General features: G+C 41.0%; 4 protein-coding genes across 15 annotated transcripts; 2 read left to right on the forward strand and 2 right to left on the reverse strand.

Moving 5' to 3' along the window:
• Window positions 1-144,516: 144,516 nt before the first annotated feature.
• Window positions 144,517-384,883, forward strand: GRIA4 (glutamate ionotropic receptor AMPA type subunit 4). 3 transcript variants are annotated; one of them, XM_056329584.1, is made up of 16 exons: window positions 144,517-144,690; window positions 145,827-145,985; window positions 223,582-223,821; window positions 288,424-288,608; window positions 306,355-306,408; window positions 308,352-308,510; window positions 310,303-310,470; window positions 312,096-312,200; window positions 319,844-319,954; window positions 328,428-328,634; window positions 335,931-336,301; window positions 337,637-337,835; window positions 342,934-343,181; window positions 367,266-367,380; window positions 377,036-377,170; window positions 383,758-384,883. In XM_056329584.1, the coding sequence occupies exons 1-16, from the start codon at window positions 144,603-144,605 to the stop codon at window positions 383,920-383,922; spliced, it is 2,709 nt and encodes a 902-aa protein (XP_056185559.1). In that variant the 5' UTR covers window positions 144,517-144,602; the 3' UTR covers window positions 383,923-384,883. The 3 variants fall into 3 exon arrangements, with proteins under 3 accessions (XP_056185559.1, XP_056185560.1, XP_056185561.1); XM_056329585.1 differs by lacking the exon at window positions 367,266-367,380 and adding an exon at window positions 374,666-374,780; XM_056329586.1 differs by lacking the exons at window positions 328,428-328,634; window positions 335,931-336,301; window positions 337,637-337,835; ... (2 more) ...; window positions 377,036-377,170; window positions 383,758-384,883 and adding an exon at window positions 321,268-324,356.
• Window positions 384,884-412,699: 27,816 nt separating this feature from the next.
• MSANTD4 (Myb/SANT DNA binding domain containing 4 with coiled-coils) lies at window positions 412,700-422,926 on the reverse strand. Of its 2 annotated transcripts, none has more exons than XM_056327808.1 (3): window positions 422,739-422,926; window positions 416,254-416,883; window positions 412,700-414,580 (listed from the first exon to the last, which is right to left on the reverse strand). In XM_056327808.1, exons 2-3 carry the CDS (start codon window positions 416,713-416,715, stop codon window positions 414,005-414,007), a joined length of 1,038 nt encoding a protein of 345 aa, XP_056183783.1. In that variant the 5' UTR covers window positions 416,716-416,883; window positions 422,739-422,926; the 3' UTR covers window positions 412,700-414,004. The 2 variants fall into 2 exon arrangements, with proteins under 2 accessions (XP_056183783.1, XP_056183784.1); XM_056327809.1 differs by lacking the exon at window positions 422,739-422,926 and adding an exon at window positions 421,942-422,731.
• Window positions 422,927-425,530: 2,604 nt separating this feature from the next.
• Window positions 425,531-442,796, reverse strand: KBTBD3 (kelch repeat and BTB domain containing 3). Of its 7 annotated transcripts, none has more exons than XM_056327803.1 (5): window positions 442,536-442,795; window positions 439,471-441,496; window positions 435,330-435,675; window positions 433,907-434,154; window positions 425,531-431,080 (listed from the first exon to the last, which is right to left on the reverse strand). In XM_056327803.1, the coding sequence occupies exons 4-5, from the start codon at window positions 434,128-434,130 to the stop codon at window positions 429,460-429,462; spliced, it is 1,845 nt and encodes a 614-aa protein (XP_056183778.1). In that variant the 5' UTR covers window positions 434,131-434,154; window positions 435,330-435,675; window positions 439,471-441,496; window positions 442,536-442,795; the 3' UTR covers window positions 425,531-429,459. The 7 variants fall into 7 exon arrangements, with proteins under 7 accessions (XP_056183778.1, XP_056183777.1, XP_056183776.1 ...); XM_056327802.1 differs by lacking the exon at window positions 439,471-441,496 and adding an exon at window positions 441,725-442,154; XM_056327801.1 differs by lacking the exon at window positions 439,471-441,496.
• A 111-nt stretch (window positions 442,797-442,907) lies between these two features.
• On the forward strand, window positions 442,908-479,945 carry AASDHPPT (aminoadipate-semialdehyde dehydrogenase-phosphopantetheinyl transferase). Of its 3 annotated transcripts, XM_056328733.1 has the most exons (6): window positions 442,908-443,112; window positions 444,217-444,442; window positions 462,861-462,982; window positions 463,483-463,644; window positions 469,920-469,997; window positions 476,131-479,945. In XM_056328733.1, exons 1-6 carry the CDS (start codon window positions 442,969-442,971, stop codon window positions 476,299-476,301), a joined length of 903 nt encoding a protein of 300 aa, XP_056184708.1. In that variant the 5' UTR covers window positions 442,908-442,968; the 3' UTR covers window positions 476,302-479,945. The 3 variants fall into 3 exon arrangements, with proteins under 3 accessions (XP_056184708.1, XP_056184709.1, XP_056184710.1); XM_056328734.1 differs by lacking the exon at window positions 469,920-469,997; XM_056328735.1 differs by lacking the exon at window positions 463,483-463,644.
• Window positions 479,946-576,716: the final 96,771 nt, after the last annotated feature.

A 576,716-nucleotide genomic window follows, 5' to 3' on the forward strand; every position in this document is an offset into this window, starting at 1 on the left:
AGCAGCCACCATCGCTCTAACAGTGGAACATGTGCCCAGGCCTCTGGCAGACTCTTGATACTAAACTTTGGCTCTGTGTCCTTGCAGAAGGTGTCAAAAATTTTGTCCTCTGTGGCCTAGGACTGCAGTGTGCCATGCTCTGCAGGTCTCCCTTTCTGGGACAGTGCCTGTAAAGAGCAAAACGGCAAACCTAAGAGCAGCCACCATCGCTGCAACATGGGAACCCCTGCCCAGGCCTCTGACAGAATCTCAATACCTTAACTGAATTTTGGCTCTGTGTCCTCGTAGAAGGTGTCAAAAATCTCCTGCTCTCTGGCCTAGGACTGCAGTGTGCCATGCTCTGCTGCTGTCCCTCTCCGGAACAGCGCCTGTAAAGGGCAACACAGCAAACAAAAGAGCAGCCACCATCGCTCTAACAGTGGAACACGTGCCCAGGCCTCTGGCAGACTCTTGATACTAAACTTTGGCTCTGTGTCCTTGCAGAAGGTGTCAAAAATTTTGTCCTTTGTGGCCCAGTACTAGAATGTGCCGTATGCTGCTGCGCACTCTCTCTCAGTCAGCGTCTGTAAAAGGCAAATAAAAACCCAAAGGTATAGCCACCCAAGGCTCCCCATGGGCTACTCCTGCAAAGGCTCTGCCAGACTCGGGATGCCTTCACTTTGGCTCTGTGTCCTTGCAGAAGGTGTCAAAAATTTTGTCCTCTGTGGCCTAGGACTGCAGTGTGCCATGCTCTGCAGGTCTCCCTTTCTGGGACAGTGCCTGGAAAGAGCAAAACGGCAAACCTAAGAGCAGCCACCATCGCTGCAACATGGGAACTCCTGCCAGGCCTCTGACAGACTCTTGATACCTTAACAAAGGCTCTGAATCTCTGTAGAAAGCCTTAAAACGCTATGGCTCGGTGGCCGAGGATCCAACTGCTCCGTGTTTGTGCTCTGCTCCCTGTCTGGGACAGTGGCAGCAAAAGGCAGATCAAAAACCAAAGGAGTAGCCACCCTGGCTCCCCATGGGCAACCCCTGCCAAAGCCTCTGCCAGACTCTGGATGCCTTAACTTTGGCGCTGCGTCCTTGTAGAAGGAGTCAAAATTCTCACGATCTGTGCCCGAGTGCTGCAGTGTGCCATGCCATGCTGCTCTCGCTCTCTGGGACAGTGGCTCTAAAAGGCAAGCGGGCAACCAAAGGAGCACGCAACATCGCTCACAAATGGGAACCCCTGCCCAGGCCTCTGACAGAATCTCGATACCTTAACTTTGGCTCTGTGTCCTCCTAGAAGGTGTCAAAAATCTCGTGCTCTCTGGCCTAGGACTGCAGTGTGCCATGCTCTGCTGCTGTCCCTCTCCGGAACAGCGCCTGTAAAGAGCAACACAGCAAACAATAGAGCAGCCACCATCGCTCTAACAGTGGAACACGTGCCCAGGCCTCTGGCAGACTCTTGATACTAAACTTTGGCTGTGTGTCCTTGCAGAAGGTGTCAAAAATTTTGTCCTTTGTGGCCCAGTACTAGAATGTGCCGTATGCTGCTGCGCACTCTCTCTCAGTCGGTGTCTGTAAAAGGCAAATAAAAACCCAAAGGTATAGCCACCCAAGGCTCCCCATGGGCTACTCCTGCAAAGGCTCTGCCAGACTCGGGATGCCTTCACTTTGGCTCTGTGTCCTTGCAGAAGGTGTCAAAAATCTCGTGCCTCTGGCCTAGGACTGCGGTGTGCCATGCTCTGCTGCTGTCCCTCTCCGGAACAGCGCCTGTAAAGAGCAAGACAGCAAACCTAAGAGCAGCCACCATCGCTGCAACATGGGAACCCCTGCCCAGGCCTCTGCCAGACTCTGGATGCCTTAACTTTGGCTCTGTGTCCTTGCAGAAGGTGTCAAAAATTTTGTCCTCTGTGGCCTAGGACTGCTGTTGCCATGCTCTGCAGGTCTCCCTTTCTGGGACAGTGCCTGTAAAGAGCAAAATGGCAAACAAAAGAGCAGCCAGCATCGCTGCAACATGGGAACCCCTGCCCAGGCCTCTGACAGACTCTTGATACCTTAACAAAGGCTCTGAATCTCTGTAGAAAGCCTTAAAACGCTATGGCTCGGTGGCCGAGGATCCAACTGCTCCGTGTTTGTGCTCTGCTCCCTGTCTGGGACAGTGGCAGCAAAAGGCAGATCAAAAACCAAAGGAGTAGCCACCCTGGCTCCCCATGGGCAACCCCTGCCAAAGCCTCTGCCAGACTCTGGATGCCTTAACTTTGGCGCTGCGTCCTTGTAGAAGGAGTCAAAATTCTCACGATCTGTGCCCGAGTGCTGCAGTGTGCCATGCCAGGCTGCTCTCGCTCTCTGGGACAGTGGCTCTAAAAGGCAAGCGGGCAACCAAAGGAGCACGCAACATCGCTCACAAATGGGAACCCCTGCCCAGGCCTCTGACTGAATCTCGATACCTTAACTTTGGCTCTGTGTCCTCCTAGAAGGTGTCAAAAATCTCGTGCTCTCTGGCCTAGGACTGCAGTGTGCCATGCTCTGCTGCTGTCCCTCTCCGGAACAGCGCCTGTAAAGAGCAAAACGGCAAACAAAAGAGCAGCCACCATCGCTCTAACAGTGGAACACGTGCCCAGGCCTCTGACAGAATCTCGATACCTTAACTTTGGCTCTGTGTCCTCCTAGAAGGTGTCAAAAATGTCGTGCTCTCTGGCCGAGTCCTGCAGTGTGCCATGCTCTGCTGCTCTCCCTATTTGGGATACCGGCTCTAAAAGGCAAGAGAGCAACAAAAGGAGCACGTAACCTAGCAACACAAAGGGAAGCCCTGCCCAGGCCTCTGACAGAATCTCGATACCTTAACTTTGGCTCTGTGTCCTCCTAGAAGCTGTCAAAAATCTTGTGCTGCAGTGTGCCATGCTCTGCTGCTGTCCCTTCCCGGGACAGGCCTGTACAGAGCAACTCAGCAAACAAAAGAGCAGCCACCATCGCTCTAACAGTGGAACACGTGCCCAGGCCTCTGGCAGAATCTCGATACCTTAACTTTGGCTCTGTGTCCTTGCAGAAGGTGTCAAAAATATTGTCCTCTGTGGCCTAGGACTGTAGTGTGCCATGGTCTGCACTTCTCCCTTTCCGGAACAGCGCCTGTAAAGAGCAACTCAGCAAACAAAAGAGCAGCCACCATCACTCTAACAGTGGAACACGTGCCCAGGCCTCTGACAGAATCTCGATACCTTAACTGAATTTTGGCTCTGTGTCCTCCTAGAAGGTGTCAAAAATCTCGTGCTCTCTGGCCTAGGACTGCAGTGTGCCATGCTCTGCTGCTGTCCCTCTCCGGAACAGTGCCTGTAAAGAGCAACACAGCAAACAAAAGAGCAGCCACCATCGCTCTAACAGTGGAACACGTGCCCAGGCCTCTGGCAGACTCTTGATACTAAACTTTGGCTCTGTGTCCTTGCAGAAGGTGTCAAAAATTTTGTCCTTTGTGGCCCAGTACTAGAATGTGCCGTATGCTGCTGCGCACTCTCTCTCAGTCAGTGTCTGTAAAAGGCAAATAAAAACCCAAAGGTATAGCCACCCAAGGCTCCCCATGGGCTACTCCTGCAAAGGCTCTGCCAGACTCGGGATGCCTTCACTTTGGCTCTGTGTCCTTGCAGAAGGTGTCAAAAATCTCGTGCTCTCTGGCCTAGGACTGCGGTGTGCCATGTTCTGCTGCTGTCCCTCTCCGGAACAGCGCCTGTAAAGAGCAAGACAGCAAACCTAAGAGCAGCCACCATCACTATAACATGGGAACACGTGCCCAGGCCTCTGCGAGACTCTGGATGCCTTAACTTTGGCTCTGTGTCCTTGCAGAAGGTGTCAAAAATTTTGTCCTCTGTGGCCTAGGACTGCTGTTGCCATGCTCTGCAGTTCTCCCTTTCTGGGACAGTGCCTGTAAAGAGCAAAACGGCAAACAAAAGAGCAGCCAGCATCGCTGCAACATGGGAACCCCTGCCCAGGCCTCTGACAGACTCTTGATACCTTAACAAAGGCTCTGAATCTCTGTAGAAAGCCTTAAAACGCTATGGCTCGGTGGCCAAGGATCCAACTGCTCCGTGTTTGTGCTCTGCTCCCTGTCTGGGACAGTGGCAGCAAAAGGCAGATCAAAAACCAAAGGAGTAGCCACCCTGGCTCCCCATGGGCAACCCCTGCCAAAGCCTCTGCCAGACTCTGGATGCCTTAACTTTGGCGCTGCGTCCTTGTAGAAGGAGTCAAAATTCTCACGATCTGTGCCCGAGTGCTGCAGTGTGCCATGCCATGCTGCTCTCGCTCTCTGGGACAGTGGCTCTAAAAGGCAAGGGGGCAACCAAAGGAGCACGCAATATCGCTCACAAATGGGAACCCCTGCCCAGGCCTCTGACAGAATCTCGATACCTTAACTTTGGCTCTGTGTCCTCCTAGAAGGTGTCAAAAATCTCGTGCTCTCTGGCCTAGGACTGCAGTGTGCCATGCTCTGCTGCTGTCCCTCTCCGGAACAGCGCCTGTAAAGAGCAACACAGCAAACAAAAGAGCAGCCACCATCGCTCTAACAGTGGAACACGTGCCCAGGCCTCTGGCAGACTCTTGATACTAAACTTTGGCTCTGTGTCCTTGCAGAAGGTGTCAAAAATTTTGTCCTTTGTGGCCCAGTACTAGAATGTGCCGTATGCTGCTGCGCACTCTCTCTCAGTCAGTGTCTGTAAAAGGCAAATAAAAACCCAAAGGTATAGCCACCCAAGGCTCCCCATGGGCTACTCCTGCAAAGGCTCTGCCAGACTCGGGATGCCTTCACTTTGGCTCTGTGTCCTTGCAGAAGGTGTCAAAAATCTCGTGCTCTCTGGCCTAGGACTGCAGTGTGCCATGCTCTGCTGCTGTCCCTCTCCGGAACAGCGCCTGTAAAGAGCAAGACAGCAAACCTAAGAGCAGCCACCATCGCTGCAACATGGGAACCCCTGCCCAGGCCTCTGCGAGACTCTGGATGCCTTAACTTTGGCTCTGTGTCCTTGCAGAAGGTGTCAAAAATTTTGTCCTCTGTGGCCTAGGACTGCTGTTGCCATGCTCTGCAGGTCTCCCTTTCTGGGACAGTGCCTGTAAAGAGCAAAACGGCAAACAAAAGAGCAGCCAGCATCGCTGCAACATGGGAACCCCTGCCCAGGCCTCTGACAGACTCTTGATACCTTAACAAAGGCTCTGAATCTCTGTAGAAAGCCTTAAAACGCTATGGCTCGGTGGCCGAGGATCCAACTGCTCCGTGTTTGTGCTCTGCTCCCTGTCTGGGACAGTGGCAGCAAAAGGCAGATCAAAAACCAAAGGAGTAGCCACCCTGGCTCCTCATGGGCAACCCCTGCCAAAGCCTCTGCCAGACTCTGGATGCCTTAACTTTGGCGCTGCGTCCTTGTAGAAGGAGTCAAAATTCTCACGATCTGTGCCCGAGTGCTGCAGTGTGCCATGCCATGCTGCTCTCGCTCTCTGGGACAGTGGCTCTAAAAGGCAAGCGGGCAACCAAAGGAGCACGCAATATCGCTCACAAATGGGAACCCCTGCCCAGGCCTCTGACAGAATCTCGATACCTTAACTTTGGCTCTGTGTCCTCCTAGAAGGTGTCAAAAATCTTGTGCTCTCTGGCCTAGGACTGCAGTGTGCCATGCTCTGCTGCTGTCCCTCTCCGGAACAGCGCCTGTAAAGAGCAACACAGCAAACAAAAGAGCAGCCACCATCGCTCTAACAGTGGAACACGTGCCCAGGCCTCTGGCAGACTCTTGATACTAAACTTTGGCTCTGTGTCCTTGCAGAAGGTGTCAAAAATTTTGTCCTTTGTGGCCCAGTACTAGAATGTGCCGTATGATGCTGCGCACTCTCTCTCAGTCAGTGTCTGTAAAAGGCAAATAAAAACCCAAAGGTATAGCCACCCAAGGCTCCCCATGGGCTACTCCTGCAAAGGCTCTGCCAGACTCTGGATGCCTTAACTTTGGCGCTGCGTCCTTGTAGAAGGAGTCAAAATTCTCACGATCTGTGCCCGAGTGCTGCAGTGTGCCATGCCAGGCTGCTCTCGCTCTCTGGGACAGTGGCTCTAAAAGGCAAGGGGGCAACCAAAGGAGCACGCAATATCGCTCACAAATGGGAACCCCTGCCCAGGCCTCTGACTGAATCTCGATACCTTAACTTTGGCTCTGTGTCCTCCTAGAAGGTGTCAAAAATGTCGTGCTCTCTGGCCGAGTCCTGCAGTGTGCCATGCTCTGCTGCTCTCCCTATTTGGGATACTGGCTCTAAAAGGCAAGAGAGCAACAAAAGGAGCACGTAACCTAGCAACACAAAGGGAAGCCCTGCCCAGGCCTCTGACAGAATCTCGATACCTTAACTTTGGCTCTGTGTCCTCCTAGAAGGTGTCAAAAATCTTGTGCTGCAGTGTGCCATGCTCTGCTGCTGTCCCTTCCCGGGACAGGCCTGTACAGAGCAACTCAGCAAACAAAAGAGCAGCCACCATCGCTCTAACAGTGGAACACGTGCCCAGGCCTCTGGCAGACTCTTGATACTAAACTTTGGCTCTGTGTCCTTGCAGAAGGTGTCAAAAATTTTGTCCTCTGTGGCCTAGGACTGCAGTGTGCCATGCTCTGCAGGTCTCCCTTTCTGGGACAGTGCCTGTAAAGAGCAAAACGGCAAACCTAAGAGCAGCCAGCATCGCTGCAACATGGGAACCCCTGCCCAGGCCTCTGACAGAATCTCGATACCTTAACTGAATTTTGGCTCTGTGTCCTCCTAGAAGGTGTCCAAAATCTCGTGCTCTCTGGCCTAGGACTGCAGTGTGCCATGCTCTGCTGCTGTCCCTCTCCGGAACAGTGCCTGTAAAGAGCAACACAGCAAACAAAAGAGCAGCCACCATCGCTCTAACAGTGGAACACGTGCCCAGGCCTCTGGCAGACTCTTGATACTAAACTTTGGCTCTGTGTCCTTGCAGAAGGTGTCAAAAATTTTGTCCTTTGTGGCCCAGTACTAGAACGTGCCGTATGCTGCTGCGCACTCTCTCTCAGTCAGTGTCTGTAAAAGGCAAATAAAAACCCAAAGGTATAGCCACCCAAGGCTCCCCATGGGCTACTCCTGCAAAGGCTCTGCCAGACTCTGGATGCCTTAACTTTGGCGCTGCGTCCTTGTAGAAGGAGTCAAAATTCTCACGATCTGTGCCCGAGTGCTGCAGTGTGCCATGCCAGGCTGCTCTCGCTCTCTGGGACAGTGGCTCTAAAAGGCAAGGGGGCAACCAAAGGAGCACGCAATATCGCTCACAAATGGGAACCCCTGCCCAGGCCTCTGACAGAATCTCGATACCTTAACTTTGGCTCTGTGTCCTCGTAGAAGGTGTCAAAATTCTCGTGCTCTCTGGCCTAGGACTGCAGTGTGCCATGCTCTGCTGCTGTCCCTCTCCGGAACAGCGCCTGTAAAGAGCAAAACGGCAAACAAAAGAGCAGCCACCATCGCTCTAACAGTGGAACACGTGCCCAGGCCTCTGACAGAATCTCGATACCTTAACTTTGGCTCTGTGTCCTCCTAGAAGGTGTCAAAAATGTCGTGCTCTCTGGCCGAGTCCTGCAGTGTGCCATGCTCTGCTGCTCTCCCTATTTGGGATACTGGCTCTAAAAGGCAAGAGAGCAACAAAAGGAGCACGTAACCTAGCAACACAAAGGGAAGCCCTGCCCAGGCCTCTGACAGAATCTCGATACCTTAACTTTGGCTCTGTGTCCTCCTAGAAGGTGTCAAAAATCTTGTGCTGCAGTGTGCCATGCTCTGCTGCTGTCCCTTCCCGGGACAGGCCTGTACAGAGCAACTCAGCAAACAAAAGAGCAGCCACCATCGCTCTAACAGTGGAACACGTGCCCAGGCCTCTGGCAGACTCTTGATACTAAACTTTGGCTCTGTGTCCTTGCAGAAGGTGTCAAAAATTTTGTCCTTTGTGGCCCAGTACTAGAATGTGCCGTATGCTGCTGCGCACTCTCTCTCAGTCAGTGTCTGTAAAAGGCAAATAAAAACCCAAAGGTATAGCCACCCAAGGCTCCCCATGGGCTACTCCTGCAAAGGCTCTGCCAGACTCGGGATGCCTTCACTTTGGCTCTGTGTCCTTGCAGAAGGTGTCAAAATTTTGTCCTCTGTGGCCTAGGACTGCAGTGTGCCATGCTCTGCAGGTCTCCCTTTCTGGGACAGTGCCTGTAAAGAGCAAAACGGCAAACAAAAGAGCAGCCAGCATCGCTGCAACATGGGAACCCCTGCCCAGGCCTCTGACAGACTCTTGATACCTTAACAAAGGCTCTGAATCTCTGTAGAAAGCCTTAAAACGCTATGGCTCGGTGGCCGAGGATCCAACTGCTCCGTGTTTGTGCTCTGCTCCCTGTCTGGGACAGTGGCAGCAAAAGGCAGATCAAAAACCAAAGGAGTAGCCACCCTGGCTCCCCATGGGCAACCCCTGCCAAAGCCTCTGCCAGACTCTGGATGCCTTAACTTTGGCGCTGCGTCCTTGTAGAAGGAGTCAAAATTCTCACGATCTGTGCCCGAGTGCTGCAGTGTGCCATGCCATGCTGCTCTCGCTCTCTGGGACAGTGGCTCTAAAAGGCAAGGGGGCAACCAAAGGAGCACGCAATATCGCTCACAAATGGGAACCCCTGCCCAGGCCTCTGACAGAATCTCGATACCTTAACTTTGGCTCTGTGTCCTCCTAGAAGGTGTCAAAAATCCTGTACTGCAGTGTGCCATGCTCTGCTGCTGTCCCTCTCCGGAACAGCGCCTGTAAAGAGCAACACAGCAAACAAAAGAGCAGCCACCATCGCTCTAACAGTGGAACACGTGCCCAGGCCTCTGGCAGACTCTTGATACTAAACTTTGGCTCTGTGTCCTTGCAGAAGGTGTCAAAAATTTTGTCCTCTGTGGCCTAGGACTGCAGTGTGCCATGCTCTGCAGGTCTCCCTTTCTGGGACAGTGCCTGGAAAGAGCAAAACGGCAAACCTAAGAGCAGCCAGCATCGCTGCAACATGGGAACCCCTGCCCAGGCCTCTGACAGAATCTCGATACCTTAACTGAATTTTGGCTCTGTGTCCTCCTAGAAGGTGTCAAAAATCTCGTGCTCTCTGGCCTAGGACTGCAGTGTGCCATGCTCTGCTGCTGTCCCTCTCCGGAACAGTGCCTGTAAAGAGCAACACAGCAAACAAAAGAGCAGCCACCATCGCTCTAACAGTGGAACACGTGCCCAGGCCTCTGGCAGACTCTTGATACTAAACTTTGGCTCTGTGTCCTTGCAGAAGGTGTCAAAAATGTTGTCCTTTGTGGCCCAGTACTAGAATGTGCCGTATGCTGCTGCGCACTCTCTCTCAGTCAGTGTCTGTAAAAGGCAAATAAAAACCCAAAGGTATAGCCACCCAAGGCTCCCCATGGGCTACTCCTGCAAAGGCTCTGCCAGACTCTGGATGCCTTAACTTTGGCGCTGCGTCCTTGTAGAAGGAGTCAAAATTCTCACGATCTGTGCCCGAGTGCTGCAGTGTGCCATGCCAGGCTGCTCTCGCTCTCTGGGACAGTGGCTCTAAAAGGCAAGGGGGCAACCAAAGGAGCACGCAATATCGCTCACAAATGGGAACCCCTGCCCAGGCCTCTGACTGAATCTCGATACCTTAACTTTGGCTCTGTGTCCTCCTAGAAGGTGTCAAAAATCTCGTGCTCTCTGGCCTAGGACTGCAGTGTGCCATGCTCTGCTGCTGTCCCTCTCCGGAACAGCGCCTGTAAAGAGCAAAACGGCAAACAAAAGAGCAGCCACCATCGCTCTAACAGTGGAACACGTGCCCAGGCCTCTGACAGAATCTCGATACCTTAACTTTGGCTCTGTGTCCTCCTAGAAGGTGTCAAAAATGTCGTGCTCTCTGGCCGAGTCCTGCAGTGTGCCATGCTCTGCTGCTCTCCCTATTTGGGATACTGGCTCTAAAAGGCAAGAGAGCAACAAAAGGAGCACGTAACCTAGCAACACAAAGGGAAGCCCTGCCCAGGCCTCTGACAGAATCTCGATACCTTAACTTTGGCTCTGCGTCCTCCTAGAAGGTGTCAAAAATCTTGTGCTGCAGTGTGCCATGCTCTGCTGCTGTCCCTTCCCGGGACAGGCCTGTACAGAGCAACTCAGCAAACAAAAGAGCAGCCACCATCGCTCTAACAGTGGAACACGTGCCCAGGCCTCTGGCAGACTCTTGATACTAAACTTTGGCTCTGTGTCCTTGCAGAAGGTGTCAAAAATTTTGTCCTCTGTGGCCTAGGACTGCAGTGTGCCATGCTCTGCAGGTCTCCCTTTCTGGGACAGTGCCTGTAAAGAGCAATACGGCAAACAAAAGAGCAGCCAGCATCGCTGCAACATGGGAACCCCTGCCCAGGCCTCTGACAGAATCTCGATACCTTAACTGAATTTTGGCTCTGTGTCCTCCTAGAAGGTGTCAAAAATCTCGTGCTCTCTGGCCTAGGACTGCAGTGTGCCATGCTCTGCTGCTGTCCCTCTCCGGAACAGCGCCTGTAAAGAGCAACACAGCAAACAAAAGAGCAGCCACCATCGCTCTAACAGTGGAACACGTGCCCAGGCCTCTGGCAGACTCTTGATACTAAACTTTGGCTCTGTGTCCTTGCAGAAGGTGTCAAAAATTTTGTCCTTTGTGGCCCAGTACTAGAATGTGCCGTATGCTGCTGCGCACTCTCTCTCAGTCAGTGTCTGTAAAAGGCAAATAAAAACCCAAAGGTATAGCCACCCAAGGCTCCCCATGGGCTACTCCTGCAAAGGCTCTGCCAGACTCGGGATGCCTTCACTTTGGCTCTGTGTCCTTGCAGAAGGTGTCAAAATTTTGTCCTCTGTGGCCTAGGACTGCAGTGTGCCATGCTCTGCAGGTCTCCCTTTCTGGGACAGTGCCTGTAAAGAGCAAAACGGCAAACAAAAGAGCAGCCAGCATCGCTGCAACATGGGAACCCCTGCCCAGGCCTCTGACAGACTCTTGATACCTTAACAAAGGCTCTGAATCTCTGTAGAAAGCCTTAAAACGCTATGGCTCGGTGGCCGAGGATCCAACTGCTCCGTGTTTGTGCTCTGCTCCCTGTCTGGGACAGTGGCAGCAAAAGGCAGATCAAAAACCAAAGGAGTAGCCACCCTGGCTCCCCATGGGCAACCCCTGCCAAAGCCTCTGCCAGACTCTGGATGCCTTAACTTTGGCGCTGCGTCCTTGTAGAAGGAGTCAAAATTCTCACGATCTGTGCCCGAGTGCTGCAGTGTGCCATGCCATGCTGCTCTCGCTCTCTGGGACAGTGGCTCTAAAAGGCAAGGGGGCAACCAAAGGAGCACGCAATATCGCTCACAAATGGGAACCCCTGCCCAGGCCTCTGACTGAATCTCGATACCTTAACTTTGGCTCTGTGTCCTCCTAGAAGGTGTCAAAAATCTCGTGCTCTCTGGCCTAGGACTGCAGTGTGCCATGCTCTGCTGCTGTCCCTCTCCGGAACAGCGCCTGTAAAGAGCAAAACGGCAAACAAAAGAGCAGCCACCATCGCTCTAACAGTGGAACACGTGCCCAGGCCTCTGACAGAATCTCGATACCTTAACTTTGGCTCTGTGTCCTCCTAGAAGGTGTCAAAAATGTCGTGCTCTCTGGCCGAGTCCTGCAGTGTGCCATGCTCTGCTGCTCTCCCTATTTGGGATACTGGCTCTAAAAGGCAAGAGAGCAACAAAAGGAGCACGTAACCTAGCAACACAAAGGGAAGCCCTGCCCAGGCCTCTGACAGAATCTCGATACCTTAACTTTGGCTCTGTGTCCTCGTAGAAGGTGTCAAAAATCTTGTGCTGCAGTGTGCCATGCTCTGCTGCTGTCCCTTCCCGGGACAGGCCTGTACAGAGCAACTCAGCAAACAAAAGAGCAGCCACCATCGCTCTAACAGTGGAACACGTGCCCAGGCCTCTGGCAGACTCTTGATACTAAAATTTGGCTCTGTGTCCTTGCAGAAGGTGTCAAAAATTTTGTCCTCTGTGGCCTAGGACTGCAGTGTGCCATGCTCTGCAGGTCTCCCTTTCTGGGACAGTGCCTGTAAAGAGCAAAACGGCAAACCTAAGAGCAGCCAGCATCGCTACAACATGGGAACCCCTGCCCAGGCCTCTGACAGAATCTCGATACCTTAACTGAATTTTGGCTCTGTGTCCTCGTAGAAGGTGTCAAAAATCTCGTGCTCTCTGGCCCAGTCCTGCAGTGTGCCATGCTCTGCTGCTGTCCCTCTCCGGAACAGCGCCTGTAAAGAGCAACACAGCAAACAAAAGAGCAGCCACCATCGCTCTAACAGTGGAACACGTGCCCAGGCCTCTGGCAGACTCTTGATACTAAACTTTGGCTCTGTGTCCTTGCAGAAGGTGTCAAAAATTTTGTCCTTTGTGGCCCAGTACTAGAATGTGCCGTATGCTGCTGCGCACTCTCTCTCAGTCAGTGTCTGTAAAAGGCAAATAAAAACCCAAAGGTATAGCCACCCAAGGCTCCCCATGGGCTACTCCTGCAAAGGCTCTGCCAAACTCGGGATGCCTTCACTTTGGCTCTGTGTCCTTGCAGAAGGTGTCAAAATTTTGTCCTCTGTGGCCTAGGACTGCAGTGTGCCATGCTCTGCAGGTCTCCCTTTCTGGGACAGTGCCTGTAAAGAGCAAAACGGCAAACAAAAGAGCAGCCAGCATCGCTGCAACATGGGAACCCCTGCCCAGGCCTCTGACAGAATCTCGATACCTTAACAAAGGCTCTGAATCTCTGTAGAAAGCCTTAAAACGCTATGGCTCGGTGGCCGAGGATCCAACTGCTCCGTGTTTGTGCTCTGCTCCCTGTCTGGGACAGTGGCAGCAAAAGGCAGATCAAAAACCAAAGGAGTAGCCACCCTGGCTCCCCATGGGCAACCCCTGCCAAAGCCTCTGCCAGACTCTGGATGCCTTAACTTTGGCGCTGCGTCCTTGTAGAAGGAGTCAAAATTCTCACGATCTGTGCCCGAGTGCTGCAGTGTGCCATGCCATGCTGCTCTCGCTCTCTGGGACAGTGGCTCTAAAAGGCAAGGGGGCAACCAAAGGAGCACGCAATATCGCTCACAAATGGGAACCCCTGCCCAGGCCTCTGACAGAATCTCGATACCTTAACTTTGGCTCTGTGTCCTCCTAGAAGGTGTCAAAAATCCTGTACTGCAGTGTGCCATGCTCTGCTGCTGTCCCTCTCCGGAACAGCGCCTGTAAAGAGCAACACAGCAAACAAAAGAGCAGCCACCATCGCTCTAACAGTGGAACACGTGCCCAGGCCTCTGGCAGACTCTTGATACTAAACTTTGGCTCTGTGTCCTTGCAGAAGGTGTCAAAAATTTTGTCCTCTGTGGCCTAGGACTGCAGTGTGCCATGCTCTGCAGGTCTCCCTTTCTGGGACAGTGCCTGGAAAGAGCAAAACGGCAAACCTAAGAGCAGCCAGCATCGCTGCAACATGGGAACCCCTGCCCAGGCCTCTGACAGAATCTCGATACCTTAACTGAATTTTGGCTCTGTGTCCTCCTAGAAGGTGTCAAAAATCTCCTGCTCTCTGGCCTAGGACTGCAGTGTGCCATGCTCTGCTGCTGTCCCTCTCCGGAACAGCGCCTGTAAAGAGCAACACAGCAAACAAAAGAGCAGCCACCATCGCTCTAACAGTGGAACACGTGCCCAGGCGTCTGGCAGACTCTTGATACTAAACTTTGGCTCTGTGTCCTTGCAGAAGGTGTCAAAAATGTTGTCCTTTGTGGCCCAGTACTAGAATATGCCGTATGCTGCTGCGCACTCTCTCTCAGTCAGTGTCTGTAAAAGGCAAATAAAAACCCAAAGGTATAGCCACCCAAGGCTCCCCATGGGCTACTCCTGCAAAGGCTCTGCCAGACTCGGGATGCCTTCACTTTGGCTCTGTGTCCTTGCAGAAGGTGTCAAAATTTTGTCCTCTGTGGCCTAGGACTGCAGTGTGCCATGCTCTGCAGGTCTCCCTTTCTGGGACAGTGCCTGTAAAGAGCAAAACGGCAAACAAAAGAGCAGCCAGCATCGCTGCAACATGGGAACCCCTGCCCAGGCCTCTGACAGACTCTTGATACCTTAACAAAGGCTCTGAATCTCTGTAGAAAGCCTTAAAACGCTATGGCTCGGTGGCCGAGGATCCAACTGCTCCGTGTTTGTGCTCTGCTCCCTGTCTGGGACAGTGGCAGCAAAAGGCAGATCAAAAACCAAAGGAGTAGCCACCCTGGCTCCCCATGGGCAACCCCTGCCAAAGCCTCTGCCAGACTCTGGATGCCTTAACTTTGGCGCTGCGTCCTTGTAGAAGGAGTCAAAATTCTCACGATCTGTGCCCGAGTGCTGCAGTGTGCCATGCCATGCTGCTCTCGCTCTCTGGGACAGTGGCTCTAAAAGGCAAGGGGGCAACCAAAGGAGCACGCAATATCGCTCACAAATGGGAACCCCTGCCCAGGCCTCTGACAGAATCTCGATACCTTAACGTTGGCTCTGTGTCCTCGTAGAAGGTGTCAAAAATCTCGTGCTCTCTGGCCTAGGACTGCAGTGTGCCATGCTCTGCTGCTGTCCCTCTCCGGAACAGCGCCTGTAAAGAGCAACACAGCAAACAAAAGAGCAGCCACCATCGCTCTAACAGTGGAACACGTGCCCAGGCCTCTGGCAGACTCTTGATACTAAACTTTGGCTCTGTGTCCTTGCAGAAGGTGTCAAAAATTTTGTCCTTTGTGGCCCAGTACTAGAATGTGCCGTATGCTGCTGCGCACTCTCTCTCAGTCAGTGTCTGTAAAAGGCAAATAAAAACCCAAAGGTATAGCCACCCAAGGCTCCCCATGGGCTACTCCTGCAAAGGCTCTGCCAGACTCGGGATGCCTTCACTTTGGCTCTGTGTCCTTGCAGAAGGTGTCAAAATTTTGTCCTCTGTGGCCTAGGACTGCTGTTGCCATGCTCTGCAGTTCTCCCTTTCTGGGACAGTGCCTGTAAAGAGCAAAACGGCAAACAAAAGAGCAGCCAGCATCGCTGCAACATGGGAACCCCTGCCCAGGCCTCTGACAGACTCTTGATACCTTAACAAAGGCTCTGAATCTCTGTAGAAAGCCTTAAAACGCTATGGCTCGGTGGCCGAGGATCCAACTGCTCCGTGTTTGTGCTCTGCTCCCTGTCTGGGACAGTGGCAGCAAAAGGCAGATCAAAAACCAAAGGAGTAGCCACCCTGGCTCCCCATGGGCAACCCCTGCCAAAGCCTCTGCCAGACTCTGGATGCCTTAACTTTGGCGCTGCGTCCTTGTAGAAGGAGTCAAAATTCTCACGATCTGTGCCCGAGTGCTGCAGTGTGCCATGCCAGGCTGCTCTCGCTCTCTGGGACAGTGGCTCTAAAAGGCAAGGGGGCAACCAAAGGAGCACGCAATATCGCTCACAAATGGGAACCCCTGCCCAGGCCTCTGACAGAATCTCGATACCTTAACTTTGGCTCTGTGTCCTCGTAGAAGGTGTCAAAATTCTCGTGCTCTCTGGCCTAGGACTGCAGTGTGCCATGCTCTGCTGCTGTCCCTCTCCGGAACAGCGCCTGTAAAGAGCAACACAGCAAACAAAAGAGCAGCCACCATCGCTCTAACAGTGGAACACGTGCCCAGGCCTCTGGCAGACTCTTGATACTAAACTTTGGCTCTGTGTCCTTGCAGAAGGTGTCAAAAATTTTGTCCTTTGTGGCCCAGTACTAGAATGTGCCGTATGCTGCTGCGCACTCTCTCTCAGTCAGTGTCTGTAAAAGGCAAATAAAAACCCAAAGGTATAGCCACCCAAGGCTCCCCATGGGCTACTCCTGCAAAGGCTCTGCCAGACTCGGGATGCCTTCACTTTGGCTCTGTGTCCTTGCAGAAGGTGTCAAAAAATTTGTCCTCTGTGGCCTAGGACTGCTGTTGCCATGCTCTGCAGGTCTCCCTTTCTGGGACAGTGCCTGTAAAGAGCAAAACGGCAAACAAAAGAGCAGCCAGCATCGCTGCAACATGGGAACCCCTGCCCAGGCCTCTGACAGACTCTTGATACCTTAACAAAGGCTCTGAATCTCTGTAGAAAGCCTTAAAACGCTATGGCTCGGTGGCCGAGGATCCAACTGCTCCGTGTTTGTGCTCTGCTCCCTGTCTGGGACAGTGGCAGCAAAAGGCAGATCAAAAACCAAAGGAGTAGCCACCCTGGCTCCTCATGGGCAACCCCTGCCAAAGCCTCTGCCAGACTCTGGATGCCTTAACTTTGGCGCTGCGTCCTTGTAGAAGGAGTCAAAATTCTCACGATCTGTGCCCGAGTGCTGCAGTGTGCCATGCCATGCTGCTCTCGCTCTCTGGGACAGTGGCTCTAAAAGGCAAGGGGGCAACCAAAGGAGCACGCAATATCGCTCACAAATGGGAACCCCTGCCCAGGCCTCTGACAGAATCTCGATACCTTAACGTTGGCTCTGTGTCCTCCTAGAAGGTGTCAAAAATCTCCTGCTCTCTGGCCGAGTCCTGCAGTGTGCCATGCTCTGCTGCTGTCCCTCTCCGGAACAGCGCCTGTAAAGAGCAACACAGCAAACAAAAGAGCAGCCACCATCGCTCTAACAGTGGAACACGTGCCCAGGCCTCTGCGAGACTCTTGATACTAAACTTTGGCTCTGTGTCCTTGCAGAAGGTGTCAAAAATTTTGTCCTCTGTGGCCTAGGACTGCAGTGTGCCATGCTCTGCTGCTCTCCCTTTCTGGGACAGTGCCTGGAAAGAGCAAAACGGCAAACAAAAGAGCAGCCAGCATCGCTGCAACATGGGAACCCCTGCCCAGGCCTCTGACAGAATCTCGATACCTTAATTGAATTTTGGCTCTGTGTCCTCCTAGAAGGTGTCAAAAATCTCATGCTCTCTGGCCTAGGACTGCAGTGTGCCATGCTCTGCTGCTGTCCCTCTCCGGAACAGCGCCTGTAAAGAGCAACACAGCAAACAAAAGAGCAGCCACCATTGCTCTAACAGTGGAACACGTGCCCAGGCCTCTGGCAGACTCTTGATACTAAACTTTGGCTCTGTGTCCTTGCAGAAGGTGTCAAAAATTTTGTCCTTTGTGGCCCAGTACTAGAATGTGCCGTATGCTGCTGCGCACTCTCTCTCAGTCAGTGTCTGTAAAAGGCAAATAAAAACCCAAAGGTATAGCCACCCAAGGCTCCCCATGGGCTACTCCTGCAAAGGCTCTGCCAGACTCGGGATGCCTTCACTTTGGCTCTGTGTCCTTGCAGAAGGTGTCAAAAATTTTGTCCTCTGTGGCCTAGGACTGCTGTTGCCATGCTCTGCAGTTCTCCCTTTCTGGGACAGTGCCTGTAAAGAGCAAAACGGCAAACAAAAGAGCAGCCAGCATCACTGCAACATGGGAACCCCTGCCCAGGCCTCTGACAGACTCTTGATACCTTAACAAAGGCTCTGAATCTCTGTAGAAAGCCTTAAAACGCTATGGCTCGGTGGCCGAGGATCCAACTGCTCCGTGTTTGTGCTCTGCTCCCTGTCTGGGACAGTGGCAGCAAAAGGCAGATCAAAAACCAAAGGAGTAGCCACCCTGGCTCCCCATGGGCAACCCCTGCCAAAGCCTCTGCCAGACTCTGGATGCCTTAACTTTGGCGCTGCGTCCTTGTAGAAGGAGTCAAAATTCTCACGATCTGTGCCCGAGTGCTGCAGTGTGCCATGCCATGCTGCTCTCGCTCTCTGGGACAGTGGCTCTAAAAGGCAAGGGGGCAACCAAAGGAGCACGCAATATCGCTCACAAATGGGAACCCCTGCCCAGGCCTCTGACAGAATCTCGATACCTTAACGTTGGCTCTGTGTCCTCGTAGACGGTGTCAAAAATCTCGTGCTCTCTGGCCCAGTCCTGCAGTGTGCCATGCTCTGCTGCTGTCCCTCTCCGGAACAGCGCCTGTAAAGAGCAACACAGCAAACAAAAGAGCAGCCACCATCGCTCTAACAGTGGAACACGTGCCCAGGCCTCTGGCAGACTCTTGATACTAAACTTTGGCTCTGTGTCCTTGCAGAAGGTGTCAAAAATTTTGTCCTCTGTGGCCTAGGACTGCAGTGTGCCATGCTCTGCAGGTCTCCCTTTCTGGGACAGTGCCTGGAAAGAGCAAAACGGCAAACAAAAGAGCAGCCAGCATCGCTGCAACATGGGAACCCCTGCCCAGGCCTCTGACAGAATCTCGATACCTTAACTGAATTTTGGCTCTGTGTCCTCCTAGAAGGTGTCAAAAATCTCGTGCTCTCTGGCCTAGGACTGCAGTGTGCCATGCTCTGCTGCTGTCCCTCTCCGGAACAGCGCCTGTAAAGAGCAACACAGCAAACAAAAGAGCAGCCACCATCGCTCTAACAGTGGAACACGTGCCCAGGCCTCTGGCAGACTCTTGATACTAAACTTTGGCTCTGTGTCCTTGCAGAAGGTGTCAAAAATTTTGTCCTTTGTGGCCCAGTACTAGAATGTGCCGTATGCTGCTGCGCACTCTCTCTCAGTCAGTGTCTGTAAAAGGCAAATAAAAACCCAAAGGTATAGCCACCCAAGGCTCCCCATGGGCTACTCCTGCAAAGGCTCTGCCAGACTCGGGATGCCTTCACTTTGGCTCTGTGTCCTTGCAGAAGGTGTCAAAATTTTGTCCTCTGTGGCCTAGGACTGCTGTTGCCATGCTCTGCAGGTCTCCCTTTCTGGGACAGTGCCTGGAAAGAGCAAAACGGCAAACAAAAGAGCAGCCAGCATCGCTGCAACATGGGAACCCCTGCCCAGGCCTCTGACAGACACTTGATACCTTAACTTTGGCTCTGAATCTCTGTAGAAAGCCTTAAAACGCTATGGCTCGGTGGCCGAGGATCCAACTGCTCCGTGTTTGTGCTCTGCTCCCTGTCTGGGACAGTGGCAGCAAAAGGCAGATCAAAAACCAAAGGAGTAGCCACCCTGGCTCCCCATGGGCAACCCCTGCCAAAGCCTCTGCCAGACTCTGGATGCCTTAACTTTGGCGCTGCGTCCTTGTAGAAGGAGTCAAAATTCTCACGATCTGTGCCCGAGTGCTGCAGTGTCCCATGCCATGCTGCTCTCGCTCTCTGGGACAGTGGCTCTAAAAGGCAAGGGGGCAACCAAAGGAGCACGCAATATCGCTCACAAATGGGAACCCCTGCCCAGGCCTCTGACAGAATCTCGATACCTTAACTTTGGCTCTGTGTCCTCGTAGAAGGTGTCAAAATTCTCCTGCTCTCTGGCCTAGGACTGCAGTGTGCCATGCTCTGCTGCTGTCCCTCTCCGGAACAGCGCCTGTGAAGAGCAACACAGCAAACAAAAGAGCAGCCACCATCGCTCTAACAGTGGAACACGTGCCCAGGCCTCTGGCAGACTCTTGATACTAAACTTTGGCTCTGTGTCCTTGCAGAAGGTGTCAAAAATTTTGTCCTCTGTGGCCTAGGACTGCAGTGTGCCATGCTCTGCAGGTCTCCCTTTCTGGGACAGTGCCTGTAAAGAGCAAAACGGCAAACCTAAGAGCAGCCACCATCGCTGCAACATGGGAACCCCTGCCCAGGCCTCTGACAGAATCTCGATACCTTAACTGAATTTTGGCTCTGTGTCCTCGTAGAAGGTGTCAAAAATTTTGTCCTCTGTGGCCTAGGACTGCAGTGTGCCATGCTCTGCTGCTGTCCCTCTCCGGAACAGTGCCTGTAAAGAGCAACACAGCAAACAAAAGAGCAGCCACCATCGCTCTAACAGTGGAACACGTGCCCAGGCCTCTGGCAGACTCTTGATACTAAACTTTGGCTCTGTGTCCTTGCAGAAGGTGTCAAAAATTTTGTCCTTTGTGGCCCAGTACTAGAATGTGCCGTATGATGCTGCGCACTCTCTCTCAGTCAGTGTCTGTAAAAGGCAAATAAAAACCCAAAGGTATAGCCACCCAAGGCTCCCCATGGGCTACTCCTGCAAAGGCTCTGCCAGACTCGGGATGCCTTCACTTTGGCTCTGTGTCCTTGCAGAAGGTGTCAAAAATTTTGTCCTCTGTGGCCTAGGACTGCAGTGTGCCATGCTCTGCAGGTCTCCCTTTCTGGGACAGTGCCTGGAAAGAGCAAGACAGCAAACCTAAGAGCAGCCACCATCGCTATAACACGGGAACACGTGCCCAGGCCTCTGCGAGACTCAGGGTGCCTTAACTTTGGCTCTGTGTCCTTGCAGAAGGTGTCAAAAATTTTGTCCTCTGTGGCCTAGGACTGCTGTTGCCATGCTCTGCAGGTCTCCCTTTCTGGGACAGTGCCTGTAAAGAGCAAAACGGCAAACAAAAGAGCAGCCAGCATCGCTGCAACATGGGAACCCCTGCCCAGGCCTCTGACAGAATCTCGATACCTTAACAAAGGCTCTGAATCTCTGTAGAAAGCCTTAAAACGCTATGGCTCGGTGGCCGAGGATCCAACTGCTCCGTGTTTGTGCTCTGCTCCCTGTCTGGGACAGTGGCAGCAAAAGGCAGATCAAAAACCAAAGGAGTAGCCACCCTGGCTCCCCATGGGCAACCCCTGCCAAAGCCTCTGCCAGACTCTGGATGCCTTAACTTTGGCGCTGCGTCCTTGTAGAAGGAGTCAAAATTCTCACGATCTGTGCCCGAGTGCTGCAGTGTGCCATGCCATGCTGCTCTCGCTCTCTGGGACAGTGGCTCTAAAAGGCAAGGGGGCAACCAAAGGAGCACGCAATATCGCTCACAAATGGGAACCCCTGCCCAGGCCTCTGACAGAATCTCGATACCTTAACTTTGGCTCTGTGTCCTCGTAGAAGGTGTCAAAATTCTCCTGCTCTCTGGCCTAGGACTGCAGTGTGCCATGCTCTGCTGCTGTCCCTCTCCGGAACAGCGCCTGTAAAGAGCAACACAGCAAACAAAAGAGCAGCCACCATCGCTCTAACAGTGGAACACGTGCCCAGGCCTCTGGCAGACTCTTGATACTAAACTTTGGCTCTGTGTCCTTGCAGAAGGTGTCAAAAATTTTGTCCTCTGTGGCCTAGGACTGCAGTGTGCCATGCTCTGCTGCTCTCCCTTTCTGGGACAGTGCCTGGAAAGAGCAAAACGGCAAACCTAAGAGCAGCCAGCATCGCTGCAACATGGGAACCCCTGCCCAGGCCTCTGACAGAATCTCGATACCTTAACTGAATTTTGGCTCTGTGTCCTTGTAGAAGGTGTCAAAAATTTTGTCCTCTGTGGCCTAGGACTGCAGTGTGCCATGCTCTGCTGCTGTCCCTCTCCGGAACAGCGCCTGTAAAGAGCAACACAGCAAACAAAAGAGCAGCCACCATCGCTCTAACAGTGGAACACGTGCCCAGGCCTCTGGCAGACTCTTGATACTAAACTTTGGCTCTGTGTCCTTGCAGAAGGTGTCAAAAATTTTGTCCTTTGTGGCCCAGTACTAGAATGTGCCGTATGCTGCTGCGCACTCTCTCTCAGTCAGTGTCTGTAAAAGGCAAATAAAAACCCAAAGGTATAGCCACCCAAGGCTCCCCATGGGCTACTCCTGCAAAGGCTCTGCCAGACTCGGGATGCCTTCACTTTGGCTCTGTGTCCTTGCAGAAGGTGTCAAAATTTTGTCCTCTGTGGCCTAGGACTGCTGTTGCCATGCTCTGCAGGTCTCCCTTTCTGGGACAGTGCCTGTAAAGAGCAAAACGGCAAACAAAAGAGCAGCCAGCATCGCTGCAACATGGGAACCCCTGCCCAGGCCTCTGACAGACACTTGATACCTTAACTTTGGCTCTGAATCTCTGTAGAAAGCCTTAAAACGCTATGGCTCGGTGGCCGAGGATCCAACTGCTCCGTGTTTGTGCTCTGCTCCCTGTCTGGGACAGTGGCAGCAAAAGGCAGATCAAAAACCAAAGGAGTAGCCACCCTGGCTCCCCATGGGCAACCCCTGCCAAAGCCTCTGCCAGACTCTGGATGCCTTAACTTTGGCGCTGCGTCCTTGTAGAAGGAGTCAAAATTCTCACGATCTGTGCCCGAGTGCTGCAGTGTGCCATGCCATGCTGCTCTCGCTCTCTGGGACAGTGGCTCTAAAAGGCAAGCGGGCAACCAAAGGAGCACGCAATATCGCTCACAAATGGGAACCCCTGCCCAGGCCTCTGACAGAATCTCGATACCTTAACTTTGGCTCTGTGTCCTCGTAGACGGTGTCAAAAATCTCGTGCTCTCTGGCCTAGGACTGCAGTGTGCCATGCTCTGCTGCTGTCCCTCTCCGGAACAGCGCCTGTAAAGAGCAACACAGCAAACAAAAGAGCAGCCACCATCGCTCTAACAGTGGAACACATGCCCAGGCCTCTGGCAGACTCTTGATACTAAACTTTGGCTCTGTGTCCTTGCAGAAGGTGTCAAAAATGTTGTCCTCTGTGGCCTAGGACTGCAGTGTGCCATGCTCTGCAGGTCTCCCTTTCTGGGACAGTGCCTGTAAAGAGCAAAACGGCAAACAAAAGAGCAGCCAGCATCGCTGCAACATGGGAACCCCTGCCCAGGCCTCTGACAGAATCTCGATACCTTAACTGAATTTTGGCTCTGTGTCCTCCTAGAAGGTGTCAAAAATCTCGTGCTCTCTGGCCTAGGACTGCAGTGTGCCATGCTCTGCTGCTGTCCCTCTCCGGAACAGCGCCTGTAAAGAGCAACACAGCAAACAAAAGAGCAGCCACCATCGCTCTAACAGTGGAACACGTGCCCAGGCCTCTGGCAGACTCTTGATACTAAACTTTGGCTCTGTGTCCTTGCAGAAGGTGTCAAAAATTTTGTCCTTTGTGGCCCAGTACTAGAATGTGCCGTATGCTGCTGCGCACTCTCTCTCAGTCAGTGTCTGTAAAAGGCAAAGAAAAACCCAAAGGTATAGCCACCCAAGGCTCCCCATGGGCTACTCCTGCAAAGGCTCTGCCAGACTCGGGATGCCTACACTTTGGCTCTGTGTCCTTGCAGAAGGTGTCAAAAATTTTGTCCTCTGTGGCCTAGGACTGCAGTGTGCCATGCTCTGCAGGTCTCCCTTTCTGGGACAGTGCCTGGAAAGAGCAAGACAGCAAACCTAAGAGCAGCCACCATCGCTATAACACGGGAACACGTGCCCAGGCCTCTGCGAGACTCAGGGTGCCTTAACTTTGGCTCTGTGTCCTTGCAGAAGGTGTCAAAAATTTTGTCCTCTGTGGCCTAGGACTGCTGTTGCCATGCTCTGCAGTTCTCCCTTTCTGGGACAGTGCCTGTAAAGAGCAAAACGGCAAACAAAAGAGCAGCCAGCATCGCTGCAACATGGGAACCCCTGCCCAGGCCTCTGACAGACTCTTGATACCTTAACAAAGGCTCTGAATCTCTGTAGAAAGCCTTAAAACGCTATGGCTCGGTGGCCGAGGATCCAACTGCTCCGTGTTTGTGCTCTGCTCCCTGTCTGGGACAGTGGCAGCAAAAGGCAGATCAAAAACCAAAGGAGTAGCCACCCTGGCTCCCCATGGGCAACCCCTGCCAAAGCCTCTGCCAGACTCTGGATGCCTTAACTTTGGCGCTGCGTCCTTGTAGAAGGAGTCAAAATTCTCACGATCTGTGCCCGAGTGCTGCAGTGTGCCATGCCATGCTGCTCTCGCTCTCTGGGACAGTGGCTCTAAAAGGCAAGGGGGCAACCAAAGGAGCACGCAATATCGCTCACAAATGGGAACCCCTGCCCAGGCCTCTGACAGAATCTCGATACCTTAACTTTGGCTCTGTGTCCTCCTAGAAGGTGTCAAAAATCTCCTGCTCTCTGGCCTAGGACTGCAGTGTGCCATGCTCTGCTGCTCTCCCTATTTGGGATACTGGCTCTAAAAGGCAAGAGAGCAACAAAAGGAGCACGTAACCTAGCAACACAAAGGGAAGCCCTGCCCAGGCCTCTGACAGAATCTCGATACCTTAACTTAGGCTCTGTGTCCTCGTAGAAGGTGTCAAAAATCTCGTGCTTTCTGGCCTAGGACTGCAGTGTGCCATGCTCTGCTGCTGTCCCTCTCCGGAACAGCGCCTGTAAAGAGCAACACAGCAAACAAAAGAGCAGCCACCATCGCTCTAACAGTGGAACACGTGCCCAGGCCTCTGGCAGACTCTTGATACTAAACTTTGGCTCTGTGTCCTTGCAGAAGGTGTCAAAAATTTTGTCCTTTGTGGCCCAGTACTAGAATGTGCCGCATGCTGCTGCGCACTCTCTCTCAGTCAGTGTCTGTAAAAGGCAAATAAAAACCCAAAGGTATAGCCACCCAAGGCTCCCCATGGGCTACTCCTGCAAAGGCTCTGCCAGACTCGGGATGCCTTCACTTTGGCTCTGTGTCCTTGCAGAAGGTGTCAAAAATTTTGTCCTCTGTGGCCTAGGACTGCAGTGTGCCATGCTCTGCAGGTCTCCCTTTCTGGGACAGTGCCTGGAAAGAGCAAGACAGCAAACCTAAGAGCAGCCACCATTGCTATAACACGGGAACACGTGCCCAGGCCTCTGCGAGACTCAGGGTGCCTTAACTTTGGCTCTGTGTCCTTGCAGAAGGTGTCAAAAATTTTGTCCTCTGTGGCCTAGGACTGCTGTTGCCATGCTCTGCAGGTCTCCCTTTCTGGGACAGTGCCTGTAAAGAGCAAAACGGCAAACAAAAGAGCAGCCAGCATCGCTGCAACATGGGAACCCCTGCCCAGGCCTCTGACAGAATCTCGATACCTTAACAAAGGCTCTGAATCTCTGTAGAAAGCCTTAAAACGCTATGGCTCGGTGGCCGAGGATCCAACTGCTCCGTGTTTGTGCTCTGCTCCCTGTCTGGGACAGTGGCAGCAAAAGGCAGATCAAAAACCAAAGGAGTAGCCACCCTGGCTCCCCATGGGCAACCCCTGCCAAAGCCTCTGCCAGACTCTGGATGCCTTAACTTTGGCTCTGTGTCCTCCTAGAAGGTGTCAAAAATCTCGTGCTCTCTGGCCTAGGACTGCAGTGTGCCATGCTCTGCTGCTGTCCCTCTCCGGAACAGCGCCTGTAAAGAGCAAAACGGCAAACAAAAGAGCAGCCACCATCACTCTAACAGTGGAACACGTGCCCAGGCCTCTGGCAGACTCTTGATACTAAACTTTGGCTCTGTGTCCTTGCAGAAGGTGTCAAAAATTTTGTCCTTTGTGGCCCAGTACTAGAATGTGCCGTATGCTGCTGCGCACTCTCTCTCTGTCGGTGTCTGTAAAAGGCAAATAAAAACCCAAAGGTATAGCCACCCAAGGCTCCCCATGGGCTACTCCTGCAAAGGCTCTGCCAGACTCTGGATGCCTTCACTTTGGCTCTGTGTCCTTGCAGAAGGTGTCAAAAATTTTGTCCTCTGTGGCCTAGGACTGCAGTGTGCCATGCTCTGCAGGTCTCCCTTTCTGGGACAGTGCCTGTAAAGAGCAAAACGGCAAACAAAAGAGCAGCCAGCATCGCTGCAACATGGGAACCCCTGCCCAGGCCTCTGACAGAATCTCGATACCTTAACTTTGGCTCTGTGTCCTCCTAGAAGGTGTCAAAAATCTCGTGCTCTCTGGCCGAGTCCTGCAGTGTGCCATGCTCTGCTGCTCTCCCTATTTGGGATACTGGCTCTAAAAGGCAAGAGAGCAACAAAAGGAGCACGTAACCTAGCAACACAAAGGGAAGCCCTGCCCAGGCCTCTGACAGAATCTCGATACCTTAACTTAGGCTCTGTGTCCTCGTAGAAGGTGTCAAAAATCTCCTGCTCTCTGGCCTAGGACTGCAGTGTGCCATGCTCTGCTGCTGTCCCTCTCCGGAACAGCGCCTGTAAAGAGCAACACAGCAAACAAAAGAGCAGCCACCATCGCTCTAACAGTGGAACACGTGCCCAGGCCTCTGGCAGACTCTTGATACTAAACTTTGGCTCTGTGTCCTTGCAGAAGGTGTCAAAAATTTTGTCCTTTGTGGCCCAGTACTAGAATGTGCCGTATGCTGCTGCGCACTCTCTCTCAGTCAGTGTCTGTAAAAGGCAAATAAAAACCCAAAGGTATAGCCACCCAAGGCTCCCCATGGGCTACTCCTGCAAAGGCTCTGCCAGACTCGGGATGCCTTCACTTTGGCTCTGTGTCCTTGCAGAAGGTGTCAAAATTTTGTCCTCTGTGGCCTAGGACTGCTGTTGCCATGCTCTGCAGGTCTCCCTTTCTGGGACAGTGCCTGGAAAGAGCAAAACGGCAAACAAAAGAGCAGCCAGCATCGCTGCAACATGGGAACCCCTGCCCAGGCCTCTGACAGACACTTGATACCTTAACTTTGGCTCTGAATCTCTGTAGAAAGCCTTAAAACGCTATGGCTCGGTGGCCGAGGATCCAACTGCTCCGTGTTTGTGCTCTGCTCCCTGTCTGGGACAGTGGCAGCAAAAGGCAGATCAAAAACCAAAGGAGTAGCCACCCTGGCTCCCCATGGGCAACCCCTGCCAAAGCCTCTGCCAGACTCTGGATGCCTTAACTTTGGCGCTGCGTCCTTGTAGAAGGAGTCAAAATTCTCACGATCTGTGCCCGAGTGCTGCAGTGTGCCATGCCATGCTGCTCTCGCTCTCTGGGACAGTGGCTCTAAAAGGCAAGCGGGCAACCAAAGGAGCACGCAATATCGCTCACAAATGGGAACCCCTGCCCAGGCCTCTGACAGAATCTCGATACCTTAACTTTGGCTCTGTGTCCTCGTAGACGGTGTCAAAAATCTCGTGCTCTCTGGCCCAGTCCTGCAGTGTGCCATGCTCTGCTGCTGTCCCTCTCCGGAACAGCGCCTGTAAAGAGCAACACAGCAAACAAAAGAGCAGCCACCATCGCTCTAACAGTGGAACACATGCCCAGGCCTCTGGCAGACTCTTGATACTAAACTTTGGCTCTGTGTCCTTGCAGAAGGTGTCAAAAATGTTGTCCTCTGTGGCCTAGGACTGCAGTGTGCCATGCTCTGCAGGTCTCCCTTTCTGGGACAGTGCCTGTAAAGAGCAAAACGGCAAACAAAAGAGCAGCCAGCATCGCTGCAACATGGGAACCCCTGCCCAGGCCTCTGACAGAATCTCGATACCTTAACTGAATTTTGGCTCTGTGTCCTCCTAGAAGGTGTCAAAAATCTCGTGCTCTCTGGCCTAGGACTGCAGTGTGCCATGCTCTGCTGCTGTCCCTCTCCGGAACAGTGCCTGTAAAGAGCAACACAGCAAACAAAAGAGCAGCCACCATCGCTCTAACAGTGGAACACGTGCCCAGGCCTCTGGCAGACTCTTGATACTAAACTTTGGCTCTGTGTCCTTGCAGAAGGTGTCAAAAATTTTGTCCTTTGTGGCCCAGTACTAGAATGTGCCGTATGCTGCTGCGCACTCTCTCTCAGTCAGTGTCTGTAAAAGGCAAAGAAAAACCCAAAGGTATAGCCACCCAAGGCTCCCCATGGGCTACTCCTGCAAAGGCTCTGCCAGACTCGGGATGCCTACACTTTGGCTCTGTGTCCTTGCAGAAGGTGTCAAAAATTTTGTCCTCTGTGGCCTAGGACTGCAGTGTGCCATGCTCTGCAGGTCTCCCTTTCTGGGACAGTGCCTGGAAAGAGCAAGACAGCAAACCTAAGAGCAGCCACCATCGCTATAACACGGGAACACGTGCCCAGGCCTCTGCGAGACTCAGGGTGCCTTAACTTTGGCTCTGTGTCCTTGCAGAAGGTGTCAAAAATTTTGTCCTCTGTGGCCTAGGACTGCTGTTGCCATGCTCTGCAGTTCTCCCTTTCTGGGACAGTGCCTGTAAAGAGCAAAACGGCAAACAAAAGAGCAGCCAGCATCGCTGCAACATGGGAACCCCTGCCCAGGCCTCTGACAGACTCTTGATACCTTAACAAAGGCTCTGAATCTCTGTAGAAAGCCTTAAAACGCTATGGCTCGGTGGCCGAGGATCCAACTGCTCCGTGTTTGTGCTCTGCTCCCTGTCTGGGACAGTGGCAGCAAAAGGCAGATCAAAAACCAAAGGAGTAGCCACCCTGGCTCCCCATGGGCAACCCCTGCCAAAGCCTCTGCCAGACTCTGGATGCCTTAACTTTGGCGCTGCGTCCTTGTAGAAGGAGTCAAAATTCTCACGATCTGTGCCCGAGTGCTGCAGTGTGCCATGCCATGCTGCTCTCGCTCTCTGGGACAGTGGCTCTAAAAGGCAAGGGGGCAACCAAAGGAGCACGCAATATCGCTCACAAATGGGAACCCCTGCCCAGGCCTCTGACAGAATCTCGATACCTTAACTTTGGCTCTGTGTCCTCCTAGAAGGTGTCAAAAATCTCCTGCTCTCTGGCCTAGGACTGCAGTGTGCCATGCTCTGCTGCTCTCCCTATTTGGGATACTGGCTCTAAAAGGCAAGAGAGCAACAAAAGGAGCACGTAACCTAGCAACACAAAGGGAAGCCCTGCCCAGGCCTCTGACAGAATCTCGATACCTTAACTTAGGCTCTGTGTCCTCGTAGAAGGTGTCAAAAATCTCGTGCTTTCTGGCCTAGGACTGCAGTGTGCCATGCTCTGCTGCTGTCCCTCTCTGGAACAGCGCCTGTAAAGAGCAACACAGCAAACAAAAGAGCAGCCACCATCGCTCTAACAGTGGAACACGTGCCCAGGCCTCTGGCAGACTCTTGATACTAAACTTTGGCTCTGTGTCCTTGCAGAAGGTGTCAAAAATTTTGTCCTTTGTGGCCCAGTACTAGAATGTGCCGCATGCTGCTGCGCACTCTCTCTCAGTCAGTGTCTGTAAAAGGCAAATAAAAACCCAAAGGTATAGCCACCCAAGGCTCCCCATGGGCTACTCCTGCAAAGGCTCTGCCAGACTCGGGATGCCTTCACTTTGGCTCTGTGTCCTTGCAGAAGGTGTCAAAAATTTTGTCCTCTGTGGCCTAGGACTGCAGTGTGCCATGCTCTGCAGGTCTCCCTTTCTGGGACAGTGCCTGGAAAGAGCAAGACAGCAAACCTAAGAGCAGCCACCATCGCTATAACACGGGAACACGTGCCCAGGCCTCTGCGAGACTCAGGGTGCCTTAACTTTGGCTCTGTGTCCTTGCAGAAGGTGTCAAAAATTTTGTCCTCTGTGGCCTAGGACTGCTGTTGCCATGCTCTGCAGGTCTCCCTTTCTGGGACAGTGCCTGTAAAGAGCAAAACGGCAAACAAAAGAGCAGCCAGCATCGCTGCAACATGGGAACCCCTGCCCAGGCCTCTGACAGAATCTCGATACCTTAACAAAGGCTCTGAATCTCTGTAGAAAGCCTTAAAACGCTATGGCTCGGTGGCCGAGGATCCAACTGCTCCGTGTTTGTGCTCTGCTCCCTGTCTGGGACAGTGGCAGCAAAAGGCAGATCAAAAACCAAAGGAGTAGCCACCCTGGCTCCCCATGGGCAACCCCTGCCAAAGCCTCTGCCAGACTCTGGATGCCTTAACTTTGGCGCTGCGTCCTTGTAGAAGGAGTCAAAATTCTCACGATCTGTGCCCGAGTGCTGCAGTGTGCCATGCCATGCTGCTCTCGCTCTCTGGGACAGTGGCTCTAAAAGGCAAGGGGGCAACCAAAGGAGCACGCAATATCGCTCACAAATGGGAACCCCTGCCCAGGCCTCTGACAGAATCCCGATACCTTAACTTTGGCTCTGTGTCCTCGTAGAAGGTGTCAAAATTCTCCTGCTCTCTGGCCTAGGACTGCAGTGTGCCATGCTCTGCTGCTGTCCCTCTCCGGAACAGCGCCTGTAAAGAGCAACACAGCAAACAAAAGAGCAGCCACCATCGCTCTAACAGTGGAACACGTGCCCAGGCCTCTGGCAGACTCTTGATACTAAACTTTGGCTCTGTGTCCTTGCAGAAGGTGTCAAAAATTTTGTCCTCTGTGGCCTAGGACTGCAGTGTGCCATGCTCTGCAGGTCTCCCTTTCTGGGACAGTGCCTGGAAAGAGCAAAACGGCAAACCTAAGAGCAGCCACCATCGCTGCAACATGGGAACCCCTGCCCAGGCCTCTGACAGAATCTCGATACCTTAACTGAATTTTGGCTCTGTGTCCTTGTAGAAGGTGTCAAAAATTTTGTCCTCTGTGGCCTAGGACTGCAGTGTGCCATGCTCTGCTGCTGTCCCTCTCCGGAACAGCGCCTGTAAAGAGCAACACAGCAAACAAAAGAGCAGCCACCATCGCTCTAACAGTGGAACACGTGCCCAGGCCTCTGGCAGACTCTTGATACTAAACTTTGGCTCTGTGTCCTTGCAGAAGGTGTCAAAAATTTTGTCCTTTGTGGCCCAGTACTAGAATGTGCCGTATGCTGCTGCGCACTCTCTCTCAGTCAGTGTCTGTAAAAGGCAAATAAAAACCCAAAGGTATAGCCACCCAAGGCTCCCCATGGGCTACTCCTGCAAAGGCTCTGCCAGACTCGGGATGCCTTCACTTTGGCTCTGTGTCCTTGCAGAAGGTGTCAAAATTTTGTCCTCTGTGGCCTAGGACTGCTGTTGCCATGCTCTGCAGGTCTCCCTTTCTGGGACAGTGCCTGGAAAGAGCAAAACGGCAAACAAAAGAGCAGCCAGCATCGCTGCAACATGGGAACCCCTGCCCAGGCCTCTGACAGACACTTGATACCTTAACTTTGGCTCTGAATCTCTGTAGAAAGCCTTAAAACGCTATGGCTCGGTGGCCGAGGATCCAACTGCTCCGTGTTTGTGCTCTGCTCCCTGTCTGGGACAGTGGCAGCAAAAGGCAGATCAAAAACCAAAGGAGTAGCCACCCTGGCTCCCCATGGGCAACCCCTGCCAAAGCCTCTGCCAGACTCTGGATGCCTTAACTTTGGCGCTGCGTCCTTGTAGAAGGAGTCAAAATTCTCACGATCTGTGCCCGAGTGCTGCAGTGTGCCATGCCATGCTGCTCTCGCTCTCTGGGACAGTGGCTCTAAAAGGCAAGCGGGCAACCAAAGGAGCACGCAATATCGCTCACAAATGGGAACCCCTGCCCAGGCCTCTGACAGAATCTCGATACCTTAACTTTGGCTCTGTGTCCTCGTAGACGGTGTCAAAAATCTCGTGCTCTCTGGCCCAGTCCTGCAGTGTGCCATGCTCTGCTGCTGTCCCTCTCCGGAACAGCGCCTGTAAAGAGCAACACAGCAAACAAAAGAGCAGCCACCATCGCTCTAACAGTGGAACACATGCCCAGGCCTCTGGCAGACTCTTGATACTAAACTTTGGCTCTGTGTCCTTGCAGAAGGTGTCAAAAATTTTGTCCTCTGTGGCCTAGGACTGCAGTGTGCCATGCTCTGCAGGTCTCCCTTTCTGGGACAGTGCCTGTAAAGAGCAAAACGGCAAACCTAAGAGCAGCCACCATCGCTGCAACATGGGAACCCCTGCCCAGGCCTCTGACAGAATCTCGATACCTTAACTGAATTTTGGCTCTGTGTCCTCGTAGAAGGTGTCAAAAATTTTGTCCTCTGTGGCCTAGGACTGCAGTGTGCCATGCTCTGCTGCTGTCCCTCTCCGGAACAGCGCCTGTAAAGAGCAACACAGCAAACAAAAGAGCAGCCACCATCGCTCTAACAGTGGAACACGTGCCCAGGCCTCTGGCAGACTCTTGATACTAAACTTTGGCTCTGTGTCCTTGCAGAAGGTGTCAAAAATGTTGTCCTTTGTGGCCCAGTACTAGAATGTGCCGTATGCTGCTGCGCACTCTCTCTCAGTCAGTGTCTGTAAAAGGCAAAGAAAAACCCAAAGGTATAGCCACCCAAGGCTCCCCATGGGCTACTCCTGCAAAGGCTCTGCCAGACTCGGGATGCCTTCACTTTGGCTCTGTGTCCTTGCAGAAGGTGTCAAAAATTTTGTCCTCTGTGGCCTAGGACTGCAGTGTGCCATGCTCTGCAGGTCTCCCTTTCTGGGACAGTGCCTGGAAAGAGCAAGACAGCAAACCTAAGAGCAGCCACCATCGCTATAACACGGGAACACGTGCCCAGGCCTCTGCGAGACTCAGGGTGCCTTAACTTTGGCTCTGTGTCCTTGCAGAAGGTGTCAAAAATTTTGTCCTCTGTGGCCTAGGACTGCTGTTGCCATGCTCTGCAGTTCTCCCTTTCTGGGACAGTGCCTGTAAAGAGCAAAACGGCAAACAAAAGAGCAGCCAGCATCGCTGCAACATGGGAACCCCTGCCCAGGCCTCTGACAGACTCTTGATACCTTAACAAAGGCTCTGAATCTCTGTAGAAAGCCTTAAAACGCTATGGCTCGGTGGCCGAGGATCCAACTGCTCCGTGTTTGTGCTCTGCTCCCTGTCTGGGACAGTGGCAGCAAAAGGCAGATCAAAAACCAAAGGAGTAGCCACCCTGGCTCCCCATGGGCAACCCCTGCCAAAGCCTCTGCCAGACTCTGGATGCCTTAACTTTGGCGCTGCGTCCTTGTAGAAGGAGTCAAAATTCTCACGATCTGTGCCCGAGTGCTGCAGTGTGCCATGCCATGCTGCTCTCGCTCTCTGGGACAGTGGCTCTAAAAGGCAAGGGGGCAACCAAAGGAGCACGCAATATCGCTCACAAATGGGAACCCCTGCCCAGGCCTCTGACAGAATCTCGATACCTTAACTTTGGCTCTGTGTCCTCCTAGAAGGTGTCAAAAATCTCGTGCTCTCTGGCCGAGTCCTGCAGTGTGCCATGCTCTGCTGCTCTCCCTATTTGGGATACTGGCTCTAAAAGGCAAGAGAGCAACAAAAGGAGCACGTAACCTAGCAACACAAAGGGAAGCCCTGCCCAGGCCTCTGACAGAATCTCGATACCTTAACTTTGGCTCTGTGTCCTCGTAGAAGGTGTCAAAAATCTTGTGCTGCATTGTGCCATGCTCTGCTTCTGTCCCTCTCCGGAACAGCGCCTGTAAAGAGCAACACAGCAAACAAAAGAGCAGCCACCATCGCTCTAACAGTGGAACACGTGCCCAGGCCTCTGGCAGACTCTTGATACTAAACTTTGGCTCTGTGTCCTTGCAGAAGGTGTCAAAACTTTTGTCCTTTGTGGCCCAGTACTAGAATGTGCCGTATGCTGCTGCGCACTCTCTCTCAGTCAGTGTCTGTAAAAGGCAAAGAAAAACCCAAAGGTATAGCCACCCAAGGCTCCCCATGGGCTACTCCTGCAAAGGCTCTGCCAGACTCGGGATGCCTTCACTTTGGCTCTGTGTCCTTGCAGAAGGTGTCAAAAATTTTGTCCTCTGTGGCCTAGGACTGCAGTGTGCCATGCTCTGCAGGTCTCCCTTTCTGGGACAGTGCCTGGAAAGAGCAAAACGGCAAACCTAAGAGCAGCCACCATCGCTCACAAATGGGAACCCCTGCCCAGGCCTCTGACAGAATCTCGATACCTTAACTTTGGCTCTGTGTCCTCCTAGAAGGTGTCAAAAATCTCGTGCTCTCTGGCCTAGGACTGCAGTGTGCCATGCTCTGCTGCTGTCCCTCTCCGGAACAGCGCCTGTAAAGAGCAAAACGGCAAACAAAAGAGCAGCCACCATCACTCTAACAGTGGAACACGTGCCCAGGCCTCTGGCAGACTCTTGATACTAAACTTTGGCTCTGTGTCCTTGCAGAAGGTGTCAAAAATTTTGTCCTTTGTGGCCCAGTACTAGAATGTGCCGTATGCTGCTGCGCACTCTCTCTCTGTCGGTGTCTGTAAAAGGCAAATAAAAACCCAAAGGTATAGCCACCCAAGGCTCCCCATGGGCTACTCCTGCAAAGGCTCTGCCAGACTCTGGATGCCTTCACTTTGGCTCTGTGTCCTTGCAGAAGGTGTCAAAAATTTTGTCCTCTGTGGCCTAGGACTGCAGTGTGCCATGCTCTGCAGGTCTCCCTTTCTGGGACAGTGCCTGTAAAGAGCAAAACGGCAAACAAAAGAGCAGCCAGCATCGCTGCAACATGGGAACCCCTGCCCAGGCCTCTGACAGAATCTCGATACCTTAACTTTGGCTCTGTGTCCTCCTAGAAGGTGTCAAAAATCTCGTGCTCTCTGGCCGAGTCCTGCAGTGTGCCATGCTCTGCTGCTCTCCCTATTTGGGATACTGGCTCTAAAAGGCAAGAGAGCAACAAAAGGAGCACGTAACCTAGCAACACAAAGGGAAGCCCTGCCCAGGCCTCTGACAGAATCTCGATACCTTAACTTAGGCTCTGTGTCCTCGTAGAAGGTGTCAAAAATCTCCTGCTCTCTGGCCTAGGACTGCAGTGTGCCATGCTCTGCTGCTGTCCCTCTCTGGAACAGCGCCTGTAAAGAGCAACACAGCAAACAAAAGAGCAGCCACCATCGCTCTAACAGTGGAACACGTGCCCAGGCCTCTGGCAGACTCTTGATACTAAACTTTGGCTCTGTGTCCTTGCAGAAGGTGTCAAAAATGTTGTCCTTTGTGGCCCAGTACTAGAATGTGCCGTATGCTGCTGCGCACTCTCTCTCAGTCAGTGTCTGTAAAAGGCAAATAAAAACCCAAAGGTATAGCCACCCAAGGCTCCCCATGGGCTACTCCTGCAAAGGCTCTGCCAGACTCGGGATGCCTTCACTTTGGCTCTGTGTCCTTGCAGAAGGTGTCAAAAATTTTGTCCTCTGTGGCCTAGGACTGCGGTGTGCCATGCTCTGCAGGTCTCCCTTTCTGGGACAGTGCCTGGAAAGAGCAAGACAGCAAACCTAAGAGCAGCCACCATCGCTATAACACGGGAACACGTGCCCAGGCCTCTGCGAGACTCAGGGTGCCTTAACTTTGGCTCTGTGTCCTTGCAGAAGGTGTCAAAAATTTTGTCCTCTGTGGCCTAGGACTGCTGTTGCCATGCTCTGCAGTTCTCCCTTTCTGGGACAGTGCCTGTAAAGAGCAAAACGGCAAACAAAAGAGCAGCCAGCATCGCTGCAACATGGGAACCCCTGCCCAGGCCTCTGACAGACTCTTGATACCTTAACAAAGGCTCTGAATCTCTGTAGAAAGCCTTAAAACGCTATGGCTCGGTGGCCGAGGATCCAACTGCTCCGTGTTTGTGCTCTGCTCCCTGTCTGGGACAGTGGCAGCAAAAGGCAGATCAAAAACCAAAGGAGTAGCCACCCTGGCTCCTCATGGGCAACCCCTGCCAAAGCCTCTGCCAGACTCTGGATGCCTTAACTTTGGCGCTGCGTCCTTGTAGGAGTCAAAATTCTCACGATCTGTGCCCGAGTGCTGCAGTGTGCCATGCCATGCTGCTCTCGCTCTCTGGGACAGTGGCTCTAAAAGGCAAGGGGGCAACCAAAGGAGCACGCAACATCACTCACAAATGGGAACCCCTGCCCAGGCCTCTGACAGAATCTCGATACCTTAACTTTGGCTCTGTGTCCTCCTAGAAGGTGTCAAAAATCTCGTGCTCTCTGGCCTAGGACTGCAGTGTGCCATGCTCTGCTGCTGTCCCTCTCCGGAACAGCACCTGTAAAGAGCAACACAGCAAACAAAAGAGCAGCCACCATCGCTCTAACAGTGGAACACGTGCCCAGGCCTCTGGCAGACTCTTGATACTAAACTTTGGCTCTGTGTCCTTGCAGAAGGTGTCAAAAATTTTGTCCTTTGTGGCCCAGTACTAGAATGTGCCGCATGCTGCTGCGCACTCTCTCTCAGTCAGTGTCTGTAAAAGGCAAATAAAAACCCAAAGGTATAGCCACCCAAGGCTCCCCATGGGCTACTCCTGCAAAGGCTCTGCCAGACTCGGGATGCCTTCACTTTGGCTCTGTGTCCTTGCAGAAGGTGTCAAAAATTTTGTCCTCTGTGGCCTAGGACTGCAGTGTGCCATGCTCTGCAGGTCTCCCTTTCTGGGACAGTGCCTGGAAAGAGCAAAACGGCAAACCTAAGAGCAGCCACCATCGCTGCAACATGGGAACCCCTGCCCAGGCCTCTGACAGAATCTCGATACCTTAATTGAATTTTGGCTCTGTGTCCTCCTAGAAGGTGTCAAAAATCTTGTGCTGCAGTGTGCCATGCTCTGCTGCTGTCCCTTCCCGGGACAGGCCTGTACAGAGCAACTCAGCAAACAAAAGAGCAGCCACCATCGCTCTAACAGTGGAACACGTGCCCAGGCCTCTGGCAGACTCTTGATACTAAACTTTGGCTCTGTGTCCTTGCAGAAGGTGTCAAAAATTTTGTCCTCTGTGGCCCAGTACTAGAATGTGCCGCATGCTGCTGCGCACTCTCTCTCAGTCAGTGTCTGTAAAAGGCAAATAAAAACCCAAAGGTATAGCCACCCAAGGCTCCCCATGGGCTACTCCTGCAAAGGCTCTGCCAGACTCGGGATGCCTTCACTTTGGCTCTGTGTCCTTGCAGAAGGTGTCAAAAATTTTGTCCTCTGTGGCCTAGGACTGCAGTGTGCCATGCTCTGCAGGTCTCCCTTTCTGGGACAGTGCCTGTAAAGAGCAAAACGGCAAACAAAAGAGCAGCCAGCATCGCTGCAACATGGGAACCCCTGCCCAGGCCTCTGACAGAATCTCGATACCTTAACTTTGGCTCTGTGTCCTCCTAGAAGGTGTCAAAAATCTTGTGCTGCAGTGTGCCATGCTCTGCTGCTGTCCCTTCCCGGGACAGGCCTGTACAGAGCAACTCAGCAAACAAAAGAGCAGCCACCATCGCTCTAACAGTGGAACACGTGCCCAGGCCTCTGACCGACTCTTGATACTAAACTTTGGCTCTGTGTCCTTGCAGAAGGTGTCAAAAATCTCGTGCTCTCTGGCCTAGGACTGCAGTGTGCCATGCTCTGCAGTTCTCCCTTTCTGGGACAGTGCCTGGAAAGAGCAAAACGGCAAACCTAAGAGCAGCCACCATCGCTGCAACATGGGAACCCCTGCCCAGGCCTCTGACAGAATCTCGATACCTTAACTTTGGCTCTGTGTCCTCCTAGAAGGTGTCAAAAATCTCGTGCTCTCTGGCCGAGTCCTGCAGTGTGCCATGCTATGCTGCTCTCCCTATTTGGGATACTGGCTCTAAAAGGCAAGAGAGCAACAAAAGGAGCACGTAACCTAGCAACACAAAGGGAAGCCCTGCCCAGGCCTCTGACAGAATCTTGATACCTTAACTTTGGCTCTGTGTCCTCGTAGAATGTGTCAAAAATCTTGTGCTGCAGTGTGCCATGCTCTGCTGCTGTCCCTCTCCGGAACAGCGCCTGTAAAGAGCAACTCAGCAAACAAAAGAGCAGCCACCATCGCTCTAACAGTGGAACACATGCCCAGGCCTCTGGCAGACTCTTGATACTAAACTTTGGCTCTGTGTCCTTGCAGAAGGTGTCAAAAATTTTGTCCTTTGTGGCCCAGTACTAGAATGTGCCGTATGCTGCTGCGCACTCTGTCTCAGTCAGTGTCTGTAAAAGGCAAATAAAAACCCAAAGGTACAGCCACCCAAGGCTCCCCATGGGCTACTCCTGCAAAGGCTCTGCCAGACTCGGGATGCCTTCACTTTGGCTCTGTGTCCTTGCAGAAGGTGTCAAAAATTTTGTCCTCTGTGGCCTAGGACTGCAGTGTGCCATGCTCTGCAGTTCTCCCTTTCTGGGACAGTGCCTGGAAAGAGCAAGACAGCAAACCTAAGAGCAGCCACCATCGCTATAACACGGGAACACGTGCCCAGGCCTCTGCGAGACTCTGGATGCCTTCACTTTGGCTCTGTGTCCTTGCAGAAGGTGTCAAAAATTTTGTCCTCTGTGGCCTAGGACTGCTGTTGCCATGCTCTGCAGGTCTCCCTTTCTGGGACAGTGCCTGTAAAGAGCAAAACGGCAAACAAAAGAGCAGCCAGCATCACTGCAACATGGGAACCCCTGCCCAGGCCTCTGACAGAATCTCGATACCTTAACAAAGGCTCTGAATCTCTGTAGAAAGCCTTAAAACGCTATGGCTCGGTGGCCGAGGATCCAACTGCTCCGTGTTTGTGCTCTGCTCCCTGTCTGGGACAGTGGCAGCAAAAGGCAGATCAAAAACCAAAGGAGTAGCCACCCTGGCTCCCCATGGGCAACCCCTGCCAAAGCCTCTGCCAGACTCTGGATGCCTTAACTTTGGCGCTGCGTCCTTGTAGGAGTCAAAATTCTCACGATCTGTGCCCGAGTGCTGCAGTGTGCCATGCCATGCTGCTCTCGCTCTCTGGGACAGTGGCTCTAAAAGGCAAGGGGGCAACCAAAGGAGCACGCAATATCGCTCACAAATGGGAACCCCTGCCCAGGCCTCTGACAGAATCTCGATACCTTAACTTTGGCTCTGTGTCCTCCTAGAAGGTGTCAAAAATCTCGTGCTCTCTGGCCGAGTCCTGCAGTGTGCCATGCTCTGCTGCTCTCCCTATTTGGGATACTGGCTCTAAAAGGCAAGAGAGCAACAAAAGGAGCACGTAACCTAGCAACACAAAGGGAAGCCCTGCCCAGGCCTCTGACAGAATCTCGATACCTTAACTTAGGCTCTGTGTCCTCGTAGAAGGTGTCAAAAATCTCCTGCTCTCTGGCCTAGGACTGCAGTGTGCCATGCTCTGCTGCTGTCCCTCTCTGGAACAGCGCCTGTAAAGAGCAACACAGCAAACAAAAGAGCAGCCACCATCGCTCTAACAGTGGAACACGTGCCCAGGCCTCTGGCAGACTCTTGATACTAAACTTTGGCTCTGTGTCCTTGCAGAAGGTGTCAAAAATGTTGTCCTTTGTGGCCCAGTACTAGAATGTGCCGTATGCTGCTGCGCACTCTCTCTCAGTCAGTGTCTGTAAAAGGCAAATAAAAACCCAAAGGTATAGCCACCCAAGGCTCCCCATGGGCTACTCCTGCAAAGGCTCTGCCAGACTCGGGATGCCTTCACTTTGGCTCTGTGTCCTTGCAGAAGGTGTCAAAAATTTTGTCCTCTGTGGCCTAGGACTGCAGTGTGCCATGCTCTGCAGGTCTCCCTTTCTGGGACAGTGCCTGGAAAGAGCAAGACAGCAAACCTAAGAGCAGCCACCATCGCTATAACACGGGAACACGTGCCCAGGCCTCTGCGAGACTCAGGGTGCCTTAACTTTGGCTCTGTGTCCTTGCAGAAGGTGTCAAAAATTTTGTCCTCTGTGGCCTAGGACTGCTGTTGCCATGCTCTGCAGTTCTCCCTTTCTGGGACAGTGCCTGTAAAGAGCAAAACGGCAAACAAAAGAGCAGCCAGCATCGCTGCAACATGGGAACCCCTGCCCAGGCCTCTGACAGACTCTTGATACCTTAACAAAGGCTCTGAATCTCTGTAGAAAGCCTTAAAACGCTATGGCTCGGTGGCCGAGGATCCAACTGCTCCGTGTTTGTGCTCTGCTCCCTGTCTGGGACAGTGGCAGCAAAAGGCAGATCAAAAACCAAAGGAGTAGCCACCCTGGCTCCTCATGGGCAACCCCTGCCAAAGCCTCTGCCAGACTCTGGATGCCTTAACTTTGGCGCTGCGTCCTTGTAGGAGTCAAAATTCTCACGATCTGTGCCCGAGTGCTGCAGTGTGCCATGCCATGCTGCTCTCGCTCTCTGGGACAGTGGCTCTAAAAGGCAAGGGGGCAACCAAAGGAGCACGCAACATCGCTCACAAATGGGAACCCCTGCCCAGGCCTCTGACAGAATCTCGATACCTTAACTTTGGCTCTGTGTCCTCCTAGAAGGTGTCAAAAATCTCGTGCTCTCTGGCCTAGGACTGCAGTGTGCCATGCTCTGCTGCTGTCCCTCTCCGGAACAGCACCTGTAAAGAGCAACACAGCAAACAAAAGAGCAGCCACCATCGCTCTAACAGTGGAACACGTGCCCAGGCCTCTGGCAGACTCTTGATACTAAACTTTGGCTCTGTGTCCTTGCAGAAGGTGTCAAAAATGTTGTCCTTTGTGGCCCAGTACTAGAATGTGCCGCATGCTGCTGCGCACTCTCTCTCAGTCAGTGTCTGTAAAAGGCAAATAAAAACCCAAAGGTATAGCCACCCAAGGCTCCCCATGGGCTACTCCTGCAAAGGCTCTGCCAGACTCGGGATGCCTTCACTTTGGCTCTGTGTCCTTGCAGAAGGTGTCAAAAATTTTGTCCTCTGTGGCCTAGGACTGCAGTGTGCCATGCTCTGCAGGTCTCCCTTTCTGGGACAGTGCCTGTAAAGAGCAAAACGGCAAACAAAAGAGCAGCCAGCATCGCTGCAACATGGGAACCCCTGCCCAGGCCTCTGACAGAATCTCGATACCTTAACTTTGGCTCTGTGTCCTCCTAGAAGCTGTCAAAAATTTTGTGCTGCAGTGTGCCATGCTCTGCTGCTGTCCCTTCCCGGGACAGGCCTGTACAGAGCAACTCAGCAAACAAAAGAGCAGCCACCATCGCTCTAACAGTGGAACACGTGCCCAGGCCTCTGACCGACTCTTGATACTAAACTTTGGCTCTGTGTCCTTGCAGAAGGTGTCAAAAATTTTGTCCTCTGTGGCCTAGGACTGCAGTGTGCCATGCTCTGCAGGTCTCCCTTTCTGGGACAGTGCCTGTAAAGAGCAAAACGGCAAACAAAAGAGCAGCCAGCATCGCTGCAACATGGGAACCCCTGCCCAGGCCTCTGACAGAATCTCGATACCTTAACTTTGGCTCTGTGTCCTCCTAGAAGGTGTCAAAAATCTTGTGCTGCAGTGTGCCATGCTCTGCTGCTGTCCCTTCCCGGGACAGGCCTGTACAGAGCAACTCAGCAAACAAAAGAGCAGCCACCATCGCTCTAACAGTGGAACACGTGCCCAGGCCTCTGGCAGACTCTTGATACTAAACTTTGGCTCTGTGTCCTTGCAGAAGGTGTCAAAAATTTTGTCCTCTGTGGCCTAGGACTGCAGTGTGCCATGCTCTGCAGGTCTCCCTTTCTGGGACAGTGCCTGGAAAGAGCAAGACAGCAAACCTAAGAGCAGCCACCATCGCTATAACACGGGAACACGTGCCCAGGCCTCTGCGAGACTCAGGGTGCCTTAACTTTGGCTCTGTGTCCTTGCAGAAGGTGTCAAAAATTTTGTCCTCTGTGGCCTAGGACTGCTGTTGCCATGCTCTGCAGTTCTCCCTTTCTGGGACAGTGCCTGTAAAGAGCAAAACGGCAAACAAAAGAGCAGCCAGCATCGCTGCAACATGGGAACCCCTGCCCAGGCCTCTGACAGACTCTTGATACCTTAACAAAGGCTCTGAATCTCTGTAGAAAGCCTTAAAACGCTATGGCTCGGTGGCCGAGGATCCAACTGCTCCGTGTTTGTGCTCTGCTCCCTGTCTGGGACAGTGGCAGCAAAAGGCAGATCAAAAACCAAAGGAGTAGCCACCCTGGCTCCTCATGGGCAACCCCTGCCAAAGCCTCTGCCAGACTCTGGATGCCTTAACTTTGGCGCTGCGTCCTTGTAGAAGGAGTCAAAATTCTCACGATCTGTGCCCGAGTGCTGCAGTGTGCCATGCCATGCTGCTCTCGCTCTCTGGGACAGTGGCTCTAAAAGGCAAGGGGGCAACAAAAGGAGCACGCAATATCGCTCACAAATGGGAACCCCTGCCCAGGCCTCTGACAGAATCTCGATACCTTAACTTTGGCTCTGTGTCCTCCTAGAAGGTGTCAAAAATCTCGTGCTCTCTGGCCTAGGACTGCAGTGTGCCATGCTCTGCTGCTGTCCCTCTCCGGAACAGCACCTGTAAAGAGCAACACAGCAAACAAAAGAGCAGCCACCATCGCTCTAACAGTGGAACACGTGCCCAGGCCTCTGGCAGACTCTTGATACTAAACTTTGGCTCTGTGTCCTTGCAGAAGGTGTCAAAAATTTTGTCCTTTGTGGCCCAGTACTAGAATGTGCCGCATGCTGCTGCGCACTCTCTCTCAGTCAGTGTCTGTAAAAGGCAAATAAAAACCCAAAGGTATAGCCACCCAAGGCTCCCCATGGGCTACTCCTGCAAAGGCTCTGCCAGACTCGGGATGCCTTCACTTTGGCTCTGTGTCCTTGCAGAAGGTGTCAAAAATTTTGTCCTCTGTGGGCTAGGACTGCAGTGTGCCATGCTCTGCAGGTCTCCCTTTCTGGGACAGTGCCTGTAAAGAGCAAAACGGCAAACAAAAGAGCAGCCAGCATCGCTGCAACATGGGAACCCCTGCCCAGGCCTCTGACAGAATCTCGATACCTTAACTTTGGCTCTGTGTCCTCCTAGAAGGTGTCAAAAATCTTGTGCTGCAGTGTGCCATGCTCTGCTGCTGTCCCTCTCCGGAACAGCGCCTGTAAAGAGCAACACAGCAAACAAAAGAGCAGCCACCATCGCTCTAACAGTGGAACACGTGCCCAGGCCTCTGGCAGACTCTTGATACTAAACTTTGGCTCTGTGTCCTTGCAGAAGGTGTCAAAAATGTTGTCCTTTGTGGCCCAGTACTAGAATGTGCCGTATGCTGCTGCGCACTCTCTCTCAGTCAGTGTCTGTAAAAGGCAAATAAAAACCCAAAGGTATAGCCACCCAAGGCTCCCCATGGGCTACTCCTGCAAAGGCTCTGCCAGACTCGGGATGCCTTCACTTTGGCTCTGTGTCCTTGCAGAAGGTGTCAAAAATTTTGTCCTCTGTGGCCTAGGACTGCAGTGTGCCATGCTCTGCAGGTCTCCCTTTCTGGGACAGTGCCTGGAAAGAGCAAAACGGCAAACCTAAGAGCAGCCACCATCGCTCACAAATGGGAACCCCTGCCCAGGCCTCTGACAGAATCTCGATACCTTAACTTTGGCTCTGTGTCCTCCTAGAAGGTGTCAAAAATCTCGTGCTCTCTGGCCTAGGACTGCAGTGTGCCATGCTCTGCTGCTGTCCCTCTCCGGAACAGCGCCTGTAAAGAGCAAAACGGCAAACAAAAGAGCAGCCACCATCACTCTAACAGTGGAACACGTGCCCAGGCCTCTGGCAGACTCTTGATACTAAACTTTGGCTCTGTGTCCTTGCAGAAGGTGTCAAAAATTTTGTCCTTTGTGGCCCAGTACTAGAATGTGCCGTATGCTGCTGCGCACTCTCTCTCTGTCAGTGTCTGTAAAAGGCAAAGAAAAACCCAAAGGTATAGCCACCCAAGGCTCCCCATGGGCTACTCCTGCAAAGGCTCTGCCAGACTCTGGATGCCTTCACTTTGGCTCTGTGTCCTTGCAGAAGGTGTCAAAAATTTTGTCCTCTGTGGCCTAGGACTGCAGTGTGCCATGCTCTGCAGGTCTCCCTTTCTGGGACAGTGCCTGTAAAGAGCAAAACGGCAAACAAAAGAGCAGCCAGCATCGCTGCAACATGGGAACCCCTGCCCAGGCCTCTGACAGAATCTCGATACCTTAACTTTGGCTCTGTGTCCTCCTAGAAGGTGTCAAAAATCTCGTGCTCTCTGGCCGAGTCCTGCAGTGTGCCATGCTCTGCTGCTCTCCCTATTTGGGATACTGGCTCTAAAAGGCAAGAGAGCAACAAAAGGAGCACGTAACCTAGCAACACAAAGGGAAGCCCTGCCCAGGCCTCTGACAGAATCTCGATACCTTAACTTAGGCTCTGTGTCCTCGTAGAAGGTGTCAAAAATCTCCTGCTCTCTGGCCTAGGACTGCAGTGTGCCATGCTCTGCTGCTGTCCCTCTCTGGAACAGCGCCTGTAAAGAGCAACACAGCAAACAAAAGAGCAGCCACCATCGCTCTAACAGTGGAACACGTGCCCAGGCCTCTGGCAGACTCTTGATACTAAACTTTGGCTCTGTGTCCTTGCAGAAGGTGTCAAAAATGTTGTCCTTTGTGGCCCAGTACTAGAATGTGCCGTATGCTGCTGCGCACTCTCTCTCAGTCAGTGTCTGTAAAAGGCAAATAAAAACCCAAAGGTATAGCCACCCAAGGCTCCCCATGGGCTACTCCTGCAAAGGCTCTGCCAGACTCGGGATGCCTTCACTTTGGCTCTGTGTCCTTGCAGAAGGTGTCAAAAATTTTGTCCTCTGTGGCCTAGGACTGCGGTGTGCCATGCTCTGCAGGTCTCCCTTTCTGGGACAGTGCCTGGAAAGAGCAAGACAGCAAACCTAAGAGCAGCCACCATCGCTATAACACGGGAACACGTGCCCAGGCCTCTGCGAGACTCAGGGTGCCTTAACTTTGGCTCTGTGTCCTTGCAGAAGGTGTCAAAAATTTTGTCCTCTGTGGCCTAGGACTGCTGTTGCCATGCTCTGCAGTTCTCCCTTTCTGGGACAGTGCCTGTAAAGAGCAAAACGGCAAACAAAAGAGCAGCCAGCATCGCTGCAACATGGGAACCCCTGCCCAGGCCTCTGACAGACTCTTGATACCTTAACAAAGGCTCTGAATCTCTGTAGAAAGCCTTAAAACGCTATGGCTCGGTGGCCGAGGATCCAACTGCTCCGTGTTTGTGCTCTGCTCCCTGTCTGGGACAGTGGCAGCAAAAGGCAGATCAAAAACCAAAGGAGTAGCCACCCTGGCTCCTCATGGGCAACCCCTGCCAAAGCCTCTGCCAGACTCTGGATGCCTTAACTTTGGCGCTGCGTCCTTGTAGGAGTCAAAATTCTCACGATCTGTGCCCGAGTGCTGCAGTGTGCCATGCCATGCTGCTCTCGCTCTCTGGGACAGTGGCTCTAAAAGGCAAGGGGGCAACCAAAGGAGCACGCAACATCGCTCACAAATGGGAACCCCTGCCCAGGCCTCTGACAGAATCTCGATACCTTAACTTTGGCTCTGTGTCCTCCTAGAAGGTGTCAAAAATCTCGTGCTCTCTGGCCTAGGACTGCAGTGTGCCATGCTCTGCTGCTGTCCCTCTCCGGAACAGCACCTGTAAAGAGCAACACAGCAAACAAAAGAGCAGCCACCATCGCTCTAACAGTGGAACACGTGCCCAGGCCTCTGGCAGACTCTTGATACTAAACTTTGGCTCTGTGTCCTTGCAGAAGGTGTCAAAAATTTTGTCCTTTGTGGCCCAGTACTAGAATGTGCCGCATGCTGCTGCGCACTCTCTCTCAGTCAGTGTCTGTAAAAGGCAAATAAAAACCCAAAGGTATAGCCACCCAAGGCTCCCCATGGGCTACTCCTGCAAAGGCTCTGCCAGACTCGGGATGCCTTCACTTTGGCTCTGTGTCCTTGCAGAAGGTGTCAAAAATTTTGTCCTCTGTGGCCTAGGACTGCAGTGTGCCATGCTCTGCAGGTCTCCCTTTCTGGGACAGTGCCTGGAAAGAGCAAAACGGCAAACCTAAGAGCAGCCACCATCGCTGCAACATGGGAACCCCTGCCCAGGCCTCTGACAGAATCTCGATACCTTAATTGAATTTTGGCTCTGTGTCCTCCTAGAAGGTGTCAAAAATCTTGTGCTGCAGTGTGCCATGCTCTGCTGCTGTCCCTTCCCGGGACAGGCCTGTACAGAGCAACTCAGCAAACAAAAGAGCAGCCACCATCGCTCTAACAGTGGAACACGTGCCCAGGCCTCTGACCGACTCTTGATACTAAACTTTGGCTCTGTGTCCTTGCAGAAGGTGTCAAAAATTTTGTCCTCTGTGGCCCAGTACTAGAATGTGCCGCATGCTGCTGCGCACTCTCTCTCAGTCAGTGTCTGTAAAAGGCAAATAAAAACCCAAAGGTATAGCCACCCAAGGCTCCCCATGGGCTACTCCTGCAAAGGCTCTGCCAGACTCGGGATGCCTTCACTTTGGCTCTGTGTCCTTGCAGAAGGTGTCAAAAATTTTGTCCTCTGTGGCCTAGGACTGCAGTGTGCCATGCTCTGCAGGTCTCCCTTTCTGGGACAGTGCCTGTAAAGAGCAAAACGGCAAACAAAAGAGCAGCCAGCATCGCTGCAACATGGGAACCCCTGCCCAGGCCTCTGACAGAATCTCGATACCTTAACTTTGGCTCTGTGTCCTCCTAGAAGGTGTCAAAAATCTTGTGCTGCAGTGTGCCATGCTCTGCTGCTGTCCCTTCCCGGGACAGGCCTGTACAGAGCAACTCAGCAAACAAAAGAGCAGCCACCATCGCTCTAACAGTGGAACACGTGCCCAGGCCTCTGACCGACTCTTGATACTAAACTTTGGCTCTGTGTCCTTGCAGAAGGTGTCAAAAATCTCGTGCTCTCTGGCCTAGGACTGCAGTGTGCCATGCTCTGCAGGTCTCCCTTTCTGGGACAGTGCCTGGAAAGAGCAAAACGGCAAACCTAAGAGCAGCCACCATCGCTGCAACATGGGAACCCCTGCCCAGGCCTCTGACAGAATCTCGATACCTTAACTTTGGCTCTGTGTCCTCCTAGAAGGTGTCAAAAATCTCGTGCTCTCTGGCCGAGTCCTGCAGTGTGCCATGCTATGCTGCTCTCCCTATTTGGGATACTGGCTCTAAAAGGCAAGAGAGCAACAAAAGGAGCACGTAACCTAGCAACACAAAGGGAAGCCCTGCCCAGGCCTCTGACAGAATCTTGATACCTTAACTTTGGCTCTGTGTCCTCGTAGAATGTGTCAAAAATCTTGTGCTGCAGTGTGCCATGCTCTGCTGCTGTCCCTCTCCGGAACAGCGCCTGTAAAGAGCAACTCAGCAAACAAAAGAGCAGCCACCATCGCTCTAACAGTGGAACACATGCCCAGGCCTCTGGCAGACTCTTGATACTAAACTTTGGCTCTGTGTCCTTGCAGAAGGTGTCAAAAATTTTGTCCTTTGTGGCCCAGTACTAGAATGTGCCGTATGCTGCTGCGCACTCTCTCTCAGTCAGTGTCTGTAAAAGGCAAATAAAAACCCAAAGGTACAGCCACCCAAGGCTCCCCATGGGCTACTCCTGCAAAGGCTCTGCCAGACTCGGGATGCCTTCACTTTGGCTCTGTGTCCTTGCAGAAGGTGTCAAAAATTTTGTCCTCTGTGGCCTAGGACTGCAGTGTGCCATGCTCTGCAGTTCTCCCTTTCTGGGACAGTGCCTGGAAAGAGCAAGACAGCAAACCTAAGAGCAGCCACCATCGCTATAACACGGGAACACGTGCCCAGGCCTCTGCGAGACTCTGGATGCCTTCACTTTGGCTCTGTGTCCTTGCAGAAGGTGTCAAAAATTTTGTCCTCTGTGGCCTAGGACTGCTGTTGCCATGCTCTGCAGGTCTCCCTTTCTGGGACAGTGCCTGTAAAGAGCAAAACGGCAAACAAAAGAGCAGCCAGCATCACTGCAACATGGGAACCCCTGCCCAGGCCTCTGACAGAATCTCGATACCTTAACAAAGGCTCTGAATCTCTGTAGAAAGCCTTAAAACGCTATGGCTCGGTGGCCGAGGATCCAACTGCTCCGTGTTTGTGCTCTGCTCCCTGTCTGGGACAGTGGCAGCAAAAGGCAGATCAAAAACCAAAGGAGTAGCCACCCTGGCTCCCCATGGGCAACCCCTGCCAAAGCCTCTGCCAGACTCTGGATGCCTTAACTTTGGCGCTGCGTCCTTGTAGGAGTCAAAATTCTCACGATCTGTGCCCGAGTGCTGCAGTGTGCCATGCCATGCTGCTCTCGCTCTCTGGGACAGTGGCTCTAAAAGGCAAGGGGGCAACCAAAGGAGCACGCAATATCGCTCACAAATGGGAACCCCTGCCCAGGCCTCTGACAGAATCTCGATACCTTAACTTTGGCTCTGTGTCCTCCTAGAAGGTGTCAAAAATCTCGTGCTCTCTGGCCGAGTCCTGCAGTGTGCCATGCTCTGCTGCTCTCCCTATTTGGGATACTGGCTCTAAAAGGCAAGAGAGCAACAAAAGGAGCACGTAACCTAGCAACACAAAGGGAAGCCCTGCCCAGGCCTCTGACAGAATCTCGATACCTTAACTTAGGCTCTGTGTCCTCGTAGAAGGTGTCAAAAATCTCCTGCTCTCTGGCCTAGGACTGCAGTGTGCCATGCTCTGCTGCTGTCCCTCTCTGGAACAGCGCCTGTAAAGAGCAACACAGCAAACAAAAGAGCAGCCACCATCGCTCTAACAGTGGAACACGTGCCCAGGCCTCTGGCAGACTCTTGATACTAAACTTTGGCTCTGTGTCCTTGCAGAAGGTGTCAAAAATGTTGTCCTTTGTGGCCCAGTACTAGAATGTGCCGTATGCTGCTGCGCACTCTCTCTCAGTCAGTGTCTGTAAAAGGCAAATAAAAACCCAAAGGTATAGCCACCCAAGGCTCCCCATGGGCTACTCCTGCAAAGGCTCTGCCAGACTCGGGATGCCTTCACTTTGGCTCTGTGTCCTTGCAGAAGGTGTCAAAAATTTTGTCCTCTGTGGCCTAGGACTGCAGTGTGCCATGCTCTGCAGGTCTCCCTTTCTGGGACAGTGCCTGGAAAGAGCAAGACAGCAAACCTAAGAGCAGCCACCATCGCTATAACACGGGAACACGTGCCCAGGCCTCTGCGAGACTCAGGGTGCCTTAACTTTGGCTCTGTGTCCTTGCAGAAGGTGTCAAAAATTTTGTCCTCTGTGGCCTAGGACTGCTGTTGCCATGCTCTGCAGTTCTCCCTTTCTGGGACAGTGCCTGTAAAGAGCAAAACGGCAAACAAAAGAGCAGCCAGCATCGCTGCAACATGGGAACCCCTGCCCAGGCCTCTGACAGACTCTTGATACCTTAACAAAGGCTCTGAATCTCTGTAGAAAGCCTTAAAACGCTATGGCTCGGTGGCCGAGGATCCAACTGCTCCGTGTTTGTGCTCTGCTCCCTGTCTGGGACAGTGGCAGCAAAAGGCAGATCAAAAACCAAAGGAGTAGCCACCCTGGCTCCTCATGGGCAACCCCTGCCAAAGCCTCTGCCAGACTCTGGATGCCTTAACTTTGGCGCTGCGTCCTTGTAGGAGTCAAAATTCTCACGATCTGTGCCCGAGTGCTGCAGTGTGCCATGCCATGCTGCTCTCGCTCTCTGGGACAGTGGCTCTAAAAGGCAAGGGGGCAACCAAAGGAGCACGCAACATCGCTCACAAATGGGAACCCCTGCCCAGGCCTCTGACAGAATCTCGATACCTTAACTTTGGCTCTGTGTCCTCCTAGAAGGTGTCAAAAATCTCGTGCTCTCTGGCCTAGGACTGCAGTGTGCCATGCTCTGCTGCTGTCCCTCTCCGGAACAGCGCCTGTAAAGAGCAACACAGCAAACAAAAGAGCAGCCACCATCGCTCTAACAGTGGAACACGTGCCCAGGCCTCTGGCAGACTCTTGATACTAAACTTTGGCTCTGTGTCCTTGCAGAAGGTGTCAAAAATGTTGTCCTTTGTGGCCCAGTACTAGAATGTGCCGCATGCTGCTGCGCACTCTCTCTCAGTCAGTGTCTGTAAAAGGCAAATAAAAACCCAAAGGTATAGCCACCCAAGGCTCCCCATGGGCTACTCCTGCAAAGGCTCTGCCAGACTCGGGATGCCTTCACTTTGGCTCTGTGTCCTTGCAGAAGGTGTCAAAAATTTTGTCCTCTGTGGCCTAGGACTGCAGTGTGCCATGCTCTGCAGGTCTCCCTTTCTGGGACAGTGCCTGTAAAGAGCAAAACGGCAAACAAAAGAGCAGCCAGCATCGCTGCAACATGGGAACCCCTGCCCAGGCCTCTGACAGAATCTCGATACCTTAACTTTGGCTCTGTGTCCTCCTAGAAGCTGTCAAAAATTTTGTGCTGCAGTGTGCCATGCTCTGCTGCTGTCCCTTCCCGGGACAGGCCTGTACAGAGCAACTCAGCAAACAAAAGAGCAGCCACCATCGCTCTAACAGTGGAACACGTGCCCAGGCCTCTGACCGACTCTTGATACTAAACTTTGGCTCTGTGTCCTTGCAGAAGGTGTCAAAAATTTTGTCCTCTGTGGCCTAGGACTGCAGTGTGCCATGCTCTGCAGGTCTCCCTTTCTGGGACAGTGCCTGTAAAGAGCAAAACGGCAAACAAAAGAGCAGCCAGCATCGCTGCAACATGGGAACCCCTGCCCAGGCCTCTGACAGAATCTCGATACCTTAACTTTGGCTCTGTGTCCTCCTAGAAGCTGTCAAAAATTTTGTGCTGCAGTGTGCCATGCTCTGCTGCTGTCCCTTCCCGGGACAGGCCTGTACAGAGCAACTCAGCAAACAAAAGAGCAGCCACCATCGCTCTAACAGTGGAACACGTGCCCAGGCCTCTGGCAGACTCTTGATACTAAACTTTGGCTCTGTGTCCTTGCAGAAGGTGTCAAAAATTTTGTCCTTTGTGGCCCAGTACTAGAATGTGCCGCATGCTGCTGCGCACTCTCTCTCAGTCAGTGTCTGTAAAAGGCAAATAAAAACCCAAAGGTATAGCCACCCAAGGCTCCCCATGGGCTACTCCTGCAAAGGCTCTGCCAGACTCGGGATGCCTTCACTTTGGCTCTGTGTCCTTGCAGAAGGTGTCAAAAATTTTGTCCTCTGTGGGCTAGGACTGCAGTGTGCCATGCTCTGCAGGTCTCCCTTTCTGGGACAGTGCCTGTAAAGAGCAAAACGGCAAACAAAAGAGCAGCCAGCATCGCTGCAACATGGGAACCCCTGCCCAGGCCTCTGACAGAATCTCGATACCTTAACTTTGGCTCTGTGTCCTCCTAGAAGGTGTCAAAAATCTTGTGCTGCAGTGTGCCATGCTCTGCTGCTGTCCCTTCCCGGGACAGGCCTGTACAGAGCAACTCAGCAAACAAAAGAGCAGCCACCATCGCTCTAACAGTGGAACACGTGCCCAGGCCTCTGACCGACTCTTGATACTAAACTTTGGCTCTGTGTCCTTGCAGAAGGTGTCAAAAATCTCGTGCTCTCTGGCCTAGGACTGCAGTGTGCCATGCTCTGCAGGTCTCCCTTTCTGGGACAGTGCCTGGAAAGAGCAAAACGGCAAACCTAAGAGCAGCCACCATCGCTGCAACATGGGAACCCCTGCCCAGGCCTCTGACAGAATCTCGATACCTTAACTTTGGCTCTGTGTCCTCCTAGAAGGTGTCAAAAATGTTGTCCTCTCTGGCCGAGTCCTGCAGTGTGCCATGCTATGCTGCTCTCCCTATTTGGGATACTGGCTCTAAAAGGCAAGAGAGCAACAAAAGGAGCACGTAACCTAGCAACACAAAGGGAAGCCCTGCCCAGGCCTCTGACAGAATCTTGATACCTTAACTTTGGCTCTGTGTCCTCGTAGAATGTGTCAAAAATCTTGTGCTGCAGTGTGCCATGCTCTGCTGCTGTCCCTCTCCGGAACAGCGCCTGTAAAGAGCAACTCAGCAAACAAAAGAGCAGCCACCATCGCTCTAACAGTGGAACACATGCCCAGGCCTCTGGCAGACTCTTGATACTAAACTTTGGCTCTGTGTCCTTGCAGAAGGTGTCAAAAATTTTGTCCTTTGTGGCCCAGTACTAGAATGTGCCGTATGCTGCTGCGCACTCTGTCTCAGTCAGTGTCTGTAAAAGGCAAAGAAAAACCCAAAGGTACAGCCACCCAAGGCTCCCCATGGGCTACTCCTGCAAAGGCTCTGCCAGACTCGGGATGCCTTCACTTTGGCTCTGTGTCCTTGCAGAAGGTGTCAAAAATTTTGTCCTCTGTGGCCTAGGACTGCAGTGTGCCATGCTCTGCAGTTCTCCCTTTCTGGGACAGTGCCTGGAAAGAGCAAGACAGCAAACCTAAGAGCAGCCACCATCGCTGCAACATGGGAACACGTGCCCAGGCCTCTGCGAGACTCTGGATGCCTTCACTTGGGCTCTGTGTCCTTGCAGAAGGTGTCAAAAATTTTGTCCTCTGTGGCCTAGGACTGCTGTTGCCATGCTCTGCAGTTCTCCCTTTCTGGGACAGTGCCTGTAAAGAGCAAAACGGCAAACAAAAGAGCAGCCAGCATCGCTGCAACATGGGAACCCCTGCCCAGGCCTCTGACAGACTCTTGATACCTTAACAAAGGCTCTGAATCTCTGTAGAAAGCCTTAAAACGCTATGGCTCGGTGGCCGAGGATCCAACTGCTCCGTGTTTGTGCTCTGCTCCCTGTCTGGGACAGTGGCAGCAAAAGGCAGATCAAAAACCAAAGGAGTAGCCACCCTGGCTCCCCATGGGCAACCCCTGCCAAAGCCTCTGCCAGACTCTGGATGCCTTAACTTTGGCGCTGCGTCCTTGTAGAAGGAGTCAAAATTCTCACGATCTGTGCCCGAGTGCTGCAGTGTGCCATGCCATGCTGCTCTCGCTCTCTGGGACAGTGGCTCTAAAAGGCAAGGGGGCAACCAAAGGAGCACGCAATATCGCTCACAAATGGGAACCCCTGCCCAGGCCTCTGACAGAATCTCGATACCTTAACTTTGGCTCTGTGTCCTCCTAGAAGGTGTCAAAAATCTCCTGCTCTCTGGCCTAGGACTGCAGTGTGCCATGCTCTGCTGCTGTCCCTCTCCGGAACAGCGCCTGTAAAGAGCAACACAGCAAACAAAAGAGCAGCCACCATCGCTCTAACAGTGGAACACGTGCCCAGGCCTCTGGCAGACTCTTGATACTAAACTTTGGCTCTGTGTCCTTGCAGAAGGTGTCAAAAATGTTGTCCTTTGTGGCCCAGTACTAGAATGTGCCGTATGCTGCTGCGCACTCTCTCTCAGTCAGTGTCTGTAAAAGGCAAATAAAAACCCAAAGGTATAGCCACCCAAGGCTCCCCATGGGCTACTCCTGCAAAGGCTCTGCCAGACTCGGGATGCCTTCACTTTGGCTCTGTGTCCTTGCAGAAGGTGTCAAAAATTTTGTCCTCTGTGGCCTAGGACTGCAGTGTGCCATGCTCTGCAGGTCTCCCTTTCTGGGACAGTGCCTGTAAAGAGCAAAACGGCAAACAAAATTGCAGCCAGCATCGCTGCAACATGGGAGCCCCTGCCCAGGCCTCTGACAGAATCTCGATACCTTAACTTTGGCTCTGTGTCCTCCTAGAAGGTGTCAAATATCTCGTGCTCTCTGGCCGAGTCCTGCAGTGTGCCATGCTCTGCTGCTCTCCCTATTTGGGATACTGGCTCTAAAAAGCAAGAGAGCAACAAAAGGAGCACGTAACCTAGCAACACAAAGGGAAGCCCTGCCCAGGCCTCTGACAGAATCTCGATACCTTAACTTTGGCTCTGTGTCCTCGTAGAAGGTGTCAAAAATCTCGTGCTCTGTGGCCGAGTCCTGCAGTGTGCCATGCTCTGCTGCTCTCCGTGTTTTGGGATACTGGCTCCAAAAGGCAAGGGAGCATCTAATGGAGCACGTAACCTAGCACCACAATGGGAACCCTGCCCAGGCCTCTGACAGAATGTTGATACCTTAACTTTTTGCTCTGTGTTCTTGTAGATCTTGTTAAAAATCTCTGTAGTGTGGCTTAGGAGTGGGAGGAGCCATGTTCTGCTGCTCTCCCTGTCTGGGATAGCAGCTGTAAAAGGCAAATAATAAAGCAGTGGTGTAGCCACCCTGGCTCTCAATGGGCAACCCCAACCCCGGCTTTGCAGTGCTTCACGATACCTTTACTGTGCCTCTCCACCATTATAGATGGTATCAAGAAAATCTGACTCTGTGGCTGACGACTGGACTTTGACAGTCCCTGGTGCCCACCAGGTCAGGTGCAGCGCCTGTAAAAGGCAAATAAGTATCCAAAGGTGTAGCCAGTCATAGTGCCCATGAGGAACCCCTACCCTGGTTTCTGACAGACTCTTGCTGGTTTGTGTTTGCTCTGAATCTCTGTAGAAGATGTCAAAAATCTCTGGTTCTGTGGCTGAGGACTGCACTGTGCCATGCTTTTCCCCTCTCTGTGGCTGGCACAATGGCTCTAATTGGCATGACAGCAAAGAATGGAATAGCCAACCTGTTATCCTTGAGTAAGACATTCCCAGGCTCTTTTTGGATTATGGATGCCTTAACTTAGTAAAGAACCCACATTTTTGATAACATTTAGGTGACCCATCTGGGACTGATATGATGCCTTGCCTGCATTGCCTCACCATTCCCAGCAGTGGAGGATTGGAATGGATAAGAGTCCAGCATATACCACCCTCTTTAGGGCCTCCTCTGTCTCCCCTCCAGCGTCTAGATGGTGATTTACTCAAAGGTGCAATGCCAGGCAAAGTTATTTCTTGGAAAAGGGCAGAGCTTGGGATTTTCAAGTCAGCCGATAAGGACAATTTCTGAGTGAAATGAATTATTGGCAACCAGTGGGCTCAGAAAGTTTAAACCTTCTGTTATCAGACCAGGGCAGGTCGAACCACTGGCGGGGTCAGAGTTGTTAATCTCCATGTAAGTCACATGAAAATGCTCCACAGGGGGCCTTAATAGACCAGTGGTTTCAGAGCGGTGTATAGTGGTAGATTTTTAGAGTTCTGGACTGATAGGGTATGGTAATGCTATAATATAATATGGTGAACATGAAAATGGGAAAATGGGTACAGCATCCTCTGCTGTAATGAGTCCTTGAACTCCCCTGCGTGTATTTTGAAAAACTTGAAAAACTTTAGGGGGAATCCTTTGACTAAAGGAAAAATGAAAAAAATATTGCAGTCAGTGATGGGCACAAAATTTTTTGTACAGTGGGGAAAAGTAGCCTGAGGGGTGTTCTTTAAAATATAATCCCATATTACAATTAATGCTATTTTGTAAGTGGGAAGGGAAATGAGATTAAGAGCCATATGTGGATGCCTTTATGACTTTGAGAAATGATTATGATACTAGGAGGAAACCTAAGCTGTTAAATATGCATGAAGGAAGGAACAGAATATATATATTGGATACTGAACAGGAGGATGAGAAGCATGGGAAAAGTTGTTGCACCAGGAAGAAGGGACTAGAGCCTCCTCCAGAGGAGAATATGCCTTTACTAGCTCTATCAATCTATTCTCAGAATGGAAGAGTACTGGAAAGGGCTGCAGGAGGGGCTGCTTTTGCTGACATAAGGGTTAAGTATTGCAACTTTCAGTCCCATTGCTAGCCAAACAAGGGATCACTGTCCTGTTATCCCTGTATCCTTTAGGCTGTGGGGATGGATGGCCCATTGTTTGTACATGTCCCATTTACTACTTCAGATTTGTTAAACTGGAAACAGTGTGTGGGCTTTTATCAAGAAAACCCAGGTAAGGCCCACCAGCTGATGAAAACAACAATACTGAACCACAACCTGAACGGGGAAGACATGCAAGTCTTATTAGACACTTTGTTCACGGCCAAGGAGAAATCGGTGGTATTAGAAAGGGCTAGAAAAGAAAAGGAGAGAAATTCCTTGAAAGGATGAGATTTTTATTCCTACTTATCAAAATCTGGATTGGGACCCAAATACAGGGGAGGCAATAATGGCTATTCAAATTTATAAAGGATTAATATAATATGGAATAAAGAATGGGGTACTGAAACAAAAGAATATATCCAAGATATATGAAATTAGATAAGGACCTGATGAAACTCTGTCTGCATTCTATGAGCAGATACAAGTAGTGCAATATAAATGATTCTTGCTCCAGATGAAGAGAGTAATAGGAAAATGTTTAATGGATGGTTTCTGGCACAGTCAATGCCAGATATAAAAGGAAACTAAGACCGGAGGAGCAGAAGGGAAACTCATTGCTGAACTGACAGAATTAGCTTACAAAAATTGTAATAGGAAAGATAGGGAAAAGAAAGAAAAGCAAAGTTGAGCTAAACCAAAAACATCCAAGTTGGCAGTGGTACTTGCCAGTGCTTTAGCAAACAATGGCATAGACGTTAGGGACAGAGGGGATGACGGGAAAACAGATGACCAGGCCTTTCTTAAAGCCAATGGAATGTGTGACTGGTGATACTAAACTAACCCATGAGTTCCTTTATATACCAGAGTGCCCATTGCCACTACTAGTATGACATTTACTTTTTGAACTTCATGCACAATTAACATTCTCTGAGAACTCAGTGCAGATGAATATTCCACCAGAGACAGCATGGAAGGCTCAGTTACGCCTCCTGACAGACTCACAGGATTGGAATAAGCAAAAAGACACTGACAACAGTAACAACACCCCCAGGGAGGTTATGGATGCAGTAATCTCACTGGTTTGGGCTACAAAGAAACCAGGAAGAGTGAAAAATGTGAGTCCTATAACTATAGGACTGAAGCCCACAACCCAGATGGTAAGAAAGAGGCAATATACAATAAAGTGGGAGGCTATGAAAGGGTTCAGACTTTTCAGGAAATGTCAATTAGAGTATAATACTCCAGTTTTTCCAGTGAGAAAGCCTGAATACCAAGAATACCAATTAATGCAAGATCTGTGGTCAATTAATCAGATTACAACTGACATTCATCTAGTGGTATCTAATTCTTATACCTTGTTAACAATGATTTCAGAGACTAATGTATATTTTACTGTATTAGATTTAAAAGATGCCTTCTTTTACATTCAATAAAAGAAGTCAGATACTACTTGCCTTTGACTGGGAGAAGCAAACAATATTGGGGTTGGGTATGCTGAATGACCACTGACGAAGAAATTTAAATACAACCTTTGCCCCAAAATACTTCAGCCCAAAAAGCAGAGCAAGCTCTCACCTGAGCCCTAAGAACTGGTTGCAATTGGAAAATCAATATATGTACATATTCCAAATATGCCTCAGAGTGATACGTGCTCATGGAGCCATCTGGAAGTAGAGGAGGCTGCTGAACTCCCAAGAAACACCCATTAAGTATGGACAGGAGATTTTAGATCTCTTGCAAGCAGTATTGGAACTGAAATAAATTGCTATAATCTGTTGTAAAGCCCACAAGAAGGGTCAAGGGAATACAATTTAAGGCAACCACAAAGTGGATTAAGGAGCGAAAAAAGCAGACTTATGGGAAGAAATCCAAGGAAAAATAATAGCTGCAAGGAATTTGGAGATAGAACTGCCCCAGTATTCAGAAAAAGACAATAAACTGGCTGAAATATTACATAGTAGTAAAACCAAAGAAGAGTGGCGGTTGACCCACCAAGTCCTAGTTACTCGCCAGTTAATGAACTCTGTTCTTACTACCTTGCATAAAGAAACTTAAATGGGAGCAGAGGAAATGGTCGGTAGTATTAAATGATATACTATAGGACCAAACATGCAGATACTGATGGATATAATTACTAGAAAATGTCTCCTTTGTTGTGCAAATCATCCAAAAATTCAGTGAAGGCCACCACCTGGCAACCTAAAAATGGGAATCACTCCTGGACAACACTGGAAAATAGACTTTTCTGAATTGTTCAATTATAATAGGTATAAATACCTTCTTGCTCTGGTTGACACCTTTTCAGGCTGGCCAGAATCTTTCCAGTCTTGCAGGAATTGGGCAAGGGAGGTAGTTAAAGTACTGTTAAAAGAAATGATTCCACAATTTAGAATAACAGACAGACTATCATCAGATAATGAACCCCATTTTATTGCTGACACAGTGCAAGAAATTTCCAAGTTCCTTTAGATTAAATGGGAACTGCCTACACCCTGAGGACCTCAGTCAAATGGGAAAGTATAAAGAACGAACCAAACTCTTAAATGGCAAATTGTTAAGTTCTGCCAAGAGACGCATTTGAAGTGGGTAGAGGTATTACCAACAGCATTAATGCGAATCAGAATCAATCCTAGAAGTAAAGGAAGAGTAAGCCCTTTTGAGATCCTTTACGGGAAACCATACCCAGTTAATTCTGTTGTGGGGAAAGATGACCAGACACATGTAATGAAAAATAGTTACACAGGCTTATTTGATATGTCTTTCAAAGACAGTGTCATCCCTGCACAAGTATCTAAATAAACAAGCACCATTACCTCTAGATACTGCCATACTTTAATTCCAACCTGGAGACTCCATCTATGTTTGAACTTGGAAAGATGAACCATTAAAAGAAACTCAGCTCTCTCACCTGTCTGCTCGCCTCCAGCTGCCTCACCACGCAGGCCTTTCTCTACCTGTCCTGGGTTGCTCTGTCACCAGCACTCTGTGGCACAGCAACCACCAACATTCTACCCAGAGTGACATCACCGCGTGAGCCAGGGCTGATGGAAGGCCCAGCCCGGGCTGATGGAAGGCCCAGCCCTGGGCTGCTCGGGGAAAAACGGGCTGTAGCTCTTCAGCCATGTTAAATGCAGTGGGATGGACAAACCCCACAACTCAGGCCCATGGGGAAAATGGCCGACACGCAGAGCTGGCTGTCACTCCTGTCTGCGCGGGGACAGCCTCCTGACCCGGGGCTGTGGCCACCTCAGAGCCCCTCACCGTCCTGTCCCACCCCACGTGCCCTGGGCCTCAGCCTTGCTGCCAGGGCCAGGGCAGGGCGAGGTGGAGCTCAGCATGAGGGTGCACACAGACAAAGGGGAAGTCTCAACACCCGGGAGCAATTCAGTGTTTAACAGACTGGCCTAGGGCCACTTGGGCTGTCTTACAGCCTGGTGTCGTATGGATACACGTGAAACTGGCAGATAGGACAAGGGACCTGGGGAAAATACACTAAATGCTTACTTCAATAAGCACCTAGAAGGCGGCTGTCCCCATGCACAGACAGTCAGCTCACAGCCGGCCGCACAGAGCAGGGCCCAGGTGCCTGGGAACAGACCCCGCAATGTCACCTCAGGCGCTGCCAGGAGCCTCCCCTGGCCTGTACCCGCTGCGCCGGGGCCGGGCAGGGCTGGTGTAAACGGCACCGTGCGGCTCAGCTCGGCTCAGCCCTGCCCGGGGGTCTTGGGCACTATGAAGGCCTCCCAAATGGCACTGGTGTTGGTTAGGAACTGAACACTCTCTGTGCAGATTAATTCATGTGCTGGAAGTGAGGTCTGCAGTGCACTGCAGTTGTCTTAAGGTATCTGTCCTGATCCCCAAAGGCCACTTCAGAGACCTCCCATAGGTCCTGTGTCATACATGGCAGCTCTATATGGATGTCTCAGGGAGTCTGTGATACGGTTCTACATAAACGTTTAGACTTTTGAAGTGCTTTCCTGCATTTAGAGTTCTAAATTTGGTCGTAAATATGTTGCTGACAGGCACCATGACAGATTCAGTTCTGTGCTCTGTGGTTGCAGCCATCTGAACTGTTTCGGAACTGTGTCAGAATGTGATGAATGCTCTCCTAGAAAGGCTGGTTTTCTTTTGTACTTTAGCACTAGTGATGGCCCTTTATTCTCTAAATAGAGCATTTCATCTCACAAGTCATAATTATATGAATGGATGTTCAATCTCTAATTGCGGAATTCCTCTCTTTGATGCTCATCAAGAAGTGATATCTAGCATATCACTTTGAAAGCTGCCCTGCTGAAGTAATCTAAACCCAGCGTTGTTTGGTGCTCATGACAAACTGTTGAATTCTTTGCTGACAGGAAATAGAAGAAAGGAAAAGATTTGTATCATATACCTTGCAATAGTCCCTACATTACCTATTTTCTTCATGCTTTAGCTGTTATTAAGAGAGAAATTTAGACTGGGTGAGTGAGTTGTAGAGGGCTAAATGTTTCAGAAGAATCTCTTCACAAACAGTTACATCTAGACCCATTGAATACTTGGGAATTTTTCAAGTGGTTTCCACAGCAAACCAAGATTTCACCTCAAGTGTTTTTGATAAAGCAGCGCTATGGATACTCACCAAGAAGACAGAGTACAACTTCAGGACATACAGTGGGGCATCAAAGATGTATCCTTGCTCTTACTGGAGGAAGCAAAACAAAAATATTAATAAAAGAAAAAATATAGCTGAAGGACATAATGAAAACAAGGAACAAGTAGGATTTTACTCAGAGTTGTAATACATAACATTCTCAGTCAGAATGAGGAATAGTTAAGTACATTAATGGCTGCAATTAAAAAAATGATGGGAAAATAAACTGCTCCCATTTATATGAAGTGCATAGCTATGTTTTATCCAGAATAATTGTGTTAATAATATCATGCTTATGCCTTTGTCTTCTAATGAAGTGTGGGTGTTTGTGAAAATGGAGCTACTATAATGATTGCATCTATTATTATCTGGAAATGAAGGATAAGTTTCATTGCACTTAGCTTTATAAGAGTTGGGCATCAAGTCTAAGTTCATTATCTAGACTCCCTTTGGAGTCAGCTGTCAAGCACTTCCCAACTTAAGATGTCTAAGACAGTCAAGGCTAATAGCCTTTAGATTTGTCTGTCCTTTACCAATGATTATAGAAAAAACCCAAAGACTAACTTTACTAGATACAACATTTACATAGCTTAAGTTAGGTGATACTAATTCATCCTTAATAGTATTTTTCTCTTGAAATATAATATTAAATCTTGAGATTAAGTCTTTGAAGTCTAGAACTGCTATTACGTTTACATATAAACACATACTTTAATGTTTTGCAAGATCTCAACCAGTACTTGTCAGGAATAAAATTTAAGCAGAGAGTTAACTATTTCCTTAATTCTTTCAAGAACGGTAATTTGTAAATTGTTCTTTTTGTTCAAACAGCAATTTAGCAAAGCATTTGAAACATCTAGGGTTGTCAGAGTAAACCTTTAATTAAACCACATGAAGAGATTTTTTCAACCTAGTTTAGTTCCTCCTAGAGAAAAGCAATGGATAGTGCTGGTGTCTATAACAAATGCTGCATTCCTGACTGCTCTACCATGATGCAGAACTCTTATAAAATAGCTGAAAGTCACCTACATAACATTCACATAAAACAGAAATTTGATCAACAGGCTTTACTTTTCATTGGCACAGCTGGGTCCTGTCAGCTCTGGTGGTCTATAAAACTAAATCAGTTACCTAAAGCAGGGACACATGGATTAATTGTTCACTTCTGTAAGTGATTCTACCCACATCAGATCTGTGACAAGACTTTGCATTAACTGTGTAATACTAGTTGCTGCAGCACCCAGAGTGTGAACAGAGAAATCTGTGGAAACAGAGATGATAAACTGTGCTGAATAAGCCATGACTTTGCTGCAGTCAAGGCTGCCTTCAGTCAAGATGCTGAAGAGCAAACCTGATACACTTAATCTGTTTGCTAAGCTTTGGATATGAAAATAAATGCTAACAGTATCTGATAGCTGAACTTCCTGCATCAGGAGGAAAAAGGTTCTTAATTTCTTTTTAATTTGTATTTGCCCTCTAATCCAGCCTGGCTATGCTATTTTGTGTTTAGATAGTCATATGCCCATGCTCTTCATCACTTTGCTTCTTTTCTGACTTTTTTACTTCTACTGTATCACTCAAAAAAGCAGTTCTGATATTTATATCTGTGGTTGATGTGCAGAACTGAAATGGTCATCACTGCCACATAAGGACTATCAGAGTCTGGAAAGTAAGAGACACAGATTTGCAGCTTTGCCTCTGGTCAGCCCACCTCTTTGCCCTTTTCCCCTCCTGCTTTCTTTTTATGCTGGAGGAAGAGTGCAATAAAAAGGACAGCATCATTATGGAATAAGGCTGCAATATAGGATCTTCTTCAGAGGTGAGGAGCAGAACCTATCTGCAATGTTTCCCTGATTCTTAGAAACATAGATGCAAAGTTAGCATAACTTACTTTTTTGGGTCCAAGTAAGCCCTAAGGGCTAGCTCTAAGAACTAGATTTTATGTTTTGTCTTTACTCCTGTTAAATATGTCACAGTCTGAGAGACCTCTATTCCAAAAGAGGAGCTAGCAGCCAAAACATTGCTGTAAGGAATAGATGACAACTTTAGCTACAGGAGCTGTTTTTGCTGTCATGATATGTTTGTAAGGAATGTGGGCCAGTAAGAATGGTTTGGACTTGTACAGCAGCTAACACAAGGAAGAGACTGTCTGCACAGGCTCTGAGAAGGAAGTGTAATAAAAATAATTGACATTTTTGAGCAGATAACATAACCCAAATGCTGTGAAATTTTTTTTTCCCCAATTTCTTATCCAAATTCACTTTCTTTCCAGGTGAACAGAATAGCTGATCAGTTACAAGTGTGTGCTGGAAGGATTGCTTGACCCTTTGTTGCCTGTGCCCAGAAAATTGTTTGGTGTGTTCTTATGCCCTTCTACTTCTTTGCTGGCCCTGCTCCTTCAGGGCACTCTGAGTGCTTTGACACAGAGATGATCAGCGCAGGAAAAAGAGGTGGTATAGGGCTTACTGCCTTTTTACTGCCTCTTTTGCCTCAGTACCCTCTGTTAAGACAAATGGTTAGCACAGCAGCATCCAGTTCCTCTCCTAAGCTCAGCGTAGAAGGAAGCCATCACCCTGCACAAGTACAAGGGATGGGAACAAAACCAAAATCATATTTATGAGAAGCTCTGCTGGGTGGATTCTGTCTGCATGTTGATTCCTTTTTACCTAGTTGCTTAGGCTGGCCTCCGTGGTGCACCTCTCAGGTGCTTTTCTTTACTGGTGTCAGCATGTTCTGCTGTGCAACAACCTCTTCTCTCAATTTTCCTCATTTCTGAAATTCTACATTTGCAATTTTGCTTATTCTGCTGCCTTGCAGATTTGTATGTCTTTTTCCTAATTTAACTCACAATGATTTTTAGCAGATGCTCAAGTACCTTCCTATTACTTCAGGTCACCTCTAAGAGTGTGATCGCATGATCAGAGAATTCAACTTTCAGACTTCAAGGAAATAAAATCACATTTTCTTCAAACTAGTCAAGTAGTTTCCAGTATTCACAAATCCAGATATTTATTTTAAAGTAAATTCATAAAATATAAAAACAAGATAAAATCTGTGGTCCAGAAAGCTTTTAGACTAATTTGAGCTATGCAAAAATAGATGGAGAAAAAAGGGACCATGCAGCTCGCAAAAGCAAGATTAGTTGTGGATGTGAACTTTTATATTTTATATTGTCTTGAAAAGATGTGTAATAACACTTAAAATAACACTTAAAATTTATTTTTACTGTTTTCTTTTTCTTTGGTTGATTTTCCTTTGGTTGATTTTCCTTTCTTGACTGATATGTACTTTACAGACAAAAAGAGTCCTGAGGAAGGATTCCACTGTTTTTAATACAGCACGCTCTTTATTCAATGGCATTTTCATTACAAAAAAAATACATATCCAATGTTTCATTTCCTTTACACAGGGCCTAAGTATGTCCTCTCAGATATTATTTCTTGCTGCCTTCACTGGCTGTCATCTGTAGTTGTGAAAAAAACATAAAAGTATTGTAGACTACTCAAACCGACTTTAAAAAAAAAAGGCACCTACACTTGCCAATGTAAAGCAACTGTTCACACTTAACCTAGACACAATGTACCCTATTCACAAAACATACCACTCATGGGTCCATATTTTTAATCAGCTGGAAAAAGATCAAGAGAGAAACAAAGGATCATACACAGAGGAAGGCAGAGGTCATCAGACTGCTCTGTGTCCTCTTGCAGAGTCAGTAGACAGGTCAGCAATCCAGAATGATCAACAATGTTGAGCAGGGTTGATATCCAAGGGACATTTTACTGCTTTCAGGGATGGGATCACTGGTTTTATGAGCACTTAATTGTCAAGCTGACAGATGAGCATCATTGTGCAAACCTAGTATAGTATCTATCCAAAATTCAGGCTGAAGTCCTAACAGGCATTGGCTATTGTTCATGAGGAAGAAAAAAAAAAAACGTGAGTGCTCTACGTGCTCTGTTGCCTTGACATGGAACTCTAGGGCATGGAGTTGGGGTCAAACTACCAGTTGTATGAGTATGAAGTTAGAGGAATCACTTCTTTCCAAAAGTCTGTTAGCAAGGACTTGCTGCCTTTAAGCAACAGAAATGAGGAATAATGGCTTTAACATGCTTGGTCATATTTGTTTGCTCTTCATCCAATAAAATGCTATGAAGAAGCCACAGAAGCAGAGCTGAACCCTAAAGAGACAAGCTATTTAAATTAGATAAAAATGCAAATTCTAGCAACATACATGTTGTTCCTTCAGATGTTTTACGGTAGTTGCCAAAATGTACAAAACAGTGACTCTGTTAAAGGCATCAGACTACATTTGGGGTTACTGAGTTCCTCAGTTTTTAAGACAAAGTCCATTGAATTTTGTAGCAAGGTTGAACAATAAGATTTCTTTTTTTTCCTGTGCTATACATACTAATGGAATCTCCTCTAACAAATAAGTCTAAGAGTGACTTAATTGCTTAATAATTTCTTATATTCAGTTAATGTAGTAATAATTCTAGTCTACCAGTTTGCTGCATAGCATTTTGCTGATTGTGTTACTTTATTAATAGAAAATCAATGCAGTAAATTATCAAGATAATTATGTAATAAATGTTTTCTTTAGAGAAGCATATAAAGATCTCTCTGTGAGAAGACAGAAGTTAGTAATTATTTTTTTTTTACTTTTTTAATAGAAAAGAAAAACAACGTTTATCAAGAGGCCAGAATAATTATTGTCTATATGATACAGTATGTTTATTGGACTGAAATAGTGATAGACAGTGTTAGAGAATAAAAATTCCCTTGCATTTTTTGATAGCTGTAAACAAAAAATATGGAAAATCAATCAGCTATACTCTTGCTCTAAAATATTGGTGCAGTTTTTTGTTAAACTTTGACCTTTCTAATTAATTGAAATATAACTGATCAAAAATACAGTCATCAGCATCTCAACTTGATATAATGTAGCTACAGAATTATGGGAAAAGAATGGTATGATATTTTATAATTATTTAGTCAAATAGTTAACTCTAGTTGGTCTGAACTAATTTATATTTTTCAGACACCATTGATGTTGCATTCTATTGTACTATAGAATTTGTGATGAACATTTCTCAAGGAATCAGTTCTGTAATTGGCTGCTTCATCTCTGTAAAAAACAACTGAGTTTCCAGGAATCTGTATGGGTGAATGAAAATCTGTTCAAAGGGCAAGGAGCTACATTTACCGATGCCTAGCTATTCTGCTGATGTTTCTACATTTTATTCCAGTCTGTTATTAAAGTGTAAGGCATAGATTTTCAGCGTGTCTGAGCATCAACAATCCAGTTAACAATGGCTGCTCTCAGCACCTCTAAAACCCAAACTCTTTTAAATATATGTTTTTAAAATCCTGAAGCTGATAAGAGTGTGGAAACTATAATGGCTGCATGAGAAGAAATATATAACAGGAAAAAAGTCAGTGCTTTTTAAAGAATTGATAGAGACTACAAGCTGAGTAGCCTTTATCAAATTAAAAGATATCCTCTTTTAGACAATAGTCTCAAATAGTATTGTTAAACTAGAATTATAATTTTGTACAGTATTGCATTCTTAAGTCCTGAAGTTTCAGTTTACGTCAATACACTCATCTGCATGTAGGCCTTCTTTAAATGCCATTTGACTAGGGTTCTTTAGGATACTTCTCAGGGATTATTATTTCTAGGGAAAATATATTTTATTTCCAGAACAGTTATAAATTTTTTAAGCATAACTCTTAAAAATATGGAGATTTTCCTGCTTTTTCAAGCAAAAATTCTTTAAAAAAATTAAGTGAAAGAAATTCTTTCAAAATAGAAATAAATGCTTAGGATCAGTAGGGTAAAGTTTTCATAAGCACACAATGAATACATCCATATATGAGCAAAGCTGTTCAGGAAAATGTGAAGTTTTTTGTCACAAAATGTAAAGGCAGAAACATGTTTCTGACATTAAAGAGGTATTAGATTTCTAGTTGTAAATATTAAGGGATAACATAGGGTAATTACCTATTACTCCTCAGATAGATGACTAGTCCAGGTATAGATATCATCCTATGACCAGATGAATTTTGGACTTAAATAAAAGGTAAATTAGTAAGGGAAAAATAAAAGCTTTTTTAAAAATTAATATTATTACAAGGTTTGAAAAATTAAAGAGGCAACCGAATATATCAAAACATGTCAAAGTAGATTAAGGCATTGTATGTAGCCTTAACCACTATCAAGAATCACAATTTTTCCATCCGTATTTTCAAACATAACTTTATAGTTTACATTTTCTGCTTGGAGATATGATTGAAATTCCTCTTTACTAAATAATCACATGATCATCAATAAAGTTAACAGTATCTGAAATAAGCATAGTCAAGTATTTATGTGTCTATATATTTTTCAGTGTGCACTACTTGAATGAACACTCTTAACTATTTTTCTTCTTGAAAGGCAGCAGCTCTAATCTACTGCTTCTAACTTTGCACAACTTTCTAACTTAGCCCCAATTCTGCTACAATAGTTGACGACTTTTGATATCAAACCTCTGACATTCCTAGTGCATCCTAAAAAATTACAGAGAACAAATATGAAACATGTTCCTCAAGTTGAAAACTTTTAAGTTGACAAATAAAATGTCAGTGACTTTTTTTACAGACACCTATCTTTGTTAATGTTTCAGAGAACATATTCTCTAAAAAATAAAGCACATCTTTGTATGACTATAAATCACATTTTATTTTCATTCTGACATGCTGTTATTTATAACTGCTTGGGATTTTTTCAAAGATTCTATGGTGTTCACTCAAGGAAAAGTTATACAACTGAAAATTCACAAATAAATAGGTATCCTTATGAGTATTCCTTTTAAAATTAATTAGAAAATTAGGATGCAATTAAAATAGGGGAAAACATCAAGAATTAGATATTAAATAAGTTTTTAGACATTTTTATTTCTTCCTAAGCAGCAGTGCTTTTAAGTTATATAATTCTTTAACTCATCATTACAAAGCACTTAAAGATGTAGCTTTGCCACCCTTAAATATCTTGTCTCTTATGCCTACTGAAATCAATTCACTGTTACTGAGTTTTGGTATTCAAGGAGCAACAGTTACCTATACTCATCGAAGGGGGAGAGGCATTAATAATTAAGAACAAATTGATCTGATTAAAGCCAAAATACAGCAACAGCAGGGAAGTTTTGTTTAAATAATAGCTGAAGCGTTGACATAAGATTTTGATGCTTAGAGTAAGGCATTAGGGTTAGAAATCTTTGCACTAGTTTCCCATGTTCTTTTTGAAAATTCGTTTATCGTTTTGGAGATTACCAGACAAGTGATAGCATTATACTGAAGGTCACATTCATTAAATGCAGGAAGGAAGATACTGAAGAAGGCCAATTCATCTGCAGTGTTCCACATTTTACTGTGTGGAAGCAGTTATCAAAATGTTTAATAATTTCATTTTTTTAAAAATTGCCAAACAACTTTGGTTTCTAACACACACCAAATATGAGCTTTGTTCAGAATGGGCTTCATACAAAATATGGATTTCACTGCTAAGGTGTGATTAAGAAGGTGCAAACCCTCTCAGTCTTATTGGAACAGTGGAAGTTGTATGCATACATTTTTTCCCACACTTTTACAATAACATAACTGTATCCACTCATATGAAGAGGGGTGTCTTTTTAGATATATTAGTACCAATCATATCCCTTACCAAAATCCTTTACCCTACATGAAGTTTCTGTTAACCAAGTGATAATTGTTTCTGAAGCTCTTTCATTCTAAAACAACATGACTTGCAGAATCCAGCCTACTGCATGAATTTCTTTCATAGAGATTGATTAAAATATGCTAGTTAATAGTTAATACTTGTGGTATATGCATATTCATCAGTGCTATACAATTCTGTTTTGACTCACTGATTGGATGACTAGAATTTTCATAAATAAAGCAACGGAAAATCAAATTGCTCTGAAGATAGACACATAGAATGGCATTCATGAGATCACAAATATAGACATCAGCATTACAGATATTTTCATGTTATCTAGTTGTCAAGACTTTTTCACAGTGAGTGGAGTAAAATTGGCACTTTCAAAGCATGAGTCATCTCATCCAAAAATAGATGATTAAAATAGGTCAGATGAATCATTGGATATTGCTCTCTGTTGACCTTGAAGAGAGCACTGGGTTAGTAGCTGGTATGTACACATATAAACTGCAGGCATATGAAGCTGGGTGAGAGGGACACAACCCAGGATATGTCTGGAAACAGTATTTTCACAACCAGAATTACGAGCATGTATAAGAATAGACTAATATTTCCGAAGCAGGGTGTGGGGGGTTGCTGGGAAGGGGAGGTTATTTGCATTTTAATGGAAAAGGAGCTGTAAGGCAATACATGTTATTTAAAGGGATGCCTTACGTCTCTATGTAAAGTATTTGGATATAAAAGTATCTTCCCAGCTCTAGAAGATGCATACATTCTTTGAAACATTACCATAGTGTTTCAGTACATCATATCCACGTATGTTAACATCAGATGTCTCACAGTTTCAAAACCTAGACATAGTACCATCAATAACTGGTTCATTTGAGAAAAAGCAAGTCCAAAACTCTAAATACTTTTGAATTAATCTTGAAATATTCTGATTAGATGATAAATGCCTTTGCAGTAAACTACAAATTCTCCCAATGCAATTAAAATGCAAACTGTATACATGTACTGAGGTTTTGACTGAAGAAAGTCATAACTGACCCTTTAAATTGTAACTAGAAAAAGCATACATAGAATGTTTTAACATCTTCAAGCATCTTCATCCATTAATTTACTCTTGTGCAGACTCCCACAAGGGCACTTTCTTGAAATCAAAATCGAAAAATCATTCATCCTTATATATCTGCCAGGCTTTATCCCCAAACCATCAGAATATTAACAGAAAGGGTAAAGGCAGCATTATGTGTCTGTACTATGTATTTTTTCATCTTATCTCTGTATGACCTTAAGGTGAACTTGAAGTCTGCATTCAATATAGATTGAGCTTTTCCTGGCTTTACTTCACCTTCCATTTATTCATCATGATGTACTACATTGTTAACAACATTTGCTGCTCTGCTAGAAATTAAGACCAAACTATTGCAAATCTGGTTGACTATAACGGATCTCCCCAATTCCAATTTAAACGAGCTTGTACTAAACCTGATGTTCCCAGGACAAACAATCTGCTGCCTGTTTTTGAAGTCAAAGGATGTTAAATCCACTCATTACCTTTGAAACTCACTCCTGACAGTCTAAAATGGATTGAGGCATGCAGTTTTTTTAAATTCTTCAGTGGCTTTTTACTCCCATGAATTGTTTAGCTATTGCAAATACTCCAAGTTTTGTGAGTTTGTGCATGCATTCAAGAGATACGTAGTGTAACTTTGTAAATACCCAGAAAAAAAACTTACCAGAAGATATACTTTCTAGGGTACAACACAGATTATAAATCTGGATAAAATTTGGCAAATAGCTGTGAGAGCAAAGGAAAGTAGAAACATTTGATTTCCATATTTGCTAAAATGAAAAAAATGAAAATTGTCATCAGAAAAGGTATTTCAATTCTTAGAACTTCTGAAACCACTTTTCAAAAAGGAGTTAAAAAAAAAATCATTTATCAAAACTTTCATTCCAGTAAGTGGCAGATTATCCTAGATCCAACCTAGTTAGCTGTTTTGCTAACACAGGCCAAAAAAAGTCAAGCATAATAGCTAGACACAGAAATCCAGACCCATATTTCAGCATATGAACAACAATGTCCTTTTCCCTGTCATCTTCTCTTCATGCTGGCAATCCTATCTACAGCTTCTCTGGTAGTGCAAAACGTACTTTGGCGACATTGCAAGGATCAGAGCCAGAACAAGGAGACAGTAACTCACCTATCTGTCATTAAAATGCACCTGTAGTGTATATGGTTGGATTTATCCATATTGTCCTAAGTTAAATTTCAGCCTTACAAGCTCACCGAATTTTCAGTACATTCATACAAAGACCACTGTGATAAAATACATAAGCATGTTGTTACTCTTGTAATAAACTTCAGCTTTTCCTTCCAGATATAATTTATAATTATTTTATCTTTAGTCCCAGAAACCTTCCTTTTCTTTATTACATGTGTAAACACGAGGTTTATTAATCCTTCTTAATCTGCTGATGTCAATACCATTTATTTACATCTGAGTTCATCAAAATACCAAAACAAGTAGTCTCAAAAGCACTTATCAAATATTTAAGTTCCATTAAACCCAAGGATGATAAAGTAATGCAAAGAAAACTCAGTGAGAACTACCTCTGTGAGAATGGGTGAATGTGTGCAGTGGCACTTCTTTCCCACCATAAGAACAAAACAAATAGGAAGGCTTTGTTGGCAGAAGTAAACTTCACAAGTAATATCTGGGTTTTTTTCCCAGATCTAGGGTTGTTTTTCCAGAAATGCTAACTATTATTTTAAAATTCACCAAAATAAAACCTGAAATGTTCTAAATAAAGGGGGGAAAAATACTCATTTTTCGAAAACCATGACTCTCAACTATTTTTCTCCAGAATATGTATTGTTATTCCTAGTTATCTGGAGAGGAGACACTATCCAAATATTAGCCTTCTGTGAGTTGTGTGGGTTTTTTGTTTTGTTTTGTTTTTGGGGTTTTTTGTTTTTTCTTCTTCATAAAATTAACAGAGTTAGAGATGTTTGAGGTTTGGGGTTTTGTTGCTTGGGGTTTTTTCATCCTTTAAAGAGAAATATAACTAGGAATACCATTTGTAATTTTTACTTTGTTCATCCTTACCTTTTTTTGTTTAATAATGAGAAGATAAAAAGTGGAGAATATTTTATACCTTATGCTTCCAAAAGGTTTACATATCCTTGCAACAGAAAGAAGTGAGGTGTTTCTCTTTTTCTCTCTACTTCCACTCTTTTTAAATTTTATTTTCTTGCTTTCAAACATTTTCCAATAAGAAAGCAACCAATTATTTTTTAATTCCATTTAACTTTTAAAACATTCTTTTCATGCCCTATCTTTGAAAATTCAAGCAAGAAAAGACAACCAAAAAATAAAAGAGAAAAAGGAACTAGTTGTGCCACAAAAAGAGCTAAATATTGAAAGGCAGGATGAATAGGCCACAATTTTCTCACAAGATTTATTTGTGTCTAAGTGATATCACAGGATTTGATAACCCCAATCTGAACACTGTGGCATGTTATTTATAGTGTATACTGTATCAGTCAATAAATGAAAACAATTCATTCACAAATTCTACTTCCCTTTTAAAAATAATATTCATTACCAATTATAAGCAAGTAGCTGCACCAGCCTACACATGTAGTCTGCATGTAGCAGAAGAACAAATTGGAGAAACTGAAAGTAAGCGCTTCCCTCACACCCCTAATGCAAATGCATATAGCATAAAAATTAAAAGGAACATTTTCTCTTTCTCATATTCATATCCAAGTGAAATTTAAACTGAATATATGAATGTTTTTACCATACTTTCAAATTCTAAAGTACCAACAAGACTTAGGAGCTTCAGCATGAAAGCTGTTCTTTCATTTAGGCTGCCATTTTTAATGTATACAATGACCTCTGCTTCATCCTAGCTCTCTTTCTAGAGTAAAAGCATTTTGAAAACAACAAAGCTGATTGCTTCTTGTGCTGTGAAGCAAGTTGTTACTCTCAGGCTGCCATAACATGCCATTGGCACAATTAAAAGTTTTGCCTGGGTAGGGATCCTGTGCAATATTTCCCAGATCAACTGTGCAATCATCTTTGCAGAAATGACTGTACAGGTCCACAACTGTAGGTTTAGAAGTGAATTCTTAAGATCTTGTGTCAACTTTTACTAAAACAATTCTGCCAATTAACCTGAGGCTTCAAAAATCCCTTTCTAGGAAAAAAGAAGAAAGAAACCCCAAAAGCTAAGGATGATGCAGAGCTAAGTCATACCAATTAGCCTATGATTCTGAACATGATAGCAAACGCTGGTACATTCACAGACACTATTTCCATGAGGGTTCCTCTCCTAGAAGAAATTATTATCCAGTGACCTGTCCTGTTAGTTTTCTGCTGTTACCTGTCTTTGCCTCTGGGCCTGACTGCTCCTTTTGACATGACCTTTTTTACTGTACGTCCACTGCCACATTCCTTACACCTTAAATTATTTCCACAACTATTTATCACACTGCCTAGTTTATTGGTTAATTACCTGCTTGTTGAACTATTTTTCTTCACCTGTTAGGTAATGTCTACAATTTAATAAATGGTGAGATAGCAGCATGCTGAAATACTATACATAGTATTAGATTATACAGGACAGAAACAGTAGGTGTAATGAAGCTGTACTGTAGCAATGAACTTCCAAAGTCTGGCATGAAAGGTGGACTAAGGTTACTAACCTGTGCCTAATGCAGGTTGACCCACCTCCATGGCTACTGTTATCCCTGCTGGTTACATGAAGGGCCATGCAGATGAATGACTAGTATTCTACCAAACATCCTTAGCAGTTTTAGTTTGACAGATTTCAGGTAACTCACAATCCTTTGAAATGTGTGCATGAACTGCAGCATGCACTCACTTTTGTTATTTAACTCTCTAAAAGCACTTCTAGCTGTTGATCTATTGTTTAACAGTGTGAAAATATCTCACTATATGGTGTTCCAGAGATTTATTAGCCTGTCATCTAAAATCTAACCTGCATTTACAGCATTTAGTTACCTCCAGAAGTAGACCATTTTCCATATCATTCTATTTAGTATTCTTTCTCTAGACTGTTATCCAGCTCCTCTTAAACACACTTGATTATTTTTTTAAAAAATATACACCAGCCTGTCCATGGTGATTATGCTTAAATATTCCCTTTAAGACACTTTTTTCATCCCACATACTTCTATGCCTTTTTAAATAAGCTTGCACAACTTAGATCCAGACTACTATGCCAAATCCCTCTCCCTACAGCAGACAGAATTTATAACACAGCAGTCACCACAACCTCAGCCTGTTATCATTATGACTATGCAACTTTATCCTGCTTTCAATTTCTTCTCTAGTATCGTCCATTACATCTGTAAGTAGAGTTGGGTAGAAAATAATTACATTATTATGGTTAATTTTAAAGGAGACTGGAAGACAAAACACTTTATCAATGATGTTTACACCGTAAAAATTCAAGTTCATTGAAAACCAAGTACCAAAAGCCAACTCAGGCTTTTTCTTTATAGACAGAAACTTATTAATCTTTGAATATAAATCCAAGAATATTTCAATTGCACTTGTATAGAAGTGGGGAAAAAAATCATTTCTATCTGGAAAGAAGCATTTGGTGGAAATTGTTTACCTATTTGCCCTTTATGATGTGCTTGTTGATTTATGTAATGCCCCTGGCTCTTCCCCTAAAATCCCCTTAACAGTTTCAAAACAGTCTATACATCCCAAATTTCTTCCTACATAGCTAGAGCAATAACAAACAGTATAAAACTTCCAAATAAATAAATGAGTAGAACTTGTGTTGATTTTAAATGCTCTATCCACTCAAATTTTTAATTTCCTTTCCAGACTCTTTGCTCTTTATTATCTGTTCAGATGGTAAGTAGTGTTCAAATGATACTTTTCTCAGCTATTTATCCATGAAGTGATGAGTTCACTCATACTGTTATATCAACTTCTACTATTATTTGCAGGATTAAGCCAATGAAGTGGGTTTTTACACCATATTTTGGATGAGGCGAGCTACTCGAGTCTCAGAAACCAAATTCATTGCTCAAGAAAGCAAGCCACAGACTGAAAATCAGCCCTCTGAAGACAGTTTAATTCGTGGTATTATGCTGCATCATTATGAATTCCATATTTCATTTCTCACTGCAGCTCAAGTTACTCCTGTTAAAAACTGCCATACACATTTGTGCTTCAAGTTACTTCACCCTTGAACTGACTCGTTTAGGCATCTTTGCCCTCTTCTTTAAGAAAAAGCTTTCTAATTCACAAGAGTTGGTTATGCTCTCAGGTAACACTGGAGAGTTGAAATCTCTTTTTAGATTTTACATCCCACAGTAAAACAAGGGCAGACCAGGCACGGTACTTCAGTGCTTGCTCAGACCCTTGCTCCAGAGACCCTGTTCTCAAAAAGGGGGGTTTCTTCTTTTGCAAGCAATATTTTTTTCCCTCTCATTGTGAGGACCCCAAAACAAAATTACAGTCACAGACTGCTGTATAGAAAATTTCATTTAAATGGAAGAAAAAACTTTTTTACTGTGAAGGTGGCTCAATACTCAGGTCAGGCTGCCCCAGTGTCTTGTGGCACCTCTGTCCTAGGCGACACTCAAAACATAACTGGACATGGCCCTGAGAAACCTGCTCTAGATGACCCTGCTTTTAACAAGGACTAGATTAGATGATGTCCAGAGGTGCCTTCTTCCTTCAGCTGTTCTATGATTGTGCGATACATGAGCCTGCTTTGCATAACCTCATCTCTTGTCAACTTATTTCTCAGTTTATGGTAGGATGTAATGTTAATTGTTTGTACTGTCAATTGCTTCTATTCCTAGTACAAGATGACTGAAGTACCTGGTTTGTTCCTCAGTACAAATTCATTTTTGAACAAAAATGTCAATAGATTATAATGCCATTGGGCACTACCATCCTGAAGGACTGACTAATATGATTGGTAACAGCATTTTATTCAGCAGAGCTGCAGAACCATCCATTTAGCTTTATTTCTATATCTCCCTTGTCTATGTATCATTAATTCTATCCTTACAACAATTATTAGAAACACAGACTCTGAAATAAGCTACCCCAACAAGCCAACTTCTACCTGTAGTGGTCTTTAAATAAACTCAGGATCTTGTTTTTTCCCTTGGGTTTTGTTTTTGGTTTTTTTTTTTCTTTGTTTGTTTGTTTTTAAATATCAAGCACATATCATTAACCCTTTTTCCACTGATCTAAGAGAAGATAACAACCTTACCGTGCTTCTATTCAGTCTCAGAATCAAATACATGAATTCTTCATCTGTCAGTCATTTAAAATAATTTCCTTTAATAGTCAGCCTTTGAAAAAATACTGGTGCACAAAACAGTCTTTATCTAAACAATATTTCTTCTGAATCATTTGTTTTCCTCTTCTTACTTATTTTCAGTGGCTACCCCATATTTAGTTAATTCTACTTATGGATACTTTAAGGACTATGCTACTGAAGCACCTTTCTTGCAAGCATCTACTTGGATAGGACATCACTTCTTCCCCATTTTCTGTGCATTAAAATATTTATCAATAGGAATTCTTCAGGTTAATGTAATACCAGAGTTAAACCTTTACCATACGTTCAGCATATAGTTTCTCACATAAATATTTTCAGTGCAGTTTAAGTAATCTTGTTGGATGATTAAAGTTTATAGAGTGTACTGTATCAAATATTAATTCCTTATGTTAAGCCATGTTATTTGCTGGTATTCATGGAATAGATGGTTGGAAAGAAATTAAAAGTTTCAAAACAAGAGAGTATTCTAAAAGTAAAAAAGAAGCATTTTGATATGAATTTATTTTTACAATCTAAACGAAATAATGGATATCTTTCTAAGGCCTACCTTTCTCCTAGAGTGATCCAAAGTCAACGGAAATCAAAGGGAGTTCTTCCACAAGCTCACTGAGTTTTGCATCAAAATCTTATTGTGCCTTTCTATGGAATTCTGATAATAGGAGGGACCTGGAAGAAAAATGAAAGAAAGAATGACAATAAAGATTTATCCTAGGGAACAGCCAAGATATCTTTGACAGAAAAAGTCCCAATATACCCTCAAAGACTTTGTCTGTAAGTGAAAAAGCAGGAAAAATGTAATTAAAGAGACAAATATCATAATTTTTTGTCACAAAACTACAAGAAATATGTGAAATACATAATTCTGCAAACTGTACCTGCCAATTAAAGATAACAACAATATATTCTACTGCAACAACATTTCATAGTAAATGAAAATCAAACCTGAATAATTTCATGTAAATTCTTAGCCAACTGCCTGATTAACAGTAGCAAATGCTTATTTTATTTTTTTAGCACAGGAGCTAGTGCTTTGAAAGGAAGTCAAACAAATTAGAACCAGCTCTGGAGGGTACACGGAATAATGTTTAAAGAACAGCTGCAGTTTAGTATCCACCTGTACTAAGCAGCAGTCATTGTAAATTAGGTTAAATGTCAACGTAAATTACAAAGTGGTATAAACTTCATCTTGGTTTCTGTGTTTGATGTTTTAAACAGCAGTTCATTTGAAGTTTAATGACAGTGTATCTATGCATATTTCATCACAGAAGGAATGCAAAACAGATCTTCTAAAAGCCTTAGTTTTGACCCTGTGCAAACTTGTTCCGGTATTCAGTGGAAACTACAATGCCAATGGACACAAATAATGAAGTCAATAAAGGGTCCCTACACCACCACAGCTTATACTGTCAGAGAAATGAAAAGCAACCCTAAAGAGAAGAAATACTTGTATGTAGTTAGCACTTTCCAAAGCTTTCCATTTCTGCAACTAGTTTTAGATTATTTGACTCACAATCCACATAGTCCACCATTGAAGCCAATATCACCCACTGACCTACAGGATGTATTTATACTGATTCAAAGGTAGCATCCACATACAATCTTCAGTATGTGAAGCCATAGCAGAGTGGGTTTTTTTGTGGCATTTTGTTAGTTCCTTCGACCAAAGCAATGAAGTCTGACATCAAAGCAATTTTTTTTCAAATGAATCCTATTAGATACATAGAATTACTCAGAAGAGGTAGTATGAAGATTTACCCATAGCACTGTCCTTTGTGGGTGAGTAGATGTTTTTCTCTATACCCACAAATCTATTCCAGAAAAATATATTTCTGTGCTGGAAAATAAATTCTCCCTTTCTTACCTCTTGTTACCTGCTATCTCATTAAATCACTTCTCTCTGTAGCTCACCACTTCCCTCATTTACCTCTCATTCTGCCAGAGCTGATTGAGAAAATACAAAGTGCTGGACTTCAGTCCTTTCAGTAAATCAGTCATCCCTGCCATCATCTTCCTGTACCACCTCAGTTCAGCTCTGTTCAAAATAGTTATTACTCAGATCCCCCCTCCCCCTTTCCCCTGCAGTCTCTTCAGAGAACCTACAGAAGTTCTTTTCACATAATAAATCCAGAGAATAAACAAACAAATCACTTCATAGCACCAAATAATTCTCATCCTTTCTACTCAGGTAAGCGCTTCAGCCCCCCCAGAAGATATTTTTTTTTCCCCCTCTAATTCAAGGGTCTAACTACCTTTGGATCCACAGTGCTTGACAAAGACAGCAGACAGAGCTTTCCCAGTTGGAGTTTGGTTTTATAGGCAATACCTACCATGGTTTTTACTCTTTGGAACACATAAATTATCTCCATCATCATCTGTTTTAAGACAAACATGTCCAAGTTTTTATCAGTCAGCTATACATGCTGGAGGGAGGCAATAAGGAAGCTAGTGTGCATTTCATACTGCCTTAATACAACCTTGAACTTCTAAACTAATTGATCAGAACAATTCCTATTATATTGACTGTTTCAATCCCAGCTCAATGGAAAATGTTTCTAGGAAAATTTCACTTTGCAGTTATTTAATTGTCCATAACACTGCTTTTCTGCTGACCTCGATGCACTGTTGTTGAAATATGTGATGATATTGATCCTGCTCCAGGTGGGAAAATACAGAATCAAAACAGAAGGCTGAGAACCAGGTATCATGGAGTCCCCTCACATCCACTGATCATCTTCTCACTCTATACAGATACATTCATATCACAGCACTCTCAAAACTATCATTACACTCAGTCTCATAATCTGAAGGTCATGAGTTTGAGCCTCACACAAGGCACCAATTTTCTCAGGACTCTCCAAATTATCAAGCTGCAACAAGATCTTTTACCATCTCATACCAGCATACTCTTCACACCAATCCCTCTGCTGCCTTTTTCTAGTCTCTCCTCACCCAGGGCACAAGCATACTCTCTCTGTTTCTTCGTCAACTGCTCCCCCTTCATTGGCTCTCAACCCCTTAACAGAACCAGCCACAGCTGCACCTTATCTACATCGGCCAACCCGCCGCCCCTGAAGCCAGCCCACAGCTGTATATTATCAATGATAATTAACCCAGCTTCATTCTTATACACATTCATATGAGAGTGGTAGCAAAGCCTTTCTTAAAAAGGAATATAGCAATTTAAAAAAAAAAAAAATTATGCTTGGCTGGTGAGTAGAGTGTGTAAATAAGGAAGGCTGCCTGCAGCTTGAAATAGGAAGGAAGGAGGGTAAGAAGAAGCTGAGTTTAAGGTAACTTTAGACATCATCATAACATGATAGGCTGGGTATTTATAATATTGCAAGAAAGTACTTTGGCTGGCCGGTGTGTATTTCAGTTGTGCAGCTTGTGCGACCAGATAAAAGCTGGATCTTCCAAGGCAGGCATATACATATAGAATAATCAGTGGTCGTTTGTTTGTTGTATGTAGCTTGAGGTCTTTAAAATGGAGGCTTCTTCCCACTCATGACCAATGATGATGCTTTACCATTTTTCATGCAGTTCAGATGTGGAAAAGTAGAAAAAGCTATTGGGAGTCATGAAGATTAGCTGTTTTGGAAACACAGATAAATACAGCCTGTTAGAAGTGATGCAGGAGCAGTGTTACACATGCATTCAGTATCAAAAGGGGTTGCTGAGCACTTTACATGAAAGATTTGCTTTAAGCCTGAGAATGCTGGTTTCAGTAAGCAGGTTCAAGACTGGTCTCTTGTTTGTTTCTTATAAATGTTTTGGCTTCTTTTTTATATATATAAAAAAATGGAAAAAAATACGTAATGTGTAAATGTTTGCAGAATTGGGTCCTAGAAATATCTTCGCAGATTTTCTGTCATATGTGCTCCACTGAAGAAACAGGTACACCAATTCTATAAATAATGGAAATATTAGGTTTCAAACTTACACAGTGTGATCTGTGCATTCGTCTTGTTAAAACAGCAGAAAATTCTATCACTGACTTCAGTTTCAAAACAACTCCATGCTGAAATTATCAAATATAAACTCCGAAAACCAGGAAGAGTGAAAAAACCATAAAAATACTGAAAATTCATATTTAAAAAAAAATCAATTGGCAAAGAGAAGTGGACAAAACACCTGTAAAAACATATTGAAGGAGGAAAAAAGAAACTATTCATAGCTTCAAAACTCAGTTGCTTCAGCTACTAAAGATATGGAAATGATTAATTCTAAAGAAATTCATAGAAGTTCTTTGATTCTAATTTGTCTTTTGTCATGTACTGATTTGCTTATTTATATTATTCAATTATTCAATTGAAGTTATTATTCAGTTACTAAGACTGATCCTATAGTTTCTCTTCCCAGGCAACTCCTATCTTTTTCCTTACACTAGGAAAGCATTGCTTAAAGAAATTTCTAATATAATGACATTTTTTAGTGGATGCACCATAGATGTCCTATATGATCAACCACTAACTCAGTCCTAGTCCTTACAAGACAAGGTTTATTTTACACAAATCCAAAGCCCTTTAAAGATTTATGAGTGTATAACATCATGTGATTAAGATTTAGAAAATATAAATGCTGCAAAAAATATCTGCAAAAAAAGATACTTTTGATGTTTGTATCCAAACCATATATGCTAAATAGGATCTTACATATATTTATGAATCAAATTTATTGCTGAAACTAAGATTCTTATTCTCACTGCATTTTAAACATAAAATGTTCCATTGATATTTATTTTTTTAATTTAATGAATTCTATTTGAAGGTCTAAGTGAAATTTAGGCATTATAGGGACTCTATTATTCCCTTTAAGAAAAGGAAAATCGGTTCCGAAAAATGTCAAAGGTATTAAAAGTACTTTTGCCTTACTTGGTGCTGACTGCTAGGGTGTCCTGAATCAAACCCAACCATGTGAACCAACTGACTACTTGTCTGTCATTATCTTGTACTGAAGTAATCTACAATCCAAGAATCATTTTCAAAGAAGACATGAGATTTATCTCTCCTATTTTTACATACCCACAATGCAGATGTTTGAGCGAGTCACTCCAAGATGAATAAAGAACGAAAACAGGAAAACGGTAAAAAAATAGACACATTTTAAGGACAGGTTAATCTGACCTATTTTAGACTTCTAAATTTTTCTCTTTCCAGGCTGCTCACTGTCAGTGAGCATGCTAGAGAGGGGCAGAGGGGCTAGGGTCTTAGGTAAGAATGTAAAATTGTGCCAGTGCTGCTGGTGGATCTCTAGCCCCTAAGGCTGGGGAAGTTTCAAATGCTTCAAAATTTGGGGGAAGCTTCAAAGTGCAGGGAAAAAGTGCATCTCTGAAGTGAATAGAAACAGGATCTTTAGCATGGAGGTTCAAGTGAGCAACTGGAGTCAAAGTCTCTGAAGACATGGAAAGTATTAGCTGAGTTATTAGCTGGTCAGTCAGCAGAGGTGCAATAAGCTGTAACACCTATCTGTTCCCAACCTTCTCCAGGGATGCCCGGGGCAGGAAGCCACCTCACCTTGCACTTATTGCTGGTCTATGACCTCCTGGTGTCTTGAACACCAAATGTAGTCTGTGACCAGTTTGAAAACAACTAGTATGAATAATCCTACTTTTCTGCTTCCTAGAGTTATTTTTGGAGCTTTCATACTCCTGACACAGTTATGGGTTATAAACCTGAGGACTACAGTAATTCAGTCTTTATTCTGTAGGCAGATATATGCTGCATAGGACATCTTCCTCAGATGCAAGAAACTGGGAAGGCTGTTGAGGTGAGAGCCAATCATTTGAGTAAGATACGGTGTTATTCACATGAGAGAAGGACATTTTAGGCTTAAAATTTTAAACCTAAATATAAATAACTTACATATATATGAAAATCAAAGCTGTGAATTCAGCATCTTCCATACTCTCTAAGGTTAGAATAACTTGACTTTCCAAAAATTAAAGAAATAAACTTGTATGACTCTGTTAGAACAGTTTTGAGGGTGTGATTGCTTTGACCCGTTTCCTACAACCTTGGCCTTTGAAGTTGCTGGTCGAGGACTCTGTAACATCAGTTAGTGTTACACACCTTCTGACCCTAGAATTATATTTGCTATTAGGTAGGAAAAGGTCTTCATTAAGGTTCTTCTTGAAATGAAACAAAGGAAGAGCAAAGCTTCCATTTTCTGTTTTTCAGAATCCTTCCAGCAAAGCAGACCATTATCAATTATACTTGCTTTATTTTTTAAAATATTTTCCAAAGCAAAAAGATACATTTTATTACCATTTAAAAATTATGTATATTGCATAGCTTCAAAATGCAATCCAATTGTTTTACTTTTTAAATGCTTGTTTTGAGTTACCTCATGGATAGTGTGGAAAGACAGCGATAAAAGAAAGAGGAAAAGAACATGTTAAGTTGCTTGAATCCAAGAGGGCTCTGAAACTCAAGCTAGCTGTTGTTGCTAACTTTTTTTTTAAAAAAAAATAAAAAATTATTTCTTCTACTTTAAGGTGTAGAAGTCTTCTTTTTGGTAATTATAATTGAAATACCAGCTATAAGTATTCTGTTATTCTTCTCAGTAAGGTTAAATACCAACAATATGTTCAAATTTACTTGCAAAAATAAATCACCTATTCTGGGAAAGTCTACCCATATAATTATACACTTCTGCACTGCCACAATATTGTGTATTGACCATGATTGTTCATTTAGCCGAATTTTCATTCTCTGAATTGCTTTTTTGGCCATCTCACAGCTCTGTGAGAGTTTTTCTGAGTTGACACAGTTCTCAAACTGGTAAATCTCAGTAATATTATTCTGAGTAAATATGTCCATCAGATTAGACCCAGTCATTTAACAGTCGCTATCTTTGGCAGCCTGCAAACTAGTTTCATAGGGTAATCATCATTTCTAATTTTCATTTGATAGGGTTTCCAGACTGTATATTAAATTGTCAGATTTGAATACTTCCCTAGACTTTGTGACCCTCTCTCTCATAGTCACTCTGTAATTGTTTTATGTATGTATAATGTTTCCAAGTCTGCTGTCTCTTACCACAGCTGGTTGCAGCAAGTCCCTTTCCAAGCACAAAATATCTCTTACTCTTTTACATGTTTCTTTCAGCACTTAAATTACTGCTGTAGATTTTATTGAGCAAGAGAATACTTTAGAAAAATGCTTTCACTTTTGTGATTTGGTTTTTGGTAAATCACTTTGATAATCTCAAGATCAGGTGGCCTCCTGTGGCTTTCTGTGACTTCAAGCTCACCTGCACACAAATTAAATGCAGTCATGTTTCCCTCACACTTCTTATTCTTCTCTGATGTTCTTCCTCAACCCCAGTCTCACTAGAGAAGATATGTGTATCTATTAATACCTTCAAAAAGTGGGCATTCTACCTCTTTGAGTACCAGCCTTATGCCAATATGGGATCCCAAAATTTATGCTGCATTTCAAAATTTTGGCCAAAATATAACAGGAACAAAGAGCTAAAAGCAGCAGAATAACCAATCCACACTGTAAGTATTGGCAGAGTTGAAAATCTGTAAGAGTTATTTCTTGCTCTGCAGCATCACAATTGGACTGTGAAAAAGAAAGTCAGAGGCTCAGCCATAGATCACACAGAGCTCTTTGCCAGCATCACAGGAGAAAAGATGGATTGAAGTAAAGAAATACCATAGAAAAGGTTTAACTTAGCTTTTTCACAGTGCAGAAGTGTGTTTTACCATGTGATGCTTGGTCTGAAGCAGGGTGCACTCAGATAAGACAGATTGAGCTAGTCTAATAGCTTGCTGCCTCTGAAAGACCAGTCTTCTGAGCCAGCTCTGGTGCTCATCCTGCCCCTCAGTGAGCAAATTCCATCCCCTAAACCAGGACAAAAAGTAAACAAAGAGAGATATTTCTGCTGGATTGACGAGTCACAGTTTCTCACTGAGGAAAACATGAGCAAGACTACCCAGATACTCTCAGGGAGTGAGTACATAGATGGAGCAGGGATGGATGGGGAGGGGAGAAACCTTTCCTTTCTGTTACCTGAGAACTTTTACGTCTGTTTGCCACCCTCCCCTGGGTGCCTTTTCAAAGGATGCTGACACACCACATTCATAATTCCTGTGCTGACGGTATGTATGAAACACCCAGGAACCATGGATGGAATACAATGATAGCATAAATCAGATGAGACAGTAATTTTCTTAATCCCTAAATTAACTGTTTGAAAATCATGAGAGATATGACCGCAGTTAAAATAACAAAATGTATAAGATAGTGAAAAAACTAGAAACAAAAAAAAAAAGTAATTTTATTTATTTATGATAAGTTTCATCTCAGCATCAATGGTATTTTTTATGTCCTTGGCAAGTTCACCTGCTTCTTATACAGAAGATAGAGGCTCATGACTATCAAGAACAGAGAAATGTTCCCCACTAAGTTGTGAGGACTACAACATGCTTTTCCCTACCCTAAATAGTACTTGGTGGGTAAGCAGTTTCTGGGGTACATGCAGCCTGCCCCCAGTACTGAAGAAACAACATGGGGTCACCAGCACTATCCCAGGGAAACATTTCTAGATGCCAGGGAGTCATGCAGGAGAACTGTTAACAGACCAAGTATACTATACTTGAGACAGTAGCGACAAAGTCACTCAGTGACTGCTCCTTGTGATTTCCTGAATTCAGCCAGTGCCATGCTAATCCACAGAATAAAAGCAAAATGAAAGATTCAGAGACAGAAATTCAGTATGTTCTGATGATCTTTGGACTAGAGACTCTGCAAAGTCAAGTTCAAGAGCACCATTTCTAAAGAAAAGTGAATCATTTCAAGGTAAAAATTAATGTAAGATACACTGTAGATGTAATGGTTTTGCTCTCTGGCTTATTTCATACACCTTCCACTGTTTGTAATGTTTAAATCACCAGTTTTACTGAAGCACCCCTGGCCTGCTGCTTTGGCAGGCCTTGTTTTTCCTTGCATGCTGGAGATGAAACTAATCATCAGATTTGGAGTCAAGAAGGAAAGTTCTTCTGGGTCACATAAGTAGGGATACTGGGGGTAAGGACACAGTAGGTACCTTTTTTCTAACCTTTCTTTTTAACATGAGGCATGGCCCCATCTCTAAAATCATCTGGGAATCTTTACATACTAAATTACCTGATATAGGAAGAATAGTGATGGTACCCTTTGCCTTGTTCTCTTCCAATGTCACATCATAGTTTCTAATAAATCATGTGGCTTTTGGCCTGCTTCTTGTGAGCACTGGGCACTGAGAAGTGCTTTGTAGCTGGTGGTGGGTGGGTGACTGGTGTCTGTGTCTGTAATTGTACCACCAATACAGAGGAAACCTTCTCCTTTGTGTGCTCCTATGTGTGGCCCCCATTGCTCCCTCCAAATGAATTCCACTGGTGTCCAAATATTCTTCTGGCTAAGCATCATTTCAGTAGTCTTAGCTAGTAAAAGTAGAAGCAAGGTATCACAGTATGGTTTTGAAGTCTCAGATTCCTGACAAAATGTACCTGATTCTTTGCAAGTAAACATTCAGTCCTTTCCTCTCCCCCACCTCTTATTAACTATTCTGAAAAGTCATTTGCAGAGGAAACAGATAGTCATGTACAATTACCTAAAGGAGATGAAGTCTTTTCAGGAAACTGTATGAGTGATGAAATGTATATTCTGATTTACCTCATTCAAAAGTAAACAATCACATTAGGTCACATGGACTGTCCTTTAAGTACCTGTTTCTCTTCAGCGCTATAAAGGAGCGAAGTCACCTAGGTTAGATGCATTCTGAGTATCTAATATGTAGAAATCTAGAAGCAGCTGAAATTATTCCTACCTTGGGCAGTAGTTAGTTTGATGAAAGCACTGTGGTAAAAATTGAACATGTAGCAGTTTATGTGATTTACTCTACTCACAGAACCAAAAAAATGGTCAGGTTTGCTGTTCAAAGGAGAAAACAGCTTCCCATTTCTCTACACAAAGCAGGTTTTCTAACAAACCAGTGCCAAAAAGGGTCTTTTGGTAAGCATTGACCCATAACTTCTTTGGGCAGCTTTGTGACAAAGCCCAGAAACAGGCCTTAAAACAAATACAGCAATGGGAGCTCTGGCTCATAAAACACAAAGGAAAATAAAACCTCTAGAACCAACATGATGTTTCATGTGATTTTTTTTTTTTATTTTTCCAAGTGCTTTGCAACTTTCAGTGACATTAACAATATATTAATTTTCCCGTGTGGAATTCTACATTCAGGTTAATTTAAAACTGATTAATTTTGTCAAGGTAATGGGCCCCTAACGTATTGTACAAATGCATATTAACTACTCTTTGTAAGAATTGATTAAGAAAATAACAGAAAATCAAGGAAAATTTCAGTGAATAAATTACTTAAGAACTTATCCAGAATCAAAATTACTGTATTTTTTTCCGTATAATGGTCAGGACATTGCAGAGAATAAATACAAGCTCTTATGAAAAGAGACAAATATCTGATCTATAAATACATTGCTTCAGTACAACCTCTTGAGTTATTTTCATACTGCATTCAACTACTGCCATGACAATTTCTCTTGCTCTGCTCACATCTTTGTACTTAAAACCAAAATAATGTTAAGAAAAATCTTGGATGAGAGAATACTGGATGAGAAAGAATTGGACTTCTTGCTCTGAAGAATGTGAGGAGGCAATGAGACATGGGGAGAGTTTCTTACCTCCATGCACATTAGTTGCCACAGAGAGATCACCTAGACAGATTTCCTGTATAACACAGGTCCTTACCTCTCCATTCAGAAATTCAAATTAAACCAGCATTGGAGAACATTCATAATCTCTCTGCAACCCACGCCTGAATGATTTCTTTGCTCATGAGGAAAAGAAAGCAGAGAGAGAACTGCAATTCTAAAAATAATCTACCTTATTTCAGTTTGAAAATCATTTGACAAGTGGTACCTGCCACTCTGCACTTGGTCCCTACAGTACATCTCCCAACAGTAGATCAGCTTTGTAGTTCAGCAGCAGTAAAATATTTAGTCAATTCAGTACTGAAAGGGCACTTCTTAGAAATTTCTCAATTGCCATCTCATTGAAGGTCACAGCTTTCCTACTGTTAATATAAACTGCTGGCAGACTCATATAAGAAAACTACCACACTGGCTCAAATTCAAGTTGTAGTTTGAGGATTACTTGCATTTTGCACTCATGAGTTTTCTTAGGAAGAAAGGAATGCAAGACCAATGGTGTTGAACTTGTACCCTGTTAAGATACATTAAAAACAAATGACAAAATCATACAGCTAAACACAAAACATTTTTTTTTAGCATGCAATTCTTAATCAAACTTGCAAAATAAGATTTGGGTCATACTGACAGAATTCTGTTTTGGACCCTCAATAAAATCACTGGGACAAAATGGTGATGATAGCATGAATCAGGAACAGGCTGGCACACGGTGAGAATCCTGGGTGAGTATGTACTGAGGGGGCTGGCCACTTCCTTTCTTGTCACTGAACTTCATTTTCAGATCCAATGAATAGAAAAGGTAAAACTAAGGCTTGCCTGGGGAACTCTTTGAGATGTTCATGTCTCATTGTCAAAGAACGTATACAGAAAGTGTATCTAGTCATACCCATGCAAGAAGTTTTTCAGCAAATGGTGACTAGGCCTGAATTTCACTTGGAAAGAATAAAACACCATGGTCTGTCTTAACACTTTTTTCATAAGGACCATAATTGTAGCTTTTCCATCTGTTACTGATAGTAATTTTGACAGCCTGAGCAAACATAAAACAATATTGGAAGAAAATACCCAGAAAAATGACACTATCTCAAAAAATGGTATATTTCAGCTGCCTTCTAAAGAAACAAGGACTTAAGTATTATACTATAAGTGATAAAAGCTAATGATACTGAAAACTAGTGGCAAAGTAAACTGTTCTTGTTAAAAACATACTGTAAACTGAGGTACGATCATTCTGAAAGGACAAATTAATGTAATATTTGATTCCAGCAAAACAGTGAGGAAAGGAAACATGAATAAACTGCAGGAGACCAGAAGGTAATTCAAGGGCAGAGGAAGAACACAAACACTCATCTGCATTTCTGCTATGTCTCTGAGCAACAGCACTCAGAAAAAGCAGGTCAGCTCACCAGGTGGTAGACTGTGCAACTGTTTGATGCTGAACCCTCCTGAGGATGCTTTTTCTGTGTAACACACATGTACCAGTAACAGTACAGTGTATAAGGAGCTACAGCATCACAGAAAATTTTACCTTAAAGGGGATGGTAAACTTACCCAACCTTTCTGGAACATTCTCTCAAAAATGCAACCCCTGTGACATTACAGAACACCAAGCACTGACCCATCTCTAAACACATATTCCTGTGAACTTCACTGCTTTTTCACTGGAAACATGAAAAACTTCCCTCATCACTTCCCCCCCACCTCAGTCCTTTCCAAACAGCATATACAAAACCAGCTTCTGGGCCTCTGAAGGCTCTGCACATGTTTTTCCTCCATCAGCTAGTTTTCTGTCCTATCTGCTAAGCTTTCCCCTTTGTTAAGGTCCCTATAACTCACACGATTCCTATTTCAATGCCATATTCTGTATATTCTTTTGATAGCACTCAATACTATCACACAATTCTTTCAGACATTTCTTCCAAAAACTGACCATGTATTCTCCCATGCTATCTTCTATATAGGCTGTATCATTTCTAGATTGGAATAACAGATTCCTCTACCACCATCCCACTCAAATCCATTTTCTCATTACAAGTTTCTTCTACGGAGGAAAAGAAAAGGAAAAAAAAACCCAAATCACAACAACCCAGCAGGTCAGAGACAGACATGTTTTTTCTTTCCTTCACAGAACAAAAACCAAATTATGGAACTACAGAGGTGTATTTCTAGCTTCACTTTTTGTCAGTTTTAACCTCTTTTTATGTGCTTTGGTTAAGCCAAGAAAATTTGTTTGAGCATTGGAACAGAATGTGAACAGCTCCACCTGCAAATTTATCTAAATTTTATAGGTATGATGCAGAGACCTATTTTTCCTAAAGCACAATTTACCTCATTTCAGCGAGGTAGGTATATTTACTTATCAAAATCCTGGATTCTAACTGTTGTGTAAATACGTAGAGTTGGTCTGCCTTTTGCATGTGTGTTTAAATAATCCCAAGTGAGCTACAGTTTTACTGCAAATTAAATATTTACACATGCAGACATTTACACATTCACAGAAAATAACAGACAAACAGTGAACTGAAACAGTATTCCTATAACATCCTTATAGTAGGTAACCAAACCATATAATATGCTGTAAGATAATATAATATAATCAACTTCCTAAAACAGTTTTCCTGAAAACCAGAGTATTTTACCCTCATTTCCTTTCCAGCCTAAATTTATTCCAGGACAGTTTGTTCCCACTTGTTTCTGAGCCAATACTATTCTTTAGCTTAAACAGTTCCTTCCTGTCTCTGGCTTTACCATCCTGATGTATTTAAAGACAGCAATCTTACCCCTTCTCTGCTTTTGTTCTGCTAAAATTCTAAGCTCTTTCAGCGTTCTTTCATGAAATAGACTCTTCTTTCCCCTGAGAATCATAAGAGCCCGTCTCTTGCACTTTTTCAAATTCATCTCTTCTGACTGTGAATGAGGAATTGAACACAATATTCCAGATGAGGTCTCATCCAAGACTGCTACAGTGCATTAATATTCTCCCTTCCTCCACTGGAAATGTCTCCCCTGGCGCATCCCAGTCTTTTACTAGCTTTTTTCACTGTCACATTACAATGGTAGCACACAAATTATCCTGTGATTGATGAATGCACTCAGATACACTTCCTTCCCATTGGCACCCCATTGATAAGATCTAAGATTATTACAAGAGGTTTGTTTGATTTCATTTATTAGTCCCTAATAATTAAAGTCTTTTGTACTTTATAATTTTATATGCTATTGTATATACATTATATCAATCCTAATGCCAACTAATTCTCTCTGAATAACACCCTTTTACTACTCCCTACTAACAGCACCTGCCATTTTCAAATAATCAACACATTTCGTTAGAGTATTTCTACTTTTTCAGTGTTTATTAATCACAACATCAAATGACCTGCATCTTGAAAATTACTCTCTAATGCTCTCACTCCTAACACTTAGCTTAAGACTTCTCAGTGCAGCATTATCCATTTCTTTTCTTCCTGTTAGCTGCACTAACTTTAAGCTTTTTATATTTACCTCAGTTTTTCCTAGCAAATCTCCATGTGGAATCACTATGTGCTTTATTAAAAGGTGAATTATGTAATGATTCAGACCGATTAGATCTTCTAAGATCCCTCTGTTCTAAAACCCAATTATCGTATGAAAGAAAGATGTCATATTAGTCTAGCCAAATCTACTTTTTGTAAACCTGCTCTTTATTATCCTAATTCATGTTTCTCTCATTTTTTCCTTCAAATCTTTCAGTAGTCCAAACTAGTCCAAATCTAATAGCTATTGACTTACTGCCACTACAATATTTTTTCCTGATCCCTCCAACTCTACCTCTACCTTTATCTTTTTGGTTGCACTGATCTCCCAAACCCTTACCACCAGATCCATGACTTAAAGTGTCGGGTTTTTTCAGAATTATCTATCACCAAGACAATTTCATTTATCCTGTTGAATTCAGTGCCAACTTCAGTTCCAGTGATTTCCAGTTCCATTGCCTTACCTCATTTCCCACAGCATGTAGGCAAGCATCACCATTGCAATTAAAAATTGTGACTAGCCATTCACTTAGTATTGAGACTTACTAGACTTACTGTAACCCTTTACTGTCCTCACCACATTACAGCCCTACTTCTACCTTCAATCTTTTCCTCTTTATTTCTTTTTTCTTTTGTAGAACACCATTCCAGCTTTTAGCATGTATATTCTGCTATAAAAAGATGAGGAACAACTGCAACAGAACAGATTTGCAGCCAAAAGAAACTTGTCTGTCTACATGAATTTTCCACTTCTTGCTGCTGACTCAGAGTGCTAGGGATAAATGGAGCACTCAGAGTTTACATCAGAGGTATTGCCCATAAATTAAACTCATACTGCCTCTAAGATGTGGATAATGCTAGTATCATACACTTCATACACTCACTAAGAAGTGTAACCCATATAGTATTTTTAAGGTGATTTTCACATATAAGTTGTTCAGACCAAGTTGTACCCCACTCCCTACCTAAAGTAGAAGACGGATCAGCTCAGGAATGCATTCAACAGGACTTTGAATCTCTAAAGCACTGAAGGACTAAAAATGCTTGTGGGTTTGCATCCTGTAATAGTATTCAGATAGTCGATTTCAATTCACTCAGTCTTGTGCAGCTTCTTATACTTCTTAACTCTTTCCTCTCCTTCACAGATTGGGGGCTGGGGGGAGGAGGAGAAGCCAAAGGGGTATACTGCATAGATATGATTTTTTCATTTTAGAGATAACTCCACTTCCAAGGATCACCCACAGTGTGATAGATGGTTGATGCTAGCTAGGCTTTCTTCTTCATTTCTTATGAAAGCTGTGAGCAGGTACTGAACACTCCCTAGCACAACAAATTAGTAGAAAATTCTTTTGAGCTTTTCAAATGGAGAATACTGTTCAAATATTGCAGTCCTCTGAGACAAACTGTATTTACCCAAGTCTGCATAACTGCTGAGAGTGCCACTGTTTAAAAATTTACACCACTCACAGATCAGCAAACCCATATCCTAGAAATTAATAAAAATAAAAATAAAGGCTCAAGTTTTCCTATGTTAGCCTTGAGGGTCACATATATAAATAGCTGCTGTGACCTTTTTTTTTTTTTTTTTTTTTTTTTCAGTGAGATGTTGAATTATTAGGACATGCCATAAAGCTGTCTGGCACTGTGTGACCTAATAGAAAAGCAAACCTTAAGAATTTACTATTTTACAACAGTAACCTAGAGAGAGAAATACTACGCAAAGAGGGAAGGAAGTGTAAGCCACAGAAAATTAATAATAGCCATTTGTTTATGAAAGAAGAGTGACCTACTCCTAGCTAAAATTTAATTTTTTTTTTAACATTTCACAGTATCTCTTACCTCCTTCTGGCATGGAGTTACACTTTCCCATTTCCCCAGCTTGCATTCAGAGGCTTTTAGCCCTTTAAATCCAGCATACCCAAACAGACCAGAAAAGGCTCTTTTGCAAAAGGTGGCATCATCTTTCTCAACCAATAGGTCGAATGGTGCCTTTCTTTTTCTCCTATTCTGTTATTCTACCAGTCTTAAAGCTGATGTATATTTTGAGTGTATCTGTAGGTAAGACATGGTAAAAACAACTTCAGGGTGTGTATATGGGCGTAGGAAGAGCTACTCCATAGACATATGGAATACCACAAAAGAAAGAGATGAAAAGTGACGAAAAGAGACGAAAAGAAAATTGCTGTATTTAGTGTCTTTGCTGTACAAACTATTGGATGTCACTTACAATTTTTTGAGTCCTAGATAGGTCAGTTCAAGATGTAAAGCAGCCATTAATATGTTATGAACACCTCTTTTTTTCTTTTTTTTTTCCCCAGCAGAAATGCTTCATCCTTTATCAGTATTCACAGATAGATTTCTAGATAATCACAGATATTGTGTGCTGAATGTGCACCATGATAACTGAAAGCAAGATATTTTCAGAAAGATTGTTGTGCCTGCTACCATTTCACTTAAAAAAGAAGAAATGAAAAGAAGTGGTGGAGAGTGTCAATCAATCATTCTTCTTTTCTTGTTTCTCCTGCGTATTTTTTCCTTTCACTGTCTCACCTTTCCATCTTGGACCCCTCACAGTATCACTCACATCCAAACACTGCACCAAGCCAGTGGCAATACCACAAGGGGAGGTGGCAGAGGCCCATCTTTTGGGTTTCTGCTTTTGTCTTCTCAGAACAGCATCAGCCTGATACAGTCTGATGTAAGGGGACCAGCAGTGCACCTAGACCCAGCTTGGGTCCTCCTTTCTTTTCTTAGTGTCTTACTGGCTGGGAACTCATGTCTGAGGAAACACTGGAGATGGTTTCTCATTGCTGAAAAGCTCAATGTCTTGAATGGAGTGTTAAACAATCAGCTTGGGATAATGTAGACGCAGTTACAAAAAAGATGTGGAACTGCCTGAAAATGTTTTTATTACAGTTTAACAGAGCTCTGATGGTAAAGTTAATCTTGTAAGTGAGCACATTTAGACAGCCTCTAGGACCAACAAGCTTCAGCAGAGGTTCACCTGCAGCTTCAGTGACAGTCCTGCATTCGCGATGACAAACACACATTAGTGAGAACAGAGTTCTTGCTTTTGCTCAGCAACAGGTGGTTTTGCTATTATCTTGGGCAACTTACTTAGATTTTGTAAGTTTTTATTCCCCTTTCTGCTAAAACAAGTATAGTCCTTCAGTTTAATGCTGTAGCACTGTGAAACTAAGATCTTCACTTTGAAGATCTGAGGTGTTTGGGTACTACTATGATATCTACATATGAAGGATCTAAAGGCATGACACTAGAAAACTGGATTTAGCAGTTAAATAAAAAATGAGAAAGTTTGTAAGTGTATCAGTAGAACTGCACAGGAAAATGGGGGCTATGTCCACATTCAGAAAGAACATTAAGCTACAGTGTGAGGTAATGGAAGTCTATCCTCATTCACTCTGGAAGGTGTGGGAAAAGGATATATACATCTGGAAATTTCACTAAAAAGATACTGTTGAAAAATTTTAGAAAATCTTTTGTTGTCATTGTTTACAATTTGGATACAAGGTGAAATCCCATCTTTACAGACAATAACCAAAGCTTTATTCATGATTAAAAGAAGAAGGAACAAAATCTTCTGAGGTAAAATTGTATGTTAATATGCATTATTTCCATGAAGACACACATTTCCATAATTCTGTGCTTCCAGGGTCAAAGCTGACTTTTGAAAAATGTACATATAATAAAGTTCTCTATTTCAAGTATCAGTATGTCACTTCTAAGAAACATGAAGAATGCTTTGGAGAATCATGTGAAAGGTCATCTCATGTTGTTACAGTTATGGTTAAGCCAGAGAGTTGAAAACAATCAAAATGCCCAGTTGCACTTTCTCTCTGGTGCTAATGGGGCCATTGATGCTGAAAATAATTGCACTGGGCCTCATGGAAATCAGAAAACATTGTCATTTGGGCATCTGGATCAATAGTAGTATTCTTACCTTTCATTTTGAATGTCACAGTGTTTATAAATCAGCATCTGTGAGCTCTTTCCTCACACGGAAATGTGAGGTAATGCAGTTACTTGAAAATGGATAAGAAATTATGGAAAATCAGCCTCTTCATATACGACAGTTCTAGTTTCATGTCAGCAAGCAGAGACTTCTGGCATTTAAAAAGGTTTAATTGGTACATCTGACATGCACTAGTGAGGATTTCCTAATATGTGGAGTTGACATACACCCCAGATATTCTGGAAGCCATGATGGAAGCAAAGACCCACGGGAGCTCACAGTACCTATTTGTTCACTGAATGGCAAGTGTGTTCCAAACAAAAAACATACTTACAAAGGTACCCCTTGGTAAGAAAATTTGCTTCAGACAGATGTTTTTACTGTCTTAAACAAAGCAAGCAGGACAGAAGAATAGCTGTGAATGGATCCTCACTAGGTGATTTTGTTTTGAATCAACACTGCTTTTCTCTCCGTCTTCAGCCAGCCACAGCAGGTGAGGAAGTTGATTTCCTTTCTTTAGTCCATAACTGAAAACCTAGAATTAAATTTTTTCCTATGAAATTTTGTTGCAGAGAAGAGTGCATTGGTTAACAATAAAACATCAAGAGGGAGGGTGGAATACTGTTGTGCAAGATCTATAAATACCTGCTGGATTTATATATATATATATATATATATACACACATATATGTGTGTGTGTGTGTGTGTGTGTGTGTGATAAATGCAATTAGACTAGAAAGTGCTGTCCTACTGTTATCTTCATGGAACAAGTGTTACTGAAAATTTCTCTGACCCTATTAGATGCCACAGCACCTATTTTCCCAAAGTAGGAAACTGGCTTTAACAGCTGTTACAGTCATTTCACTTTTCTGGGGAAAGCCCTTACGTTAACTGCAGCTTGCAGTGCTCCTATGGAAAATGAAATTTAACCTTTCAGGGAGGGCAGATGGGTTGTTCTTGATGTGAAAAGGTGTGAAAAATTCTGTTTTGAATAACTTTATTGGACACACTCTACACAGGATTTAACAGGCTGAAAATAGTATTTGGTTTCCAATGTCCCTGACAGCTCCTCTGTGCCTGTACCTCCCTGGTTTCTGTTTTATTCTACAAGGAATCGGTTATCAATAACTTGTTTCTGAAACACAGCCATCACATTACATCATGTGGCATGTTAGACATGAGCTCTTGGTCTACTATTAAGTTGATCAAGGATCCATCCCAATCACTTCTGTGTATGACTTGCCTTATCATAATGACAATAGTCTGGAAACTAACATGTCTTGCTGCATTAAATAAACTGTAAGAATTCATCAGACATAATATACAAAAGTATTTTAAGTGCATACAGAATACACTGAGCCCTCAGTGTTACAAATTAATTGAACTGAATTGTATTATTATGAACGGTGAATAAAATTTGAGTTTGCTAAACCTAAAATGGATGCACCAGGATCAAACAGTTGGAATAATGGATGGCAATAGTATGCAAATACAGCATCAAAGATTGACTGCTGGAACAGTTCATAGGGCTCTGTATGCAAATGCATACAGCACAGAGCAGATTTATTTCATTCCAATATAGAGAATAAAAAAAAAGGGGGGGGGGGAAATAAAGCAAAATACAATATCCAGCAAAAATATACTGCTAAAGAGAAAGGAAGCCTGATAGGAGTGTAAAAACATTTCCCTTGCATTTCTGGGTTCACTGCATTTTCCCAAAGATTTAAACTGCAGTAAGCAGAAGATATTTATGTACTCTAATAAGATGTAATGAATGCTTTATGTAGATAAAATTTTTTTCAGTCCTAAATTCCATCTCTGAGGAATGTTACAGACTTCAATGGATATTAGGCCTTTTTGTTTGCTTGTTTCCTGCTCTGCTGTATATTCACCCAAACCCCATGTATTTATTGATCCAGGTAGGAATCAATTATGGAGTCCATAACCTGGGATTTTCAAGGACTCTTAAATTGTTTTTAATCCTAATTCCTTTGAAATGAGTGGTAAAATTATCTCTGGCATTAGCAAAAACAGAACTAAGACAATTTATATGGATTTTTTCTGGGTTTTTTTCCCTTTGATTGGCATACTTTTTATTTGTCTCTGTTTCTACAATTTTTGCCTTATAAACAAGTTGGCTAATAATAAGATTTAGAGAGATCTGGGTATAGACAAGTAAAATAACACCCTCATTCATGAAAATATAGAAAAATAAAATTTCCACATAATGAAGTGTTTCTCTTACTCAGCGTTGCTTTCTATGCAGTCAAAAATCCATTTGTGAGACATCATAAAGAAAACATTTTTATGACTAATTTTGTGCACTGCTTTTTGCTCCTACATGAGGTCCAATCATAGAACATATATAGATATATTATTGTCTGTAGTGGCTTTCACGGTGCCTTGAAATATTGTTTTTCCTGCTGGCTGAAAGACTGAATCTTCACTTTCAGAGGGACAATATCAGCTACTTGAAGGCAGCACTTGTTCTGTTTCTGCTTTAAAAATAATTTATGCAAATTTCACAGTTATTTAAATCTCCCTCTTCGGGGACAATGTTAACAGCAGGATTGGTCCAAACAGCAAATGTGCAGTAACTGAATAAACCTCTGTTGCAGTGAACATTTGTGCAGCTTAGAGCCTGAGAGCATCACCACAAAGTGGCCAATAGTACCATGATGAAGGTTTTCAACTAAGAAGGTAAAAGAATTGCAGGATCTATTTGGATTTCTGGCACTAAAAGCAAATACACCTTCCAAATTCTGAAGGTAAATATACCCTCCAAATTCTTCTAGCATTTCTAGCCTGTGTTGCAATTGTCATTATTCATAAGAGATCTTGGTTTTGTCCCTCTGCTGTGCTCACAGATATTTCTGCAATCTGACTTTTTTATTATTTTCATTATTTATTTTTAAAAGGAAAAGCATTTTCTGACAGTTCTGCTGTGGAATATGTCCTCTTTATTTTTTGAGTATTCTTTCATCTGCAGTGTCCTGAGACTTGATTCCATGTTGAAAGAGCTGAATTCTATCTATTCTGCTGGTGACATTCTGCTCTATGCTTTTGTTTATTTAGCCTGGAGCACTGAGATCAGTATCTTTACCTATGTGATGTTCTACACGGCATACAACCACTCTTGTGATGAACTAACTAAACAAGAAATTGTTGGGAGGACAATTGCAGGATTTGCCTAGGACTGTTTTGATAACTTTGCAGTTGCTTAGCTTCTCTGAGATAAAGTTTTCCATTACCAGGCTCATTTGACAATTTCTTCTAGAAAGAAGTTTAGCAACATGGTATTATAACATGATATTTTACCTGGGGTCTGAGAAGACACACGTACCTTTCAATGACCTTTCTATTATGAATTAGACTATGTTGGTACAATGAGGTTTCATTTGGCTGGGCTCGATTTACCCGTAAGATTTGAACACTGCAACTTCTGCGTGTGACTGCATATGGAATCTGAGGCTGCACTGGTCAGCCTGGAAGACTACTGTGTGAGGAGTTACTGATCCACTTAAAGACTAATCCAGGTGTATGCCTCTGTATCATGGATACCACATAACAGCTACTTAAGCAAGGCATAGCCAATCAATAGTATAATTAATGAATACACAGCCAATGCAAAATTATTCAATGTGCATATAGTAAATGTGTACTTAATCAAAAGTATGAATATCATATTGTCTTGGATATATAATACTGAAATACTAAGTGGACCTCTTCTAGAAGGGTAGCTTTATTAATGAGATACAAATATTACACCACACTGTCCAAGGAAGTCTCTAAAGCTAATTCAGCATTCTGGGTTTGATTGCTCCCAGTGACTGATGAAGCTGTACTGTGATCAAGATTCTACTAGCGGACTTAAACACAGAATCCTAGAATTATTCAGGTTGGGAAAGACCTTTAAGGTCATCAAGTCCAACCATTAACCCAGGACCACCAAGTCCACCACTAAACCCTGCCTCTAAGCACCACATCTACACATTTTTTTAACACTTCCAGGGATGGTTATTTCACCCCCTCCCTGGGAAGCCTGTTCCAATCCTTGAACATCCTTTCAGTGGAGAAACTTTCCCTAATATCCAATCTAAACCTCCCCTGGCACAACCTGGGGCAATTTCTTCTTGTCCTATCGCTGTTACTTGGGACAAGAGACTGATCCCCACCTGCCTACAGCCTCCTTTCAGGTAGTTGTACAAAGCGATAAGATCACCCCTGAGCCTCCTTTTCTCCAGGGTAAAAAACCCAGTTCCCTTAGCTGCTCCTCATAAGACTTGTTCTCTAGACCCTTCATCAGCTCTGTTGCCCTTCTCTGGACATGCTCACCTCAATGTTCTTCTTGTAGTAAGGGACCCAAAACCGAACACAGTGTTTGAGGTGCAGCCTTACTAATGCCAAGCACAGGAAGACAATCACTCCCCTTTGTCCTGCTGGCCACACTGTGTCTGATACAAGCCAGGATGCTATTGGCCACCTTGGCCACCCGGGCACACTGCTGGCTCATGTTCAGCTGGACATCAACCAGCACCCCCAGAGCCTTTTCTTCCAGGCAGATTTCCAGCCACTCTTCCCCAGGCCTGTAACATTGCATGGGATTGTGGTGACCCAAGTGCAGGACCAGGCACTGAGCCTTGTTGAACCTCATACAATTGTCCTCAGTTCATCAATCCAATCCATGTAGATCCCTCTGTAGAGCCTTTCTACTGTCAAGCAGATCAACACCCCCAACACCACCCTCAATTTGGTGTCATCTGTAAACTTACTGAGGGTGCACCTGATCACCTTGCCCAGATCATCAATAAAGATATTAAACAGAACTGGCCCCAATACTGAATCCTGGGGAACACCACTTGTGACTGGACACCAGCCGGATGTAACTCCATTTACTACCATTCTTACAGTGCCAGCTTTTTACCCAGAAAACAGTGCACCCGTCCAAGCCATGTGCTTGCAGCAGCCAGTTGCTCCAGGAGAATGCTCTGGGAGACAGTGTCAAAGGCTTTACTAAGGTCCAGGTGGACGACATCCACAACTTTTCCCTCGTCCACTAGGTGGGTCATCTTGTCATAGAAGGAGATCATGTTCACCAAGCAGGACCTGCCTTTCATAAACTCATACTAGCTGGGCCTGATCCCCCAGCTGTCCTGCACAGGCTGCATGGTGGCACTTAAGATAATCTGCTCCATAACCTTCTGCGGCACCAAGGTCAGGCTGAGAGGCCTGTAGTTTCCCAGATTCTCATTCTAGACCTTCTTGTAGATGGACATCACATCGGCTAACCTCCAGGCTTCCGGCACCTCCCCAGTTAGTCAGGACTGTTGATAAATGATGGAGAGTAGCTTGGAGAGCTCTTCCACCAGCTCCCTCAGTGACCTTGGGTGGATCCCATCCAGCCCCATAGACTTATACATGGAATAGCAGGTCACTAACCATTTCCTCCTGAACTATGAGGACTTAATTCTCCTCCTCCTTGTCACTGTCTTCCAGCTCAAGGGACTGAGCACCCTAAGGGTAACTGGTCTTACTGTTAAAGACTGAGGCAAAGAAAGTGTTACATACTTCAGCCTTTTGCTCATCCTTGGAGCAGTATTTCCTACCATATCCAATAAAATATGCAGATTATCCTTGGCCCTCCTTTTGTTTCTAATCTATTTGTAAAAACATTTTTTGCTGTCTTTCATGGCAGTGGCCAGCCTGAGTTCTAGCTGGGCTTTCAACTTTCCAATTATCTCCCTGCATAACTTCATGACATTCTCATAGTCCCCTCCTGAGTTGCCTGCCCCTTCCTCCATAGGTAGTAAATTCTCCTTTCTTCCCCCGAGTTCCAGCCAAAACTGTTCAGCCAGGCCGGACTTCTTCCCCACCAGCTCATCTTTTGGCACATGGGGATGGCTTGCTCCTGTTATTTTCAGACTTCCTTCTTGAAATAATGTCCAGCCTTCCTGGGCCTCTTGGCCCTTCAGGACTGCCTCCCAAGGGACGCTGTCAACCAGTCACCTAAACAGGCCAAAGTCTGCCCTCTGGAAATCCAAGGTTCTGCTGACTCCCCTCCTTACTTCTCCAAGAATCATAAACTCTATCACCTCATGATCACTATGCCCAAGATGTCCTCCAAAAACCAAATCACCCACCAGTCCTTCTCTGTTTGTAAACCGCAGGACCATTAGGGCATCTCCCTGGTTGGCTCACTGATCAGCTGTGTCAGGAAGTTATCTTCTACATATTCCAGGAACCTCCTAGACTGTTACCTCTCTGCTGTACTGGACTTCAAGCAGACATCTGGTAATCTGAAGTCCCCTATGAGAAGAAGGCCTAGCGATCATGAAACTTCTCCCAGCTGCTTGCAGCATGTTTCATCTGCCTCTTCATCTTGTTTGGCTGGTCTATAATAGAATCTCACCAGGATATCAGCCTTCGCCCTGATCCTTACCCATAAACATGGGTACACTATGAGCATGATGAACCTCATCAAAGGTGGGATCTGTGGAGCATGCCATGCCCTGACCAGAGGTCCATCCAAATGTTATCAGGTTCCCAGCATGAGAAAGGAATGTGAGATTTTGAAACTTGCTGTTACATTTCCTAGGCTTTTAGGAAATAGTTACCTGTCTTGAAGTATATGTATCTTTCTTATTGGGATCCAGCAACCCAGTCATTTTTACAGTGAAAGTTAGCTGCATGAAAAAAATAGTGTTCTGCCTTTATGTATTATGGTCTGAGGGACATAAAATTAAAAAATAAAAAAATGTCTAAGGTATGGAGTAAGTATTATGCCTGTGATCCCTCACGTTGAGTAGTCTAAAATGTGACAGCTGTCATTATCTGGACTAAATACAGGGACAATTCCCTAAAGAACAGCTTCTGAATCCTTTTTCTGATGACATACACTTTCCTTCTATATCTAGCATGCTCCGCTAGCCAGAAATTCTTTTTCACCTCATTCTTATAAAAAAGAAATCTTTACTGTCTTCATTTTATCAGTCTTGGTCATGGTTACTCTGTACACACAGGAAGTACCTCAAGGTAATCATAGCACTATCAAAGAAAGCACCATAATCAAAAACATCTAGGTCCTAATTGTTATAAATAAAATTTCTTCTCACCACTGAATGCTGAACAGCTTGTCTTTACAGATTTTTGAGAAGTGTTGGTTTAAGAGCTTGGAAGGTAATTCTTGCCTGCGAACTCTGCTGTCTAAATCTAAGTGTCCTTTATGATTATTACTGAAGCAAAAACCTTGTAGCAGAGCATAAAGTAGTAGTATCAGATTACCACTACTTTTATTACCAGAAAAATGTATTTCATGTCTTCCTGCTTCAGGTGAACATTCACATAACGTTCCTTTCACCTCAAAATGTTTTAGTGAAGACGATTAAATGTTTGAGTGAGGCCCATGGAGAAACAAATATAAACAGTCAGAAATACAAGAAGATACCGAAGGAAGGAAGTGAAGTAATGCAGATGTAAAGCTCCCCCAAATACTCCCCAAACCTTGTCTGCTATAGCAATACAAATTTTAAAACGCAGAGTAGTCGAGCTGAACGCTGACATTTCAGCACCACGGCCAGCGACACAGCCTAGTCCGGGGCGGGTTTGCCACTGAGCTCACGGGAACGGGTTACAAAACCGATTTGCCTTGGGCCAGCAGTGCTGCATATGTGCAGACCTGGGCGAGGATTAGAGCAAGAGGAAATGTCCGAGCAATAGTCGACCATTTAAGGGGAACTGAGTCAATTCAAAAGTCAATTCAACTCCAAAAGTCAGCTGTAGTTTGAAGAGCCAAATACTTGAGGGGAAAAAAAAAAACAAAAACAAAAACAAACCAAAACAAAAAAAACCCCAAAAACCAAAAAAAACCCAAAAACAAAAACAAAAACAAAAACAAAAACAAACAAGCAAAAAAACCCCAAACCCAACCTGTCCTGGTTTCAGCAGAGTTAATTTTCTTCTTAGTAGTTAGTACAGTGCTGTGTTTTGGCTGTGATGTGAGAACAATGTTGATAGCACACTGATGTTTTTAGTTGTTGCTGGGTGATTTTTATACTAAATCAAGGACTTTTCAGTTCCTTGGGCCCTGCCAGCCAGAGGGCTGGAGGGGCACAGGACATTGGGAGGGGACACAGCCAGGACAGCTGACCCAAACTAGCCAAAGAGGTAGGTATTCCATACCATATGACATCATGCTGAGTATATAAACTGGGGGAAGAAGAAGGAAGAGGGGACATCTGGCATTATGGTGTTTGTCTTCCCGAGTAACCGTTACTCATGATGGAGCCCTGCTCTCCTGGGGATGGCTGAACACCTGCCTGCCCATGGGAGGTGGTGAATTAATTCTTTCCTTGGCTTTGCTGGTGTGTGCAGCTTTTGCTTTACCTATTAATTTTTTCTTATCTCAACCCTTGAGTTTTCCATTCCTTTCCAATCCTCCTCCCCATCCCTCTGGGTTGGGGGGAGAGTGAACAAGTGGCTGTGTGGTGCTTGGTTGCCGGCCGGGGTTAAACCACAACACAACCAACCAATGGTTACTTTAACACTTTAACGCTTTAAAAATAAAGTACTCTGATGTTACTGACTGCCTAACAGGTAGTATTGATATAGGCTTCAAAGGACAACAAGAGTTTTAAAATTATATGCTAAACTTTCACTGCATTTTCATGTTATCTAGAGTTTGTATCTTATTGACTCATATTCCCAAATAACTTTAAAAAAAACCCAAGCAACCTAGAAACATAGTAAATTCAAAATCTTTATGGGGACTTAAATTCATAGAGAACTGTCAAGGTGAGTCAAGGCACAAAGATTTCATTGTTAGCTCAGCCTAATAGTAACACATCTAGTAACAGGAAAATTTGCAGGTTTCCGTTTATCAAAAGAAAGAAAAAATATACCTGCTAAATGTATTGGATATAAACCCCCTTTACAGCACCAATACGAAACCCCAAATAGGCAGAAAATCTTAAGATCATGCAAGAGGTGTCCTACAAAATTTGATGCAGAATATTTTTGTCTTGGAGGAATATTTACTATCCTGTCAAAGTCCCAGTACTGAAAAGAAATCTATGATCTTCAAATTTTTATACTGTGCATATTATTTATGGTTTCTCAGGTGCCTATTTTCTGCTGAATTCTGCTTCTCAAACCCTCACTCTGCTTGGCTTTCTATTCTATTTTGGATATTGAATAAACATATAAATGGGACCATGCTAACCTGGATATGAAAAAGCTATTCAAAATCCAGTGATTGTTAGTTTCATCACCAACTGGCACAAATTTCCAATCTGTTTACTGTCATAGAATAATAAATCAATGCTTTTAGGGACATGAATAGCTGGACATAGTGTTTATCTGCTTCTTTCCATGTCTCTCATACAGTATTACACAACTGCTACTACACAGAAGATGCACTCACACCTGCTGAGCATTCACCACTCTGCTCTAATGAACCCAGGTTTGCAGACCTACATTCTATTGCCCACTGGACTAGCACAACTATGCATAGTCAGCCATTCTGGACATCCAGGAAAGCTTCCAGGTTTTACTCTATGGCTAATGCTTCCTCCATCTTTGGGACACTACAATAAAATTTTCTAGAACACAAAACAATTGTTATGTCTCCCAGCCCTCCTTGAAAGTTGTTCCTCTGTGTTCCATCAAAATCTAAAAGCTTAAAATTTATCACTTACCCCATCATGAAGAGAAACATGTTGCAAGGGGAAAGTATAAGGAAAATACTAATCTCTATAAAAAGAACTACTTGCAGCAAAATCTCACCCTTTATCATCTTCATTCTACTGTGTCTTACTTCCTCCACCTGCTCAGAATTGTGCACCTCAGCTTCAGGATGGGTGCTGGAAAAGCCTTTCTATGTAAAGTTGGTGTTTCCTCTCTTCAGCAAGGTACTGTCTTTTATTCATATTGAGTTGCTCAAATGGAACAGAAGACTGCGAACTCACTTGTCCAATACTTGTACTGAGCAGCAGAGCCTCCAGATCTGGGACTGTTACTACCAATGGATTCATCACTCTCTGTTGGCACCTTTCTTTCCAAACTGGAGGTAGAGGAAATTGAAACGGCTGGAAATAACCTAGCAAGAAAGAAGTTGCTTCCAAAAGAAAATGGGACCTACAGTTTTATAAGAGCATATGCAACCATTTTTTAAGTCTTCTATCATCAAAAAATATGGTTATATATATATAAACAGACACTCCTTGTAACACACAGTTCAGAGGACAGGATAGATATATTTTCTGTTCCCCTGCACATGCAAAAGGAAATGCATATTTCAACATCCATTAGTACTTTTCTACAGGCTTTCCACATTCTTTAAATGAAAAAAAAAAAAACCACACAAAAAAACCAAACCAAAAAACAAACTAACCCCCTCCCCCCCCCCCCCCCCCCAACAACATCAACAACAACAGAAAACCTTAGGATAGAATCATATTGTATTTTTTTTTACGGTATACTTCACTAACCTCACTCAGAGGAATTAAACGGAAAGCATGGTAGGAAATAATATTTTCAAAGACTAGTTTTTCCTCCTGTAGAGAGTATTTAGAAGAAGTGTGAGAGAGCTAATGATGACAGAATTTGCCATCAATGGAGAATTCTCCCCCTCAGACGTCTCTGATCTTTATACCTGACGGACTGCTCTGCACTCTCAAATGTCATTTCCTGTGATCAACACTCAAAAGCTAGTAAATTCATATCAGATTTTAGGACTAAATATATCTCCCACAGTGCATTAAAATACATTTTCTCTCCCTCTTGGAGTCATTTTTAACGTTGTATCTACAATTTAGCAAATAGACTGGGTGTGCACCTATACGTACCGTTCCCTTGATCAGAAAGCTACAAAGTATTCCATCTAAAAGCTTCTATCAGAAAAGAAGCATGAAAGCATTCACTGTTAAAAATTCTTCATTATTGCTAACAATGCATTATTATTGGTGGTGGTGATCTTAGAGATATTTTTTGAGCCTTATTTCATAACATTTCATCCATACCAGAGAGACCACTTGATTTTGAGATGTTTTCCCTAATATGCTAATAACACCAGTCCATCCCTCTAGAGGTTACAGGAAACTTTTGGCAGTGCTTTGCTCTACTCCTATTTCTGCAAACCTTGAAAATCCAATATGTCAGAATAAAATGCTGAAGTAGTCTTTGTAATGATGCATTCACATACCCTGGTATCCTTTCATGAATGTGACAGCCAAATTATTCTGGTTATTGTAAACATTTCTCAGACTTGGTTCTAAATTTGCACCAAGGATTTTTCATTCTCAGGCAAATGTGCACTCACTGGTATCTGGCAAATAAAAGAAAAAGAAATTCCAGCTGTTGTGGAATAGTTTGCAAAGGCAATATTTCTTCCTCCTAACCTACCTCTTCCTTAAGCCATGGTTATTTTCAATCATTTACTTAATCACACTATAGGTATTCATTTGGAACTTGCCTGCTTTCAAGAGACAGAATATCAGTATACGTTCACTTTCTAAAGTTTTCCATATCCACTATAGATCTAAACAGATATAATTACACAGCAGATCTGTCAGCATTTTTGACATTTCAAGTGAAAATATTTTGTTGCGGTAACACATACCATGTTTTTCCAAAGTTATATTAGCTGAAATCATCCTCGTCTTCTTTCAGAGGAAAGGTTCAAAGCTCTTGTGGTGGGTTAACCTTGCCTGGCTGCCAGGTGCCCACCAAGCCACTCTCTTTCTTTCCCTCCTCAACAGGATGGGGGGAAATAAGATGAAGAAAGCTCATGGGCTGAGATATGGACAGGGAGATCACTCACCAGTTACCACCACAGGCAAAACAGACTTAACTTGGGGAAGATTAATTTAACCTATTGCCAATTAAAAATAGAGTATGATAGTGAGAAACAAAAAAACCCCATCCCAATCTAAAATAAAAAGCACATTGCCCTACCCCGTCTTCTTCCCAGGCTCAACTTTACTCCTTCATTTCTGACACTTCTACCTCCTCCCCACCCCAGCAGTGCAGGGGCGTGGGAAATGGGGTTTGTGGTCAGCTGATAACACTTTGTCTCTGCCAATACTTCTTCCTCACACTGTTCCTCTGATCCAGCATAGGGTATCTTCCATGAGATACAGTCCTTCATGAACTGTGCCAGCATGGGTCCTTTCCACACAGTACAGTCTTTCAGGAATAGATTGCTCCAGCATGGGTCTCCCACAGGCTACAGTTCCTGCCAAGGAAACAGCTCTTCTCCATGGGCCACAGCTCCTGCCAGGACCCTGTTCCAGCATGGGCTCTCCACAAGCCGCAGCTTCCTTTCAGGCATCTCCATTTGCTCCAGAGTGGGATCCTTCATGGGCTGCAGTTTTGATATCTGCTCTGACATGGTCCTCCATGAGCTTCAGGGCTAACACCTGCTCCACCATGGTCTTCTCCATGGGCTGCAGGGGAACCTCTGCTCTAGCATCTGAAGCACCTCCTCCCCGTTCCTCTACACAGACCTTCATGTCTGCAGGGCTGTTTCTTTCCCATTTTTCTCACTCCTCTCTGACAGCTGCTGCACAGCATTTTTTGCCCTTTCTTCAATATTTTATCAGAGGAATCCACTGATGGGCTCAGCTTTGGCCATCAGCGGATCTGTTGGACACGGCTGAAACTGACTGTGTCTGACATAGGGGCAGCTTCTGGTGTCTTCTCACAGAGACTACCCCTGCAGTACTCCATAACCAAAACCTTGCCAAGTAAATCCAGTACAGCTCTCTGAGCTGGATCCAGATCTAAACCTGAAGTATTGTAAATCCAGAACAACTCAAATGAACTCAGTTTTTAACTCTTTTACATAATAATCACCTTGAATGAAATATCTGGTCCTCTTTTACCATAATTCATGCTTTCTTATTCCCAAAGTTTTCACCTTTCAGAGCCCTTCAGGTACCTACTTCCTATAACCCCCTTAGAATTATGTCTACAACATATCTTTTCTTTATTGTTTCTTTTCTTTTTTCTTTATAATGCTACGTTTTAATAGCTTCCCATAGCAGTATATCCCATAAACTCTTTATTATTCTACCTGACATTTTCTTTGTCACTTCTGATTCTTATTTCCTGCAATACAGTGACCAGCACTGTGTACAACATCCTTCTTCTCTTTCATTTTGCCACATGCTCAAATATATCACAAATGCTCACATGACTTTCATTAAAGGAGTATTAAGTTTTACATTAGGCAACACTAGAGAATGAGGAAATACCAGGCATACTACAGACATAACGCTACCATTTGAAGGACTGGTAAGAGAAGTCCTGCTTTCCACTATAGCTCTTTCTATCCAACCTCAATTTCTGTATTCACTTTTGGAGAAATTGTTAGCTGTCTGTGTAAAGTTCTGAGCCTGGGGAAATTACAGCAAAGCAGTAATATACCCGCTAGATCTATCCTATCCTAGGCAGAGTTTTGTGAATCCCTTCTAGAGGAGAGAGAAATGCATCGTTTGGTCAATCCTTGTGCTCTTGGGGAAAGTTCACACCCTTTACCTATATCCTGTCATATTTCACTTTGTCTATTCTTTGCTATATGGCAGTGATGTATGTATGGTATGGGCTTGTCCTCACAATCTCCATTAATTTGGATAGACTACTGAAATGTCACTAAATCAGAACAGAAAGTCACGAGACAAATAAAAGCTGCTTCTGAAATCCAAGGTGGGTTGTCCTGCTAAATAACAGATCTTTGGCAAATAATGAGTGACTGAAAGCTTAAGAAAAAATATTATAATAACAATTTACAATAAAAAAGCATTGTGCCTCAGAACTGTACAATCTACCTCTCCTCCTTCTCAGCCTTTATTCACTTACTGCTGTAACCTTAGTAGCTAAGTTAAATTTTTATGAAAAATTTCACTATTGGTAATGTATTTAGTAACCCTACATACACTCCTTTCACACAGCACACTTATGAAATGATGAAATAGAATCTATCTCTTCCCCAGTTCTTATCATCTCCTATTATCTTTACTCCAACAAGTTAATCAGGTTTCTTGAGCCAGCCCTCCTTTTCATAAATTCATCTCATCAATTTGTCTGGTTTCTTCTTCTTTTTGTAAAATGGATCCAGGAATAAGATACAGAAAAACAAATTTTCCACATGAGAAAAACAATAACAACAAAACCCCACAGACAATGACAGGAAAAACAGAAAGAGTTAGAAGCATATTCAGTCAGTGCAGCTCTGTACTGATGGAGCTAGAGCCCTTTAACTGCTAGCCTAAGCACGCTGGCAAAATCATCTTCAGCTGGTGAGGAGGCTACAGGAATGCCCTTGAGCACCGTCCAACTTCTAGCCTGCAGCCATTGCCAGCATATCAATAAGGATGTGTTTCTTTCTAGATCTGTTGCCTAATATTGTGAGAAATCTTACAGGAAGTGTCTGTATATGATTTATATTATGGCTGAATTTAATTTTTTTTTTTTTCTGTTTTTTCCACACTGTATTTTGGGGAGCAGATTCTTTCTCATTCAATTTTCATGAATATCTGCAGCTCTGGCATTTACTACCATAGAAGCATAGGATTTCACAAATAGTATCTTTCAAAAAAAAAAAAAGCATGTGTGTATTTATATGCACTTTTCTACCAAATGAAGAATGTAACTATAACTATATATACAATATAAATATGTGCTTACGTTTGCTACAGTCTGGATGGATTTTTTGCATTTGTTTTTTTCACAGTTCCTTCTTCATTAGTATCTTCTCAATAGCTGCTTTAATCGTCCAATCCAATGTGTAACCAAGTACTTCTCAGAAATATGTATTACAAAAACTTATTTTTTTTGTGTTCTCTTCACCATGTATTTCAAAGGCATTAATAAATTTAGCTTCACAGAATGCCTGTGAGCTTAGATCGTTGAATCAGATGCATTTCATAACTAGAGATCAAAACTGCTGAAAACCTATGCTAAAATGACTGTTTTTTCACACATTTTGAATGCTTTGCTTTTGAAAGCAGATCTCGGGGATCCTCTTTTTCAGCTACTTGACCAATTCACTTAATTTAATAGAAAAACAAGTGTACTGCACCCATGGAATTCAGACCAAGATATCTCTAAGCAGCTTTAAAAAAGATCACACAATGTGTAGTCTTTTCCTTCCTGAACTCTATCTGCTAGTGACACAAGCCTCCAAACTCAGCTCTGCAGGCTATTGCTCATTCTGAGCTCTACAAGTACATCTTTGAAGCAGTGTTATCTTCAGAATGACAGTATTTCTTTATATATATTCATCTGCTGTTTCCTTGCAGCACTTTCTCTTCAGATCTCTGGTTTCATCCTCATCAGTTTTGCCCTATGATGTTAGTCTATTCAGCACAATAAAGTCCTGTTGTATTTATGAAGGTTTTAGACAAAGTTTCAGACAGGAATGATTATGAATTTGGAGATAAAGAGATTACAAGTAGAATTGAAACATGTAATTCCAATATATTCAAGGACATCTTATGCAAAATTTTATTCTTAGGGTACTGTTCAGCCAGAAAGCTTTTGACCACATATTCACGTTGCATCCTCACCTCACTGACTGCATCAGTGCTAGAATTCACCCTTTATTCTTCCTCCCAAGCCACATACAGATGGAGCTCCTGCTTTAATTCATTGTAAAGGCAACTTGGATGAGTTTTCTATCAGATTAATACCTCTACTACTCAGAATCCTTTCCGAGTTTCACCTAGTCCCTCTTCAGAAAGGAAACAATACTATTTCAGTTTCAGTTTCCTCTTCGTTATGATCAATACAAAACCTTAAAATCTTTTAAGGTGTCATACATTATGAAAAGTACATGAAAAGACTTGTACATCAGCTCATTTAAATCTGAAACCTCCAATACAACCTCTGTTTTGAATAAAAAACAATTTCAGACATAGAAATAAAACTTTATCCAGATAAGCCACTGAAGACTTCCTCCTCTCTAGTCCCGTCCTCTCGCTTTTTCAGACACATGTTTTTTAGACACACTAAATGGAATCTTTATCCCCACCTGATGATAAAACACCTCTACTAAAGACTGAGAGAGCTTCTATGTTTTCATTAGCATTTCATGACATAGTCATGAATGCCATATGAAACAGGGTGATGTTCTTGTTCATGCTTCCCTCTCCATGGCTCCAAGGATTTCTCACTTCTGCAGAAATCTCTCCAAGTATACAATTCATGGTAGAAGAAGACATTCTTACTAAGCATAAACTAGTCTTTAGGGAGCTCCTGCAATAGTTAGAGAAACCTCTATTCCCATCCATATCCAAAGGAACTTCTGAGAGAACTTCAGCTTTTTTAGGCTTAAATCTTTCTTATGCTAGTAAACTACCAGCAATAAACATGAACCAAATAAGGCTCCATGTAATGTAACAGATTTTGTGTCTTAGCTCAAAAGCTCCAGCAGTTCTTAAAAATAGTAGTTGTAGGTTTTTTAAACATAATAAAAAATACCATTTCTTTTCTCCCACTTGGTTTTATTTAAAGAAACTACCTAGTGGTGTTACATGATATTTAAAGAAGATACAAATTTATATGGCCTAAAGCTACTGTCATGGTGTAGAAAATTCCAGCACAAATGATTAAAGTTTCAACACAAATGACAAAAGATAATGGGAAGTGTCTGGTAGCCTAGCTAAATATATGTCTAATTACAGACAATGATGATGGTTTTTCATGTAATGTACTTACATTTTTCACTAAAAGAGTAGATTTTTTTTGCTCCATTCCTTTTCAGCTGTGCCTTAGCCCATCTGGGTTTTTATATGCTCTTTTTTCCTTTAGTTTCATTATCCTTGTCTTTGATGATCATATGGCAAAACCTGAGATCCTGTGTAGTGCATTCCTGACTGATATTGAAGTGGTCATGAAATAAAACCAAGATGATTGATCACTGTTAAACGAACATTGATCCTTGACTTTAACATTACATCCATAACATTTTCCTTAAAATATGAAATGTTTTAATTTCTTAGTTTTATAAAGTCTTATGCTTTCATCTCATTCCTGTCCATTTGGAAAACTTTTGAATCATATGTTTTATGGTGACTGACAACCTACACTTGACTCTATTAATCCCCATGAAAGAAGGAGCCAGTACCTGATTCCTTTACTAACAGCCATCCTGTCCTGTGATTATTTAGTGAGTTGACTGCTCAGAGTTAATCACCTACTGTGCAGAATAATTGTTACTTCATATGCCAGTACTGTGGACTTGGTTTTTTGATATTTCTTTCATATTTTGGTGATATAGCCGTTAAATGGTTACTCCTTTCATTATTTTTTTTTAATTCAAAAAGCCAAGTAATATCATGTTAAAGATAAAAAAGGTCCTTTACAGAGTTCTTGCCTGTATGAAGCTTCACATATATGCAAGCTCTATTTAGGACAGAATATAATAAAGACATTTAATATAGAAAAACTGTTGACAAATATTACAGAAAAATTCTTGTGGATTTTTTCAGCCAGAAATTTTCTGTCATTACAATAGCAACAAATTTCCAGTGTCACTGTCATGAAGGACTGAAGATAGCTGTGTTTTCAAGGCTGTCTTTGGCTACAAAGTTTAGCATCTCTCTGGCCATTAAACCTTACATACAGAAGTGCTGAAATGCAATGCAGATGTTATGAATCGATTGTAATCCTCTTTGTTAGTTAAATTTTCCCTCAACACATTGCATTAATTGCATTAGCAAACTGAAAACTTCATACCTTTTCGAATTATCAGAGTTTAGAAAACTATTCACAGACATTACATATTCAACTTTCTCATTGTCTCTTGTTTCCAGTATGTTCATACTGTACAGGACTTTTTACAAAGCTCACCTTGTAAAAGGCTTGTCTGTGCTATATCCAAACATTTTGGCCAGCTATGTTACCTAAACTGTGTTTCTTTCCTGTTCTTTTCTTGGCTGGCTGAGCTGAATTCTGTTAGATTCAGTTAATGTACACTGTGAAAAAAAGGCTCTCTTCTGCTATTAGCATTACTTTTTCATGTATTACTTGACTTGAAAAGTTAAGTATTTCTCCTCCTTTCAGAATTATTTGCCAATTTTTTAATATTTTAGTCAAAATCCTTTATTTATTATTTATTTTTAGTATTTATACTAACTGATGTATAGTAGTGTCTGTCAGCACATATATTAAGAGGCTTTCTTGTCAGCAGGTCGTGTGATTGTAATTTTCTGAATTGTTGCCCTATTTAACACATATTCAGAGATACTAGTACATAATTGACTTCAGGAATGCATATTATGGCGGTCAGTTTTTGAAGCCACTCAGGTTCGTTCACATGCTGTAATTATGCAGAATACTAGCATTCAGAAGTCTTAAAAACATTTTACTTGTAAAACAACTTGTTTAGATACTCATGATTTTTCTATCATCATGAATCAAAGACTTATTAGAGTAATTTAGCAACACTGGAAAATGTTACACCTATTTTCTATACATGAACTGAGCCACAATGACGAAGCAGCAGCTTGCAGAGAAATTTGCTGTAGTGCCAGAAAATGGAATAAAATCTCCTGCCACAGAATCTTTTTGTTCCTCTTCTAACAGAGCATGTAAAAACCGAATGCATATATAACACCTAACTAAACATGCAATATTATAGTTAGACCTAGAAAAAGTAAAGCCCATGAGCTCATGAAAGGCCGTGTGTGTCCTGATGGTATTGTGTTTGAGAAGAAATTGAAGCTTGCTTCACATATGATGGGTTGATCATGTTGATATTTCATCTCAAATCCAATTGACCTGACAGCCAACTCAATTCACATCTTTATCAGGGTGCTAGGAAGCTTTGCCTTCACTGTCCCTATAGGAAAATGTATTGTTTTACCAGAGAATTTGCAAAGATCAGAAGAGGGAAAGTATTCCACTTCAGTGCTTACTGAGACGGTGGGTGTTGGGGGGTGTTGTTGGTTTTTTGATTTTGTTCTTGCTAGGTACAAATTCAAGAATACATGTGTTAAGTGCAATGCAATAATACTTCAGATCCAGAGCAGTGTGCCGCCAGTGTTGCTTACTCTGAGGTGGGTTCTGCTATCAGGTTCAGGAGCCTGGCACAAACCTGGGCAGACTCAAGTAGAAAATCCCTGACTTGGAATGATCTGCAGAAAACCTCTTCACGTTCTGACAACCCAAAAAAATCTGACCAAATATTTTTCCAATCAGACTCTTACTCTGGACATATAGTAGCCAAGGCCACTATTTCTCTACGTCACAGGATATATTCAAGTGATGTAATCCGGAATAAGATTATTTCGTTTGTGCTTTGATAGTTCTTGTTCAACTAATATTTGGCATTATTTGTTTGCATATATTTCTCTTCCAAGGTCAGTCTGACATGCACTGGAATGTTATTTAATTACAGCTCTAAATTTCGTAGGTGGACAGCTGAATAAAACTTCAGAATGATGACCCTAGATCATTGCAGCAATGAATGCAACTATCACATGTATGCCAAAGTACTGGTTTATATACCTCTTTGTTGAATGTGGATCTTCTTTTTTAGTTATTCATTAATTCATTAATAATCTTTCACCTCCAGCAAATCTTTATAGACATACAAAGTATTCTTCAAAGACACACGTTTTTAAAAGCAACACTATTCTGGTTGACAAAGAGCAAAATATAAATAGAAAATATTCTTTTTGTGCCAACTTATCCCTAGTCCAGGCAACAGTCTAGGCTATTTACACAAATCTTTAGAGATTCCTCTGTGCTATGCATAATACAAAATCAAACAAAAAGTTAGTTCCCCTGAGGCTCCTTTTAATCTACCTCTAAGACAAAAAAGCAACACATAACTAATAAATGAATCAGCACTCTCATTGAAAGTTTTTGCTACTTTAATTATTTATCTGTGGTCATAAGCTTTATTTAAAAAAAAAAAAATTAGTGTTTTAACAATATCAATAAAGATTCACATTTTTTCCAAGAAGAAACTTATATGTGGAAAATGTAAATCACCAATATTTGCACCAGTCTGCCTCACTAGCCATTTGTTGATAATTGTAAATTACTTTCCCCAGAGTTCAGGGTTACTTCATAAATGTTTCATTAACAGAAGGCATTGAAAAGCACATGCAGGGATCTTCTTTGAGGAACACTGAGCAGCCTGCAACGATCAGTTCTACAGCCTTGCAATAACAAGAACAGAATTAATACCAGATGGATGATGCAGTCTTGATCTTTCTTGCACCCGGTCCCCCTTAAAATGATGTCCCTGGTCTGCTAGGGTTAGGGTAGTGTGGGGCTGTAGTGATAGACTGATCACAACGGTGATTCAGATGCTAAATTTAGCGTCATATTTTCAGACTTACTTCTTTTTAAGTTAGGAAAATGTAATCTTTGTACATAAAACACATCAAGCAAACTAAGAAATAAAATACCATTAAATGATACTGCTATGACTGTATAAAATTAAATGTATATTGTTATATGTCTCATTCTTGCAACATCTTGAATTCTAAGTCCTAAGACCACATTTTCTGTACAGTGAAAGTCTGTTTTACTGTATCAGAAAGTCTAGTAAGATTTCAACCTGTTTACCTCTCTCTTGCTTCTTTACTCTTTGTACAATGCTGAGTCTCTATAGTTCATAACAATACATATACCCATACACATTTTTCATTTTGAATCATGGAGTAAATGAAATTACATTGCATCTAATAAATATGTTGTCATCTAAACAGCACCTTCATTGGAGTTCTTTATAAATACTACTTTTATTAAGGCGATAGCATTCTGGCTGGTACCAGAAACAGCATGGCCAGCAGGACTAGGGGTGTGATTGTCCCCCTGTACTCGGCACTGGTGATGCCACACCTTGAATACTGGGTTCAGTTTTAGGCCCCTCACTACAAGACAGACACTGAGGTGCTGGAGCGTGTCCAGAGAAGGGCAACAAGACTTCTGAAGGGTCTAGAGAATAAGCCTTCTGAGGAGCAGCTGAGGGAACTGGGGTTGTTCAGCCTCAAGAAAAGGAGGCTGAGGGGAGACCTTATCGCTCTCTACAGCTGCCTGACTGGAGGCTGTAGGCAGGTGGAGGTCAGTGTCTTCTCCCAAGTAACAAGCAATAGAACAAGAGTAAATGGTCTCATGTTGCACCAGGGGAGGTTTAGATTGGACATTAGGAAAAATTTCTTCACCAAAAGGGTTGTCACTGCCCAGGGAAGCGTTTGAGTTGCCATCCCTGGAGGCTTTTAAAAGACATGTAGATGTGGCACTTACGGACATGGTCTAGTGGTGGACTCGGCAGTACGGGGTTAACAGTTGAACTTGATGATTAAAGGTCTTTTCCAATCTAAATGATTCTATGATTCCATTTAGAATTTACTTTAATGCTGACTACTGTTTATTTATTTTCAGTAAAAAATCTGTACACTTTATTATGTGCAGCCTGAACCTTACAATTATATTGCGCCAAGATCTGAATATGCAACAGTAAGATTTGTAAACTGTTTTGCATTCCTAAAGGGTAGTCACAGCACAGAAGTACAAGTGCTAAAATGAACACACGCAAACTCAGTATGAATGAGAAGGAAATGAACTGAAAATGCATGGAAAAATGAGGTAACCAAGGATTAATAAAACATACATCCAATATTCCCAAAGAATGAGATGCATTTCATCAATACTACTAATAAAAATTATTATGAAACTTTCCAATAAGGCCTAAGTGCCTAGCACCTATTGAACTAGTTATAACACAAATGGAGGTAAAAGACAGATGTTACAATCTCTCTCACTCAAAAGATCTAACATTAAAAAAAAATGTACAGCAGTAGAGTGTATCAGAAAAAGTATTTGCAGAGGTTCAGGAAATATTAATGCCATTGTACAGTGTACTCATGGGATTTTTGTCTGGATGTTCACAAAGTTCTAGCTATCCTTACTCAAGAAAGAAGAGTTAAAAAAGCAAAAGCAGCAGAGCAAGTTCCATAGCATGAACAGGGAAATGGGAAAGGTTGACTTTATAGGCAGTACTGAAAGAGCATGACTTGCTCGTTTTACCAAAATGAAGGCTCATGTGCGGAGAGGAATTATGACTGATTTTTTTACATAACGAAGGCATGGTGTAGGAAGATGAGGTAGGATGGTGTCAGAAGAAAAGAGAATCAGCGGGGAGGTAGAAGAACTACATAAATTGCAAGATAGACTAACACAAGAACAAAATGTAAACCAGACAGAAATAAATTCAGGTTCAAAATTAGAGGAAGTATTCTGATATGACAGTACTCTGCTTCTGGAACAAGCTTCTGGGTGGCATGGTGGAGATAGAAGAACTGATACCTAATTTTTAGATGGCCCTGATCAGGATGGCACCCAAATAGCAGGGAGCTTAAGTTAAATCCCAGGGCTTTCTTGCATCTGTCACACTTCATATTGGTTCAAGATGTTCATTGAGTTTCACAGCAATGAACCCTGATGAAAGGACAGATCAGACACACAGAAAAAAATCCCCAACACTACTTCACAAACCTTTCAGAAATTAGTACAGGCTTGCTGGAGTTTCTGTTCAGCTTTTGATCTCTACCTTCAAATTCCAGTGACATTCAAAAGAACTGACATGATAGTGTGAGTTCAAACACATGAAGAAAATCACAGTACTCATGTGCTGTAGTTTATTTTTCTACTAATGAATTTTCATAAAATATATTGCACAGTGTTTGCTCTTAATCCCTGAAATTTGACAGGGTATAGATTTTTATAGAGACAATCACCATGGTATCCAAACACTTTCTATATTGGGACACTTCAACACTTGGCTTGATCAAAGAAACTCTTATAATGGTTCTCCAGAAGAGTGTCAATACTTTTATGCTGATTTTACAGGGTAAAAATGGATACACACATTTTCAGCTAGAAAAAAAATCAATATTACAATAATATAATTGAAAACATTCGAGTGACACATATCTTCCATACTTTCTCTGTTGCTGGAATTAAAAGAATTGAGCCAGACAAGACCCTCAACTCTGTATTCCAGAACATCTACCAAAATGTTAAATACAAGGTCAGAAGAAAATATATTCAGCAGCTTCCACTTGTTAGGTTTTTTTCTTCTTCTTGCTATGGCTGAATGAAAATAGTCTAAGGTCAAAAATTGTTCCCAATATAAAGCAAAAGCTGTGGAAGATAAATTTAAACTGAAGAAAATAATCTCATTAACTATGCTAAACATGTTAGTTGTGCTCCTTAATCTTGAAGAAAAGGTCATCACTTAGATTTTGTTCTGTTAATAGCTGCAGGATGACTCAGAATAAACAGGAAAGCTAAAGCAGCATGTTTAGTAGGTCTGACAGCTACGGGTATAGATCTGTTCACAGGGAAAGACTTGCACTGCACAACACAAATATATACGGTGCAACAACTTCTTGACTACTGCAACATCTCATGGTGCTGCAGATATGAACAGACATCAGGTACACTGGAGCAATATGGCTGAATGTAGGATTAGGGACCAGTAATCACCTGTACATACATTGCCTTTTCTCTTAGAGAAAATCGGTTATCTTTTGAAATGATTTATTACCTTCCTTGGAGGTCTTGATAATGGCAAGGCTTTGCAGACAGTGAGGGATAGGCAGAAATAATTTGAAGTATATACCATGACACCTCAAAAGGCCATATCATATTATTCAGACATATAGACTTTCCCAAATGGGACGGTCTTTCTTTACAAGACATAGGCCAAGTGTTAATTTCCTGGAAGTTTCTGAGGAATCTCCATAAGTTTAGCTCAGGAGAAAAAAAAAACAGAATAAAACCCTGCCAATTTCTTAATTATTTTTTACACATTTCCCCAGGAAGGGGATTAATTTGCATCTCTCTTGCAAACAGCTATTCATGCAAGTCATTGTTTCAGTAAAGTTCTGGCCTAATTCAACAAATATTTTACTGAAAGGTCAGCTACAGAAGTGTTATTAAAACCTTTATTTCACACAACACAATGCTTCTACAAAAGTATAAGCCATATTCTTAAATCACTTCCTTCCATCCTTGCTCCAGCAGAGTAGTACTTTATTCCATATGTCTGCATGCCATTTACTTTTTTTGTGAAGGCAAACTATGTTTCGTCTCCAAGATGTACTTCTTTTATTGAATACAGTAATCCAGAGACTACTGCATGGTTTGTATAAGAGTTGCAAAGTCTAGCCTAATATGCTCGCTAAAACTGGAAAAATTATTAACTATTACCATACTATTATATTACTTATGCACCAAGTTTCCATCTTTCACTCCCAAAGTAACAGCAACCTAAGATTGCAGAAGTTAAGGAGTTCTGGATATTATATAAAGGCATAACTGAAACATTGGTTAGATGACTGCTGCATTGATGGCTGAGAAAAAGTTATAAAACTTTAAAAATAATAAAATGGTTACCAAAGGAAATTTAGTAGCTAAGAAAGAAAAAATCTTTCATCGCTGTAAGAACAGAAGAATTTGTTCAAAATTTCTACCTCAGCACTTCACTGATAAGTACCATAAATGTCTTCAGAGAAAAGGAAACAGTGCAATTGGCTATTTACAGATATGTCAGAAAATTCAGAGATGCAATTTATAATGTAATCTTGTAACTCAAAATAAAAATCAAGTGTGCTACAGAGCATCAGTGTGAGATTAAAAGGGGAGAAAAAATTAAGAGCAGGATATGGAAAGTCCCCCCCAGTCCACCAGAATGGTGTATTATATTTCCTTATCTTTTTTTTCCAAGCTTTTCAGTATGCAAAGATGAGTGTAATCAGGGAAAGCAGCACACTAGTTACAGAAATGCTTCAAGCAGAATGAAGTGTGGGCACTTTGCTGATCTGATTGGAAGACATATTCTTGAAGAAAGACTTTTTTTTAAAATAAAAAAAAAGCATTTTAAGCCATCCTGTGGATAGCATACTAAATATAGACAAAAGTGGATGAAGCATCTTTCTAACCTCATGCATAAGGTCCTAAGTAACTAGCAAGAGACCTTTGTTCTGGGCAGGAAGACCAAATATGAGCAAAGATCTCCCTCTTACCATGCAAGCAACTTGTTCAGAGTGCTGTAAAATTAATCCTCCATTTTTCCTTGAAGAACAGATGAGCTTGTTTTTCAACTATTTGCATTTACAGAAGAGAATACATAGGAGAAACTGTCTTTAAAACAACTGGAAGGTTACCCTGATCATATCGTATAAATAACCTTGGTTTCTGACTCACCCAGAGAAAAGATCTGTCATGGTTTAACCCCAGCAGGCAGCTAAACCCCACACAGCTGCTCGGTCATTCCCCTCCAGTGGGATAAGGGAAAGAACAGGAAGGGTAAAAGTGAGAAAAATCATGGGCTGAGATAAAGGTAGTTTAATAGGTAAAGCAAAAGCCACACACACCAGCAAAGCAAAATAAGGAATTTATTCACTGCTTCCCATGGGCAGGCAGGTGTTCAGCCACGTCCAGGAAAGCAGGGCTCCATCGTGCATAAATGCTACTTGGGAATACAAAAGAAAATGTAATTCTGAACATCCCCTTCCCCCCACCCCCAGCCCTTACTCCTTCTTCCCCCAGATTTTATTGCTGAGCATGACACCGTATGGTATGGAACATCCCTTGGGTCAGTTGGGGTCCGCTATCCCAGCTGGGTCCCCTCCCAGCTTCTTATGCCCCACCCCAGGCCACTTGCTGGTGGGGTGGGGTGAGAGGCAGCAAAGGCCTTGGCTCTGTGCAAGCGCTGCTCAGCAGTAACTAAAACATCCCTCTGTTATCAACGCTGTTTTTATCACAAATCCCAAACTTAATCCCATACCAGCTACTATGAAGAAAATCAACTCTATCCCAGCCATAACAAGTAAAAAAAGCCAGAGAAATCTCCAAAAAAAGCACCAATTATTGTATTCAATAATATTTTCTATCCCCAAAGTCCACTTTCCTAGGCTTCTTGGAAGTATCTTCCAGACACTAAATTATGGGCAAAAAAGAAATTACCTTCTTGTCCTGCCTAATGTAGCTGCTTCTCAAAAACTGTGTCTATTTTATTATGGACCATTCCATTGGACCTAATTATTTTTTTAAATGTTTTAAACAAGTAATTTAGATATTTTAATATTCCTCACTGGACACTCTGAAAATGTCAACTGTTTGTAACTTCTTGCTACAGACCTACTTTTTTAAACTGGGGAGCTCATTCAGTTGTATCTCATGTCGGATGTTTAAAATGGCCGGAAAAAAATTCAAATGGAAACAGCTTTCAGTACAGAAGGTAATCTATCAAGTCTAATCCTTTGTGAAAACATTTTTACAGTTGGTTGGTTGTTGGGTTGTTGTGGATTTTTTGGGGGGGGGGGGGAAGTAATAAAAAAGGGAAGAAAATCTGGCAGAACAAAAGCATGAATTAAACCTTCTCCTTTATTCTTTCCTCATTGTTTCAATTAGTTAATCTATCTGTAAACAAATGCAGCGGTCAGATTAAAATATAAGCCCTGTTTCCTTGCTATTTAAAGCAAACAGTCAGACTTTGTACTGGCCCCTTACAGCACAGATAAGTCAGAACCCATAGATCTGTGCAAAGAGGCAAGATCACATGGGAATTTAAGGATCTGCCTGTGAAAACTGCTGTGAAAAACTCTTGGTCTCTTCTTTTCAAGTCATGGGACCTTGTGGAGGTCTGTGGATATTTTTGTACCAGTGTAATTATTCCCAGAAAGGACACCTCAAAACATTTCTTTTCCAAAACTTGCTCTGTCCTATGACAGCTGCTGACCTAGTGACAGTTACTGACAATGGCTTAAGAATAAAAGTGTCACTGCAAGGTAAGAATCTTTTGAAAAGACATCTGTCGGCTGTTCTTTTCCAGCTATAATAAATATTTTTTTGTTGTTGTTGTTACCTTCTGTTTAGCAGAACCCAGTGACCAAATGATAAAATTGCAGCTGAAATTCAATAGCAAAGTGAGAAGTAAAGCAAGCAGGAAAAAATATCGTTAGTGATGGATGCTGAGGACTCGATGTCAACCATTATCACTAAGAAAAAAATATGAGAACTATTGTGGATAATCCTCTGAAAAAGTCCAGGAAATATTCAACCAACAGTTCAGGTAGTAACTGGATGTTGGGGTTCATTCCAGAAAGAATTGAGAATAACCTACAAGAAATCATTATGTCACCTTTTGAACACACGCAGTTTCCACATTGGAATATTTCACAAAGGTCTGGTCAAACCATTGCAAAAATAGTATACTAGAAGATGAACAGAACTATAAAATATTTTACAGGACAGGAAACTACACAGACTTCAGCTGGCAAAGGAATATTTACAGGAAAGGATCTTTAAAATCACTATTGACATAGAAAAGGAAGAGAAAGATTATTCTTTATATGTCATAACAAGATAACTAAAGAACATGCTAGGAAATTATCAGGCAGCAAGTGTAGATCAAACATGAAATGAAATAAAATTAAATGTAACTGTGGAATTCATGTCTGCAGGATTCTATGAAAGTTTAAAATACAGGCAGGCCTCCAGATAGGTTAGACATACTCATGGGGTGTATTTCTGTTGCTAGGTACTACATATGGCTGGTTATCAATGCAAGCCAGAGACCTTATGTTGTAGAAAACTTATTCAGCAGTCCTTCCAAAAGACAGACATGCATTTCATCAGCATGAATCACATGGTCTTCCAATCCTAATCTTACATCCCAGCTCAGTGAACTACAAGAGTAATGGCGAGCCTCTACTTAATAAAAAAAGTCATTTAGGGTAAACTTAAACTTGATGGGTGAGGGTACAGCTATGGATGTTGTTTACCTTGACTTCAGTAAGGCTTTTGACACTGTCTCCCATAACATCCTCACAAAAAAAATATCATATGAATCATGGGCTGGATGAGCAGTGAGGTGGATTGAAAACTGACCAAATGGCCGAGCCTTGAGGGTGCTGATCAGTGGTACAAAGTCTCACTGGAGGCCAGTAACTAGCAGTGTACCCCAGGGGTCAATATTGGGGTTTAACATCCTCTTTAATGATCTGGATGGTGAGGCAGCAAGTTTTCTGGTGACACAAAGCTGTGAGGACTGGCTGATAGGCCAGAGGGTTGTGCTACCACCCAGAGGGACCGGGACAGACTGGAGAAATAAGGTGACAGAAACCTCATAAAGTTCAACAATAAGAAATGCAAAGTCCCGCACTTGCTGTAGGAATAATCCCAAGCACCAGGACATGCTAGAAGCCAACTGTTTGGAAAGCAGCTTTGAAGAAAAGGACCTGCCATTCCTGGTGGACACAAAGTTGACAAGGAGCTAGCAACACACCCTTGCAACAAAGAAGGCCAATAGTGGGGTTAATTTCAAATGCACTGTTATAACTGCAATGCCCTGAACATGCAGGAAACACGTTCAGGTGTGATTACATTCCTCAGATCAACAGCAAGTCTATCACTGGACTGGCTGACTCTCCTTTCAGCAGAATTTCTCAGTCTTCTTGATACTGCTTTGAAAGACATTTTGAGACTTTGGCCAGGGTGTTGCTCCCCGTCTACTTTCTAACATTTCAGAAACATATAAATAGGGCATGTCCATAGAATATGTCATTTTTAAGCCATTGCGGTACACTGACAAAGCGTGCGTTTTTGTAACTACATAAACATAACTTGACCGGAATATGTCAGTCTTTTGCTTCTGTTGGAGGTTATATAACTTTGTGAGAGAAGACAACTTGTTCAAATATTTTATTTTATTTAAAAAAAAAAATGCATGATCTCTTAAAATTAGGAAGCATTTATACACAAAATCACAGAATTGCTGAGGTTGAAACGAAGTCAGCAGAATAGGTTGTTTTCAATGCTATTATCTCCATAATGTAATCTTATGTCCAGATACTGTGAGAAACAGTACCATTATATGTTTTGGTTTTCTCTTTAATGGGTATTTTTCAAAATATGCTTTTAATACATGTCTTCAGTGAAACATTATAGTACAAGTTATGACACAGCTGTTACTGGGTCATCAGTTTGATTAGTTGCTCACCCCAGCTGAAGGGAATTCACCTGCTCTTACATGCTACTCAGGAAACAGCGCAGTTAATAGCCTTCCTAAGAACTAAGAACTGAGTAATTTCAGACTTCAACAAACACTGCCACATAACTTAGAATTCCACAGTAGCTTCTAATACACAAGGAAGCCACACACACAGAAAAAAAAAGAAGTGGGGGCTGTTCTTGCACTTCCAAAGCAGGTTCTCTTAAAGATTTCAGCTGTCTCTTTACCTCAGAAATGTCAATATCCTGCATTTTGACTAAAGATTTCCAGAGATATTGGAAAATTTCTGGGTATCTATCTGATTAATTACACAAAGAGAAATGAGAAGGATGTTAAGGAGATCTTGACAGGTATGTGTACCAACATAGCAACAACCCAGTCCTCTTTTAAAAGCCTGAAAATTAGGAAGTACTGCACACTCAGCAGTAACCTTATCTACTGCAGATGTTACAATGAAACTGTCTAGTTCACACAGGCAAAAGTTTTTAAGAGTAAGTATTTGTAACAGTACCCGCTTGAAAGAAAATTGCCTGTTTAACATTCCGCAGAATGCTGGTCCAGCAACTTGTCCAATCTAGAAGAAAAATGAATTTGTTTAGGTATAATATGTAAAAAAAAAAAAAAAAAAAAAAAAGTCTGCTGAAAGTATCAATATAGAAAAGAGAAAATATAAATAACAAATGTAATAGTCTGTCCATCCATGCAGCACTGTCTGAATATGAAAAGTATTCGGGCAGTAGGAACAAATGTAATTGTCTTAGAGTACCTGCAATGATAGTTTAATGTACATGTGCTAAGGTCAGAACAGCCTGATACAGCCTAAAAATGAACTGGACAACTATCTCACAATGAATAACGGGACAAATCTGAGCCACTAAGAGAACGAGTACCTCGCCATGTCTTATTTTACTAGTGTTTTACAGCAAGAAACATGAATGTTTATGCAGTTTTAATTTGCCTCTAAAATGGGCAATGACGTCAGACTGGAACAGGATGCTCAGATAGGTTGTGGAGTCACCATCCTTGGAGATAATCCTGTCCTGGGTTCTAGGTGGCCCTGCCTGGGCTGGGAGGTTAGACCAGATGACCTCTAGAGGTCCCTTCCAACCTTGGCCACCCAGTGATATGATGATTCTGTCAACATCTGCAAACTCCTAACCAGTAACACAGATATAAGCAGAAGCATGGAAGGAAAACAAAATGAGAATCAAATTGGTAAAAATGCTAGCTAATACATCAGGAAGGCTATAACCTGAATTTTCATTGACTGACATATAGAAAAAGGGAAGATATTCCTGAATTTAGACCATACGAAAAGAGATTTAAAGTTTGAAATAGAATAAAAACAGGCAAAACACCTAGTCCAGTCCCAGGCTGCTTTGAAATAGGACAGTGTGTCTGCAGTACCAAAGACAAAACTAACTGGAGAGGTCTTTCACAGCCTGGCTTGATACTATTGTTTGTAACTAATAAATTATGCATTGTAAAGGGAATATACTGGAGTGTAGCTGGCCATCCACGAGGATTATAGAAAGTAACAAGCTGTCTCCTCAGGACATGAAAATGAAAATGACCTATCAAGTTCACCTTCTCCCTTAGGTCCTCCCTTCTCTAGATGAACATAAAGGAAAAGGAGAACAGGATGGAAGCGTGAAGCACAAAGGACAGTGTTTTTATAATTACTTCTAGGGGTTCTTTTTGCTAACGGGCCCAAACCCAGCCCTTGATCTTCCAGATTATTGTCTGAATTGTAATACTAGGAAACAACTCAACTGGATTCCTGTCTTTGACCTACTAAATAAATTATTTATACAACGGAGCACTGCCATCAGGAGGCATCAGAATCTCCCACACCAAAGTACCCAGCATGTATTAGGACATTCTTCCATGCTGTGAAAAATATAAACTCAAACCCCATCAGTTTGCAAAAGGGAATCCTGCCCATTGCCCACACCGTGCAGGAAGGGGCAGGATTTTGTAATCATCAACACAGGCTTTAAGCACCCCAAGTACTCCACTCTTTTCTTCCAAAAAGAAATTATGTAGTGAGTTCAACAGGGCTTCTAAAGCTTCAGGTCCTTTCTCCTGCCCCCAGATCTCTCTGTGATTTAGCAATACGACCATTGCAGATTACCAGGTGTCCATTTAAGGGAGGCTAGGATAACCACAAATACCTGGTTAGCAATACATTTTCTGTGCTACTACAAGCAGCAGGATTTGAAAACATGCAAAAATCCATGTGCTTGCAGAAAACCTTATGCAGGAAGCTTTCTTAAACAGGTTTTACAAAATACCACACAGAGTGAAAATTTCTTGACTGCTTGTCATAAGCCACACATTGCTAATGCCTAGCATAAGGGGCCCGCACAGTAGCAGTGTCTATTTGAAGCGGGCCAATTGGAGCTACATCCTCCCAGTCACCAGAAAGCTCTGCATAGCCTTTCAGTACACCAACACAGCTACCCCCAAAAAAGCTAAGATTTGCTGGTATTTTAGCAACACCATACATTTATTCAATGGGATGAAGACAACTTGTTGCAAGGGTGCAGTGAAAGTAGGGATACACCCTGGGTATGTTGAACCAGGGCCACAGTCCCTGCTGGGCAGTGCCTACACCTACCGGGTGCAGCGCCGCTGTTCTGGAGGCAGGCAAGCAGGGCAGGGTGGTGACAGCAGAGGGTCCTGTCAACAGCCCAGCGATCATCAGGTCATAGCAAGACAGCACTGAGGTCAAGCCAGGAAACTCAGGCAACAATCCAGAAACAAGAGCAGAGGCAGACAGGGCTCAGGCAGGACTGGTAGTCCTGGACAAGGGTTAAACGGAGCCCTCAGTCAGGAGGTGTTGGGAGGTCCCAGGTGAGGCTGGTCAAGGCTATCAAGGACTACTTGTGCCCTCAGAACACCTACATCTGTATGTAAGGTGTACTTTTCTGCACCTAAGAATCATGTGCAAAAATACTTGTTATTCAAACCAAAGTACAGACCTCAAAAATAGAAAATGGGAAGTACTGGGCTGTAAAATAATAGTATGCTGCCCTTTGCAAGCTTAGCTCACTGTAAAAGAGTTGTTTTCTCATTTCCCAGTGAAACTCTCTGACATAGCTAAATTGATTTACAAAAGCTTTTAACATAAAAATGTGTTGGATTTAAAAAACTGCTCATTTTCTAGTACTCTCAGAAAACAGAGGTTGTATGCACACTCATTAGGACAATAAGCAATTCATCAAAACAATGGTGTTTCTATAATGTAAGCTGTTGGTAGCAATATGCAGAAAGCATAGAGCAGGAGCAGGTGCCTAAGCCTTAAGGAAAATTCAACAATAATGCTTCTATCCTGCTTTGAATTTCCAGAATATATTCAATTATCTCATTAACTACTGCTAGCTGTGGTGGTAGCACAGGTGGGACAGTGAAATGTCTCTGATTCGTAATTCTCACCCACCTAGTCTGTACTAGGAACTTATGTCAGCATTCAACCCCTTTCCTGCTTGCCTCACTGGTCTTGTCCGTTTTCAATATCCAGTTGACTTATTTTCCTACACTAGTACTCAATAAACTCGTTTTCCTAAAAAAAAAAAAAAAAAAAAGGAGTCTTGGTATTCTACTGGCATTTGAAGGCAGCATTGCAATGTGATGTCTTCAAACAGTGTTGCTGAGGATGAATGCATGATCCAGCTCCTGAAGAAGACTGATAATTGCTACCAAGATCTGCCTGGGTTACTTGTAGCTTATCATGTCTTATGCTGGTTGTTTTGCTTGTGAATCAGGTTATATATAAAATCAGTAAGTATGGGAAACCTTCCATTCTCCACCACTCTGTGATGCAGATGTTACAATAACACTGTCTAGTTCAGTTTTTCTTTCTTTTTTCAAATGATTGGGGACCATCTTACATCAGTCAATTCTGGCCTCCTGGAATAATCAAAACCTCTTTAAAAAACAATAAGCTTGCTTGAAATTTTATCTGTTTGCTAATGGAATTTGCTGATAGTGATTGCCTGTTCATAGCTTTTATTACTTTCTTCCTGTATTTTCTAATAAAATTTAGATCTGCAATATATCAATAGGCGTATGATCAAGCTTGTTTATAAAAAGAGTATGTACTAGATGGAAAAAATCAATACATTAACTTTGTATCCTAACAACTGATTTATAGTAGCATTTGATATTTGATATTAACTTCATATAGTTGCTTCAACATTCAGTTCATAAGGGGGGGGGGGGGTGGGGGCGGGGAAAGCTTCTCCTGTGTTAAGGAAACAGATACTATACAGACAAACGTCTGTAACTGATATGTGTTGTTTAAAAAAAAAGCCTACTAGCCTAACCTTTTACCTAGAATTACTGCATGTTTTCATTGTGTTCTTGAATGAATGACACCTCTGAGTCTTATCTCATATAAATAAACAATCAGACAGCATTATTTTTAGGCCAAAAGACAGACTAACATAAGGGCAACAATTAACTTTTTAAAAAGTACATTCAGCAGTCATTTTCCAGTACCACTCCAGAAACCAGATTATCTTCTTTCTCACAGTAAAGGTGACTTTCCATTACTTAATTTCATACACCTCCCTTCCTTAGAGATTTTCCAAATAACAGTAGCTCTGTGCCTCACAGTCTTTTTCTGACCCAACAACAAAATATTTGTTAATGACTGAAAAAAAACCCTAACTGACTGACAACATTTCTGAAATTTTAGTAACCCTGCTAAGTATCATGGTTGCTGCCTAAAATCCTTTGACTTTGAAACTATTTATTTGAGTAGATTAGTTTGCTCTTAGGCTAGAAGAAAAGTCCAGAAGCGCAGGAATAAAAAGAAGAGCAATGAAAAGGACATGCCAGATTACATGACACTTTCATTTCAGTTGGAGACCCAAATATTAGCTGCCTCCCACTCCGATTTCAATTTTGTTGTGTTATCAACCATAACACCATTTCAGACAAACAATGCCATCAACACTAAATCTACCACACATGACAAACCTACATTTATAAATTATTGTAAGATATCCATATTTTCCTGGGAATATCTGCATGAATCATAAATCTGAATGTTAAATTTTGTATCTGTATCTCCTCTGTACGGCATCTTTTGTCTGTATACTTGATGAGCGTAACAGTAATTTTAACAAGACTTCGATATGTAAAACAGACATTTATAGCTGAAACATCTCAAATTACCCCTGGATATTTTACATAGTAGTACAAGAAAAAGAAAACAGTGATTTTGCAAATATGTCTCTCTCTCAAAAAGTCTGTTGTCTTTTTAAGGATCTTCCCTGCTGTCAAAGAATTTGAATGCTGAAGCTTCTGAAAAACTAGTGGCATGGCCCCAACTGTTCAGTGGAGAATTTATTTTCATTTCAAACTCATTAACTTCTTGAAAACAACAGCTTTTGAGCAGGAAGCTGGTAGTCCATTGCTACAAATGTAAGTTATGATCCTGAACCAAGATGAGAGCCCAGTCCATAAGGCATAAGTTAGATGAGAGACAGTGCTGGGCTCTGTGAAAAGAGGCCTTTAAATAATACACAACAAATACAAATGCTGTCTTCTTTTACAGTCTAGTTCTACAGCTGTGCTCAAAAAGCATGAACCATGAACCACATGATGAATGTGTGTAAATAGTCACTGAGACTTTGAGTAAAGGTCAAAGTATATAATATCATTCAGTCAATCAGTCGAGCAACTGTTTCCATTGATTTTCACAGATTGCTCTTTGGATGCACAGATGTACGATTTAAACCATTTACCGCTGTAAGTTATTGAACTTGGTCACAATGGTCCTTCCCCATACTTCAGCTTTGTACTTCACATGTCATCTTAGCATCTCATTCTTGAAACATGACAAACTATTCTTCATTGTATTAACTTTCAGTGGTTCTTCAGAGATAGCAGAATTATTTGCATGTGAAGTTATATATGTGAATGATTTCAGAGGTTCAGGACCTTATTGTGTAAGTATTTGGGACATGCACTATGTGTAAGATATATTTAAATTGTATGGTTGAACTTGGTCCTACATTTGAGAACATAATACACAAATAATCAAACTTTTTTAAGTTCACCTATTACCATTTCTTGAACTCTTGTTAACAGTAAACTCTTGTTAACAGTAATTGTTACAGTGCTTTGATGTGATGACACTTCGGGATTCATCTTATGTAAGGAAGGAAATCTTAAAGCAGCTGCTGCAACCCTTGACCAGTTGAAAAATATTCAAGCATGTCAAAATCTATCTCAGTTATCACTGTTTTTACTATTACCTGTCATCCTCCGCAGCCAGCTCCCACTTCTCTATTTGGCTGGGTTTTGCTACCTATCAGGAACTTTTTCAGTGGACCATCCAAAGCAGTAAACTTTTTTTCCTTCATGTGTACAGTACCTGAAGGATACTTAGAACTCTTTAATATTAGTAAAAAAAGCAACTTCAAATATCTTGGAATTCAGACCACTGAATTTCTACTAGATTTCTTTCTTCCTCTGCCTGAGGAAACAGGTCTAAACTCTTGAGAAACATATTTTGCTAAAATGTTCAACCAGCTCTGTAGCCAAAGAATAACTATGAAAACTGTTTAAGAGAAAAAGGCACCACCAATTTCCTTGAAATTGTATCTGAATAGCAGTCTGCTTTTCAATTTGCTATAGTTTCCAGTAGTTATGCACATATGAAGATGGCTATACGTTAACATTTCCTCCCTCTTTGTCATTACAAAACATTTCTAGAGCTACCAAGGGAAAAATAAAGTAATTTCAGTTTCAAGCAAAACAGCTAAAGACGGAAACTGATACCGTTCCAGACCACTTTCTATTGTTTTCCTGGTAAGTTTGGCACATTGAAGGACTTTTTATTTTGCAATTTGACCCTATCTTTAGCTTCAGAATTAGCTCAATGTATTTGTTCCCTTGTTGTAGCCTCAATATATGTCAGTATTTTCACTTGCATGGATCAAGTGCTCTCAAACTGTGAGGTTAGCTTTCCTGATGTGACACTGATCTCTTCCAGAACAAGATGTACCAAGCAGGGAAAACAACAAAGGCAGCATTCTTTTTCTCTTATTTTTCTCTATTTGGGATACAACAAAACCAGGATTATCTAACTTATGATGAGTAGAATAGCTGGTTCATGGTTTTGCTGATTTCCAAGCAGAAACAAACTGGCAAAGCAAGAAAAAACCACAGGTATGTACATCTAGATGTTGTAACATCACAACAGTATGCTATTTCCAGACAACTATTAGAAAGAAGTTAATCCACCAGGTATTTACATGTTTGTTTACCTCAGCCGAGAAAACATATTAGGTTGGCTTTATTTTGCAATTTTCTGATTTATTTTTTTTCCCAACTTAACATTACTTTTATCAATAAACCATTAGATCAGCTTTCCAAAGGTATATGTTAGCTATTAGTTAGAGGGGGAATAATTATGAAGAAAGTTGCTTGTTGAAGGATTTCTGGAAGAGTTAGATTCTCTCCAACTTTGAAATCCCATATTTTAAACTGGACACTCAAGCCAGGTATGCAGGTATCCAGGTATGGGGTGGACAAGTCATATTAAGAACCAAAAGCATGGAAATAAACCATGTAATTAGAATTACTTCCTCACAGGGGTAGACCAGATGAAATATGGATGAAATAAAAGATTAGGAAGAGAAAGGATTACAATTATGTATCAGCCTGCCTGCTAAAATGAATTGTCCCATTTTATACAATATCTAGTGCTTAATCTGACCTTGTTTTAAGCTTTTTAAAATCAAGGACATATTTCTTCCCTTAGGTCAAGATCCCCAGCTCTCAATTCCCATGTCAATGACACCTTCAGCTACCGCCAATGGCAGGTCTTGAAATACAAATGATAAATATTTTACTAAACAAAAAAAAGCTAAATATACTTAATATTTCCCTATTTCTAAATCTTAGTTGTATTTAATCAAGTGTCTTTATAAAAATATTCTGTACTTGGTTTGAATATATTTTTTTAATCTGTATAAACTAGGTATCATAAATTTTCAGGTATTCTGTTTATTCCCTCCTCTGCTCTATAGCAAATCCCTTCATTTTTTTCCAGTAAGCAACACTCAGACTTCATCCTGAAAAACCTCATTCTTCAGTTTAACCAAGACTCACCCCGCTATAAAAAGAGGGTTTCTGAGCCTTTGCATAAGTTCCCATTAGCAAAGTAAATTTCATCGTCGGTAAAGAGCTTCAAAATTTTTTTGTGTGGCAACTTACATTAAGTTTGCTCCTGCGAGATACTGTGAGTTTTCCAGCAACTTTCTGCAGAAACCTGCTTGTTCATGCCAAAAAAAGAAACATACATTTCTTATGTCAGTCAATTATTAAAGATAAACCTGCTTATAATTTAAGTTCAGAAGCTTCCTGGCTCCTTTAGAGCTCAAGAAATATTTTGTTCTTCTCTCTCTCCCTCTCTCTCTCTCTAATTTTAATCATGTCACTGGTTTTGGGTAACAGTGAAAGATCCATTTTTACATATAGGTGTATATATAAATGTGTTTAAAAGGCACTTACCATTATGAGGAAAATTTAAGAAAAGACAAATACACTTTCTAATATAATTCTGAAGTAAGCAATAGTGAGGCTGGAGAAATCTTTTTATCAGTTTTTCAGTAGTTACCCTGATGGAGCAGCTTTTTTACTTCCTTCTAAGTGCTGTGCTACACAAGAAGAAAAGCCTTAGCATATATGCAGCTAAAATAGTAAAATCAAGCACTTAAAAATGTGAAAATCAAGGAACTGGAGCCACATTTGTGATTTAAAATTTGTTCCTTTTTAGACATACATTATTTATCATAAACTGTCATTACACAACTACTTTGAACATTTTCCACATTATTCTGGCTTAGTAAGTAGTCATGACACAAGTGGGTAAATATTTAGTGGCAAACTTTGACCCATTGTCACCTACAAGAACCTTTATGGAAATGGAGAGATCCGATGAATATACTGCAACGATGAATTAGCCAATAACGTTAGCAAACACTGAATTTTAAATAGTCTGCCACATTAAGTGCCCTTGAATATATATAACATGCATTTATATGAACTATCAAGCACCATTTCTCTAGGGCTGCTGTTTCTCCTTCTGGGGTTATATTGTAGCCAAAATTCCAAAAATGTCAAAAAAACATTGAATGTGGAAATCGGCACTGCTCAGCGCTCCTGGTACCCTCAGCACTGCCAGGCAGCCTGTAACGGGTGCAGGTGGAGGAGACGCTTCATCTTGTGCACACGGAATCGCAGTAATTGTTCATAATAAATGCAAAGACATTATGCTTTCGGATCAGTTTCATTCAAAAACAATTTGTTCTGTATAATCTGATAAAGTTGGCAAAATAATCGAAAAAAGAGTAGAAGCCCACTGGGTGTGATGATGAAGCTATGAAGAGGGATTCAGGCATTTTACTGGCTGTAGAGTTCAGCACAACCTACATGCAGACACACACAAACCCTTAACTTAAAAATGAAAGGAGTGAAGAACTGTTAGCAAAAATCCCAAAAAACCTTTCCAGTAAGTAACATAGAATGACAGATTCTTACGTTAATAGCATCATTCCTATATTGCTTCATAAAACTACTAAATGGCTTCCTGTTGATCTTCAAACGTGTGCCAAAGTGCACGTCAGAAGTTTTCTTCCAGGTTTTCTTTTTAACATTCTCTGCATGCTGTTGAGTGATGAGCTGGGAACTAGTAAGCTGGACAGACAAGCACACAGGCATAGATGGACACGCATAGAAGAATTACCGACACCTATTTCTGAGATGGTACCTGCCGCCACGGTTTCTGTCACCGACCGTGCCTTGGTCACGCTGCCCATACCCGCTGTCGGTGCCCCGGTGCTGGCGGGCTGCAGGGGACGCTGTGAGGAGAGGCTGGTCCAGCCGGTTCCAGCCAGTTCCACGCGGCTTCACCGGCCCCACCACAGGGCACAGCTGAGGGCCTCAGCCAAGACGGTGGAGCCTCTGGGAAGTGGTACATTAAAAAAAAAGGACCACAAGCCTCATGGCAGTGTGAGGGGTGAGGAAAAGAAGTGAGATAAGGAGCTCCGTGAACACCGTGGTCAGTGAGGAAGGTGAGGAGGAGGAACTCCGGCACTGGAGCAGAGATTCCCCTGCAGCCCACGGAAGAGACCATGATGGAGGACATACCCACACTGCAGCCGTGGAGGACCCCATTCCACGGCAGGTGGGTATTTCCTAAAGCAAGTTGCTGCTGTGGAGAGCCCGCGCTGGAGCAGGGGGAAAGTGGGAGGAGGAAGGAGCAGCAGAGAAGAGCTGTTATGGACAGACTATGACCCCCATCCGCCATTATTTTATGAAAGTGACATTTTAAGAAATCTGTCTTTATGAAATTTGTTTACTTTCAAGTTAACTAGATGAGTGGTTTTTTATTATATTTGATAAAGTTGCTATTTTATTTGATAAAGAAATATACATTCATATATTCACACTGACCTTTCAAGAAACATTTTCTTTTTATCTGATGTACCCAGTAACAGACTTAAGTCTAATTTTTCATCTGTGAAACCTGGTAGACATCTCAGGTAAATAATTCTCACAAATATTTAATACCTGTAGTACTTGTCATTCATTATCGGTGTATATCTTATCCTGTATGTATTACCATGCATGTTGTGTATATTTTTTCAATTAGTTGGCTTCTTTCCAGAAATATTTGATTACAGATCAAAGCATCATTTCTGACAGCTAAAAAGAAAGTTCTAAATTCTCAGCTGTTGACTAGCAGGAAATTGCCAGTGAAATCCAAGAGAATAGTTAGTTTTTAAACTTCTTAGCACTTTTCAGTGTTTCTTGACCATCTTTTAAGATGTAATTACACAGAAAACCATATATGTCTCAATTTGCCTACACTGCTATCCCAGAAGCTTCTGGTATGGACTGGATGCTACAGTGAATGACTTAGTCCTGCTAAAGTCCTGCTTTTCCTAATCCATAAGATGTATTTTCATAGCCCTCCCTGCGCTTCATGCTAGCACAGGTATCCAGCTACTTGCATTTCAAAAAGATACTTGGTATCTTTAACCTATACCAGCATCACAGAAATGACTGCTACCTAGATCTACTCACAGATGATTTGGTTGCATATGACATGACAGCTGCTGTTGATTCTATCTTAATATCATTAACGTATGAAAATACATTCAGCACAACCACAGCCTGCCACGCTGAACTTCATAAAGTAGTTCGAATCATTGTTTGCTGCAGGTCATTAAGAAACTAGTAAACAGACTATTTAACAAAGATGCTAATGTAAATTTTCCATGACAGCAGTCACTGGTATCCTGCTGACAAATGATAATGTCATTGCAACGTGTCCTTAGAGCTCAGTAATTACTTCTGTATTCATGAGTGTATTTGGCTGGAAGTTTACCTGATCGGAATGTAAAAACTCTCAGCAAAGTTTACACAGGCTGAGTGTGTCAGGTGCATATGCAACCTGTATGTTCAAAATACCTCTAAAGTAATAAACTTTCCACCTGGGGCATTATGCTGCCTTCTTCCTGCCTCTCAAGATTCTTCCTGAAATACTACTTTATTGAACTATTTCTTTAGCTCCTTACCTTACAAGATAAGGAAAACATTGCAAGGAACAAAAACCTAGATATTTCCAAAGAACTGCAATGAACTAGCTTTAAAGGTGTCCTGCCTAGCTGTGTGAAACAGGCTTTTGTTATTTCAAACACCACTAACATCATTTGAAATACAGTGTTATGATGGTGATTCTTTCAAGCTGCTTTTAAACCTTCTATTTGAAGGACAACATCTGAATTTTAGTAATTAAGACACAATATCTAATATTTCTAAATGTTTTATAAAGTGTCCATGACCCGGTTAAATTTACCCCCAAGCACATAACGAAGTAAATAACACTGTGTTTGAAGCATCAGTGATTACATGTGAGATGTCATATTAGAAGGGGATAGTCTTAGAAAACAATAACAGCAACTGTTACGCATGATGAGGCCCTGCTTTCCTGGACATGGCTGAACACCTGCCTGCCCATGGGAAGTGGTGAATTCCTCATTTTGCTTTGCTGGTGTGTGCAGCTTTTGCTTTACCTTTTAAACTGTCTTTATCTCAACATACAAGTTTTCTCACTTTAACCTTTCTGATTCTCTCCCCATCCCACTGGAGTGGAGTCAGCGAGCAGCTGTGTGGGGCTTACTTGATGGCTGAGGTTTAACCACGCTGCTGAGTAAGAGGAAGAATAAATTTGTTGTATCTTGAGTACAGTAAGACTTTTAATATTTTTGCATATTAAATTCTCACAGGAAAATGAGGGAAATGTCATCTAGATGAAAAAAAAAACCCAACACAAAGACATTGTGTGACTGCTTGAAAAGCTCTTCTCAAAGAAGTTATCAGTTCCATATGGGGATTTTCTTTCAGGCTGGTTCCCTCAGAGATTCCAGGCCAACTGTGTTCAATATTTTCATTAAAAATATGCATTACAACGTAAATGGATAAAATCTGCAGATGAAACCAGGATGTGTTAGGGTTATAGAAGTCTGGAGAACAACTTCAGAATTCAAAACTGTCATAATAAAGACATAAACGAGAAATTAAAAAAAAAAAAAAAAGTTCAGAGCACAGTAACTGGTAAGGAGAAATGAATACTTAAAATGCCAAATGAAGAAAAAGGACCTGCAAATTTAAGTGTATTAGAAATAACCAGTGAATCAACAGTGCAGTATTACTGCAAAGGAAGGGTGGGAAAATCTTGTGGTGTCATGAGTTTTGCAGCTAAGATACAGGTGGGTATCATTTTCTTCTACTTGTTTCCAAGAAGAATGCAGCTGAAGCAGTGTTAGCAGTGTTCAGTGCCATACTCCACAACAGGTGTAGTCACTCTGGAAAGAATGCAGCAAAAACCAGCAAGAAAAAGAAGGCTCAGAACACATTATCAATGAGGGAAGACTGCAGAAAAAGGGTTTCTTTTAGTCTAGGCAGATAAAGACTTAATAAATCTTAAATGATATGGAATATTGTTAATAGGAACGAGAATGATCAATTGTTACCAGTTGTTCACAAGAAAGAAAGACAAAAAGAATGCAGTTTAACTTGCAGTAAAAACTATATAGGTCATATATTAAGGAAAAAAGTGAAAGAAAAAAAAAAGCTTGAACAGGACACCCTCAGAAAGTGTTTTAGCAGAAATTCTCAAAGAAGTACCAGACAAAAAATCTCTGTGGGAAGCTCTAGTGTATTTGATCCTTCCCCAGCACCAGGAGATTGGACTATGTAACCTTTGGAAATCTATTCCATCCCTGCATTTCTAATTTAATGACCACATGATGTACTTTAGCAAGGACCATTTATGGATTTTCTAATACAGTGCTCTATGTGACATAAGGTTAGATATTTCACCCTTTTGCAAACTAGCATTTCCTTCCCAAAAGGTACCCTTGCTTCCCTTATGCTTACTTACAGATTACACTGGTATTCAGCATAGCAAAAAAATGGAGAAAGTTGCCATAATATGTGTTTTGGATATTTTTTATAAATATATCTACCTGAATGATTAGGAAAAAATCTGACCTGTTTTAAAAGATGCTCCACAAACAAACTTTCTATGAATAATCCCTAGCTACACAGAGTATGAATCACTGTGTATTAAATATTAAATAAACCAACAGCTTTATAATTAATTGCTTTTAAGGGATTTTAGTGCTAGATGAGATCATTACAGCACTGATTTGCTTCTTATCGTTTCACCTAGAAATGTAACAGATATACCCACCTTGATGTTTGTTAGGCTAGCACATCTTCATTATACATTTTTTAAAGCAGAAATAACTGGATAAAAACAGGCATGTCTTGACTATCAGAATACTTGTAGGAACATACACTTCTGATTAAATACCAGGTATGCTTACAGCACTTAATGGCATCAAAGACTGTTCTGATTTTCTAGGAAAACAGATTCTAGTTCTGCAAACACATAGTACATGGCTAGCTCAATGGCACCAATTATCCAGTTTGCATCTTTTGTGGTGTGGGGGACGGGGGCTGGAAGCGAGCTAGAGCTGAGGAAAACATACAGATTTATTCGAGATAAATTTTAACCCTACTGTAGAGAGAATAATACAAGTTTGAATATAGAAAGGCCAAAACCTTGGGCTGAAAATGCATCTTCTAATACAGGCAATATTGTATAAGCTCTAACTAATGTAAAATTAAGTAGAAAATGGGGAAGGGGGGCAGGGGAGAGGGGGGCAGGAGAGAGGGAGAGAGAGTTAAGAAAAGCATTGGATGGATTGATCTTTTTTTCCCCATAGCTGAGAAGCAGTTTCACGTAAGCAACTAATGCTTTGACGTTAAAGTATAGGTGGTAGGATGGCAGCATATTTACCTTTCAGACATGCAGACAGAATCTGTTAGGAACTGGCAAAGGTAAGATGAGATCACAAGCCATAGGTGAAAAGTATCATTGTTATTGGCAATAAAACTCATTAAAACTAATTGTTACGAGCAATTTAGTGTATCAAACTGCAGTTACATTCTATAAGTATGATTTTGTAGAAACGGAATTGAAGGTTTCCTAGTTATTATGCTTGAAAGATTTTTTTTATCAAATATGCTTCACTTCATGAGTTTAAAAGGCAGGGCAGAGGCTTCTTCTCAGCATTTTCACCATCAGTTTTCTCCCTTTACATCTGGAACTCAGACTTGCCCTTTTTGCTCATCCAGCATCACCGATACTGACGCTTCTGCAGCTGGAGCTGATGTGGTGATTCTCTGACAGTGGCATACACAAGCCACAGAGAAACCAGCTCACCCTTCCACATGGGTGCCAGTGCTAGGAAGGTGAACAAGAGAAAAAGTTAAAAACTACCGGCTTCAAACAAAAGTGAACTTTGGGGTTTTTTTTACAGGAAATGACAATTAGGTCAATACAGCAGGATGCTCTGGGTAGTGAACAGATGCCATTCTCTATACTGTTCTGACATCTCCCCCGCTCTGGTGCTTATATTATGTCACACAGGTTGTGACAAAACATTCTAATGAGAACTGGTAAGAAAATGAAGAATATTTTCCATCAACTGTTGGCAAAAAAATGAAAGGGTTGTGTGGGAAAGCTTAACTTTTTTCATGGAAATATTGTGATGTTTTGACGTGTTTTAGTTTTTCCCCTCACCAGAACCCAAAGAAACCGCCTTTTTCGTATAGGGGAAAACAATTTTTATTCTTAATAATTCACATTCTAAATATCTTTCATTATCTAAGTTGAGTTTCTGTGTCCTAATGATTTTCTTCTGGTTTCTTCCCATCTTATTCCACACTGAATTCAGTTTCACCACAAAGTTTTCAACTGCGGGGGGAGGTGGTAGTGTTACTGTGGTTATTGTTTGCTTATAAGATGTAGAATCAACATCCTCCTCCCAGTTTAAAAAGGCAATTTTTTAAGTAGTGCGGGATTCAGAAAGCACATACGCATGCCTCCAGTCCATAGTAGAGGGACTTCTGGGTGATTAGCCCTTCTTAACCTGTACCCTCCCTTTCAAGGAATGACCAGCTGGCCAGACTCAGCAGTGTGGGTGATTACCAGCCAGACATCTCAAATATACCCAGGGGAACCCTTCCTTTGCTACTTTAGAAAAGTACTCGAATGAGTAAGTATAAAAATGGGAATGAAGTACACTTATTTTAAACACTATTTCATGTAAACATACTGACAGTTGGTCTAACTCTTACAGTACCTAGAAGACAAGCTTCAAATTCACTTAAAATTCAGGAATGGTTATAACTGATGGGCAGAAGCCAGCGTTAGCAAAAGTTGGTATTTTTTCTCTGTATAAACAGGACCAGATGGGCTCAGGTGCAGTGCATTTAAGTTGGTGCATTTTCCCCACACACACACCTCTAACTGATGAGGAAATTGCCCCATCCTTCAGAATTGTCTGGCATTTACTACTGCAATAAGCTGTGCTTAGGAAAGAAACATTGCTTCAAACTTATACTTTCACAGGTACATCCCATGATGCAGCCCAGGTTATAAATCTGGGTCAGAAGAAACCTATTACACCATTAAAAATGTAACGAAGATGAGATCGAATTTAAAGGGCATAGATTCCAATTTTGCTCTTGTATCAATTCTCAGAGACCTAAGCTGTCTGGGAAATACTGCAGAAGAATCTGACAATACTAATTGTTTGAGCAATAAAATGGCAGATGAAATTCCATATCAAAAAAATGCAAAGCGGTGCACATGGGAAAAATAACCTTAACTATATATACACAATGTGTGTATAGCTCTAAATAGCTCTCAATTAGATGTTATCATTCAGGAAAGAGATCTTGAAGTCTTTGTGGATAGTTTCCTGAAAACACTGTCTGCATGCTCAGAAGGAAATGTCATTTCAGGAATGATTAGGAAAGGAAATGAGTAAAAGAGAAACCAGTTTTACACCTGAAAAAGTGTGTCCTATCTTTCAGAAAGCCCTAAGAAGCAGCAGAGAGAATAGCGGCAAGGAGGACTGATACATAGTATAGACTATAGAATACAGAAGCACCGAGTAGATGGAGGTGACTGAAAAGGTTACTGAAGGGTGTTATTATGAATGTACACAAAACTATGGGTGATATGGCATGGTAAGCAATTTTGACCTCTTTTTTTCTTAGAGGAGTGCCAGGGAATGGTCAATATAAAATAAGGTTTAAAATAAAACAAATAAACTACTTTCTTAGAATGGGATTATAAAGCTTATTTGCATAGGATGCTGTGGACACTGGAAGTAAATATATGGAAATAACAACTGTAGGCAACTCTTCAAAACAAAGATCTCTATGAAATCTTCAGTTTATAAACCTTAAGGCCCTGGCTGTCAGCGGTTGAGAACACTCAGCAAGGAAGAACATCTCCAAAGTCCCTTCAAGTTTAAATAATGGACTGCTCAGCTTGTCATACTCTTCCCTAATAAACCTCTATCAGTTAATGTTAGACATAGGATACTGTTCTAAATGGATATTAAGTCTAACTTAATATGGCAGTTCTTAATTGTATCAGTGTTATGACATTTTTCTCAAACTGAAATAATCCTAACTGGTATCAGCATGATTTAAAGTATAATCAGGATTTTCTGCTCTCTGCAGGATGACCACAACAACCTCTCCTTTCACGGTCAAGGTCTCTTACCATATCACTTTAATTTCTTAAGGTTGTTAAGTTTGTAAAGAATGATCTTAGCATACAGCATGGTGGAAAGGAGTGGGACCAGTGGATGAACAAATTCAAAGACACGTGCATTGTCTTACAGTTGTTTCAGTATCAATGTAATACTCTTAATGAGAAGTACTATTAAAAATAAATAATTGCCTGTTCTGTCTACCCCAAAATTTAGATGAATGAAAAATAAGTCAGTAAGAATGAAAATGCGAGAAAACACTATAAAGCGATTTCCTGAAAATGAGTTCTGCTATTGAAAGGACACTGTATCTTGCTCTGGTGCACTGCTAATCTGGCCAGTACTGCTGGTATCACTTCAAAAGGTGATGTGAAACCATGCCAAAGGGTGGAGTGTAAAAGATTCTACATAAATGGTTTGTATTTTATTTACTTTTTATTGCCCAGAAGTGCTAAGCACTTCACAAAAGACATAGCCTTGTCCCAGAGTTTACAGTCTAATGGATCTATCTGACAGATATGTGAGCTACAGCCTTTCATAAGGCAAGAAAGGACTAAGAAAGGACAGGGTGTTGAGTCAATTGTTTTTTTCCATCATGTATTTATTGCTGAAGCACTTTCAGTGACCACACAGTGAAAGCTGCAATGAGAACTGCACCTGAAGCAAGACTAAATGCTGAATCCAGTTTTGGGATGCAACTTTGTGCCCAGATGGTTGTGCCATGGGGAGCCTTTGTGGCGCAGACATTGGACTACTCTGAAGGAGCTCATTTAGTAGCACTGGCACACAAGCCAGGGTCAGGGTGTTGTCTCATGCTGTCACTGCCCTGGTGCACCTGCAAACTCTGTACTCAATTGTCTTCAGCTATCCTTGGTAATTAGCAAGCACAGCTTCACTTTCCCCCTTTCTCAGTCAAGTCCTCTTCTCCCTTGCAGTGTTACATGTCTCCAGACACATAATGACATGCCTTTTTAATAGATTTTGTAGCTGGGATTTGCATCTTGGATGCAAGAACATATAAATATGAATCGAAGTTGCTACTTCAGCATGTGGATATTTATCGCTACAAATGCATCACAAACTATGTCCACAGTGCACAGTGTCTGTCTCCTTCATCTCCGGCTTTTCCTCTGGGATTCCTGTAAGGTGAATGCCCCTGGTATCTTCCCTGCAGTTTCTTTCCTCCTCGCTAACACACAGTCTTCATTTCTTCTCTAGCACAGATCTTCTCATATTCCTCCTGTTCCTGCAGGCTCTTTTCATAAATGCATTTAGTCCAAGCACAAGACTATCTGATCAAGAAAATAGCCAAAGGTTTCCGATCCTTGCCAGAGGGAAAAAACATTATATTAATGCATCTTCTGCAGTAGGATTCATTCAGGTGCTGCAGCAGATAGTCAGCCTCTTAGCTGCTGCTCTAAAGTCTTCTGTAGCAGTGGCCTCCAGGCAAGACCAACAGCAGCTGTTACATGCCCTAAGGCAAAGCAGGCATTCGGCACCAACAACCAGCAGTCTCTCTGCAGACCCCCTCTAGTCTATCCCCACCATACACCTTATACATTCCATAAAATATTTTTCAGAATTTTCTTAATTTCTACAATAATTCTTTGCGGAACTTGGAGATCTGTCCCTCCTTCACATCATCACCTACCACAACCTTCACAGTCTGCCTGAGAGGAACTGGGCTGGGGGGAGGGCAGGGACCCCAGTTCAGAAGTGCATTCATGCAGCACCTCTCCAGCAGCCACCAGGAAAACACAAAACCTCTCCCGCCAGTCTCCTCTTGCTTGGCAGTGTACAGCTGTATGGGGTTTATGTGGCAAGGACAGGGGGGGCACTGCAAGGGTGGCGTCTGTCTGTGAGGACACCAGTAGCTGCCACTGTCTGGGACAGAGCATTTCATCTGGCTCCAAAACAGACCCATTGCTGCCCAAAGGTGAGCCCATCAAGTGATGCTGGTGGTGCCTCCGTGATAACCCCTTTAAGAAAGGGTAAATAACGCTCACATAAGCTGCGCGAGAGAGGATTGAGAAAAACAGGAAACAAACAGCTCTGCAGACACCCAGGTCAGTGGAGAAGGAGGGGAAGGGTGCTCCAAGTACTGCAGCAGAGTTTCCCCTGCAGCCCATGCAGAAGACCATGGTGGAGCAGATACTAACATCACAGCCTGTGAACAACTGCACACTGCAGCAGGTGGAGATGCCTGAAGGAAGCTGCAGCCTGTGTGGAGTGCCCGTGCTGGAGCAGGTTTCTGGCAGGAGCTGTGTCCTGCGGAGACGAGCCCACGCAGGAGCAGGTTTTGTCAGGAACTGCAGCCCATGGAAAGCCTACGCTGGAGTAGTCTGTTCCTGAAAGTACCCCATGGTAAGGACCCACGCTGGAGCAGGGGAAAAGCATAAGGAGAAAGGAGCAGCAGAGACGACCAGAACTCCCATTCCTCATCCTCCTGCACTGCAGGAGGGGAGGAGGGAGAAGAGTCGTGAAAGAAGGTGTGAAGTTTAGCCTGGTAAGAGGGGTGTGTGTGTGTGTGTGTTGTTGATAGTTTTGTTTTTGTTTCTCACCATCCTACTCTATCCTTAATTATCAATAAATCAAATTAATTTTCCCTAAGTTGAGCCTGGTTTTCCTGGGATAGTAATTGGTGAGGGATCTCCCCATCTTTATCATGACCCATGAGCTTTTTCATCTTATTTTCTCCCATTGTCCTGTTGGGAGTGAGAGAACAGCTCGGTGGGCACCCAGCAGTCAGACGAGGTTAACCCACCAGAACAGCACTGAAACTAAAATCTTTTCTTACCTTTCTTCCCTTCCAAATTTAATATTGATTACATCCCTGTTACTTTTCCTGTTCTGGTTTTTCTGTAAGATATAATTTGCTATTAATTACCCCATCATCTGCCATTCACTTCTCAAAACTTAGCAAAGTGGGATTTTTTCCCCTTTGACACTGCAACTCTTTTCTTTTACTCTTGTGCCTTTTAAACAATTGATATTGCGGCCTCTTCCCACTTCTTGCCTCCGCTTTCCATAGCTGCAGAAATGATCCTGAGATGTCTGAGCAGGGGAGTATCAAGTAGAGGATGGGATTATTTCTGGGAAAAGCACCGAGTGATACCATTACAGGGAATACTGGGTACATCTGATAGTCAACCTCAGAAACCAAAGTAAGACAAATGCAGGTTTTAACAAATTAGAGAGGTAAGAACTGGAGAAACTCACCCAGGAAAGTGATGGATTTCCTGTCTCTTGAAGTCTTTAAATCAAGATTGGATGTTTCACTGAAATGCATGTTCAAACTCCGAAGAAATTACAGACTTGATGTAGGAACTGCTGGGTGAGACTCTTGGTCAGATCAGATTAGACCACTGCATGACATGGTTTCTTGTGGACTCTCAAATTAAATTTAAATTAACATGCTACCATTATATTTGAAAAAGATCAAAGCTTATTCCTCAGCTCAGTCAGTAGGCAGTAACTTGCTGTGCCACTATAATGGACATATGTCTAAAATCCTAATCTTATACATATATTTGGCATGAATTCACATGAGTATGTGTCATCAAATTAACTAAACATTTTACCCGTTTCCAAGTTCACTTACTCCTAGTGGTGAAGAACCAGCCAGCCATTGTGGAATGGAAATATTCTTCCATTGTCATTACTTTTTACTTGGATTTACGAAGTCAAAAACTTAAATGGTAAAGGATGGAAGAAAGGAGGAACCAAATTGTGGGGAGAATTTAGGGAGATAAGGAGGCAAGGCAAGGAAGAAGAAAAGAAAGACAAACAAAAGCAAAAGCAGAGGTCACAAAAAGGCATGGGTAAATAATGGGAAGCACAAGCCTGCAGATTCAGAGGAATGATGGGAATACGTGGAGGGAAAGTAAAGGGAAGCAGAAGACTTACTGAAAAATAAAGGAATGAGTATTCTGAAATGCAGGTGAAGTCCATTTGCCATTGATCTGCCAAGAAATCTCTCAAGGAGTAATTTATTTACAGGAACTCCAGAGTCTCCCAAACACACACAGTTATACACACCATTGCACATGCCCATGCAGATTAATTTTTATTTTTATATCTATCTATCTGCTTTCAGTGTGCTTTGCTTGCTCTTCCAGGTATGTGGTTGATGCCAAGAAGCTCACAATCATGTTTCAGAAATCACTGTCACCCTCTGCAGCAAGTAAAGGGGGTGTCTTTCACCCCAAAACAGGAGAGGATGGGGACACGGGATGCAGTAATAAACTAAGAAAGTAAACCCGAGTGAAAGCAGGCAAAACTGTGGCCTTGGAGCAAATGTGTGTGTTTGAACACAGAGCCACAAAGTTCACCTTAAAATTCAATATTCTTTCATGTTACCAATTAACATTTTAAAATTAAGTTATTGGAGCTCAAATCATTCCCTGTGACTGACAGAATTCTCTCTGCAAAGCCACACGAAAAACTAGAAGCTCCCTTCTCTGACATACAGCTACTGTTGGATGATTTCATTACCTACCATTTATTATATATATCTTTTAATTATTAACTGCAATATCCCCAGACTTCTGGCAGCTGCTCTGGGGATCTTCCAAGGCTTGGAAATAGAAATCCGAAGGTACCAAAAAGGGTCTAGGCACAAAAATAATCCATTTTTTTTCCACCTAAAAAAAAAAAAGGGAAAAAAAAAAAGAAAAAAGAAAAAAAAAAAACCAAAGAGAAAAGGCATCGGCATAGGGGCAGCGAAGTTTTCACTCGCTCTCTCTCCTTTTGGCATGAGTGCCCACCAGCGCTCAGCGCTGGCTCCCCTGCTCGCGTCCCTCTGCTCCATCCTCTGCCGCAAACCCCGGCAGCGCGGAGGGGGTCCCGCTCCTCCCGTGCCGAGCCGAGCGGAGCGGAGCGCGCGGGGCGCGGAGCCCCCCGCCCTGCCCGTCAGTCGGAGCGCCCCCCGGGGGCGGGGGGTGCCAGGCCCGCCCAGCCGCGTCCCCCAGCTCCGCAGCAGCTCAGCACACGCACATACGCCCTGCCACCTTCATTAATAATAATTGGTACTTAATAGCGCGAGCGACGGGCTGCAGCGGCCGCGCCTCCCGCGCAGAGCCCGGGGCACTGACCTCGCCTGGCCCCTCTCGCCCTAAGCCCGCCGCACAAACTTCCGCGCCGCTGCGCGCCCGCCGATGTGCGAGCGGCAGAAAAAAAAACCCAACAAAAAAACCCAAAACACCCACCCCAAACCAAAACCCAAGCAAAACCACCGGCCCTTTCACCCTGGCCGCGACCGCCGGCGCTGCAGTGCGCGGCGGGTCCGCGGGCGGGTCCGCGGGGCGGCGCGGAGCCGGACGCGCGCGCCGGCCCCCCGCCCGCGGCGGTGCAGGTGGCGGGGGGGCGCACGGCGCATGTCCGCCCGCGCCGCGCCGCGCCGCCACTAGACGCTCCCCCCCGCCGCCAAACTCACCACCATCTTCTGCATGTGCAACATTTGCAGCCGGACAGAAACCGCTCCCCGGCGATGGAGACTGCGGGAAAAATCCGGCGCGGCGGGATGGCTTGCTGAAACGGCAGCGGCGACCGCGAGAGAGGCAGAGAGCGAGCGGGAGAGAATAGCAAACAGATACTAAAACCAAACAAAAAAAGAAAAGAAAAAAAAAAAAGAAAAGAAAAAAGAAAAAGAAAGGAGGAAATCTCTCTTTTTCTCCTCCTTCCTTTTTTTTTTTTTTTTTTTTTTTTTAATTCTTGCTTTTTGTTTGTAGCCACCTCGTCCTCAATGCCTCTCTGAGCAGCATCTAGCGAGCGAGCGGGAGAAGGCGAGACAGAGAGGCAAAAGAGAAGATGAGGATAATTTGCAGACAGCTTGTCTTGTTGTTTTCTGGCTTTTGGGGACTAGCAATGGGAGCTTTTCCTAGCAGTGTGCAAATAGGTAAGCGCTGCATTGGGCTGTGTGCGTGTGTCCAGGGGTTCAAAGTGAGTTTGAAAGGAGGCTTCTGAAGGCGTTTGCAGATTTCTCCACCGACACCATCCCATCTCCCTGCCTTCACGAAAAATCCGCGTGTATTTGTGTATGTGTGCCGGGGTGTGTGTGTGTGTGTATATGTGTGTGTGCGTGCATTCGCGTGCGGCAGGGAGGGTGCTTGTCTTTTGCAGAACTCGTTCCAGCTCCAGGGAGTGCAGGGTCGGTAGGGGAGGAAGAGGCTCGGGTCTGATGCCCCTTGGCTGCCTCAGCCCCCTCCGACACCCCCAGCTTCTCTCTGGCTCCCAGAGGGATGGCGAGTTATGTGCACTCGAGGTTGCGGTAACTGGCAGGGGTGGGGGTAAAAGGCAACACTGCTCTTTTCCTTCTCGTAGTTGGAAAGTTTAGGATTTTGTAGGTCTGTCCCTGTAGTCCAGTGCCCCATCCTCACCCCTTTCCCGTAGCCTCCTGCTTCCCTCCCTTCGGACGTGTTTCGGATGGGACGCAGCTATCTGAATGCTTTCCAGCTCAGCTCCATCACTGCATCATTTCTCGTGGACTTGTAAAGATGCTGCTAATAAAGCTGAGCTGCTCCCTGCCTGCACATGGCTGCAGAGGAGCAAAGTTCATTATATTCCCGTTCAGTGCAGATTATCCTACACTGACTTGGTATTTTCTTTTTTTTTTTTTTTTTTTTTTTTAATCCAGAAAGCATCGTTCCCTTTAATCAGCCCGCCACTTAACGTAAGAGGCTGTTGAGTAGCTGATTTACCAGTGTGTTCGGTATCAGGGAGATGGAGGCTAAACACTTTAAAAGGTCACTGTAATCATGACAAATCTGGGTCTTTATGTATGAAGGCTGGAAACTGAGAAGTCAGAAAAGAAGCATGAATGCATCAGGGGGAGGTTAAAATCGATTGAGGACAGTGATTTAAAGGCAGCGGTTGTGATTATGAATATGAATAGTTCCTTATCCATTAAAGTCTCAGGACTTGCCATACTGTGAGCGTTGGGAGACAGTTGCTGTTACAAGATAGTAAGTAGCTTGCAAATAATTCACCCTGCTTCCTTTGTTTTTTTTGCTTTTTTTTCCTGCTTTTTTGTAGGTGGTCTCTTCATCAGGAACACAGATCAGGAATATACTGCTTTTCGATTAGCAATTTTTCTTCATAACACCAGCCCCAATGCATCCGAAGCACCTTTTAATTTGGTTCCTCATGTAGACAACATTGAAACAGCTAACAGCTTCGCTGTAACAAATGCCTGTAAGTAAACATGCCATTGATCTGACCACCTTACACGTAAATTGCACTGGAAATAACTGGAAACCACATCATTACCTTGCATTGCAAACACATCAGTAAGTCTGTCTTCAGTATAGACACTGTTTGCAGAAATGCAAAAGGGGCAGCAATCCTTGATAGTTTCTAACTGGAGCAAAATCCCTTCTCCTGCCTTCTGCTGACTAACCTGATGTGACATTTACTTTAGTGTTATTACTGTAGTTTCTTGCTTCCTGGTTTCTATGGAGATGAATTTTGTTGTTGTAAAGAAAAATTATGAATGTCTCGCTCAGTTCATAAACCCCACAGTTACTCTTGTTTGCTTTTGCGTGTGGCGTGTCTTGCATGTATTTGAAAATGTACGATAATATTTGTGCTTACAAATGCTTTTCTAATGGCTGGAAAGGAGACAGGGAAGCAGTGGTGTGCAGGATAATATATCTGAGTTGGTTGACGCTGCAGTTGATCTGGTGATGTCACTTGAGGCAGCCCTGCTCTTATATTCTAGGTTGTAAATGTCTCTTATCATCTCGTAATGCATACATCCTGTGGATATGTCTCTATGCATCCATATATTGGTGCCAAATCAAGTTAGTATCTGATCTACTTGATTTCACAGACCACCTCAACTGGAACAAATATTCTCTTCCCACTATATATTTTATACACACACACACCTGCAAACACACACCATGAGAGGAAAGCAGAAAAATAAATGCCCTTACCAAATGAGATAACATTTACTTTTTTAAAAAAAACCAACACACAAACCAAAGTATAATTAGCCGAACTTCCTATGTTTAAATCACCTCAGGTCTTTAGCAGTGGTTAGAACACATGTTGGATATTGCTTAATCTCTGAGAGTAGCAAAGCATTATTTCTATTTATCTTCATGTATGTCTGTCTTATGAAAAGGAATTCATGTTATTATGTAAGACAGTGGAAGCTAGTGTGGCAAAGCTGAGACTGTGGTAGTATTACTACTTCGGTGGTCATGTTTCAGGACTCTATAGGCCTCTCCTCTGTGGCTTTTAAGTTTTCAAATCCCTCCTTTTCATTCAAGAGTGAATTGCCTGTGGAAGTAGACACCCTGAGCCACATCGCTGAGCAAGTTTAAAATAGAAACATACTGAAGGTCTCAGTGTTCATTGTGCCTTTAAAATACGTACCATGTTTCTCTCCACTTTCTCACAACCATCTCTGTGGCACTTTTAATATGTAAACATCCAATGTACTGTGCAGTTCCCATGTATAATTTATTCTACAAGTCTTTGGTACTTCAAGTTTCAGATGACCTTGCCACCTTATTTAACAGGAAAAGCTTCTGAGCTGCCAAAATGGCTCCATTCATTTATACAGGAAAGATTGATGTCCCATTAAGTGTGAATTCTATATTAAGTAATGTATTAGTTGTGTTAGCATGAAAATCATTACCAAATTCCATAAGGAGAAAACATTTCAAAAGGTGCTTTGAAACTGGAAGGAATCAGATCTATGCAGGTGCAGTTCATTCAGAAAATACTACAATGCACGTTAACTTTTGCAGGCACTGATTATATATTCCATGAAGACAAATGACACAGTAGCTTTTTTAAACTTTCATTTTTAGTGAAAGAGGAGGGGACTAAAATTGTTGTATATTGAAATCAGTAATTTTAGGTGAAGTCAATTATTTTAGATTCTGCCTACGCATCCAGTTCTGCCAAATAATTTCCGAGGCTATTGTTACTTTTTGGATTAAGGGTATTGCACAGTATTTCCGTTCCAGCATTAGTGAATTAATTCTGATTTGCATAAATTTAAAATTGTCTAAAATTGAACCACTTCTTTATGTAAGGCTAACACCATAGATGTAAAAAGGGTTTGCTCAAAACTTTCCTCATTTTAGACTATTTGCAGCAGATTCTCCTCTCTCATTGCAGCCACCTTAGGTTATGTTTACCTTGCATTGTTCTAACTGAGGAAGACCTGTTACCTTATGTTTGCTGCCATTTATAGAGATAGTGATTCATAACCTGATCGTTTGTGTGTGTTTCTTGGTGGTTTTTTTTTGTTTGTTTGTTTGTTTTTAACTAAACCCGGGTTCAGTTCCAAAGAGTTTAATGACTCTGATGATGAATCTTTACAGTATGAGGTGAGGCAAAGAAAGAGGGGGAAAGTAAAACTGTATGTTCATATAATTCTGTATGTGCCTGTATTAAATAGGCCTAATCCTACAGGCCTTATTTAGGTCTGTACTTCCCACTTAAACCAACATGTATTTTTGTATTAGTTTAAGTTTGTGTTTGCTTCACGTTTTGCAGTCTTGAGCCGATTTTCTGACTGCTGCTTCTTTTTTTAAACATTTTAATACTGAAGAATATTTTTTAAACAACAAATCTTCTCATAATGAAATGTAGGCAAACTGACTGTCAACTGAATGAACATATCACATGTCCCTTAAGCTAAATATGAGCAGAATCCTGCAAAAATCAATTGTCTGATAGCTGGAGGACACCGGCTTCCATGTGATTGAATTTGCTGGCTTGACAGAGGCTTCTGAAGCGCAGATGTGTGAGATTTTCTAACCTAATTAAAGAACCCCCACCATCAGCTCTGAATTAAGTGATTTCACGGCAATATGAAATGATAACTCTTTGCTGAACTGCTGTGAAACAGCGGCTTTGGATCTTGCTATTTGTGTAGAAATCACTCGGCGCACACGTCCCCAAATATACAGTACAAAAGCCTTGGAGCTGCTGGACTGCAATGAATATTCATGTGAGTTCAAGCGTAAAGCTCTGAGACATGACCAGTTGCCTCTATTTCTGTTTCCCTCTGCTGCAGAGGTTACTTGTGAAGATTCAGGGCCTGGCCCACCGCATGTGTTAGGGACAGTAAATGGACTATTTCAAAGGATTATGCATATTAGCAGGTAACGCACTGCAACGCTGGAAAGACTTGCATATTCTTTTCTTTTCACTCAATAAAAACATGTATCCAAATATTCACTGAGGAGTACTTTTGGAACTAGTATAATTTTGTGTATTCAATTTAGTGTCTATCTTCTAATGGTTATATATGCCCTTTTTTTTTTTTTTTTTTTTTAACAGGCCCAGAACATTGGTATTTTTATTCTGATTATGAATGCATCTGAAGCAGGTTGCTTAAGCAGATAGACTCTGTTTCAGGTTAGCAAAATTGATCTGATCTATATCAGTTTGGAGGTAGTCCGCTTTCTTTCCCCTTCCCATTTGCATGTTTTATTTAAACTCTGTTCATTTCTTTTGCACTACATACATTATTCAGAGAATCTCTCTTACTGACAGAGAGCTGAAATTATTGCAAAACATGAATAGTACAAGATTCTTACTCATCAGAACACAATACACCAGAGCTGAAACGTTTGACTATTAGCATACATTGGTTTGCACCTTATAAGCAGGAAATTCCTGTGATTAGAAATATACCTTCAGCTTGAATTCAGATGTTGGAGCAATGCACTGATTTTTGGAGAGGATTATATGTATTTATTCTTTACCTGAATTCAAAATAATTTTCTTCTCTCCGCGCACCATCTATATTACATTACTGTATCTCAGCAATGCAGTCAACATTAAACCTGCTTGCATACTTTTGAGAGGTAGCTCTATAATTTTGCAAAGAACCATCTGCCTTCCAGCTCTTATCTTGTGGTTAAGAATTCTTCTGTTGAAGTTTCAAAAATCCTTAATGTATTACCAGTATTGCAGTTCTTGTACAGGAGTAGGCTAAATGGAGGGGAAAAAAGAAATTGGTTCAAGTCTTTCATCAGTGTTTCATAGTAAAAGTAAAGCTTTTCCCTTTGAGTCTGCTTGACTTCATGTGTATTCTGGGATGAATATATTCCTAATAAGTATTGGGGCAATTCCTAATAATTTGGGGTAGATCAGACATTTCTCTTGTTTCATCTGTGGCACAATTCAATATTTTAATCCCAGTAGATGCAGCCCCCCAAAAATACAACTTTCTTTATGATATACTACATGGATCAGAAGAAGAAAAACCCACTGGAATTAAAAATCTTTTATCTTGGAATAACTTCCCTCTTTTCCCAAGAGTAGTCTCTTTGACTTTCGTACCCTCCGGACTAATGCAGGATTCATGACCTGACATTGGAGGGCCTGATTCTGCCTCACCAGTATGAATGCAGTTCCTGGGTGAGATCCACCAAGGTCAAATGCAGCCCTGAGGCCAGACAGGAACCTCCCTCGTCACTTTGCTCTCTCTGTGGGTCTGTCTCTAGGTTTGTGCTTGGTAGTAGGGGGAGAGGCAATGGCATTTTGGAGTTAACTTTTCTTCTGAGAAAGCTGAGGAAATAGACTTAAATGTAGTATTGCCTTTATATTGTGACTATCTGTCATTTTACTTACAGCAGTTTCAGCTTTGATTTGTTAAGCTGCATCGTAATGGGATTTTCATTAAATTTGGTTATTAATTCTGCTTCATAATTACAACTCAATTTAGCAATAGGAGTGCAACCTTAGTTTTATAATCAGTGCCATTTAAAACCATGGTGTTCTTTATTTAGAAAGTGAGGTTTCATACAGCTGAATGGTATTTTCCTGTCAAGAGCAGTACAGTATTCCCAAGGATGCAGTTTGGAGTATATTGAGAGTTACCATAAAGGCGTACCATACGGTCAGGTTTGAGCTGCAAAAGCAAATAGTGTGCCAGTTTGCTAAAAAAAATGGAACTGGATTAAATTGTACCCTTCTAAAATAGGATTGATTAAAAAAAACCCACAAACCCCACAACCATTTGAGGTGAGTGTTTTGCTTTAATACATGGAGTTTATCTCAAGCTAGACTCCAATTATTGAAAACAAGTCCTTAAAATTTCTATTATTAGCACTTGCCGATTGAGTCAAAGATTATGTGTGTACTTGGGTGTCATTTGCTGTAAGAAGGATTCTGTATATTCTTAAGATATAAACAGATCTGTATTCGAAGAGTTTCATGGCTCTAAATGTGATCCTTGTAAATAGCTGTACAGCAGAGAGAAAATCATCAATAGCTCCAATCCATCAGAGTCTGGTTTTAATTTTCAAGGTTATTGTTGGGAAAATAAATGATGGGCCTTTGCTGAAATATAGTCAGAATTCTTCAGTGAAAATTCAGAACATGCATTTCCCTGGCATAAACCAGGATTTTTGTCCTAGCACATTACTGGACTGGCTGAAACTGTAAACTCAAGAGCTTTATTATAGGCTACAGAAATAATTGAATCTTCATTTGAGAATATTAATAACAAGGACTGTGCTCCTTCATTCCTCCTGCAGGAGCCAATGCAGTGCAGTACTTGTGTAGGACAAAGCACTGTAACAAGTAAATTAAATTGATTAACTTCAGCTTTATCATTGTAATCTAAGTTTGCATGTTAGTCAAAATAGCTCATGCATTTCATTTTTAAGTCTTGATTGTTTTGAGACTTGCTTGTTCATGAGAGAGGAAGACGTCTGTTTTGATTTCTTAACGGGTTTAGATCCTACTATGAGTTGTGTAAATTCAGATTGTGAGCAGGTGAAGTTCTTTGGATTTAAATGTGTTGGACCAAATAATTTTTCCTCATAGTTCTTATTCCTTAATATACAACTGAGTAAAAGGAGGTGAAATTTGTGCTAGTGCAGAAGTGAAGAATCAGTGTAATTAAATGGAAAAATTGGACTTCTCTCTAGAATTCCATTTGTCTAGGTAGTTGGCTTGAGGCCAAGCTTCTGACCTAGTACAGCACCAAGACTGCTTTTGCAACTTAGGTGGGTGTATCTATACTGAAGTTACGTGTTGGAACACCAAGTCAAACTAGATAAATTATTCCTGTGTACATCAAGAATTGTTCTTCTGAATTTGGGAAAATAAGCTTGCTCAGAAGTACCTGATCACAGCATCTTTCTTGGAAGTTTTGGTGCTGTTTTACTTTTAGCCATTTTCTTAGTTTTATTATCTTCCTCTATCTAGTTTGGGTTCTTACATAACTTTTATTTTTGTTTTATTTTGTTTTGTTTTTTATTTTTATTTTAAGGATCTCACTGGCTTTTAACAGTGCTGATATGGATTCAGTTGTTTTTCAATGCAGTTATGGTTGGGTACTATTAAAAATTCGGTATCAGCCATGTCTGTTTTCAGACACCCACGTTCAAATAGGCTGTCTTACATTTTGGCACTGAGAGATGTTCTAGTATTTTCCAGAGTACTCAGCAGCACCTGCTTTCCTGGTGGGAACAGTTTACTGCTGAGCACTTCGGAAAATCTGTCTCTGTGTGATAATGTGTCAACTGTCTTGTCTCAGTAGTGTTACTTCCTTGTGAGGACATTGTTTCTTCCCTGTTCTTTTCCCCATAGTCTTGATGAAGCATCTGCTTGACTTGTTCAAGTAATTTCAACTGTTTCTTGGGTTTCTGGTAAGAAAATGGAACCAGAGTGTCACATACCCATCACCTTTGTCTTGGCAATGCACTGTAAAGACCCATCCCATCCTTCTTCCTCTTCTTCAGGTTCCTTGGAAGCTGATCATACATGAGCTTTATTTTGGACTCATGGGGGGAATACCTGGATACTTATTAACAACCTGCTGTTCTGGGGGGGTTTGTCCAGCTATGCTAACATTAACAAATTCCAGTGCAAATATTGGCACTTGGTCTGCAGTTTTTCCCCCAGACCTGTCGGTGATTTAAATAGGAGCTGTACCTGAGCAAGGATTGCAGACTTGGACCTGTTACAATGAAGGATCAGTAGGAAACAGCTTCTTTTGCGAGGCGAACAGGTTCTCATTCCTTCATCTTGTAGCTCAAATTTTTAAAAGTATTAAGTTGCTTAACTCCTGTTATTTAAAAAAAAGTGTAAAGTCTAGAAATTGGACCCCTGGTACATAATTGGCTATTTTAAAAGAATGTCATTTGGGATACTGTTTTCTTATGTTCCACAAGCTGTTTTGGTGTTGTATTTATATGCAGCCATTGCTCCTGAAAAATGCAGTCTTGTGCAGTAGCTTTCTATATTCTAAAGTCATGGACAACATGAGTGTGGCTGCAGGTTTTTTTTTCCGTAAATACAAATAAAGCACAAGAGAAACAAAAAGCAGTTAAAGTTTTCAGCAGCTTATTTATTAGATTCTTTGTGGGGAAAGGCTTTAAACACATTTTGGAGGCTGATTTTAAAACATACCAGCTTCTAACTATTCATAACAGTTTGACCCTCTGTGGGATAGATTTGGTGCCATTTCTGCATGCACGCTCTTCCAGTTGCTTTTATGATGTATTTGCAGAGTACTCTCTTAAACCCATAAAATTTGAACTTCATTTTTATTTGCACATCACCTTGTCATACAATTCAGGTATATGCAATGAATATCCATCAAACGGGTGTTTTAGGAAACTTCACAGGTACTGAGAGTTAATTGCTGAAAAGAATTAAGACTTTTATGCTTTGTTTCCCTCAATTTTCAGATCCATTTCTAAATGGATATGGAATTTACATTTTCACATTGTAGTGCAAAAGGCGGTGCATATGTTACTATTAGAAATCATTATCCAAAATAATTGGGAATTATTGTACAAAATATTCTGGTTTTGCTAATTTCTTTCACAGTTATGTGTTACACTTCATTTATTTTTGTTAAAGATTTTACTGATACCATGTGGCTTTTTTTGTTTCAGTGTCAGGTTCAGATCTGTTTTCTCAGTGGGTAAAATGATTTCTGTAATATATTCAAGGTAGAGACAGAGGCAAGAGAGGAAATTCTTGTAGAGCAAGAAGAGTACAAAACAGCGTTTTTCTTTGCGAAAGCTTCCAGCTCTACTTTAATATTCCTGATGTACAGTAGCAATATTTCACGCTACTAGTTAATGTGAGCTATGGGTCTGGATGGTGTTGTCTTTAGGTCTGGAAAACATTATTGAGTATAAGTGAAAAACACTTTATCAAGCCCATATACATTCATGTAAAATGCAGGAGTAAAAAGCTATAATATTTTTTAAAAAGCACATGCACATCAGTACACTTAATCCTTTGTTTCCTCATCTAAGTTGATGGAGAAAAAATGAACAGGACTTTATAGACCCACAGTCTCAGCAGAGTCGTGTAGGACCTCGTATTCGTGATTTCCTTCAGGTTTTCTGTGTGGTTCTGTCCTGATGGGGCTTGCTAATAACAGCCTCCAGCCTTCGTCGTTTCCATCCATTTAAAGTGAGAAGAGTGTTTAAGAATGGACTTTTCAAAACCACTGCATCTGGGAGGATAATTTCCTTTGAAAATCAATAGTCATATGCTCTTGGCTGACTCGGGAGTGTTTCTCACTTCTCCAAGTAGAAGGCACAAGCCAGGTAAGAAGCTGGCTCTTGAGGCTGTTTGCACACCCTGGTAACACTTTCTCTCTGTCTAGCTGTTTGTGTGGCCTCCAGTTGAGAGCTGGTCGGGGTTTTTTCTTTCTCAGATTTTTTCTTTTTTTTTTTTTTTTCATATATCAGTATCCTTATTCAGTGCTTCTCTCAGGTGGTAAAAGCAATGGGGTAATACCGTAAGTGATCCATTATAATATTGATAAGAATTGCAATTTCTGTCTGGAGGCACAAGCAAATGTCCAAGGAAAAGGGGATAAGAGGACATACATCTGCATCTGTTGCAGGGTTGCATGTGCCCTGTGAAAGTGCGTGGCTGGCAGGTCAGGAGTAATGCCATATGGAAGTGATCCAGGTTATAAGTCTTTACAGATGATACAGGAAAGATAGGAAAGCAGTCTGGGGGATGAAATGTTGTCTCATGGCTGTAAGTATCAGTGCTTCAAAGAAGAAAAAGTAAAGGTCACCAAAATAAACGGGAAAGTGGGTAGCGTGTAACATTGTTTGTAGAGTATAGTGTTCTTAGGCTGGATGGAACCATTTTGATCACCCGGTCTGACGAACAAAATGCTAGTCAGCCAGCCTCAATTAATTTCTTTAGTGAACCTATAATTTTTTTTCCAAATAAATCCAGTGCTGAATTACCTGTGAAAGAATCACAGGTAAACTGGCGTGTAGCAACACATCATTTGGATGTATCACTGTCTTTATCTGTGTTGAATGTAGGAGTCGTACAGAGTAAGCAAGAAGCAAGCAGAAAAAAAAATGCTTACTGGGTTTGTTGTTAATCTTTAATTTAGAGAGATACCATAATCAGCATGATTTGCATCCAGTTGTCACAGTTGTGCAGCTCCCAGAGCCCCCCTGAGGTTTGTTCTGGGTGGCTGGTACCGTGTCTTGCCTGCTCAGAGGGACAGTGTGGGACACCCTTTAGTAGCAAGGCTTGTGCCATGGCAAGACACGTAAGGACTTACTGGGGCCTTTTTCAGGTTCCTTGAAAAATGCTTCCAGTGGACACAAATGGTGGGTTTTTTCCCTTTCCGAAGAAAGAACATCCCCTTACCCCACAGTGGGGAGTGTGGTTTGAAGCAATAGCAATATAAGCTTAGTAAACATGTTCAAAGACCATTAGGTATGTTTTTGCTAACAAATGTGTGGTAATCCCCGTTACAAATGTGTGGTAATCCCCGTTACTTGTATTCACAGAATTGTCTACTTACAAATACAACTTAATGGTCATGTATGTTACACATATTTCACTTTTTATGAGACACAGAGGATGTGAATCTATTACTGCTTTCACCTGGAGGGTTTGGGCTGTTAGCTTAAGATACCACGAGTTACGAATTTAGCTTTGCAAATCCCTGGTTTCATCTCCATTGTGTGTTGGAGGAGATGGCAGCCTGAACACAAACATGATGATGAATGAGATTTAATGCACAAGAATATTTGCAGAAAGCAAAAGCCTGAATAAAGGAGTACAAGAAGTGTTCCCATAGCTGTCTTTGATGATCTGTTGGCAGTATTCTGAATAGCAAGCCTATGTGGAAAGAGGAAGAAAAGGACAAGCCCTTTATTTCCTTATACCATAAGTGATTAAAACAGGGAGAAGTAGCAACACAAGACCTCAGCAATTAATTATGGTATATTATAGCTGTACTCGCAGCGTTCTGTTTACTACCACTCCATCCGTTAAATGGTTTGCTTAAATGATTTATTTTACATCTGTTAATATCAGCTGGAAAATGACAATGTGTTTTCAGATAGCTAACTCGGAAAAAGAACAGGCACAGTTAATGTAAATGCGTGTATGCAGCGTATCACTGGCAAGGTTCAGCCAGGTGGTGTGTGTGATGATTTGGAGCCCGGGTAGGAGGTGAGTCTGCCCCCGTTCTTCAGGGACCCTTGCGCTCAAATATGACAGATTGCCTGGAGTAAGGAGTTGGAACAAGTTCGAGACCTTGTGCCTGAAGTTGCTGTTTGCCCTCCTTTCACCCTCAGATGGGTGGGAGAAGGGGTTCAAGATACAGCAGGAGCTGTGTATTTGTGAAACGGCTTTATTCAGTGTTGAGGAAGGAGGTTTCTGAGAGCAAGGAAGGGCTGATGTGCAGCACTGCTTGCTGCATGGGGAATTATCTGCTGCTGAAAACAGAGCAGGGAAGTGGCTGATGCTTGTGAACTAGGGATTACGCCTGCTGTGAGCTGACATGACTTTGAAAAACTTTAAGGTGGACATGTGGTTGTGCTAAGCTGAAAACTTAGTATGGAGGGGGAAGTAATGACTAGTCCACATGTCCAGTGGAGTACAGTAGGAGTTAATAGATGTGGAAGAGCATAAGACTAAAAAATACTGTTCAGGGAGACAGAGGGAAAATTCTGTTCTTTTCTATCAGCTATCTTCCCCTCCCTCTCTGCTTTTCACTGTTATGTGCCGCAGCTTTTCATGAAAAAATAGGAGCAGTCTGCAAGATGCATCACCAGTGGAAGCAGTGGACAGGGTGATTCCTGAGGTCTGGACCACTGGGGAAGCGCTGATGCGCTGGAGGCAGCAGATGGCATCCCAGGGGCTGAGTTGTCTGTCCCCTTCCTGCCCACACCTAGGGACAGGCTGGTGTGGCTGCTGTGTTCATCATGTGCTGTTACCTCCTATAACGTATTGATTACAAATAATCATCAGCTTAACTACTGCAGGGAAAGGAAGGAAAGGGACAGAGCATAAAATACTTGTTTCTTTGTTACGAACAGAAAAGAAATTACATCCTTACACAATCTCAGAAAAACTGTGCCTGTTTCCATCTCTGTCTTACTCCCCTCAGCTTGCCTTAGACTCCATCATGGTCAATACTTTAATATTTTAAGGGAGTGAGTGGAGGGAAGGGGTGGTGGTGTTGTACCACAAAAGACAGTTTATACAGATGAATTGGATTGCTTTTCTCCATTCTTCTTTGGGTCTCTGACAGATGTTGAAGGACTCCTGTATTTTTATTTCCTGATGAAAGCCCTGTAAAGCCAATCATTCTTTTAGTTGGTGTTTATGATGGGAATCTTTTGCACTTCAGTGCAGCTGGCAGGCACTAGGGCTTCACACCTTAATCACATCTTCTTTGTCAGTCTTTCATACGCTATGCTAAATGCGAGACTAGCAGAAAATCCTTTGAGCAGTTACAATAATAGGATAATAATTATTGCAGTTACTTGCACTTATATAGTGTTTGTGAGATTAAAATGAGATCCAGCGTGACATTACCCATTTCAAAAGGTGTGGATATCCCCTGCCAGCACTATCACCTTGAGAAACTGCTCTCCATGGCCTCACCTTCCTGCTCTCTAATCTTTGGCATGGTCAAGCAGGGCTGTACTGCCACCTTCCTATTCACATCTGTGAGCAACTGACTGCACAAATAAAGTCATGAAAGAGAATGTGAATGAGGGGAATCAGCAGCATGAAGAAGGTTTTTATCCTGTGCATGGCTATGAAAGACGGGAGAACATTAAAGAGCAGTCTTTCCAGTTCAGAGGGAGCATGCTTACATGAGGCGTTTTCCTTTCTTGACTGCATGTCATGTAGATTTTAGGAGCATTAGTGAGAGCTGAAGATGTGCAGCCAAAAATGTAGCACACAGGTGTAGCTCTAAGCCTGTTGGTTTCTTAAGATGTGCATTAAGATAATGTGCTACCTTCTTATCTGGTCCTGTCTGTGAAAGTATTGTCTGCAAACTGTTGGATTATTGGTACAGTAAGTTAGCAGTTTCTGTCTACTGAAATAAAATCCTTCGGGGTCTTTTCCTGGCCCAAAAAAAGTGCTCCACACTTAATTAAAATTATGAATTTCAATGTCAATCTTTCAAAACATTATACCTGTTGCTAGTGCTGTGATGATGATAAGTTCCTTAAGGATGTGTGTGACCATAATAAACTGGTGGCATAGTTTTTTCACCAAGACAAAAATAGCAAAGTGATTTAAAATCCTAGATGCTTTTTTCTTTTTTTTTTTTTTTTCCCAGCCTGAAACTTTCCACATTAAGAATACAAAACACAAAACAACTCCAGATTTTAGAGGGAGCCAGCCCCTTTTTCTAACCTCTCTTAGTAGGTCCAAACAGAGATGGAAGCATTCAAAACCTTTCAGAAGACAGAAGCACAGCAGACTTATCTCCCTGCATCTGTGGCATGGGTGACTGAAAAAGCTGTGTTTGTCACCTCAGTTAATGGGGTTGTCCTGATGGTTGACTTTGAGGGCAAATAATGTCTCAGACTAATTATAATCCAGGATGTGCCACAATTCTGGTTACCTGTACAGCCAGTAATCCACAGTAGGCCTCCATGGAGGGCAGCCTGAATGTGGCCGTTCCCCGTATCACACTGGGTAAAATGCCTTTATAGGCAGCCAGCAATTCCTCATTGTATGAGAAGGCAAATGTCAGAGGTTATGCTGTAATACTTCTCACTTACTCTGTGGTCATCTTGACCAAACAGAAGATGTTTTTGTCCCTGATATGTGTTTTGATCTAATACCCTGGAAGTTGTAACACCTGACGGTGGTCCCAAAGGATCACAGCAGAGGAGTATTTTACATTTCTGCCACTCCAGAAGTACACTGGTACTTCCATCTCCATTTGGCTGTGACAAGGACCTGAGGAGAGCAGAAGGGACAATGACTGGCAACCTCAGCCTTCCTGGGGCCATTTTCTCCTGCACCTACACCCCACCCCGGGACAGCACCTGTCTGGGAAGGGCACTCATTGATCCTCGCTTCCTTCTGCCACATGAACAAAACTATAAAGGGGGCAAATCAAGGGTGGGACTTGCCTTCTCCTCTGGGGCATCCTGTGCATATTTATGACTTAATATCTGTGCTCTGGCTTTCTCTCACGTATCTGCAAGAGAATTTGCGCAACAGATTAATTTTGTTTCCTCCAGCTGTTTGTTTTCTTAGGGTTGTTACTTGCATCTCAAATTATATACTTGGTTGACAGTGTTTTGTCACCAAAAGAGGAGGTTTGTGATGATAGGGACAGGTTGCTGAGGCAATGCTACAGCATTTTGGGATGGTGAGCTGCAGAGGCAGACAAATGTAAAAACGCCGTATTTGTTTTCTTCCATGTGTATGTAGACAAAGTCATAAAAAACACTTAAAATACCTTTAAAACACTCTATTTTGGCTTTCTGTTGCCAACTGTAAACATTTAGGAGATGCTTTCTGGGAAGAGACTTTTAAGAGACTTGAGGCATCACACAGCCTGGCAGGGCTAATCCTGAAACTCCATTGGAAGCATGGATGGGAGTTAAATAACTTGGACCAAGTTGTTGTTCCTTTCTGGTTGAAAGTGTTGCCTAGAAATCTGTTCAAATGTGTATAGCTAACAGTGAACTGTCCTTCTGTACATGCATTTTTATGCTTCTTTCAGCTAATTCAATGATTGAAACACTAAATCTAACACTTGGACAGCTTTTGGATTTATGGCAGTCCCTGAAGAACTTTGACTTACAGTTATTCATATAGGTAGTTCTTAAAATTTATGACAGAAATAATAACTCTGTGATAATATTTATCCTGTTTCTTATTTAGAGCACTTGAGTGTGAGAACAAAAAAGGTGAGCAGCTGGAAATTCCTGGGGCAAAGCTTTGGCTCTGTGCTCTGCTCTTCCTTACAGGGTGTGGAAGCTACAGACATTTCAGAGACTTCAGACAATTTTCAGAATTTGCAAAAACCAAAGTGAAATTTGGCCCAGAGCAGTAATTAGAATATTTAACTGTATTTTAGGTGCTCTGCTTATCTCTTTACACTTAATTATTGTTTTCCGCTATTTAAGGATGTGCACATGCGCTGCAGAGGAGTTTGGCCAGTCATCCCTGTCCGAGTGCACATCCTCACAGGGTGACAGTGATCTTCAGCCGTTTGTTCTGCCCCTCTGGCTGCTCTGTTGCTGTCCATGGTATTACCTACAGTGTGCTCTGGATCTCGAGAGGTTACAGCAGATCTCTTGGGGCTAGGCAGTAATGGGGACATCCTGGAAAAATGAGAACGAGCAGCTGGAGACAAGTGGAGTCAGGTCTCGGTGAGCCAGCCGATGTGGTGTTACCCTGCCTTCTCCCTTCCCTCTCGGGCCATCACATTGACCAAACTTTATGAAGGGAACCTGTCAACAGCACTGTTTAATCAGAATGGATATCAGGGATGTTTTATATAATTTCCTTTTTTGGGTGGGGGGTGTCATACCTGCCGTCTGTGTTTTCCATGTTCCTGTGAATATCTGTTGCAAGTATGGTATCTTCTGGTACTCAGCAATTGAAAGAAGGACATGGAACACAAGTGGGCAAGGAGATACAGTATTTCCTGGGAAGGAGTGAAAAATGAAAACCAGGTTTCTGCTGCACTTGTCCTTAGAGGAAGCCTTTCTTCAGGCTGAGGTCATGTTTTCACTGAAACAATGTGAAAATTACTTAATTTTCATTTTAAGGACTAAGAAACTAACTTTAGTCTAAACCTATGACACCAAGGAGCTTTCTTGTGAGCGGAAAGGCTGCTGTATTCAGTGGCTATTGTTTTAATTTGTTACTAAGGCAATCTTTAGTCAAATAGACAAACTGTGACCTGAAGGAGAGCCCTCCTATAGTGGGATCAGAAAATGTCTTAAATTACTGTCTTCTTTAATGTTCATGTCTTTGTAAGAAGAGGTTTAGTGATGCAGTCAGGTGTGAGCAAGATTAATGGCTTTCAGATATGCTTGGGATGATGGCTTTGCTTTTTTGTTGGGTTTTTTGTTGTGGTTTGGTTTATCTCACATTCAAAACCAAGCATCTCCTGTATAAATCTTACAAATCTTTTAAAAAAATAATATTCAAACTCCAAAGTGGGTGAACACGAACAAAGCTGTACTATCCATTTCAGTGAGGCACACCGGGATGGGTGTTGTGTTGGATTAATGCTTTTTTGTGGGTCATCAGTGACCTGTGGAGAAGCTGCTGCCTCACTGGCATCCCAAGATGTGGCAGTGCTTCTGTACAGGGCTTGTGGTACCCCTCTCTGTGGGGTACTGGTGTCCCTGCCACCGCCATCCCAGCCCAGATCAGCCTCAGGAGGGGACTTGCGTGCACCCAGGTAACAGGCAGGGCTGGTTTTAGGATAATGTGGTTAAGCTGGTAGGATTGTACTAAAGCCATGGGGGGCTGCAGGTGTTTGGGAATATTGGAGCAAACCTGCATTAAGTTGTAGCCTGTGCCATTGCTGCCCACGCAGAGCAGTGCCCACCTCTGTGGCTGGCTGCCTGGGGCTGGCGTCTGGACAAAAAGTTGCCTGGTGCCTGCCCACCTCTGTCCTTCCAGAGGAGGGGGCTGGGCAGTGGGGCTGGAGAGCGCATCGGTTGTTCTTCTGTAGGGGTAGGAGACTGTAAACACTGATACCAGCCTCAGGCTTACTGCAGCAAGTACTGTCCTTAAAAGCTCAATTGTAACCACTAAGGAGAATATAAGTGACTCCAAAAATAGGTGATTTCAAAGGGAAACTTTCAGACCTTTTAATAAGCAAAATAGCTAGTGCTTGTTTGTATGCCTTGAAATTATGTGGGGTTTTTTTCCTTGCTCTTTAGGGTTCATATACTGTGAGCATGTCATGAGAGCATGTCTGCTAACTGTTTCTAGCAAGACTTCTTGAAATGCTGCCAGAAGACCTGGAGAGCTGCATACCTTGCTTTTAACACAGAGCGATAGGCTTGCATCACAAATCATGCCATTGCATAGCCAGGATTATAAACACCAAATTTTAATTATCAAGTATATTATGATTCATTAATGCAGGTTAATAGGAGGTAGACAGACAGCTCTGGCTTTGCAGTGCAAGAAAGATAAATGGAAGATGCTGTGTTTATACTAGATGCTGGAGTAGAATGTGGAATTTTTCTTTCCTCCATTTTGTCTTGCTGCAGCTATATTGCTTGAACTCAAAGTTGTTCCGGGAAGAGAGACTGGAAATAGACAAATGTACATCCATCACCAATGTTCAGAAATCTGAAACTGAGCTTTAAGTACAATGTGAACTGCTGAACACAAAACCTAGAGGAGCAGCCGTAATGCTTTGTTATGTTCTGTGGCAAATATTCCTGTGATTGTTTAACAGCACCCATTTAAACTTTGGCTGTATTGAATAAAATACTACTTAACCATTCCCCTTCCATTTGTATTTGAATAAATGTTTAATTGACTTCATGACAACTATTCCAGGAATGGCTTATCAGTTTGGGTGGTAAGATAGATGGTATGTCATTGATTTAATGACATAAAACCATGTTTAGGTAATGAACTTTTCACAAGTCTTTCTCTTGTAAACATATAATCATCTACTTCAATAAGTCTTTCCCAGGCTAAATTAAAAGTAGCATGTGAGAAAATTAATGTATATGCAATGTATCACATACATAGCTGTAACTTGAGTCTAGATAGTGGAGCACACTATTGCCTAACCATCAAGCTGGCTTTAGAGGAGTAATCAGCTATAAGAAAATAATGAGTACCTAATTTTGTATCATTAGAGATAATTATTATAACTGGGAATGCTTTTAACCTAAAGGTGAATAAATAGCACCTGTGCAATATATATGTCCATAGTTTAAAGTATCAGTTTAAATGAAAGATGTAGTGAGAAATGGAAAATGGAAATTCTGAGTTTGTTTGCAACATCCTTTTTTTCTTGTGGAGGTGACTTTGAACACTTACCATGAAAATGGCATTTAATATGATGTACTAGATGTGTGTAGGCTATAGTGGCGGATATATGTTATGGTGCTTCTAAGCGTGATGGTTCTTCAACTGTCTGGACCAGAGCTTGGCCAGGAGGCTCCTTGGCCCCCTCCAGCCCCTGCACCTGGGCATTGGGAGGGCCTGGGGGAGCATGAACCTCCATGGAGGAACTTAAAAAGCCCCCAGGCCCAAGACTTATTTTACTCACTCTTATGTCATGCACTGTAGTTGGGAACATAATTAATGGGTGGGAAGAGGGCATTTTTGAATGAAAAAGGTTCTTGTAATTTTAAAACAGTTCAAAGAAGTAGAGGTTATGAGATACCTCAGTCCCAGTGGAATCCGGATAGCCCATTGCCTACTGTGAAAGCACCAGCTTATAAAATGATGTTCAGAAGTATTCCTTAGTCTTTTCTACACAGCTGATATTTTTCCCCAAATGGAAGAAAAAGAAGAAAAAAAAGGAAGCTTTTGGCTTCCTCAGTGTCTTTCACATGGGAATTTCAGAGGTGTTAGTATTATCCATTAACTAAGTTTCTGAATGTTTCATAATTTGTGTGGAAACACAAAAGATAATTTGAGTTGCATTCGCTTTCTAGTGTGCTGTAATGGGTCAGCAGAGATGAGCAGAGCACAGGTCCAGAGCAAGGCAGGTGTCCTCCATCACAGGTGGTCCATGCAGGTGAAAGGGAAGGTCTCTAATTCTTAACACCAACCAGGCAAAGTTCATCAGCTAGTGGCTGTGAGGAGAGCTTCCCGTCATTCCTGCCACAGAGGACAGAAGCAGTCTGGGCTGTTTGCTACCCATTTTTACCATCAGGCATTCGGGGTCTGATTTCCAGTGGTGTGCTGAGGACACCCACTGCTCCAGTGGCTGGAAAGCTAATAGGAGATGCTGTTGCTCACTTTTCTAACAAATAGGGCTCAATTTTTCTCCTGAGTCACCATATGTCAAAGGCAGTTTATTTTGTCTGGAAAAAAGTATCAGAAGGGTTTCTGCTGGAGCACATATGTGGATTCACCCAATTACAGAACCAGTAATTCCATGAAGTGACTTTAACCATCAACTTCTGTTTCAACTTTAGTTTATAAAACTAATAGAACCAGCCCAACCCCCCTTCTTTTATAGTTTCTGGGACAGCTGGTTGTTTCAGAATGATCCAGTGCCCAGCTGTATATTCTGTATGTTCAATAGCATCTTCTAGGTACATAGGTCCAGTTTCTGACAACTTCATCATCTATGTACCAAAGGCAGAAATCTACATTTCTCTAACTGTTCTCACCACCATCGATCTGTTATCTTAAAAACTGGAAATACACAAAAAGTTGAAGGAAAGGAAATCAATGGTATAAACTGTTCAGTGTCAATAATTATTTCAAGGCATGTTCGTGTTCCCCATTTCTGAGAGTTTAAGGGGGCACTTTCAGAAATAATTTATCTCCTCTGTCATTGAAAGTTACAAGTGGAAGTATTCATTGCTGTATGATACATCTGCTTTCAAAACAGGATACAGATAGTACTGTTCTTCAAGACCCATCTCAGAGGAAATGTTTTTCATCCTTTTTCACAAAAACATATTCAAGTGAAAGTCATCGCAGTTATGTGCATGCATAAAGTTAAGCATACTTCTAAATGCTTAGATGAACAAGGTGTTCAAAGTATTTCAGTGTTTTTCAGGCTAAAGCACAAATATTTCGCACATGGGGAAGGAAAAGTGAGATGTTTGTTTGAGGCCAAGGAACCAGTTACCAGCAGGATTGGAAGGAACTGAATTCCCTGACTAGTTTTTTGATATCCAGAGCACAATTTGAGAGCCATTTATATATATAGATAAAGGTGTAAGAGACTTAATGGTGGTTGTGTTTTATGGTTGTCTTTATTCGCTGGAAGTGCTCTATCTGAAATATAGGGATTTTTTTAAAGAGCAGATAAACTATTACATGAAAATCTATTAGTAGTATAAAAATAAACAAATTTATGCATATTTTCTTGGTTTTGTCTTATAATGTTGTCATGATCAAGTTTATAGTCTTAGCTATGTGTTTCATTTTCCCTAGTACCGTTAAAGCTGTCATTTAATTTTAGTGTGTGATGTACAATTGCTTATTTATCATCAAGTTTCAGACAGTATATTCCTGGAGCACAGAGTACACTTTTTCCCAGCAAAAGTAATTCCTTGATTGTAAAGGGCAAGAACAGTCGCTGAGCTATTGTTTTAGTATTCTGTTTCGAATTTTTGCTTTAATGATTTTTGAAATATGTAGTGTAAGCTTCTCACACATTAATCTCAAAATAATTTATCTGTTTGTTGTTGGACTGTTGTTTAAGGAAAATTTATATGCTGCTGACTTTTTAATAACAACTGAAGTATGGAAACAATTGTTTCCAGAGAGTGAGATGAACTTTCAGAATTTTAGAAATAATCATGTAAATTAATGTATTTCATATATTTTTACTGCATTTCCCCAACAATGTTTGTATGCAACAGATTCAAATCAAACAAACAAACAGATGTGGTTTTTGCATGATGGGATTTTGCATATGAGACTCTCTTCTGAAGGATACTGGGGATGCAGAAACTTTGCATGGATTCAAGTACAGATTAGCTGTGCACTGGGGAAAGAGACCCATGAAGCCAAACCACTCAGAAACACCCCAGAAGCTGTAAATATTTGAGCGCTGGGAGAATATTCAGGGGAAATACTCACTTCTGGCCACTATGGGAGATAGGTGGACCCTTTGTCTGAGGCAAAATTGCCATTCTTATTTTGGGGGATATTTCCAATCCCATTGCAGTTGTAGACTGTGTGTAATACTGTGCTAACATAGGAACACTCTAGACATGATTGCAAACCGACATCTTTGAACTAGAGAGACTGACACCCGACTGTGGTTTCCTGGAAGTGGGGACCACCAGAGAGTGCTGCTCACACTGCTGAGCATCAGGCTTGGGCAGGTGTAGGTGATGGCACGAGATGCAAAGACAGGACAGGCAAAGGACAGACCCAGTGAAGCAATTAAGCGTTCAATGCACATGCTAGCACTAATGAAAGCCTCACAGGTATTTCCAGAGGAGAATGTACCCTTTCCACTCAGAAACATCAAAGGATCTGTAGGGTTACTGATTAGGAACTGCAGCTTCTTTTACTTAAGGAAGGCATGGATAATTAATGATTTTGCGTTCTGATTAGAAAATTAACATTGCTAATGCTGTTACTAGATAACTGAATTTTGGTATTATAAAAGCCTTTTGAAATGCAATTTGACAGTGCATATATCAGATTAAATTGGATTGATTATGGGAGTTTTGAAGTTGTTGATTTCTTTGAGAGCTGTGTTAACGAAGCATTATATTGTAACAGGACCCATTAATAGCACTGTTCCACTTAGCTAACAGCCCATTACCCTCAATAGGGAATAAAGTACAGACATGAGATGCCACAGCAGGCAGGGTAGGACAGGGTATTCCACTGCATCCACTATAGATCTTGGGTACAGTTCTAATTTTGTGGTGCCGTGGGGTCTTATTTTCACTGTCAGCTTGGCCTGATAATCTGGAGTCCTACAGACTGCTGTCATGAAGTGAGGCCGTGGCTTTGCATTGTCTGCTAACATCGGCAGACTGTTGTGAGAATACCATGTGGCAGGATGGTACAGTGACAATATTCTGTCTATTTGAGGAACTAGTGAAAAGAATTGATACACTGGGTGCGCTCTGACCGTCCCAAAATGGCAATGAGATAAATACCTGTCTGTAGTTCTCCTCAGTTTCTTTTGGGCAGGGTACTTTTCTCCCTAGTGGCCAAATCAACTGTGTTGTACTCCGGGGTACCATGCAAGAAATGAAAAATGTGCATTAAATATTAAAATGAGGAAGTCAGCCTCAAAACTAGTAGTAACTAGAGGCTGCATACCAGAAGCTATTTTCAATTCTTTTAGAAACTTCCCTGCTTTGAATCTTGGCCAAAACCTTATCCTATATATTCAAAACTTTGTAGAGAAAAAGAGAATTTAATTTCTGAATGTTAGTGCAGCATCTGTGGAGTTATTTGCCACTTTCCCATATGTTACTCTAACGACCCCACTGAAGGCAACAGGCAATGCCAAGGTACAACTCAAGATTGTCATCCAATGGTGCATGGATACGACAAAGAGTTATTTTTCATATTCTGAGCTTTTTGATAATAATGATGATGCAGGAAAAGATACTTGCACAGCTGGCAGCTAAAAATGTATTTTTTGAGGTCAGGAAGATTGGAGGTCAAAAAATAATAAAATCCAGGGTTCTATCTGTTGTTACTTTTTGCAGTAAGATTGCCCTTAATGCAAATGTTTCCATGTCCACAGTTACCTACTGTGGTTGTCTGGGAGCCCTGAAAAAGAAGCAGCCTGCAGCTGAAACAACTAATAGGGGAAATTATACTCGAATCCTGTTGCCGTCCCGGTGCATGCTCTGGTTCATCAAGCTTAGGAGATAACACAAAATTTTTATTTTATTCTGTGATGAGATTTTTGGGGGTGCCAGGATGATTAGGGATGTGAGAAATTAGATACTTTCTGGAGGTCTCTGTTTATTCACTTGCCCCAGGCATTCCTATATGATCTTGACTGCAAGAGGCAAGATCTGGGCTCAGGAGAGGTTAAGAGGTCTGAGAGCAATAACCCAAGTAAACCTAAACACACCTGTCAAAGACTGATAAGAGCATAGGTCTGTCAGCAGCATTTCTGTAGTTCCGGAATTGTGCCAGCCCAATTTCCTCTCTATTTTATTACTTTCCAGTAACGCAAAATTCTTAGGAGTGTCTGCTGTCTCGCAACCCCCAAAACTTAATTCAAATTATTTGCCATTGAAGCTGTACTCGCAGTCCTGGAACGTTAAAATTCTGCCTGCATTGCAGGGTTGAGGCAGTAGTTTGTTGGGGGATTTTTTGGGGGTTTTTTGTTTGTTTTGTTTTTTAAAGTCCTAACAACAACAACAAAAAAAGCAAGACATAAAACGGCTGACCTTTGATGTAGACACCTCTTTCTTAGACTAAAATTGTTTTTGAACAAAAGTGGCTTTTACATGGATGTAATTAGACTGAGTTCATTGGCATCCATCTGAATTTACATTGGTTCTTGTCTCTTTTCTTTTAGTAGGTTTTCATTTTCAGTAGTTTGGGTTTCATTTTGAAAAGTATTGTCCACTTCCAGAGTTGGAGATTTGTGAAGCAGGACATGTAATCAAGTAAAAATTTTAGTTTCATCTAGAGAAAAATATGTCAAAACCAAAACAAAAGCAGGCTTCTCAATCAGGAAGCCATTTGTCTTGCTCTCTAGTTTTTAAAAAAGAAAAATATTTTGAGGAGGGGAAAGCGAAATGGGGAGATGAAAAATGGTTAAAGGGAAAGGGCTGGCAAATGCAGGAGGTGGTGAAAAACCTGTTGTTAATGTAGTCTCTTTCAGTCAGGATAACAAAAGAGAGCAAAAAGCAGAAGGAAAGGATTTACTGCCGTGAGTCAAATAGGAAAATAAGAAAAGCAATTCTAGAGCACTGCAACGTGAGAACAGTTGTGCAATCTGAAGCAAATTCCATCTAAGCAACATCCTGCCTCTAATAATTGCTACTGGGGACTATTTATAGAAAAAAAGACCTGTACAGGGTGACCACTGCTCTGTGACCTGGGCAATTTCTGGCAGTGTAGAGATCTAGAGCCAGTGTGTATATCTGTGCCGTGGTAACTTACTCCATCAGTTTATCTGTCTTGCTGGCTTCGCCTAATCCCTTTCTGAACTCATATCCTCCTGAAATCACAGCGTTCTGGGGTGGGAGGGGGGCGGGGGGACATCATATTCATGACCTACAGTGTCTTTCCTTCTTTGAATTATGAAGTAAATGGGAAGGAGTCAAATCATCAGCTACCGGCAGTTGCTTTCCCAGAATTTATGCAGAAAGCTGCATCAAGCTGACTGATTAAACTAGAGAAAATGTTTCCTCCAAAAGATAATTCAGCCAAACATACAGCTCTGTTGATAGTGAGAAATTTCATGAATGCATTTAGATTTTGCAAGTATGTTTGGCAGCTCGTTCTCTCCCTGCCTCTCTCCTCATCTTTTTAGGAATCGTTATATTGAACCAACATATAGTTAAGTACCAGTTATAGTATTTGATATTTTTGTTTTGAAATCTACTTTAAATTCAATGTAAAACTCTGAAATTCCAAAATTACTGAAACCCAGACGTTTTTTTACCTTCACCTATGTTTCTAAGTGTTTTATTTTTTTAAAAAAAACCAGCAGATGTTGATTTTATTTTCAGAATTGCAAGCAAACTGCAAATAAGTTATTCAGACAATTTTCCTCCTGCATCTTCAGAAAAGTTGCATAAGGTTTAATTTTATTTCAGAAGTCTCAGGTGACAACATTTATATTGTAGTACTCATCATTGTACTCCAGGTTTGCAAATAGTCAAAATATGTATGCCATCAGTATATGGCATGGAATAATCTAAGCAGTAGCACAAGACTGGGTCATACTAAATTCACCAAAATATACCATTAACTTTAAAAATTTATTTTGAAAAAATACTCTTTACTCAGCTGTGAAGTTGCTACAGTACTCTCTGTCTTCTTAGCATTTTTGTGACTGCTCAGTCAATGAAAATCCAAATGAACAACTAGCTCATGAAGACACTCTAGATTTGTCATAGTGCTTTGCAGAGGTGGGATTTAATTAAAAAGAAAATAAAAATGACAGAGTAAAATTGTCTGTACTATCTGTGACTTCTTTTCTTGAAACCACTGCACTAAAATTTTTAAACATAGGATGTATTTGAAGACTTCCTTTTGGAAACTGTACTTTTGTGGTAAGCCCAGCCCAGAATTATTTTAAAGGATATTCCAATGTTTGTATGAACAATCAAAAAATGCAAATTGTTAAATAAGTGGGGACAGTACTTTATGTTATTTCATTGAAGCAAGACAGAGCAGCAAGCAGGGACAGTGCTTAGCTGTAGCAGTCCAACCCTGTAACGTTACAGTTCTCTACCAGCGTTATTAGGGCTCTACTTTCCTTGAGAAGGTAGAAATCCATTTGCTTGCTTTAATCTCAGCCTTGTACACCACTTAATAAAAACAAGAAATAATTCTGATGGCAGACAGTGTAATTAGATAATTTAGATTTTACCTATGTTTTATTCTACTCTGTATTTTATCACCATCCTCCTAATTAGGAAGATATGCATGATAGATGAAAAAATTGCTTGGATACTGGGGGCCTTTTGTGGTTTATTCTGAAGCAGCAGAAAACAACAAGAATGACCACAAATGTTCATATTCAATATTAAATATCAACCTAATTAATGTCATTTATTTTGCAAGAGCCTTTTTTTTTTAAAAAAAAAAAAAGCTTTTTTATGCCATACCAAGCGGTAAGACAGGGAGATAACTTCTGCTAATGTAAATTGGTACAAAAGCAGGGATCTGTCTTGCTTTAAAAGTGATATAAGTCGTATAAGAATATCTGCTTGGATGTGCAGGTTTTTCTCCTTTTTTCCCCCCTTCTTTTCTCCACTACAAAGCTAGCACATGTCCCCTTGGTGGAATTTTAGTTTTCAGAATTACATGTGGTAATGTGTGAAATAAAGGTGTTGGATGACTATTGGAGACTAAAACTATGGCATGATAGACCACTTGCATCCTTTCCTCATTACCACCTAGGATGTTTCAAAAGAAAAACAAGATTTTTTTTTCTCAGTCGGACAGGTTTCTGGTTGTGCAGACAGTGGATGAGACTGGTTTTACATCAATATTCTCAGTAAATTTTGACAGATGTATTAGTAATCTTGCTCCAGTCTGTGTGCTGACAAGCAGTGCATGAGTAATGAAGAGGTCTTTCCAATGTGATCGTACTGCAGAGCACTAATGAACAGGGATGTGCATTATTAGTTGATAGTACATACCAGAATTAGAACAAAATAATGCAATTTAAGGTGCTGCTTTTATAATGTTCTAGCTACTTTAGGGGATGGTAAAAAAAAGGGACTTTTGTGCTGCATCTGTGTAGCTACTGTTTTCCTTTTTTTTTTTTAAGGAATTAATGCGTTTTCAAGAAAAATGTAAAAAGCTTCAAGAAATTATTGATGCTGGCTTTACAGTCAAAAAAGCAGACTATATGACCTGTAAAAATATTTCCGTTTAAATTACAGTATGGATGAACAGATGAATGCATAAAAAATGAACAGTCGTGTTCAGTTAAAGGTAATGAAGATTTTACCTCGAAATGCGAATACATTTTTGTTTTAGGTTTTTTCATCTACTGCTACCTCAGAATTAAGTCAAACAAATTAACTGTTTTCTATGTTCTCTAGCTTATGCTACCAGACCTTGTATTTTTCTTCCTTTTTTATGATTTGGTGATAATGGGCAACATTGCTTCTATGATGAAATCCATTTCTGCATTCTTCAGACTGCAAATTAACCCTTGTTGTGTTTTGAAATTGCAGTTAGTTCCATATAAAGAGGAAAAAAAGGTATTATGGGGATAAAGTTTCAGCTCAGAAATACTGCCATCCGTAGGTGGTCGTTCCAGTAAGATGGTAGTCATGGGGAATTGTCACAGGTCCATGAATTCAAATCATAATGGCATATTGCTCCATTTTGGCACTACTGACATGGACGTTTAGGTCTGCATTGCCAACACCCGCAACACTGCCATGCATTGGGGCAAAGGCAGATACTCACCAGCCAACGCAGACACAGTATTTTCCAGCCACAATCTGTGGTGGCTGGTGAGATGAATTTTCCACTCCTGCAGACTTCCAGCTGTGTGTGCACAGGTTTTCACTAGATTGTCACTAGAACAGGTGAGAAAGGAGAGGTGTGATGAGCCACTTCTTGGATGTGGTGTGTGGCAGGGGGAGTAGCTGGTGCTGTTTTTGCTTAAGGAGCCTTTGGCCCATGGAGCAAAGATATTCAAAGACAAAGCTACAAAGAAATCTGAGGAGATTGCAAAATATTTCATAAGCCATGCTACTGGGGAAAAAAGTTTGTCCCTCTCAACTTTTAAATTAAAGATAGATGAGAATGATAGTTTAAAGGATGGTGCTTAGTGCACTTTTGAATTGTCATCTTTATTCTAAACCTTTATCTGCCCCGGAACAACTGGAAGCTTTGGGGCAGTTCAGCAAACCTATCTGGCATAAATCCCTAATGTTTGTTGTTTTACTTCCCAAAGATTCTTTCTAAGAGCAAACACAAATTGCTTTCTGTAAATGCTGGCTTTGTAAATCATTTCGTCACCAGCATAAGGCTTTCCATGTTACTGTTTTATTGGTTTAGAGTTTCATGGTTTTCCACAGAAGTTACAGTGTTTCCTTAAGTCTCTTCAAACAAATAATATTAAAAATGAATTCATAAAATGAAAGGCTTTTTCCTTGTAATCGAATAATATATGTTTAGGATGAGGAACACCTAGTTATGAACAGAGCATGAACTCAATTGGTTTCAGTTGACCAGCTAATGTGAGGAAACATCCGGTCTGTGGTCTGCATGTGATGCAGAGAAAGCCAAGAAAAAGTGTTTGGAAGACATGCAGCCTTCCAAGTCCAGTACAGTCCAAAGTGTTTTTTTTCGTTCCATTGAAAAACAGTGTCAGCTTGGGCTATCAGATTGCCTCAGAAGTGGTTATGTTGAGGTTACACATGTATGCGAGGAAGCTCAAGGCTTATTCATATTTGGAAGTACAGCACATGTGATTCTAGTCCTCCCATCAAAAGTACTACCAAAATGTCATTGCTTTCATTAAGAATAAAATTTAGCCCCTAACCTGAAGTCTGTAAAGTTGTGAAGATAATGGAGGAGGTAAGTAATTCTTTTTGTGGCGGTTCTGTTCAGGTTTTTTAGTTTGGTTTCAATGAGAATTCGCATAAGCATTTGCTATTGTATTCCAGTGAGACTAGTGCTAGAGCGGGGGGAAGGATTCTGGGTGTGTTGAGGTCTCTTCCAGTTTATGTAAGGGCTTACCTCAGGTGGTTGCCTGCATTTTTATGGGGTTTGATTTATGGTTTAAGAGGGAACTTCCAGATATTTCTGTGTTTTCCTCAGATTTTGAGAGGAATTTATGAATTAAACCACTGCAATGAAGAGAATAGACAGTATGTGGAAAAGCCATCTAGTCCAGACAAACTGGATACCTTTTCCACCACTTTGGCAATGACTCTTCTGGGTAACATCCCTTTCCATGTATTTGAGATCGGCTGAATTAGTGCCTGAGTGGTGCACCTTTATTTGTGAAAGTATTGTCATCTTAGTTCTTCTCTGTTGCAAGATTTTTGCAAAGTGAATATGTGAATTTTAGAGCAGGGAAATGCAAGAGACATACTTTTGTTTCTTTTCCTGTTTTTACACTAGATATTTTAGAACACGAGTCTTTTGTCTCTATCTAGTTTACAGGTTCCTCTAGGAAAAAACTTCAGTGTAAGGTACAGCAGCATGCGGATATATATCTGTATGTCTACAGATGCAGGCATGCATGTGTGTGTATGTTACACTCAAGTTCCCCAGTTGTCAGTTCTTAGGCAAGTTTGAGGCTTCTAGTGAAGTCACTGTAAATACCTTGGGAAAATACGGACCCTTAAAGTTGATAAAGGCTGTGTGCTCCTTTTGTTTATGCTAACCAAGGTCGACACAATTATGGGAATGTGTTGTGGGGCTGACCAAACAGCCAGGTGTAAATTTTTGCTAGCATTAAACCCTTTACTGGCTGCCAGGTAGGCGTGCTAGGACTGGCATGGAGAGCTGTGGGACTGTATGTCACTCTGCCCTCACCAGTTCTGGTCACTGGAGGAAATAATCCATGGTCTGATTCAGACTGCAAAGAGAGAAGAAAGAACAAAGTAGCCCCGTTGGTCTGGATGGTGTCCTCCTTTCAAATACACAGCCTGACCCCACATGAAGGTATTCTCCACACCAGAAGTGGGGATAGAGATTAAAGGATTATCGCCAATCTCCCCATCTCGTAAAGGAGCCAGGACTAAGGAGCCTGTGGGCAGTGAAAGCCCTTGACTGTTTGTGATGGGAAATTTTCATGCTAGGAAGTGTTATGTTATCACCAGTGGTTGGCACTCCTGGTCTGGCTTTGAGAAATGCAACACCCAGGGTCTGCCTGTGGCATCACAGGATAAAGCCACACTCACCCTGTACTTTCTGGACCTTTAATCCTGAGTGTCATCCAAGAAACATCCCCTTCACAGTGAAACGGGACCAGAGTGGGGCAATCCCACCACCTGTTTCATACACACACACTTTTCCTCTTGATGTTTAACACACATACATTTGGCATACTTCAGGAGATGTCCCCTGGATACACAGGTTTTCTGCTGCTTTGAAAGCCCTTTGAAAACCTCTGCTTGGACCCCATAACATAGCTATTAAGAACAGGGGAAGTTTCTCTCTGGAAAATTTGGAAAAAAGGAAAACTCGTGGAATAAACTGAAGGCTTTCCCGGTGGGAAATGTAGTGTACTGTCACTGTGACCCTGCCCAAGTGGCCACTCCCAGTTGCAGCAGCTGAGTGAGTTGGCGGTCCTGCTGTCTTTAATTGAACTATTCATGAGCTTAAAGTAACTCAAGGTTATGAAATATGTATGTAAAACCTCTGTTTTCACTGTAGGAAAAGAATGCAAATATATTTTGTTTTCTAAACAATTCCTTGTGTTCTAGCGTAAAAGGCAATTTGTATAGTTTTTGTTGTGTGATTGTGATATGATCTAACTATATAAATATCTTGACAATAATCTGAACAAGTGATTAATTAGTAAGTATTGCTTTAAAAAAAAACAAGTAAAATACTGACTAAAACTCTTAATATATTTTCATTTTACTGACTGATAAACATCAACAAAGTTTTTTTAGACCCTTATGAACTGATGTCTGTGTTTGCTGACTGTCCACAAGCAGGTTCAACTGTCAGAGTGCTCTACAATCCCACATGCTGAGTTTCATGCAATTTACCATTATGCATCATTATTTTTGTAGAATGCATTAAAGCTTTACCTTATGTTTTGTTAGAGTCACAGTGGTTGTACACTGAGGATTTATTGTGCCTGAAAAATCAAATAATAGGTTCTCATGTCCTGGGACCAGTGCCCACCAGTACACTCCAAATTAAGCCATGAGGTGCATACTTAATCATATTGATTAGATGAGGTAGTTGCAGATGTAGGGGAAGAAATTCCAGTTGAGTAAAACTCACAGGAAAAAAATGAACAGAAGAAGGGCAGTGCTGAGCTGCAAACATCACACCTCGCAAATGCTTCTGCCATGTTCTGATCCCCGTGCTTGCTGAAGAGACAGTTACGGTGGAGCCCCATGTCTGCCTGTGTCCCTGCCAGCATGGCCCAACTTCATGCCACTGGAAAAAATACGAGCCTGGAGAAGAGAAGATTGAGAGGGAATCTTATCAATGTATACAGGTATCTTAAGGTAGGGTGTCAAGAGAATGGGGCCAGGCTCCTTTCAGTGGTGCCCAGTGACAGGAAAGGGGCAACGGGCACAGACTGCAGCACAGGCAGTTCCACCTGAATATGAGGAAGAGCTGCTTTACGTTGAGGGTGACAGAACCCTGGCACAGGCTGCCCAGAGAGGCTGCAGAGTCTCCTTCTCTGGAGACATTCAAAACCTGCCTGGACATGACTCTGTGCAACCTGATCTAGGAGAACTTGCTTTTCCAGGAGGTTGGACTAGATGATCTCCAGAGGTCCCTTCCAACCCTGACCATTCTCTGATTCTGTGACCTTGCAGATGGAGTGAGTGTAGCTGCTGTGGGCTACTAGTCAGGGCTAAGCACTGCTAGAAATTAGGGGAATTATCCTGTAACTCATGAGTCCTTACTAGAAGGCAATTGTCATATACTGTTAAAGATTGCATCTCTTTGTGCTCTATTGAGTAAAAATCATAATTTAAACCTTTAAAATGTATATATCACAGTGTCTATAGACTATAACATTAACAAGCTTGTGCTATGTCAGGTTGACTGACAATATATATTTAAATAAAAAAAGACAGTGGGACTCCACCAGATTTCCCTGGAATGCAAGCACGAATTTAATGTTACTCAGTCTTCCTTGTACCACAAATTAAAGAAGAGATAGAATAATCAGTGAGAAAGCTTACAGGCAGACAGTACCATTTACGTGAAGTGATCATTAATAGGAAGTCAATATTTACTGCACGGTAAATATGCAGTCTTTTTTTAAAAAGTCACATACCGGGCCATGGTACATGTCATTTCTCTACAGTGATGACTACTGTAGCTGCAAACAGCTATCAAAGAAATATACTGCCAAACGCTATTAGTACTTGTGCTGGCCATAGAAATTAGAAAAGCTTACATACAGTTCTTAAATGAGGGCAGCATAAGTAGCTCTGGGCAATAATTCAGACTGTCCAATCGTGTCAGTTTTACAAGAGGACCGTGACTAACAATAGCTCTCCAGTACCAGGAATAGTGAGAGCAGCTTGGGACAGGATGCTCGACATGGAAATTCAGGTTATGGGTGCTCAGTGCCGCTACCTCAGGTGGAAGCATCTTGCTTCTTACAGTGTTAAATGTAGATGAAGGACCCTGTTGGAGACAGCTAAACCTAGGCAGCTTCAGGGAGGTCAGTATAGTATTTAAGAATCAAGAACTTGATACAAGTGTTTCTTCCATGTAGTGGTATTATTGCAAGGGCTCAGACTTTGTGGACTTCTGAAAGGAATCTTTTACTTCAAGATGCTGGGTTAGATTTACAATATGAGGTAAAAATGATGTATGGCAATGTTAACCTGTGTAGGTGGCAGTAAGTGTGATAGTGCCACTGCGTAATGCCAGGAATTCACTGTCGAAGAAAAGTCATACCTCAAAATTAAAACTGATTATGGATTTAAAAATCGTAACTAACTAAATTGATGATGGATTTTAAAATCATAAAATTAGCTGAAGTGAATAAAGTAATAAGTGACATTATTTAAGAGAAAAAAATAAAATCACATGTTACTATCAATATACTGAAACAAGGGCAAAATCTCACTAACTTAAAGTATAACAAAACTTTTTTATTTAGTTCCAAGGTGGAAGTGCTTGACAGCTTGTTTCCTCAGTTCAGTAAAAGTCATGGTAGGCTTGACAAAGGGTAATCAAAATAAATCACTGTCAAGACCTAAATTCATTATACTGTTAGGGTGACAACCCTGTACTTAAGGTTGCACTGCCAGAATCAGACTTATAAAATATTGTTATAGCCAAGTAATAATGCTGAAATGCCAGTCATTTTTTTTATTCAGGCAATATTTAAAGTAATTAACAGATTAATTTACATTAATATTATAATTAATATAAATTGGTTTATGATTTCAAATGTCCTAGCATTTGCCTTAACTGGAGATGACTTCCTTTTGAAGCTAGAATAAACTTTCAACAGCCTTGAGGTTTTCAAGTGTCTAAACAGTGGGGTTTTTTCACTTGGGGTAATAGATGGAAACTTTATTATATACATATAGCTAAGAGAGAGCTTAATTTTCAGTCCTTTTATTTAACATTCATAGTATATTCTTGAATGAAAAAATATGTGCTCTGTCTTGCTTGAAGATTATTTTAATTAATACAAGTACTGTTTAAACCAGATGGAAGTCAGAACGTGGTCTGTGAATTCACCGTTACAGTGAAGGGTTCCAGTGTTGCTGCTGAATTAGAGTAAGAAGTGTGTGTGTGTTTCAAAATGAACAAATTTATATTTTATATTATTAGTTTTAAGATAGCTTTTAAAGTGGCGTAATGTATGTGTACTTTATATGTTCCAATCCTAGTAAGTTTTTTTGCGCAAGGGTTTTCTAGAAAAGGGAGATACTTTTCCAGGTACTTTCTTTTTGCCAAGAGACTTTTGGAACAAGATGTGTATTTTTTCCAAAGGATTTCTGTAGATTGTTCTGAAAAATGAGCAAAATTAAAATCTTCAACTGAAATTGATTATTTTTCCTTTGGATTTAGAAATTTCTATGCTTGTATTTTCATCCTTTGGAGCTGAAAAATTGAAATTCGTATTGTACTCCATTTTAAGATACTATTTTAAAGGAAGAGGGGAAAGGAAATAGATTTTGCTCCAATGAACAAAGCAAAACTTGCTTCCAAAAATTTTTGCAAAAATATCTGCCATTTCTAACCTGCTTTATGGTGTATATTTCCTAGTAGGAGAAGCACATTAAGATAGCATAACTAGACTCTTTAACTGACAACTTGCTCAGTATCAGTCTTACAAGGATGAATATTTTCTTGCAGCAAGGGAAGGTAAATCACATTTGAAGTAAAAAAAGAAATCCATGTTCATTCTGGAAAAACAAATGCGTTATCAGAGAAAATGTCTTTATGAATTGGGTAAAACCAAGATACTATTAAAGTTACTTTGCCTTTTGAAATTCGTATTATATAGGCTTTGTAGAGAGACGATGTCATGTACCAGGGCACACTATTTAACAGTACATCTAGGCTTTTCAGTGCCTTTTGTTCTCTTCTGTATTTTGAATAGATGTGATGTTGTATTACTTGGTGTTAGGAAATCATCATTATTTAGTCACAGAAACTGTAGTGATAATAATAAAAATGGAATATTATCTCCTCAGAATAATATATTATAAAAGTAACACTAAGCTGTAGTTTTGGAGGAATGATACAAACCAGATGACCTTTGTGTCCACTATTGATTTGATTTAATCCAATTAAAAGCCAAATGAAATGGTCTCTGATGAAATGCTCATGAGCAATAACTCAATATTTTGGCTACACAGTTCTTTGTCAGCAGTGGCTCACTTAACAGTTAGGAGCATTATGAAATTTTTTTAATACCTGACATGCTCCCTGGTCTCCTGATAGGAGCCACTTACAAGGTAGTTGCAGGCACCAGCTCTGAGCCTTGCTGGGGTGGGCTGTCTGGCTGCGGTGCGAATCAGAAATGTACTTTCCCAGTTGAAGGCCTAAAATATCCTTGTGCCGTCTTGGCATGTCACCTCAGATCCTCATCAAGCTATACTGCTTTTCATTGCCATACATAAGCATGAAGGACAAGCTTCTGCATTGCTTTGTACAAGCTGGGTATAAAGCACTGTCAGAGCCGCATCAGTGGTGTACAACTCTTTCTAATACTGTTTTTTTGGCTGGGGGAGTTGGCCAAATGTGAGTGCCTGTGCAAAGTGGGAGGCAGGGGAGAGTCAGCTTTGGAGACTGTACAATGGAAGCTCAGGTTCTTACTGGTTTGCAGGGAAAGCCTGAGCTGGTGCTGGTAGAGGTATCTGAGTAAGCTCATGTGGTTCAAATTGTTAGACAATGATTTCTAGGATGATTAGTTTTCTTTATTACAACAGTAGTTACATGCCATCAACAGTTGCATGCAGGAGGCAAGACTCTGTTGTGGAGGTTTTTATGTGGGAGGGGGGACTGATGCTTTGATTTTCTTTGTTAGATCCCAATAGATTCTTGGGAGCTAAGTGATTAATCCTTAGAAATCAAACCTGTGTGGTATTGAGATAAAAGGCCTGTCCTTTTACACTGAGATTTCCGATTTGTTTGTAATATGTTTGTGAGTATGGCTGAGACTACACCTGGTAGCTCTTGGTTTGTATGTGCTTTGGATTTTGGTAGCATGAATACACTGTGTAAATCATTATCCTAAAAAAACAGTAACATATCTAATGAGGTTTTCCTTCTGCATAATCTGGCTGCCTTGCGTATTTTTCGCTTTGGACACTAAGGTACTGAAGCCATCACATAGATTTATGACTTACTTGGAGGACTTAGAGCAGCTCAACAATTTTTTTTTATGTGCCCATTTGCTATCTATTTTAAGTGGGCTTGGTAGCTAGTTTTTATACACAAGTCAGTGTGTAAACCCTTGAATATTATTCATTCATAAATTCTGTTTTGAACGTATAACATATATCATGCATTCAACTTCTCAAACAGAAGTATAATGTTAGTATTAAGTGTTGGTTTAGTATAAAAATACTGAATATTGAGTATACAAAATACTGACATTAGAATTTGAAGCATACAAAAAAGTAGATAGCTGAGAGCTGCTTATGTGAGTCATCAAAGAAGATTTAAACTGCGAGGTGTCATATCATGAATGTGTCACACTCTGATTTTCTAGTTCAGTTGTTCGCTACCAAAAAGTCAGTCTGATGGAAGCATTTCATTTCAACAAGTCACAGATTGTGGTCACCATGTGTACTGTATATTATTATTGTCTGTGTTTGTAATTTGAAGGTAGTAGCATCTAAGACACACTATGCTAGGCACTATCGCAGCATAAGGAAGCCAGTTCCTGCCAAGGAGAGCTGTAATCTAAGATATGAACTGATTGATGGAGGGATTATGAGTCCAAAAAAGAAAGAATAAATCAGCAGTGCTTATATGAGCAGGTATTGGTAAAGTGATAGTGGTATGAAATTTTACAATATTTATGGATGCAACAGTCATACTGATGTGAGAAAGGAAGAAAATAGATATTGTAGCCTAAATTTTCAACTGCAGGTATCTAATACCAAGTATTTAAATGAATAGCTTGGGAGATACGAGAATCTCTTACCATTCCCACTGAAATTAACTGGTGTAGAGGCCTGAGGGCAGCTGTCATAACCAGGCCTGACTATGAATTCACATTTGGACATGTTGGCCTTTATATACTCATATGTAAGTCTGTTTCTCAGTAGTTTGCATCCAGTAATTTCTTGTAAAGGTTGTTTATTTACTGTGTATTGATAATTCTAGTGATTTCTCATGTTTCTAAGAGTACAGTAGGAAGGCAGAGCAGGATTAATGAAATTGTGGAGGAGAGACCTGTATATATCCACAAATAGAAGTTAAACAGCTCAGTTTTGCCAGGAGCATGAATATTTAAACGCTACACAAATATCTGCAACATACGCAACATTTTCTTCCTATTTAAGAGCAAAACCCTGGTTTCTAGGAACTGAACTCCAGAGCGGCTTTTTGGTATCTCTGATGTAGTAGTGTTCAGGACTTGATGCTTACAAGAATTAAAACTTGGAGTCTCTCCATTCTTCTGAAGGATGCACTGGGAATTGCCCTTTTGCACCTGTGGAGAAGGAAAAGCAAGACAGAGATAAGTATTCTTCGATAAAAATTGCTTTCAGTACTGTTCGCAAAGCTGCACCCTTCTTCTCATTTTCTCTGTGTTGCTTTCTGCCTCTCCACACAGCTTTCTTTCATGCACTTATTAAATATTAATTAAATGGTAATGTACTCTGTTAAATTACAGGAAACATTCCTGTGATTTTATGCTTTGAGGTTCATAAAATCCGTAAGGAAATACATTAAAACACTAGTACAGATGTAGTGTAGTAATACTCACTTCTGCCATGTAAGTCTGTACTGAATTTGTTTCATTGTCAGAAAACCTCTAGAAAATTGACATTTTTGCACAAATGCAGTAATAAACTACAGAGTCATAACAAAATGGAAGCATTTGTTCTTTCTGACTTCTTACTTAGGTAATTCTCCTTTTGAGGACATAAAGTATCGCAGTAATTGAAAGATAAAAGTGAACAGAATAAAATTATATAAATAATGTTTTAAGGTCAAGTATATGTCTGCAGATCTAATCTAGCCACCTAATGCACCTCCTGTGTGCCTGCAGGGACTGAGAAAGGTGCTGTATGCCCATATTGGCAGAGGGCTTCAATTCACAGTAGTTGTTTTACCTTAGTCTTTGTGATAAGCCTCCTGAAAAGAAGGTTTTGGCAAGTTCTCTTCGTTGGAACTTGTGAAAAACAGCTAGAAACACCTCATTTACAAAGGAGCTTTATGGATTACATGTGTTGATGCTGACTGTGTGGCAGCATTGCTCCAGAAGCTCCTTAGGTGGTTTCTTATGCTGTGGCTGCCGTTTGTGCCAGCTGCAGTGGCTGTCAGGGTTGTTGGACCTCGAGGTGTTTTCCTACTGCTAAGGTCTGGCTGTATATCCCACCTGTGCCTCAAATCCATTGTCCAACACAAACTTATTTGTGAAATTATATGCTTACTTGTGTGTTCCTGATTTTATTTAATCTCTAACCATAATTGCAGATAGGATACAAGGCAGATAGATAAAACTCACTCTAGATAGTGAGATACTGAATGGTGTAAACATGCAGAGAATTTTGCATATTCCTTAGCAAGTCTTTGCTAACAGCATATTGCAATGTAAATCAGCTAGTTTACAGCAGAATGGAAAAAGACGTTGAAGACGTGGAATTTAGTAGGGAATAGGAAAGAACACTCTTCGAGTGTTTTCTGTTCACCATAATTTTTCCCATGCCAGTACCCTGAAGTCATTTCAACCTCCTGCCTTGTCATCTGGATTATGTGCTTCCTTAGGTCATTCTCCACAAGGATAGTCCTTCGTTCTGTGTTCCCTTGCTTGGCCGTTTGAAAATTTTGAGTTGTTTGCATAGGTCCTTCATTTCATATCTCCACTATGTCTTCATGTCCTCCTCTGACCTCTCCTGTCCTCTTCATCTTCATCACTAGATCTTCACCTTTATGAGTAGTATTACACAACACTGGTGGCATAAAAAATTTCTGGCAAATCCTCAGCCTTGCAGGTTTGGCATCTTGTCACTTTTATGTGTGGAGAAGACATTTCTGTGAAGGCAGTGGCGAGAGTGTCACCCATACTCATGTAGTTCACAACGTACTTAGGAAAGTGCCCTCAGAGAATAAAAGAATCTACTGTTTACATTTGTTGTGGCACTGTTACTGTTTTATCCATTGTTAATTTAGAAGATGCTTGCCATGAAAACTATGCTCATTTGAAACATAAGTGCGTATTATTTGCTTGAACAGTTACAATATCCCTTCTGTCATGTATACAGGTTACTAAAAATGTAAGTTCAGTTGTTCATTACTTATTCTTTGTGCAGCTGCTAAAGCAAAAGCTTTTTCATAATCCTTCCTACACAAGTTTCTGACATAGAAGAGAACTAGTAACTGGTATTGCTGGGATGCTAAAAAAATCCATTGTCCATTTTGGACTGCATTAATTATAAACTCTAAATCCGAAACACGGACCCCACTTCATGAGCTGAATTCTATAGCCTTCCTTGAAGGTATTTTCTCTTGTAGACAGCTTTTTTTGCTTATTTCTTGTGTTACTGTAATGTGTGTGTCATCTAATAGAAAAAATTACATCCTGCACTCATAAGCTGACATGATACAGAATCAGGGAGCAATAATTCTCAACAGACAGAAATACCATTGAGTTGCATTATATCCTATGTGGCATTAGTGAGCATATGAATTGATCTGATGTTACTTTTTTTTCCCAGTTGTCACCAGATGGATCACCACACTTACACAGCACCAGTCACCGTCTTAGTTCTACTTTATGTTACCCAGTGTGAAGTCAAGAGCACTAAGTAAACAGCAGAATGGTTCAATGCCCTGTGCTGATTTATGAATGCATACAATACAGCAATGAAATCAGAAGCAATTGCAGTGGAAAAGGAAAAAAAAAAGTCATTTTTTGTACACCAGGAAACCTGAAATTGTATTACCAGTTTGGAGTAAATGTGCAGTGAAGCCCTTTCTCATGAGGGGATTTTAGTATCTAATTAACGGCACAGTTTCTTCCTCTGATTTGGACTCCTAACTCAAACGGAATAGTAGGTGTGCTACATACTTGCTTGAGGGAGCGAAGGCTGGTCTAGCCAGAAGTTCACCTGCATGACCTTTACATTTCCCTGGTGGAGCATGCAGGGTCCATTTCCTCTCTCGCATTCTGTAAGGACAGAGGTGTAGAGTATCGCTTGCTTAGTATGCACGCGCTTAACTCTGGTTAATCCTTTTGGGAGTTACACTGTGGTATCAAAGTAAGTATATACTTTTAATCTCTAAAGCAGCCCTCTAAGAGGTAACTGGAATTTATAGGTCTTACCAATATGCAACAGTGCAGGTGAATAAAGAGAGTCTTTAAAATAAAGCAACTGCTGACTCAGCCTAGATAGAGGCTTGGGAGTAAAACTGAAAATTCAGCAGTGCGACTCCCTCCTCATCTGTCAGCTGATTGAAAGTATTACCCTTTTCCTGCTAATCCTCAGAGACTGGTGTAATGGAAGGAACTGGAGATAATGGGTGTCTAAATAACAGGAGATGCTAGTGTTTGGGAGACCCTTTAAAAGGTAGCTCCTCAGGGTATCCTCCCACAGCTGACAGAGAAACTAAAAATATTAAGGTTTACTTTAAATCTCAAAGCTAACAAAACTGAGTAAATTCAGTAGAGCTCACTAACATGGAGACGGTTCAGCTAGATTTTTTTTGCTATCAAAAAGCAGTAGAGCATCTGCGCTTGATCACTTTTATATTTTGATTACTTGAGACAAGTAAGGTTTGATAGGTATCCTAATTTGAGTAACAGCTATCCAAATAGCTCACTGCCAATATGTGTTGAATAACAGTATGATTGTGTAACATCAGATTTATGTAATATGCTGTTGTCAGATAATAGAAATGCAAGTCTGTTGTATGGTATTGGGATGAGCACATTTTGTATCCACATTTGAGGGCCAACTTTAATTAAATGAAATATCACTTCAGCCCACAAATAATTATGTTACCCTTCCAATCATCCAAATGACTCAAATGTCTGCTTAATGTTTATAAATATGTTGAATAATAGATCCTAACATACAGCTTACAAAGAAACATCAAAGTGTGAGATGGTGTTCCTGCTGAGAATTTAAAATCAACATTTAAAATCGTCTTTCAGATGGTGATGTTTATTTCTTTAGGTACTGGTGATATGATAGGTAATAGGAAAAAGTAGAGTGGAATAAGAGGGCTGATATATAGAAAGTAAATACTATTTCATACAGTTAATAAAAAAGAGCAATGGTGTCTGAAAAGCTGAAAATGTTCAGTAGGGTTTCTGATATTCTGCTGTCAATTAATTTCTAATATCTGGTGCTTGATTAATTATTTCTAGAAAATGATGGCCTTATAGCTGTGTTGCTTAATATTTTATTTCTTTCTAGTTGCCTAAAACCTTTCTGAGTGTTAGACATTACTCAGGGTGCTTTAAGAACCAGAAGCTTGTTCTTAGTTGTCAGGCAAGGGGTTTTTTTCAGGTACTATTCACAGTTGTTACTTCGTGGAAGAAACTAACTACATTCAATTTTGCATGACCATATTGCAGCCAACTTCTTGGTTTTGAAATGATAAATAACATTGAATGCTATATTTTCAGGAGGCAGAAATTCCAATATTTCTGGGATTTATTCTCATAACCCATTACACATTGTTTTTGAATAAAATGTTTACCTACCTACTAAATGCTTACTTCTCCATGTAGAATGCAAGAAACAAGTACTATGAACAGAATTCCATAAAGTAAATATTGATTGTACTTGTAGATATGGAAGCATTTTGAAATTGCAAATGCAATGAAAAAAATGTAAATGAAAAACCTCTGTGCTTGCAGATATTTATGGAGAAATTTCCTGGATCATTAAATGCCTCTTTTCATTCATAACATGGAAACAAGCAAGATGCACCTGGTATTTCTGATGAAAGAAATCACAAAGTTTTCAACTTCCTGAACTTTAACATATCCATGATCTGAATAACAGCTTACAACAAAAAGCTTTATGGATTTATTCTTAAGACTGATAACATGAGACAAAATATCAGAACAATTAAGTGTATGCGTAAAACCAGATGACAGGAGGCAGGAGGAAATCTTTAAAAACCTTTATGAACCTCAGATATGTCTTGCTTACTATTCTATATAGAGAAAATACTTCTGTAAGTACTCATGATATCTGCAGGTAAATTACAAAGATAACTACACAAAATGAAGAAACATAAATCTGGAGTTTATGTTCATGACTTCAGAGTCTAGAGATCTGTTTTTCAACTCAGAAGTGCAACAAAAGCTGAACCCTAAACCAGCTACTCCATTAAAATTTACACATATGTATGTAATTAGAAGTTAATTAAACTAGAAAAATATGATAGTTTACTGTCTTTTCATAAAGAATTGTCTGTAAACTTCTTGTATCTTAACTTACATTTGATATCCTTCAAGTACTAGGAATTGCAAAGCAAGTCCTCGCATGGGTCAGGAGTCTCCGCTAGAACATGGCATTGGGAAGTTTTGGCCTCAGATTGGTGCTAATTCCCCAGCAATAGCAGCTGGCCTTTTCTGGAGCTAGCTACTGATGTTCTTAATGCTGGTAACCTAACGCCATGTTACAGCCCAAGAGTGCTGTTGTACAGCTCAGTGCTTGGGTGGCTGCTGCCATCTGTATTCCCCTGACCTTTTCCTTGTTTGAAAGTGGAGTCAACCATGTTAGACTGAAATGCCTTCACTGTTGATTTAAGATTTAAAAAAAAGATTTTGCATTGGGGCATTGAGTTTAGGAAGCACTTGTGGGCTCCATTTGGTTCGCTTTGCTGTTGTCATGGTGATCTCTAACATGGAGGGTGTAAAAAATGTCCTGAGGTAATAACATTTGCAGCTCTTCCAGCTGCTTGCAGAGTAAATATGTGTCTGTGACCTTAGATTGTAGGATGTAGTTTTTTAGCAAGTGGTGAATTTCAGTCCCTAAATTAAATGTAAATTTGAAAAATGAACCCTTTGAAATTCATATTAATTCCAGTGTAGTTAATAGTATGGAATGTAACTGTCTGTTAATGCTTTGAGAATGTGTATCTCAGTTCTTAGCTTTTACCAGGCAGACTCTTAAGATCCTGTAATCCTCCCAGGTCCAGCAGTAGAGACAGTCTTGTAAACATGAGAGTTTTCTCCGTAAAACTGTCCTTGAAAAATAAAGCTATGCAATTAGCCTTCTATCACTCTGTTCAGCACTTACTCCTGCAAATCCAGTGTTTCACTATTCAATGGGTCTAATTTAGATTAAGTCTTCAGATCAGGGCTGTAATTTCTCTGTCTGTTTACATCTGTGATGCTATTTAAAGATGTCATATTACTGACCTAAATCATACCAGACATTTTTATTGTCCCGTAAGGTTTTGTGAGGCTTTCTGATTATAAGATGCGTGGAATGGGGAGAAAAAGGTGCATTTCTGGAGGGGTTGGTGAGCTTTCCTCAATCCTTGCATTTTCTGAGGTGCTATGTGAGGAAACTGAAGAGTAAAGGAATCATGTAGTGTTTCCAGGGCCTCTGGTTTCTTTTGCAAGGCCTTAAAGGAGTGTGAAGAAAATGGACCATTTCCCAAGATCTCTTCTGTTTGAGAGCCATGCTCAAGAGCTCAGTGAAGAACATTCGGTTGGTATCTGGGTATTAATATAACAGGGGACTCTTCCAACAGGCCCCAGATTTCCTTTGTGCTCACTTAACGTTGCTGTTCAGGCATGTGAAATGACCTGAGAACGGGTGTAGCCAACAAGATGACTTGTGGCAGTGTCCACTGCGATCTGGGGTTACATCTGTCACTGTGCATTGCACTGCCTTATCCCTCCGCAACTCAGAAAAATCTCCTCTTGCAGCTCAGAATAATCCTTCCTTTAGGTGATGTTTCTGTCTTTAGCCCTTTTTATGACTTCACTCTTCTTAAACTATGAATTACATTCCTTCAGCCCTGGAAGGAGACCTGCAAATGCATCTGTCACTGGCCTCAGTTCAAACTGTGGGAATGTGGCAAGCTGGTTGCTGCAGAACTGTCCCAGCAGTTAAATCTGTATCTGTCAAAACTGATGTTTCATTTCTTTGTATGTTTCTCTACTCAAATCTCCAGACCTAAAAGCTGCGTCTTAGAGTTATGTGAGTCTGTGATCACAGTTTTGTACTTTGGACCTGAAAACTTGGGACTATTCTAGACTAGGCTTTTCATCTTGGACAAGCTGTATCCAAGACAGTCTGCATGGCTAGGGGTAATTCCTATCTGTAACACTCACAGCCAGCAAACCTGAATCAAGTTCTAGTCAGTGATCACTGAGGAGAAAAGTTATGTACAGAACTTAGTGTACAGTCAAGATTAAGTAGGTTTTAGCCATAGTCATGCATATATGTAAGTGATGTGATATTTATCACTTGATATGGACTGAGCCAACTTAATGAAAGAAGCAGCTGTGTGGGAGGATGCAACATAGCTGCTCTCTTTGGATTTGAATGTAGAACGGAGGCCCTCAGCATGCATAGTATTTCCATGGGAAAGATGGAGGTTTGGTGAGTGCAATGTGTGGGATTTCATGGCAGGAGATGTTCCTGAGGTTGTCCTGAAAGGTTTCCCATAGCACATATGAGTGTGGAGATGGCCAAATACCCTTTGAACTGGTGCTGGTATACATAACTCAAAGAGGTAAAGTTAATGAAAGTGCTTTAGGGAAAAGCAGGAAGACTATTACATAATCAACATCGTGGAAACATGGTGGGGTAACTCACCTGACTGGAGTGCTGCAATGGATGGCTACAAAGTCTTCAGGAGGGATAGGCAGGCGAGGAGAGGCAATGGGGTAGTCCTGTATGTTAGGGAGTGTTTTGACTGCCTAGAGCTTCATGATGGTAGTGATAGGATTGAGTGTTTATAGGTATGAATCGGGAAGGCCAGCAAGGCAGATGTTGTGGTGGGAGCCTGCTATAGATCACCCAACCAGAATGAAGAGGCATATGAAACATTCTACAAGCAGCTGGGAGAAATACCAAGATTACTAGGGGGACTTCAACTTGTCAGATATCTGCTGGAAATACCGTACATCAGAGAGGAGACAGTCTAGGTTCCTGAAGTGTGGAAGATAACTTCCTGGTACAGTTGGCAAGTCAGCCAACTAGAGAAAGTGCCCCACTGGCCCTGTTTGTGAACAGGGAACTGGTGGGTGATGTGATGTTTGGAGGCCATCTTGGGAATACAGACCACAAAACGATAGCTTATGATTCTTGGAGAAGTAAAAAGGGGGTTCATCAAAACAGCTACCTTGGACTTCCAGAGGGCAGACTTTGGCCTGTTTTGGTGACTGGTTGACAAGAGTCCCTTGGGAGGCAGTCCTGAAGGGCCAAGGGGCCCAGGAAGGCTGGGTATTCTTCAAGAAGGAAGTCTGAAAGGCACCGGAGCTGGCCATCACTGTGTGCTGAAAGATGAGCTGGCGGGGAAGAAGACTGGCCTGGCTGAACAGAGAGCTTTGGCTGGAACTCAGGGGAAAAAAGGAGAATTTGCCACCTCTGGAGGAAGGGGAAGGCAACTCAGTACTACAGGGATGTCATAGGTTTATTCACAGAGAATATTTGAAAGCTGAAAGCCCAGAACTCATGCTGGCCACTGCCATAAAAGATAACAAGAAATGTTTCTACAAATAGATTAGGAACAAAAGGAGGGGCCCAAGGATTATCGCCGGCCTTTATTGGATGCGGTGGAACAGGGGGAGGATGAGGAGAAGGCAGAGGTGCTCAGTGCCTTCTTTGCCTCAGTCTTTAATAGCAAGACCAGTTACCCTCAGGGTACTCAGCCCCCTGAGCTGGAAGACAGGGATGAGGAGGAGCAGAATGAAGTCCCCAGAGTCCAGGAGGAAACAATTGGTGACCTGCCGCTCCACTTAGACACACACAAGTCTGGGGGAGCCGGAAGGCATCCACCCAAGGGTACTGAGGCAGCTGGCAGAGGAGCTTGCCAAGACACTCGCCACCATTTATCAACAGCCCTGGCTAACTGAGGAGGCCCCAGGAGACTGTTGTCGTAGCCAATGTCACACCCACCTACAAGAAGGGCTGGAGTAAGGATCCGGGGAACTAGAGGCCTGTCAGCCTGACCTCAGTGCTGGGGAACGTTATGGAGCAGATCTTCCTGAGTGCCATCACGTGCAGGGAAGCTGGGGGATCAGTCCCAGACAGCATGGGTTTATGAAAGGCAGGCACTGCTTGATGAACTTGATCTCCTTCTATGACAAGATGACCCACCTAGTGGATGAGGGAAAGGCTGTGGATGTTGTCTCCCTGCACCTTAGCACAGCCTCTGACACTGTCTCCCACAGAGTTCTCCTGGAGAAGCTGGCTGCTCATGGCTTGGATGGGTGTGCTCTGCGCTGGGTAAAAAACTGGCTGGCTGGCCGATCCCAAAGGGGGGGTGGATGATGGGAGTTACATCCACTTGGTTGCCAGTCACAAGTGGTGTTCCCCAGGGCTCAGCACTGGGGGCAGTTCTGTTTAATATCTTTATGGATGATTTGGATGAGGGGATCAAGTGTAACCTCAGGAAGTTTGCAGACAGCACCAAGTTGGGCAGGAGTGTTGATCTGCTTGAAAGCAGGAAGGCTCTGCAGAGGCACCTGGACAGGTTGGGCGCATGGGCCGAGGCTGATGGCATGAGGTTCAACAAGGCTCAGTGCCTGGTCCTGCACTTGTGTCACACCAGCCCCCCACAGCACTACAGGCCTGGGGAAGGGTGGCTGGAAATCTGCCTGGTGGGAAAGGCCCTGGGGGTGCTGGTTGATGGCCGGCTGCATGTGAGCCAGCCGTGTGCCCAGGTGGCCAAAGTGGCCAATAGCATCCTGGTTTGTATCAAAACAGTGTGGCCAGCAGGACTAAGGGGAGTGATTGTCCCCCTGTACTGGGCACTGGTGAGGCTGCACCTCAAATCCTGTGTTTCAGTTTTGGGCCCCTCACTACAAGAAAGACATTGAGGTGCTGGAGCGTGTCCAGAGAAGAGCTGCAAAGCTGGTGAACGGGCTAGAAAACGGGTCTTATGAGAAGCAGCTGGGGAAACTTTCTAGTCTGCAGAGGAGGCAGCTAAGGGGAGACCTTACCACTCTCTGCAACTATGTGAACGGAGGTTGTAGCGAGGTGCGCGTCAGTCTCTTCTCCTGAATTACAAGCAAGAGGACAAGAGGAAATGGCCTCAAGTTGTGCCAGGGGAGGTTTAGATTGGATATTAGTAAACATTTTTTCACTGAAAGTGCGGTCGAGCATTGGAACAGACTGCCTAGGGAGATGGTTGAATCACCATCCCTGGAAGTGTTTGAATACCATATAGATCCGGTGCTTAGGGACGTGGTTCAGTGGTGGACTTGGCAGTATTGGGTTAACAGTTGGACTCAGTGATCTTAAAGGTCTTTTCCAACCTGAATGATTCTATGATTCTAAGATAATGCTAAGGGAAACATGTTTAAGGTGTATAGCTCTGTGTGTCTTACAGGCATCTACATTTGTTCCTGGAAGCAGCACTAGGCAGTGTTTCGGAATTTCTCTCATTTGTTTCAGAAGGCCGTAACAGCATCTGTAGGGTTGTATGACGTGAACTCATAAAGGAGGACTAGAGGGCAGAGTGAGACAGTTGTTTGGTATGCGTTTACAAGCTCAGTTTCAGTCTGATCTTAAAATAAAAGTTGTAGCTGTGTGCCGTTAACCATCCGTCAGTGCCTCTATAGGTTATAAATGGGATGGCATAATATTTCTTCTTATTTAGAACCTTCCTGGGCAAAGGATTGTATTTGAATAATCTGCTGCCATTTTTATTCTTGCTTTCCCTCAGTATGAGAATTGTGAAGGGGGAGGAGGAGGAAGCTACATTTTTAATTGGCCCAAATAAAATTGAAGCATTAACCAAGTTAACTGCTTATTTTATAACAGATGCAAACATATAAGAAGTTTGTTTTCCACTATTTTTTGCAACTTGGTAATTATAAAACAAGTATTATTGATGTTGGCTTTAAAACAGGAATTTATAGTACTTTATTTAGCGTCTCATGCTTTTTGTATAAGATGCCTTAAGCTACTGGAAAAATTATTTACTATGTCACAAAATTTCTTGCCTTATTAGTTAAAGGAAAATATTTCCCTACAGATATTTTCACATGCAATGCTGTTTCCCATATTTCACAAACTGTTTGCAGTTTAAACTTAATCATATTTGCCTCTCCGTCGCTGAGGCTTTTTAGAACTACCTTAGAGATCTAGATCTTATTTGGATATTTATAGCATAATTAGATTTGATGTATCATAGTTCCTTTATCTCAGTTAATGCCTAAAGGCTTGATTCTGATCTGAGGTTTGCAGAGGCATAGCACCAAATTTGGAATAAATTTTGTATTGGAGATGCTAATAGCAGTCTCTGTCCAAAATAGTTACTGTGCTTTCCTCCTGTCTTCTAAAATATGTTAGGTTGGAAGGATGTATTTGTATTTTGTTTAGAATGAGGTAATGGCAGGAAGTGAAACCAGTCTGGAGGATTTTAGTTTTTTGTCCTGGTGCTCTCCATATATATTATTGTATAGCTAACATAGGAATACATTTTATTTACTGTAATAAGTAGAGTTTTGAACTTTGAAATATACTCTGCCACAAAAAGACCTAATCAACTGTACTTTTGATTTGTATTTTTTCCTCTATTTTTAATGACGCAGGGATCAGGATATAAAATTCAGCATTCCTGGGAAGTCAGTCTGGACTGATGATGCTCCCCAGAGATCGTTGTTCTCATGAATCAATGAATTAATCATCACCCTCAATTTGTAGTCTGTCCCCAGTAAACAAAAAATATTTTTAGTTATCTTTCTTCACATGCGTTCTCCAAGTGTAACTCTAGGCATGTGACTGCCATGAATTCACAACTTTCTTTGCTTTGAAAAAGTTTGGTATTGTCATACCACACTATAGATACTCTCCATAGCACTACAGCTAGTGCTGTAGTAGTAGAAAGAGCATTGCAATATGTATTGGCTGGCGATGTGTCAATTCTTACTGCTGGGTTGTTTGTTTTTGGAGCGTACTGAATTACAATATGGAAACTGCTGTTTCCTTTTCTTGCATGTGTTAGCCAAACTCTGTCATCATCCTCTCCCCAGACACGTATTTCATCAGATACCAACAGATCTGGTAACATGCTAGTATCTGTCACCAAGCTAGTTTTACCATGTTAGTCATGAATTCTGGTCATGTTTGAGAGCAGGAACACTTAGCTGGCTTACAGTGGTTTGCCCATATTGGGTAAAAGGCATGAGGAACCTTCCTGTGTTCAGCTCTGAGGACAAAGTATATGATAAGAAAACCCTAGTTTAAATAGGTTCACGTTTGCTGATTTTGGTTGAGACCCTGAAATATATTCACCATAAAATCAGAGCTGGTACTTACAGCTTGGATCTGGGCTGTTTTGTACTCTAGCCAGGCTTTGCTTTAGGTGTTGTGTAATGCAACCTACAGACTCCAGTTGTTAGGAAATCCATTTCAGCTTCATAATCATCTATTTGTGGCATTTGAACCCTGATCAGAGTTAATTAAACTCAATGGCTATACTCAAGCTTTGTGACTGCTACCACTTTTGTGAAAGGGGCCCTTTTAAAAATGTGTAAGACTCCCAGAATGGTTATGTATAGGTAGTGTCTTTGAAGACATGGAATGCATTTGTGGATTTCCTGAACAAGATGAAGTGGAGGAGGGGTATTTTTGAATATTGGTTTTAACAGTTTGAGGATTTGCAATTCTGTTTTGCACATTACTTGTAGCATTATGTTTTTTTATGGAAAAACAATGTGGTAAATTAAAGTTTGCTAACATGTAATACAATTTCGGGCTACACTTAAAAACAACAATACACATAAAAAATTCTTCAATTCTCATAAAAACAGAGGCACACAGACTGATTTTTCTGGGCTAACCTTTAGATGGAGAATACTCATTTAGTATTCATAAGGCAGAGGGTAATGTCTTAGTTTTTGAGTTTGGCTGTGCTGTAGAAAAAAATTAATAGCACTGAAAATTACTTTTTCTGTGGAATTTTAATTTCTTATTGGACTGTTTGTGTGGTTTCAGAGAAATATGGCTTTATTAAGAAAAGACAAATGAATATCCTTTACTCATTATTCAGAGGTTCTGCATACACTAATTAGTACTATGTTGTTTCTCAGATACTCAAATTATAGTGTACAAATAAATTTTAATTGCTAATGACATACAGAAGTTATTAATTTCATTATTACCAAATGTTGATACTGTGGAAAATTATTAATGCAGTAAGTATTTTAGACAAGAGTAGGGCAATAATTATTGTTACTATTAGTATTCCAGTATTATCCAAAATTTACTGAGCCCTTTAGAAATGCAGAGGACAGCACAGCCTGCATCTTAAAAAATGCATAAAGCAGCAAGAACAGATGTAATATGCAGAGAGTCAGACGGATGCTAAGCAAATGTCCAATTATTTACAGGTTTGCTCCTGTCTGAGTCTAAATTTAACACATTTGTGGTATTTGAGCTGTTGGTGTCTGCACTGATCCATCAAAGTCAGGAGTGAGCAACCTGTGGCCCTTGAGTAGCCTGCATGCAGCCCCCTACCAGGGTTGTCTGCAGAACTGTGGTGAGGCTGCCCATTGCAGCCATCACTGGATAAATAAACCCCACAGCTGTGGGAGCTCGTGGATGCTGCCGAGGCCAGCCAGGCACCCCAGGGCCATGCTCACACCCAGCCCTGGTTGGTCTGGAGTGGGAAACACTCCTGTGTTACCCTTTGGGTATGAACTGCTTGAGAGCTTTGCACTTGCTTCTGCCTTCCTCTGCCTCCTAGCCCTGTGTAGGGATGTGCTGTCTTCCACTTTCACGCTCATGAAGCTCTGTATACATTGCATGTAGTGCCAGGATGTTGGGCTGCTTCTATCCTTTTTCCTCCAGCAGTTCTGGCTAGATGAATGTGGACTTTATACTTGTGCCCCGTACCATGCGTATCTGAGAGCTGCCTAGGGAAGAAGAGTGCTTCCAGGAGAGACCTGGCAGGGAGTGGGGGCTTTTCCAAACATTTCAGAGCAGGTGATCCCATTGGAGTTGAAGTATGGAGGGAAGCGAGGGCATATCTGTGGGTAATGAATGAAATGTAACAAATGAGGCATGAATAATGCCTTCGTGACTATTTACTTCCAATGTGCTGCAGCTGGAGATCTCAGAAATAAGGCTGGTGAAAGAGGTGAGGCTGTGATGAGAAGAAGCAAGGGAGACCCTGTCAGAAGTGACTCTTATATGGACCAAAAAGGAATGAGTGTGATTTCTGATTGCTGTCGGCCCAGGGTACAGTCATCTCTGTGAATCAAGCTGGTGAAGGCACAATAGGAGGACAAAGAAAAGAAAACACCTCAGATACAATGTGAGAAAAAAAGTACTAAGTATCAGACACCCAGCTGTGTGAGTGAGGTGGGTGAGGAAAAAGGGTCAAAATTACGATGTGCTGCGTCAGAACTGCATAGAGGAGCATCAGTGATGGGGACAAAACAGAAGAACTATGTTTTGCCATGGTGGATTTGAGCAGGAACTGTGAAGTTATGAGTTAGGTTGATTTATGGAATTGAGTAAATGCAGACAAGCCATCGCTGGAGAAGTAGCTTTGCTTAGAGTCATCTATACAAGACTATTACCTAACAGTGTTTGAACAAGCAAATTTGGAAAAGAAATGAGAAAAAAAAAGGCAGCTTCAAGAGAAGAAATTTAACAAAAAAATCATGTGAGGCTTGTGTGTTGCAGAAGAGAGGGAATGAGTGAATATGGGCAGACAACTGCATTTGACTGAGCCAAAAAAAGAGAACAACTGTTCTCACTGTTTTCCATTTTCCCAGCTGATGGTAAATTAACATATGTCAATTGGTTTGAATTTACAACAGCTGAAAATCAGACCTTCAATACTGAAACAGGGTGGCATACGAAAAATGGACAGAGAGACCCAATAAATAACTTATTTGAACTTTATAAATTATGTATAAAGGACTATGCATGCAAAGTGCAAAGCACCTTCCATTTTCAATAACTACCCTGCAGGAGCTGCTCATAAAAACATTGCTTCACTCTAGCAAGAAAAGAAGCCAGGTTAATCAGAGGATTTACCTCAGTCAGTAGGATATGGTATGTTCTGTTGCCTTATTGACATGAGCCATCTTTGTAGTGACGCCCAAGAGAGGTTTTGAACAAAGTAACTATGCCTGTATGGAACTGGTGGCAAAATAAAATAAGGAAACAAAAACTGAAGTTTACTACAGATTAATTTAAATACGGTTTATGTTTAGGACTTCGTCTGTAAGATTAAAAAAAAGTCCCACAACTTCAAGGCAGATGAACCTGATGTTCTGGTCTGTGCAAGGGTGTTAACTGAGATTGGACCATCTAGAAAACTTACTGTAGGTCAAGCAGTTACTTATATAAAGTACCACATTCACACCAAAGAGCAACAGTAAATGGAAGCTGTTGCAGTTGTGTAATTACTCACAGGTAAAGGGTTTACAGTCACAGTCAGGATTTGCAGGATTCTACACTGGGTCATTTATGCACAGGTTCCCCAAAGCCTATGGGCCAAGTGTTGCAGACTGTGCCTTGGATCAATAAAAGTGTCTGGTACCAGAAGCTATGACTCTAGCATGTGATATTTTAAATGCAGTTTTATAAACAAGAAACACCTTCACGGTTTTATAGCCCATTCTTTCTCTGAAAGTACAACCTTTTTGTTGCAAATATATCTGCTTACCTTTCTCAGATTTGATTAGGCTGACCTTTTGTTATAATTAAAAAACAAACAAATGAAAAAAGCAAAAAATGTTATTTAAAAAATCTTTTTAAAGTTCATAAAACTTTGAATAAATCAGTTTAGATAGGACAAATAAAATACCATAGCCTCCATCATGGGGGGTGCTCAGACAAGATCCTAGCATGATTTCTTCTGACCTAAAAATCTGTCTGTCCAGGGAATCATGTTAGGTTGGTTCATAGGAAGGGCTCTTACTTACTTCTAAATATATGTGACATTATCTGGATTAACAGTAGCTCATCTCTTAGATGGACTGATGCAAATTTCTCCTGGTGGAAGAACGCAGTATTCAGCTATAGACAGTATTTGGCCTTCTTGAGAGTGGCAGAGCATTAATCACTCTTACTATAAGCTTTTCTAATGCAGAAAATTGTGTATATTGGGGATTAGCTGGATTTCCTGCCAGAATTGTGTTTCTTGTACAAGTGGCTTAAAGGTGTGCCTTTTTTCTCTCAAACACTAAAACTCTTTTTGTCTTCATGAATTCTACATCTACTGAAGTAACTCAGTTTAACTGCCCTTACAAGTCAAGAGGTTTTTACAGTGCATGGATTGGATCTTCTAGTGTGTATTCATGTCCGTGTAGCTTTTCCCCCACCTTGCAGAATTTTCCCGGTGTATTCTTTTCAGTTCAGTGTGCCTGAGGCAGCAGAGCTCTGCTCTGCTTATGGGGCAGTTCATCTATGTGTTGCAGTAGTGGGGTATGTTCTTCATATTCATCTTAAGTCATGCCATATTTGCATTCTGTCCCACTTGACTGATCAATTTGTGCATGCCTAAGTATCTTTTCAGTCCTTCTATTATTTAAGTATTTGCAGACTTAACTATTACTTTGCCATCTTTTATAATGTTTTTTTCTGATTGCATACGCTTTGAGGAACCAAATTTAAAATGAATGGTTTTTTTGAGTATTCTTGCTCCCCTCTCTTTCCTTCTCCCCTTCATCTATTTGTATCGTTTTTTCTTAGAAATGCATAAAAAAGAATCTTGTCAAAAGTGTTGGGGGTTGGCCTTGGCTAAGGGCCTATTACCCGCCAGCCACTCTCTCACTCCCCCTCAACAGGACAGTAGGAGAAAACAGAATTTAAAGGCTTTAGGTCAGGATAAGGAAAGGGAGATCCCTTAACAATTACTGGCATGGACAAAACAGACTTGACTTGGGGAAAATGAATTAAGTGCCTTCTCCCAGACTCAACTGCACTCCCTCCCTCCCGAGTCCATTGGCCCAGCCCTGAGCGGCACAGCCGCCATCTTGGCTGCAGGGCGGGGCCGTGCCTCACAGCAGCCCCTGCAGCCCCACGGCCAGGGCCGGGGCGCCGACACCCCTACAAAGAGACACAGTTCAGTGCAAACATCCAAAGGAGTATTTTTCTTCCCATGCCCAGGTACATTTTCTCCCTTCTGTTTTGCAGCAGTTTGGGACTAAAGCTTTTTCCTGTGTGGATGTGTGTATGAAAGGTCACTCTCTCTTAGTTCCTAAGCTGCTTCTGCTTCTTATGTAAGTTTCCCTTTTCCTCTTGGTTGTTCCGTCCTTTTTTTTTTTTTTACCCCCATGATCAATTCTTAAATAAGGTTTACTGCTCTGTATTTATCAGAATTAGTCTGCCTTTTGGTAGAGTGTTAGAGCTTCCCCATAGCTGTTAAGTATAAAAGGGCTAGAGTGTATCACTAGGCCAATTCACTTCTTCCTTTTGTCATCTGCTGATGAACCTGGTTGATGCCCAAGTCCTTGCTCAAACCATGCTGGAGCCTCTTTTACTCTTTTGGACAGCATTACCAGTTCCAGCTCTCTTCTTGCTATACTTGTCCATCACCCTTGGGAGTAAACTTGCTTTTCTTCTTGGCTTCTTTTTTGGTTTTCCATGGACAAGGTTGCTTTCTTCAGCTTGAGACATTTGGTTGTCTGGCATAGCTATACTATCTACTTCATATTTGCAGTTCTTTTAGATGAATATTTGTATCTTACAGTTTTTGCCCAATATGTATGTATAACATTTATTATATATATTATGTTTTGTATATTACTGTATATAATATATTAACATTTCCTCTCCTTATACTTTAACCACCGTTATAAATGGTTTAACTGCATAAAATGTCCTTCCCAGACTCTGGCAGTGTACTCTTGATTGAAAATTATAGATGTTTCTCCTTACTACATGACTTATCTGATATTCTGATGATTTCAACCTTTTCCTCTTTCACAGCCACAGATCACTTAATTATTGGAGTATTCTGTCAATAGGACAACAGACATTGAGAATGGGAATGTTTAGACTCTGAACCTGAATGTTTTGGGGGAGCTAGTTAGATGGTTAGACTTTCCTGATCTGAGCAAAACTTAAAAGAAATGATGCTACTGTATCTGTGTTGAGTCTGTCTCTGGACAGTTTGTAAGCCAAACATACAGTGAACTGTGGAAACCTGATATCAGTTTAATGAAATTTTATCTTCCAATGTTTAAAAATAAGATCACTGTAGGGTTCTAACAAAGTATTAAAAACTGGAGTCACTGAAGCTTAATTGCAGTACAACTGGTACTTCATTAAATTCCTAGTCAACTGTTGTCTTTTTAAGACATAATGACTTCATATTACCATACTTTTAAAACTACTGTGTATTTTAAAGCGCTTATTTCAACTCTGTGGTGAAGGTATATGTAGTATTTATGATCACTGAATGCCAGGTGTATTTTCCATTGCATAGCTCCGAAAGATAGACTGCTCAATTCATGTTAGTTTTCTGAGTAACACTAGGTGTAAGTTATGGCCAAGCCACATGTTCAAAAATCCTGCTTCTGCTTTGTTTATAGAGGGGTTTTTTATGTCTCTGCAGCATTCTGTGAATACACTAATCATTGTAGATATGATGAAGATCACATAGTTGTATTAGATGGCATATGCTTAAATGTCTTTTGAATAACCTGAGGTGGAAAATTAAAAAGACTGATTGCACTGTTCCTCTTCCTCTCTACCCTGCCTGTGACTCTTGTAACAGCCCAGGTCAAGAGGCCAGGGGAAACGTTTTGTTCCATCACGAGAAACACGGTCTGCCCAGAGAGCTCTGTCCCAAGTGAGAATGAAAAATTGACTGAAGATGGAAATGACTAAGTATGGACAGCTCAGAAACAAAATTTCCTGAGTCACTTTAAAAAAATAAAATACTTTGATTTTATTTGAAATGTAAAAAAATTGTTTTGATTTTGCTGATGAAAAGATGGAAGTTTTCTGGTAGTTGAAGTGGTTGGCAGAGACTTCTAATTTTATGGAAATTATGATTTCCTGATAATATTCCTATTTAAGGAGATTTCAGAAAAAGAGATTGCTGTTTTGATCACACTGTACACTGTGACATTGCCCTTGTGCCTTTTTTATTGAGATCAAAACCATTAGTTCTCATTTGATATTTTTACTGTTTTGACATTATTTAGTAGTTCTTGCTTTTTGACTTGTGGAAGCTCGTGAGATGAACAGACCAAAATTATGGAAAATAAGGTCGGTAAGTAAACCATCTGTGCAATCAAAAAAACTTTGTGTTTTTTACAAAATCCAACCCAGGCAAATGTCACAGTTTCTAATAACTTTTTTCTCATGTTAAATAGACAGAAAAAAATAATTATAGCAGGTAATAATTTGAGTGTGTATAGAAATACATGTGTAGCTACCCTTTTACCTCATCATTTGTGTGCTGTATGATTTTGTTTTGTCCCTATTATATGTCTAAAAAATGTACGTAATGTGGTAAATGTAATTTAAAGACTGTAGTTTCAGGAAAAGAGGAAAGTTATGTTGTCACAGTCTGTGTGACGTAGTACATGCAAAAGCACAAGGATTAAAATTGGCAGCATTCTGGATAAGAGAGGACCCTCAGTATCAGAGACCGCTTAAGGCATCTCACTACCTGCTTGATTTCCTGATTGCTCAGCATTTTGCAGAAGATGGGAATTACACCAATAGCAAACTTAACATGTTGTGTACAAATTATTCACTATTTAGTTGCTGCAGGGCTATTGCAGGAAACAACTTGTGCTTTACTAGTTTTTCACAGAGGAAATTCTATAATCAAAGGCAATGATAACCTTGCTTCACCAACCAGATGAGTGTAAATCAAAACACTGTTCTCAGTGCTAAACACTCAGTGTCAGACAAAACTTATGCATCAGGAGGGGTCTACAGTGCTGGTGTTTTTCTCAGTAACAGTCAGTTCATTTCTTTATTTCTAAGGAAAACATTCCTGTCCATCACACACCTCATGGTGAAGCTCTCTGTGCTGAAGGAGTCTTAATCCTTCATGAAAATATCCCAAGTCAGTGAGTCAAGCAGCTCCAGTGCCAGCAGGATCAGCAGCAGACTGCTCCAGTGCATTCCACAGTGGGGGGTTCCCAAACTGGAGCAACCTCTGGGGGAGCCAAGAGAGCTGCCAGGAGCTTGCAGCTTGCATGACAGTGGCTGCTGCGTCCACTGTCCTGTGGACAGTGGGACCTGTGCGGGGCCAGGAGCAATGGCAGCCAAGCCCCCACACCTATAAGAGAAGCTCTGAGGGAGCGCTAGCAACCAGGAGCGCTGCCAGCAGGGCGGGCGAACAGGGCATGGGGCATCGGCAGGGGTGTTGCGTGGCAGTTTGCATGGAAAGTCGTGCAGAAAGGGCACTGAAGCTCTGCCAGCTCGACCAGGGGGCAGTGGTCCCCACCCAGCAGAAAGCCGTGGCCTCCAAGCTCTGCACCCACCAGGCCTGAGGCAGCTGCCCAGGCAGAGCTCTGGTGGGAATGTGCTGCCACCCCGGTGCCGGGCTGCCGGCCGTGCCCTGCTCTCATGCCAGTCCTGGGCGGCGGCGGTGAGCACACCTGTGGGAGGTGCACCCGGGTAGGGGGGCTCGTCCGCTGCGTGACAGGGCTCTGGGAGGGGGTGGGTAGGCTGAGCAGTATCGGGGAGTGCAAGAGAGAGGCAGACCGCTGCAATCGCACTGTGCCTTCCCTGAGACAGGCCCAACAGGCAAACAGGACACGTGGGACGGCGGATTCTCTATCCTCCCTCTGCCTGGCTGAGCACAGTGACTTGAGGGATCGGGGGCAATGGTGACAAGTTCCTGCCTGGCACAGCAGGCGCGTCTCCTCTTGAGCACCCCACCTGCCCAGGTGCCCGTGCATGATAGGTGTGAGGCCGTGCAAGCGGAACTGAATGATATCGAAGGCGATGGTTCATCTGGCTCGGAGGTGTCGCAGAGGTTGTCAGCCTCGCATCAGAACTGCTTCTATGGAGGCAAAAAGACGGGTCATTGTCATAGGAGGCTTCCTTCTGACCAGAAAAGAAGGCGCGATGTGCAGATCGGACCCGCTCCTTAGGGAAGTCTGTTGCCTCCCTGTGGCCCAGATTAAAGATATGAAGAGAAAGCTTCCTACCCTGGTACAGCCCCCAGGTTATTATCCATTATTGATTTCTCAGGTAGACAGCAATGAAGTTGATCAATGACAAATCTGATCTCCTTCTATGATAAGATGAACCACCTAGTGGATTAGAGAAAGGCTGTGGATGTTCTCTACCTGCACCTTAGCACAGCCTCTGACACTGTCTCCCACAGAGTTCTCCTGGAGAAGCTGGCTGCTCATGGCTTGGATGGGTGTGCTCTACGCTGGGTAAAAAACTGGCTGGCTGGCCGATCCCAAAGGGGGGTGGTGAAGGGAGTTACATCCACTTGGTTGCCAGTCACAAGTGGTGTTCCCCAGGGCTCAGCACTGGGGGCAGTTCTGTTTAATATCTTTATGGATGATTTGGATGAGGGGATCAAGTGTAACCTCAGGAAGTTTGCAGACAGCACCAAGTTGGGCAGGAGTGTTGATCTGCTTGAAAGCAGGAAGGCTCTGCAGAGGCGCCTGGACAGGTTGGGCGCATGGGCCGAGGCTGATGGCATGAGGTTCAACAAGGCTCAGTGCCTGGTCCTGCACTTGTGTCACACCAGCCCCCCACAGCACTACAGGCCTGGGGAAGGGTGGCTGGAAATCTGCCTGGTGGGAAAGGCCCTGGGGGTGCTGGTTGATGGCCGGCTGCATGTGAGCCAGCCGTGTGCCCAGGTGGCCAAAGTGGCCACTAGCATCCTGGTTTGTATCAAAACAGTGTGGCCAGCAGGACTAAGGGGAGTGATTGTCCCCCTGTACTGGGCACTGGTGAGGCTGCACCTCAAATCCTGTGTTTCAGTTTTGGGCCCCTCACTACAAGAAAGACATTGAGGTGCTGGAGCGTGTCCAGAGAAGGGCAGTGGAGCTGGTGAAGGGTGTAGAGCAGATGTCTTATGAGGAGCAGCTGAGGGAACTGGGTTTTTTTAGCTTGGAGAGGAGGAGGCTGGGGGGGGGGACGGGACATTATTGGTCTCTACAACTACCTGAACGGAGGTTGTAGCGAGGTGTGTGTCAGTCTCTTCTCCCAGGCAACCAGCCACAGGATGAGAGGAAATGGCCTCAAGTTGTGCCATGGGTCGTTTAGATTGAATATTAGGAAACATTTCTTCACTGAAAGAGTTGTCAAGCATTGGAACTGGCTGCCCAGGGAAGTGGTTGAGTCACCATCCCTGGAGGTATTTAAAAGTCATGTAGTCGTGGTGCTTAGGGACATGGTTTAGTGGTGAACTTGGCAATGCTGGGTTAATGGTTGGACTCAGTGATCTTAAAGGTCTTTTCCAACCTAAATGATTCTGTGATTTTGTATTAATTTCAGAGTTTAAAAATGCTCACCACTCCATTTCTTCTGTTGGTGAATCTAAACTTCTTTTACATCTGACATATATCTGTGTGACATTCCTTAAATGCAAAATTTCAAAGCATCTATTTTTTCATGATCTTCCTATTAGTACATAGATTACTTATCGAAGTAAGCCCTACCTTTTAATAGCCTCCTAATTTTGTTAACTAAGGGATCTGCTATGCCTGTGCAGGAACTGATTTCCACAAGTGATCCGTTACAGCTCTGTTTCACTATTCACTTTCTTGAGGTAATATGAAGGTGTGACAGTAAATAGACAATAGTATAGCAGGATGAACTGTAGCCTCTAGAGCAAGCCGTTAGCCCTATTCTGACATGTCTAGACTTACACCTTAGGCTATGTACAGTTTCATATAATCAAATTGTGTTGTTTAAAATAGTCATTGGTATATGCTGGTTTATTTCTGATGCTGACTGAGGGATGACTTGAGGCTAGATTTTGCCCTTGTGTGTGCACAAGCAATTCCCACTGACTTTGAAGCAAGGTGACTCCACACAAGAGTGGGATATTTTCCTTCAGCCTTTAGGGCAATGTAGTTATTTAATCAATTGTAGTTGTGTTTTTGTGACACCTCATAGTGCACCAAATCCATAATAAATGATCAGTCATGAGTTTTGGTTTTAGTAAGTGGGAATAAAACTTGTTCCTCATTCTGTTAATAACATTATGTCATAGGCTTATCCATGCCTAAGCATGTGTGGCTTTCCTTTTGTTTCTACAGTTGCCTTACTCCTGGTCCAAATTTGGCACAATACAGAAGACTATCATCATCAAGTGCAAATGTGATGTACTTTTAAGCCCATATTTTCAGAAGTGTATGTAGATTGTGTTCACTGACATTACCATTGATAGCCTAGGTTTTTAAGATTTGGGTGGGGTTTTTTTTTCCTAGTAGCTATGCTTACTTTTTTATAGTAGTTAATTACTGTTTGCAGTGGGCAGTGAAAATTGTGACGTCTTGTAGGTAGTAACTAGAGGAGGGCTTATTAACCAATATTTGATTATTTGTCGTCAGTATCCTGAGCTGTATGAACAGGAGCGGAGCCAGTAGATCATGGGAAGTTATTGCCCACCTCAGGCACTGGCCCTGTGAGAAGCTGGGGGAGCTCAGCTTGTTCAGCCTGGAGTAGACAGCTTCAGAGGCACCTAATGGTAGCCCCCAGTGCCTATAGGGAGGTCATCTAAGAGGTCGAGCTCAGCTCACTGACGTGGGGCAGGGTGGGAAGATGAAAGACAATGAAAGTAAACAAGAGGGGTTCAGATTGGATATTAAAAAAAAAGAAAATCACCCCCACAAGGATCATCAGGTAGTGGCACAGGGCGTCCAGATTTATTGTGCAGTCTCTGTGCTTGGAGGTTTTCACCTTTGACAAGGTGAAGCCCTGTGCAGCCTGGTCTAGCCTCAGAGCTGACCCCACTGTGAGAAGCAGTTTGGACCAGAGACATTCTGAGGTCCATCACAGCCTGATTCATCCTGTGATCTGGTTCCTATCCTCCAACCAGGTCACCCGAAATCTGTGTTTCCTTATTCTGAATTTTGATCTTAATTAAACTCAGGGATAAAAAGGAAGGATAATAAGGAAATCCTGTGAGGTTCTGTTGAGTTTGTCAGCACTGAGATCAGAGCATTGTGACAAGGAGTGTGGTGCTGGAGGAGATTTCCTTTAAGCCTCCAGTGCAGTTCTCCCTGTTCTCACAGGCCACCAGCTGACAGGCCATCCCTCTTCAGTCTAGAGGAAAGCAGACAAGCAAAGTAAGCAGCTAGTCTGTTTAAACTATCTCTAGATAGTATTGTACAGCAAAGCATGAATGTGAAGTAGATGATCTGGACGTTGAAAATCAAGAAAATACAAGAAGTACATTAATAGGGCTGGGATTTTTTTTTTGTAGCTCCTCAGTGTGATTTCAGTGAGACACACATTAAACCTAGTAAAACCTGAAAGGAAGTGACCCTACCTAGCTTGTATTTGATCTCTGGAAAAGGAGTAGGTGGTACATCTCTTTCTTATCTGAGCTGTGTAGGTATAGAAGCATAACTATAGTAGAAATGCCACAAAATTAGTGTAAGAAAGAAACTGTAGAGAAAGTCAGGTTTTAAAAAGTTTTGTGTGCTTCTTTGTATTACTTCTTATTCACTGCAACTCTTCCACTTCAAGCTGTGAAAAATATTTGATTCTGTAGTTTTAGTAGCATCTATATTCATTTGTGTACCCATAAACCAAGCAAATTCATCAGGCTAATGGTAGTCTTGTTTGATTCTGCATAGCTGTGTGGGAGAGAAAAAAGCTTTATTTTGTATAGTGTTCCTGACTGAATTGATTTTAGGTGTATGATGTCAACTTTTCGTTTAAACCTTTGGTTGGTTAAAAAGGCATGATCAGCATGATCAGCATTTTCTAAAGTTGAAGAATGATTATTTATAGGAGTTGATTTTGGCCAGTAAATGCATATTTCTATAATAAAATCGTTGTGGTACCTAATTAGTAATGAGTTTTCTGTATGTTAGAAATGAAAAGATCACAAAACATTTTCAAGATAAATATGATGTGACTTTTTTAAAAAATACATGGTGTGGTGGCTTTGGGCTACCAGAAATTAATAGGTTTTAATGGCACAGGTACTTTTAATAAATGTGTTAGTGTATATAGATAGATAGATAGATATAGATATAGATACACATATATATATATATAAAATGTGTTGCAACCCTTTATTCAGGAAAAATTTCCATTTCTGTTAATTAAATTTTCCCTGAACAGAACAGAGAGTAAGCAAGATAGTCTCAGAGAGAAAGGAAAAACTTGCTTTGTGAAAACTATTTTGAGTAGGTCTTGCTGAAAAACTGTTTTTGATATTACTTTATATTATTTTATAACTAAAAAGAAAAGATTGACCATAGTTTTCTTAAATACCCTACATGCAGCAGTCTGTCTTTCTCCAATACGCCTATAAGCAATACCAATCCGTTGTCCTAAGACGGTCAGTTTGATCCTGCAGAGCACTGAAGAGGAGAGCAACACATACAAAAGTGTTCCTGTACTTTGCTGTTTCCTGTGATTGATTTGATTTGGGTGCACGTTACCACAGTTGCATTTCATCCACCAACTCTTCAGCCACTGTTAATGATTTTTTGTCATTTTTCTTTTTTGTATATAGCAACAGACTATCTGGGTATTATGAATGAATATATGCTAATTAAGACAATAAAGTAGTTTAAAGATACATGAATGTTAATAGGATTTGAAATAAGAGGTAGCTTGAGGCTACTGCTGTATAACAGGCCATTTAAAAAATATTAGCATCAGGCCCAGTGGACCAGTAGTAAAGTACAGCTGCCTTTTTAGTATAGTATCAGAGCTAGCGGCCCTTAGACCCTGAGCTTTACTCCAGTGATCACAGCTGTGAACTGTGCTGAACTAATTTTGCTTATTCCTGCAAATTCCAGCACAGAAGCTACTAGCTATACGTAATGCCTGGGGTGATATATTTTGTTACTTGTAAAGCAATCTTTATAGCAAATTAAGTACATCAACAAAGATATGTTTTTGCATTATTTACATCAAGCTGTTAAATTTTTAATAGTTTACAGTGGTCTTCTTTGCAGACTAAGATCACTATATGAAAGAAAATGGAGTATATTGTTCACTTTGTTGATTGAACAGTTCAGCCAAGTGAAGGACTCTGCTTTGGTCAGCCCTAAAGTCCAAAAATAAATAGAAAAACAAGGGTTTCATTTGAGAAGGCTGCTATTTGAATAGCAAAATAAGTTTACATAAGGTGACAGCTATTTTAAATCTCCTGTGATAACCATGATAAGGAAAAGTATTTTGTAATGGCAAATGCTGTTTGACAATCTGCCTCCTTTTCCCCCAGACCACACAGTACACCCGCCTTTGGTCCATTCACAGAGATAACAGTGTGCCAGCCAACCAGTCTCAGCTCCCTTCTTATCTGTCTTCTTTTCTAAAACCATCGCCAGTCCATTCCCCAGCTCTATAGAAATCCCAATTATAGATAGTCCATTTCAAAATGCCTTATGGATGAAGCCCCATTCCTGCCAAAGATATGGGAGAGCAAAATGATAGGGCTTTTGCTCCTGTTCTAAATTGTTGTGATAATTTATATAATAGTACATCTATATAAACATAAAAATATAAATATATATAGTGTGTATATATATACACTATAGAATAATAGTGAAGCTGTGGAAATACTTAAGATGGTGCCTGAAAACCTGGCATAGAGAAAACAGGATTAGCTGAAAACACAGGAAGAAACAAAGATAAAAGCAAAACATTTCTGTTACTGCTTTCTTTTTGTTGGGCAACTTCCAAGAATGGAAATCATGATCTCTACCTTCAGAAGGTAATTTTTGTGAGAAATGAAGAAAACATATTGCGCACATAGAGAGATGTGAAGCAGCGCATGAAACTGAATATTAACAGCTGTTTTAGGCTTTGACCAGCAATGCTCTCTCACTGAAGAGGTTCTGAATATATTTTGCCATCTTTTTACTGTGCTTTACAGGTTATTCTTCTCAATTATAAGCTTACAATCTGACAATGTCATAGGAAGAGAGAGGGAAACAGCATTTTTGATTGTTGTGCCAAGAGCAGGATACGAACCCAAATACCTGTGTCGCAGTGCACCTAAGGAGAACAATGGGCAGATAGTTTTTGAGATGCAGTTTGATTTCTTTGCATTTGTGATTTTAAGCCAGTAGGTTGTACTGCCATCTTTTTGTGTATTGGGAAATACCATGAAAGCACTGTGATAGCAAGAAAGATTCTGGCATTGCTGTAGTCAACGATGTAATAATGCAATTTAGTGACATCAATTGATGTTAATGCAAGTTAGCAATTCTGCTCTCAGAGGAGAATGTGAGAGATGCTAAGCAATTTCTGCCTATTGGAAGGTTGTGTTGTATTTCAGAAAGGCTACTTGCGTCAAAGGAAGATAGGTCATGCCAAGCATTCAAAACCTTTACCTCCATTCTACAGGCTTCTTTTAGTCTGACACCTGTTAGGAGCTCCAGTTTTGGATAGACAGCATTTTGTTAGATGTTCTACAAATACAGAGTTATAGAAGAGATGTTCATTCATAACGACTTACAATGTAATTATTTCGTATGAAGCAATGTTTTCTGAGTGTTAACTGCACTTTATGAGACGACATAAATGTTCTCCTCTTATCAACTGTTAGACTCTCAGGCAATAGCACATTCATTTCCGTAAGTATCTCCTGCCCCAGAGTTGAAATTAAATAAACTCTCCTTGTTAAAATAAACATGGACAAGTATGTAAGATAAATAAGTTAGCCACAGTTACAAAGTTAAGTTCTTTTATTTGGTTTATCTGCTTATTTCTTTTAAAGATGTCTAAGCTACCATCTATGCCATTTTACAGTAGAGATTTGTATGTGTTTTAAATAAATAGCTGTACAGTTTGTGTAAGAGTAAAAGAATTTGTGGTCCACAGAAATAGAAAAGATGCATACATATTCTTATGACTACTTAGTCATGTATTAACCTTTTTTTTTTTTCCAAGTCTTGTTTTAGCTGAAAAGAATTATTTAGAAAGCAAACTCCTTTCATGTCATTTGACACTGACCTGCCTTTCTATGAAGCAGTTAGAGCCTGATGTCATTAAACACAGGGACATGGCCAGAATCCATCTTGCACTCAGATCTGATGAGGCTAGTCTTCCATTTAGAGGGTGAATGGCTTTCACCTTATATAACCTTGTTCAAATGGTTCATTTGTATTTTATTTTCTGAAAGGTAATTACTTCTTCTCATTATTTTAATTATTATGTGAGACCTATAGCTATTTAGAAATGCCTTTTATACATAAAAAAAGCAGAAGGATCAGACTTTCAGAGATAGAAGAAACAGCTTGGTGACAAAAAAGGGAAGACAGTGGAGGATGCATTTCCAGTAATCCATGCCAAACATTTGATTTTAAAACTACCCAATTGTATAGTGGTCAGTTCCCACTGGCATAATCATGGGAGGCTAAGAAGCAGCTCTGTCTTCAAATGGATCGAGAAGAAACTGCAAGGTTCACAGGGGGGGAAAAAAAGGGGGGGAGCGGGGGTAGAGAGAAAAGAGATAGCTCAGGGTTTCTTAAGCTTTGGACTTCTGGCCCTCCACAGACAGTAATTCCCTGATGTCATTTTGATATGTCCATAGTAAGCAGGATCTACATCTGAAAAATCCCTTAGCTACGGTCACTGCATTATCTGGGGAAAACAGGCAAGCTACAAGATGCTGAAAAAACTTAAGTGCACTGAAATGATCAAAACAACAAGGCAACATAAAGGAACAAATACAAGTAATGAAAACACAATCTGTTTGAGATGTCAGCATGACATGCCTTAAAGTAACCATAATTCCTGGATATATATATAGATACCCAAACAGGCCAAGACCCAAATTTCCAGGAAGATCAGGAGAGAAAATCTCTTGGTATGGTTTTGTTTTTGTGAAGTTAGGAGTAACTTCCTAGGATGTTTGAAAGGAGGGCTGAAGTATAAAGTACAGAATGATGAAAGAAATAGAGAATTCTTGTTGAACAGGCCAGTCATAGATAATAAGGGTATCTACATTCATCTTAGTGGTTCTTTGAAAAGCTTTTATTCATTATTCCAACTATATGAAGAACTTATATGTTAGAATCTTTGGTTTCCAGATTGGAAAACTCAAAAAATCCAAATGACATGGCTACAGTTAGTGGAAATTAAAATAGAAGTCAGAGCAAAAATTTACCAGCTCCTTACCTTTCACTGCCAGTTCATTAGATGAAGGCTAGGAAAACCAGTAAAATTACACAGTTTATGGGGGGAATTGTAGGCTGTCAGAAGCACCTAAATGTTCTGGGCAAGCCATCATTACCCATGGTGATGCGTAAGAAGAAGCAACCCAAACAACCAAGAAATACATTTAGGATGTACATGACAAAGTAAATTTCACATGATAGTTTTTAAATTTATTTACTCATCATAACACACTTGCACTAACGTAGAAGAAAAATCATGGAAGCATCAAATCTCTTATCCACTACAAACAAAGTCAGGGCTGTCATATGTGAGGAGACTGATAGAACAATGGGCATGTCATATATCTTGATTCCTGAAATGATAGCTCAGAAGGTACGGCTTGATTGGGGAATAGCTTCAGCAGAGCCTTGTGCAGTTTCGTCAGCAGCTGCTGTTCTGCCAATATACAGTCACAGTCTGCAACAGACAGCAGAAGAATTTTGTTTCTAGGTCTTGTGGGGAGTTTTCACTCTCAGACCAAGTTGTATATAATCTCATGATTTATACCATGTTCCATTTATCTGACAGTAATACCAGTTTCAAATTCTGCTTTGTACCATCAAAGGGAAGGAAGTAAAGGAAGGGACAAACAACAGATTTTATCAAAAGTACTCAGAAACTCTTCTCAGAGAAGTCCCAATTGTGAGCAAAAAAATGACTGAAAAGTTCTTTTTCAAGTTAGGGTGTGTGTAGTTAAATAATAGCTTTTATTATCCCATGGGAAATTGGGAAAAACAGATAAGATTTTCATCACATATAACTGATTTTCATCACATATATCCTCTTAACATTAACATAGTTTTCAAAAATTAGAAACCATGTTTTCTAGCTCCTGAAAAGATACTTAGATCTAAGAGTGGCCAAGGAAGCAATGCTTTATTTAATGTTATTTAATCAGCATTGTGTGGTGAATGTTGATCTTGCTGAGGCCAGAAGGAATCCATGGCTTCATTCATTCTAAATCGTAAACAGCAAAGCAGGAAGAATTATTTGAGATGATATCTTGTTCAATAACATGAGTCAAATTAAGCAGTTATTTCAGTTGCTAGTGAGGGGACTCTTGAAGGTGTGAAATCTGCTACTGAGGGAAGAAATTAGCAAAAATCCCAGCCTTGCCCCTGTCAACATTCAGAAGCCTGGACTGTACAGAGAGCATTGCACTTTAGTGGACAGCCTGTGTTCACTAGAAGATTAAGGTGGAAAAATAAGAAATTGGGAGACAGAATTGCCAATGAAAGAAAAATAAGAGTTCCAGCGATGGATCAAATAACATCATTCCCCTCAGGACAGGCTTTACTTCTAAATATAAAACTATAAACCAGACCAAAAAACCACATCTCTGTTCGGTTTTGAATGACAAGCACCTAAGGACCTTCATCTTAATGCAAGACCAAGTTAATCACATCTTTCATGATTTTCTGCCTTCCTTTCCTTCCTTTTCCCAGATGCTTCAGAGATCTGGGGAGACATTTCCGAAGTCAGGGGGAGCAGTTAGATGCTTAGTCTCCTTTCAAAATCACATGGAACCTTAGTACCAAACTTCTTCAGTACTTTCAAAAATGCTTTACTTGAGCTTCCTCAATTAAAGAAGAGTTCATCTTTTGTTTCAGCTCAGTTAAATTAGAACACAAGGTCTGACGTAAAGAGGCACCATTGGTTCAGAAGTGTGGGGTAAAAAGATGATAATGCATTCATCGAAACAGTATAGGTCAGGAGCCATAATGTATGGCTCCACCTCTCATATCTTCTATGAAATTCAGTTAATTCCTGTCAATGATAGTTTTGCTGGCAGGAGCACTGCAAAATTGACATGTATTTTTCCAAAATGAAGAAAAAAAATTCTTGCTATTTTTTCCAAAAACTACAAATAGTTCTTCTTTTGCATAAGAAAAATCTGTGATTATGTAGCTATGTATAAAAAGCTATTTTTATGTAATTAACTGCACATTTTATAAGATACCGTCCCATTAAAATTGTACTGGTTTTTTTCCAGTTCTTTTTTTCTGGAAAGAAAAATGTCTGTTTAACCATGCCTATTTTCTCCCTTTTCAAGATAAAAAGAAAAAAGAAAGCTAATGTTGTAGAAAAATGGGCCATCAAAGGATTACTTCTTAAAACAAAATTCAGACTTCTTTTTGTTCTGTTTTATTAAAATGGGGTACAGGGGCAGGTTTTCTAAACTCTTACATTTTGGGGGGAAAAACAAGCTGCAAAGAAATTTGTTTTCTCTACAAAGGAATGTTTGGATGAAGTTCAGATTTGAACTGAAAGAAATAATGTCTCATAAGGAAACGGACCAATCCAAGAACAGCGAAAAATGTTTAACCACAGAAGCAAAAAATGTTTAATCACACAAGCAATCTAGATAAGTTATAAACCATGATTTCTCTAGATATCATCTAATGAGGATGAATTTTCCCTGAGCTGGCAAACTGAAGAGGTGATACGATTTTGCAAGAAGATCTCTAACCATGTCATGAGTATCTGAGTTGAAATGTTAACCTCAATTAAGCAATTGGGAATTTTACCATTGATTCCATAAAACAGATTTTTACTGTGGTCCAGTCTAATTTCCATGCAATCTGATGCAATCTGCTATACCTCTTTAAGCTTCTGTCCGGGGGGGGGTGGGGAGGAGGGGAAAGATAACTGTAGACTTTTTGTCCTTGAGAAAACCTGCCAGCTTCATGAGAACTTTCTACCAAAAACCTTCATGTTTAACTTTTTAAAAAACTTTTATGGTTTTGAAAAGCCTGGGAATCTCACGTGGTACTGGTATTTTTATCAGTTTTTTAAAACAGCCAAAAAAGAACTTCTGTGCCAATGTGGATTATCATTCATATGACTATGAAAGGTAAATGCTGCATGTGGATTCTCTATGGGAGAGCGTTCAAAGAGGAAGTTTTGGCAGAGTAAGGAAATGCACGTGTATGTGTATTGCCAGACAGCTATAAATACCAGATCCATGGAGTGTACAGGGCTGGAGGACAAAGGCACAAAGACTGGATAATTTATTGCAGAGAGAGCTGTAAAGTACTTTTAAAAATGAGAAAAGATTTGTTAGCATTCAGCAAATGTGAAATTCATGAGGGGAGTTCTATCAAAGAGATTAGCCAAGGCACAGCAGAAAGAGAAATTTTATAAATAAACCTAGTGGAAAATGTTTTCTTGTTGTGTAAAAATGTTCCCTTGGATTTAAATTATTTGGAATTATATATTAATGAAAGTAAATTACTTCAGTGGTGCTGAAGTTTTCACATGGAGAGTACTTGAAGATTAAAGCAGTCTTCTTCATAGAAATTTACGAAAGGCCAGGTTACTTTTTGTTCTCCATCAGGAAATGAGAATTGTCAGCACTTTTCAGGAAAAAAGAGAGACATGGTCTGTATCTGAGAAATACTGCAACCCCTGGCTGAGAAGAATCTGTGCGTGTTGTGTGAGAAGGGCCTCAGAGAAAGGAAGCTCCAAGTCACATTAAATCTGGGGATGGACAGAGGAGAAAACACCACAGATACTTTTTCTAAAGTGAGACTTTAAAAATTGTTTTAAAATGTAGCTGCCTAAATGTAGTTGCCAAGTCTTTCATGGATAGCTAGTCTCCTTTTACAGCTAAAAGAGATGAGGTACCTCTAGTGGATTATTACCCATCTTAAGCTGGGATGGTTTGTCTTCTGAATATACCTTTTTCTCTTTTAGAGACAGGAAAAAAAACCCAATAACAACCACCACACAACCACCTAATTTTCAGGTGAAATTAAAGAAAGAAACAGGTGAGACAGTCCCCTCCACTGTCGCTGCATGCACCTATACATACAAAGGTAGACATGCTCCTTTCAAAATTTTTTTTTGAATGGGCTTTGATGAAACTTTAGTCAATGTATTGATTTTTGAAGAGCAAAGCATGCTCCACATCGAGAAGAGATTCAGCAGCTGGATCTACAAGTCTGTCTTGTCTGGTGTCTGTGGCCCTCTTTTTTCTGTTATTTTGGGCATCTCTCTGGGTAATCTTCTAAAGTTAATGTTCTGTAACTTAGTGAACTGGTATAAGATGTTGCACACAAAATACTGTGTTACAATGTTTGAACTGATTTTAAAAGAAGAAAGTTACTGTGGATGTTAATCAAGCTAATGCAATTAACTAATTTCGTTTAATGTGTTTATTGGTGACATGGACAGTGGGCATGAGTTTACCCTCAGAAAGTTTGCCCATGACAGCAAGGTGAGTGGTGTGGTTGACATGCTGAAGGGAAGGGATGCCATCCAGAGGGACCTTGACAGATCCATGTGGACCTCATGAAGTTCAACAAGGCCAAGAGCAAGGTCTTGTGAGACCCCATTTGAGTACTATGTTCAGCTCTGGGGCCCCCAGCGTAAGAAGGACATGGACCTGTTGGGAGTGAGTCCAGAGGAGGACCATGAAGATGATCAGAGGCTGCAGCACCTCTCCTATGAAGCCAGGCTGAGAGAGTTGGGGTGGTTCAGCCTGGAGCGCTGGGGAGACCTTGTAGCAGCTTTCCAGTACCTAAAGGGGGCCTACAAGAAAGCTTGTAGAATTGAAGAATTTTTACAAGGGCATGTAGTGATAGGACAAGGGGGAATGGCTTTAAACTGAAAGAGGGTGGGTTTAGGTGAGATATGAGGAAGAAATTCTTTACTGTGAGGGTGGTGAGGCGCTGGCACAGGCTGCCCAGAGAAGTTCTGGCTGCCCCATCCCTGGCAGTGCTCAAGGCCAGGCTGGATGGGGCTTTGGGCAACCTGGTCTAGTGGGAGGTGTCCCTGCCCATGGAGGGGGCTTGGGACTAGATGGTCTTTAAGGTGCTTTACAACCCAAACAATTCCATGATTCTATGATTGTAATTCCATTTTCCATTCAATAGGCAAAAGATGCACTATTACTCCCTGCTGTTGTTTAAGGAATTGACTTAGCAGAAACAGTCTATTAGAGGCAATTCACAAAAACTGCTTCTGTAAAATTAATTATTTTGAAAAGTAAGAAATCTCTATCTTTCTTTGCAATATGTTCTCACATCTGCAGTTGCACAAACAAAACTGCATTTCCCAAATTACTATTTCATCTAGCACATGCAACCAAGGTTTTCATTGTTTCTAGGGGAGTGTTTTTAAATGGACTGGTAAGTCACTGAGTACAAGAAGTTGTACACTCATTGCTGTGGGTTACATGTAAAAGACATGTGTGAATTTTGTGTGCCTCAAGTTTGATGGATCCATCTGTTGATCTCAACATAAAAATTCCTGCACACTCTTTAGTATTTGCTTAATTTTATGCATGCAACTAAACACACCGACCTTTAGGACAAATCATTATGTGTTTTTAGGGTTCCAGAATTTCCTATAGAATTGCGAGATAAAGGTCTATTAGGTGTAACTTTTATACACATTGGGATAGCAGTCAGAAGCCACAGCTGAGACAGTTGGGCCATTGTGCTAAACTCTTTATAGACATCTAGTAGGAGACTGGCCTTCCTGACAAGTGCTTATATTCCAAAATAGACCAGACAGTTGAGGTGTTGAGAATTGAGACATGGGAATGTGATTTGCTCCAAAGTATGAATGTAGTTTCAGAGATTCAGTCACAACATACCAGACTTCTCATTATGCAGTTGCAGTACAGGAGGACAGATGTTTGAGAGGAATAAATATTTGAGAGGGTAATGTTTGTGATTCATTTTTTTTTTTTTTTTTAACTGGAAAGATCTTAATTTAGTCTCTTTTTGTTCACCTCCATCGTTAATACTGGATTAAATTGTAGAGCAATGAACTGACTTCAGTTGAAGTAATGATGTGATATTATTTCTGGATATAATGCTTTAGGTATGGTGCTACCTGAAGTGTGATGTGTGCCTCCTGAATGCAGGAAAAGATAATTCTGTTGCTTGAAGAAGTTTGTGATCAAAAGGCAAAAGTGATGATTTAGAGGGTGCAGTGTTATCAGTGGAAAATTAATAGGGTTGTGATGGATGCTTATTTCATTAGACACAAAAAATGTAACCATATAACTTATAAGAAACTCATTGTTTCCCTTTCCCCTGTTTTGGATAGGAGTATGTAGAAATATCCTTTTGTATTTGAGACAGTTTTTAAGATAGTAGTAAACCGGTCCAGGTACATCTGTAATGTTTTTCATATACTCACTTTATGTAACACTGTTTTCTCTTTTGTAATCCTATCTGTCACCTTATATCAGTGATTTAATTCATGAAAGTACCTCATTAAGTTGGTCTCAGTGCTGGGGATTTTTGTTAATGCAACAGCATAATTTAGTATAAAATCAGCAGTCTCCAATACAACCCAGAGGAAGAGCATATTTGTATCAAATCTGTACTGGATTTGGATGCAAGATAGTCGAAAAGTACATGGGAATTAATTTAGATCACTTACCTTGTAATTCTGTAGCCCCGACTAGCCTTGCATCCTCTTCCAGGAGATGGAGGTCAGTGGAATGATCAGGAGGAGGTGGATCAGGGAACACAGAGGTGAAAGAAAGTGTTGGGATGTTCTGTGCAAAATTAGCAGAAATGTGTTTTGACATTTTAACAGGAAACTCTCGTATTAAAGCTGTTCTTTATCTTGTTGGAGCTTTCACACATATAAGTTGATAAATCATTTGACCTTGGGAGGCAGGTCCTTATTTAGATTAAATGATTCTCCCTTCTGTGCTGCTTTTCACTTGTAGAGCTTGTATCTCCATATGGCTAGGCTGTTCCTCTTGGAAGAAGTTCTTTAGGTTGAGAAAATTCACCCAGCATTTTTACATCGGTGCTGGCAAATGCAGGTGCACAGCAGCTGAACAAAATAAGAGAGTATATGACTGTGATCCATGAGGACATGGATCACTGATAGCATTGCAGGCACACCTCAAATTAAAGCCTTATACTACCGTAGTGGCAAGGAAATGTATCTCCTATGGTTTTGAAATGTATTGCTGTCTGGAGTTTACTGCATGTATTGGCTTTCTGAGGACAGTTTTTGGTTGGGGGGAGGCTACAGGGGTGACCTCTGTGAGAAGACACCAGAGGCCACCCACATGTCAAAGCCAGTTTTCAGCCAGCTCTGAAATGGACCCATCTCTGGCCAAAGCTGAGCCCATCAGCAACACTGTGATGCCTCTTGATAACATATTTAAGAAAGGGTAAAAAACACTTCATAGAAGCAGTAGAGAGAAGAGTGAGGAAATGTGAGAAAATAAACCCTGCAGACGCCAGGGCTGGTGAAGAAGGAGGGGGAGAAGGTGCTGCAGGTGCTGGAGCAGAGATTGCCCTACAGCCCATAGAGAAGACCACAGTGACACAGTTTGTCCCCCTGCAGCCCATGGAGGACCATGGGTGGAGCAGGTAACCACTCTGCAGCCCATAGAGGACCCCGTGCCGCAGTAGGTAGATATGCCCTTAAGGAAGCTGCAGCCTGTAGAGAGCCCACAGCAGAGCAGGCTTCTGGCAGGAGCTGTGACCCAAAGAAAGGAGCCCATACAGGAGCAGGTTTTCTGGCAGGAACTGTGGACCGTGGTATTACAGCACTCTCCAAACTATCAAGCTGCAACAAGGTCTTTTGCCATCTCATGCCAGTCCCTCTGCTGCCTTGTCCTCATCTCGCCTCATCCAGGGTGTGTGTTCTCGCTCTTCTCTCTACTTCTTCCTCTCTCACCTTCTTTTCTTCAGCTGCTCTGTCTTCATTGACTCAACCACTTAACCAGCCACAGCTGCACCCTATCTACACCAGCCAACCCACCGCCCCTGAAGCCAGCCCACAGCTGTATATTATCAATGATAATTAACCCAGCTTCATTCCTCTTCACCGTGGGGCACCCCACACTAGAGCAGTCTTTTCCTGATGGACTGTACTCCATGGAGAGTATCTACGGTGTAGCAGTTCTTGCAGATCTGCAGCCCATGGGAAGGACCCATGTTGGAGCAGGTTGTGAAGGATTGTATCCTGTATTGGGACCCCGTGCTGATTAGGGGAACAGCGGGAGGAGGAAGGAACAGCTGTTTATGGACTGACCACAATCCCCACTCCCCATTTGGATCTCCAAATATAGGAGGAAATGAAGAGACAGGCAAGGAAAGACTGTCCTCTTGTCTGGAAAACTTCCATAATGCAAACAGCTCTGAGTCTTTCAATTTTGGTGCTTCCATGGTTCGTGAGTTTATGGCAGATCAGTGAACTTGTCAGTATACCTGTAACAGACAGCTGTGCCGGGGGTTCCCATGTAGGAGCCTGAAACCTAGAGAAAAACATTTTTAAATGCTTGTTCCAGAGCTTGTGTCCTGGAAGACTCAGGGTCTGTGAGTCATGTCCCTGAAGCAAGATCTAACATGCTATTTCTGTTTTAGACTGGGTTTTCCAGATTCCTACATATATGGTATAGGTGCCATATAGGCTGCTGAGCAAAACTAATGCTGTTGGCTAACCAGCTGTGCTCTACTAATCAGACTTCATTGTGTAAATAGATTTTTAGAGTACTGTTTTATTTGTCTCTTGAAATTATAAAACTTTTGGATGTGACCAAATAATAAAACAAGACCAATACCATGTAAATATGTGTGCAGGTATGTATATGTGTATTTGTACATACACGTTTATCACAAACTTTAACTTGATGTCTTCTGTGTCATTTTCATGGTTATGGCTGTATTTGGACTCTTCACTTCCCCTGTGGTTTTAGAGGATTTAATTTCTGGAAATCAGTGAACAAGAAATTGGGACTTTTTGCTGGTTTATTTTTCAACAAAAGATCTGTATTTAAAGTATGGGACTTGTCTTTAGAACAGTGACAGGGACTTTGGGAACAGAGAAAGAAGATCACATGTGGCTTGACTGTGTGTCTTGGTAAATCCTGCAGTGTACAATTTTTGCCATTTTGGCATTATGATTTCTTTTTTTAACTGAAGGTCCCATGAGTCACCTATTCTTTCAAAGTGATAGTACTATCACATAATCTGCTAGAATAGAACATATCTAATTTGTATTACAGCTACTGCAATAACGTTATCTTGACTATTTATGGTGCATTGCAACGTCTTCTCTGGAGTCTGACCTCCACATTCATTTTATCAGTGGTGAGGCCAATGGCATTGCAAAATATGCAGGAGAAAATCATGTGTAATACTGGCATTAAGTTGTCAGCTATGAAGAGATACCTGGTTTAAAGACAAATTATTATTCAATACATTTCCAAGTATGTTCATGAAAGTGTATTTGTCACTGCTTTATATTTATTGGAGGAAAAATTCTGAGCAGAATTTTCTTAGAATGCTAATACGAGACTGTGTTTTACCAAGCATAATTTAGTCCATTTATAGTAAGTAAAATGCCTTTAGAAGTGTAAGAGAAATGGATAAAGAATTGGGAAATCCAGGTAGTCATGTTTGCCTAGAGGCATTTTCTGAGAACAGTAGTGAGTCAGAGTGCAAATCCTCATGGCTTTGCTGATTTTTGTGGTTGCTGCCGATTACTGTAAAATTGATTCAGGAGCGTTGCAGCATCTCTGCCTATGTTTAAGCCTAATCTCCATAGTGTCTAGGCATTTCTCATATCTGTGGGTATCGTACTGAGTAAAAAAAAATTCTCATAACCTTTTCTTATCAAGGAGCAAAGAAGGACATTATTCAGTAACTTCCCAGTCTTGATCTTGAGTACAGTAGCACAGATTTTCTTGGATTGATTATTTCAGGTCTTTCATGATAGTCAGATAATGTTTTATTGCATCTGGATGTAGGCTGTGGCAAGGATAGTTTGCTTTGAAAAAGTAAAGAATTACTATTGTGTTATTTTTAGTTAAAAGCGTTTTAGAGTCATATGTTATTTAATGAAATTTCAAGTTTGTCTTTTTTACTCTTTTCTTTTTTGTCTCCATCCTGAGAATGAATTTGAGCTTTAATTCCACTAAGTGTACAATTTCACAGCTTGACATTGATTTCTTGAATTTTTCATCATGTAGAATCCTACTGCATGGACCATGTATTACAAAAAGTACCCATTGCCCATTTAAAAATGCAAAGATGTAAGGCAGCGGAGGGCTTTAACAAGGGTTTTTTCTAAACAGAAAACACATTAAAGAACTACCACTTACGTACACAGGGTTTACATTCAAGTATTTCAGTTGGCAAAGTTAACTGGACTGTGCTTGAAAACAGGAGGGCTGCAATTTCCTCACAGAAACACTTGTAAAACAGTGAGAAATCCCTTTGCGGAGGAAAGTGACATGCAGGATGTGACTCCAGAACTGAATGATTATACAAGAAAGATATAATAAAGGAGTGCTTAAAAAGGGTTATTAGTAATAAAGATTCAGTTGTGTTGAAGAAATCGGGAGGTATGTAGCACACTTGCTGCATAAGTGAGAGCCTTACCTAGCAGAGCTGCCATTAGAAACTGAAACTTGCAAAGGACATTAAAAAACAGTAGAAGGTCATTTACATCTTTAAATGCAAATACAGGAAATAGGAAAATAATTAGAGATGTTATATATTGATGATGGGACAGAAAAACAAGAAAATCTGGTTAGAGACCTAAAACTCAGGCTTCACATTGATTTTCACTCAAAGAGGATGTTGACCTTAGAAGAGGCATGATGGCTAATGGAAATAGGGAAATCACCTCTTTCTTCTGTGGTTCTTAAAGAGTTGGTTTACTGCAGGGCAGATGCAATAAAAAGTGCTTCTTAGTAGAGCTGTTAAATGAGTTGTGATACATATGATCAGCAAGTAGGAAATATAATACCCATTTTTAAAGGGGAACATAGAATCTGGCCACTGTGGACCTATCGGCTTAACTTCAACAGATTTTAAAGTTGTAGAACAGATTTTGATGGGGAAAAAAGCTTTAGAATATAGCTGTAGACAGAAAATGGCATAAAATGCAACCAGAAGATACAAGGTAGAAAGTATGGGATTAATCTGTATCTTCCCATTGCCAAGAGAATGAAGTAAAACAGACATGCTCCTAAGAGAAGTGATTTATGAACACAGAGACAAAAAAGGAGAGTTAAAAAGGCAGGGATGAAACTAAGGGGATGGCAACAAATACTGGTAGAAGAGGAGGTACCAGGCTGGAGAGGCATACCTACAGAAGGAAGACATTAAGAGACTGATTTTACAGAAGACTTAGAAATAAAAAGTTAGAGTACACTGATGGAATTTGCTGCTGATGAGGATCCAGACATCAACAGAAGTTCAAAGTAAGCTAGGAATGTTAACTGTGGAGGTAAATAATTTTCAGGAGTCGAGTAATAGATGTGACATAATAGAAAACAAATAAAGTTGACTCATAAAAATACTATGCTATAAGCAGATAGTCATAACTTGGAAATGGCCCAGAAAGGGAAAGGGGCAGAATTTTGATTGCAAGATTGTCACAGCACTCTCTAAACTATCAAGCTGCAACAAGGTCTTTTACCATGTCATACCAGCACACTCTTCATGCCAGCCCCTCTGCTGCTGCCTTCTCACCTCATCCAGGGCATGTGTTGTCTCTCCTCTTGCTTCTTCCTGGGCTGCTCTCCCTTCATTGGCTCTCAGCCCCTTAACAGAACCAGCCACAGCTGCACCTTACCTACATCGGCCAACCCACCGCCCCTGAAGCCAGCCCACAGCTGTATATTATCAATGATAATTAACCCAGCTTCATTCCACTACACGAGATGATCGTCAGCCATCAGTGAAGTGCAGATTTAGAAAAACGCAGCATGATCTTAGAATATCTCATCAGAAGTATATTACAGTAGAGATGGGGAAGTAAAAAGAAGCAGAGAGACATCAACTGAAATTCTAAACATGTTGTTCAACTGTGTTCCAGAAAGATGAGGTACAACTGGGAAGGCACAGAACAACATTTTTTAGGATGATTAGCAGAACGGCAAGCCAGTTATTTGATGGGTCTAGGAGAATGTATGTTGTGTGGTCCAGGAAAGAAAATACTGAAAATGTTTGTAAGAGCTGTGTATCAACATACTGAAGGGGAAGTTAGGGGAAGGAAGAAAGCTTTTTAAAAAGCTTTATTTATGTATAATCTGGCTATGAAAATCCTTAGGTTGGGGGCTATAACAGCGGGACAGCACATAAAATGACAGAACTGCCCTCGAGCCACAACTCCAGTTATGGCATCAGAACTGGATAAGTCACCCAAGTCTAAGGAGAAAATGCACAATTTTTATTTTTTGCTTTTTATGCAGTAAATGTAATATGAAAGAATTAAAGCTGAACTGATTTGATCAGGTCATTTGTTAAGTGTGTGTATGCTGTACCCTGACTGTGCTGCTCTCATGGGATGACTGTGACATCCAGGCTGGAAGAGAGGAGGCCATCATCTAGTTAAAAGGGTGTGACTTAGCTTTTTCTATGGTTAGGCTGATGTAAGAATGGGTTGCAGGGCAGGAGGGTCTGGAACAGGAAAGCATAAGAAATACGTACTTGGGAGAAATGGATACAATGATCCCCTAGCTGACTGTTCCTTTCTCTGTTTTCTGTGAATCTGGGATAGGTACACTACTAATGATCACACAGTTTCTAATAATTAGTTTTGTGCTTAAAAAAAAGTGGGTTGTTACTCGTTGGGCCCTTTATGAGTTGCTAGAAAGAGAGTATTTTCTCAAAAAAATACTCTTATGCCTGCTTTTATGTGCATAGATCAGTAAAGCCCTTATCCAGTTGGCTGAAATCAACAGAAGTCCTTCTCTATGTTTTAAATGAGTCCAAGAGCAAATCAAAACTCAGGATATATATTTGGGTCGTTTGTTTTCTGGTTTTGAGGTTGACACAGAGTAGAAATAAAAGGGTTTGGGCAAAAGTCTGCTCACATTGATGTACTGCATTTTGCTTCAACTGCTCTTTTAAAGTCAAGATTATTCATAAAGTAGGTTTTTACTCAATGTCTGTGGTAGAGTTTTAATGTAGCACAAGGGCTCCTGCTTAAAAGGCAGTGAAGGTTCTACACTGTTACAATTCAAAATGTCCAGATTTCACTTAGGAGGTCAGTAACATTTTTGTGATAATTTTCACATTTTAAAATGTGAATGCTTTTCTGTTTAAGGTAATGGAAGTGACAAATCCCTGCCAGTATGCAAAGCTATGGTTGAAACAGCATATGTTGACTTCTTACTGGTGTGCAAAATTACATGTTATTTTTTTTACGTTTTATTTTAGAGTAAACCCACTATAAATAATGTAATTTTTAATGAATAACATCCAGAAGTGACAAGATGCTATTGAGCTATTGATCTACTGGTTTCCAGAATGAAACACATGTGAAAATTGAAGTTAACTATACAGGCAGGAATGGAAATCTTCAAATTAAAAATTTGGGGATGTTGGAATGTGTAAGTACGTGTTTACAGATTGTGTCACTAGCTGAATTCTGGTTTTGTTTTGTTTTTTTGTTTTGTTTTCTTCCAGTTTGCTCCCAGTATTCTAGAGGAGTATTTGCCATTTTTGGACTATATGATAAGAGATCAGTACATACCTTGACCTCATTCTGCAGCGCCTTGCACATCTCCCTCATCACACCAAGTTTCCCCACAGAGGGTGAGAGTCAGTTTGTGCTGCAGCTGCGGCCATCTCTGCGGGGAGCCCTCCTGAGCTTGCTGGATCATTATGAATGGAACCGCTTCGTCTTCCTGTATGACACAGATCGAGGTGAGTTGTGACCCAGCTTTCTTACCTTTTTAGTTCAAATTACTTTTGCAAGAACTGTGCATTTTTATATCATACTGAGAGCTTGGGGAGTCAAATTTTAAAGGGTCTTTGAGGTGAAGTACCTCTGGCTGAGTAGCTGTGTGGCTGAAGGAAGAATTCCTTTGTCTGCAAAAACTGGATACTGGATGCACATAGTATGTAATCGACCAGCCGAAGCCAGTGCTTGAAGTCTAGAATACTAAAACATTCTAACTAGTGTTAGTGAAACAAAGACACAGTTCAATAAGCAGAAATTTACAGCTCTGTTCACTCTTCAACTCACTTCATAAGTGACAGCAGTACAAAGAAATAGAGCGAACCAGCCACTTCTCTGCACCTGCGGTGATGTGAGCTGAGATGCGACTGAGCCCCTTGGGGCTCCCATGCTGTGGAAGGTCAAGGCACAGAGGCTCACTCAGTGTGAAGCCCTTAGGCTGCGGCAGAGAAGTGGAGGTAAGAGGCAGTACCTGCTAGGTGAGAGGTATCCATGGGGCAGCAGAGGGAGGGAGTGCTGCAGTAGCCCATCTTCTACTCCTTTCATCTGGAGTTACCTCTGATGGACTACACTTTTACAAAATTCGTAGCTTGTTACACAAAAGGCTATACTTCCTATCCACGTTCTCCATTCCACATCCCAGAGCATCTCAGAACCTTTTAAGTGGTAAAAACTGCAAGTGCATCACCACTCGGTGCTGAATTGAGAAGTAAAATCTCCTGTTAATGTTGTGTGTTCATTCTGCTGGCAAAGCCCTTTGCCTTTGTTTATGGAATAGGACTGAGCCAACATGGCTGAGCTTCTGTGAAAAAGGCAAGATTTTTATGTTGATGGCTTGTTTTCAGGAGGGAAGCAAGCATCATAGCTGTAGTCAAATAATTATTTTACTACAGCTTTTTCAATGTAGTTCCCCGTGTGGACAGTCTATTCTGGAATTAAAGTGGCTTTATTCCAGTATAATTACTCTGCAGTAGAAACAGGGAATTATACTGACCTAAATAAATCTGTTTATTTGATTATGACTATAGAAGTCAATTTTCTCATACACACAAGCACTAAATTTTAGTGAGTTTTTAGCTTGATATACTGCCTAAATACCTGAATTTAAATCAAAATGAGTAATGGAACAAAATGAAAGGGTTTATATTGTTCTGTAATTGTTGGGTTGTTTTTTAAATAAAGATTTATTTAATGTTTACAGTACCTACAAAGGAAGTTCTGGGAAGCATTATAGAATGTATTAGATACCTGGAAAGAGAAAAAAATAGCAAATTTAAGTGTTCCTACTCAAGACACAGTTAGGGATACCAACAAAACAAGCACATAATTACAGATGTGATCCTACAAGTTCAACAAATGGTTAAGAGAAGTGCACAATGTGCAGTCACCTTTCTCATCTAAATTCACATGCTTAATTAGATTGAGACATCATTTTTAAGCATGCAATATCACACCAAGGGCAGTTTCAGAAAGTCATCTGTAACAGAGTGGTTAATAAACGATTCTTATGGCACTGAACTCATCAACTCTGAACTCCTAAGTTTGTCTTTGATGAATAGATGACATTTGCCAGCTTGGATGCAGGGGGTGCTACACTGGATAGTCTCTAAAATTCCAAATAGGTTATGTGACTCAGTTTAATGCAGGAGAAAATAAGATTCAATATATCTTTAGATACTAAGATGACTCTAAAGATAACACCATTGCTGAATAATTTTCACTACCATTACATGATACAAAGTTTTAATGTGGAGCTGAGATATGATAAGAAAAAATAATATCATCTCTTACAGTGTAACTGGAAAAAGAAAAAAAAATATCGATCCTGAGTCACAGGGTTTCTGTCAGTGAGGCCAGAACTTAGGCATGTCCAGATTTTTGTCAGAGATCCTTCCTTTACATGCCAGATGTTTCCCTGCCTCTCTGAGCGGCCCCATCCAACCAAACTGAAGGAAGGGAACCCCCCTTAGCCTTTTGGTTTTGGTACTGGGCCTGTGTTTTGATCTTTGCAGCTTAACTGGGAAGCTATAAATAAGTTGTTATGGGGGAAGGTAAGTAATAATCATAAATTCCAGCCAGACACAGTAGTTGTTTGTGAAGAAGGCAGCATTTAACAGCTATCAGTATTGTGGAGGGCGTAAGTCCTTAGCAGAAGGTGTCATGACAGGATAGACTTGTGCAAACCTTCAGCAGCAGTGGTGACATGCTGTGGTGGGCAAATACATTTTCAGACCTGCTTTCTCGGCCTTTCCATCCTGCTTGCTTCTTGGTTCTGTTGCATGCAGCTCAGTTGCTGCTTGCTCTTAGGTTGTCAACAATTAAATCCTGTTATTAAGGTAGGTTTCTTTGCTCTGTCACTCCATTCATCTCTTTGACAGCCCCTCAGCTCCCTGCAGAACCCCTGTCTCTGTTACTGGGGGCATCTATGTTAACATTTCAGTTCAAGTCAGGAATGCACTTCTGTCACATCTCTCCAAGTCATTCCCATGTACTGCACTTGGATTTACACCATGTAGTAGTCTTGGAGCTCACAAATTCTGATGAGGTGGTGGCTTCAGCTCTTATGTTAAATCTCCATTTCTGATGTTCTGCCAAACTTGCAGTCTGGAAAATCACTGTCCTGTGGCAGGATGGAGATACTAGGGAAAATGGCAAAGTTAAAAAATGAATTCAGTCTAGAAGAGAACATTACAGGAAAGGAGAACCATGTTTTGCAAAAGATGTTAGACCTAAGAGAAGAATGAAGAAAAAATCAGCTTATTATTTGACAGGGAAAGTGAGCAAGTAAAGAGCAACACAGAAGGCTAAAGCCTCAAGGGTCCTTTGTTTCAATACATTCTTCTTCATCTTACCCTCCTTCCATAAAAAAGGTTTAATTATGACCCACTGCTTAATACTACTAATATTAACAGCAAAGTGCCAGGAACACAGACAGAACAGGGAAAAACCAGGCTTACCTCAGTTATGCAAAATATAGTGGGAAAGGGCTGAAATAAAAACCAGGCCTCCTTGAGATATCCGGGGGAAAGGGAGGTCCAGCAGGGGTGAACTGCTCAGTTAATATTTGATGTCACCTCTAAAGGGACCTAAGTGACAGAATCAAATGAGTAGACCAGAAGAACATTTAGTTTATATGTGCTGTTTTATTGTGTTTGAGAGATACGTCTTTTAAAAAGAGGCGTACAATCAAGTGAAGCCCTGCATCTGCAAACCCACAGGATTTTTGACCTAGCGCAAGTATGCCGACAGTGTGGTTTTGCTAGTTGGTGACAATATTTTCTAGCACCAGAAAGCAGAATTTGAACCATGAAACCACAGAAGAAGGCTGGAGAATTTTGTGTGAGAAGCTGTTTAAGAATAGAATCATTGAATCATTTAGGTTGGAAAAGACCCTTAAGATCATCAAGTCCAACCATTAACCTAACACTGCCAGTCCACCACTAAAACATGTCCCTAAGCACCGTGTTTACATGTCTTTTAAATACCTCCAGGGACAGTGACTCAGCCACTTCCCTGGACAACACTTTTGGTGAAGAACTTTTTCCTAATACACAATGTAGAATTGAGAGGTGCAAGAATCGCACATACAAGAGGTTAGTGTTAGTTTTCCACTTTGTTTACAGTCTTGCTGAGAGCTGGAATGGCCGAAGTTGCTAGTAAAACTGCGGGGATTACCCAGAGCTAAGGGGTCCCAGGGTGGAGAGTGGGAGAGGGGCTGTGGAGCAGTGTGGGACACCAGGGAGGATGGTGGGCAGCCAGCTGGAAACTGTTTTCACAGAAGTTCAGCAGCCATTTAAATTCAACCGTGCTTCCCAGCAAGAGTTTTCAGTTCCTGACTGTGACTAAAGAGTGGTAGCAGGAGGGGTAGAGCTACCAGCTGGCCTAGCAGTTGGCTCACCGGAGGCAAGGTCTGTAAACTAGTTATAGTTCTCTAGAAATTAGGCATCATATGTGAGCCTGTTAACGTACCTTGTTGATGCTTTTTTTCCCTTTGCTCCTTGTAATTACGTATTTCTCATTAAACCAACTCAGTCATGGTTGCAGGTGAACAAAATCAGCTTGCTGTGCACAAGGTAAATTTAATTTTTTCACGTCTGGATAGGGGTTTTATAGCAACCCCTTTAAAGTTGAAACCATTCTGTTTTACAACAATCTAAACCTGCCAGAAGGGTTATACAAGTCCTGATGGCCTGTTTGAATTAGTCTTACAGTACATAGAGTTGCAATCTCCAAGCTTTTGTCTTTGAGGACTTGTGGAGGATTGGTGAGTCCCAGATGTCTGGAGAAAGCAAAAAAGTTACAGGAAATTTGTATCTCTTCCTCTTATTTTGAGATAGATTATAGAGTTGGTTATTTACAGTCAGTTTTCAGGCTAATCTAATTTTCTCCTCTGATAGAGTAGCTGGCCCAGCAGTAAGCAGTAAGTTTGTTGTATCCATCATTAGACTCCAGTGATAGAGCCTCATGCCTGACATTCTCCCAGAAAAAAATAGAAAACAGACATTCAACTATAGCATGGTATCTTGAAAATTAGAAACCATAGCCCCAAAGTTGTTATTAATGAATTTTTTAAGCATAAGAGCAAATCTCAGGTGAGGTGCAAGGGATTTGTCTTTGCTCTGGTCTAGTGAACCAGCAGTGTGAATTTCCATGATAGCACAGAGAACTGCGCTTCTGGGTAGCCAACCTGGCTAAGGTAAGAGTGATAAAAGATGGGTTTGGAGTTGAAGGTGACCTTGCTAAATATAATCATAGATTCATAGAATCATACATTTATTTAGGTTGGAAAAGACCTTTTAAGATCATCAAGTCCAACCATTAACCCAGGACTGACTGCCAAGTCCACCACTAAACCACGTCCCTAAGCACCGGATCTATATGGTATTTAAACACTTCCAGGGATGGTGATTCAACCATCTCCCTGGGCAGCCTGTTCCAACTGCTGACCACCTTTTCAGTGAAGAAATGTTTCCTAATACCTGATCTAAAAATACCCTGGCACAACTTGAGGCCATTTCCTCTCATCCTGTGGCTGGTTGCCTGGGAGAAGAGACTGACCCCACCTGCCTACAACATCCTTTCAGGTAGTTATAGAGACCAGTAAGGTCTCCCTTGAACCTCTTCCTCTGCAGGCAAAACAACCCCAGTTCCCTCAGCTGCTCCTCATCAGACTTGTACTCTAGACCCTTCACCAGCTTTATTGCCCTTCTCTGAAAATGCTCCAGAACCTCAGTGTCCTTCTTGTAGTGAGGGGCCCAAAACTGAAACACAGGATTTGAGGTGCAGCCTCACCAGTGCCCAGTACAGGGGGACAATCATTTCCTTAGTCCTGCTGGCCACACTGTTTTGATACAAACCAGGATGCTATTGGCCACTTTGGCCACCTGGGCACACGGCTGGCTCACATGCAGCCGGCCATCAACCAGCACCCCCAGGGCCTTTCCCACCAGGCAGATTTCCAGCCACCCTTCCCCAGGCCTGTAGTGCTGTGGGGGGCTGGTGTGACACAAGTGCAGGACCAGGCACTGAGCCTTGTTGAACCTCATGCCATCAGCCTCGGCCCATGCGCCCAACCTGTCCAGGTGCCTCTGCAGAGCCTTCCTGCTTTCAAGCAGATCAACACTCCTGCCCAACTTGGTGCTGTCTGCAAACTTCCTGAGGTTACACTTGATCCCCTCATCCAAATCATCCATAAAGATATTAAACAGAACTGCCCCCAGTGCTGAGCCCTGGGGAACACCACCTGTGACTGGCAACCAAGTGGATGTAACTCCCTTCACCACCGCCCTTTGGGATCGGCCAGCCAGCCAGTTTTTTACCCAGCGCACAGCACACCCATCCAAGCCATGAGCAGCCAGCTTCTCCAGGAGAACTCTGTGGGAGACGGTGTCAGAGGCTGTGCTAAGGTGCAGGGAGACAACATCCACAGCCTTTCCCTCATCCACTAGGTGGGTCATCTTGTCATAGAAGGAGATCAAGTTCATCAAGCAGTGCCTGCCTTTCATAAACCCATGCTGGCTGGGACTGATCCCCCAGCTTCCCTGCACGTGATGGCACTCAGGAAGATCTGCTCCATAACGCTCCCCAGCACTGAGGTCAGGCTGACAGGCCTCTAGTTCCCCGGATCCTTACTCCAGCCCTTCTTGTAGGTGGGTGTGACATTGGCTACGACAACAGTCTCCTGGGGCCTCCTCAGTTAGCCAGGGCTGTTGATAAATGGTGGCGAGTGTCTTGGCAAGCTCCTCTGCCAGCTGCCTCAGTACCCTTGGGTGGATGCCTTCCAGCTCCCCCAGACTTGTGTGTGTCTAAGTGGAGCAGCAGGTCACCAATTGTTTCCTCCTGGACTCTGGGGACTTCATTCTGCTCCTCCTCATCCCTGTCTTCCAGCTCAGGGGGCTGAGTACCCTGAGGGTAACTGGTCTTGCTATTAAAGACTGAGGCAAAGAAGGCACTGAGCACCTCTGCCTTCTCCTCATCCTCCCCCTGTTCCACCGCATCCAATAAAGGCCGGCGATAATCCTTGGGCCCCTCCTTTTGTTCCTAATCTATTTGTAGAAACATTTCTTGTTATCTTTTATGGCAGTGGCCAGCATGAGTTCTGGGCTTTCAGCTTTCAAATTTTCTCTGTGAATAAACCTATGACATCCCTGTAGTACTGAGTTGCCTTCCCCTTCCTCCAGAGGTGGCAAATTCTCCTTTTTTCCCCTGAGTTCCAGCCAAAGCTCTCTGTTCAGCCAGGCCAGTCTTCTTCCCCGCCAGCTCATCTTTCAGTACACAGTGATGGCCAGCTCCTGTGCCTTTCAGACTTCCTTCTTGAAGAATACCCAGCCTTCCTGGGCCCCTTGGCCCTTCAGGACTGCCTCCCAAGGGACTCTTGTCAACCAGTCACCAAAACAGGCCAAAGTCAATTCTCCAGAAGTCCAAGGTAGATAGATCAAGAAAATGAAATATGATAAAGATGGTACAAAGGATAAACTTGGAAGGGAAAAATCAGAGGTATGAACACAAAGTGCGTGGTAACTGGCTCAGCAGTCATATCATGGGAAATGTTTCAGGGGTTGTGAGCCTTAAGTCCAGAACGTCATGCTGTCTCCAATGAAGTAGGTGTTATTTTGGAATTTTTGAAAAAGAATGTTGCAGGTGAGAAACAAAAGCTGAATATTGTGCTCTCCCACCTGGCTATGTTGCTGTGTCACGTGTTTGTATTTCTACTGCAACAGAAAAGACAAAAAAAAATGTAGTAAACTGGGCAAGTGGAATGGGATCGAGTGGATGAAGTACACAGAGGACAGGATGGTGGCAGCACTGTGTTCTACCACTCTCCTTGTCCTTTGAAAGCACTGGGTTCTATGTTCACAGCTATATCAAGGGCCTTCGATATGAGCGTGGCACAAGGATCAGGCATTTGTTGCTGGAATGGCACTGAGCACCACATACAGGTATCACATATGTAAGTTTCAAAGGTCCAGAGGAGAGGAAAATATATATAAAAAAAAATAATCATGAACTGTGAGAAAAATCTTCAGGAATTGCATTTTGTATTCTAAGACTTTTAAAGAGCAAAGAACAATTCTTCTTTGTACCCACTGAGAGCAAGTCAAGAATTTGAATTATTTTACAGGAAAGCAGATCTAAGGTTTTATTAGGAAAATTATATTTCAAGAAAGTTAGAATAATATGAGAAGATTGTGGGGATTCTTATCCACTAGAAGTTTTAAGGACAAAGTTAGAAAATATCTGCAGTGGTGATTTGCTTTGCTACATCCCACCTTAGATGGTCTTCTATGTCCCCTCATGATTTGTATTTATGTAATTTTCATGACCTCTCTAGGAAACTGGGAATGGCTTCTTAACAGTACTTGGAACACTGAAAAGATAATTGTCTACTATGGAGAAACTTTCAATAATATATTATTGCTATTCAATTATATATATAGCCTTTGTAAAACATTTAGTATGTTCTATTATTCAAAAATCAGATTAAAAAAATTCTAAGTGACTTAGATAAAAACACAGTAAAATCAGGTTGAAGGACTATAATTATAATACAGTATTCAATAAGTTAAGTTATCGTTAGCTGGGCATTTAGGAACTGCAGTAGCTGGCCATACATCAAGCTTTATTTGATATTTTTACTGCAGTTCTGAACAAATTTGTCAATGCCTTAATAATGAAGAGAGTAATAATATAACAGCAAGTTGGAAAGTTATTTCGATATTTAGCTTAATTGAAAGAGGTAGACATACTAAAGCCTGTAGTAATATAGAAATATAGCCTGCATGTTTATCTGCATAAAAACATTGAGTCAAGTCTCTTAGTCATGAAATAAGTTAGAAAGACCAAGTGTTGCTAATAAACAGCAAGTTAAAGATGAAGTTACAACACAGTACGACAAAAAAAAAAGGGTTTGCCACCAGTGCTGTTTAATTACTAAGTGTTTTCTGCACAGTCCTGTTAAGCCCAGACCTACATTGCTCTTACCTGAAACTGCTGGAATATCACAAGTATTACCATTGCTTCAGGTAAGCCTGAGAAACAACAGTTATGTGCTGGATCGTAGAGGTGGTTATGTTGGGAATCTGACTTTGTTCAACTGCAGTGATCCACTTGGTCTTGGCCCCTTTTTTCATTATGATCACCAGGAAGAATTTGGAAGGATTCCTACAGTAAGCATTTTTCATCCTACTGACCTTTGGCAAAATGTCCAAGAATAAAACAGAAACAGAAGTTTAGGATGTGTTCACTGAAAATGAAAGGTTCTTACCTGCATCATGCAGTTGCGTACCAGTTTTTTGTGAAACAAAGATCAGTGCTGTCATGACCTTGCAGATATATTGATATGTATTCCAGAATACAAACATCGTTCAATACCTGATCTCATAGTGTTTATTAGACTACTCTAACATCTGGCCTGTAGGCTTTAACTTTTCCTTATTTTGTGTCTTTACAACTGCTGAGATCAAAATCATCAGTGTTTTTACCATGTCAGAGTAGTTCCAGCAAGTTCAGTGGTCAAACTAGTTCGGAATTTCAGTAGCCAGAATACATCCCAGGAATAGGATGGTTCTTATGCTGTAGGTGAAGAGAAAAAATATCTTCACTAGATTCAATAACAAAGCTGTTTGTCTTCAGCAAACATTACCTAGGCAGTGAATCATGCCATACATTTTGGGATCCAAGTACCACTGTGTTTGTTGTGTACCAAAGTCATGTTGTAATTTTGTGTAGGCCATTCTGAACTGATACACAAAACACAGAGGAAATGTTGTTTTATGAAATATCAGTGAGTGTAGAAAACTGCGGTAAGTTTGTTAGCCTCCTTCATGTGATCTGCTGCTGTTTACACTCCGTAACAGTAAATTCCATGTTTTTAATGGAATAGACCAATGTGCTTTATCCATTGATACTTGATTTGCAGCAAATTTTGTTTTGCCGCTGTTAGCTCATTAATAATTATACCAGCAACATGCCAGCTTGTGCTCATCTCCTCAAGCAAAACAGCTTGGAAGTATAGGTAGTAAATACACATGTGAGACTGAGGTGCAGCTGGATCCTAACTTACCGTCAGTAGTGAAACTGTAACTTTCCATCTTTCCCTTGTCTTGCTACCAAACAGAAGTAATAATGATAAACCAGCAGGGTCATTGTGTAATTCACTACACATGAAAATCTTCAAAAGCTTTCAGACTGCTTCATTAAATAAGACTACCGCTCTTGTTGATTGAAATGATTGAACATTAGATCAAGGTTGAAATTAACAGAAAATACGGGTATGGAAATCAAAAGCTGATCATCAAGTGTATAGATGAGTCCTCTGACTTTGCTGTTCCATGTAAGATGTGGATCAAACTAAGCTGCATCTGAACCTTTCTGGGTGTTTTGTTCATCTAGCTAAACACTCAGAAGATGCAGCACAGGCTAATATGCAAATGCCATAGAAATATATAAATCAGAAAACATTAAATAAACTACTGCTCATTATATTCCTAATCTGAAGAATTTTCTTTCCTTTATTTGGGTTTCGTGGATGCCATGGAAAAGACAAGAGATTGAGGGTAATTTTAAATATTGCTTTCCATGTTGCCATGCCAGTGAATCAGCTTTGCCCTTTCTAATGATTTGTTTGTGACAGTGTTACGGAATCCGTACAGCTAAGTTCTTTTCTCAGTAGCAGTTATCTCAGGTTTGCACATGTGTAATTCAAGAGTATGCCTGTAGCTTCTATATGCTTTTATATTCTAACATCCTAATGTAAATAACATTGCTACTTCCAGTGGCTTGTTCTAATAACATCAGAGCAATTGCATTTACAGAACCTGGCACAAACTGTTAATTTGTTGTTACTTGCAGATGTAACAGATTTTTTAAAATGGAAATGTCATTTTTAGCTGTTACATGCATTCTGTATTTAGTTGAGAGAAGGACAGTGCGGTCTGTAATTCTGAATATCTGTTTCCATTTATTTAAGAGCTTTTCCAAAGAAGGAAGTTATACTGCATTTAAGAAATGAAATGATTTTATAGTATTGCACTGTTTCTGAAAAAAATAAAAAATAAAAAAATCCTGTATTGGCATTTTTACTCAAGATTGTCTGCACACCACTGTTAAGTTCAGTTGCTCTTATGAATTACAAGTAGCAGCTCTAGCGCGTACTGTACCTATGTTAGTACATACTGCTCTGAGTAGCAATTTTAGTCACTTGCCCTGTACAGAGAAGCCATAGTAAAGGGTGGGTTCTATAGTGTAGGAACTGTATGTTGTAAAAATTGATTTTGTGATTATCTGATCCAAAATAAAAGCAGGTCGTTTTATACATACTAATGGGACTTACATGTATCTTTTCCATGAATTAAATAAAATACTTCCAGAAGACGAAGCATTAAGCAGAAATTTCTGTCGTGGTTTACTGATATTTAGCTTTCATATTAATCTTTAGGATAGACTCTGCCCTTCCTTACATGTATCTATATCAGTGGTATGACCATTGACAAAACCTGCAAAAAACTGTCTATAGTGAAGGGACTATGGCAGCCTTACATCAGCATAACCAAGAGCATCTTTTCTAAGTAGAAGGCTGTCGTCCTCCTATGTTACCACTACGCATTGGTCAGTAATAACACTGCAGACAGTTGATAGATACAACATCCAGCAGTGTGGACCTCCGAAGGCGGCCTTGAAAAGACTCAGACGAGGAAGCCAGCCACACATCCAAATGCTTATGCTTTAGAAATTTCTTTCAGTATGGACATCTGAGTCCTGCAGCTGCTGTACATAGCCTTTTATATGGCCACAGGTGTTGGCTTCAGTGCTGGAGCACAGAGTGGTAGCAAACAAAGGGGAGTATAGTCGATGCTGCCAGAGACCAGTCGTAGTGCCAATTTAATACTGAATGTAAAACAAATACTTGTGCCAATTTGTTTCTAAATGCATTTTTAGTTAGAAAAATTAGCTTGTCTTTTGAAAGCATTATCTATGTGTGGATGAATGTTCCAAGTTTTAATGCAGTATAAAGCAGGCTTTTAAAAAATCAAAATAAATAAACAGAATATAGACTTACAAATATCAAAACCTACTATTCTATTGTTTAAGCTTTTATTTAAAAAATAATCAAACTGTGTTAGACTAATTTAATTCTTTATGATCACTCTTTGGCATATTTTGTGAGACATTTGTCCCTTACGGTAGTACCTCTCTGGAGCTGCAGCAGGAAGTAAAGGTAATTCAGCATTCGAGTATGTTACGAAGTAAATTTATGTTTGTATTCAGGGGTATTTCTGGAGTTTCACATTCTTAATTCAGCTGATTGAACTGTCATTTTATCATGTATGCAATCTATAATTTTAGGACTACATTTTCTGCTTCTGTGAAGAACGCGTATTCAGATTGTCACTATTTTGAGATGCATTTTGCCTGTAAATGGAGTATATTTTAGGCATTTCCCTCATTAATTACAGCTGAATCCTATTTGCATACATATTTATACAAATAATTTGTCTTTGGTCAATTCCAAAAGGAGAGGTGGAAGTGTAGAGAACCTTTTAAAATGATTGACTACTTATCACAGTACTACAGGTGCTATTTCTGCCTCTGTACAAGGAATTTCCTGCACTAGTATTTACAGATAATAGCATTAACAGCTGCTTCTGTTAGCAGAATTACTGTGAATATTTGAGATATTTAGCATTTTGCAACTGGAAAGAGAGTTACCAAACGGTCCTTCAGTCCTAAGGACTCAAAATGCCTTTTTTACTACTACCTTGGTGGGTTTTAATATTAATGCATACCTGGATGCTGCAGGAAGTTTGCCTGTGGGCAAGGGACTTATATTTTGTTCCAGTTAGACTGCAGATGGCAAACAGAACATTTAATATAGTTTTGAAAATCTGGATATAGTAAGTGATGAAAGATGTCACTGAAGAGAGGAGTTGTGAATGCAAAACTGTGGTTGCTAGTCTAGATGCCTGAGACAAATATGCATTTATGTTAATTTACCACTGGGAAAAAAGAAAAAAATTGTCCTGGGAGTAAAGACTTGTGTCCTAGATTTTTGCTCTCCTAATGGAGAGCCCAGTCGGCATGGGACAGTTGTTACTCTGGAAGTTGTTACTATGGAAGGTCCCATATAGACACTTATTTCATAAAAGCTATTGGAGCTAATTTTCCTTGATAGAGAGTTCAGAGTAAGAAAACTATTAACAAACGTCAAGTGTAAGTACACATTACCAAATATTGATAGTATTAAGTCATGAAGACATAAAAATAATAAGCAACATTTTTTAAGTGAGATCTTCACAGAAGTTCCACATAACAGAGAAACCTGTTTGCAGATCCTTGTTATGAAATGGCTTGATTTGTATGTATGAAGTCAATTGGAAAGGAAGCAATTTACCTTGTTAGTAAATTTAGTAAAAGCAAGGCATTAAGATATCTCTGTACTTAAATCGATATTTCTGTTTTTAAATATATCCTTCCTGTAAAAAGCAAAGTACTGTCTTTTATTTAATGGGATGAGGGTAGTTTCAAGTAGGTCTAAATTATTCAAAATATTCTTAAGAAACTTGAACTACTGCTAGTGAAGTAAGGCTGCTTTGCCAAACTTGCATTGTAACCAGAGTTTACATGTAGTAGTATAAAGCAGGTCATGAACCTGACCCTTGAACAAAAGTGACTGATCCAAAAAAGGATGTGTCAAGTATGTTTGGGTGGGATCTCCTTTTGTTTCTGTTGATGGTGTGGATAGCTTTTAACAATTTTGTGTATGTGTGTATATATATGTCTGTGTATATATGCCTAATAATAATCTCCTAGCTTTGTCTAGATGAAGAAATCCAGTTGAAATCATTTTAAATATCAAAAATCTTCTTGTCTTAGAAGTTCAGATAATACCACTGAAAAATAGTCTAGCAGTAATTTTAGATTGTATTTTCTTTTCTCTATTTAATTTGTATTTTCATTCTCATTGAGCATTATTTTAAAACCAGACTTTTACATTGTTCAGCTAGTGTGTCTCAACATCTTCAATATTTTGTTTCAAAGCTATTCAAAGTGAAAAAATAATCTAAACTAGCCTTTTTCCATGAAAAGGATTTTGATGTTTATTTTTCAAAGAAGTAGAATTTTAGGGGAAAATGGCCAGCCAATTCTATCAAATAAGTGTTTTACTGGGAACAGAATATGCTTCCTCTGAAGTGTTTCTTTAAAAAAAATATTTTAAGATCAGTATGTCATTGTATATACCTTTTAAGTTGTGCCCTGTGCTAGATTGATTTCGCATCCAATTTCTCCTTATATAATCAAAGCGTTCTGCCAGTTATTTCCTAATACAACTACATGTTCTTGATCTTGAGGCAGAATGAAAATTCCTGTCCAGGTTCTGTGGGAAGACAGGGGTAATGTTCACAGTGTGCGTTTCTGTACAGGACTTGTATTATTCTGTGAAATATCCCAAAAACACCCTACTTGATGCACCCTTGTCATTTTAAAACTGTTCTTTTCCCTTTGTGAGAAGAGGAATTTTCTTACTCCTCTGTGTCAGAATATCCAATTATGGGTCCCTAATCCCATGTCTGCATCATGGGCTGTGTGCAGCAACTTTATCATCTGTCACTTCAGAAACTGATAGGACCTCTCAAAATTTAGCTTATCTATTTTGTTGCTCACATTTCCACTGCTCTAGGGAGGTTTCATTATCTTCAACTGCATTATCTCATGAGTCACCTCAGGATCTACTTCTGCATTTCTACTTTAACATATTTGCCCAGATTTATTTGCTTGATTCTGCATTTCTTTTCCTCTTTGATCACTTAGCATTGGCTTTTTTTCTACACCACCTTCTGCTCCTTTTCCCAACACTTTCCTATTCTGTCAGTCATTCCTGTAAGCCTGATTCATTTTCAGCCCTTGCACATTATTTGAGAACCTGAAAGCATCCTATTGCTTTCTGTTTTTATCTCTGCCATTCACAATTGTTACTGATTAAGTTTTTTAGCTTGAAAAAATTAAAAAACATTTAATATGACTTAAAATTCGTCTGTGGCTGCCATGGAGGAAAAAGTGCCGTTTTGTTCCCGGGTGAACAAATAATTATTAATACATTTTAACATACCAAAACTTCAGTTTGAATTAAAGGAAAGACATAAAAAAGAAAAAATAAACCCCAGATATTGGTTTATTTTTATGCTAAATCAGTTTAGAAAGAGAAAGAATTCCAGGTTTTATTTAATTGCTTTATTGCTGCTAAAAATGTGTATGGACTTCATGTGCATCTATCACCAAACAGCAAAAAAAGAGGCTCACCAAGTGTGTTATTTTGTATCCTGAAATGCACTTCCAGGCTACCAGACAAGAGTGATAATAGGATATGCATAGAGGTGCAGTATTTTGTCTGCAGCAAGAGCTGAATTCACAAGTAGCCTAAACGCCAAATTACATAATTTCTCCTCCCGCAAGTCAGGCGCGTTGTGGTGGTCACCGCACAGCTGCTGGCCTGGGTGGCATCCAGGCAGACACAGTCACAATCATCCCTTTTCATCTGGGTCATTCTGAATTCCCTCAACAGGAAATGGAACACAAGCAGAAAAGTTTTAAAAACATCCCAGACATGAATCAACAAAAACCCCAAACATCTGCTCATCAAAGCTCATCAGAAAACAGTGTATTTTATTTACACTACTCTTCTGGATGTACTGAGAATGCCTAATGAGGTTAGAGATCACTGGAAAATATTGCTGGTAGGAAGTGTCGATTTCATTTTTCTGATTACCGGCCTAATCTACCCACAATGTGTGAAATGCAATGTATCATACAGACTCTGCAATTTTGTAATGTATTTTAGCTGAAAGTGAGGTAGTTTTATTAAGTACACAGTTTGCATTAAATCCAAGCAGGCTAAAAAAAAAAGGTACAACATTTTAATTAGTGTTTTAAATTCTTTTGAAGATAAAATAATGCTAGCAAGTGTGAAAACCAGGATAATAGAAAGTGCAGTTAATGTAAGTGGATTCAGCAGAGGACTAAGGAACATTTTCCTGTATAAGGAAATGTGGGTTCGGATCCTCAGATAAGAGTACCTCAGCATAGCCTACTGACTGCATCCTGCACTGCCAGGAAATCAGGCCACTGTGTTTGAACGTCCAACATTGTACAGTTTTTCTGTTCCACAGGACAGATCCCATACTCTGTTCTCATTCAGGATTTATGAATCCATGTGTCCTTGCGAGACTCTTATTACTAGGGCACATCTAATTTCAGCTTTGTCCAGAGTAAAAACTCAGGTACTTACCCTTTTTTTCAGTGGTTGATATTTTTGTAGAGCTACAATCAAACTGTTACACAGGGAGGTGCTTAGCTCAAAGGTGGATACTGAGTTACCTGAGCTATTTCAGTAATTTCAGGGAGAAGTTCACCTCAGCTGCAATGAGCTTACAGTGGCTGTGACCTTGTCCTTGCAGATATCCTCGCACTTCTTTGTGCGTATCCAAAGGGAAACAAAATCTTTTGCAGGAGTAAAATTTGTTGGGGAGCAAAGGGAGTGTTTTAATTTTACTTGCCCACTGATGCTTGACTTTTTCAGGCTTTATTAAATGGTGCCTGTTACCTAGCATCAAAACACCACATAGTATTTCTTCTGAGGCTTTTCTGTTTGTGTTCATAGGAAAGCATCTTCCTTAGCAATGAGTGCTTTTAAAGGAAGCCACTGTAGCACCCTGGTCACTCTCTTAGAGAGTCAACTTGGAGATTATGCAGTTTTCTCAGTAAATTCCAGAAGAAGCAATACTTTCATAGTGTTGGTTTGGAGAAAGAGGACAACAGCACTGATGAATGACTGGAGCAGCTGTAAGTCACATAAGGGGTAATTATTTTTTGCAAGTGTGGAAGGGAATTTTATTCTGCATGTCTGCTGTGTAGCTACAAAATATTGCTGTCAATGCCAAAAAGGATAAACACCTGCTAAAAGAACTGTGGAGAGGATTATCTTTCTTTCTTGCACATACTCTTACGAAAACACACTACACTTTGGACCATATCCAGGTGGTTTTTTTCTGTTTCTCTCAGCATTTTTCTAGCCATTGAATCAATTGTTCACCCTCTCTGCCTGACCTGTGAAAAAGACATCTGCTATGTAGAGAGGCCAAGTATCAACATATGACATGCTTCAGTTACCTTGTGCCAACCTGGTAGGACAGAATGCTTGGGGTTTTTTTAACCGATCTGCTTTTCAGTTCTGTTACGTGGTTTTGTCACTGGAATGTGGGGCCAGTACTCTCTCCTGCTCCTTATCCTTCCTCAACAGGCTGGAAAGAGCTACTTGCTGATTTCTCTCCACCTGTGCAGCTGTAGTGATGCTCTGCCAGCAATGCTAATGCTCCCTTGCCGGTTTTTAAACATTCTGCCAAGTAGAGAGAATTAATAACAAGATCTGAATCATCTCTAAAGTAACCCAAATGCCCCTGTGTCCTATTCCTCCAGTATTATGTAATTTTTCAGCTCCTGTCCAGGATAATAAAAAGGATTTCTTATACCCCCAGAGCTAAGAAGTGGGTCAGGGTGGGCTGCACCATTTATTCAAGCTACCCTTTTGCCTTTGTGGCTCTAAACATTTAAAAACCTTTAGGCCAGATTTTACAGTCCATGTCGTGCTGCTCAGCTGGTGCAAAGTGGATGGACTCTAGCCAAAGCTGGCGAGTGGCCACAGCCTTCCCCTCGTGCCCGTGAAGGCAGCCGGGAAAGGGCAGCATGGTTCGTGTCCTCGCAGCCCGTCTGCAGTGTCGTGTGCGAGGCAGCCCAGCCCCAGGGCCCCGCAACCCCGTGAGGGGGAGCCCCAGGCTGAACTAAGCCCTATCTCTGCATGTGCTGGGTGGCATGTGGGGACATAGCTGTCATTGCCTCCTCTGAGTACATCCACGTTTAGAGTGGAGCTTTTGGGTTTTGGACTGGAAAACGTAAGAGTTAAAACAATTGAAGGGTTTAGTAGAGGTTAAGCCGATAGGGAGAAACTACTAAACCTGAATCATAGCTGATAATGTCTGCAATATACATGCCTAGTAGAACTTCAGCAGCAGCTTCCCACTGTGATGTGGGCTTAACTTATTTGATTCTCATTCTTTCATTTTGTTTCATCCTTTTTGCTCCATTGGCAAGTGGAATCAAAGGTCTTAAAGCATCAATATGAACTGTCAGAAGTGAATAGTGGAAGATGCTTTGGGATGACCATGCTCCGTCAGTACCATACCTTCAAGAACTGCTGACAAGCGTGCCTTTTGGGTTTCAAAAAAAGTGTTTCACTTCTGCTTCAATAGGAAAAGTTGGCCTTTAGTCTCTAGAGACCTCTGCAAGCTGCATGATGGTGTGCAGATCAGGGGCAAAGGAGCAGATCTTGCTCCAGTCAGCTGTGGCACCTGTTTCTTCTCCTAGCACCTTTCACTCGTGTTGCAGCTACTGGCAGCTTACTTTGGCTGGGTGTCATGCTTTCCTTCCCCAGTGCTCTGGGGAACATCTGCACAGCCGCAAGCATAGCCTGATATGCCCTGAGCTTCTCCCCTCCCTTCTGTCCTGTTTCTCTTCTACCACACATGTCAATCATAAACTTAATTCCATATTCAGATGGCATCCTTGCTTATCTCCAGCTCTCTGCAGTGCATTTAGTTTTCCCCTGGGTGTGAAGTCTTTGAGGCAGCAGTTCTGCAGTTCTTTGTTTCTATTTCTGCAGCCTGCATCTTCTGTCTACCCTTTGGAAGAAGGACAACAGTAACTGCCTACAAGGGCATCCCTGCATACACGTGTGGAGATTCTGAGCTCGTACTGTTAGTGTGGTAAAAGGCAAACCTTGTTACAGAAACGTAAACATGCTCTAATTCTTTGCCATCCACTTTTCAGTAGCCATGCATGGGCCTTGTCCTGCCCTGAGCGTGTGAGTTGCACATATATACCACATCACATTCCTTTTTACCACATCATATAACCACTGCTTTTATTAATAAGGGGTTGTTTCACAGTGGCTGTGATGATAACAGAGTGGTTGGTGGCAATGAACTGACCTCAAGTGCTGCTTAAAGCCCCAGTGGAAAGTGTGAAAGAAAGAAGACATCTTTTTAGATAAGTACCTGCCTTCTTTGTCCTGACCAAAAAAGATCACCTGGTTTGATGCACCCATTGAAAGAATCTTCTTATTTTTTTCAAGGACCATCTTCCATCTATTGCACTGTTAATACATTAATTCAACAAATTAATATCTGAAAGAGCTACCTGATACAAGCCACTAAATTCCTTTCAGTTCTCTGCTCTGTTTGTAGTAAAGAGGCAGTTTCTGAAGGCCTAAAAGTTATCTGGCTTGTAAAGAAAAATCCAATCTCTGGCAGAGGCTGGAGTTATAAAATTTGACCTACTTAACAAAAAATCCTATTAGATGGATTTACACATGCCTCCCTAAGATCAGACTGTCCAATAAGAATAGGACCTGAAGCCTTTTAATTGGACCTGAAGCCTTAAAGCTGTTTAATGCTGTCAAGTTTTTTTCCAGGTTATTTTCCTTGCTTCTTTCAAATTCTGGTGCTAAAAACAATGGAAAATATAGTCTGAGCCATATGGAACTTACATTTTGGAATATCATCATGCCTAACCACTAAATCTGTTACATTACAATTTGCTGTAAACAAGAAAAAAACCCTTTAATCTTTTCTTTTGCCATAACTAGTTACATGAGCCTCTTCACAGGCTATTCTGAGCTCTGAAATAGTCAGTTCTCATTTTAGCTTGCTGTAGTCAAAACCATTTTTTCTTGAATTCATACTGCTTCATCTCACCCCCATGCCACATGACTATTTCAAGGAAACAGTACTGAGTGGTTTATTTATCTTTTTTTCTTGAGTATTTTGCTTGAATAGTTAGGTGGTTTTGTGAAGCTCTCAGCACTCCTTTCTGTCCAAAAAGGAAATTTCTGTCCCTCTTGGTTGTGGAAAAGAGTTTGTGAACCCAAACACAACAGTAGTTCAGAAACTAAGGGACAAAACAAAAATCCAAATACATATTTTTATCTTTAAATCCTTTTTTGTATTGGGTGGGGGGTGGGGGGTGTTGTGGGGTTTTTTTTTAGTTCCAAACAATTATTTTAAAGGGGTTTGGGCTTAGCCAAACCTTGGTTAACAGGGTCCTACCAAAACATAACCCAAACCAACCACAAAAAACAAAACCCTGCAAAAGATCCTATGAAATCCACAACTGCTAATAGTTTGATTCACTGGGATTATCCCTTGCTCCCTTGTTTTCCTGGATTTCTTCTTATCTTTTAGATAATAATGTTACTGTAAATGGGAGATACGTTTGCCAGAATCCTGGTACCTCCTTTGCATAGCTGTCACAATTTCCATAACCTGGGCAGAAGAAGCAAATGCATATGCCAACCTGGCATAACTAGTGAATTTTCTTGCTGTATTCCCAGCAAGAGGGACTCAGAGAGTCACCTTTGACAAAACCTGGCAAGATGTTTTCTCCATGAAGTGTCAGCGATAGTATTTCTGGGCCCTGAGCAAACACTTTTTTCTCCAGCACCCTACAACCTAAGCAAAAGGAGAGGACATTACTATCTTGGGCATATTGAGGTCTTGCTGGTTATGAGCAATATTGGTACAGTGTGTATTGCAAAGCGGAACAGTTTACTGTCTAGGTACTAAAGTAAGGATTTCAATTCAGCATTGTCATTTCCTGTGTTCTTTATATGAAAGCTTATGGGGAGTCTTTGACAGAGAAGATATATATATATATATTTAAAATCTATAGTAATAAATATGTACTGGCCATAGCAATAAGCTTTCTCTGTCCTTTAGTTTTTAAAAATGATTGTGGATAACTCTAAGAGGACTAGATTCCCAGCTGTCATCAAAAGCAGCAAAAAAGGCATCTATGCATTTATCCTCTGAAGGCTGGCTCCCAAGGCTCCCGTCTGACATGACTGCTGTGCCAGGAGCTTGCAGCTTTTGCTGACCTCAAGCTGGGGAATCCCCATTGAGGAAAGGTTGGTTTCACAGACTTCGGATACAGCCCAGAGACTCCTTCACTTATCATTAAAAAAATATGTGTGTACATCTGTGTGCGCACGCATCCATGTGCCTTAGACTTTATTTTGCCCTGTATCTGCAAACAGAAATGCTCCATAGAATTTCACCTCAGCTTAGATTGAGTTGGCTAAGTCAGGCTGAGAACATACCTCTTTTCCATATGATACTTCCTGTATGTTTTAGTCTCCATAGACTTGAACAGTAATTGTATCTATTAGAATGGTGCAAATGGAAGGTAAAATGTTATAGGTCTGAATTAAAGCACTTCACACAAGTTTTGCATTTAGTTGTCATAAATGATCATGAAAATACAAGGCCTTGTATAGTCCTCATTCTTCAGCCCATTGAGGTTTACAGTACATTCGAGAAGTGGGTATTGACCTTCATATGGTGTTGGTCAATGTTATCTCTTAAAACACTAAAATCTTAGACTCATCTAAACAGAAGTGGATATATTCTTATTACCTTTCTCCACATGGATTATTATACTGTATATTAAAGTATATTAATTTAGCTTGGCTTTACTTTGAGTCATACATACACTTGAATTTTCAAATAGGGTATTTGAAATGAAAATAATGTATTAAAGATTTCTGGTGAGACCTAATGGATTTATAAAAATAGAAAACTCCAAGTATGAACACATAAATATTTATAGTGAATGTACTTATCCCTGTTTATATTTTACGTGGCATAATCTTACTGTCATAGGATTAGGTTTGGTCTGCCTCTGGTATGTGTGACAGGAAATTTAGAGCAGCTCATATCAATCAATGTAAAACACAGTATGCAATGAGTTAATATCAGCACTAAAAATGTGAAAGCTTTTTAATGCATGACTAATGTATGCATATGCCTTGCCCTTCTGAATTAAAAGGACCATTTGGGGCTGAAAAGTAAATCCTAGCTGAATTGTTTTCGAGTTAATAAAATAGGGGGAACAAAGCTTTTGAAACACTTTGTGATTCATAGATACACTTCATAGAGCGCACACGGAAGTGGCTGTTCCTTCAGCCTGATTTCTGCTTTCACTGGTACAGATGAAAATCAGGAGTATGTCCAGCAGTCAGTGGAGCTGCCTGGGGTAGGATGAGAACAAAATGAGGAATTCGTAGTCACAACTGTGTAGCAAATATATAGCAATGATGGATTATTTCTTTGTGGACTATGACACAGCTTGAATGAACAAAAAATAGTAGTTCCCTATAAGCAGCTGATTTTTTATTTTTTTTTTGAATGCTGAATGCAGGTAGAGCCACTGTTTGCCACTGCTCTTACACAAACAACTGGAAAAGTACAAAGAAGTTGTACTGGATATGAAGATGTTTTACAACGATCTTTTCAGTTTAATGATTGGAACACAGTAGTTTCCCTTTTTATAAAGGAAAATATACGTCTCTGTAACTGCTGACAGACTACCTGATAGAAAACTAATGGGAGAAATGTATACCAGAGGCTTCCTGAAATACTCTTTATTTGCGGCTAGTAATCTTTGATAAAATTTAGACTGATTCAGATTAAGATACTTTATTGTATGTCAGTTTGAACTATTTCATCTTTCAATGACTAGTAACATATTTAATTTTTTTAGCTAATAAATGATGGATGACTATGGGTTAAACAGATCAATCTAGATTTTAATTTCTGCTGTTTCTTTCCAACTGCTGTTAACTCCCCTCAGTGTTACATTCATATAGGTTAATACAATGGTTATATTTGATTAACAGTGAACATTGCAAGTTACTATCTGGTGCTAGTAACATTTAATAATCCATTTAATTTATCTTTTCCTTGCTGTTCCTTGTCCTCTGCAAATTATCTAACTCTTACTTTTGATCCTTAGCAAAAAAAATGCCACTGTATTTCTCTTCTAAAGGATCAGATAATACAGACTACAAACTGACACTTAATTCAAACTGATTAAAATGCAGAGGACAGAAGTTTCACTCAAAGATAGAATTTAATAGCCAACAGAACTGCAATTTAGTGAAAGGAGAGCAAAAGAAGAATGTCAAACCATTATTTTTGTTTGATAAAAAGATCAAAAAATAGCTGCTAACAAGATGGAGAAATTAAGAATCAGAAATTCATAAAGACAATTACTTAGAACACTATTTTAAAGTTTCCAAAGAAGGTTTCAAGGTGCAGAGTCCTAGGCTCAGAAAATGCCTAGCAGGATGAAGCCAGATGTTGGCAAATGTAAAACGTTTTAGCTATGGGACTGTCAAGGTTTTGCTAGAGGGAAAGGAAGCTACCAAGCAAATCCCCAGGGATAGATGGCTTTAGATTTTATTCAGTGCCTTTGAAATGATTCAGAGGAAATAACACAAGTTATCTAAGAAAAAGAATAAATAAAGCTATTGTTACAAGAGGCCAGGTATTCTCTATCTCCATGTGAGTGCATATGAACAAAGATACAGTAGATCTATAAATATTACAGATTGAAATGGCCATGGAAAGGTGACCATTTCAAAACTCATGAAAAATTTTGTATATAGTTTTGAACTTATACCAGGAAAATGACACTTAGAGCATACTGCTGAAGGCAAAAATACAGTGTACTTCAATTATCAGTTAGAAATTTCTGAGAGTTACAATATCTTGAGTTATACTAGTAAAGCCAAAGAACAACTGTTAGACAACTCATGTCATATTTTAAGCCAGTATCTGAACATTAGCAACTATGATAAAACTGACAGAGACTGTAATTCATAGCAACTGCTTTTTGGCCTGTTTATGAAGCAGCTGGTGTTGCATATGGTAAGAGGTAGGATCATAGACTGGACTTTGTTTTGTTCAGTGTCAAGTATTATATGCTGTGAAGTAAAAACAATGGAAATGACTCTCCAACAAAATGAGACAAAGCTTGTCTCTCAAAATTCTCTGGCCGAAATTTCTGTGGGATAATTTGTCCGATTGTATTCAGTGTGGTAAGGCTGTGGTAATTTATCCCAGGTGACAGGAGGCCTTAGAACTTTTAAGATAACCAATAAAAAAGAAGGTATTTTGGTAAAACAAGCACAGAGAAGTAATCAGTCTTTAACTCCCAAAGGAGACAACAAGGCAAGGTGTGCTGCTGGACTTTGTACTCACAAAGAAGGACAGGTTGGGGATATGAAGGTTGGGGGCAGCCTTGTCTGCAGTGACCATGAGATGATGAAGTTCAGGATCCTGCATGGAGGAAGCAGGGCAATAAGTAAGATTGCAACCCTGGACTTCAGGAGCACTGACTTTGGCCTCTTCAAGGACCTACTTGGAGGAATCCCATGGGTTAGGGTTCTAGAAGATGGTGGGGTCCAAGCATCAGTTCCTCCAAGCTCAAGATAGGTGCATCCCTATGAGTAAGAAATCAAGCAATGGGAGCAGCAAGGAAAGGCTGAGAGAGCTGGGCCTGTTTAGCCTGGAGGAGAGAAGACTGAGAGGAGATCTTACCAATGTCTACAAGTATCTTAAGGGTGGGTGTGAAGAGGATGGGGCCAGGCTCTTTTCAGTGGTGCCCAGTGACAGGACAAGGGACAACAGGCACAAATTGCAACACAAGAAGTTCCTTGTGAATATGAGGAGAAAGTTCTTTACCCTGAGGGTGACAGAGCACTGGAACAGGCTGTCCAGAGAGGTTGTGGAGTCTCCTCCTCTGGAGACATTCAAAACTTGCCTAGACACAACTTTGTGCAACCTGATCAAGGAGAACTTCCTTTAGCAGGGGATGTGTTAGATGATCTCCAGGAGTCCTTTCCAACCCTGACCATTATCTGATCTGTGAATGAAAAACGAACATAAAGCTAATAAATTGTGTTCAAAATTAATGACGACATAAAGTGAAAATCTATTTTTTTGGGGGGAAGCAACATTTCATTCTGATTCTCAAGCTGAATCACAAAGTTTCCTCACAGGGAGCAGCTTCTGTGTTTCCTGCTTTAACTTGTAAAACTCACCTTCAGGTGATGCCATTGAGCGAGTACAGCTGGCTAATGTTTGTGTGGAAAATTGGAAAACTCAAATGCTTAAAGCTAAATATTAAACTGCTTTTTGAACAACTACAATTACTGGGTTTGAGAGCAATAAATATATATGTGGAACGGTAGAAAGAAAGATTTTGGCATTTCTGTATCTTTTGTTATTATGTTGTCTAAGCAGTAACAGTGAAAGAGACTTGTATATCTGGTGCTGTGACAGTCTAAGTTACTGCAAGCTCTTTTACCATAGAGTGAAAATAATACTCAAATATGTAGAAAAAAAAGTATTAGTACCCATATCAGAGAGAACATTGAGGTTTCTTCCATGGTCAGTCTTAGGATGGTCACCACCCACCAAACCCATAAAGAAATAGAATCTTATTTTCTAAACTACAGAATAGAAGTTGTGTGAATAGAGTAGCAAATAGTTAAAAGTGTCTAATGAAAAAAACAAAACAGGCAGACAAATTCCTCTGCTTTCTGGTAGTGCAAAAATGCCATACTTCAAATGTAACAAGACATAGATAAGTATAAAGACAGAAGTGAACCTGAAAATCTAAAATCACTTTCAGTGAAGTTTTAAAACAAGATTTTTCATAGATCTCTGATGTCTTTATCAGGTCTTACATATCTGTATTGCTTAGGAAAGAGTATTTGTGCTATATTCTTAGCAGTTATCTAAAACACTAATATTTGTGATAAACTGACAATTAGCTAATTACCAAACTGCTTTGAGAGAGATTGTCTGATTTGGAAGACAGACACTTAAAGGTATTTGAACCAAAAATTTTTAAGGCGTTCCAGAAGTATTGCCACGTGGTATAGTCACCCCTGGTAGACTGGACATTTTCTCATCTTCTACTAAGGTGAGAAGTAAATAATTTTCATTTCAGAAGTCCTCAAAAAATGTATTAAACCTTTACCTACTGTGTTTGCACATATTTCCAGTGCACATCTGGTGGAATGTAAAGGTTTGAGCCACAGTTTTGAAAAGGTACTCATGTTTTGTATTCTTCCATTTTTGATGTGAATTTGACTACACATTTGTTACCTAGGGAGCTTAATTTATGTAGAGCTTAGTGTAGACTTAATGCAAAGAAGAATCCTGTCGTATTTTTCAGACTGGGCATTGAAAACTGTTATGCTTTACAATAATCAGGCAATCTAACCATGTCCTGATGCGGGTGGTGTTTTGTTTGTTTTTTTGATAATGTAAGAAGCTATAAAGTATGTAGTCTTCAAACCATATTGATTATTTCCAAAGTATTTTAGGACCATTGGGAGGGTAAAAAGGAGTTCTCCTGGAAAAAAAGAATACTGTTTTTCTGACTTGTCTATTGCCAGTAGGTTATTCATAATAATAAGTTGCTGATAGTGTTAGGAATAATGTTGTATACAATAAATATATCATAACAAGTGAACAAGAAGTCTATCAAAAAGAAATAACAACCTCAGGAAACAAAATGTTTCCTACAAACGTGGTTAGAGAAATAAATTGCTTCAGGATGAACTAGTATGTGTATTTATAGCAGATTCATTATTCCACAGTAACTACCTGAGTATGAGGAAAGTTGACTAAGTGATCTGACACAGGCTGCAAGCTCAGAGCCCGCAATTCTTTGCCTGATGGTGACCAATTAATTTATTCACTTAATAAATATTTTTCAAAGTCTAATAATACAGCATATCACCAACTAGCCAATTATATTCAATAATCTTGATTGGCAAAAAGCATTTAGGAGTCCAAACCCAAGGATGAGACAGGAAATATATTTTTTGGACTTCAGTGGAGGCCTTAGTAAACTATAATGAATAAAGCAGGCAAAATCTGATTACTTTAGGTAGCAGTGTTTAAACCTCAAAATCTTAGCAAATTTAATGAAGTTCAGTGATTACCTTCTTGATTTAATTCGATGTAATCAGCATGCAAAGCTTTCACATTTGTCGTGAGCACTGTTAACTTCACAGAGCAAATTGCTTCTGCAGCAGTCTTGGTCTTCTGATAGTCTTGGTATATTCAAGCACAGATGATACGCTTTACAAGTATTATTTACTAAGAAAAGTGAAGGGGTTTTTTTTTCCTCCTTTTTATCTTGAGATACTGATATGACTTACTCTGAAATTTTAATACCATTTTTGTTAGGATTTTTTTATGTCATGGCTTTGTTCCACTTTCAAACTCCAGAAATTTCTAACATGGCCTTCTCTCATAGAGGACAGGGAAGGCTTTGCTGTAGATCTTGCACTTCAGGCTGTTTCACAGAGAGACCTGGCATTGCACCACTGTGTGTCCAAGCCACAGCCTAAGGTACCTATGTAATCAATACATGTGGAAATCAGAGATGAACAGGCATCCTGAAACAGGAATCATCAAAGCCAGATGCTAGGAAATACAAATGAGAACAATGTTTTTCGCCCCCTGAATACTTAACTAAACATAATTAGATTGTAGGAAGACATCTGTTCAAAGTTCACAAATTTCCTTCTGGAATTACTCATCTAAGTTTTTTCTTTTGACAACTCTGCCAAGACAAGTCTGGGTTTTTTCCTGAAAATATGGCTGGAAGAGACAGTGCCATCTTGGATTTTGATACATAATTTCCATGGAGTAGTTACACTAAAAATCTTGTAAGGGCAAAACAGTGAATATTGCTGATATGTGGAGGCAAGACTTTAATATAATTTAACTGTTAACGGTCTAATCAAAATACAAGCTACTAGTAGTCTTATTATAGCCATGCTAACCCTCATCCTCCTTCTGCATAAGGTAGGGGAAAGGGGGGCTGGACCATCAGAGATGTGAGGGGTTTACTAGGACAAGTATCATGTTGGTGAGGGTTTCTTCCTCCATGGTTCTCTTGAGGGCCTTTTTATGTCTTCTACTGCAGTCTCCTTAGTCTTTCTTCACTGGTTCCCAATTCCACCTTATCCAGTTTTTCTGTGCTCTTTGAAAAACCTTTCACCTGACTGAGTGACCATCCACTGACCACTGTGATTTCTGATTACAGATTCAGGCCTCTGCTCTTCACCTCTAACTGTACTTCGCTACGTGACACCTCTTCTAGCTCATAGACTGTTCACCCTATGCAGAAGAAATACGTTATCACTATCTGTTGGCTAGGAACAGATGCTGGACCATATAGCTCCATGCACACAGCTGAACTTACGTTAACATGTATTTAGGCAACAGTCAGCTGACTGCTAAATGTTTACTGAAACAAGCTGAAGTAAGCTTAGGCCAAAACAACTCCAGGCAAGTCAATGGGCATACAGTGTTAGGTCAATAAAATGCCTTTGGTCTTTTCATAGTAATGGAAAAATGGCATTTATTAGTGTATAAATTTGATACATCAAGTTATCTATACCTATTTTGGGATATGGGTATTTGTTAAATGGCTGAGCTTCATTGCTTGCTGAAAAAGGTGTTGCACCATTCTCAGCAAAAAGGCACTCAAGCTGGGTCACCCTCTGAGTTTCCTCCCATTGTGTTGGGAACAAGCAGGCTACCTTGCACAGAGCAGGAGACTGTCAGACAACTACCAACAGAAGAACTACAGAGATGATGGAGAAGTGATGAAATAAAGTGGCAAATAAGTTGGTAGATGCTGCCTTCGCCAGAGAGATGATGACAGCCAGTACGTCAGGAAAACGTGGTTTCAAGAGAAAATCCAGGCTATGATATAGGACATGCTGATATGTGGTCTTGTTAGGAGATAATGAGTTTTTACAATAACATTGGAAACAAACACACACAAAGTTCATAGAATGATAGAATCATGGAGTCATTTTGGTTGGAAAAGACCTTTAAGGTCATCAAGTCCAAGCATTAGCCCAGCACTACCAAGTCCACCACTAAACCACATCCCTAAGTGCCACATATATATGTCTTTTAAATACCACCAGGGATGGTGACTCAGCCACTTCCCTGGGCAGCCTGTTCCAATGCCTGATAACCCTGTCAGAGACATTTTTTTTCCTAATATCCAATCTCAATCTCCCCTGGTGCAACTTGAGGTCATTTCCTCTTGTCCTATTGCTTGTTACCTGGGAGAAGACTTGACAACCACCTAACTACAACCTCCTTTCATGTAGCTGTGGAGGGTGATACAGTTACCCTTGAGCCTCCTTCTCTCCAGAGTAAACAACCCCAGTTCCCTCAGCCACTCCTCATAAGATTTGCTCTCGAGACCCTTCACCAGTTTCATTGCTGTTCTTTGAACACATCCGGCACCTCAATGTCTTTCTTGTAGTGAGTGGCCCAAAACTGAACCCAGTATTCAAGGCACAGCCTCACCAGTGCCTAGTGCAGGAGAATGATCACTGCCGTTGTCCTGCTGGCCACACTGTTACTGGTACAGGCCAGGATGCTACTGGCCTTCTTGGCCACCTGGGCACACAGCTGGCTCACATGCAGCCGGCCATCAACCAGCACCCCCAGGGCCTTTCCCACCAGGCAGATTTCCAGCCACCCTTCCCCAGGCCTGTAGCACTGTGTGGGGCTGGTGTGACACAAGTGCAGGACCAAACATCGAGCCTTGTAGAACTTCATACTACTGGCCTCAGCCCATGCATCCAACCTGTCCAGATCCCTCTGTAGAGCCTTCCTACCCTCAAGCAGGTCAATGCTCTCCCCCCTGCCCCCCAACTTTGTGTCATCTGCAAACTTACTAAAGGTGCACTCAGCCACCTCATCCAGATCATTATTAGCGATATTAAACAGAACTGGCCCCAGTGCTGAACCCTGGGGAACACCACTTGTGACTGGCCACCGAGTGGATTTAACTCCGTTCACTACCACTCTTCAGGCTCAGCGATCCAGCCAGATTTTAACCCAGCGTAGAGTACACCCATCCAAGCTACAAGGAGCCAGTTTCTCCGGGAGAACGCTGTGGGAAAATTTGTCAGAAACTTTACTGAAGTCCAGGTAGACAACATCCACAGCCTTTCCCTCATCCACTAGGCAGGTCATCTTTTCACTGTCCTGTTCATGCTGCATGATGGCACTCGGGATGATCTGCGCCATAACTTTCCCTGGTGCCAAGGTCAGGCTGACAGGCCTCTAGTTCCCCAGATCTTTCCTGCCCTTTTTTTAGACAGCCATCATATTTTATAACTTCCATTCAGCTGGGACCTCCTCAGCTAGCCAGAATTGCTGATAAATGATGGAAAGTGGCTCAGTGAGCACCTCTGCCACCTCCCTCAGTATCCTGAGTGTGTATCCCACTTGACCACACAGACTTGTATGTGTCTTAAGTGGTGCAGGAGGTCACTGTCCATTTCTCCATGGATTCTGGGGGCTTCATTCTGCTCTCTATCCCTGTCTTTCAGCTCAGGGGCCTGTGTACCCAGAGAACAACTGGTCTTACTATTAAAGACTGAGGCAAAGGCGGCACCAAATACCTCAGCCTTTTCCTCCTCTTGTCACTGTTTTTACCCAGCATCCAGTGAAGTGTGGAGATCCTCCTTAGCCCTCCTTTTGTTGCTAATGTATGTATAGAAACATTTTTTATTGTCTTTTACAGCAATAAGTTCTAGCTGGGGTATGACCCTTCTCATTTTCTCCCTGCATAACCTCACAACATCCTTGCAGTCCTCCTGAGCTGCCTGCCCCTCCTTCCCAAGGTCATCAACTCTCCCTTTCTTCCGGAGTTCCAGCCAAAGCTCTCTGTTCAGCCAGGTTGGTCATCTTCCCTGCCGGCTTGTCTTTCAGCACATGGGGGTGGCCTGCTTCTGGTCCTTTATGATTTCCTTCTTGAAGAATACGCAGCCTTCCTGGACCCCTTTGCCTTTCACGACTGCCTCCCATGGGACCCTGTCAACCAGGCTCCTAAACAGCCCAAGGTCTGCCCTCCAGATAATTATTTTCACGTAATATATAAGTATGTGCAGACTTTAAATATCACAATGCAGTGATTCATAGCAACAATCTAGTAATGAATAATGCCATTATAAATAATCAGAATAGACAAAGCAGTAGTTCACATCAAGAGCCTTCAAAAAATTGCTATTTATTGTTAATGAGTGGAAGAATATTAACTAGAAAGCTGATGCTAGGATATGTCGTAGTAACTTTCTACATCCTTGGCTAGGAACAGACATTCATTTGAGAACATGCTCATGTACAAATTACATTGTGAGAGTTAATCAAGGGTATGAATGACAGTTAACAGAAGCATGTAGTGATAGTACAAGGGGGGATGGCTTTAAACTGAAAGAGAGTGGGTTTAGATTAGATATGAGGAAGAAATTCTTTACCGTGAGGGCGGTGAGGCACTGGCACAGGCTGCCCAGAGCAGCTGTGGCTGCCCCATCCCTGGCAGTGCTCAAGGCCAGGCTGGATGGGGCTGTGAGCAACCTGGTCTAGTGGGAGGTGTCCCTGCCCATGGAGGGGGGTTGGGACTAGATGGTCTTTAAAAGCCCCTTCCAGCCCAAACCATTCTATGATTCTATGAGTCTATGAATCACAGAACCTGAATCTAGGTTAAAAGAAGTGTAATTCTCCTTTTGGCTGATTCATAACTTAAAAGGGTCTGCCCCAGTTCTAGTTTTAAAATGAGAAACTGGGAGCATAAAGCATAAATCTGTCTGCTAAACTAAAAAAAAAAAAACCCAAAACCCCAAAAAAACCCAACCCAAAACCCCACAATAAACAAACAAGCAAAAAAAGAATGAACAAAAAGCTGCGTGTAGTTGCTAATAGAGGTCAACTCCTTTGAAGCCTCCACTTAGTATACAAGAGAAACTTCTGCCTTCTTCATTGAGAAAATACCATAGCTCCTGTCGTTCTGGTCAACAGCCATGCTAAGTCTTAGATTGTTTGTTCATCTTGGATTACATTTACATATTCTGTCTTTAGTTATATGAGTTTCTTTACTTCATTAGTCTTGATGTAGGTTTAAAAATGAGACCACAGATGAAGAGGGACAGACGGACAGAATGTCTGACGTGACATTCTTTCTCTCTCTAGTTCCCTCTTCCCTTTTCTTTGAATTAGCATTGTAAAGCAGCGTGTTTCTGACTGATAGCAGATAAACGGTACAGAAATGCAGCACCTCCTACCATTCTTGTCAGTCTATCTCAATGAAAGCAGGGGGGTTATAAGGCCAGATGGGTTGACTGTGTTCATCAGCCTGGGCGTTCTGCCATGCATGGGGCATAGATCTTCTGATTTTTGCATGTAGCTGAGGGTACTTCTACTTAAGCATCTCTTGTCAGTCATGCATACTGAAGAAATGCATGGCTTACCAGGCAAAGAACATAGATTTATATCAAATAAATAAGTGCAGAAGTTTTCTCCAACAGATTTCTGTTTGATAGAAAACTTCTGCTAAAGCCAAATTTTAGTCTGCATATACAGGATACCATCTGAACAATGATAAGTAAAGGTCTGTCCGTGCTTAAATGGCTTTTGTGAAGATAGCTTACCCAAATGCTACAGCGACATTGTAGTCTGGAGCTTAGCTAGCATGATCCCAGGGGTAAGGCTGAGGTGTAGGTTTCAACTGAGAGCAGCACAAGGCTGAAACACGCATCTGAGTCAACAGCAAAACAGTCCAATATCCCTGCTAAAATCATAGAACCACAGAATAATTTGTGTTGGAAAGGACTTATGGATGTCATCTGACCAAACCTCCACCTGAATATATGAACCATTTTCAGCCTTGTAGAAGGTTGCTCAGACCCTTGTCTAATCGGATTTTTAGTACCTCCAGGGATGGGGATCCCACATCTTCTCTGGGAAATCTTTTCTTTTGACCACCTTCATTGTGAGAATTGGAAATTCTGGTTTTGGAACTTGCATCTGTTGGGCCTCTTCTCCTTATACTGTGCACCACCCAAAGAGTCTGGCTCCATCTCCTTTATACCCTCCCATCATGTAGTTGAAGAGGGTAATAAGATCCCCCTTAGACTTTCCTTCTGTTGCTGCCTTCTGTCTTGTGTGAGGGCTGTGAAGGATGTAGTTTTCTTAATTTAAATTGAACTCTGTGAACCAGGAAAGGCTCCGGCCCAATATATTTAGCCTCAGGTAGGCGAAGCAATTATTCCACAAAGAGTTAATATCCATCTAATACTGCATTTTGAATAGCAATTTGAAGAGAGTAAGGAACCTTATTTGGAGTCATTTACACCAGTAATAGCCTTTTTCAATCTTAGTTATGGTGTCAGTAATATAATATTATAATAAGAAGATTTCTTTCCTCTGCCTTAAGGTAAAACTAACTGTAGAGACAGAAAAAGTGTATTGTAGGTTAGGCTGCTGGTTATATGCCCTCTTAGCAGGGTAAAAAACAAGCTGTGACATTGCTCCGTTATGTATTCTGTAGATTACCATCTCCCCTCCACCTCAGCCCATCCTTTTCTGGGACACTTGATGCAGAAACAGTTCTTGAAAACCAATGAATGTCAGGATTGAACTTGTTCCTGACTTCAGTGGGTAGCACATGAGGAATTGGTCACACAAGGAGTAGGGTTAATCTAATTGCATGGAAATATCACCCTTCTTCTTAGATATGCAAACACACAATGCCAAGGGCTGAATTTTTTGCTTCAGTGCCTCTGAAGATGAGGACTATTTCCCTAGCCTGCTGCATCTAGGTGAGCTAATGGAGGAAGGCTAAAAGAAGCAGAGATAAGAGGCCATTGTGGCTCTGACCCCCAGCACTCTGCTCACAGCAGCTGGGCTGTCAGGAGGGCATGTAAGTACACCTGGTGCATGCCTGGATCTGGCTGCTGCCATTGCAAGGAGGAATCAGGGGACTGAAATGTGACTTTCTAGGTCACAGTGCACACCCAAATCTGCCCCGAGCTATGCAATTACACATTTTCCTTCTTCAGAGTTCATGCTGACTATGTGATCTAAATAAATTTCAAAGGTTCTATTCATGTAACTGTGCTTAGATAAGGTGGCACAATGGCTGTTTTTATACAACTGCAGTGCACTTTGTGTATGCAGGGTCTACTGAAATGCTGAAAACAAAATTCTGAAATACTTTCTTCAACTGAAAGTTGGTTTTCAAGTTATAAATGAGGGGTATTTTTGAAACATTTTTAACTGAATCTTCTTCTCTCCTGGGAGTGTGGAAAGCTCTCTACCCCATAGATAAGACAATGACAGAGCTAAATATGATGCATTAAATGTCATACTTCTAAATTTTCTGCTGGACATACATTTTAACAATGTTTACAACATGAATCAGCATAATTGTTCCTGATAGTTTGCTTGTATCATTTTATCTTTCCTCCAGCAGAGACAGCTTTTTACTTCTTTTCTTTGAAAAGTTGAGCATCTCCTATACAACATAAGGCTTCATAATTGAATTTAATGTTTTTCTAAACTCCAACAGAAATACTTTTTCTTGTCTTTGCTCCTGATGGAATTATTATGCAGGATGAACAGTTTTGGTCTTAGTATACTTCTCCAAACCATAACTATATTAATGCAAAACATCCAACATCAGTTCATTATCAATGTACAGATATCATAAAAAAAAAACCCAAAACCCAACCTGATTTTTCTCATACAGGTAGTAATTCTTTTTTGCTGGATATATGCAGTATTTAGTATTTCTCAGTAATGCTTTACTATACTTAATTTTTATCTTATAGCCGCTTTACACATGATTTATCTTTACTACAAGAGCTGTTAATTCAGATTTTCCAGGGTTTATATGTTCACACTGTAAAATCTTCCATTGTGTTCTATATTGAAAGGTGTTGTGGGTCCTTATCTGGGGGGTGGAGGTTGGAGAGAAGGGAGAATCAGAGCAAAGGAAGGAAAGGAGGAAAGATAATCACGTAGATAACAGCATACATTCCTGAAAGATACTAAATAATTGTGTCAGAAGTCTATCCCTGAACTGATGCTTCTTTCAGGCCTTTTACTGTAACTGAGTCAACATCTGATTTGGATGTATTTGTATTGTGACTTTGCAAAAATGCACATTATGATGACATAGTATAATGAGAAGCAGAAGCACTTGTAGCCACTAAAGTCTGTCCTTGTCACTGCTTATATGCAGCTGTTGTTCTGTGAACTCAAGATGAAAGCACTAGAGGGAAAACAACTACATTTGTTCAGTAATACGTTGTCCACAACAGCCAGGCTAGAATTTTAAAATGGGTATATCTGTTCTACATCTGATTTAGAGTCAGTCTACCAGGGCAAAGTTAAAAACTAAAAATGAGGGAGACTGAGAAGTAGTAGTATCATCCTGACTCCTTTTGGAAACAGGCTAACTAAAGTGCATACTAAAGTAGGTCAGTCTGGTCTATTCCCACATACTGTGGAAATGCAAACAATGGTGCTGCAGCATCGGAATGGGATACATATTATTAAATTATTAAAAATAACAAAATTAATGAAGATCTTACTGAAAAAAATGAAAAAAGTACCACAAAGCAAGAAGTTTTGCATGGGTTTGGAAAAAAAGAAACAAAAACGTATGAACATAAGAAATATTTATGTTGTTAGTGTGGTTTTTACAGAGCTTTGGTTCAGTGTTTTTTTAGCAGTGGTCAAATTCTTACTGTCCTATAGACAGGGATGTATTTGTGAGCAGTCATTGGAAGCCTTCATAGTCTTCACAGAATCACAGTAACATAATTTGTCCTGTAGGGCTCAATAAAGACACATCAGAGTTTATTTGTAATTTTGTACTCATTAACTCTATTAGTAATTTTCTACTGTTCTGAAAAACATAATGATGTTACATTCTGCCTGTCTTTGGATCTCTGAAATACATCATCTCTAGGTGGCTATCCTGGACCAGGCCTTGGTACCTAGCTACATATTCAGAAGATTTATATTACATGAATTAAATAAGGGCTGGCCAAGTTTTTTGTCTGTAAAATGAGAATAATACCTCATTTTTGTTGCAAAAACTAGCACAATAAAGTAAATTTTTGAGATGCTGAGATAAACTAATACTAGAAGCTACGTAAATGCTATGGAAAGGGAACCTAAAGGTTATAAAAGAAGTTATAATTGATAGAAAACACACTTCTTTTCTTTTCTCATTTCCTCTTTTTTGTGATTTGTGAAAGCACATGACCAAGGGGTTTTTGTCTGTGGAGAGAATAAAATCAGTATGTCGTCATCCACATCTGTGGAGCAGCCAGCAGCCAGTTTATCTCATAAACTGACACCTCTTTTTTGCTTTTTAAAATATTTATTATGCTATAAGAGTTCACATTTTTATTAAAAGAAAAAAACACCCAAGTTAATAAAGTGATGTAGAAGGTCAAAAACACCAACTGCTGATGATTCCACTTCAATATCTGTCAAGTATAATTTTCAAAGCATGGAAAAGGCAAGTTGTTCAATAACCCTCTACCTCCTCTTTGGAAATATATTTCATAAAGGACATGCAAAAATAGAGAGAGAATAATGCTGGGCATCCTGCTTTGGTTTTCCTTGCAGTTGGTATTTGGTTTTCTGCAAACACTTACAAAGAGTACAACTACTGGTAATACTAAAATGCCATTGTTACATGGCAAACCCTTTCACTAGTGCTGTGCATTAGCAAATGAGTAACAATGGATTTATTTGTCCTTTCCTTTCTTTTCCAACCTTTCCTTCTAATTCTCACTGTAGTCTTGCATAGAACTTGATCTCTTTTAGCTTCATATGACTGCAGAGATGTACAAGGGAGTCTTGTCGAAATTTTGACAAGGTAGCAACAAGGCCCAAATACAAAATGGCTGAGGACCATTGCACAGTGCTCTGATTTTTCTACTCTGTAGAAAAGCATTCTATCCCCAAAATGGGATTAACTTACAAATGGTAGAATTGCTGAAAGGAATTAATGTGGGAGTGTGACATAGTCATAACTATTTTTTGCCTCCAACATGATGGAAGAGCTACTAACAAAGTATTCAGGTGATCGTTTCAGCTCGTATTATTCAAAACCTTTGGGTTTAAGCTTCCAGTTTTTCAGATACAGCATTCTTGGTTCTCATAGTTAGCTGACAAGTGATTCATTAAACGTAATTCAAAATGAGTCAAGACAATGTGGGCTATGCCAAAACATCGTGTTATGCTTTGATCAGGAGGCTTGCTTTTTGGGCTTCTTGAACTGCTGTTTGCAGAGCCGAATTACCATTTTTGGCATATTGCATGTGGGTTCCCTGACTGCTCAAGAAACATTCCAAAAATGGGTCTTCCTCAACAACCTTAATGGCTTAATAGCATGACAATTTTAGAACAAAATTAACAGCAGAACTACCCAAGAGCAGACTGTACCACCAAAACGGAAGGAGTGTGTTCATTTTAGTATTATTTATTGGTATCATCATAGCACTTGAGAACTGTAGTAAGAGAAAATTACTTATACATAGAAGTACAAAAGAAAGAGACTATCATTATGTAAAGTGATTGCATCTACATATTAAGCATGACAGCAAAAAAGAGAGCAAAAGATGGAGAAATTCAGTCATACAGGGAGCCATGAAAAGTATTCTTAACATCGTAGCAGTCTAATCATTGTCAAGCCCTCTTGCAGTTGTTATGGAAAAGCAGTATTTGAGGGAGGATAATGAGGTGACTAAGCAAATGCTCACAGGGAGCCTCTGCTCAGCCTGCAAAACCATGAAGGAGAAAGCAGAGTTGAATGCTGGAGAGTCTAGTAAGTGGGCACGAGATTAGCATCACTGGTCATCAGCAGCTCTGAAATAAATGATAATATAATGAAGGTAGGTCAGAAAGGGCCTTGAAAGTGGGGGGAAATATTTAAATTTGATGCAGTGAGGAAAGAAGAGCCGGGTAAAGGAATACAAAAAAAGACACATTATCACCAGAACAGTGGGGTAAGAGACATTCATTGAATAACATTACGGTTGGATATGAGTGAGGAAAAATTACATCTGTCAGAAATGAATAAAATTACATTGAAATAGCTGGGAAAAAGGATGGAAGCTATGGTGAGTTTACACTGCAGGATGGATACAATATGCTAAAATTAAGGATTTTAAACTGCAAAGATAGGATTGTATATGAGTATGTTTGATGCGATGTTACTAGATAGTTCTGATGTGTTTAGGTTAAGAGCCTGCCTTACAAAGTGGTGTTTATGTTATTACATTGCTATGGGAAGTAAATAGCCTGTTCAAGAGGGAAATCATGTTGGTCCTGAGCTCATCATGAGGAAACAGTACAAAGGCAGAGGACGAGTTTCAGTGTGTCAAAGAGATTGACTGGAATAGCAAATGTATAGGTTATATGTATCAATAAATATGGCAATATATCTAGGAAAGTAGAGACACAATAACAGTTTTAAAGGTTTGAATAGAAACTTCAGCTGATACAGACAGGTAGGTGGGAAAGACGACAAGATGATATGAGGGATTTGGCAGAAAAATATGCTTATAGGGGTTATAAGCAATGGATTCAGAGAGCTTAGAGAGAAAGGAGAGTTCAGTAGTAATTGTAAAGGCAAATGGAACTAGGCTTGGTACAAATTCCAGCTCTGATTGGGAAGGAAGAATGATAAGTCATGCATGTGTTAGAGTATATGCCTGTATATGCATATTTATAAGCTTATAAAATAAAGGCTGTACTCCAAAGAGAAGCACTATTACTTTTTTTTTTTTTTTCACTGTAGCCACATTGCCACTTTATTTTTATAGGAAGTATGTGGGTTGTTTTTAGAATTCAGCAATTCCTTGAAAGTAAAAAGGCATAACATGGGCTTAATTTATGAAGGGTCTGTAATAAATTGTTCTATGAAGATATTTGTTCCACTAATTATATAGGTAAGTGTTAATATAACTGGTTTATATTAAATTTAGAGTATAATATGCAAGGAGGACGGATGTCGCTTTTCTAAACCTTCTTTGTTGCAGAAAAAGATAATGAGAGCTATATAAAAGTCCTGATATCATAGCCAATTTATCAGGCCCACTATGTGAGCTAATGTAAGACTAGAGACATACTGCATTGACTTCTGATCATTTTATACCACTTTTAATGCCTAGAAATGAAAAGAGAGAAATTAATGGGGAAATAAAGAGAGAAAATGGAATATAAATAATGTAATTTTTGACATTTTGAGTGTTACCCTATTATTAGTCTTTTTATATGGCAAAAAAATCCAGTCAAATCAGACAAGTATTCAGATTTTCTGCTTTAGCCCATATACAGGGATTATGTAGGATACTCAAAGAAGTGTTGCAAGATAATATACTTTTTATAAGGATCTAAATCAAACAGTGGATGGCAACTAACACAAATAGGGTTTCCCTAGCTATGATGCTTCATAATACCAGTATTATTTGTTGTTTATACTACAAGAGTTAATAATTGGCCAGCATTTCTTTCATCAGACTATTAGAAGTCTAAAATTTAGTTATGAGGCCTCCCTTTAGTCTAAGAATTGACTTCTAAAATGTAAACTAAATCATCTCAGCTTATTTTAAGTCAAGGAAGGAGGAGAAAGATAATAAGGAGCGATGGTAATCATTTCAGGAACATTTGTGTTCCGATAAAACCTAATTTGATTCCCAGTCTGAACTGTTGCATTTAGACCTAAAAATCAAAATTTTCTGGGTATCTGTTTATTTAGGATAACATCAGAGGACCTGATCCAGTGGGAAATAGTAGGCCACAGGGAAGCACCTGGGGAACAGAGTGATGGGAGAAGCTTTCATGCTGTCACATGATGGAAACAGTGTGAGACTGTAGTCCCATCCCAAGTGTCCATGCCTGAATGCAGGTAGCATGGGGAACAAACAAGCAGATTTAGGTGTCCCTGTACAGCCATCAAGCTGGGACCTTGTGTGGGATTACAGAAAGGAGTGGGATGACTCAGGACAGGGGTGCTTTCAGGGCATGGAGGAGATTGACAGGGGCTCTTCAGGAAGGATGGACTAAGAAGATGAGGAGCAGGAGCTGTGCTTTGTGCAAAGAGGTGGCTGCAGTGTGCAAGAAGTTGCCTTCAGGACAAGCTGGCCCAGAGCACTGAGGCCAGGAGCAGAGGACAGATGAGCAGGGGTGGTGTGCAGGTATGCTACGTGCTGGCTAGTCAAGAAGTGGAAGCAGAGGAAACCTTCAGACTGCTGCAGGAAGCCTTGAAACTGCAGGCTCTGGTAATTTTAGGGGACTTCAGCTGCCCTGCTATCTGGCCAAAATGCGACCGGGCAGAGTGCAAGCAATGGAGATTTCTGGAGAGCATCCAGGTGATTTCTTGAAACAAGCGATGGTGATAATTAGGGTAGACCTGTTGGACCTGCAGTTCCAAGCAAGGAAGAGCAAGGCTGGAGACGTGCAGGGCGATGTCAGCCTTGTCAGCAGCAGCTGTGTGATTCTGAAGTTAAAGACAGAGAAGTAAGCAAGACAAATAGCAGAGTCACAGCCCTGGTCTTAAGGAGAGCAGCTTGTTTAGGGATCCTCTTGACGTGATCCAACAGGAGAGGAAGGGGTCCAGGAAGCCAGCTGACCTTCCAGGACAGTTTCCTCAAAGCACCAATATGGCCCATTTTGATGTGCAGCAAGTCAAGTAAGCATGGCAGAACGTCAGGATGGATAAATGGGAAACTCCTGACTGAGCTCAAATGTAAAAAGGGGGGCCACTGAAGATGGAAGCAGGGACAGGCTACCAGGAGAATTACAGAAACATGGCTCAAGCATGCAGCTATCGAGTGGAATGAAAGCCACCAAGGGGTGTGAAGGGCTTCTAAATGTGTATTGGCAGCAAAAGGAGGAGTAAAACCCTGAGAGTCCACTGGGAAATGGAAGTAGTGGCCAAGGATACAAAAGTCTCAGTGCCATTTTATCCTGCTTTTTACTGGCAAGATCTGTCTTCAGGCCTTCCAAATCACTGAACTTAGTGGCAGAATTAGAGTGAAGAAGGCCTGTGTCAGAGACCTTTAAGCCAATTGGATTTATACAGACCCATGGGACCAGATAGGTTCTATCCAAGCGTGCTGAGGGAACCAGGCAACATCATTTAAAGCTCTTCTCTGTGGTCTTTGGAAGTTCTTGTTGTTCAAGAGGAGATTCATGATGGCTGGGAAAAGGAAAACTTTATGTCCATCTTCAAGCAGGGGAAGAAAGGATTTTAGGAAGTACAGGCTGGTCAGCTTCAGCTCAGTCTACAAAAGGATTATGGAACAAATCCATTTCTATGCATATGAAAGACAAGGAGGTGACTGGGAATAGCCAGCATGGATTTACTGGGTATCGTGGTTTAACCCCAGCTGGCAACCAAGTACCGTGCAGCTGCTTGCTCACTCCCCCTCCCTCCTTGATGAGATGGGGAGGAGTATCAGAAGGTAAAACCCGTGAGTTGAGATAAGAACAGTTTAATAATAGAAATATTGATGAGGATGATGATGATAATAATAATAATGTAGATAATGAAAAAAAAAGAGAGAAATAAAACCCAAGAAAACAAAGTGATGCACAATACAATTGCTCACCACCCACTGACTGATGCCCAGCCAGTCCCTGAGTAGTGACCAGCCCCTCCTGGCTAAACTCCCCCCTGTTTACATATTGAGCATGATGTTCTGTAGTATGAAATAACCCTTTGGTTAGTTCAGGACACCTGTCCTGGCTGTGCTCTCTCCCAATTTCTTGTGTACCTGCTCACTGGTAGAGCATGGGAAACTGAAAAGTCCTTGACTTACGGTAGTCACTACTCAGCAACAACTAAAAACATCACTGTCATCAACACTATTCTCATACTAAATCTAAGACACAGTATAGTACCAGCTACTAGGAAGAAAATTAACTCTGTGTCTGCTGAAACCAGAGACCAGAGTAAGACTGACCAATTTGATGGCTTTCTATGATGAAAACACTGCCTCCATGGACAAGGGAAACAACAGTAGATGTTGTTCAGTTTGGCTTTAGCAAGGCTTTTGGCATTATCTCCTATGCTATCAATAGCTCAGATACAGTTTGGGTGTGTAAGTGATAATGTGGGTGTAATACTGGCTGCATCATCATGCAGAAAGGGTTGAGATCAGCTGTACAAAACCCAGTTTTCAGCCAAGTACTGGTTCTGTGCCTCAGGGGTCAATAAAGGAATTAATAATCTCTATCAACTCTATTAATTACTTGAACACTCTGAGAAACTGCATGCCCCAGCAGGTTTGTAGATGATACCAAACTAGGGGGAATGACTGATACGCTGGGCAGAAATAAATTTCAACAAACACGAGCGCAGGCATTGCACCTGGGACAGAATAACCTCAACAGTAAGACTTGGACAATGATAGGATAGAAAACAGCTTTGCAGAATTGGAGCTGAGGTCCTGATGAGTTGAACAAGAATCAAGAATGCACTGGGTTTGTTCAGCCTTTAAGAAGAAAAGGCTCCAAAGTGATCTTATTGCAGTCTTCAACTGCCTGATAGGGGGGGTGTAGAAGCAGCCAGACCCCTTCCTTAGGGTTTTCAGCAAAAGGAGAGGAGGCAGTGTTCAAAAGTTGCAGTGATGGAGTTTATGGTTTGATATTAGGAACTACTCTTCACAGTTAACGTGATGAAGCACTAAATTAGGTTGCCTAGAGAGTGTCTAGAATCTCCATCAGAATTCAGATGTTCAGAGTTCAAATGGTCATGCCTTGAGCAACGTGCTGTAATTGGCCCTGCTCTGAGCAGGAAATGAAATCACATGGCCTCCGGAAGTCCCTCCCAGCTAAAATTATTCTATGATTCTGTGACTGTGACAAAAAATCTGCAAAAATTCTTATTAACAGTTACAGAGATGAGCTGAAGGCCAAGGTCCCATGTGGAGTCTGTTCATAAGCAAATATCTAGCTTTAACTTTATCGGTACTTCTGAATGTTGATGAATGGAGGCATGGAATACACAGACAAGACTCTGGGATGCCCTACGAGATGGAGGTTGAAGACATTTCCTGTGTAATTCCCACAAAGTGTCATTCCACAAAACCAGTTTCCACCTAGGAAAAATGTATGGGTAGTTTTGGTCAGCATGAAAGACCAGGTCTGCAAAAGCACTTAAAACACATAATTCCCATTCTTTTCCATAGGATTTTCTGGTATTTTGTGGTTATGGTCTTTACATTCTGGGAGGTCCTTTTGAGAAATAAATATTATTTATTCCCTAGTGGGTCCTGTTGCCTATAATTTAAACACATTTTCATAGAATCATAGCATGATTTTGATTTGAAAGGACTTTTAAAGATTATCTAGTTCAAACCCTCTGCCATGGGGAGGGACATCTTTCACTTTTATCACCAGGTTGCTCAATACCCCATCCAACCTGGCCTTGAACACTTCCAGGGATGGAGCATGCACAGCTTCTCTGGGCAACCTGTTTCAGTGTCTTACCACCCTCATCATAAAGAATTTCTTCTTTGTATACAATCTAAATCTACCCTCTTTCAGTTTAAAACCACTGTCCTTTGTCCTGCCACTACCAGCCCTCGTAAAAAGTATCTGTCTTTCTTATAAGGCCTCCCTGTATATTGAAGGGCTGCAATAGCATCTCCCTGGAGTCTTCTCTTCTTCTAGGCTTAACAGCCTCAACTCTCAGCCTCTGACTCTGCTCCAGCCCTCTGCCCATTTTCCTGGCCATCCTCTGGACCCATTCTAACAAGTCCATGTCTTTCTGGTACTGGGAACCCCAGAGCTGGATACGTACTCCAGGTGGAGTGACGGGAGAGCAGAGAGTAGAGGGGTAGAATCACCTCCCTTGACCTACTGGCCATGCTTCTTTTAATACAGCTCAGGATACAGCTGGCTTTCTGGGCTGCAAATGTGCATTGCCAGCTTATGTCCATTTTTTCCTCCTGACCTCCTTTTTTTACCCTGACCCAGGTGCAGGACCTTGCACTTGGCCTTGTTGAGATTCATGAGGTTTACATGAGCTTACTTCTCAAACCCGTCAAGGTACCTCTGGATGGCATCTTTATCCATCTAGCAAATCAACTGCACCACTCAGCTTGGTGTTATCTGCAGACTTGCTGAGGGCGCGCTCAATCCCACTGCCTGTGTCATTAATGAAGATAATAAATATTATTTGTCCCAATATGGACCCTTGAGAGAAACCACTCATTACTGATTTCCATTTGGACATTGAGCCGTTGACTGTAAATCTTTGGATGCAGCCATCCAGCTAATTCATTATCCATCTAACAGTTCGTCCGTCGAATCCATTTCTCTCCAGTTTAGAGATAAGAATGTTGTGGGGGGCTGTATCAGAGGCCTTAGAGAAGTCCATGTGATTTTTACCTTTTTGAGCATTTAGAATTTTGGAGACAGAGAAATGGACACATAAAGTACTGGTAGTAAGATTATATATTATAAGCATTACTGGTTTTGTTCCTCCTCTTCCCCAGAGAACTGTGTTTAGAAAGACCAGCGTAGTTGTATTAAGTGCATTAAAATATTTTCCTGTCTTTTAATTAACTCTTAATTATAAAATGTGCAGATTTTTCTTTTTAAGTCTCTTCTAAATAATTGTTTTTACATTTTACTCTCCTTTCCATGCCTTTTGGGTTTTTTTTTCTCAAAACACGAATGGATGAATAAACTATTTGGAAATAGTAGGTTTCTTTGAGCCTATATGAAATCTTACCAGTTTCACTCCCTAAACAAGAGTTCTGTGGTGTGGACAAGGGGCAGAAATATTCAAGTCTGTATGCAATAATAAGAGGGGAAAAAAATGGGATATCTTAACCTTCAGTGTTTACAGTAGGATTCAGTAATGGTTTCTTAAAAAGCAATAGTGAAAACCTGACAGGCATGTTGAAGTATTTCTCATGCACGAATCACACCTTTCCCTACACCCACTAAAAATGCTGTCTAAATGGATTTTTTATCCACTTGTCATTATTACTACATATTTTAAAGAGTGGCAGATGACTGTGCGTAACTTATGATATTCATTGATTCATTGGAAACTACTGTTCTGCTTTCTGAGCTCCTATTTCATATTTCTCCTTAAGTATCGGATTTTTTACATTTTGGGGACTTTTCAAACAGCACTGAAACAAGTCTCAGGGGAACGTAGTCCTCATGAGATAATCATATCTCTGGAGAACTGAATTTACTTGGCTACCACTCTTAATTCAAGGTGCTGTAGGATACAAGTATCTCATGAGATTTCATGCTCAGTTTGTTAAATAGATATTGAATTTCCTAACACTTTTTAACGGTTTTGTGGTTCTTCACAAACTTACAACAAATAAATAGTTTAAGCTTCAGTAAGAAGTTTGTTGGTGCTCATGTAAATAATGCTAATCATGGTAAATAAAGCTTTTTTTATTTGGAGCATGAATTATATGAAAAACTTAAAGCTGCATAGAGGTGCACAAGACTTCTAACCATGGTAATTCTTGTGACTTCTCTTCAAGAAAGAGGGATTCTGAGATCTCCTAGGATGATCATCACTACGCACAGCCTGTGTCATGGGAGGAAAGAGGCTCTTAGGAGAGTAAAAGTAATGTAGGAAGTGGAACTTTTTAAGCTAAAGGACAGTGTTCACTCAAAAGCAAAGCAGCATATAAATGGCCAAAAAAAAAAAGTTAGCAAATTTATATTGGATATCAGATTATTAAGCAAAAGTGGAAGGTTGTGGTATAGACACTGAGTGAACTTTACGGAGAAAAGACTATGTGAAGTACTTTTAAAGGTAAATTGATGATTCTTTTCTTATGGTTAGATTTTGTGCAGTTGTTTCATCAGGGAATGAATTTTACTTTTAGTGTTTGATAAAGGAAATGTGTGTTGCTTTAATACCGTGTCCTTCCTAGTATTGTGGGTTTGTATCAGCTTTTTAAAATGGCATATATACATTTCTGGGGAAGATATCATATCCAGCAGTATATAGATAGGGGACAGAGATGTTTGATAATTTGTAAATTAATAATGGACATTTGGGGGGAATCAAACCCACTTTTTTGACTTCAAACCTGTAGTAATGATAAATACTATAGAATGCTTTGAAAAGACTATAAAGTATAAATCATAGAATCATAGCATCATAGAACGGTTTGGGTTGGAAGGGACCTTAAAGACCATCTAATTCCAACCCCCCTGCCATGGGCAGGGACACCTCCCACTAGACCAGGTTGCTCACAGCCCCATCCAGCCTGGCCTTGAGCACTGCCAGGGATGGGGCAGCCAGAACTTTTCTGGGCAACCTGTCCCATTGTCTTGTGACCCTTATAGTAAAGGATTTCTTCCTACGTCTAATCTAAATCTACCATTATCAATAACCAATCAATACACTTCGTAGTTATGATAGTACAAAATAGGATCTTTCGCTGTTTTACAGTTACCAAACCTTTTTCCCCAAGTCCTAGCCTTTGTATTGTCTTACTTTTGCAAATGTCAATGCCATTAAGGAAAAATCAACATTATCTGAATAGTTCACAAACAGTCCAAGATAAATACAAAGTGATCCTGTTCAAATTCTCCATGGATGTCTAGGATTTAATTTTGTAAACTGAGGGTCAGTAATATTGTCTCTCCAGAAAGACCACTAAGGTAAAAGATCAGGATGCTGAGAAGATAAAAAACAACTGTCAGGATTTTCTGTACTTGTCAAGAAAAAGTCAGTTTCTGAAAATGAGTTGCCTGACCCTTTCATACAATTTGCCTGTCTGTTTCTTACTGTATCTCACTAGATGTAGGGGAGTTCTTCTGCTTGCTGGGGTCAAGTAACCCTGCTCCTTTGTTAGATAGACCAGTCTTTGACAGGGCTTTTAGGAAATGAATTGATTTCCCTTTGGATTTCATTCCATCCCTGATACCTAACAATATTTTCAGGAAGACCTTTTCTTTTCTTGCGGTTCCTTTGGGGTGTTATGTTTTACTTGTTGGATTAAAAGAAACTGGGGTTTTGACTACCAAAATGCGCCAGCCTCTTGAATAAAAAAAATAAATTGTTAATCAGCAAAAGCCACTTTGAAAAGCATTTTCTACCTTACTGACTGTGTATTTTACCTGGATTGCCATATAATTGACTGAATTCCCCCAGTAGATTACTGTAAGTACTTTGGGGTTCATTAGGACTATGCATACAAAAAAAAAATATATATATCTGCTTTTAGTTTCACATTTTTTCATCCATAGTGTGCACAGGATCCACATACCCTAGTGGGATGGTTAGTGAGGTACCAAGGCCTGCTTGCAGGGAAATTACAGAGAGGATGCAGCAGGCATCCAGGAAGGACTGGATGACAGGTTTGAGCCCAGCTGCTTACGGATGCCAGAAACAAGCCCTCTGTCAGATTGCAAGGAAAAGCACCAGATGAAATTCTCTATTGAATTGTTAGAGATGAGGTGGGACTAAATAGCATAAAAAGGTTTATTATCTCCCTTTTCATAATTCAGCATATTTGAGTGCAGGCAAGAGTCACAATAATCACAGAATCACAGAATCAATGTTAGGGTTTCAAGTGACCTCGAGATCATCTATAGAATTGGAGGAGGCTTTAACTCAAGGTAATGTACCTGTGCCACATAACGAGGAGCACTCACAGTTTTTCTATTATTGTCATCAGTATCTTTGGACTTGATTACTTCAGTCTTTAGCTAATCCTTCATATCACTGTTGGAGTGGCTTGACACTTGGAGTAGCTTGGCACTGTTTTCTGAAAAATAAGAAAGAAATTGTTGAATATAATTGTTTCTTTAACCCTATTGTACAGTAATAGAATGTATGATTATTTGCCAATCTGTTGGGCACTTCCCACATAATTTTTACCTTTTGATGTGAATACGTTATGTTTGTGGCTGAAGTCTTCGTTTTTGTTGAAAAGAAGCATTTAAATAAAAAAAATAGCACCATAAAACAGATAATCAGATGTAACGATAAGTCTATGGATCTGGATTCCTGAAATTTCACTAAGGTGCCTATAAATCCCTGTAAATACAACGATGTACTCTAATGCTCTATGGATTTCGTCCTCAGGGAGAGTATACCATGAAGATAGCTTGCAAATCCTGAAAAGACAAAAGGAACAATTATCAGGAGAAGAAAATACCATTATGCTTAGTTGTAAGTTGTGCCCACTTTGTCACCTGCTCTTACGAATGCCTTGTTTCCTGCTAAAGTTTCTTTTCCACTTTGTTGGCAAATCCAGACATTTTGCAAACCCACAAAGTGCCAATCTATTATAAAATTTAATTTTTAAGCATATTTGGTTTTCAAGTGACTAACAGTACCTTGTAAGTTCATTCTTTACAAGTCATACTTTGTAAGTTTGTCCCATATGTGTAGCTTGTACTGCAAGTTACATTGTTGTGGAACTTGACCTGTGACATTTATGGGAACTAGCATTTGGCCATGTCTGCTATCATTAGGGTTACTGTAGAAAAGCAGATACTCAGAAGCCTTTCCAGGATGTAGATGGAAGTTCCCAAGGATGACACAAGCATTGGTACAGGCTTTCTTAACATAGGAACATTAGGCATTTTACCACATTTTAATTACACATCTTAAATGCATCAGGGCAGGATACCTGTAGCTGACTTTGTAAAACTTTAATTGTAATAAATCTGCAGAACAGAAAACCTTTGAAGTGCCAAATACACAGTGTAATGAAGAAGTGTGGCTATTAGGTAAGAATGTGCAATAAGATATGAAGAGTTATTTAAAGAACAGTGTAGCTTTCAGATTTGAGTATTACTGTCTTGCAGCATAAAGAACTTTTCTGTTACTAGTTTTGAGTGGCATGAGACCACAAGTTCAATTCGTTCTGGGTTTCAGTAGACATGCAAGCCTGGAGCATGCCTGGAGCCAGTTACTGTACCAACAAAGAAAGTTGCTATTCAAACTGAATGTTGAAATGTCAGTTTGCTGCAAGTTATCTTTAATAAATTCTAACATCTCCCTGGTAAATGTTTTGTAGTGTTTGTCAGCAGGGTAGGTTTTGTTAAAGTTTCTTTCCTACCCAGTTATTGACTATCTTGGATATTAAGTGACAGAGATCGTTCCAGAGTAGAAAAGGGCTTTTGCTATTGCAGTCCATTGAATATGTCATACATTTCACCCACGTAGTTCTCCTCTGCCAGGATACAGATAATGTCGACATACTGGCATGGTGACAATGAACTGTTAAAAGTGTCATGAATTCTGAAGAGAAAAACCTATGTTTAATTTATGGTAGACATGTTTAGTCAGGTTTTAAGTGTTCAGTTTGTAAATAAGGCATGTCATTTAAAAATCAAAATCTGTCGCTTCATATCTTTTTGAAATGATCATAAAACGTATGCAGTAGTAGCTTTTTAAACTGTAATTTTGATGTACCAAAACTGTGTCACATGTTATGACCATCCTGATGTTGTGAAACTGAATATATGTATGAATGATACTCAAGAGAAAGTTGCACAGAGAAGTGAACATTCAGTCTAAAAAGTGGAAAAATCTATTTCTGGAAAGTATATCAAGGTAAGATTTAACATAAGGACAAAACATTGGTTCCAGTCCAGACTGTGATTTGTGATGTTTATTACTCAAATTCATCTATAACATATAATATGCTTTGTGACAGGACTGCAGTTGTAGTGTACAGTACTAGTCCCACAAAGCAGGGGCCCCTGCCTGCCTGCCTGCCTTCCAGCTGTAAAGTTTTTGTGTCCATACCAGGATCTCGTGTTGCTATCTTACTCGCTGTTAGCTTTTACTTTAACTTCATGTCGATCACATTTTCACCTGGGACAGAATTAGTTGCACACTTAAAATCCAGCGAATGTGTTAAATGGGTTTTGGAATTAAATGCTCTCAAATTTTAATGACATCAGATTTCAAATACTGGACCAATTTCTTCTCCTATGAATAGTTCCAACTGAAGTAAATACAAATATTTTATGAGTTATGCAACAGGATTTTCCTATCTGTTGAAAGTAATCCAAAAAAAAAGAAGTATTTGCAGTATTTCTCAAGTTCTTTTTCTGTGAAAATGCCGCTTAGAATATGGACAGTGCAGTGACTTATCTGCAACATTTGCAAAAGAATGACTGAAAGGAGAATGCCGAGTAAATTAGCTAAACCATGTACTCGTAAATATATTTTGAAAGAAATATTAGTATTAATAAAAATAAAAAATAAATGCACATTCAAATATATGTCTAATTTGTATTACATTGTATATTTTGATCATCATATTTTTAAATTAAATACTGAATATTCATGTGAAAGCAAGTTGTTTTATATGCATACTGATAAGTGCAGAAAATGCTTTTGAAATATCTTGTGGACGTAATTAAAAATAAAAGTAGGAATAAACCACTTGCCCTACCTCCAAGTCTATTTGGTTTCCAAAGTCTTTTTTGAGACTTTTTCTGCATACATACTTTGTGCAGTACCTAGGATAATGATGCCTTTGATCACAACATTATTTATGTAAATACAAACAATTATTCGTAACAGGGTGCCTAAAATTTTATCCACATTCTCTGTCATTGGGTGGATGGTACAAGCCCATCTCATATCTCATGATAGTTGTCTCAGGATCAGAATAACCTTTTTAATCATGAAAATGAATTAATACCAGACTCTTTTGCAGAAAAAGGGCTTGTTCATTTAAACTACCGTGGAGATGAAAGCTACATAGTGAATATTAACATTTTCAGACAGAGATAAAACCTGGAAGAAAAATCTATCAAGTTACTACAACTCTTTTTCTTGCACAAATACATTTCTAAATTAAGCCATTACGGGTTTTTTAAGTGTTCATTCAGTGATAGACAAGTCAAGATGCCATCATCAATAGAATGCTAAATGTAAGCAAAACTGATATCTTATATTCTTCCATGAATAGATGTTTTATATCTGCTTTGTTATATTAAGGAAAAATCTCTTCTTTGTGTTTGTCATGAACAACCTCGGGAGACACCTACAACATGGTACTTCAGAGTAGCTCCAGCCCACGGGAGCAGCCTGGACCCGGGACAGGGGTCTTGGTGGGGGGAAACACCAGACATGAGCGCTTTGCAAATTCAAACCCTCCTTCCAACTGCAGCAGGGTCTACATACAACTTCTTATACGGTTGTTTGGTGTAAATGTTCTGTGGTGTGTAAATATTGAGATTGTTGTCTTTGTATGATCTTCAGTGTTAACAGCTCAGCAGGGAAACTCCTGCTGCTGCTTTTATCTGTGCAAATTGTCTCTCATGAAACCATCTCATAAGGCGCATAGGCAAGTGTCCCGTTTCTGTAATGGTGATGTTTGTTTATTTGTAAATAATTAGCCTGAGATCTGGCTCAATGATTTGGAACCTGATTTAGCAAGTAACTTCAGCAAGACGAATGATGTCACCCTGCCTTTCATACCTTGGGAGATCGTACCACGTACATCCCAGCCTGGAGTCAGGCCAGAGCTGCTGTGTGAGCGTTCCTTCGGGGTGCCAGTGGGCATAACTTCAGTAAGACAAGCAAAACACACTGCGCTTAGGGAACTGTATGCAATAGTACAGCTGTAACCTGGTCTCCTGGAGACACTTAAGGATCCCCAGCAAAGAGCTGGGTGTGGTGTCTCTTCCCTTCCACTCCGTTTCCAGAGAAAGTGCCCTGAAGTATTAATTGTGGCCCACTGACCTTTTTGGAATAATGTTTCAGCCCTCAGGTAGAAAAGGCTGGACATTACTGCATTAAGCAGACTGGAAAATTCAAACCTACCTGTGTCTCTTGAGGAAAATAAGACAATTGAGGTAATTTATAGTGTTTAAGGTGCTCTATTATGAAATACCATCTTGTCAGTCACATTGAAAAAGGCAGTGGAAGCAGAAGCAAAACCATAAAAAAGTACTAGTGGGCAGCAGGTTTTTTTCACAGTAGTTTTTGAGCAGTAAGCATAGAGTTGTTCCAGGCAGCAGTTTTTAAGAGAAGTCAAGATAGATTAAATAATATTGTACACTGAGATGGATTATCATCTCCTATAGCTTTTTCAGGAATAGATTTTAATTTCCAAGTACAGTGGTGGGAACCTCAAAAAAATCAGTGAAATTGGGATTCTCTTTGTTTTACATGAGTATAACTGAAATTGGACCCTATTTACTGTTTTATTTTCAACTTGTTACAGTCTAAAATGCCTAAACGCCTAAATGTCTAAAATAAACATATGTTCTAGGACTTATAAAGTACTTTATATCTATTGAGCAGTTACTGGATTCTCACTTCTCATTCTCTCAGATACAGAGTGTCTCTCTGTTGTATCTGTTCTTCACTTCCTGAAGTTTTTGCAGCCAATTTCCACATCCTCTGCGGCTTTTTTGGATATTCTTTTATAAACTACTTAGCCACTGAAGCAAAGATTGCAATAAAAGTTTCCCACCTCTCTGACACATATTCTTTGTACCATGCTGCACAGTAATTTTCTCTGTCTTTCTCTGCCTTGGTGTATATTTTAGCGTTGTTTTTATGCTGTGGAGCTACTCCAGATGGAGAGATGAAGACTAAACCACCCAGGACACTCTCAGTCCTAATGATCGTGACACAGTGGACTCGGGGGCAGCCGGTGATACATGCAGAGTCCTGTGCTTTCTTGTGGAGGGAGATGCTATATCGCTACCACTGCTCTCCTGGGTAACAGATATGCAGATACAAAATTGTGCCTTTTGTTTCTATTCATGAAGATGCCCTAAACAGAAATATTTAAGAAATGTCCATTTTTATTAGATGCTGTTCCCACTTTTTTGAAACCTTTCTAATTCTTTCTTCTGGAGAGTCCTATGCGGAGAAACTCACTTGTATTCATTAAGGCTTGGGATGTCACCAGAGTGCACTTTTCTGTGAATAAACAGCTGCTCAGGGCGAGAAAAATACCCAGCTCTAAAATTAACAACATTCTTAAGACCATTTGCTTTCAAAATGGTCAACGCAAGTGCCATTGTATAATGAAACGTCGGAGGCTTTTAACTTTTATGGAGCAGTTATTGACTGGTCACCATGTTCATTTTCAGACATTAATGCCAAGGTCAGTTAAAACTAACCAAGGTCCAAATCAACATAAATCAACATATATTTAATACAATAAATTTGCCAGGATTTTATCACAGTTTTCTATCCTGGCTTGTTTTCAGACAGGTCAATCACAGCTTTTAATGTCTGTATTCTTTTACCTGTTATCTTTTCATTATACCTTGCCCATTTCCATGTTTCCCACTAAATGTCAGTTCCTGCAGCTGAAATTTAATTTGAATTATTAAATATATTTATTCTACCAGAGCTCTGAACATCAGTTTGTGATTACTTCTTGGAATATAGCTTGCCTCAGTGGGATGTAGTAAATTAGTCTAATCATATGGTGAGTACTTACTTCATCCTGTGTTTGTTCCTGCTAGGAACTGAAATTGTCTCTGTAATTGTATGCAAATCCCTTCACCAGAAAAATCAAAGGAAACCTATGTGTAGCTGCCCATCCTCCACAAGACAAGCATAAAAGTAACCTAACTTTTAATTCTACTTAAAGGAAAAGTTGTATCTTCATATGTAAAATGTAGATACAAAATGGGAGAACTTAAATTAAAAGGCATGTGAGCAGCAGATACTTTGCTAATATTGCAGGCTGGTTTTAGTCCTGCTTTTTTACATATGCACAATACTATGTTAATAGCATTCATGGCTTTGAACCTGAGATACAATAATATTGGGATTTTTCATTATAAACATGGAGGAGTTTCTTCTCCCCTGAAAATACGTGAGTCAGATGATGAGAGGTTTTATGAATTGCCATCAGAAGGTGTCTGTTTCCCTCCACTACCTGCAGAAGGATACCAGACTAACTAGCTCAGACTTAGCCATCAAATTTTCAGTTGAGATTCCTCCTGTGTGTCTCTTACTTTAAGACATGTTTTATATATTGGCTGCAATTGCTTCTTTGAACTCTGTCTAATATTTTAGCTTTAATTTTTTAATGTGAACACCAGGAAGAGATTTAGTCATGTAGGAGTAGTCCAGTGTCCTTCATGAAGATCATGTCATTGTAGTCTTCCTCTTCCCTGTTTCTCTCTATGCAAGTATCTAGATGTTGCATTAGCTGGTTTACTTACAGCATCACTGGAAAAGGTCAGTTCTGTGTATCTCTGACTGGGACAGCAATCTTTGTGAAGACACTCAAATGAGACAAAGTTATTAAGTGCCTTTTACCCCTCAAGGTTAAGCGTTCTATTCGGAGGAGAGTAAGAAGAGGGAGAAGAGGCTAAAAGGAGCTGAAACAATCCCTGTTTATTCATTTTTTATGATGAGGGTGGTGAGACACTGGACAGGTTGCCCAAAGAGGTTGTAGATGCCCCATCCCTGAAAACATTCAAGGTCAGGTTGGATGGGGCTTTAAACGACCCGGTCTAGTGGAAGGTGTCCCTGCCCATGGCAGGGGCATTGGACTAGATGATCTTTAAGATCCCTTCCAACCCAAAACATTCTGTGGTTCTGTGATTTGCCTCGTTTAAAAATTCTGACACTTCTTTGCATGCTGTTTTGCACAGATTCACATAAAATATTTACATATATATATACATATATATGTTTTTACTTTTATGCACATGTATACATATGCTCATTATGTCTTGGAGCATTTAGAAGAACTTACTAAAATGATTTCTCTTTTTTATTTTCTTGTAGGATTTTGTTCTTTTTAAGAAACTCAGATTATGAGCTGTTTTCAGTATTTACTTGATAGTTGCAGTCCCTCAGATGAAGTGTCTGGGAGGTGCAAGATTATTTAGTGTCTGTCATAGAATCATAGAATGACTGAATCATTTAGGTTGAAAAAGACCTTTAAGATCATCGAGTCCAAACCTAACACTGCTAAATCCACTGCTAAAGTTGTCCCTATGCACCCCTTCTCCATGTCTTTTAAATACCTCAAGGCATGGTGACTCAACCACCTCCCTGAGCAGCCTGTTCCAATGCTTGACAACTCTTTCAGTGTTTCAGTGACTTTTTTTTTTCCCCTAGTATCCAATCTAAACCTCCCCAGGCATTTTAGGAACTGGAAGAAAAGCATAGATCTTTAGGCTTATCTCCAATTTAATAGTTGCTTACTGGGGGTGGCAATCAACTTTTAATAAATTTTTAGTGTCAGTTTCGAAGAAATAGTAATACTCATTTTACACTTGTTTCAATCAAAAGGTAACCATATTATAATCATAGTATCCAAATTTTAAAGCTTGTATTCCCAAGATGTTACATTTTTCTGAAAAAGTTAAATACCTGAGAATATAGATTTTAAAAAGATCTTAACACAACTGAAATTTAAAATCAGAAATAATGTGCCTGGGATCTACAAGTAGAACTTAGAGAAGGAGTAAGGTCCTATAAATTACCTGCTGTGTAGCCACCAAGAAATATGGACATGGCTATATGTGCATAGAGATAGAATTGTTTGCAACTCTTAAAATGAAGGCTTCTTTGTGTGAATGTCTCTCGTTTCAGTCTGAAGATGCTCTTGCATTTTTCTCGCACATATGTATTAGAAGTTACACTGCATTAATGTCACTAGGCAGTTTGTCAGATACTTTGTAGTAAAAACTAGTCTTCTAACAGATCCCTATAGAAAGGAGACAAAAGTTCTAACATCAAGATCCTCATTTAGTACCCACAGTCAGTTCTGTCCTAGAGCACAGGTATCTCATGCACAGACTGAGGCAGATACCTTGTGGGGGAAAAAGTAGTACGTGGCAATATAATTAAACATAGCACCGTAATACATTAATTAGAGTACATATAGGTTACTGCTAATTTTAAGATATAGCAGCTCTTAAGTGCTTTAGCTTGCAGTCTTAATGTTCTTTGACATGGTTCTTTTGGATGTAATTTTCATAAAGGTCTACATACAATTGTGTAAAATCACAGGGGAAAAAAAAATATTAAATTGAGCCTACAGTGTTAAGTTTTTGGGAAGCTAGCAATTTCTGGAAAATAGCTTTGCATCAATGAAGATACAGTATAAGAAAGATAATTTATTAGTATCAATGTTACAGACTATAGGTTTTAGTGAAATGAAGAATTTTGTCTTTAAGGCATTGCACTAAAGAAGAAGAGTTTAAGCTATAATATATAAAAGCAAGGAATATTTACAACTAAGCTGGATATTTGTCAAATAAATAGCAAAAAGAAGAAATAAGGTAATAAGTAAAATGTTTGAACATACTGCATTTTCTTCAAAAATAAGTTCATTTTTCCCTGCTATCTCTCCTTTTTAAAAAAATACTGATAGACATTAGCCCTAACGATATGCCCAGGATGACATATCAGATAACTGGTTATTCAGAGAGACTATGCAGCCTCTATAGTTAGTTTAAAATGCTGGTTTGATGGAGAGTAAGCCTAACACCTGCTTCGTTGGTGTTTTTTTTCCACTCAGTGGCTTAATTGCTGTGTTTTTAAGGTAATAGTTTGTGAGGTTCTGATAACACCATAATTACGTACAGTTTCTGATTTAGCATTCAAAGTTCTATAGTAAGAATCTGCTAAAATTTGCTAAGAATGTGACTTCCTTCCTGCTTGTAAATTTCAGAGGATCCAAAGATTTCTCACCAGAGCCACTTCTAGCTGCACGCTTTGGTACAGCTAAATAATAAACAAATAAAAGCAAAGGAAATATAAAATGCTAACAAGGTGCATAAATGTACTTTTGGCATATATCTGTAAGTATGCTTGGATGTATTAACCTCCATGCCTGCTCGTGATAAGAAAGGTTATTGGACATTGACGTTAGTCTGAAGGCATTTAGTGAAGTACGAGGGGTAATGGTATCTGAGAGCTGTGAAAGCAGAAGGAAGAGTATCAGACTGCCTTCAAAAACAGGGCTTTTCTTCAGTCCCTCTCCAGTTTCTACTCATCTTTATCACTTGGCAATTTGATGAGATACCTTTACAGTCTATTTTGTATGAAGGCTGCAGACTCTAAAATGCAAAGAAGGGGAAAAAACTTGCTGCACAGTGGGTGTAGCATACAATGAGACCTGACGTAGCCTGAATCTTTGATCATGAATTCCCATTGTGGAGTAAGCCAAACCTTCTCCCATATGCTTACTTGAAAGCGTATAACTTAAGACAATGTTGCTCCGCTTAAGACTTTTTAAAAAAAAAATAAAAAATAAAAAAGGGTCACGGTTGCAATATATTGACCACATTTTCTTGTAGCTTTATGACCTTCTCATGAAAGAAGGATTCTTAAATAGAACAGATGAAGTTGCATGGGTACCAGTCTCTACAAGATCAAGGGAGAGAAAGACTGAAAGCCTGACCATAAACCACTGCTACAGCTTGTTTTGGAGGTGTCACGCAACACCGAGAAAATATTCAAGGTCACAGGTCTCAGGGAGGCTAGAAACACAAACTCAGATTATAAAGGTAACTTCCTTTATCATCAAAGATTCTAAATCTTTGAAGCAAAACAGTGACAGAGGAGATTGCTAAACTGGATCCATTATTTCGTCAGGTTTGTTTCAGAACTGTTTGTAATAAAATTATCCTGGTAATTGATAGTTTCAGTGACTTAGTTCACAGCCTACATCGTAAAAGATATATTTGAAAGTACATAGAATTTGGAAAGCTAAATAAACCCAAACATGGATTTTTCGGGAACAAATCATCTGAGACAAAGCGAATTTCCTTCTGTTACAAAGTAATGGGTTTCATAGACATCGGGGAAATAGTAGCTCTCTCCTTATAATACAATTTCTTTACACAGTTTGCATGAAATTTTGCCGAGTGGATTGCGTTTGCCTGGCAAGGTGTTGGTAGCGGGGTGGGCACGGGGCGGCTTTGGTGAGAAGCTGCTGGAAGCTCCCCCATGCCCGATGGGGCCGGTGCCAGCCGGCTCCAGGACAGACCCACCGCTGGCCGAGGCCGAGCCCCCAGCGACGGCGGGAGCCCCCCGGCTCGTGTGCTGAAGAAGGGGGAGAAGCTGCAGCGCAAGAGCCGCCGCGGCGAGAGGGGAGCGGGACCGTGCGAGCGCAGCAGCCCCGCAGCCCCGGGCGGTGCAGGGGGGCCGGGGGGCTCCGGGCGCCGCAGCAGCGGCTCCCCCAGCCCGCGGGGCAGCCCCGGCGGGGCAGGCTGTGCCCCCAGCCCACGGAGCCCGCGGGGGAGCAGCTCCCCCCCGCAGCCCGGGCAGGGGGTGCCCGCAGGGGGCCGGGACCCGCGGGGGCCGCGCTGGGGCCGGCTCCGGGCAGGGCCCGTGGCCCCGCGGGGAGGAGCCCGGGCCGGGGCCGGGCTGCGGGCAGGGCCGGCGGGGGGGGAGGGAAAATGGGGAGCGAAGCCGAGCCCGGGAGGGAGGGAGGGGTGCGGGGAAGGCGTTTTACAATTTAGTTTTGTTTCTCATTATCCTATTCTGATTTGATTGGTAGTAAATTAAATTAATTTCCCCAAGCTGTGTCTGTTTTGCCCATGACATTAATTGCTGAGTGATCTCTCCCTGGCCTTATCTTGACCCGCAAACCTTTGGTCACTTTTTTCTCCAGCCCCACCTCCAGTTGATGAGGGAGAGTGATAGAGCAGCTTGGTGGGCACCTGGCATCCAGCCAAGGTCAACCCACCACAATGAACTAAAGAAATTTTGTCTTGATGAGATTTCTAGAACGTATGTCAGACACTGGTCACACACTTGAACTCATGAGGTTCCCTGTCAAATAAGAAGGTATTAAGTAGTGATCCGTTCTGGTTGCAGTCTTTCTCAGTCTCTTTACTAATGACTTGGATGAGGAAATACAGAATACATTTGTTAAACTTGCAGACAATACATTTAAATGACTATGCATACTTTGTAATACATTTTTTTAAATACATCACTTTTTCACTAACTTACTTCGGGAAATACTTGGATCAACTACAACATATCCAGAGGAAAGCAAGGAACATTCTCAGAATCTGGACTAAAGGGCGTTCCACAAGGAAGACCTGAAAGAATCATGTTTCAGCAAGAGAAGTGCAGATAGAAAAGAAATGAAATAGCAGTCTTCAGTTACATAAAGAATTGCTTTAAAGATGAAGGGAACAAACTGTTCTCCAGGTCTACTAGAGATAGGACAAGAATGAGTTGCTTTAAATTACGCCAGGGGAGACTTGGGTTAGCTTTAGGAAGCATCTCTAATGATAAGGATAATTAAGCAATGAATATATTACCTAGGAAGTTACAGAATCCTCTTTAGAGATTTTTAAGGACAAAAAAAGATATCTGTCTAGAATGATTTAAATACAATTTATCTGTCTTGAGGAATGGAGGGATAGAGAGGAATAGATGGGATTATTTCTTGAGTTCCCTGTCTTATTTTCCAATCTGTGTGTCATTTCTGTGAATTAGGCCCAAGAAGGACTGAGAACACACCTGTAGTTCTAGCTTTCACTCTGTTATCTAAATTGACCGGTTTGTATGTACTTTCTGTTGAATGTCCCACTCCAAATGCAGAGAAAATCGGGCATGCGAATGAGTTATCATATGTTAAAAGTTATATGAAAGAGCTTGTAAATCTTACTGGTTGTATTTGAGTTCTAGAAGCTGTATACTGACCAAAAATTTGAAACAAAACCATATGTTAATAAAAAGGTATTAACCATCATGAGGAAAACTAAAATATACCTGAGTTTGTGTCTTTGTAGTTACTGATTGAATGTACAATCATGCCTCACTCCTACTGTAAATTTCTTATATGGTTTTCATCACTGTAGTATCTGTATTCATCTCACCAATTTTGGTAAATAAATGGTAGGTATTTTCACTAAGCCTCATGTCTAGACTCCTTCAGTATTCACTGGAGAAAGGGAAAAGCACCTCTGAGACAGATACGTAAGACAAAAAAAATGCTTTTTTTTATGGGGTATAAGTCTCTCCTTTGAAAGCTTGGATGATTAACTTAGACAAACACTTTATAGACAGCTAGAGTTAAGTGACATGAATTCAATCCTGAATGTCAAATATATTGGCTTATCCATACCAGATGATTCGATCATTTATTCTTCACTTCTGCTATGTGTTGGATTTATAACAAATTTATTTCTTCTACTGATCCTAATACGAATTCCAATAGATGGAAATAGCTTTCATAAAACAGCTCCAGCATTTCAGTGTCTGCAGCTGTTGGGATCGTAGCTAATCTTGGGAATGGGATCAATTCCTATTTGAAAGTTAATTGGGCCAGCAAAAGAAGAAAATTAATTTGCATTTCAGTAATGTGCAGTGTATGATGCCCATCTTTGGAAAAGACCCATGTTTGTCAGAGATGTTTTCTACTCCTGGGGGCCATAACAAATATATTGCATATGCCATTTCCAAGTATATTAACATGTTAACTTGTGTCATTCAGTATTGTCAGTCTGCTAGCCAGATTAAAATACAATAATAATATGTAAATACTGTATCCTCTTCATCGCAGAAAATTAATAATAAGTTACTTCCTGCACAATAGTTCCAAAATGAGAATTATTAATGGGGGTGCTACTGTTTGGAGCAAGCAGCCACTTCGCTATCTGTCCTGTGGTAAGACCATCAGGAATGATTGCCTGCACTTACAGGGGCAGGAGAAATGGATTTGCAAAATGAAAAGTCTGCTGGAAGCTGAAGGTTATTGAAATTTAATTATTACACTGTAATTTATCACTGAAATATTTCTGGTGAAAGCAAGCAGGCAAAGCAAGAAGAAAAAGGCGGGGGGGGGGGGGGGGGGAGGGAGGAAAGAAAGAGAAGGAAACAAGCCAACCTTGTGCATTCCAGCAGAAAAATAAGTCAAGAAAATGCTCCTCTATCTCTTTAGCTTATTCTGAAAACACTGAAGAGATTTAGATTTTACTTTTCATTTAAATGGAAATAAATGAAATTAAGTCATTGGCTGCTGATTTAAAATTGGATAGGGGAAAGCCTAGCTGGTAGAGCAGAAGACAAAAAAAAAAAACCTGAAAGGCCACTGAACTTTTAAAATCAAAAAGATTACTCATTATTTCAACTACTTGGGTGGAAGGTGGTTGTGTATAGGCTCTATTGACAGCAATGTTGCAGTGACTAGGAGGAAATTCAGGGCTCCCAAGGTCCTGCACTTGCCACACGTTCTTAAATATGAGAATTGTCCACGTTCACGCATCAGCCTCCAGAAGATACCCAGGTCTCTCTGAAATACTGACCTCTCTCTAAACAGATGTAAGACTAGGTGCACATCTGACATTGGTTTTGTGTAGTTCATGCATTTTGTCATGGAAGAATGCCTGTGGAGTGTGGAATGAGGGAAGGAAGGTTAAAAAAATTCTGATATTTTCTGTGTAAAGTATTTAGCTGTAATATCAACCCCAATACATAGATTTTTTTGCAGTAGGCATCTCCAGCTCTGATTTTACAGGAAACCAATAGAGTAACTCTTTCATTGTCATGTTTGTTGTTTGTTTGGGTTTTTTTCCCCAACATGATGATTGTGTGGTATCTTTTTTGAAATAAATTAGCAACATCTTAGATCATCACAATTCCACCTGACCAGGAAACAGAAAAGCAATGAGAGAAGGAATCAAAAAAATTAAATCTTTGCAGACTTTCTGTTTCTGGTTTGGTTCCAGTATATTGAGGTGGAATTGGTATTACCAGTCCTTAAGCAGTTGTCAGTAGTATCTGCATTTGAGTAATGACCTAGAAAAAGCAGTTGACAGACTTCTCATCCCAGGTCATTTGAGGAAAAATCTCCAGAATCATAGTCCCATAAAAAGGAAAAAGACACCATTCTTGCATATAGCATCTTTGCATTTGGGAAGGACTTCTGTGTTTTCAAGCAGTTGTATTGCTGTTTTATCTTGTTCATAGATTTGCTATTATAACAAAACAAAACAAATAAACAAACAAAAAAACCCCACAAACACCAAAAAAAACCCCAAACACTCTGGGAAGGACCAGGAGCTTGTTGATGCAGACTTGCAGGCTTCAACTGGTTGTGTTTGGACACAATAATTTGTATTTTCTGATAAATGAGTTATCTGCATTTCAAGGTTGAATTAGTTGGTGAGGAAGTGTTACTATATGGATTTGTGAGAACGTGCCTTTTTATTTAGTGGCATAGTCCTAAACATTCTTTTTAATAATGTTGTTTTGAAAAACATTGTGTAGCTCAGCTGATAAGAGTTAGCATGGGTTTTTTAGTTTGCTTTTATGCAACAAATAGTATTCCCCAACACATGGGATAGAATGTATTCCAGAAAATGAATCATTCATCTGCCTGTAGCATAACTGAGGATAAACAGCAGATAACCAGAAAATAAATACCTTTTAGGAGGCAGCTGTAAGATTCATGTCTGCTGGCTTTACTTGGGCAAACACCTTTCTGAGGTTCAAGAATTTTGTCTAAATAGAGATGCTGCACTCAGTTTCTGAGAGTTACCCCAGGTTAGTTTCCGGGTTTTTTGCCTTATAAAATGTTCACAGCACTACATACAACTGTTTTTTTACTGTCAGCTGTAGCCAATTATTTTGGACAAATAAGCATTCTTCTCAGCATGTCTAATTTTTATGCCAACTGAGCCTGTGAATGCCCTTATTCATTCTGCATAAACTCCACCCTTGTCAGTCTGTTATATTAGAAATTGTTCCTGCACACTGAATAGATGACTATGCTCCTGATTACTTGCACAGAGATTCTGAGTTCTTTTGATGGAGATGTTGCACCATATCCAGTTACTACCTATTTAGCTGTATTGTGCTGTATGTGAAAGACATGCTAACATGAAAACCCACATCTGAGTGCTAACTACTGACAAGAAGCTACAGGAACTTCAAATGCTTAAATGAAGGCAGTTGCTAATGAAATGTGTCAAGTCAAAGTTGATCCAAGGTAGAAGAAAAGCTTTTCTATGTGTTTGTCTGATATTTGTCATGCTTTATGCTGGGATAAATTCCCAGTGTGTTCAAAATACATCTTAGTAAAGTTGTTCAAGTGAAGTAAGGAAGGAATGAGGGGATGTCAATTGCTGTTTCAAACACCATTCATTCTGAATCAAAGAGAATGTTAATTTGTGTCAGGAAGCTGAATTAAGTAAATGTTGACTGCCTTAGTAGCAAAGATCAAGTCAAAGTTACAGTATAAATGAAGTAGGAACCCCTGTAACACTGGAGTAGTTTTAATGTATGTCTATATATGGAAATGAATAGGAAATGAAGCAAGAAATACAATGTTTGGGAAAGAGTCTTGTCATGATTCGCAGAGATAATTACAGGCAAAAAAGGAGATTGAATATAGCAACAGGAAAAGCAGAATAATTATGCAGCAATTAACAGGAAAGCTGTATGGTTCTTTGAAAAAAATAACAGTCATCAGGTTAAAAATACATGCTGAGTACAGAAATGTTTCAATACTCAATACATCAAGTATTTGAATTAATTTCCTAAGATAAAATACTGTTTCATAAAATGTCTCATCTATACAATAAAATATGTTATGCATGTTATGTATTGATTATAATTGTATTCTTTTCTCAAACGTGTCATCTGAATTGGAGAAAACAAATAATAAATGTTTATTTCAGACCGCGGGTCCATAGTGTCATGATTGTAAGAAAATACAGATTTTAGGTTAGTATTTCTAGGGCTGCAGATGTTGTAGGAGCCAGAAGAAAAATAGCTACTCCTAGATTTATGACAGAATTAGTTTCTTATGGGCCCTAAAATCTTCATATTCTGATAAAAATATTGTCTACTTTTATTTTACTGGAGGCAAACTCAGGTTTTGGTGGTTTTGTAGCTCTTCTGATAATGCATTAGTTAGCAACAGCACACTCAAAAGTACTCTTTCTGAAATGTGACTTACAAAGATTCCTCTTGCAATCTGCGGGAGTATCTGATAGTGCTTCCTACATGGAATCTGTCACACAGTGGCATCTTCAAGTGCATTAAAATGACAGCAGGGGGTCACTGCACTCAGACGTGGCACCCTCTTGTTGAAGGCAGAAAGGAGCCACCACTGTGAAGCTGCATCACTGAGGACAGTTTTCAAGAGATGAAATCTTTCGTTCAAAGCTAGTGGGGAAAATTCAGCCAGATAACAAGTAAAAAGCCACAATATTTTATGTTGTAATAGGGCGACCTTCTCTGAATTGTATCATTTGCATCAATATATTACTGACAAACATATCTGTCCTTTTTGTCTTTCTTAAATGTTAACTCTGGATCTGAAGTGTGCAGTCTTCATTGCTTCAAACAAATTCCCCATTTACTCTAGGTAAAAGATGGAATAATACATGCCTCCTACTTAAAGAATTGGTGGGGCAAGTCAAGACTAGACTTGCAAGCTGTCCTAAGATATGTCACAAGCTTCACTCCTGCCTCTGTACTGCACATCCCCAGTGAGAGAAAATTAGGAAAGGGAAAAAGGCGAATGGCTGGTGGGCCAGGGCACACTGAGGCTGCAGGCAAGAAACCTGCCCTACAGGTTCAGGTGGAGCCTTCTGAGAGGATGCTGCCTTTCCCTTCTGTGAATGGGCTCACAGATGACCGAGGGGGCATCAAATACTGATAATGATAAAGAGCAATAATCCTGCCAGTAGTAGTAATTAATGCTTCTGTGGTGCCCTTCATTCGTTGACCTCTAATCACTTTGTATGCATTGATTAAAGCTATACAGAATCTCTGAAACGGATCGAGATAATTTCTATTCACACATCTATACTGACACGCATATATATATGCATAAGTAAATGAAAAAATGAATTCTTACTAAAAAGCATTAAAAGCTTCTTGTATGAAATGCTGTCAAACCCACCCAAACCTGCCAAAAACAAAAAAAGCAAAGCTTTTGCATGCCTAACATACTGCTTTAGTAGCATACAAATACTTCTGGTGAAGTGTGCTGTGTTGTGAAATGCCTGGATATAGAAACCTTTACAGAACCAATATGAGAAGCTGAATGCCTGACTGGAAGACTTTGTGTGTATAAATCATATGAAGAATATCCATAATTCTGAGAATCATTCCAAACATTCCGATCACAGCAATTGTAATTTTGTTAATTGCATACCGTTCATACGCTGATCATGGCTAGCAGCATAGGTAGTGATACAAAAAGTCTCTTATTCCCTTCCCTGCAGGAGCAAATATTAAGAAATATAATATTGATTAAGGATAATTCCTATTCAAAAAATGTAATGATTGTGTTACAAGTGTATTGTATCCTTTTCTTTTAGGTTATTCAATACTTCAAGCTATTATGGAAAAAGCAGGACAAAATAGCTGGCAAGTCAGTGCCATCTGTGTGGAGAATTTTAATGATGCCAGTTACAGACGGCTTTTAGAAGATCTGGACCGAAGGCAAGAAAAGAAATTTGTAATAGACTGTGAAATAGAGAGGCTTCAGAATCTCTTAGAACAGGTAATACCTGCTTTTAATGTCATTGTAAGCACAGTACTGAAAATGCAGATGAGATACCAGTGTGCGTTGCATTTCATTTGTTTTTTTCATTGGAAATTAGATTGCTTGCTCTTTCGTTTTGTTTTCCTTCATTGGCCTATATTTGTGTGTCCACTTGCATACTCCATTTTCTTTTCCTATATAATTGTTGTCTTAATAGCCAGTGCATCAGTGCAGTGAGGCTGCCCTTTCCCACTCGGCAGGTCTGTGGGTGAACGGTGTCAGCACTCAGGGCAGCTGCACGTTTGGCCTCGCATCCCAGCACTTCTGTCTGATGCACAGAATGAAGCATAGAATCATAGAATGGTTTGGGTTGTAAAACATCTTAAAGACCATCTAGTTCCAACCCCCCTGCCACGGGCAGGGACACCTCCCACCAGACCAGGTTGGTCACAGCCCCATCCAGCCTGGCCTTGAGCACTGCCAGGGATGGGGCAGCCACAGCTGCTCTGGGCAGCCTGTGCCAGTGCCTCACCGCCCTCACGGTAAAGAATTTCTTCCTCATATCTCACCTAAACCCACCCTCTTTCAGTTTAAAGCCATTCCCCCTTGTCCTATCACTACATGCCCTTGTAAAAAGTCCCTCTCCAGCTTTCCTGTAGGCCCCTTTAGGTACTGGGAAGCTGCTACAAGGTCTCCCCGGAGCCTTCTCTTCTCCAGGCTGAACCACCCCAACTCTTTCAGCCTGTCTTCATAGGAGAGGTGCTCTAACCCTCTCATCATCTTTGTGGCCCTTCTCTGGATTCACTCCAACAGGTCCATGTCCTTCTTATGCTGGGGGCCCCAGAGCTGAACATAGTATTCAAATGGGGTCTCGCAAGTGTGGAGTAGGGGGGGAGAATCACCTCCCTTGGTCACAATTCCTTTGATGCAGCACAGGATATGGTTAGTTTTGTGGGCTGCAGGTGCACGCTGCCTGGTCATGTTGAGCTTCTCATCAACCAACAATCCCAAATCTTTCTCCTCAGGGCTGCTCTAAATCCATTCTCTGTGCAGCCTGTATTTGTGCTTGGGATTGCCCCAACCCATGTGCAGGGCTTTGCATTTGACCTTGCTAAACTTAATGAAGTTTGCTTGGGCCCACCTGTCAAGACTATCAAGGCCCTTCTGGATATCATACCTTCCCTCCTGCTTTTTGACCACACCACTCAGCTTGGTGTCATCGGTAAGCTTGCTGAGGGTACACTTGATCCCATTGTCCGTGTTGCCAACAAAGGTGTTAAATAGTGCTTGTCCCAGTACTGACCCCTGAGGAACACCAGTCATCACTGGTCTCCACATCTTCCATCAGGAAGAACATGGTGTTGCTGAGCTGCCAAATGCCTCAATCCATACCTTCATGGGGGTAAAACTCAGTTTTGTTTGAGGAAAAAAAAGCTTATTTGAATCCACTGTTACTTTCTCTTCACCAAATAGGATAGGCCATTTATTTCTAACCATAAAATACTTTAATATTATTATTACACATTTAAACTGATAGTTTTACTACTTTAGCAGAGTATTTGTGAACATGAACAGTAGAATAAAAGTGCTATTGAACTCAGAAGGAAGGTCAGGTTCTTCTGTCACTTCTTCATGGAAAGTTGCTATTACATAAAGGAAATACTGGGCCAGACAAACTGGCTTGCACTAGGTAGTACCTACACCACTGTGTAAAGTGAATATGAAATTCTGCTGCTCTGATGTGGCAAATCTATTTCTATATAGTGCTTATGTATGAGCTCTTCCTTAAATGGTGGGGGGAAAAAAATAATGCTTTGAAAGGAGCATTTTGTCAAATGACGGGGAAATAATTTAGCGTGAAGTATCTGCTTCTCACATGATCCCCCATATCTTGCTGATGTGGTGCAAGTGCACCGTTCAGTACCTGCTGGTGCTGCTGCGGGAATTGCAGGGGATGAATGCCATCTGCTGGTGGGAGATCCTCCGCCCCATGCTGCTTCACATTGCTAGCACAATAGGTAATTTTGAAGATTTTGTTGCAAAAACGTTCGTGATGCATCTGCCACTGAAGTCACAGAAAAAAGGAAATGTCGTTTGCGATACAGATATGCAAAAAATAGTACTCATAGAAATATCTACATCAATTTTGCTTTCAATGGCAGAAGATCGAAAGGGAAACTGAGAATTAATAGTATGGCTGATTTAACAAGGACTTTTTCTATGATTGTTGCCAAGAGAAGAAAGGATGATGCCATGTTGCTATAGATATTCGTTTGGCCATTTTTTTTATTCTAAATGCCACTATGTTTTAACACATGCTTTCTGTAACTTATAATGAAATCCTCCCCCAAGTTCAGCCTATGTTGTAGTAAAACAGAACACCCATTTGAGAGTCTTTTAAAATACACTCAGAAAAATAATTTCTCTCTTACAGCTCTGTGTTTATGCACCTGGTTTCTTTTACATGGTGTACAAATGTGACTTAGAAAAAGTATGTTATATTACCATAAGTCTTGATGTACACCCACCATCTTGCATAGGTGTATCAACTGAGTATCCGCTCAGTTTCAAAGCAAAAAAAAGTTATCCAGTACACGTTTGGATGTCACTGATCTCACGTGTACATTTTATTTGCTTCCAGGAGCTGCTACTCATTTTCCTTCCAGACTGGCACCTGCATACTCAGTTCCTTTTCAGGAACATAACCTGTGTTCTTTGTTCAGATCAGGCAGAACTGAATTGGATATTGATTTTAATGTGATTAGGTTTTGACCTCCTCTACTTCGTGCAGGTCTGGATTCTGCATGCCTAAAACAGATACTCAGTGCAGGCAGGGTAAATCATAAAAATGAAGTGCCTGGCCTCAACAGGCTGAATCAGACACGGTGAGTTTGGCTAACACCACTACAGGGCAAGGCTGAGAGCTTATTGAGTCCTCTTCCCATTAACTGCACAGGGAGAGTGGAGGGTAGGAATTAACAACTAACTTGCAACATACCTGTGTCCTAGTCATACAAGCACTTTAGGAAGTGATTCATCTGGCTACTGTCCAGTTTTGGGTGGGATGAATTTCACCCAGGAAATGAGCTCTTCTGTAGTTGCACTGGTGTTTATTTACACTGAAGTGTAAAGCCTTTGCCCTTAGATCTATGCTAATGAAGTGAGAGAAACTGGCTTCTGGGTTTTTTCCTGTAGTGACTGCCCATATAGATTATTTATATATATATTTACACTTGACCTACTTAAATTGGAATTCATTTATTTCAGAATTTTTCTGTAATTTTCCCAGATCATGTGAATTCTCTGCTTTCCCAACATGCTTGGAAATCCTCTCCATCCTTCCCAAGGAAGGTCACTGTACAAACAGGAATGGCATTATAGCCAGGCAACAAAAAATGCAGAAGAGCTGCAGCTTTAGTCTGCGTTGTGAAAGTCCTAGTCTGCCTAGGCAGGCTGACCTGCAAGTAGGCATCGGATGCTGGTTTGGGGCTCCAAAACGAAATCACTTTGCCTTCAGAGATCAAGTGCTGCTTAAGGATGGGCAGTCAGAAACAGTCAAACATAAAAACATTTAGTCTGCCAAATATGGGATTGAAGCAAAAAGAGTCTAGCCCATTGTAGAAAATGCAAAATAACAGCCATTTTAAAATATCATCCCTTGACTTTCCTTTGCATGAAGGCTTTAATAACCTGTAGCAAACAGGTAAGGTGGCTTCACAAATGGACTAAAAGTTGGTGTGCTCTTCCCTGCATACACTGAGGAATTGATTAAGCTTCAGTGACTCTAATTAACTTCTTCCCTGCCTAGTTCTCCTGTAATTGAGAGCCTAAGTTGTGACTATACTGTAATACTTTGCAATGTCCCAGTAAATGTTCTGCAGAACATTTAGGAAAAGTAATTAAATCTCAGTAATGAGACCGTAACTCAAAGTGCTTTGCCCTTAAATCTATGGTAATGAAGGGAGAGACACTGGCTTGTGGGCTTGTGGGTTTCCTCTCAGATGACTGCCCATGTACATACACCTTTACAGTTCTCATGACTGTGGACCTCAAGCAGTGAGGACTGGAGACTTTTTCACTAGGACTGGAGACTTTTTCACCGGCTGTGTTCAGAAAGTGATCACATGCACTGCTCCCCTGTCCATACTAGTGCCCACTTATCTGACCTGATGTCTTCCCTTCACTGTCCTCTCCCAGCTGCCTAGCTAAGAAAATCAGCACCTTGCTGTTTCCGCACTTCTTGTGCAACTTTAATCTTACCATTTTCTGTTTCTTTTGGTCTCCTGTATTTTTCTTAGTTCGCTGGGGGGGGGTCATTTATTTTTAACTCCCCATGTGCCTTGTGTGTAGAAGCTGCCTCCACACTCCATACCTGAGCCTTGTCTTCAGGGAAAATTTCTGTCCTGGAACCCAGTGATGTATCTGATATCCGTGCTTCCCCTGTGCACACCTGAGGATGTGCATTTTCATCATATGGTCTTCCTTTCAGGTTTTTGTGTTGCTGTGGTGAGGTTGGCGTTTTGGGCAAGGGCCAAACCTGTGCTCCGTGTAAGGATAAGTTATAGAGAGATGGCATTTCATTTTCAGATTTCCTTCTAGAAAGGGAGAGTATGGCTACCATTAAATTCAAGAGATGCATTCAGCGCACACACAACGTTTATATCCAATTTACTTGGATTGCCCCCTACTGTCTTAGCTTCAGAAAAGGTTGTGGATCTTACCTCTCAAGGCTATGCCAAGACTTACAAGACTCTGATGGTTTTCTTAATAAAGCTGTGCTCTTCTTTGGTCATGCTCTCACACACAAGACCATACAGTCACCAGTAGCAACTGGAGCTATTTGGAAGTGACTGGAAATGTTTCGCTTGGCTTCAGTATTACTGCCAATTGGCATGGCTCAGCTCAAAGTCCTGTTTGAACACAACACCATAACAGACATCCATTTCTGCAGGGTCACAGAGTTGTTGCTTCAGCTCATCAGGAAGACAGACAGCATTTTCAGCCTGAGTCTGTAGATCTCCACCTACTCTCGAGAAACTGCTCTGTCTCAAGCATACCAAGAAAATTTTAGCTCTTTCTAGACTTTGTTCTTCTGATGGTGGAAGAGCACTATACGTCCTTGATATCTTACAACAGCTATAACCAGGAAAACCTTTTTGGTGCCTGTGAGTGAAACTCCTCCTTTACACTCTTCTGGCAGACCTTATCATCCTGCAGTCTCAGGCTCTGAAAGACAGACTGCAAACATCAAGACTTTTGCCGTAAGTGGTTTCTTTATTTGTCCACTTTAAGTGGCACACATGATTTGCCTTCGGGGAAGGCAAGCAGGTCCTGACCCATTTTAATTTACCAGTGTAAACCTGGTATATAGCTGGGGGTGGTGTGGCTCTGGGCATGGACTGCTCCCTTGCTGTGGCCTCTCAGGGCAGCCTTGGCAGCTTCTTACCCCAGAAATAACTGACAAACAGTGTGTTTTAGTGCTGTGCAGGAGCAGGAAAAGCAGTAAAATGAAGATGGAAGGTATCCCTGCTCATGGCAGGAGGGATGGAACTAGATGATTTTAAAGGTCCCCCCCAGTTCAAGCCATTCTATGATTCTGTGATTTTATGAAGATCTATTTCATGTAAGCTTTCCCCAGAACTTCCAGAAAGTGTGTTGCCATTTTTGAGAAAGGCCGTCTACTCTTAACAGTTATAGAGGTCTCTTTATGCTTAACAGAATGTTTTTTTAGAAACTTATAAGCGATCTCACAAAATCTGATTAAATGTCTCCCCAGTTTATTTACCTGGCTCTTTGTTTCATCTGTTCATACACAGCCATAATAAAAATAATGCCACGTGTTGTTAATTTCAAAAATAAACTATGATAATCCCTTATTTTTATTGCATAGGTGACTAGAAACAGAGGCAAAGCCCCATTTTCCTACATGCATGAAATTAAAGATTGTTTTTACCATTATCTTTCCAGCTTACTGGGACAAGATAGAAAAAGGGAGTTAAAACAAAGATACAGACAGATTAAATGACATCTCCACAGTTTTGTGTAACAGATATGGCTTATATAGGAGAACACATTTCTAGTCATTCATATTCTTCTGTCAAGGACCATTACGTCCTTGTTTATCAACATCCCTTTTTTCGTGACACTTTCAGCAGGTGGTCTTTTAAAAGCACAAAAATAACTCTGATTGAATCAAAGGATGAAAGTTGGTCAGAGGCACAGGAAATTCTCTGCTTGCATGTCTCTTCTTTCCAAGTTGTGTTTCTAAAGTGGTCCCCTGACTTTGTATTAAAAAGAACTTTCTGCTTAATATGAAATGAATACTTGAGACACGTCGTAACATTGTGATTTCCATTTCCTAGCAACTAATCAGCTAATACTGGCAGCAAGAAATACAGCATCTGAACAGTCCAGGCCAAAGTAGTCATTTATTGTATATGGCACAGCAAGAATCAGGCCCATGTGCTTCTCTCACTTTTCACTCGGAGTTTTCCATCTTTTCTTATTCCATCTTTTAATTTCATTTTTCTTCCTGCTTTCTAAAACAGTTTTGCATTTCTCCATGCAAATAAAATCCTCACATTTCTGGCTTATTCACCAAAAATCAGAAGTCAAGTCAGCCTAAGGATAAAGGGTGTAGAAAATCATTACTTTAATTTTATTATATATTTACTGAATTTCTATTTGAAATTCAGAACTCACATTTCAAAATAAATATGCCTACAAAAGAAATGTGGTTTTATTTGTTACTGAGAAAGCCCAAACAAAGCTAATACCAGATACATATTTCAGCTGAACTTATGAAACCCCAAGTCAGGCTTCCCAGTTTAACAAAATTATTGAGTTTTTTATTTTATTTTTCTTCTCATATTACTTTATTCTCATTACTATTAAATATTAATAATTATTAAATCAAAATATTTTTTCTCATTGCTTGATTTGCATCATTACAATCTGAAGCAATCCAGAAGCTGCGCATAGCAGAATGAAGCAGCGTTTAGGATTACTAAAACAGTTAAGAAATGAGGACTGTTACCTCCTTGGTTTTTGAGGGCTTTGTTTTTCTCTTAGTCTGCTGCTACCACCAGCACCATAAAAATCTTATTTCCAAAAATGTACTGATCAAGCAAGAAATGGCACTTCCTTGGCTAATGAAGAAACATGTACAAGTTGAAAGAACCCGTGTGCTGACTAGCAGCTGTCAGACAGGAGGTGTAGTGTCTGGGTCCTTCTTACCCCTTTGGAGGCAAAAAAAAATATAGGATTCTCTTCTCCACCCGGCAGCCAGTATTAATATGGACTGTACAGAGTTAATGTCCTAGATAACTTTGATGTCCTAGACAACGTCTTAGAGGCATTTTCTTCCTTTCAAATATAACTGAAATTGCCAAATGTGTTAAAAAATATTTTACTGGAAAACTGATAGACGGACCCACAGAGAGCTCAGTAGCACAAATATGCCTACCTGAGGAGACAGGACTAAAAATATATAGCAAAACACACAGATTTAAGGAAACTATATCATTCTAAGTTTTGCTTACATTTCATTATTTGGAATAATTTATTTTCAGTAAATACGTCATAGGTTTCTTTTGTTATTTCTTTGTTTTCTAACTTGTAAGCAAGAGTGAACTGTAAGAAAGTGAGGAAATTGTGGTCAGATTTGAAGAATATCACAGAAAATCATTTTGAAAATTCCAGTGAAAATACATGTGATTTGTTCAACCACTTTATTTGTTCTTTCTACTTCTTCAGACACTCGCACTTACTACTAGAGAAGCAGACTGTCATTTGCTCGGCCATAGCAGATCTCACAGCTATTACTTACAGTTTGTTCAGTGCTCAGAAATGCGTTTAGACATACAATGAAGTCAATGCTCCAAACAGATTCTACAATTAAGCTGAAAAGTGTAATATAAGAATCATTTAGATCGTGATGGATAGCTTTAACTGTAAATACTTTAGCCCTTTTCTTTTGGCCTTTCATTGTTTTTTCTTTTTTCAGTTAATCTATATGAAAAGGATATTTAAAATTACATAAGGAATTTTTCAAAAGCATGAAATGCTGAAGTTGGAAGTTAACAGTTGTGGTCCTCCATTTCTTTTCCTGTCAGAATTCTCATTGTCAGCACATACTAAACAATACAGAGCAAATAAGGTACCAGAAGGAAGACTGTAGTCCTAGAGCTTTGAGATTTGTTTTTAGGCGGATTTTGGACCCAGTTTTGAAATTCCGACTGTGAAGTACTGACATGAACAGCTCTAGTCTACAAACAGAATAAGAGAATAATTGGGGTTGGAAGTGACCTGTGAAGGTCATGGACACTCACGCTGTTCAAGGGGGCAAGCTTAGATCAGGTTACTTGTCCAGTCAAATTCTGACCACTTCCAAGGATGGACATCCCACAACCCCATTATGCCCTGTTTCAGTACTTGACTACCTCATGGTAAAAAACAAAATTCCTCGTATCTAGCTCAAATTTCTTGTGTTGCAACCTGTGTCCTTTCTTGTGCATTCTTGTGCACCTCCAGGGAAAGTCAGGTACCTTCCCCACAACACCCCATCTGGACGAAGATCTGCCTGAGCCTTCTCTTCTCCAGGCTGAACAGTTCCAGCTCTGTCAGCTTCTCCTCATGACAGATGCTTCAAGTGCTCAGTCACCTTCGTGGCCCTTCTCTGGACCCACTCCAGTATGCCTGTGTCTCTCTTGTACTGGGTAGCCCAACACTGAGCACAGCACTGCAGATGTGCCTCACCAGAGCTGAGCAGAGGAGAAGGGTGACCTGCCTTGACCTGCTGGCAATGCAGACCAAGAGGCTGTTGCCTTTCTTTGTCATGAGGGTGCATGGCTGGGTCACGGTAAACTTGTCTACCAGGACCCCCAGGAGTTTTCCTGTGAAGCTTGTTCCTATCCAGCATGTACCCAGCCTGTCCTGCTGCGTTTGTTGAGTCAGGCTGAGAGTCAGGCCACAAAATAAGGCACAGATCTACACAGATGAGCTCCATTTGTTTCTCATTTACTCTTGTTTGCGCACCTATAAGCAGCTCTTGAGATAAAAATACCTTATGAGTGGGTGAATTGTGTATCATCTTGTACTGAATCTTGCAAACCCATAATATGCTTGCATTAGAAACAGCTAGAAGGAGTACCAGGGTGATCAGATCAACCTCTGTGCTAGTCTAAATGACCAGATCTAAAAAAATCCCTCACTAAGCCAGGCAACATGCTCCTCCAGTATTTTGATTCCTCATTCTCTGCTACTAAATGCTCTGCTACTTCTTCCTAATTTCTGATAGTCCTCTTGGGCAGATTTTTACTAGGAATTTAAGTTAACTGTGTCTCCTTAATGACCTTCACACAAAGCTCAGCAAAGCAAACTGAAAAAAACAAGTTAACTGTAATTGCATTTGCCTAGGACCTTGATGCTTACGTCTTTCTGAAAGAGCATATTGCTACTCCTAATTTCTGTTTTCTCAGGCTTTTTCATATGCAGTAACATTTACAGTGTTTGTTGCTGTATTTGTACACATGGATATGTACATAAACACATGCACGTGGACATATACAGGACTCTATTCAGCAAAAAAATGTGTCTTCTTTTTGCAAGAATGGCAATGGGTTTCCTTCCTTCTTCCATCTGTAGCAGCTCCATCATCTCCCACCCATCTCCATCCGACAGTCCAGCCCTCAGCTCTCTGTGTTAGAAGTCTTCCAAGGTATCCACTGTGAGCAGCATTTTCTTCTCAATTTGGCATAGTGAATCAGTTTTGCTGTCAGAGATCATCGCTCTGGCTCCTGGTCTACCAGACAGCCTAATTCTAGTCTTTTTTTCCTGCTCCCTGCCGTCCTCTGCCCATAAGAATTAAGCGGGATGTTTTCCAGTAGACAGGCACTTTCCTCAGGTTTGTCAATGTTCTATCAGCGAGATCAAGCCTCGCTGCTCATCCAGGACTGTATTTGCCTTTAAACACAGAGGTGAAAATTGCTATGCAGCATCTGCCACATATTTAATGCTTCGATGTACACAGCTGAACTGATACGTAATAATAAAAAAATGTACATTGTACTTTGTAGTATTAAAAATCAATCATGGATGTAAAGTCATATACCAAAGTATTGGTATCATTAATCTTACCTTGTAAAAATTACAAGCCAATAAACTCTAATTAATAATAGCTAACAATACTTATTAACAAGCATGATAGGGAAGTAGCTGCACAGTGTCTTGGGCACTGTTCATTGTTGTCTAACTAATTCAGTTCTTCAAGGTGTTGTTTGACATCGCTGATCCTCAGCTTTCCCAGCCTTAAAGAGCCTTGAGATGTGTAACTGAAAAGTACCGTGTATGTGTTAGCACTGAAAACCAAATCTCTGATGGGTAAAATGGAGCAGGCTGTCATAGCAAGATTGATAATTATTATTATTACCATCAAAATGAAAGTAAATAAATGTGTGAATGGAGGAAAGCACAGAAGCTGACGTATTCCAGTCCTTCTTGGTCTGCTCTCAATATTTTGCCACAGGAATGCTAAGCCTGAAACAGTAATGTTTGACTGCTGAATTTCTCTAAATTGATCAAGTTGTAAATTTTGCTGGGTTTAGATTTTTTTTTCCCTATCTTAAGTTTCCTGTGTGTCTACTAATTGAAGCTAGCAACTGCCATTTTTTCAAATGGCATTTACATCTCTGGCATAATTAAGATAATAATAACAAGAAGAAGAAGAAGAAGAAGAAGAAGAAGAGATTAAAACATAATACTTTTAATACATTACAACACAATACTTGCAGGAAGGCAGAAATTAACCAGACACACAAATTAAACAGGGGAGTAGTTCAATCATTCCTCCCCAGTTTCTTCTGCTTTCCCTGTTTTTCATGAACACAGCAGCATATTGGCACAAAGAATCACTAGCACAACACAGGTAAGTATTTATCAAGAGATCACATTGCATTTACATGTGGTTTAGTTGCATAATGCAGATACCAAGTTATCCCTTGAGTCAGATACTCAAGTTCTCCCTTGAGTCAGAAATGTCATGGACTGTCTGGTTTTCCTCTGTATCTTTTTGATTTGCATGAACAAAATGCAGGTTTCGTTCTTCTCACACTTTGGTATGTGCACAGCACACAGTAACTTGGCCTGGTAGCAGCATTGCTGGATCTAGACTACTTCAGGGACACAGTAGCAGCTCTCTGTTATCTCTTCTTAGTCCAAGGCGGGGTGAGAGATTCAGAGTGCCTTTTCCTCATCATTCCTTTCCATGTTTTGTTGCTGGGTTTTTTTTTCCCTAGAGGTCTACAGAGTTGCTTCTAAGTAACATGGTTATGTCTATGCAAACCGATAGCCCTTCTCCTTGAGGGACCCAGCTGCTGGCACTGCCACCAGCGTTTTCCTCACCCTGCAGATCCAGGAGCATCTCTCTGCCTAGGCTCATTTTCTGTGAAGCAGCTGGGATTTTGCACACAATAACCATCCCACATTACACAGTGATAAAAACACATTTTGTCACTGCACCACAAAACTGATGAGGTTTGGACCTGAGAAATAGGTTATTTCAGTTACTGAAAGAACAAGTAGATGATAGAAAACAAAGGATGAATACAAATGGTTTGGAGGATTTGTAAAGTGACTTTCGTCTTACACCCTTCCTCCCATTCCTCACCTCCTTTTTCCCTCCAAGTCTGCATATCCCATTTAGCACTGAGTAAGCCTTTCACAAGAGTAAGCTTTGAATGCAAGCAACTTTAGCACCAGAAGAAAGCAACCAGCCATGCTCAGGGCACAGGTTAACGGCCTTTGAGTCACCTCTCCAGGTTTTCTTCCCCGGCAGCTGCCTGTGCTGCACAGGGCTCTGCCCTGCCAGCTGGTTGTGGGCACAGGGGCTGTGTGGGAAGCATCCTTCCCCTCTGCTTGGCTGTGCAAGAGGCAGGTGTGTGCACTGCTGTGCCAGCTCAGTGCCTGCCTTCACAACAGAGAAATAAGTGCCGATTTGTAAGAAGCCACTTCTGCTTTGTTCGTTGCCGCCTTTAACATCCTCTCTGCTGGCTGTAGGCTGTTCACAGCCAGCCCTTTCCCCAACAACTGTGCCCTTTTGTGAGCACTAGCTGTTAAAATTAAGCTTGTTTCTCAATTGCTTTTTTATGGCTTTGTAAAAGATTTATCCTTGCTTCAGATATTGTATAAAATCCCATTTCAGTTGTGGTTTATATCATCGCCACTTCTGCCACAATACTTCAGGTCAGGTCTCAATCTTCCATCTTTAACAAGTCTCCACACTTTTTATATTGTGTTAGACAGACTTCATTTTATTGCAGGTATTCTTTTTCTTAAGGCAGCAGATTGTGACACAATAGCAAGGAGGAAAACCTTTGTTAAAATCCCATTGGTAATGCACAGCTATCACCCTTTGAAGAGATTTAACTGAAAATAAGTCCTTTTCACTCCAGCTGTACTGACCTCCATCTTCTGGAAATCATAACGAGGGACATTTCATGCTACAGAAGTTAAACATTCTTTAGAATGAGTTATATGAAATATCCATTTCTTAGTAGTGACTTGGGTCCCTTGGTGACCCAAGGTCAGAGGGTGACTTGGGGCCTGATTCTCTGTTCAGATGCTGGTGTAAGTCTGGAAATGGTTTTATCAAAGTCAGTGAACTTGCCACTTCCAGGGGTAAAAAAAGAAAAGAATCAAAGCAGATCCTGGTAGCTCTTCTTTTCAATAGTGGAATGGTTTCTGAATTTCCTAGGCCAGGCTATTGTTCAGCTAAATGGAAAGAACAGTACTGTATGATAAAGTCAGAAAGTTCAGAGTTGTGTCTAAAGCCTAAGTTGGATTCAGACATCACTGGCCCTGCTCTTACCACACTTTGAAGTAGGTGGTATAATTCTGGTTGCTTTTGATTGCCACTGCAATCACTGAAATCAGAATAAAGCACTTTCTTAATTGCAGTATGATAGATCAGCAAGTAAAAATTCTCACAATGTACTGTTCTTTTTAGTTTCTTATACATAAATGTAGGCCTAAGGCTGATTTTTTTTTTCAAAGTTCACTTTTCTACAGACACTCACATACACAACAATATTTAGAAGAAAAAAAAAGAAGTTGCATTACATTCTGAAACAACCTTGATAGCCAGCTGGCCTTAATATTTCACTTTCTTTGATTCTATCCTGTTGCATTTACTGAAATGAAGTACTCACTGATGGCGTGACTACTGGATAATACACGGAATGGCTCTATTATTTCCTGTTACTGGTAATTGGGAAGCAGACTGTATTTTCTTACTCATTCTTCAGAACAGTGTTGATTATTTAATTTCTTCAGTTTTACAAGTAAGAGTATAAAAGAGCTCCAGTTACAGGTGCTAGCCACCTTGGAACTAAAAGAGGCAAAACAATACACAAAAGCCAGTGCAGCATCCTGCTTTCCCCTGCTCTCAGCCTTCCCCAAAGAAGTCACAAATCAGTTCACCCTTCCCAACACTTTCTGCCCAAAATCTCCCTGAGCAAGCTGAGGTCATCTTAAACTCTCACTGCAACAAAAGCCAGGTGCAGTATCTCTGTGTTGTGTTTAAGTACAGGTCAGAGTAGGAGTACAGAGCAAAAATAAGTCATTAGAAGATGTTAAGTGAAGAAGTACTACATGAGGGGGCAGGAATGGATCTCATCCCACTTGCTCAGGTTGCCGGCACTAGGGTAGTTTTGAATCAAAGCATCCCGAAGCAATGAAAAGGACAGTTACACATGCAGAAGTTCCTCCCTGACCTACTATGACCCTGACCTACCATATCAGCAGGTCCATGGGTGTATTGCCGCTTATGTGACTGGCAAAGCCATCTTTGATGCCTAGCACTGTCTCAGGCTTTGCAGCTGGCCACGGTGAGAGCCAAATCAGATGTCCTGCTCCTTGGGCAGAGACACCGCAGGTGCCTGTGGCAGCACAGGCCTCTCTTCAGGGCCTTCCTTTTGATATGAAGACAATTCTCACTGCTCAGCCTTGTGCTACACCTGGATCTGCCACCTGCCCCATGGATGCCCAGGGCCTGTCTAAGAGAGTGGGGCCCACAGGCACAAAAGCATCTTAGTTGGTGTCAGGAACATCTCTTTGAAGTGAATCTCATGATTCCTGCATTTGACATCAAGGGCAGACTCAAAATACATGCATTGATTTTCTTTTGGATGACACCAAACAAGAAGATGTGCCCACAGGCACGCCTGAAATGTAGTGTGAGTTCAGTCTCGTGACCAGGTTAGAGACAGTCCAGAGTAAAACCCTGAAACATGCATACTGTGGATGCCATCTCCCTAGCACCGACATTTCTGCTGTACAGAACCCATCCTATTAACTAAGCTACTTGCTAATGTAGATATTAGGCAAAGCCTTCTCTCTGGACTGTGATGAGCTTGGCCCTTCCGTTTGAATTTAGGAGTGCACAAGGAAGTACCTGGGGTTTTAAGGTGCCCCCAGACTTAATGAACTTTTGTAGCAAAGGCTTTCTGGAACACTCTCATTTATCAAAATCTCAGTCCTGTTTTATTCCTTTTGGAATAGATTTGCTGGTTCTTTTACACACACACACACCCTGCCCTGCTCTGCCATAGAAGAAAAATACTCTTTCCTCACTCACCAGCACTGATCTGTTTAGTTTATGGTTCTGGGCAGTATCTACTGTTACCTGTATGGAATGATTGAGTTCTCATCTCTGTTAAAGCTCTAGTCACTGCTAACTAGTTAATAATAGAGAAGAAAAGTATGAGGGTTTGCATTCCAGACTGAGTAGCTGTCAGAAATTCTTTTTCTTGTTTTGAAGGACTGAAGTTCATTGCCTCAATTTATCTCAGTGCAGAAGTACAGTATAGAGGAAGGTAATTCTTCAGGTGGCAAGAATTCATATCCTGTTTTTTAGATCATAATCTGCTGCTTTGAGTATTTGAGAAAGGTCACTATTTTAGATATTCAATGGTATGAGATGCTCACAGAAAGCTGTTTCACTAAACAGGCAAATTTTTTTCCTAAATCATAAGCAATTCCTGGTTTGCAAACTGTGTGTGATCAATAACCATAAATATTTCCAGATTCAGAATCAGATTTGTATCCAATCTTGGTTGCAAATAAAAGCCATATAGCATAATTTCTCTTCTCTGTTCTATAATCAACATTCTTAGGGTGAAATTTGTCTTGGTTAACGTTAGGGATATATAATGTAGGTGTCTACATCAGAGCTAATTACCATCAACTCTTTTTCTAGTCAGTGCAGAAAAACATGCACTTTCAGGGCATAAGTTATCTAATTAATTCTGCATGTGTGCTTTAGGATAAGATGAATCATTTCCTCAGAGTGTCTGCTCTTTCCACTGACTATAAAGGAGTTAAGACAACTAGGTAATACTTAAATGTGTACCTTTATCACTCACCCTCAGAGGCAAGCTTTGAGACAATACACTGAAGAAAATACCCCAAGAAAGTATTCTGTATTGTTCACATCAAATCCAGGAATTCTGCAATGATATCTACATGCATTTGCTAGGAACAAGCACAGAAGCGTATCTGGTTAATCATTTGCAGTATCGATTCATTTTGACTGTGACAGCTATAGACATGTGTCTGACGTACCTCAACTGTTACAGGTTGTTCATGTTTTATTTGACTGATACGTTGCAATGATCTTCACAATTTCTGTTACAAAACCAAACGAGGGAACAGATCACTAAGAGTGTTAATTGCCAAAGCCACATCAACTTCCAAGAGCTCAAAGGGAGCTGCAGTGGTTTGCCCAAGCTGAGGATCTGGTACATATCTTAAATCATGTCAGTCCACTTACATTCAAACTGTGATACTATAGTAATTTTAAAATGTGAGGGTTTAGTCTACATCAGTTTCCCTATAATGGAGAGGCAAATGCATTTTCATTACCATGTGTGCTGAAGGAGTACAGACGTGAAAGCATTATTGGTGTCAGGGATCACATCCCTGTGAAGCCATTGAACCAGCAGGGATCTAAACCTTTTTATTCAGTGAAAAAAAATGGCTTGACAGCACCCTTCTCACACACGTGTTGAGCTGGTGCCACCCCTCAGTAAAATGGTAGCAATGGTATTTAATCACTGAACTTAATGGAAGTTTGATTAAGTCCAAAGTAAGCAATTAATTTCTATGAAGGGTGACAATCTGGTCATGGTGGTGGTGTCTTTTGGTGGGTTTTTTAGCTTATGTTTTGCTTTTTAAATACAGTCTTTTTAGCTACAGACTATAAATATGAAATAGAAATTGTGAGACAAGAAGAACAAAAGGATAACAGACAAATTGCTTGTTTATTACTTTAAAATAATGAAATTAAAACAGTCTTCACAAGAGGCTTATGCCACATCCCTTCAGTTTTCCCGTCCGCTCTGCTGTAGAAGCAAATTGAATCAGTGGAACAATATAGCCAGGAAACAAGCATTCCCAAGTCTTAATCCAGATTTAGATCCTGGGTTCTTGGGTGTCTTTGGCCAAATTATTTATTCCTTCAGCAACTTGTCTCCCATCTCCAAAATGTGATATTAGTATTTTTTACTGCACTGGGAAAAGGGGCTGCAAAGCTTACAGAGTGTTTTGTTCTGTCTTTCGAACATGAGGTGCAATCCATAAAAGGCAAGAAGTTGCCAATTCTTCAGGACAGGGCCTAGAGCTAAGATGCCAAAGCAGGAAAGGAGATAGATCCATCAGCTTCCTATTACCTATTGAGTAACCTGCACCGCATGGAAAAGTTTTGGCTGTGTCTTATTTATTCATTTGGAAGGAACTAAAATGCTTTGTGGAGATGAGTACAAGGAGAAAAAAAAAAAACCCACACATTTGGGTTGCAAGCAGGCTTTGTCTAAATGAGTGGTAAACAATCAAAAATAAGAGGTAAAAGGACTCTTTACTGGTATTAAATGCAAGCTGCACGTTACAGGTATTATTGTTAGTTTATTTAGTAAAAACAGCTTTAATTGCAATGAAACTATTAACACCACTTTCTACTATGGCAAAATATTCTCTCTTCGTTTTTGGTTTTCAGCACATCAAATAAGAGGCATTCCATCATAGAAATGGCAATGATGTTGATAAAATTCATAGGCTGACATAGGTTTTGTCTAAAACGTGTTGTTGATCTTGCCATATCAGGATTGTAGTGGCTGCACATCATGTTTGTTCCTTTTTTGCATCACTTGACATTATATTTTGGTTAAACACTCAAGGGCAGTTTTGCTGTCCATTCTTGCTCTGTTCTCCTCACTCATGCCCGTTCCCAAAGTCTTTAGTGTATTACCTAAGAGGTGAATAACTCTCATAGTACTTGAGCACCTCAAGGGCAAACAGGTTTGATCCCAAGAAATGAAAACCCAGTTTGATTCTAAATTCCACAGTTATTTAAAATGAAAAGGTACATCAGCAGGTAGGCTTTCTAGCTAATGTGTGACCTCCTCCCGAATTTGTATCTCATAGTTGCTCTATCTGATAAAATAGTATACTACAGTAACATTTTCAATCATATGGAAGACACTCAGATTACCAGTTCATTGCTTTACTCACTTTGGTTTTAACTTTTTCCCATGATTAAGCACCTGGAAAGTTATAGCTACCTTATTGGTAGCTATATGGAGAAAGACGTGCAACATTATATTACTGATGTTATGTGTTTCAGAATTTATATCTTTCTGGCTATGAAAACACCTTTCTAGAGAAAACTATATGACATAGTTTTTTCTTTTCCTTTCTTATTTGTCTCCCACAGATTGTGAGCGTGGGAAAGCATGTTAAAGGATACCATTATATTGTTGCCAACCTGGTAAGATACTTTTCTAGAATTATGCCCCTGCTCGGTAAGTGAAACAGTCAGTTTTACTTTGAAGTTATACCACTTCACACAGCATTTGCCATTTGTTGCTAATATGTGGTTGCTCATAATACATTCTTTATGGTGCGTAAAAGAACCTGGTTTTGTTGTTAAAGCCATCTAGACAAGAAGGGCACAATGTTACCATCTTAAATTTTATCAAAATCAATGTAGCATAAAGGACTGCTAAGTGTATCTTGTGGCTGAATTAGAATTTACAGAACTATGCTATGATTTTGACTCATCTTTTTAATATTAGTAACATAACATTTCTTGAGGTAACTTTCTACATTCTCCAGGGAACGTTCATTTTGCTGTAAGATCAGCTATTTCCAGTCAAATTACTTGTTCAGTATTTTCACTTTGAGTCTAAACTGCACATTCACACAGATAATGTTCAGAAGAGGGCAAAGAAAGAATAAATGTAATATTTTATTATTAAAATCACCTGTTCTTTAAGCCAAAATACCTTCCTGGAAAAACAAAGTGAAAGTATGCTTTAAATTGTTTCCTTTTTACTCTCCCTCGAGGAATTTTAGTTGGCGCGAAAGATTTTATTGTGCTTTGATGTACTTGTACCTTAACTTAAAATCACATCAGATTATTTTTACAGCCTCGGGTATTTTAAATGAGACATGTCTGTTCTCTTAGGTCTTCCAAATTAGATTTTCAGCATTACAAATTTATAGTTCCCCAAGTAACTTTTCCCATGCAAAATAGTTGCTGTAAACAAGGAGCTGGATGTTGCAGTAAACTGCTAGTGGAATATACAGTGGAGACAGGCACATCTACTCATCTGCTTCAGCAGGGTCACACGTTGCTATTTACTGGCTGTTCAATAACATGGTCATCTTTTATATTTACTGTCAGTGTGCTTTAGGACGTGAATCAAATATCTTCTTTTAACAGATTTTTTTCCTGGGGTACTGGGTCAGTACCCCACTATATTTTTTCCCTAAATCTTTCCTTTTTAAGTTAAGTGCACTTCTGTTTGCATGGGTAAATATCAGTCAGAGGAACTTAAAATAAAAATAAGATACCTCTGAGCTGGCATTAAACATAGCAGCTAGGAAAGGAGCAGAAAGGTTCATGCTTGTTTCTTAGCTTACTTTAGCAGTTTGCATTATGCAATTTCTTGAGGTTCAGTTATATTTCTAAAGGCAAATGTTACTAAAGAATCTGTCTTTATATGTACTGAACAGATTAGCCTGAGAAACCAGTAAGTCGGGAAATATGTATACTTTATTTTTTCCTTCAGTGTTGAGGGTCACTCTAGGCTTTCAATATGTATCAGATCTGAGAGCTACCACCATCCTATTTCACAGAAGTGTGATTCTGATGTTTTCCTTGGACCAACAGTGAGATCCTCATGTGCTGTCTCTGCCTTCTAATGTCTATTATGTTATTTCATTATCTCAGACACCTGCAACCTAAACAATGAATCCTGGAATAAATGAATTTACAGAATAGCACTGGTCATTGTGCAAACATGCAAAGAAATATGGTTATATTGGTTAAAGCACTAGTACAGTGCTCATTGGAATCTGCCAACTTTGATGGAAATTGGATTAAGGCTTTAATATTCTGCAGGCACTTTTCAGTTGATTCGCCAAAGGCATTTCTTCAAAAACTGTCTGCCATTCCCAGCAATGTGTTGCTTAGCTGTCAAGACCACCCTAGCAATAATATAGGAAATTTATTTCTTGGTTTTATTTCATTCCTTACTACATACATGGAAACTATCAACAAAGGTTCAACATTATTCTATCGTTTTAAGTTTTGGCTTATAATGGAAACCTGCTGGTGTGCATTCTTTATGCTGCCTCACTGACCTAGAACAGATTGGACCCACAGTGGTGTACAAGGGCAAACAAAATTTTAAATTGATTTTATAGGGATTCAAGGATATTTCTCTGGAGAGATTTATGCATGGAGGAGCCAATGTGACTGGATTTCAGCTAGTAGATTTCAGTACCCCGATGGTAACAAAGCTGATGCAGCGCTGGAAGAAGCTGGACCAGAGAGAATACCCAGGATCTGAGACCCCACCAAAGGTACTGGCTGATCTGAAGTGCTACCAAAAATATCACTCAAGCGTTCTAATTTCTGATTGACGTTGTTGAATACATGAATGAAGACCTTAATGTTTAGTTAAAGGAGAAGGCAGTTGATCTTACTGTTACTGGCAACTAATTATGCCTATCCTTACGAATGTATGATAGAAACACAAATTGCAACACGTTTTGCCGATGTACTTTAATGTCCTTTGTCACTTATTCTCCAGCTTCACCCCTCTACTGACAGGAGTTAAAGGTCAAACACTTAACTGACAACTTAATTTCAACCAATTTTACATGAATTAGTCTAATTATCTAGATTCACTTGGAGTACAGAGATTTCCCAGCTTTCCCAACAGCTGAAATCTACTGTATATGAGATATAACCACAACTGTAAATTTACTACCTTTAAATTGGTATTTGGAGTTTCCTCTGGAAATTCTATCCATCTCACAACCTGGTGTAGTAATCACTTTCAGGCATGATCTTACAGTGAAATTACATCCCAGTGTTCCTCTATCCTAATCCCTCACAGATGGGTAACAAAATACTAATCTCACCTATAATTTTCTTGGCAGGCAAATCACAGCATAGCTATAAATACCACTTCATCAAAATAGTTCTGTTATTATATGTACTAATGTATATCAGACCTAGTTAAAACTGGGCTCCTTTCTGCTTCTTTCTTTCTGCTTCTCACAGAGGGCACTGTGCAAAGATAAGCAACGAGCCCTCCTTTGGCTGGGAGGTTAGTAGGTTAGCAAACTCTAGAGGGGGTATCAACATGGGTAGTACAAAGCATAGCTACATAATCTGGTGAATATTCAAAAAATCTATGTTCTGTAGGAAAAAAAGAAAGCACCGAGGATGTTGTGGTTTATGGAGTACAGACATTCCCAAGTACTGGTGACAGGAACAATTTAGCCTATAGGATTCCTTGCCACATGAACAGGATTGTGCTGCCTCCTTCTGAGAAGTCAGCATGATTAATCTGAGTCGCATGTAATTCACCTATGGATAACCAAAATTTTAGATTATAAACAATGTCCCAAAGAGCTTACAATATGCAAGATGAAGAAAAGGAAGGAAATTAGACTTGAATAAGTGATTTTAAATTTCAGAAATTACAGAGCATATCAATAGCAGTCCTGGGCATATGCTCATCAGAAGATCATACTGAGAAAATGCTGGCTTATTGACGTGGCTCTGGACTAACATCTGTTGAAGACTTGCTCTACACATTTCATCTGACATGTTCTCAACCTAAAGTTGTGTAGAAATGTAGACCATTCAGTGCCCTATGTTATGCAGAGCCAAGATAGTTTTTTCAATAGCAAGAACATACCCTTGATCATTCTTAAGAAACCAAATAGCCTCGATGTCTGCTCATTAGCTGTGCATTCTTTCAGTTATATTTTCTCAGTGAGATACTTTCTTTTACTTTTGAGTAAGTTGGGTGGGTGTGGTTATTCCCTAATGTATAAGGCAACTTGAAAAAAAATTAAGACTGGAATATCTCCTGTTTAATTTGTTTCTTTTAAGAATTCTTCAGAGGCAGATTTCTCTACCCTTAAGAACTATGGTTTTAAAGCTGGAGCTACTGAAATGTACTCTTCCCTGTCCCGCATTCATCCCTTAGACAAAATTCCTTTTGATTTTGAGGAAAGATTTTTTCTAAATGAAGTTGTGGAAACTGCTGCATAATGAATCAAACTAGAAATATCCGAGACAGCTGATTTTTGTGAAGACATGCCAACTCTAAAGTGGTGGTTTTGTCCATCTGTTTAGTATACATCTGCATTAACATATGATGGAGTACTTGTGATGGCTGAAACTTTCCGTAATCTTAGAAGACAGAAAATTGATATTTCAAGGAGAGGAAATGCTGGTGATTGTCTTGCTAACCCTGCAGCCCCATGGGGTCAAGGAATTGATATGGAGAGGACATTAAAACAGGTAAGGGTAGGCTTTATTCTAGTGATCTTTGTGAATATCAGATACTAGTTGTACGCTATATGATTTGGAAGATACTCAAGGGTAGTAACAGGAAAGGGAAAATTTATTTTTCAGTTTTCATTTGGAACAGCTGGGGTTGTTCTGGTTTATAACTTGGAATGAAGGCAGAGGGGAAATACTACTATTTGAAACTACTGTTAGTTCTATTAAGGTAGTTGGAACTTCCTCCACTGAACTGATGATCTCATCTGTTACTTTCACATATAACCTGGCTGTACAGAAATTGTCATTTAAGGGAAAGGGTATACCTACATAATATAACCTTTCAAATATGTTTCTGTCATCATGAATTAAAGCAGATTTCTCCCAGGGAAATCACATAGGTGGGGTTTTTTTTGTGTGTGTGTGGTGGTTTTTTTAAAGAAATAACCCAGAGCTATTGCTCTCTGATGTCAGGATTTTGAATTCCTGATGAATATGGATGCCTAGAAAGTTCCAGATCTCTGTCAAGATGATTTAGCCTTTCCTTTGAATGGGACAGTAAGAAAATAAAAATCCTGCAGTAGAATTTAAATCATTGCAAATGAGCAGGCTCCACTCAGGAGAAACTGCTGAGGAGAAGTGACTGCTGACAGAGCTGGCAGCTCTGTGCCTGGAAACCAAGGTTTCAGTCCTGGAGAAAAATCAGCAGAGATAGAAATGGACAGAGGGAAAGAGTAAGTGATTTAAATCCACATCCTGACTCATAGGGAGAGAAATAAAGCATTTTTTATGCTTCACATACTCCTTGCAGATGCGCAGATCTGTAACAACCGAGAGAAGCATGAAGTCAGGCTTCTGTGTTCAGGCAGACAGCCTGAGTTGAATCTGGCCAAAGAGGTTTGCATGGCTGGATCCTGATATGATCACAGCCAGCAGCAATATGGCCATGGCTTCTTTGAGATGAGGACCACAGTCTGGGTATCCTTCAGTGAGGCAGTAAAGTGCTGAAAGAAAAAATAATTCTGGTTTCAGCTGATACACAGGTGGTAGAAAACTGCAACAGCCAATCTCTGGGCTGCCCTTCTCCACTCTAAGGCTTTGAAAACACTCTTTTCAGGCCCTGTGCATGTCACCCATGTTCTGTAATAGTAAATTGTTTTGCTGAGGCCAAGGTAGTTGTCAAGTTTACCTTGATGAGCAGTATATACTAGATTTGTACATTTAATCCACCAGAGTGTGAAGTAAAAAGATATATGAGCAAAGGCCAAACATCCTATGAGTTTATTTCACATGATGCAAAATGTTCTGCAGGAGTGTTGAGAACGGTTGAAAATGTACTTCTCTTATGGACCTGCAGCTCAAAAGTGTTGAGCTGCAAAGCATGGAAGAAGAGAAGGTCCATTGAGTGTCTTTTGTAGCACTTAGATACTGGCATATCTAAGCCTATTTTAAGCATGGTTTGACAAGAAAAAAGAATACAAAGGAAAAGTAGCCAACTTTTTTGCTTTAAAATGCCTGACTATTCTATAGTAGTGTTGTTATGATAATCATAGGACATAGCCAGGATAAATTGCACTGCTGTGACATTTGGAATAAAGACTAAAAGGCTGGATCTTCCATGATATTTTTTCTTTCATTTGTAGATTCGAATACAAGGATTGACAGGAAATGTTCAGTTTGACCACTATGGTCGCAGAGTCAACTACACCATGGATGTCTTTGAGCTGAAAAACACAGGCCCTCGAAAGGTATGTGCTAATAATATTTACTAACCTGATTTTATATACATGAGTTATGTATGATGAAATGATTATGCAAACAAATTAAACTAGACTCTGGGTGGTTTAAAAAAATATAGTGTATTCAATACATGGATAGTATTTGTGGTAAAAGCAGATTTAAACTTAATTTTCCTGTAGATACTTCAAAATAGTATGTACTATATATATACACAAATGGAGGAACACAAAAACAAGTGTGCATCTTGGAGAGGTGGGATGTCAATCAGTCAAATATACTAATGAAAATCAGCTGGATGGAATGTTGCCAGGCTGCTGTGTGGTGGAAAATAGTCAGAACTCTGAAAAGTAGATATTTCTTATACCTTATCCAAAGATTTCTGTCATGCAATTTACTGATATTTTTAAGCTGGCTCATTTGTATGTTCTGTGTAAACATGAATCATAGACTGTAACTAACATAGGGCTTCTAAGGGGGAAAGGAAAGACAAGAGGAGAGCGAAGAAACAAATAATGCCCTGAATACTTCTGTTTTCTGAAATTAATTGCAGTATCTAATCCTGTGTGCTTGATTGGTTGCTTGTAAGCAACTTAGGCAAATGCACATTAATATATGTCTAAGCAGATCCTCTGTCTCACTGCATGTAGCTTATCACTAAGCCCAATCACTTTGAAGAGGTAAGTCTGGGTATTTGTTAGCCCTTTCTCATCTGTGCTGAAATTCATAGTATAAAACAAGCAGAAAACATACTCAGACTCAAGGATTTTATTTCCTTTGGAAGCACTGTGGCCTTTTTTTTTTGCGAACAAGGGAAAGTGAGAAGCTGATGGTGAATAAGAGAATCATGGCCACTTGAGTAGGGCCAAGGCAATTGGAATTGAATTACATAGTCCTCTGCTGTCAGGCCACAGGTGACAAGCCCAGTAAATAGTACCCTGGGTGAACTGTGTGTCCCTGAAGACAGTTACATGCCACAGTGATGAGGAGGCAGAGTGTTAAACTAGAGACCCAGAGCAGAATTACACACCGGGATTAATTGCCAGTATATCACAGTACAGAGCTGTAGACCAAAGAAAAGCTTGTGCCTGTGTATGAGGCATATTGGTACAGTTGCCTTTGAAAGTATAACAGATGGCTGAAGAACAAATTGGGAAAGATGAGTCTGTCTTCCTTCTCTCTTGGGAAACCCAGTGTCCCCTGCCAGACAATGTGTCTGACCTTGCTGCCACCCCTGCCCCCTTTCTGGCTCCACGCAGCACTGTTGGCAGCCAGGAGGATATACGGGTGGCTGGGGTGCATCAAAGGCAAGTGGTGAAATACGACCTTTCCATCCTTGATTCCCAGTTGTGCAGGAGGGAAGGCAAGGTGGAAAAGATGTGGTCAATTAGGTCACAACTTCAGTAACTCATTAGGGAATTTGCTTGGCTGTTGAAAGTGGCCTGTTCCTGTTTCAACATTTGTCACCTGTTTTGAAGAGGTGTCTGGCTGGCACCACTGCAGGGATGTCCCCACCCTCCCTTCTTGCCTGTAATTTAAGGGGAGGGTGGCTGCAAATGGGGGAGCTCTCTCTGAGCTGTGGTAGAGTCCCAAGGTGTTTTTCTTACCTTTTCAGGCATGCCTCTCTGCCACTTTTAAGCTATTACCTGTCTTTGATATAACAAGCCATAACAGCTTTGACAAATCTGGCTACTCACAAGAATTTATTTCTCATGTATTACATAGTATTTTTTATGTGATCATTGGACCAATTCTGTGCTCCAGCCTGACAAATCCTATATAATACGTGAGAAATGGCTATACTTAATTGAACTAAGAGGCCTTCACTTTTAATGTCTTTCTCTCATGTCCTACATAACATGACTTATGAGTCACCCAGCAATATCTTTTCAAGACTAGCCTTTCCAGTCAGAGTAACGCATGCCTCTAACCTTCAGAAAAGTGGGGTTTGTTGCCCACAGCCTTAAGGAAGTGAACAGAGCATTATAAAATGGCACAGCTAGTCAGAGGCAGACTTGCATATAGTTTAATAAAATGGGAAGCAGTGGCCAATGGTCATATTAGTTTCATTTATGCAGTATTTCTTTCTTGATTTTTGTCTGTAGAACAACAACAAAACCTGCTGGTGAGGGGAAAGGATGTGAGGAGGAAGATCACAGATATGTAACGGGGTGGCTTCTCTGACTGGAGTGTTGCCATGGAGGAGTACAGGCTCTTTAGGAAGGACAGGCAGGGGAGATGAGGAAGGGGAGTTGCCCTTTTATGTGAGAGAGCAGCTGGAGTGCATGGAGCTCTGGCTAGGGATGGATGAGAACCCAGCTGAGTTTATGGGCTAGGATTAAAGAGAGGACAGGTCAAGGTGGTGTTATAGTGGGTGTCTAGGTGCTCTAGGCCACCTGACCAGGAAGAACGAGTGGATGAGGCCTTCTGCAGACAGATAGGAGCAGCCTCATATTCACAGGCCCTGGTCACCATGGAGGACCTCAGCCATCCCCATATCTGCTGGTGGGATGACACAGCAGGACATAAGCAATCCGGGAGGTTCCTGGAGTCCATTGACAACAGCTTCCTCTTCCAAGGGATAGAGGAGCCAGTGAGGACAAGTGGTCTGCTGGACCTCCTGCTCACCAGCAGGGAGGGGCTGGTGGGGGATGTGAAGGTCAAAGGCAGCCTTGGCTGCAGTGAGCATGAGATGGTAGCATTCGGGAGCTGAAGAGCAGGGAAGAGGGTGAAAGGCAAGCTCACACCTGAGGAGAGCAGACTTTGGCCTCTTCAAGGTCCTGTTGGAATATAAGAGCTAAGGCCTTGGAGAGAAGTGGGGCCCGAGAAAGCTGCTTAATATTCAAGGATCACCTCCTCCAAGCTCAGCAGAGTTCCCTCCCAATGCATAAGAACTCAGCAAAAATGCCAGGAGGCCTGTGTCGATAAACAAAGAGCTTCTAGCCAAACTGTGACACAAAAAAGGAAGCATACAGAGGGTGGAAGCAAGGATGGGAGGAATACAGAAACATTGATCATCCAGGGACAAAGGTAGGACAGCTAAAGCCCAAATGGAGTTGAATCTGACCAGGGACATTAAAGACAACAAGAAAGGCTTCTATATATGTACACAAGTGACAAAAGGATGACTATGGAAAATGTAGGCCCTTTGCTCAATGAGACAGGGGACCCGAGTCCACGGAACATGGGAAAATCTGAGGTACTAAATGCCGCCTTTGCCTCATTCTTTACTAGCAAGGCTGGCCTTCAGGAATCCCAGGTTCCAGAGACAAGGGAGAAAGGCTGGAACAAGGCAGAGGTACCGTTGGTGGAAGACAGTCAGATCAGGGAATACTTAAGCAAACTGGACATACATAAGTCCATGGGCCCTTATGGGCTGCACCCACATGTGTTGAGGGAGCTGGCAGATGTCATTGCAAGGACACTCTCAATAATCTTTAATTAATCATGGCAACTGGGAGAAGTGCCTGAAGACTAGAGAAAAGTAAATGTCACTCCTCTCTTCAAGAAGGGCAAGAAGAAGAACCCAGGGAACTACACCTCAGTCCCTGGGAAAGTGATGGAGCAGCTATTCTTGGAAACCATTTCCAGGCACATTAAAGACAAGAAAATTATCATGAGTAGTCAGCATGGCTGTCTTCACCAAGGGGAAGTCATGCTTTATCAGTGTGATAAACTTTTACAATGAAATGACCGATCTGGTAGGTGAGGCGAGAGCAGTGGGTATTGTCTACCTGGGCTTCACTAAGGCCTTCAACACTCTATCGTTTAAGATCCTCCCAGAGAAGCTATTGGTGTATGGGCTGAATAAGCAGACAATGAGGTGGATTGAAACCTGACTGAGGGGCCAGGCCCAGGTGGTGGCAATCAGTGGTACAAAGTCTGGTTGAAGGCCACTAACTAGTGGTGTACCCCAGGGGCCAATACTGGATCCAATCCCATTTAACATCTTCATTAATGGTCTGGATGATGGAGCAGAACGTACCCTCAGCAGGTTTGCTGGTGACACAAAACTGGGAGGAATGGCTGATATGCCAGGGGGTTGTGATGCCAGGGGGTCGTGCTGCCATCCAGAGGGACCTCAGCAGGCTGGAGAAATGGGCTAACAGAAAAGTCATGAAGTTCAACAAGAAGTGCAAAGTCCTGCACCTGGGAAGGAATAACCCCAGGTGCCAATATATGCTGAGGGCCACCCAGATGGGGAACAGCTTTGCAGAAAAGGCACTGGAGGTCTTGGTAGATCTTGGTAGACACCAAATAGAACATGAGCCAGCAATGTGCCCTTGAAGCAAATAAAGCTGATGGTATCCTGGGCTGCATTAGACAAAGTATTGGCAGCAAGTAGAGGGAGGTGATCCTTCCCCTCTACTCAGCACTGGTGAGACCAGACCTGGAGAGCTGTCCAGTTCTGTGCTCCTCAGTACAAGAGAGTCATGGACATACTGGAGAGAGTGAAGCAAAGGGCCACAAATATGATAAAGGGACTGGAGCACCTTTTCTATGAGGAAAGGCTGAGAGAGCTGGGACTGGAGAAGAGAAGACTCAAGAAGGATGTGCAAATCCCTGAAGGGAGGGTGCAAGGAAGACTGAGCCAGGCTTTGTTCGGTGGTGCCCAGGGACAGGACCAGAGGCAATGGGCACAAACTAAAACAAAGGAAGTTCCCTTTGAACATCAGGAAACACTTTTTTACTGCAAGGATGACCAAGCACTGGCACAGGTTGCCAAGAGCAGTTGTGGAGTTTACATCCTTGGAGATATTACAAAGCTATCAGAACATGGTCCTTGGCAACTGGCTCTAGGTTGAGCAGCAGGATTGGACCAAATGACCTTCAGAGGTCTCTTCCCACCCCAAGCATTCTGTGATTCTGTCATTCACCATTCGTCATGTCACCAAGATTTAAAAAAAAAAAAGGGAGGGGGGGAGGGGAAGTAAACAAAGCATGTATGTACATGCACAAGACAGATTTGGCACCTAAATTCCAACTTGGGCAACTAACATGAAAATTGATTAACAAAAATATTGAGTATCCTGTTGCCCTTAGTGACTTGTGGGCTTCAGCAGAAGTACTTCAGTGGTTGCTACAAGGTGCACAGCCCTTCAGAAATGACACTATTCATTCAAATGCCAAACTGTTGTGACAGATTTACTTTGAGGCAGATATTTTTCCTTGGGGATTTGAGGTGTTTGTAGGAAACCATATGGTTATTTAGTACTCTTACAGTAACTGTGAATCTATATATTTAAACAAGTGTCATGATATATATTTATTCAGTAATCCAGCTCCAGAGTTACTTCAGTGCAGGTTTGAGATGCACACACACACAGTCACACCCATGCACACAAGATAAAATTCCTTTAGAAAATGCCTTCCGTTCCTCAAAAACCTCCCTTATCTATGTCTGCATTTTCATATGGCACTTAGTTTTATAACACAGTACATCATTCATTTTCTGCTTTCCTTCTGAACTTTCCAGCAGTGAGGAATTGCACATTGAAAAACAAGCATTCACTATTATAATGATTCCCAAACTGCTAGGTTTTGGTGTACATATTCTGCCTTTAGCTGGTCACAGTTTTTAACAAGAACTTGACATTTTGAGTTGTCAATTGTATCTGTGACTCTGTAGTTGTCTGGATGAAAAAGAATATTTGTTAGCAGTGCATCCTACTAGGAAGAAAATCTGTGTCTCCAATATATCAGCAACGCTGCAGAATCCTGTTAGCCGCAGACACCTAAATCAAGGCTCCTGTGCTGTAATAGCAATTGCAGAGAGAAAAGGAACATTTCAACTAAATATGCCAGAAGCTGTGCACGGGAAGACTTTATGCATGTTTGCTTTGCTAATAGAAAAAAATATACTCATTCATACTCAATCTTACTCACTCACTCATATTGAATTACTTCATGTATTTGTAATTCCCTATGGTGAGTTGTGTCTGCACAGTGCTCTGAGGACTGCTAAAATGACCTGCCTCTCCATAAATATTTTTTTTTCAAAAAGGAAATTTATGAAACAGTAAACGTAAAAATCAAGAGTAATGTTAGTTGTTTTAAGAATATACAGGATTCTTTAACATGTATGAGACCAGGAATCAAAAGCACTCCCCTGCACTTCTAGACTCTCATACCGCATCACTGCACTGATCTGAACATGATGTTTCTCCATGTTGTGGAGACAGAATCCTATGTGATGGTGAATTTTGGTCTGGGTTCTACCACAATGTTAGAAATAAAATTGGCTGTATAGCTGATCTATCATTTAGCCAGTTTGGCACTGACAGTTACACTGGAGCTCTGTCTGGATCCCACTTCCCACCGCAGTTTCCTTTCCTCTTCTGGTAAGACAGACAAGGCATTGCTCTGTCCCAGCTCTTGGTCTCATGAACTCCTAATTAATCAAGGAAGGAGGGAAGGGACAGTTCCTGCTGGCTGGCCTCTAGCTGCTCCCAAACAGTGAGCTGTGCCAGCTTGAATTGCATCTCTTTGATAGAAACCTTTTAACATCACTGCCGCTGTCTGCACCTTTACTGAGAAAAATGTCAGTCTCTTAATTCATTAGGTTCTCAGCAACCTGGAGAGCCCCTTTAGGTGGAATTAGGGCACTGTTCTAATGACACATTTGTGTTCACGTTGTCTGTTTGAGGTGGAGCTGGGTGCTGTCAGTGCTGGGTCAGAGGAACAGGCACTGAGCCACTCCTCAGTGGCCTTGTCAGAGGGTCCACAGACACCCGTGATCTAGTTGCAGAAAAGCGAATGGCAAGAAGGGGGAAAGGGAGGGTGTGGGGGGGTTTCTTCATGGGAGTGTAAGAAGTGACACGAGTGATTCAAACCTGGCTCTAGAGTAGTTCATTGCCAGCATGAACAAAGGCAGCTGTTTCACCTTAATTCTGCTCTGGGAAGCTCTGTGGCAGCCTAAACACAACCAGGGAGAGGAAAACCTGATTTGTTCCACCTCCCTGTGGGCACTTTTGGAGCCTGTGGGCTTTTGGAGTGAAGTCACCCTCACCATGTTTTAAGCAAGCACTTTTCTAGGAAGGGTGCTTATACTGCATGGGCTGAGTCACTGTCGGGTGGTGCCTGTCTGTCTGGTGAGTCTGAAGAAACCTTTAATAACAGGGCTTCTGATGTAGGTACTAAAGGTCATCACCATCAGTTAAGTGGAACAGGCCTGGTGTAAGCCCCTGGGTTGGCATCCCCTGGGAGGCCCATGATGGAGCAGGGAATTGAGATCAGCCATTGATTTGCAAAGCTGTCATCCAGATGTCTTTCACTCCTCCATCTAAGACCAGAAGGTCTTAACGAATGAAAAATTTCTTATGGAGAGCAAAAATTCTTATATCTCATTTATGCCCCAGGAAGGCTTCAAACTGTTGAAAATGGATTTAGCTTGTCCCTCTGGTTGAAGTAAGTAGCTCATGTCATTCAGGAATGGCTGAGTTGCAGCAATACCAGGTCTGACTGTGCAGCAGTGGTGCAAGATGGTATACCCAAAGTGTTAGATGCACGCCACCATGCACCTGTCTCTGAGTGCAACAACACTTCCTTTGGTACAAAATTACTTTGGATCACTCTGTTCTTATAATCATTTGCATTTGTAATTACACAGAATGCAGACTTTTCTACTGTAAATTATATGTGTTTTGTTTTGCAGGTTGGTTACTGGAATGACATGGATAAATTAGTTTTGATTCAGCATGAACCTACACTTGGAAATGACACTTCAGCCATTGAGAATAGAACAGTAGTTGTCACTACAATTTTGGTAAGGTGTTTCTTTTTTTAATGCTTATACTGGTGTGTGACACAATTTCTTTTCTAGTTATGGTCTAATTTAGAGTGCCAGTTCCTAAGTTAGTGGGCGGGTGAGAGCCATATATCTTAATTATCTTGACTGTACAGAGTTTTTTTGGTATGCATTTATTATAATGATTCACTTGGAATCGGTATTTTAAAATTGAGTTGCGGTAATTTTTTTCTGTTATTCAGTCTTTTTCATTTTTTACTAAAGTAAGTCTCAGAAATACAAGTGAATTCGTTCAACCTCTAATTGATAAATCTTGACTCACAAGAAACTGGAAGAAAAGAAAAACCTGAAACCTCTAAATAACAGAATTGAAGAGAGGGTATAGAATGAGATGTCTGTAATACCAGTGTCCCTTTTTGTTGACACATTATAAATTCAAAATTGACATTATCAAGAGCTAAAATTCCAAGTTTTGTAGTTAAGTCAGCCAATCAGAACTTGATTATACACTTAAAATTCTGAATGAAAGCATGAATTTAGTAGATGCATTTCAACATATTTCTTAATATGTTTATTCAGCATTTCAATAAAATTTCCATTTTAATACAATCTAAATAGATTTGGGGGTTGATTTTCCAGTGTCGTTGTTTTTCAAGAGTGGTTGCAGAGGAGAATGCAGTTGCTTCGTTCATTTACATTTTTAATACATAGCTTTTCAAAACAATTTTTTCTTACAAACCAGTATTTTAAACAAAATATTTAGCAATTTTCCCTTAGATGTTAGACATGCCCTTTTAAGCTGATGTTTGTCAAAGCCAACTGGCAAAGGGTGACCTTTACCTGACCGCTTTTAAGATTTTACATCTCAGTTCACTGCCCTTTTCACCTGCTTCATTTAGACAAGACATTTTAACCCTTTAGAATAAACTGTGTTTCAAATGGAAAGGAATATTCTGTATGTGTTGTTAAGCAATATTTTTTCTAATTTGATACAGAGTTGAAAATAATCCAGAGGAAAGTGTCAAGGCATTTTCTTACTGAAAAATGCAGTTAGTTATCAGATTTCCATCAATGTGTATCAGCATTTATACATTAAGTATGTCTTAACAAATCTCCTGTTGAAGATTATCATTTCAGGAAGCAAACCAACCAAACTACTATACAGGAATTCAGAATGTAACTCCTAACCAAATTGTGTACCTTTTCTTTCTTTATTTATTTTTTTTGCATGGGACATTTAAAATATATGTATCTTGTTCCTAAAAAAAAAAAAAAAAAAGACTTGGTGATGGAAAAAAAAATATACTTCAGTACAGTCCTCCTCTTTTCAGCCTCTGATGAAGAATCCTATTTTAAGAAATTGATCAAGGAAGAAAAGAGTCCCAAGATGCTGCGAACATTCCTAACTAAGGCTCAAGTATTAACCACCAGTCTAGTAGCATTGAGCTAATTTTTCCATATGGATTACTGTTCCTCTGACTGGATGACCAGGCACTGAACCACCAAGAAAAGTTCTGTGACTAATCTGAAATGTCTAGAACAGATGACGTTAACCTTCAACTTTGCCAAGCTGAGAAGAGAACGATGTGAATAACAAGCTTTCAGTCGAAATTTTCCTCTCATACCAATCCTGATATCTTTGACTGAAGCTACCATACATGAATACTGTAATTTCCATAAATAGCTCCAAGCTTAGGAGAAAAGAGTAAAAAATAATAATGAAAAGTAATATAAAAGGTTCCTGTTTGCCAGAAAGGAAAAAAAAGGAAAACTAGAAAACTTTTAAAATGTGTTATCTTGCCTGTCCTGTTTGCATTGAAGCATTTTGATGTGCATAATAAATGTTATCTTCAAAAGAACTTTTCCAGTCCCTGTACTGAAAGGACTGGTGGGATCATTTTCAAAACCAAAAAGCTGAATTAATATTCCAAAGCATGCCCTATGTTTATGCAGCATGTCATTTTGGGATAAATGCAATTATTTGAAAGCAGCACTGCTTCATGACCAAAAGTGTCCCCTTTCAGTGTTTCAAAATCACAGTGCAAGAGAAATATATCAGAATTTGGTTTGAATAAGAATATATGGTGAATTCTGCCTTATCATGCCCATCTCACATTGACTCCACTGGGAGCTGCACACATGATGCCGAAGGCAGATTAGAGCCATGATTCTTAATGTTGGCCTGCCAGGGCAGTGTATTTAGCATCCATAAGCATATGATCACACACACAAAGATACATTTAACTAGACTAACTTTCAGAATCCTGTTATTTTGCTCTTCTCTGTATTATAGTCATGTTGCAAATGCCAGACAGAGACTTTTTCACCTCCTCGTTGCTCTCTTCACATTGAAGGGAAGTTGAACCATTGTAGATGACACATATAATTTTGGTTGCATGCATATTTTCCAACATTAAACTGAAAAGCTTCTGCAACCAGTGCTGTCAGGCTTTTCAGTCTTCAAAGACAGATGTTGTGGCGGCGTAAGAAAAGTCTACAAGTTTTCAGCATGGCTCGCTTTAATTTTTGCCTGAAGCGAAATAGTGCAAGTTGATTCGCCTGCTGTTTCTTCGATTTTTATGTGTCTGTGCTTACCTTGCTGTAATGTGGCTGTATGGCTATTGCATAGAAGATGCTTTATAACAAATTATCTCTGCACTCAAAGAAATTAGTACAGCATTTCCTACTTGGCAAAATGTTATGTTGATTTGTAACGTAGTGAGAGCACATAGAATTTATTTTATGGTTTTGGTTTAGTGCGTAGGCACTCCACCTGTCTCCGATGAGTCATGTAGTGAAGGAGCAGCCCAGAGAGAGGTGGCCATGGGGGCAGCTGGTGCTCTCCACCAGCTTCCATGAAGGCCTGCTTTTTATAGTTCCTGGGAGAGACCTTTGTCCTGTACCTCATGATCACAGGCACAGCCTCCTGCACACCTGGCCCTCTGGAAAGGACAGATTTTCTACCTGTATGCAGAAATATTTCCTCAAGGCGGGGGGGTAGAACGTCCACAGCAGGCTTGTTCTATGACTGGATAAGCGATGCCATGTGCAGCTTTCCTCTAACACTGAGGTAAAGCAAGTGACTTAGCCAGCCAAGAATAATGATCATCTCTAATTTAGCAAGTTGGAGAGATACAGTGACAAGTTGCTGAGGTAGAGCGTGGGGAGTAGGCTGGGAAGACTACTCCAAACTTTCTAATCCATTTCATGATACACCCAGCTCTGTACCTACTCTGAGACTGCAAAACATAAAAATCACAAAAATCCTTTAGAACCAAAGCTCAATGTACATGTGGCTTTCAGCTCAGTATTTTAAATCAGATAGTCTTGGTGTTGGCAGATCAAGCTTCAAGGGCAGGATCCAGTTCACGACTGAGTCACCTAAATGTAGATGACTTTACAAAAGCTATTGATTCAGTTGCCCAGTTGTAAGCACTCAGTGACATTTAACATGCTCTAGAATATACTGCCAACCCCCCATTTCTTACACTGGCAGGATGACACTTGCCTGTCTCATGCCATATATGACCACTCCATCTGGCTGTTTCAGCTGGTGTATATTGTTTCAGGCATATGGGATAAGTAGTGCCCCAAGTATGTAATTTTTCGTGGAAGTCCACAAAGGTTTAGAAATTGATTCATGGCTCATAGGTGGATGCCTAACACTGAGGGTATCAGACCTATCCATAAAGAGGCAGCACAAAGGACCTGCAGAATGGCACTTGGAGGTCAAACCGGTTACCTTAGGGCATCTCAGATGACAGATAACCTTCATTAGGTGACTGAGAGCCACCCTCATTGTTTTGCCTGATATACTCTTGACAGAGTCTTACCTCAAAAATTCTAACTATAACCTTCTTTCTCATAACAGAAAAATATTTTTTCATTAGAAATTTTATTAATCAAATTCTTTAGTAGACAGGAGGAAAAATTGAAGTTTGTTGCATGACAATAATAAAAACTTCAAACCGAATCCTGAACACTTTATTCAGAAAAAAAAACCAAAACCACAAAAAGCCAAAAAAAACTTTCATTGACATCAACAGAAGTTTATTTCAGAATAAAGTGTGATAATGTATGACACTTCTATTCTAAAAATGAGACATTTCCTTGCACAAATATTTGTCACTTTTACAGATTATTTTTACAATGTTTAAAGATTTTGAAATGAACTGTAGAGTAGGAAAGCCAAACATAGATCTGTTTGGTATTTGGGTTAGTTACTTTCTCCAGCTTCCCTTATAGTATGAATCATCAGTTGTGAGCATTTTACTGTATACATGAATTTGTGGCAATGTGGTGGAATGATTTGTTTACATCTATAAAGGTAATTGTTGCAGACATCAACTTGTATTTACAAATGTTGCATATTGTTATAAGACTGTGAATTATATAAGTAAAGCTTGCACCATTTCAAATATCTGTTCCGTGCTAGTCATTGATCATTTTAATGTGGCCTTTTCCTTGATTCACTACCTCATAGAATACTATTAAGCAGCTGAAATCTTGCAAATATTGTGGTGTTAAACCTCATTCAGCAGTAAGTCAAACCTGTGTTTTACATATAGTAGGTTAAGAGTTTATAGTTTAAAAATGTAGTAAATGCAAAGGTGGAGTGGAGAAGTAATATTTTTATTAGACAAGATGCCATAACTGGAAACTGAAAAAGTATGCCTACTGTTTTCAGCTATTTCAGCTGATTTAATAGAAGATGCTACCTCTCCATAGATGTCTTGCATCTCTTGTATCTTTAGACTAGCATGTTTACACTAACATTACTACTAATTTAGAAAATGCTATTGTAATAAGTTATACAGGAAAAAATAATCTTTGTCAGTGCCACAGATAGAAAAGAGTATCAAGGTATGGCTGAGTACATGCTATTGATCAGTTCAGATATTTCATGACTTTGCAGTGTGATCTTGCAAGTTCATCTGTTAAGTTGCTTGTTAGCAAACCAGTAAAACTTGCCTTTCAATGTCCTGATGTTATTATAATAACATCTGCACGCCTCATTAGTTTGAAACACCCCCAACACCTGAAATGGACAGAATTTAAACTAGTGCTACTGTTTGATTTTTTCTGCAAACAGTCTTTATCAGAAAGCCACATTCAGTCCCACCCCCAACCTCTCATCAAACTCTACCTTGAAAATACATCTCTCATTATTTGGCAGGTAAAGGAGGCACAGCAATTAAACTGTTATTTATTCTCTGTAAAATAGGGAGGAGGGAAAGGACAACATAGTAAGCAAAAGGTAGTAGGTGTTCCCATTATTTTCAATTGTATTGTTTCACACTGGCAGATCTCACTCAATTGCTCCTTTTAAAGCAGTCACAGCAAGAGGTACTACCTTACTTTATAAGAGAATTGCATTAGAAGAGGTGTTCCTTCTAAATCAGTAAGATTGGTCTGTAGAAAGATAAGTGGATGGGGAGGGAACTAATGCAGTTCCCCCACGTCACCCAACAGTTAGATCCCTGCCAGAACCCAGGTCTTCTGCATCCTCACTTGGTGGTCCCTCCACTGGATGGGATGGCTGCTGCTAGCGCCTACCAAGGATGGTGTTGGACCCCACTACTTCCCTTCTCAGCATTCTCTTACAGAACTCCTGGTGAGAGGGGCTGAAGTTTATTTAGCCTTCAACAGGAAAAATGAGGCATCTGTCATTTGCTTTGCTGTGCAGACACAGTTTAAATGCTTTTTTGTAGCAGCCCTGTTAGTGATGAGGTGCAGGCAGAAGCGCTGTGTCTGGGTTTTGGGAGAAGGAGCAGGCTGACCTGGCCTCTTCTGTGCCTCTCTGCTTTGTGTCCCTCTGCAGAATTATTATTTCCTGGTGTGAATTTAATTGTATGCCTGTGGCTTGGGTTTTTATAAGAAAGGCTGAATCATAAGACCTGGCAGTCACTAACTCTGGTCTTTGAAAAACAAAATTGCTTTTGATGTGCAGCGACCAAATGTAGCTGGAGCTTGTAAGGCAAGCCTACAAATGCAGGATACTGGACAAGACTCAGTTCTATTTCTAGCTAGCAGTTCACTAAATCACAATCAGGAGATGTAGTATTTTTCTCCTTTGTCTATTTTAACCATTTTTGTGCAATAACATAGGTAGTGAGATCCAGATTTTGGGTTTTGCTCTCACAGGATCAAAAAGCTTAAACAAGGAATAAACATTTGATTCATGTGCCCAAAATTCTTTCTAAAATCAAGATTACTGCAAAGAGAGGGCAGGACCCCTTCTCCCTGCTCTTCTCCCTCCCTCCCTCTGGAAAACAGGCGTTTGTGATTAAGCTGATTTAACTGGGGATAGGAATACAAGAAATGGTGAAGGCTGCTGGTAATACTCAGCCAGCTTTCCTTTAAAGATACAAACTCGACGGGCAAAGTTACTGCATTGCATCACTGCAGTGATTACAGTGTGCAGTTAATGCTGTAGCTCAGTGGTGTTCTCAGTGCCCCAGCCACATGCATCAGGATGGTGACAACTTGTCTTGTGATTGTCCCAGTTTCAGAAGTCCTTGGTGATCCTTAGCCATGCAGTGGTCATAACTAAGTGCTCAAGAAATGCAATAACCTGCTGTCATCCTCCAACTTCTCTGCACATTTATACTTTTACATAGGACAAGGAATCAGTCAGACAGAGTTTGGCTTAGAAAGTGATCGTTGCGGAAGCTTTTCTGTGTAGCTGAAGTAATGGCCATAATGCATCAATGGCCTCCAACACTGAATTCCTGCGAAGGGATTGTGGCCCAAAGAGGCATGCCCATGGCAAAGAATAGCGTAAGAAGGAGCTGGTGGGAGGAAAGGTGTTCTGGGAATACATCTGAGACTGAAACACTCCTGCAATATTTAGGAACCTGACTATCTTTAAGGAAACACTAGCGCTTCCCCATTCCAAAACTGAGTGAATTTAACATGGGACCTTTCTCTCACACTGACGCAAACAAGCTACACAACTTCCTCCACTCACATTGTACGAAGCTCTGTTCTGCCATCCATATACAGAGGTGGGTCCTGGCCAGAGTTACCACAGGGAGTAAACTTATATACGTAAAGAGAATAGTGCCTCCCACATATAATCACTCTCTTTTCTATTTCTTTGCCTTTTCACATTATAATAGTAAATTAAAGGCTTGCCTATCAAGTTCCTCTCTTGGGTGGATCCACACACTGCTAACAGGATACATTTTGGTATCCAAAAAGAAAAATTTACCTGACACATGGAAAAATTTTGGAATTGGTTTATTCAGTCACCCTATTGCTCCTGGGATGCCACGTATCCTCCATTATTAAATGACCAGTAGAAGTTACAAAATTGCTGTTGCTTACAGCTGATGTTGATGTAGTTTCAATGAAGCAGACATTCTCAAGCTACATATTTCCCTTTATTTTTATTTTTGTACTAATTATGTATGTGGGAAAGATGTGAATAGGACAGAGTGCTACCAAGGTTAGTGTCAAAAACACGATTGCCAGGGCCAGCACAGAGAAAACTTAAGTTGCCAGCATTTTGTGATGTAATTTCAAACAAAGGGTGACAATTGTGACAGATATTTTATCTGGAACTGGCTATGAATATGAATTTTATGCAGTAATTTAAAAAAACTACCAGGAAGTATAGTTTTTTATAATGATTTCTAAAGTCTGAATCCACACAGAGCAAGAAAGAAAAATGTGACCTTGTTTTCCTAATGTGACCTTGATTTCACAATCACATTATATTCACTGTTGTAATAGTAAGGTCTACAAAGGGATTGTAAGATCCACTTTTTGCGACAGGTTTTACATGTTTTCAATGGCACTCACCATCGCAAAATGTTTTGGAACTTCTTTTTCATGCAACATGTAAAGTGAGTGTCAGCTTAATACCATTTTTGGTCATGCATATTGCTTAGATTCATCCTAAAGGATCTTGCAGAATCTGTACTGTTTATTTGAAGGGGAAGATACATGTTTCCTCAGAAATGTATTTCAATATTCTTACTACAATATATATAGCCTCTTAATAACTATGCATTCTAAACCTCAAGAAAGGAAATTATTCAAGCTGCGCATCTGAAATTACATAAACAGTAACCACACTGTTAGAGGATATGCTTACTTACTGATGTCAAAAGCATAAATTATACTTTGTGTTATCCCACAGTCATTTGCATTGTAGAGGTTCGACCTCTCTTCACACTTTAAATTTAGCATATACTGCACTAAGGTCTTTCATTTTAAACAAAGTAAAATTTGTATGCATTCTTTAATAGCTTTTGTGTTCATAATTTGTAAGGTCGATAGATCTTGTGAAATGTATAAGCCAACTTGCAGTGTAAATAGTGTCCCTTTCCAGAAGGGTTTCTCTCTATACATTTTAATTTAAATGTGCTAATACTATCCATGAACTTTTGATGAAATGTGTGTTGTTCAGTCAGTAGATGACATGTTACTTTTCAGAGTGTATTAGGTATACTTCTCCTTTACAGTTCTACTTCTTTCATTATAGGAAGCCCCATATGTTATGTTCAAGAAAAACCATGATACGTTTGAAGGGAATGACAAGTTTGAAGGATACTGTGTAGATCTGGCGTCAGAAATTGCAAAACATATTGGTATCAAGTACAAAATTGCCATTGTTCCTGATGGAAAATATGGAGCAAGGGATCCAGAGACAAAAATCTGGAATGGGATGGTGGGAGAACTTGTTTATGGGGTAAGCATACCAATTTTTGAAGCAGGATTTAATTTATCGTAGAATTAGTCATAAAATATAAAGTATATGTGCATTTTATTTAACCTTGAGGTCACAGAAAAGAAACAGAATTCTGTTTCAGATCTCTGTGCTTTCATTTGTTTTCGAGAGAAAATTAAATAGTTTCATGCAGATTCTACTATGTATTCGACTAGTACCTTGTCACATTAGAACATCCATAGTTTGCCCATCCCTTAAAAATTCATTGATGTTAGAACTAATGTTAGAGACCATATAATCCTGATACATTGTAAAACTTAGCAGGGAAGAATATCACTCATTTACTCATTGTCATGGAATGGTGGACTGATCTTTTTAAAAAGATCGGATTCTTGGGCTGGTTTGAGAAATGGGAGAATCCACCATCATTATCAAACATATGTAACAAACCACTGCAGACAAGTACACAAATAGGTCACTCAGAATTCAGCCTTTTAAGATGAACATCAATAATAAAATTTAAGAGCAAACCTGGTAAATTCAGTAACTAATAGCATTATCTTATATAGCGATTTGGAGGATTCTTCAGAATAGCCTAACAGTTAACAATTCTGTTGACACATAAAGTTGTAATATGTAATTAAAATAGTTCCAGCAAACCTGAAGAAATATTTGCAGTATCTGGTGTTACCGAAAGTAGCAAAACTCAGAGCTATGCTTGCTGATGTCAGCAGTTGCTAGTATCTGCACTGAGAACAGATCAGAATTCTTAAAGAAACTTCACTGCAGTGATGGAATAAAAAAAAATAAAATCCTAAAACTGTTCAGGTGAGGATTTTTCCACCAATGAACTCATAACATGCCTCAGCCTCTCTATATAAAACTATTACATACCAGTTGGTCCATCCAGAGCTGTAGTTTTTGCAATTCCAATGATGGATAGAGCCACATGTGACAAAAGCCTAGTGGCTTTTCTAGCAGATCCATTTCTGTTCCATTCTGCCAGCTAAGTATAGCTGACAAATTTTATTGAAGACTTCTCCACTAGTATCAGTTCAGGGGACTACTCAACGTTCAATAGACTGTCTGCTGCAGGAATGTGGGAAATCGTGCCCCAGAATTTTGTTGATTTCTTTTCCACCTGGGAATGGGAAGGTAATACCAGCTTCACAAAATTTATGTTCTTGGAAGTACTTGGAAGAACCAGCCTCACTTGTGTCTTTAAAAAGTGGAAAAGCTGAATGATCACCAAGCATGTGGATCCACTTGAGTGGCTTGGAAGCAGCTGAAATCTCAGGATATTAAAAGTCAAGGGGTTTTCCGACTTACTTTATCAAAATGGAAGCAACTCCTTGTCTGGCTTTTAATTGCAATAGCAAACACATGATTGTCAACATCTATGCTCTGTTTTACACCAGTAGATTTTTTAAATCATCCAAGGAATTTTACAAATTGTGAGAAAATTCCCTTGCCCAGATGCATAATTTCAGAGGCCTGTCATTCTGGTTGAAAATTACAGGGAAAACTTGAAATCATACTTTAGTTTTCTGTTTGGGTTTTGGGTTTGGGTTTTTTTTCCTTTTATCTTGAAAAATTTACCTCATCAAACCCAAACTGCCCTCGTACTAGACTGAAATACAATGTGCTCTTAGGAAGCTCACACAGAGAGAGGTTCATGCCAGTACTGGAATGTGACCTGCAGCTGTTAGCATAGCTGGAAGCCACAAAATTCACAGGCATAAGGAACCTGTTGCAAATTACCTACATGAAGAGGACATCCCAGAATACGTAGTCAACACTTTGTTTTTTGTAATGGAAAAAATTACGTGAAAGCTCTTTAAAGTTTGATGGCCAAGTTTAAAAATGCCTGCACAACTATGTGTTTAGGAAGGCTGTAGTTTGACTGTGACTCTGGGGTTGAGCTCTGGGAATCAGCTGCAGCAAAGCTCTCAGAGCTGCTTTTTTATTGAAAGATCTAACAGATGTCCGCTGTTGCCCAGTATATTTGCTGTACCGTCCGAAGGCACCTTGATATATCCCAGTATATCCTTGGCACCAGCGAGTGTCCAGGAGCTCTGGAGCTTGTCTGACTAATCTGCTAAATTGCAGCAATGGTCCCTGGTATATTTTTGGCCCATGATTACCATCCAGAACGATTTCTGAGCCCAGCTGGACACTAGGATAGACCATTCCCTACAGGCAGCTTGAATGTACCCATGCTGGTTTAGAGGTTAAATGACTTTCATAGTAGTGACACAGACTGCCCTGTGCCAGCTGGCCTTAAGACCGAGAGCTGTTCCAAACATGTTTAATGCACTTTTAAAGGTGTAGCTTTAAAAGAAATTGTTCTTTCTGTTAACTTATGAAAGTTTGCAGCTTAATATTTCCATAGGGAATCTAGGAAAAGCATCCTCCCTACAACTTCTGTGAATCCTTGCCAAATGATTTACAGACCATCAGGTTCCCTGGCCTATTCCAAACAGAGAAAACAGAAAAATCAGTCAACCAGAGACTTTCCTGCAAATCTCTGCTGTAAGAGGATGTTCATCTCCTCTGATAGATCCCCAAATCATAAACACAAGTACTCTGAGTAGCTGGCTATGCTTCAAGCAAAGCTTTTTATACGCAGCCAGGTCTGGGACAGAATTTGCAATTGAATTAGCAAGTTAACGAGATGATCTGTTTGGGAAACATTTTACAGCTTCTAATTCCCAACCACATTAAAGGATTAACAGACAGTTTTGTGCTGGCCAGTGAGACTGGACCTTTTCTGTGACACACAAAAGGATTCTCTCCCTCTCCTCTCCTCTCCTCGCCTCACCTCGCCTCTCCTCACCTCGCCTCTCCTCTCCTCGCCTCTCCTCGCCTCGCCTCTCCTCTCCTCGCCTCTCCTCGCCTCGCCTCGCCTCTCCTCTCCTCTCCTCTCCTCTCCTCTCCTCTCCTCTCCTCTCCTCTCCTCTCCTCTCCTCTCCTCTCCTCGCCTCTCCTCTCCTCTCCTCTCCTCGCCTCTCCTCTCCTCGCCTCTCCTCTCCTCTCCTCTCCTCGCCTCTCCTCTCCTCTCCTCTCCTCTCCTCTCCTCTCCTCTCCTCTCCTCTCCTCTCCTCTCCTCTCCTCGCCTCTCCTCGCCTCGCCTCTCCTCTCCTCTCCTCTCCTCTCCTCTCCTCTCCTCTCCTCGCCTCTCCTCTCCTCTCCTCTCCTCGCCTCTCCTCTCCTCGCCTCTCCTCTCCTCGCCTCTCCTCTCCTCTCCTCGCCTCTCCTCTCCTCTCCTCTCCTCTCCTCTCCTCTCCTCTCCTCTCCTCTCCTCTCCTCTCCTCGCCTCGCCTCGCCTCGCCTCGCCTCGCCTCGCCTCTCCTCTCATCTCCTCTCCTCTCCTCTCCTCACCTCACCTCACCTCACCTCACCTCTCCCCACCTCACCTCACCTCTCGCCTTAGCCCTCTCTATGTTACTGAGACTGGAGACATGCCAATTTTATCCCACGCCCTCTCCAGACCCGTATGCACCATTGGTCCTTCTGATACCTGCATACTTCCGATACTGCACGGAGCAGCTAGTTTTTTACCTAAACTCACTACTTGATTATTCCATCACGTCCCAGGGGAAACAGTGTGTAAAGTGCTGTGGTTACAGTTTTTCTGTGACTGCACAGAAGGTCATAGTGAGGGGTTGTTTATTTTCCTGTTTTGTTTTTAGAGCTCGGTTAAAAACTACCAGGGAGTCTTGGTCATTTGCCCCTGATGTATCCAATGCCTGCAGTGGGCCCTCTGGGGCTCTGTAGGCCTTGATATCTGACTCACAGGAGAAATGCTGGCTGGGGATGAAATACCATCGAGCACATGTAACAGGTGTTTCCAAAGGCAATAACAGTCAGCTCCAGTTAAATATTCATTCTCCTGACACAGAATGCTATGCTTTCACTGCTTAATACCAAAGGTCACAACTCATTTCTGTTTAAAATCTGAGAAGCTATAAGCTTCTGAGGCTGAAATCACTTCCTGCATGTTTTTTCTTCATACAGCTTGTACCAAGCATAGATTTTATCCACAAGGTTATAATAATACTGGAAAAGTAAAAGTCTCTTACCATCAGACTTAATCTTGCCCCATTGTATGATACTGGATGAATCCAGAATCCATCTGTACTTAGTGGTGCAGCCTTGATTGAAATGCTGGTACAGATGCAGTTGATTCAAGTGTGAAGTATGATTAGTCTTTGTCAAAACAGATTTCACTGGCAACAAAATCATTAATTGTTTGCACCATTGTTATATTGTTAATCACTTAAATCCTTAATTATATGGTGTACATTAACTGGGCAAAGCACTAGCACTCATGGTTATCATGCACAGCTATTGTCATTATTTAGCTTTCAACAATGAAGGGTTTGTGTAGGCTTTAATGTGGCACACGGTAATCTTACAAAAACCATAAATAATATGATCAGATTGGGGAGGCTGCACTTTTTCCATTTGGCATCTAATTGTGACCTAGCTGTGTACTGTCCCTTTACATCCATTGGCATGAAACGGGTTCATCTATATTATGAATCACCTGACATTAGATCACTGTTGTAATGAAATGGGATAAATTCCTGTATCAGGAAGCTTCAACTCCTGAAAGTAGCGTAGGCAGATAGTTCTGGTGTAGTTCAAGTTCTGCATGTACTCTTTGAGCATTCAAATTTGGTAAGATTAATTTTATCCAGTGTTTCACATAGAGTATGCAGTGTGCTAATTAGGTCTTTAAAATCTCCACAATTCACATTAAAATGGCATTTGCACTTTTCCACCTCACATCATAGAAACTAACAGCCCTCAAAGATCCTTGTTTTAATCTCAGTGGCAGTCTGCAGACACAAAAAAAGAACCGTTAGCCAACACATTTGAAGATCAATGACCAGGTCCATCATTTACACTGTGTCAATGAAGATACCACTATGTGACAAATACAGAGAAGATTCGCAGTAAAAGATAACAGTTTCCCTGAATCTTTTAGTTAATTCATTTCAAGAACTCCACAGTAGGCATTCACAGTAGCAGAACTTTAGAAATATGAAAGACATTTTCTCTAAGGAAGGAAACCATTCTTCTAGAAAAAAAAAGAGTTTATGAGTGAGACAGAATACAGAAATATGCAGCAATGCCAGGAGCCCAAACCATTCTACAATCCTTAGACTACAGAAACCAAATTTACTTTACAGTTTTCAGGGTATTTATAAATATATTTTAGATGTTATTTTTCCTCATAAAAGATCCACTTCAGTCAGACTTACATAATGACAAGACTTCAAGAAGCCAAATTTTTTCAAATGCCTTATATTACAAAATTTACATTAAAATTCAGAGAATTTGCAATATTATCATAATGTTTACCCAAGACATTAGCACCAGAGATAGTCTGATAACGCTTGCAAAATTATGATTTTGTGTTGCTTAAACTGTAATATCTTTACATAAAATTATGATGATAAATGTTTGCATCGCAACTATTTCAGTATGACAGATATAATCTGATGATTAATATGTAGCAGTTTTAATACAAATTTGCATTTTTGGGCCATTGCACTGGAATGAGTCATTTCTTTTGAATTATTCAAAATCGTACAGCTACCAAAATAGGTTTAAATTTTAACTACATTAAATTAGTTTTAAATTAAATTCCATAAAATAGATATAACTTAGTGTATAAAATAACAAACCAAATTATTTTAAATGCATTTATCTGTTTCAAAGTTGTGAGATGACGAAAAAGCCTACTTTTTTTTTTCTTTATCACACAAGCTATTTATGTAACACTTGGATTAAACTATTTAAGCACATCCTTGATTTTCAGCATGTTTTAATCTTATTGAAACTGATGGGATTTAAATATCCTTGTGTATTTTACTGAGTATGAGTGTCCTTAAGAGCACCCTAAAATGCAAACATGCTTAAATGCTTTCCTAAACTGTGAGCTATACACTGTGTCTGATGATGCTAAGATGAATTTGGGCTGATTAAGAATTTAGAAGATAAAACTACAGCAGTTCTATTTATTAATAGAGATTTATGAAAAACTCTTCATTGTGCCTGTGAAGTTGACTGGGCCTGTGGTGGAGTAAATACAGGCAGATTATCTCATATATTGAGGCCTGAAGCAGAGTAATGCCACTGCAGAAGGCAGGTTGTGAGTCTACCTTATTTGTTACCAAAACCAAGTATTCTCAAAATATGCTCAAAATACCCTCCTTAGCCCATAAGCTGTTTAGAAGTCCACGCTGGTCACAAAGCCCAGGGTCTTCTCTGTGAATCCACCTAGGGACAGCACCACCGTAATGACTGGTAGAAAGGTTGCAGCAGGTTCTGCATCTGTTCCCCTCCCACTAGTGTATCTTTTGTCCCAGTTCCTCTTACAATTCCCATCTTAAGTACTGCTGTAATGACAGCTTTAGCATACAAGGCAAGGCAAGGAGCAAACCTTAATGTAATCTTGAGTCCCTGATGACCAAAATGACCCATTAGCACAGCTACAGTAACTCACAGTTCATGCAGACATCATTGTTAGCAGCTGTAATCACCATCATCATCAATAACAATTCATTCAAGACTGGTATTTTCATTCTAAAAAACTATTATATTAGAGAAACATACTAAAAATTATTCCTGTCTCTAATGGGAATGGATTCAGCACACTTTTTGTCCTTTTACTGCATGATTTTGAACAGCTATTTTCTGTATACTTGCCTTTTTGCACTGTTCAAAACCTGATTCATTCCTATTGAACTGTCTTTGCCCCAAGACAACTGTGTGACGTTTTGTGGCATCACAGCAGTAGTTAATCACCTTTGCTGCTTCATGCTCTTTGGAACTTCCTTGAGCCCGTGAGCTGGTTTCCCTTGAAGAGTGATTGTGTCTTATGAAAATATGATAACAAATGACTGTTTCTGGGATCTTATAAAAAAATCACTACACATTCAGTGACAATAGGGTCATTCTCATTTTTCATTCTTCCTTGAATTCCTTTACTTTAAACCTAAATTAATACCTAAAATGTTCTACCTACACTGCTGCCCACCTCTGTAAGATTTAAGTCTTCCCCTTAGCAGGAAAATTAACTTTTTCTATAATTCTGTAAAATAAAAAACTGCAATATACATGTTTTACTAAAAGCATATTGAATAAATATAGACTGTAATAGAAAGAAACTGAAAGACGTTATAAAGAACAGTTAAGCCACAGTGTCCTGATGTTAATGACATACCTTTGGAATTAGCTGCTTAGCTGAGTGTGTAAGCCAACTCAGATTAATCTATACACCTATATTTCTTTTTTTCTTTATAGAAAGCAGAGATTGCTGTTGCGCCTCTGACCATCACTTTGGTACGAGAAGAGGTCATTGATTTTTCTAAGCCTTTTATGAGTTTGGGGATATCCATTATGATCAAAAAGCCCCAGAAATCTAAACCAGGAGTGTTTTCCTTCTTGGACCCTTTGGCGTATGAGATCTGGATGTGCATAGTCTTTGCCTACATTGGTGTCAGTGTGGTCCTGTTCCTAGTTAGCAGGTTTAGCCCATATGAGTGGCACACAGAAGAACCAGAGGATGGGAAAGAAGGACCCAGTGACCAGCCTCCCAATGAATTTGGCATATTCAACAGCCTCTGGTTTTCCCTGGGTGCCTTTATGCAACAAGGATGTGATATTTCCCCAAGGTTTGTGTCAAATCTTTTTACATTTGCACTTTATCTTCAACACTGAAGCATAAAATCTTCCTTCGTTTATTTTCCTGCCAGTGTTTTGAAGCTTGCTCTTTAGGAAGCCTTTTCATTTTTTTCCCTTTTTAACAGCTATCATAAGGGAACAGAGAATCTGCTATTATTTTTTGTATGTCAATGTGCATAAACCACAAACAACTCTCAGAAGCAGCAGGTACACACAGGGACAATTCCACTGAGTTGACTTCAGAGGAGCTGTGTTGTTGCTAAATTAGTTCCATTGTATTAAAATTATGAAATGCACACTATTGTGCTGGATATTTGCCTTGCATGAATGAATGTCCCATTTCTGTTCCCTATCAAGTTCTACAGCACTGCTTCCAGAATATCACTATGAGAGGGAGAATATTTGACCATCTGTTTCTGAGAAGCCACGTTGTATTGCTAAGCCATGCCTTAACAGAGTGGGAGTGGGTGCCTCAGATGTAATGTATGATCCCAGTCCTGCATTTTTCCACCTTTTAAGATGCTATGGAACTTTAGTGTGCAGTGACTACTTCTTAATTAAACAGTATGACCCAATCTTTCAAACTTGAATACTTCATTTTAGCCATTTACAGTGAGATTTTGAGAGTGTTCAGCATTGGCCTAACTCTGCTATTATTGAAGTTAGCAATAAAACTGATGCTGATTAAGACTGGATGTACATTACTCTTCAACAGCCTTCTCATCAAATTACAGGTATTAAAATAGAAAATATAATTTTTTACTTAACATAAACATCTGTTACCACAAAATGCTTGCTTCTTAAGTAAGAAAAATATGAAAGTTCAAATGATTGCAGTAGCTTGTACAATGTTTGATGAGCTTGGGTGACAGGAACATTTTAGTCCTAGAGCCCACATACTCCACATGCAAAGCCTTTTGTGTCTGTCTTTTTTTTTTAAAAAAAAAAAAAAGGAAACAGAGAAAGCTACTGATTTGCAGCTACCATGCTTTACTTTTGTCTCCAAAAAGAGATTACCTATCCAGGATTTTTGACAAAATTTTTGCTGTGTTAGGCATTTCCTGAAATAATAAGAACACTGGGATTACTGTTCAAGAGAATTCCAACTTCTGTGTGTGCATGATACGTATTAATGCAGTGGAGTCTGTGCTGTAGGCATTAAGATTCGAAAGAAAAAGCACTTACTAGTATTTAAAATGCAAATTATTTTCCTCCCATTGACTGTTACTTAATGATACATGTTCAGCAATAATAGTTCCTTCTTTTTCTCTCTGTCTTCATGGCTTAAGAGACAGGAAAATGTGCATTATCTTATTCATGTTTAGATCCCTCTCAGGTCGCATTGTTGGAGGTGTCTGGTGGTTCTTCACGCTCATCATTATTTCATCCTACACTGCTAACCTCGCTGCTTTCTTGACTGTTGAGCGAATGGTCTCGCCCATAGAAAGTGCAGAAGACCTTGCCAAACAAACTGAAATTGCTTATGGGACACTGGACTCAGGGTCAACCAAAGAGTTCTTCAGAGTAAGTTGGCATGTCCGTTACAGCAGGTCTCCCTACCAACTGCTCTTTTAAGATGCTTGGAAGTATGAAATAATGCTATTTTGCAATTATATGTAATATAATTTGTAACTCCTGCAATACTTTAGTTACATTTTTACCCCTACAACACCATTTGTTGGAGTTTTCAGTTATTTTCATTTGTGGAAAGCTTATTGATTCTGTCACATTGGGCAAAAGAGATGCCCCCAGGGATACTGAAGCCAGTGATAATTAAAGCAGCATTGCACTATTGATTCATCTGAAGCTACAGTACTGAAATGATGTGCAGCATTGAAATCCTATGATGATAAAATGGAGTCTTGCAGGTTTTGTTTCTGCTTATGGATTTGGCTGTGTGCATTTTGCTTTAGGGTTTTGGGTGGTGGGCAGGAAATGCATTTTTTAATTTGCTGACTTTCAGATGAATAACAAAGAGGAAATATATCTCAGGGGGATGTAGTTGGAGCATTAGAAAATAGCCTAAATAGCCATTCATATGTCTGTGCTGTCCATATTGATTACTTCATTTTCATTTGCTTTTCTGTTAGTGTGGTTGGTATGTAATCCTCGTCATTTGCCAGCTGGATAACAGGGACCCTGGACATCACAAGGAGTACATAATAAACAGTCCCTCCTGCTTCATTTCATGTCTCTAGCAGATGAAAGTTAAGCCTAGCTGACTGAATGTGTGTGAGTTTAGAGTTTGAACATGGTTCTGAATAAATGCTATGAGCCAGTGATGCTTCCTTGGAAATTGCACAGTTTAGGAGCATTATTTATCCAAAAGGTACAGTTTAAGGCATTTTCAGAAGAAAAGAAGATGGAGTGATAATTTCTTCTTACTGTCTAATTGAAAAGGGACTGTTCTGTGTTAGGTACTCCCACACACCTTGACTGTTTTCAGTTTGGCCAAACCAAACTCGGTGAATCATTAACAGAACTATGGATGGGATTTGCAAACTACAGACAGTATCAATTCAATGACAGCTGATGACCTCCAAAAGGTCTGTAGTAGAAAAAAAAACCAACTTTTTATTGGAAGAGATATCCCTGTAAAATAACTTTCAAATATTTTCTATGAGTTGTAAAAAGATGATGCCTTGTAAGATATAAATGACACTTAAGCAACACACAGTGGTGGAGCCTTCAAATAATGAAGCTGTCCAAGGAGTTTAGTCTAAGTTCAGTTTCTAGATTTCTTCTGTAGACACTGGAGAGAGAAAAGCACCCCTGTTTTGCGTGCATCCTGTATGGGCAAGTGCGTTCTGTTGACATAAATCACCCTTTAAAATATCTTCCTCTAGAGTGATCCCACTGAAATAGCTAGGGTGCTTGGTACCTTATTTTTTAATGGATACAGTTCAGTGACACATTTCTAACTACACCTGTCTTCTATAGCCAGGGTGTTGATGTATACCTAAATATGACACTAAGATGCTCTCTAGGAGCTTTATTTTTTACCCCAAGTAGTAGAAACTCAGCTTTTGGTCCCTAGAAGCCCTGATTTCACACCAGATGTCTATAAAAATGATGCCATTAAGGTATAGGAGGCTTGTCTGAGAATTGAAATGTTTTGATTCTGAGATGGCCAGATTTCATATTTCTTGAAAAGAGTATAATTCCTCAGTACTGAGTATTTATATTCATCTGTGCTTAACCCACAGATTATTCTTTAGCTCAGTTTGTGTAAAGTTAGGTGTTTAAGTCTGGGAACTCCAGTTTCAGTCCATCACAAGCTGAGCTGGCAACCACAATATATGTGTATGAATAGTTCTTTCAACTGGAATGAATCTGTGATAATAGTTAAAAACATGATGCTGAGGACCAGGCAGATTTATTTAACTTTGGGTTTATTAATTTGTTACATTTTCAAGAGTATCCAGTGCTTGCAATTTTTTTAGGTGATGATGCAAAAATTAATACCCAAGCAAATAGTAAGGAATGAAGGAATGGGGTTGTTTTAAGAGTTTCAGAACACTTGTACAAGCCATTGGTTTGAAGTAATGAGGTCAGGTCTTTTGACATAAAAACAGCCTTGGTCACAAAAATGTCATGTTTCTTTCAAACCATCCTGTAAATACAGATACTTTTTTGTTTGAATCAATATTTCAGGCAAGATCTCTCCTTAAAGAGAAGATCCTTTGTCCATCTATAGTGACAGCCATTCTTTCACTTTAATTTTAAAGGGTTAAGAGAAAAAAGAAGGAAAATGAAATTTCCCTTTATATTTTTTCCCTTTATTTCAAAATACAAATGGAAATATTACAAGTAACTACAAATATTAAATATGGTTGCATATGCAGAATTTGAAGCTTTATCAAGATTTAAGCTGTTGGTCACTTTTTAAAAAACAGTGCAGTTGAGGGCATGTTATTGAGTGATTTCTAATCTCTGCAACAGTATAGTGATTGTTAATGATGTATGTGCTATTTCTAAAAACATTTTTCACAAAACAGGGACAAAATTGAAATATAATTGACAGACAGTATTTGTGCAAGCACTGTTTGCATACTAGATAAATTAAGACCTAGCCTGAAACAATAGTATGAGACGACTTATTTGCCAAGTCTAGCATTTTGTGTGGTTGGAAGCAAGCATCATCACTTCTGGGATTAGAGTCATGTGTAACTTTTCTGTCAGTGATTACTATCTGGCTGAAAATGAACATTCAGAGCGTTTTCTCATAATTTCATTATTTCTGACCAAAATGTCAGAAACTGTGAACAGCTATTCAGTTTGCTTTGGTTTTGGATTGAAAACAGAAAAGGGAAAAGTCATTTGAAAGCCAACGTAAAGAAAAAGGCAACGATACCATTAGGTATTTACTCTTATTTTCTGTTTTGGATGCAGTGGCAGTTGCATTTTCCGAGCAACTTGCTCAAGAGGGAAAGAACTTAGTTTTAGCAGTCCTACTCAGAAAAATCCTAATTGAAAATTCTTCCTGTTTGCCTGACTGCAGAGGAAAGCTGCAATGTTTCCTCATATGATAATAAGGATTGTCTATTGGTTTGCTCTTCGATTTTCACCTGAGTTGACATGTAGAAATTGAATGTTAACAGATGAAAGTTTGGGAGAAGAAAATGTTCTTACAGAGCAGATGCCCTGTTAAGACTTTCCACATTTTGTTGTCTCTTGATAGGCAAAGGAAACTAGATCCTAAAAAAATAGATTTAAAGCAACCTTTTTCAATTGATCTGGGACATTGTTTCCTCTTACTAATAGAGCTATTGTGTGGTTTTAGTTTTGAAGGAAAGTGATCTATTATATGTTTATAAAGAAGCTGATCATATGGATGTTAAGGTGCAAAAAATGATTGGAAGTGAAGGCATACAAAGGCAAGCAAATATTCTTGAAATAATGCCTGATTCATTACTGCTGACTTCCTTTTCTTTTCCTTCTGTAAATTTAAATCCATGAAATTACATCAGCGTAAAGCAAAAGGAATACATGGGTGGCTTAGCTTACACTCTGCTTTCAGCCACTATTATGTAAATGAAAAGTAGCCGTGACTACAGTGCAAAGAGAGGGTGACAAGGCAGGATGTGATTATGGACATACACAGCTGTTGTTAATTTAAATTTCATTATATTTGACAGAAAGATAAAATTATGCATATAGACAAGCTCAGAAAGCAAGGATAATTTGTGATGTTCTGCTATATGGTATTTTTATTGAACATTTCTGGTTTTTAGTGCCACTTACTTTCAAGTTAGACCTACCTCCCTAACAAATTATTTTCTGAGTAATAATACAATCATTCAGTAATTGGTAAAAAGAAGTGCTTCAGGGAAATTGCTCTTACTATACAAAGGCTCGGTTGCAGGCTTTTTAAAGCCATTGTCAATTTAAATAATACCTAGATTATAGGATTTGATATTTGTTTAAATATTCTAAGGCACTTTGTTTTGGGGCTTTATAATAATGAATATTTTCCTGGAGTGCTCAGTACAGTGTAGGAATGGGCTCATAGGCCAGATCTTGCTTAGCTAGAAACTCCTGTTGACTCAAATAAATGCTGACTTGAGCATTGGGTTACAAAGCCCTTTTTTTAGTATTCATAAGAGAAGACAAGTGCCATCTGTTATTAAATAAAAACACTCTAGTGTTCAGCTGACGCACTGCTGGTTTGCATGTATGCATCCCTGTTGCTGGAGGAAGCAAAGGAGTTGTTGAGTGAATCTAATGAATACGGGAAGCTTCTCAGCCTGACAGCATTTCCTTCCTTCCTTTCAATGAAATTGTTTATTTGTTTTTATTTTTTGTTAAGTTTTATTTTTGCTTAAGTGTTTACTCATGGTTATACCATGAATTCCCAGACACGAAATTTTCCAACTAATGCACTCTAAGCCACAAATTCTTACACATTCTTTGAGCAAGTAGATTTCTTATGCAGTTACTGGTAGGATTCAGGGTCTTTAAAATGAATTCACTGATACTGCAGTTCTAAAAATGTCCCTAATACTTCTTTATGACAAATGCTTAGGGTATTTTGTTTCCTTTAATAGCATAGTTGGTCCAATTTGCTGTTTCCACCTTTTATTGTGCATCATGTCTTGAAATGTTTTGAAGCCTTTCTGAACATTAATTGAATGAATTCTGGACTCTGAATTATGAAAGCAGAATTCTTACTTAAGCTGTTGTGGTTTTGATGGCGTAAGAAGTGGATGTTAGAGACATGCTTCAAGATTCAGCTCAGTATTTATGGAGAGATTATTTTATTGTTTATTTCCCATACAGGTTTATTGTGGGTATCTATTTCATATGTAATTCCCTAAACCACACTTTACAACACTTTGACTGTATGAACTGCCTTTGTGTAACAGTAAATTCAGTTTTGCAGTTGTTCTGACTGCTAGCAGCTAACTGGATCTAAACATAATATCTGATTTTATAATATTGATAGTGTTATTTCTTGTTTCTTTTAAAGTAATAGTGGAATTAAAAGAAATTCCTTATAAAAGTATAATTTTCCCAAACCCAGTTGTCTGAAAAATTAAGTATGATTGATTTTATATGGAACAGTGCCATTCTGAAATGCTGCAATGTTCTTTTGTTCTAACTTATTTTTAATTTTCTCCAGAGATCAAAAATAGCAGTGTATGAAAAGATGTGGACCTACATGAAGTCAGCTGAGCCATCAGTGTTCACTAGGACTACTGCAGAGGGAGTAGCTCGTGTCCGCAAATCCAAGGGCAAGTTTGCCTTCCTGCTGGAGTCCACCATGAATGAATACATTGAGCAACGAAAGCCATGTGACACCATGAAAGTGGGAGGAAATCTGGATTCGAAAGGCTATGGCGTAGCCACACCGAAGGGTTCTCCATTAAGGTGGGTGGAATAGTATAACAATATAAAATGTGTTGTTATAGTATTCCACCTTCCCTGATGTCCCTGATATAGCTCTTTTTGTTTTGTGTGTGGACATGGTATGTTATTTTTCTTTTCTTCCATTTCATACTTTTTTTGATCAACAAAGGTAACCATTTCTAATTGCAATATGGATTTAGCAGCTATACTTGGCATATCTTTCAAGGCCATATAAAAACCAAACTGGTTGAACACTAGCTACTTGAAGTCAGCCTCAATAGAATTAACATCAGCTATTCTATGTCATCAGCTTTTTTCACCAAATTCAACCCTTTATAGCAGTATTGTGCCTACATTATCTGCATCAGTATCTGCATCAATAATATATCTACATTTTATGTTTTGTTTATTGACCTTGGCTGCTACTTTCTGAATAAGAATCTGCTTGTAACATCTTTTTTCAAATGTCATCACTTGGAGGCAATTAGTCCTTCACTGAAGCAGCTTCTTTAAAGCACTTTTTGTGAAAGCACCTTCTTATTTAGAAAAAAAAAGTGTTTCTATCATTGTGCATTTCAGTACTGCCTTCAAACTCACCAGTATTTTCTTTATTATGGTATCAGACACATTCAGTCAAGTAGTAGAGTTTTTGATTCACAGGCAGAACATAATTTGATTTTTATTCAAATTGTCAGGGAAACAGAAGTGAAGTTACTAGCTCTGTGTTAAAATTGGCAGTGTTTACCATTGCGTTGTCTTTAATGTTTAAGGCAGACAAACCTTGCCTTTTTCCTCTGGTAGACTTGCCAATTTTCTTCAAAGCAAAAGAGCAACTGGCAGATTGAGGGAGTGTGGCTGGTGGAGTCTTACAGCGATAGGGCACACGTGGGTGGGTGATTGCAGCAGGGTCTGATGAAATAGATTCAGAAAGGAGACAAAGTCAGTTGAAGGGAAGCATTGCAGGTGCAGATGGAACCATAGTTCTGTGCAGGAAATAACTAAGGAGGTACCTTTCTACATCCCTGACCACAGAGGAGACATCATTACCACTATGCAAATAACTAGACTCACTCTTAACTCACCTGCACATAATATCACAAACCTCAATAGCCTTAACTGTATTACACAGATGGGAATAGGAGTATCATCAGAATAATCTCCATCTGCAGCCAAAGAACATTTGTATGTGCAGGGGAAAATCAGGCCAGTTATTTCAGTGACTGAATATGAATTTTTGGTCCTTAACATTCAGTACCTCTCAGACTTAAAAGCTGCCACCTTCACTGCTGAATAAAGTCGTAAGAGAACATAAGGAGGTGAGAAAGGGAAAATGACAACAATAAAACTATTAATTATAAAGAAAAACATGTCCAGAACTCATGGGATTGTTAAAGGTAGAAGGCAGCAGATAATAGGAGAGGCTGGTCTATTATCTGGGTATATTATCAAAGCACTTACTTTTTATTTTATATTTCTGATAGGTTGCTCTCTCCTCAGTGTTTCAGATGACCTGGAAGTGGTAGGCAGCACTGCAGTTTAGTGGAGCTGCTTTCCCATAGTAAGGAAATGCACATTTCTGACACAGTCATGCTTCACAGTGCCAAAGCTAGGGCAGACTTTCTAGGAATCGCTTTAGCTGCTGTCATATATAACCTAGCAGTGGGCTGTTTGCTGTAAGCGTGCTTTATAGTGCTCTTTAGTCCCTCTCGCTTTTTTCTGCAGAGTACCCAACATGAACAAGAGACAACCTTGTATAATGAGCACTGCTAGCCAGTGGAAGTTGGTTATGTCAAATCTGGGCTTATTTCAGGTTTGTTCACTTGGCTAGATAAAAATATCTAGGGGTAATGGGGACAAGACATAAAGCAGTTAGAAGAGAGAGGGCCTACTAAGACAGCTGAATAAGAACAGAGAGGAAGAGCACAACCATGATTGTAAGGATCAAGTGTGAAATCCTGTTTCCACCCCAGATAAAGACCAAGTCCCCATGTTTTAGTGAGCCACAGGTTGGTCTAACTGGGGTCAGCAACTATCATTAGGGTGATGTGGTCAAAAGCATTTATTTTTTCACATCCTACCTTCAAATGGGTTTCAAAAAGGGGAGCAGAGGAAATCCTACCCAACCTGAAAATTGGACCAAATCTTCTTTCAAGCTGTCTCGACTGGCTGTCCATGTCCATACCTTTCCCGAGCCTTTCTTTCACACGTGCTAAGCTGCTTGTTCTCCTGCTGCACCCCATTCCCTCTCCAGTCCCAGTGACAAACCTCAGGCAACACATCAGCGCTGCTTATTTATTAAAAACATTAAGCAACACACTTAATGTTCTGGACAAAAATGAAGAACAAGCAATTCCTCACATTCATACCACCTCTTCCATGTATGTCTATACACAGTAGCACTTATTGAAGAGGAGAAAAGCTTCCTACCCTTGTGCTTGTGAGCAGAAAAGACTCAGCTGTAAATTTTAACTGCATGCTTTGATATTTTCTGAACTGCTTGAAATTGTAGAATATGCTGGGTTTGCTATTTTGGCTGCATCCCACGTTAGTGTTTGTGTTACTGATCAGATGAGTTATGCAACTGCTGCCTGCACAGATAATTGCAAATATTGAACATGCAGTTTGAAATCCATGAAAGGCAGACTAGCTAAGCTCATTACATAAATTAGTCAAAAGACATAATTTGCTATGGGAGTTGTAAATTCTATATTTTATTTAATAATCATAATTTCCTATTTGAGTTATGTGTAGACCACAAATTACTTGAAGTCGTTCACAAATAATTGCAAATAGCATATAAATGTTAAACATTCACACTCTTTTCTTGGGCTGTTGAGAACTAGGGAAAAATACAATTTTTTTCAAATAAATTATTCATATAAAAATACTCACTAAACTCTTTGAATACCTATTTCACTAGAGATATTTAAGTCTTAATCCTTTTGCTACTTACAATGATTATAAATCAGGAGTTTTTCCACTAAAAATCTGGTAACAGCTGCATAAAACTGATGTGAGTTTATGGGGAACCAGGTCATTTATTTTCACATATCTAGCACTGACAGAAAGTGGGGTATTCTAAATCAGACTTCTACCTGTAGCATAGGACTAGCGATGGTTCCATGCCATCACATCACCGGGCTCATGTTCATTACAGAGCACATGCCCATCACTTTGCTCATGCAGATGAAATCCACCTGTCAGAGCGATCCAGGGGCTGGTCTCTCTGTTGCTCATGACCCTACACATGAGCAGGGTAGTGGATTTTAATTTCAAACTCTTCCTTATTGGGTTCCATGTTACACTCCTGCAGTGTTCAACCAGTACCTATTGGCTAATTGGAATGATTTCTTTTCAGTGCTGGTGCAGTATTAGGATTCATGCATATCACTGGATGGAGGAGAACGGGAAATGCCTGATGTGTGTTTCTTTTATGCCCACCGGGCAGTACCACATTACACATCATGTGTGTCTCCTTCCTTCCTTTTCAGTGATATTCATTTCTGTATAATATTGTAAAAAAAATGATGTATTTGAGAAGGAATGTGGGACTGAGAGAAAAGGCTCTCATCACAACATAGATTGAGTTTCTCTCATGGCACTATCCAGCTGTCCTTACTGTTTCCTACTACTGCTACGGTAGGTATCCTTCCAAAATTACTGTGCAGTAATCAGAGTGAATTAATGAGTTTGTTTCTTCAAAGGTGGTGTTTTCAAAGGTGCTCATTGCCTGCTTAGCAAGGCCTGCCTTTGTCAATGTGGTGGTGTTAGAAGACGTTCTCATGGGCAGACTTCTGGCCATTGTGGGTTACCACTGGCTTGTCTGCCTTGCCCCTTGCAGTAATCTGTGTTTCTAGAGAGCAACACCGGAGATCTTGTACTACACAAATCCTGTGCCTTGCATGCCTCTGCTTTTCTGTTTTAGATATGTAGGCATCATAAACAAGTTTGAATACTGATGCACATGAAAGCGTTCTCCAGTGTAAGAGTTTCTGAAAAAGGAAGTAGGGGCAATGTTGTCTTAAAGGTACACTAAAAACTTTTTCTACTTTTTGTACCCTGAAGATGTTTGATGCAAAGGTGAACGACAGGTTTGGCTAAAAATTAGGGAGTTATCATTGTTTCTGTGACTTTTAACTAAGGACATTTGGCTGCCAACAGTATGCAATATGGATGAGTGAAACCTGCTCACGTTGTGAGTGTCTGGTGAGACACTTTGAGTCCAGCCAGATGACAGTGGTAGGATTAGATCTAGCCAAATACTAAAAAACTGTTGTGAATAGATTTGTTGATGTCTGTTAGAGATTGGTGATGGTTGTTCACCAACCTGATGAAATCCAGAGCTATATCATGTTCCCGTTAGTGCAACTACAGTTAAAGTTTATAGACATGAACCTAGGATTCCATATTTCATTATTCAAGTCTCTATTCTTTTTATGTAGTAAAGAAATAACTCCAGTTTGACTTTAAGAGGAATTCTTTATGTCCTGGAGAAGAAAGCAAAAAGGTGGTATCTGCTGGTTCTTTGCAGTGTGATAGCTGTTGGCATGAACTGACTCTTTACACTGACTAAGGTGCCAGTTCTTTATCCATTCTTTACTGCATTTGTATTGACATGAGGTAGGAGATGTGGGAAGTGCATCAGTGAAGTAGGTGATGTAATATTCTGATCATTCTAGCAACTTGTGTGAAGTGCGAAGTACAGTGTGAGTGAAGCTATGGATTTTAGTTTCCATCCCTTGCAAGGGAAGAGTGCCCGGGAGAGTGCTCGGGGTGCAAAAGGTGTCCCAGTGGTGCCCTATCAACACTGTATGGATTCCCCTTTTTTAAATAATTGTGCAATACCTGAAAGATTTACACTGGAAGTGAGGGATCTGTGGTGGAGGGGACTTTTTCTTGATGAAACATGAGTTTATGTGAATAAGGTAAAGATCTGTTATGAAGGGACTCTTTGTGTGCATGGGCTTTATAAACTACCATCTTGATTTCAGTGACTTCATTTAGTCCTTGTCTTCCTGAGGTAAATCTCTAAAATTGCCATTCTTTCGTTGATTTGTTTCTATGTGGTACTACAGCTGACAATGTTACTTTTGCTTTTCAAGGATATATCCAGTATTCCAGTATGGTCCCTTGGAAACGTAGTGTTGAAGGAAAACTTGTTTTGGTAATACATGCTCATTCGTACAGATTTTTGGCAGACCTTACATAGGACAGGATATATTCCGTATTCCTTTTTTTTTTTTTTTTTTTTTTGTCATGTTTTTCACTGAACTGAAACAAGCTTGGGAAAATGGGAAAATAAAGGCAAATCTGAGAGTATAATTTCTTCCAATGGGACCATTAATCTTTTTATCAACTTCTGTCTTTGATGTTTTTGGAGACCAGAGTATAAGGAGCTTATTCTGGAAGGAATTCCCACGTCATCATTCACTGTCAAAGCTGTTTATTGTGAACTTAATGTATTATTCTGATATATACCTCAGTTCTCTTTTTACTCTGGTTTTGTAGATCAGTGAACTGATAATTCACACCAAGCTCTGGGAAAAGAATCAGAGTTATTACACAGTAGTTACCTATAAGGATAGATAAAAATGTTTCCAGTAAAACTTCTTGCATTCTCTGGTTCCTTGTGATTTCTATAAAATTGGATTTGTGTATACAAAAAATGAGTATGATATTCACAGGTTCCCTCTGAGTAACAGGAAAATTGGGAAAAAATGTTTGAGCTGACCACCCAATTTACTTAAGAATCAAAATTTATTTACTACAGAGGACTTTTTCCACTAGTGTTTTTCAAAGGTTTTGTATTGTGGAAATACAATTTGTTCTGTAAAATAGATTTTCCCATGAGTGAAGCTGTCTTGTGCAAGTTGTGTTTTATCATAAAGTAAGCCTTTCCCTGGACCACTCTTGAGTGTACCCTATAGTTCAAAGGTTCAAAAGTTTTCAAAGGACTTCATAGATTTTTTCATTTTTTAACTGATATCAGTGATGTAGCTTTTCTAGCTTGTGGTGTTTCAATGCGTCTGGGCTGCATTGTTTACTCAGTGCTGTGTTCCTGTTTCTGAAAGGGTACAGAGACAGGCAAAGGAAACCTACAGTTAGGTGGCCATGGGGAGGCCTGTGCCCTGCACGCTTTGGAGCATTGTTCTGGCAATTCAGAGAGAAGAACGGGTAGCCTGCTGGCTAGCTGTCCTCCAGCTGGCAACACTGGCATCCAAAGACGACCTCAGATCATTCTGAAGGCAAGTGACCTTCACAGCGAGGAGAGATGCAGAGCGAACAGGTTTGGGTTTTTTTCACATTTGTCTTCTGCAGAATGGCTGCTCTTGCCTATAATTAGTGTGGTAGCCACAGAGGCAATCATTTCAGCAAAGCACTGTGGGAGCTGGAAACTGGTGTTATTTATGTTTGATGCAGAGAAGATCTAGAGACAAGTGGTGAATAATGGTGGTTTGAGGATAAAAATGAGTGATGTAAAATTACTGAGTTTGACCTCTGTTCTTTTAAAGCAAGGGACAGTGGAGGAAAACAAAATCCCTGCATAGTTATGGGGTGATCTGTTGATATTTATGAGAGGATTTTAGTCAGGGGTTTTGCTTACCAAGATTTTACAAGGTCATTTCTTTCTGTGATGCAAAATGATTTGAAAACTGGAATGTGATCTATAACATTTTATGCATATTGTAAACATTATCCTGTTTGACTGATGGTGTAGATCATACTGTATGACTTTGCATAATATTCTTTGCTTCACTGTAGGCGTAAGAAGGCTTGAATTACCACCCCATTACCCATTCAGTGTCAGAGTTTACAGCCTAGATATTTCTCAAGCAGGTCAGATCCTTCAGAGCTTGTTGGGTTTTCTGTCAACTAAAAATAACATTTACTAGGTAAAAAGGCAGAGAGCGGGCCACTGCTTAGCAAGGGATGTAAATGTCAGGGCTCAAAAGAAGAGCAGTGAAGAGAGAGCCTGGCAGTGGACATTAGCAAGTTGTTCTTTCAGCTGAGCCTGGGAGGCATACTTGGTTTCGGTTACCTGGATTATTTCTGTCTAAAACCAGAATATTTGTTTTTAAAGTAAAAATAAAGCCTTGAGAACAGAGATCAGAATCCCAGCTTGCTCTGTTCCCCCGTGACACCTGTTTTATAATTTTTAATCAAGATAATGGTCTGCCCCATACAAAAGGAGTGCAATAAAAAAAGAGGAAAATTTGATGGTGGCTGAAGATCTCCATTGCAGGATGTACAAGCAAATGTATTTAAGCAAAATCTTCTACTTCAAAGAGTTTTGCCCTTTCTTGTAATTTTTACATATAGAGGCAGGAACTTGTAATAATCTGACTCAAGTCACCAAATTGCAGTGAAGAGCACTATTATTGAGAGTTTCTGATACTTGTATCTTTAAAAGAAAACAACTCTTTAGGGTCCACAGTGCTGCACTCACTGAATTTTCTCTGTCCTGGCAAGAAAAAACCTGTCAGTATATCTTTCAAGTACTTCAAAAAACATCTCTGATCTACCTTGGCCCACGGAGCCTCTTTCTTCATTGCCACTTTCAGGAAGTATTCACCCTCAGACTTCAAGGTGGGGTTCATAATTGAACAAAGCTCTCTGTGGTCTGGAGGAGAGAGCAGAAGTCACAGGAGTGTGTTCTGTTGTCATTTCTGTTTTCCTACACTACGGATGACATTAGAAGCGAGTGATGAAAGGCAAAGCACTCCCCAGAATCCTAGCTCCCATTTTGGTCACACAGTCACATTCTGGTACCTCTCTGCTAATATCATCCTGCTTCTTACTCCAGGGAAGGTCCCAGGATTTTACTGAAAGCATTTGTGAAATGAGGTGCTTCTGAGCAGGAGTGAAAAGACAGAGCATGGAAACAGCGGTAAAACCATTGCCTAGAAGGGTAGCTTTTTATCTAAACATTGTAATGGCAATAGGTATTTTTAAATTAGCAGTATAATCAGTATAAAAGGTGAAACTACCATTCTGTCTTGTCAGTCTTAGCATTGTCTTAACAGCATGATGAGGTGCTTTTTATAATTTGTTTTCCTTTTTTACAAGATACTTATACAAGAACTTTGTCCTTCTGATATCTACTGATGACTGAAGGTGCTATTTCTCTGCTGTCATATAGAAGCATTGCCTGGGCCAGGCCGTGGTAGTCAGCACCAGTACATGTTTCATAATAGGCTCCTTTTTTACAATCAGAAAGAAATCAAGGCGTCAAAAAAACAATCACAGGGGTTTTTTGTTTGCCCGTTTCAGAAATATTTGAATGCAGACAGAATAGGATCTTCACAATATCAAATCCGTCCAAATGAAATTGGGCAGACTGTTCAGTTCTCTGTTAGGTAAAAAGGGGAATATATTCCAGTGTAATCAATGAACTTCCCTAAAACTATCAATGAAGACCAGAATGTCTCAAAAATACTGATACAGTAGTGGTGCACAAGTCTTACTGACTTTCTGGACCTTTGCCAAGGTTTGATAAGCATTAATCCCCAGAGTGTACCGGTGGGATACAAAAGGGTTATCATTGTTTCCTAAATCAATAGATCCTCTGAGGAACAAACTCTACTTCTTGGCACTTCAGAAATAATTTCTTTTGCCCTTTTCCCTGCCATTTCCCCAATCCCTCATAAAACGGCTCAGCAGAGGGCAAGATGCAGCCCATTGTATTTTAACAATGCAACTCGTTATTATTTCTCTCTCTTCTTTTCATTACAACTCTCTGGCTGTTTAGGTGTCAGTTCCCAGCAAACTGACAGGCTCCAGCGTATGTATTCATTAAGGGCATAAACCAGCTACCCTTTGAAGTTGATGGTACAGTTCCTGCCATGTAAAAGCCCTATCCCACTAAGATAATAATTGTCCAGGTAAATTGTAGGTAGACTAAAGCAAGGGAGCGGGCCACTGAAAGGCATCACAGCAGCTCATAACAATACCTCTCTGTGGAACTGACATTTGGGGAACAAATAGCACCTGAAAAACAGCTTGCAATTTATCTGTGCGGTAGTTGTGAAACTGCTCACTTCCAATTGACAGTAAATACTACAGGGTCTCCCAAGAGACACAAAATGGTCATTTAGTCTTTATACAGCCTTGGCTCTTGTGTGAAATCCCAAAGTAAAGATAGCAAAAAAAAGTTTATTTTCTTTCTCGTGGTTTCTTTGAGCTGAGAACAGTATCTTAGACTGACAGACTGTGCAGTGGAGTTGCCTTCACAGAAGGAGTTAACATCCCAGAACAAAAGATGAAAATATGTTGCCAATCAAAAAAAGCACAAAATGAGATTCAGGAGTTTTAATATATAATTTAAGCTACTTTGTGTTTTGGCACGACATCTCTAAAATGCAGCTATTTCCCAACGTCAGTAAGATGTTTCCAAGGTGCCCAGTTTCCAGATAAAATCTCTACTGAACAATGGAAGTTCAAAAGATTGTATTATAAAATGGTGACTTGTGGTCTATCAGTCTTAACTAGTCTGCTTTGTGTGTGGCAGGAAGTAGAGTGAAAACTACTGCTCTTTTTCATATCTATCTCTAGATATCCTTTGCTCAAGTCTTTTTGTATTTTTATAGCTAGAAGCCTTACTTCTGTTTTCTGCCTGCCTTCCTCTGCTTCCCATTCCAATTAAGTTACTGAGTAAGAGCTTAAATCGAAGCTGAATAAGGATTTTGTTCCTGTTTAACCATATATTTTAGCATATCACATGATGCTGAACAATGCTGCATGCTCTGTTGTTGAGACTCTCTTTTAACAGCTTTTGGCAGGATTGGCAGTTTTCTGTACTCAAGTTTGACTACAATTTTCCCTGCACTTTTTTAAAGCCAAAAATCAACTGGATGAAAATGGTCCAAGCTTGACCTGATAGAAACCTAATTTATTGTTAGAGTTCAGTTATTTCTTTCTACTCTAAAAGAACACATAAAAAGTGCCTCCAGCACCCAGAGAAGACAGAGCTTTTTTTTTCCCTCCCTCCTCCCACTCCTGGCCACGTGGGCTGGAATATCATCTGTGCGCAGGAAGGTCCACATCCCTTGCATCTTCCGTTACTAGTAGCAGGTATGAATGAGGCCTGCAGGTGAAAGCAGCCCCAACATCAGGCAGCCCATCTGTTACCTCCAGGATAGGCTTTCTCTGCACATAAATTGCACATTAGGCTCATTCTAATCTGTTGCTTATATGGTTCCATTTAGAGCAGCCAAAATTTGCAACTGTGTCTTAAGAGAACCTTTTACATTTAGAGTGAGACATTTGGATTCCTTGGTATGGATGTAGGCACCTGAGCTTGCACACAGCAGAGTTGACCCTTGTGTGAGCAAGAGGTTGGACTAGACACCTCCTGAAGCGCGTTCCAGGCTGCAGTGTGCTATGATCCTTTTTCGATGATTAAGAATTTGAAAAGGACATCTTCAATTCGATCTCCTGGAACTACAGAGTACTTGGAAAGTTGTAGGAGCTTATGGATAGGGAAGTTTAAGTTTTCTGCATAGTAGAAGGTCTTCTTCCCAATTTATACAAAAGCTACTCCTAACCACAAAATGGCTTTAATTACCATTTCTGTGAATCAAAAGTCAATCAGATTGTTCTCATCTAAATCCCATTCTCATACTTGAAAAGTGAAAGAGAGTGAGAGTATCTGAACTCAATGAAGTAAGTTGCACTGCTTCATTCTCTGCTTTGCCAGGGCAAAGGCAGCCTTAGATAGCTGCTAAGTGACTGACAGCATGGACCTTTGTGGAACCCCTAAGAGTGGGGTCAAAAGGTGGAAGAGGTTTTTGTTATGGGAGTCAAATCTTTCAGGTTGTCTCTCACTTTTGGCAGGGTATGAGGAAGAATTAGGAGTATCTCATGGTTAAAGACTGAGTTGAGGGAATGTGCACAGAAGTTTAAGCTTAATCTATCTCTAGGAAGTGATTTTCCTTGGGAGGCCAGAAGGATAAATTGTCTATGAACACCTGCCTGCAAAGGCCCAAAGATCTCTGACCAGCAATGAAGTGTGGTTGACTGAAGTCAAGTCATACTGATGAGCTTAATTATGATCCTGCCCCGATTTCCTGGGAGTCTCCAAGGAGGTCAGTTCACCTTCTCACTTCAGTTTCACGCCTGCAAATTGAGGGTAATGACAATTGCCTGTCAGCCTCAGAGGGATAGTGAAGATTAATAGCATAGTGTTTATTATGCTGTGAATATTTAAAGTCCATTCCTACTTCAGATGTTTGCATGATTATTTCAAAACCATGGAGGTGTATGCCTACAAACAACCCCCACAGTAGATTTCTCAGTGTCTTTGATCAAAGAAACTGTTCAGGAGACAAAACAATAGAGAAAATGTAACTTCAGCTAATGATTGCTTAAACAGCCTATGGACTGTGACCACAGGTTGTTCAGTGTTCTGTTTAGAAAGCAACAATAGAAATCTCCATCGTTAGTGGACCCTACTCCCTCCAGCTTTTTGTATTAAAAGTGGTATGTGGACATGTGTTCAGGACAGCAGCAATTACATTAGTTCGATATATCCCATATATCCACTGCAGAGATCTGTTAGTAATTTCCATACCTTGTTTCAGTACCTGGCTGCTTGCATTTGAAACATTACAGGCATGAGTATTACTGTGTTGAAGTGACTGTGCTTGGTCTGACTGGTATGAGTGCTGGTGCATTTGCATTTGCTGCTGTGTACATGTCTGTACCGATGGTGGCACCATTATATAGCTGTTTGCCAGACAGATTGGATTGCCCTTGTCTGATAATTTCACCTGATCTTGGACTGATGTTCAGCTGGCTTCAGGGCATTTTAATTATCAGCACACTGGCTATTGGACCGACCATCTCGTCTGGTTGCTGGCACCGTTTATGTTTGTCTCAGCCTATCAGATCTTCCTCATTAACTTCTGCAATAATATTCAGACAGAAAGTCCTAGGAACTCTTCCAGCTAATCCCCATTTTGGCTGCTGACCAAATAAGGCTTTATATGACACAACTGTAATTGCTTCATTTGTATGGTATTGATCTGCCATTAGGCAAAACACAAGCCAGCATTTCACTAAGGCTCAAGTTATGCAGTATTATTTATTGTTTGCATTGCAGTTGCAGCAAGAGTTCCCACCTGGGGAATGGACCCCCTGTTTTTTTCTGTCTGCTTCTAATTAAAATAATGAACTTCAAAGTGCTTGCATTATAATTAGACTAAAGCTTAAGAAACCATCTCTTAGCAGGAGTCTTTCCATTTATTGCCTTCCTTTTAATCCTTCTTTATGAAAAACATCAGTATGGAGTCACAAAGAAGTATGTAGAGTTACAGAAGTCTCTCATGCCTGTCTCAGTCAAAGTTCAGATCTGATAACAGTGTATCAGCTGTGCAGATCTGATGAATTAGTGATCTGTTTCTGGCAACAGTAAAAATCAAGCATCCATCCTGAATTCTCAGTGTTGCCAATGCCTTTTGACATAGTGGCCATGTTACCTGAATAACTTTGTAGACATTGATGTCAGTGAATGAATTCCCTCCTAAGCAATCTGCAGTTTGGGCTTTTAGCTTTCGTATGTGGAGTTGTTTCCTTACTAGAGAATAACTAGTGGGTGAGCAGACTGCCTGTATTACAGCACTTTCAGTGCTGTACAGTATGCTGGTGGTATTTGGCTTTGCAATCATTTTATGCTTCATTCCCATTAAGGTGAAACTGGGACTTGGTGGCTGAAAAGTCTAACCAGACGGTCAAAATACTGGTGTGGAAACAGCACCGCAAATAGTGGGTTTATTTCTATAATAAAGACATAGATATTTATAGAATCATAGAATCTCAGAATCATAGAATAGTTTGTGTTGGAAGGGAACTTTAAAGGTTATCTACTCCAACCCCCTGCCATGAGCAGGGACATCTTCAACTAGATCAGGTTTCTCAGAGCCCCATCCAACCTGACCTTGAATGTTTCCAGGAATGGAGCATCTACCACCTCTCCAGGCAACGCATTCCAGTGTTTCACCATCATCATATTTTTTTCCCCTTATATCTAGTCTCAGTCTACCCTTCTTTAGTTTAAAACCAGCACCCCTTGTCCTATCACAACAGGCCCTACTAAAAAGTTTGTCCCCATCTTTCTTATAAGCTAAGTACTGAAAGGCCGCAATGAGGTCTCCCTGGAGCTTTCTCTTCTCCGGGCTGAACAGCCCCAACTCTCTCAGCCTTTCTCACAGGAGAGCTGCTCCAGCCCCATGATCATTTTTGTGGCTCTCCTCTGGACCCACTCCAACAGGTCCAGGTCTTTCCTATGCTGAGGACTCCAGAGCTGGATGCAGTACTCCAGGTAGGGTCTCACCAGAATGGAGTAGAGAAGGAGAATCACCTTTTTCTACCTGCTGGCCATGCTTCTTTTTATTAATTCATCTGAATCGGGCTATGGTGTGGATTTCTGAGAACAGCAGTAGCAGTGAGTTCATTTTTTTTTCCCATTGCAGCTGCTGATAAGATGCCAGGACGTTTATTCTCTCACTGTGGCTCTTGCCACAGATCTATGTCTCTGTCAACCTGACACTGGTTAAATGCACCTCATTTTGTATGACTCCTCTGAGGGCATCTCAGATATATTAGCTAGGAAAGAGGACTTCTGTCACCTTTTATGGAGCATCTTAAGCTGACAGTGAGGTAGTTTGTGGAAAAGGCATGCAGAAATGTTCATTTGATCACGTTTACTTGTAGAAGTCACTGCATTGTGACTCTGATTTTTTTTATCATTTCTTAATCTTAAAAGTGACATCTTAAACTAATCAATAGCTGTTATAAGGTCTTGCTGCTTGCAAGGAGTCAAATATAGCAACATATCATAAGGAGTAGAATGACAGGAGAAGACCATGTCAAATTTAGTTCCTCTTACCCATCTTATCAATGTATGTTTAAAAAGGGTGAGATTCAGCCTGGCATGAATGAAAAACTGGAGAAGCGATAGTGAAATTTCTTCAGATATTTCCAAACTTGAACTAGTTTCCAAAAACGCCAGATAAGTTCAATATTGTGTTAAGAAAGATCTTGGATTTATTATATTAGCTGCGCTGCTACCCACTGAGTAGAACATACGTTTATATTGCACACTGAGACATGGGGCTGATTAGGAACCAGAAAACCTAATTTTTGCAGTCAGTCCAACAGGGTATTTTACTTCCAATGATTTGTAGCAAGAGTCAGCAGAGTCCTGACTGGTTTTGGAGGTCACAGTAACATTTCTTCTGGGAAGAGGTGATTCAGCCTAGGGCTGGGTCTTCCTGTGGATGAAAGCTGTGAAATGCTCAGCTGAAGGTACAGTATTTCTGCCACTACTGGGACATGTTGAATGGAGTGAAAAATTAGAAGCTGCTGAAACAGCTGCCACCTGCTTTGTGCTGGAAAATTTTGATGTAGTAAAATCTTCCTCTGGGTAGAGCATGGCCAGAGTCTGAAATCTCAATAGGCTGTCTAGTAATCCATCAGTGATATCAAACAGAATGAGATGGATATAAAGAAGTAACAACTTTCAAAGTTATAAGGATCCATACCCCATTTCTATTCAGTAAGCACTGAATTGCATCCAACAGAGATATATTTTTCCTAGCATCATTCTAGGTGAAAATAGTCACTCTGTGACATTCGGAAGCATAAACTTAAAATGCCTTACAAATATAGCTAAGATATTATGTAAAAGAAAATTTATATCCACTGGCCAACATTCGTAATGATGAATTATGTTTTCAATCCTGTTAAAATCAAGTCATCCATTTAAAAAACAAATAGATAATTTGTGCAGACAGAAAACTGCAGTGTTTGGCTTTTTTTTGCGGATGGAGTGACATAAGGAGCCTCAACAACATGTGCTTGGATAACATAATATAATGTCATTTAAAGAGACCCACTAATACAGCCTAGGCAGGAGAGGAGAGGGACAGTATGAGATGGGATTGAGCTTCACTGCTGTGGCCACGGCCACAAGCTGTTACTCCCTGTCTCTCAGTAGTACTAACCCAACACTGATGGAACCTCTTCCTGGCACCGAGGCACGTCCTGTGCTCTGCCATGAAACCCCTACCTGTCTGTGCCAGTGCTGCCATTTTCTCTCAGTTAGGGACCCCTAAATTTAGGATTTACTGGAGAGGCAGGTGAAAGAGCATCTAAACACCCTGCTGCGGCAAAACTGTCAGTCAAGACCTGCTTCGCGTAAGGTGTAAAAAGGCAAAACGTTTTCTGCAAGCCATGCCAGAGGTGAATGTTAATCCATCTAAAAGCATTAATATTTCAGGGGCGTGTATTTAAAAATGCTTATTTTACACATTTCCTTTTTTAAAATACTATCATAAATGCTTTTGGCAATAAATGTAAACACTGTAAAGGGCTCAGGATTCCTAACATTTCTGAGGTGAAAGAGAGTTTCAGGGCAGTTGGCAGTGGGCTAAGCTTAGCCTCAGAGCAATTCCTACAGTGTGGAGACAGTGTTACACTGGTGCTCAGACACTTATGAAAAATCCCACTCAAGCCTTTAAAACATGTATTTTGAGTTGCAGGTGTTGGACTGCAGCAGCCTATTCACATAATCCTGCTTATGCTGCAGCCAGCAAGAAAAATTTTGCTTTGAAAAGTGGTACTGGTCAATGAGAACAGGATTAGGTCATCATTAGTAAAAATTAAAATAGCTCAGAGTTGGGAGAAACTAGTGTTTCTGCTGCTACTAAAGACTATATACACTGAACCAATATGAACAGTTACTCTAGGGACAATTTTATTTGTTTTTTGTTTACAGCAAAGCCTTGTGTAAAGCAGACAAGCTGAGTTGCTTTCCCAGGTCAACTGCTGTTGTTTTTACACAAACAAAATATATATTTAATTGCTTGTTCCAAGAAGCGTTTGCATACTGTAATTGGAATATCTTGCTGCAAAGAAGCTATGAGTATTTTAAACTACAGTCATCAGACCTCTAGCTGATGTAAATTGTCAGAACTTCTTTGAATTTGAAGTAGCTACGGCAATTTTTAGCAGCAGTGGGTCTCCCATTAATTGGAACTCCTACTGATCCTCAAGGTGTCAGTTTGGCTTATATTTGTTTACAAAGCTCAGTTCAAGTAACTAAGCTGCGTACTTAGGATATACATAGAACCTGTAAATACACAGTGCTCCTGGAAATTAACCATCTTATTTGGATGGCTAAATTAAGAGCATTATACTTATTCTAATTAGCCACAATTGAGAAGTATTTGAGCGTTACTTTATATTTCCCATCTCTAAACAAAGAATAAAAATATGTATACGCTCCTTTAAAGATACTTTATTCTTAGTGTTTGTAGAATATTTTGAGATATTCTTCTGGAAGAGATGTTTTAAATGCAGTTGGACAGGGGTTTTTTAAATAACATTTATAAATGTCATTAGCTTCTAATGCAGCAGAGAACCTGCCCATAGCTTTTTTGCAAGACTTTTGTCTTTTTACAGGCCAGTCAGTTCCTCAGGGTACATGGATTTTGCGAGATGGAATTCAAGAGGCATCCACTGTCCTAGCGGATCCTCAGCTGGGCCCAGGCACTCAATTGAGATGGCCGGTCACATCCTTTCTCTGATAAGCAGGTATACATCAAGGAAAGAGTTCAGCAGGAAAGCCTGAGAGGCCCACTGCAGAAGAGCTTGCATTGTGAAGATTCACAGCTTGAATATTAATAGTTCTTTATTTAACATAAATGCTGGGCAAACTATCAGTGCCAAGGATATTTTGTTTGAACTATCAGCTACACGCAAAAATGTCTTGATACTGTGCTTCAGTATTTGGATACAATTTTTCCATAGAAATAGCATGACAGCATGCAAAACTTTATAAATCCTAGTACAAAAATGATTCCTATAATTTTTTTAATATGCTTAAAAAAACCATGATTTCAAAGTTGGCCCTTTGTCATTAAAATTTAGGTTGTTTTTCTTGTAAAAATGCTCTTGCATTAACTCTCTTTTTTAATATTTGCATTATTGATCTTCTGAAGCCTTCTGAGTATAGAATGATGTAAGCTTTGGCTACATCTTCCTCGTTAGTGGAGTGCTTGTTTCATTCCTAATTTATTAAACATATTCAGCCACTGCCATGCAGCTTTACACTTAATTTCTCTTGATGAATTGTCAAACACCCTTAAACTATGCTGCATTTCTGTCATGTTACAATCTGCCATCAGCACTTTTCAAAAAACATGGTTAAAATAAACAGCTCAGAAGACGGGCAAGGTTTAATTTTTTGCTTGGTAGAGGTTGCATTCTATTTTTTCCCATTTAAAATCATTTGAACAGATGATATGAACAAGCTGTAAAAACACACCCGCTTGTGTGTCACTATGTCTGAGACAGATCCTCAGCTGCATCCAGGATGCACTAGGTTGTGTGGCGAGGGGAGGCTCTCAGGCAGCTGTGGCCTCCTTTTCCCAAGCCACCTGGGCTGATCATGAGAGAATAACTGCAATTCACATCACTGAAATAAGGTCACTGAACTCAGCTACACCAGGCGCTCTTTCTCTCTCTCTGCTTCGTCCTGAGAGGACCCCCTCCAGCCTGTGCCAGGAGCGCTGAGGGGCTTCTCTGGGAGATGGCTGCATCAGCAGGAAGCTGCAGGGACAAATGTCCAAAGTCCAAGGAGGAAAATGAGCTTTGAGTTGCTTGGGATGCGTCATCAATTGCCAATGTGTTGCAGGCTGTGACACTGTGGTCTTGGGAAAGCTTGTGCCTTCAGTGAGCTCCTCCTGCAGATGCACCACCGCATCCGTGGCTTCACTTCCCGTTGTGCAGTAGTTTACTGATCGCCACTTCTTTCCAGGCACTATTTGTATAGCAGTATATATACAGCAAACTTATATGACAGTGTTGTCATGGAATTTACTGGAATAAAAAGCAAATCCCTGTGTTTTGCCAGTTGATCCACGCATTGCATATGGCCCACCAATGGTGCTTTGATCATTTAACATTCAGGTACTCTTTATTTGAAGTTTACTATACATTCAGAGAACCTAAGGTTATGCAGAGGTGGCATCCCTCCACGTGATATGACTTCTAAGTGACTGAGCAATTTCTGAGGCTTTCAAATCCTTGTGGGAAGTATTTCTGAAAAAGCTTTTAAGTCCTTGTGGGAAGGATTTGTGAAAAGCCTTTTAGAGGGTCTCTGCTTCTGCCTCAGTAACTGCGGTGGTGGCACGAGCAGCTCTAGGACGATAGGCTGTGCAATACGGCTGCAGTTTAAACAAAGCTGTCTCTGTGGACATAGAGTCTCATTAGTGAGTCATGTTATTTTTGCACATCCTGCTTGTTCATTATCTCCAGTGAACAACATCCTCAGCGCTGAGCAGTGAAGCAACAGTGCCGCCGTCTGTAAAGATAAGGGCAGAATTTCACCAAGAATCTGCCCGGGATTCAGGGAAGTATTTTGCTATCTAATGTGCCAGTTACATAGAATTTATGAGACTTAAGTTCAGGAAAGGGATTCAGGAAAATGTCAAAGCTGTTTAAACAGCTAAGGCATTTAAGTTTTCATGGGAAAACTCTACCAGTTGCCTAAAAGATGGTTATTAAATGCTCCCAGCAGAGATCCTGCCTTTGTTGTAATGAATACTGAGGGACCTGTCTGCGTTTTTACGCTATTTAGTATTCAAAAACAGGTATCTGAGACCTGAATTCATGGAGGAGGTCTCCTCCACTACGTGTGCTCAGGCCAAGGCTGAGTCCTCTGAATTGTGTTTGCAGATGGTGCTGAGCGGTGCTGATGAGTGGTGCTTTCCACTCATCCCATGAACCACTGTGCATCCAGAGATTTGGGGAGCTAAAACAACTAAACAAAAAGCAGCTGTGGCTGAGACTGTGGATACTTATTCAAGTCTAATCTGGCTGGAGACAGCCTTTTCTACCTGTTACATGTATTCAAGCTCTGGGTATTAGGCTGTTGAAAACAGGCTTGATGCATTTCATGTTTTAGTTTCTGGTTTCTTGGAGAAGCTAAGTTGCTGTGCTGAAATAGGTGCTTGAAGTGTTGGCATCAGGCAGAATCTGGTGCCTCCTCCCATGCTGTTCCCCTATGGCTGTCTCAAATTTCCAGAAGTGCTTGTGACATTGGCTGCTGTGGTCCCCTAGCCTGGGCCTGTGTCTCATTCCCTCATGGTGTGGGGACCTTTGTGTGTCTCTATTAGCCTTAGAAATGCCCCTCCTGTGGTTGAGCACGTAATTGCTAGGTACCACGGTGCTCTATGCCATAGCGTTCAGGTCGTATGTTGAGTGCCTGCCTCACTGCTTCATACGGACTGAAGTCCAATGGATGGGTTGTCTGCTAGCCATTGCTGTGACCCAAACTCACTGGAAGACAAAGCAGACCTCTCTGCCAGCTTCCCTGGGCTTTGGGCAAGCACCCTACTGTGATTCTTTTGGGTTGCAGATGATGTATCCTGGCCTGGAATCGTAGATAATATTTTTCAAGGGACTGAGTAGTTGCACTGTCATCTGTTTATGCAGTTTTATCTTTTGCTAACTCTGAAAGGCATATCTGCAGTTGGAACAACTAAGCTTTCTCAAAAAAGTGACACTGTAGCATTTTAAACTGCTTATTACTATTTATTTATGGGGAGTTGGAAAGTGGTTTTAAATGAGTAAGAATGATTAATTCTCAAGTTTTTCATTCTGTAATTCTATAGGCAGCTTTAAAAAAGCTGTGATACATACACTGAAATCACTGTCCATGCACTCAAGTAATTGTGAAGTGAGTTACCACTGTAACGCCAAAGGCTGAAGTTTTGGCTGAACTGGCTTGACTCGTATGATACCATACAAGGACTCAGTTTTCTTCTGAGTGATGGAAGAGGCAGGATTGTACAGTGACAGCAAGGATTAAGAGTCAAACATTAAAGCGCTTGCCTGCTTTATACTATTAAACCCTTACCCTTGCAAAGATTTCAATTCCTTTATTGAGGAACACATTGTACTTCATTGGGAGTTTTGACCAAGTGTGGCATTTAGAATACAGTCCTATGCTTTAATGAGGAAAGAACAGTTTCTGCCATGGATACTCAAGTTTCAAAATGTCTTCCTCTGTGGCAGAATGAAGCACTGTCTAGGATGAGTATGAATCATCTGACCTGGCTCTAATGTCACAGATATATATATAATTTTCAACGTAGTCACCACTGCACCTGTCACAGATCTGGATGTTACATTTCTGTGGGAGATACAGCAGTGCTGAGCAAAGGTTCTCTGTGTTTTGCTGACCAGAAGGAAATCATTTATTTCCACGTTGAGGTGGACCTGGATTACAAAGCAACAGAGAAAGCAGTGTGAAACTAACCTGGTTTTACATGGCCTACTAGACATGATGAGGACAATAATGTGTTACATTTATAAACAATACGGTTTAATTTCAGAGCAATGATTGCAGCTTAAATCCACATTTACTTCGTCATCCTTTTTATTTCCATGTCTCTATTGTGCTGTGAAACTGTCTATGGATATGGCTAATAACCCAGCTAAATAACCCTCTCATGAATGGGTTTCACTTATTTATTTATTAACCTAGGACTACTATCAACCAGCTGCAGCTTCTCTAAATGACTGTAGGAAAGTTTTCCTTGATAATCTTTAATGATTTGAAAGATAGATTTGAACATTTGGTAAGTGAGAAAGCTCTTTCCCTTCAACATGGAAATTAAACATGAAAACTTAAATTAGTTATTAAAAATTTCAATGTAGTTGGTTTTTATTCATCTTAGAATATCCAGATAAAAGGTCTAAGTAGACATCTTCTACAACTTGGAACACTTGAAAAAATGTTGTAAGTTATCAGCTGACACCTTCACCCAAGATAAGATAAAATTTTGAAAAAAAAACTTTCTAAGGGTTTTGGCATAAGGATTTTGTCTAATTCAGTGAGCTTTAGTGTTCATACTTGAGAGAATACAGCATAGAGGAAATAGTATGAAGATGCTTTTACAGACAGACTGATTGATAGGGCTTCCCATTCTGATTTCTCAGTTTAAAATAAAACTGAGCTTAAGTGGCTTGTTGAATTGAGTTAGTGGTATTCCTTGAGATATATTTCATTTTTCATGGAAGTGATTGCTCTTGCCCACATCTGTAGCACTGTCAAAGCAGCTGTTTATGTTATTGCTATTGGCAATTAGACATAGCAGCATTAAATTAGACCTTGGTTTTGTTCCTGTTGAAGGAAGGAGTTTTGACATTGACTTCCTAGACAGCAGGCTCAAGCTATATGTCTAAGCCGTTTTCAGAATAAGCAATGCTTGCCAAATGTCAAAGACATAGTGCTTCCATGATCATCTTTCATCTGTGGCTCATTCCTAATGTCCTTACAAAGGTAAAACGCACATTTAGTGCGCTGGAAATTTGTCTGTGAAGCAGCGAGGCTGGCCACACAGTTACCATTTTGAGTGGGGCAAACAGGCTAAAAGTATAGGCTTTGTAACTAAAAGCTGAGTAGGAAAAATCTGTAGTAAATATGACTGGTTCAAAAGCAATCGCTTCCAAGAACAAAATGGACAAACGAACAATTTCATTCCAATTTTGCAATTGCTCCTCTCCCTCTGGAGTGCGAACCATAATTAGAGCACTTACACAAAATCACATTTGTCAGCCTGGCTGCTAAATTCCCCTTAAAGCTTTATCCACAAAGAGCAGTCTGTTATCACTCCCACTACAGCCTGCAGTTCTCATTTTCACTTTCAGGGACAGGCAAGCAATTACTTTATCTGTATGGAAGATCTTGTAACTACAGTGAAGCTAGGTAAAGTCAGATCTACACACAAGCAGTTTCCAAACTTCATGACCAGCCAGCAAAGACCTGTCTCAGTTCCAGTGGGACCTATATGAAAAGCTGTTACCTGAAGACAGTGGAGGTGTGTTCTGAAGCTGACATTTGTCCCAGAAACAGGCCAGGGTAGTAAGGAATGCTGCATGAGCTGTGAAGTACTGTTGCCTGTATCTGTCTGCCAGGAAGATCTCTCTCCTAATGAGTAAGAGAAAAAATTCCATTCTAAGACCAAAAGGGACCCCCAGGGACCAGAAAGCAGCCATCCTAGAGAGGGTGAATCACAAACCCCAGTGGCTTCTGGTGCCGTAGAGCCCTGCCACTAGAGGAACTCTCTTCCCCAGCCCTTCTCTAAGTGGTTTGAAGGTGTTGCCTCCTCTGATGATTGATATGGGGAAGATGCCATTGCCAGACATAGCTCTTGCCAAATCCCACTCAGCCCTGACAGACAGATCTTGACACCATTAAACAAAGTCAGAGAGAGAAACTCCATCTTTCTCAACCACATATTGTCCCTGAAGAGCAGTAGTTTAACTGCAGGCACCTCACAGATACTTCTCTCCCTTTGGAGAGGAATGGTGTTTCATGGATATGATGCCCCTGCTTCACCTGCCTTTGCAGATCCACAAGCAAGCCTGTGCAGACACCCACCAGAAAGAGTGTGCTTGTCTGATAGATGTGGATGCACTAGGGATGTCTGAAAATGAAAAGAGGAAAAGAAAAGTTCATTTATGAATTATGAATAAATACTGATATAGTTGTATACCATGACTGTCATTAGGATATATGACTGTTGAGGCTCTTAGGAGCCTTACACTTAAACAAGTGCAACGGTTCCTCAGGAGGTGATGGGGGCTGCATAAATGCCTTGGCAGATTAGTTATCAGCAGATTTGAAGATGTCATATAGTGACTGTAGTGCCTTACATTTGTGTTTGTATGGTAATCCATACTGTCTACCCTCTGCCATCCAGTCTTAATGCTGTCTGCACACCTAAAGGAAAACCTCTGAATACGCACAAAGGCAACCCCATCCTAGGACCAGCTGTGTCCCTTTCTTCCTGAGTTTCAGTGCACTGCCAGCAGCCCTGAGTTCATACAGAAGCAGTGATTCTGTGCTTTAGTCTTCATGTTGGCAACCCCCCTTTGCCTGCACAGATCCAAAGTCTCTCTCAGGTGTTTCTCCTATCTGAAAAAGAGAGCACTTAAACATGAGATGGAGGACAGCAGGTTCATGGAACCCCTTTCAGTCTGTTGTGCCTACACCACTGCGCTGCTAGCAATGCAGGACTGGTCTTTCATCCAGTGGTAGCATAACATGTATAAACCCTGCAGGGAAAAGTCCTCAGGATGTTCCAACTACCTGCTTGCATCTCAGCACCCAGCAAACAGCCCGAGTTTGGTCTTCCCAGTGCTTGAGCTTCTGCTTGGCTGCACTTTCCCCAGGTTTCCCCAGAAATTATGCCCTCCACCATCACCTTCCTCCCCCATACTGCCAGCGCCCTTTGGGCTAGGAGACAGGGTGCTCTCCCAGGATAGCAGGGCAGTCCCTGGAGTCACAGCACTAAGCTAGACCCCTGGTCTTGCCTTTCAGCCAATCCTTCACTGTGCAAAGGGAGCAAGACTCCAGAGCCTCCATCCCAAAGGTATAGATGTGCCTACAGCAGGTGACGAAGCTTCAGGCAGACAGGGCTCCCTGCATCTCTTTGTGTGTTGTTTTCTATTGACTGGCTGTAGATGACATCGCCGTCAGTGTGCAGGCTGCTAGTGCTCCTCCTCAGCTCTGCCTTACGCTGCCTGTCTCTGGAGCCTTAGCCCCTCGTTTGTCCCGGGATCACTTTGAAACGCTGTATGTCAAAACTGAATGTGACAGAGTGACTGGCAGCATCTAGCGTAGGCCATCTGATTTTTGCCTCTTTAGTATATAGGAATACATCTTCCCATCTGCTTGAAAAATCAGCCTGGGCCCACGTTGAATATATTCTAACTATAGCTTCAAATAAATCTGTGTAAATTGTTTATAATTCTGGGCAGAGTTTTATCACCATTTTGCAAAAATAGTTTTGGTTGGTTGATAGAATTTTCTTGATAAAATCCAAGCCATTCTGAAAATCATTTCTAGGCTGGAAACACATTTTCCACATTTGAAAGTAACCACAATTATTTGTGCTGCCAAGGGCTTTGAAATATGGAAATGAGAGGTTTATTTAGTGTGTGGATCAAGCTTATAAACAGCTTAAGTCCTCATTCCTTCTAACATCTTAACAGCTGTGCAGTTTCTTACAAAATATGTTTTATCGTTTCAAGAAATGCTGTTAACCTCGCAGTTTTAAAACTGAATGAACAAGGCCTCTTGGACAAATTGAAAAACAAATGGTGGTACGACAAAGGAGAATGTGGCAGCGGGGGAGGTGACTCCAAGGTTAGCCTCAATGTCACCAAAAGCGGGTAAACAGTATGTAAAGTAATTGGTGCATCTGCTGGGGTTTTACCTGCAACGAAACAGCTTCACCAGTAGCACAGCACTGCTGGTACCTGCATTTGAAATCTAGGTGTATGCAATTACTGTCAAAGCAAAAATATTTGCATTTGTTTAGGTGCCCTAAGGGGAACTCGTTATGTCTCTGCTGTGAGATCTATCACCAGTTTTCAGAAACCTGCATCTTCTGAAATCGTAATGAGCCTTTCCCAGGCTTGCTCTTGTGAATGAGCAGTCTGAAACCTTCAGTAACAAATACCAGCTCAGACTTTTTTCCTACTATATGGTACTACCCAAAATACTTTTGAGTGATAGTAAAGGAAAAGGGTGAAAATCAGTGTGACCACCTCCTAGCAGTAATCTAATACATGGTCCAGCTCAGGGATCCACTATTGACACAAATTCCAGTACAAGTTAGTTTTCACATGAGTATCCAAAGTAGAAGGACAAATTTCAGCTAGAATATCTTCATACTGACATTTCCTGATGTCTTACCAGCAAACTGAAAACCATGGTGTTTCCCTAGGCAGAAATTATCAGACAGGAATTTTAGGCTGAATTTCAGGCTGAGGTGATGACAGCTTCTCATCCTTCCTGCATTTCCGTATCTTCCATATGGCCAATGCCACTACTTCCTTCCCTCCTCACAGCTTCCTTTTGGGAAGCTGCCTTGTGCTGAAAAGAAGCAAAGATGTGAAAGATGGTGAAGTGGGGGAGGAGGAAGATATTAAAAATACTCCTACCATGCCAGGCAGTATGCAATAAATAATATTTATTTATGTGCTTGTGTATGAACAATATATAAGAGAATGCTGTGCAGGCACAGAGCTAGTCAGATATAGGTAACTACATTTGACTGATTTGTCATCACAGTTTATGTAGATTTCTTTACAGTTGCCTACATATATTTTTTCTTACTATTTTCTCTCCTCCTTTAGTCCTCCTGCTCTTTCATGCTGTGTCCTGGCCTCAGGGACCATCCCTTGGGCTGTTCTGCACTCACCTAGAACCGGTCTCCTAATCCTCTTCACTTTGCCTTCGATCCTGCTGCTCTACCTATTTTCCCCACACCGCTCTGCTTGCCAGCAGTCACAGTTTCAAAAATGGTCTGTGTTTTCTCTTCCAAAGTGCTTAGGCATATTAGGCCTGACAGCACTTGCCTGCAAGTGGAGCAGAAACCAACTTCTTGTAAGAAAGTTGACAAATGAACCATAAATCTCCTACATTGCTACTATTATATGCTCCACCCAAGCCCTAACTTTTGCATTATTGGGGAAGGGGTGTTTATGCAATATTTTTAAAATGTCACAGGCAGAGAGTCACATCATTAAAATACTTCCATTTTCTTAGAATACACTCCTCACAAACCTGTTGTGCTTGAAAGGTGAGATAAAAGCTAGGTAGCAAACTAAGGATGCTTTTAACTAACTTTCGCTGATTACCAGCCACGGGTGCTTTGAGTCAAGAAGCAGGAAAAGGAGAGCAGCTCATGGTAGAAGGACAGGCAGGGCTTCACCAGGGAAATGTCTGGAAGTGCTGAAGGAGGAAGTTTGGTGTGATGGCAAGTGACAGAAGAAGGAGTGAGGGGAAAAAGTAGAAAAGAAAGGCAAGGAGTGTGGTCCATGGAGAAACAGGGAGGATCTGTGAGTGCAGGAGGGAGGAAGGAACACATTGCCAATGGAAACGAACAAGAGGTAACACAGACAGTTCAAGATGCAGTAGAAAATATGGTGGGCAAGGCAGCATTAAAAAAGGATGGAGAACATGATGGAGGTCAACCTGTCATCCTAGGACTATACACAGCCTGGGAGGAGCATTCATCTGACCTCAGGCCTGTTTCTTGCCACACTTTTTCCCAGGCACAGCTGAGTGAGTAGGCAGTACAAGTGCTCCTGGGAAGCCCCAGGTCTATCATGTGCCTGCACTGCCCATGTTCAGTAGAACCAGGCGTATCATGGAAACGAGCGGGCATTACCATGTTTCTCAAATTCTGCATTGCAGCAGCATCTGGTCTTGTTTTTTAAACTCTAGCTATTCTGATTCCCCAAAGTATTAGTTAGCCATTTATCATCTACGAAATCCATTTCCTTGTTCAGGAACAGTCTTGGAGAATCTGATCTATTGAAGTCAATAAGGCCCTTTCTACTGAATTAATTGAGCTCTAAATATTTTAACTTTATATGCTAGCAAATGATCATTAGTGGAATAACTAGGACACCATGCACTGTTGTAAACCTGACAGCTACCAACAAGTCCTGAACTAGCTCTTAAGCACCTCTAGCTAATACTTCTTTTCAGTGTATAAATTTAAAAAGAACAAACCTTGAGCTTTGTTAGCAGCTCCAGTCCAAATTACAGGGCTACCTACTGTCATGAATGAGAATAAGAACATCCTCTTCTCCTGTAAGAAATACAGCATCTGAGCCTTGACTGATAACTGTGCTGTTACTACTTGAGATTCACTAGTCAGAATATGAGAGTCTAGACCAGGGGTCCTCAAACTATGCCCCATGGGCCAGATACGGCCCCCCAGGGTCCTCAATCCAGCCCCCGGTATTTACAGAACCCCCCCGCTCCCCCCCGCTGGGAGCTGGGGGGGGAACAAAGCAGCCGCAGATGACTGCCTGCCGCTTCATCCGCGTGCCGGCCCCCAGTTTAAAAAGTTTGAGGACCCCTGTTCTAGACCCAGAGTAAACCTTCATGGTAGTACAGAGGGCTGTAGAAACTGGGGTTTTCATGAGAGCTCACCATTTCTCCAAAAGTTTGTGTTGCTCTGTAAGACAAGATTTCTCCTACCTCCATTTTGTGCTCTTACAAGGCCATCTCTAGCCTCCCCATTTATTGTTCCCTCTAAGGAACAATCTTCCAAAATTCAGAAAGACAGTTCAGAGAGCTGCCCTATCTGAACCACCTGTGGTTTAAGTGACCTCGGTAATTAAGTCATCCCTGAGGATAAAACTGAGGTTCCCAAATTGTTTGATTGCTTTTCGAAGTATTACCTCAGATGTTAACTGTATGCCATCATCATTTTATGTGATGCATGGGAAGGTATTTAAACACAGTTTCTGCCACTTGGCTCCGTTATTTTTTAAAACATGTGAAGCCATGCTGATGGAGCTCTCCTCCAGCCTCTGCTGGCAGCCCTTGGGAGAACATGGTGGCCCTTCGTTTTCATTCAGCAGATGAGACTGACCTTAAGCTTAATGGCTCAGCCATGAGTGGGTAATGAAAATGCTCCTAATGCATACTTGTGATTGCATTTTTAAAATCCCTGACTACCAAAATTCTATATTCATTTCAGAATCACTCAGTATTGTAATTTAAATGCTATAATTGCCCATTCATGTTCCCGAACACAACTAACTCAGAACTTCATTAATGCTGGTTTAAAGCATGGTGGTTTCACTGATGTTGCTAGCACAAGACCCAGCCTGAGGCTCTTATAAACCAGCTCTTCCAACAGCAAGTGATCGATAAGAGGATAGGAGGAAATGAATAAGAAGCCAAGAGAGGAGGTAGAAGGGCTGAGAACATGATGAAAAGGTAGAAAACCAGCATCCCTGCACCTAGGTCAGGCTGCACCACCACTGATTGAAGAACGTGGGTGAAGAGCAGAGTCTCCTGTGCTGTCACACAACAGTTTTGCATTGTGGCTACATGGGACAAATGCTTCTCCATACATAAGGGGTAATTTTAGTTACTATTTTTCACATATATTATGCTTATATGATTTCGAGGCAGATGGATCCTGTTATATGTAACAACAGAGATTCTCAGCAGCTGTACATTGGAAAAGCTACACTGATTTTCACAAACTGCCGGTTTACTCTAGTTGAAGGTTTAGCCTAACATTAGTAATCTGGGAATCACTAAACAACTGGAAAAAAAATCCCAAATCTATAGCCATTTCCCATTGTAATATTAAGTATACAAGACTGAATTTGATGTGAAATGTAATTCTAAATGGTGGGTTTATCCTCTGTATATGACTTAAGTACATTGCTCTAGCTCATGTACAGCAGACCATACTGATTGTTAGTTTCTGCCCCCTTTAATATCAGTGGGACTATTCACCAACTGATTGTGTTATCTGTGTAGTAACAAGTTGTAGTATCCAAGTTTGTGACTGACATGGTCAAAATTACGCTTATTTGCAGAGGATATTTTCAAAGAAAGGAAAGATGCCTAGATAAGCGACTTGCCCTGAAAGCAAAGGTGATCTGGGCATTTGTCCCACATGAGAGCTGTTGAAAATCTCCTACTGAAATGAAAAAGCAAACAAAACAAAGCCTAAAATACATGAAAATTCACTACACCTGCAGTCACTTACTGTGATTGCAATTGAGTACATATGTTGCTATTCTGAAAAGCGTAAGCAAAAATTTTCCACTCTGCAGCGCCTCAGTCTGCGCTTCTCATATTGGACCATGTACATTTCCCATCGCATCTGGCTGATTTAAATTGGGACAAAAATCCTGTTCTGAAAGTGTGAAATATTTTAAAATGGAAATTTAAATAGATTTAAAATATTTTAAAATTTAATTTTAAATTTAGCTTGGAGTGCTTCTCCCTCATCACAGCTAGGAGTGTCTGAGGGGAGATGTCAAGGTCACGCCATGTCTCATTCACGGCCTCACTAGGGCAGGTAAGAAAGTGAGGGGCAGAGGACAGATTTCCCCAAGCTTATGTAGCACCTTAATGCAGAAAGTGTTTCAGCAAAAAAAGTGGAGAGGAGAACAACAACCTGGCCTCGGACACATCACTGGCTATATTTCATCAAGAGTGGGAATTGCCTCATCTCTGCTGGCCATTGTCATTGCGTTCAGTTACATATTGAGGTTAGCATGGCAATTTTAAGCATGAAATTGATTGCTTTTCCCAAAGGAAAACCTGAGAGCTGCCTTGCAAAGACAATGCAGGAAGGAAGACATTAAAGGAACTACAGCTGCAAAGAAGAAAAAATCCCTGCCTGTGACAGGCTTTATATACCTAAACCGTTAGTGCCGAAAAAGCAAGCAAAGGACTGGGAGACATCTATTTTCTGACTTGTCCCAGCTTGCTGCTGGTCTCGTTAGTTCATATGGAGTCCTAATTATCACTTTAATCTGCAACAACTCCACAGGCTTCTGATTTTCCATGTGAAAACAGTACCTGGATGTTCCTAATCTTTGTCCTAACCAGGACTGTTAACACTGCTGGGATTTAGGAGCTCAGTGCCAATGCGTGACATGATATGGCAATCCAAATAATATTAATTATTTCACACTTCTACTGGAAGCAAACAGAGGATCATGCTGACAGGCAACTTGCCAGCATCCCAAACTGCTACCCACTCATTTCATAGCTGTGGGACTCTTGTATTCCACTATCAACCTTCCTGACAGGAAGCCTGAAGACAAAAATGTAAGTTTGAATACTGCAAAAGGTCAAGAAATAGGCATTTTCTGTTCTAGAAGCGGAGTATTCTGTATGAACTAAAGGTGTGGGATTTGGAAAGTGGATGAAGCATTTCCTTTACTTAAAGGGATCACTGGAGAGTACCTGGGAATCCTGTCACCCAACTGTAGCTGTCAAAAATTTTCATTTCTCCAAGGCAGCAAGGCTTCCTCAGTAGTAAATGAAAAGAGATGGGCATCTCGACAGCATGCTTCATCCTTTGTTGGAAATGGTGTCTAACCCATCTTTCGAGGTACCTGTCTTATTTCCCTTAACTGCAGGGACACCTAGACAGGCAGCCAAAGCTTGGAGCGTAACTTACAGTTAAAAAACCTGAGGTGAGGCAAATCACCCCTCCTTGATGTATATCTACAAAGAGTAATCAGAATGTGTGAAAAGGCAGGATCCCTAAAGCTAAGAGCAGCATACAAGGTTCATTTGTGTATTAAATATATACATGCAAACATGCACAAATATATTAATACATAAGCATTTGGGGGTTTCCAGCTAAACTGGTTACAGAGTGTAACAAGCCCCGTTTCTCTTTCATATTAACTACTTTAGCAGGTTCAGTTACACTATCCTGATTAAAGCTGGCACTGGTTATTTTTCTATTAAGCCTTGAATTCATGAGTTAACATTTTAGCAATGCTTGGATTATGGTGTATTAAGAGAGATTAATTTTCCCATAGGAATCTGTTGGCATACACAGGATAAGGTCCTATGTCATATAACATCACCAGAAGGCTGTCAATCACATGTCATTTCTGTTTATCTACCTCCTTCTCTGATATATATTGTATTTTCATGCACACCTGCACATAAATAGATATCCATATGCCTTTCCACATTAAGAATTGGACAGTCAGTGATTCAAAGTGGAAAGTACATAAGTCTGTTAATCATTTCATAGGTTTTTTAGAAAACAGATTGGTACAGCGGCATGAACTGGGGCATTACCATAATACTCTGAGGATATTCACTGTGTTTAAGTAACCTCAGTGTAAACCCATAGTAGTTCATGACTTCGAGGCATCAGATAAGGCTTCCTCTCAATATTAAAACTCTGTTATGATACCCACAGCAAATGTCACTAGCAGGAGAAGATATTCCAAGTAGTAATTTATCATCAGCCTAGGACCCATGAAAGACTTATGTGAATAAGGGAGATTTAAGGAAAAACTCTGAATTTGAAAATAATGTTAAACAGGAAATGAAAATGAAAGATTGACTGTCACATTCTTCTTAGCTGAGGATAAGGGCATTGCAGTTCTCCCCCGAAGTTCTCTACATGCAGACCTCCTGATTACAAGTCTGTGCCAAGTGGTTATGGGCAACAAACTGCACAAAGCATCTCCTTTTTCTTGCCAGAATAATTTTGAGGGCAGTAAATGAAATAGCTATAGCCAAGTCATTGGTTTCTATGCATACAAATTAAAACTAAATTGAAAGCAAGGAACACAAATGAATATGTTTCTTAAGTCATATATCCAGCTGTATTATATATGTCTCTGAAGGGTATGTTGTTTAATATGCCTAAGCCAATAGTTTTGGGTTCACAGTAATTGCATACTATTTATTTACAAATCTTCCCCAGCAGTATGTGCCTGTTACCTAAAGCGATGGAGCAGGTCCCGGTCATATGTCTGTCTCTAAACCTGGGCCAACAGTACATGACATAGCACCCACTGTGGCCTCTGCTCTGTCACTTTGCAATGCGATTCTATGTAGTTTTACTTGAATAACATAAAATAACATATATAATGTTATTTATGTTATTTTCCACGTGAAGAACTCCTGTAAACCTTGCCGTTTTGAAACTCAGTGAGGCAGGCGTCTTAGACAAGCTGAAAAACAAATGGTGGTACGATAAAGGTGAATGTGGACCCAAGGACTCTGGAAGTAAGGTCAGTCGCTGCAGTTCGGGACCTACTATCGTGTTCACAAAGCAGTAAAGGAAGTAATAAACAAAATGACTTAGAAATAAAATAAGCAGCTGTAGACAAAGAACAAATCAGCTTTGCCCCATATTGATGGAAGTCACACTTTAATTTAAAGAAGCACTATTGCTTTTTAAAGTCTTCAGTGATGTAAATCACCAAACGTCGTCCTACATACTTAGGGCATCCGTTGAGGAGTCACAAGGCAATTTTGGGGGTTTGAGGGAGACAGCTTGGGTTAGTCGTTTCCTTCCTGCCTGGGGGTGGGTGGACTTTCCCACTCACTGCTTAGGAAATGCCCCTTCACGCCTTCTCCTTTTGGAGCTGGCTCGCTCCGCAGTTTTCTGAAACACTAGCGGGAAGGTTTGCCTCATCGCTGCCCAGGGTGGCTGTGCCTGGCTGCCTTTGGGAAGGTCCCTGGCTCCTTGAGAAGCCAAGGAAGATTTAACTTGAGCTTTGAAGTGAGAGGCTTTGATAATTAATAGCTTTCTACAGCTTCCAGTGTTTACCCTAGTCCATTCCCAAACAGCAATCCTGACGGCTCCAGGGAGTGGAGCCTTCTCTATTTCTCTCTGTTTGTGGACAAACACAGGAGCAGGTGTTTTCTGATGGCTGGGAAGCGCCACAGTCAGTGCCAGCCCTGTATTTGGGAAGTCTTAAATTTCTTCACAGTGCCTGTCTCAGTGCCAGCCCGTGCTGTGCACAGCTGAAAGGAAAGCGTGATGGGCAGTGACTGCCTGCGTGCCCTGAGAGTTAGCCTGATGGACAGCGGGTAAAATTAGCCCAGGAAGCAAACTGCCAACACATTTTGCTTTTTCTGGCAAGTGCTTTGGAGTAAGGAGTGAAAACCAGTTAAGGGGATGGCAAAGTTCCTATAAATGACAGCTGAGAAAGCCTCAACCCACCATGTACGTTAGGTCAGGTCTTTCTCAGCCCTGCCTCCTCCTTGTTTGCAAGCACCCTGTTAGCAATTGCCACTAGAGGAACACAGTCCCCTCCAAGATATTCAGAGTCCCCTTAGCCAGCAATAAAGAGACAAGCAAAGCAGAACTCAACTGTAAGCCCCAGAAACCTCTATATGTCTGTGGGAATTGACACTGTGCTAATGTACTGATTACACAATAAATAGTGCCTCTTTAAATTAAACATCCAAATATTTTGCATTCTTTGTAAGTTAAAATTTCATAGAGATTACAATCAAAAGTTAAGTATGCTCTTTACCATAGGTAAAGATTATATAGCCTGCATAAGAATAAAGCTTTATAAGTATCTTAAGGCGTACGGTATAGTATATGGAAGTCAATTCTGAGAGAGTTCCTTGAAAACTGTGCTAAAAATGCACATTGATTTCAAATAAAAAATTATGATTCATAACTAAGCAGTGAAGTACAGAGAAACATAGAATAGTTATTTACTACAATATGTCCAAGAAGGTCATCATTTATAAAATTATGTATTTTTAATAGTTTGTAAAGAAAGGTCTCACTGTTGTCTAAATTACAAATAATGTGTAAGATATCATAAATTGCTATTTTAAAATATACTGTTACTGAGCCTTAGTAGTCCATGGGCATGTTCAAGAACTGTATCTATAATAAAATAGAAACAAAATACAGTAATAGGTAAGAGGCAAATATATCACTATGTGTATGGTGTAGCGTGCACTTTCAAGGGAAGTGTTTCTTCAAAGAAATAACTTAAGCCTCACATGTTATGTTCACCTGTCATTTAAGTATCAGAAACTCAGTCTGGATCTTTTAAATTAACAGCAACGCCTACCACAAGTACAATTACTGTTTCTGTAAGAAAGATCAAGCAGAGTCTTGTCTGATATAAATGGGTTTCTGGATTCCAAAGTTTTTAAAGACCTTTACGTAAATGCAGTTTCAGATCAGTGCTCAAATGTCCCCTAAAGAGAGCTAGACATGTCATTGTTTAATTCTCCACTTAGTGGAAGTAATGCTTTGCAGTAAGCAAGCAGTGACAACCTGATATGTTGGCAATGTACTTCTAATATTTTATATGCCAACCAGGTAAACTAGGTACTTAAAAATTACTTTATAGATCCAGATAGGTCAAATGTTGTGAGAAGTATGTAAACAACTGTCATTTAATTTCAGCTAAACATCGTTATTTATTTCTATTTTCAATGTTTGAATGTGTAGCTTGTGCTCCTGGGGGTCTCTTTTCCAGGGTTAACTGTGTCGCTTCTGTTTCCCCAGGACAAGACGAGTGCCTTGAGTCTCAGCAACGTTGCTGGAGTCTTCTACATTCTGGTTGGAGGCTTGGGCTTGGCAATGCTGGTGGCTTTGATAGAGTTCTGTTACAAGTCCAGGGCAGAGGCGAAACGAATGAAGGTGGCAAAGAGTGCACAGACTTTTAACCCAACTTCCTCGCAGAATACCCAGAATTTAGCAACTTATAGAGAAGGTTACAACGTATATGGAACCGAAAGTATTAAAATTTAGGGGTAGGACTTAGGGCCTACTACAGTGAGTGGGTGATGCATCTTGTAACGCAGTGTTGTGACATGTCTGTCTAGTGGTGCTTGCTTCTGAACAGAGCTTTATATTTTGGAAAACTTCACTGCAAAGTGGTTCAGTTTTTTTGGCTGCAGATGTACAGTATACTATTCTATGTTGCTAATAGACATCTGCATTGCAAGGAATTTTTAACATAAAAATACATTTTTAACTACTCAATGTTGTCGAATCATTTGGGAGATGACAACTGTTTGAAATCATAAAACACATATTCAGAGGGCCAGTGTTTAATTACTTGATTGGCCATTCTATTTTCCTAAAGGTTTGCACCCTACTAGTGACAAATTGCTGCAAGCCTTTATCATTCAGTGTTGGCCCTAACTTCGTTATAATCCAGATTTAGGATAGGCAACGTCACTGAACCATAGTTAACGTAACGGAAGACAAGGCACTGTTACAAGAAGTCTAAATGTTGTTTTACCTTCTCTCCCTCCTCCCCACTCCATTCCTTCACCCTGCCTTTGATACGTGTTTTATGCTGTGTGGCATTTTTTTCACAATATCCTGCTTCAGGTCAACCTTTGCCCGCTATAATAACCACAAAAAGTCACTAACCAGTGAACAGACCTTGATTATCATCCTCAGCTTGCAGAAACATGCCCCCTTACCTAGCTCAGGACTAGTGTATTTTGAATGTTCGCACAGTGATTTCAGAGACTGAACCACTGATGTCGCCAAGCTGTATCCCGCATAGTTCCCCTGAGCAGGCATGTAGGGACAGTTTACTAATGTACTTCTTCTCATCCATGCAGTGAGTACCTTGCCAACTAATCATTAGACAAATCAACAATCTGACCTGTGGAAACGGCACGTAGCAGCAAGCTGAGCTTCCAAATATAACTTTTACGTAGTTCCCAAGCTATACTGGCTGCTTTGTAAGTGAAGGTGCAGCTAGGACCCTGCCCTTTTGTGCTACCTAGAGCTCCCTTGCCCTTGCAAATAGCAAGCCACGTGTCTCCTCTATTAACAAAGAGCTTGAGCTACATTTTCCTGAAATAACTGAGCCATCCCTACAGTGGAAGTAAGAAAAAAAATTTAGGGAAAGGAGCTGAAGAACATAATTTTTATGTCACCACCTAGAAAAAGTTTTGGAAGAAACAACTGGAGATACAATTATTATTTTTTATTTATTATTTATATAGCGCTGGAGCACACGGCGCTGTACAATAGGTGAAGTGTACCAAACACATAACAGGTCCCTGTCCCGAGGAGCTTACAGTCTAATGGCACAGCCGGTACAATACCGAACCATACAGTACAGAGCAAACACAGAGTGAGCAGAGAATGGTGTTTGAGCATGATAGCTGGAGCGCTGCAAGGAATAGGTGGGTTCTCGGGGGGCGAGGGAGGGGGCTTGGCATACACTGGCTGGGAAACTATCCCAAACATACTGTCACTGTGTAGTTTTCTTTTGTTCCCTGTTGTACAAGAAGTCATGACCCTGGATATATTTTATTTGTAACAGAGCTGCCTAATTTTCCCATGTCAAAAAAAAAAAAAAAAAAAAAAGTCTTAGTTATGCACTTTGTCCCCTAGTGAAAATGTGAGGCATAGTAGGTGTCAGGGGGACTCCAAGGGTACAAGCTAGTGTTCATTACTGTGAACTGGGAATCAGGACTTCCAGATGCTAATACTGCTCTCCCAAGTTCACTTCCTACTGTCAGTAATAAGGGTCTTAAAAGGAAATAATCCTGTGCAAGTAAATGTGCAAAATGCAAATGAAGAGATCTTTTTCCTTCAAATTCTTTAGTCATGTGCCCACAACTGAGGGTGTCCCCAGTCTGGTATAAAAGTAAGATTTCCAGAAAACTTTCCTTAATAAGTGTACAGCATGCAGTGCATCCAAGACACAGTCTTAAAGAAAGCAAACAAAAACCCAAAGCATTCATTGAAATACTGACCTGACCCACACTGGCTTAGTATGCTAAACATGGCATGACTTGACAATCTCCTGAGCTCCTACCCAGCTCTGTGATTCCAGTGCAACAAACACTATGATTTATACTTGCAGAATTTGTTTTAGACTTCCTCTTTTCTTAGAATAAAAATTAGGGCTGAGTTTTGTTTTTTAAGGAAAGATCATAAGTATGTTTCCCTAAAGTTTTGATTTTTGTGGGACTTGTTGCAACACAGGCATGAGTTCTTACAGGAAAAAAGGTATAAAAAATGCACACATTGCATTTTATTTTATTGAAAATTGATGTTTGGGTCAGTCAAAACTTCTGATAATCTCTTAAAAACATTTTAGGGTGCAGACATTTTAAAATTCAGGAAAACATAGAAGTAACTAGGATTTCAAGCAAATATTTATAGACTTCTGAAATTCTAATTCTATTTATTTACCGTAATATTTACCTGAGAAATTTCAGCATGTGAACTTCTTATAAAAATGCTTATGCTTGTATGTGGAAGATGGCAAAGGTCCAGTCATCCTCTCCTGGTGATACATGGCCATCCCCGGCCACACAGGCAGCAAGGGGTTACCTGTGTGCCATGCTCTGTACAGGGTGACTATGCCACCTGTTCATGCCTGTTAGCTGGCAGCAGTACAGAGCCCACAAGGCTGGTTACACGTATTTCTGCAGCAATATGCCTGTCTTAGGCATTTCAAAACTTTTGATATGTTTATTTATCCAAGGAGTAAAGGGATCGTGTTGACACTAAAACTTGCTAATATGGAAAGATGCTTGGCGGTTCTAACCTGCATGAGTAACCAACATGCTGACTTTTTAAGCTAACATCAAATAGTTTAAATAGTATATTTTTTAAACTAATATAAAATAGCTTAAAGAACCTTTTTGACAATTAATACTCATTACCATGTTTTTTATTTTAGTTTAATCCAATCAAAGGTGAGGTGCCTCAGGGAAATTCACCTGCCTGCAAGGCAGCAGAAAATGAAAATGTAGGACTAGGCTGCATGTGTGGTCTAGTCTATTTGATAAAGAACTAGTCTGTATGATAAAGGACTAGTCTGTCTGTCTGGGATAAAGACATTCAGAAGGGATGACAGGCTATTGCATCCACTGAAGGCAGGGAAGGGTTTGCTTTAAGGAGGGAAGCATCCTTCCTCTTTCCCTGGGCAGCAGTTTTCCATTTTTGTGTATCGGCTGTAAGCCCTTGGCACACTAGTTGAGCTGATGCCCTGAGAACAGGGCAGACCTTAACTGTCTTCTCTCCAGCTGCTCTAGGGAAAAGCCCTACTGAGTTCCTCACCCCAAACCCACAGCCAGCCACCACCACCACCTCCCCATGGCCTTCTCAGTGCGCCATGAAGCTCATGAACCAGCTTCCAGTTCAGGTGCCTTCTCTTGCTCTCCCATCCCATGCTGTTGTTTATGATTAACAACATTAATTACAAAACTAGAAAAAACAATTAAAACAATGATAAAATTAATTACAAAAAAGGGTGACATGCTACAGGATGGCTCAGTAAATGCACAATGCACTGATTTTGACTTCAGTTTCATATTCAAGATGATAGAAAAATTCATTAGAGGTTCACCTCAAATATTTGTGCCAAAGACACTTCCATGTGACCCAGGTCCTAGAGGAGTCTGAACAACAAAAGAACCCACACAGGCTAGGATATTTGCCTTTTATAGACTAAGGATATCGGTTTCCTAAATTCCTATTTCCCAACAGGAATGGGGCAGTTGGTGCTTTCATGTGATTAATTCCACAACTAATTTAATCAAAACTAACAACAAATTTGAAAATACATTATCACTATTAACTACATACAACTACTACACAGAGATTTTCACAATTTGGGTAATATTCACTGTAAATACCAAGACTTTTCCCTCTCATCCCAGCCACTCCTGAAACTGTTTCAGCAGCCAGGCCATAAATCTGAAATTCTTAACTGCACAGAGTATTAGCCTGGCATGTTACCTATAGTGTAGTTTAAAATGTAACACAGAAGCGTACCTAGTTACCTGGCCTTATGGCACCTTCCCAAGTACAAGTTTGACCTGCTCCTCCTGGCGCTGCTCACTGTCTGGGTTGTTTCTGTGGTGTGTTGCTGAGCTGTTGTTAATCTCTGCCGTGAGAAGAGAGGATTTGTTTTATCGCAGCTTTTTCTGTTATTTTCTGGAAGGCTGCTGAGAAATTGTTTGTTATTCTCATGTGATTTTTTTTTTTTTATCCCTTTTTACTGTCTTTCTGTCCTGAGTGTGTTGTCAATGGCCAGAAAGCTATATAGACTGAGCTACAAAGACACAGTAATGCATAACTTTTATATCCCATATAAATCTGAGCCTCTCTCAGATTTCCCAGTGGCAAAACCTGAGTGGCCATGAGCAGATAGCTGATCAAAGTGATGGAGAGATGCTGGTACATAATGATGACTTTCTGGGAAATTTAGCACATCTGGAGTAAGTTGTCCATTTTCCATGCAAGTTTGCATTCTAATCTGGTTTGCACTCTCATCCCTCCCCAAAACAAAAACACCTTTGTTTTTTCTTGCCATTGACCAAAACATGTTCTGTGCATTTCTGCAGGCAGTTACCAGTCCTTGACAGCCATTTGCGATGGGACTCTGGACATGCACTATGTGGAGCTACACCACATTGCATTGTGTCTGTGCTTTGCAAATGTATAGATTTTTATTTGCTGCTGGGGAGTAGTTGAGGTTTTTGGTACTGTATGGGCCCAGGTCCTCACTCCCGCATTACCTCTGCCTCCCTTTTTATATCTAGCTGTTGAATTAGGTCAAGATATGTTTGGGAACAGTCCCTGTCAAAAAGTACCCTGGTAGCAGGGAAACTCTTCAGAGGGTGACTTTGGACATTGTAATTGATGATTACCAAAGCCAAGGATTTTCAGCCTAAGGCACATAATGCCCTCTGTAAGCCAAGCCCTTTCCCTGAATTCGGCTGCTTGTCAGGGCTGAGATTTTTAGGGTAGCTGGTTTGGAAAGTTGCTTTTATATCCAAGCTCTGGCTGTGCCACAATAGCAACTTCACTTTTGAGGACTCTTTTTTGAAGGAGCTACTGATAATGATGCAATGTTAGACTGGTGTGTTTTCATAGAAATGCCCCCAGAAGCAGTGGAAACGTTTGGGAGTTTTAAGGAATCTCCCTCATCCCTGTAACACACACACTCATATATAAAATTAACTTCAGCATATCAAACACCAGCTCCGGATTTCACTGCTACCTCAGAAGGAGCAACCGGGCTCAGAGGGACAAAGTTCTAAATGCAGAAATCAGTAATAATGCAAATAAAATGATTTTATGATGTTTGTCATCCCTTTGCTCCTATGTGAATCCACCCTCCTGTCTCTTTTTCCAATTGGTATTTCAGATTGCATCCCTGCACACTAATTACATGAGTTAGTTGCATAGAATATAGCTTTTGCTGACTAGAAATCAGATTTCCCCACTAATTAATACTGTAAGACGGTATCTTTGAGATCTGTTTCAACACAGCATAGTTTGGGTGCCTGTTGTTCCTGGTGTCCTTGCTGCATTGGTTGACCTTAGACAGCTCCCCTAATTTTAGTCTTCTGGAAATCGTTTACTCTAAACTAGTCATCTTGGCTTTTTCTATCATGACACGAGAGAGCTCTTTTAGATTAGGTGACTGATTTCTGGATGACTGAAGTTTGATGGCATAACTCATGGTGGTTTTTTAACAAATCCAAATTTTTTGCTTGAGTTAACTGAAAATAAAGAATATGAAGTAACAAAAATTTAAACCTTCTTGTGGAAAATTTAGACCTCATATAGAAAACTTTAGAAAATTGTATCTTCTCTTAATAAACTCCCATTTCCTTTGAAAGTTCCCATCTTTTCTAATTGTAGGAAAATTTATATATGAAAAGAGATTTGATGACAGTTCTTAGATTTATTGATACTATGTGCATTGTGAAAAGATGTAATTTCTTTAGATGTGATCCATGGAATTATCACAAAGATAGCTGGTACAGCTATTGCAATTTATAAACAATTTCCAGTAGTTATATTTTATCTCGACATTCCCAGTTGAAGGTCTAATCTTATAAACACCTGTGCATGACTTTATTCACATACGCTAATGCTTTCAGGTTCATGAAAGGTCTTGATTCTCATTTCGCTATATAAATGAAGCAGTTTAGAGGAAGGCATTGCCTCTTCTGATAATATCTTGATCAAATTTGGATTTTATATTTAAATCAATAATGATTTATTGTAATGAAAATTACCCTCAGAATTGCTAGGTTTTTTTCCCCTAGTAGACTTAAATGCTATGTATTATATTTATGATGATTACTATTACTATATTTAATGTTAACATGAAAAAATGCAGATGTCTAAAATTTAATATTTTGGTGTTTTCTGTGTCCTGGCTTATTGAAGGACAGAAACATTGTAACACTTTCCTCTTTTCTCCTTTTTTTTTTTTCCAAACCTAGCTTACCTTTTCTGAAGCCATAAGAAACAAAGCCAGATTATCCATCACAGGGAGTGTGGGAGAAAACGGACGCGTGTTGACTCCTGACTGCCCAAAGGCCGTGCATACTGGAACTGCAATTAGACAAAGTTCAGGATTGGCTGTAATTGCATCGGACCTACCATAAAAACCAAAAAAATAATTGAGTGCCTTAATCAAACTGTGTTGGTGACTGATGGGAACACAGCACAGACTGTAACGACATGGGAGTGTCATTGATGAACTAATAATTTGGCTGAGAAAGGGAAGTACGTCCAAATGCGCCAGACATCATCAGCAACAATGTGTGCATGAGCTCAGCTCGGAAACCCAAACTCAGATTTTATATCAGGAAAATTCATAATTTAGTTTTGTTGGGGGGAGGGGGCTGGGAAGGGTGTATTAACAGCAACAAATTTCACTTGAGTGGACTAATAAGACTTGCCAATTTAGCGCATTAAACTGTGAAGAACATGCTCAGAAAGGACAACATTTTGGTCTTTGTCTTGGCAAAGAGAGAAAAATAGCTATAGAAGTCAATGAACATGCTAACCTGTGTCTCCAGAACATCAATATATAAATGGAAGAATATTCAGCTGTTCAGCTGTAGAAATGAATCACTAAACTGTGATAAGAAAATAATAAATATGTAAATCCTGTGAAAAAATAAAGAAATTATTTACATTTTCTTTGAAAAAAAGAGGAATATTGAAACATGCTTGCTTTTTAACTGATGTAAATTCGGTAGAGGACAACACAATTCTTTTTTCTAACCATCTTAGGGAACAATTCATTGCAATAATTGATATAAAATGCCATCACTGTAATAAAATTCAGAGACTTTTTTTTTTATAAAAGTTGTTGGTCATCCTCTTGTTTGCTGTTACCTTCATTCTGTTCCATCATTCCGTGTTCCACAGATTTGCATCTGTCTAATACAAGAAACAAAATGATAAAATGTTTAGAGTACATCATCAGTCTGCAGTGTAGAATCAAAAGAGACTACGGGTCACTCATGTTACAGATATTATTTATAATCTTGTTCTGTGTAAGAAACTGTGGTTTTTGTACCCACCAAAAAGAATAAAACAACAAACGTTCTTATAATATTGACAGAGCTTGAGTTGTTTTCTGATCATTAGGATTGTCATCTGGAAAATAGAACCAGGTGGTTCATTTTGTACCACAGGACACACAACCTTGTTGGAGAGTCTGAGTCCATGCACAATTGTGAAGTGCTTTTAAGTCCTTAGAGAGGAGGGACTCAAAACTGTCAAAGTATTGTCATGACTATTCACTAGGTATTTTAGTACTAGTCACTAAAATCCTTTCTGGCAGGTTTAGGGAACCAGTTAGTGATAGGGTTTGTTCTCTGGTTACGTCAAGGGAGGAGATACCAGGGAGCAGGAAAGCACAAATGACAGTCTTCCAGATTGATGCGATAGCTCCAGCATGCTTGGTACCCAGCAACCTCAGTTTTCATGAGCCAGCCTTCCAGTGGCACGCCATTCAAATGGCACACCATTTGAATAAAAGCCAAACAAGGACCAACAATGACAAAAGCCAACAATGACCAGCCCAACAACTGCAGCAAAGGGCAACGAAACGCACTACTGAGTTGATACTCATCCTATGTGATACAGAAATCTATGAAGTAGCAAAGCAGGTGTTAGCATCAGTCGAGGTATCAACAATATAGATACTAATTTCTTACTTCAGATACTCTGGACACCTTTTATAGCTACTGGAGGGAATGACTTCATCTTAAATTAGACATTAAAACACCAAACTGCTGAATCACAGCCGCAAGAGCCTATATCTTTCCACTGACTGTAATCCAGGCTGAGGGTAACCAGTTCTCATACAGAGCTTGACAGCGCAGGCAGAGGTGAAAATAAGATGATGCTAACCCTTAAGGCACAATGACAACAAAGTATGCAGGGGTCACAGAGAAAAAGAGACATAACACTACCATGAATCACTGTGCCTAAACTTACTTTATATCGCTGTTTTACTGGCATGTTTAGCTCATTCACTAGTTACTGTGAACTGTTTGTGTTTCTGTGGTGAGAATGGTGAGTTGTCTGAGTTTTCTCCTGTCTGAGTAAAGCTGAGAGCTCCCTCTCAGACTTCTTTTTACAGCTGAATTTAAAAAGCAACTTAAGAATTGTTGGGTTCTTTTGGAAAAAAAAAATGTCTTGATATTTTGTAAAGTAACATATTAGAGGCTAAACAGATTGGGAGACTGAGTGTGAAGGATGCTGTCTATTTTGTTCCAATTTGTATGTTTGTTTTGCCAGGCGCTTGTCTTCATCCTTTCTTCATTCAGGACTGTGAGCAGTGCCGGTGCTGTTCTGGGATATTTTACTGTCGTCCAGTGTTACTCCTCTTACATGCTCCCTGTCTCTTTAATGCATTACATTTACTTTTCACCTTCAGTAAACAGCCCATCACTGCAGTTAGGAATGTCACTCCATGGAGCTCATTCTTAATCACCCAAGTTATGTTTCCACTTGGCAACGAGACCCCTAAGTCCTTTGAGATGTCTTGTCTGGTGTCAGTAACTACCTAGGATCCCCACTGAGAGGATTCACAATCGAGCAGCATGAGCAGTGCAGCCACCGGGCAGCATGGCCATGGAGTGGCATGGGCCACCAAGGGCACACAGCTAACAGCCACAGCAGGGCATCACCACATCCTATTGCCCTTTCCAAGCCTTGTCCTTGGCAAGGGAATACTTTGCTCAAAGAAAACTTGGTCAGATGAGGTGAAAAGGAGACTGTGACTTTGCTGATGCCTGTCATAAAATACCACAGATATAAATTACATTTAAAAAAAAAAAAAAAAAAAAGATGGGAAAATGCTACAGCAGAGACTAGAATTCAGGTGGCTGGCAAAGCAATCTCAGGGTATCAATCTGCTGTCTCCACAGTAGCTTGCTCTGTTGTCTTACTCTAAGGGGGTAACCGTTGCATGACTGCTATGACCATCTTCACGTATCTATCTTAGCTGCCTTTCAGACATCTTTTCTTTTGCTTTTCCCCCTTCTCCTGAAACACTAATTTCTCACTCCTCTCTGCATCTTTCCCCCAACCTTTTGAAGATCAGTGCCAGAAGTCACCCTTCTCCCATGTGTAGGAAATATGTCCAAAACGAGAAACTCCCTTACTCAGGTCAGGTTCAGGAATGCCGTAGTCTCCATTCCCATGGGTATGAGGGTCCAAGGCTCTGAGAAGCAGCAGAGCAGCTCCTGGCAACTGCTGGGCTGTGTCCCACCCACCCAGCACAGTGGTTGCAACTCTCTTCCATCCTCCTGCCTTGCTCCTTCTTTGGCCACATCCATCTAGCAGCTTGATGGTGATAACTGGCTCAAAGGGAGAAAAAATAAGCAAAGGAGGCTATTAATTAAAAGGATCTGTTAGTATTGAAGCATTTACTCAAATATCATCCACATCTTTCCAAGATTTTGCCCTCAAAAAGAATACAGGCAACAGAACCTGACCATTTTCCTTCACATGAGATGCCTCAAGCCATGCTGCCTGGCCTGCAGCTAATGGTCCAGAAAGTGTCCCATCAATTGTGAGCCATATCTGCCAATCCCAAAGGTATCTCGACCACCACAGAGAATCAGAAAGAGCACAGGATGTAGGCAAATAAATTGAGGGTGATCAAAAAAGTGATTCTGATCAACTGAAGACTCATATCTTCTGCATTAATCTAGTCTGGGGTCACTTGGGATGCCTTTGAGTACCCCACATGGTCTTCTACAAGTCCAGAAAAGCATGCATATCCTGTAGATCCTGGGTCAGATCTAACATCCCTGTGCTGATGTCTCAAATGGCCTAAGGCACCTCAAATGGTACCATGTACCTGTGGAGACTAACTGAATTGTGTCCTACAATCTGTTCAGCTGTTTTCAAGCCTCCGTTGACTAGATCTCCATGGAATATGAAAAGAACTTAGACACATAATTTTCCTATAGAAATCTACATTTATCTATCTTAATGATGAACTGAACGATATATATCTGCCTCTAAAATAATTTCAGCTTTGATGTAATTTATTAACATTAATACTTACAACAATATTAGACTTATCTGCAAATAAGTGACCTCTGAGCTGGTGTGAATCATACTGTAGAACCAGGTTGCTTTGAAATTCACTGTTATATTAGTTGATTTTTGTTCTACACATTCAGACCTCCCACACGCAGTGGTGTATTCTATTAAACACCTATTAAATTCAAAATCAGTACAGACTTGCTGGGTTGTCTGAGGACCTCACATGCAAAATTAGTCTTACACAACTCTTGTTACTGCTGAATTTCACCTACACTATTCTGGGAGCTGAATGTACATGTTCTGCATTGAATTTGCCTCAGTGCAATTGAAAACAGAGCCCTGGGAAAGGAGTACAACTTTATACAACTGGTTGTAATCATTGTATGGTGAAGGAAGAGAGGAGCATCTGTTCACCTCTGTTCCTTAGTAATTCTGTACTGGGTAGAATGTCAGAATGAAGAGCAAGTACTCTTTCATTTGATACAGAAACTCCATTGTTTTTCTGCCTTCTCAAAGTGTAAGCAGACCATCCACGACTAGGTAATTACATCAGAAGGGAACTCCTAAAGCTCTCGACTGGGAGAATGTACCTACTACACTAACTCCAAAAGCAAGAAAAGGGCAGCCTGCAAGGAGCTGCAGAGTTTTGTTGTAGACATGGATTAATTAACACTGTTACAACAAAGCGTGTAATTTGTATGCAAAAGCCAGTTAAACTTCAGCTGGGAAGTCTAAAGGTAAGAAGTCACCAGATGAATTATAAATAGAAATTTAGAGTCACTTCCTTTTCTAAATGAGAGGAGTGTCACAGATTCCAAATAACTTATTGATTTCATAACAATTGCATCAAATGTAAAGTCAGGCAAGCTGAAACTAGTAAATAAGAATCATAGAATAATTTAGATTGGAAGGGACCTCTGGAGGTCATCTGCTTCAAACTTCCATTTAAATCAAATATAGCCTTGAATTTAGATCTAACTTCAAGGGCTTCTCAGGGTTAGTACTATAAAAATTTTATTATCCTTGGTGTTGAGATTGTGTAACTTCTCTGAGCAACCTCTTCCAACTTCTGACCACCCTCTATATTTTCCCAAATTCAAAATTTTCCTAACATTTTTTTTGCTCTGCATCGATAGTCAATTCAAATGTAGCAACACATATTCCAACCTGCCTACTTAAATGCAAATGTGTATTATTATTTGTAACTGAGCTCAGAATCTGGATGGATCTGTTAGATGAGACTAAGGCATGCTGTCATCACACTTCAGAGGAGTGTGCACTGCTGTCAGCCTTTCCTTATGGCTAAAATGAGAATTCACACTCCTAGCGCACCAATCCATCATCTTCCATTAGCACCTAACATTAAAGAGTTATAAAGGCCATACCCTGAATGTCTTTTTAAAGCAATATATCTAATAGGTCTAAAGATCTTCAGCAAGGCTAAATGGTTGAAGTGGACTTTAAAGCGCTTTAAGATGAATTATATATTTTTCCCAAGACTTTGAAAAAAATTGTATGACTTTTCAAGTTATTGTATATTTTAGCTATTCATGTACGGATTCCAGTAGTAAGGCCCTGGTTCTACCAAGCTTTACACCTGATACTAATTGTTGAAATTAATGCAAAATTGATGTAAGAATACAACCACTAATGCAGATGGGAAGATCTGATGAGATTTTTTAAATCTGTTTTTGTCTAATTGTGTTGAAGTTTCAGAGAAGTTGGAAGACACAAGACTGTAGCGGTTTAAAACCAGTACCTCCATTAAAAGAGTCTTTTTGCACATGACAGTAGTCAGCAAGTCTGTAGCAATGTAACAGAGGTGGTGCCTGCCCTTCCTCCACCATGCCAAGCAAGGTATGTGGAGACTTTCCAAGCTCTGGTGAGCAGACCGCAAGACTGCAAAAATTAACATTTTGCCTGTATTTTAAAAGGAACACTGTTATATTCTGGTTACCTGCAATACCATCAATTGCTAGAATTTTTCTGAGACTTGATTCTAGAACAAATACAAGAAAAAAAATTGCTTTTTTGGCTAAATGACAGAATCAATGTTCGTTAAAAAATTCATCTGTTAAAAGTTCCATCACAAAGATTAAGAAATAACTGCTGGAAAACCTATAGAAAATTCAATGGCATTCTGAGAACACCTGCTGGTATTTGGGGTGTAAAGTCAGACACTGACTTTAAACATCTCCAATGTAACTATCTAGGAACTTGTAGGATGTAGTATATCTGACTGATTTTAGATGACAGCTGGTGGGTGAGATAGTCATGCCCTACCAATCTTTTCTGAGTTTTGTTGGCGAACACAACAAAGGGTGACTAATACAAATGTTGACATTTACACTACAGATGCCTACACTTGGCCACATGACTCCTACTCATGGTGACCCAAGTCCAGCTGCCACACTGTAAAATAGAGCGAGACTAGCTCTGATCACAATATCAATGAGATAGGGAGACAAGCACAGAGTTGCTACCACCACCTCCAAACTGTATGTTTATGATCTTAATGTTCACAGTATCTGATGCCTGGAGATTGTTTATTTGCCACTCTATGTGTAAATACACTACTTTGGACTCCCTGCTGTTCTCATAGTTGCTACTTAGATACCACCAGCCCCTAGAGATGACTGCTTTCCCTCAACTCCAAAAAATTATGTTGGTGGGTGTAGTAGAAAGAAGCTAGCTTAATTATCATCAATAATATACAGCTGTGGGCTGGCTTCAGGGGTGGTGGGTTGGCCAATGTAGATAGGGTGCAGCTGTGGCTGGTTCTGTTAAGGGGCTGAGAGCTAATGAAGGGAGAGCAGCCCAGGAAGAAGCAAGAGAGACAGAATACACACCCTGGATGAGGTGGGATGAGGAGAAGGCAGCAGAGGGACTGTATGAAGAGTATGCTGGTATGAGGTGGTGAAAGGCCTTGTTGCAGCTTGATAGTTTGGAGAGTGCTGCGACAGGTGGATAGATGTTTAATTAAAAATACCATTTAATTCATATCAGACACTGGTGAGCTGGTGAGAACCCTTGTTACAGTAGCAGCTGGATGCCTTGAAATCTGAATTCTCAAAGGAGAGGTGAGAGTAGGTGGGAACACATCTCCCTGTTGGGGCCTGATGATGTGTCCTCTCTGCCACGCCTCAGGCATGATGCTTTGGATCAGAGGGCTGACAGCTGGTCAGTACAGCCATCTTGAGGGCCTCTAAATGTACAAAGCAACTCTCTCTGCATTTACCCAGGTACATTTTCATTACAGCAGGAACTTTAACCTGTATCTCCTATGGCTCATACATTAAGTGGAATGTCTACAGAAGAAACCCCAGCTAGTGGCAGGCTAGTTTTGATCCACATCACTGGAACAATTCCATGGGCCAGATGCAAGAGGGTAAAAAACAAACTGAAAATACGTGACAATTAGATCATTTATATGGAGACTAGATATAAGAGTTCACTTCTTAATATAGGGAATACTTTAATACAAAGCCATAAAACAAAGTCACTGTACAAAACCCTGAATTATACCACTCCCGACAAAAATGTACAAAAATCCCTTTGAAAACAAGCAATTATCACTGACTAATGTTAAGAAGGAATGCCTGATGTTTCTCTAGAGATGTTCCAGAGTACAAGGGAACTGTAGCAACCCTTAGGAAGGAGGCTGTCAGACAGGTTGAGTTACACAAATAACCATGTCAGATTAAGTTAAATTTGATATTTTCCAAGTGTGTGATCAGTTGCTGAAGGCTTTGAAGTAGCAAGCATGATGCAATTGAGTCTGAAATTCCTGCAGAGTTCCTGAACAGAAGGGGAGTTTTCTTTCTTAAACAGGGCACTATCTAGCCTGTCTCCTCTTACTCCACATCAAACAGAATCAGGCTCAGAAGAAAGGGTGCAGTCAAGGTCACTACTTTCAGACAGGTTTCTTTCTCAGTGCTGAAAAGATAGCAGCTGATGTGGAAATGCTGCTGCTTCCTTCTCCTCCCCTTTTATTTGGTCCAGGGGGATATGCAAAGCTTGAAAGAAAGCTGTAAGATGTCTGAGCCATTAGCATGTAGAGCTGATGGGATTTGGTCTGTCATGCTCATTTGTAGAAGAATGAAGCTGGGTTAATTAACTTTGATAATATACAACTATGGGCTGGCTTCAGGGGCGGTGGGTTGGCTGATGTAGATAGGGTGCAGCTGTGGCTGGTTCTGTTAAGGGGTTGAGAGCCAATGAAGGGAGAGCAGCTGAGGAAGAGAGAGGAGGAAGAAGCAGAGAACAAGTGAGTGAGCAAGCTCGAGCCCTGGAGGAGTTGAGGCTAGGAGAAGGCAGCAGAGGGACTGGCATGAAGAGTATGTTGGTACGAGATGGTAAAAGACCTTGTTGCAGCTGGCTAGTTTGGAGAGTGCTGTGATGCTCATCTACTTTCCCATCCCTTCAGACCTGACCACCTGATTATCACATTCCCTGTTAGGAACTGAAAACCAGGAGTCACTGTGACATGAAATTAACCTGGGGAAAAAAACTGACAACCATTAACCTTTCCTTCTACTTTTGGCATATTCTGTGGCGTGTTTCTACAGATAAATCACAGGAGTACTGGCCCAAAAAGGAAATGAGCTTATTATCATCGTGTCATTCCCTGGTGCTCTTTGGGACTGTGTGTGGTAGTACAGCCCAAGCAATTTGTGGTCAACTGGAAAGCAGGACTCTGGAGATTTGACATTCCCAAAAGGCAACAAAGGGTTTTTTCCATCAGCATAGTGAAAGCGAAGCCCACTCAAACCAGAGTCATACTGTCTCATCTTCTTACAAGTGTCAGTAATGGTCACAATTCACAAGCGACACACAAGTCACTTGGTGCGGTGTTCATCTGGCCACTTGTGGATCAGTAAACCAGAGCAGAAAGCCCTTTTTTCTGGTGCTTTGCTCTGGCTCCTGCTTCTGGCCCCATTCTTTCTCCTCCTCCCTCCCTGCTGGGCCACCTCATCCCTTTTCCCTGTCTGTGAGATTCTAGACTAGAGTCCTGCCTTGCCATGTATCTGTAGGCTATAGCTAGTGAGGAGGGAAGGGACTGATGAAAATGAAAATTGGAATGAGCAAGTTGTGGACCTGCTCTACTGGTCACTCTGGCTGCCTTTCCTCCTCGCAGCTCTCCTGCTGTCCCGCACACCCTCTCAGCTCTCCTTATTTCAAGTCCCACAGCTGCTCTGGTCTCTGTCATTTTCCTACAAGAACTGCCTCCATCAAATTTCAGCTCAGCTCTTGGTCGTGAATTTCCTTCCCTACCCTGAGTTTTTCCACCTTTGCTCACCTACACAAAACCCCAGGGCTTTCTCCCACCCACTGGGGTTTCTTCCACTGTTCTTTTTGCTGAGGCACCTTGATAAACCCCTGATGAAGGTTAGGATCTTGTCACCACCCAGCCCACTCTTTTGAGGCACTATAGTATCTCCAGTCCTCCAAGACAGCTAAAGACAGCTAACTCAGACTAACTTCTAAATATCAGACTGGTTATGCTGTTGTTGCCAGGGCTCCTCCCAACTGAACTGCATCCATCGTAAAGTCCCGTATTTAAAGTTGCCTCCAACTCAGGCCTGATGAGTGGTCACAATTAAAGCACAAGGATTCCTTCATGTGCATTGCAGACAATAATCCTAAATCTGACATTTATTGTATTTGCAGGAGGATGAGGATGTCGGTGCATTTTCTTCCTGATTTTTTCCACTAAAGCTGCCGAGCCACTCACTTCATTCTGCATTTCTGTAGTAGATTACTCCTACTTATGTATACAGTTTCACACTTGTCCATCTTAAATGGCATTCAATTTTTTCTATACTATTTATCCAGTATGTTAGCTTCATAGAAAACTTTTCAGCAGTTCATACTGTATAGAAAAGAATAAGGGAAAAAGGAGGGAAAGAGCATGTTCTAATAGCGAGAAGTATTATTTCCTTTTGACTAATTACACGATGCAGTGCCATTAATATTTAATACAGCTGATTCATTTTCAAAAGTTCTCCTGTTAAAATGGTGATTTCCTGCAAAATGTATTGCCAAAAGGCTGCATTTAAAGTCATCACTTCAGAGTTATTTTCAAAATGACGATAATGCAACGTTTTTGTAACATTAGCAACAGACAATGTTAGGTTGTTACAGTGACAGAACTGATGTGATGACTTCATGGAAGCGAGTGACATTGCAGTGGTGGTTTGGGAACAGTTGTTTCATTTATGAGCTTGGCTTTGAAGAAAAAAGACAGATGAAGATTTGTATATATAAAATTTCTCCGTATAAAATGCCAAATATCCTAACTTCCCTCTGACTAAATCTACAGCTGAAAGAAGACAAATATTTCAACAGTACTTCCTCAGGCCCATTTATTCTAATATCCATTAGGAAAATAAGATTTATACTCATACATTAAGTTTGTAATATGGGATAAACACCACAGTTCAGTAAAGGTGATATATTTAAAGGGTTTCCCAGTAGGTGGAAAGCAGAAGTAATTTCTAGGCAGGAGAACATGCTTTTCTTTTCTGGTGAGGTATGAAGTCATCCATCAGAAAACTTCCTCTTCTGTTTTTGAATCAGCCCTCTTGGATAAATGCTAAAATTAACTTTGAAAAAAAATTATTCAGTAAAATAAGGCTAAGACAAAAGATGTCCCTTTCTAGAACATCCTTTCTTATGTTCTTTGTCAGAAGAAAGAAGCAGAAAGAAAAAGTTTGGTACATTTTCCAACTGTGGTATTGAAATTTTTTTACAGGGCATCAGCACATGAATAAATGCCACTGAGCAACATTTCAGTCAATGTGACAACTGGTGTCAGCCCACAATAAAAATAATGAAAAAATGCCAAACTCCACAGTTCCACCTACCATTAATGTCAAACAGAAAGATGCGCAAATGAAACAGAAACAAAGAAAGAACTACAGCAGTATTCACAAAAGTGGACAGTACTTGGAGGAAGTCCTTGGAATGAGACATGGAAAGGCCAGATCTTTTGTACTGAGCTGTTAGTAGTGGTACAAGCAGAAATCCAAACATCAAGTCAAGGGTTGCACGCAAAGGCTTGAAGAGGACATACAGGCAGGGAAAGGACAAGGCACAGTGGACAAAAGTTGCAACAGCAGAAATTCAGGTTGGACATTTGTAAACAAAATTTTCACAGAGAGGTTGGTCAAACATGGAGACAGGCTGCTCAGAGGGGCTGTGGAGCTTCCATTCTCAGAGATATTTAAAAGTTGCTGGACACGGTTCTGTCCAACCTGCTCTAACACTGAATTTGAATGCCCCAGCTTTGAGTCGGGGCTGGTACAGAAACTTGCAATGGCCTTGAGCTTCCTGCAAGTTAAACATTATTCTGAAAATGTTATGCAGTGGAGGACTATTTCCTTCCTGACACTGGCTCTGCAACACGAAATGGTATTGTTCCTAGACTGGACAACCTAGAGAGAGATAGAAACAGTTGTCTGGCGGCCAAGCGGCTCCTACGTAGTGAACTAAAGAGAAAAAGGAAGCATGAATGTCTGATATGAGACTTTAGGACCTCTCTAAAAGCACATTCGATGAGTGCAACTTTCTGATGGTCAAACCCTTTGCAGCCAAAGTGGCAGCAGGGTCAGAAAGATGAGGGAAGCAACAAGTTTCCTAGGACAGAAGGAACAGGTTGCTGAGCCAGGAGGCTCATGCTTGGCACATGTTGCAGCAGTGTGTGCTGGGAGATGATGTGAAGGGTGCGATTTCAGGTGCTGATCATAAACGAAATTCTAGTCACCTGCACACCCACAGATCCTGACTCATCTATCCCAATGGGGAACTGACATCCTTACCAAGGATCATTCATGTCTCTTAAAAAAGATGAGGCCATATATTAAACCCTTTCTGCTGATAATGCTCTGCTTCCCCATAGCCTCCTTGTTCCCCTCTGCTCCTTCATGACCACATATTTCCTAAATCCCTTTCACCAGGAGACTCCCCATTTTGCAAGATCCACATGTAGTTGCCTGAGCTTCTACTGCCTGTAGGCACACGGTTCCCTATGTATAGGAAGAGGGATATTTTCATCTCTAAAAAAGGTTTTTAAAAGAAGACAGAGCCAAAAGAATGGGGAAAGCAGCTATAGCAAAGTCCCAGCAGACAAAAGGAGATACCGATTGAGGCAGTGCTGGGATGATTACCCTTTCTGGTGGGAGTGAACATTTATAGCTGAATAAATGCAAACAGTTGCAAATGAATGACAGAGTCATAGAATCATTTAAGTTGGAAAAGACCTTTAAAATCATCAAGTCCAGCCACAAACCTAACACTGCCAAGTCCACCACTAAATCATAAAGCCCAAGGGGTTGCTGGTTTCTGGTGTTTATTTTGGAAAAAGACAAAACAATGGCAGGATTAAAAGGAGCATCTATCAGCATAGGATATAATTTATATCATATAAAGATGATAGCGAAAACAGTGATGGTAATGTGTACACCCACACTGGGGTGTGGGCTGGTCGTTTGGTTTCACAAGCTTATCTTTGTGTGGTGCAGGCTGATTCGCATCTCACAATACCCACCTACCACCTGGGGTGTTTATCTTGCTGAGGAACTCAAGACTGTAACCATTTATTAGCGCAGACAGTTTGGGTAATCCCTTGCTCTTTTCAGAGCCTCACAGATCTACAATCAAGAAGGGTAAATTACAAGCATCTCATTGAAGGGCACATATGCCATGGACCACAGTGATTCCCATGCTTATGCTGGGCTTTCAAATGCCACTCAGAACTGATTTAAAGATGTTGAGTGAAACAAAATCTAGAACCCTAGGTGTTTTGTTGCAAGCCCTCAGGGGTAAAAATTGTCTTTTTTCAAGGTTAAGTGCAGCTATTTTCTGCATTCAGAAATTTGATTGTATCGTTTTGCCTTTATCTGCTATAGCACTGTACTCTTGGAAATCTCCCATGTAGGTATTTCTGGACATTAATCAACCTGTGCCATCATGACCTGTTCTCTCAGATAAATTAAATTAATTTATTATTTAAATATCTCATTATACATTGCAGTTTTTTGCAGCCTGGAGTTACTCTTGATACATGTGTCCTTGCTTTAGTCAGTCATATTTCATACTCCTGAGAGCTTCATCAAACTAGGACCACTTTAGCAAGAAGGAGGGAAACCTCACCACAGCCCTGCAAGATCCATTCCGATGTGTGCAGGTTAAGACAGAAAACTCCTCTGCCTTGCCTTTATTCTGCTGTAGATGTGCCTGTTTCTCTCTTCGGGGACATGGCAGGTTTGCTGTCCCAGCTGTAACCCAAGCAAAGGGATGCTCCCACCTGCCGCTACCCTTTCCGCAGCAAGCAGTCAGTGAGGGCAACTCCCAGTCCCTTCCATGGCCATCAGCCTTGGATGGACACTCAGGGAAGAGAAGGATGAAGCCAAGTTTCCACCCGGGACCCCTGGGGCAGATTTTATCCCCAGAGCTAATCCTGGAGAAACACTGCTGCCCAAAACCAGGGCAGCCACAGACTGCTGGAGGGAGAACAAGGTGGGATGAGAGCTCAACCACGCTTGGCAGTGAGCTATTATCACATGCTGCAGTGAACATGTGGTGGCTTTTTCCCTGCCTACTCCTTGTGGGCCTACAACCTCACTCTGTTAATTTCAGTGGGAAATGTGATGAGTAGGTGAATATGTCCTCTGAATTGGTATTTCAGGAAGAAAAGATTAATTTATGTATATTTGATAATTGGTGATGCATTTCTTAATTTGATTTCTTTTGGATGATTTCCTATATACCCACACATACATACACACACACACACAAAAAAACCCAAACCAAACCCAAAAGGTTTTTTTGGCTGCCGTACTTTGTATGCATCAGTAGCATGGTACCTAGGAGTTGGTGGCAAATTTTTTTTCAGAATACATGACAGCTGCTAAAATTTACCAGACAGACTCCCTTTGAAACTGAAATTTCTTGTGTAACCCTGGGAAAAATATTGCACAGGCAATAGCAGCACTGGCTACCACACCCCACACCCCCACGCCCCCTCATCCCCCAATGTCACACCAGTGAGCCTTGGCATTAGCCTTATTTACAGAGAAAATCACATCTCCGTTATCATTCTCTGAATTTCAGTCTTTGCATCCTCTGTTGCGCTTCTGGAGATGAACTGCCCAGTATTTTTGTGATGGGGTTGTCTGTCCATTTGTAACCCTGTGGAGTCAGCTTGGAGATGTTGTCAAACTTGGGTGCAGATGTATAGGAGGCCACTGCAAGGGGAGCGTGCTGAGAATTTATTTGAGCTATTATTTCTGCTGCTGACATAAATATGCTCAGCTCTTGCAAACCTGTTTACTCCTGAAGATTCCCATCGCCTATGAAACAGTATCTCACAGGGTTGCAGAGGTTCACGGTAGTGCCACTGGAGGTCAGATTTCAGTAAGGAACAAGCCAACAATGCTAAATCTAAAAATCCAGACTTTGGAGGCATCTGGGTTGAGTTCTCACAAATCCCTTGTTATGCTTTCCTTTAATACGTGTTTAAAGAATGTTCCTACCATTTCTCCTCCTTGTGCTCAGTCGCTATTATTTCCCTTCCTTTCCAGTATAAAAAACCCCTGTGTATTGGGCAGAAATTATCCAGGCAGCCATTTTACATGAAATTTGGGAAATTTGAAGAGGATGCTTCCGTTTTACTCCTTGTCTCACTACACTGATGTAAAAAATAATTTAAAACCTCAGTTTGAACTCCAGGTTGATTTAACTTTTTATAACAATGACAAAGAAGCAGGGATAAGACTAGAACAAATATTTCCAAAGAAAAAGCAGGACTAAAAAGATCAGTGTGGAATTTACATTACAAAAAAACCAAAGACTGTCAGAAAACAAGCTTCATGGGAAGGCATTAGTTCACTGAAAATATAGTATCAAAGCTCCCCATTTGTATCTGTTGTACTGAAATTTGCTTTCTGGTATCAATTTTTAACTATCAAATTAGAATTAACTCTAAAAATGATGTTAGAAGTTGTGCCACATAAACTGTATCTGTTAAAGTTCTGGACCTGCTCACTTATCTCAGATGCTCATCCCCAGACAGTCCTGTATCCCAGGCCTTTGACAAGAAATAATATGTCAGAGAAATGTGATGTGCAACTAACCTGAGCAGCTCCGTCTCGCCCTCCCAGCTGTATGATTTCCTTTTCCTTAGATGCACCTGCAATTTTCTGAGAGTCTCACCACAAAAGTTCACCGTTACGTTCAGAGAAACAATACAGCCTAAAATCTATTTAGTTCAGTCTCATCCAATTAGTTTGAATAACCAGTACAAACACTTCTTAGCAATGGATCTTGCTTCTTCCTTCCTTTTCTCAGCCTCAGAGGGTTGGGGTTTTTTTTCTGTTCACTTTTTTCCTTAGGAGATGTTGAATCAGTGACCCATGATGTCCTCCTGGTCACTAGATACGGATACATGCTTTAAATATCCTTAGGATTTGCTAGTGGTGTTAATTTGGTCTCTTCTTCAGAGTATCTCCAAATTCTCTAACTGCTTTTACTCTCCATCCTTTTCTGCTTCTCTAGCTCCAGCTACAGAAGCACAGCAGTGGCGGGGAGCTTGTGCAGCAAACAGGAACCCCCCTGCCACAGGAGCCAGACTGCTTGTACCACACTGGACAAGAGTAAGTGAGGGAAACAACCACCTCCTTCCCTCCCACTGATGAATATCACCCAACCAAAAACATCATGTATGTCAGATTTGTAGTAGGCACCTGGGTAAGAGCACATCAGCACACTGGAGAAGTGTTCATCCACATCACCTGCAGGCTCAGGGGCAGCTTTTATCCTGGGGTCCATGGGGTCCATCTCCATCAGAACCTATAGTCTCCTAAACCTCCTTTGGGTTATACACACACATGTGCACACATGCATGTGTGCACACACGCACAGTTTCATGTTCATGTCTCTATCAACTGAAAAGCAGTAGAGACACTGCTGAGTACTCTGAGCTTCCCCTGGTGCAGGCAATGGTGAGGACGTTAGCACAGTGCTGCTTGAAAAGACCAGTGCCCTTGCCATCACACGGGGTCCCGCTGACCCCAAGGGACGATGGCAGATCAAGCCTGTCTGGAGGTTGCTCCCTTCCCTTTGGCAGTGGCAGAGGGGATTCAGGAGGAGGCTTTCCAAAATCTGTTCCACTTGCACTGTTTTTGTGTTTCCCCCTAACCTCTTTCTGATCTCTTAGATGCAAAGCTGTGAACTGAAGCTCACAGAGCTCCATTGCTGTCTTTCCCACAAAGACTTTTGTTCTGCAGGAAATAACTCTTTTCCACAAAAAGAATAAGCATATGAACTACTCAGACTTAACAATGCCCATATATCAAAAGGGACAGTGTGAAGAGGGCACGAAGGACTTATTTTCTGAATGGATTTGCTCATCCTGAATAAAAGCTGGCATCTTCTAATAGACTGGATTTTGTTTTCTAGCAAACAGACCAGCTAAACTGACAACTTTCTGAGTACAGCCTCCTAAATAAACAGCCTTGTCTCCTTCTTGCACAAACATTGCAAATATTATAAATACTGCAGATGAGAAAACAATTTGAAGGAAGAGCAGTTGGTGGGCTCCAGGAAGGAGAAGGAGCTGGCATGTGCACTTTCATTTACAGGAAGGGTCCTTTTGTGATAAAAATGAAGTATGGCAAATATTTGTATTCACTTCTGCCTCTGAAAGAATCCAGAAAATATTTTTTTATCAAGATGATCTATGGCTAAAAATTTAGGTTATCTACTTCTTAATTATATAAGGTCAAAGACAAATCAGTTCTTAGAGAAGTATGTGACAACACATATTTGACTCTACAGAAACACTGTTTATTCAGTCTGAGACAGCTCAGAGGTTGGTGATAACCCTTAGCTTGCTTTTTAAGAGTAAGAGCTTTCCCGGATACCACTCTGGATTAGCCCACAGTTTCTCCTTTATATTTCTGAGCTAAAAGATCTCTCCAGCCCCAATTTGTAATACAGTGCTAGTTCTTTTAGCTGTATTCTGCTCTGAGTGATTTAGAAAGTCGTTAGCGCACCAGCCACCAGCCCTAGAGTGGAGAGTGAGCCAGTGCTCTGGGAGATATCTGCAGAGAGATCTGCACATGTCTAAAAGCAACTGTACTCCTGCCCACTCCCTGTGCAGGTCTTGAAAAGCAGCAGAAACACCCATAAAATCAAACAACAAAGACAGAGATATTTTTTTTAATGCTTTCATTAAATTGGTCCTGTTTTGCCTCCTGCCCTCAGCTCTGAGATTATTTTTTTTTTTCTCTGCTAAAACAAACATGGAAGTATAATACCTCTTATCTCTGGGGTTTTTCCCTTCTGTCTTTTGTGCAATTCTTTAAAGATTTGGGCACTTGGGAGTGGACAGTCACAGCTCAGGGGGAGGCTGATCCTCTCCCTCCCCCTCCTCTGGCTGCTTGGACTCAGACACAGTGAGACCTGGAGTCCCAGGGTTAAGGACCTTCATCCTCCCCAGATCTCGTGCTGCTGCCAGCCATGATCCTGCCTTCATCTCCTGGGCTCTCAGGTCCTTTCCAGAAATCCTGCAGCATATTCCACATGTAGGGTTCACCAAATGGCCTTCAGCTCTGTAAGCGCTCAAGGTGCCAGTGGGCTAAAATGTTGTTCTTGTTTGGCATATCTGAAACCACGCCTGGGAAAATAAACAGCTCTTCACCTTTGTATATTCAATTTTCCCACTTTTTCTTCTGTGTTTTTACTTTCTTAATTGCTGTTTTGCTGCAATAGCACAAAAAGATACATACCAAAAATGGAGTAAATGATCAATTGATCTGTCTCCACAGCATTTCTCTTGAATCCTCTTGAGTGGAGCACTTTGCTGTGCTTGTAAACAACTGAAGTCTTTCAACTAAAAGACCTCTGTGATAATAACATGTATACAATAGTAGTGATATGTCCATTTAGAAGTCAACTGAATACCTGAACCAATAGAAAAGTATATTGGTCCTGGATTGACAAAACCCTCAGGTAAGATGCTATAAACTGTAGCCACTGTCGTTCTCAACCTTCACCTGTGCCCCTGGGATTCATTCATTGATTCCACCTCTGTTCTCCAGTTCCTGATCTGTTGCTTTTCTTTCATTGTTCCTTTATTGTTACAGCTGGCCTTGCACGATGGTTTTGCTCACCCACTCTGTAGGGGATGCTGGGAGGAGCTGCTTTGATGGAAAACCCAAAGCAATTCTGTATTGTTTCTTCTTGAGGAAGAGGAGGAGGAGGTGCTAGGGCCAGGCAGCCAGCCTCTGTCCACCCAGGGTGCTCTCATCTGCTGCCCAGTTTCCCCATTTCCATCTCTCTCTACATTTAAGTATCATAGTTAAGTGCTTTCAGCTTTTTTAATATCCTTTGTCACAGCAGAGTGGCAGTCCAGTCTTACTAGCCTAGTCCTCCTCTTGTTCTCTCTCCCTTGAACTTCTACCCAGCTCTATGAATGCTGAACCTCAGACCTTTTCCAGTGTTTTGGATACAAAATAACCTTGACATATTTTGCAGCCACAGCCACCTCACCTTGCTTTGGTGAGATGACCAAATCCCCATCAGGGTACCTGAGCTCAGGGATTCTGAAGCATTTTTAACTGTTACTTCTGACCGGTGGGATCTCACTCATAGTCCTTGAAGGAAGGATGATACACTAGAAGAATGGCAGATAGGAAGTAAGATGGAAAAGTCTGAGGTGTAGCCCTGTGCAAAAGTCAAAAAGCAATGAAGACAAAAGAATTTTATTACAGAAATAGGAATATTTCACCTATAGGTTTTGCACTCATACCATGCAATTCTATAAAGACATGCAATTCTTCCCCTACTAGGAAAAGGCACTTCCTATATCCTGTGACTGTTTGAAAGTTGGCTACCACTTCAGTTCTTTGACTCACGAACACTCCTATGACTAGCAGGAAACATTTGGAAATAATGTTTCACAGGCCTAGTACCGAGCAGTAGTAGCAAGATCATCAGCTTATTTCATATGATCCTTGCAATAGTTATGAGAAGCAGGTAATGGTTTTCTCCAGTACATTAAACAGGTGACTAAAAGATTTGCACTCCATTAACAGAGTAATACACAATAGCTTTCCGTTGAAGAACATCTAATTTATATCTTTCCTGTATTGCAAACCAAAACTTTAGAAAACATTTTTCAAACTTCAGTTCTCTCTTTTAAGTTCTCATTTCTGTAATCTCTTCCTATCTCAGTGAGATAAAAATTGGTCTGAAAAGCAGTGTTCAAATAGCTAAATTGACAGAGGAGCAAAATTAAAAATTTGCTTCTTCCTTTAACTCTTATACACTCTGTGATGGGGCTATCCATCAAGAGTGAGCTATCTCAGGATTGATCACAAGTCTGGCACAATGTAATTACTGAACCAGAAGCATTGTATTATATAGCATGAAATGAAATAGCAACTTTGCTTTCCACATTATGAACCAGTTGACTAATGATGGAGTGTTGCAATTAGAAAATATGGAAGTAAGACAGCAAGGTATTCCACGGTCTGCTAATGTATAGAATGAAACTACTGATAGTGTGAAGTAGGGAAATTAAAAACAGTAAAACTGTAACAGAAAATAACAATGGTATTCTTAATAAACTGTAAAAGAAGAGCATGGAAGTGTCCTCTAAAGTTTAAAGGGATTATGGGCAGTGCATGAAAAGTGCTTCTTTGGGTCTTGTGTCAGTGGACCTCTTTTTTTTTGAGTATGTTTTCTGATTGCTGAGAACTGTTGCATTCATTGCCATAGTAACTGTGACTAGCACCAGGAGATTTTGCTTTAAGAGACCAGGAGGGAAAAACGATGAGTCCAGGGTGAGAGCTGCTGCAGTCACATCCCCCAGCACTCCCTCCCCAGCTCCCATTTCATGCTGTATGGGTGACAAATGGCTAGATCACAGCATCGCTGCAAGATCGCCCAGTGACAATGAGCCAAAAGCACTGGTGTCAGAACTAGTGGTTTGAAAAAATGATTGTTTTGGCATAAATTAGCCGAAAAAAGAATGAGAGGAAATGATGAAGTACTTTAATTTGCCCTAGGTCAGTACTGAAAGCATTCTTCCCTGCCCTCCTCCTCTTATTTGCCTGGAACATGCACCTTCAAATAAGTTGATTACGTGGAAACAAAAAAAGTCAGGCACTTATTTTAAAATGCAATCGCTTTTTTTTTTAAAAAAAAAAAAGGGTTAACATCTTTCTGTAGTCATAATAGCAGCAACGAACACTCTGAGTCACTGATGCAAAACAAATCTGCTAACATATGGAGAAATATGGCCCTTATATTTTACCTTACTGTTAGCCAGAAACTTCAATGATGCCCGAGTGATGCAGGGATTTAGAGTCCCGGTGAAACCCAAGTTTGTCAGCAGCCATAGCTACTGCTGCTCTCACTGCTAGCTCTCCAATTCAGGTTTATTTGCCTCATATGTAACTACTTGCCTGTTAGCCCTTTGGACTGCTCAAAGGCCACTGGTTCTTGTTCTTCCCAAACTGACACCCTAATGCCAAATGAGAGATTCCTGAAGACAAATACACATTTAAAGCAAGCAGCTCCAGTCCTTGTCAAAGTACGGTGCCCACCAAGCCCCTTCTGTCAACTACTGCCAGCAAGAGCTCTGCAGGTGAGCAGTCACAGCTGGGGCAGCCGTGGCAGTAGCACCTCCCTTGGTGTAGTCATGCCACCGGAGGGTCTGCTAGTCCATTGGCTTTAGCCTCTGGGCAGGAATATTGCCATAAAGAGCCCAACATTTAGTGCCACAGCTTGTACCATGAGATGCTATTTGAACACTGTAGGCAAAAACTGACAGCATGCTGTGTTACTGACAGCTCATCCTGGGACTGATCATCTTTTTGCCTGTTTTGGGCTGTGTGACTGCTCATGACCTGAGATGTAGGTTTTCCAGTCTGGAAGTTCATGGGGTGCAGAAGCACAGGAGATGGTACAAATCTGGTAGAGAAACGCTGAGCTGTGAAAGAGCTACTGTATGTTGTCAGAGGCAAGAAGCTGACTGGGACACAGCTGAACTGCCACCCTGGCAGGACACCTTGTGCCACACATGTGCTGGGTCCTGCCCGTGGGTCACACCAGCCCCAGGCAGCGCTACAGGCTGGGGCAGGGGGCTGGGAACTGCCCGGTGGGAAAGGGCCTGGGGGTGCTGGCTGACAGCCGGCTGGGCATGAGCCCCCCGTGTGCCCAGGTGGCCAAGGGGCCAGCAGCGTCCTGGCTGGTGTCAGAAACAGTGTGGCCAGCAGGGCCAGGGCAGTGACCGCCCCCTGTACTGGGCACTGGTGAGGCCGCACCTCGAACCCTGGGTTCAGTGTCGGGCCCCTCGCTGCAGGAGGGACGTCGAGGGGCTGGAGCGTGTCCAGGGAAGGGCAACGGGGCTGGGGAAGGGGCTGGAGCACAAGTCCTGTGAGGAGCAGCTGAGGGAGCTGGGGGTGTTTAGCTTGGAGAGGAGGCGGCTGAGGGGAGACCTTATCGCTCTCTACAGCTGCCTGAAAGGGGGGTGTGGGCAGGTGGGTGTGAAGTCTCTTCTCCAAAGTAACCAATGATAGGGCAAAAGGAAATGGCCTCAGGTTGTGCCAGGGGAGGTTTAGATTGGATATTAAGACAAATTCCTTCGCTGAAAGGGTCATCAAGCATTGAAACAGACTGCCCAGGGACATGGTGGAATCACCATCCCTGGAAGTGTTTAAAAAATGCATAGATGTGGTGCTTAGGGACGTGGTTTAGTACTGGACTTGATAGTGCTAGGTTAACAGTTGGACTTGATCTTAAATGTCTTTTCCAGCATAAATAGTTCTGTAATTCTATGATGCTGAGCAGAAACAGGGCTCCCAGTGCAAAATGCCCAAGCCCTGAGCTGAACAGCCACACTGCGTCCTACATGGCCTCCTGGGAACAGCCCTCCCCATCCATGGGGATGCACTTGACTAACGTGCTGGAGCTGGCTAAGCCTAGGAAATAAATGCAGGTTAGAAAAGCAAAGGCAGCATCTCATGTCTGCACTGTGCAGCTGGCATCTCTTCACAAGACAAAAATTCAAGGGAAGCCAGCCTGCAACCTGATGGCACAGAGAAATAAGAAAGATAACCAGGAAAAGAAGTGAATACTTTTGTTGCTTCTGTCCATGTCATCATGGAAAATACCAGCTGAGGACAGTACCTGTATCACTCTTCATGTTTGCCAAATGTATTTTTAAAATTGCTGAACGATGGAGACCATACAGCTCCCTCAGTCATCTAGACCAGTCCTTCATGTCCTAACCAGCCTTTTTCTTCATGACTAGTCCAGGCAGCCACAGCTGCAATTTAGGTTTATTCTTCCATGTCTCATAGGCAGCAGGCACAAAGAGCACAGCATTTCCTGCAGGTTTTCAGGTATTTGAAAGCTGTTATGTCTCCCCTCAGTCCCTCTTTTTCTTGACTAGGTAACCCCAGTTCTTTCGCCCATTCCTTGCGAGTGATGTTTTAATATCTTTCATCCTTCTTGCTTAAATTGGGTGAGAAAAGAGAGGGCTTTATCTTTACTTCTCCACAGAAGGAAAAAAAGGGAGAACATATCACCACCAGCTCTGTCTGGAAAGTCGGTGGGGATCAGATAGTGACAAGGGCCTTTTGCCTTCTTATGCTCCATTTTAATAGACAGCCAAGTCAGAGGCGTGTGAATGGATAGATATCAAAATTGAATAGAAAGCAAATAAGCACTATGTGAATGTATGAACATCAAAGTGACAAGCTCCCTGAAAATTTCTGAGCTAGGTGAAGGCAGAGAAGTGCAAGACACAAGGTGATGCAGAGACCAGGAACATGCAAGGAGGGAGGGTGACAGCCTGGAGGAGAGTAGAGCAAGGAAAAAGTCTTTCCCTGACCTCTGAGTGCAGAGGAATGAAGGCAGAGGGTTGATTAGCATTGATATGATATGCAGCTGGTGCCTTGCCTCGAAGGCAGTGGGTTGATTGACATGGATGATGTGCAGCTGTAGCCCGTTCCTGCTAAGTAGTTAAATAGCCCTGAGGATGGTGGGGGAGGGGTTGGGTGGAGGAGCAGCAATGTGGTCTGGCTTCTGCGGAAAGGAGAAACAGCGTGGACAGTAGAATCTGACCTAATGGTAAAAGCCTTATTGCAGCCTACTAGTTTGTTTGTGCTGCAACAATTGGTCCCCCGTGTGAGGCTGAGTTGGACTCTGACTACACATGTGAGCAATGAGGTATGGGGCAAATTGCCTGGCTTAGCACTTCTACTCCTGAATGGAACGCTGGGAGCTTGAGCTAATCTGGATCGTGTTTCAAAACACTTTGACCATGGAATGAACAGGGTACATGCTTGGGGTTACTAATTCTTAGAAGAAGATGGGGGGCCAGTGTCCTAACTCAGCAAGGGAGGTATGACAGCCTGTGAGATGGGAGCCTGCACAGGGCCCTAACCAATCTTCTATGTTAAGTCTAGCTTTTGCCATTCATCAGAATGCAAGGTTATTACATTCAAGTCTAAAAAGAAGGAAAAGGGAAAAAGGAAAGGAGAAAAATAATTACAAAGAGAAAGAGGGGGAAAAAAAAAGACAAAAAGAGAAAAAGAAAAAAGTGAACACCTTTACATTTGGTGGCATTTTCTGACACCCTCTGGCTTAAATTTGATTTCATCAACAATAGAGAAAAATCAGTCTTTCCTCCCCCCTTTTCTCCCACCTATCACTTCTTTCAAGACTCCTGATTGACATGGAGTAGGATTTTTGAGGGTATTTTTGTGTTTGTAAAATATCAGCCCTGGATCGAGCTCCGTCTCTGGAACACTCCATGCTTTTATGAGAGGAGCTTCTGGGGGCGTGTGAGCCGGAGAGGCAGTTATGTTGCTGGTGCTCTTTTGTGGCAACTGCATCAAAAGTTCTATGAAAAGGCAAAGAAATAGGAATGATCAGCTTCTGTTCCCACTTGCAAGGGGGATTTTAGAAACTTCCCTTCTGGGGAAGGGAAACAAAATATGAACATAATTCAGCTACATTTTGAAAAAGCACCTAACATTATTGCCCATTTCAAGATTATGCTTACACACACAACTCAGTCCTGGATTATGCAAATACCAGGCATACCAGCAGTGTTTGGGGCAAACTTTACTACCAGGCAACTGGCAAATTGCCTGGTGTAACTGAAAGCCCCATGCTCTGTTTGGGAAAGTTCACAGGAACCCAAGACAGAGTTTTCTCTCCCTCTTGAGCCCTTTCAAGATATTTCATAGAGCTGCCAGTGACTAAGGATTTTCTTCTAACACATGAAACAGCTCAAGGACAGTGATACTGGCTTTGCCTCTTTTTGCCTGGTCTTGTGGTTGCCTTGGAGAAGCAACATCCAGGACCCATCAACCAGTCACAGAGCTCCTAACTCCACAGGTGGTTCTTGTCCTGGTTTTGGCTGGGATAGAGTTAATTTTCTTCTTAGTAGCTGGTACAGTGCTGTGGTTTGGATTTAGCATGAAAAAATAGCGTTGGTAAGACACTGATGCTTTGGTTGCTGCTAGGCAGCGCTCAGTGAATCCAGGACTTTCAGTTCCCCGTGCTCTGCCATGGAGCAGGTGCACAAGAAGCCGGGAGGGAGCACAGTCAGGGCAGCTGACCTGAACTAGCCAAAGGGGTATTCCATACCATAGAACGTCATGCTCAGTATATAAACTGGGGGGAGTTGGCCGGGAGGGGCTGATTGCTGCTTGGGGACTGGCTGGGTATTAGTCAGTGGGTGGTGAGCACTTGTACTGTGCATCGCTTGGGGTGGTATTTTTCCCCTGAGGTTTTATTTCTTCCTCTCCCTCTCCCCTTCATTACAATTATTGTTATTGTTGCGGGGGGTGGGGGTGGTGTTGGTGTTACTACTACTACTTGATTTCAATTATTAAACTGTTCTTATATCAACACACATTTTTCCTTTTTTTCAATTCTCTTCCCCATGCCACCGCAGGGGCAGGGGGAGAGTGAGCCAGCAGCTGCTTGGTACCTACTTATAGCTGGGTATAAAGCACAACAGTGCTGGAGAATTGCTTCACCCATGCCAGGTTTTTCTGACTAGTATCACCACTATGTGAGACCTCCTGGACCGTTATCAGGGAGATTGATAGGGTGGGTCAAATCAACTCTGCAGGTAAACATGTAGCCTCCCCGATACATCTCTAATCCAGGGTCCAACACAGCCTGGCTGCCTAACTTTGGCTCATACTGATGGGAAAATTATGATGATTGTGAGAAAAAGCTTAGAAAGTTTGTAGAAAAGAGTCAAGCAAAATAAGGTAAAACTACAGATGGAGGTGGGATTGTTGCGATAGGTGTCAGTGACACTTCAATGATTTAAGAGGGGGGGGGGGGAAATATACTGACAGGGAAAGATTAAGAAATACCAAAACAAAAAAAAAAGAAAAAAAAAAAAAGAAGATGGCAACTCAACATCACCAAAAAGCTGATAAAACCAGAGATGATAAACCCTTCCTCTCCTGGCTGATGCCTGCCTGGCTAGAAAAGATACCTTGAGGTGATGAGGATATTAATGCTTAGTCTATGACTTTATTAAATCCTAACCACCTCTTCGTCTTAATAAATAAATGTTTCATGCCTTGTGTATACATTGCTTGCAGCATCTCTTTATGCACAGTGAAAGTTGCTCTAAATGGCCTAGAAATAACACAGGCCCCCTTAATCAACAAAATAAAGTTGCCTCTGGATCCTACCGTGCTTTCTGGAGCGTGGCTGCTGTTTGTCCTGGGCTGCTCTTGGGGACCACATTTACATTTACCTACCCTATGACCTTCCCTGGCTGTTGTTAGAACAGTTAAGCATTAGCCAGTCTGCCTCCAAACGTCATTGCAAAAACACCTGGATGCACTCTGCTTTTCTTCATTAATGTCTTAGCTAGGCACAAATTGGTGGCACCTATCACTAATAACAGACAGTGAGAAACTCTCTGAAGTAGCCTTTAATTTACCTTTGATATTTGGCCTTCTGGCTAGAATTACTGGGTAGAAAACCCTTCAAGGAGTAGTGGACATAATGGCATTTCTGAAGGTCATGGTGCATGTTCCTGCTGCAGCACAGGGAACCACACGGCATGCACAGGGCGCCTGAGCCCGCTGCCTTTCACAGCAGCTGTGAAGCTGCCTGCTCACCTCAGGCTGCGCTCCGCCCCTCACCTTCCCTGTCCATACATTCCCATGGGGGTCCACAGAGCCATGAGATCAGACATCAGGGCATCAGGCACAAACTTGATAAAGCAGTTTGCGATGACCACTGGGGATATTTCCAGTACTCCCTTTTACCTATCATCAGCTTCACTCGCCTCCTCCCTTACTAAATGTGTGATCTTCACCCCTCTCCTTTCTCTAAATACTTGCCTCTTCCTCCATATGTATGTGGTTTCCCACTTGTCTTAAAACTCTTCCCAGTCTGGAAACGTCACTCATTACAATCACAGACCCTTCTTTTAAGCAGGAGTCCAAAATCTCTCCCTTGCTAATGAAAGAACTGATTTACACCTGTGTCCTGATTTCGGTGACATTGACATGGTCAAAATCTTGCCTTTAGGTCTTTGCTGTCAGGGTCGCAGGCTGGTAAATCAAGCAATTAAAGTTTAAGAGAATGCAGATAGTATATTAAAGATATGACATTTAAATTCAAATTACTGTAAAATGACTGCAATTTTGGTATGAAAAAAGCAAGCTATAAAACTGATGTATTAAACTCTGTAATTTTCTCTAAATTTTATGTTGAAACTGTATTTTCAAAGATTTATGACGAAACTTAATTTCATCATTCAGTATTTTCCAAAAGGTTTTGTATAAACAAAGGATGCATCATTTCCCTAGGAGGCTGAACAGTTGTTAGAAGAAATAATTGTTTACATACGGCTCTGTTCACGTTTGGAGAAGCGTTCAAATTTCTAAACCAACTCACAAGTCAGAAATGGTTCAGATTTATCTATTTATTTTTCCCCCAAACCTTTAATGCTCTCGGGGCAAAATTCCCAAGATGTCCCATGTAAAATACAGACTATTATCCTCATGGTTAAGTCATTCCATGGGAGTAAAATACAAAGGCAGAAGTGCGGGTATGAAGCAGCAGCGTAACTCCTGCCGGAACAGGAGCCAGGCTCCACAGCTGCTCCTTCCCGGCCAAGGGGTCCTTCCAGACACCCCCAGGAAGGCTCCCTGGCTGCCACAGCTGCTGTGCTGCCCCTTGCTCATACTCACCCTGTTTGGCTGTCAGGGTAGTTATCTAGGAAGCTGGTCACCCAGGATACAGTGATCATGAAACCCAGGTTATTCCGCTGTCTGGGTAAATGCTTTACACACTAGGCAATCCCGACAAACTTCCCGAGTTCTGCCTCTCTTATGTTTGCAGGGGAAAGAGAAGTAATTTCTACGAACAACAGAAAGCTGGTTTTAATATAAATGTGTTTGAAACGTATCAGGGAGCTGAAAATGTGCCCCTTTATTTCAGTGTACCGGGTCTGCGTGGCCAGGTGTTGGCAGCGGGGGCTGCGCGCCGCTGCGGGCAGCTCCCCCCGGCCGGCAGAGCCGCTGCCCCCCGGCTCCAGGCCGGGCCCGCCGCTGGCCGAGGCCGAGCCCCGCAGCCGCGGGGGCAGCGCCGCGGGGAGAAGGGGCTGAGAAGGGGAAAAACCCCCGCGGGGGGGAACAGCGGCGGCAGCGAGGGGGGCCGGGAGGGGCGAGCAGCAGCCCCGCAGCCCCCGGGGCAGGGCCGGGCCGGGCCGGGCCGGAGGAGGCCGGGGGGGCTCCGGGCGCCGCAGCAGAGGCTCCCCGCCAGCCCGCGGGGAAGGGCAGGGCAGGGCAGCCCCCGGCGGGGCAGGCTGTGCCCCTCAGCCCACGGAGCCCGCGGGGGAGCAGCTCCCCCCGCAGCCCGGGCAGGGGGTGCCCGCAGGGGGCCGGGACTCGCGGGGGCCGCGCCGGGGCCGGCTCCGGGCAGGGCCCGTGGCCCCGCGGGGAGGAGCCCGGGCCGGGGCCAGGCTGCGGGCAGGGCCGGGGACCCCGCGGGGCCCGCGCCGGGGCCGGCCGGGCCTGAGGGGCTGCGCCCCGCGGCGGGGCCCGCGCTGGGGCCGGGGGTGAGGAACTGCAGCCCCTGGGAAGGGCTCCCGCTGGAGCAGCCCGTGGGGAGCCGCCTCCCGTGGGGGGGACCCGCCTCCCGTGGGGGGGACCCCGCGCCGGGGCCGGGCAGGGGGTGAGGACCCTCCCCCGAGGGGCAGGAGCGGCCGGGACGGCGGGGGCGACACCGACCGCAGCCCCCGTTCCCTGTCCCCCGGAGTAACAGAGAACCGGGAGTGAAGTTGCGCCCGGTAAGGAGGAAGGGGTGGGGAGAAGGTGTTTTAAGATTTGGTTTTATTTCCTATTATCCTACTCTGATTTGATTGGTAATAAATTAATTTCCCCGAGCCGAGCCAGTTCTGCCCGTGACGGTCACTGCAGAGCCATCTCTCCCTGCCCGTACCTCCACCCAGGAGCCTCTCCTCGTAGTTCTCTTCCCAGCCCAGCTGAGGAGGGAGCGATGGAGCGGCTTTGGTGGGCACCTGACCTCCAGCCAGAGTCGAACCAGCACATTCAGGAAAGTGAATCTCACATACTGAGAAATGAATGGCATTTCTATCCAGCTGGCTTGTGTCTCCTTCCTTCTCCCTTTTTCAAGTAAGGGCTGGTTGGCTGAAGTCCTACTCTGATGTGCCTCATCTCTCTGATTCACTACCCAGTGAACACAGGTAGCGGCAGCTCTGGGGTCCTGCAGTGCCAAGTATCCAGGTTTCTCTGCATATGTAGCCCTGTTTCTCTGTGAACAGAGTCTCAAGAACAATTTTGGATTGTAGTAGTCAAATTTATTTCCACTGTAGAAGCACACTTGTTTCAGTAATAAAAAAATAACATCTTTGCAGAATAAAAGTAATCCTGTCATGGTATAAATATATTTACTTGCACAAGGATCCACATAAGTCACTCAACATATAATCAGATTTAGTATTCTCAGTCTTGTTCCAAATGGAGTCAACACAAGAGAAGTTAACTGGCAGAAAGATGAAAAACATAAAATCTGGCTCAGTTGGGATTTAAACATTTAAGAAATAATAGAAAGCCTCCCTGCATGTTGGGTTTTTTTATTTAATAATTATTTTAAATGAATACAAAATACTGAGAGCCTTTAGCACTGACCATTTCTGTTTCTCCAATTAAAACATGCTGTATGAGGTCAGCCATGAAATCCTCTTCTGGCTGCCTCACGGACATAACCTCAGTACTGGACAAGCAGAACTAACATCAAGAGTGTTACGTTCAAGCTCAGGGCTCCTTAGTCTGTGCTCACCAACTACTGTCTTTCAAGGAACAAACCAGGTCTAGCAATATACTTCAGGGGATCATCACAGACCATCCAGATAGCAGGCCTGATCAACCACTAAGTCCCTATGCGATACTAAGACAGGTGCTATATTCCATATTAATGACCTGGTGCAACCAACAGCCCAGCTTATAGTAGGTAGGGTTGAAGTGTATGAACACATGAAAGGATGAATACTATTTTCTGCACTGCAACTCAGTTCAAGCCATGGAACAACAGTAAACAGAACTGCAATGAATTTAACTTGTACTTTAACTTTTAGATAATTCTAGAACTCTTTTTTTTCAAATTGTGGGGGTGGCAAAAAGCAGAAAGGGGAAGTTTAACACAGTGTCATGATACGATTGATTCATTATTGTGTTCTAAGTTATATTTATTTATTGTGTGGGTTATAATCAGCACCATGTCCTCCAACATATGTCGATTTATTCTGATATTTCCTTACTGTTAGTACAGTGAAAAAAGTAAAAGGTTCAGCCTTGATTCTTCTCAGTGTGTCTGAGAGGACACCAAACTAATACAACACAATACTGAAGACAAGAGGATATAACACTTAGTTCTGATACACTGAAAAGCAATTTCACACATAAGCTCATTTATGTAGGCACACTGACATACTGAGCACCATTCTTTTTTTCTTTCTCAGTTTAACATCAACATTCAACTCAGAACAGAAGAATGTTAAGCCTCTAGGACAGTTTCAGTATTAAGAACTACCTCTATTTTACAAACATCGAAACACTACTGTTGACATTTCTGTCAGGATGTTCACTGCAAGTGACCCTCTCTCTGAATTCGAAGGCGTTCCTTCTCCACTTGCAAGCGTTCCTTCTCAATCTGCAGCTTCTCCGACTCAAACTTCAAGAACTGCAGCCTCTCCTTCTCTAACTGCAAACGTTCTTTTTCAAGTTTTAATTTTTCAGTTTCTAGATCCAGAGGCTGCATGATGGGTTTTTCTGTTTGGGTGAGGTCATTTTCCAGGGCAGGTTTTTCAGCATGCAGAGTCTCTAGCCTGAGTTTCTCCCATTCAATCTGAAGTCGCTCCTTCTCAATCTGAAGTCTCTCGCGCTCCAAATCAACATGCCGCAACCGTTCTTTTTCAATTTGCAGGCGCTCCTTCTCCACTTGCAACCTTTCAGCTTCAATATCTAGTCGCTGCTTCTCCAGCTCCACCTTCTGCTTCTCCAGATTTATAAGCAAGTGAGAATCTTCATAGGCTAGCCTAGCTTGAGCAGAGCTTAGATTTCCAAACTCTTCAATGTGGGGGAAGTCTGGTAGGTCATTTTCCTTTTTTGAATCTGGCAAAACTGATGACAAAATTTCTTCTTCTTCCTCAATGGGAAACTGCAAAGAGGAATGCAATAGACAAGAATTACATTCCAGTCTTTACGCCAGAAAAAAATTTGTTACACACAGTTTGACTGAAAAGAACATACTGGTTTTTTAATCTTAAAAGCTACTCAGAACTGTTTACCTCACATGCTGTGAAATAACCATGTTAGATCAAAAGACTGTTTTCTACCATTAAACAGGTACAGAAACACACTTATCTGAAGTTAATACCTGGTACTGAAAAACAGAAAAACAGCTTGTCAGTGGACACGCAAGAACATACAGAAAATACTGCACAGTAGATATTATAGACCATTCAAAACCACTGATAGAAAACTGGATCTAAAAAAGTATGTTTGTCTTACTTTTCATATAGCTGAGTAACATTTATGTAAGCCACTAGGAATTTGTTGCAACCAATTACTTATAAGCGCAGCTGGATCCATAGGCTATGGGGTATGCAAGCAAACCCAGCCTTCACTAACTTGAGGATTCAATTTCTAAAAAGCCCTTAATATTTTTCACATGCACTAACCCTTCAAACTGTATTGTGGGTCAGTAAACAGGACTTGTTTAACCAATGTTTGTATAATCACATCTGCTGTAAAGCTATTTGTGACACAGATGACTAGGTGGTTAGGACCCTTGCTTTTGGCAGACTAACAACTCACAGAGTTATAGCCCTTATGTGCTACAAATTCATAGTACACAAGGGATAACTGCCTCCCACTAAGTATGCTGCAAAAGAAAGGCAAACTGAGGAAGATACGGGTTCAGAAAAATCTTAGAACAATGAGAGCCACTCCCAGTCCTCCAGCATCAGAGCAGACACTGTTCTTCAGCAGTTGTCAGACAGTAGTCTCACTACCATTTAACAGCTTATGCTCATTTCTTCCCAGCACACACCTCAATTGAGATAAGACAGGAGTTGCCCCTCCACCCCCAAAAGAAAAAAAGACAAACAAAAAACCCCCAACAAACCAAAACTCTTTGAGCACCCCTTTCTGAAATGCCAACTATGTATCTGTACAGGTACTACAAAATTATCCAAACATTTGACTTCACTCCAGCTGGCTGCCTACCCCAGGACAGTCATCGTAGTACCAAGAGTAACAACCTGCCTACAGGATCCAAAACGGCTTGTCAAATTCACACTAAAATTCTGACAGACAGGAATGGTTGACTGACTTACTCAAATAATATTTTCATTCCTATGGGTTCATTTTAAGAAATGCAAGCAGTATTCTTATCTCTTTATGTATTCCATTTATTTCTGAACCTGCAGGTAACATATACTTTCATTTGTTAAAGAGGTACATTTCTCTTCCCCATTCAACCATCCAGACAGCCTAAGAACTAAAATAACCAGCTTCCTTCAACAGCATATTTTAATTCTACTGACTGAAATAATTATCTGTGGCACACACAAATGGAAAATATATGTGCAAATACATATTCAAAGTTGAGGGATATCAATTTCATAATCAACAGCCAAGACCTTACACACAATTGCAAGTTGCTAGATTTGAATACCATCTCTCTGAAACATATTTGTTTCTACAGTTTCTTTAATTCACACATTCAGAAAAAACAGCAACATGCTGTGAAGGAACACAGCAAAAAGCCTTATGCTGAAATGAAACAACACTCATATTGCATATAGCTAATGTATGTTAGTCACTCACTTCAAAATTCTGCGGATCCTCCTCTTCCTCTTCTACTTTGATTTCTGTTAAAGATCCACCGGCTTCTCTGAAGTCAGTGATATTTTGCCATTCAAAACTAGATTCAATTGCAAATCCCATTTTCTCATCCATGTCTTCATTGAGAGAGTCATCTAAATTGGATGAAGGAAGGTGAAACCCAGCACCCACTACTTTGATGTTTGAATTCAGACGTTTTCTCTTCATGAGTGCTCTCCAGTCAAGGTATCGCCTTTTCACTTCTGTCCCTGTTCTTTGCTCTCCTTCACCTACAGCATTTACACACTCTGCTATTTCCTCCCAAGCTTTCCGTTTCATCTCATTAATTGTTGTATTAAGTTGTTTTGAAAAGAGTACTTCTCTCCTTTTTCTGATTTCCTTAAGGAGAGTTTGAGTTTCCTGAACGCTAAAATTGCTTTTTCTTTTTCTTTTTAATTGTTTCATTTTTTCCAGCTTTAACCTAACAATTTCACTACAGTAGACTACAGAGATGGTCTGACACTAATCAGTTATTAATACAAACAAAATTTAAAAACCAATGAAAGCAGAGCTCAGTTCTTGTGAAGTGAATTTTCTCTTCACTTTGTAGTATTTTCCTATTTGTCAGGCTTCCTAAGAGAAAAAGAGCAAACAACATAAATCTCCAAGGTATACACTGTATATTTTCATTTAATGAACTCAACTCCTAAGTCATCATGTAAGGAATGCATATTTTGAACTGATCGTTCATTCAATAGAAGAAAACCATTTTGTTAAACTCTCAATATAAAGTAGCTATAAATACCTTCTCTAATCTGATATGAGCTATAAATCCATTAATATATCCACAAAAATGTCACAAACCACTAAGGTTTAGTTGATATCTCCATTATAAAAAATTATTATTTAATTATAATAAATAACCACTCTTAAAGAGTTTTGCCAGTCAGAATTTGCTTAAGGCTGAAGTTTTACATACACATCTCAGTTTAAATGTTAAAGTATTTCCAAAAGAAGCTAAAATTGTTATATCATTATTTCAAAAACCATAAAATGTTGAGGAGGCTGAAATTCCTGAGACATTTTAAATGAGACACTGTTTCCATCCATTAAAAGAAAAAAAAAAGTAGATTAATATGAAAAGTTGAAGCTTTGTAAGATCTGACAATCACAAAAAGAACTGGAGCAATCCTGCTGCATGTCTGAAAACAACCACTAGTTCAAACAAGTGTCATGTGTTAGACGTGTTTTAACAAAAAATAGATTTAGGAGTAAGTCACTACATGCCCATGGTAAAGCCCTCTTTATCCTCACACTGCAAAACACCTCATGTTAGGTGAGGTTGAAGGTTCATCCAGTCCCCTACCCTCGGCAATAGCTGGTCCTGTGCCTGATGCTGAAGAGAAAGCTAAACCCCATAATACACCTGACAGATTGTGCACAACTCTGTACACAAAGTGGAAATTTTGAGTGGGAGAAACAGGAGACTTAATGCAGTGATGAATCTATTAGACACCATTACCAAAAAGAACCTCAAAACTCAAAGCAGAGACTGAAAAAAATGGTTCTTGGTCACAGACTGCTTGGTAATGGTCCAACTTAGGATTTATTTTGAACTTTCTTTTGCATGATGTTACCTGCCACTTTAGGTAGGTTTAAAAAGCTTTAAACCAAGTAGGCCAATAATTCACTATACAGTACTTGCAGTTTCAAGCTGTTGTGTTTGTTCACTATTAATCTAGTATAGACTTTTTGTCCACCTGAAGCAAATGCCTTGCAGATGATACATTCGATTGCTACTGACTAATGGACTTAATCCTTAAATACCACCCCCACCCCTCACCCTTCCACACACACCCCAGCTATACAGAACTGTTAAGTTACTGAGTACTTTTTTGCTGTGTTATTCTCCTAAACTTGGTTAAAACATAAGCATGAACACATTACAGAAAAACTCTCCATTTGAGAGATAATGAAGAATGGTGTCTAAACTATCATATGCATCTCCTATGCGCTATTGACTGTAAGTAAGTGGTTCACTTGAAAAGCCTTCCACATCAAGCAACATTCTTTCACACTCAACACATAAGCATGCTGGCATCAAACATCGTTTTAAATGCTGCATTTAGGAAACTGGTTTACTGCTTTTCCTCATTAACATACTGCCCTCACTGTGATTCAATTCACTTCCAATGTTTAGTAGCTAGCATATATGCAAAATGGAGTCCCAAGAAGAAACCAACTACATAAAGTGTTGTGTACCAGCATGGACCACAACCATGCAGTTACCTGGCACTTCTGACCCCTCAGACTAAAACTGGTGCATGAAACTTCCTGCCCTTCTGAAAATAAAATATTAATTTTTTGAGAAAAGGGAATTAGTTAAAAGAAATAATATAACGTACTATTCTAATGTAGACCCTTAACTTGATGACGAGTACTTAAAAAAAAAAAGCTGCAGTTTCAAAAGTGAGATTTGTACCAGAACACAGCACTGTGTCTGCTAGACTTACATAAAATTTTTCTAGAGACCCTTTATCTATCTTTTAGCAGCTCCCTCAACCATCATTATTATAAGTTTACCACAAAAAGGTACTTGGGCTTTCAAGGGAGCAGCATCATATTTACTCCTCTGGCAGTAAATAAATTTATTTGGTACTTGCTGTGCTTTTCCAATGCAAATTACATTAGTGCTTTTATATTATTACAGCGATTGAATTTCTTGACCTACGTATCAAAGTTTATCTTGCATAAGTTTTGGGGTTTTTCTTAACTTTTTAAGTTACCAAGCAGGTAAATTTCAGAAAAATTACCTGCACACCAAACAAATTAAGAGCACCTTCAGAAGCTTCACCGTTAATAAGGCAGTTATTCAAGACTGATAAATATATAGATGATGCTGTGATTCCTGGTTACTGGGGAATGACCAATTACTCCTACCTTCATGCTGGCTTTAGAAACACACACATTTGCACTTCCCTGTTTTCAGAATGGGGAGTGTGTGTGAAAGATTTGGAGGCAACCATTTTGAGTTGGTCTTCCAGGTAGAAAGAATTACATGGAATTCTAATATACAAGTTTCACAAGAACTATGGTATTTCTGACTTGTCACCACCAAGACACAGAACCTTCGTTTACAGGGTTATACTTCTTTTTAATGAAATCAGTAGAATTTCACATTTGATTTTAAGCATGTACTTCAGTGAATATAAAGTACTTTGCTAACGATGGAAAAATGGGTCAAACTTTCTGAAGTATTTGACAGCTGGATGTCAAACACTTCAAAGTACTACTTAATTGTCTCTTAAAGGTATCTAAATATCAGACTTCTGCTGAACAGCTGCCATTTTCATCTCAAGTCATACACTGGCTAAGTCTTTTACTTGGCCCCAGCTGGGATGAATAAGGTTCTGGTCATTCCCCAGTAACAGGGAACGAGAGGATTTCAGAGACTTACATGGTATCTCTATTTACCCTGGCCTTACCTACACTCCTCAGCACTAGCACAGCAGGGTGAAGTGGGCATAATCACAAGAAAAAAAAATATTGGGTTTTCAAATCAATTTTTCATCAACGGGACTTTCTAATTCTGCATGAATGCTGACAACACCAACAGCCAAGCTTTCACCTTAGCTCCAGAGAAGATTAGGAGTTAAAACACACAGATGTCAAGTCACCATGTGGATCAGTCTCACTGCTCCTTGTGCAGGTCTTGTGCATCACCTGTCTGATCTCCTCAGCCATTCTTTGTTAAGTGCCTCATCTTACTTTTGGATTTTATGCAATAAGGCAAACAATAACCTTTAAGAATTATAATACTAACTTGGGAACTGCTGGCATCCAATTCCTTTACCACGTAAAATTTTCCTTTAGACTTCTATTTTTATACCAGATGATGTCTGATACAAGCCCCTGAATTTCCCAGCAAAACAGCAGCAAAGCCTACCACCCATTTTAAAACTCATTACTAACTTCCAGTTAGTAAGGACATTTACCTTTTCTCACTCTTTCATTTTTGAAAGCATATTGCCTCATTAAAGACCATTCATTTCTTATTAATGCAAATGGCTGTTAATGCATTGTCTTAACGGTATATTGACTCCCCAAAAGTTTGATCAAACTCCACTGTGAGACTGGGTACCTTTCTGATGTATTAACTAAAAAGCATAATTATCCAACTAAAGCTGAGGTTTGGGATATTCTCTTTTCTGACATTTCTACATAGTTGCCAGGTTATTACTCTTTAATGCAGAAAAATGAACAATTCCATGCACAAAGTATAAAAGGGACAACACTGGTAATAAGCTAGGATTTGTACACATTCTAGATGGAAAAAAAAACCCCAACTCTATCACCATTTTGAGAAGCACAATTTACAAAAACATGACATAGAGCATGTTTAAGTTTTGCTTTGATATGAAGTCTAAAACATGAAATGCATACAACATTTGGAAAAAAAACCCCAGTAGACAAACACTACAGTTTTTCTGAAATCAGAACCATAGCTCGCTACACATTTTAGTGTCTTCAGCAGAGCATTCCACAGCAAGTGTTACTTGCTGAGTGCACCAACCGGGAAGATGGGACTCAGTTCACTCAGAAAAAGTATGTGGAAGCAAGAGTAGAGATAAGAAAAAAAACCATTTTGTTAGATCGAGCCACTTACATCACTAGGAAGGTAAGAGAAGGCATCTGCAAGAAAAAAAATTCCTTCATCAACTATATGACCAAAAATACTTCTGGTACATGACCAGAAACATCAGTTACCTGACAGGAAATAGCTACAGTCTGGTCAAGTGACAGAGAAGTTCCTGGGAAATAACAGAGAACATAAACAGCCCATTATGTGACCAGCCACGCACCCATCATATGGCGTGGTGCTAGCTGTAAATGCAAAATGCATATTTTTACAGTTTGGGTAGAAATGCAAAGTGCTGGCTAGAGAAAAAAAGCAACAATTCTGATCATATGGTAACAAAAAGACTTCAAAGGTCTTCTCCAAAAGGCAACACAGAGCTGCCAAACATAGTTTGATGCAACCCTGTCAGGCCAGAAGCAACCTATAGTCAAGAAGGTCCTCAACACTGGGCTAAAGAAACACAAACTATTGGTCAGGGTTGAAACGAAACAAGTATCACAAACCTTAACTGAACACTCCATAAACATACAGAGCACACATACGTTGAACAACTTTGATGTACTTAATGACAGAGGCATTCACATTCTGCCTCTATGCATACATCTCCTTTGCTCACACCACGTGCTGGGCCAACAAAAACCCACAAACCAAAAAAAAAAAAACAACCCACAAAATAGGCAAGCAAGCAAAAAACCCCCAGAAAACAAACACCTCTGAATAATTCCCCAGGATGAAGGATTGTTGCAAGCATCAAATTTGAATTGTCCTCTAGAAAAATCACGATTTTTTTTTTTTTAAAGTATGAAGTCTTGATGCTTTGCCTTTTTTGGGGGCTTTTTTTTTTTTTTTTTTTAACTTCCAGAGCTTACAATTGGGGGAAAAATACAAAACGGAACAGCTTTAAAACAGGAGGCCCTGCTATATGCATTTTTTTTTTTTTTAAACAGAATTTGAGAGTCTGAGCATCTTCACATGATACTGAAGCCTAGGGCTTTCTGGAAAGCTTTGTACCTGTTCATGACGGCTGACTAGCTCGCCTCGGAACAACTTACGCTTTTGTACTACGAGCGGCTCCAGCGCGGGAGGCGGCGGGTGCTGCCGCGGGCGGCCCCGCCCCGCACGGAGCCGCGGCCCGGGGCAGGGGAGCGCTACGGGGGGCCGGCAACACCTGAAGGGCTCATCGAGCGATGCAAAGAGGAGGCACCGAGGATGGACCGCAGCTGGGGATCCCGGCTGTTGAATCCACAGATTCATCAGTCGAATGCTCCCCTTACCCTGAAACAGCGACGGCCACGAGCGGGTGGCACCCTCACCTCCGCGCAGGGAGCCGCGTCCTGCGGGGGTGCCGCCAGGCCCACCCCCAGGGCCGGGCCGGCCCCGCCAGGAGGCGCACGGAGCCCTTTGGGGAGGGCGAGGAAGCAAACAAAGGACAGCACGGCCGGCTGCCTTGGCCAGCACGGCACCGAGCGCCGCCGGGCCCGCTCCGGGAGGGCGGCCACGTACCGGGGCCCCCGCCGCGCCGAGCCCCGGGGAGCAGGTGGGCCCGCTACCGTCGGCCGCGGGCTACTTGCCGGCGGGGCCCTGCGCCCCTCCCGGGAGGCGGGGAGGGGGGATGGGGGGGCGGGGCGCCTCCCCGCAGGAGGACGGCGGACAACCACCTCAACACCCTCGGGGGCTGACGGCGGCGGAGCCCCACCGCTCTCCCCCTACAAAGAGGCCAGCAGCTGCCCGCATCCCACACTGGCTGCGGCCCCACGGGGGGAGCAGCTGCAGCTGCTCCCGCCCTGCGGCCGGTCGGGCCCGCTCCCCGCCCTGCCCGGGTCCCCGGGGAGCCGCGCGAACTACTCACCTGCGCCCAACTCGCCCCTCCGGGTTGCCAGCCCTTTTAACAGCCACCGCCCTCCCATTGGGCGAGCCACGTGCCTGTCAGCTCTTCCCTCACGCCTATTGGCGGTCCACGTCCGCCACTTCTCCCCCGCCCCGCCCTCTGGCCGCCCTGATGCGCCAGGCGGGCCGGAATCCCCCACATACGCTTGGAGCGGGGCAGCTCCTCTCACGGCAGGGCCGCCGCCGCGCACAGCCCACAGAGAGCATTGGCTATAGTCGCTGCTTGTCTTTCCGACGCTTTCCGGTGATTGGCTAGAGGATGTAAAGTCCCGCCTCTCCCCTCAATGAGCTTCCGGCGGCGGGGATCCCGCTGTGTCTCGGGGGAGCCAGATGAAGTGCTCCTGGCGCTGCCGCCCCGCCTACCAGTCCTGAGGGGGTGGCCCGGCTCGGCCGTTGGGGCACCGAGCTGGCGCTTGGCTGCGGTGGTGTGTGCGGGAGGGGGGTGCTCGGCTTTCTAGCGGCCGGGCGCCCAGCCTGAGGGCGCGGGTGTGCGCCGGGGGCTTTTCCGCGGCGGCCGCCGGAGCTAGCGCGGGCGGTGGGCCTGCGGCGGCTGAGCTAACGCACAGCGATTTGTGTTTCTTCCTAAACGGCGTGGCTTAGGGGTATCGGGGTTTTGTAATTAAATTAGCGAAAAAACATTTGTAGAGATGCCGTGGTAAGAAACCCAACAACAGGCAATCTTTTGGACCGTGCTGCCTACGTGGGTCACCGTGCCGTTAGTGAGGGGCCGCACACGCAAGGCACACACGTGGGGCTCCCTGTGCGTGGGCTCTCTTGGCTCGGCCGCACGTCACGCCTCTTGTCACTTGCTCTTTGTATTGCAGCCTATTCCCCTGGTACCGTAACCTTTGTGTGGGCTTACGGTGCTACCTGCAGGTAGATCATTCCTTCCGAAGTTTGCTACCTTTGTTACGCCTAACCTGATGTGTACATGTTTTATTTTCGTATTTTTTAACAATTCCTTGCTCAATCCTTTCAAACCCAGGTTCTGGGCTATATTCAGTATTTGTACCGCTGTATTCACTGGACAGACAGGTTATTTTGTTAATACAGCTTCTAGTGATCGTAATTGTGACAATGAACATACAAATCTCCTTTAAAATGTTATTTTCCAATTTCAGTCAACAAGTCTGGCAGAGAACTTCCTGAAAACAAATAGAAACTAAATGTTGAATGGTTACAAACTTACCAGCTTGCTTACAGGTAACAATAGTTTTACTGACATATTTGCCCTTTATATACAGAATATCATAAAAAAATTAAAAGGAAAATAGTAAGGAGCAGGGGACCAAGACTATGCCACATTGCTGGCAATATATTATACAGGGATATTTCTTACTAGGGCCTATGTATCAACTAGGCTTCAATTTACATTATTACCAGTATTTTGACAGTGCTTGGAAATAAGATGCAAGTGTGCCCTAAATGTCTTACAAGCTAATTCAAACTAAATTCAGGTGCAAGTAGGTGAAAAAATGATCAACAGTGAAGGTCACCAACAGTTTGAATCTCTGCCAGTCTGCAAAAATAATTAGTGCTAATTATACCTCATTGAGTATCCTTCTTTTATTGTGAAGTACAAAACCACTAAATATGATTAGTGTCCATTAGAATAATTTGAACTAGGAAGCATATGATTTCCTAGGGTAGCTGTGCACATAATTCTAAATAGCTCTACTTTCTTCCCCTTCTGTTACTCCGCTGTTACTGAGGCTATTATCCCAGGTGAAAAACCTTGGTATATACCAGCTTCCTCCAACAAAAATTCTTGGCCCTCCTTTGCTCATGTGAACTGTCTTGAATTTATGCGTAATTTATGTTTAATAGTTATGTGTAATTCATGTGTGTTTTATTCATTAAATCCAGTCTTTGCTTCCTTGCTGTTGATGACAGTGAGAAAAGCCCTACCATATGGTCAACTTTGTATACAAACTGTGCAAGTCCATGGTGAATTCCCTGGATCTGTGGAACATACATATGCAATTTTCTTCTGTTTCTGCATATGGTTACACTGCAGCTCTCAAATTTGGTCTATGAATCCCTTAATTGTTCAATATAAGCTTTTAACATAGTGAACACTGTTGGATGCCTTGTACATGTCTACAAATGCCTTTTGCTAGGTGTGGGGCAAAGACCTTGGGGTGCTGGAAGGTTATTTTTTATTGCTGTAACTGTTTTATCTATGCAGAGGTTTGGAGATCACAATTTTAAGTTCTGGAAGAATATAAGAGAACACAGGGCTCCCTCTCTTTGTACTGATGCCATTTCTGCACCCTTTGCACATGAATTTCAGACTAAGTAGCTTATATGTGCTTTTATTTAAAGCCACTTCTAAGTAGTATGGAAGACCGTTTCAGTCAAAATGAATACCAAACCACTGCAATACTTCAACTGTTAAAAACCCCATACATACCAATCTGAGATAGATGGATCCAATATAAAAAAAGGCATCAATTTAAATGAGTACTTTACAATGGTAAACTTAAAACTTTTAAGCAGACTAAATCCAATTTAGTGTGGGAGCAGCAAACTGATATACAAGAGATACACAAATACAAGATCCAAGGATAATTAAAAAAAAACACCTCACTGCAGGTTTTATGCATGCTAACTGCATTCTTGGTTATAATCTAACATCAAAAATGTTCTCCAGCTGAAAAAAGAAAGGAAAAAAAATAGTAGTTAACTTCATTAGAAACATTGTAGATTCTCTGTATTTTGAAACTCACTGAAAAAAATCAGACCTGAGAAGGATTCAGTTGCTCAGTGCTTTTATTTCACAAAAGAATGAACATCTTGGCAAACATGTAGTATCAGCAGAGCCCAGGCAGCAGCAAAATTTTACTGATCTCTATGCTTTACTGGATGTTAGAAGGGAAAAAAGGTAAATTGACCATAATGTTCAGCTATAGATATTGACAAATATATCCCTGGTTTCAGTCTGTTTTAATTAAAATAGATCTTATGCTGCCTCCTGTTGGTCACTACAGAAACATCTAAAATTAGACTCGCATTACAAACCGCAGACAAGACATTCTACAGCCTGTACCTTACCTACTACCTACTACTGATCAGAGGAGGTATACAGCTTTCCTCGTGGAGTAATACCAGATAAATCTGAATCAGTAAATCTACTCCATTTTATGAATATAATGAATTTTTAACAGCAGTAAACTGACTTACTACAAATGTATTTAGAATATAGAAAATAAATTCATTAGTACATAAATAATAATCATCAGGTCTGTGCAAACATAATCAATATAAACACCTGAATAATTGATATTTATTATAGCAACTCAACCAGTATGATAACATTACCAAAGTTCCATAATGTTTTGATAGCATTCTTTAAAAATTAAGATTATCCAATATAAACATTACTGGATATTAAAATCCCACATACAATATATTTTATCTTCATGTATATTATACTGGTCATGCTTATAATGTGTCCTGTGACATAGAATAGATACTATGAGAAATATTTTGGTTACATCATTTAAGTGCAAATAGTAGATTATAACTTTACATGCAATTTGTATGTTTTAAACTTCTTACTATATTTCAGTCAGAACACAGGTAATCATTACTCTAGTCATCGACTATTTTTAGAGGAAGGTACTTTTTCATAAAGTACTGTGAAATTTGAAAAATTCAAAAAGATGTAGAAAAACTCGCTTTGCGCTAGTTCTGTGACTTTTTTTAAATTGCATAACAGCTGCGTAAAGTAGGCTGAGAAATCTATTTGATCCAGACCTACAGCAGTTACTCATGCAAGTAATCCATATTCTTCTGAGCAGTGTAGTTGACTTCACTGAGATTTCTTACATCATTAGCAATTAATCACAGGATTTGTAACATAGGCCCTTAATTCTATCATAAAGCCTTGTTTTAAGCATGGCTTTCTAACACAGCTTCTGCACTCAATTCTGCTATTTAACTCTGTATGTGGCATTGTGGCAAATGACCTTTTTTCCTACATGAGAGTTGTAATACAGGCTTACCTACATAACTGAAGCAAATTAGTACTATTTCACAGTAACTTTTCTGTAAGCAATGGTATAAAGTAACTGACACTACTACATTATTTCCTGATCACCGAGTGAGAGAGTTCAACTCCCTCTGAAATCCTTGAATGATTTGTCAAAAGTGGGAACTGATGTTCATTCCTGTGCAAATGTAGCATAGAATATTAAAGCAGTGTCTGTTTTCCAAATTAAGCTTCATTCAGTTTTCGCTATATATACTGAGTAATTTACCACATACACCATTGCTCTATCTGATGTCATATGCCAGAGGCTTATACATATAACAAGTAGCTGGATGGAAGACTGCCCAAAAAAATATGCTGTAAGGGAAGTGCATCACCTGAATTACTGACTGACTTGCTGTTTATGTGACCCAGCAATCTGGTCATGAGAGTGGCAGTTAAAAAAACCTCGCAATTTTCTAGTCTCTTCCAATTTGCATAGCTATTTATACCCAGGTACTATGGGCATTAATATGTTACTTTTCTCATTGCATAAATTGCATACTCATATTACTCAGGTACAAGAACGACACAAAAACACAAACAAAGGAGAATTGGGCTTTCTATTCTGATGAAGTGACAAGTTGCAATAATTAATTATTAATGAAGTCTCTATGCTCCCTTGAGTAGCTTTATTAATGCTAAAACTACTGTTCTCCTATATGTCTATTTTTCTCCTGCTGTTTCAGTGAGCAGGAATAGTATTCTCCATCTCTCCTAAACTGTTCAATACATTTGCTTTGCACTAAGAAAAAGTAGTTGTGTTCCAATATAAATATGCTTGCATTTCAGCATGGTGATTGTAAAGGTTACCTAGCTACGTGCAGTCATGATTTGGAGACTCACTATGAAAAGAGCAACATAAATGTGGAAGTTGCCTGAAATACTGTAACAACAAGCTGTTTACCTCTACAGAACTGACATGCATCTTAATACAAATAAACTATTGAGTGGGAGGGTTCCACTCTATTGTTCTCCACTTGTGCATAATTTTCATTTTCACCCTTATGAAAATATTTATGATAAATGTTATCTGAATTTGTAAAGGTATCTGATAACAAATTAGAGAGTCAATCACAGACTTGGAACTTTGCATTGTGTATTGTTTAAAACAGAAGTATGTTGCTAGGCAATATTAACCTTGAAGTGTTAATACTGAGCTTGAGTTTTGCAAAAAGTACATGCAGTAGTGATGTGATAATGAACTTACCACAGTCATCTCAAGCCATAATAAAAATGTTTTAGACACCTTGCTGAATTTTGTTCACATTTAAACCTTGGAAAAGATGTGCTTAGATGTTTAGAACCATTCTGTCTGGCATAAGACAACCTTACTACTTAATGATACTTATATGCAACATAAAGGCTTCCAATATCTTACTCAAATAGAGAAAATTCTCAGGCTGTGGAAGATTACAAATGAATTTATGAAACCTAGCTAATTTCAGTGTCCTTCTGTCAGACACAGGTTCCACTTGGTATGCATGAGATCAAATTTACCTCACAATGTATGGCTAGACTAATATTAATACTAAAAGTCCGTAACAATTTTAGCGTTATAATAGCTGACTACTGAAACTTTATCAAGCAATATATTGTGTAGCATTTACCATGTAATATTTTAACACTTAGAATTGCCACTAAGTACAAGTGTTTTAATTCATTTAAACGACTATAGAAGCTAAAGGAATTCTTTCACCTCAGAAATACTATTTACTTTGGTTTTAAATATGGGAATTTATTTTTGTAACTTTGTATTTGATGTATGACAAGATACGACCTTTTCCCATAGTTAACCGAAGCAACAACTAAAATTTATTTTACAGCTTGCTGTAGGTAGCACTGGAAACTTCAGAGATGGAAGACTTCTGTTAAAAAAACATCCTGAAGTGTTTTTTCATGAGTTAACAGCATGACTGAAGCAAAGATACCACATGAATCATCCATCTTGTAGAAATCTTGCCCAGCCTGCAATATGTTATCAATGTTTATCTTGCCACAGTCAATGGGATGAAAACAGAAAGTACAGCTACTACTAAGGCACAAGGATGGAGAAAAACTGGTAAAACTGAAGAGCTGAAGATAAGATGATAGGAATTATCAGACTCTTCAAGTTAGGTACCTGGTTTTAATGCTGTGAAGGTCACTTTGGCTTTTGCCTTGCTAAGGTCATTCTAATAAGGTAAAGCTGACAATGAATTCCTATTACAGGTTTATGAATATAAACCCCCTAAATAAAACAACACTAATGTAGATTCCTTTTAAACTTCAGTTACATAGGGAAAACAGTATCACAGTCAGTTTTCTCACTCAGCGGTTTGTCTATCGGGACAACTGTGAATATTACAGAAATAATGGCACATATTACACAATGAATTCCTCATGACTACGCTGTTTTGAAAAGTACTATCATTTTGTAAATTATTCAGATAATTACAGAGAAGACTTGCATATAAAATTAAGTAATACTTTCTATATAATGACTAGCATGAATGACAATTTAATGGACTCTTCCAAAAGCAGTTCTATAGCATACAATTTAAACTGAAGATTTAAACAAAACAGTACATATTCTTCCATCTCTAAATTAATACTTAAAAATCTGTTCTAAAACTTGTGCATTTAAATAGATTCTTTTGACTCAGGAGTTTCAAAATTCTCCAGAGCAAATTGTCAGTACAGGTGACCAGGGGTCCCTATATTTATTAAACTGAATGACCTGACAGTAAAACTCAGTTAAGGCTCTTGGCATTGGTGAAACTTCTTCCCACTCGGACCTGCTACTATGGTAGACTTGAACTTCATCTGTGATTTCTTCTGGAGCATAATCACCACCTAATATATAAATTTTGTCTTCTGTCCCAACTGCCCCTGCATTAAAGCCAGCACATTCAAAAGATCCTTCCCCTTTCCAAACACAGGTTTCTGGGCAAAAACTGTAGACCTTGTAGGTGGAGAGGTCACAAATGTACAATGTACAGTTCACTGGAACGGCTTTGATTAGAGTTGCATGGAAAAACTGCCCAAACTCTGCTACAAGCTCAGACCACTGATCAGTCATAGCATTATACTTGAAGAAACAGTCAAGAGATGGATTAAAGGCATCAGTAATCTCTACTTCTGAGCCAAGAACATAAATTATACTCTGACAAGCACTTGCTTCTGGATAGTAGATACCTCTTGGTAATTGGCTTACAGACTTCCAGTCTTTGGAAAGAGGATTATAGGATTCTACATCCAAAAGACTTCGGGTTTCTTGAGCTCCTCTGGTCTTCCCACCTATTACAAACAGCTGATTTAAGGTTACAACAGATGTGTGCATTGTCCTTGGTTTTTTCATAGCTGACACTATGGAGAATTCATTACTGACTGGACAGTAGCACCAGGTTTGGTCAGTGGCATCATGAAATGGTTCAGCAATATGAAGCCTGACAGTCCTATAACAATTCCCTTTGCATCCTCCAGTTATGAATATTTTTTCTCCATAGCTAGATAAACTTGACCCTGGAAGATCAATCATGTGTGTATGTGGTAGTTCTTTCCATTTATCTGTTTTGATGTTGTAGCAGAATGTATGCCTGTTTTCTCCATCTTCATCAGTTTTATGAACAAATATATATTTTTCTGTTGTTGAAGGACGTGCGTCTGGAAATAGTCCACTAAAGTTTTGCACGCTTTTGACTGCATCATTGATTATTACCGAGCAATCGGCACTCTTAAGTAAGTGTTCTTCAGAATGTAAAAAGTCCTGCAAAGTCTTTTCAGGTAACTGGTGTAGTCTCACTTTTTTAATCAAATTAGGCAGATATTTCTGTCGTGTTTCTAAGTTGTGTTTGGTCCATTGAAGGACAGCTTTCAACACTGATTCTTCCTCAGGGACATTTAGTTCATCAGCCTCAAGACATTTTTGTAGTATCTCAAAATTCATTTCCAAAAAATCACTTGATCTGAGCAGCAAGGAGAAGTGGTGCTGTACAAAATCTAGTGCGTGATCAAATAAGCGGACGGAACCGTAACTTTCTGATAAAGAAAGCAACTGTAAGCAATTCACAAGATCAATACTTTTTACTAGAAAGTCACTGCAAGCTTTGGAAAGGAGCGAAACTTGAAGAAATGACGACAGTTGGAAAAGCATTTCCACATTTTCATTTGTTATCTCTGTTTTTCCTGTGTAAGCGTAATCAAGAAAAGCTTTCACTGCCTTGGGTGATAGATTACTAATAGTAACATTGCCATCATCTCGTTCTTTCATATTAACTTCAAACATGGCTCTGTGAATAAAATACAGAAGATACACACACAAATTAAAGATCTAGCAAACAGCAGAGAATACTGATCTGAGAAGGAGGAGACAATCAGAGGCATGTAATAAGGTGGGCAGGCTGTATAGGTCTAAAATGTGGAGATTCTCATAAGAAAGTGTGCATTTGCTTGATATGGTTGAAGAAAAAAGGGAGTGGTGGTAAGGATATATTCAGTGATGACTCATAAAATATAGCAGCACCTGTGTTTTGTATGGCTTTTCACTGAGAGCAATGAAGTCTGCAGCTCTCAATGTGAGAGAAAATGATTTTTTTTCAGGCCAGCATCAGTTTCAACAGCTTGAGAAAGAAAGGTTGATTTACAAAATATATAGTAAAAAAGCACTATGCATGAATACAGAAAATTAAGTGAAATAAGGCCTTCCAAACTGCAGGCTGAGCAAATGAAGGATGGACAATGGGTGCATTCCTCAGTAATAAAAGTACGTGAGGGGTGAAAGAGGAGAAAAAAACATGAGGAAACTTAATTCTTGCTTTTGAGTTGACCGACAGATGTATGGGTACAGGCAGATGTCAGAAAAAATGAGGTTTTGACACAGGATTGCATGACAGAATGAAACTCACGCAGAAAGTAGATTGTGACTGAATACAAAGATGATGGTTGAAATTGTGAAACAAACTACTGATCAGCACATTTGTGCAAATTTTATTACAACTCAGTACTTTATTAAAGTAGTATTATTTTTAGTTATTAAAGACGTATTACTTTTACTACTTCATTAAATACGTAATAACATTTAAACTATTTCACTCAATCTTACATGGCAAGATAAAAATTTTACAAGGTGGTAAATGCTGGCAACAGAACAGTGCTGCAACACCCCTTGCCCTACCCTACCAAAGCCTAAGCATCCAGCTGTCATAGCAACAGCTTCTGAATTTGACAAAAGATGATAGTGGAGAAAGATTTACATAAATCATGAAATAATAAGTATATAATCTGGATCATTAATATATCATATATAGTTCAAGAGTATTGTATCATACTTCAGTTATACAATTAGTATCTGTATAGTATGTGATTTTTAAAATCCCATACTTTTATGAAGCCAAAGGAGAAAAAAAAAAATCACTGTGTATAACATACTCTTTGGGAAGTGAATGTCAGGTAAATCAGGAACTTGTCTGACCCCTGAACAAAACCATAAAATTACAATAAGACAATCATGTTCCAAATACCTTTTTGCAAAATAAATTACGATTCTTAGAATCCTTTGCTCCTTAACCCAACAGATACAATACAAATCTCTAATTACAGAGTAAAATAGCAACTGAACAATTCTAGTAGAGGGAGAACAATCTAGGCAAAGGCTTTGACTTTGAAAGCTAAAAAGTAGGAAGCTAAATGTTGCTGAATCTTTGGTTTACACAATGAAACCCAAACTAAGAGAAGTCCATACGCCAAGGAAGACAAAAGGTGTTTCATTTTAAAATTTATCTAGTGGATCTGGGTACTTTTTATTCCCTGAAGTTAGTAAATGGACCTTGCATTCCAGGACAACTTAGGAATTTGATGGCTGCTGTTGTCAACTGGTACACACAGGGAGAGGTCTCTCCTGGCAAATTTTTAACCTGAAGAGCCTGTAGGTAGTGAAAAGGACACATATGTTACCATGTGCTTAACTTCAGTTCTAAAAATAACCACTGGAAGCTATTTCATCCCAATATTCCTTTCTACCAGAGCATCTCTGTCCTGTCACGCAGTGAACACTTGAAATGCAAGTAGTTGTGTGTGCGTGTCAGAGAAAAAACAAATCTGCGCCTACAGTGGAGAAATAACTTATTTCCTCTGCATTTCTTCTTTTTTCAGTAGTCCTAAGAGCATGTATAGCCTATATTCTCCATTATATATGGCAGACGCCCACAGACCATGGCGTGCTCCAGGCCATTTGAAAATAACACTTGTCACCTATGTATGGGCAACTGAATCAAGGTCATTAACTCCTTTCCAGGAGCCCTTTCTTTTATTGTTAGAGCATCTTAGCTTTGTGTTTTAGTGAAAAGTGTGTTTAGAAACAGACTTTCTGCATGGAACTAAAAAAGGTTAGCAAGGTTCTTCATAAATTAATATCCTCTATGTGAATGATCGGTCTGGCCCTTAAGAATACATAGTTTTAAGCACCAGAAAGAAGCTCATAGATCCATTTCATTCTGAAGGGCTGAAATATGTAGTTTAGAAAAAATATAACTGTTTAAATACCTCTGAAGACTCTACTATACTGACTGCTCATATTAAACAAAATCCAGCTGTGTTCCAAAACCATGTACAATTTATCCACAATTGCTCAATGCAAGATATATTTGTAATCAGCCTGTTTTGTTTCACAATAGAAATGTGTTAAAGTACATAGACCATTGCATACAAAGTCAAACAATACCATTGCACACCTTCAAGTATCGATATGGGCAACAGGCAAGTCTTACAAGGTACACAACTTGTGTCACTTCTACCTAACAGCAGAACCATGCACTTACTGTTTGACATTTGTATTGCAGAGTATAGACTGCTGTCTGAATCTCAAATTCATAGTCACCACGTCACTTTGGAAATACAGATGTATTTGGGGTATAGTTAGACATGTAACACTCTAGTTATGTTTTGATTCTTTTTTTTTTTGCTACCTTATTATGATGTTTGAATGCTTTGCTTAAAACTCTGCAGGCATATGTTCAATTGTGATGATTTATTTTTTAATTTTTGTAATAAACTCCTTCCCTCCCTCCCGGAGAACTTACAATTCATTTTCTGCAAACTCATGTCAAAAATAGGTTTACCTGAAAAAATCACTGCACGCTGCCAGTACACAACGATGACAAGGAATTATTTCATCTTTCACAAGAATTTTAAAGTCAAAAAATATATTTTGTTCTCTGAACTTTTGTAGTACTTTTAGAATTTGTTGTCCATGACCTTCAGCCACTAAGGAATTGATTTTATTTTCAGGAACAGAAATTCCATTGCAAATAGGTCTGCTAATGTAATCCCGTTGATTGGCCATGGTTTCTTCAATCTATTCCTGAAACTGAAATGGAAAAATAAGTAATTGATTCTGCTGCCTTAGTATTAAAATAAATAAATAAATAAAAAATCAATACACCGTAAAACAAACAAAAAAAATCCCGGCATTGATTTTGGTTTGTAAATCCTATGCACAGTTATAAATTTGTGTTGTAAGTGACTTTTATGCTGAATTTAATTTGATAATACTTCTACTTTGCAAAATACATACACACAGCATACTTTGAAAAGTAAAATAGCTGACATATATCAAATAACAACTCTACAAATAGTACCCACCTGTAGGAATTTTCAATAAAGTCCACAGGAAGCACACCAGGGAGTGTGTTAAAATTATTAAAGGTCATTTAAAGAAAGACTAGTCCTAGGCTTACCCTCAAAAAACCCCAAACTCTCATAATTTCATGTAAAGTGATGATGGATAAGGAAAACTTCGTCACTCATTTTTAGATTCCAGAAGGCTCATCTGTATACTACAAACCCCCAAACTCAAAGCACTTTCTACAGCTTACAGTGAAAGGGAGATACAGGCAACTAGACTACTTTCTCAGTGGATTCCCATTAAGCGCTCCGGACTAAAATAACAGAATACAGACAAACACCGACAGCCTGGCCTAATCCGAGGACTGCTAGGGCTTACCAAATAGGGCCATTTAGAGACCAAATAGGGCCATTTAGCCTGGTGACAGTGCAACTTGGCATGTTTAGTCTATTGATACTGATTTTATCTTGTACCTCTAGTCTTGCCAGGAAGCTGTATGTTTGCTAACAGCTTTATGCTACATACTGTGAACTTCATTTACAATGGCATAAACTAACTGGCTTCAGAACTGACTTAAACTTCAGACAGTGCGAGCTCCCTTGCAGCAGCCCAGTTTTTCTCGTGAAAATCTCTATACTGAAGTGCATTGTTTGTATCATAAATAGGTCTTCACTATTTTTTACAATAAAAGTATTTTATTCCACTTTGCCAACAAAATGAAACTGTAAACCTGTGTATATTTTATTTACACCTATTTAAAGAGCTTTTTATACTGCTACAGATACATAAACTGCCCTCACTGCAAATTTGAATCAAGCCTGGCTATTTTAAAGCTTTAGGAAACATTCCAAGGTTTCTCTATTGCAGGACTTTGCTTCAAGAATTCCATTTAAAATTAGCAACAGATAATGGCCCACCTGAATTGACAAAGAAGGGGATAAAAAATTCCAAGCCAAACCCGGAAACCAGAAGAATATTGCTTTTGGGTTTTACTTTCATGAAAAGGCTTATCTGATAACGTGATACATTCAGAGCAAACTAAGCCATCAGGCAGTCTTCTTCATAGGAGTTACTTTCATAGCAGACTGATCTATACTTTATCTAGTCAGGTAGCTCCAACCACAAATAGACCTCCATGTCTCCTGGAATAGAAGAGATCCATTGATCTTGCTGCCAGCACTGGCACCCTTGGAGCAGGCATCTTCTCCTTCCCATGGCCAGACAATCTCACGTATTCACTCTTTCCATTCTAAGCCTGAGGAACTAGGAAAATACAGAAGAACAAGACCACCATTTATTCTGATAAAAGTATGGCCTCATAAACCCCAACTTCCAAAAATTATAAAGCTTTTTTGTATGTCAAAATTCTCTAGAATACCTTTTTCTTGGGAACTTAAGAGCCTGTTCCTCAAGACTGAATCTTCTAAAGCAGTTATTTCAATAAAACTGGTTTCCCACATTTGAATGAAACTTTAAAAAAAGTAGGCTTTTCACGAATTTCAAGGTTTATTTGGCATCATGTAAAGTAACACTACTTCTAAAGGAAATGTAAACCTTTTCACAAAATTCTGGAATTGATAATAGATAGTAGATGTCTTTCCACTTTTAGATGTCACTTCTATAGCAAGCTCCAACCTACAACTTGCTTTCTGTAGGTAAAATTACCCATTTCAAGAATATTCATCTTTGTATAATGAACACAGAAATATCTAATGTCATCAAGTCCACCTTTACTATTTTAGGCAAAGACATCATATAATCACTTTCATAAAAGCAATCCATGTTTCAAAAAGTTTTCTTTTACATCACTATTTCCACAGAAAGACTACCCAAGTACACTGGTGCCAAGACTGCAAACCTTGTTTTAAATACACAGTCAATTTACTAATGCTTACATATATTCGTTCTTTTGTCAAAACTGTCGTTTAATTTTCCTTTGTATATTTATTCTTGTAATTCTAAAGAATGTTGATATCCTCTCAACTTTTGTTAGAATGAACTGTCAAACTTTTGAAGGTCCATTTAGAATACCGAATTTTTGTTTTCCTTATTATTTCTTGCAGTTTTCTCTTCATCCACTCCAGTCTGATCTCGTATTTCTTTCACTGATATCAGATTTGTTGTACAGCATTACAATTAAGATCTCATCAGTGTCTCACTAGTCCAATTTGTAGGTCACCCAGTGCATCCTAATCTTAATCTGTAACAGCAGTGTCTCATTTTTTATTAAAAGCAAATTTCAGCAGCGTACCTCTAATGTTTTTGTCCCTCATTAAGGACAATACTAATGAATACTGTGCTATAGCTCAGCCTAATTCACCCTCCCCTCCATTAAAAAAACAAATGTTAAAAAAAATTCAATTCTCATCTCCCTTGTAGCCAATTCCTGGTTTATTTGATAATTTTGGTACTTATTTACCAGTTTACTGGATCTGTTAATAATTTTAGCCCTCAAAAATATCTTAACCATCAGCTAAAACTTGGTATGTTAAACAAGGCCAACAAGCAATTATAATTATTTCATGCATTCTTCTACAAAGCCATATGAATTAATCAATAGTTATAAATATTTGATCAAGTTACTGACAAAAGGGTAAAAAACGGAGGATGCAGACATATGTTGTGTAGGTCTGGACTTCAGGAAAGCTGGGCCACAAGCCTCCTTATATTTGTTCCACTTACTTCCATAGGATTCCAGTTACAAAGTCTGTCTTCATGTGGACTACCAAGAACCAAACTCTAGTAGATGGTTCATTAGAGTTGGGATCTCCTACTTTTGTTTCTTAACATACAGCTATGTGCCATACAGCACCTCATGGCAGGCAAAGGCTATATACTCAAGCCCTTTTCCATCATCTGACCCACTGGGCACTTGTCACACAATTAGCTTTCCAGTGTCTCCTGTAACATCATGGATCAGACCCCGAGTACTGCTGTACCGTTACTGGTTATTGCCTGCAGTGACATCAAGTGTGTTCTCTGGTGTGACCGAATTCAAGCTACCCTACCATTTGACTCAACTTCACTGCTTGCGTACTGAACGTTTACACATCTTACACAAAAACCCCGCAAACCTCTAAAACCAAACCCCCTTAAAGTTAATACATTTGCCCTGTTTTTCTGCTTGAAAGTCACACCAAACAAGTGCCCGGTTGGCCATTACAGTGAAATTGGATACACACTTCAAAGTTATTAAGGTCAACCCGACATAATACATGTCTGGGGAGATACACGTACCTCTAAAACCTATCTGTACAGATCTCCAGTTGAGGGGCAAGGCATTCTGCACATCTGATAGTTAAGTGCCAAGAAATGGTCAGCCTACGGACAGCCGCAAAGCAGCTAGCAGTTGAACAGGAGGAGGATGGGGATGATAAGCTAATTTGGGTGATTACAGTGTATGAACTAAGGGACCACCTGGGAGCTCTGAGGGTAAAAGCATTCTTACGGTCTGTCACAAAGCCCACTAATAAGGACCCAGACGTCATTAGTTCTGCTGTTCACAAGACCCCTCTACTTTAACACTGGCTTTTCCCCAAGACGCTAAGTGGTAGAGCAGCCCGGAACATAATGAGCTTGTTGATCCAGATGCCAGGTAACCACACTGAGAAGGCTGATAAACCCATAGTCAAAATATGGGATAGACGCACATTCCTATTAGTAGTTTGTAATCTACTGGTAAAAAGCTGCAAGAAAATGTTTAACTGACCTTAATACTTGTATACCAGGCAAACAGCTGCCAAAAACGCTCATTGAATTTCTAGAGGAATTCTTTTACTTCACCAGTGCTAATTTTCCCTTTACAAAGATAGTTTTAAGGCTTAACATATTTATAAAGATTTTCTTAGTCCTGCTTAGACATAATTATTCTGTATGTGGAAGAAGCTGAAATGTGTAATTTATTTGTTTATACTTACCCTTATCCTTCAGAAAGCCCAACTCCCCCTTTCAGTATAAATTTCATAACCTGGATATTTGTTGAATCCTAGATACTACACTATAAGACCGTAAATGCAGCATACTGTTAAACTTATATAGGAGTCCAAAACCATCCAGGACAACCATTTTCAGAATATCTCAACAGGCATACACTAAAATCATAATTACTGCAATATGCCTCCTAGAAAAGGTGTTCCTATCCATTCCGCCAGATTTGAAACAGCAAACAGAACTGCTGAGTGAGCTTTGAGCAGAGATGAACTTTTGTTTGCGCAGGGTCTACTGTAGTTCTCACCAAAGCATCCATCAAAACATACTCCTATAAAGTGCATATATATTCATAAACACACTTGCTGAAAAGATTTCACTAAACCAACAGACAAAATAGTCATAGATGTCGTGACTGACAGATAAAATGGTTACAGAAGTTTAAATGTGCTAATTAAGTTGAGAATGGTATAAGATGTGCAATTAATTCTAAGTGACTAACAGAGGAGAACCTATTAAACAAAGGAGTGTAAGGGATTGTGTATTAAGAATGGAGCACAAATACACAGATGAGGACATAGGGTACAAAATGCCGCTGGAGAAAGCTTACACCAAAGTATGTTGATCACTTCATAATATTAAGATAAAAATATAGATAGATACAAATGTAGGTGACTTTGTAATAGCCTAGGGGATGTAGTTTTGTGAAAGTATTGCACATACCGAAGTATTTTGTGTACGTAAGTTACCACTTTGTCAGGAAAGGCATGTTAGGGCTTGCCTGCCAGTAAACATGACCAAACCTTTGTAATGGGACTGAAGCCTGAGACTGTTCCCAGCACAACAGACATCACCCTTACATTACAACCCATTCAGACAGTACAACTAACATTCTGTGTGCAGATGTTGCCTCCTCTATCAACACAGCTGGCAAAAAGTCTAAACCTGTACTTGGTACTTCACTATTTACAAAAATTTTAAAACAATTTATCTACTTTATCTCAAAGCAGCATATAGCTGTGCTACAGCACTCTCTCACCAATTAAAACAAACAAACAAACAAACCAACCATTATTTTTTAGTATTTCTTAGGAGATATGAGAAATAAATTGTTCTTCAAGAGAACATTACCTTGGACACTTAGCCTTCTCCCAACATGGAGAATATGTCTTACTAGACAGCAGGATTTTAAAAAGAGAAATCTTAAAATGCTGATATTTTACAGCATACTTTATGCACCTAGAAAGAATTAAGACCAACAAAGATAAAGAAATTGTATACATTTCTCTAGAAAAGTTTTAGATTTTTTCCCCTACAAAATTCAACTGTATAGTTAATGTAAGTTTTGAAAAGGTGGAGAGCATTTTAAAATCTATTATTAAAAGTAAGTATTATATTATTAAGTCTACTATATACCCATCTCTAGATGATCTTCTGTTTTCACTCCTTATCTATTCAAATGTGGAGAAATTAGTAATTTGTTAACAATTTTTAAAGACACCATTCCCCACTGAACACCTAATTTAATATTCAGCAAGATGAATATGAGTGGAACAGGTATCTAAAGGATTTGGTGACATTTCTAATTGTGGACTAAAAAGACAAGAGTGGAATGAAATGTAATTAAATCAAAAGTACTAAGTTCAAAGTTCTGTACTTTTATATTGTATTATTGTTTTGATTGTCATTGAGTGTCTAATACTCAGACAGTAACAGAACTCCAGGTTCCTGTCTGGAAATAGCAATGCAACTGAGTCTCACGGCTTTTCACAAATAACTGAACTTCAAAGAAAATTAATATTCAGTTAATCATTTTTAGACCATTAAAAAAGATGCATGTGACATTCTAAGGCATTTAATCCACAAAAGTGGCATTTATCAATAATGTATGTTGAGACAGTATTCTGAGAAGGAAAGGTGACACAAAGGCTTTGAAGCTTTCGGTTCTTTAGAAGTGATTGAAAAAGAAAAAAAAAGGGCACAGAAAAAAACCCAGCATGGTACTAGCAGGAAGCAGTGAACTTGCACCAATTCCTGGAGGCATTCCAAAAGTGGAAGATTCCCTCTCTGCAAGCAGTTATCTTTAATTGCAAATCCTCTGACAAACATATGAATCTATTAAGATAAAAAAAAAGACTTAGAAGAACTTAAACTGACTGGAATTTATCCTAAAGCTAAATTTCTCTAAATCATCGAGTTCCTTTGGAAATTATTTTTTTAGCAAAAAAGTTCAAGAACTGTAATTTTCATTTTCAGAAAAAAATTGGGAATGAAAATGCCATGCTGTATTTCTAAATCTGGCAAAAATAATAACTGCAAATTCTGGAAGAAGAAAGAACTGCTTTTACTGGGTTCCGAAGCCCGTCATTTCTGTATGTGATCAAAATACGTGTTTTTTTTCAAAGCATACATGCAATATTGAGTATACTTATAGAATAATTCAGTATAGATTATTATCATTCCATATTTTACTTGTAATAAAAATGTGGTTTTCTACTGAATTTATTCATATCACACATTATACAGTGTATCTTGAATGTCAGTCTGCACTTACAGATGCTTATTTTTATAAAAAAAATAGTCAATAAATCCGCTAGTAAAAAAAATGCTACATCTAAGTCTCTCTAAGTAGAAAGCATGACCAAGTCAAGCCTATTAATCAAACCTGAAGGGTTTTTTGCAACTAGGTAAGATTCACATCCATTAGTATTATCATGTATCAGTAACTAAATATAGATATGGCCACAGATTCCTCTTCAAAGTGTGCGGAATACAATGCTTGAAACATAAGCCCCAGCTACAATTCGATATTGCTGAGCAGCATTTTCCTGGGGGCAGGGGGGGTTGACTGCTGTATTCTCCTGTCAGTTAACTTTGTCTTTGGATAATAAATAAGGGAGTACATAGGACATCCTTCGCTTGACCAAGTCATAAAGAGAAATGGGAATCATATTTAAAAATAAGTGAATTATACTATTGATTCCTTGCTGAAACATTTTCCCCCAAAACATTACTTCCATGTTTAAAATATTTTGCAAAGACCTAGACCTACCTATACCCAGTTGTAGCTGAGACTTACTCTAGGCAGAAAGACAGCACAGTTCTGATGGCCTGTGTAGAATCAGCACTTTTTCACATTAATAGGGGGCTGGGAATGCTAAATCACCAAAAAAAAAAAAAACCCGAAACAATGAGAGATTCTATGAAATCCCTGAAATAATGTGAATTTCAGTATTTTTGCATCATGTGTACATGGTCAATAACTGTTAAAGCATAAGTATTTCTAAAGGCAAGCAACAGAAAGGAGGGTTGTAGATTTTCAACCAGACCCTAAATTTTTGGCCATGGCACAGCCTCAAAACCAAAGGGTAAAGAATACGATTACCTTGGCCTGTAATCGAGGGCACAGGGGAACCCAGTTCTGTTAACCACTACAGTTCTTAGCAGAACAAAGGCACAGAATATAAAAGGCTTTTGTTGGGCCATACTCTCTAGAAGCCAGACTCCTGCCGGGGCGATGCCGCACTTGGCAGCCGTGTGTGCACAACCGTCCCCGCACTGCCAGGCAGCACCGGGCAGCACGGCCAGGGAGGGCACAGGCCGCCGCCGCCGCCGCAGCGCCCGGCGTGTGCCAGGTCTACCCGGGACGGTTCCTCAGGACCACGGATGCGCTAAAGATAACGATGGGCACAGAGGCACCGGGGGGAACGATCTGCTGTTAACCGATACCGGTACCACGGAGACCCGCCAACGGACACTATCCCCGAGGGCACAAACGCGGCCTTGTCTCGCACAATGCCGGGGGCAGCCAGAAGCTACAAGGAAAACACGTTGTTTTTGTCATGGCCGCGGTTAAGTGCCACCCCCGACCGCGTCAGCGTACACCCAGCCCCGGCCCGCCCCTGCAGCCCGGCAGCGTCGCCCCCGCCCTGCCCGCCGGAAAGAAGGTGGCGGCCTCCCGCCGCTGCTGAGCATGCCCGGGCCGCCCGCGCATGCGCCCTGCAGCGCCGCCGTTCATTCTAAGGGACTAATTCTGACGGGACAGGCAGGATGGTGCAACGGGCTTCCCCTCCTCTCACAGCGCGACCGCGGGGCCCGGCTACGGGATGTGGCAGTCTCCAGCGCCGCCGCTTCTCCGCAGCCGGCGAAGAGCTAGTTCCCCCCGTTAGCGCTCCCTCCGAACAGCGCGCACCCACCTGCAGCCAACACCAGCAGCTCACCGACCAGTCTGGCCCACCCTCCGCAGCAGCGTCGCCAGCAGATTGGTCTCTTCCGGTGTCATTCTCCCCCTTCTTGCACTCGGAATGGTTCCCCCGGCCGTCAATCCAGATGAAAGCCCACCCATCCTCCCGAGCGGGTTCCTCTCTAGGCTCTGTGACGACACCACGGGTATAGCTTAGCCGCAGGCACCGCCTTTCCCCCGATACGTCGGAACCTGGCGCATTCCCCTGTCACTCACAGGGCACCCTGATATCGGATTGGCTACCTCGCCTCGACCGCAGGTCCCTCCCTCCCACCGAAAGGCGCATGCGCGGGGTGTGCCGCTCTGTCGCGGCGGAGGGGGCGGGGCGAGGGCTTCGCTGCCGTTGGACGGCGCTGGGGTGCGCGGTCGGGTTGCGTCGTGTCGCTATGGGGAGCGTGCGCTGGGCCTTCCCCTGCGGCGCCTGGCGCCCCTGCCGCCAGGAGTGGCTGCTGGCGGCGCGGCTGGTGCAGCCCGAGGAGAAGGACCGCATCGGCCAGTTTGTCTTTGCCCGCGATGCCAAAGCCGCTTTGGTACATGCTGGCGGGGGGGCGGGCCCGGCGGGGGGCGGGGCCCCTCCCTCAGGGCTGGCGGCGTTAGTCCGCGGGCGGCACTCCGTGGGTCCGAGCTGCCGCAGCCGCCTCTCTCCTCCGCCGCTGCGGGCGAGTACGGGCCCCGCCGTGGGTGTCCCTTCCCCGCCGTGGGGGAGGCTGCCGGCGGGCCCTCGGGGCACGGGCGGGGGTCGCTGGGCTGAGGAGCCGCCTCTGGCTCCGCTCGTGGTACCGGCACCGGCCTTTTCCCGTGGGGACGTGGTTGTCTCCGCAGATTCAGTATGGCTCAAATTTCTGATTTCTTGTAGGGAAGCATGCCCTGCAAGGGCATTTCAGGGAAGTAAACGCACTACAAAGTGTTAATTGCCAGCTCTGCTTCGCTTAGGAGGAGGAAGGGATGTTTGCAGTCAGCTATTAGTGGTTATTCTGAAAGAATTCACAGGTCTGACGATGTTAAGTTACGAAACTCAACCATTTTTATACGAGGCAAAATCAATGTACTGTAGGAGACTGTACGTGAACACAGTAGCTAACATGTAAGCAAATAAAGCTGTTTTACATAATTCAGGTTTTAAATAGCATATAATTGTGATAATACCGACTTCTGCTAATTAGGCTATAAGGAGTTCCTCATCGTTTTTAACTGTTTAGTATTTCATTTAGCACTGAAATAGCTGAATGAGTGTTCTGAAAGGAAAGCTGTTCAGACAGCTTTACTGTTCAGTGTGGTATAAAAAGTACTCATCTGTGCAGTAAAGTATCCTAAGTAAGTAAGGAAAAGAAGGACCTATTTTATGTGATTTTTCCAGTGTGGGACTGCTTTTTGTTGGGTCTTGTGTTGTCTCTGTGCTGATAGTGATGACAAATGTATTCTATACTTGTGTCTGGTGAACTCTTAATTACATTTACTTGACACAGGCTTTTATAAAAGGGAGAAATATAAATAATTTGGCTAAAATACAGTCTTATTTTGTGTCAGCAATAATGAAGTGACTTTTTTTTTAGACAAGTGGTTTTCTGGCAACCACAGATATTTTGCACACAGCCTAATAGCTCTGTACGAATCACTTCCATTTTATTTCATAGGCTGGTCGCCTGCTGATACGGAAATTAATTGCGGAAAAGTTGTGCATACCTTGGAATGAAATACACTTGCAAAGGACTTCAAAAGGGAAACCTTTCCTGGCAAATAACGAATTCAGTATCTATTCAAATTACAACTTCAATGTCTCTCATCAAGGAGATTATGCAGTTCTTGCAGCTGAGCCTGAGCTTCAAGTTGGCATTGATATTATGAAGACTAATTTACCAGGTAATGCATTATGGTGACCAAAGCAGATTCTATAGTGTTTAAGTGCTGAATGTTTTAATGTTTCCCAAAGAACCAATCTGTGTCCTAGAAATTTAGTGTAATTAGAAGAGGGTGTATGAATGTATTGTGTATTTGCTTTTTTATAGTTAAATGCAGTCCTTATTGTTTATTTTGGCTTTTCTGTTACGCCAGTGAAGGATATATTTCCAGTTCAGAAAAGCAGAACCCTGGAAAAACAAGGTCACGAATCCTGCTATGATATTGGTATCTGCAAATACCTTAACTAACAGGTTTGCTGTCTGTTAGGTGGTAGTAGGGACAACTTTCAAAGTAGGGACAGTGGGTTCCATCCCCATGTATAGACTATGACTGTTGCTCCCTTGTCCCATAAGCATGGACATTATATGTGTCAACACCAGGCCCAGTACTGCAGCGAACTGGCAGTTGTTGGCCTATTTATTTGTATGAATTGTTGCACTAACCTGACTATATTAGTGAACTATCAGAACTGAAATTATAAAATAGAATTATAGCAAAGTGCATATTTAAATACGGTTTTATGGAGATAATTTAATTTACAAATATTCATTGATGTGTGACTGGGTTAAAGGAGAAACATACCACGATTTGCAATTTATGGGGATTTTAGTTTTTTGAGAATGTTTAACCAGATAGCTATGTTCTTACAAATCTCTTGACAGTCTTCAATTTGCCCAGTATTTTATGCTGCAAAATAATTTGTGTAAGGTAAAGATTCAAATAAACCTTGACTAGATAACTTCCTCTCCGATTGCTTTACACCTTTTTAATGATTATTATAAGCATACATTTTTGGATTGGCACGTTTAGCTAAGATGCAGAAAAATTTTACTGCAATCGAAAGTGAAGGTCTTCCTTGTGACTCCCATCCATCTGCTCTAGACTCTCCCTCTACAAATGGTGGTCAGCATGTGAGGCCACACCATGGAGGGGTGTACCCACACCAGAGCAGTTGTAGATTTTGTGGCAGAAGCTGGCCTGTGGGTAAGGCTGTGCTGGAACAGGTGCACTCCTGAAGAGATTGCAGTAATGCAGGGCCCAAATACCAGATAAAGCTCGAGGCTGGTGCTTTTATCATAGCTCTACCAGGCAAAACAAAACAAAGTGGTGTCCCAGCTGTGTCTCCTCCCAATGTCTTGCACACCCTCAGCCTATTTGCCTGGGGGTGACAGAGGGACAGAGAAGACCTTGATGCTGTGCAAACACTTCTGATACTGGTGTGCTATCAATGCTGTTTCAGGCATAGATCTAAACCACAGTGCTGTACAGGCTGCTATGAAAAAAATGTAACACCCAGGCCCATTACCCTTGGAATACTTTGGCTGGGCTTGCCACAGGCCTTACTGCTAACTATTCATTTTTAAAATCTTTACCTGGTTGAGCAGGTAGATAGTGAAAATCAAAAGATTCAAATGTTTTTATTTTAAGCTTTTCTCGGGAAATTAAAAATGGGAAGTAATTTATACATGTTATATATGGAGGTAATGATGTCTTCCGCTCTCTGCTGGCATTTTATGCAGCTGGAAATATAGCTGGCATTTTAAAGACGCATTGCTGATATCCAGCTGACAAGGCTTATGCAATGTGTTAAGCTCTCTTTCTGAAAGCAGGAGACAATTGTGGAGACTTATGTTTACATTTAGGTTTAGAAATGTGTATTTATATTACTTCTCTATTTTGGAATACAATACATTGAACTTTGTAAGGGAATGCATTCTTGGTTCTTTTCCAGTTAATAGAAAAAAATCTTTCAACTTCAATATTAGCTGACTTTATTTTAAAAAAATCCCAAAACCTCACCTCTACTGCTTCCTTTCTCTTGTATTTTTTACTTACTTATTCACTATTCCTTTCTTATTTCCTTCATGTGCAATTGCTTAAATGGTGGATAACTCAATGTCCGTTGATTTATTGCTCATTCTACAGGCAGTGTCAGAAGAAATGAAGGTTCTTTTACCTTGTGTCTGAATGTATTCTTCATTCAGGGTCTCTAGTCACTACTGTCATAAGAGCTGTAGAATCAAAGTTAGGTCATCAGTATATGTTGCTACTTGTTCTTAGTTATGCCTGCTAAAGTTGACTAAATTTAGGGGAAAAAATGTCTTGAGTTCATCCTATTAATGATGTTTTGGTTCCTATTCTGCTTCTGTCATGCAGCTTTTTGATTGCCTCTCCTAGGGTTTCCAAACAACAATATGAAGCTGAAGTTCAAAGGAGAATTTGGTGTTGGGGAAAGAGTTGAATCTCAGGAGAAATGTAGGAAAAGCGATGAAATCGGACTGGGTTTTTAGTTAATTAAAATGACTGTTTAGAGACAACATTCAGTTCTTAACTTCTTTGGTGGCACTAGAGGCTCCTGCCAACATGTCATAGAACTGTGGACAGTAGCAGTCATGACCTCTTATGATAAAGGAAATGCTGCCACATCCCCCTGGGGAACTGCACTCAGCAGCAGTGTGGATTTTATCTGTGAATATGAGCTGGTGAGAGTAAGTAACGCTTTGAGCTCTGATACAAGCAGGCTTCAATGGTTTTACCTGTAGAGAGAAAAATGATGGCTGTTCTGGAGGTGTTCGTGATTCCGAGGGCTAAATGATGGAATTAAATTGGTGCTTTTGTAACAGTGATACTGAAAAACTATGTATCCAGATGCCCAATCTGAAACAAGCTAGTGACAGATGCAGCCTGCTGGGATTCCTGAACATAGGTCCTTTATCTGTCTTGAACCATGGCTACTTCATCCACCTCTCCCTCTTCCATCAGAGATCTAGGTATCTATTAAAAGTGAAGAGGGGTATTAGGGCAAGTCACCGTCTCCACAATCCGAGTTTATGGTGGCAAGCTTTACAGTGTATATAGAGGAGTACAAAATGCATCATTGCAAAATTTCCAGCTTTCTTTTCTAATATCTCAAGTTCCGCAGCTAACGTAGTCTGTCCTGAAGTAATTTAGCTGTCAACAGCTTGCATGCATGTTTTTATCTTTTGATAAGGAGAGAAGGGAACCTGTCATTATGCATAAGAAATAACTATCATAAAAGTATGTCAACACCTGGTTGTGCAGTTGTTTTCTGCATTATGTAACTTTACATAAATATTTGTGAATTAAATAAAAAAATACTAGGTTCAAAATTTTACAGAGGTTTTGTTTATGGCCATATGTCTTCCTTTTTGGAATTATAATTTGTATTTTTGGAAAAGAAACATGATAGTAATGAAAATTTACCAATTGCACGTGGGAAAGTGAGCCAACAAATAAGCAATATTAAAGATAGAATTTTAAGATATAGTTTCTGTAGTATGAACTAAAGCTAGCGTCTTTTCACCTAAAATTTTTCTAAGAAAGTTTTTTGTCTTGGTAGAATTTCCTGGAGCTCTCTTTAATGCTGTGCTATCAATACATAGCTTTTGAGTTTACCACCGATATTGTTTTACCTGGTAGTACCACTGAGCGGTGCTCTTGCTCTGCAGTTGTTAAGTACATTGTATTTCTGAGAGTCAATCCGCTATAAATCTCTTTTTCTGGAATAACTGCAAGGACAAATAGTTCCCTATGTACAAAATACATTACAGTAGATTTGTTTTGGTTTTATATATTTATTTATTTTAAATGCTTGTTTAAATACAAAGTGCTTCATCTTGTGATGTTATCCAACAGAATCTTGATTGAGGTCTCCAGTATTCTAGTTCTTATATTCCCTTTATTGTCCAGCTACTGAACAAAATATGCAGAGCAAATACACAAGAGAGTATCATGCAGCTGAAAGTTTTGGGAAATATGCTATTAAATTGGGTGCTAGAATGTAACAGCAAGACCTGGTACAATAGCCATTTCATGTCACATCAGTGCTATTTTCATTTTACTCATGAGCCATAAGAAGCTGCCTCTTTCCATATTACTTTTGCTGCATTATTAAAACCTGAAAAAACTACTGCAAGACATAGTCTTCTTCAAAGGTGAAGGCAGGCCACACAAGAAGCTAGTCTTAGCAATGCAAGTAGAGACAGTTCTACAAAAGTTCCCCAGGTATGCAACAGTTTATCACCTTTTTTCCTGTATTCAGATATTGAATAAAATAATGTAGTGAAGGTAGAAAAGGAAGATTTCTTCTTTAGGTATTGTGTGTTGCTGCCACAATAAAATAAAACAAAAAAAACCCCCACAGACCAAAAAGGGTTTTCCAGCAGGGTATTGCACATTTAAACCAGGCTTTTAATTTACTTATTTTGGAAGAATTACAGAGATCAATGGTTTGTGGTTTTTTCTTCCTTTTAAATCAGTTTAAGATGAACTCTTGAATAATTTGGGAAAATGCACACTGTACTGTAATTTTTTTTATGGAAGTAACTGTGGACATTGGCAAGTACTACTAACTCCTGCAGAAAAACTCAGCTTGTGATGATGTGTTTGATTTTGAACTTATGCACAAGAAATTTTGCAACAAGTGTCAATGTGGTTTAAGTGGTGTGTGGGATGCTGGATTTACCAGTCACTTAAACTCTGTAAAGCAGAACATTTTCAGAGACCTAGGAAATAAGTATTGCTTAATAAAGATTACTTCAAGCATTTGAAAAAGGTTTAGATCTTAGATTCAAGAGCTTTCCTGCTGTGCAAGTGAATTTTCAGTAGTGCAATTTTTTAGCTTCGATGGAATTACAAAGGTAAATAAATTAACAGTTTGTTCCTGGTCTTTCATAATCAGCTTGCAATCTTTCTTACCTATTGCATTATAGTTATTTTGATCCGGACCGCTCCAATCTCAGCGTAATTCCAGAATTAAATATTTGACATGCAATAAATTTGCTTTTCTCATTAATCTTTCAGGTTTATGGTAGGTTTGCTTATTAAAAGACACAAAAGGGTAAATTTTCTGCATGTGAATTTTATGGAAAATTAATTTGATCTAAAAATACTTCCTGAAATGCTTTTTAAAGAAGGTAGGCAGTTATGTGCAAATACCTGGTTGTTTGAAAATGTGTTTCTTTGCGGCAAAGAAATACAAACAGAACTTAACTAATTTTTCTCTTTTTATTCTCATTATTCCATCATTCAGGTGAGATAATACAAGAGGTGATAAAGACCTTCAAATCAGAGATATGTCACACATGAACCAGGGTTTCAAAGTTCCACTCAAAGAAGCTACGTGCTAAACATAAGTCTAGCTAGTGGAGGAAAGCTCTTTCTCTTCAGCCAGTTATAAACTTTGTGCCGTTTCTTTTGCTAGTCTCAAACTAAATCGAGAGTTAGGCACACCTACAGCATAGTTAAGATATTTGGCATGTCTTTTATCTAGCAGCCATGCTCAAGATTTTGAACTTGTAATGCTTTTTTAATGCTGCTTTTCACCTTTTGCAGTAAGAATTTCTTGATCTAGAAAGAAGTACCAAACCAGATTGTTCCTGGGAGTGCTTCTGTCCTTGCGGTGCCCTAACCAAAGTTTTAACTGCTTTTGTTTTTATTGCTGTATTTCAGTAAATCTCATAGCAGCAATCAGCATCTAATCTTTTACTACAAGAGGTAATTGCCAAATTACTAGCTAATGGTACAGCTATAGATATGTAGGTGCAATGTTTGGGATGAAGAAATTAATGAAGGATTTAAATTAAATGTTACTTCTAATTTATTAAGGAAGTCAGAGTTTATAAATATGACACTGCATCATTTTTAGATGTAGTGTTAAAACAGCTAATATCCTTGTTGAACTAACGAATCATAGTGGTCATATGCCCTTACACTGAGTAAGCAGGGAGGAATTTCCTTGTTCTTGTTCTATTTGAAAATGGGAAGAAAATGGAAACAGCCATCTTAAACATACCCTTAAAGAATATGTGTTATATAGTAGTTTAATTATTGTGCTGTATTTAGTTACACATCTAACATTGTTTTAACCTGGAATTACATCATGTTTGTAAAAACACTTGCGCGTTCTGGTAATTGATTGAGCACCAATGCTTAATAAACTGTAAAAGGAAAATTTGATATTGTGATTGAATCTCCTCTTGGAGGGGTAATAGGCTTTTTGGAAAGAAAGAATCTTAATCAGTTACGATTGTTTTTTAATAGGAAAACATAAACCCGTTTGGATTAAAATAGAAACCATTAGCAAAATATAAAACAGTAAAAATGAACTTGTGGACAATATGTATGTTTAAAATGAGGGATAAATTAACAGTTAAGGAAGCAAAATACTTAAACCAGGAGCTCTTAGTAAAAATAAGAGGTAGAACAAAGACAAACTGTAAGAATGCTTTTCTGCTTTTGTTTGTTTGTTTGTTTTTCCCCACTGAAATATCCTTCTGCACACTGAATTTAAAATAATCACAATTTATTCCTAAATTAGTCTTTGGGGAAATTAAGTTATACATTCAAAATTAGGAGCTAAAGAGAATTGAATTTTTTATTTTTTTAACAGAACTGAAAGTACTTAGCCTGCACTAATGACAGTTAGCTTTGGTTTTCCAAATTAAGGAAGTCTAGCAGAATGATGTTAAGAAATTACTTTGTAGATACGAAGAATTTGCTTTTTGAAGGTTTCTTGCGACCACTGCCCATTTCAAATACCTTCAATTCTAGAGATACATATCTTTGTTGCAAGAGCTGGAAAATAGAAGCTGTCTGTATTTTCTGCTGTCAAGCTTATTTGGAAGTTGTCTGTGCAAGAATTACAGTCTCGAGCTCTTATTAGTTTCAAGGTTGGGAGACAATGCTTTAGATTTGGATTTGCAGACTTTAAGACTGACTTATGAAATGGTAGAAACTTATCTTAAATACTTAGCATCTCCCCTCAGTAACTGTAAAAAAATAGCCTCAGCTGGATTTCCCTGACATATTTCTAATAGAAATTCTAATTTTTAATGAGGCAAGTATTTTTGTGTTTTCTCACTACAGGTGACAGGTTGCTGTTGTCTGGTCAGGTTTTCAGGAAAGTTTAGCACCAGGAGATTTTTGCTACTTCTATGAATAACTGTTTTCTTGCCTTATATCGGGTTGGTGCTGTAAATTCTAGGTATTCATGGCTGTGCTATGTGCTGTGTTGCATTTTGATGGAAAATCCAGTCTTGTAGTGCATTAAAAAATTGTTACTTGCCTTGTATAGTTTTTCTGCCTGTTCAGAGTTGTTTGGTTTATATTAAATATGTAGGTCTTTTTCCTAGCAAAAAACAATTTAATAAAAACATAGCAAGCACTTGAAGATAGTATCTACAAGAATAGATAAAACTGATAGAGATGAATGGACTGTTGAAGTTCATCGGCTTTTCAGTTGTGGGCCATTCTCTGGTTTTGCCACATTGCAATACATTCATCTTCCTCTTGCATCCCTTCTTGTGTAGCCTGCTGGCTGGATAAAAGACAGCTCCTGCAGAGGCTGGTCTGGAGCTATGCAGATGTTGATTTGTGTGTTGATGGGGGCAAGGATGCAAAGGGACAACATGCTGCATGACTAATTGATGCTGTCTCTTCTCTGTGGGAAGACCAAACAAAACATGTCAAGTGGGCCAAACAGACTTTTCAGGTGCTGGCAAGCCAAAAAAATGGTGTTGCAATGGTGTTTTGTTTTCTTTTTTAAAGCATGTTCTTACATGGTTACTTTCACTATTACATAGGAGAGATTGAGTCCCAGATTTCAAACACTAGTACTACTTCTGTCATCTCGCGGGGTTTTTTGGACTTCATTTTGAAGGAGGAAAAAGAGGGAAGGACAGTGTATACATGAAAGTGGGCATGTTTTAAGTGTGAAAATAAGGGACATTTTTACTGCATCTGGCTATGAGATTCATGTTCTGAGACAGGCTTCTGTGCAGTGTTCTGACTTATGTCATCACAAGGAACTGTTAACAGTCAGTGGCCTCATTACTGCGGTAGGCTATCATGATGTGGAAGGACGTAGTCGCAGAGTGTGTGTGTCTCAGTATTCAGGACCAGTTCCACAGCAAATGTGGAATTTAGAAAAGACATCTCTCGTTAGGGTCTGTCAGAGAAAGATTCAGTTTGTGCTAAGGTTGCAGAGCTTCTGGGGGTGGGGAGGGGGAATTGCATTTATCAAATCAAGGAGGTGTTACAAAATGTGAATCATGTAGTCAAATTCAATGTGGAAGATGAAGATGACTTAGACACTGAGAATTGGCTTCCATCTGTGCCCCCACCTCCCCTTCATCTAATAGTACATTTATTTATCAAGTACCAAGCAGATCCTAATGCACTCCCAGGTTCTCCAGAAGTTCTAGTTTCTTAGAGATGGGAATACTCTCCCTCTAGTCACATTTTCACTGAAGTATATACCCTTTCTTGCTACTATTAATACTTTTATGGTTCAGTAGCAACTATTAGTGATACCATGTGGATAATGTTGTTTGCAGTATGTCTGATTCAATGCAAAGATAGAACTGGGTGTCATCCCCCTTGTGCTGGAATTTTGTCTATGCATCTCACAGTAGCACCATATATACATACACTCACATATATATATGCATGCATACCAGCATGTATATGTATGTATCTACATATATATGCTTTTTTAAATATAGCTATATCTTATGTGGGTGCTATTGCACTAGCAACATCTTGAGACTTTTGTTGTCTTTTTAAAGAGTAATATAAGAAGATTAGTTCCAGTAAAACATATTAAAGTTCCTAAATGTCTGTTACCCTTAAAGAAATCTGAGCATGTTTGGCCTTTTTTTACGTCTATAGTTGTGTCCTCACAACTCACAATCATAATGGCTTTATAAAATAAAGTCTGGTTTTATGTTTATTTAGAATTTGGGGGTGTTTGTTTATTTTTAGTATGATGCATCGTAATCTCATGAGTGTTGAAAGGAAGTAGATTTCCTGCTGTTCTGACAAAATGGAATGATTGCTTTAAGTTTGATATGTTCTCTAATGGAAAGCTGATTACAATGCTGCATTTTCATGGGCTAATTGACCTTTCTGCTGAAATACTGTGGCAACCTAGAGCTCCTCTAGCTGTGGTCACACAACCTCTCGGAAAGAGCTTAAGTAGGAGGTATTACCATTGACATACACAAGCTAAGAAAGAGTTTCTTAATTTATTCATTATATTTTTTGCTATTACTATTTAGTTTTAAGTAAGTACATTTCCTTAAAAGAGTTTGGGGTTCCTGATTCATCGTAATCACTAAGACCCTATGTATTTTAAATACTTTCATTTTCTCTACTCAGAAGCAAACTAAAACCATGTGGTTGCACCCAGGCGTGATTGTCAGTAAGCTTTTCAATGGCTAGTATATATTACAGTTGAATGTTTGGCATAGGAAGAACATGTAAAAGTGTGCTGAAGTCTGAACAAAATTTGAGGGCATCTGGCATTTTTTATATATTTTCAGAACAAATGACAAAAAGCATGTATCTGTGGTAGACCATACACTACCTGTCTGTAAATAGATCAGATGTATTCAATTAAGTTTGTGACTTTTGGTTTTTTTTTTCTTTCTTTTAATCCAAGCCATACCTGTGTCAAAATTGCTGTTTCTTCAGCAAAACAAAATTTGCAGTTTTGAAGGTAGAGCTATCTAATCCATTGTGATTCTTTACTTTCTTTTGTTTAACATTTGCTATCAGCAGTTTGCTTAAGTATTCATTGCTGCTGTTAGACCAAATCACAATAATGCTATTGAAACTTCAGCAGCTTCTCTAATATTTCAAAGACTTAATGATCTTAACTGCAGAGAAAATATCAAACATTATCCAATTATGTCAGTCTCTTTATGACTTTTCCATTTTTACAGTATAGGAAACGTTAAGTAATTTAAAGGAGGCAACCTCAAATTTTTGGACATTTTAAAGTTAATGCTGCTTCTCTGAGATATGCCAAGATAAAACCTATCATCAATAGTTACATGATGAGAATGGATGTTTAACATATATATTATTGGGAGAATCGCGGGATGCTGACAGGAAGCAGAGGTCACAGAATGCAGATCTAATCTCTAATTCGCACTAAAGCTGTGTGAGCTTACAGATTTAAAAAAACATGCTTTGTTAATTTTCTGTCTGGTTCTTCAAAGTTAGTCATTGTCAGTTTCCAAACACCTATACAAGGGTTAGTTGATATTAATAAACAATTAGGTGTTAATAAACAATAAACAATTAGGGCATCTGTTGCAGAAGAAATGTTTTTTCTCTATCAGTTTACTTTGGTTTCCTTTAGTGGGTAAAACATGATCAAATATGGCTTGTGTCCTACACCAAAAGGATTGTCACACCAAGTGTCCAGGACTCAAAACATATTCCTACATGGTTTGTTAGTTTGCAGGATTTATAGCTTGCCTGTGTTTCACATTATTAAGTAGATTGATCTGTTCATACTTCAGTTGCTCATTTTGCTAGGTAGTACATTTCATATTGTCACTTTGCCTGTTTGCCATCTGAAAATAAATTGATATCTATTGATTATATATTAGTTCTTGATCACTGACCTGTTTCTTTGGTCAGGACTCTGGGATTAGCGTTCTGGGGGTTGGGTTTTTTTGCTGATTTGTTTTGTTTTGTTGTTTGTTTTTTGTTTTTTTTTCCAGGGGATTAAGTTGATCAGTGAGCTGGCAGTAGTAGATTTTAGCTTTCAATTTCCATAATTTTGGATATAGACCATAATATAAGCTATTTAGTTTGTATCTGACCAAAACAATTTGAAGACTGTAAAACTCTGGTACAAACTAAAGTGGAGAAGGTCAGTCATCTCCTCTTCTGACTACTTTTGAGAAGGCATATCATGGTTATAGTAATTTCAGGTACAATGGGACAGTTAACTACACTTGTTAAATGTACGTTGTACAAAGCTGATCTATGATTGACCTGATGTTTGTAACCATGTAAACAAAATGCCAGTATGAAGATTTCTGTATTAGCCCTATGGATAGTAGTCTTCACTGTTAACGGCATCATTATTTACATTGTTCTTAATTCTGATTGTCTTTTATCTTCCTACAAATGCAGCTTGTTTGGCTTTTTTTTATCAGGTAGAAAAATGGAGAAAAATACACTGTATTTCTCTGCTATTTCTGAAGCATTTTCTCCATTAGGACTAGGGAATTTAATAAGTGGGTTTTTTATTCTTCGCTCCTACATCTTTTTAAAATCAATCTTGTATATCTGGTCCGAAGTTTTGCGGGGAAGAATGCAAAGGAGGTTTTTTGTCCTAGTCTTATTTTTTTTAAGATACCTAGTTGTTGTAGTGGAAAAGATGGCATTATATATTTCAATGTAAATAGTTTGTGCAAAAAATCCAGAATGCACACACATATACACACACGCACATGCACACATATCTGTATATAGCATGATTACTTTGTAGGTTTAATATTGGATTCTTTTCCAGTATCACTCACTATTTTTTTTTCTCCTTACCCATCCTGAAATTTTCAGGTTATTGTGTATTTTTAATTTAATGAAGAAACTTAACTTTGGGATGAGTTACTGTTTTTTTTTAAATAAATGCATAGAAGACAATTTTGAAAGATTAGTCAGATTTGATGTGTCAAGTTCATTAGCTGGGAGTAATAGCTGTATATAGGTAAGAAATCAATTGCCTTCACAGCTGTGTTAATTTCACATTTAATTTTTTCTGTGAACTATTCTGGTTTCAAATCTGTATTATGATGTGATAGGGGTGTGAGGTTTCTATGTCTGTAGATTTTTAAAAAATCGATGAAAATATATTTTGGTCTCAAGGATAAAACCTTTAGCTTATCTTGAGAAACTGATCAGATATTTGCTGCATGCCTGCTTTCTGTTGGTTACTGTTCCTTAAGGAGCAAGTTAGTGAGTGTTATGGGAAGGAGGTAGAGCTCTATATATATTCTAGGGAAAGAAGACTTCTAAAGTTGGGCCTTTGAATGGCTAAACCATCCAGTTAATTTTTTCTAATGCAAATGGACATCCAGGTTTGTATTTGTTAGACAATCAGATACTGTGACAAACTGTTGTCAGTTAATTGTATATTATGAAAAGAAGCTGTAGTATGTTTTAGGTAAATTTATTAGAGTTTTCTAGTTGACTCTTACTTTTCAGCAAGATGATACAATGTAAAAACAAAAACTGCTTTCAATATTTAGAGGATGTCATGCTTTGTAACAAAAATTTTTCAAATGTGGAGTTTACTGTAGACAACAGAAATGCCTTCAGAATTTTAGCTTTTATGAGCAAGTGCAAAAAGAAAGAATACACAACAGTTTCTGTAAAGGTGAGAAAAGGAGGGAACTATAAAAACATACAGGTGAAAATGTATATTCAAATGAGAGAGGAAAGGGCAACATAATTCTCATTATTAAAAAGAGTTAAAGTTTGTCTCACAGTTTCTCTTTAAAAGAAACTATGTAAATTTTGAATAGTATATTAACTGTAAGTTAGGAATTCAAGTGGCATAGGCAGGTAAGAAGTACCTGTCAAAGCACTGGAAATAGTTGAAAGTTTACATTGCCAGGAATTACCATATTCAAAATCTGTAGCTTAGATTTTCCTAAGATTTATAGTGAAATTATTTGGTTGATGACTGAACAGATACATGCTCTTCTGGAAAGAAAAACTGTCTTTAATAATACTTTTATGATTAGGCTTCCATACTAAATAAAAATCTTATCTTTAAGGTATTATTAGAGGATAATTGTGAAAAGAGATACTATTAGAATCTTGATAGAATACTTACAGTACTCAATATTATAAATTTCAAAGCAAGATAACTTTCAGTTGTAGTGGAGTTTATTTTCATTAATCCCCTTGACCAAGGTAAGTTTGGTTTCGTATTTAATTCATAAATCTCATCCCTACCCTCCCACCCCCTTGTCGTGTTAATAACTTTCATACCATTGGCTCAGCTTTTCTGTCTGCTGATATGCTCAGTTCCCTATAGAATCTAAATCAGCATTTCAGCATTTTTCTCATATTTTATTTTTTGAAACCTTTTGTCCAGTGTTTTAATAGGTCTGCTTCCATCACAATTTTTCTTCTTTTAAAGAAAACCAGATAATGGTAAGTGACTGTTCTTTCAAAGAGTTTTAGCAGTTGATGGGCATATGTATCTTTTTCCCATTAATCATAAACCATCTGTGGAACACGCTTCCAACCTTCCAAGCTTCTCTGCTTCCAGCCACACTTACTTTTGAAATCTGTTATGAAAACATATCTTACCTATCCTATGTATTCCTAAAATCATGGAATTGTGTTAATTCCATTTCAAGGATGAATGCAGACCTGGTCAGATGCTTGCCCAATCCGATAAATATTGTGCAATTTTGATGGTCACTGATTTGTGATTTACATACATAAATACTTTTTCTGAAGCGTACATATCGTGTGTTGCAGAAATCTCACATTGCCACTGAGATGGACCAGTTTTCTGTATGTATATTGGATTAATTGGAATCAGAATCTAAATTGCAATTCTTCGGAAGCTGTAAATATGACTTACAGAAAGGAACCGGCAGGTATAGCCCAAAGCACCTGAGCCTGAGGATGACAGGGAGTGCACTGATGTTTAGTTTAGTGTTAGGTAGTCCTGGGAGGAGCAGAGTTGAACTGGATGATCCTTATGTGTCCCTTCCAACTCAAGATGTTCTGTGATGCTATGCTGTAATTCTGTGAGTATTTGAAATGCAGTTTTGAGCATTTAAATTGAATTTTTTCACATAATTTTATCTACGTAGTTGTATCTCCAGCTGATTTTTTTTGGCTCAGTGTTTAAGTTGTTCGTTTTTTTTGTAATAACCCTGAACACTGGGAAAGGAGTACTGGATAATATGAGCAAGGACTCAGTACTGTGTGAACCCAGCTGTGTCTGCTCTGGAGCTTGTTAGTGTATGGATGTTTAGAAGCTCAGACAAATCAAATGTGCAATTCTCTGCAACCTGCATAGGCATATTTGACGGAGTTTGATTTGGTCACATTTGATGGAGCACTGCTTGCTGATTTACAGGGATTTCTGCTAGAAATGTCTTAAATTGGATCAAGATGCTATACAAGCTCTGTCCCTGCCTTTCCGTGTCCCTGTTCGTCACTTTCACAAAGGAAAGAAGCTCAGTTTAATGAAGGCTTTTGCACACCCTGGTAGGGGTTGTAGGCAAACAGGTTGCAGAATATGAGGTCAGAAAACTGAAAATAGCACCACTTGCTGTGACAGATTTGTGTCTTCAAGTCTTTATGCTTGTCCTTGTTATTGCTTCCCCATAGACACACAGAGAGAAATGTATTTATATTTTGAAGAGGTAATGGTCTGTGAAATAGACTAAAGGAAATTAGTTGTGACTTTTCTATGAACTAATGAAACAATTCCTGAGAGACCAAAATATTACAAAAAGAATGTGTTTTTAGGGATGTCATGGCTGAGTTAGAATATAACCTCTTCAGGGAGAAAAAGCTGAAGAGTTGCCATGCTCTGACTCTGAAAGGCAAAACAAGCTTCAGTCTTGATTTAGACTGCAAGAAAAAACTGCCCTGACATTGTGAAGGTCTCAGAAGTGAAGATGTATCTTGCTTCCTGAAGGTAAGATGTGCTTTTTTAGCAGATGCTATCTTTTGTCTTGTTCTGCCCGCTTATTGGTGGGCAGTCACAGCAGCAACCTGTCCCAGCAGAGCCAGAGTCATGTGTAGCTTCTTGCTGGGTGCAACTGCACTGTGGACTTAACAATAAATAAATAAATAAAAAAAAGCGCACCCCCAAAACTAAACTAAAAAAACTCAAATCCACCAAAAAAATCACACTAGGAACCCTACCATAGCCATTGCCATTCTTAGCCGTCTTTAGTTTGTAACTTTTAGCAAATCACTGAACTGCTCTGTGCTGTAGTTTTCTCTGTAAAATGTGGGGTAAAGGAGTAATGAAGTTTATCTTTAGTGCAGGCGTGCTTAGTAATTTAATTCATGTTTGTAAAGTGTTCCATGATCATTTGGTTTTAATAAAATAATATTCCCCATTATAAAATGAACCTCTGCAGAATTTGTGACAAACCCTGCTGCTGTAGGGAGGGAGCTTTATCAGAAGAGCTTTTTAAGTCAGTAGATAAGTCTCCTGAAATCTGTTTGGGCATCTTATAGTTCAGCATTTATTTGGCAGCCCATGTTCCAGATGCTTAATTAGTAGGAATGAAGAGTCTGTGGAGGTGGTAAAAAGAAATCTTGCCTTATCAGGATGATCAATTTTCATTATGCTGGGAGATCGTGCATTATTTCAGGCAAGCCAACCCAAACAAACAATGCTGACCTCCCCAAAATCTAGGACCGCCATGTGTTTAGGAAGCTTTTCTGTTTCCTGTGTGTATCACTGGTTCATTTCTGTTATCAGCAGCTGTTGCTGGCCATACATCTGGACTTTGGTTTCTGAACCATGGAAAATAAACTAGTTTTATGTCTTGAAGAGATAGTGTTCTGTGGAATGGACTACAGCAAATAAACTGTGCCTTTCCTATGAACTACTGGGATATGGTTTGGTGGTGGACTTGGCAGTGCTCAGTTGGCGGTTGGACTTGCTGATCTTAAAGGTCTTTTTTAACCTAAACGATTCTATGATATCTTAAAGGAATCTTTTTTCTTTATTGCTGTAAGTTAAATAAGAAACAGCAGTACAATTACGTAAGTTTCAGTGAGTGTCTGGCCTTATCATTTATTGCTGACAACATAAAGACAGTCAGTATTATATGTGTGCATTACGATAATAGCATTTTGTTCCATCAGAGAATCTGTTTTTCAAGTGTAGCTGTAGAGAAGATGTGTAGGTAGTTGTCTTTATGAGGGTGCACAGGAACAGGGGAAAAGGCAGCAGGCTCAGGTTGCTTCAGGGGAATTCTGTCTCAATGGACCAATTCTTCAACATGAGAACAGTAAAACGCTGGAATAAATTGCCTGGAGAAGGGTTGAAAGACTGTGCTTGACAGAACCTTGGATAACCTAACATAAGGCTCTGTTTTCAACAGAAGGTTGGACCAGGTGGTCCCTAGAGGTCCTTTCCAACCTAAATTTTTCCATGATTCTGTGAATCTATCTTTCTCTGACACTGAAACAAATATGGGGAAATGGACTAGGCAGACTGTGGTACTGCTAGTAATCTGTGGAGATGAATAGTCCTGGCTCCTCTAATCTGATCCATTCCTCAGAGCAAAGCAACTGTGCTGTATTAAGAAGGAAACGGGAGCGGAGGGTACTGAAGGAGAAAGCAGTACCTGAACTTTTCAGAGGGGGGATGTGACGGACAGCTGGAGTGGAGGGAAAAGTACTGTGTAAATTTGAACATAAGCATCAATGAGGGTAGCTGAACAGTTGTTCTAGGTTTCTTCAACAAGGGGTAAGTATGGAGTGAAAAGGCAGTAGCATATGGTTTTGATATGCACCTGGAGTACTAAACAGTTCAAGTATCAAGTGTATTTACCATGCGTGATAAGATTTGGATGGCAGAAGGACTGGCAATGCAGGAGGCATTATATGCTCTAGGTGCTGAAGGTAGTGTGGATTATCTTGGATAGTCTTCTTTGGTAGTGTCAACAGCGCTGGATTATTGAAAGGAAGAGAACTTCCTGAAAGTAATGGAGGAGGAAAGGTATGCTAGGAAATTCTTGAATGTTTTGTAGTTTGAGTCACCTGAAGAGGCTGGTGCCTTACTGCTATTGTCCTAAATACCTGACAGAAGAAGAGAAAGGAAAAAAATAAGTGGATTGTTTGAGCAGGTGTCAACACAGTTACTTGATCATAAAGTAGACCATATAAACTCAGACGAAAGACAATAACCTTTCTTCAAGTTGAACATAATTTTTTGTTAATTTTCATTTTTTCAGGGAAGTTGTATTTCCTAAACATTTCATTTACCTTGGTAGTCCATCAAAACATACTTGACATTGTGGTTGCTTTTCTTTTTCAGTATCATCATTTTCTCTAGAGAGGAAAGTTAGTTCTGTCTTTGGAGTGTGGATCACTCCATTAGCTGACTACTGCAACTGCCAAAAAAATCTCTGTTTTAAGATGTTTTCTTCTCTTCAGTTTATAAATGAAATTGAGGGCTGCTCTGAAATGTCACTGCCTTGTCTTGTGTGATGTGTACGTCAGATTACACTTTTCAATATGATTTGGAAGTTGTCAGAAAACCTGAATGGTGCTTTAGTGTGACGTTAATTTGTTTAGATCAATTATTGCTGCCAATACCTGTTTTTATATAGTGCTTAAATATCTGTAGAAGACAACCACTTTATATATTTATCCCTTGTTTCAGATAGGGAACATTAGTGTAGAGAAATTTAGTTCCTTGCCAGTAGTTACTCACAGAATCAGTGGCAGAGCTCAGATTAGAATCTGCATCTTTGTTAAGCACTTATTTAGTGATAGGTTCTTAAAACTAGTGTGGTATTGGGAGGGGAGACTATGTTTTGAATTAAATAAGACTAATATTTTCTTTTTAATAAAAACATTGCATAACCTATGAAAAAAATTGTCTCAATACATGGCATTGTCTCTATCCAGATTTTTATTATCCCTACTAAAGAAAATAGATTGCTTTCTGCCATTGTCTGTTTAGCCAGCTGTAAGCCCTATTGGACAGATTGCGTGGTATGCTGATTAATGATACAGGCTGTGGATGATTAGCCAAGCATGTAATGAGTTCCATAGCTTCCAGTGTTTTATAGAAATGCCATTAATCAATATAACTACACAGTCTGTAGTTTTTTCTGCAAAGTAAATTTGGAATGGGGGGGAAAAGTGATACAGTCCCTGAAGAGCTGCTGCAGTGCTACACAGATACGCTTGTTTTTAGAGGAGGCTTAAATTTAATCTAAGGATCTGCAGGTTTGTAGGGGTTTTGTTTTTGTTTTCATTGATATCTTTCTTACTGTCGTTATGGGCATCTCCCTACCCCCATTTTTCTTGCAGAATACATTCAGAAGACTTAATATGCATGCAGTAAATTTGGGAGATTGTAATTCAACATGTGCTTAAAAAAGTATTTCTTTTGTGTCCCAGCATCCAAGGGCAGAAGGCAGAATAGCTTGATGAATTCTGACAAAGCATGCTGGTTTGTACAATGTTACTAGATCACGCTGTCAGATGGCAAAAACTGTATATGCTACTTCTGTAGCTGAATCTAAAGTTTTTAATACAAAATTAGCACTGGTTAAATACTTTGCTTTTTAGAGAATGCTGAAAATATATAATATGTTTATGATTTTCATTTTACATTTTTAATGCAGTAATTCTGCTGTAGGAATAGTTTAATACTATCTCCTGAACAATTATCAGTGTCACTGCTTTAAGGCTACATACATTCAGATTGTAGAGCACAGTTACTTCATAATTTTTTTTCCTGAGTTTTTTCCAGAGCAGTAACATGAGGTAATTAATTTACTTATTATTGCTACTTTGTTCTGTAATATTTCTTTCTAATTTATAGGTAGTAGCTCAATTCCAAATTTCTTTCGCATCATGAAGCGACAGTTTACTGAAACAGAGTGGGGTGTAATCAAGTCTATGAGTAATGAATGGATGCAGTTGGATATGTTTCATCGGCACTGGGTAATACTTTTTCCTATTTAAAGGCTGCAGTGCTATAACCTGAATGTTCTCTTTTGATATATTTTATTATTTTTTCCATTGTGGTAAAATTGTATACTTTTTATAGTTACATGTGTGTGTTTGGAGGTAAGATTTTGATGGGTTTTATATTTTAGTGATTATTTTAATGTCAGAATAACCTTGAAAACCATAGTACAGTTGACATTTCTGGAAGGATTTATGAGTAGTTTTAAACACGTGTCCAGAACAAAGTAAAGGGTTCATATCTGTATATGCCACCTGGTAATTCTGGTTGCATGTTCATTATAATACAGCAAGTTAGGCTAGGTATTAACAACACTGATAACTTTCTTTCTTGGTAACTGCATCAGTTTACTCTCACATTTATAGTAGTCTAAGTCTTAAATTTATTTGGTCTACTGTATCTGCTCAGAAGTAATGTTTATAGAACAGTTTGAAAACACCCAGTATGAATAAAATTAATTTATTCTATGTTTTAGGCCTTAAAGGAAAGCTTCTTAAAGGCTATTGGAGTTGGAGTTGGCTTTAACTTGCAAAGAATTGAATTTAATGTGTCCCCATTGCAACTGGAAATAGGAAAGGTGTATAAAGAGACAAAAATGCTTCTGGATGGTGATAAAGAAGAAGAGTGGACGTTTGAGGTCAGAAATACTCAAATTTAATTTTTTGGTAATGATAAACAGTCTCACATACCTATGGTTGCATTGCACATTTTATTTTTTTTAATTGCAGCTTCACATCTTTATTCTCTATAACCACATTGATCAAACATATAATATGTATGTATATATATATATATCTCAAACATATATATCACACATATATATATATATCAATCAAACTTAGGATATAAATCCACAGCATTTTTAAGTATTTTTGATGATTGCAAAAACACCCCAGAGATATATGCATTACAATGGCTCTTTGTTTTTTATGTTCCTTGAGTATATTTCTTGCATTTTGTGAAAGTCATCCTAGGGCGTGCAGGAAGTTCACTGAAGCATATTCAGACCTAACTTCTGAACAGTGTCTAAGAATTTTAAAGTTCTTCATCAGTTGGTCTAGAATGGGACTAGTGATTAAATAACCCCATCAGTTAGTGTTTACATTAAATCAGGGGTCCTCAAACTACGGCCCGCGGGCTGGATATGGCCCCCCAGGGTCCTCAATCCGGCCCCCGGTATTTATACAACCCCCCCCCCCTCCCCCACTGGGGGTTGGGGGGGGAACCAAGCAGCCACAGAAGCCTGCCACTTCATCCGCGCGCTGACCCCCTGTTTAAAAAGTTTGAGGACCCCTGCATTAAATGTTTGAAATGGAGGAGGTGCCTTCAGCTCCTTTCGGGTTTCTTACTTCTTGTCCATGCAAGCTGGGAGAAATGTGCTTTTGTGGGGCTGGAGTTAACAGTGTTCTGACTGTCTGCTATCTGTGGGAATCAAGAGATGCAAAAAAACTTGCCTTTGCTTAACTGGAACATTAGTTGGGGCTCAGTTTTCTATCCGGCTATTAGGTTTTGGGGTATTGTTTGGTTTTCCTTCTTGAAAGTGTCTGAGACTTGTCTCTGAAATAACTAGCCTATTAGTTGTGGTAGGAAATGATCAACAGCATCTAATGTAGTTTAAAGGGTATATAAAGAACTGATAGGAACATGGTTTAGTGATTGGTAATGATAGGTTAACAGTTGGACTCAATGATTTTATGATTCTTCTCCAACCTAAATGATTCTATGATTTGATACAACGATCTCAAATTATTTAATCACCCTAAGAAGCCAAGCTTTAAAAAAAATAAAAATAAATTAAATCACAATACCATTTTTCTACACCCCAAAGGCACTTTCATTCAACCACTTAAAACAAAGGAAGATATGCAAAAGACATTGACTCTAACATTGTCTGTGAACAATTTACACCCTATTTGTCTGCCATAAGTTTGTGCAGCTGGTATATATCTGACTAGCAGTTCAAAGAATACATACTTCACGATTTCACAAAATATCAAGTGTAGTTTTCAATAGGAGTATTCAGTTTCCAATACATGTTTACATTTTGAAAATACGTTGTTGGGAAACAACTGTTACAGTCTAAATGATAAATTTCTGCCGTATGCTTCTTTTGTGTATTATACAAACTACATGTATGGTGTGCATGTAGTAAAAAAAGAATGAGTGTACCAGTAACATTTAACTTGTAGCATAAGTTGACCTCTTCACAGTTTATTCCTTTCACCATTTCTAGCCACGTTTGAGTTTGTGTTGTTTTAAAAATCTATCAATACTAAATCAGCCATCTTATCGATATTGCCATATTCTCTGGGAACTGAGTATGTCATGGAACTCGCTAGTTGGAATTACAGACTGGCAGAAGAAAATCTCAGGAAAGACTGTGACGCATCTTGTAACAGAATGGTTTCTGTATTAATGCTACCAGTGTACCATTCTCAAGGAGGCGTCTACCGCTTTCGATTGACTTCTGGAACTCCTAAGTTTGGTCTTTGACATGCCAGTGGTTGATTGATTAAAATAGCCTGAAGATGATGTAGGTCGCTCCCTGTATTGCTCAAATGCTTTGTAATGATTTTGTTTTTCCTTATTACTTAGTAATTACTGCTGAAAGCTTAATTTAATTTTTGTCTGAGGAACAACTCCTCTTCTATGCTTGCCCTACTTCTTCCCAAGAGCACAGCCTTGTAATGAGGCAGATCATAGTATTTTAAAGAAAGGATTTGCAACCAAGTTTCATTTAAATACAAGCTTGCTTGGGATATAATTTCATTCAAATAGCAATGTTTATTAAAATGAAATTGGAAAAAAATTAGTTTCTCAGTTACCAGTCCCTAGCCTAAAATTAAGCATCACTTTACTTTTTAGTCTTTTTCCAAGTTTCTTTTAATTTTGTGCCCATTTTCTTACTTACAAAAGTCTGAGTTTTGTTTCATTATTTGCCCTTAAGCCACATTCTTGAAACAACTTGTTAACTGAAAACACTAATTTTGAAAAATCTGGAAGAATCACCCAAGAGAAGTCATTAAGAATCACCTATAAGACTATATAGTACTAGTATTTTTCTTTCATTCCTTGTTGTGCTGAGTTTGCTTGAATTAACTTTTTCTAGCAAATAAAAACCAGAACTACCTCACTTTTACTTTTCAGATCTACCTCTATGATAGGAGATGATCAAAGAAAGCAAGGCTGATTAAAATTCAGTTACCACGTATTTTAGATTGTCTAATTTCAGTTTTAAACAGAATTTAACTTACTAAAAACAGAAGAGAGAGATAAAGGGGGTTTTACCCATTTAAATTACACAAAATATTCTGAAATCTCCTTCAGAAAGTACCATGTAATACGAAAAATACAAATTAAAAGCATGAAGACTAGAAGATTTACCACCTTATAACTGTCATGACTCAAAGGTCAAGAGAAGCACTAGTGAATCAGAGCAAATCAAAGCTGACACTGTTCAGACACCCTGTAACTGTTCAAAACAAGAGCAAAGCCCCTTCATATTGGAGATAGAATTCTCTGTGAACATTAAAAAAATATATCTGTTATTTTATTGTAAATACCAAATGAACTACTTTATTTTGTAGTTGCCTGTCGTCCCTTCACCAAGGGTTTAGATTTGTTTGAATTGTCTTCCCCCTCCACTCCTTGTGTATTTTTGAGAATGGATAGAAGGCAGTAGCTCAGAAATAGCTTCTTGTTTGATCTTGATGTTTTCATATAGTACTCTAGAGATTGCTACTCGGATTGCTTCCCAACTATTTTGGAACAAATAGGAGAAAAAATACAGTAAAACTTAATTTAAAAACATAACTTTAATTTTACAACATGTCTGCTATGTGTGTTAAATATCCTTCATTCACGTAGGCAGTGCATGCTTTCCTCATTTTAAAAAGGTGACTTTCTTTACTAATAAATAAAACTTTACTAGCCCAGTGAAGAGTGATACAGTATTTGTGTCAGGGTATTAATTTAGAATGGCGTCGTTATTCTGATGATGGTGATGACAATCATCATTATCGGTAATTCTGTATGCTCCATTTACTTCCTTTGAAGAAAATAAACTTACAGAATTGTCCTGGTTTCAGCTGGGGTAGAGTTAATTTTATTCCTAGTAGCTGGTATGGTGCTGTGATTTGGATGAGAATAATGTTAATAACACATTTATGTTTTAGTTGTTGCTAAGCAGTGTTTACACTAAGTCAAGGACTCTTCAGCTTCTCGTACTGCCCTGCCAGCAACGAGGTGTTTAGCTGCCTGCCAGGTTAATGACAACAATGAAGTACTAGTTCATTTTAATAAAAATGAAAGAAGTTGATTACAACTATGACGAGTCTTATAATTTAAAGAGATATACATAAGTTTATAATAATTTGTCTGTAGCAGATCTGATATGTGGAAAAAAAAAATCCTGATTACTGATTTGCAAAATGTTAAGTGTATTCATGGCTCTTTCCTTATTGGTCCCAGTTTTCTACAGTTAATCAGCAAGGATGGCTGAATAGCATTTACTGGGTTCTATATTAAAGAGGAATCTTAAATGAGACAAAAGACATTACTTGTTTTGGTCCCTCTCTCAAATTTGGATACAGCCAGTTTGTAAAGGAAGCACCTCATTTATCCTAAACCTCATTCAGGGATTAAGAATCACCTGGCATCAATGGTGCCACACCAGTAATTGTTTGCATTTATTCACAGCAAATATTTGCTTGGTTTGTCTATATGTAAATAAATGACTTCCAGAATATGAATTTCAAACTGTGATTACATGGGTCAATTTGAAACATATTTGCTAATTATTGGTATGCAAATTCAAGGGAGTGTTCTCAGTAAGAGAAGTTAATCCAGTGGTATTTTCAGGAATAAATAGGAATGAAAACTTCTAAGACTAGCAATTCCAACTGGATTCACACAGCAATCCTTTCTGCTCACTGGGAAGGTACAGTTTCTTCGTAAGCTGTCTGTTGTTGAGTGAATCCAGAATGATTTGAATCCCAGGCACATCATTCTGCTGAGCCTTTGAAATGAGGTAATTTTAAGTCTCAATGTGCCTGTAGCTTGAACAGCTCTAGTAACAGTGTGGTTCTGTGCAGAGAAAAACAAATTTTGATCTATATGTTTTCTGGTTTATAGAGAGGAATCTTAACAAACTCTTCACCTCAGAGCAATTCTGTACGATTGTCCTCCTTCTCTTTTTGTTTAGTCATCTATTTCCATTTAAGAAGCTGGATTTATTTTGTAAGCAATACCTCCAGATGAAGAGAGAAACAAGCTGATGTGCTGGTTTTTATGGCTTCAGTATGTTTCATTAACTCCATAGCTTAAGATTTTTGTTGGCCGCTAGTAGGGGCCAGGAAGAACATCCTTCCCTTCTGTATTTGGTTTGGATTTACATTTCTCTGGAGCAGCAAAGATAAGATGAAAGGTATAATTTGTTACATTTTATTGTAAGATGCTGAAAACTCTTTTGTGACCACATAGGATATGTGAAGTAAATGAGGTGGAACCTTCTGAATTCACTGTCCATTGGGCAGGGTGTCTGTAGGGGAATGGTCCATGTTACCTAGAGTCACTGCTTGTTAAATGCAGCTTTGAGCTGACAAGAAATTATTTTATTAACAATATGTAAAAGGATTTATAATATGTTTTTAGTTGCACAAACAAGAAGTAATACATAAGTTTGCTTGACAAAAAACAATTTCTGTGCATTTAGGGTAAAGCTTTAACACAGTTGTTTGCAGACTTCTGACTACAGATATAGACACTGCCTAATGTGCTGTACTGTGTCCTCTATTCTGATCAGTCTTTAACCTCTTGTACATGCAAAAAATGAATGAAGGGGGGGAATGAAATGGTTAAAAACTGGATGTAGTAATTTTTTTCATTTAGACAAACAGAAAACACTCCCACCCTAGAACTAGGCAACCAACAACCTTTGAGAGGAAACAGGAGGGCATTATGATGCTTTCTTTATATGATAATATAGTGCAGTTAGAGTATGTCCTAAGAAAGTGGAAAATGGAGGCTCAATCATACCTCCCAGAAGAATCTCCAGACTACTAGCTGAGTTTCAGATTAATGATGATATCTAAATTGTTCGTTTTTGTCGGTAATATTCTTGTTATTCTTGATTTCCTTTTTAGAAAGTTTGTGCATAAATTATGTGAAAACGTTTGGATAAAGAAGCAAGGAAAACACCCACCCACCACCCCACACACGCATATTTTTATCTTAAAGCCAACAGGATTATGACTTGACTATAGAATAAACATTCAGAAAAAGGATATTAAAGTGGTTTTTTTTCTGAAGTGAATTGTTTGGGATGAATTCTTAGCCTTTCTAGAGGAAAACACTTTTGAACAAAGCTATTAAATATATTTAGTAATACAATTTTATGCCTTACAACATTTTTATAGGAAAATTGGTTCCTGTTTACACAAAGCAGTACTCAGGCTGCTGTGTCAGATATTTAAAGTTGGGATCTTACATGCTGTCTGAAGCCACGAGTGATTAAGGTTATTTGGTGTAAGTTACATAGTTTTTCAGAATACCTCCTGGAAGTTTATAGTTTATCTTATCGGAAAACAGATAGTTAAGTTGGTTTATATGGCTTATGACTTAGAAGTGTCTGGTAAAGAAATGCTAAGGTCAGAAACTTGAATGTAAGTATCTACAGATGGGTAAGATGATGGTAACCTATAGTAACTAGTTCAGCCCTGCTAACTTTTTAATGTATCTACATCTTTGAGCTTTCCAACAGAACCGCTAGAAAGGACTATTGCTTTTTGAATGTCATTAAAGTATTTTAAATGATGTTCTGCTATTGTTCTGAACCGTATTCTAAACATTTACATAGCCTGGAAACAGAGTAAAGAAAATACATTTATGTTGCCATTTTTTCATCTTTACTAGGAAACACGGTTAGATGACTATCATCATATTGCAGTGGCTCTCGGGAAACAGGAGGGATTTGGACAGAAGCATTCTGATGTAAGAAATTATTAAACATTTTCAGTTCTTGGTAACTAATTACTTGAATTTAAACTTAAGCCTGATGCTGTAGCTAAAAGTGTGTTCCCTCAGATATAGGGCCAAGGAGGAAGCTTGTCTTAGGCACATTATTAACCAGGTTCTTACTGAACTGTTACCTCTAGTTCTAGTTCTGTTGTAGCTCTTTCAGGAAAAGTCTGGGAAGGATAAATGGTTTCAGAAGACAGCAACAAATAATGTCAAATCTGGAATGTATGTGTTACAGCATTCAGTGTGTGCATTCAAGGGAAGAGTAAGTGATTTTTGTCACAGCCTGCTAGTATTCACGTGGGAAAGATAGTTTTCACCGAGGGAAGTGGAGGCAGTGAACCAATCTGGACTGCTAAACTAGTACGGCACCTCACCAAGTTGATTTTAATAGGGGACTGTCAGTGCATGTATCTCAGAGCAGATCCATCCCTCAAACACCATTAGGACAAGATGACCCTCGAGACGAGCAACAACAACCAACAGATGGGAAGAACAGCAGTGTTAGTCTTCATTCTATGTGGTCTCTCTATTGAGAGAAATGACAAAGCCACTTAAAAGCTTTTCAGGATTTTCTGTGTAATTTAATAAAGACCTTGGTCATGAAAATAGCAACAAAAGTCAAATTTGAGGCAGACAGGCAAGTTGTAGCCAAAATAGCCAGACAGTCAGCAAAACGTGACAGATTCCCATTTTTTTCTGTGGTGTTGTAGTTGCTCACAATAAAATGGGTTAGTGGTTTTCTGTTATTTAGATACAAAGATTCTGCCAGGAACTAGAAAAAAAAATTATATATGAATGGATTAAAGGATATGTGCATGACTACTTTCACCTATCGTGGTCATAAAGTCTGAGTCTGTGTTTATGGATAACATAGAGTGGCAGACCTTTTAACTAGCATTGGTTAAAAAAAGTCTAAACTTCCTTTTGAGGATTTACTGTGGTATATCAGTGCTCAAATATTCTCTAAGAAAATACATGCATTCTGTTTGACAGGACATGCTTAAGTTCCCAGTGGGGCTGCATGTCATCCTTCCTACAGGAATACTGATAAATGTCAATCTGAGGTGAAAAGGTGTTCATTATTTCTAAAGACAACTAAGTAGTCTACAAAAATCCACAATTTTTAAGTATTGACCTTCACCATCACTGTCACACATCTTAAAATTATCATAGAAAGAATAGACATGATATCAAGAGTTCCGATGAAAAGTCGTTGTATCAAGAAGGTCTCAAAGGCATACTTGTCCACTGACTAAATTGTGATGACCTGAATTTCATTATCTCAATTCACTGAAAAAAGGTCATTTTAAATAGGACAAGTGAGTATTCTGTGACTCCCCAATACGAAGTGGAAATTTCTGTATTGTTGCATTGTGTCTTTTCAAGACTCCTAACAGGAATATGGAGGAAATGAAAGTGGCTTTCTCTCTTTCTAGCAGAACTGTGTGAAAGGATTATATGTATTACTGGCTGTGTTGAGAGGAAAAGGCATTCTTCATCTTAGCTTAAAAAAAAGAAATTGTGTGTAGACATAATGCACTTGTTTCAGGATGTCAGTGCTTGTTTCTGTTCCTTCTCTGCTATCAGAGTAGTAATTCATTATGTCCTGTTTGCAAAACATGTACTTCCAGTGAGCTTTCTTCCCAACTTGACGGCAAATACCTACAATTCATAGGAAAGACCAATTGTTACTTTAACATACTATAACTTAAATTCTCTAGTGTCAAGAATCTTAACAAAATGTCTGCTAGTGACTCCTATATGCTTGAATATTTTTCTCCACTTTTAACCTAGATCTAGACAGTTATCTGATGTAAGTCTCAATGAAGGATGGCTGAGTTTATAGTTCTTCATAATTCATATGTAGGATATAAAATACCTTTTCATGTATCACTTGCTAAATTTCACAGGACTTCTGATAATTCAATCAGAACGCATTTCCCTTCAGACAAGCATGTGCTGAAGTTCAAACTAGATCTGTTAACAGTCTACTTAGTTCCGAGGCTTGGTTCATATTTGGTGTACATCTGCGCTGTCACTTGCAGGGCTCTAGGCACAGTTCCTGCAGCTTTACCTCATCTCCAAAATGCCAGATGAACAGGCATGTCTCAACACCATGTCACTTGTGTGAGGATATAAAGTGACAGGCTGCTCAATTAACTTTTGCTTTCAGTCTGCGTTGGACAACTTTGAGACTTTCTATGCTGTTACAACAAACACAAACCATTTAGTTGTCTCTGCATTTATTCCTAACAGTCGTTTACAGCTCAAACATGGAAGCAGAGAATAGACATTTTTGCTGTTTTACCTGTTCACTGACCAACCTTCATAGATGTGACAGGAAGCCTTAGACTGTGTCACCTCCATTTGCATATAAGTGAACACCTACAAGGCACAGTTACGGACACATCCCCCAAACCTTCTCCAGGAACTCAGTATGCTGGGATGCCTCTCTAAAGAGCCTGTAGATTAGTGCATGCAGTATGAGGAATAAACACGATGAGTTAGAGATCTGTGTGCAGTTGCAGGGCTATGAACTTGTTAGGATCATGGAGACATGGTGGGATGGCTCCCATGGCTGGAGTGTTGTGATCAAGGGGCTCTTTAGGAAGGACAGGCAGGGAAGATGAGGGAGGGGGATTTGCTTTTCACATGAGAGAGCAGCCGGAGTGCATGGAGCTCTGCCTGGGGATAGATGAGGAACCAGATGAGTTTATGGATTAGGGTTAAGGAGAGGGCAAGTCAGGGTGATTATGGTGGGTGTCTGCTCTAGGCTACCTGACCAGGAAGTACAAGTGGATGTGAGGCCTTCTACAGACAGATAGGAGCAGCATCCTGTTTGTAGGCCCTGCTCCTCATGGGGCACTTACCACCCCAAAATCTGTGGAGAGACACAGCAGGACATAAGCAACCCAGGAGGTTCCTGGAGTCCACTGACAACAGCTTCCTCCTTTAAGTGACAGAGGAAGCAACTAGGAGAGGTGTTTTGCTGGACCTCCTCCTCACCAGCAAGAAGGGGCTTGTTGGGGTTGTGAAGGTCAAAGGCGGCCTTTGCTACGGTGAATGTGAAATGATGGAGTTCAGGGTCCTGGGGGCAGGGAGGAGGGCTTAGAACCCTGGACTTGAGGACAGCAGACTTTGACCTCAAAGATCTGCTTGGAAGAGTCCTAAGGGATAAGGCCTTGCAGGGAAGTGGGGCCCAAGAAAGCTGCTTGATATTTGAGGATCACCTCATCCAAGCTCAAGAGAGTTCCATTCCAGTGTGTATGAAGTCAGGCAAAAAGGCCAGGAGGCCTGTGTGTATAAAGACAGGGCTTCTAGCCAAATTGAAACATGAAAAGGAAGCATAAAGAGAATGGAAATGAGAACTAGTAACCTGGGAGGAATACAGAAACGTTGTCTGAGCATCCAGGGTCAAAATTAGGAAAGCTAAAGCCATGGATGTCCAAGGAACCAAGAAGGGCTTCCGTAAGTGCATAGAGGCTAAAGTGAAGACTAGGGAAGATGCAGGCCTTTTGCTCTATAAGATGGAGGCCTCAAGTGCATAGAACATGTGAAGGCGGCATCTGGTACCTCAGCCTTTTCCCTCAGTCTTTCTTAGCAAGACCAGCCTTCAGGAATCTCAGGTTCCAGGGATGAGAGGGGAAGGAGCAAGGAAGATGTACCCTTGGAAGAGGATCAAGTCAGGGAATATGTAAGCAAACAGGACGTACATAATTCCATGAGCTGTTACGGGATGCTGCTGTCAGCTGTCATTGCACAGCCTCTCTCAATAATCTTAGGTTCATCATGGCAACTGGGAGAGGTGCCCAAAGGCTGGAGAAAAGGAAGTGTCACTTCATCTTCAAGAAGGAGGACCCAGGGAATTACAGGCCTGTCAGTCTCACCTCAATCTCCAGAAAGGTGGCAGAGCAGCTAACTCTGGAAACCGTTTCCAGGCACATCAAGGACAAAGAAATCGTTAGGAGCAGTGAGCATAGCTTCACCAAGAGAAAGTCATGCTTGACCAAATTGGTAAACTTCTACAGTGAAATGACTGGCCTGGTAGATGAGGGGAGAGCAGTGGCTATTCTCTACCTAGGCTTCAGTATCTTTTATCTCTGATGTGTGCTCTCATAAGATCCTCCTAGAGAAAATGTTGATGTATGGGCTGGATAAGCAGACAGTGAGGTGAACTGAAAACTGGCGAAATGGTTGGGCACAGAGGGTGGTGATGAGCGGCATGAAGTGTCAGTGGAGGCCAGTAATTAGCAATGTACCCCAGGGTTCAAAACTAGATCCTATCCTGTTTAGCATCTTCATAAATGATCTGAATGATGGGGCAGTATACCCTCAGCAGGTTTGCTGGTGACACAAACTGGGAGGAGTGGCTGATATGCCAGGGGGTTGTGATGCCATCCAAAGAGACCTCAACAGGCTGGAGAAATGGACTGACAGGAACCTCATGGAGTTCAACAGTAAGTGCAAAGTCCTGCACCTGCAGAGGAGCAACCCCAGGCACCAGGACATGCTGGCGGCCAGCCAGCTGGAAAGCAGCTTTGCAGAAAAGGCATTGGGGATCCTGGTGGACACCAGACTGAATGTGAACCAGCAATGGGCTCTTGCAGCATAGAAGGGTATGGTATCCTGGGCTGCATTAGACAAAATATTGGCAACAGGTCAAGGGAGATGATCCTTCCCTTCTGCTCAGCACTGGTGATGCCACATCTAGGGTGCTGTGTTCAGTTCTGGGCTGGTCAGTACAAGAGAAACACGGACATACTGGAGAGTCCAGCGAAGTACCACAAATGAAGTTAAGAGACTGGAACATCTCTCCTATGAGGAAAAGCTGAGAGAGCTGGGATTGTTCAGCCTGGAAAAGAGAAGGCTTTAGGGGATCTTAGTAAAGTATATAAATACCTGAAGGGAGGGTGCAAATTTGACAGAGCCAGGCTCTTTTCATTGGTGCCCAGTTGCAGGACCAGAGACAGCGGGCACAAGCTGACACACAGGTTGTTCCCTCTGAACATCAGAAAACTTTTTTTTTTTTTTTTTTTCCACTGCAAAGGTGACTGAGATTGCCCAAGGAGATTGTGGAGTCTCCATTCTCGGTGATATTCAAAAGCCATCTGAACGCGGGCCTGGGCAACTAACTCTAGGTGGCCTTGCTTGAGCAGGGAAGTTAGACCACATGACCTGCAGAGCTCTTTTTCCAGTTTCAGCCATCCTGTAATTGCCAGATACCAGTGTTCGCTCCGTAAGAAGTTAACAGTACCTTAGTCTGCATCAAAAATGTGTCAGTTTGTGTGATGTACAGAATAACCCTATTGCAGAGTAGTCCTGTTGAATTCTATGAAATATTAAACATTGAGAATATGTTGCTTGAGCAAATGCTGAATTTGGAAGGATCAGCTGTATTCATGTTTGATTCATGCAGCTGTACTGTTTGCTCTGGTGTCTGGAAAGAATTACACTTTCAGACAGCATACAACAGGCTGCACAGTAATGTGCTCAAAAAATTTAACCTTTTTCCTTTGCCATGTGATTTTTCTTGAAGTGGTGGAACACAGAGACCGTGACACTCTCATCTGTAATATCTTAGTCTGCACTTAATCTGGATTTAACATGGGGAATTGTGGATTGATTATGACCACTTCTGTCCTTAAATAGCATGAGTTTGAGAGAAGCATGCACAACCCCGTGATTGCTGGTATTAAAAAGAATATGAATAGGCACACCTCTAGTGGAATAAATCCTTACACTATCATCTCAAGTAGTCATGTCTGCTGGAGAATTAACTACATTTTATTTGTTGGTGGGATTTTTCTTGCTTTTTTCTGGACTTAAACATTCATTCTGTGGTATCTGCAGCATTCTGTGTCCCCTGTTCTTTCAGTTTTGTGAACTAAGCTTCAATGAAAAACTGCTTTTTCCATGTGACCTGTTACATGCTTCTATTAGTCACTGTATAGCATAAACTAGGGACAGTGACATTGGTCTCAACTGGAATATTTTCTTTTTTCTTCTGTAAGCAATGTGTAGTTTAAACCGGACAAGGAATATCGCAGGGAGAAAAATTGAGATTTATTGATTCCTGTAATACGAATACGTATTTTTTCCTTAGGTATGTTGCATGGAGCCTAACGAACCACAGTTTACATTATTGACTTTTGAAGATTTAGTTGCATCTGGCATTCCAGTCACACCTGAGGATTCTGCATATTGGGATAATTTTTGTTCTAAGCAAGAGACTCCAGTGAAACAGAATTCACATTCAAGATATGAATGCTTATAAGAAAAAGAAAACTGTCAAAATTTTTATACTGTTACTCTATAATGATAGAATATATTTAATACAATGTTACCATTACTGTTTTCACCTTTTTAAAATTGGCATTCTTTATCAATATCTTAACAAAGATGCGTGTTTGTTTGCTGAAGAAATTCTGACTGAGAAGTCTAAGCTGGCCACATGTTTTTTTGCTTCTCATGCCTGTGTTTTTTTACACTTCGGTAATTACCCATGCTAGGAACAGGGAGAAGAGCTACAATAATGTTGTTGACTAGTCAACAAGTGTTTAATGTATAAAAATGTTTCCATACTTCGTTTATGCTGAAGCTTAAATGATGACGCTGCCTTTTCTCTTACAAAAAATAATTTATTCTCAGATGAATAAAGCCAGAATAATTGGTACAAATTCTTTTGCTGTTACTGTATGGTGCAAGTGTTTGTACAACACTTTGCATAATAGCAGGCTGAAGAGGTCTGAGTCTTAGTAGGCTTGGAACTACATCTGCACAAAACCAGTTTAAGGCAGGGAATTAACTTGTGTGTCGTGTCCTTTCCCTTAGAATCATTGTGAATTAAAGCTTCCTGTATGTAACTTACAGTTTGATTTATAACAGTTCTTTTTGTATTTGTTTCCTCAGCAGTAGATATGAGCCAAACAGCAGTTCAATTTTTCTAGACTTGCATTTACATCTGTACTGTCCTAAACACTAAGTTAGGGTGGAGGCAGGGGAAAAAAAACCCCAAAACTATGAACTTTTTTCCAAATAGTCTCATAACATCTGAAGACAGAATATTTTACTGTCTTACAGTGAATTTAAATTTCTGGAGGAGATCTGTGTTTTTCTTTTTTCTCCAAAACTGCAAATCAGTGAAGTAGTGACTTTTCTCCAGATTCCACAGGCGTTAAATTAAATGTTCAGTAGCTTCAAATCTGAAGTTAACAGAAATATAGAATAATTTATATACAAATTGTAAGGCAAGTATTCCAGACTGGTTTTAAAAAGTGAATTACAACTTGCGATAAGTAATTGCCACTCCATGGCGGCCAGAAAAGGCTATTCAGTGGATATGTAACAGTGTCACTTACTGGGATAGGATATTTTTAATTGATTCAGTTGACTCAGTCTTACTCTGTTCTAGCTGAAGTGGACTATAATCCCAGATGGGCAAGCACATGAAGGTTGCCTAAGAACTGAGATAAATAGAACTGTCGCCAAGCTGAAATAAAGGACTTGTTCTGCCACAGTTTTTGGAAGTCTGCAGAATAAGGAGGCCTATTCGGAGTACAGGGGGCTGGAGAGTGCTGAGTTCCATGGCTGGCTGGCTGTTAACTGGTCCAGTACATGCCAGTCCTCACCAGTCACTGAGGACCCCATCAATTGCAGCTGTACTAGCCAGTTTAAATTGCCAACTTTTTTGCTGAAACAATGAAATGAACTGCAAATATGGGGTGAGATGAATAGAGAATTTTCGGATCTAGATTTTGCAGGATAAAGGAATTCATTTCATACTAGAGATGAGTTATTTCTGCATGGTGACAGTGCCCCAAACCAGAATTTTTATCTCATTGGGAAGAGTTTTAAAAGTATTAAATTATTTTTAATATTGTGCTTGCATATAAGTAGAGGACAAACCAATTTTGTTAAATTAGAAAATTACACTTGATTTGCTTGCCAGGAATATGGTAAATTTCTGGACTATATGTAGTTGGAAAGATTACAAAACCAAAACCAGCTTGTTTTTAGCTTTCCATGAAATAAAATTCTAGTTTTTAATGGGCAGACAAATATCTAGAAGATTGCAGTTCCTCACATTATAATTTTTCCATGGCTTTGATGTACACTAAGCTATTTGAAGAGTAGGATTAATCTTTTTTTTTTTTTTTTTTTTTTTTTTTTAACCTTGAGTAGCAATAAGGTTAGGTGATGGTAATACCTTGTGAAGAGCCACTTGAGTCAGGTTGTTTAGTGTCATTGCAAATGGACAGAAATTTTACACTTGCTTTTACTGCTGTGGGAAAGAGCAGCTGTATAGTTATGAAATTATCAGCTAAAAGCATGCTGCTAAAGGGCCAGCAGGATCCTCTGACTCTTTAAGAAGGATCATTCACGTTCATAAAGTCATCAGAGGCACGTGCTGAAATAAATGTTCCTAGCTTGTTCAGATAAATTAATGTACTAAGATTTTTTATTTCACCATCACACTTCCCTTTATATAAAAAACTGAGTCCTGTAGCCACACATGGCCATAACACTGGCTTCCTTGCGTTTCCTCAAAATACAGTCTTAGTCTCTATAGGGTCTCTACCGTTTTCAGAAATACTGGTCTGGCACAGCTCCAGCTTCCCTTAGTAGTTGAAGTTGTTGGCCCAGGCCAGTGCAGATGAGCTGACCTTTGCTGGTCTCCTGTCACTTTTCTATCTGCAAGAAATTTCCCAGTTGTGTCTAGAAGCCCTCTAGCCTTCAGGTATCTTTTCCAGAACTCCATTCCTTTATCTGTTTTGTTTCTATATAATGCCCTAGACATGGCCATACCATGTACCTGGATCCTAGAGGGTAAGAAGCTGCAAAAACACAAGCTCTGCCCCACATGACCCTTTCCCAGTCTTTTTCCCTATGGAACAGGTTTGACCATCCTCCCTGTTTCTCAAAGTACAGATTCAGGTCTTGGATCAGATCTGCTGCCCTAGACTACGAATCAACCCAATGTTTCTGAGGAGTAGCTATTAACAATCTCTGACCTAAAAATAGAAAAAAAGTTTTTAAAAGTTTTGGTCTTCAGTGAAAAGATTGTAAAAAATGAATAAACATGTTTTAGTTTGGACATATGCTTAAACCTTTTTTTATTTTGCATGAAACTAAAATTGTTCGAGTGGATTAGGAACTGTGTTCAAGACAGTTTGCAGCTGTGTGACCAGAGACTGGTGCCATTTGATGTGAAAATCTGTGCCTTTGGAAAGTGGATCATATGAATTTATTCTTAGCCTTTCACAAAGTCTGTAAACCTATGCAAGATGTTTATTGTCTATATTATGGGATTAAATGCACTGATGTTAATAAAATGTACTGATCTTAGAGAAGAAATCGTAGCTGTAATTTGTATGTTCTTGGAAACATCCAAGCAACAGCTCACTTTTAAACAATAGTTTTTACCGAAGACATTGCAATAAAGCCACGAGCTCCAAAGAAAATCAAGAATGGAAGGAAAAAATAGCTATTCAAGTGAGCATGGACTGTCTCTTTGTTGGAGCTTTACAAGATTATAGTACTACATTCTACAAAGAAGGTAAGTGGTTCTTGGGCAGAATTGATACAACCAAGTCTAAAACAGTGATTCAGACTTCTCTCTTAACCACTGCCTAATTTTGCAGGTGGCTGTACCTGCTAATTTGCACTTCATGTTTCTCCAGAATACGGGTATTTTGGATAGCTCTACACTCTATAGAAAACATAAGCATGAAAATAAATTATGAATTCCTCTCAAGTGAGCCAACATTTTAAAAGTTTTTGGAAAAAGTAACTTTTTGCAATATGTTATTTTCTTGCGCTGTACATACAGGTTTTTATGGCCAGATATTGTGTATGACTCTATTTCTACTAAGATTGAGTTTAATTTCTTTATCAAAATAAAAATCAGGTTATTTTGTATTTGTGTTCTGATTCTGTGTTGTCTATTTATGGTTCTTTCTCAGTTATTTTTTTATGTCATGGTTACTTAGTTCCAGACATAGGTGGGATTGTTGAAACACTTGCCTAACATTCCTTTATCTTTGAAACAATTTATGGGAACACAAGTCTGTATACTCTTAGTGACATCCTTTAGATGAATCATGAAACAAAGGACCAGCTGTCCAGTCTCCGGCATTCATATAAGATTAGTTGTGAAAGACACTCCCTGGTTTCTTCTTGCAGTTTTAACTTAATAACACGCAAGGTAGTTTCTTGACATAACTATTACATAATGTTAGTGTATTCTGTGTTAGAGTACACGTGTCATCATTTGGTCTAAATTGCAATAGTGTGAGGTTTAATGCTGTAGGAAGATACATATTTCCAAATACAAGACTGCAGTGTTGCATAGTGTTACTTACCCATGTAAAGAAATTTTTGAAGGATTTTTTTTGTAACTATGTTGCGGAACATAAATGTTCTTCATGTTGTAGTAGGAGCTTATTGACACAGAAGAAATGTTTTTGCTTGCACAAGGGTTTTCTTTAAAACCCTTGACATTTTTTTTTGGATTTATAAGTGATGTAACAGAAAGAAAGTGGGTATTTCAGTTGGAATGCATCTTTGATCCTCCAATATCTAGAGGTGCCTAGACACCTTTATTTCTGCTTTAAAAGCAGTGAAGAGGCACTGTCATAGCAAAGCATTAGAGAAGCTGCCTCGTAGCTGCCTTGCAAAGATGTATTCTTCATACCGCAAATAGAAATGTATATCTGCAATGATGTGCATAATCTGTTAGGAAATAGTTTTGCATCACTACTAACTGAGTAATTTAATACATTTTGAAGCTGCCTTTCTATGTTTTTAGTGGTGATCAGCCCAATAAGAGAAGGAATGATTTGGGGCATGGTGGATCTAGATGTCAAGTCCATCTCGCTCTGCATATAACTAATGAAGTCTAATTCTTCAAACTGAATTAGGTGGGAGCTTCTAATGATTAAAGGTTTTATCCAGTGGATATTGCCAAACCCATGAGCAGCCATAGCAACTAAGTACAAAACCCCAGACTTTTTATTCTGTTGGAAAGGTCTTAATCAAGTGCTGATTTCACTTTCATTTCTTGTTTCTTGGCTGCTAGGAATATTACTGGCCCTGCCTGTGTCAGTCTATAACCTGCTGATCAAATTTGTTTCTGAAAAAGGGATATGTTTTCCTTATGCTGAGGAGGATTCTGGAGTTTCTGCCTTTTAATCAAAATTGTAATAGTCTGAATAAAGAGTTTAAAGTAATTTGTTTGCAGATGTGTTCCAGTCAAGTGCACCATCTAGGTATAAGTCCTACCGAAGGCAAGCATTTTTGATATTTTTTTTTTTTTTTAAGTTCCAACCTTAGAAATGCTGTGTTAAGTGTATTTAAAAGGTTTGCCAGACTGCTGGTCAGATAATGTCCTAGGTTTTTAGGGGTGCCTAGTGAACATCCTGAGTAGGTTTAAGGCAGGAAGCTAACCCCAGGGTTCCCAGCACAAGCAAGATGCAATGTCAGACCTGCATGTAATATCAGAACTTGGAAGGACTGATGGAGCTTTGGTAAATGCTGATGTTCTTATGAATGGCAAAGTTCTAAAGAGGTTGGGTTTTTTTTCCATGTTCACATTTTTTGGTTTTGATAGCTATGTTGTAGATATATAAATGTCTCACTATATATAAATGTCTCACTTTGGATTTTGTTATTACCCCATTGAGTTATTCAGGCACTTAAGTATAGTCAGGTATTTCACAGAGGCACTGAGATTTTGACTATGTTAGGTTTTGAGGACTTGGGTGCTGTTGGCAAACTTGCCTTTTTTGCAAAGCACCTGTGTAAGCTGACGCATCTGTTCCATCCTGTTTCTGCATGTGTTGGTGTGCCTTGTGCTGTGCCTTTGGTTCAGCCAGACCTCTAACACCTGCCTGAGGTACCTTTTGCTGCAACAGCTTTTAGTGGGCTAGTCCCAGCTTGCTGAAAATTCCTGCTGGCAGGTGGTTGTCCCTGAGCTGACAAGAAATGTTTTGATATTATTACCAAAAAGTGGTACATTATTTCCCTAGTAAATTAACGGAAAAGATGAGTAAAGGAATTGTGTTACGATCTTAATGTTGTACTGGAAATAATAAGGGGAAATAAATGTAAAAGACTAGTTGAAAGTGTCTTAATGCTAGCTTTTAGCTCACGAAGAGAAGTTCTTAGTTCTGCTTTGCTCTAAGGTCTCAGAGCACCTGAAATTATTTCAATCCTTTTATTTCAGTTTCCATTTCTCCCCCTCAGGTTTAAATAGTAGTATCCATTACACACTTTCAAAGTTGCTGTTAATATTTTCCATTTATCTAGCGAGTTTCTCTTGTCACGGTATTTTAGTATTCCAACCTTGGATTGGTGTTTGAACTGAAAAATTTGAGATTTTTTTTTAAAAAAAAATTACACAGAATCCAAGAATCAAGAATGGTCAGGGTTGGAAGTGACCTCTGGAGGTCATCTAGTCCAGCCCCCGGCTAAAGAAAGTTCTCCAGCAGCTTGCAGAGAGCTGCGTCCAGGCAGGTTTTGAATATCTCCTGTGCCAGGGCTCTGTCACCCTTAAGGTAAAGAACTTTCTCATATTCAGGTGGAACTGCCTGTGCTGCAGTTTGTGCCCGTTGCCCCTTGTCCTGTCACTGGGCACCACTGAGAAGAGCCTGGTCCCATCCTCTGACACCCGCCCTTAAGATATTTGTAGACACTGATAAGATCCCTCTCGGTCTTCTCTTCCCCAGGCTAACCAGGCCCAGCTCTCTCAGCCTTTCCTTGTAAGGCAGATGCTCCAGTCCCCTCATCAGCTTTGCAGCCCTCCGCTGGGCCCTCTCCAGTAGTTCCCTGTCTCCCTTGAACTGGGGAGCCCAGCACTGGGCACAGCACTCCAGATGGGGCCTCACCAGGGCAGAGCAGAGGGGAGGATCACCTCCCTCCACCTGCTGGCCATGCTTCTCCTGATGCACCCCAGGGTCCCATTGGCCACCTTGGCCACAAGGGCACACTGCTGGCTCATGGGCATCTTGCTCCCATGGTCCTCTCCACAGAGCTGCCCTCCAGCAGGTCAGCCCCAGCCTGTACTGGTACATGGGGTTGTTCCCCCCAGGGTGCAGGACCCTACACTTGCCTTTGTTGAACTCCATGAGGTCCCTCCCCGCCCAGCTCTCCAGCCTGTCCAGGTCTCGCTGAATGGCAGCGCAGCCTTCTGGTGCATCAGCCACTCCTCCCAGTTCTGCATCATCAGCAGCTTTGCTGGGGGCACACTCTGTCCCTTCATCCAGGTCACTGATGAGCAAGTTGAACAGGACTGGAGCCAGTACTGACCCCAAGATTCCTTTAATCTTGGGGTAGGCTGAAGTTCACTCGAGTAGCCAGTCACGTCCATTTTATCCATGGGAATCTCTGCCTAGAGGCAGAAAGCGGGTGCCTGGGCTGCCCCTGAGCTCACGTACAGGTGAGCCACTCATCCATTCCGCTTGGTCATGCCCTGTGTGTCCAGGATCCTCTGTGCCTAGGGAAGCTGTTTGCTGCACAGACAGGCCATGTTTGTAGCCCTTTCCATGGAGACAGCAGTTCTGAGGGGTGGCAAATGCTGAAGACGGATGGTGTGCCTGACATGTTTTTATAAAAATACATCAGCAGAAGTAAGAGCTTGACAGCGCGGCGCTTCACCTGCCTGCTGCTGCCTGAGCAGCCAGTGGTTACTCGGTTGTTCGGTGTGACCCTGTTTTGATCAGAGGAGGAGAGTTATGTGCTCCTGTTGCAATGGCTCTCAAGCTGCCTCATTATTTCTTGCATTAACTCAGTTGAATGATGTCACTACTTGATGTCACTGAATATTGAACTCTCAATTGCATGACTGATAATTAGTTCTGATTTTTTTTTTACCATGTTGAAGCTAATGCTTCTGGCCCATCAATTTACTAAGGCCAGTTCTCACCAGTGTTCACAATTTTTGCCATAATATCAATGTACTGCTGGTTTTGGCTTTAAAGCACCACAGATGGCAATCCTAATAACCAGTGCAGAAGGCAAGTGCAAAAAGACTAACAAAAATAGAAATGATCTTTAGAAACATGATTACAGATTTTGTGTATCATTGTATGATACATATTGTATGCTGTATATGTAATGCATTAATTATATAATAATTTAATGAATATATCTTCTATTTAAACATGTAGACTTACAGATATATATACACACACTGTATTACAGTATCTTATCTTTCAGTTAAGGATAGGCTTGTGTTTTCCTCTGCAGTTTGTATAAGTACCTATATTAATTACAAAAACGCATTTGTTTTTTTTTTCATCAGAGTGTTGTTTGATATATTTGGATGACTGCCTATTAAAATTACATTGAGTTTGCATTTGAAATAGCACACAGGCAAAAATCTGAAAAGACTGCCTTGAAAATATTTTCCTTTGAAAGTGGTATCCTGTATTTTCTCAGCTTCAGCAGCCTAGTTTTTCTGCTGCCATCAGGTGAGTGGATTCAGCCCATGTATCAGCTGATGGTACAATGTGCTCCTTATCCTGGCTGAGAGCTTTTGTGAAAGGTACAGCCAACTGTTTATTCAATGAGGTCAGTGGTCTCTTTGTAAGAGAAATGGAATTTTCCTGCCTGTATTAAGTTCAAACACTGTCTACTGAATAGAGTAATATCCTCCTACCTACATAAAAGCGTTTTGTTAGTCTTGTGACAGTTACGTGATCTACAATTAATTAGCTACCTGTCCAACATTGGGAAAATGTATTGGATTAATTTGGAACAGTAAAACTGTGTGTGGGTAAAGGTTGTACTTCAGTTGTGTACTTGCTTATATCGTAATTAAAATTCTCATGTGGGTGAAAACAGCACATTACAAAAAGACTGATCTTTCTGATATCATTGTTTCTGCCTAATTGCTTGTTAGGATCTTTAGATGATTGGCCTTGTTAATGCAGAATGTTTTCCCTAAAGTGCAGTAGGGTATTTATTAGCATTTAAACTGGGGCAGTCAGACAGCTCCTACTTGGCAGAAATCATTGTTACCTTTCAGTCACCGTTCAGGATAAAAAGAGAGAATAGCAAACTGCTCTTTACAGTGTCAGCACGTTGGTTTCAGCCGGCTTGGGTAAAGGCAGATATGCTGGACATAGGCCTATGTAATATTGGTCATGTAAATACCTTTAAATAATCAGAAAATAAGTTTATCTTCTGAGATGAGTCTTCAGTCAAAAGAGGGAAGAAAGTAATGTCAGATGAAGACAATAATTTGTCCCAGAGTAAAGGGCTGCTGAGATAGTGAAGAAACCTTGTATGTGCCAGGAATTTTAAAATATACCTGATTTATTTATAAAAGTCAATTTGGGGACTTCTGAACTATGTGATAGAATGATTATGTTTTTCGGTTGTTTTTTTGGTGTGACAGCAGTTTGAATGCAGCGTTGATTGAGTTGTTGAGTTTGTATAAATAGGCTTTTAAAAGGTAAATAAAAATGCAGTTGCATCAAAATTTAGATGTGTTAATGGAAATATATGTTTCAGCCACACAGTGTGTTTTAACTCATTCGTTCTAACTGTTCATCACTGACTGATACATCAACAAGTTGCTACACATATGTAGCATACACACATATACATTATACATATATATGTATGATATACACATAATCAGCTTTAAAAGAACTAGAAGCCAACCCCATCTTTATTAATTTAGCAGCCAGAAAGTGTAAGAAGAAAGCTTCAAGAGCAACTAATACAAATGGTACAAATACATTTAGCTGATGCAAGAGACAATTTAAGACATGGCAGTGGGGAAATAAAAATAGTGCCTTGAACAAATAGGAGGAGGAACTGATTATGACATAATTATAATTTTTTTTTTTTACCTCTTAGAAGCTTTTATAGGAAATACATGAATTAAAGAAATATGAAAAGGAGTTAATATAGTTAAGTATCTATTTTTTCCTGTGTCATTTAATGATTGGTACTTTATCTTTGAGGGAGGTTAACAACAGAAACCTGAGAAACAAGACTGCGTTGTATTTATTTTGCTTTAGCCCATAGGTCTTAAGGGCTTTTCTAGTTCAACATGCAGTGTGACAGAGGAAAATCTGTAGTGTCTTTACAGTACATGCTTGAAATATATTTGAGTTTCTAACAGGTCTTCAAAAGAAGAGTCTAGATGCAACTGTTTCAGAAAACAAATGCTTCTGAAAAAGACGATACTGTGGGTTGGCAGGTAAGAAAACACCTGTTAATTAGAAAATCTGGTGGGCGTATCACAGCCAAATAACTACCGCGTCCTGCTTTGAAGAGGTGATTTCATGGTCTTAGTATAAGGCACAATATCAGAAATGCTGCCTCATCTTCGCCACTACTTTGCAGTGCAGGTCCTGTACAACTTATACAAATTCACTCTTGTTGTCTATAAGAGAACACTATTGGTAAAAGAATGATCAAGAGCACAAGTTTTAACAAAAATCTGAATCTAAACTCCTGTGAACTCTTCCATCCTGAGGAGCCGAGGGTGGACAGCTGTTAGCTTTTGTAGACCTGATCAATATGATTCTCCACTCTAAGGAATCTAATTTCAACCACAGGACACTGTGTCAGATGTTTGTCCATTACAGTACACAGGGCTTCTTCCCTCCTGGGCTTCAGGAGGGTTTCTGAGAGCTCTGATCAGGCAGGGAAAATTCGTAAGAGGAGTGAGGCAGGCCAAAGATGGCAAACCAGTCTAGCACCTGAGCTGGCATCAAACAAGGCTTTTGAAGAAGCAGCTTTACTTCTTGAGGTAAGCACAAGAGCAGCGAAAACCCAGTTCTATGTAGAGCAGTTTATAGTATGATTTTTGTGGTGAAAGCCATTGTTCTATAGATTCTAAAATAGAACTCCACTTTTTATTTTTTTACCGTAATGGAAATCAAAACATGCATTTTCAATTAGAAATGGGAGAGGACAACAGCACAGCTGGGAGGTAAGAACTAAGGAGTGTTCCAGTTCTGGTGGTAAAATATTTTTTTCCATTCCTCCAGCTTCCAAAGCTAACATGATCTCTATCATACATTTTCTTGTAATTTTATATATTACTTTTTGTTTGCTTCTTTCTTTGTTATAGGTCTAAAATGGCCTTGCTTCTACTTTAATCAAGAAGGGGCATGTGATTATGTTTTAACTGGATACCCACTAATAGAACCGTGTCATTTAGAATTAATCTCTGTCTGTTGGCTGTATTTCGTGCAACCATAATAAAATGACTTCTCAATGCCTCTGTTTCCCCTCGGTCTGCATATTGTCAGCTGAAACCGCAAGCCCCTTTTGAGAAAGAAACTGTCTCCCAGTACCTCATAAAATGGAGGCCTGGTCTCAGCTGGAGCCTCTTTGCATTAGTCTCACACAAATAATACAGGAATAATTGAATCCCACCAATGACAAACCTAATAATCCAACAACAGCTCCTTCGAACTCAGAGGATGTAGTTCTTGTACATAGGGGATGATCACGAGTCATTGTGCTGATACAAGACAGACTTGGCTGTTTGACTGCTAATAGACTAAGGAGATGGGCATAGACCTTGGATGGCTCCTGTGAGCAGAGACGTCGCTGTCAGACTCTTCCATGTTGGCATGTTGTGTTTCTCTGTCTAACCTATAGGTGGTTTTCAGTTGAAATTTCTAGCTATTTTCATGCCTGCCTGCTTCTCCATTTGAATTAATAAATCTGTAATAGAATTATGGAGTATCTATGCCAGTAATGTTTATTCAGCAGGCAGTATGCCAAAGGCTTGGCAATATCATAATTTAATTAAACGTGAGTGTATGTATGAATTAAAAGATAATTCAGTTGTGCTTTGGGTATATGGCCTCTGCTTACCATTCTTTCCTGCTTAACTTACAACTGCTTGGCCAGAATATTTTTGTCTTCTGCAGGCCAAGGGCTCTTTTGTGATGCTGACTACATCCCAAGCCAGTTCACAGATACCATATAATCATAGCACACTCTTCCTGCACTCTCCTCATCCGTTCACGTTCTTTTACCCCTTCCAGTTTGATTTCCCTCTATGGGAAACTGAGTCTGCATCCCTCTTGCAGTGGAGATTGTCCTTTCCTTGTCTGCAAAGCCGCACTGTGCAATGGACTCCAATTTTGCACAAGAATAATTGAACACCAGCAATGTGACTCTCTGGATATTTTTTCCCCCCAATTTTATAATTTCCCTTTTGTCTTTCTCAGTACCTTTTTTTTTCTCCTGATACACTTTCCTCTTCTCCAATCTAAAGCCCCTTCTATTTTTCCTGATACAATAAATCCACATTTTACTTTCGAGATTGCTCCCTCCTTTTCTGCTATATAGTCCTTAGATCTTGCAATGCCATGTGCTAGCTACAGAAGTGGGGAAGGCACATCCAGTTAGACTGGCTTAAGCTACCTGTGACACTATTTTCAGGCAGGACTACACTCATCCAGGTTCTTGCAGAGATGATGTCCACTGTTTTTGAACAGCATAGTCACCGTAGGGCTACGTTGCTGCTTTGTTCCATTAAAGATCTTTACCATACCTTTGTGAGGCAGGACCTGAAATCATAATGAGACAAGAAAGGTGTTTGGTTTTGAGTCACTGGGTCTCACTGGGATTGTTTCCCCCTTTACATGAGACCTTCAGTAAGTCATTAATATTTGCTTTCTCACTTGTAAAACGGTGTGATACATTTCTGTTGTCCTGTTGTGGTTTGCCTTGCTTAGTGCCTCAAAGCCCTCGATTCAAGATTTTACAGAGACGAAAAATACTGACAAAATGTTACTCCAGTTGGGTCTGTAGGTTTTGGAAAGACATTGATGGATTTGGGAGCTTTAGTAGCTTAATGTTCAAGCTGAAATCAGCATTATCTGCTGTGAAGGTTCCAGAGTGCATCCACCCGTACTTACTGCCAGCAGAACTGCTTTTAGCTATGGGCTGTGCCTGCATGGATTTAGATGCTAGTCTACTGCTTTCTTTACCTCTAGCAGCCTAGGTAGAGCCAAGGAGTCAACTACGCAGTCACCGTGAGCCCTCTGTGGTGCATCATGGCTCTGCCTCTTCTTTGGACCTTCTAGACAGGTCCCCCTGTGTCCAGTTCTTAGAATTAGCTGTGAGCAAATAAGGAAGTTCCTGGGTTTCATAAACTTCATAATTGTAACATCTGTCAGCAGATAACATTGAAGCTGGTCTTGCACTGAATCAATTAAAACAAAAATGTTCAAATTACCTGTTTGATGAAAATGGTGAAATCACACAAGACAGTTATGCCTCCTCATTAAGACGGTTTATACTATCCAAAAGACGGCAAACACCAGATAACCCCACCAAAAGACTTAAAAAAAGAGGTACTCTTAACAGTGTGGTAAGTCAGAGAGCTGTTTCTAAGGCATGTGTGAACAGCCTGATTACAACTGGAGCTTTTGATGAGAGAGTTTCACGAAGGGGTGCATAAAGTGTAATTTTTATTCTTACGGTATTTTGAAGTTTTTCAGGATAGAAATTATTCTCAGAGGTACCAAAATGTAGTAGATAGCTAGAGGGCACAATACTAAGCTGTAGTACTTGGAAAAATGCTCATTTGATGTGACAAATGAAGAGTTTTATGTTAGCTTAGTGCTTTCAAAAGATTATTTTATATTGTAATTGCTTATCAATGATTTATGTTGTAAACCACAGGAACAAAAACAGTGAATAGCTTAATTATGTGTAAAAAGTAAAATGCTTATGATTTTATTATTTTCTGCAGTAAAGAATAAGTTTTCTGTTATTTCCCCATGAGAGTATTTTTTCTAATAAATATGAACTAAGCCTTTTCTTCTCTTCCATCTTTATCCAACAGAATTGTTGAATTCAAATCACTCATTATGTCATCTGTGATAGAGGACTGTGTATGCGGGTATCAACCTTTTGGCAACTGACTTGCATTGGACAGTGAACAAAACTGTAATCAAAGCAGAATTTAAAAGATTATTTCTAATGTCAAAAGCCACAGTCTTTTGACATATAACCAGTTTGCTGCTCTCTTCCGCTGAATGTGCAAGATCTGCATGGAAGTCTTCAGTAATGAAAAATGTTATGATTGTGGGAAGGGGCGTGAAGCAATCTAGAAGAGTACCTATGAGTTGGTTTATTGCCAGCCATTTAAATGGGTCTCAAACATCTTGGGGCAGCTTCAAAAAGATCTCAGGAGCTACACTCCTCAGAGCTGCCATGTCCAAAAGCTGGATGGATGAGCCTGTGAAGGGAATCTACAGCCCAGAAGCAGGTGCCTGGATTACCTTTACATTGAGCAGTGAGGGTTATATACTTCAAATAATATTCTTAATAGCAGACGTTTTGGGCCCAAATGGACATAAACTCTGAAAGAAGCAGTAGTATCTTCTCATCCCTGCAGGATGGATGACAGGGCAATGTATCAGCTGCAATTCCAGTGTCGTAGGTGACAAAGCCCAACAGGCAGAGACCCTAGATCTCTTATGCCTCCAACCATTTGACAAATAGGAGCAGCAGAGGCAAGACAGAACATCCCAGGGCACGCTGGGCACCCCCTGAATCTCATTAACTGTTTTTGTTAACAGCACGATGGTTTTGCAATTCTGTATTGTGTTAATTTCATGGTTTTTTTTTTTTTTTAAATTCTTAATGTTATGTTTGACTAGGGAAGAAGATGTAATAAGCTCTGCCTTTACTGAGCTCGAGTAAAAGCTGGCCAGTGTGTTATGCAGAGGCCATGTTTATGCAGCAGTAACTAGTGAGAAACAGACCGCAGACTCCATGCAATAGCTCAAGGCCTGTCCAGTGATGGAGGCAAAATTGAATTTTACCACAAATAGGATGAAAACAAAATAATTAGAATGCACTGGTTCTGCTAGAAAATACATCATTGCCATCTGGGGAAGATGAGATGAAGGGAGTACGATTACCCTCTGCTTTCCTCCCTTTATTCTGCTATATGTCTAATATAAAGACACTTCCCTACCTTCACACGTTCTCCCTTCTGTTTCAGGGGTGGGACATGGGCAGTGACTGGGAGAACGCTGAGCTGGATATGCAGCAGCATGGCCCCCCCAGCTCTCACTGGAATGGGGAAGGTCATTCAGATGGAATTACATAAAAGCCATGTCTACCCCTGCTTGTCCGTTAGCAATGATAGCTGGCTCACCTACCTATGCCTAAACACAGCTGGGGTTTGGGTGACCACCGAGCTAAGCCAGCCAGGCAGGAGCATCTGGAAACCTTGATAGGCGCATGGGATCAAAAGCTTGTGTTGGCAATTGATGCTGGACCATTTCTGCAAATGCCTGACTGTCCTACATTTAAAGGATCAGCAGCCAGGTTAGTTGTTACTTTCTTACTGCTAGGTGAATGCAGTAAAGGAGAGAATTTGACAGAGCAGGCAGAGCGATGTGAAATAAGCAGGAGAGTCTTTTGTAATTGGTGCCTAAAGGTGTCCTGTAGCCTTTTGCACAACAGCGTCTGATTGACAGGTGGGCCAGGAAAGAGTCAGACCTAAGCGTGTGAGCTGCAGTGTTATACAGGAGCAAATGAGTCTTTCTGCTCTTTGATTCCAGGCACAGGAAAGTTCCAGCAAAGAATCAGAAACCAGAGCTCATTCATAAGCGTCTTTTTTCACCCTCTCTGTGACTTGTCTCAGCTGCAAAAAGGAGAACCAATTTTCAAACTGAGCCTAGGTTTCTGCTCTAATTTTTGCTTTGGACTCACACAGGCTTATCCTTTCCCTCATGTCACATATAATCATAAAAAAGCTAAGAGAAGTTCAAATAGCATTTAAGAATGTTTTCTGGAGAAAAGCCTTTCCCAATTTCTCTTCTCTTCCCAATTTATCTTATTCTATATACTAGGCTTCTGATTACTTTTAAATTTATTTTTTATCCATGATCTTTTTGTTATAAAAATTGTGTCCTTTAAGTCTGAACAGACCAATTATCTAACTTTCAGTACTTCATTATCACATATTTTACTCTTTAATTTGAAACAACCTACAGGATATGAAAAAAGGAATAGGAAGAACTGTTCATATAGCTCACCCTGGGCTGGACAGCCTTTAAAATTATCCTAAATGCCAGTATAAATTTACCCTTAAATTATTTATATAATGTAGTTATTGTTTAAATTCTTGCGAGAGAACACATTTGTGGTGCTATTGCCAGAGAGCTTGCAAATTCTATGGATGTAAATGATGACTGATCTACCCTGGATCAGCAAAGACAGCTGGATGGGCAGACCTCTCTCTGCCACTAAGGTCCATTAGGCTCAGAGGCTGGCACTGGGAGAACTGGGATCTATCCTGGATTCTGATTTGCATATGCTCTGGAGGTAAGCCTAGGAAGAGCAAGAGTCGTATCCACACAGTGTTGGGAGTTCTGTGTAGGTCTATTGCGTGCTGTACTTAAATCTATGATTTGAATTTACATTCAAGGCAGATCTTTTGTACAAGCATAATTGTGTCAAAATCTTCGAGCCTATTTCCATTAACCCACAGAGCGACGCTCCTGAGTGGAGCTGTTACCTTGAGCTTGTTAAACCACTGACTTTGCGGTTATAGATTTCTGTGCTGTGGCTATAAGCTGACTAATTGCTGATGCTACTTAATTCACTCTTTAAAAAAATCTTGATATTTTTAGTTACATAATAACTGCTAAAAAGCTGTCAGGGCATCAGTTTAAATGTTTTATATTTTCATTGTCTCCTTGCTGTCAGATACCATTTAAAATTCACAGTTCTGTGGTGCAGACATGCTGCTTTGTGCTTTAGGGCTGTTCCCCCTTGCTGTAAACCTGATTGATTTTTGGGTTTTTTTTCCCCCAAGTAAATAAATGCTATGGGGTAGGCCATTAGCAGGCCAAATCAGTTTAATTCTACTGAAGTGAAAAGAACTTTGCAGATGGAAGCCAGCTTATAGTTTGGCCCAATATTCTTGAAATAATGTTCCTATTAAAAACCCGCACCCTGCCTGTCATTTTCAAGGCTGGCCTTGATTTGAATGTAGAAGTACAGGTTGTCTATTGCAAATCTAATGATGCATAGACAATAAGCTAAGTCAAGCATCACTTTTACTACTAGAAGCCATTTAAGAATCCTGAGGACCGCTACTACTTAAGCTGTGTTTATAATGTTTATCTAAATGCAAATGAGAACATTACTGTTTATATGTATGTTTGTCATTTTGTTTCACATAGCTGGTCAGGGAAAAAGCTTTCATAAACTTTCTGATAAAATACGACTTTCTAAAATAAAACTTTGATCAGTGCAAGAAACAGATAAGAACTTTTTTTGATGAAAAATGTTTTTTAAAAAATGCTGAAGTTTTTAGTAAATGTTGTCTGTATTAGGTATCTAGAACGGGCCCAATACTTTGATATATTGTGAAAAAATAAATAAAGATGTATTAATATACGTTCATCCAGTTTGTTTCTCTTTGCTTTAAAAGAAAGGCCTTCTTTGGCATATTCATCATTCAGACACTTCTGCTACTGTCCTTCTTTCAGTAACACAATCCAGTAAGCAGAAGGTTATAATTGTAATAACTCAAAAGAACAGAAGTACAATGAGATGCTACCCCTAAAAGGTATTGCTTGACAACATAAGATGAAGTTAAACAGAAAGCATCTGTTGAGCAGGTGTCCTCTAGAGAAGAAGTCTGTGGACTTTTGAGGATTCAGTTTTCATCTAGCCCGGTTCCCTTAACTGGCCTACCCATCACTGCTCCAGTGCCAGCACTGGTACAGAGCAAGGGGGAGGTGGTGGAGCAGAGGACAGGTCACACGGGGTAAGGGCAGGCTGAGATCATCTCACACCGCAGAAGGACCAGATCTCAGAAGTGGCTCCCACTTCTCTAGGGCACAGCACCCTTCCCCAGCTCCCTGGGAGCACGCGTGTCTCTTCAGCTGGTAATCTTCATCCTTCTTCAGTTTATCTTGTGCGGGCTCCCCTATGGCAAAATAGGCCTATTTTTAAAGCCCAGAGTTTATTTCAGGACAAAGCAACGGTGAGATACCCCTGCCTCTCACCGCATCGCTTATGTCTTTGTGTGTTACAAAAGGAATACTTGTGGAGACCAGGGCTTGCGTTGAAGCCGTGCAGCTGATGTGGGCTGGGGTGGGTGCTGTGCTCTCCACGCAGGTGGCACAAACTGGTCCTGAACTCCAGAGCGGGGGATGCCCCTCGCGGGGAGGCGAGGCCATGTTCCCCGCTGAGCCCAGGAGCAGCTGGCCACTGCTGTGCCTCTGCTTTCCAGCTGCAATGACACCCGAAGGGTTAAGCCCGTGCTTTCACTGATGCTAGTTGTACAGCAGAACTAGAAGGTACTTTTCTGGCAGTGGATCTGGCTTTTCTTGGTGCTGGGGTACAAATCCCAGAGAGGAGGAAGGCTTTAGCCATGTGTTTGCACTGTGAGTGACATGCCCTTATGTTCAGCAGGGCTGAATGCACATGGAAGTCTTTGGGGCAGGAGACATCATGGAATGGAGTCTGTTGGTACTCAGCACTGGGAGGCGGGGCGTAAGTGCTGGGTTTGGTTTAAAATGCTATAATCTTTGGTGTCCAGCATGATAACAGTGGCTGTAACTTGCTGTCTGCTTTCCCCATAAATACAGTGGCAGAAGGTTAATTATTTGGCCTGAGTTATTGGTATTCGGAGCTGAATGAGTATGCAAGGTTTTCTTTCATACAACTCCATTAGCTTTCCAAAGAGATGCACCGAGTCCTTCTTTCTACAGGGGGCAAGAAATATCTGGGAGTTTCCTCTGAGTATTTCCCATTCCCCACCTCCCCACCCACTCCCCCAAGATCACACGCTTTCCCTTCGCACTCAGCTGTTGATCCGTCTTGGAGCCACTGTAATTATCCCAGTTTACCATGCTATTTGCATGCAGCTCAGTCTCCAACCACATCAACATGTAACGTGTGTTTTGGGCAAAGGCTCCTCTCATTTCTTGGAGACACTTGGCTGCTTTTTGGGTTTACTCTGAACAAAAGTTGAACGTTGACATTGTTTGCTTCAGCAGTGTTCATCCAGCCTCCTGGGAAAAAAAAAAAAAAAAAAGGTCACTTACCTAAACAAGGTGGTGTCTTCTCTTCTGAGCAATTAATGATTAAAAGCTTGCACAGCATTTTGAACGTGTAAAAGCCTTAAGAGCAATGAATTGAGAAAATGTTTATTTCAAAATTAATTTTAAGTAGAAGTTCTTAAGTGGCTTGCAGTGCATTAGAAACTGTCACGTATTACCCATTATCAAAAAAACCCAGAAACCGTTTGAACAATGGATGTAAGATTACTATATTGTCATTGGTATTTTAAGAGGTGACCTGTCTCTTTTGCTTTCCACAGTGCTGTACTGTGGAGAGAATTACTTCAAGAATGTGAGTAATTCTGTCGATGTCAATGACAATTGCTTTGGAAAAAGTGCACTGGCTTCAATGAGAATGCCAACTCACATCCAGCTAAACATGGATGCAGCACTAGTGCTGGTATATGGAGCAGGCATTTATTTCCCAGTTTATCCCCAGTGCAGACACCATGCAGGAGGCTGGAATACCTCCTGCTCTGCTGTTTTAAGGTGTCTGCAACCAAGGAGTCTTCCATCTTCTGCAGAGAAATTTTCTAGTATTTTTCTTCTTTATTTTTATAACCTGAGAGTATTTCAGAAATCAGTTTAAAAATCAGAGGGAAGCAGAACAGTAACGTGATTTGTCCCAGAAGGGGAATAGGAAGCCTAATAATTGCTAACATTGCCTGGAAAACTACATGCCTAAATAGCTAAAACTGTTTTAAGTCACTATTAAACCCAATTACCAAGTGTTGCTATGGAGATACTGTTTCATAAAAATCATACTTAGCTGCTTTCCATTCACTTTTAAACCATCATGTGTAATTACTTCGATTTCCCAGACCCAAGCTACAAAGAGATCTCGGAAGTTCATTGCTTTTCACCATTCAATCCTTATAAAGCTAAAACTATTGGAATAAAAAAATCTATGAATGTACATAGTAGATAAGGGTTGATTATTTATTTCTGATAAAACTGGAGGAATTTTTTTAGTAAACCACTCCAATTCGGCATCTGTGGATGAAATTATAGAGGTTAATGGAAGCTGTTAAGGTAGCGCTTGTGAAAAAATTGTATCTCAATGGTTACTTGGAAGCTGTTAGCTACAGCCTGCACCATCAAAAACATAACAGCTATTGTAGGCAGTCTGAATTTTCCATTTCTTGAACATTATTGACAACTTCTAAAAAGCTCTGAAAAAATAATTAACATTTGAGAATGCCAGAAATAGAAGCCAAAAAGAAGGATCAAGACAGTCAGAGATTTACATGTTGCTCAGAAAGAATTGCTCTCCCTCTACTGAGCAAGCAAAGGTCACTTCAAAAGGTATGAGATGTTACAATAAGGGAGGTTAAAAAAATATTAAAATCAGGTGTGAAATCCTATGGAAAATAGTATCTAAGATGTAAACCAATGGAATTTGCCAAGTTATAAACTAGTTCTCCAATTTGCAGTATGACAAATGAATGGCTTTGCCACTTGAATCGGCACAGAATTTCTGCAGCACTTTCTGCCAGATCTGAAATCAGGCAGGCTGCTAGTTAGCTCTGTGTACCATTTTGAAACCGCAGAAAAGAAATGCAATGACATATCCACAATATGAAATCCCCAGTATGAAAAGCTGTGCACTTGAGTCTGAATTTTGCCATCTGGAGAACAGTTGTCAGCAGGGAGATGGTGCCTAAGAGACGAGCCAGAGGATGTAGTCTTGCTGTTGCTTGAGTTCAGTGACAAGATGAAAATGAACAAGTGATCCAAGTGCAGCAGCCAGGTTACAAAGTTCTTGCAACATTTCATGAAAAAGCTGCTAATCAGTATCAAGCAATTAAATGCCATGCACATGTAGGAGAAAAAGACCACCTCACAATCCAAGCAACAAACCAAGGACAGAAAGTGGAGAAGGGCAGAAGGATGGAAATGATGTTTTTTTCTGAAGCATTAGCAGTGACTGGTAGGAGCACTAGCACAACAAATGCATGGGCTTACTATGAAGTTTCCAAGGGGAAAAATAAGGAAAGGTGAACCCTTTGTGTGTTGGCGGCTCTACATGCAGCACTGGTGCCCATGCTCCTAATCCGTGGTACTGAGCATCTCATCCCTTGGCTGCTGAGAGAAGCCCCAATCACTGCTTGGGAAAGGAGTTGCAGAAGTGAAATGCTAAGTATAAGAAACTGAATAAGCTCTGTATCATTGTATAGGAAAGCAGGGACAAGGACTGGAATTTTCCCCATGAAGCTGCCTATTTAGGCAGGATGGTGTTGCAGTCAAGCATCACTGATAAGCTTCTTTTTGTTGTTTCAACCAGCACCACAAGCAGATTATTTTGATGGCAACACCATGCTCACAGACCCAGATTATGAATTATTTTTTATCACTTCATTAAGTTCCCCGTCACTTTCTCTGTCAATTAATCCCGAGACAGATCTCATTTTACCCCTTCCCCTCTCCAGAGTACCCCAATACTGTTACAGAGAGGTAAGAATGGGGAGAGGGTTTATTTCTGACATTCACTGCCTCTAACAGTGACTTCTCTCACCTTTTCGTGTTTTGTTTTGGCTGCTCCTTTGCCTGCTCTCTCAGGATGCTCACAGAGGAAAGACGGCCAGGAAGCAGTGTGAGCTGTGCCCTCTGCACAGGCTAGGTGTTGCACTCCAGCATCCTTTATGGTACTGCTGACAACACTGGCAGCCAAATCACAGGGCTTTGCTGCCCTTGGGCTTTGGCTGTCCCAATGCCCTGTACTGTTAACACAATGTGAATGCACACAGTCGTTCTCAGGTTATGATGGGAAAACTCCCTTCTGCTTTCATGGGAGGTTGGATGTGTGTGTTCCTTGGGATGTTGAAGAGCTGCTCTTGCAGCAGTTCTGTGAATTCCAGCTTATCACTTGGCAGCAAACTGAACTTGATCGCACACTTTTCTTTTTGTGCAACATGAATGGATTTGTGAAAAATAGAAGAAAATGAACCTCAAAAGGAGGCCAGCAGGACTCTGCTGTTAAGCAAACACATCATTCTCTTAGTAGCATTTGTTACTAACTAGTAGCATGGCATAGAATGACATATTCTTTGGTGTTAAGGAGACAAATTCAGTTTATCTGAGGTAAATAGTGGCATATATTTTTTTGCTATCAGTTAATCACCTATAGGATGATATAACAGGTAAACACCCTTTTTGTCAGTTTGAAAAAAATATTCCAGTATATAGGCATTACTGCCTGGTCATGAATGAATGTGAAACATGAGGGGGTTTTGTGATTAAATCAGATGTCTATGAAGTGCAGGAGACCTGCAGAAGCAATCCTGGATCTATATTGTTCAGCCATCTAATCTAGCCACAAATGTGGAAGCATGAGGGCTTGCCAGAAGTGGAAATGTAGAAAAAGACTATGTAGAAATGTAGAAAAAGATAACTCTGTTTTCTTTTTAACATTTCCCTTTGCCGAACTTCATGAGGTTCTTGTTGGCAAATTTCTTCAACCTGTCTGAATAGCAACATATTCCCTTTGAATAGCAGCACACCTGTCTGGTGTGTCAGCCAGCTCTTCCTGGTTTTTTATCATCTGTGAACTTAATAAGGGCAGTGTCTCATCACCTGGGTCATTAATGAAGATATTAAACTGTTTGCCCCTGTATGGACCCCTGTGGCACACCACTGGTGACTAGCCTCCAGATGGACTTTGTGCTGCTGACCACAAATCTGTCAGCCAGTTTCAACAATCCACCTCATGGTCCATTTATTGAGTACAACTTCATCTGTTTCTCTATAAGGATTTTATGTGAGAGGGTGTTGAAAGCCATGCTGAAATTCAGATAAGCAACATCCACTGCTCTCCCCATCCACTAAGCCTGCCTTTTCATTGCAGAAGGCTATCAGGTTGGTCAGGCAGGCTTTCCCTTTCATAAATCCATGCTGACTACTCCCTGTCACCATCTTGTCCTTCATGTGTCTGGAAGTGGTTTTCAGAAGGATTTGCTCCATCACCTTCCCAGAGATTTGCTCCATCACCTTCCCAGAGATTAAGGTGAGGTTGACCACTCTGTAGTCTCCTAAGTCCTCCTTCTTGCCCTTCTTGAAGGTAAGAATGACATTTGCTTTCCTCTAGTCCTCAGAAACCTTTCCCAGTCACTACAGCCCCTCTGAGATAATTGAGAGTGGCCTTGAATGGCATTGACCAGCTCCCTCAACCCATGTGAGTGCACCCCATCAGGTGCCATGAACTTGTGTATGTCTAGTTTGTTTGAGTGTTCCCTAATTGGATTCTCCTCTGCTGAGGGTAAGCTGTCCTTGCTCCAGACTTTCCCATGGCTCTCAGGGGTTTGGGATTCCTGATGGCAAATGGTACCAGTAAAGTCTGAGGCAAAGAAGTCATTGAGTACCTCAGGCTTTTCCATATTCTCAGCATGTGGCCCACACTTCCTCTCACCTTCCTTTCACTGATGATGCAGCTTTAGAAGTCCTTCTTGTTTCCCTTCACATCCCTCATCCTCATCATGTTCAGCTGTGCCCCTGTCCATACAGCCAGGTGGCTGTTGGCCATCTTTGCAACCAGAACTCGCTGCTGTCCCATGTCCTGCTCTCTGCCCAGTGGCAGCCCCAGGTCCTTTGCCACAGAGAAGCTCCCTGGTAGTCAGTCTCCAGCCTGGGTTGCTGCAGGAGGTCTTTCCTTCCTAGGGGCAGGACTAAGGATTTCTTCTTGTGGAATCTTGTGACTCATTCCTCCAGCACGACCCAGTCCCTCTGGATGGCAGCCCTTTCTTAAGGCTGTCCCTAGTTTGACATCATCTGCTTGTCTCCATCAGTGGTGGGGGTCTGGGGGGACAAGCTCCGCTAGGGACACATGAAAGGAAGCTCAGTGCTTCAGACAAACTTTGCTCTTTCTGGTTACACATGACTGTCTTGACGCCAGCTGCCACCGAGGCTGTGAGCACCAGACAGAGCAGGGGGAGGCCATTTGCCTCAAGCGAGCCTGCTTTCTCTGATCAGCTGCGAGTGGGCAGTGGCTGGGACGGCAGGATGCTGTTAATGCACAGGCAAGCGTCGTTACTGGAGGTGAGGTTTCTTAACTCTCTCTTTTTGGAAGACTACCATTTCAGAGTATCCCTCTTGATATCCAGCAATGAGAAAAAGCGATTCTGGAAAAATTAGAGAATAAAATCATCATTGACTCTTGAGGTTTTGTCACAGAGGGAGCAAACTAAAGCCTTTGTATCCTTTCATTTTGATTCTCCTTTTTAACAGCAAAATATATAATTTCTAATGGGTAGCATCTGCAGCAAATCCCAAAATCTCTAAGCCTGGACCAAGGATTAGCATAAGTTGTTTTCTTCTCATATGCTACTGAAAAATACGGCCCTTTATCAAACACACCGTGTCTGACACATCCAGCTAGAGGATCTTTTCTGACACTGCTGCCATTAGGAAATAATCTAAACCTTATTTTCTCCTAAGGCACTGAGGAAGTGATTCCATACCTTAGAATAATGGTAAGTGTCCACAGATATAGTGAAGGTCACAGACCATAATCTATGTGTGTTATCATGGCTTTTTTGTGAATTGCCTACAGTTCAGCTGTATATAAATCCCCGTATGGGATTTATATACACATCCCCCTCACAACTAACCAAATCCATTTGGTTAAAGTGACAATGCAAACTTCCAACAACTACCTACAGATAAGCAATTCCTTCCAGCAACAGCGTGCAGCTCAAAGTTTTAAAACCAGTTGCAGATGTGGGGACCATTCATGGAGCATCTCCTTTTTGGAACATCTCCGGTTTGTGCTAAGGTCACACTAGTCCCAGTCACCCAGCTGCATGATCCTTTGTGAAGTGCCTAATTGTCTGCTTGAGTCCTGAGGAGATCAGCATCCACAGAATCAGCTTTTCAGTCCGCTTTATTGGATAGCATGTGAAGTGTGGTCCCATCACTTTACTCAATTAGTATTTTTTGAGGGTTAGAATGTGAGCAAATAGTTACTTTATGTATTAAAGGTTTTTAAATCTATTGTTCTTTATATCCTATTGTTTCAATTTATCCTCCATTTACTCTCAAGGCTGCTGTGAGCATTAATCAAGCAGTATTTGAAGTGTCATTACAAAATATAATTATAGAAATAGCTCATTTTAATGCAAAATTAGAAGAAGGGATAAAGCCTTGAATTCCGAGTAATCTGCTTTAGCAGATCTAACTTAAACATCTCAAAATTTGTTTTAAGAAATCGATTTAAGAAATAGATTTGCATTAGCTATTAGGAAGAAATTCTTCACTATGAGGTCACTGGAACAAGTTTCCCGGAGCAGCTGTGGCTGCCCCATCCCTGGCAGTGCTCAAGGCCAGGCTGGATGGGGCTGTGAGCAACCTGGTCTGGTGGGAGGTGTCCCTGCCCATGGCAAGGGGTTGGAACTAGATGATCTTGAAGATCCCTTCCAACCCAAACCATTCTATGATCTGTGCAGTTTTAACTTATCCTTCTGCCAACCTTATATAAAACTGAAATCTGAAGTGAGTGAAGTTACTGTATCTCATGAGACTTGTAATTTATTCTTCTTTTTCTTGTTTTAAACTCTGACTGAACATTTCTGATAACCTACCACAGCCAAATGCTCCATGCTGCAATTTTCTTCACCAAAAAAGATCATACACTGCTACAGAAACTGGTAAGCAAGAAAAAAGTTTCTAAGAAATCAAACCAGCATGCTTTTAATGAGGAATTGGGGAAACAAAACTTCAACTGAAACATGGTCTTGAAATAAATCTGTCATCCAGGCTGCTCTGCAATACTCTGACAAAAGCCACTTCAGGCTGGCCATTCCATTCCAAACTTCACATTTAATTCTTCGTCTATTACATTCAAAAGGGCTTGTGAATGTATTTGCATTAGGAAAGACATATTCAGAGGTTTTAAAGCCATCTCTGTTCACAGGAAGGGAGAGAAGAGTTTGGACTGAAGGGACTGGGATTTTCTTTCACTTGCATTCTCCCTTCATGTAAGAACCACCAGGCTGCTAAGGGTGGAGGAGGGAGGTGTGCCTGCACCCTCTGGCTACCTGCTGGGCCCTTAAAGGGAGGTTGCTGGGAGAAGAAAAGAAGTAAAAGGAGGATTCCTCTAAGCACCTCAAGGTTGGTGCCAGAATTCTGATGTTACTGAAATAAGAAAGTGCAGAATTTTTGCAGCCTTGCCATAGGGCTCCCTTATGGAATTGTGCAACTGGAGATGGATCTGAGGATGAACACCTTGCCTAGAGTAGAGTGAAGATAAGAATTCAGGCCAAAGACATGATTTTCACCCCCCCACACTGCAGACCAATATGGCCTCCATCACAGTTCAAAAACGTGGAAGACTGTTACAGCACTCTCCAAACTATCAAGCTGCAACAAGGTCTTTTACCATGTCATACCAGCATACTTTTCATACAAGTCCCTCTGCTGCCTTGTCCTCACCTCATCCAGGGCATGTGTTGTCTCTCCTCTTGCTTCTTCCTCTCTCTTCCTGGGCTGCTCTCCCTTTGTTGGTTCTCAACCCCTTAACAGAACCAGCCACAGCTGCACCCTATCTACATCGGCCAACCCGCCGCCCCTGAAGCCAGCCCACAGCTGTATATTATCAATGATAATTAACCCAGCTTCATTCTTCTACAGAAGACCTTGCACTTGACCTTGTTGAACTTCAGTAGTTCAGTCAATTTCAGTTGGACCCATCTCTCAAGCCTGTCAAGGTCCATCTGGAATGGCATCCCTTCCATCCAATGTGTCCACTGCACCACACAGCTTGGTGTCGTCAGCAAACTTGCTGAGACTGCACTCAATCCCACTGTCCGTGTCCCCAGTAAAGACATTAATCAACACTGATCCCAATACTGACCCCTGAGGAATGTCACTCATCACCGGTCTCTACTTGAATATCGAGCTGTTGACAGCAATTGTCTGAGTGTGATGATCCAGCGAATTTCTTATCCACCAAGTAGTCTATCCATGGAATCCATGTCTCTCCAGTTTAGAGGCCGCTTTTCCTAATTCTTGAGTGCTCAAGTGCTTTAGCCTCCTGGGACAGTTCCTTCAACCCAGCATTTTTTATGCATGGTCTATATAAGTATTTATATATAGCCTGCTTCTTCACCTACAGACAGTAGCTACTATTTTGAAAATTTTGGGTAACAGGAGGAGAAAAGACTTTTTAAAAGCCAGATGTGAAAGTGATGCAGTGCAGGAAAACGGTAAATAGACAGGAAAACCAGCAATATAAGAACATTGACAGTCAAAGCCTGTAATGTATAACCTTTGGGCCAGCAGTTTGGTGTGCACAGACAGGCTGGCATTAAAATCACCTCGAGGGAGGCCTTGGTTTGTTTGACCTTGAGATTCTCAGTCTTTGAATAAGCAGAGAATGGGATAATACTGAGGTAATACTTTCCCTCCTGAGGGACGTGCCGTTTATTAGCAGTTTCTACATGCTGTTATTTTGTTTATCATGGAAAATAGCCTCAGAAAGAGCTGGTTGCCTCTGTTCCCTGAACACAATTATACGTTAAGGGACTCTGGGAGCAGCCAGTTAGGAAAGCAGACCACAAAAATAAAGGAAAGAGTGTTTCATTAAAGGTACAGCTGATACTAAGCTCAGCAGAGCCTCTGCAAACATGTTGCAGCAAGGAGTGAAGGTAATTGCCTCCCTGATGTACCCCAGCCACAAGCATCTGGCTGCTGCTGCCCAGGTGGGGCCAGCATTGCTGTGCAGGTTGCTTCCAGCTCTGCCTCAAGGTCAGAGGCTGTCAAGGATTTTTTTGTTAAACAGTCTCTGTTGGAAAGTGCCACTTCAGTGAGGATGAAGCGTTTAGTTGATTTTGACATAACTCAGCTTTGAAACAAATTTTTGTTTTGCTTTGAAAAAAACCTTTTTGTTTTGTAAGTTGCAAATAGAACATTTCAGCAATGACACTTTGTTTTACCACTTTTGAAAATAATTCTTTTAATAGTACTTTCTGGCTTCCAATTTATTGTCTCACGAGTTGTATGTGTAAATAAATCAGATATGAAACACAATCATTGATCATTTAAAAGTAGTATTTAACTGGGATTTTCACAAATTTGCCCTTAATTTTAAGGAGGAACCATTGTAATCATCTAGAGTCCATTTCCAGCACAATGGGCTTCAAATTTTCTTCTGTACATTTCTGCTTTAACTCCAGTGTATCAAATAGAAACCCTCTTTTAGTAAAACATCTTTACACATCAGTACTGTCAGTGCTGAGTACTCTGGGAAACAGTGCTTGCATGTGCAGAAGGATATTTTTCACTGAAAATGTCAGCTGCTCATGGGAGCAGTGCAAGACCATTCTGCTGAGCAATGCAAACTGCACTTTTAGAATATTAACTATAAATTAATCAGCACACTACCAACTCCAGAGAAACACATATGAAAATTAAAGGGGCAGCCTCTGTAATACAGTAAGTAAACGTAAGGTGGGCGGATACTCCAAAACTACAGCAGTCCAGTCACTTAATGAATGTATGCAGAAATGAAGATTTAGATAATACAGTGCAGCTGACTAGGTTATACCAGCATTAAATGATGTTCTGAGTACATTGGTACAGTAATTTCCCGTAAGGAAGCAAGCAATCTGTTTTCCTTACAGGAAAAAATCAAATCTGACAACACCAGTAGGGCATATTTAGAAAGGACTTTTTCAAAGTTTGACAGATCACCATCCATTTTCCAAATAAAATGTGGTTTGAGTGTCTGGTTTTCTTGGGTTTGTATCAAAATCCCAGCAAAACCATACTTATTTTCATCATATAACCAGGTACAATCATGTCTGAAGCATTTAAATTAAGTCAGTGGATTATGAAGATTATCCGAAATGGCAATCTGAAGCAATTATCCTTGGAGAACATAGGGTTAAAGTTGTAATCCTTCTCTGATGAGTGTCCCAGTCTCTACCCTGCTCCAAGTTACACAGAGGCTGTCGCTAGGTGCAGCTTTGCCTCAAATGGGAATCCTCCTGGTAGCGTGTTTTGTGCCACTGTGTGTTTTACAGTATGGATTGGTACGGAAGAGATAAGCCAGGAAAAATGATGGTTTAAAGTGAGCCTGAAATAAAGCTTAACATGAATATAGGAAAATCACGGTGTGCTTCCAAACTGGAAAGCCACTGGTGAAAGAACTATTGAGCACAAATCATTGCCCTTGGGCAGAGGTGTCTGGACCACAGTGGCATAGCATTTGCAAGTCTGTATGTAAGGCAGGTTCCTTACCTGGTTGAAGTGCCAATTCACACATGAGTTGAGGTATTTCTATTCCTGTATTTCCTCTATTCTAGTTTGCATAACGTAGGGAGCTAGGTGGCAACACACAAATGCTTACGTCCCCAGCTGTCAAAACTTCACACTATTTATATATTCCAGCAAGTAAAGACATCACCCTTGACTGGTTACAAGTTACATAACTCTGTAATTTCTTAGTACTCAGTTTTCTATTTATTAAGCAATTGTAACTCCCTTCTTGTGTTAATTAGTCTGCATGTTTAGTCTCCACTTCTTTTTGAATTTCTTGAGTTGGTGGTCAATGAGTCATTGGTTGGTGGCTGCAGTCTCCTTCTGCCATAATTACCTTTCCCCTAGTTTTGTTGAGCTCATTTCTTATGAGCTTCCAGTCAGCTCATCCATCTTGTGGGGGTTCTTCCTTTTTGAAGTTTCTTGTCTAAGCAAAAGGATATGCCAGTGCTTAACAAAGTGCCCAGCAGAACTTACAAAGATGCTTGTAACCTGAATTAACCATTAACAGCTCATTTATTCTAATTGTTTTAAAGTTAAACTACTAAAAATACATTCAATTTTATTAATCATTTGATATCAAAAACATACACAACAAATCTTCCTAGTACTCTTTTGATTATCACTATATGCCAATCATCAGGTTTTAAGCCTGATATGTAATTTATTCATGGTTCAGTCGAATCAGAATACATGAATTGGCAAGTTCATCTGTCCAAGTGTCCAAACCATGCTGTTATCTTCAGCCCTTCAATCATACGGAAAACAGGTTTCCCGTATTCAAGAATTGCTCCATTTCTACTCCAGCCTTGCACTTTCCAATTTAAAAGAAACAAAGGCAAGAGAAAGAGCTCACAACTCTATTTTTAAAAGGATAAATCATTTCTTCATTTAAATACTACATGCAATGTAAAATTGAAGGCAATGTTGTTCACTGCTTCCATCACTGATCCATTGATCTCTACTACTGCTCAGTTCAAATTGCGATCTTGCAAGTTAGTCAACAAACGTCCTGAGCCAAAGACTGGCAGCATCCAAACCCCCTTGCTTTCTAACCTTGCTGAAGTGGGAAGCTAGGTGTGGCTGGGTAAGGAGTCCAATAGAATAAAACTCAGTAACAGCAGACTGCTATTAAGTAAGGTATTCATTACTGCAGCACTGGGGTAGCACCAGGGATATCTCCTCCATAAGTGCTCCCACAATCTGGCAAACTTTTAGAGACTGTATACACCATAAAGTTATACATATTCACAAGATTTCCAAGAACTCATTTACATATACATGATATTTTTCTGGAACTCATTAACATACGCAAATTTCTGGTCTGTATGTACAGTCATCTTCCCTGATGATCTTTGGGTGGTCATTGGGTCTTCAGATGAAGGCTTGTAGTCTTCTTCACTGTACCTGTTGATTGACCATTACTTCCTTGCGAAGTCAGTTCTGGGATCAGTAGACCATATCCTTCGAGGCTATTGTTGTCGTTCTCATGTCACTTTCTTATCTGTCTCCTCAAGATTGAGTTGTCTACCATGACATTATCCCGGTCCCACGGTCTTACACCCGTCCCTTATCTTACAGTGAACCTTTTGTTGAACTAAATATCTAAGGTGCTCACAACATCTTCCTTGGGTTTGGGACCTTAACCCTTTCAGTCCTTCAAAGTGGCAAAGGGCAAGGCAATTGCCAACACAGACTTGAGCTGGATTCACTGTGTTCTCCAGACCTATGTTACAGTATAGAATACAAAAAATTGTTTTATGACAAGATGAACTGTCAGAGAAAGTAGTGATATCACTGGAAGAGCTTGTTGTGTCATTATTACTCAGTAAAAGAATAAGCATGAGATTCAGTACACAGTGAAATGAATTTTCGAAGTACTTTGTCAACTGTAATCACTTTTTAGATTTACGCACCAGTGAGGGTTGTGGTACATGCAATACTCTGGTCCCCTTCACAGACTGGGAACCTGTGAAGCATGCTGCCTCTCACATTACTCAGAAACCCAAAGGTTTCTTTTCTGGGGAAATAAGGACCTGGGTTGGGGGGCAGGGGGAATAGCAGATTATGAATCACACATAGTGGTGGAACTATGGTGTGCACCCAGATTCTGGAACTCAGAAGTCTGTCTTATCCCCTCTATCTAGATTTTCCTGTTATTGTATGAAGGGCTGAAGTAGCCAAATGTCACTTGAAAATCTGGGTTATAAGGTGCCTTGATATTTTAAGCTATTTGTATCAGAAAAAAATGAAAAACTTGGAAGTATCACTAGCACATTAAATTCAGAATTTTCAAGTCATTCTGACAGTTTTCAGTAAAGTTAAAATGCAGAAGAGATCCAACCTCTTATAAATCTCAGGGTGTTTTCTTTAATTTTATCCACTTACCTTCATCTTCAGCAAGCTAACTTATGTTTGCGTAAAGCATGACTTGTTTGGCTATAGCATATATTCCCAAAAGATATCAAAGCCTTAATTTGAAGATTAATGAAATCTTCAGCTGAGGACATCAAGTGACAGAAAAGCCACCACCTTTCCAGCTGCTTTCTTAATCACCATTGTTGTTCTTACCTCATCTTTTCCTTGATCTGTATGATTTCATTGCCCACATCAAGCTTCACTATCCCTCATCTGCATGCTGTCTCTAGTAGATATTAATACCTACTTTGAGATTATGGATTAAAAGCATTCAGTAGTGTTGGGCTTTGCTGTGATCCCTGTGAGTCTCTAACTGGCATGCTTATATGCTGCAAGCAGTTTTGGTGACCTTGTTTATCATATTCTGTCAGTCAAATATATATATTTTTTTTTCTGCTTTCAAATATCATTTTGCTGTTGGCTTGGAAAAGCAGCCTACCATCTTTTTGTTCTAGCAGTTCAGGTTTCTTTCAAACCTTTATATAAAGACATCCATTCTGTGGTTTGACAAAGATATTTATTATTCATTTTTACTCATTAAATATTTAACCTGTACTTCTGAAATCACATTACTCAGAAAAAATACACTTGGGGCAATAGCTATTTCCTACCTGTGATCCAAAAATATTTGCAACTGATATTTGCATTATAGTTACCCACTTACTATGTGCATGTAAAATCAGTAATAACAGAAAATGATTTGGCTTGTTTATGATTTTTAAATCAAGAGGTCTACTAACCTGTTCTATCCAAGACAGATTAAACACATCCACAAAGTGGCAGTAGACATTCGTACCAGCTCCAGTTCAGAAAAGTACCACAAGAAACTCTTGAAATATCTAACACGGTAAACAGTAAGTTTTGGAAATGGTAAGTAAGTTTTCTCCAGCATTCTCCTGCAGAAACTGGCTGTTCATGACTTGGGTGGGTGTACTCTACGCTGGGTAAAAAACTGGCTGGATGGCTGAGCCCAAGAAGTTGTGGTGAATGAAGTTACATGTAGCTGATGGCCAGTCACACGTGGTGTTCCCCAGGGCTTAGTACCGGGGCCACTTCTGTTTAATATCTTTATCGATGATCTGGATGAGACGATCTAGTGCACACTCAGTAAGTTTGCAGACAGCACCAAGCTGGGGGGGAGAGCGGGAGTGTTGATCTGCCTCAGGGCAGGACTGCAAAGGGGTCTGGACAGGCTGGATCGATGTGCCAAAGCCAGTTGTATGAGGTTCAACAAGGAGATGTGACTGGTCCTGCCCGTGGGTCACACCAGCCCCAGGCAGCGCTACAGGCTGGGGCAGGGGGCTGGGAACTGCCCGGTGGGAAAGGGCCTGGGGGTGCTGGCTGACAGCCGGCTGGGCATGAGCCCCCAGTGTGCCCAGGTGGCCAAGGGGCCAGCAGCGTCCTGGCTGGTGTCAGAAACAGTGTGGCCAGCAGGGCCAGGGCAGTGACCGCCCCCTGTACTGGGCACTGGTGAGGCCGCACCTCGAACCCTGGGTTCAGTGTCGGGCCCCTCGCTGCAGGAGGGACGTCGAGGGGCTGGAGCGTGTCCAGGGAAGGGCAGCGGGGCTGGGGAAGGGGCTGGGGCACAAGTCTGATGAGGACCGGCTGAGGGAACTGGGGGTGTTCAGCGTGGAGAAGAGGCCCAGGGGAGACCTTATCGCTTTCTACAATTACCTGAAAAGAGGTTGTGGCAAGGGGCGGGTCAGTCTTTTCTCCCAGATAACAAGCAATAGGACAAGAGAAAATGGCCTCAAGTTGCACCAGGGGAGGTTTAGATTGGATATTAGGAAAAAAAATATTTCACTGAATGGACTGTCAAGCATTGAGACAGGCTGCCCAGGGAGGTGGTTGAGTCACCATCCCTGGAGGCATTTAAAAGTCCTGTAGATGTGGTGCTTAGGGACAGGATTTAGTGGAGGACTGGGCAGTGCTGGGTCAACAATTGGACTCAAAGATCTCAAAGGTCTTTTCCAAACTAAACAATTCTATGATTCTGTGACTCTGTGAAGAATTATATTCTTCAACAGCTGGATTTCAATGATTAGTTCGCATTTGTCAAAACTGCTTGGAATTGCCATTCCCTTGAGGAATACATTCCCACACACCAGCAGCCTTAGGTGTCATGACGTCATTTAAGTGCCAGAAAAAGTTTGGACAGTTATAATTTGGGTATGTCTTAAATTGACAGGTCCCAAAATAGTAAACTTAAATTCCAACAGAGAGGGGTTAGCTTAAAAAAGACTTCATGTGCAGCCAACACATAAAAAAGCTAGGAAATGAGCTACTAGCCATATTGTCACAACTGCACAGTAATTCAATATCGATTTCAAACCTCAGCAGTTTTGGTATATAGGACAGGCATGAGGAAAATGTGTGTCTGCCTATCAGATCCAATTCAGATGGAACTGGATTCAATGCAAATCTTTGCATCAAACTGATACAGTTCTGGAAGTAAAAAAGGTTACCTGCACCATATGCAGCAATGCTCATTTTCCAGTTTTAGAACAGAAAATGCAAGAACAATAGAAATGCTAATTTCTGCATGCTTTATGTACTTGAAATCAAAAATTGTCTGCAGACTTTGAAATTGTTTGGACAGTCTGCTTGTCAGAAAGCAGCAGAACTGGGCTGCTCCATGGGACATGAGTTGGAGGCTGAGGGTGACAGCTAGGGCAGCAGGGAAGTCACCTCACTGGTAAGGTGCAGAGTCCCATGGCACCCAAATAAGAAGACCAGAGCAAGTCCCATGTCCATAATCAGGGTCAGCCACAGCCCAGTGACAAATTCGTAGTGGTAAGGCAGGACAATAGCCAAGCCAGTGAGTCAAGTCATCAAGCTGAGGTAAGGAGAAGTGTGGTACAACACTGGGTGCAGGCATCCCTGTAAAAAAGCTCAGACAAGAAGCGAATTCCTTAATACAGGTCCTGAGTAAAGAGGTGAGGCCTTGAAGCCTTACAGCTCTTCTTCTGCAAGTCTAACTGGAGGTTACACAGCCTCACTGTATCAAGGCAGGCTTTGAACAGAGGTGTCCAAACCCACAGGAGTGGGGAAGGAGTTGCAGAGTGTCCCAGTGCAGTCAGGGCTGTGACACTGCTCACCTTTCACAGAATCAAGAATGGTTTGAGTTGGAAGGGACCTCTAGAGATCATCTAGTCCACCCCCCCTGCTAAAGCAGGGTCACCTAGAATAGGTTGCACAGAATTACATCCAGGCAGGTTTTGAATGTTTCCAGAGGAGGAAACTGCACAACCTCCCTGGGCAGCCTGTGCCAGGGCTCTGTCACTCTCAAAGTAAATACTTTTTCCTCATATTCAGGTGGAACTTCTTGCGTTGCAGTTTGTGCCCATTGCCCCTTGTCCTATCACTGGGCACCACTGAAAAGAGCCTGGCCCCATCCTCTTGATGCTTGCCCTGAAGATATCCATCTCACTGTCTACTCATCTAAACCACATGTCCTGGGCTTACGTATAAGGATGTTATGGGAGGCAGTGTCAAAATCCTTGCTGAGGTCAAGGTAGACAACATCCACTGCCCTCCTCTTGTGTACCCAGGCAGTCATTCCATCACAGAATGCTATCAGATTGGTCAGGCATGATTTCCCCTTGGTGAATCCATATTGACTGTTCCTGATGATCTTCTTTTCCTCCACATACTTTGAGATGACCTCCAGGATGAGCTGTTCCCTCACCTTTCCAGAGATGGAGGTGAGGCTGACCAGCCCGTAGTTTCCTGGCTCCTCTTACTTGCCCTCCTTGAAGACTGGAGTGACATTGGCTTTTCTCCAGTCACCTCTCATGTCCTCCATGACCTTTCAAAGATGATGGAGAGTGGATTGGTAACAAGATCTGCCAGCTCCCTCAGCCCTTGGGGGTGCATCCCATTGCAGACCACGGATCTGTGGGTGTCAGCTTTGCTTAAGTGATCTCTAACCTGATCCTCCTCAACCAAGGGAAATTTTCCTTCCTCCAGACTCTCTGTCTTGCCTCCAGGATCTGGGAAACCTGAGGGCTGGCCTTGGCAGTAAAGACTGAAGTAAAGAAGGCATTCAGTAACTCTGCCTTCTCTGTGTCCTTCATCACCAGGAAGGCCACCTCATTCAGCAATGGGTCCACATTTTCCCTAATCATCCTTTTCCTGCTGATATACTCGAAGAAGCTCTTCATATTGTCCTTGACATCCCTCACCAGACTTAATTCCAAATGGACCGTAGCCTTCCTTGTTGCATCCCTGCATATTCTGAAAATATCCCTATATTACTTCCAAGTGGCTTGTCCCTTTTTCCACACCCTGTAAATTTCCTTCTTTTTGAATTTTGCCAGAATCTCCTTGCTCATCCAGCAGGCCTCCTGCCCCTTTTGCTGGATTTCTTACTCATAGGGATGCACCACTTTTGAGCTTGAAGGAAGCAGTGCCTGGATATTAACCAGCTCTCTTGGACCCCCCATGTCTTCTAGAACCCTGACCCATGGGATTCCTCCAAGTAGGTCCTTGAAGAGGCCAAAGTTAGCTCTCCTGAAGTCCAGGGTTGCAATCCTGCTTACCGCCCTGCTTCCTCCACACAGGATCCTGAATTCCACCATCTCATGGTCACTGCAGACAAGGCTGCCCCCAACCTTCATATCCCCAACTCATCCTTCTTTGTTTGTGAGTACAAGGTCCAGCAGTGCACTTCACCTCATTGGCCCCTCCACCACCTGCACTAAAAAGTTATCATCAGTTCTCTGCAGGGACCTCCTGGACTGCGTGAGCTTTCCATGCTGTTGTTCCAGCAGATATTAGGGTGGTTGAAGTCCCCCATGAAAACTGGGGCCTGTGATTGTCAGGCTACCTCCAGTTATCTGTAGAAGGCCTCATTGACTTTCTCTTCCTGATCAGGAGGGCTGTAGTAAACACCTGCAACAGTGTCACCTGTTGGGGTCTGCAGCGGGTCTGCAGACAAGTTAGTTGACTTCAAAAACTTAATCATGTACCTTTAAGACCGCCACAAATTGTCAGTTATGTAAACAGGTCGTGGAGAACCGGAACTTAGAACCGCAGCATATGGGCACCTACAGCAACAGCAAACAACAAGCAAGAAGAAGAACACAAAAACCTACCAGGGTCTGACACATGTGCTGTCTAAGATACATAAATGATTTGTATAAACAATAAAGGCCATTTTGTCATTTTGTCCAAACCTAGCCATGCAGACATAGTGTTTTTTCAGTCCACCTCAACTTGCATCACCAGTCACCCATGTTGACCCGTCCCTTAATCTTTAGCCATAAGCTCTGGACTCATTCTGCATCCACCCTTAGGCAGAGCTCGATACACATAAAGAGCTCCCTCACAGAAAGAGCAATTCCACCACCTCACCTTGCTGGCCTGTCTTTCCTAAAAAGAACACAGGCATCCATGACAGCATTGCAGTCATGTGAGCTGTCCCACCATGTCTCTCTAACTGCCAAGAGATCACAGCCCTGTGACTGCACACAGATCTCTAATTCTTCCTGTTTATTCCCCATGCTGGGTGTGTTGGTGTACGGGCATTTCAGAGAGGGAATCAAGTGTGCAGGTTTCTGAGGAGGAATGCAAGAGGATCCACCATAGCCACACACGCTTCTGAGGTGGCTGGTCTTCTGGTTCTCAGCTGCTTCTGGGAGCAGCTAAGGAACATATATCACTACTCTTGTTGGCCTGGCTTATTCCCCAGTTGGACATGATGGCATGACCCAGTTCAGATAACCCATTTGAAGACCCAGTTTAACAGCACTTGCAAACTTTTGGAGACCTGGAAACTTTCAAAGATCCTTGCCAGTCTGTGCTTACTATTTGTCAAGCATATGCAGTGGGTCAAATTATTTTCTGATTACCCCTCTGTTGGTAGGCTTTGAATATTGGAGCAAGTCATCCTCCAGCAGATGTGACAGAGGTGTAGATAAATTTTATAACCAGTCCAGCTGGGTTTCAGTGAAGAAATAGCAACTATAAACAAATATTTTTTTTGTTGATTTTTCAAATCAATTTTTGTTGATTACTTGGATTGTTTAGCAAAAGCTTTATATCTCAACGTTACAGCACCCATAGAGACACCCACAGATCTGATTTGTCTCACTGAATCCTTTTGTTGAAGTGCGCAGGATTTTACAACAATGCTGCAGAGCTGTCTATTCAGAACAAGATATTTTTGGTGATACACACCAAAGAGCTGTAAAAAGATGGCAATTCACCAGCATCTGTCCTGCCATTCTCATTAACCCCCTGCACTTTGATTAGCCACTGCCTTTTTACTCATAGATCATCAATACAGACAACAGATGCCTTAGTCTGCTAACATGGCCTACTTTGAATTCTGACATGACAGGGATGTTTGAGTAATGCAGAAAACAGTATCTTCTAATGAGTCCAACAAAATGACTGTCAGCAACTTTCTACTTGTGGTCAGTGCAAGTACTTAAATATCATTCCAAAATGTGAGCTGCATCCAGTCATCTTGGGTGTGAAGCTAGCTCAAATCTGACATTTCAGCAACACATACTAAAATTAATGCTTGTATTGGACTTTTGTATTGACTAGCTGGCATATCCTGGGTCACACAGGCTCACATACTTCTGCAATCTGCAACTCAGGTACAGAACTCTGTTCATCTCATGTCATTTGCCATAGAGAGCTGATTGGTGTGTGGTGTTAAACTCTGTTTACCACATGAAAATATTTCTGTCTTAACAGTTGCTGGTGTTTAGCATATGTATTCATCACAGGGATGCAACTCATTAACGGTTAGGGAAGATCCAGGCTATTGTTCATCTGCCATTGCGTACAAATCTTTCCAATATGCTTGTAGTTTTGCAGTCTTTGAAATAATCCCTGTGGTGTAAGAGACAGTGCAGATAGCCTGGAGTCAGGTTGTGAGAAGTATGTTCCTCATCAGGAGCAAGAAAAAGATTCAGTAGCCCTACAATCCAATATGAAGACCCTTCAGCAGGACCAGCTGAACAGATTATAAACTGGCTGTTTTGCAATCCGCTTGCAATCAGTTTTCACAGGTGTGGCCACTGTGTCTTGCAGAAATGGATAAAGAGCTGGGAATAAAGGAGACAGAAAGCAGACTACTGTTAGGAGCAATGGCAGCTCTCAGCATGAATAAGCACACAGGGAGCTGCTGATGGACTTTACAAGGGGAATGTGTTTGCTGAATGGGCTCCCTAGAAGGCAGAATTTTGCAATTTCTTATTTGTAACTGTTCATTCTTGCAAAACTTCTGAAGAAGCCTCAGCAATGGACAATTGTGCCTCCATCATTACCTGTATGACCGTCACCCGTGGGTTACTAACATACCTTCTGCCTTGGATGGATCCTAATGACATCAGGACTTAATTTTATGTCCACCCCTAAGGACTCCATGTTGGTAACTCCTTCTAGTCATTACAAAAGCCAAAAAAGTCCCATCCCTTCCCTTCCATTCCCTTCCCATTTGACTCTGTACAGTTGCCTGTTGGCGTTTCCTGGTCTACATTTTAAAAATTAAATTGGATCATTTTCTCTCTATAGTTTAATAATTTTATATAGTTTATGAGTGATAATCTGATCAAAAGGTACAACATTCACTATTAAAAATGTTCACTGCACTCCAGTTTGAAGTTTATTTACTTCAACTTCAAGACATTTTACCTTATTATGCTTTTAACTGCCAGATTAAAGAGTCCACTAATGTATTTGTGTACTGTAATAGAAAAGCAGCAACAGAACCAATTTGAAGATCAAAGAGAATTAGATAGATACAGCTGCTTAATTCAACCACTTGAGTTTGTTTATCATTAAAACAATTATTGCTTTGGCCTAGACACTGCAGTTATAACTACTGTTGATTTTCTGCTCTTAGAATTAAATTTGATCAGGCTTTTCCATGATAGGGAATGATTTCTTATTTAAGATAAACTCTAGATCAGAAGTGGTATGAAGAAATTTTGCAGGAAGAATCAGTATGTTTCCTTTCAGAGAACAAAACACCCTCTAGGCTCTAAGAATTTTTCTTGCACAGAAGAGATAGTTGCTTACAAATCATGCTTCAGGGAGAGCCTGTGATGACTTGTAGCACCAAGAGACAACCTTTAAATTAAAAAATCAATTCTCACTCCTGCAGTAGCATAACAGCAGCAATAGCAGCATGTCACACAAAATGGTCAGATCTCATGACTGTGACTGTTATGTTTTGACTCCATTGAGCACACCAATAAGGTAATCCATGCTCACAAAAATCTCATGATGGGGAAAAAAACCCCACACTATCAAGTCAGTCTCTGGGTAGTTTCAGAAGTTTGGTCAGATAATTGAATGAATTTGTGCCTGATTCCCTCCTCCGGAACGTGTTAAAGTGCACTGCCTTTTATTGCATGGGAATAAACACTTCCCTTGTTTCTGGTGTCCCTAACACAGATAGCTGACACAATCAGAGAAAACCACAAAGTCCCCGACTGGCTCTGCGCCAAGCCATCTGGTAAGAGGCTGAAGTATACACACACAGTCCCTTGGCACCAACAGGCAAAGGGAACCCCATGGCACTTGTACCCACCTAAGAGTGGTTACAGACCAAGCCACAGAAAAGCACATGGGATAAACATGGTCCCACATCCATGCAATCTTAAGAAAACCAAACATTGCAAGATTAATATGGAAGGACATATTAAGGTCCACAGCCCTGAATTACTTTTTTGGAAGTCTGAATGCTAAAACTGCGGTTTTAACAAGGAGTTAAATCCAAGTAGTCATCAAAGGCAGATTACCCATTAACAAAGAGCTCAGCACAGAGTGCCGAGTTGTAAACATGACCTCATGTAAATTCGGTAAATGAGGTAAATTTGGATGTCTGCTCTAATTTTCTAGCACAGCTTCAGAGACTGCTCTGACCTGCCACAGTCAGCTGCAATGCATACACTTGTCCAACATGGCCATGGGGTGATTGCTTTGTTTTGCTTAAATAGTCCCCTTGCTTTCCTCCTGGGACCTATGAGCAGCACAGTGCAAGCTATTCTGCCAGCTGCACACTGTCAGATAATGCTGCTTAGAACCTTGTTGCAGAGGCTTGCAGGCCCCTGCAAGGCTGTGAAGGGCTGGCTGTCCTTTGTACTGTCTGACCATATTGTCCCACTATACTGTCCACAGCTGCTGCCGTTTGGACTTCTAATTCAATGTTTGTCATTTTCCCAGGAGCATCCTCTCTGGGAACCACCTAATAACATGGTATTCTGCACTGCAGAGGCTGAGTATAATGAGATTTAAGGGCATCTTCCCCAAGCAATAACACAAAGAGCTCTCCTTCCTCCATGTGTGGAACACTGTAAGCATTTTGGCAATGGCTGAGGGAATTTCTAAAGCAAACATGGCACTACCTCCAGCTCTGCATCACACTTCTCTCTGCATCAGGACATACATGTGTGGCAGAAAATGAGGCTGCTCTGTGCTGTATCTTCTTGTAGCATCGTGTGGGTCTCCAAGAACTTTTGCATGGCTCTTCTGACTTTGAGCCACCCAACAATTTAACATCTTTGTCAAGGGGGCCCCTGATGAGTTCCACAAGCTGTGTGGTTGATGCAAGCTCCCTGAAGTATCTGATTTACAGCCCAGCTCCCTGGCCATCTTTTCACAGCAGAGCTCCCTCTTCTCCTTCCTCCCTATCTCTCTGTAACTGCCTGGAGTGTTTGTGCAAACAGAAAGGCAATGGGTCCTTGCTTTGAGAAACAGGCAAAGGCTGTCATGGTGGCTTTCTTTGCAAGGGCTGCAAAAAAGAAAGGCATGATCAGGAAAAAAAAGGCACAGCTGGAGCCATATTTGGCAAGGGAAATGAAGAATAATGAGGGCTTCTTCAGGTACATTAGTCAGAAAAGGAAGACAGAAATGTACCCCTCCTGATAAATAAGGCAGGAGATCCGGTAATAGTTGACATGGAGAAGGCTGAGGTTCTCAAAAACTTTTTTTGCCTCAATTTTCATGAGCAATTGCTCTTCCCACATATCTTGAGTCCCTGAAACTCTTAAAAGAAAAAAAATTAGAGTGCATATTCAATGAAACATAGCCCAAGCAGTAGACAAGCCTTCTTGATCAGGATAATGCCTCCAAGTGGATCAGAGATGATTAAAGTTGGAAGGAAGAAGAACATAATATTAAAATTATTTTAGCAGTAACTTCAGCAACTCTCTACAAAAGGTTTTTCCTCCAGGCATCTGAATAGCAACAGGCATTCCCAGAAGCATCTTACATCTCAGCATGCATAAATCATCAAAACAAGCAATGAGAAGGAAAGAAAGCAAAAAAGAGATGACGGATTAAGCAAGGAAAAAAGCCCCAAAACAACACCCCTCAACCCCCTGCCCCCAACCCCAAACCCCAAAGAACAAAAAATGACCTCATTGCAAAAGAAGCCCAGTTGAGTCCTAGGGGGGGTCAAAGGGCTATATAGGAAACCTTCTAGCAAAAGCAGTTCTGCTGGTTTCAGGAGGAGGCAGTTCTTCCTTCAGGGCATGAAGAAAAAAGCAAAAGCTTTTTGGAAATGACAGTTCATCATCTCTCTCTTCAGTTTCCAGATATGGCAAGAGTTGTCGTTTTCATCTTCCCCACGAGCAATACTCAAAGCTACTAAGAGGAGGAGGAGAAGGAGGAAAGTTAGCTAACAGAAATAAAGTTTTAAAAACTTAAATCATCTTAATGTCCTTTTGTTCCTGAAAATGTAAAATGGAGGAAACAAGAGAAGTCTTCTAGAAACATTGTCTGTCTATAACTACACAGATGCAAACATGCAACACAGCAGAATGGGCAAAGTAATAGTTCATCAGCAGAGCTTGTGTAGGGAGAGCATACCCTGCAGCATGGTACTGGATCCCAGCTGCACCCCAGGTTCCATGCTACTTGCAGACTTGCTGAGGGGAGCAGTTTGTCTCCTCCTTTAGGTCATTGATAGGGGTATTAAACAGGGCAGTTACTAGAACAGATCTCTCTGTTATTCCCCTTATTTTTGGCCTCCAGATCCAATGTAACCCATTAACCACTGCTCTCCAACTGTCAAAACAGGTTTTTACCCATCTACTTGCCCACCCTTCCATACCATAATCTCCTCACAAGGCTACAAGGATATTGTGGGAGACACTGCTCTCCTTTCACCCAGAAACCAAGTAATTTTATTATAGAAGGCCAGCAGGTCAGGTGGGTCCCATCCCTCCCCACTTACTCTACATCTTCAAAGAGTGTCCTGTGATTTTAAAAGCCCTGTTAACAAAACAATCCCTGTTAACAATGTCAGCTGTGCAACTGCCTGTGGACCTGCAGGATCTATCACTTTCTCCCCAAGCCCTTCCCCCTTATGGGCAGGACCAAGGAGAAAACCACCTGGAACCCCATGGTCTTGACCGTTGCCCCCAGAGCCATCTAGTCACTCCAGACACACTCCAGCTCTTCCTGGCCATATTGTTCGTGCCCACTTGGAGGAGCAGTGGTGGCTATAGTCCAAGGGCTTGATGAGCCTCAGCACCCTTCTCCTGGCCTGTACACCACAGCTAGACCCTTTTCCTCACCTCTGGCTGGCACAGTTGTGCCCCTGCCTCTTTCCCACAAGAAAAATTACTGTAAAGGAGCTCATCTGTAGAATGACCCTTCTCCCCTAGGACTCATATCTTTTTTTTTGTATTAGCATTAACTTCCAGTTCTCCAAAGATAATGAAAATACAGGATTAAAAAAAATATATATTCTTTTTATTTTTTTCCTGTAACATGAGTTTTCATTGCGTGAGTTTCTGTTTTTTAAGGCGAAATAACAAACCCACATGATCTGGATGACTGATCACACGGCATGTATTTCAATCTTGTAGCAATATTTCACAGCTCCAGTGAATCCAGTACATTCATTGAATAAATAGAAATAAACAAACCTGAAAAAAAGTTAAAGATACCATCTGTTCAGAACCATTCAGCAAAGAGAAAAAACATCTAAATTCAGCAAAAGGAATCACAACAAATAATTCATACAGCTCTGTGAGGGAGAGCACTGCACCATTTGCTCTGCCCTCTGACCTAACTCATGTGTTGGTCTGTCAGTCTGTCTTCTGGAGTGAGCTTTGCTGCATTGTCCTCATGTCTTCAGGAATTTGCCATAGCAGAATTTCAATAAGATTATTAAAAGAAGATCTCTTTTATCCCTGATAAAATATTTTCCATTGTTTGCCAGCTGTAAAATTTTCCTCAGTAAGTTAGGTCAACAACAGAAAGAGATAATTTCTGACCTATGTAAGAAATGTACCCCGTACCCTGGATATGCTTCTTAACTTGTGGCAGGGAAAGTAATTTTTTTCTCCTAAATTACCTTGATACTGAAGGCTGCCTAGCTTATCATTTTAGGAAAGCAATATAGTCACACTTAAGGGATTGAGACCATACACCAGCTTTCATTCAGTTCTCTTAAGTCAGTTGAAAAACACTCAGAGCCTTCCACAGGGTGAATTTGTCAGTTGAGGATCCAGTTTGTCCAGGTGATGGGACTGAGTCTGGCGTTAGTCAGGGAAAATGGTCTCTCCTTCCTGTATCTGGGACTGCGGGGGCAGTTCTCTTTCTGGAACAACTTGGGTAATTTGTAAGAGTTAACGTCTCTCAGTTGTGCCCAGACTCCTGAGCTACAGCAGGAGCGTGGACCCACTAGGGCAAAACAATCCTCAGCAATCACTGCCTCTACTCCTCAACACTCAATAGCCCCAAAGACAGCATCATCTTTGAAGACTGAAAGAATGTGCCTGAACTTGGTGTAAATGCCCTTTACTGGATGGGAAAGGTAAAGTCAGTCTGCAAATCTCTTTGCAGAGCTTAAAAGCTTCAGTAGAGAACTGAATCTTTGACCTTATCACCTGTTCCTACTTTCACTAAAGCTGATGGTCTCAAGGCAGCACAAGGTCTTTGAGAATTTAGCATGTAAGTTGTAAATAATCATAATGGTCATTAAGTATGCTGAACAAAAAGTGAATATTGAAATGGCAGCCTTTCAGGCAGGATTTAGTCCTGCAGAGAACTGCAAGGTCTTAGGCAGCCAGCTTGTCAGGGAGGGAAGGCAGTAGCTGGGAAGTATTCCTCAGACAGGGAGGGCCCTCACTACAAAATTCTCTGTGAAGAGCTGTAAACCTCAGTGATCTCAGCCATCCTCTTTTTTAAAGATTTCTTCTCTTTAGTGTGAAAGGTTTATGGCAAGTAAAAGTAGCAGCTCACCAATGCTAGTTGCTTTACACCAAGGCCAAGTCATTGGTTTCACAGTTTCATTCAGCTGGAGAGCCTAATTAATCCTTGTCACGAGGGAAGGGTGTTGCCCCAGGACATGTACAATCCTGCAAAAGAAATTAGGTGCAGACACATATCGCTGCTGGGAAAGCACTGGAGAGAGGTGGAAGGGACACCCAAGCACACACTGGGATTTTTCAGGTATTTGATCCTTCCTTGAAGGGGTTCAATCTAGCACTCAGCTTCTGTTTCTGCAGATGCGCATGGCAGAATTTTTTGACTGGCTTTTACTTGAGTATGTTCAGGTAGTGGCTACGTAAGAAGGAAGGAAAAATCAAGCATCAAGGAGTCACCTTGGCACCCGTTGTACAGAGACAGTCTGGTTCAGGGCCTCAGTGTGGTTTTACACTGTTTATAGTATCACTCTGTTTATAATTCCACTGGGAATAGTACAGGATGAAATCAGGAGCCTAGTTGGATTACTCCTGATTTACACCAGAGGATGTCAGAGCAAGCTCACTAACTGCTTGTTGTAATGATCTGCCTTCCATTCAATTTTTTTTTACTACTACTTAATGCTCTGAAATCTTTGCAGGGACTGATGCAGGCCCAAGGCACCAGGTGTTAAGTACTTTCCATAAACTAAGTCCTTAACAAACTTAGACTGGATATTAGGAAAAGTTTCTTCACCAAAAGTGTTGTCAAGCATTGGAACAGGCTGCCCAGGGAAGTGGTTGAGTCACCATCCCTGGAGGAATTTAATAGACCTGTAGATGTGATGCTTAGGGATGTGGTTTAGTGGTGGACTTGGCAGTCTTGGGTTAACAATTGGATTTGATGATCTTAAAAGTCCTTTCCAACCTAAATGATTCTATGATTCTGAAGCATCTCCTGCTTCCCCAGGGTACTCAGCTTGTTTGGAGAAGAGTCCTTGTTTTCACATACATAGTTTTTATGATTTGCTGTTGATTTGGTAGTTTCTTCTGTTACTCATTTAATATTTTTCATTAATCATCATGTCTGGGTTTCATCTGCTAAGGAGAAGGCATCTGTGGTACGGAATGAGGTTCTGCTGAGCACCAATACCTCCAGGTGAGAACAAAAGCTGGTGACATATGTTCATCACCACCTAGGATGTGCTAAATCCCTTTCTGACCCTAAATACCCAGCAACTGGCAAATGCCCATTGGTATTGTACTCCTGGAGTCACTGACAGACCAGTTTTGTGAAAACAAAAAGGGTCCTGCTGTGTACCTGTACTGCCTTCAGCTAGATTCTCAGTGCTTCTCTAGGCTGTACCCCCTTTGAAGAATAAAGATTAAAATAACTTGTAGTAGTTCACTCTGAGCATATTAGTGTTTTGATTACACTAAACTTGATCTGAAAATGAGGAAGTGGTTATTTTGGTTTGTTTGTTTTTTTCCTGCTACAGAAGGATTTCACTAACACTGAGTCAATACAATGAACACTCATGTTTAGGGTTTGATGATATTCAACACAATGAGATAAAATGGAAGGGCTACATCATAGAAACTCCTAAAAAGGGCTTGGTAACAACACTTCAAAGGGGGAACACTTTTCTCCTCAGAATGAGAAAGTTTTTTAAATTTATGTCTGACCTTTAAGTATCTTTGAATAATATTGTTATGACAATCTTTCATTCTTTACCCTTTATGCTTCAGACAGAGCTTTTTTTTTGACAGAATACATCCCTTTTCCAGTACAGTCTCTACATTTTCAATGTTCAGTGGCACATTAACATTTACAGAAAGTTTTTATCATTATTTTAGTAAAAGTTTTAATGCTAGAATCACTGTGGGATTAACTAATTAATATTTTGAAAGCACTTTGAAGAAGAAAAGTGAAAAAGGAAAATACACTTTTCTATTTTTGATGAAAATTAGAGCTCCATTGTGCATATTTTCAATTTAACTTAATGCCAAAAAGGTCCCAATAGAAGACTCCGCTTAGTAATGCTTTTGCATTCAAACCTGTTCAGTGGAGTACTCAAACACAGCTGGATGTTGCTCTGAATTAGGACTATCCTAGACAAAGAGAACAAAATGCAGAAATTCTCCTTCTGGACCAGTGAAGGCAATGGCAACAGAACAAGGTAACTTGAACTTTCATAATGAAACTTTCATAAATGCATTGTTCTGTCCCTTAGTACTTTATTACTGATTGCAAGATGGAACTGAGTCATCTCTGAGGCTGTCTCCACACATCCCTCCAGGACAGGACGGGACAACTAAGAAAGCACAGGGTGAGTTTCTCAGACAGGACCACGATGTCATTTGTGGGACCCCACAATGGAGGATGTCTCCAGGAGACATCAGGCTGAGTTTATCCCTGGTACTTAGATCAACAAAGAAATACAACATTTTTGTGTTTGTTTTGGGTTTGGGGTTTTGTTTTGTTTGTTGGTATTTTGGTATTTTTCCCAAGAAGATTCAGCCATTACTTTCTGAATTGGCTTTGCTTTTGATAATAAGTTTTTCAGTGGTGTTCCAGAAAGAGTCAGATCCAGACTAAATCAGAAGCATGGAATTAAGAATTGCAGTATCTAAATGTGAGAGCCTGGAGAAAGGCTCGATGTCCCGTATAATCACTGCAGACATCTCTGGAAATCTTCAGAAGGCAATTTAGACCAATTAACTAAACAGCTGTCTGCCTCTGCTGCCCCTGTGGGAAAGCCAGCTTCTCACTGCTGGTACAGAGCTAAGGAAGCCCTCCAGAGCAAAGTCAGTGGCAAATGTCATCTCCAAATGAAGGTACTCATCCAAGATAAAAACAGTCTAAGATCTGAGATCTTGTTTTCTGGGAAATGTTTGTGCATTACTAGCAAAGAGAAAGTCTCAGACTTGGGAGCAAAATCCTTCAGTCTTGCTCCTTCCTAGCTGGGTAGGCTCACTTACAGGTGCAGTCATTCTGCCTTCTGTGCTCTGTACCGTCACCATGGTGCAGCAGAAGAGGAGCCCAGGGCATTTAGCATCAAGTTTTTGTGACGAAGGTAGTGTGACAAAGTTCTGAAATAAGTACAGCGCTATGAAGTTAATGTGTCTAAATTCTCTGTCCTGGCTAGGTAATTTATATAAGGGGGGATTTTGTCACCCTGGTTCTGGATGCTTTTAAGCAAACACATGCATTGGCTTTGTGGGTAACTCAGACATCGGGGTAAAATTAGTGAGTTCCTCACTTTCCTGGAGAGCTAGCTGGTGCTACAAAGCAGTATTGGCTTCGAGATCTGGGTGTGATTTAATCCCTTTACATGGCAATGATTTTGGACTTTCCTAGAGAGGTACAAACACACATTTTGAATCTGGTGTTTGCCCAGAGCATCCTGTTAAGCATGTCTGCATTACTGTCCAGGCCAGTTTCTTTTGCTCCGCCTCATTCCCACTATACATTTGGATTCATCCATGCCTTCCTTTTGGGACAATGGTAGTTCTTACTTTTCTGTTACACTGCATGAAATACTCTTCTCTGAGGCAAAGAGTATCCTTTTCTGATTCATTTCATACCAGTGAGAAGAAACAAAGAGAATGGGAATGGAAACACATGGGTAAAAACATTGGTAATGGGCATGCATCCCAAACCCCAGGGAATAACTGGTTCCATAATATCAAGTAGATAAATATTAAATGTAACTCTGAAGCTGTTCTATATGCCAAATAAGGGTTACATGTGTCTCTATGGACAGATTGGATCTTTTCTCCATGGAGGAGTTAAAGAAGTTTTCTGCATGAAATAAACTAACTTAGAGGTAATGCAAAGAGCTAGTCAGAAAAAACACCTGAATGAACTGCTGTCCCCTGTTTGCCTTGGCTGGTTTGGATGGGCTGATGAAAATTTCCTACCAAAGCCCTCATGATGGCAGTGAGGAACCAGCCTGCATTAGGGTAGGGGAAATAGCCTTGAAACTGAGGATTAACTGAACAAAAATGTATACTTTTCGTATTTATATTTGTATAAACTCTGTGTTTGAAGCTGTTGTCCTAAATTGCGTTTTTTTGCCTTAGGTGTCTAGGTAGCTAGCTTTGCGAAAGAAGAGGACCAGCACCTACACCAGACCTACTGTGGAGACCATGGTAATGGACAGGAGGAATGATAAATGACTGGGACGGGGAGAAGGGCAGCAGGATCCATCCCAGAGGGGTCAAAGTCAGAGGAGCAGCACTTTGCTGAGTGGCTTCAGAAAGCTTTGGGAAGAGAAGGTAATTGTTTCCATTTTTTCTTGGCTTGTGACAAGAACTCTTGAATCCAGTGAATGAAGCAGGACAAGATCTGTTGACTGGAAACTGAAATAGATAAATTCAGCTATAAATAAGATACTGTTTCCCAGAGGGTGGCTGCTGGTGCAGTCTCTACCACCGACGCAATGGTCTGTCGCGAAGCTGTGCTTCACAGGAGAGAATTCAGAGCAGGTCTCTCTTCTACAGGGTGTCACACTAAGCAATCTGTCCTTTTAGTGGTTAGAACTTCAATTACTGTTTTCCAGCATCTTCACAAGACATTATTAGTAATGCCTCCCTCAGATCTTCTCTTTACAATTTCCTTCTGTTTCTGATCACAAACCATCTGAGGAGCCATGTGGAAAATAAACTCTATGGTGGAGGTTTTTGAAACACCCTCCATGTAAATCCCAGTAATTTTTTAGAAATTTGACTGTCCAAAATCCTTAGTCACCTTTGAATTTCTCAGCATTTATTTTTAAGTGCCATGCAGTTCATAAGTGGCCACTACTAGGAAGCGCTTCACCCTCCAATACCACTATCTGGTAACAAACCTGACTGAATTACTAGAGAAAATTTTGGTTTACCTTTTAACTTTCCTTTCCTTCTCTTTTATCACCACCTTTAAAGAACTCTTCCAGAAAATGTGGTACTACAGTAATAAGGGAACTGAAACACCACTGCAATTTAATAGTACCCAATAAGGAATGAGCTACTTTAATGTGTTGTTAACACAGTAGTATTGTTCTTAGCCTTTAGAAAAAATCCAGTTATCTGCAACTATGCATAACAAATCATGTAAGGCTGCAGGACTAGACTCATGATTTGCCTAAGAATCACCAAAGGGATCTGTATTCCTGCTCTCAATCTTCTGATGACGCAGTACATTAAACCTGAAATCCTTACTTTTGTTTGCTCACCATTAGGTTTTCATTCATGTTGGTCATCTCCCCGCAACAGGTAGTGCAAATTTTAAAAACAAGGGAGGAAAGAGAAACCAGTTTCTTACCAACACAGTAAGCAAGCATGACTACTGGAGTTTTCATCAGTGCTTCATACATTGCAGTGCATTGAAACGAATGCTAAAAACTGAGTTTGTAAAAAGACATTGCACAAAATTAATGAACAAGAAGAGACTCAAGAGTTTGGGCAGATGCTCTTTTAAGGAGGTGTTTGGAGAAATGAGTTTGAGATTTGCTGCTACATTTTGCTGGTATAAACATCTTGTCAAAGCCTGATACCTAGAGCTTCTGTTTTTTTGTCCATCAAGGCTATATTTAAACGTTAAACCTTTCATACTGTTTGTTGGAACAACAATTACTATCATATGAATTGCAAGATGCCCTGACCAGAGCTTTTTGCAGACTGCACGTGCTGAACCTCATCATGGTGTGTTCACACCATTGCAGTTCTGCGATGCCGAAGAGGGGATATAACCCTGAAAAGACTGCCCTGCTACCCAGCCTACCAGGGCTAAATTACCTTGAAAGTGTAGTTACCTGTAGTTCTATAAAAAAGCTCTGTTCTAAAGAAAAGCAAGAGTATGACAAAGTTTCCCCTATCTTAGTTTTTCAATTATTTTTTTTTTGCATTTTTGAATTGTGCATACAGAAGAATATAAGGTAAGAATTCATTATAAATAATATTTGAGATTAACAGACTAAAACCAAAGGTCTAATACAGGATAAGTCCATATATTATTTGTCAGTTCTATTGTGACTCTTTGAGCTGCAGATAAAATGGTTGCCTTGGAGGTTGTCTTGTGGATTTCGAAAGTCAAAGAAGCAGCTTATCTTTGCAGAGAAATCTTTTGCATGGGAGGAAAAACACTGTGTTGGCTTAGATCTAAACCCAGCAGCAACATCCATGTTTACCCTGAGAAAGCTTATATTTACTTGTGGAAGATACATTGTAAGAAATATAAGGACAAGCAGAATGCAAATAGACTAAATATTCAGATACTTGGTGGTCAAGGGGAAAAGCTGCGTAACCTACACCTTTACCTCACATTCTGACTTCTCTCATTGGATCAGACTGCAGGGGTTTTTTATAACATTTGCAAGTAACCTAAGTGATGAAAATTCCTCAAGTTTTAGTAAAACAAGAGAAGCTTGAGATGAAACTACCTGACACATAATGGGTATCACTACCTTTCTTCCGAGTCACGTTGGGCATCTTTAGCTCTTCGTAAGGATAATGCAAGAAGGATATGCACACCTAAAAGTATGAAGCGATTATTTATTGGCTAACAGACACAGAAGATAGCTGAGAGTTAAGGAGCTTGGGCACAGTCACTGCCCAGCAAGGTACGCCAGAGCCTTTGCTGATGGGGCATGAGGGGAAGGGTTGGCCCCTTCAACTCCTGAGCTCAGTCCTTAGCGGTGCTGCTTTGCCATCTCCTGTTGACCCAAAACTTTATCACACTGATGACCAGGTGGTTCAGCCTGGTGATCCATCTGGATGAGTCCCTCGATGGAGGGAGGCTGCAGAGGGGCTTACAAAGGGAGGGGTTACCTATGGAGCATGGAGCAGCAGTGAGACAACTACAGATCCACTGTTCTCAACCCCTTTTCCTGTTCTTTTCCCTAGGTAACTCCACATGTAATACTCCTTGTAGAGGCAACACTGTGAACTTTACTATTAAATAATTAGAATCCATCTTTTCTGGTTATGTCATAGCTGCAGCGTTATTACAGGTATTAAAATCTTTATTTTAATAAATGTACATTAATAAATGTAAAATAATGTATTAAATGCATTAATAAATGTAAAAATCCTTGCAGTATCTGGTTTCCCAAACTATGATACCAGAAGCGTACTGAATTTGGCAGAAAGGGAAGAAGAGATGTTACATTTAACTATGTCAGCTGTGATCACAGAAGAGAAACCTCGTTCACCTCACTAGCACAGTGGCACTTTCATGTTCTTCAGACAGTTTTTGTGAAGAGATGGAGCTCACTTGCTCTCACTTGGTACCTGACTTTTTATGAAACACTTATAGCTTCCTACAAAGTGCTGCATTCCATTACTAGAGTTTTCCGCACCGTTGCTTCCTAGGACACCTTATTATGGCAGTAGGTACATCAAATGAGGCTGCCAGAAATTAGGCTCAAAAAAATCAAGAGACTTTCCTTGCAGGTGGTGTTGCAGTTCAGAGGCAGAACTCTTCAGCATGAGTTATGGATGGCAGAAGTTTACATGGCTACAAGGAGAGACTGGAAAAGTTCACAGAAGAAAATCACACCAAGAGTTGCTAATTTCACAGAAACTACTCCCAGCTCAGAAAATGCCTGAGCTGCAAATAGTAATAGACTTGGAGAATCATCAGAAAAATATTTTTGCCCACTACTGGAAAGTGGATGGTTTGACCCACTGTAGCCATTCTTATGTAAGATAAGCAAAACCAGGCTTACCTGACTAATGGCCAAGTACCAATTGTATTGTTGCATATGCTCTACTTTTCTTTCACATGAACTTTTTAACAATGGTGAAATAAATTACACTGAAAAGGAAACATTTAGACAAAGCATAGAGGAGGCGTTGATCTTGTCAAAGGTATAGACCATTAGGGTATTTAACTTTTTGATCTCTGTGCCTATTGTCAAGATTTGTAATGTCTTGCTCTATATCTTTTTATGCTAGGCCATCACTGTGCTCTCTTCTTGCGCTCTTATTAAGCACAGCCTCTTGTTTAATTGTGGATAAAGTTGAAGCCCAATCTGATTCAGTTCAAACAGCACAGATAAAAGTAATTCAGAGTCTGACATCTGGGCCTGTCATTCATAGGCAGCGCTGATGGGGTTTTTTTTCTGCCTGCACCCTCTGCAGCCTGAAGAGGCATGGGGAAATAGCATGCTGCTGCTCAGCCTTGCCAGCCCCAAGAGGTTCCCAAAATCTGATGTTGACAGAGAGAGAAAAGGGAAACTAAAAATTATGCCAGTCACCAAACTTGGGATAACCTGAATCAAAACACAAAGATGTGAGAGAATCCAATGCATACGAACCTGCCAGGAGAGCCTGAATATAAAAAAAGGTAGGGGCCAAAAGTTGGCAAAAACTATTAAAACAGCAGTTATGGAACAGGTGCCTCTGCTATGTATGCAGCATATGATGAAGATATACATAAAAATCCTGCGCACTGTCCTCAGATGTCTGTTAAAAAAATGAATCTTCACAAGTTGAAAAAGGAATTACTGAAAAATATATTTAAGTAAAAAAAAAAAAGAAAAAAAAAGAAATCTTTGGAAATGTATTTAATGAGGCATTTTCTGAAGTACAGCACAAACCAAAGATTATATAATGGGTGTCAAGATAACAAATTGTACTCAAATTTTTCTCACGCTTCTGAGTCATTTAGCCTGCTGTCCATTTGAGCTGTCACTTGAACAAAAGCATCTGAAATTAACTAATTTGGTAACCTACCAAATCATTTGTCTTTCTTTGGGAAGCATTCCTTTTCTCCAGAAGTCTGTAACAACAGGCTAAAAGATGAGACAAATATAATTGAAATGCCAGTAAGAAAGACAGGTTTTTCCATCAGCTGAAACTGTTAGATGCCTGTTCCAGGCACAGGTGCTGCACACATCACATACCTCTAATATTCAGTTAAAAAAATAAAGAAAAGTCACGGAATTTATCTCTTATTGAAGAGTCTTTGGGAATCCAACAACATAACTACAGCACACCACAACTACAACATTATGAAAGAATACTGAAACTGGCTTGGCTGTCAGAAGCCTTGCAGCTGCCTTAGCATTACTCCTCCGTGAAGCATCATACTTTGCTTACAGCATTTGTCTTTCCTCTGATACTCAGATTTAACTCTCCAACGGCTAACCCACATGCATTCCTGTGCAAGACTGAAAAATCTGAAGAGAGAAAAAAAATGTTAAACTTCGGGCTCATGATACAGTTTGAAAGAGGGACTGTCCTCCTGGCATATCAGCACCTCCTAAGCAGTGGCTCCAAGCTGAGCTCCACTGCAGATACCCTTGCCAAAACACAGAGCAAGTTGTTTCACCTTTGGGTGCCTCCACTCTCAGCCCACACCAGGATAAACGAATTATTTTCTCTCCTCTGAAAATTGAGGCTGGAAATGTGTTGAGGCTAGCAGCACTCTGGCTACATGCACATGTTTACCATGTACCTCTTACCAGCACCAATGGTACTGATGTCTCAGCAGAAGGCTCCTAGTGCTGTGTAGCACCAATAGATAAGAACAATAACTAACATTTCTAATGAGAGACCTCTTCAAAATGTAGGGAGACTGTCAGGCTGATCCATCCCTGTGTGTCTGAACAGATGATCCTAGCTGTCAGACTATATTTTTCTTACATTCATAGAGAACCCATGATTATATCTCATTTTTCAAACGAATTTTTCTTATTCTTGAAGATTTCTTTTCTTAGCAATCACTTATTAAGGCAGACATTTAAAGGGTATTTAGTAAGGCTTCCTTCATTACCCAGCCTGGATATATTCATGCTTCCAGCAGTCTGAAAAGGTTTAACAGATTGAGGCATGTATGAAAATTGCATGAAGCCCTGAACCTCAATGAGGTTTTCAGAGGGGGCATCAGTGTGTAAAACTCACTAGCAGACAAGTAGACCTCAAGAACAACACAAACCCTGTACTTCAGAATATAACTGAAAACAGGACTATTTGTAGAGAAAAATCTAGCAGCTGGACTAAGGTGCTCTGAAATGTAGTATGCCATAAACCCATCAAAATGAGAGACCTGCAGAGTCTAGAGAGCTGGGTGGAGAGGAATCTCATGAAGTTCAACAAAGGCAAGTGTAGGGACCTGCACCTGGGGGAGGGACAACCCAAGGCACCAGGACAGGTGAGGGGCAGCTCTGTGGAGAAGGACCTGGGAGTTCTGGTGGACAGCAAGTTGCCCATGAGCCAGCAGTGTGCCCGTGTGGCCAAGAAGGCCAGTAGGATCTTGGGGTGCATCTTCAGGGCAAGTGTCAAGAGGATGGAGCCAGGCTCTTTTCAGTGTTGCCCGGTGGCAGGACAAGGGGAAACGGGCACAAACTGCAATGCAAGAAGTTCCTTCTGAATATGAGGAAGAACTGCTTTACCTTGAGGGTGATGGAGCCCTGGAACAGCCTGTCCAGAGAGGCTGTGCAATCTCCTCTTCTGGAGACATTCAAAGCCCACCTGGATGCAATGCTGTGCAACCTGTTCTAGGGGTTGAACTGGATGATCTTCAGAGGTCCCTTCCAACCCTGACCATTCTGTGATTCTGTGATTCTGTAATAAGATTAGAGGGGATTTTAGAACTCACAGAATGTGTAGAGGAATATTTGGAACATTATGACACAAAAAAAGCTAGGGGAAATTAAGTAGTAACAATATGCTCAAACACTGTTGCTATCACTCAGTGTTTTGATATGAGACAAGAGATGTAAAGCTTTATCTTTGATAGCCATGGTATTTGCAGCATCTCCACTGCCTTTCTCTCTCTCTTTCTCTCTGTTTTTGGCCTTTATGAATATTTCACGCTTTCCATAAGGCTGTGGAGAAAAAGTCATTGGATTGCAGTTGCCAAAGACTTAAAAAACCCAAGGCAAATAGATTCCAAAACATGTATTTATTAATCTTTTCAATTTAAATAGAAACTGGTTGATTTTTCTGAGCCTCAATCATGATTTTTTAATATGTACAATACCTTTTACAATGTTTTAGAATATTTGTACTTTACAAATACCTTTACCTTGCTGATTGCAAAACCTTTTTTGTAATTCTAACAGAAAGTGTAGATACAGCCCTGGAGTACAGCTGCAGTGTACTAAACCACTCAAACCTACTTGTACACAAATAATACAGCTTTATTCAAAAAAAAAATGAGTTAGCCAAAGTAGAGATCAAGGAAAGAGCCAATATGAACATGGATAGGTTAATATATGTGTTAATATTAGGGTTACTCCTATTTTATTATTATCAACGGTAATCTAACAGTAGTGGTAAATAACATCTACTTGTATAGTAATAAATAATGATATAACAATAGGAAGGACAGAGATCTAATACAAAAGGACTTAAGAGACAGCTGTGGTAATAAATAAAAACAGAAAAATAAGTTGATTTGATAAAATGCTAGCTTATATAAAAAGAGGAAAAGAGCTTTCAGGGTGTAATTAATCTTGCCTATTTCCAACCATTTAAACCATTTAAAACTTCAGCCACTTAAAACTTTAAGCACCTCATTTCAAGATAATTGTCCAGTTTCCTGTGTAGTAGGTGGACAGAAATATGTTATAGCCAGATTCAATTCATCTCACCTATCTTGAACAATGCTTTAGGATAGTTTACTTCTGAGAAGCTTTGGTCTCTCTTTTCACTCTAACAGAATTTGGGACCACTGCCTTATACTAGACACATGTAATGAAGATGGTCAATTTGGTCAATGAAGATTAGTTGAGACAAATTTCATAGAAACATGGAATATCTTGAGTTAGAATGGACACATAAGGATCACTGAGTATTTCACTTTCACATAGGGGAAAATGATGGAAAAAATAACACCAATACAGATTTTAGAATGATGAAAACAAGAAAAAGAAGTTAATAATATAAAATTACATAAAAGCTTTTATTACCATTTAAAATGGTATTTGAAGACTTTCAGAGGGCCTGTGTTTTATCACCATAGTAATGCAGACAGCTCTTCCTCTGAAGAACTTCTAAAATGCCTGCTTTTCTCTCTTGCATGTAGTGAATTTAGGCATTTTTAGAACTGATTCATTGGACACTTAAAATTTGGAAGACCCAGTCAGGTTTTAAGTTTGAAGAATGGATTAGACCTACAGCTTTGAAACAAATTTTGAAGGAAAAACTTACAAAAGACAAAACTAAAATGTAACATGTTTTTGTCAAAGTTTTGTCAGGCAATTCTGACTTTTCTTTGAAAAATAGAATTATTTCTTAAATTAGATATAGTAGGCATTTTATATTAAGAAAATCATAGTGAAGCTGAAGAACAAGAGAGCTAATTGTAACATGAATGATGTGTAAGTGTAACTAAGATAAGGCAGGTAGGGAATTGCTAAAAGAGAGAATGAAAGCGATATTCTCCAGAGGGTAAGTCACCAGAGAAAAGTAACAATGAAAATAATAAAAAATTGCTCCTAAGATTTATTTATTAATATTTTTGTTCATGATCTTAACTCAAAAGCAAGTACGTGACGGTAAAACTTCCTGATAGCTTGAAGACTTTGTCAATAAACAGGCAGGTTAGGAAGAACAGCATGATGCTGTGGACTGCAGCGATGGAAACAGGATTTAATTTCATGGTCTATAAAATGAAAGATCATGTGCATAAGGACTCATGAGAAGACTTTCTGGAGTAGTAAGGAATTCATCAGCTGGACGTGAATGAGGCAGAAGAAGAGTGTTATGTGAGCACATGTATCTTCTGAGTTACCACAGAGAAGTAGGCATGAAAAAAGTAAAAGAGTTCCCAAGATAAGCTGGGAGAGGTTATTTCCAGCAGAGGTTACTAGTTTGTTTTGTCTGCATGGCATACTGAAGCTCAGTGGAGGTAAAGAAGTATTAACAGCTTTTGTGAGAAGTATTAATGCTTTTTGTGGCTTTTATGAGGCCCCCTCTTGTGTTCTGTGCACCCCTGTGGTCACCCCTTGGCAGTGCCAAAGGAAGACGTGACACCCCACAGGGTATCTGTCCTCTGGGGTAGGAAAGCTTCATCAAGAGGAACTGTGAGAGGCTCATTCATTAAACATGCTAAGGGATAAACACATTTAATAAAGAGATATTTAAACCAAAGCACAGTAGGGGGGGGATGGGGGGATGGGACACACCCCAAAAAATCACAAACAAACAAACCCCAAATCAAACCCACAAACAGATATATAAAAAGCAAGAAAGCATTTAGGTTCAAAATGATAAAAATAAAAAAGTTTCCTTATCTTTATTACATGTGGTTAATGAGACATTAAATAGAAAACATTGTACTAGTTTCAAATGGAGCTCAATTGTCTTCTGGAAAAGATGATACAATGATGACACAAGCCAAGTAGGGAACTGGACTCACTGATTTAGGAGCTTCCTTCCAGTTCTCTCTTGCAAACATGTGCAATATTGATAGAAAATAATGCAGAACAATCTGTTCAGGCGTAACAGGCTCTCTTCTAGAACATTTTATTTGAAGATTTTAAAAGATTCTATAAGGAAAAGAAGAGTGTCTTTATTTCCATTTGTGGAAGAATAAACTGAGGTGCATGCAGGAAGAATGCCTTTCCTTAATCACCCACCAGGTTTGTAGAAGATGGAATAAATTTCTTCAAATCCTATACAGTGGCCTGTCTGCTGAACTACAGTGACTTCCTACAGCTGGAAATGAAGGTGAAAGGAGTTAATTTTTTGTGTTGAAAACACTTATTTATAAATGACAAGCTTATAATTAGAAACACATACAATACCCTGGCAATTTTCCTTTTGGAGATTGCTATAAAAAAGTAGGGCATTTTCCTAGGGAATTCTGCATTTTGGCATCTGGAGTATGCCTACAGGTGTGAAATGGCATGTTGTTTGGGGGGCAATAAATTAGCAGAGCTCTGAGTTCATCAGTTCACATGGGAAAGTGTTACCTTGCAACTAACTTATTTTCAAACTTGAGTTAATGCTTAGTGTGGTCCTGCCCATGAGCAAACCGAGTAACTGTGTGTCTTGCCCCAAGCTGACTCTCACCAGGTACCTGGGCGTCTGCCCTGAGTACCCCCAGATAGCTAGGTCTAGAGACGGTATGGATAGGGCCATGTGTAAACACAGCCTTAAAATCACCTAAGACATGTTGGCACTTCTTTGTCAACCTAACTTTGGCTTATTTTTTGCGGAATGAATTTGGATTATTCAAACAATGTGCGGTAATACTAATTTTTCAAAAGTTTGCCTTAGCATGCTAGATTGACAGTGAAAAGAATACATTAGTCACAAACTGAACAAAAGTTATTTGCTCTGAATTTGTTGTGTAGAAGTGCTGTCTATTCAGATTAGCTGTATGGTAATTGCCTCTAATTCAGTGTTTCATCTATGTTTGCAAAATTGTGTTCATTCCAATAGACTATTTCATCAGTTTCAGTGACAGACTTACATAAAAATATTTCTCTTCACCCGAAGAAATGGAACTTCATGATAAATCACTTCATTATGTTTTTAGCAAGAAGATGCCAAGTAAAGAAGATTATCCAGTAGGGTATATATCTATTAGATACTGCTGGATGGCTCTTGCCCTTGATAAATCTGCAGATTTAGAAATTAATGCGTTTTACTGAATATAAGCAAAATGTTTACAAACATAACAAAGCACCAATCTGTAGCCTGAAGTGTTCAAATTAGCTTTACAGCTCTGAGACATAAAATATAAAGTATGTGTATTGTTGACACAGGAAGTTTGCATCAGATCGTGAAAAATCATGTCTTTTTAATTCTAAGAATTCTTTGATATGAATAAAATAAGCAAGCTAATAATAAAGTCCTTTCAATGTTGTTGCTTTAGCCTCCAACAGTCTTATCTGAACAATTGCTGGATTTTCACTTACATTAATTATCCATTTCTTTGGCTTTAACCCCTTCTCAGTCTTTGAGGAATGACACACAGCTTGCAAAGGAATAAAGGCAAAACTTTACAAAAATAACATCTAACATTACTGGGGGACAGCAAATATCCCAGAATCTGGATTGGTAACCCTAACCTCAGCCTACAGTAAATTTCCAGAATCAAGAGAATGTAGCCCTGCCATAAAAGGCCCTGGAAAACCTAGTAAAGAAATAAATCCAGTCCCTCTTCCTATCTACAGGAGAAATTTACTGTTCTGTTTGCAAGCTTTGCTGGGCATGGCAGGGCTGAAGAGTGTAGCAGTCTTGACAGGTAGTAGCTTACTGAATATTAATTGCCCCCTGTTGATAGAAAGAGGGGTTTTATACTTTATATTTTCCTCTGCAATGGGGAACGATCCCCTAGGTTTTTGAATATATTGTGTTAGGTTATGGCTGAACAGTCTCATGCTGTGGGAAGCTAGAGGGCTGAGGATGTTAGATGGCTTTTAGAGACAAGAAGGGATTGGTACTGGCATTTACATGACACCCTATGGTCTTTTGTAACACTGTGGCACTCATACCAGGAATTCAGCCGTTCGGGGTCAAGGTTAAGGAAGGTCCAGGCAGACAGCAGGTTGTAGGACACCAAGCGACTCACTGACAGGAGATAGCCTGAGACATTCTTACTCTTTCAATGTTACATGAAAAGGTTGGGAAAAACCCCAGTATTGGTCAGGGCAACCTCCAGTGTCAATACAGGCTGGGCAGAGGATGGACTGAGAGCAGCCCTGAGGAGAAGACTTGGGGATGCTGGTGAAAAAGAAGCTCAGCAAGGCCCAACAATGTGCACTTGCAGCTGAGAAAGCAAGTCGAATTTTGGGCTGCATCAAAAGATGCGTGACCAGCAGGTCCAAGGGAAGTGCTTCTCCCCCTCTGATCAGTTCTCATGAGACCACACCTGGAATACTGCATTCAGGTCTGGGGCCCCAGACATAAGAAGGACATGGACCTGTTGGAGTGAATCCAGAGAAGGGCCACAAAGATGATGAGAGGGTTAGAGCACCTCTCCTATGAAGACAGGCTGAAAGAGTTGGGGTGGTTCAGCCTGGAGAAGAGAAGGCTCCGGGGAGACCTTGTAGCAGCTTCCCAGTACCTAAAGGGGCCTACAAGAAAGGTGGAGAAGGACTTTTTACAAGGGCATGTAGTGGTACAACAAGGGGGGATGGCTTTAAGCCGAAAGAGGTTAGATTTAGATGGGAAATTAGGAAGAAATTCTTTACTGTGAGGGCGGTGAGGCACTGGCACAGGCTGCCCAGAGCAGCTGTGGCTGCCCCATCCCTGGCAGTGCTCAAGGCCAGGCTGGATGGGGCTGTGAGCAACCTGGTCTGGTGGAAGGTGTCCCTGCCCGTGGCAGGGGGATTGGAACTAGATGATCTTGAAGGTCCCTTCCAACCCAAACCATTTTATGATTCTATGTCTTTTTACAATGCCATTGGTCCTCTAGGCTTCAGAGCATACTAGTGTCAGCTATCATTGAGAAATCCCAACTAGGGAGCTAATACATTGTGTGTCCCATCCCTAATTGACTGGAAAGAAAAGAACCAAGTCTGTTGTAAAAGACCATGGAATATCAGTTAAAAAAGACAATTCCTACCCTAAAAATATGAATAATACCTTTAATCTATTGTCTTCTTAGCCCATTATGCTCCCCATGGTCTTATGTGTATCTCACTTTTGTGACATACTATGCAGATTTTGGGCCAGAATTTTTGCTTGTTTCCCTTCTAATGTTAGTTTAAATGTTTGATCACATCTAAACTGTATTATATCTGTTATTAACACACAGGACAAAGTCAATAGTTTTGTTTTCAAAATTTGGTCAGAAATAACAAATTGCATAGGGAATAATTTGTGGTAGAAATGGTCAGCCAAGATTAAAATACATTTGAATGCAGAATAGAGACACCCAATCAATTATGTACTTAAGGAAAACACAGATGTCTTGGATTTTTGTATGCAAATGCTGTCACTACTCTAGGCCCTTCTTATGAATATACAATAGTAATTGTGACTGTGAACATCTTGCATTTCAGTCATATTCCCAAATGGAAAATCTCAGTACTCAGGAAAATTATTATGTATTTATAACTCTGCCTATAAAATTTCAAGGCCATGAACAAATAAAAGGAGCTTGTGTTAAGAATTTCATAATTTTGCCAAACGATTTTTCTAGGAATGTAGATTTTCATACATTTTCACCAGGTACTTTCATGCAGAGCATGAGCCTTCTTATTTCTTTGACTCTAAGAAATTATAACCTTTCATTTGGCTTCACAGCCTCACCAAAAATAACAAATCATTTTTATGTAGCGACTTATTCTTAAAGTAATTGATGTACCTGGTAGTGATTTACATTCAACAGAAGGCACTTAGACTAAGATGAACTATAACATTTTGATCATGTGGATGTCATGGGCTCAGGAGCTGTTTAGATTACCAGACAGAAAAGGCTGTCTCCCATCCTCAGAACATGAGTTACATCCCCATGCTTACCCTTCTCCCCTCTTCTCCCAGGATGGGGTGGCTCCATCCTAAAGTCAGTAGGGAGAAGTCTCTGACCAGTGATATTTCTGTATCTGTCCTAGGTTGTAGGGCAGGTGGGCCTTAGTGCCAAGAGGCGTCTTAAAATTATCCGATATGAATGATTGCACACCAGCCTGAGACAGCGCCCAGCAAAGTTTATTTTACTGGCTAGATGACTAGTTAATATTTATAAAAATGGCTATTTGTCCAAGGCTGAACCTACCCAAACCCAACAACAAGGAGAAGAGAATCTTTTAATTCCTGAGTGATATATTTACTCATAAATGTATTGGGAATATCTTTGACTGGCATATTGGATTTCTGTGACTCATATTTTGGCTAGATTGTCTGAAATCCAGAATTACAGCCAAATAGTCTTCCTCTTTATCTTTGAGACAGCTCTTGGACTTCTCTTACATGATGATAAAAGGTGCTTTAGGGTTCTTACTTGCCTGAATGACGCTGGGCTTTCTCAAGCTCTCTTGTAAGACAGCTCTTCCATAAACTGTAAGAAAAGTGTGCTTTCCCCAGCACGTCTGGTGTTCACTGATAATAATTACACCCTTTCTGTGCTGCAGTAGGACCACACAGAAGTGCCTGTTTTCCCCTCCCACCTCTGGTTCCCTGGTAGGGAGGACTCATCAGCCACTGTGATGTGGGTCTGCCCTCGGTTCTTCAGAAAAGTTGTGTTGAAGTTGGCCAGGGGGTCCAGCTGCTCTGGCCACCCATGAGTGCTCTGCATCTGCTTTCATGCCAAGCAATTTACATATCATCACTGCCTTGCACAGGCTTAGTTTGTTCCATCTTTGCTGAAAAAAAACCCAAACAAAATTGTCTCATATCACCATAAAACTAGCGTAACAGGGTAGCTAAGCAGGCTAGTCCACTCCGAAAGAACTTTTGTGCATAAACAACTCTTCACTAATAATTTTTCCAGTCAAAATAACTTCACAACACAATAATAACAGCAAATGAAGACATCTGAAAGAAGCAATAGCACCAAGTGTTGCTTGTCTCAAAAGATGAAATGAGCTGCATGATGTCCATCAGGAGCCACTTCTAGGCATGTGTGACCAGCACTGATACTCAGGCAGGGTGTGGGCACCAAAACCACCCATTGTATGGAGTAACCAGCTCAGACAGATGTGCCAGTAAATCAAGGTCACATCTCCTAAGACATGGATTCAGGTATCTGAAATGAGACATTCAGGTATGACATTTTGGTCATAGAATTGGTTAATATAAGTGAACATGATGTGATACCTTTGAAGAAAGCAGAGGAAAGAAGTACTAAATGAGAGCTTCTGGCTGGAATGATTGTGCCTGTTCTGAGGGCAGAAATCACCACGCAGCACCTCTGGGCAGAGACTGGGGCTAAATACTGAGAGGACTCTAGGACAGCACTGTGAGCAAAGGGACACAGCAGTGGGTGAGGATCAGGTCAGGGGCGTTCTGCCAACCCCAGTGCTGAAATACTGTATTTGCAGCTTACAAAAGAGAAGGCACTATTCTCTCACTATTCACCTCACGAACTGAGGTGGAAAAGAGCCATCTTTCAATTTTCTTGTCTCTGAGGATTGCCTCTGGTAGAGCATTTTCTAGTGCTTTGCCTAGATGTCTAAAGACAATCTGATTAAAGTTAAGGGTTCAAGCAGTCTTCAGTAACTGGGTAAATAAAAAGTATAAATACAAAATCTCATTTGCATGTGTCACGAAATGGGGTGCTGCATTTCACTCATAAGAGAGAAGTAGCAATATGTTTATTAATATAAAATAGTGATTTGACAAGTTTTGATAATAAATGCGACAGTGGTTTAACAAGATTTGATGGCAAGGTGCACTTGATTATTTACTGCATAGAGGATGAAGTCAGACAAAGTTGTCCAGGACACCCTCTTGTTGAGTCATGAGGTTCAGAAAGGACCCACCTGAGTTCTAAACTCCTTCTCAGAGAGGAGTCATGGCTTGATCCAGAATTAGTCTTAGACTTGGTCAATGGTTTATATCTAAAGGATTATATATGAACAATCAATTCTTTATACCACTTAGCTAAGATTTCAAGGTTTAGCACGCTATTATTCATTTACTCAGAATCTGTTTTGGCAAGGAATCTCTCAGCCTCCAGGAGCAACCTTGAGAGGTGTCCCTGCTCAAGGGGAGACCCTGACGTGCAGCCCGCTGCTGTGCAGGAGAGCTCAGTGGGCTCTGGGCTGTCCACTATTTATGGAGTGAGATGATTGACTCGCATTCAAATCTGCATGCCAGCCATATTACAGTTGGTGCATGCTCAACTAGCCCTCAACTGTTGAGCAATATTTATGGCCCTTAGCTATAGTGTTATCTGTCTCCCCAAAGTCCAGCTTAAGCCAGATGCAGCCATCACAACCACCACTGGTGGCTAGTGCTTAAGCAGAAAAGGAGGTGGGAGGAGCACACCACCACAGTGTGCACCAAAAGGGATTTTACATATTTTTCAGTTGCTTCACTCTAAAATTTGTAATTTTAAGACTTCTTTTTAAATTTTAATATTTTTATGTATTTTTTCATCTTGACGTTTTCCAAGTAAGTTATATTTCATTCAGATGTTCACCTAAACTTAATTGATGGGAAAAGGTAAACTTTTCTCAAAATAAAGAGAAAATGTAGTGAGAAAACAGAATTCCTGTTGTTGTTTCAACAGAGCTGAAATTAGATTTGTTCCACTTTGATTCAGATAACAACAAAAATATTATTATTTGTTCAACTTTGACATAAAACTTAGACTCCCAGGGGGATTTTTGGAAATCATCCTGCAGTCTAGTGTTGTTTTCCTGAAAGTTAGTTTGCATTTTAATTCCACATGTTCTTTCTATTGCATCTGGGTACATTTCAACATACTTTCCTAAGCAACTTTATCAAACCATGTTTCCCACAATTTTTAAACCCAGCGTATGTATTTAGCCTTTGATTCCTCAACAGCCTTCTGCAAATTTGTCTTTACTCTTCTACAGTCTTTTGTTTCTTCTACACAGATATTTTGCCCAATGCAATGCATCAAACTTTAATTCTTATTTTTCGAATTCCCCCCACCCGGTTCTTTCTCTTTGGACATTGTTATTGGTTCTGAGGAGGTAAGATGCAGGACAGGTAGAAAACCTTTGGTTCAGAGTTTTCTCAGCGTGTGCTGTCTCTGAGCATTGGTAGAACTAAATCATATATGTCTACCAAGAGCAAATAAACATCCCCTCAGCTGTGCTTTCTCACTTGCACTTTAGCTGTAACTGTTTCATACTGTGTAGATTATTAAACATTAATTGGGACAGAAGCTGACTATAGTTTCAGTTCTCATGGCGCAACTTTTGGTAGAGCAATTGCTGTTAGACCCCCAAATTCATAGAGAAAGTGTTGCTGTGCTTTTGGGTACCCTCATTGCAAGGGGGGGTTGCACTAGATGACCTTTAAAGGTCCCTTCCAACCCAAACTATTCTATGAGTCTATTATTCTGTGATAATGTTGATTTATCTGAGGCATCTACTGTTCTGGGCAGAAGAGTCACATAAAATCACATGTTACAGTTATAAATTTCTGCTACTCAAGATTTAAGCAAATCTTGAGTTTTGCTGCCTCCAAATTGTTCTAGTATTCCTAAGGGCAGGCCAATGGTTTTGGCTTTAGTTCTGGGTTTTTTTTTGGAAGAATATGGCTTTAGGTATTCTCACTACCAGGAAAAGTGTTCATCAAGCAAAGGAACACAAGGCCCCAGACACTTCTTAGGACAATATTTGAGAGCATAATGTGTCTCTGCTAAAGTGCCTGCTCTCAGTAACAGAAACAGGAGTGCAGGGCAAGGCAGATGTTACATGCTTAAAACACTGGCCAATACTTCTGATGAAGTCATTCCAACACATACTCAGATATGGAACATTTTAACACCATTTAAACCTCCAGACATATTTTATCTTGGCCTTGAAGGTCTTTTCCCCAAACTTCTGAGCAACTAGAATTCTTTGAGAGCTCCAAAGTTCAGCAAATAATGATATTATCTAAGACTTTTTTTACTTCTCTGTCTTCCCAGGCATGCTAGGCTGGGTATATGCCCACATGTGAGAGGCTACCAGTGCCCATACATGCATGAGGGTGATGGGGCTGAGGTGAGTGGCACAGGCACTGCCTGACTTTTGCTGCTGTGAGATAAGCTGCACAACAGTGGAAATATTGAGTTATGGCTCCTCAAATACTACCTCACATCCCCTGTTCCAGTTCCTGTGAGGTGAGCTCAGAAAAATGAATGATGGATACCTTTTCCTTAAGAACAGAAGTCAAGAACACCCTCATGAGCTTCACCTAACAGCTCACAAGCCATGAAAGACAAGCAACTTTTCCAAGGAAATTATTAACTTTCTTAACACATGTGTGTGAGAAAGATCAATATAAACTGATCTTTTATTTTTATGTTTTGAAATGATGGTTTTGACTAAGAGAAACTGAAGTTCTTTTGGGCATATTTTGGAAATACTAAAATAGGTTTCCTTTACAGATTTTTCATGGGTTTAGATAACAGCGTGGAGGTGTACTCTGATAACAAAAGGCTCTCTCCTGTAGCTGCTGAAATAGCCATTAACAGTGACTAGTGAGCGGTGACGCTCTTAAGATCCTGTAATCTGCACTGAAAACTTCATCGGTTATACCATAAAGCAGCTTTGAAAGGAACTTTGACATTTGCCTGATTATCATGGTTGATGAAAGTTATTGGTTTGTGACAGTCATTGGTGAATGTAAACTTAAATATACTGTTCAGCAATGTCACCGTAAGACAGTCTTAAAATCTCTCTTGTTTTAAGATGTGCAATCACCACAACATTTGTCTTTTATGTGAATCCCAGGTCATTTAGGTATCTCAAAAAACCCCACTCCTAAACTGCAAACTGTATTTCATCTTTTGTCTTTCGTTGTTTCATCTTTGAGTTTTAATCCCTGCAAAGCTCCCAAATTCTTAGTAGTTAATTTTTCTTAATCACAAGAATTAAACCCTCCTTTTTTAAAAAAAATAAATCATTGCCATGTTAAAAAAGAGAAAAAAAAAGTTTTCTTAGCATTTTTTGAGGAACTCATACTACATCTTACCTCATTGGGCCATGTACTTCCATAGATTTCCAGCAAAATTACGAAGTTCCAGTTAGTATAGTGGTCTGGGCCAGTAGCTTACACTGTAGACTCAGCACTTTGCTTTGACGATATTACCACTGATATTGTCTTTCAAAAAGGTTTCAAAAAGTTTTTTCCAAGCAGGCGATGAAGGAAATTGTTCAACAGGGGGTATAACATGAACAAAAGAAGTACTTTCTCACAGAAGGCCTAATTAAGGACTCATTTTCACAGGATAATGTGAACACTGCAAGTTTAGTTTGGGAAATGTCATAATCCAGGGTTATTACAAACAGAAATAAGACCTCTGGCTTAGGAAGTCCCAAAGCTTCAGATTGCTCAAATCTGGATGCCAACATGAGCTCTGCTTTTATGTTCTGCTCTATTCCTCTGCTGCTAGCTGTTGTTGGAACATAACACTTGCTTAGATGGATCTTTGGTTTGACCTAATATGAATGTCTTAATGTCTTTACATTTTCTTCTTCTTTTCTTCTTCTTCTTCCTAGAATGGGCATGATAGGAGACACAGACTGTTATTCAAAGAATAAAAATAAAGTTCTGTTTTCCAAGACTTTACCATCCAAGGCAAGAGACACACTGAAAGAGGCAGATGGAGAGTACAAGGAATCAGTGACACAACATCAGTCAACATGAGTGGCAGTAAAATCATTGCTGCAACAGTTTTACCATTTTAAGATCTGATTCTGGCATTAGGGAAAGAAAGGTTTTAAGGAGAGACTTGGAGGAGGATAATGAGACATTTTTCTTAGTGTTTACAAAAAAACTTCTCCAGAGTGTGAGGAAAGATGAAAATGCTCGTTTGGTCTAAATTAGGAGTTATGGATTTCAATTTAGATTCTCGTATTTTAAATTCCTGACCAAAATTCCTGTTCTTTACATTTTCCAGTGTTCCATTACTAAAAATAATAAAAACTCAAAGTAAATTCAGTTTCCTCTGTATCACTACTGCATATGCCAGTATGTATATGTATACCTATACATCACTGTATATAGGTCTGAATGAGGAAAATTTCAAAGCCGTTCATGCTTTGGTGGATATTCTATGGTATGTGGGCTCCCAAATAACTTGGTGTGATAGCTGTCAGCCCAGGAACTAAGAAGAAAACTGTCTCTCTAATAATGTGACTTGTATGCACTTTAGTAGACTGTTAGTATGGCCTGGAGAAGAGAAGCCCCTGGGGCGACCTTGTAGCAGCCTGCCAGTACCTAAACAGGCCTATGGGACAGATGGGGAGGGACCCTTTATCAGGGAGTGTGGTAATAGGATGAGGGGTAAGGGTTTTAAAGTGAAAGAGAGTAGATTTAGGTTAGATACTGGGAAGAAAACTTTTAGTGTGAGGGTAATGAGACGCTGGAAGAAGTTTCCCAGAGCAGCTGTGGCTGCCCCATCCCTGGCAGTGGTCAAGGCCAGGCTGGATGGGGCTGTGAGCAACCTGGTCTAGTGGGAGGTGTGTCTGCCCGTGGCAGGGGGGTTGGGACCAGATGGTCTTTAAGGTGCCTTCGAACCCAAACCATTTTATGATTCTGGTTCTATGCTTGAAAGTGTTTTAAAACTGAAAAAAACCAATGCAATAGAAGAGGAAACAGGTAGTGTAACATTCAAAACCACAGGAACTGAGAAGGAAAGGCTGATGTGGCAAAGACTTCATTGGACTAAGGGATTGCTCCTGCATAGCACTTGGGGTGTATAAAGAAGACAGGAGGGGAGGAAAATAATCAAAAAGGAAGGTCCTAATCTATAACATAAAGAAAGAATAAGACATCAAAAAGCATGAAAAAGAACTGACAGATAGGACAAGAACTTGGACACCCTTGCAGCAACATGTGAGAGCTGATCCTACTCAGTCATAGTTCTTGTCTGCAGCACATGCTCCTGTTTGATGTGGCCAACCCAGTGTTGATCTTCAGCACACTTACAGTGCAGCAATTGCTGTTTGGCCTTCTGCAAGGGTGTCCTTGCCCACTTTCTTTCCCAGAGTGGCTTGTGAGGACACTTACATGCCACCTCCAATGAACCCTCAGGAGATATCTGTGTGTCACGTGGGAATTTCCCCCTCACTTAGCAACCTCAGCTAGAGAGTTGCAGTGGCCCACCACCAAGAAACTGAGCCGTATTTTCACTGTTGTTAGTGATGTCCTCCATGCTGGAGGATAACAGACAACATGAGGAGCAGAAAACTACTGGGACCATCTCATTGGAGATGGTGGCCTGTGTACATAGTACCTGGGCAAGCAGGACTCATCTCTTATCTTCCTGGACTCAGGAAAGCTGAAAGATGTGTGGGAGAGCAATTCAGAAATACCCTCACCTTCAGTACTTGAGAATTCCAAACCCACAGCCACAGAGGAAACTCTGCAGGGCATTGCCATACTTGCCATCTGCACGCTTCATACGTAGCTTTCAGATTTCTGCTGCTTCCTCCTCAAGTTCGCAGTAGGTTTGCTAGACTTAACTCTGTGTACAAAGTGTACTTCTATTTCTGGTTTGTCTTCCAGATGCCCTCATTAGTGGGATAAGAATCATTTCATTCTCACTTGCTCTTTGCTTTGCTCAATTGAAATGCAACTTTAACTGGCTTTTATTCATACTGAAATCAAGTTTATGCTATTTTAAAAGGAAAAATAAATCAGTTCTAGCCACATACTGAGCTGCCATATTTCATGCCTAGAGGTTTCATCAAGCACCTGGTGATTTTTCAGAAAGAGATGAAGCCTACTTGTGTTTTCATCAATTTTGATGGAAAAAATCCCAACCCTAAGCAGTTGAAAATCTCAGTCCCCAGAAAGAAAAAGTAAAAATAAACACTAAAATCATGAGATAGTTTTTAAAATACTTTTTTTCTTTTTTTAAGATTCTGGTTTTAGACTCTTAAAAAAAATGTTGAGATAAATTCCAAACATTTCTCCTTACTCTAAGGGCAAGAAATTCTAACCCACTACATCTCATTAAATTTGCACCTTCTTTTGCTTGTGATGTTAGTGTTACTACTTTACACTATTAGTGTGAACTTCCACAAAGCAGGTTTACACTTACTTCTTCACTTAGTGAGAGGAAAGATACTGAATAAAACCCATTTTTCCCTAACTCATTCCTCCAGGTTTACAGCCAGGACATTGTGCAGCTTTGTGGTCTCCAAGCTGTAGTGAAATCCAGAGCTAAAACCCACCAGCTATAGCCAAAGAGGCTTTGGGGAGTGACTTCACCCCTTGTGAGAGATGCTCGGTGCCATTAAGCGGGATGCTTCGGCAGAACTTCTCTTCATGCTCAAAAGCTGTGCAAGCCTTCATGCCTCAGTAGCTGCAGGTTCTGAAGTTGTCAGTCACTGCATGCGATGGATTCAGTGGGGAGCCACACAGGACAGGTCATGCGGATAAAGCCACTTGATATTTTCCCTTGGTCCCATGAACCTTTCTCACTTGATTTGTGAAGTTCATTTTCATTTGGTCTCTCATGATGAACAGCAACTGCTAGACTGTGATCTGTGATCCCTTAATGATAACAGAAATCTCTCAGCCTCACATCTTTCCAATACAGAATTTTTAAATCTGAATTTAGGCTGTCTGCTTGTTACAGACAGCAGTTTTTGTGCATATAGAGCGACTTCATGAGTAATAGTTGCATGTATATTGTTAGTTCATTTTTACTTTGTGATTTCTCACCATCTAAGCAGCAGATAAGCTCCATGTTATTAATTGCTAATTCATCAGTAAATTGATGCTTACCTGCTGGTGTGTAGAGTTTATCAGTCATCTTTTCCCGCTGATTTGTGGTTTTGGAGGTCAGAAAGGAGTATTGTGATTTCGGGGCCTTTCTATAAAGCAGCACCTAACATTTTACCTGTTAATTCAGGTAGGTAATTCATGAGAAAGATTGAGTCATTCCTTTTCTAAATTACTTCAAGTAATTGATATCCACTAGAGAATCCACTGGACCTCTAGGTAGTGGTCGCAGTGGTTGGTAATCCTCCCTGTTAAAGATGTATATATCATTTCCACTCTAAGTGCATTAGCTACAGCACCTAGCTATTTAATCTCATCAAAGTTATATGGACTAGACCAAAACCCTCACAACCCTTTGTCCCCTTTTGCCCATTAAGGTATTTTGAGATAGGGCTCAGTCCCTCTTTCTTTTTCCTGCTTGATAACTAAGCTTCTTCAGTTGCTCTCTGTAATGCAGATCAAATGTCAAAAAGTGAAGACAGCAGAAATGGCTCCAAACTGCAGGGAGTCATTTTCCACTCAGGTCAAGAAAGGGAACAGGTCCATCTCATGCTAATAGCTGTGCAGGCCTATTCATTACACAGGGAAAATCACTCCTGCAGTGCTGCCCTTGGTTCTGGAGTCCCCTATCCAAAAAGGATGGGATAGATCACAAAGTGAGCGAGTACTTCAGATTCTAAAGATACAGCTGCAGTGTTAAAATTTCCATATATTGTGCCAGTTAATGATGGGAAGGGCAAGAAATTATTTTATTGTAGTAGAACTACCAGTATTAAGGAAAACGTAACTGACAGTTGTTTCAGCTTTTTCTCTTTTCCCTTACGTGCAAAGGAAAAACAAGAACCAGCATCTTAAAGTTGAAATCATACACATTCAACCTTGAAATCAGATGTAATTTTCTAACAATAAAGTTAATTTCCTATTGGAGAGATTACATAGTGAAGAGATATGTTTTCCGTTGCACTGGAGTCTTTAAAATTAGATTAGATATCTTGAAAAGAACACACAATTCTTTAATTTGCTTCTGGGGAAAATATACATACGTGGATTACATATAAAAGAAACTAGGTAAGGTATTTAGAACAACCACTTCTGGTCTCGAGTTGAGGAGCACAGATAAACCATTCCATTTCATTTACAGTATAACAGGCCCAGTTGCACTAATTTTTTAAGAGAAGAGCAAGAGCACAGCAAAAGGTGTGGTACTGGAAGCAGCATCCAAAAGGCTGTCAAGCAGTGTGGTGGAAGCAGTGCTTGCAACTATTAAGCTTTCTCTAATTTACCCTTAATTCAGATCTCAGTGATGTTTGAAATAGCTACATAATTAAATTTTGTTTCAGACTTTAGTGCTTGTGATACTAAATTACACTGAACTACTTTTTAAAGACAGATACTACAGTTCTTTACAATTTGTTCTTCTTGTTATGTCTTTAGATTATGTACTTAAATTCCTTCAGTTGCTCAATTATGAAAACGTACACTTTAATATGTTAAATTTGTCATTAAAAATCAATTATTTTTTGGTAAAATTCCTTTTTTCTTGATGTCTGCCTTTTACCTGAAGCTACTGGTATGTACTCTCAATTCTGTAAGGTTTTTTGTTTCTGGATTGGTTTCTTTTTCTTAGTTACATCTTATTGTAGAGACAAATGCAGTAAGAATAGGCTGTGAAAATTTCTGTAACAGTTCCAGTAGTTTCACTTTTGAATAAATTATATAAATTGTGTAGTAGTGAGGTCCTCTGTGATTGGAACTGATCTATGAAAGCAGGGCAGTTATATTCTAATTGCTATTTATAAGAAGAGCGATTTGTTGTCCTGTTTTAGGAGTCTAATTCTAGGGCCTTAGTAGTCAGTTTGTTTGCTGAACTTCCACTGAAGTGTAATTTCTTTTCTATAACTCCATTTTTCTCCCCAAATAATTTGAGAAACATGGAAGTCCCAAGCACTTCTCGCATCTCTTGTCACCCCTAAATGGCAATGTACTGTGTAAGAAAAAGCAATTTTATATCTTGGTTTCCTACATTTCATAGCGATGTGTCTGAAAGCTTTTTAATTTCCTTCTTTTTCACTCTTTACTCAGAAGTGTACTGTGGTAACAGGCTCTGTGTCCGTCTGCCTGTTAATGTTTCACCCCACCCCAAGTTTCTTTTGCCACTTGAAAAAGACACTGTGTTTGGCAAAATCATCAGTCTGCAAAGTGCACCAGTTATAATAAGCCCTCAATTTTCAAAATGCTGTGCCACCATTTAGACACATCATATCCGTTAAAATAAATTCCTAAATTAAAAAAAAATCCTATTATTGTCAGGAAACCTCTTTTATTGAGTGATTGATCTGGACACACCAACCTGCTACGCTAACTCTGCTATTTGATGTATTAGAATCACCTGTACATGATAATGCACTCATAATAACAGAGTATGTTATTTTGCCCTCTCCTTTCTGTCAACACAGTGTTTCTTATTTAGCTTCATCTATGCCTTTTAAGGCAGCTGCTGACATTTGACATTTTATGATTTTATTTATTATGCATTATAAATATGTGTATGATGTAAGATAGACATTAAAATACATGTAAATAAAAATCATGTGCACACACACATATACATATATGTAAAAATGTGACCTGAATTCAAAGGCAAAGGCTATCTCTACTTTCCTGTGACTGCTTAAGGGCTTTGAGTGCTCAGTGTGATAGAAAATGTTTGGAGAAACCTTGGTGTTTAGTACCTCCTGCGTTAGCATTGGAATTTAAAAAGTCAAAATGCTGCATCCTGCACCTAGGATGGAGTAACACCAGGCATAAGTACAAACTGGGAGAGTAGTGGCTGGAGAGCAGCCCTGCAGAAAGAAATCTGGGGGTGCTGGTTGCCAGTGTGCTCTGGCAGCCAAGAGGGCACCCCGGGGTGCATCAAACACAGTATGGCCAGCTGGTCAAACGTGGTGACTATCCCACTGGATTCAGCGTTCATGTGGCCTCACCTTAAGTACTGTGTGCAGTGCTGGGCCCCACAACTTAAGAATGATGTTAGGGGTGCTTTAATGCATCCGGAGGAGGGTAACAAAGCTGGTGAGAGGGCTGGAAGGAATGTTCTGTGAGGAGCAGCTAAGGACTTTGGGCTTGTCTAGTTTGGAGAAAAGGGGGCTGAGGGGGCGACCTCATTGCTCTGTACAGTTTCCTGAGGAGGGGAAGGAGAGAGGGAGGCGCTGAGCTCTTCTCCCCCGCGTCCAGTGACAGGACACATGGGAATGGTTCAAAGCTGCACCAGGGGAGGTTCAGACTGGACGTTAGGAAGCATTTCTTTACCAAGAGGGTGGTCAAACACTGGAGCAGGCTTCCTAGAGAAGTGGTTGGTGAATGTCTCTCTGTGTTTAAGAGGCATTCAGACAATGCCCTTAATGCCTTAATGCTTTAACTTTTCATCACCCCCAAACTGATCAGGCAGTTGAACTAGATGATTGTTGCAGGTCTCTTTTGACTGAAATCTTCTCTTCTCTTCTCTTCTCTTCTCTTCTCTTCTCTTCTCTTCTCTTCTCTTCTCTTCTCTTCTCTTCTCTTCTCTTCTCTTCTCTTCTCTTCTCTTCTCTTCTCTTCTCTTTTCTCTTCTCTTCTCTCTTCTCTTCTCTTCTCTTCTCTTTTCTCTTCTCTTCTCTTCTCTTCGCCTCTCCTCTCCTCTCCTCGCCTCGCCTCGCCTCTCCTCTCCTCTCCTCTCCTCTCCTCTCCTCTCCTCTCCTCTCCTCTCCTCTCCTCACCTCTCCTCTCCTCTCCTCTCCTCTCCTCGCCTCGCCTCTCCTCGCCTCTCCTCGCCTCTCCTCTCCTCTCCTCTCCTCTCCTCTCCTCTCCTCTCCTCTCCTCTCCTCTCCTCTCCTCTCCTCTCCTCACCTCTCCTCTCCTCGCCTCGCCTCTCCTCGCCTCTCCTCGCCTCTCCTCTCCTCTCCTCTCCTCTCCTCTCTTCTCCTCTCCTCTCCTCTCCTCTCCTCTCCTCTCCTCTCCTCTCCTCTCCTCTCCTCTCCTCGCCTCTCCTCGCCTCTCCTCGCCTTTCCTCTCCTCTCCTCGCCTCTCCTCTCCTCTCCTCTCCTCTCCTCTCCTCGCCTCTCCTCTCCTCTCCTCTCCTCTCCTCTCCTCTCCTCGCCTCTCCTCTCCTCTCCTCGCCTCTCCTCTCCTCTCCTCTCCTCTCCTCTCCTCTCCTCTCCTCTCCTCTCCTCTCCTCGCCTCTCCTCTCCTCTCCTCTCCTCGCCTCTCCTCGCCTCTCCTCTCCTCTCCTCTCCTCGCCTCTCCTCTCCTCTCCTCTCCTCTCCTCTCCTCTCCTCTCCTCTCCTCTCCTCTCCTCTCCTCGCCTCTCCTCTCCTCTCCTCTCCTCGCCTCTCCTCTCCTCTCCTCTCCTCTCCTCTCCTCTCCTCTCCTCTCCTCGCCTCTCCTCTCCTCTCCTCGCCTCTCCTCTCTTCTCCTCTCCTCTCCTCGCCTCGCCTCTCTTCTCCTCTCCTCTCCTCTCCTCTCCTCTCCTCGCCTCTCCTCTCCTCTCCTCTCCTCTCCTCTCCTCTCTTCTCCTCTCCTCGCCTCGCCTCTCCTCGCCTCTCCTCTCCTCGCCTCGCCTCTCCTCTCCTCTCCTCTCCTCTCCTCTCCTCTCCTCTCCTCTCCTCTCCTCTCCTCTCCTCTCCTCTCCTCTCCTCTCCTCTCCTCTCCTCTCCTCTCCTCTCCTCTCCTCTCCTCTCCTCTCCTCTCCTCTCCTCTCCTCTCCTCTCCTCTCCTCTCCTCTCCTCTCCTCTCCTCTCCTCTCCTCTCCTCTCCTCTCCTCTCCTCTCCTCTCCTCTCCTCTCCTCTCCTCTCCTCTCTTCTCCTCTCCTCTCCTCTCCTCGCCTCTCCTCTCCTCGCCTCTCCTCTCCTCTCCTCGCCTCTCCTCTCCTCTCTTCTCCTCTCCTCTCCTCGCCTCGCCTCTCTTCTCCTCTCCTCTCCTCTCCTCTCCTCTCCTCTCCTCGCCTCTCCTCTCCTCTCCTCGCCTCTCCTCTCTTCTCCTCTCCTCGCCTCGCCTCTCCTCGCCTCTCCTCGCCTCTCCTCGCCTCGCCTCGCCTCGCCTCTCCTCGCCTCTCCTCTCCTCTCCTCTCCTCTCCTCTCCTCTCCTCTCCTCTCCTCTCCTCTCCTCTCCTCTCCTCTCCTCTCCTCTCCTCTCCTCTCCTCTCCTCTCCTCTCCTCTCCTCTCCTCTCTTCTCCTCTCCTCTCCTCTCCTCGCCTCTCCTCTCCTCTCCTCTCCTCTCTTCTCCTCTCCTCTCCTCTCTTCTCCTCTCCTCTCCTCTCCTCGCCTCTCCTCTCCTCTCCTCTCCTCTCTTCTCCTCTCCTCTCCTCGCCTCGCCTCTCCTCGCCTCTCCTCTCCTCTCCTCTCCTCTCCTCTCCTCTCCTCTCCTCTCCTCTCCTCTCCTCTCCTCTCCTCTCCTCTCCTCGCCTCTCCTCGCCTCGCCTCGCCTCTCCTCGCCTCGCCTCGCCTCTCCTCGCCTCTCCTCGCCTATCCTCTCCTTGCCTCCCCTCACCTCTCCTCACCTATCCTCACCTATCCTTCTCCTCGTCTATCCTTTCCTTTCCTTTCCTCTCCTCTTCTCATCAGTTCTGTTTTATCCTGTTTGAAACCTTCTGCAGAAGTTTTTGTTAACCAACTACTCCACACCTCTCAAAAATTAGTCAAACATTAAAAATAGTGCAATTGCTACAGAAACTGCATCATATTAATAAATAGCAAATTTAGGGTCCTCTTTGTTTTCCTTACAGGATCTAATAATTGGTCTTGTGATTTTCAGGCTTTTCTTTTGTCTATGAAAATGAAGAATTTGCTTCCTGAGGTCACATAACCAGGGTGTGAGCTATGAAGCCCCCACTGTCCCCATGGCTTGTTGACTTACTTTCTGACTCTTCTGTGTCTCACTCACTCAAGATAAACCTGCCACAGAGGGAGACAGAGCCTTGGAATCGGTCCCCAACCCTCCTTGGTTTGGCAGTCAGTCATGACACAAAGGCAGATCACAGCCCCTCCACCTCGCTTGTTGTATTCTGCTGCTCCACAGAGTGGGAGTCTGAACCCAGCTATGAAGAAAGTGGATTCCAGAACCATTTACTACTTCATATGGACCTGTAGAGAAAGAAGAGCAGCTTTACTTGGTTGGACCAGACCTGACTGGCATTGTGTGATCTGTAACATCTCCTGTATCTGTACACCCACAGGTAGAACATAAAGGACACAGAATGACATAATGAAGGACAAAGGCACTGAGTCTTATTTGAGGACATAGCAGTAACCTTTGACTGAAAACTGCCATTTAAATAACATATCTATTATAGAAATTGGCATTCTGAATCCAGAAAATCTAGAGTTAGGGTAATATTTAAGTGAAATTCACTCATAATCCCAGATGTAAGTCTGTAACCAAGGAATACAAATACTCTGAATTTTCTTTTTACTGACAGAAACAGAAAAAGAAATATAATTATTTTTTCCAAAAAAAAGTAGTCAAAATTAAAGGCTAGGACAAAGAGTTGTTCCTTAGCTTTGTTAAAGCTATCAAATGGCATGCTTTTGTCAGAAGGAAATATTTCCTTTTAAAAGAGTGGAAGGGTTTTAAGACTCCGACTTTTGAAGCACCATTGCTGCTCAGACAGACATCTCAGCAGAAATAGGTGCTAGAGACTGACTTGCTGTAACAAACAAAACAATCCTCTATCATGAAGCTGTATTATCAAGGTCAGCTTTTATTACTGTTCATTCAAAATATTCAAGCATTATGAGGCAGTCTCCCCTACCTGCCAAATCATGGCATTATTTGAAAATAAATTCTCTTACATAAGACCTGCTGCCTTTGTGCATATTAGCTATACCTCCTTCTCTCCTGCCCAGTGACATTTTGTGCATGGTCTGCCACAATTTCCCCACACCCACCCTGCATCTGTGTCTCATTGTCCTTTCAAAGGCAGCATGGAGGAGTCAGTAAATCATTTAGTCTTTGTCCCTCTCCTCTTCCCCATGTATCTTCCTTTACAGGCACACTGGTGTATAGGTGAAGGTACACCAACTGTTTGCAAGATGGGAACTTACAGACTAGCTATGAGAAAGCCCCCCTTCACCCACACCCACCCAGATATTCATTGGCCAAATCCTGAAACTAAGAAAATCTTGGAAGTGCAAATGCTGGAAGGAATAAATTTGTTTTATGTGTTTTGCCAGGCATAGATACAAAGCAAAATGAATGTATACATCTTTAAAAACAATCACTAAAAGCAACGGTGAATCTCCGACAGTCTTCAGTGAGCCCTCAGTAATGCCCTTTCTGCTTAAGGTTCCCTCATAAAAATAAGATCCTCACAAATGCATACAAATAATACACTTGCACTGTGTTGACTTAAAACTGTCTCAAGTATTTCCTTTTGAATCTCAGTGCTGGTTCTAATTGCACTACTTTCACACTACATGTATTTCTGGTTTAGTAGCATTGTCATGGCAACCCCAAATTATGCCAATATATATGCATGTTTGATCTAAATCTTTATTAGAGTAAAAAAACCCCAAAACAACCAACAACCAACATTCTCAAGAACAGGGCTAGAGAGCACTGCCTGTTTCATATACACAGTGGGACATTTGTACAGAGCTCAGAGGATTTTCCCCTAATGTTGCAATAAGACACAAAATTTTATTACCTTTTCTGTTTTTTATTGCATCTTTCTTGTTTTAGCTGCAGTCCTAGAAAGAAGCTTGTCTGAAGTCAGCTGTATTGCAACAGGACTGGATGTGGCTCACAGGGAACATAACTTTTCCTTTATGCTGAGCAATTAAATTTGGCAAGCTTGTCCCTTGCAGCCAGACAGAAGGCTGCAATAACTTTGGTCAGGAGGAGGTACAGAGAGGAAAGGTCTGAACTTAGCAGTGATGAAGAGATGCAAGGGCTGTCACAAGGGGATGAGAGGAGTCCCCTTTCGCTGTTTTGTTCACATCTCCCTCCTCACCACCACCAAGCAGCTGCTTCTGTTCTCAGAGAAGTCCTTACTTCACGGCAAACAACACCTACTGATAGACCTTCCCTATCTCTCTGGTCTGACAAGATGTGATATACAGACCATCACTGCTATTAAGAGCCTTCTGGAAATGGAGTAGCATCACCAATTGTCTCAGTGCAGGACGAGCTGCCAGAAAGGCTTTGTGCAAAGTTGGATGAAACGGTGGTTTTGGTCTTGGTTTGGATTTCTGGAGGCTATGCAACAGTCTTGGCGACATTTCAGCCTCTTCACAGAATAGAGGAAATAATCTAGATTTCATTATTATTATTTTAATTATTAATAATAATAAATATTAATGACACAGTCAACATATTAAAAAAGTTACTTTCATTGCTCTGTGGAAAGTGAAAACATTGACCTTTCCTTCAGCCTGATTTTGTAAAGCCAGCTTTATTTGACTCATTAAAATGATTAAACTGCAAGTAGAGGACTGTAGCTGTACACTAAAGTGGGAGGAAAAATCAAATGTCAGACAAGAATTGCCTGAGCAAAAGAATGAAAGACCATCTTTTAAGTAATGGAAAAAGTCAAAGTTAAGGTTGCCATGGAAACCTTAATTCTGCTTTTCCTGTGGGTTGGGTTTTTTTTTTTTTTAATTATGAACTTAGCCTCCTCATTGTGTCAAAATCAATGGGAATTTTGAGTCCTGTCAATTAGTCTGTGGGTTTTGTCTTCTTTGTCTCTGTTCATTTGACATATGATATAATAGAATCTGAGCCTACTTGCCTGAACACCATTTATGCTGTGTACAGGAAAAATGATAAGGTTAAAGTAAAAAGACCTCTCAACAGTCATTGAAGGAAAGAGAAGCTCGTAAGGAATGGAAGCATGGTGGCCTTTCTGTATGGCTTTGAATAACACCCTTGCCAAGATAAAAGTCTATTGATTGGACTGATTCTAGATAGCTGTCTTCAGAGAACCATCTGCATGCTGTGGCAGTCTATGATTCTAATTATCTGGGATTGCTATTCAGGCTGATAAATTGTATGAAGGATTCTGTTTTCCATCAAGTCATTCTTTGTTCAGCACTGATAGAATGATAATGAAGTAGCAGTTACTGGCTCTGAATGTGGATAATTCATAGGAATTATTTCTAATAAACAAACAACTTAGAATGAACTAAAAAACAAAAAGGAGTTTGTTAAAATAGAATCTCTTGCTCTGTGTGCAGCATCCACCCCTTCTGATACATCCTAATCAGAAAAAAGGGGAGAAGGTATTTGCATGTTTCAGATTTCCTGTTCTGTTAGCTTTGTTAGGGAGTGTTAAACATACTGAGCTAAGATGCCTGCTCCTTCTTAACAAAGAAAGTACATACTTTATGAACACGGGGACTGAAGATAACCAGGACAGTGGGAAACACAGATTGGTCGAGGTCATACACTAGCAGTACATATTCTGTAATCACAATGAAAATCAGCATTCACTTTGTGAGTTTAAAGTATTTACTACAAAAGATAGTAGGATTATTCAATGCAAGATACACAAGGGACCATCAGCTCCATTCATTTTCAAAGGGCACAACACAATAAATAACTGGGAAGTCCAGTCGCCATCTCCCAATCACAAAGGTTGCAGGCACAAGTTTAAAAGCATAAAATACTTTCTACATACATTGTGCATGATAATTTCACACAACTTTTAAGGGCCACTTAATGATCTTCCAGTATGAGGTAGATACTGGTGGTCTGTGCAAACCTCAACAGGCAGACACTGTGAGATGTTGGGAAAGAGTCCTTCTTGGCCTATGGCATCTATGAACTCTAGAAGTGGATGTCAAAATTCCTCTGGAAGGGGCTTGTTTAAATAAAAGTGAAATCTAAGAGTGTTACGTGGAAGATTGTCATTTACGTACTTTATAAAGATAGTGGATTTCATTACTTCAATCTTGAATACTTTCTGGCTTCAAAATCCAATCATTCACTAAGGAAAGAAAATATGCCTATGAAGCTTGTGCAGCCTAGGCTCCTGTATCCTTTTAGCCTAAGAAAATTTAAAGCTTCTAAATTTTGCTCTGAACTATAAGTATTCAAGTCAGTAGCACATATGCACAGGCCGTTTCTGTCCTTGATTGAGTCTAGAAGGCAGTTTAGGGCAGTGAGTTGTATCCATATTTGTCATACTCACATTTATTCAATTAATTCCATTGGAGAAAATGTTGACTGTATTTAGCCCTACTACTTAAATTTGATCTAGCTGAATAATACTGGATATTATGTAGTTATATGGTTTCATACTGTAAGGCTATTAAATATAATTTATTAGATTACTAAACATCTACAGCAAACTGATTTGAAGCTTACCATTCTAAATTGTGTACAATGTTTTCTACAGTGTATTAAATGAAAACAGTTCCTTTCTTTATTGTAAGTGTGAATCTTACTTTTCTACTATATTTGGACCTTATTCTTACCTTCTCCCCTCTGCAGTTCTTTAAAAAAACAAACAAACAAACAAAAAAACCCCCACCAAAACCCAAAAAAAACCAAAATCAGAGGAAAAAAGGGAAAATATGTTTAACTGCTTTGTATCTCTTCCTCCATGCAGGTGGTTTGGGACTTTAAACCAGAGACTGTGTCATCAGCTAACCTTCATCTCATTAAGTAGCTTCTCAAAGGATTGCTTTGCTCTGCAGAACACATTCAGTTTTCCACCTTGATTAGCAAACTGATAAATATTTTACTTTGCCACAAGACTGGAATGTATAAACGTGTACCTTCCTTTCTTCCTCCCTCCATCTCTTCAATCTGTTCTAATAATCTTCAAGGAAAACCTAGATGGATTGCATCAATTTATGACTGACAATTGGCAAAGTAAGATACAGAGAAAGAAAAAGAGAAAAGGATTTATTTTTTTTTTTTTTTTTTTTAAGAAGGAGGCTATATGAGTATAAAATGTTGCATCTGAGGGGGAAAAGCAAACCAAACTGATAATTCGCCATGGCTGGGTTGATGGTCTGTTCCACCTCCCATTTACAGGCAGGACCCACTAACCACTCCTGGTCACGTGGCACCGGGAAAAGGGCAGCACGGAAAGGATGTGATTTCAAACACAGAATGGTTGAGCATGGCAAAATAACTAGAAAAAGACCTTGTTTACATTGTGCAATCGTTTACATTGTCCAAATTTTGTGACCCGAGAGACAGCTAAATGGATCTTGAAAATAAAGACAGTGCTTAAACAGTTTTTGTCCATTTTTATACCCTAGGTCTCTCATAACCATATGTCCTTCAAATGCACATCATTCACATTATATATGCCAAACTATACATCGCCTTGCATTTGCAATTAGTGTCCACCGCCCTCCATAGGTAACATTCTTGACAGAACTGAGAGAGACAAGGTTTTCTTTATCTCCCTCTTCATGCTTAACTAGGAGGTCTCTTAAGCTTCTCCTGGACATCTGAGAAACTGAGGTGGTGCCCACCCTTGCAGCCCAAGCAGTTATAGTGTGTAAGCATCTTGTGCCGACAAAGGGAAGGCTGCATTGGGCACTTGTACTCTGTAGGGACTGGAAAGCATCACTGTGGGTCCCAAACACAAACACAGTTAACCGCAGAAGATGGGGGAACAAGCCATGTGAGGTAAATGTTTCTTTTTATCACTGTGGGTCTCAAATACAGTTAACCACAGAAGATGGGGAGAATGAGCCATGCAAAGTAAATGTTTCTTTTTATTCCTTTATTAAGCAAGCTTTTGGGAAATTCTTTTTGATTGCTTGAGGCTGGCACTTGATTAAAGAAAACCCACTGAGCCTTTTATTATCAGGTTCATTTTAACTAGTGTTTTGCTTCAACGGTACTCCAAATGCTTTATCTATTTTTATTAGGCATTACAATGAGAAGGTAACACTGATTACACCTCTCCTGTCCGCTGCAGATCAGCCTGGCCTCGTGCATGGTGATGCGCTCATTCTGCTGGCCCTCTTGCGGCTTTGCAAACACGGGCAGCCGGGTTAGTAACTGCTGCTGCTTGTATTTGCAGATTGATCTGTGTTGTCACCGAAAGCTGCAGTGACAGTTGTTATAAAAAGGAGACAGGCACTGAGAAGATTGATATCTAAGTAGAAGTAAAGTTGATTAAGTCCTAGATTACCATGCTAACAACCTTCTCAGCAGAGGATTCAAAACATTACGGTCTGAGATTTGAAAAAAAAACAATGGAGTAGGCTCCACTGATTGTCACAGCACCTGTGACCCCTGTGATAAACCATCTTTTTACTGCAAGGACGACCTGCCCTACAGTCACATCACGTCCCCTTATTCTGTCAGTTTCAAAGCACTTTAAAAAAATAAAAAATTTCAATGAATGTGTTTGACAGTTGAAAATAATTTTCTAAAGAGTTGATTTTGACAAGTTTTATCTTCCAATTCTGTATCTTTTTTGCTCCTCGTTGAGGAGAAAAATCTTAAACCCCAGAGGTTTGGGGATTTCCTAGCTGCAGCCCAGTCAGACTCAGCTGGAGCTGGCCTTCATGGACCGCAGGGAAAGTCATCACAGATCTGTCTGCAAAGGCCATGCCCATGGGTCTCTGTGCACTGCAGCCTGTAGCGCCGTTCGAAGGGGGAGAAATTTGGAAATTTTTTGTGAACAAGAAAATATCCATTTTGTGAATGTGAAGAGAATGCATGCAAGTATGTCACAGGCTGCACTGCTTGCCATACTAGCAGTAGGTGTCAAACTTTCTTCATCTTGTTTTTGTAGAAATAAAAATGCTGCTTTCATGACTACAAGATTGCCATTTCTCAAAGTAGTCACAAGAGGATTTTTTGCTTCTGCATTTTCTGTAGCTGTTAATACAATTCCTCTTTCTCAGGTGAACTCCCATATATGCTTGGTAAAGTTAGAAAAACATCTACAAAAAGCCCTCAGATCAGAATCAAGTGAATAAGGTGATATCTTGCCACCATACTGATCAATGTTCTTCAGTGCATGCAGCTAGATCCAATTCTTGTGGTAAATCATAGTCTCGGTTTATCAGGTTCAGGCTTCATTTGCATGTATTCTCGGAAACTTTGCCTCTCAAAACATTTAAAGGCAAAACTCTTTTGGAAGTGTGAGGTAGATAAACAGCTTTCAGACCAGAACTTTTTTCAAGAGTATCATTATGTTTTATAAACATGGTACACCTGATAGGCCTTTATGTTAAACTTGTGCCTTCATATCAATAACAGTCTATTTGTTTCCCCTCTGTCCTTCTCCTTAACTTATACCAATTCTTGTCACCTGCTGAGTGATGTCAGTGTTTCAGTGTTGTACACTCAGTTCAGCATTTATCACCTCCAATTTGGCATGCCCTCTTTGCTTGTAATATGATTGCTGCCATTTTATCATGGAATCTCATTTCATTTTGTATATTCAATTTATCACATGTAATTTGCTTTTAAGCACATTTTGCATGCCATTCTATTACATTCTGGGCCTCTTTGGCTGCTTTTGAAAGCTAATTTTGAATACATTTTGTTTTAAAGCATTGTGTGCTACAGAATGTCTGGCAGGTACTTTCATATTTCTTAAGAAAATTCAGCATATAGCAATGTCTGGCAGGTACTTTCATATTTCTTAAAAAAATTCAGCATATAGCAATGTGTTTTAAAAGCCAGGCTTTTAGCTTCCCTTTGGCTGTTCTACTTTCAGCATGGTCTCAGTGCAGGCACCTACTGAATTTGAGTAAGCAATATGATGTAAAAGGCTAAAAAAATGTCTCCATTCTAGATATTTTCCTAGTGTGTTTTAGGAATGGACAGAGGAGAAGCCTGGGTGTCTACCTCTGAAAGGCTCTCATCTGTGTCAGGGAGGGATAATGCTACTGGGATCATAATGAGACCTGATGGTCAGTAGTAAGGGAACAGTTACTACTCCTGTTGGCTCCTCACACCATTGTGGACAGTGTCTTCTCACCTGTGAGCAGTACAGGAAAGAAGAAAGTTTTCAGGTGCAACGTGGAGTTTGTTGCTGGTACATTAGCACAAGCTAAACTTTTCCTCTCATCGTTTCTTCTGTAATGAGGGTTGAAGTTCAGCTGCCCACAGGAGGTCTTTGGCTATTTCTGAATCATTTTGGCTTTTCTCATCACAGAAATCACTAACAGAGATACAGTTGCTCAGATACCTGGAACCTTCACCTAAAGCTGCCCAGCACTCCCTCTGCTTCACCAGAGACCACTAGCAGGATGGGCTTTGCTGCCAGGGGAACCGTGCTTTAAAAAGCACTCAATGTATGGCAGCTTACACTGTTATTCAAATAAATCTAGCACTTGAAAGCCCCAGATGGGTTGGATGCAAACCACAAAAGGTGTAACCTCTCATTTACTTTCTCAGATAAAACTTGCTGATGTATACTGAAGTGTTTTCCCTAGAAACTCTGGACATCTGGTATTCTTGGTGGAAGCACCTTGACTAGGACATCTGCTGCCCAGAATCTGCTGGCCTTTGGACACAAAAAGAAACTGACCTGTTAATTAATTTTCTTCCAAAGTTGGGTTTATAGGGAAAAATGTTGTACTAAAGATAAATTTCCATAATATTTTCAGGTGAAAAGCTGGAACAAAGTTTTCTTGAATTATGGTGAAGTCTCACCTGAGACACAACAGAGCAGCAGAACTGAGAAGAGGAAAAATGAGCCAGACTAACCGGAAAATATGATCTATCAGATTATTATCTGCCAGGAAAATGTTAGCCCTGGTACCTCCATTATGGAAATCAGATTTGACAAATAATCATCAGATCTATACTGCATAGATCAATCTTTCTCTGGCCACAGTGGATGTAGTAAACCTCAGACCATGGGTACCACTAGAGCTCTGTAAGCAAGCTGTATTTCTTCCTCAGTTTCTAAATTAACATGAGGGATGTGGGGAGAGCTGAGCATTGTTGGGGTTTGGGGTTTTTTTCAACCTCTTTCATTTTGTGCATATTTTATGATGAGATAGGAAACAGTAATACTACTTTATGTTAACACATTGCTTTCTAAACAAAAGCATGTTGCAAGCTCTACACAGTCATTCGTCACATTTCCTTCACACTGAGATGCAGCAGCCTCTTGCACTGATGTGGGAAGCCACATACAAAGCTTCTACTCTTAATATGCCGCACAGCACTTGGAGAGAGAAAAAAGCTTGCTGTGGCCTGTGACAGTAGGACAGATACTGCCAGTCTCGTGTCTGGGTGCCATCACCTCAAGGTTTATTGGATCGCTTCTGTATGAGTGTCTTTCAGTCCTTAAGATACACTCATTGCTGTGGTACGTGCTAATCTATTTCTCTATTCTGTAACTCAATTCTTTAATTTGCTAAGTTATAATTTAGGGTTTTTTTTATAACTTCAGTTATTGAAAGACCAATACAGTCAATGCATGTTAACAAGAACACTGTAGGAAGCTCAGATCATTGCTCTGCAATATTAGAGTTGTTGAAGGGGAAGGGAAGCGTCTGGATGAAAAATGGCTTTTCCCACAGAGGTCAAAAATAATTTTGATAAACAACATATAGGTATTGGATTTTGTAAAAATTTGTTCCCACAGAAGCATAAGGTTAGAGTAATATTTCAGTGAAAGGGCTCTATTAGGACCTTACCCAGCTGTGGAGTAGGGTACTCGTGGGGTGGGGGAAGGAGTCTCAAAAGCCAAAGGAAACCCGAGGGAATTTCAGTGTGGCAAAAATAGGGTAGGATAGATGCCCCCTCTAGTGGATTTAGCGTTTTACTATAGAGGAGAGAAATTCTGCTTTCCAAGGGCACGATGCAGGGACAAGAATGCTTTGTACATTATGAAGAGAAAAAGATGCCTGTGAGTGAAAGATGCAGCTCTAGGACTTACCTAAGTTATACAGAAAGGCAAAGCATATTGTGGTTGATCTGTGTTCTCTTTGGTTACAAATAGATGAAAGATACCTCCTATCCTCGCTCCCCACCCCAAGCCCTCAGACTATGTCTTTTCTGTAACTCAGCTATTTCCCTGAAACATTTAGCAGCATATGCAGTAATTTGGAAACTTCTTGGAAATACTTGGTCCGTTGCAGGGTTAGAAAGACTGCCAGAAGCCCTGAATATCACTGCTTTGTTGTGCTGTTGAGGGAGCTGTTAGTAACTCACCTTTCTAGCAGTTTCCCTTCCTCCCAGGCTGAAAGGATAACTGCATTAAACGGCCTAATGCTGCCTCTGTAGAAACCCCACATTAGCCAGATTCTCTCTGGGAACCATACATTCAGCCAAAAGGCTGCACGTGCTTCCTCATATGTGTTTGCTGAGATGCTGCAGGACATAGGAGCATTGTCACACACAAGCAAAAGCTAAACTGGGCACTGGACATGTCAATCTGTAGAGACCCAGCAGTCATAAACTTTTCCTAAAGCTCTCCCAAAAGACAAGGAAGCAGCTGTCAGCAACTAAGAACAAATTTCCTCAGTCTTTAATCCAGCCCCAAGTATTTGTCCTGTCATTTAGCTTCATCCTTGTCAGTCTCCCCTTGGAACTCACCCTCCCCCAGCATTTCTGGCTTTCAGTCCCATTACTCAAATTGTCACAGACCCTCTGTCCAACCAGTTCCTCCTTCCAGCAGCATGGTTTTCTTGTGCCTTTGTGCATCCACCTTTAATATCCCCTTGTCAGCTCTTAAGTTTCTAAACCAAAATACAGTTACCAGTTTTTCTCTTCTTGTTCATCTATCTCACTTCTTCCTTCAATTCCCAGGTGCCCATTTCTTTGCTTAGGCAATTTCAATTTAAGTCTCCCCAACACCACAAAACTGTGACCAGTTTTCTTCCCTAACACCACCTCCTCTATAGATATTGCTAAGCTCTCTGCTGCAATATATCCATTTATACAAAATTTCTGAAGATTTTAGCAACCAACTCTAGGTAGCATCAATGGAGCAGATGCATATTGAAGGTTTTGAAAGCTGAAAAGTGTGGCTAAATATGGGTAGACACTGGCAACACACTCAGCTGAATAACGCACCCCTGCTTCAAAGCACAGAGTTGAGAGGCAGTTTCAAAGCAAAGCTTGCCTGAGTTGTTGTAGCAAAGGCTGACACAGCATTTCCCCCCGCATCTCCTTCTCAAAAAACATGTTTCTGGTGATTTCAGGCAAACTTCAACACCAGGCAGAAGCTTCCTTCAAAATTTCAATTCCAGTAACTGTAGAGCTGCAAAACTCTGTGCACTGGAAAATGTAGCAAGAAGGTGATGTAAAGTGTTACAGGCATTGAAGTAGCATCCCTGAACAAAAATTGCTATTCCAGGCTGCTTGATCTTACAGGTCAGGAAAATGTGAACATCCCTGCTAATGCTCATTAAGTTTTTACACTAAGTCATGTAATATTACACTATCATGCAAGCCACTTCCACTCCAACCAGTATGGCAAATCTGTTTGGTGTGTTTGTTCCTAAAATCCAGCCAATGAGACTGTGAGGTCAGGGGCTAGTCCATGGAGATGTGGAGTCTTTAATATATTTTTTAAAAAAGAAAAAAGTTTGGTGATAAAAAGAACTTTCTAAGAAATGAGGAACGTTGGTGTCTCCTCATGATCTAAAAAATGTTTACTGCTCTACTGGTTTACTGCCCAGTTTCTGTTCTTGCATTTTGGTAAATGTGTTTTGTTTTGCAGTGTGTTTTTCTGATTTTTTTTTTTCTGTATTTAACCTGTTGCTTGCACTAACCACTAAATGCAAACACTAGATGCAATTTCATGTGGAATGTAGTTTTGATTGATCCCAGGTGATCAATCAATTGTGGGCTGGTAAGTGTTCTTTCTCCTTTATTTTATTTAGGGATGAGTTCTCACTCTAACACAGACAAAAGAGGTCAGGACAGAGAGGTAAAGAGTTAGTTTGAGATTTGAACTGTTTTAAATGCCACCATTCCCCCCATCCTCCCTTTCTCCTGGTGGGCAGAGAGCAGCTCAAGGGATCAGCACACACCCATGGAGGCAGCTGGAGACAGCAGTGGTGGAGCTCCTTTGGCACCATGCATCTTCTCAAAGCTCTCCCCTTGGCTACCTTGGCTCAGTAAGGACCCCATCTTCTGGTTCCAGTGTATTTTGCCTGATCTCACTCCTCCTCTGCTTCCCCAGTCACATGTGAACTTGCCAGCATCCGCTACACTAATCAATGCCCATTGTCCATGGCGGTTATACCAAACTCCACATTCCAAGATTTAATGACCATTATTTTTTAAAACTGTGGATCAGATCTTTCAGCCCATCTGTTAACCTTCCAAACTATGAGACAAATATAAAGCGTTTCTTCGGCTTTGAAGGACTCCACTACAAACATCCACTGCCAAGGCTGAGCACTGTTGGCCTCCCTGTGCAGAGGATGGGAAGGATCAGGAATCGAAGACTGAGCTCTCAGAAGCTGCCAAGAAGGAAGGCTGTGTAAGGGATTGTGCAGAAATTCCAAGGGCAGCAGGTCTGCAGTGATTATCTTAACCACAGGCTCTGTTATCCAATTATGCTTCAGCTCAAAAGGGAATTAATTCCTCAAATTTCTAAGGTTTGTCTCACAGGCAGAACAAAACATGGATTATATCTGCCTAGACCCACACACATTGCCCCAGACTCATGACAAAACACCATTAAGTTGCCTATTAGATGAAACAAATGAAAATATTTTTATGTGGTTACTCTGACCCTCCTCAGACAGGATATCAGATGCAGCTGGCTAACTCCACAACAGCGAGAGTCCAGAAGAGCAAATCCAAGGCAGATGTCCCCCATCAGACTGTGCCCCCATAGCAGGGGTCTAACAAGGCTGAAGCCACAGTCAGCTGCTGTCCCCAGCCCAGCTTTGCTCACAGATTCAGACACAGGGCTCTGCTTGCACTCCCAACTGCCTAGTTGCTGTCCTGCTAACCTGGACCACGCACGCTCTTGTCCTTTTTGTCAACCTGATGCTTAATGCAGGGTCCAACACAGTAGAGCTGGGTGAATCCAACTCTTTCTAACGCTTTTCCAGCCATGTTATGTGCAAATTACAGACTCTTCTGCTGTTATCTTTCCACATCAGCTGGGAGAAGATACTGCAACCAGTATTCTGCACCCCCTACTGCACTTCAGCAAATTGAGTCCCAGATAAAGGGGAAGGAGGGTGGGAAAAGGGAGATGTGGGGGTTTCATTCATAGAATGAAGCTTCTGCAGAAGGACTAGAGTGAGCAAGTTTTGAGGAAAAAAAAGAGGAAATGTCCCTAGAGCCCACCTTGCAATAAACCCTTCCTTTTCAAGAATAAGTTTTCTCTCTACTGAGAAATGTTTTCTCTACACTACATACTCACTCAAAGCTTTTCTGCTAGCGACAACTTCCAAACACTTTTTTTTTTAGTCATCAGAATAAACTCTTTTCATGGCTGTAGCAGAGTGGTTGTTCAATGGAGTCTTTTTAGAGACTCAAGAGAGCAGGCAGCTGCTGCACTCTAAAAGCAGTTCACAGGTTCTGGGGATGAGCAGAGAAGTACAAGTCCCCAGGAAGAGACTTCAAGAGAAATCTGTCACAGACTCAGCGGTATTGTTGTCACTGTGTCTTACCATTTTCAGGTGGAAGATATTTCCTCCCTTGGCAGTAGAAGACCCAAAACCAGAAGTGGTCATACTGCTGATGCTCTGCTAAGTGTATCTATAGATACTATTTACAGTTTTTACATCAAATGAATCTGTAGTGGCAAGTAACAATTTCAGATGCTGGCAGGCAAAGTCTGTAAATAACTTGTCTAATAACTCACAGCAGAAATGCTGGTCTCCAGAAGGGCAACCATGCCCCCATTAAAGGATCTTGCCTCGTGCAACCCTTTGAAGATACCTTTTTCTTTCTGGAAATTTTCTCAGGAACTCAACTCCAAGTCAAAGGAATGTTTCCTTGATTTTCCACACAGGACAAAGAAATGTTTGCTGTCTCTCACCAGCACAGTATAAGTAGTCTTATCCCTATTTATTCCCTATTATTCTGTGTTGCATGGGGGAGATAGACAGGTGCACTGATTGCTTTGGATTTCTTTAAATACTTCTCAAAACTCCATGATAATGACTGAACAGGAATGTCAGCCTATTGTTTCACTGTATATTGAAACATCACACAATTTAGTGATGTATGAAGACATGTATATATATTTTTATATTTTTTATATATAAAGGACATTGCGATTTCTACCTCCATCTTTCCATCTTTTTTATTCTCTTTGCTTAATGATAATGAGCTTCATTCAGGACAGCTGGAGCAGGAAGCTTAAAAAATTCAGGATCTAGTTGCATTGTGCATACAAACTGTGTGGGAAAAAAAAAACAACAAACAAAACAAACCCTGTGAAAAAGTTAAGTTTAAGGATGTGTTATAATTTGTCATCCTTTCTTTTATCAGAAAACATTCTGTAAGTATAAAACAGCTGAAGTCTCTTGCTGTCTTTCTATTTATCTGCCATAGAGTTACTCTACCATTGCTCTGCCCATATGAAAATACTCTCTGCAGCCACCTGTTTGTGCTTTGTTAAGCATACTATGTCGAAGGAAGAACCACAGTATCCAGAGTTAGAAAATCAAGGATGTGGTTATCTCCTTCTCCCTTGTGGTGGGGTAAGTCCACTCTCATGATTTGGATAATTCAGTTTCCATCACTGTAAATAGCTCAGTCTCTGATGAATCATGACTTACTGACACTACCAACCAGTGTGTTAATAAGGAGCAGCAAAATCCAGAAGAGAACGGTCTTTTTCCTAAGACACAAAGATGAGCCCCAAATGTGAATGGTTTTCTCATAACTCTTGCAAGGTGCCACACCAGCAGCATGAGAAGGGGAAGTTCTTCACACAGCCCTGTCTCACTTTTCCCCAGATACTGTTGTCTTGTGTAGCAAAGCTACATCAGCTCTTTGCCATGGAAGACTTGGCTGAAATTGCTTCCAAAGACCCAGCAGCGATGGGTACCCTTCATGGGTAAGGTGTTGAGAGCCCTCAAACCCCTTATGTTTCGGTACTCTGCACAACCTGCCTTTAAGATATGTTGAGTTTCAGTAGTACAAGTGGGGATGGCACTGTGTCCATGGTCCACTCAGGGGAGAAACAGAGTTCCACTTCCTTGAGGGCTTTAGTAGGATTTCCTATTGTTAATAATGCCCCTTTTTACATACGCTTGTGCTCTGGTATAAACACCATAGAGTACATCTATTCTGTTTACACTATTTAATAAAAAGTTTAGATAATATCAACTTTTTTCCCATTGCATGTTTCTATAAGCTTTTAATGAAGATTTTAAATGAAAGTCTTTCCTGCCAAAAATCTTGCTTTGTCTAAATCAGCAGATGAAATATGATAATAAAGTAACTACTACAGCTTCACCCCCAGACTGTCATGTCATCTAGTCTCCACAAGGCTAAACAAGAACAAGTCTGTAGAAACTTGGGGGCACTGGCAGGAATAAATGGACATAGGGGTTCCTATATTGCTCACCCTAGCTGGTCATTAAGCATTGCCATATTTGAAGCCATCCCTGGCTTGCAAAGTCTTCTTTCAATGAGCAAAACCTAGAGTATTCCCTTAAACCTCAGTCATATTTTCATAATAAATTTTTGAACTGGGATAATTGATGCCCATGGTAGTGTTCCAGGAAACAGACTTCCTTCCAAGATGCTTTGGGAAAGAGGGAAGCACGTCCTTTGCTAGTCCTCTTTACAGAACATGGTACACAGTCTCGTCTCTGCAACACTCCAGCTCTTCAGGCTAGTGTGGGTGAGAACTGAAGTTGTCTTTCTGTCCAACAAAGCATGGGAAGAGCTCAAGTCTGTGAGCTCCTTACTCATCAGACTGGTCCCCATAAATTTCATATACGTCTATGTGTGTGATCTATTTTGCTGTTGTATTTGTTTGCTGTGCTTTCAATGTTTTTCCCATCCACACCATACTATACCACACCATACTATACACCATATTGCTAGCTTTCAGCTACGTTATAATGGTCACATTCAGCCCACAGAAGACTTCATTAATGGAAAACAAAATCCGTTCTAGGGCAACAGCTGCAGCATATTTTCTGTTCTCTTTCTCTGCAGTTGGGAGCAGACTGACTTAATGATCTTAGGATAAGAGAAGAAAATACATAGAAGAGTTACCCTAAGGTGCTTGGCTAATTTTGCTCCCTCCTGTGGTGGTGTGCTCTGCACACACCCCCCCCCCCCCCCCCCCCATCCCCCATCCTGGCCTTTGTTTCCACAACAATGCTCAAGTGATAACCATCTGTGGCAGTGGTGATGGATGTATCCCACTCAAAGTGAATCCAGGAGAGACAGTTAATGACATGATAGCCAAGGGTTACTTTGAACAATTTGTCTACTTGCTGGTCAAGGTCTGACTCAAGCTAAGTGTGAAAGAAACTAACTTCTGTAGTCAGTGTGCAAATATGACTATGAGTCAATCATCTCACTCCATAAATAGTGGACAGCCCAGAGCCCACTGAGCTCTCCTGCACAGCAGCGGGCTGCACGTCAGGGTCTCCCCTTGAGCAGGGACACCTCTCGAGGTTACTCCTGGAGGCTGAGAGATTCCTTGCCAAAACAGATTCTGAGTAAATGAATAATAGCGTGCTAAACCTTGAAATCTTAGCTATGTGGTATAAAGAATTGATTGTTCATATATAATCCTTTAGATATAAACCATTGACCTAGTCTAAGACTAATTCTGGATCTAGCTGCACCTAGACTCCTCTCTGAGAAGGAGTTTAGAACACAAGGGGGTCCTTTCTGAACCTCATGACTCAACAGGAGTGTCTCCCTGACAGTTTTGTTTAACCCTGTCCTCCACACAGTAAACAATCAAGTGTACCTTAACATCAAATCCTGTTAAACCAGTCACATGTACTATCAAACTTTGTTCAATCTCTGGTTTATACCAGTAAATCTATTGCTACTTCTCTCTATACATTCCACTTATGAATGAAGTGGATCATTGCATCTGCAACACCTCCTCCTCTCCTGTGGCAAGTGTTGGTTACTGCCTCTTCCCTGCCCTTATGCCTGGAAGCCCGTGGCAGGCAGAGGTGGGAGCTGGAATTGTGCCTGCCTCCTGGGTAGCCTTGATTCAGCATCTCAAGCATGCATAAACATGGAAGAAGTAACCAAAGTTTCTTGATGGGATAGAAAAACTAGTGAATTTTGGAGTTCCTGGACTCTTTATAGATAAGCTCTGACAGGACAACAATAACGGCACGGTTTGTCAAAGCTGGCAACACTCAAGGACTTTCTGAATACATGAATTGTATTTATGTCAGGCCTTATAAACTTTGTCCAAAAAGATGACAAAACCTTTGGCCTTGAGTTCTTTCCTGAAAGCCAACTATAAAATGACCTGTGAGGTTTTTTGGGTTTATTTCGATTGCAGAACTGGTTGCATTTTCAAGCAAACAGCAGCTGCAAGTATCCTCATGGTGCATGACAGTTTCAGCTTCCTCTTCTCTTCTCTGGTAAAAAACAAACCTTAGCCTTTCAAGGTACAGATGCAAGTTTAAAATGAGTGTAGCCAGAAGGTGAATCAAATGTTGTATTATATTTTTACTCTTTGGGTTTATCAAACTGGGAGATTGCATCATTGAGCTTCAGCTTTTCCCCAAGATTTTCATTCAGTCTCTGAACATTTCTGTGCCAGCTTTGCTGTACTGAAGCTATGAATGCTGTATCAAAATTTACACCACCTTTGAAAATAATTCTATATTTCATCTTTGTACAGGTTCTGTTCCAGGATTTAGTAGAAATGCTGCCTTTGAAACAGAAATGAGAAATAGCTACTTTTCTGAAAACAGCTTTGTTTTACCCCAGAGGGTAGTGCTAGGAGAAATGAGAAACTCATAGGTATATGTAAGCTACCGAAGAGTCTTCTTATCCTTTCAAATTCTGCAGACAGAAGAGAGGTTTTTGTTGTTGTTATTCCTTTGGAGAAAAAAGGGCACACAGAAAATGAAGAGCAAACATCCAGCTTCTCTCTACTGGAGATAAAACCAAATTCTTCATCCTTTCATCAAACAGCTCTGACTCCACATTTCGAGGAAGTCAGTCTTGCTTCCTAGCAATTACCCTCAAAGTGACACAGTGACATTTTTCTCCTAGTATTTAAAATCATCCATTACCATGTAATACATATAGTATGGGGCTAGATTTGCACATTATCAAGCAGTACAACTGGAAGGAAGTATGGCATCTGCCATGCTGTCACATTTGACTCTGTGTTCAGATATTCAGATACTATCTTTTCATATGAGGTGCTGATCATGGACTTAATATGGGAGTGTTCTTTTGTGGTTACTGTCCAAATGCTCAAAGTCAAGCATGAATGTATGGATCTTCTGGTACAAACATCAGTTCTAACACATCTAATGCCCTAAAAAAAAAGCCATAAAAGTCGTTCATGGGGCCTGCAGTGAAAGATTAAAAAGATAAAATGAAGCTTAAAATAAACAAATAAAATTCTTTCCACATTAGTTTCTTTCTTTTATATCAGGTATTAAAGTTCTGAGAAGTACTGCCAACTGTAACCATTTAAAAACAGGAACACAGCAAGCATTGCACCACAGAATTTCCTAAGACTTAGTGCAAAATCAAAATGGCATGTAATTTTGAATGAAAGCAAAGGAGTTTCCACCTCTGATTCTGCTTCCAAGTCAAATTGCAGCTAAAAATCTCATGAGATTTAATAATAGTAGAAACTGCAACAGTAATTGCTCTCACAGTTTGGTCTCATAAAAATTATTTACTGAATTGCGTTGCTGTTGACAAGCCCAAACTTCAGCAGCATTGTTCCACAAGCTCCCTCATTTCTTCATGAAACAGTAATATCAGTAAGATGTTGAATCATTACCCCAGTTCTTATATTGTTTTTTTTCCCTTCCCAGTCCCATTGCCTTTCTTTTCTGTAGGAGGTCATAGTGAGTTCTGTTGTGCAACCCTATAGACTTCTGTTGAGCATTTCCTGGCAAGAAGGAATTCAGTGGTTTGTGTTTCCATATTAGCAGCATGTGGAGCAGCAGTGCTGCCCCTCGGTAGCCCCTGCTCACTGCCTCAGTGACCTGCATTTTCATGGCATTGCATTGCAGGATGGTGCTGTGTGACCACCTGAGTGCAGGCTGTGCACTACAGCCCTCCATGCCTCGCTGCACACTGTCATTGACATTCAGGGCAGAATCTTGCCACTTTAAAGCCTCTGAAAAAAATTGTTGAACCATAGAAATTACTTTTGGGGTTTTTTTTAGCCAAAACCAATGAATATTTCATACCCTTCTTTCTAAAACAGGCACTATGTCACCATCATTAAAGACAGCTCTGACAAATTGGGGAAATAACTATGTTTTGGTGCCATTGACCATGGCTGCCTACAACACTGCCTTCAACCCAGATGTGCCCAGGTGTTTCTGGTTATCATTACACGTGCCAGATCAGCTCTCTTCCCAGACAGGCAGCGGGATCCCAGTTCTTCCTTTCAGCAGTCCTAGAAGTTGGGGAAAAAAGAAGACATTAGAAAGAAAGCAACTATTTGCAACTGTTTTCCTGTTTTTCTTCTGAGACCTCAACAGAATGAAGCACAGCTCAACTCCTGGTGGTGAGTGACCAGCTCAGTGTTAATAACTTAATTCAGGACTTCCCTCTATATGGCATATTCTTTGTCAGGATCTAGCATAACCTCAAAGGCTTGGACTCATCTAACTTCTGTCACCTAAAACACAGCCATCTGGCCCAAGAAGCTTTTTTGAGATTCACAGCATTAGAGCAGCAGAGGTAGGAAGGGACCTCTGGAGACCATCTAGCCCAACCCTCTGCTCAAGCACGGTCACCTGCTGCAGGTTGCTCAGGCCCGTGCTCTGTCAGGTTTCAGAATCTCCAAGGAATGAGTCCATGATTCCCTCCATAATTTACAGTAAATGACAGGAATCTCCGCAGGGAGATTCCCCTAAGTGGGACATGATCCTACTGGAAGACTAGGAAGAGGAGGTTCTGCTTCTTGACAAGGCGCTCTCAGAAAGCTGAGGAGCCAGAGTCTGGGCTTATTTCCTTCTGAACCAGACTTTAACTTTTTTGGAAGTTCACTGGACTTAACAGGGCAAAGCAAAACTAATTATACCCATAGTGACTGACTGTTTCTTGGCTGGTGAGGGGGTCTGCTGGTTCTTGTGCCCATGAAGAGCTTGAGTTAGGTTATTGAACAAGAATCATGGATTTTGTTCATTTCTGAAAGATGAAGAGCACATAGCTTCATATAGGCAGGAAGACAGAGGAAAATGAGATAATATGTTTTGATGGTGTTTTGAAAGTAACACCGTCACTCTCAGAGTTAACCTCCAGTCAACTGGTGAGGGAGAAACATCTTTCCAACTCTTATCTGAACTTGCAAGAGCTGTTCGTTCCTGCAGCCCACTCTGCTATACACTCTCTCTGAGATGATCTTTATGACATTTCCTCTCTCCTACTCATCCAATTAATTTTAAAAGCTCTTTAGCCATGCCTCTGCCTAGTTACTCCAGTCTGTTTCCTTTATGTGTAACTACACTCCTGCTGCTGCACTCTAGAGCTGCTTGCCTGAAAGGCAGACTAAAGAGATGGGTAGCTTTGTTAGGGTCACCAGTTATTGTCATAATTAGCCAATTTATTAAATGAATATTTATGTACCCATCTATACATCAAACAACCCATGAAAGGCTTTGTAAGGAAGTAACTTCTCTCAACACAATGGCAACAAATGACATTTGTATCAGGCATGCTTTAGAATCACATTTGCCCACGTGTCATAGTCAGTGAAAGTGGTATTTGTTCTTGGATTTTTCCATATTGTTCTGGCATTCAACCCATTGTAAAAAAAAATCCCCATCACATTCTCTATTCTTTTCATTTGTATATTGATTGCTATTCTGTTACTTGTCATTATTTACTATGGACTTACTAGCACTATGTGTTTGCTAGCACAGGTTGAAAGCAGCTACCCCTTGTATGCTTTGTGGGTTTGACAGACATCCCTACGTTTCTCTAAAATTTTACTCTCAGTCTGGAGCAATGAAAATTTTTAAAGCAAGACATACTTTGCTCCTCAATTTGATCACTGTTAGCCTTATGAAAGTTATGTGGAAATTTTTGGAGTCTGCTGCTCTTACTGGTTTTATCTTGGCTTGGTGTATGAGATAGGCAGTGAAATAATTTAGCCATGAAGATAATTTCCTGATCTTAGCATCTCTCCTAGTTGGTGTGCAGGGATAGCATATATAAGAGAAGCCCTGTTGGAAGTTTGTAACACAATATGTATTCACTTATTATTCCAGACAGAAGCTCCAGCTCATTGCAATGTCTTCCAGCCTGGAGAATGAATGAACAAAAGACCATGCAGAAATTAAACAGACAGTGTCCAGTAAAGAATGTCTTGAGTGCTGACCACAACCGTACTACTCACTGGTCTTAATTTCAAGTGACATTCTGCAGCATGCTTAGAAAGAAAACTAACATATCTTGTGATAACTGGGAGAATCAAAGTTCACTGAAAATTATTTTCCAGATTGCCTTTTATAAATTAGATCCCTAATGTAAGACTATTTGCAGTTTATTATCTATGGTATAACTCCCGCTGCATTTGCTTGTCTAGTACCAACAGTTGTGTTCAAGCTGGACAGCTGGAGAGTGAGCCTGCTTTTCATCTGCTTCAACTTCAACACCTGTAAGTTAGCCACCTTAGTCAAAAAACGCTGCTCTAAGGAAAAAAATAGGTAACTACAGGAGGATAGCAGAGCAAATTAATCTGCATATGATTCATTGTTCTCTTGAGTTGCTTGTTTCTCTCCAGAAACCATGACAGTAGTGTTGTAGCTGCACCAATAAAGTGAATAGTGTTAGAACATGGGTTTGGGCACTGACCTGCTATCAACAGTACGGCTTAACTACTGCTACCCTACCAGAAAAGTCTTTTTTACATTTATGGAAAGGAGAGGGAGTAATAACTGGTAGGAGATGGAAAGGGGTAAGAAAAGAAAACATGAGCTATGACTATAAGGTAGTGGACTATTTTATTAAATATGTAAGGAGATAAATACAAGGTTTTCTTTCCTCTAAAGGCTTCAAGCACTTCTGTAGATAAATAAAAATACAGTTTTTGAAAAGGACATTAGAAACTTTACCTGTCTCCCAGTATCTGCAGATATTTACACTGAATATAGTGTGGATATTTTTTCTTGCAGATTTGATAGCTTTTGATGGTCAATGGAAAAATTAATCTATGATTTCAGTGAATGTGGCTCAAAGATAAGGTGACATCTATGATTTTGTTACATTTGAACACCCTTCTTAGCTCTTGTTGCCCTGAAACTGTCATCAGAACAGTCCTGAAAGTTTTACCATGATTACACTGAAGGAAACTAGGACTTCTTCAGTTACAAAGGGAATGCATTGCAGTTTTGTCCTTTGAAGATAATCTGATAATAAAAGTTGTATGTTTCATCTTTCACCTAAACAGCAGAAATCACTTTTAGCTTCCTGAGTTCTTATATGTGGTTTAGGGCCTCGCCTGCCAAACCTCCACTATTTTGCAAAAATAATTTCAAATGACAGTTGGACCCAAGCTCTTACTGGAGTTGCCTCCTTCAGAGGAGATATCTAGCTCTCTTCTAGAAGAAAGCTCCTAGCTGCCAATATATGTTGCCCAGTTGCCAGTGTCACCTGCCAGAGAACCGGTAAGCATGGTCAGGGAAAGACAGAGCTTAATTTATCTCTTCTTTAAGTAGATATCTGAAAAGAAGCAGGAGTTAACCTGTGTCCTAGAAACGCAAGTTCTTCTCTCTCAGCTGTACAAAAAGCTTATAGTGTTGTCACGCGTGCCATGCCAGCATCTCCATTGCAGGCACTGAGTTAAATGAGCTGAATCCCAGCATGACTGATTTGTGGTTCTGCTATTGCTAGCTGTGAACAGACCTTGAAATGCTCTTCTTACGCCAAGGTCAGCATACTTACTACATTCTGCTGGTGCTCTAAATTAATTTTACTTCTGGTAAAGTTGTGTGTACAAGATAACACAGCAGCTCAGTGTTTGTTGCCAGCTGTCTCCAAGCTACACTAATTTGGGATTTTGCCTCTGTTTGGAGGAGCCTATGGAGTCTAGAGCTGTCTAGATTTGATGCTAATTCTAGCACCTGAGACATTCCTGCCTGTGAAGTCAAATAAAATGGTGTTGCTAATTTGTCACTGTCTTCCTGAAGATGGATTCTCATAAACATTTGCTGCTAGTCTTTGAAGTCATCAGGTATATACAACTAGAATAAAAGGAGAGGTGAAATCAGGCTTGTGTCACACCTAACATTACTATCTTAATCTAAAATAAAACTATTAAGAAGGGATGGACCAGATTCCAAGTACTTCTCAGCAAGAACTGTGCTCTTTTTCCATTACTATGAGATTGAATCATCATCATCATAAAAGACATGGTCCTTTCATTGTGGTAGGCAGGCAGGA

Source organism: Falco biarmicus, chromosome 2, assembly GCF_023638135.1.
Source record: "Falco biarmicus isolate bFalBia1 chromosome 2, bFalBia1.pri, whole genome shotgun sequence".
Classification (NCBI taxonomy): Eukaryota; Metazoa; Chordata; class Aves; order Falconiformes; family Falconidae; genus Falco; species Falco biarmicus.

Bases quoted from the DNA above. Each gene is read 5' to 3' on its own strand.
- MSANTD4 (XM_056327808.1), bottom strand. From the start codon at position 416,715: ATGAAACAATTAAAAAGAAAAAGAAAAAGCAATTTTAGCGTTCAGGAA. The intron at 414,581-416,253 runs GTGAGTGACTAA...TCCTCTTTGCAG, and splicing joins AGGATCCGCAGAATTTTGAA to TTTCCCATTGAGGAAGAAGA.
- KBTBD3 (XM_056327800.1), bottom strand. From the start codon at position 434,130: ATGGCCAATCAACGGGATTACATTAGCAGACCTATTTGCAATGGAATT. The intron at 431,081-433,906 runs GTAAACCTATTT...TTTTATTCACAG, and splicing joins GCGTGCAGTGATTTTTTCAG to AGCCATGTTTGAAGTTAATA.
- AASDHPPT (XM_056328733.1), top strand. From the start codon at position 442,969: ATGGGGAGCGTGCGCTGGGCCTTCCCCTGCGGCGCCTGGCGCCCCTGC. The intron at 444,443-462,860 runs GTAATGCATTAT...TCTAATTTATAG, and splicing joins TATGAAGACTAATTTACCAG to GTAGTAGCTCAATTCCAAAT. The intron at 463,645-469,919 runs GTCAGAAATACT...CATCTTTACTAG, and splicing joins AAGAAGAGTGGACGTTTGAG to GAAACACGGTTAGATGACTA.
- GRIA4 (XM_056329584.1), top strand. From the start codon at position 144,603: ATGAGGATAATTTGCAGACAGCTTGTCTTGTTGTTTTCTGGCTTTTGG. The intron at 336,302-337,636 runs GTTTGTGTCAAA...ATTCATGTTTAG, and splicing joins GGATGTGATATTTCCCCAAG to ATCCCTCTCAGGTCGCATTG. The intron at 367,381-377,035 runs GTTAGCCTCAAT...CTGTTTCCCCAG, and splicing joins GCGGGGGAGGTGACTCCAAG to GACAAGACGAGTGCCTTGAG.